This window comes from Rhinatrema bivittatum, chromosome 2, assembly GCF_901001135.1.
Source record: "Rhinatrema bivittatum chromosome 2, aRhiBiv1.1, whole genome shotgun sequence".
Taxonomy (NCBI): Eukaryota; Metazoa; Chordata; class Amphibia; order Gymnophiona; family Rhinatrematidae; genus Rhinatrema; species Rhinatrema bivittatum.
In genome coordinates, this window is record NC_042616.1 from 539,690,112 (window position 1) to 540,266,827 (window position 576,716).

Sequence of the window (576,716 nt, forward strand, 5' to 3'; positions counted from 1 at the left end):
AACATGAGCACCATAGGCTCATTAGAAAATTGTCTAAAAATTGACTCTAGAAAGACTTATTACAGTACCATCATTTTACCAGATAACATAAGATAATACATCATTGAAGGCTCAATCTCTCATTAGTCAAATTGATCAAATGCCTGCTGTAACAGATGCAACTTTACTAGTTTCCTAAATTTTAGGAGACTAGGTTGAGCTTTGATGTGTCTTGGCAAAGTATACCAGCTTTCTGGTCCTTGAGATTTCTTTGTGATTTTGTCTATTTTCTGTGGGATGTTTCAGTGATACATGTCTGAAGAAGGGAATGCAGGAAGCAAGGCAGTCGCTGGACAAAATGGTGCCTTGGGCAAAAGCTGCTTTTGCTGCTTATGTTCCCTTTCAAACTTATGTACTTGAAGACTTGCAGACTGACTCAAAAGGGTGATATATTGGCTCCCCTCAGCTTGGTATCCAGAGTGTACATTTTGCTTGCTCACCCCTTGTGACAACCAGGTAGAGAAGAGGAGTCATTCTGGCAGTACTGCTAGAGGGAAGTAGTCTTGTTTATGCAGTGAATAGAGAAAATATATAAGAGAATGACTCATAAGAGAAAGAGATGGGGAAGAAGTTAAATACAGAAAAAGTTGTAAAGACTCACATTTTTTTCTTTTCTGCATGATTAGATACCTTAATCAGCTGCACCCCATGAAATGGAGTGCAAAGTTTTAAAAACTGCATCCTACCAAAATGATAAAGGGAATGGAACAGCTCCCCTATGAGGAAAGACTAAAGAGGTTAGGACTTTTCAGCTTGGAGAAGAGACGGCTGAGGGGGGATATGATAGAGGTGTTTAAAATCATGAGAGGTCTAGAACAGGTAGATGTGAATCATTTTTTTACTCTTTCGGATAATAGAAAGACTAGGGGCCACTCCATGAAGTTAGCATGTGGCACATTTAAAACTAATCGGAGAAAGTTCTTTTTCACTCAACGCACAATTAAACTCTGGAATTTGTTGCCAGAGGATGTGGTTAGTGCAGTTAGAATAGCTGTGTTTAAAAAAGGATTGGATAAGTTCTTGGACGAGAAGTCCATTACCTGCTGTTAATTAAGTTGACTTAGATAATAACCACCACTATTACTAGCAACGGTAACATGAAATAGACTTAGTTTTTGGGTACTTGCCAGGTTCTTATGGACTGTACTGGCCACTGTTGGAAACAGGATGCTGGGCTTGATGGACCCTTGGTCTGACCCAGTATGGCATGTTCTTATGTTCTCCTGCAGCATTACGATACTGCAGGATTTTATCCATTACCTCCCTCATGCTGTCTACAGCATAACATATCAAGTGCTACAAGGCTTCAGATAAGGCTAATTCTGTTTACTCCGGAAAGTTCCAATCTTCCACAGAACCTCTCTAACATCCATGTACGTAAAGACTAAACATATTGGACTTGTGGACTCCTAGGTGGTAATGGAACTTATGAGGAAAAGAGTGATACTGGAGAGGTAGAAAAGATGAGTTGATTATGCCATTGTACATATTGCTAGTGAGACCTTACCAGGATTACTGTGTTCAGTTCTGGAGGTTTTATCTCTGGAATGATATAGACAAAATGGAGGTGGTCTATAAAAATAATTATCACAATGGTTCTGAGTCTGCATCAGAAACACTAAGAGATGAGACTTAGAAATCTATACATGTTTACCCTAGAGGAGAAACAAGACAGAGGAATTATGAAATAGACATTAAAATACCTAAAAGGTATGAATAAGACACATAAAGCAAACCAGTTTCAAGGAAAATAAAATTCTAACATAAGGGGACATGATATCAGGCTCCAAGGTGGAAGATTAAAGGAAATATTTTTTCTATGGAAAGGGTGGTGGATGCATGAAAACTCCTCCTGAGGAGGGTTGGGAAGGCTACAACAGGAATGGAATTTAAGAGAGCATGGCATAGGCACAGAGGTTCCTTGATTACTAAAAGTGACGAGATGGGGAAAAGAATGACCAAATGGCATGTGCTTAAGTATTTATAGGACTGTAATAAAATGATTCAACAATGAGTCCTGGGAGCGGCCAGAATAAATAGAAAAGTGGTTAATATGAACGTTTAGAAGCCCCAGTGGAAACACAGGCAACCATGTGGCCAATTTGTCTGGCAAGTTGCAATGATAAAATTGACTAGCAGCTGAGTCTATCTCTTAGGCTGCAAGTACTGTAATAACTAGAAGTCCTAATGGAAATGCAGGTGTTCACGTAGCCAGATATGACTGGCAGGCTACACAGGAGCCCCAGGAGTTTCACTAGATACAGTAGATATTGTGAAAGCCTATATCAGATGTATTGTCTTCTGGTGCAGAGATCACAGGATGGACTTTAGCAGATTATTCCTCTCACCTTGTGGTTTTTCTTTTTTGGTTAATGCAGAAAATTACTAGAATCCTATAGCCATAAAGAACCTATGGCAGTCTAGCACCCTTTCCCCCCAAAGATCAGGGCTGATATTTAAACAAAATCTGCATCAGTTCAGCATAATCAAACAAAAAGGGCATGGCGATACTTTAAAACCAAATCTATAGCAGTTCAACACAAGCAAAGTAAAAGTGCAAAAGTGTTTCAAATCTCTGCAGCAAAACTACAGCAGCTCTGCCCCAATGAGCAAACAAATAACCAAACAACAGTTTATATTCTCCTGAAATCCAGTATCAATTTCTTCACCAAAGAATTTATATTTCAAAACAGTTCACTGTACCTGATCCCGCTATTGTGACACCTGTCTCCATTAGTTCCTCACGGAATCCCAAATTAAAGTTTATATTCTCCAGGTCATCTAGCTGTGGCTCAGATAAAAGGATCTCCATTTCTTCTCCCTCCTCCCCTCCTGGTCCTCTTTATCTATCTCACTCATCATCTGTGAGAGGTTGTAGCCTCTGCCCTCTCTGAACTCAGGGGCACTGCCCAGAACCCCATTGCATATTCAAATCCATGCTTTCTGATGGGAGTTATGGTTGTTATACTCAGTTTACTTGCTCTTGGAGGTTTTTGATCTTTCCAGTGGGTCTGTGTATGCCTAGGGGTTGAAATACCTGGCCTTCTAGAATCCAAACTATACTGATACTGTGGTGAATTACTCTATTAATCACATACCGCCTCCCCCCCCACCCCGATTTTTAGTCACCCCAAATCTCTTCTTCCTTTTCCTATGTTTCTCTGCATTTGTGACCTAAGTACTACCCAGAAATCATATTCCTCCAAGGCTAAACACCAGTGGGTCATATGGACATTTCTGTCCTTCATGAAATGTAATCACTTTAATGGGGCATTGCTCATTACAAGTCTGAATCACTTTCCTTAAAGATAATGCCTTAAGGTATCTATATTCCACTTGATCACTAGGCACTCTTTTTCTACTGTGGCATAACTTATCTCATGTTTGAGTAGTTTCTGGCTCACGTACATCACCAGGTATTCTTCACTGAGTGGATTTGAAAGAGAACTGTGCTTAGTCCCACCCTCCCTCAATGCATCAGTCTAGAGAATAAACTACATCTGAAAGTCTATACCCTTCAGTACCAGTTTGATACAGAGAACCCATTTCAAATTTAGGAAGGCCACGCTCATTTCCAGTCCCCAACACAACTAGCTTGGATTTCCCTTCTATATAAACACTGTATAGGGGGATACCTTCTCATTGAAGTGGGAATAAATCTGCACTAATAACCTAAGAAGCCTAGGAAATCTCACAGTTATTTCTTGGTTGTGGGATGGAGATATCATGTTATAGCCTCCTCCTTTATAATACCGGTCTGATCATTCTCCTCCCAACTACATGTTCTAAGTATTGAACCTCACACTTGGCAATGACACACTTCTTTGGGGTTAACTGTTAAATTAACTTTGCATGAGGAAGTCAGGACTGTCGTCACCTGGATAGGTGGGTGTTCTAGTCCTTAGAAAATATAACACTGTCATCATTGTAGGTAGCAGCACAATACTACATCGATTAGCATTTGGAAACTGGAAGCAGCTCCATGTAAGCCAAAAAGAATTACTATAAATTGGTAGAGGCCATTTGGGGTGATTAAGGCCATTTCTTTCTTAGAGGGCTGTTTCAGCGGGATTTGCCAATATCACTTAATCAGATCTAAGGTGATGATACAGGGCATGGGGTAGGCATTAAAGCGTGAAATGGCATTTACATGCATAAAGTCAATACAAAAACAGGCACTGTCATCTACCTTGAGTACCAGTTGAACTTGACTGGCTCTAGCCAGTCAAGTTAGTTGACTGTTAGATTCTAGCCAGTTGACTGTTAGATTCTAGCCAGTTGACTGTTAGATTCTAGCCAGTCAAGTTAGTTGACTGTTAGATTCTTCTATCACCTCCAACTAGGGCATTTCATCTACTTGTCTAATAATCTTGACTTGTTTTGCTTCGAATAGTTGGAGGATCTTTAATATATTGTCTCCCCTGGCTTTGTCATGATCTGGTATGATAGTATATGTGTTTGCCTGGGAAAAGGGGAAAAATATCCTATGATACCAGCACCAGCTGGTGTACCCATCTTTGCTAATCTGGTAATAGTCTAATGGTTAGAACAATGGGCTACAAACCATGGAAACTAAGGTTCAAATCCTTCTGCTATTCCTTGTGATGATAACGTTTCCTTTGAACAATACTTGATGAAAATTAACAAGATGGTTTGAATTGCACAAATCGTGTGGGGAACGCTGTGAACGGGTAATGGCAGCTAATTATAGCTGTGACACAGAGTATGAAGACACAGTATGTGAAGAGTGCTGTCTGGTTTAAATGACTTGGATGAAAGAAGGACGGGCAAATCTGATACAAATGAGTACACAGGACCTATGGACATGTGAATCAGTATGTTGAAAAAATTTCTTTGCAAGTGAAGTCCCTGAAGAAGCCCTGGAGCGCAGGGGGAAATGAGGCTGTCATCGGATCGCATTGAAGATTACATCAAAGAAATATTGGACTGGGTTTGGAAGACCTTTTTAAGATATTGTATAAATTGGACTTAAAATAAGGGAATGCTTTATTGCAAAGCACATTGATTCATTGTACTGGTTATAAGGCAATAAGTGGAAGTTATAAGGTATTGCACCTAATATTTGAGTATGTTAAAGCCTTTAGTTTTATGGGTATATAGAGTATGTTTTAGTATGTATGAGAGTATGGTAATGTGGGGGTAAAGCATGTATGTGTTGTATGGGTATGAATGTGTGAGAAGTAAAAGAGTAGAGTGTATGGGGTGAGTTTTAACGAGCATGTTTCACATAAGTCCATTGTAAATGGTTAATAAAGAATCTAATTCAAATGGATCCAAACGTGGTATAATGGTTATTGGATTACCTCCATTTTCTTATGATAGAATTTCCTGAGTTTTGGAGGGTATGCACAATGTTTTTTTTCCAATAAAAATTTGGCACACATGTGCGCACAGCCAGGCTATTTGATAACATGCATCATATAAGCGTGCAAGTTATAAAATAGCCTGGTGAACAACCAATGAAATTACAAGGAAAAGCAATACAATTTTCAACTCTTGCCTACCTGCTAGCTATCCATTTCATCCTTTCTCCCCGTCCCCAACCTCCCATTTCCTATCTTGCACTCCTTACTCAACCTATGTCCCTTCTCTTGTTTATCATTCAACCTCCTGGATCCCTTTTTCCACCTTCTACTCATCTCCTCCACTGCCCTCATACCCCACCATTCCCAGCTCCATTCCTGACATTCACCATCTATCCTTTCTCTTTTTCCCCTTTTTTCACCTCTCCCTCTCTATCCCCATGTTCATCCTCTCTCTTGCTCTCCACAGCTGCTTAGGTCCATCACATTCTCATCCCCTCCCCATCCTTCTGCTTCCCCATTCTCTGAGTCCCCACTGTCCCAAGTGCCCACTTCATCCCTCAGTCACAGTACTCTTCCCATGACCCAATGTCTGAGTTCCTACGCTCCCTCCTTTGGAGCTTCAAAGTCGCTCCTCCTGTCTCCTGGAAAATCTCTGTTATGGCTATGGCTGCTGTGCAACCGCCTCACCACCAGGGGTCCTTCAAGAGCAGGCTGTCCTGGCTGGTCCAATCCCTCTGCTCTATGTCTTGGATGTGCCTTTATAGCCCTGCCTACCCTAGACTCCAGTGCTTCGGCATCAAGCTCGTTGGGCTCCCTGCTCTAGCCTTGCCTTGCTGTGTGTGGCCTTCGGGCCTTCTGCCTTGCCTTGCTGTGTGTGGCCTTCGGGCCTTCTGCCTTGTCTTGCCTTGCTGCATGTGTGTGGCCTTCGGGCCTTCTTCCTTGCCTTGCCTTACTGTTTGTGTGTGGCCTTCGGGTCTCCTGCCTTACTGTGTGTGTGTGGCCTTGCTGTGTGTGTGTGGCCTTCGGGCCTTCTGCCTTGCCTTGCTGTGTGTGGCCTTCGGGCCTTCTGCCTTGTCTTGCCTTGCTGCATGTGTGTGGCCTTCGGGCCTTCTGCCTTGCCTTGCCTTACTGTGTGTGTGTGGCCTTCGGGTGTCCTGCCTTGCTGTGTGTGTGTGGCCTTGCTGTGTGTGGGTAGCCTTGCTGTGTGTGTGTGTGTGGCCTTTGGGCCTTCTGCCTTGCCTTGCCTTACTGTGTGTGTGTGTGGCCTTCGGGTCTTCTGCCTTGCCTTGCCTTGCCTTGCTGTGTGTGTGTGGCCTTCGGGTCTCCTGCCTTGCTGGATTTTATTTATTTATTTATTTATTTATTTAGAGATTCTTATATACCGCGGTACGTATAGTTATACATCACCTCGGTTTACAGTAAACAATAGGGATGTGAATCGTTTTAGGACGATTAAAATTATCGTCCGATAATTTTAATATCGTCTTAAACCGTTATGGAACACAATACAATAGAGATTCTAACGATTTATCGTTATAAATCGTTAGAATCGTGAGCCGGCACACTAAAACCCCCTAAAACCCACCCCCGACCCTTTAAATTAAATCCCCCACCCTCCCGAACCCCCCCCCAATGACTTAAATAACCTGCGGGTCCAGCGGCAGTCCGAAACGGCAGCGGTCCGGAACGGGCTCCTGCTACTGAATCTTGTTGTCTTCAGCCGGCGCCATTTTCCAAAATGGCGCCGAAAAATGGCGGCGGCCATAGACGAACACGATTGGACGGCAGGAGGTCCTTCCGGACCCCCGCTGGACTTTTGGCAAGTCTTGTGGGGGTCAGGAGGCCCCCCCCCAAGCTGGCCAAAAGTTCCTGGAGGTCCAGCGGGGGTCAGGGAGCGATTTCCCGCCGCAAATCGTTTTCGTACGGAAAATGGCGCCGGCCATACGCGTATGGCCGGCGCCATTTTCCGTATGGAAAATGGCGCCGGCAGGAGATCGACTGCAGGAGGTCGTTCAGCGAGGGTTCCGGCGCCTCGCTGAACGACCTCCTGCAGTCGATCTCCTGCCGGCGCCATTTTCCGTACGAAAACGATTCGCGGCGGGAAATCGCTCCCTGACCCCCGCTGGACCTCCAGGAACTTTTGGCCAGCTTGGGGGGGCCTCCTGACCCCCACAAGACTTGCCAAAAGTCCAGCGGGGGTCCAGAAGGACCTCCTGCCGTTCAATCGTGTTCGTCTATGGCCGCCGCCATTTTTCGGCGCCATTTTGGAAAATGGCGCCGGCTGAAGACAACAAGATTCAGTAGCAGGAGCCCGTTCCGGACCGCTGCCGTTCCGGACCGCCGCTGGACCCGCAGGTTATTTAAGTCATTTGGGGGGGGGTTCGGGAGGGTGGGGGATTTAATTTAAAGGGTCGGGGGTGGGTTTTAGGGGGGTTTTAATGTGCCGGTTTTGCGATTTTACGTTTTTTTGATTTTTCACGATTTTCACGATTTTTCACGATATTTTACCCCCCCAAACGGCAACAATACGATTCCCTCCCCCTCCCAGCCGAAATCGATCGTTAAGACGATCGAGGACACGATTCACATCCCTAGTAAACAATAAATTAGCAACAGGCTTTACATACAACAAGTTATACATGTATGTATAACTTGAATGTGCGTGGTCTTCGGGCCCTCTGCCTTGTCATGTATGTGTGTGGCCTTCGGGCTCTCTGTCTTGCTATAAGGTTCTTGTGACCCTGCCTGGACTTTGACTCTGTTACCTGCCGCCTGCCTTGACCCTGCCTGGACTTTGACTCTGTTGCCTGCCGCCTGCCTTGACCCTGCCTGGACTTTAACTCTGTTGCCTGCCGCCTGCCTTGACCCTGCCTGAACTTTGACTCTGTTGCCTGCCGCCTGCCTTGACCCTGCCTGTACTTTGACTCTGTTGCCTGCCGCCTGCCTTGACCCTGCCTGGACTTTAACTCTGTTGCCTGCCGCCTGCCTTGACCCTGCCTGAACTTTGACTCTGTTGCCTGCCGCCTGCCTTGACCCTGCCTGTACTTTGACTCTGTTGCCTGCCGCCTGTCTTGACCCTGCCTGGACTTTGACTTTGTTTGCCAGCCAGTACTCTGCTCCACTTATTACAGCCATCACCCAGTTCCATACTCTCCTGCCTGCATCACATTCCGTCCCAGCCATCTTCAGAGACTTTCCAGCAATCCCTGTCTCTCTCCACCTGGAGTCACTCCTGAAGGTGGTGTTCACTACACCGGATCACTGCCCAAACGTAACAGTCTCTCTCCCTCACCATCCATCTTCCTCTTCTTTCCTGTAGCTTCCATCATTACCCCCTCACCTTTCACCCTCAGCTTCTCTTCCTTACTTTTCCTTTCCCTTCTCTCATCTTCTTTATAACTCATCCTCCATCCTTGCCGTCTTCATGTTCAATTCCTTCCATCTCTGCCCCCTCCCTTATCTAAGCTCCATCCATGGTCCTACTGCCACAGCCTCACCTGGCATTCATTGCCTTGTAGACAGGAGAGCAGCTCCAGGGAACTCCTCCTGCTGCTGGTGCCCCTCTCTTCTGTGTAGTTCAAACAGTGTACAGAGGAGGCATTTAGAAGTACTCAACCCCCTGCACTGCTCTCCTGCCAGCAGGGTCTTGGGAAGACAGTGGTAGCAGCACTTCAACTGCATAAACTGGCAAGAATTGTTCTTTATCCCATGGTTGGGGAGGCTTTCACAATTGTTCTTCGACAGCATAGACCCCAATAGGCAGAGCCTCTTCTTTGACCTACTGGCTGATTCAAAATGAGGCACTGGTATTACCTAGTACTAGGTACCCTGAAAAGCAGCCCCTGGCTGTCATTTTCCTATAGTATGTTGCCATGTTATGGTATTGCTGGTTCCAAGGGATGAGCTGATATGACAGTTACCACAGAGACATATGGAAAAGGTATGTATCAGGCTACCCCAGGAGTGGTTGAAGAACTAAGATGGAAGGAGAAGACTTATAGAATTTTTGGTTTATTTTATAATTATTTTATTCACGTGCAGCAGGTTTTTGATACCAAGTAGTATATCCTGGCTTAAACCTCTGCTGCAGAGTAACCCTATCACATATATAACATGTGTTCAGCAGTAGTTCTTAGGAAAAAAAACAGCAACCAGCATGATCCAGACAGCACTGACATATCAATCATTTTCTCATTACACTTTTGTTAATTCTGAAAATCTGACCTTACCATTTTATTTTAAAATATTGACCAAACTGTAAATCTTGTTTCAATTTATCACTATGGGGACCAGAAGACAATAACATATTTTGTTGATCAGTAGGTTTTCTATATGTTGTAACAAATGCATTCCTGAGTTTAGATACTAGAGTTTGAAGAAATGGTATTATGTCAGATTGATAGTTGCCATCAGTTTAACAGAATCATGCAAATTCTCAAATGGATTTACGTCATGTATTATCAGCATTAATTCATCCGTTTTCTCTTTATTATGGCCTTTTTCCAGATTCAGCTTCTTCAACTCAATGAAGGTACTGGAGGAAAAACAACAAATTCAAGAAAGCAAAGGAGAAACACAGAGGATGTTTAGTGGTGGGGAAGTGAGATTTAAACTGGAGATTAAACAGAATCTTCTGTGTTACCACAGGAAGGGAAAATAGGCAGATGAGACAGACCATGCAGTCATTATCTCCTGTTATATTTTATTCTGCTATAAGTCAATGCTTTAAGATCCATGAAGAAGGCAATAATATATCTTCTTTTTAGCTTCAAATCAAGGAGTTATGGTAATTGATAGGAATGTGCAGTCACATTTATAACGACTACCAAAAATACAATGAATGAGGCCCTTATCAGTTTGTTCTGAATTTTGGGTATTTTTGTATTTGTGGCATTTAAAAAAGGGCTTCTGATGGTCCTGGCTGGGCCTTCCTGAGCCAAAAACTAATCCAGCTTGCCCTGGAGTTTAGGCCTGAGCCAGGCCCAGCATTTTGGTCTAGATCTGAACCAGGGCTTGCTCTGAGCCAGCCAAGAGCCAGTGCAGGGCAAGGGGGCAGGCACCACCTCATGTTTAAAGTGCCAAGGCTAAGGATCTCCCACTCAGGTCCCCACTTAACATCTTCCCGGATCCTAGTTGCAAAAGGGCAGAAGCAATGCCGATTTACTCCTGCCTGGATCCAATGCTTTAAAAATGGCACCATCTATATAGAAGACGGTGCAGAAGTGATGTCATTATGGTCCTTCCACTGGTGTGGCTGATGACATTTTCATAAAGAGCCATACATTCCTATGGTCCAAGGAGTGCTCCAATGCTTGGCAGCTAAGTTTCAATACAAAAAAAAAAAATTATAATCTTGCATTTGGGGTACAGAAATCAAATGGATCAGTATGCTATAGAAGGGTAAGATGCTGATGTCTACCAAAGAAGAACTAGACATTGGGCCTCATTTTCTAAAGTATCACAGGCCTGTGATATTTTAGGGAATTAGGGGCGGGGGGCCGAAACAGGGGGTGGGCCTGTGCTAGCCGGCAGCGATTGTACTGTCGCGAGGGGTGTGCATTCGTTTTCGCCGTATTGGCGATCTGCAACGTATGTTGCACTATTCGTTGTATTCGTGGGGAAAGCAAAATGTATCGCGATTCCCCACGAATACAACAAATTTTCGCTGAATTGCACGGCCGCCAATTTTAAACAACCCCCCACCCTCCTGACCCCCCCAAGACTTACCAAAACTCCCTGGTGGTCCAGTGGGGGATCCAGGAACCATACCCTGCACTCACACACCCTCGGTACCAGTATCAAAATGGCGCCGATAGCCTTTCACCTACTATGTCACAGGGGCTACCGGTGCCATTGGTCAGCTCCTGTCACATGGCCATCGGTGCCATCTTGTGCTCCTACCATGTGACAGGGGCTGACCAATGGCACCGGTAGCCCCTGTGACATAGTAAGGGCAAGGCTATCGGCGCCATTTTGATTCCTGGCATCCGACGTCACGAGTGCAGGAAATCGCTCCCGGACCCCCGCTGGACCCCCAGGGACTTTTGGCCAGCCTGGGGGGGCCTCATGACCCCCACAAGACTTGCCAAAAGTCCAGCGGGGGTCCGGGAGTGACCTCCTGCACTCGGGCCGTATTGCCAGTATTCAAAATGGCGTCGGCGCTACCTTTGCCCTCACTATGTCACAGGGGCCGACCGTCAATTTAATGGCACCGTCGGCCCTGTGATATAGTAAGGGCAAAGGTAGCGCCGGCATCATTTTGAAACGTATCTTTTCCACTCAACACACAATAAAGCTCTGAAATTTGTTGCCAGAGGATGCGGTTAGTGCTGTTAGTGTAGCTGGGTTCAAAAAAGGTTTGGATAAGTTCTTGGAGGAGAAGTCCATTAACTGCTATTAATCAAGTTTACTTAGGGAATAGCCACTGCTATTAATTGCATCAGTAGCATGGGATCTGCTTGGTGTTTGGGTAGTTGCCAGGTTCTTGTGGCCTGGTTTGGCCTCTGTTGGAAACAGGATGCTGGGCTTGATAGACCCTTGGTCTGACCCAGCATGGCAATTTCTTATGTTCTTATGTTCTTATACTGTATCTGATTATTTCAATGTAGCAAAACAATGCAAAAAGGCAGTTAAAACCAGAGGAATACTATGGTGTATAGGGAGATAAGCAATCAACAAAAAAAGAGTATGTTAAAATGCTTCTGTAATCCTCCAGATTAGGGGTTCCCACTGAACACATGGGGTTAAATGAAGTCCCAGATTACCGAGTCTTTTTTGAGTCCCAGGGTAGATAATTTTCCAAAACGGGCCCTATGTATTAATTTGCTACTTCTTTAATATGTGCCAGTAACCAAGCTGGGTGTAAAGCTGATGTTCCAATACAACTTTAGTGATGAATTAGTTTAAACATGAAATATGGTATTCTGTACTTTTCAGATAATATCCATAAAAAAGTCAAGCTGATAAAAGCGTAAATCTGTGGGTTCTTTAATCCTTTGAACTAATTCTCAGAGACCCTTCCTTCTTTTGGATTCCTGTAAATGGTGGGGTTGTCATCCCAATTTAGCTCCAAATTCAAATGTCTTGGATCTGATTACTTGATATCAATTGTCCACTCCTCTCCTACCCTATTTTACAAGATGGGTACCTTCTGGAATCTCCTCTGAATACCAGATGGATATGGGTTGTGGTTAAACAGCAAATGCTATCTCTTCTTCCATGAAGTCTGCCTTCTGGGAACTGACTCTTGGACTAAGAGAACCAGTTGGGAAAATTATACAAGTTCCCATACGAAAGAAAAAGAAAGGGTAGAAAAGAACTTCATTTCAAATAAAACTCCAAAATGAGATATCTTCTCTAACCTCAAAAGATATAACCAATTTGAAAGTCTCTTACAACTCCAAAATTATTTGTCCCACTGAATTGTGCCTGGGATTTCTTCAGGAAAAAAAAAGGAATTAAAAAGAATATTCTCTGTCAGACTTCTAACACAAACTCCACAACTCCTCTAGCAATCTCTGCCATATATAGACTCATTCAGGAAACCACTATTGCAGCAGCCTCACATGGAGGTGCCATGAAATAGATGTAATGTTCCTCTTGCCTTCTCTAAATGTGTAATCATTTTATGAGGCCACACCTTAGTAGGAATCTCAATGGGGTCCTATACTCATCAGGAGTATCATGTTCAATTCCTTCTTTTCTCAACTGGTTTGAATTTCATCCCCCCCCCCTCCCCCAGCCCCATTAACACACCTACAAATGTTCCAAGGATGACCCCTCCACACCCTAGAAATTCCAAAGGGACACCCTTCCAGAACTTTCTTAACCTAAAAATGGTTGAAAACCACTGTGACATGGACATTCAAATACCTCTGTTATAAACCTTTTCAGAGGAAAAGAAGTTCTAGAACAAGAAAGCATGATATGAGGCTGCAATGCGGTAGACTAAAGAAATATTTCTTCACAAAAATGGTGCTAGATGCACAGAATGGCCTAATAGGGGAGGTTGCTGGAGGCATAAATTAATTATTTTTAGGCTTACCACCAAATGTTACAAGACCACAACTTCTACAGAACTCAGCGGCCAGACTTTTGACAGGAACTAAAAGATTTGATCACATTACCCTAATACTAAAGGACCTTCACTGGCTGCCTGTTAAATACAGAGCTCAACATAAAATCCTATCCCTAATTCATAAAACACTCTACAATGAAAAGATTGAATGGTTAACCTCATCATTACACTTCCATATTCCTTCAAGAATTACTAGATCAACAGGTACATGGATATTACCAATTTCTTCCCCTAAGATTGCACATCTAAATAATGTTAGAGAAATGACTATTTCTATCGCCGGCCCACAACTGTGGAACTCTATACCACAAGAATTGAGATTGGAAGCAGAATTCAAATTATTTAAAAAGGGCATTAAAACATGGCTATTTAAACAAGCCTTCCAAGAACTGTTAACCTAATGATTTTAACCTACTGACTACACACCAAGGTAATGTATATTGTTAATTTTTATTATCTCTGCTCTTACTATCCTGCCTCTCTAACTATCTAAATGTTATGATTGTTTAGTTTACTATTTTATTTTATTTATATTATGATACTATGTACTCACTTCCTTTTCTCTTTTGGAAATGCAAATATTTTTTAAATGAATATTTGATAAATAATGTAAACCGATTTGATATGTTCTCATGAAACTTTGGTACATAAAAATTATTAAATAAAAATTATTAAATAAATAAACAATAATGGAATTCAAGAAAACATGAGCTAAGCACAGAGGATTCTTGATTGCAAAGAAGTGAGGGATAACCTAAGATCTATAAAATATATCAAGGTCAATTGGGGGCTATAACTTAAATCCATAAGTTCATTTGGCAGAATAGATGGGCATCATGGTTCTTATCTGCTGTTATAGTCTTTCTGGCTAATTTTAAAAGGAACATATACTGCAATTTTATATTGAAGGCACAAGTATCCGAGTACCACTTAAAATACCCCTGCCCCATATATGTGTGCATATAATCTTAAGAAGTGGCTTGAGTAAGTATCCTGCGTGTATTTCCACTAGGGCTCTAGCAGCTTTTATATGCATATGGAGGTTGATTTTAAAACATGCTTGCATGAGGGAAAAAAACAGTTTTTCCAATTAGTTAATGAGTTTGTCCAGTTAATATTGAGGTCTTCAATATTTTGGTTCATGATCATGCAAACTCTCCAATTGACCCTGAATCCTCATGCTGTGCTGAAATTCCCAAAAGTCCAGATCCCCAGACTTGCTCCTCATCAAGGCCAGCGGTAAAGTTAGGTGGATAACACACTGATGCATGCCATGTTCAGCTTTTTTAAAATTTCTAGTTACATGCGTAAGTCTTGGTCCTGGCCCAGAATGCCCTTGCCAAAAAAATGGTGTTTTCAAATTCTAAATACTTTATTAGACTCAAAACATAACACCTACTCTCAATTTTTACAGATGACACATCAAACATAAATTAAGTTAAAAAACCCCACCCCAAAAATCTCGTGGCCCAACTAGGATGGACTCTCCCATCAAGCTAGGTTGAGAGAAAACTGTACAAATCTCATCTTCATGTGAGTTTCCTCACTCTGAAGGACATCAAATCTTCATAAGAGTGTACTGTTCTGTTCGTACGTCTCACTCTGCATGTAAAAGTGGCCCCTAACCCCTACACTACTACCTAAACCTCACTTCAAATTACTAGGTAGGCCTCCTATAGTAGCATAAATAGCTGCTTACTCTCTCTCTCTGTCCAAAAAAAATCACAAATTGTGTTATGGGCACATCTCACAGCTTAACACAATTGAAAAAGGTGTAGTTATTTTCAACGTTTAAACTGTGCAATATTGTGCGATATCGCTTTGCACTTTGTGAAGCCAGTCCACTTTTTTTGGTAATCCTACCCCAGACTCTTCCCCAATCCCTCCCCTTTTAAAAATTTGCATCGCACCATGTGTTATGGCTCTCATCATGTGCGTTAAGGTGTTTTTGCACACATTAAGGTATTTTTTGCATGTGAAAATGCATTAATGCATTACTGCACCATAACGTGATTAGATAAATGACCCTATTTGTTGGCTAACTCAACTCCTCCCAGTTATACCCTTGGACTGCCCCTAACTTATCCAGCTACATTTTAGCCCCCAACTTATTAGCTGACTAGAATTTAGCTGGATAAAGGCTGAATATAGCTTGGTAAGCCATTTAGATGGATAAATATTATGTTATTCTTCTAAATGGCTTTTGAATATGGACCTCCTAATATCCCACTCTTTCCGACTTTGACAGTAATGTACATTAAAAACAAAAATAATCAACAAATAATTGGAAAAGCACTATCTAACTACCTCCTAAATAAAACATGACAATAAATTAAACTCTGACAAAACTTTAGATGAATTATAATTATTGAACCATATTAATGTAATTGATGTCAGGAAAGTACTTATCAGCTATAGGCTTATACTAAGAAAGCTCCTTCAATACTAGAATAGTGTCCAGACTCAAATGCTTGTTCAAAAAGATATGTTTTCAACGCCTTTTTGAAGGAACTTGGACATTCAAGGAGATGCATATGCTCCAAGAACTAATTCTATATTAAAGGACCTGCTACCAAAATAGGCTTCTCACACGCTTCCATCAGATGAGCAATGCAAAGGAACTGCGCTTCCAGGAAGTCACATTGGGTAGATGATGATCTTAATTGACAGGTAGGTTTACAGATACGTAGATTGGCATTTACCCAGGTAGAGGAATGATTCATAAGTATTTCGGGGGTTTGGGGATGCTATCTCACCCTCACCCCCAGGTGACTTCCCCTCCCTTGGCATTGACTGACTTAAATTACCTTAGAGTGGGGTTACAAACACATGAATTTTAGACATAAAGTAATTTTTCTTTACATGATGAAATCATTTAATAATAGAAATTGAAATTTATTTTTTTTTAATTTAATATTTTGGAAACGCAGCGGGCTGAAATGCAGCCTGTTTGGAAGAAATTGACCGGCACGAAGTAAAGACGCCGCAAGAAGAAGTTTTCTACAACTACCTGAATTGGTTTCCTTCCTTTTCCCCTGAAGCAGGACAGCAGTCCGAAACATGGCCATGTCGGGTTACCTGTGACCTTTTCAGTGTGGATAAGTATCCATTTTATCTTGATTGGCAAGTGCCAAAAAATTTTTTGACAGTAATTTTTTGAGAAAAAACTTTGAAAAATATAACAAAAATTGAGTATATAAATGATTAAAGTAATAGTGACCCCTATGAAAAACGAGTTGTACACATGATATGTCTACTCGTGATTAGAAGGTCTTACAAAATTTGTTTGGCGTTTTGGGGTGTTATAGTAATTTTCTAACTGGTACACTGTTCATTTTTTGGTTGTTGACATTGGTGTGTACTAGAATACACCAGTTGGTGTGTGTGGGTTTTGTTGTGTGATTGATAGCAGTAAATGATGACATAGACTTAATTGGCATCTCAGAGACATGGTGGAAAGAGGATAACCAATGGGACAGTGCTATACCGGGGTACAAATTATATCGCAATGACAGAGAGGAGCAGTCGGGAGGAGGTGTGGCGCTTTATGTCCAGGATGGCATAGAGTCCAACAGGATAAACATCCTGCATGAGACTAAATACAAAATTGAATCTTTATGGGTAGAAATCCCTTGTGTGTCAGGGAAGACTACAGTGATAGGGGTATACTACCGTCCACCTGGTCAAGATGGTGAGATGGACAGTGAAATGCTAAGAGAAATTAGGGAAGCTAACCAAATTGGTAGTGCAGTAATAATGGGAGACTTCAATTACCCCAATATAGACTGGGTAAATGTATCATCGGGTCACACTAGAGAGATAACGTTCCTGGATGGAATAAATGATATCTTTATGGAGCAATTGGTTCAGGAACCGACGAGAGAGGGAGCAATTTTAGATCTAATTCTCAGTGGAGCACAGGACTTGGTGAGAGAGGTAACGGTGGTGGGGCCGCTTGGCAATAGTGATCATAATATGATCAAATTTGATTTAATGACTGGAAGAGGAACAGTGTGCAAATCCAAGGCTCTCGTGCTAAACTTTCAAAAGGGAAACTTTGATAAAATGAGAAAAATTGTTAGAAAAAAACTTAAAGGAGCAGCTACAAAAGTAAAAAATGTCCAAGAGGCGTGGTCATTGTTAAAAAATACCATTCTAGAAGCACAGTCCAGATGTATTCCACACATTAAGAAAGGTGGAAAGAAGGCAAAACGATTACCGGCATGGTTAAAAGGGGAGGTGAAAGAAGCTATTTTAGCCAAAAGATCTTCATTCAAAAATTGGAAGAAGGATCCAACAGAAGAAAATAGGATAAAGCATAAACATTGGCAAGTTAAATGTAAGACATTGATAAGACAGGCTAAGAGAGAATTTGAAAAGAAGTTGGCTGTAGAGGCAAAAACTCACAGTAAAAACTTTTTTAAATATATCCGAAGCAGAAAGCCTGTGAGGTAGTCAGTTGGACCATTAGATGATCGAGGGGTTAAAGGGGCACTTAGAGAAGATAAGGCCATTGCAGAAAGATTAAATGATTTCTTTGCTTCGGTGTTTACTGAAGAGGATGTTGGGGAGGTACCCGTAATGGAGAAGGTTTTCATGGGTAATGATTCAGATGGACTGAATCAAATCACGGTGAATCTAGAAGATGTGGTAGGCCTGATTGACAAACTGAAGAGTAGTAAATCACCTGGACTGGATGGTATACACCCCAGAGTTCTGAAGGAACTAAAAAATGAAATTTCAGACCTATTAGTAAAAATTTGTAACTTATCATTAAAATCATCCATTGTACCTGAAGACTGGAGGATAGCAAATGTAACCCCAATATTTAAAAAGGGCTCCAGGGGCGATCCGGGAAACTACAGACTGGTTAGCCTGACTTCAGTGCCAGGAAAAATAGTGGAAAGTGTTCTAAACATCAAAATCACAGAACATATAGAAAGACATGGTTTAATGGAACAAAGTCAGCATGGCTTTACCCAGGGCAAGTCTTGCCTCACAAATCTGCTTCACTTTTTTGAAGGAGTTAATAAACATGTGGATAAAGGTGAACCAGTAGATATAGTATACTTGGATTTTCAGAAGGCGTTTGACAAAGTTCCTCATGAGAGGCTTCTAGGAAAAGTAAAAAGTCATGGGATAGGTGGCGATGTCCTTTCGTGGATTGCAAACTGGCTAAAAGACAGGAAACAGAGAGTAGGATTGAATGGGCAATTTTCTCAGTGGAAGGGAGTGGACAGTGGAGTGCCTCAGGGATCTGTATTGGGACCCTTACTGTTCAATATATTTATAAATGATCTGGAAAGAAATACGACGAGTGAGATAATCAAATTTGCAGATGACACAAAATTGTTCAGAGTAGTTAAATCACAAGCAGATTGTGATAAATTGCAGGAAGACCTTGTAAGACTGGAAAATTGGGCATCCAAATGGCAGATGAAATTTAATGTGGATAAGTGCAAGGTGATGCATATAGGGAAAAATAACCCATGCTATAATTACACAATGTTGGGTTCCATATTAGGTGCTACAACCCAAGAAAGAGATCTAGGTGTCATAGTGGATAACACATTGAAATCGTCGGTGCAGTGTGCTGCGGCAGTCAAAAAAGCAAACAGAATGTTGGGAATTATTAGAAAAGGAATGATGAATAAAACGGAAAATGTCATAATGCCTCTGTATCGCTCCATGGTGAGACCGCACCTTGAATACTGTGTACAATTCTGGTCGCCGCATCTCAAAAAAGATATAATTGCGATGGAGAAGGTACAGAGAAGGGCTACCAAAATGATAAGGGGAATGGAACAACTCACCTATGAGGAAAGACTAAAGAGGTTAGGACTTTTCAGCTTGGAGAAGAGACGACTGAGGGGGGATATGATAGAGGTGTTTAAAATCATGAGAGGTCTAGAACGGGTAGATGTGAATCGGCTATTTACTCTTTCGGATAGTAGAAAGACTAGGGGGCACTCCATGAAGTTAGCATGGGGCACGTTTAAAACTAATCGGAGAAAGTTCTTTTTTACTCAACGCACAATTAAACTCTGGAATTTGTTGCCAGAGAATGTGGTTCGTGCAGTTAGTATAGCTGTGTTTAAAAAAGGATTGGATAAGTTCTTGGAGGAGAAGTCCATTACCTGCTATTAAGTTCACTTAGAGAATAGCCACTGCCATTAGCAATGGTTACATGGAATAGACTTAGTTTTTGGGTACTTGCCAGGTTCTTATGGCCTGGATTGGCCACTGTTGGAAACAGGATGCTGGGCTTGATGGACCCTTGGTCTGACCCAGTATGGCAATTTCTTATGTTCTTAACACTGACTCTTTGAAGCTATATACTAGTTTGAAATAAGTAGTGTGCACAGTTGTATTTCCTGACAATGTCAAACTTTTGTAAACTGTCATTCTTAATGAATAAATATGTTTGAATGTAAAGCATTTTACGAAGTTAAACTGGAAGTTATTTAACCACATTTATTGCAACAAAAAAAAGGAATTTACAAAATACATGCATTGAGGTTATAGAGTTATATGATTAAAAACATCAAAGGAACATTTTTCCATGTTATGAATTGAGTTCCTGGTTGTGACAAGAGATATAGGTCAAACTAGACTATAAAGCTAGAAACAAGCTGAATAAAAGAGTACAAAATTCAACATTCTTGGTACAGTGGTTATGAAATGCAAGAAATTCACCTGCAGAGTTTGCAAATATTAATTAGCATTTAGAAGCTACAAAAAGAATGGGCTAGTGAGAAAAATGCTCCGATTAGAGCAAAAAAGGTGAATAGATTTGATCCTCAGCCATTTAACTAAGCACTTAAAAGGTTCAGACTAAGAAAAATGCCAGTGATATTTGCTGAAGGTATAGTTAAGCTATGAGAAGAAAGGAACTAGGAGAAAGTGAAAACTACATGTGTTACCAAATAGACATTACTTATGTACATCTGAAGAACTATGACACATTTTTATGCACTTCAAAAACCCCATGTGTTCCTCCCCATCCAATCATCCACTCCAACCATCAGATGCAGCCTCTCCCCCTTCCCAACCATCCCAGGAGCCCCAGTGTCCACTGCCACAGACGGTAACTGACAAATAAGCAGACCCCATAGCCCCACTCAGTGCTTAGACGCAGCTAAAACAGTGGAATACCAATAGGCGCTGTAACCTGCTGTTATCAATTGACCTTGATATTCAGGAGAGAGCAGAGAGTAGTATGTAGTCCAACAATCAGCATACTTCTTCTCCGTGGTTGAGGGTGAATGGGGATAACCCATTTGCTCCGACCTATTTCAATTGAATTAACATCTGAACTTAAAAAAGACTGTAAGAAGTCACAAACTTAATAAAATAATTTGTACCATCTTAAAAATGAAGTACACAGATATAAAGACTAATTCATCATTGCTTCTAATCAGTAAAAGATAAATGCTGGAAACCACCAACAAGACATTTTCTTATTAGGTAGTGACGTGGTTATCCTCTAGGCTGTGATTATGGGAAAAGTAAAGAACAATATGAGGTCCTTGAAATGAAACTTTTTCCCCATGCAGGAAACCCTGGAAAATAAATCAATAAAAAAGCTACTAGGCATGTTCATTGTTTTGTTTAATTGGTTTGGGATTCATTTTCCATCCCCTGCGTTGCGGTCTCCGCCGCTTCCCCTCCGCTAGGACTGAACGGTGCCTACCTCCGCCGCTGGAAACGCCGCGTTCCACGTGGCTGGGACCCCGGCGGTGCTGCCTGCTCCACGTGGCGGCCGCCATTGCTTGCCCGTCTCTCTGCTGCCTCGCGCGCGCGCGAGGACGCCCACTTTGTGCGCACAGCTCCCGGAAGTCTGGCCCCACCTGCGCTGATGACGTCACGCCCTAAGGCCGATATAACCGGCGCCCGGACTCCTTCTCTTTGCCTTGCAACGAGGTTCACTACTGCCTAGTAGTTCTGAGTTGCGCATCGTCTGTTCGTTGTTCCTGCCTTTGACCCTTGGACTGCTTTTGACTCGCTTCAGCCTGCCACCTGCCTCTGACCTTGGTTCGTTCCCAACTTCGCTTCTGTCTGCTGCCTGCCTCCGACCCCGGCTTGTTCTCGACCTTGTTCCAGCCTACAGCCTGCTTCAGTTCCAACCTGCTACAGACTCCATTCCAGTCTACAGCCCGCTCCAGTTCCAACCTGCTACAGACTCCGTTCCAGTCTATAGCCTGCTCCAGTTCCAGCTTACTACAGACTCTGCCTCAGTATCCGGTTAGCTACAGTCCCCGCTGCCGCCCGCTGTCCTGCCATCAGCTGGCCCTTGGCCTGTACAGCCGATTCTCGGACTACCAAATACCTTTGGACTTCCTTTGCTACAGCTCTGGCCTAAGGCCATCCCTGCCACTGGACATTCAGCCTATTTCCCAAGTCCCAAGGTTCCAGGACCCTACGGGCTCCTCCTGGGGGGTTCCTGGTTCCCGGGTGAACACCGCCAGCCTGTGGCTCCGCCTCCCGGCCTACCCTGTCATCCTAGGTGGGCCGGCCCAAGGGTCCACTACCTCGCCTGCAGTGTCAGACTGCAACACCCTGCGGGAAATTTCATTTTTCCCATGGTTCGGGGTTTTTTTTGTGGGTGTGCTTTTTTCTTTTTGGTGTTAGTGCACACTAGCAGGGTTTAGTGCACCCTAACTCCATGTTAGAGCGCACTATCGGCCGGATTTTAAAACCCCCTGTGCATGCCGAGCCTATTTTGCATAGGCTCGGCGGTGTGCGCAAGCCCCGGGACACGCGTAAGTCCCGGGGCTTCGCAAGGGGTAGCGTGTCGGGGGCGTGCCGGGTGGGTGGCACAATTTTGGGGGCATTGCGGGGGGCATGTTGGGGGCGTGGTGCCGGCCCGGGGTCGTGGTCGAGGCCTTCGGACCAGTCCCTGGGTCGGGTGATGGTGCGCCAGCAGCCTGCTGGTGCGCGCAGAGTTATACCTGCCTCCGGCCAGCATAACTTTGCCAACAAAGGTAGGGGGAAGGGTTAGATAGGGCTGGAGGGGTGAGTTAGGTAGGGGAAGGGAGGGGAAGGACGGGGGAGGGGTAGAAGGAAAGTACCCTCCGAGGCCACTCTGATTTCAGAGCGGCCTCAGAAGGAACGGGCAACACGCGCAGGGCTCGGCGTGCGCAAGTTGCACAAATGTGCACTCCCTTGCACGCGCCGACCCCTGATTTTATAAGATACGCGCAGCTACACGCGTATCTTATAAAATCCGGCGTACTTTTGTTCACGCCTGGTGCGCAAACAAAAGTACGAGCACGTAAATTTAGAAAATCTACCCCTAAGTCACGTTAGTGCACGCTAACCAGTTTTCTAATTTTGGAGTTAGTGCGCCCTAATAGGACTTAGGGAGCATTAACTGGTTGTTAGCATGCACTAACTAAAGTTAGTAACTAAAATTAGTGCACGCTAACAAAAAATATTATCAATAAGTTAAAAAGTGTCAATTGGGGGGCAGTTCATTAGCTAGAGGTATGATTCCACATTCCCATTGTCTATTTCCTTCTAAAGAGACAGGGGACAGTAATTTTAGTTAGTGTGCAATAACAACCAGTTAGTGCTCTCTAATTCCTATTAGGATGCTAAACTATAATAAAACTATCCAATCTAAAAAATTATATGATAAGTAGCTAGGGAAGCAACCTCACTCAGATCATAAGAACATAAGAACATAAGACTTGACATACTGGGTCAAACCAAAATTCCATTAAGCTAGTATCCTGTTTCCAACACTGGCAAATCTTGGTCACAAGTACTTAGCATCCGAGGAATAGATAGATTCAATGCTGCTCATTCCAGAGATAAGCAGTGGATTTCTGCAACTCCACCTTAATAATGTTTTATGGACTTTTTGTTCAGAAACTTGTCGAATCCTTTTTTAAATGCAGCTACACTTACACCGTTCACCACATCCTCTGATAATGAATTCCATAGTTTAATTATGCATTGAATAAAAAAAAATTATCTTATTAGTTTTAAATGTATCTACTAGTAACTTCATTGTGTGTCTCCTAGTGTTTGTACTCTTTGAAAGCATAAACAACCAATTAACATTTACTCATTCCAATCCACTTATTATTTTATAGATCTTTTCTATATCTCCCCTCAGCCATCTCTTCTCCGAGCTGAAGAGACCTAACCTCTTTAGTCTTTCCTCATAGGGGAATCATTCCATCACTTTTATCATCTTGGTTGCCCTTCTCTGTACCCTTTTCTAATTCTGCTTTATCTTTCTTGAGATGTGGTGACCAGAACTGAACACAGTGCTTAAGATTAGGTCACATCATGGAGCGATACAGAGTAATTATGATATTCCCTGTTTTATTTTACATTCCTTTCCTAATAATTCCTAGCATTCTGTTTGCTTTCTTGGCTGCTGCTGCTGCTCACTGAGCAGATTTCAACATATTTTCAATGATCCTTTACCTGAATGGAGACTCCTAATGTGAAACCTTGCATTTTGTAGCTATAATTTGGATTACTCTTCCTTAATGCATCACTTTACAATTGTCCACATTAAATTTAATTTTCCATTTGCATGCTCATTCTCCCAGTTTTGCATATTCATTGTGGATATCCTGAAAACCTGACTGGGTGGTGGGTCCCCAGGACAGGGCTGGGGACCACTGCCATAGATGATTTTAATAGTAGTTTACAAATTACTAATAGCAGGTCTGCAGTTTCATTTTTCAGTTCTTTCAATAATCTAGAATTATTTTCTACTCTTTAGTTTGTCAATTTTCCCTATTACATCTTCCAGGTACACTGAGATTTGTTTCATTTCTGCTGAATCATCACTTTTCAATATCATTTCTGGAATGGCTATCTCTCTTACATCTTCCTCAGTAAAGATCAAAGCAAAGAATTCATTAGTCTTGATGTAAAGGTCCAACTGACTCCCTCTCAGGCTTCCTATTTTGAATGTACCTCAGGAAGCTTTTATTAGGAGTTCTTGTTTCCATGGCAAGCTTTGTTTCAAATTCTCTTTTTATTTATTTTTATATTCTGCTTTTTGGCACTTCAAAGTGGCTTACATCTGGGTACTATAAGTATTTCCCTATCCATACAGGAATTTTGTACCAGAGGCAAGGGAGGGTAAAGTAACCCACCCAAGGTCACAAGGAGTGACAGTGAGATTAGAACACAGTGGGTCACAGCCCACTGCTCTAACCACTGGCTGCTCCTCCACTCCTTCCTTGATAATGCTTTACATCTAACTTGTCAGCGCTTATGCTGTTTCCTGTTTTCTTCATTTGGATCCCTTTTCCATTTCTTGAAAGATTTTCCTTTAGCTATTATAGCCTTTCTCGCCTAACTTTTTAACCATGCCAGTAGTCATTTAGTCTTCCTTCCACTTTAGCATTTATTGCAAGATCTTTTTGTGGGATGCCCTAATTTCCATGTTCTCTTAGTATCCTCGAAAGATACATCATTCTGAGCCATGCACTTCTGAGCAACTGTTGGTGTTCCCTCATCATCTAGTTTAAAAGATGCCTATCTGTCTTTTAAAGGTTAGTGCCACAATCTGGTTCCACTCTGGTTAAGATGGAGCCCATCATTTCAGAAAAGGCTCCTCTTTCCCCAACACGATGCCCAGTTCTTAACAAACCTAAAACCTTCTTCCCTGTACCATCTCAACCACACATTGAGACTTTGGAGCTCCTCTTGACTCTGGGGTCTTGCACATGGAACGGGGATCATTTCTGAGAATGTTATCCTAGAGGCTCTGGATTTCAACTTTTTACCTAAAATCCTAAATTTGGCTTCCAGAACCTCCCTTGTACACTTTCCTATGTCATTGGTACCCACATGTACCAAGACAGCCAGTTCCTCTCCTATCTATGTGATGTGTGAGATTTGCCATCTTCACATCAGGCAGACAAGTTACCAAGTGATCCTAACATCCAGCAACTACCCAGCTATCTATTTTCCTAATAATTGAATCACCATCCCTGCCCAATTTTTGTTTTAGAATATATATACATACTTTATTTTAATATTTTTAAAGTAAAAATTTTTTATATTTGCAACTTTGTGTGTGTGTCCTTTATTTTTTTGGGCTTGATTAATTGTGTTTCTCAGGTTGCCAGTGCTGACAAAAATGCTAACAGTGCCTCTGCACTGAGAGTCTCAATTCCTCTGTCTTTCCCAGGAGTGAAAACTCCAATAGGCTGATGCAATAATTTTGGCGCTAATAAAAAGGGCACAGCTTTTCAGCGTACATTTTTAAAAGCCAATATTATTTTTTGCATAGGTAGTTTATAAATGCTAAGAAAATGTAAACTGTGCATTTTAGCAAAGGTGAAAGGCACATTTTAACTAGGGTGAGGGTGGAGTCACCTCTGACAGGCTACCTAGGTAAGTGGTGACTGTTACCACTTTCCTGGATAAATCAGTTATTATCCGGGTAAGTGGGAGCAGCTGTCTGCACCATATTTTACTATTTTTCATTTTTGTATTAATGTTTTTGCTCATTTTATAACTGTGCTGTAAACTTAACTTCAGCTCTAACCAGGAGTTACATTTCCAACACAAAAAAGGCGTGCTGACCAGATGCAGTCTCTCTGCATTGGGGGTAATGCTTAATGCCCTCATTGGCATGGGATTTCCCTGTGAGGATGCTAAGTAGTAGTCTCATTTGGGAGCCCACGTTTTCTGCGTGCAAAACCCTTTGCATCAGCTTAAAGTTTTGCCCGCAGAGAACACGTGTTGAAGTACATGCAGAAAGGTGCGTTCAGCTGAATGCACCTTTCTGCATATGCCTGCAAATGGGGTTCCTTGGATCTTAATAAACATTGATCTTACTGACAGCTTTCCAATGTGTCTCACAATCTCTTTCTTTTATGCCAAGCTGGCAAGGGATCCCCTGGAAGACACAGCTCTCAATGTTCTCAGGATATCCACAATGAATATGCATGAGAGAACATTTGCATGCACTGCCTCCATAACATGTACATTTTCTCTCATGCATATTCATTGTGGATATCCTGAAAACCTGACTGACTGGTGGGCCCCAGGACAGGGTTGGGGACCATTGTTCCAACCAAACTGTCTTTAAAAAAAATGCTTAAAAATGAGAAGACACTGCAGTGGTTTGCGACCATTCCTCAGCTTCCTAGGAAGGTCACAGTGGGGCAGATCTTCCCTATCCTGGTCTCCCCAGGAAGAGGATCACCTCTCCCAAAGCAACAACCGGAGGTCTCACTGACTTCTGATAATGAGAAATCTCTGGCATCCTCAAATAACCTGGGATAGAAATCCTGGCAGCCAGAGAGTGGACTAGAAGGTGAGATCACTGACCTTGCCCGGGGACTGCAGGCAGGTGGTAACTGAGTCCAAGGGTAGTGTGGCAGTCTTTGAGTTAAGATTTTAAAGGAAAAGAAGGAGGGCAGCTGAGAGGTTTGGGTGTGATGGGTAGAGAGAGGGGAATGCATACAGCATTTGGTGATTATCCCTTCATTCCAAACCAATGGAGGGAAAGAGAATACCGGGCAACACATCCATGTCCAAGGAGACCAATGAAGACACCAAGCACACCAATAGGTTTCTGCCTCCCTAAGCAGAGGGAAGTGTCTTGCCTTGGAGATCTGTACTTGAATGGCCAAGGAAGGAAAGAAGGAAATGAGGTGTGGGCTTAATTTGTAGACCATAAGGAAGTGGAAATGTGGAGCTGGGGAGAGGGCAGGGAGAGAGGGGAAGGGGCTAGGGTTGTGTATGAACACTCTCCTAAATACACACACTCATGCATACATAGTGCAAAAATATTCTTCTTCTTACTTATCCCATTGATCCTTCACCTCCAGCCTCCTGTAGTGCTTAACCCTCAGCCATTCTTCTTCTTCTAGAGTTCAATAAGCACTGGAGGGAAAAGACTAATTGTGTGTTATTGGAAGTTGTGGATGGAGGGTCACTGACGTAAGAAGGAGAGTAGACAGAATGGGGCTCCCTTATTCTTGCCTCTTTTCTTCTTTCTGCTCTAGTGATCCTGGTTCTCCATGCGAAGTACCTCCAGCCCCCAACCACTCTTCCTGAATTCTCCGGTGATCCTCATCTCCTCCCAGTATTACTAGCGTCCCTAAATTTCATCCCTATTGGTCCCCCACCCTGAAGGTCAATTTTTCTCACTCTCCAGCTACTCTCCTCCTCATGTTCCTTGGCCACTAAGTCTGCCACATAGACCTCCTCTTCTAGCCCAGATCTGTATTCTATCCTTTCATTGGAATTGGGGACAGACTGGTATGCACCACCGGCTGTCCACAGACAACAAGGGGGAGTAAGTCAGGGAACATCACCACTCTTGGCCTACTCTTTCCTTCCCCCCACCATACAACTTCCTTTATTTTTTCCCTCCCTTTAATCACTCTTTTGCTGCCCCCCCCCCCCCCCCACATTGTCTGATTTTAAAAAGCATTTACACATTTAAAATTGAGTTTTACATGTGAAAATTGCTATATTATATGCCATTGCATTGTCCATAGGATGTACAATCTTTTCAAAATACCTACGGTAGTATGTTACATTTACATGTTTAATTCCTTTGAAATTTCATCTGTAACTCTCTTGGCCTTCTCCCCACCCTCACTCAGCTTCCCTCTAATCTCTTCACTTCCCTCCTGGGCCAGATGTGGCCATAGGCAACACAGGCAAGTACCTGAAAGCACCTATAAAATGGGACTGCCCCGCTGCTTTTTTATCTCTGGGAGTGAATTCCTTCAACTCCAGTATTCTCCCAATGTCCACCAATTTCTTTAATGTGGCCCTGCTTCCCCTGACTGTCTCCTCATTTATTCTCTTGCACATTCCCCCTATCCTAGTATAGCAGCTGGACATTCAGGCGGTGTGTGATTTTTCCCCAGCTAGTTTACATTGATACTGACTTGACATCACTAAGGAATGGGAGGGAAGAATAGACATGGATGAAATATCAAATTTGGCATGGATATGTTGAGAGATACAAGATACATAGAAATAAGTAGAAAATACAGAGTTCCTATATTAATGCCCATTAGAAAATGGAAAGATTAGACAGACTTCTTAGATTATGTTATTCATCCATTCATTCTATGGTATCTTCAGTTCTCTGAAATAACTTGTGTTTGGACAATGGCAGCTGCATGCACAAGTCCACTCCAGGTATTGCCCACAAAGCAAGACTTATGTAGGGATGTGAATCATTTTCCATATCGTCTTAACGATAGAAATCATGTGGCAGGGCAAGAAAATCGTCTTAGGCACGATTTTTTAGTTAAAAAATCGTTAAAAATCGTTTTTTCCGATTAGTGCGCACTAACGGGAGTTAGTGCGCACTAACTGGGAGTTAGTGCGCACTAACTGAAAATGATACAATTTGACACTTTTCAGGTCAGTTAAGGTCAGTTTAGGAATGAATATGTATTCCTATTGGCTGCCCTCTTATTTATTCATGTTACCAAGTTTCCTACTGACAGTATATGGGGGATGGGAAATGGAAACAGTTGGTAGCTTGACAAAACAAGTAATGTGATCAGTCAATGTGACTAGAACTTGTGCCCTAACCCTGATACCAGGGGTATTGTGATCTTCCTGCACACAGTGCCCTATCCCTATTAATACCAGGAGTGTTGTGATCTTCCTGCACACAGTGCCCTATCCCTAATACCAGGGGTGTTGTGATCTTCCTGCACACAGTGCCCTATTCCTGATACTGGGGGTGTTGTGATCTTCCTGCACACAGTGCCCTATTCCTGATACCGGGGGTGTTGTGATCTTCTTGCACACATCCCGATATCAGGGATAGGGCACTGCATGCAGGAAGATCACAACACTCCTGGTATTAATAGGGATAGGGCACTGCATGCAGGAAGATCACAACACTCCTGGTATTAATAGGGATAGGGCACTGCATGCAGGAAGATCACAACACCCCTGGTATCAGGGATAGGGCACTGTGTGCAGGAAGATCACAATACCCCGGAGGAGTGAGGGTCAGGCAGCTCCCCCCTGTCTGTGAAGCCAGCCTCTCACTAGTAATGCAGGGAGGGAGCTGTCTCAGACTTCACCATCCTCCCCCCCCCCTTACCCACACACCATTCACTAGCTGGGACATGGGGGAAGTCAGGAGTGAGGGTCAGGCAGCTCCCCCCTGTCTGTGAAGCCAGCCTCTCACTAGTAATGCAGGGAGGGAGCTGTCTCAGACTTCACCATCCACCCCCCCCCTCACCCACACACCATTCACTAGCTGGGGCATGGGGGAAGTCAGGAGTGAGGGACAGGCAGCTCCCCCCTGTCTGTGAAGCCAGCCTCTCACTAGTAATGCAGGGAGGGAGCTGTCTCAGACTTCACCATCCTCCCCCCCCCTCACCCACACACCATTCACTAGCTGGGACATGGGGGAAGTCAGGAGTGAGGGTCAGGCAGCTCCCCCCTGTCTGTGAAGCCAGCCTCTCACTAGTAATGCAGGGAGGGAGCTGTCTCAGACTTCACCATCCTCCCCCCCCCCCTCACCCACACACCATTCACTAGCTGGGACATGGGGGAAGTCAGGAGTGAGGGTCAGGCAGCTCCCCCCTGTCTGCGAAGCCAGCCTCTCACTAGTAAATCAGGGAGGGAGCTGTCTCAGACTTCACCATCCTCCCCCCCCCTCACCCACACACCATTCACTAGCTGGGACATGGGGGAAGTCAGGAGTGAGGGTCAGGCAGCTCCCCCCTGTCTGCGAAGCCAGCCTCTCACTAGTAATGCAGGGAGGGAGCTGTCTCAGACTTCACCATCCTCCCCCCCCCCCTCACCCACACACCATTCACTAGCTGGGACATGGGGGAAGTCAGGAGTGAGGGTCAGGCAGCTCCCCCCTGTCTGTGAAGCCAGCCTCTCACTAGTAATGCAGGGAGGGAGCTGTCTCAGACTTCACCATCCTCCCCCCCCCCTCACCCACACACCATTCACTAGCTGGGACATGGGGGAAGTCAGGAGTGAGGGTCAGGCAGCTCCCCCCTGTCTGTGAAGCCAGCCTCTCACTAGTAATGCAGAGAGGGAGCTGTCTCAGACTGGTATCAGGGTTAGGGCACTGTGTGCAGGAAGATCACAACACTCCTGGTATTAATAGGGATAGGGCACTGTAAGAGATGACTGTAGTAGATTGAATAAAGATCTGATGTTTCTGCTCTCCTCACACCAAACAAAAACAACACACAAGCAGAGAAGCCCTTCTTACAAAGCTGAGCTAGTGAGTTAAGTAGGAGGAAAAGTAAACATACTGGTGCCAGTGTGGCTACTTAAAAAATACACTTACCAACAATCAATTACATATATTTGAACTGTGTACAGTTCCAGCCAGGACCACCTTTCTAAAATGCACAGTGATTGGCAAATTCAACATGCACTAGCATTTCAGGTGCCTGCTAACAAAAATAATAAACAAACAAGTTCTAGTCACGTGAGTGCTGATCATTACATTACTTTTTTTGTCAAGCTTCCAACTGTTTCCATTTCACATCCCCCCAACCATATTGGTAACATCAATAGATAAGAGCACAGCCAGCCAATAGGAATACATACATACATATTCATTCCTAAGTGACCTTTACTGACCTGGGAAGTGTGAACACTTTGTTTCATTTTCTGTTGGTGTTCGTTAGTTTCCAGTTCCATTTCCCATCCCCCCAACCATCACCTCAGTGGTAACCTTGGTAATATCAATAGATAAGAGGGCAGCCAGCCAATAGGAACACATATTCATTCCTAACTGACCTTCAGTGACCTGGAAAGTGTTTATTTGTATCATTTTCAGTTAGTGCGCACTAAATCGAGTTAGTGCGCACTAACGGGGAGTTAGTGCGCACTAACTCGAGTTAGTGCGCACTAACACGATTTAACGATTTTTAACGATAAATCGTTAGAATTTCTATTGTATCGTGTTCTATAACGATTTAAGACGATATAAACATTATCGGACGATAATTTTAATCGTTGAAAAACGATTCACATCCCTAAGACTTAGGGAGAAAGCTGGATCTGGATTACAATATCACAGAGTACATCATCCCAAGCATGAATCTGGGACTATCAACCCACTCCTCCACACTCCAAGGCAGTCAGATATTCATGAACGGGAAGAGGCTACAAGAGATGCCTTGATTACATAATGATCTTCAGGCATATAACTGTGGATATCATTAACACTTGGCAGCCTAGATGTGTCATTATGAGTGGGTGGAGAACCACACTAGAAACTACCTGCATAAATGTCACATGTATGTTTAAGTATTTTAAATGATACGCACATATCTCAACTAGCGCACACATCTTGTGAATGGATTATAATTACCTATACGCACGTCACTTGTTCGTGCCTATCAACACATCATGTGCGCGTGCAAATTACTCACTCTACAAAGGATTGTTTGCCCATTTATTCTCCTACTTGCACCATGTCTCAGGAACATGGAGCACTGAGTAGGAAGCCCAACTTTCTACCTGGTGAGGTGGATATGCTGGTTAAGCAGGTCAAACGGGTTCAGAATCTGCTGTACAGTCCCCAGTCCAGAAAGTGGGGGCCTGTAGAAAGGATCAGGTCTGGAAAAGAATCCTACATGCTATTAACAGTGTGTACCTCCACAACCACAGCATCTGTGAGCTCATGCACAAGTGGCGAGTCATGAGAAAATTGGTGAAATGAAAGCAGGCCAGGATGGTGGCTGAGAGACCAGCCAGCCACATTACCTTGATGCCATCAGAGCAGCTGGTGCTGAGCACGCTTTTGGAAGCTGCTGTGGGAGGAGTTGGCCACCTAGATACCATGGAACCTCAACTGCAGCAAGGTGAGCATAGTATATAGCACTCTCAGTACAAATGTGTGTATAGAATACTGTCTTTTCTATATTGCACCTTGTTCAGATAACTTGGTCATTGTTAGGTGAAGTTCTAATGCACTGATGTACAGCAGAAGCACTAACAAGCCTCCTTGGCCTCCGCAACTGCAGGCTTTCCCTATAGAGTACAAACACTAAAGCACAGTCTAGTGTTATCCATAATGCACTTTTAGCTACGACACATTTCATGCTTCTTAAAAAAAATAACCACATGAACATTCTGCCCACCTGTGGTCTTAGTGAAGCTTAATGGTTGGATGTGTACCTATTTGTATGCACACAGTATCAACTAAAAGCCAGTTTGCAGTCACCTCCTTATCCACACCACAGGACAGGTCTTTGGGACAGCTATGCAACATCCCAGGACTGGCTGTTCTCCACATAAAGAACTTGAAAGGAAACCTTCTAGAACGCCACAGCTTTCAGTACATTCTTTCTGCAGCACGGCATTCTGCTGCTCAGGGGAAAATATGATGTGCATGGGCAAGCTTTCAATACTGTTTGTAGTGTGTTGCAAGGTGTGCTGTCAGGAATAATGGAGCTGCAGTTTTCTGAAGAAAGGAAAGTGAAGTACATGTAACACTTTTTGTTGCATAGGCTGTATCCTAAAGGGCCATAAAAGATGTTCTTTCTTGGGGGCTATCTCTTCAGTCACTTTCACCATCTTAGATCCCCCAAGGGGTGGATTATTTCTATTGGGAGAAGGAAAACCTTGTAGGACAAGGGCATAGGTGACCTCTAGTATGTCTGTCTGTCTGTCTGTGTGGTGGTTACCAAAGCTCATTGAGAAAGGCACACTTACAAAGTAGGCTGGACTCATTGGATGGGTGTTTAAAACAAAATGTATTGTGATAGCTCTGAAAAGAATTAATATGTGCCAGAAAGGGGTGCCTAAATGCATCCGGGACCCCTAGACTTCCAAGAGTTAGGATGTAAAGGATTTCTATCTCTAGGGATGTTTCCCTCAAGGCAGGGGCTTAGAACATGCTTACCCTCCATGGGTGCAATGATAATTTTCTCAAGTGGGTTGGGGTCACCAAACAGTGCCTGCATCCACAGTGTGTCCTGAAGTCCAACCTGAAAGTATCCTAAGTGACAGGGGTAGAAATTCCATTCAGGGTGTCCATTTGACGTTCTCTGCTTCTCTTTCTTTCACTCCTCTTGAAAACATAGGGCTTGGAACATGTTTATCCCCCAGGGCTAGACTGGGGCCCAAACATGTAGAGCACACTGAAACAGCTCCTTCTCCTTTGACATAAAAATACAAACTGTCACAGTGTAGCTTGGACTAGCCCCTCCTTCTTCCTCAGGATCTCCAATTCTTGTCAACTTCCAGGGTAGGTGCTGTATAGAATGAAATGCTTCTTTGTAACTGTCTATCCAAGGACTAGGAACTAGGGCCATCTAGTGGAGACCCCTGGGGGTCTGTACATAAGGAAAAAACACATGTCATGCCAGAGTTTGCCATTTACCTATTTCATTGTTGTAGGGGAGTCTGCTGAACAGCATGCTGGTCCTGCACCGAGAGGTCCACAAAGGCCATACCTTCACTTGCAAGTGATGTGTGACACCTTGGCTGAGGAAACAGAGGGAAAGGGAGCCCCTGAGGTGCAGCAATGGCCCATACAGGAGGAGGAGGAGGAGGATCCAATGGCTGATCTCCTAGAGGGTGGCCTACAGGACAGCAGCTCGGCTGACCAGGGGCAAGGCCCTCAAGAAGAAATGGCCAATCAAGTGGAGAGGCTGTTGATACAGCAGAGCAGCAGTCTTTTGGAGGAGTTACATTAATTCCAGGATGTGGTGAGGGAGGACGTGCAGGGCCTCTGTGACACTATGAGGGAGGAAATGCAGAGCCTCCATGACACCATGAAGGAAGAAATGCAGGGTGTGCAGCATGAGATACTGGCCCTTCACCATTCTACGGATGTCCAAACTGCAGTGTGGAGGGAGTTGCTGCAGAGGATGCTCCCCTTCCACTTGCAGCAACCCCTAGCTCCATTACATTTCATGGGGCCCTGGATGCAACTCACTCTACCATATGCAGCACCATGTTCATGGATGGGACATCACCATTTTGAAGGTCCGCCTGTGCCCTTGCCACATGCACATTATGCTGCACCACCTTGTATCTGGATGCTACATCACCAGGCAGAGGGTCCACCTGCACCATAACCACCTGCACCAGAGCTGTCTGCACAACCCACCATGCTGACACTACCACCACCACCACCACCACCACAGCCTACGCTGCCTCCAGTGGGACCCTCCTGCAGCCATGAACTGGTACTGCCCACAGGGTCCTTTGCTGTCTGAGGGCAGTGTGAGCAGTGGCAGGACTCCACTGTGGAGGTGCTCCCGGTTAGAGAAGCCTAAGCCCTGTGAGCTATCCACAGCTCACAAAAGAGGCCAGCCAAGGAAGCCATCATTTCTTTTGTTTGTCTTTATTTTTTCACTCATTGCAAATAAATACATTCACCTTCTAAAATGTCTTTCTATCAGAGTGTTCCTTTCTTGTATAGCCTGCCTTTGACTTATGCGCTATATCTCCTGCAATTGTGCCTAAGTTAGTATATTTTTCTCCTCCTCATCCTCTTCCTCTTGGTTCTCTTGCAGTCCCTAGCAAGAGGCATGCATCTGGTTTTGGCAAGTTAATGTAGCATACAACATGCTAGAAAGATCTCACAGACTCTAGGTGGGCTGTAAAGATGGCCTCCTCCTGATCTGTCCAGACAGTGGAAATATGTTTTAAGTAGGCCAAAAGTTCTCTCAATGACAGCCTTGGTCTTCCAGTGTTCCCTGTTGTAGTGACACTCATCTGCAGTCCCTGGAGTAGCTATGGGAATCATGAGCCAGATTTTGAGTAAATAGCCTCTGTCACCTGTAGGGGAGAAGCCACAGAAAAGCTGTGTTAGATATACCTTTGGGTTTGTGAGTGGGACAGTTCCAAGGACAAAGTTTGAGCAGTCCTGCAGTGGCAACACTATCACTCAACCTAAATATAAGAAAGAGGTGAATTTGGTATGTGGTGGAATTGATAGGTGCCTTCCTATCTAGAAGGCACCTATCTAGATGTGACCTTCCTGGAAGTGGTCATGATTTCTTGATTGTGAGAGAATGTAGGCATCGTGAGTGGATCCTGGAAACCTGGGCATACCATTCAGGATGAATCCCTTGACATTCGCAGACTACTTGCATATTGAGGGAATGGAAGCCCCTGTGGTTGTGGTAAGTAGCCTTATCTCTTCTGGTGCATTTATGGGGACATTAGTGCACTCGATAGCCTCTGAGACAGATGGAAAATGTGCAATTTGATTGAAATCAATAATTATTTGATGCTTTTGCTGTCTTCTACTAGGTTATAAATTGTTGTGTCTTCCTGAGCAAGGCAGTCAGGACCTGATCTAAACACATAGAGATGGTAGACTGACTGATTCCAGATGTCACTCCTAGAGGTGTCTGCAAAGGGCCGGTAGCAAAAAAGGCTTGGATTGTGGTGACATTGCCATATACTGGCAAGGCATGGACCCTTTACATGGTAGGTGGAAGGTCCCGCTCTAACTGCTGGCATAGGTACAGAATGGTTTCCTCTTTGAACATGAACCTGCATAGAATTTGCTCTTCTGACAGATCCAGAAACTGTGTCCTAATCCTGCAAAGGGATACCTTCTCCTCCTCTGCTTGCTTTCTCTCCTTAGCTGTATTGATTTGAGTATCCATGCAGCGATTATAATCATATCATTGAAAAGGGACTGTCCAAGAAAGATTGACCCCCTCAATATGTAGATACAACACATTCTCCTAGTCTTCTTTGTAGAACCCCTGTTCCTGTCTTGTCCCTATATATATTCCTCTAAATAGCAGTCTGCACCTGAATATCCCATTAAACAGGTATAACCCTCTTTATCCCTGAATCACTCACTGCAAGCCCTGTGGTATGTCCCTTTAACTCTTTCAGGCTCCCCTAGTAGATCCCAGTCTGCCCTGATACACACCCTCCCACCCCATGACCTGCTTCTGTATCTATTCACCCAGAGAGACCACACCAGCAAAGAAAAATGCATGATTGAAAGAGAAAGTTTACATTGCCTTGTGTAAATGGGTAGTAGCAAATGTGCATGGTTATATGCATCTAAAAGCTCCGTGTCATAGGTGTGCAACCCACATAAAATAAATTATATGTGAGTATGTGTGAAACCCCTCCACGCCCCTCCACGCCCCACCACGCCCCTTTTTGCCATATGCCGTTATGTGTTGTGCACACACACCTATATATGCACACAAATGCTGACTTTATAAAATAGGGTTCCTGTGTGGCCGGCACTAGGTGCATATATATATAAATCCCTTTTTGCATTCACCGGCTTTTAAAATTCACCTTAAAAAGTATAGAAACAAAATTAAGTTTCTAGGCACTTATAGTATTTCTTTGTAAACAGGTTTCTATACTTACCTTTAGACACCTTAACTTGAGGTGCCTAAAGTTAGTATTGCTACAGGGACGACCTAGCTTTAGGTGGCTAACTTAGGTATCAGCACTGGGAATCAACACTGAACACCTAAGTTCAGTCCCCATTCATTTAGGGATTGGTTTTAAAAGCAGCGCGCGCACGTCTATGTGCACGGGGATACTGGCGTGCACACATGGATACGCCGAGTTTATAACATGTGTGTGCCAGACATGTTCTAAAATTCGATGGCCACGCACACATGCATGCCAGATTTTAAAATCCACACGCGCATGTGCGAGCGGTATGCTCAGGGGGAATTTTCGCTTAATATGCGCAGTGATGCAATCGGACCACCCCGTTCCCTCCCAGTCCACTCCAATTAAGGAGTGGTCTGAGAGGGAATTTCCCTACCCCCCTATCTAACCTTCCTCCCTCTTCCCCACGCCTAAACCTAACCATCCCCAAATTTTTTATTTTAGTACTTACTGTATCTCCTGAGCAGAAGTAATCTCCATGCGCTGGCCGACCACCAGCGCGCACTTCCCCAAGACAGTGTCAAATGGTGCTGCCTGTCCAGGCCCGCCTCCCCTGCAGCATGTACCGGGGTTTATGCGCATGGTTGGGCCTGTTGTAAAATGCACGCAGGAAGCGCAAGCCCCAGTCATAAGTGTAAACTCTGAAATTTAAGTGCGTAGTCAATTTAAAATTTACTTGTTAAGCACTTTGCCTGGGAAACTTTTTAAATTCAAAAGTCTAGATATCTAACTTCTAGGTGTCTAGGTCTTTTGAATGTTAGGCACTATATCTCCACAAGGCTTCTGGAAAGATATCCTCTGCATAGATAAGTCAAAAATTGAAACTTGCAGTCACAATAAAAAATGTTCTGTTTTGCAAAAACCAAACACTTCCTTCTAGAGATGTGAATCGGAACCAGAATCTGATCGGTTCCGGTTCCGATCCAAATCTTAAAATTTTTATCGCCCAGCCCGATTTGAGTTCTGATTATTGGCTGCGCCCGATCCGATAATCAAAAAACCCTCCCCCACCCTCCCGAACCCCCAAAAAAGGTTTTAAAATTACCTGGTGGTCCAGCGGGAGCGCGGGGAGCAATCTCCCGCTCTCAGGCCATCGGCTGCGTTAATAAAAATGGCGCCGATGGCCCTTTGCCCTTACCATGTGACAGGGCAAAGGTAGCGCTGGCGCCATTTTGAATATTGGCAATACGGCCTGAGTGCAGGAGATCACTCCCGGACCCCCGCTTTACCCCAGGGACTTTTGGCCAGCTTGGGGGGGCCTCCTGACCCCCACAAGACTTGCCAAAAGTCCAGCGGGGGTCCAGGAGCGACCTCCTGCACTCGGGCCGTATTGCCAGTATTCAAAATGGCACTGGCGCTACCTTTGCCCTCACTATGTCATAGGGGCCGATGATCGGCCGACGGTCGGCCCCTATGACATAGTGAGGGCAAAGGTAGCGCCGGCACCATTTTGAATACTGGCAATACGGCCCGAGTGCAGGAGGTCGCTCCTGGACCCCCGCTGGACTTTTGGCAAGTCTTGTGGGGGTCAGGAGGCCCCCCCAAGCTGGCCAAAAGTCCCTGGGGGTCAAGCGGGGGTCCGGGAGTGATCTCCTGCTCTCAGGCCGTATTGCCAATATTCAAAATGGCGCCGGCGCTACCTTTGCCCTGTCACATGGTAAGGGCAAAAAATGGCGCCGATGGCCTGAGAGCGGGAGATTGCTCCCCGCGCTCCCGCTGGACCACCAGGTAATTTTAAAAGGTTTGGGGGGGGGGTCAGGAGGGTGGGGGAGGCTAAAGGGGTCATTTTAAAGGGTCGGGTGGGTTTTTTTTTATCAGGCCATCGGCGCCATTTATATTAGTGGCAGCCAAAATGGCGCCGATGGCCCAAGAGCAGGACATCATGCCAGGACCCCCCCACTGGACCACCAGGTAATTTAAAACATTTTGGGGGGGTTCGGGAGGGTGGGGGATTTGTTTTAAAGGATCGGGGTGGGTTTAGGGGTTGTTTTGGTGTGCCAGTTTTCCCGCCTTCCCCCTCCCCCGATTTACGATTTTTCACGATAAATCCGAGGAATTTCTATTGTATCGCGACTCTAACGATTTTTGACGATTGAAAAAATATCTGACGATTTTTTTTCAATCATCAAAAAACGATTCACATCCCTACTTCCTTCCAAAGTAAGAACCTTATCTCAACTGTCAAGTATGATGGTAGAGGTATCTTGGTATGAGGCTATTTTGTTGCATCAGGATCCAGATGGCTTGACATCATTGATGGAACCAGGAGAATGGCCAGGCCATCCATCCATGACAATAGCTGTAACTATTCAGGTGAACCTCATTGAACTATTTTAGGAAATATAGTGGGATATATGATGTTAAAATAAATACATAAATCTACTAAAGAACGGCTGAAGAGATTACACATTGTGGACTGGCCAACTCAAAGTTCCGAACAAACCTTATTGAAATGTGTCAAGACCTGAAGTGAGCCTTTCATGCAAGAAAGCCCTCAAATGTCACAGAGGTGAAAAAGTTCTGCAAGGAAGAAGGTGCCAAAATTTCTCAAGGGTGATGTGAAAGCCTGATCAACAGTTACATCAAGCATTTAGTTAGAGTCATTGCTCCTCCAAGTAATGCTTGCCACTAATCATGTTTTGAGTATAAATTAAACTAAAATACAGACTATCTTAGGAGATTCACGTTTTTCTTAGCACTATATAAAACAAAATTCTCACATCTTTTGTTTGCTTTACTCAGACTTTCCCACATTATCAGAGAAGGCAGATAAGCAAAACTGCTTTTAACACTTTTGTTAGCAATATTTGTAGTTTGTTATTTATTCACTTATATCTTCCTCCTTTTCCAGAAATATTCTCCTTTGAAGTAGAGAATTAAATATAACAGGTGAGTGTGTAATAGCACTTAAAGTACAATACTATGTTATTTAATTACATTAAAGTTTTTACTAAAAACTATTAAAATAGTAAAAACCAGTGTTTCGAATGTAACATGCTCTAACATGCTGATGAAAATTTTAAAATTGATCTGAACTATGAATGAAATTACTGAATAAACAGAATAAAACAAATTAATTTCTATGTACAGTCTATACTTGTCTATAGAGTCTGAAGTTCTGTTACAATTACCTCAAATAATTATTACTTGTTTCTGCGTAGGGTACTTTTTATATGTAAAATTTCTTCAGGTACTCTTCACATCAATTGGTTACATTAGAACATAGCTTCAATAAAGTATAGCTGGAATGCAGTATTGACTCACATAACAGCCCCTCAAAAAAGCACACAGATACTGACAAAGATTCGAAGAATAGCTCACTTTTTCAAATTTCACTGACATGTGCTGGCTGAATCAATTGGCTCATATGTTTTGCTTTACTGTAAACCTACTTTTAATTGGATGATTGACCTTTACATTTTTATCTGCTAACTCATGCATGCCTTATTAGATTCCATCTGATTAGTATCATTTTGTTTTTTGCCACTATTGTGTTGACATTTCCTTGGAGGTATGCCCTCTAAACTTTTAAACAATTGTAAACTTCACAATTCAGATTTGGCAAATTGGACAAATTTGATTTTTAAAGCATTCTCTCACAAATGAAATCTCGTGATCAACTACCCAAATTATCCAATATTCAGATGTTGATCAGATATCCAAGACATTCAAGTTTGACCACTGTTTAAACAATTTTCCTGGTAAATTTTATATCTCCAGAAAAAGTATTTTTTTCTTAACTTGTTGGTGACGCAACTTTTCCAACTTAAATTTCTTGGATATCTGAACAACAGTGACTGAAAGTTTAAGAGAACTCAACTCTCACAATTTCTGAGTGCATTGAAATATATAGGATTTTGCTAACTCAATTAAATTCTCACACAGCATAAACATTAAATCCTGTCCCGGGATAAACAGGGTTCTCAGATAAATTAAATCAAATGTGTAACAGAGAAAATGTTGTTTCAATGTGATCCCAGACTCCATGGTCCAGTTTCCATTCAAGTTCATGGGGAGTTTGTAATGGAAGACTCAACGTAAACCTGTACATCTCACCACCTGCAAATTCTCTCCAAGATATTTCTATGAGTTTTATTTATGTCTATAGCTACTTCCTGTCTTAAGTCATAGCCATTTTAGTATATTTGTAGTATTTTTACAGGACTATAAATATGACTTCTTTCCTCTCAGAAGCTGACATCATCATACCTGCAGTCTAAAAGGTAAATTTTCAAAATATTATGCCTACAAAAATTATAAACGTTTGTAAGTGGACTCTCCATATGATTTCTGTATTTTATAAACTTTGAACATACGTGCATCTATCTGCTTTTGTACACCTTCAACTGGCCCCCATTCAAGAATAACCATGAGCTCACCAACAAACCTACACATGTTGACAAATTCTGATCAGAATTTTGGTTAATTAAATTGGATTTGTCAGAACTCTGACACATGTTAAAAAAGGAGCAGGATGGGGTGTTCAGGGCAGGGCCAACACTTACCAATGGAAGTTGCTATTGTAAAAGACACTTATGTACATCCATTTAAACACTCACTCTCTTACGTTTACACCTGCTAATAATAATAAACATGCTGGTGTACTAGTGGCGGGTGGGAGGCCTTGGTGAACTGAGCAGAGTTCAGGCTAAAGAACCAATTTACGTGAGTAAAAGCCAACATATAAGTCCGATTTTATTTGTATGTATAAAATATATGCACTTATATTTCTAAAACTGGTAGGCAAAATATTCATGCTCAATGCATTGATATACATTGTTTCAGTGCATTGCATGTATTTGCACATAAGCGTACATATTCATGTATGTCATGCGGTAGAAATATGCATATTTTATAAAACGTGCAAATATCATACATGCTTTGAAAAATATTATAGTAAATCTGCTAGTGGCTACATACACGCATTATATGCCACCATGTGAAGTTGTTTGAAAGTTATTCTCTAACTATTTATTTAGACATTCTATATGCCGTCATTACATAAGATCACAACAGTTTACAAAAGCAACATTCATATTCTAGTTCAACATTACAGCAAATACAAATTCTAGGTCAACACAACATCAAGTATATGTTAACTAGGGGCTATGACAGTAGTTTGTAATCCATAATTTCCATTTCAATATTCTTCACTTGTTAGTCAGTAAGTTATCATGATACACTTTACATCACTCATTAATTGTTGCTCATTCTATTAACATTATCTATAGTTTTTGAAAGTGAAGTTATCGGCATATTGATATTTTCAGTTAAATCATATGCATTTCTGAAGAGCCATGTTTTCAGTTCATGTTTGAAACTCTTTCTTTCTGTTATCAAACATACTGTCTCTAGTAGGGAATTCCACATCTAGGGGCTCGCTAAAGAAAACAACTCTTAAACCCTGATATCTTTTGCTGACTCCATGTCCTAATATGCCACGAACCATGTTATTTTGACTCCTTCCCATACATAAATGTATCTTCACTGTCACTTTCTGCTGGGCAACTCTACCTGCCAGAGCCATCATGCACAACTTTGGACCCTGCCCTCACCCCATGTGAGCCAAAAACCCAAGGTTTCTTCAGGTGCTGCATGATTTAACAACGCCCATCATGCTTGAGAGATTGTGTCCCTCCCAGTCACTGCCATCAACTTACCATTGCCACCTATGTGGCACTTCCCTGGAGTACTCCTGCTCCTAATTCAGCAAAAATGATTCCTGTGTATACTGCAAATTTTTTGGGGCGGATTTTCAAAGGGTTATGCGCGTAATATACGCGCGTAACCCCAAAAACCCACTCCTGTGCATAGGCCCGGCGACGCACACATGTCCCGGGGCTTGAAAAAAGGGGTGGGGAATGGGCAGGGTGGGGCAGTCTGGGGGCAGGGAGGGGGTGGGACTGAGGCCTCTGACACAGTGGCTGTGCCAGGGGATCGTGCGCTGGCACTCGGCTGGCGTGTGCAACCTACGCTGGCCAGAGGCAGGCGCAACTTATTTAACAAAGGTAAGGAGGGGGGTTTAGATAGGGCTGGGGGGCAGGTTAGGTAGGGGAAGGGAGGGGAAGGTGGGGGGAGGCGGAAGGAAAGTTCCTTCCGAGGCCGCTCCGTTTTACTGACAAGAGCCTTGAAATGTCTTTCTAGCAGCGGGTTTAGGAGTGGGGTAGGGTTGGGATGTGGGTTTAGGTTAAAAATTTAAGAGACCCTCTAGTGTTACTGCATGTCATCTATGACATAGTTCAATTGTCTTGTTTATTTTCCAATTGTGTATGAATCAGAAAGTTGATATGGATATTGTTTCTCATATTTTGGTATAACGCATAAATATCTGCTGATGTTTATTTGTATAAGTACTTTTTGTGTATCTGGGACCTATCAGTGTTACAGGTTTTCATAATACTGTTTTATGTGGTTTCCAATAAAATATTTCAATTAAAATTTGGGTTTTATGTGTGTAAGTTGGGTAATTTTCTAACGTGTGTAGTAATGAAATTACTAGTTTTACCAATTAGTTTACCAGTTCGTCAGTCTATCTGCTGATCATCAACTCTCCTGGATCTTCAGCCTCAACTCCCTCCTTTCACACATACCCCCCACACAGTTAGTATTTCACTTTTAAGACGTTTACTTTCACTTACTCCAGATAAAGAGCAGGTGTAAATATACACGAATAAGCTGCCCAGTCTACATGTGAAAATTGCTTATAAAATAGCAACTTACATGCATAAACATTGACCCCATCCTGGAACACACCTGGCCTGCCACTTATTTACACATGCAAATTTACTCATGAACCCCTACTTATTCATGTATTTTGAGGTTTATAAAATAGCATAAACATGAGCATATGCTATTTACACACATATATGCTGACTTTTATGGATGCAACTTTTGAAAATTCATCTGTAGATCTCAAGTCTGTTATGTCTGATAGTTTGTGTCAAAATTATATTTGTATTCTGTCCTGTGTTGTTTTGCTGTTATTTGTTGCTTTGTTTTATGTTTTTATGATGTGCCTCACATGGGTAGTTGCATAGAATTAGTAAAGTAAAAATGATAGAAAACCAAAACTTACTTTAACAAGGTTTTTACCAAATTCCAACATTTTGCTTTATGCCAATAATAAATTCTACAATATAATAAATAGTATTGTGTACTAAACCACTCATTGGGGCAGATTTTAAAACGTTCGCGCGCGGCACACAAATGTACATCTGACTTTAAAACATGCGCGTGCAGCTGTGCACATATTATAAAATCAGGGGTTGGCGCGCGCAAATGGGTGCACACTAGTGCAACTTGCACATGTCGAGCCCTCAGGGAGACCAGCTGGCTTTCCCCGTTCCCTCTGAGGCCGCTCTGAAATCAGAGCGGCCTCAGAGGGAACTTTCCTCCCCCCCCCTCCACCTTCCCCTCCTTTCCCCTACCTCTCCCACCCTCTAGCCCGAAAAAAAACTCCATTACGTTTGTTGTGGAAGTTATGCCTGCCAGAGGGAGGCATAACTTGCACAAAACGCCAAGTGCCAGTGCATGATCCCCCGGCCCAGCGGCCATATGGAGGCCTCTGGCCATGCCCCTGCCCCACCCACGGACTACCCTGCCCCTGGACCACCCATTTTTCAAGCCCCAGGACTTACACGTGTCCCGGGGCTTTACACGCACCGATGGGCCTTTTGAAAATAGGCCCGGTGCGCGTAACCCCCCCTACGTGCGTAAATCCACCTGGATTTACGCACGTAGGGCTTTGAAAATCTGCCCCAAGATGTCCAGCTTTTTCAAACTGCACAGAAAAATATCTTAAATATGCATAATAATAAAATCTTATATTTTAAAGTGAATTAAAATAAACAGAGGTATGGAAGGAAGGTATCTGTCTAAAGAATCCAATGATTTTTCTGTGAGAACTAATACTAGTAAACACATCATTTTGAGCTAAAGGGATACTTTCACAGTATCATTATATAATGAGGGCAAAATGGAAATGGGCAATAGGCAAAATGGGCAATAGGCAGTGACCTTAAAATAATTTTTATAATTAGGTGCTGCGTGTCATGGATAGTTCTAGACCATCAGCTAGTTTCATCATCACCTGCAACAGTTGAACTTTGATGTCACAAGTAGCTATCACTGTTTGTTACTGCTTTACTTTCAGAGTGTTTCCCTCTTGTAACATCATTCCTATATATGAAAAAGAACTTACAAAGCATTATGTTTTCTTGCTTTTAGAAAACCTGTAACATAATGGTAACTGCAGTATGTAGTAGGGATGTGCATTCGTTTTCAACGCATGGGCAATCCGCAACGCATAAGTCCCTATTCGTTGTATTCGTGGGTTTGCGAAACGCATTGCAATTCCCCACGAATACAACATATCGTATTAGTTTCATTCTTTTGGCTCCCAGTGATTTCTTAGCGGCCATTTGAAATAGGAGAAGACCATGTGGGAGTATCCATAGCAAAAAACAGCCCTTTCCTGTGAGTCATAAGTGACCTCACAGCCCTGTCATAGGGCTGTGAGGTCAAACAGGTTGGCAAGGAGACGAGAATGAAACCTTATCAGAGCTAAGCATTTTTCTAATGCAGCCAATCGCCGCTCTCACTCAGTGCTCTTTGAGACTATTCCTGATGATGCAGCACTATTTATACGTTACGTGCGCGGTGTGCCATGCACTTTCTTTGCGGGGGTGGTCTGGGGAGGTAGTCTGGGGATGGTGGCTTTACTCAGAGCTAGTCCGAGTGCCTCAAATCTATATTCAATTGCTAGCTACTTTGATAGAATTTTCCATTGAAAAAGATATTTCTTCATTTTTGCTGCTGTGCCAAGCAAGCCATCTTTTTTAATTAACTGCATTTTTTTTTATTGAACTCAGGCTGTCTCTTAGTTCTCATTTAAGCCAAGAAGTGCACTCACTGGGCATCAGTGGGCACTGGGCAGTTTTGCAGACGCACATATATTGGGACAGCAGTGCTCTCTGAAGCCAAATCCTCAGTGGGCCTCTTTTGTAGTTACAAGCTTGGTGTGTGCACATACATCGGTCCCAGTAGAAGTGTACATCCAGGCACTGCCTTGTGGGCCTGTGGGCACTATTGCAGACTCACATATATTGGGACAGGGTGCTTTCTGAAGCCAAATCCCCAATGGGTCTCTTTTGTAGTTACAAGCTTGGTGTGTGCACATACAGCGGTCCAAGTTTTAGTGTACATCCAGGCACTGCCTTATGGGCCTGTGGGCACTTTTGCAGACTCACATATATTGGGACAGCGGTGCTCTCTGAAGCCAAATCCCCAGTGGGCATCTTTTGTAGTTACAAGCTTGGTGTGTGCACATACAGTGGTCCCAGTTTTAGTGTAAGAACATAGGAACATAAGAAATTGCCATGCTGGGTCAGACCAAGGGTCCATCAAGCCCAGCATTCTGTTTCCAACAGAGGCCAAACAGGGCACAAGAACCTGGCAATTACCCACACTAAGAAGATCCCGTGCTACTGATGCAATTAATAGCAGTGGCTATTCTCTAAGTAAACTTGATTAATAGCCTTTAATCGACTTCTCCTCCAAGAACTTATCCAAACCTTTCTTGAACCCAGCTACACTAATTGTACTAACCACATCCTCTGGCAACAAATTCCAGAGCTTTATTGTGCATTGAGTGAAAAAGAATTTTCTCCGATTAGTCTTAAATGTGATACTTGCTAACTTCATGGAATGCCCCCTAGTCCTTCTATTATTCGAAAGTGTAAATAAATGATTCACATCTACTCGTTCAAGATCTCTCATGATCTTAAAGTCCTCTATCATATCCCCAACTCAGCAGTCTCTTCTCCAAGCTGAAAAGCCCTAACCTCTTCAGCCTTTCCTCATAGGAGAGCTGTTCCATCCCATTTATCATTTTGGTTGCCCTTCTCTGTACTTTCTCCATCACAACTATATCTTTTTTGAGATGCGGTGACAAGAATTGTACACAATATTCAAGGTGTGGTCTCACCAAGGAGCGATATAGAGGCATTATGACATTTTCTGTTTTATTAACCATTCCCTTCCTAATAATTCCTAACATTCTGTTTGCTTTTTTGACTGCTGCAGCACACTGAGCCAACTATTTTAAAGTATTATCCGCTATGATGCCTAGATCTTTTTCCTGGGTGGTAGTTCCTAATATTGAACCTAACATTGTGTAACTATAGCAAGGGGTATTTTTCCTTATATGCAACACCTTGCACTTGTCCACATTAAATTTCATCTGCCATTTGGATGCCCAATCTTTCAGTCTTGCAAGGTCCTCCTGTAATGTATCACAATCCACTTGTGATTTAATTACTCTGAATAATTTTGTATCATCCACAAATTTGATAACCTCACTCGTCATATTCCTTTCAAGATCATTTATATATGTATTGAAATGCACTGGTCCAAATACAGATCCATGAGGCACTCCACTGTTTATCCTTTTCCACTGAGAAAATTGACCATTTAATCCTACTCTCTGTTTCCTGTCTTTCAACCAGTTTGTAATCCACGAAAGGACATCGCCTCCTATCCCATCACTTTTAGTTTTCTTAGAAGCCTCTCATGAGGGACTTTGTCAAACGCCTTCTGAAAATCCAAATACATCTACTGGTTGAACTTTAGCCACATGTTTATTAACCCCTTCAAAAAAATGAAGCAGATTTGTTAGGCAAGACTTCCCTTGGGTAAATCCATGTTGACTGTGTTCCATTAAACCATGTCTTTCTATACGGTTTGATCTTGAGAATAGTTTCTACTATTTTTCCCAGCACTGAAGTCAGGCTCACTGGTCTATAGTTACCTGGATCGCCCCTGGTGCTTTTTTTAAATATTGGGGATACATTGGCCACCCTCTACTCTAAAGGTACAATGGATGATTTTAATGATGGGTTACATATTTGAACTAATAGATCATACATTTCATTTTTTAGTTCATTCAGAACCCTAGGATGCATACCATCTGTTCCAGGTGATTTGCCACTCTTTAGTTTGTCAATCTGGCCTACTACATCTTCCAGGTTCACAGTGATTTCATTCAGTTCATCTGACTCATCACCCTTGAAAACCATCTCCGGAACTGGTATCTCCCCAACATCCTCATTAGTAAATATGGAAGCAAAGAATTCATTTAGTCTTTCTGCAATGGCCTTATCTTCCCTAAGAGCCCCTTTAACCCCTCCATCATCTAATGGTCCAACCAACTCCCTCACAAGTTTCTTGCTTCGGATATATTTTAAAAAGTTTTTATTATGAGTTTTTGCCTCTATGGACAACTTCATTTCAAATTCTCTCTTCGCCTGTCTTATCAATGTTTTACACTTAACTTGGCAATGCTTGTTTTATCCTATTTTATTCAAATGGATCCTTCTTCCAATTTTTGAAGGATCTTTTTTTGGCTAAAATAGCCTTTTTCACCTCACCTTTTAACCATGATGGTAATCATTTTGCCTTCCTTCCACCTTTCTTAATGTGTGGAATACATATGGTCTGCACCTCTAGGATTGTATTTTTCAACAATGTCCATGCCTGTTGAACACTTTTAACCTTTGCAGCTGCATCTTTCAGTTTTTTTCTATTTTCATCATTTTTTTCAAAGTTTCCCTTTTGAAAGTTTAGTGTTAGAGCTGCAGATTTACTTATTGTCCCCCTTCCAGTTATTAGTTTAAATTTGATCATGTTATGATCACTGTTGCCAAGTGGCCCCACCGTTACGCTCTCACCAAATCCCGCGATCCACTAAGAGTTACATCTAAAATAGCTCCCTCTCTTGTTGGTTCCTAAACCAATTGTTCCATGAAGCAGTAATTTATTACATCCAGGAACTTTATGTCTCTAGCAAGTCCTGATGTTACATTTACCCAGTCAATATTAGGGTAATTGAAATCTCCAGCAGGAAAAGTACAGACAAACTGAGTTCAAGTCCCAATTGAGGAATTTCAAACACATGGAGTATATAATAGGGATGTGAATCGTTTTAGGACGATTAAAATTATCGTCCGATAATTTTAATATCGTCTTAAACCGTTATGGAACACAATACAATAGAGATTCTAACGATTTATCGTTATAAATCATTAGAATCGTGAGCCGGCACACTAAAACCCCCTAAAACCCACCCCCGACCCTTTAAATTAAATCCCCCACCCCAATGACTTAAATAACCTGCGGGTCCAGCGGCAGTCCGGAACGGCAGCGGTCCGGAACGGGCTCCTGCTACTGAATCTTGTTGTCTTCAGCCGGCGCCATTTTCCAAAATGGCGCCGAAAAATGGCGGCGGCCATAGACGAACACGTTTGGACGGCAGGAGGTCCTTCCGGACCCCCGCTGGACTTTTGGCAAGTCTTGTGGGGGTCAGGAGGCCCCCCCCAAGCTGGCCAAAAGTTCCTGGAGGTCCAGCGGGGGTCAGGGAGCGATTTCCCGCCGTGAATCGTTTTCGTACGGAAAATGGTGCCGGCAGGAGATCGACTGCAGGAGGTCGTTCAGCGAGGGTTCCGGCGCCTCGCTGAACGACCTCCTGCAGTCGATCTCCTGCCGGCGCCATTTTCCGTATGAAAACGATTTGCGGCGGGAAATCGCTCCCTGACCCCCGCTGGACCTCCAGGAACTTTTGGCCAGCTTGGGGGGGGGGCCTCCTGACCCCCACAAGACTTGCCAAAAGTCCAGCGGGGGTCCGGAAGGACCTCCTGCCTTCCAATCATGTTCGTATATGGCCGCCGCCATTTTTCGGCGCCATTTTGGAAAATGGCGCCGGCTGAAGACAACAAGATTCAGTAGCAGGAGCCCGTTCCGGACCGCTGCCGTTCCGGACCGCCGCTGGACCCGCAGGTTATTTAAGTCATTTGGGTGGGGGATTTAATTTAAAGGGTCGGGGGTGGGTTTTAGGGGGTTTTAATGTGCCGGTTTTGCGATTTTACGTTTTTTTGATTTTTCACGATTTTTCACGATTTTTCACGATATTTACCCCCCCAAACGGCAACAATACGATTCCCTCCCCCTCCCAGCCGAAATCGATCGTTAAGACGATCGAGGACACGATTCACATCCCTAGTATATAAATCAATTGTATAGCTTTATTGCGGCAACTCCACTGCGTTCAATTCCAAAGATTCTGTTTACAAAAGTCCCCCGACACGGTCCCATGTTTCGCCGGAGGCTGCATCGGGAGGGACCAACAATTTTATAGCAATCTGGATGCAGAAACTTACAGCATAGCAGGGAGTGTAATTGAAATCTCCCATTATTATTGCACTGCCAAATTGGTTAGCTTCTCTGATTTATCTTAGCATTTCATCTTCTGTCTGACCATTTTGTCCAGGTGGACAGTAGTATACTCCTAACTCTATACTCTTACCCAACACACATGGGATTTCTACACATATAGATTCTACTGAGCATTTAGTCTCTTGTATGATCTTTATACTGTTGGACTCTATACCCTCCTGGACATAAAGTGCCACACCCCCACCAAGTTGATCCTCCCTATCATTGTGATATAATTTCTACCCTGATATAGCACTGTCCCATTGGTTATCCTCCTTCCACCAAGTCTCTGTGATGCCAATTATGTCAATCTCATCATTTGCTGCTATACACTAAAACTCTCCCATCTTACTTCTTAGACTTCTAGCATCGGCATACAGACATTTCAAAGTGTGTTTTTTGTATTAACAATCTGCTTTTCAGTGGTTAGGGGTGTACATCCAGGCACAGCCTTGTGGGCCTGTGGGCACTTTTGCAGATTCACGTATAATGGGACAGCAGTACTCTCTGAAACCAAATCCTCAGTGGCCCTCTTTTGTAGTTACAAATTTGGTGTGTGCAAAAACAGCGGTCCCAGTTTTAACGTACATCCAGGCACTGCCTCGTGGGCCTGTGGGCACTTTTGCAAAACTCACGTATTTTGGGACAGCGGTGCTCTCTTAAGCCAAATCCCCAGTGGGCGTCTTTTGGAAATAATTCTTTTAATTGAAATCCCTAGTAGGCAGTGACATTAAATCCTTAATGGCAGGGAAAGCTAGATGTGTTTGAGTGATTGAGACTGGCAGAGGAGGCACTTCAAAAGGCAGTGCCAGTCCCCCATTAAAGTTAAAAAGGGACCTGTTCCAATCTAAAATCTCTGGAGGGGCAGGCAGTTCCATGCAGAAAAAACTGAAATTTAAAGATGATGCATCACCACCACCTATTTCTGATCCTGTAGTTTTGGAGGTGAGGGAAGGGGAGGCTGAGCAAAGGCGATACCCAAAAGCAGTAGTGCGACAACACACTTGACTTAGCATTGACAATGTAGCACAGGCACTGTTTGCTTCTGATTCCGATGAAGAATCATCTTGTGTGGGATTATCATCATCAGAAATGGAAGAAGTAATAGCTGAAGAAGGTTTAGGAGGATTAGTTAGTCCTGTCTTAGCCTCCATTTCAGTGCTGCAGGGGAGATATGAAACTGTTGATGAGGAGGAGAAAGAGCAGTCAGCGCAGGCACAAAGTGTGACTGATGCCCCTGGCATTGCTTCTCAGGGTGCACCCACTACTTCAGCTCCAGTGCCAGCATCTACCCCAAAGGCTATAGAGAAGGGATCAAGAAAGAAATCTGTGATCTGGAGCCACTTTAAAGTGACGGAGGACCCGCATTTTGATCAGTTAATTACTGTGCCAGGGCTATTAACAGAGGCAAGCAAATGGGACATCTAACTAATTTTGGCATGATGCATCATATGAAGAGGCAACACCCAACAGAACTGCCATCTGAGGATGGTGGCAGTAGCAGTCAGGGGACCCCTTTCTCCAGGCAGCGTAAAGTGGTTGAAAAGGAGCAAAGTCACCCCACACCCTCAGCCCCTTCTAGCAGTCAGGTGGCAGGCCAGTAGCCCCCTGCCATGTGGCAGAAGCGACAACCCACCATGGAGGAAATGGGGTGGAGTGTGATAACGCTATCCCGGGATAGGAGGCAGGCAGCCTCAAAAGTTGTAACCAGGAGCATTGGGGAAATGATTGCCCTTGATGACCAGCCCTTGCAGATAGTGGAGAATGTGGGATTCAAGCATTTGCTGAAGGTCTTAGTTCCAAATTACAAAGTCCCCTCCAGAACCACATTTAGCAGAAAGGTCATCCCCAGCCTGTAAAAACAGTGTTGCAGTCGCATCCAAGTGCTGCTAGCTAAGGCACAGGGGAGTGTGCATTTCACCCACGATATCTGGACCACCATGAATGCTGCACACTCTTACCTCTCCCTGACAGCTCACTGTTGGGACCTGGCTGAGGCAAGTATCAGGGTGGAGGTGGGCTTTACTGCACACCCACCTGACGGATGAGGCCCATACCTCAGTAAATATTCTAGCATGCATCAGACAGGAATCTTCAGGCAGGGTTCTTTGTCACTGACAATGGTGCAAACATGATAAAGGCAATATCCGATGGGCGCTTTCAGAACATCCAATGGTTTGCACACACACTCTGCACCTGGTAGTGGAGTCAGCTCTGGGGGTGGAGTCCAATCACCAAGAGAATGAATACCTGCATAGGTTAATACAGAAGTGCAGGAACATAGCAGCACACTTCCATAGAAGTGTGAAGCCAGGGCAGGTTCTCCAACAAAAGCAGACTGATTTGGAGATGCCTCACAAGCGTCTCATTCAATACATTGCCACCCGGTGGAATTCCATCTATAGGATGCTGCAGAGGTTAGTGGAGCAGCAGACACCTCTTCATGAAATTTTCGCGGCAATGGACATATGTGTGCAGAATCCCCTAGGGCATCATGATTGGTTAGTCATGAGTCAGCTGGTAAAAATCCTGCAGCCCTTCAAGGATGTCAAGGAGGAACTGAGTTCCAGAAGTGCCACCTAGGCTGACATCATCCCTATAGTTAATTTTCTGGAGGAAAATTTGGAGGGCTTTAAACAGGAAGAGGGAATGACAGCAGTGGTGCTGCCTTGTATGGACTTTTTGCAGAAGCAGGTGCAAGAGAGATTAAGGCCTTTAACAGAAGACCAGACATACATGCTCGCCACAGTGTGTGATCCCCGTGTGAAACGGAAACTCACCCTACACTCCAATTGTCTCACATTTGTGAAGGACCTGCTGTTACTAAAAGTCCATGAACAGGAGAGCCATAGACAGAGACAGATTAGCCATGAAGCAGAGGAAGAAATAGCGGCCACTTCAGAGAGTTGTGTTAGCCCAAGCAGGAGCAGCTCTCTGTCAGCGACAGCTAGTACTTCCTCCTCCTCCACTTCAGTACACCAAAGGCATGTTGCCCATAAAGAATCATCTGTTCTGCTATGGGCTAGAGAGAAAGCAGCTGGCATGAATGACTCTCAGCCCACCCAAGCAAAGGAGACACCAGCACAAATGTCAGTGACACTGTATCTCTCAGAGCCCACAGAGGAGATGCAGACAGATCCGCTGGCATATTGGGCACACAAGTCCACTGTCTGGCCACACCTAGCCAAAGTGTCTCAACAATATCTGTCATGTCCACCAACCACTGTGCCCAGAGTACGTGTATTTTCAATGACGGGGATATCAAGAGCCCTCACTGCTTAAGGCTGTCACCAGAGTTGATGGAAATGCTAGTGTTTTTGAAAATAAACATGCCTTTGCTTGGGTTTCCAAATTTTCCCTGTGAATGGCAAGATGAATAAAAGCAATTGAAAGCCTTGCAGCAGTTCCAACTGCCTCCTATGCTTCAGATAATATCAGCACATATACCTGATCTGAAACGCTGTACCAGTCCGTCCACTGTCCAGGCCGTACATCCCTACAAGGGCCTGACCTCAAATGCTGTGCCTGTCCGTTCAGTGTCCAGGCCATATGTATTGTCCCTACAAGGGCCTAACCTCAAATGCTGTGCCTGTCTGTCCACTGTCCAGGCCATATGTCCCTACAAGGGCCTGACCTCAAATGCTGTGCTGTCCGTCCACTGTCTAGGCTGTATGTCCCTACAAGGGCCTGACCTGAAACGCTGTGCCTGTCCATCCACTGTCCAGGCCGTAGGTCCCTACAAGGGCCTGACCTCAAACGCTGTGCCTGTCTGAGTTTAGTTCTAGTATTTTTCATTTCAGTTTCATGTATTTGTGCATCACTTCTTTCCAGAATATTCTTTTTCCTGTTTTGAAACTTTTGGAATGTAAGAACATAAAAAACTGACTTCAGATGTTTGGAGCTTGCATATTTCATATGCTCAATAGTTTCCATGGCCTTCATAATAGGGGCCAATTTCCCTAGATGTTTCTTAGGTGCCAACATTAATGTTTCTAGTACTATAGAAAACTGTCTAGTTCATTCTCTATGTTCCCATAGTTTACAGAGACACTGTGTAGGGTACAAAGTCAACATAGGTTGATATTGTAGATTTGGACTTGAGTAGCGGTTTTCTTATTTCTGAGAACTCTTCATGTTCCTTTGTCATCAATTGACGTGCATAAGTACAGTTAATAGCTTCTAGGTATTTACAAGGGCTTGACCTCTAATGCTGTGCCTATCCGTCCAGGCCTTAAGTCCTTACAAGTAATTGACCTCTAATGCTGTGCCTGTCTGTGCAGCTTGGAGCTTGGATATTTCATATGCTCAATAGTTTTCATGACCTTCATAATAGGGGCCATTTTCCCTAGATGTTTCTTAGGTGCCAACTTTAATGTTTTTAGTGCTATAGAAAACTGGTGGTAGTTGTACTCTAGTTCATCCTCTGTGTTCCCATAGTTTACAGAGGCACTGTAGGGTACAAAGTCAACATCGCCATGGGAACAGAAGTGAAGAAAAAATATTACCTGAAACTGGAATAGGAAAAACAACAGAAATGCAATGTGAGGGAGAGACCCGATCGGAAGCCCCCCCCCCCCCCCCCCGACGTCACCAGGGGCAGCTCCGACCATTGAAAGGCACCCTGCCACCAGGTACCATGCGTCACACACCACAGGGGTGCAACAAAGGGGCCCTCCCCTTTGTGCACCCCATAGTGCAACCTTTAGTGCAAATGCCAGTTAATATCTTTGCAATTGAATATCTCTCCTTTGTTTAATATAATTCCTTTTTGCTCAATTGTTAAAATCTTGCATTTTGAGCTTTTGTAAACCGTTGTGATGGCTTTTCCGAATGACGGTATATAAAACTCAAAAAATAAATAAATAAATAAATTGTAGATTTAGACTTGGGTAGCAGTTTTCTTATTTTTAGAGCTCTTCAAGTTCCTTTGTCATCAGCTGATGTGCATAAGTACAGTTAATAGCTTCTGGGTATTCACTAGATGCCATCGGAACCACCACACTCTAGGGGCCAACCCATTCCAGGGAGCCCTTTCCTGCTCAAAGGAAATGGAACTCTCCCCGGGTGCAGCCAGCCTATCTCTTAGCACCCTCTGATCCATGTTGAACCACTGTTCACATGAAAACCTCCTCCACGTCGACTCGCCATGCTTGAAGGCTTGTGCTCCACTCTAGGGGCCAACCCATTCCAGGGAGCCCTTTCCTGTGCAAAGGAAAGGGAATTCTCCCCAGGATCAGTCAGCCTATCTCTTAACACCTGCTGACCCATGTTGAACCACTGTTCACATGGAAACCTCCTCCGCTTCTGCCTTGAATATTCTCGTTTGTACATCTGCTACATCCACCAGATTTTAAAAGACCAGCGAGAGCTCACCAGATGCCAATGGAAACACCCCAATCTTGGGGCGAACCCATTCTAGGGAGCCCTTTCCTGTGCAAAGGAAAGGGAACTCTCCCCGGGGCCAGCCTGTCTTGCCCTTATGAAAACCACAGGGACCAGACTACCTCCTCTCTGCCAGCCTGTCTTGCCCCTATCAATTTTTTGCCACTTTGCCTTGCTGCCATACACCAGATGACTCACTCATCTCCTTGTGGTGTTCTTGCCACTATCATGGTTGCTCAGTGTGTTGGTGCTAGTCTTTCTGCTTGCTATGTTCCCCCTTCATTGTGCTGTAGGATGTTTATGCCACTTGTGTTGCCACTTTGCCTGTCGTGCTGCCTTCGAGGGTTCATGCATCTGTTATCAGTGCTCTCTTTTGAAGCTGTGGTGTGTTTTTGACACTCTCGCTGCTGCTTTGCACCTCTGTTAAAGCACTCTTCTTGCCACTCCTGGTACCCCTTTGCCCCTTTACAGTGCCTTAGGCTATTCATGCCACTTTGCTGCCACTTTGCCACAGTCTAAGTACCTTGGAGCTCTTTTCTCGTTCTGATGATTGCTCCCCAGAAGTTTCATCAGAATTGATAAGAAAACTCCAATTCTGCAGCCAAAAATAGGCTGCAAATACTTCCCCCATGATTTTAGTGGGAAAACGGACAATTAATAAAACTAATCAATGAATTGGTTTCCCCCCCTCTGAAACTAATGCAACAAATTTGGGTCCTGGCGAAACGAAAACTGAACCGAAACACATTTTTTCCTTCTGCACATCCCTAATATGTAGTGTCAGATATTCTGTGCATTCTTTGCATAGGAATTGTTTCTAAAAGAAATGTATTTAAAATTGCTCCTGAAAGATAATTGGTTAATTTTAATTGGTAATGCTTTTTTTTTTTTATCTGGCAATTTACTTCTTGCTCCTTTGGGACTCCATCTCAATCAGAACCAAGCTGGGATCCTGCCACATGAGCCTGTGAATATTCCCCCCTATTTTATATCTCCTCAAGTGTATCTAGCCTGGTTTTGCAGTGATAGTCCTGGGCTGTGGGCCATGCACCAGGACTACTTCTGGAACACTTCAAAATTCATGGGTCCTTAATGCAGTCATTAGGCATTGAGTAATAATCATGACTACTCCTTCTTCATGTATAGGGCAATGGGGATCTTGGTGTAGGTTATGTAGGTCATATGATTTTTTCTGCTGTCATTTTTATGTTTCTAGTAGCTGAAGCCTTATTGGATGATGGCATGAATGCGTGAGTATTGATTGGGAATTGCTTCAGTCCCATGATGGAACAGGAGACTTCTGCTGGTAAGATGGGGCGGGTGGGAGGGGGAGGCCATTAAGGAGGAAATCATTTTTTTGCATTTTGTGTGGGTGTCAGGTTATGAGCCAGAGAGTGGGGATTACCTCCTTATACATATTAGGAGTTTGGAGGATGCTGGGAAGATGTTATTTATTCAGTTATTTATTTAAAGACTTATTTATTTAAAGACTTTTAAATACTGGTATTAGTGGGGACATCATACCGGTTTACATTTGAACAGCAGATAGAAATTACATGTTAACAGGGAGTTGCAATTGGGAGGGGGAGTCACACAAGTGCAGAGTAGAAAAGTAACTTAACTTAAACAACAAGAGAATAAATGAGTCCTTAACAAAAGGGAGCATGGGGGTCCTTAATAAAAGGAGGGGATGGGGTAGTTTATAAGGGGGATAAAGAGTGCAATTATGGTTGCTTATGAAGGGGATAGAAAGTGCAATCATTATGGGGAAGAGAAGGGAACGATGAGGCCTGGAGAAGGTTCTTTTTTTGGAAGAAGGATTTGCTACAGGTGGAAGAGATCTTTCAGTGCTTTGGGACCTACCTCTACCATGGTATTCACCAAACTACTGTACTCAAGTACTACAGTTTAATGAATAATATGGTAACTAACTAAAGGGCTCCAAAATGCTAATTAAAATACTTTTTAAGGAAATTTAGTGAATAGACCCATTAGATGAATAAACTCCTTGAAAACTGATTGTTTTGCCTGCAAATCTACAGTTGACAACCAATTATCATGTTCTAGTCAGCCCAATAACTCTTACAATGAGTGTACGAGAGGTAAGTGCAATATATTTGGATCACTTTCAAAATTGTGCTGATTTAGCAGTCTATATCAGTTTAGTGCAATATCTCAGATAAAGTATTTTATGTTTGCGGTGTGCAGACACAAGTGAGTCAATGTCTAGACAGCTGGTTCAGTAGTCATTCCTTCTAGTAAGCCTTTGATCTGTTGAATGGCAGTAACTTCAAAGTATGGCGTGAAGGCGCCAGTGAAATCAGAACTTCAGCGTATGGAAGAAAGGATTGGTCCCATGGGCTGTATCATGGAGCTTGTAACAGTTAATTGGGCCTGTTAGGGGCAGCTGTTCAGAACTTCTGACCGTGCCACCTTCATCTGCAGAGCAGCTCTTTGCTGAGCAACAATGCAGCAGAGAATCATGCAAGTCACCTAGCATAAAAGTAAGCTGCGCCCCTTAGACAGTCCCCTGTTTCAGCCATGGAATTATTGTAGCTGTTAATTGAAGATCAGGTACTTAAGCTGGAATAAAGTGCTGTGTTCTGGTGCACACCGATGAACAATCTATTCATTCACTGAGGCAGCAGAACAGCACTAGCCTTTTTTTTTTTTACAATTTATAATGACCACAAATATATTTCAAAAACAGTCACAAATAAGACACATACATTTCATTATTTACATTAATTACTTCTTTATTCTGGCAACCTAACAGACTAATTAGATCTGGACATTTCCATGAATAGGTATGTAATTTTAGCAACTAAACATTTATAAAGTAATTTTCAACAATCTGTAAAGCTTTTAACATGAATTTTCAACGCAGACTTATGCGTATAAATCTTCTGAAAATTTCAGGGTTGGGCCGGTACACATGTGGACATATACATATAAAAAGTTACACCTGATCACAAGCAAGTGTAACTTTCTGTGTGTACATTTGAGTACAAATTTTCAAAAACTAAAAGAAGGGGCAGGGAAAGATTTACATCCATGCTCCAGCCCCTGAAATACCTACTGAAAGTGCAGGGAAAATTAGGCACATAATCGAGTTTCAAGCATACTTTTCCTCACACAATCCACTGGGTTATTATTGCAACTACAATAATTCCATGCTTTAGAAAATCAACCCCATCAGAGCCCAACTTTCAAAAGTATCTGTGTTGTATAGATTTGTATGCATAAGCAGACATCAGAAGATTTATACTAGTATTTTATACACGGAGCGGCAAAAGCTGCATCGTGTATAAAATACTGCATGCTTCTGCACCGAAATTATATGAGTATGAATCAGTATGCACATATATTTCCAGTGCAAGAAAACGCACACTTTCTCAAACTATTTTCTAAACCTATGCACATATATTTTATTCACAAAATAATCATCACACTGCATAATTAAACACCATGAATTAGACATGGAAGCAGGTATTTTATAAAATATGCATGTATACCCTTTCTTAAATATATTTACGCACATAGGCCCAATTTTAAAAGGGCCTATGTGCGTAAATGTACATGTACATTTGGGGGATATGTGTGGGCTGGGCCTTGTGTGCGCTGCGCACATTTTACAAAGGGACCAGCTACACGCGTAACCCCCGTTACGTGTCAGTCAGGCCTGCTGAAAGGGGCGGCCTGGGGGGGCATGGTCTGGGCGAGGAGGGGCGGATGGGGGCGGGCCAGGACAGAGCCACTAGCTGCTGCCCAGGGAAGCGTGCGCTGGCAGCTGGAGGGAGCAGTAAGAATTAAAATAAAAAATTAGGGGCTAAGTAGGATTAGGTTAAGGGTCAGGGAGGAGATGGAAAAAGGTAGGAATGGTAGGTTTAGGGTTAGGGATGTTTTTTCCCGGTCCGCTCCTTAATTGGAGCAGACTAGGAGGGAATGGGGAAGGCCTACTCTCGTTGCTGTGCGTAATTTATAAAATCCCCCCCCCCCCCCCACGCACGAGTCGCGGTCTGCCCACACATGCATGCACGGATGTTAAAATGGTGACACATGCATGTTATAAAATTGGCATGTCAATGTGTGCACGCCAGGAACCGCGCGCCTGGAACCACATGCACATGGATGCGTGCACATGGCTTTGAAAATCTACCTTATACTTGGAATCACCAGTTCACTGATATCTCCACCAGTTAATCTAGACCTTCAAGCACGTCACCATGAACCCTCACCAGTTTAACCAGACCTCCCACAAAAATCTGTAGACAACAATTTAGTGTAATTTCACTTGCATAATTTAATTAGCAACTGTAAAAGTGTACAAATAAGTTTGGTAATGAATACACATAAATCTCTTAAAAAATAGTAACAGCCATGTTTACTCCTAAATCCCGCCCAAGAATGCCCCTAGACACCCCTCTATTTTCCCTGATAAAATGTGCGCATGAATTCAAAAAACTGTATGTACTCAAAATGTATAAAATAGTATACATGCATGTACATGCTACTTACATGTGCATTTGTTAATTTCATGCTGAGAAGTCTTTTAAGAATTCATTCCTTAGAGTTGTGCCCTCCAGAAGGAGAACAGTAAGAAATAGTTGGGGTTTATGAATATCAAATGCTATGTAAGTAGATAGTTTTTGCAAATAAAACAAAACAAAAATTGTCACAACCTGAAAAAACGTTTTTATACATTCAGCAGAAGGAGGAACCCTATTTAATTAATGTCCTTCATTTTACACACATTTCTAACTAGATCCATTCACCCATACATAGATGTTTCTATTCACCTCTAATTGCTTTCAGACAGAAATAATTCTGGGCTGGACCACTGTCACAGTCATTGCAATTACTTCCTAATAAACAGAATTTGAAAATTTCCAAATTTTTCTTGTATTTCAAAAAAATAGGAAAGATAGTTTGACTGAACCTGGTCAGAATTAACATTACATGGGATTTAAAATACTTTTGCTGTTGGTATCCCCTTACTGCTTTTATATATGCAATATACTGTAAACAATTTATTTTGTCCTGAATTCTTTAACTGAAAGGCGAACATTCAGCACGCTGGTGAATGGTATGAGGCAGTGCCCCTAGTGTTCCCCTATTTACCTGTGTAAGACCAAGCTAGATGCCTGGTCCACCTTAAATGCCTTAAGTAGATAATGCTCTATGGGGGGATCCTGTGGGGCAGGAGGGGCTCAGAGGACATAGCCAGAGACTGGGGAAAAAGAGCTGGGATCCAGGTGGGGATAATTAGACCAGGCCCAGGTCTCTGGGAGGAAGGCATCTCCTGTAACGTAACACTGTCCAAACACTGAGCTAGCAAAGCAGTACACTGTTTGAAGGTAAATGCAGTCTACTGTTGTGTATATGACTGAAGCTGTGAATAACGATTATGTTTTAAGAAAGGCTAGAGTCAGAATGAATTTCTGTCTCCAGGCCTATGGGAATCACCGCTCGATACCACATATGATGCCATGCACGGTATTTTTTTCTAAAGTTTTGCACAGAGTAATCCCAGCCTCCAAGAAAATGCCTGTTTGGAATAAATGAAGTGTTGTGAAGAGGACCTGTGGTTCTGAGCATAGTACGGAACACAGGGAGCCTGTGGCTCTAAAGCAAAGTACCGAGCACAGAGATGAGGTTTGTGTGAAAGGGTGTAGCTCAGAAGCTGTACTGAAGAACAAAAAAACAAAGTTTAAAGTTTCAGTTAGAGAGGAAACTGTGAGTGGGCCTGATTGCAGAGACAGCCAGGAAGTGATATGTTTGTACAGGTAAATGGGAGAAGCCTGGCTGGATGTAGATAGGGATTAAAAGGGATTTAGTTATTGCTGGTTATGCAGGCTTTTCTTTTTTGCCTTGGGTCCTTGTAAAGCAAAAAAGAAAAAATTCCAGAAAGAGTCTTAGCTGTAACTAGCTTGGGGGCTGCTGACTCACTGAGCCAGCAGGGGTCAATCAGATCCTTTGTGGGCTGTGCTCAGCCAGGAGACTGAGTGACTGTTCCAGTGTCCAGCTAAGGAAAAACTGTTTATTAATTTATAATTATTTTAGAGGGTTTCTATGAATAATATATTGCTGTCTGTGCTTTCATTATAATATCTCTCTCTTTCTAGATATTGACATTGATTTTCAAAGGGTTACGAGCATAAATCCTCAGGATTTACGTGTGTAACCGTTCCTGCGTGCGCTGAGCCTATTTTACATAGGCCCAGCGATGTGTGCAAGCCCCGGGATGCGCGTATGTCCAGGGCTTTGTGAAACAGGTGGGGCAGGGTGGGTAGAAATCCCCTGTGTGTTGGGTAAGTGTATAGTAGGGATGTGAATCGTTTTAGGACGATTAAAATTATCGTCCGATAATTTTAATATCGTCTTAAACCGTTATGGAACACAATACAATACAGATTCTAACGATTTATCGTTATAAATCGTTAGAATCGTGAGCCGGCACACTAAAACCCCCTAAAACCCACCCCCGACCCTTTAAATTAAATCCCCCCCCCCCCCGAACCCCCCCCCCCAAATAACTTAAATAACCTGCGGGTCCAGCGGCGGTCCGGAACGGCAGCGGTCCGGAACGGGCTCCTGCTCTGAATCTTGTCGTCTTCAGCCGGCGCCATTTTGGAAAATGGCGCCGAAAATGGCGGCGGCCATAGACGAAAAAGATTGGACGGCAGGAGGTCCTTCCGGACCCCCGCTGGACTTTTGGCAAGTCTCGTGGGGGTCAGGAGGCCCCCCACAAGCTGGCCAAAAGTTCCTGGAGGTCCAGCGGGGGTCAGGGAGCGATTTCCCGCCGCGAATCGTTTCCGTACGGAAAATGGCGCCGGCAGGAGATCGACTGCAGGAGGTCGTTCAGCGAGAGTTCCGGCGCCTCGCTGAACGACCTCCTGCAGTCGATCTCCTGCCGGCGCCATTTTCCGTACGAAAACGATTCGCGGCGGGAAATCGCTCCCTGACCCCCGCTGGACCTCCAGGAACTTTTGGCCAGCTTGTGGGGGGCCTCCTGACCCCCACGAGACTTGCCAAAAGTCCAGCGGGGGTCCGGAAGGACCTCCTGCCGTCCAATCTTTTTCGTCTATGGCCGCCGCCATTTTTCGGCGCCATTTTGGAAAATGGCGCCGGCTGAAGACGACAAGATTCAGAGCAGGAGCCCGTTCCGGACCGCTGCCATTCCGGACCGCCGCTGGACCCGCAGGTTATTTAAGTTATTTGGTGGGGGATTTAATTTAAAGGGTCGGGGGTGGGTTTTAGGGGGTTTTAATGTGCCGGTTTTTCGATTTTTCGATTTTTCGATTTTTAACGATTTTTAACGATTTTTCACGATATTTTACCCCCCCAAACGGCAACAATACGATTCCCTCCCCCTCCCAGCCGAAATCGATCGTTAAGACGATCGAGGACACGATTCACATCCCTAGTGTATAGTGATAGGAGTATACTACCGTCCACCTGGACAATATGGTCAGATAGATGATGAAATGCTAAGAGAAATCAGGGAAGCAAACCAATTTGGCAGTGCAATAATAATGGGAGATGTCAATTACCCCAATATTGACTGGATAAATATAACATCAGGACTTGCTAGAGACATAAAGTTCCTGGATGTAATAAATAATTGCTTCAAGGAGCAATTGGTTCAGGAACCTACAAGAGAGGGAGCTATTTTAGATGTAATTCTTAGTGGAACGCAGGATTTGGTGAGAGAGGTAACGGTGGTGGGGCCACTTGGCAATAGTGATCATAATATGATCAAATTTGAATTAATAACTGTAAGGGGGACAATAAGTAAATCTACGGCTCTAACACTAAACTTTCAAAAGGGAAACTTTGATAAAATGAGGAAAATAGTTAGAAAAAAACTGAAAGGTATAGCTGCAAAGGTTAAAAGTGTTCAATAGGCATGGACATTGTTGAAAAATACAATCCTAGAGGTGCAGACCAGATGTATTCCACACATTAAGAAAGGTGGAAGGAAGGCAAAACGATTACCGTTATGGTTAAAAGGTGAGGTGAAAAAGGCTATTTTAGCCAAAAAAACATCCTTCAAAAATTGGAAGAAGGATCCATCTGAAGAAAATAGGATAAAATATAAGCATTGTCAAGTTAAGTGTAAAACATTGATAAGACAGGCGAAGAGAGAATTTAAAATGAAGTTGTCCATAAAGGTAAAAACTCATAATAAAAACCTTTTTAAATATATCCAAAGCAAGAAACCTGTGAGGGAGTCATTTGGACGATTAGATGACAGAGGGGTTAAAGGGGATCTTAGGGAAGATAAGGCCATTGCAGAAAGACTAAATTAATTCTTTGCTTCTGTGTTTACTAAAGAGGATGTTGGGGAGATACCAGTTCCGGAGATGGTTTTCAAGGGGGATGAGTCAGACGAACTGAACCAAATAATTGTGAACCGGGAAGATGTAATAGGCCAGATTGACAAACTAAAGAGTAGTAAATCATCTGGGCCAGATGGTATCCATCCTAGGGTACGAAAGGAACTCAAAAATGAAATTTCTGATCTACTAGTTAAAATTTGTAATCTATCATTAAAATCATCCATTGTACCTGAAGAGTGGAGAGTGGCCAATATAACCCCAATATTTAAAAAGGGGTAAAGGGGCGATTCGGGTATCTATAGACCAGTGAGCCTGACTTCAGTGCTGGGAAAAATAGTGGAAACTATTCTCAAGATCAAACCGTATAGAAAGACATGGTTTAATGGAACACAGTCAACATGGATTTACCCAAGGGATGTCTTGCCTAACAAATCTGCTTCATTTTTTTTGAAGGGGTTAATAAACATGTGGATAAAAGTGAACCAGTAGATGTAGTGTATTTGGATTTTCAGAAGGCATTTGACAAAGTCCCTCATGAGAGGCTTCTAAGAAAACTAAAAAGTAATGGGATGGGAGGCGCTGTCCTAACTGGTTAAAAGACAGGAAACAGAGAGTAGGATTAAATGGTCAATTTTCTCAGTGGAAAAGGGTAAACAGTGGAGTGCCTCAGGGATCTGTACTTGGACCGGTGCTTTTCAAAATCTATATAAATGATCTAGAAAGGAATACGACGAGTGAGGTTATCAAATTTGCAGATGATACAAAATTATACAGAGTAGTTAAATCACAAGCAGATTGTGATACATTACAGGAGGATCTTGCAAGACTGGAAGATTGGGCGTTCAAATGGCAGATGAAATTTAATGTGGACAAGTGGAAGGTGTTGCATATAGGGAAAAATAACCCTTGCTGTAGTTACACGATGTTATGTTCCCTATTAGGAGCTACCATCCAGGAAAATGATCTAGGCATCATAGTGGATAATAGGGATGTGAATCGTTTTTTGATGATTTAAAAAAAATCGTCAGATATTTTTTAAATCGTCAAAAATCGTTAGAGTCGCGATACAATAGAAATTCCCCTGATTTATCGTGAAAAATCGTAAATCGGGGGAGGGGGGAGGGCGGGAAAACCATTACACCAAAACAACCCCTAAACCTACCCCGACCCTTTAAAACAAATCCCCCACCCTCCCGAACCCCCCCAAAATGTTTTAAATTACCTGGTGGTCCAGTGTGGGGGTCCCGGCGCGATCTCCCGCTCTCGTGCCATCAGCGCCATTTTGGCTGCCACTAATATAAATGGCGCTGATGGCCCGATAAAAAAATCCCACCCGACCCTTTAAAATTACCCCCTTAGCCTCCCCCACTCTCCCGACCCCTTCCAAAACTTTTTACACATACCTGGTGGTCCAGGGGGGGCCGCGGGCAGCGATCTCCCGTTCCCAGGCCATCAGCTGCACTAAAATAAATGGCGCCGATGGCCCTTTGCCCTTATCATGTGACAGGGCAAATGTAGCTCCGGCGCCATTTTGAATATTGGCAATACGGCCCGAATGCAGGAGATCGCTCCCGGACCCCCGCTGGACCCCCAGGGACTTTTGGCCAGCTTGGGGGGGCCTTTTGGCCAGGGCAGGGGTGGCAGGATTGCAGAGGGCAAATGAGGATGGCGAGAGGTGGCTAGAGTCAGCTGGGGGATGCTCTCCCCATTAGCCTTGGGAAGATGGCTACCGCCGCGTCTGCAAGCTGCATTCTCCAGCTTCCCCAGAACAGCTATGGAAAATTTTTTTTTTTGCCAGACCGATCCTTTACATGCATATTGAAGCCCCTGACGAAGAATTCACTTCGAAACACCAGCGGTGTCGGGCAAGCTAGCAGAGCGGGGCAGGCTAGCATAGCGGCGGGCAGTTGAGCTCTTGAGACGACTGCTAGTCCACAGAAAAGATAAGTGGATTCATTCTCTTTAACAAAAAGTTGAAAAAAAGAGACTTGTTTGAAAGTTTGAAAAAAGGAAAAAAGAAAATAAGCCCAAAAGGGCAAAAAAAAGAAAAATTTTTTTTCTATACAGCGCTTAATCTGTGCGGCGTAAATATATGGACTTTTCTTTAAAAAATGGGTAACCCTATGATCGTACTCTAAATGGGCAGCCAAGTTGGCAGTTGTACCTGAAAGCAAAAAACGCCGGCAGGCAGAAGTGTGCACTAGCCCATAAATGAGGGTATACCTAATTGAAAAGTACCATAGTATACTTGTGACTTTATTGTGATTTTTGAGATTAGTTGTGTCACATTTTTCCAGTTTCTTGTTCATTATAGTATTTATCCACATCATGGCAGGAACCTCAGGGTCATCCCCTTTGAGGGACATCATGCAATCCAGGTATTTAGCCTACTCTTCTTTGCTAGCTCATTGAGTTAGCAAGGATTGGACTCATCCGGTCTAAGCTACTCTGCCGCTTCTGTGCTGCCGCTGGAAGCTCTCTCTGCCCTTTGGGATTTTCTCTAACCTGGGTACCTGCTTCTTGGGGGCCCTCTGCTTTCTTTCAGGTGCCTTACTGGGATCAGGTACTCGCTCCTCGAGGGCCTGCTCTCCCTGCCTCGGTGCCTGTAACCATCTACTTCTGCCTGGTGGAATCAACATTACAGCTATCATCTAGTGAGTAATATAATTCTCAGTCTGTCTCATCTACAGCTCTGCCATGCTGGGAAACCTAGACCTGGATCTCCCTATACCATTGTGGACTGGACTGCTACCTCTGGATCACCTCACTACTGCCACCTCTGGTGGTATACATCAGCTGTACAATAAAAGCCAAAACTCTGTGTTTGTGTGTCCTGAGTCTAGCCCAGTACTATGGCTCCCCACAGGGTTCCTCCCAGTGGGCATGGTCATCTCCCACAGTACCCAAGAATCCACTCAAACACCTTGAAACCATAACAGATTGCTAACTCTATGGATTCGGCTCAGCTTACCGCATTGCAGGCCATTCCAGGCTGGCCCAGCCAATCTCCAAACAGCAGAACGTGCTGGAGAATTTGACTGCTGCATTTAACCACCTGCACGCACAGATGAATTCACCAACTACCACAGGTAAAGAAGTTACACCGCCAGAAGTGATGGTCAAGACAATTGTACCTCTATGTGCTCCAACATGCTTCTCAGGGGAAGTTTGGAAATGTAGAGGATTTATCAACCAATGTTGCATGCACTTTTCCCTGCAACCTAATCATTTTCCTAAAGCCTATGCCAAGACCACCTACATCTTGTCTTATTTGGATGGAAGGGCATTGGCTTGGGCCTCTTCGCTGTGGGAGTGCGATGATCCTGTCCTACATAATCTTGCCGGGTTCCTTGTTTATTTATTTATTTGTTGAGTTTTATATACCGTCATTCGGTGAAGCCATCACAACGGTTTACAAGATTCAAAGTGTATTTTCTTAACAATTGTGAATTAAGGTATAACAGGATACATATTAAACAAAAAAGTAAATCTTTTTTTATAGTCCAGAAGAAAATAATTTTTGAATGAGAAGGGTTTGTTTGGTGCTGGTTAGAAACAACTTATTTTGTGGATTGGTTGGTAGTTCCATTGGGTGTTAGGATGTTGTGAAGTTTGATTGTCAATGTAGACTTTGTAAAACAGCCATGTTTTTAGTAGGGATGTGACATAGTGAGGGCAAAGGTAGTGCCGGCGCCATTTTGAATACTGGCAATACGGCCCAAGTGCAGGAGGTTGCTCCCGGACCCCCGCTGGACTTTTGGCAAGTCTTGTATGGGTCAGGAGGACCCCCCAAGCTGGCCAAAAGTCCCTGGGGGTCCAGCGGGGTCCAGGAGCGATCTCCTGCACTCAGGCCGCATTTATAATATATTCAAAATGGCGCCGGCGCTACCTTTGCCCTGTCACATGGTAAGGGCAAAGGGCCATCGGCGCCATTTCTTTTAGTGCAGCTGGCCTGGGAACGGGAGATCGCTCCAGCGGCCCCCCTGGACCACCAGGTATATGTAAAACGTTTTGGGGGGGGTCGGGAGAGTGGGGGAGGCTAAGGGGGTAATATTAAAGGGTCTGGGTGGGTTTTTTTTTATTGGTGCAGGCCTCACTAAAAAAAATTAGTGATGTGAATTGGAATCGGAACCGATTCCAATTCACATCTCTAACGATCAGATTCCCCCCCCCCCCCCCCCCCAGCCGAACCTGATCGTTAAAACGATCGGGCACACGATTCACATCCCTAGTTTTTAGATCTTTTTTGAAAGTTTTGAGGTTAGGTTGGGTTCTCAAATCTTTTGGGAAGTAGTTCCATATTTTAGGGCAGGCGATGGAAAAAGCTCTTTCTCTGGTTGTTGTCAAGTGAGCATCTGTGATGGGGGGGACTGTTAAGTGGCCTGTTTTGTTTGAACATAAGTTTCTTTGGGGATTCAGGGGGGTTATGTTTAAGCCAATTTGACCTTGAACTGTTCAGATTAGTTTTTGATGACCCTGCCCGGCATACTACTGCAGGATCTTCCTTGCTTCACCTGAAGCAAGGTAATAAACCTTTATCAGACTTTGCCATAAAATTCAAGACACTGGCATCTGAATTACATTGGGATCCTAAATGCCTGAGGACCCTCTTCTTTGAAAGACTGAACTCTCATTTAAAAGGCGAGCTGGCAGCTCGTGAGATGCCTGAGACCTTGGCTGAACTGGTGAAGTTGGCAACAAGGATTGATCGCTGACTTCGTGACAAGGTTGAAGAGACCAAGACTCCAAGAAGACCCCTTCAGGGCGAAACTCGAAATAAGTCTACACCCAGGCCTGTTCCCTCGGGTCCAGTTGCTGGCGAAGAAGAACCAATGCAATTAGGCTGCAGTCACCTGACATCAAAAGAGAGAAGAACGCGGAAGACATTGGGACTATGCATGTATTATGGACAAGCTGGCCATGCAGTACAAACATGCCCGATCTGTCTGGGAAACTGACAGACCTAAGTCCTGCGGGAGGACTCTTCTTAGGTCTAACTGCACCTTCTCCTCCACTTTCTCTTCCTGTATCTTTAATCTGCGGACCCTTAGAATACCAGACTCTTGCCCTAGTGGACTCAGGGGCAGGAGGCAATTTCATTTTTCAATGATTAGTGGAGCACTTGCAGTTTCCCACCACCACCATGACGTCTCCACTACTCCTATCTTCAATTCACAGGGAGCCCTTACTGGGCGAAGGGACCCAGCTCCTTCTTTGTACTAGAGAAGGCCATGCACCCTGTAGTACTGCAGCTACCGTGGCTGCAGCAGCATATGCCTCAATTCAATTGGGCCACTCTGGAACTTTCATGTTGGGGTCCAGATTGCCATGGTAAATGTCTGATGGAGGTCTCTCCAATATCCTGCATGTCAACTACCCCGTTGATGCCTGGGTTGCTGCCTCAGTATGCATCTTTTCAAGATGTATTTTCCAAAGAAGCTGCAGACGTACTACCTCCACACAGATCCTATGACTGTGCCATCAATTTGAAGCTTAACACTGAACCACCCAAAGGAAGAGTTTACCCTCTCTCCGTGGTAGAAAATAAAGCTATGTCCGAATACATACAGGAAAACCTTCAGAAAGGCTTCGTAAGACCTTCCAAGTCTCCTGCCGGTGCAGGCTTCTTCTTTGTGGGGAAGAAGGATGGATCATTGCGTCCATGCACAGACTACAGAGGTCTAAATGAGATCACTGTGAAAGACCACTATCCCTTACCACTCATCTCGGAGCTATTCGATAGACTACAGGGAGCCAAGACTTTCTCCAAGCTTGATCTCAAGGGAGCCTATAACCTAGTTTGCATCCACTCTGGTGATGAATGGAAGACAGCCTTCAATACCAGGGATGGGCACTTTGAATATCTAGTGATGCCCTTTGGCCTGTGCAATGCCCCGGCTGTCTTACAAAACATGATGAATGACATTCTGCGTCATCTACTCTTCAAATGTGTCATTGTGTACTTGGATGACATCTTAATATTTTCCCAAGACATGAACACTCATCTGGAGGATGTAAAAAGGGTGCTACAAAGATTCTGCGAGAACCGCCTATATGCCAAGTTGTCAAAATGCAAGTTCCACAAGGAATCAGTGCCTTTCTTAGGGTACATTGTTTCCAACTAAGGTTTTCAGATGGACCCACAGAAGCTGGAGAGCATTCAGAAATGGACACAACCCACAGGTCTAAAGGCTCTCAGACGATTTCTGGGATTTACCAATTACTATAGAACATTCATCAAGAACTACTCCTCACTAACTGTTCCGCTTATAGCAATGACTAAGAAAGGTGCCAACATAGCCAATTGATCTATGGAGGCAGTAACAGCATTCCAGAAACTGAAAGATGCCTTCTCGAGCAAGCCGTGCCTCCGACATCCGGATCCAACTTGACCCTTCATCGTAGAGGTCGATTCTTCAGATGTAAGCGTAGGGGCCGTGCTAAGCCAGTCCGGTGACTCTAAGACCTTACACCCATGTTCTTTTTTCTCCCGACGCTTTTCGCCAGCGGAGAAAAACTACGGAATAGGGGATAAAGAACTACTGGCAATAAAGATGGCATTTGAGGAGTGGCACCCTTGGCTTGAAGGTGTATAACATCAGATCACAGTTTTCACAGATCATAAAAATCTGGAGTACCTCCATCATGATCAGTGCCTAAACCATAGGCAGGCCAGATGGTCCCTGTTCTTTAACAGATTTGACTTTGTGCTGAAATACTGCCCTGGAGATAAGAACATCAGAGCAGATGCCCTATGTCGCTCATTTCTCTCTGAGGACGTTCCTGATGAACCCCAATATATCATCGACCAGAAAAGAGTTATCTTGTCAGCTACTCACCCAGTACCTGCGGGTAAGACCATTGTACCCAAGAACCTAAGGAAAAAGCTGTTAGCATGGGCTCACGATTCTAAACTGGCTGGACACCCTGGTCAATGCAGAACTCTGGCTAAACTACAGAAGTACTACTGGTGTCCCACCATGAAGGAAGACACGTTCACCTATGTTGCTTCTTGTTCCAATTGTCCAAGAAGAAACCACTGCCCGGTTGTCCTTAGGGCCTACTCCAACCCTTGCCAATGCCAGAGGAGCCCTTACCACTCTCAGGAGGTAACAACATCTGGGTTACAGTGGATCGTTTCTCAAATATGGCTCACTTCGTGGCTCTCCCTGGCTTGCCCATAGCCATGGAGCTTGCAAAGCTTTTCATCACCCACATCTTTTGCCTACACAGCATGCCAAAGCACATTGTTTCTGACAGAGGAGCCCAATTCACAGCTAAGCTCTGGAAAGCATTGTGCAAGTAGTTTGATATCTTTCTCGACTTCACCTCTGCATACCATCCTCAGTCTAACGGGCAAACAGAGATAATGAATAGGACACTCAAGCACTTCGTTCGTGCCTATGTTGGTACTCATCAAAATGATTGCGCTGAACTGTTGCTCTGGGCTGAATTCGCCATCAACTCTCATCCAGAAACATCAACTGTATCAACACCATTTGGTGGTCTACGGACGACTACCATTACCACCCTTACCACTTCCACTTTCAGTGTCGTCCCCGGCAGCTCAATCTACTGCCAAAGATATCCAACAACTATGGACTAAAACCAAAGAGATGCTCCATAGAATAGAACTAAGAGCAAAGAAAGGCTATGATGCTCATCACTGCAAGGCTCCAAAATTCCAGCCTGGTGATAAAGTCTGCCTATCTACAAAACATCTAAGACTCAAGCTACCATGAGCTTGGTTTTGCTCCACGCTTTGTCGGACCCTTTCCCATTCTCCAACGACTAGGCACTCTTACATACAGTCTGAAACTTCCACCAGCATTGAAGATACATAATGCATTCCATGTCTTACTACTGAAACCGCTAGTCCTTAGCGAGTTTTCAACTAAGACACCTGAACCTACACCTATTGATGCAGAAGAAGACATCGCATACAAGGTAGATGCTATCCTTGATGTGAGAAAGAGAGGCAGAGTATGGGAATACCTTCTGTCATGGGAGGGTTATGGACCTGAAGAAAATTCTTGGGAACCTTTGGAAAATATTATGGATAAAGAGATGCTTCAGCAATACCACAGAATGCATCCTCAGAATCCAAGACCAGGTAGGAGGTCTGGAGGGGACCCTTTGAAGGGGGGTACTGTTGCATCTGTCGGTCTCAGATGGCTTCGACCCTTGTGCCTCACCTTTTTCTATGCTCTCCCCGCTAGCCTTGGGAAGATGGCTACCGCCGCATCTGCAAGCCGCATTCTCCAACGTCCCTGGAACGGCTATGGCAAAGCCTCAAGCCATGTTTCTCCTAAGGGCCTCCTAGGGTGCGCACGCACATGCCACCCACATCTTTATCCAAGTCATGGCGGGAACCTTGGGGGCATCCCCCCTCGAGTGACGTCATGCCATCTGGGTATTTAGCCTACACTTGTTTGCTAGCTCATTGAGTTAACAAGGATTGGACTCGTCCGGTCTAAGCTACTCTGCCACTTCCGTGCTGCCACTGGAAGCTCTTTCTGCCCTTCGGGGTATTCTTTAACCTGGGTACCCGCTTCTCAGGGGCCCTCTGCTTTCTTTCAGGTGCTTTAATGGGATCAGGTACTCGCTCCTCGAGGGCCTGCTCTCCCTGCCTTGGTGCCTGTAACCACCTACTTCTGCCTGGTGGAATCATCAACATTACAGCTACCATCTAGTGAGTAATTTAATTCTCAGTGTCTCATCTACAGTTCTGCCGTGCTGGGAAACCTACACCTGGATCTTCCTATACCATCGTGGTGAGATGGGTTCCCTCTGCCGAGGGTCCCTGGACTGCTACCTCTGGATCACCTCACTACTGCCACCTCTGGTGGTATACATCAGCTGTACAATAAAAGCCAAAACTCTGTGTTTATGCATCCTGAGTCTAGCCCAGTACTGTGGCTCCCCACAGGGATCCTCCCCGTGGGCGTGGTCATCTCCCACAGTACCCAAGAATCCACTCAAACACCTCAAATCCATAACAGCTGGGCAGACTGGATGGGCCTATTGGTCTTCTTCTGCCATTATTTCTATGTTTCTATGTTTCTATGAAAAGACACAGCAGTATGGAGGCAGGAACCCCAGGAGAAGACACAGAAGCATGGAGGCAGGAGCCCCAGGACAAGACACAGCAACATTGATCCAGGAGCCTGAGGAGAAGACACAGCAGCATGGATGTGGAAGCAGGCTGAGATGAGACAAAACACCAGCATCAGGAGCAGCAGATGAGACATGATGAGGCAGCAGCAGGTGAGGCACGATGAGATGAGACGAGACAGCGGCTAAACCATGACTGGAGACGGCCTCAAGGAAGCTGCAGTATGGGCAGAACATAGAGGAGGGCATTAGATGTAGACTGCAGGACTACAGTAGCATGCATTAGACCATCACCTTTATCAAGTGGGCACAGGAACTCCGTATTCAGGAGAGGCCCAGCAGGCTTCTTCCATCTAGTTGGTACAGGAACTCTGTACAGAGGCCTGGCCTGGCTTGTCCTACAAGTCTTGTTCTTTGGCCTTAGAAGCCAGGTGTTTTGGGGCTTCATGGGCCTTTGCCATGCTGTGGGTGACATGTCCTTGGAGGGCCTCTCCCTTAGCTGTCTCTTGGAATGGGTACTGATGCATGGCGTTGAGTTCTGTGATGCTGGGGAAGGCATATATGCTGGTTACAGCATTCTTTGGAGAATCTGTTCATGACAGCAGGGAGATTGTTTATAAATGTTGCCACTATAGTGAGACCCCAGGCCTGCACTGACATCTGGGCATACAGGGCCTGGGTGTGCCCACTGACAGCCCTTCTCAGGGGCACTAGCTCTGCCCATATTTGGTGTAACTGCACACAATAGCTCCTTTCCAGCAAATCCAGCAGCTCCTGTATGGAGGTCAGTTTTGTTGATGGTGCTGTTGGAAGTGCTGGTGGCAGAGCTGGTGCTGGTGGCAATGCTGGTACAGGGGACGGAGGTGGTGCTGGTGGCACAGCTGGTGCTGTGCTTGTCATGTTGCGAGATAAAGTTTTGGCCTCTAGAAGGGGCATGAGGGGGCTGGTGGTCTGCTCCGCCTCAGTGTTTGCAGCCTCATGCTGCTGATGTAGTGTGCTGGAGCGAGGCCGCATTGCCTGCACTGCGATTCATTGTAGGCTGAGTTCATCCATTAAGCCAGAGAGATTTAAACTGACATTCAGCAGGCTTGCTGAGCCCAGGACATCTGGAAGCGGGCTGTGAAGCTGCTGTTGCTGCTCCTTCTCCTCAATGATCTGGGTTTCTGTGTCCATAAGCAACTGCGCAATAAACATTCTAGCTGTGCCACTGGTCCCTGGAGCTTGACAACTGGGACCAGCAGAGTCCAGGGTGAAAGCTGTAGAAACAAAAAGAAGACATAAATACCAAAACTAAGAGTTACATACTTGGAACATTTGGCATAACATGTGCACTTTGCATCTCAAACAATGTGAGCACATTATGCCAAATGATGTACACAACTGTAGCAGCCTTGCCATTAACAGCTGAGATGAACTGACCAGTTCTGGCTCTCGTGGTGTCTAGCCACTCAGTGATGCCCTCGAACACATCTTGTCCCAGCCGCTGGAGGCGCTCCTCCATGGGCATGAGCACAATTGAGCACATCGATCCTCTGCTGGTCTGCCATAAATACTTGTTGCAGCTGCGGACCTTCATCTTTAATTATGTCTTTATGTCCCGGTACTTGTGGGCCACTTGCTCAGCATTGCACTGGACACTGCATTGCCTGGATATTGCCTGTGCAATGTTGCACCAGATCTGGCCCTTCAATGCCTTGGAGGTCCTGGATGCATGGATTCCAAAAAGGAAGGGGTAATGCTCGAGGACACCAGCAATAATCATCTCATTGCCCTCGGTGCTAAACTTGAGAGCCAAGGGTGTCTGCCAGAATGTGGTGCCACTTCCCCTTCCACTCTCACTCCCACTCCCATCTCCCCTCCCTTCCTTCCCCCTCCTGTTCCTGCCCTGCAAACTCCCTTCCCCTCTGCCCTCTCTCTCTATCCCTAGCCTGCCATCCTCCTCCCTTTCCCCTCTCACCTCTTCCTATCCCTTCCCTCCTACCTATCTCTACTCCTGACCCTGCCCCTACTCCTATTCCTACTCCTTCTTCCCCTAGCATTCCTGCCCTCATTCTCCCTCCTCTCTCCTCCCCTTCTCCCCTCCTTTCCTCACGCCTTCCTCCTCTCTCTCACCATGCCTCTTATGCTTAATCGTCTCCACAACCATTACCCTCCACACTCTTTCACACTCCTCACTCTTTCACATGCATCCTCCACACCACCACTCCTCCACACAAAAAGACCAACAGAAAGACAAAGAAACAAAAACTTGCACACATACAAAATGCAAATGAGAGCAAGGGAAAGGGAAATAGATTATAACACAAAACAGGATAACTTAGTCCAGGGGCGGATTGGCCTATCGGGGGATCGGGCTTTTCCCGGTGGGCCGGTCGCTCCCATCACGTGATTTTTTTTTTTTTTTAAAACTTCCCAGCCAAAGACAAGAAGAGGGTCTGCTGGCACTGTGGCCTGAAGAGAAACCTACGGGCAGGGCCGGTGAAAGCACTAGGCCTGGGCTTGGGGCGCCGCGAGCAGTGGTATCCCGAGGGGAGCCAATGCCCCCTGGCACAGGGAGGCTCATGCAGTGCTGCGACAGGCAGATGGGCAGGGCCGTGGTGAGGCTCACATCACCACGACCCAAAGAAAAAGATCGCGTTTAAACACGCTGATGCTCCTCCTCCTTCCTGCCTGTGTGGCCCCGGAAGTAAACGTTACCAGAGCCGCGTGGGCAGGAAGGAGGAGGAGCATCAGTGCATGCAGAAGAGGAGCAGCGCTTACGGGCCGTCGTGAATCCCTAATCGCAGTGGCCCGAGATGAGGAAGAGGCCCGGTAGCAGGGCCGCCACAGCCCAAGAAGATCAGGGCCGCTGCAGAGCCCATCCTGCGCCGACCCGCGAAGAGGAGGCCCAGAGATGAGAGAGAGACTGAGGGTCTGTATAGTGTATATGTGTGCGTGTATGAGATGAGTTGAGGGATTGTGTGTGAGAGTGAGAACCTGAATGTTTGCAGAGTGTATGTGAGAGCCTCTGTGTGTGTGAGAGAGACAGCATGTGACAGTGAGAGCCTGTGCTTGAGCAAGACAGCATGTGGGAGTGAGAAAGAGCCTGTGTGTGTGTGAGAGTCAGACAGCATGTGCCAGTGAGAGACTGTGTGTATGAATGATTTTATGTGAGAGTATGTAATAGTGAGAGTCTGTGTGTGTGTGTGTGAGAGAGAAATGCATGTGAGAATGAGAACCTGACTGTGTGTTTGAGGGAAGAAGATGGAGAGAAAAGAAACAGAAAAAAAGACAATATAAAAGGAATTGGCAAAAAAAATAAGAAAGGGAAGATGGAAAAAAAAAAAGCCTGTGACCAACCAATTAGAAAACTAAGATCATACAGCAAAGTTAAAAAAAAAAAGAAATTACTTTTTAGTGATTGGCACATGTAATCTTTGGGAATGTGCAAGAATAGCACTTTCTCTATGCGGATCTCACAATATACGAGATCCGCATGGAGAAAGTGGAAGCCCACGGGGCCTGCACAGAGGAGGCAGCAGAATGGGCTTCAGTGTCAGTAGCATCAATCGGCACCTCCCCAATAGTCATGTGGCAGCAGTGACAGAGGCAGCAGAGGAATGAGAGAGGTTCCGAGGTTGCTGGCAAAAGAGAGGGGGGTCTGCCTTTAGTGTGTGCATGTGTATGAATGGGACTCTGCCTGGGGGTGTATGTGTGTGAATGCATGGGTGCCTGCCTGGGGGTCTGTGTGTGTGAGAATGACTGGGAGCTTGCCTGGGTGTGTGTGTTTGTGTATGTGAGGTAGCCAGTGAGTGTGAGAGCATGAACGTGTATGAGAAAATCCAAGGGAGTAAGAGTTTGTATGTGGAGGGGGAGAGAGTGTCTTAGAGCCTGAGAGTGTGTCAGTGTCAATGAGAGCGAGAGGTTATGGTGGATATAAGAGCATGAATGTGTATGTATGTGACAGTTTATGTGTGAGAGAGAATGGACATGTGAGTATGTGTGAGAGAGAGAGGATAACCTCCTAATCCTCGACGATATCAGGGTGACTGGAAATCAAGAGCTCCCACAGAAGGGGACAGCAGGGGCTTTTTAAAATCCTTATTAGTTTTAATTATTGAATATTATTTGATGTCTGCTCTTTTTGAAATATTTAATTGGTGTTATATACAAATTTTTGAAAATTTCCCTGAGTTAAATTACTGGAGGTTCTATTCATCAGCAGTTTTGAAATATATATTTTTAGTATGATTTTCCTATTGTGATGTTTTATAGTTCTTGATTTTATTGTTTGATGTTTTATGAGAAATGATGGTATTTTCTGTTTTTCCATTGCTGCATTACATATAGTCTAACTTGTTGTGATTTCCAGTTCAGTTTGTCTGTGCATTTCTGTGTATATTTTATGGTCTCTTTATTCTGTATTTGGTAACTCACCAGATTGTATGTGTAATTGGGTACCCATGGGCCAGTATGGAGAAAAATCCCCCGGGCCACTATTTTCCCACAATCCGCCCCTGACTCAGTCAGTAATTATACTAAAAACTCCAACTATCTCCAACAACTCCAACAACTTCTCATCTCCTCTCTCCTATTCCCAACACACCCTCAAAGAGGCAGCTGCTGGAAGTGGGTATATATATAACCAAAAAATTGCTCAATGTGCATAAAACAACGTGAGATGTGGCTAATAATGCTTGCTGTGACTAATGACATGCAATGCGCTGACACATCGGGGAACACGATAACGTAGTGCACAATGCAATTAAGTAGCATGCAATCCAATAACGTCGCGCGGGATGTGGAAATTACCTACATGATGTAGGATCAGAGAAATTAGCCTAGCCATGACCCTTTCTTTAATGCAGGCGCTATTTCTGCTCTTTTTATAGCATTTTGATAAATCTAGGGGTATGCTTGCAGATATCAGGAAATTGCCAATTTTGAGTTTAGGATACTACTGATTTTTTTCCCTAATCTTCAGATAAACTGCCTGCTAACCGCTACCACTTTAAATAATTCATATTTTTTCACTTGATTCAGTGCAACTTAGTTGGCTAAGTGGTGACTTATTCAGCTACGTGGCGGAGGCTGAATATCCAACTCCAATCAATGTTTGCATTTAGCCGGCTAAGTATTTAACTGGATAAGTACATATCCGGCTAAGTGGTGGGAGGGAAGTGGATTTTTCAGGGAGGAGTTACTTACCCAGTTAACTTATCCAGTTAAGGGTCTGATTCATGAAAGCCTTTCTTCCATTCTGTGTGTATGGAGGAAAATCTTAGTGAATCAGGCCCTTGTTTAGTTGGATAAGTTAGAAGTGCTCAATAACAGATCTGCCATGCTGCTGAATATCCCTTGTAAGTTAACCATATATGTTTTACGCCTATGGACTCGAGTCCTAAATCTTTTAAGTACCCCACTAATCCACAGCAAGAAATGGTAATCATTTGGGGTGGTTCTGCATGTGCCCAAGAGCCAGTCTTGCTTCAAAGTGAACTAAGTGACTTGGTCTTTTACTTGATTCTTCCCTAATAACGGAAGACCAAATTTCAGCAGTGACCAGAGGCCTTCTGGCAGTTGCAGTATATTCATCAGCTATCACCATTGTTTGCCCCTCACTGATTTAGTTACTGCCATCTATGCATGACTATTTTCTTGATCAGATTTTACTGTGTGCACTGGCCTACCACAGAAATGCTTCTCAAAGTTGCAGCTTGTTCAGAACTTGCTAACTGTTGCCTTAGAGATCAAACTCCTTTTCATGACGTATGGTTGGAGTTTGTGTAGCCACTGTAGATAGCAGAGGCAGTTTTTGAAAGTTGCTTAGCTGTGAGGTAACATGGATAGCTCTGAGTCATGTAGGATATCAAGGCTCCGCACTTGTGATTTCAAGGAAATTCATGATTCCAATAGGGATTATTATTTTGGGGATATGACCATTTGCTTTTTGTAGCCATAGAAACTGTTTTGCTTGAATTCAAGGAATGTTAACAGAAAAGAAGAAAATATTGCTTATCTATAGTTCCTGCAACTTAATATTGTGGCAATATTAAGTCAGAGGAACTGAAAAAATGAGTAACATAAAAACAATTAAAAAAAATGTCTTAATGGCAGTCAAGTTAGGAAAATGGATGTTCCTAAAACTGGGTGCCAATTTTCCTAACCCACACGCAGCCACATCTCCTGGGTGCCCAATGCTGAGGAGGCGCTAGGGACACACAATTTCCCCTAGCATCTCCTTTTTAACAAAGCGGCTTATTTGTCTTCTGTATCACGCGCCCAGGAGAGGAGGTTGGGTGCACATTAGGAAAGCAGTGCTCATGATTGAGCACCCATTTTTTGCGTGCCGATATTTCATTGGCTTGAGAGAGATAGCCTGATAACTTTTTGGGCAAAAGGGATCTCACCAGGGGAACAAAGACCTATCAGCCTACTGTAAACCCTAGGTGGGCAAGCACCAGTTATGGATCCTGCTGTTAGAGACAGTGAAAGCAGAAGAGATATCCAGTTTAAGCTTTAAAGTATTTTTTGGACTTAAGAAGAGTGTAGAGGTTTGTGGATCCCCCTGTCCCACTGGGTTTGCAGAGCTGGAACTAGCCTGGTCCCACAGATTTTTCCCCAAGAGAAGCTCCCCAGAAAGATCAGAAAATAAGCATGAAAGAATCAATAAGGAAGGGAGAATAAAAGTAGGAAACCCTAACTGGATCTCTACCACCAAAGGACTAGGTTGGGCTGGATGTCCGAGAAGATGACTAAAGGTAGAATTTTTCAGTAAAGTTAGGAAAACCTCCACTAAGATTCCTGCACAGATGGGTGAATTAATATTATAATGGGCTCTCCCCAGAGGTCTGGTAAAAGGAAACCTACCTACCCGGTATCATACCTCTACCATCAGCCAGATGTAAACTCACATTTTTGGATAATGTACTTTAATTTATGAGTATTAATCAGTACACTTTATTTTAATACCCAGACTTGGCCCAGTCGAAATTCATACAGCCTCTCACTTCATGGAAAGCACCAAATGACTGCACACACACTGGCAACCTTTTCTCATCATCTGGGCCATAAGCGAGAGCTTCCCCCCACTAAAAGAATTTCCCCCAGGGAGTGAGAGTCAAGCATGGGATGAAATTTCTATCCAGAGCAACCCCAGAGATATAAATTAGTTATGTGCCATAAGGAGCAACAAATTTCTCCCAAAAAGGAGTTATGCATGATTTTGTAGACCTCTATCATATCCCCTCTCAACAGTCTCTTCTCCGAGCTGAACAGCCCTGAGCTCTTTAGATTTTTATCATAGGAGAGCCATTTCATACTCTTTATTATTTTCATTGCCCTTCTCTGTACTTTCTCCAGTGAAACTATATCTTTTTTGAGATGCAATGACAAGAATTGCACACAGTATTCAAGGTGATGTCTCACCATGGAGCAATAGAGAAGCATTATGACATCCTCTGTTTTATTTGCCTTCCTAATAATTCCTAATATTCTGTTTGGTATTTTGACCAGCACAGCACACTGAGCCACCAATTTCAATGCAATATCAACTACGATGCCCAGCTCCTTTTCCTGGGTGGTAACTCCTAATATGGAACCTAATATCGTGCAACTACAGCATTGGGTTACTTTTTCCTTTTTGCAGATGTGGACCCTTAGGCCGAGGTAGAGTTGGTGCAAGCCACAGATAGGAACCTTATAGGTCCCCACTGTTGTTAGGCAGAGCTAGCAGTAACAGAGGTCCAACTGGAGTTTATCCAATACCAGCCAACATTCTTCTTCGGCTGAGCCCTCAGGTGCCAAGGCTGGCTGGTCTTAGGTGTGGGCCTCTTTGGAGGTGAGGATCCAAGGCAATGAAGTTGTTGCAGGTCAGCACAGAGAAGGAAGCGGAGCCAGAACAAGCAACAGTCATCAGGGTCAGGTGCAGGATGTGGTCAGAGGCAGGCAGCATTCTTGCAGTGTCGTGGTTCAGGCAGGGATGTGGGCAGGTTGAGTTCAGTCATGAAGTGGAAGCAGGCATTGGTCAGGGGCAGATGGGGGTCAAGCAGCATCAAGATCCAATCCGAGGTCAAGCCAGAAGTCCAATCCAAGTTGTTGCCAGAAGTCTGGTGCGAGGTCAAAGCCAAAAGTCCAATCTGAAGAGACGAGGAATGACAAGGGGAAAGGAGTACAAGGGACTGCAAGAGCAAGATGAGATGCTGAAATCAGATAAAGACTGACCACGAAGACAAAAACTCAGGAGATATACCATATTGCCAAGAAACCAGGAACAGGACAGGAGCATAGGAATGACACACAGTGGAAACCAGGAACCAGGAACGCGGAGGCAAAGCATTTCTCCAGGAGTCAACCTATTGCCAACGTGTAGGCAACAGTGGGATGTTGCCTTAAATAGCGAAAGAGTCTGATGTTATCAAAGGATGCTGTGGGGGATTTTCTACCATGGGCCCTTTAAATGCCAGCAAGTCGGGCACAAGTGCACCTAAGGAATCTCTCCAGCATTGTCCGCTATGGCTTTGGCTTAGCTGCACTGCGTCGGACAGCTGCATTCTTTCCGAGGGGGCCGACCGCGACATCAGGGAGCAGTGTGCCAGGGTCTGGGCTGGAGGTAAAAGTGGTGGTGGTCTACGGGACGGGCTCACAGACCGCCAGTTGCAACATCCCTATATGCATCAACTTGCAGTTATCCACATTACATTTCATCTGCCATAAGGATGCCCAATCATCCAGTCTTGCAAGATCTTTCTGCTTTTTATCACAATCCACTTGTGATTTGACTACTCTGAATAATTTTGTGTCATCTGCAAATTTGATTACCTCACTCACTATACCCCTTTCCAGATCATTTATAAATATATTAAAAAGCACAGGTCCAAGTACAGATCCCTGAGGCACTCCACTGTTTACATATTTCCATTGTGAAAAACTGACCCTTTAATCCTACTCTGTTTCCTGTCTTTTTTTTTTTTTTTGTAATATATGTTTTATTGGGTAAAAACAGGAAATAATATAACAACCATCCAAAAAGAAACAGGGGTATAAATACCATCCCGTATCACCCAAGCTTTTTCTTTTATCCCATTAAACATTAGAAAATCTAACAAGTTGAACTCTATCTAGAATCCCCCTCCCACCCCCCACCCCCCGGTAGAGAGCCATTAACCTCCAAGTAAGAAAAGAAAGGCATGCAAGGTAGTAAGACAAAACAGTTCAGCAACGCCACCCAAGGCAGACCAGGCAGCCAGCGCATTACAGCCCGCCCACAGAAGACTCACAAAGCCGTGGATGGGGTAGGCGGAACACCATTAGTCAATGGGGCAGAAAGTCGAACAGTCAAAGATAATGTCTCATAATAGGAAGCCCAAATGCCCTGAAAAACTTGCTTCTTCTTCGGAGAGAAGTGCTTGTACATAGCTCCATATTCCAGTTGATATAACTCAGTGAGTTTAGAAGACCAAAGACTCAATGTAGGCGGATCCTTATCTAGCCACTTCACAAGAATACATTGCTTGGCTATGAGGCAAGCTTTCGCTATAAACAACAAATTGTCCACGTTCAAACTTTCATCCCCAACATCATTGTTCAATAAGCATAGTGAGCAAGTCCACTGTATCTCTTGTTGGAAAATATTGGAAAGGGCTCCACGAACAGCCTCCCAGAAGCTTCTGATATTTGGACAGTCCCACAGACAGTGTATCAAAGTAGCAACAGGCGCAGAACATTTCAAGCAACTTGCCGAGGGAATGTGACCCATTTGATAAGCTCGTGCCGGAGATACAATAATTCTGTGGAAGATACGTTGTTGTAGTTCCCGGAGAGTCACATTAGTAGTAATGGAAAAAATGAAAAGGTATGAGTTCTTAAGCATGTGTATTTGAAGCTCTTCATGGCAATCCCGGGTCCATTTAGGAAGGAGCTTTTGAAAAATACAGTACGGTTGCACCACAAGGTAAAACGAATACAAACATGACAATGTACCTTTATTCATCTGTAAACATAGCATTAAGTCTGTGTATTTAGAGTTGGTCAAGTTGTCCCTCTCAGAGCCCAAGGCAGCGGTGATTCCCGCCCGAACATAGCCATATAGTAAGAAATGACAGGGCCGAAAACCCAACGTGGTCTGACAATGAGTAAAGGAGTAAATTTGGCTCGTATGAGGGTCTATAAAAGCGCCCAGGGGCCAATTCGGAGCAAAGGAGAACCGATGGGGAGAGGGCAACATAGAAAGTGAAGGTAGGGAAGATCCCCGTAAAGGGAATTGAGGAGATACTGTAGGAGATAAGCCCAGGAGGGACCGCGTTCTCCGCCATACCTTCCGGACAGTGGTTACCAATAGAAAGTTAATATGTAAACTCTGAAAACTCATGGGGGGAGCATGTAAAATATAAGTGGGGTCATAAGGGGCACACATCATGCGGATCATGTTAGAGTCCGTATACTCTGAGGTGCCAAACAACCAGTCTCCTAAAAATCTAAGATTGGCTGCTAAAGAATAAAGATAAAAATTTGGAAGAGCATATCCCCCTTGTACCCTCGGAGCCATAAGAGTCCGATAAGAGAGCCGGGCTCTTTTATTATTCCATATAAATTTACGTAATGCAGCTTGCAATACATGGGCATCCCGGACTAAAATAAAGAAAGGCAACATTAACAATTTGTATAATAAGAGAGGAGCGACAACCATCTTTACTAAAGCAATACGGCCTTGCAAAGAAATAGGAAGTGACTGCCATCCCTGCATTTTGTGGGTCATCTTGGCGATAGTGGGCGGTATATTAAGCGCATACCATCGTTTTGGGTCCGGATGAAGAATTATGCCCAAATATTTAATGGTAGTGTCTGCCCATTTTACAGGAAAGTTTTCCCAGTTGTCACGGAGGACCCCTCCAACATCCAGCGCCTCCGTCTTATCTAAGTTTAATTTAAAGCCAGACAAGAACTGGTAAGTCTGAAAAATGCCCAGAGCCGCTGGGAGAGCTTGTCTGGCCCTAGAAAGGAGCAATAAAATGTCATCAGCAAATAATAGGGTAAGGTAGGAATTGTTACCCACGGGAATCCCCGTGACATCTGGAGTAATCTTCAATTTACACACCAAAGGTTCAACAGTCAAAATAAACAGTAACGGGGACAGGGGGCACCCCTGTCGCGTGCCCCTTTGCAAAGTAAACTCAGCCGAGAGGTCTCCATTGACTAAAATTCGGGCTGTAGGATTCGAGTATAACAACATAATATAGTCATAGATCCTCCCCACAAAACCCATTGTAGTGAGAACCTGCCGAAGAAAAGGCCAAGCGACTCGGTCAAAGGCCTTCTCTGCGTCACACGTTACCACCAATGGATCAGGAATCCTTGAGGTCGAGCAGAGCTCCAAAGCAGTTAAGACTTTATGGATGTTGACCGTAGAGCGCCTGCCAGCCACAAAACCCACCTGATCAGGAGAAATCAATAAGGGGAGAAATGGTTGTATACGGGTGGCCAGAATTTTCGCATAAATCTTTATATCTAAATTTAAAAGGGAGATTGGGCGATAGGACGAAGGTAATAGAGGGTCTCTGCCCGATTTAGGGAGAACCACAATAGTGGCTGCCCGTAGAGTGCTAGGCATTTCCTGATTATCCACCATTTTCTCATAGAGGGACCGTAACACCGGGCTAACCTCTGCCTGTAAAGTTTTATAAAATATCGAGGTCAACCCATCAGGTCCTGGTGCCTTGAGATTGGGAAGGGCCTGGATTGCAGCAAGCACCTCCGCCTCAGTTATGGGAGACTGTAATTTCTGGGTCTGGTCCTCAGTCAAACTGGGCATATTAATACCCCTTAAAAACTCAGTAATACTCTCCTCATTGACCGGCTCAGCAGAGTAAAGAGATTTATAATAATCTGAGAAGATGTCCGCTATGTCCCGAGAGTTAGATTTAATTTCCCCCGTAGCAGACTTGAGGTTCACTATGAATTTAGAAGCCTCTTGCGCTTTTAACATCCGCGCAAGAAGACGCCCTGCTTTGTTGCCATGGGCAAAAAAGGTAAATTGTCGGTGCCTGAGATGACGGGCCGCTCTATCATGAAGCAAAGTATTCAGGGCAGTTTGTGTCTCTCGAAATTGAGCACTCCACTTCCCATCCAAAGGCCCCGAACACTGACGCTGAAGACCCCTCAGGCGTTTTTCCAGGTCTAAAATCTCCCTATCCATCTTTTTTTTTTTATAACTAGAGTAGCTAATAATGTCCCCTCTGAGAACACATTTTGCTGTTTCCCACAGAAGAACCGGTTGGTCGACATGCTGAGCATTTAATTCCATAAAAGTCCGCCATTTATCTGCTAGAAAACGGCAAAAGCAGGATCATTTGCTAAAGAGGAGGGGAGACGCCATTGACCCCCTATTCCCGGGCCACCGAGTTGAAAGGTGCCAGATACTGGACAGTGATCAGAGATCACTAAAGGTTCGATGGCAGACTTAGTGAATTTAGTAAACAGGGGTTCAGAAATAAGTAAGTAGTCAATCCTGGACCTCGATGGATGCGCCTTGGCTATATGAGTAAACTCCCTGTCCCCAGGGTGAAGCACTCTCCAAAGGTCCAACAATCCCAAATGTTTACATAAATAGCTGGGTCCCTTTCGCTCACTGATCTGATGCCCACCTCGAGGAGGCAATCTATCTAGCACCGGATCTATTGCGAAGTTGAAATCACCCCCAAGGATCACAGGGCAGTCCCCTAAATCAGTGATAATAGAGAGCAGAGAAGTATAAAATGTGTGATCATAAACATTGGGAGCATAGATCGATGCCAATATGATCGGCAAGCCCCGTAACAGCCCCTTAACCACCACATACCGACCTTCAGGGTCTGCCACCACTTGTTGTTTTATAAAGGGAACTGACTGATGTAATAAGATCGCTACCCCTCTGCTCTTAGAAGTGCCCGAAGCAGAGTAAACTTGTGTTATCCATTTTTTCTGAAGCTTAAGAGCCTCTGGAGGGGACAGGTGAGTTTCCTGAAGAAAGATTATATTGGCACGGAGTCTACCCAGGCGTGCCAAAACCTTCTCCCGCTTAACTGGGGTGCCCAAGCCCGCCACATTCCAAGTTATAATTTCAAGAGACATTAGCATAAAATAACAGATTACTAGGAAGCTCATGTATCCGCCCAGGTAAGTGCCCTCTGTGTACGTGTGGGCGGCCCTGCTGAAGCTCAATCCGTGCCACATAGTACATGATACAAATCCAAAAACAGGAGATATTCCCTTGATACAGACAAAATAATAACAGTACATATAGGCTCTCTACCGGTATATCACCCTCCCCCCACCCTGTAATTCCCCCCATAACAAACCTCAGCATAAAGATCCCCAGATCCCAGTCAGACAAAAACAACCAGGAAATAGGGAGGAGAGCACGAAGATGTTACATGTGTTCGGCTCCTCCCTGGGACCCCTCATTGAAAATAGAAACAGTGAAAACTGCCAACCCCCTTATTCATAGGTCCCCAAGTGCGCACATACGACAATTTGTGGCTTTATGTATACAATAATTACAATGGCAACATATCAGAACAGCAAAAACAAAATCAAACCCAACTTGGTGGGCTATACAAAAGCTCTGAAGAGCAAGGCCCGCTGGAAAACTGCAGGCAGGCTGTCGGAAAAGCACCAATGCGGTAGACCAAACGTTATCTGCAGCCAACAATCACGATGTAGATGGTGCTGCAGGGCCCGGTATAGACTGAACATAAACTTTTGCTGCCCCCGCCGAGTCAAACAATTTAGTCTGTCCTTGATGCATGACCTTTAATTTTGCCGGAAACATAAGAGCAAACCTGACTTGCTTATTCACCAACTCCGAGCAAACCTCAGTAAAGGCCTTCCGTTGCAGTGAGACTCGTGGTGAATAATCCTGAAAGATCATGATACGGTGCGTTTCATAGGTGAGGTCCCGAGCTTTCCTGAAGTGCTGCAAAACCAATGATCGATGCGCAAAATGTAAGAAACGGGCCAAGATCACTCGTGGGCGATTAGCCGGCTCTCCCTCAGATCGCCGCCCCACCCGATGAGCTCGCTCTAACAAACCTCCGGAGGGGGACGCCAAGGTCGGCACAATACTAAGTAGCCACGCTTCAAGCAGGCGGGGTAGGTCAGCTTCAGAGAGAGTTTCAGGAAACCCCACAAACCGAAGATTGTTCCGGCGGGAACGATTTTCTAAGTCATCGATTTTTTCTGCGTTCGCCACCGTTTGCTTAGTCAGTTCGTCCACTTTTTTCTCCAAGGCTCCGATGTCGTCTTCAGCTAGGCCCACACGGCCTTCGAGTCGTTCCGCGCGCGCATCAAATTCCGTGAGCGATGCCCTCACATCAGCAATCTGTTCCGACAGCTGATGGAGGCGAATATCAAGCGCCGCTACCACTGCTTGAGATATTTTCTCTTCCAGCGAGTCGCCATCCTCCACAGGTTCCTCATGCGCCACAGCCGCCATCTTAGGTGGGGGGAGCTTCGGCTTGTCTTTCTCCTTCCGAAGAGATCTAGTAGCCATACAGCGCGATAAAAGTAGCCCACGGTGGAAGCAGGCCAATCGGAAAATTCAGAGAGACAAGTCCAGCAAAAAAAAAACAAGGGGGAAGCATAAGATGGTGAGGGATCGCCAGAGAGATAGCCGGAGCTCGCAGGAGCACGTCCTAGCAAGCCCACCACATCACGTGATCTCCTGTTTCCTGTCTTTTAAACAGCTTGCAATATACAAAAGGACATTGCCTCTTATACCATTACTTTTTAGTTTTCTTAGAAGCCTTTCATGAGTGACTTTGTTAAATGCCTTCTGAAATTCAAATATACCACATTTACTGGTTCACCTTCATCCACATGTTTATTCACCCCTTCAAAAAAAAGTAGCAGATTTGTGAGGCAAGACTTCCCTTGGGTAAATCCAAACTGGCTGTGCCCCATTAAACCATGTCTATCTATATGCTCTGTTATTTTACTCTTTATAATATTTTACATGATTTTTCCCGGCACTGAAGTCAGGCTCACCAATTTATAGTTTTCTGGGTCACCTCTGGAGCCCTTTTTAAATATCGAGGTTATATTGGCCACCTTCCAGCCTTCTATTACAACAGATGATTTTAATGATAACTTACAAATTACTTATGATAAATCTGAAAAGTCATTTTTTAGTTCTTTCAGAACCCTGGGGTGTATGGCATCTAGTCCATGTGATTTGATACTCTTTAGTTTGTCAATATGACCTATTATATCTTCGAGGATCACCGTGATTTGGTTCAGTTCATCTGAATCGTCACCCTTAAAAAGTGTCTCTGGAATGGGTATCTCCCCAACATCCTCACAAGGAAACACCGAAGCAAGGAATTGATTTATAGGTGAATTTTAAAAGCCTGGTGGGAGCCCAAACTGGCAGATACACGATTATGTCTGGCTGGATTGCGCCAAGCAGATTTTAAAGCCGCCCATTTATGCACCTGTCTCCCGGTACACGCACAAATGAGAATCCCCCAAAAGGTGCAGGGAGGGGGGTGTGTGGTCTGGACGGGAAAAGGGCAGGACATGGGCATTCCAGAACTTTAATATGAGATTTGCTCGTAACTCTCCTTTCTCTATTCCCAGTCCTCTCGCTTTCTTATTTCATTCCTGGCCCTCCTCCCTCTCTTCTCCCCAATCACTGGTCATGTCTTTCCTCTCCCCTTTCCTGCTCCTTTCACCCTCTCATTCTCTCCGATCCGTAAGATCTCCTTCTTGTACCGATAACTGACATCTCTAGACATAAGCAAGGATGGTAATGACTTCAATTTTATAATGTAATATTAAAGTTGGAAAGTTTTGCCAATGTGCTGCAGAACTTTCTAATTCTTGATGCAGAATCTATCCCTGAGCTGCTGCATGAAATTGTGGAATTGTGCCTTAACCTTTCCTTTCCCTATTGCCTGAACTTGCCAGGTATATATATATATGTATGAGTGTGGGGGAGAGGGGGCATGGGGAAGGGAGGAGTACTACACCGACAGTACCTAGGAGCAACAAAAGCCTAAATCAATCATTGACAATTCTTGGAGTGGGTACCGACAGGGGCCATTATCATGATAGTTAACTACATCTCCTGAGGTGAAGTCAACTTTTCTCTGTGAAATGGCCCACATTAAAAGGTGAATTTTAAAATCCTGACATGCGCATTAATTAGGGAATTCCCAAATATGTTGGGCTCTCTTGCGCCAAATGGATTTTAAAAGCCACCCGGATATGCGCACAAATGCTGCGGCGCGCACATCTCGGAAGTTTCCAAAAAGGCAAGGCATGGTTGTGGTCTGGGTGGGACATGGGCATTTTGGGAAGTGAAGGTGAGATGTCTGCATAATTGCTGACATGATCCGGAGTGCATTGATGCCCCCTTCCGCTAACTTTATTTCTCTACAGATGCTGTGTAAATTATAAAATTAAATTAAATAGGCAGATCAGCGGGGTTTCAGGAACAGGGATAACTGGGGGGAGTGCAGGCTATTAAACCAGGGGGGTTTGGAAAACCTACCTCTTAACTGGGCAAACTGGGGACAAACTGGTACAAATGGAAATGGCGTTGTTGCGCGCCCTTTTTAAAATCCTCCGATTTACACAATAGAAGCGGCATTTGTATGTGCCCACTTAAAATGTGGTGAACATGTGCACGCATCCAGGATATTTTATAATGGGCATGGGCTGACAAATGTGTGCACATGTGTGCTCGCACACCAGTTTGAAAATTGTTTTCCCAGCCTCATAGGTATTAATACTGGAAGTGCTCTCCAGCTTTTAAAGGTGTGACTCACCTGCAAGGAGCCCACCTTAACCGCAGCGTCGGCCCCACGCGATGGATGGAGAGGAGGAGAGGGGAGGGCGCCAGCGCGCACTCCCTCGCGGGTGCCCCTCCCGGTCCATTTCCTCGAGGCAAGATAAAAGCATCAGCGTCATAGCTCCGCCCAGGACTGTGACGCGAGAGGGGAGCAAAGCCGGTGCGGGAGTATGACGTCGCAGGCCCCTTAAAGGGCCGCGATGCCCGGGAGGCAATCCCTTTTTAGATCCCTCCTGATGGAAAAGACAGCTCACAGCAGCTTGCAGCCCATCCGGTGAAAAGCAGCGTGCAGCCCATCCAGAGGAGCGCGGCGATCCAGATTCAGTGGGAGCCAGAGCCTCAACCAAGTCCTTCGTGGTGAAGAAAATGATGACAGGATGGGTGAAGAAAGTCGGCCATACCAGCGACAGAAGACATCCCATCACACATGACATGTTGCAATCGCTCTGGACAATGCTATCATCCATATGTTCATCGAAATTTGAACGGGAACTATTTCGTCTGGCATTTTCACTGTCATTCATCGGAGCAATGCGAGTGAGCGAACTGACAACCGTCAACAAAGACGACTCCGGTCAGAGTGGGTTACTTCAGAAGAATGTGATATTGACAACAGACACATTAACCATCACAAATCACAAATCAAAAATGGAACGAGACAGAAGAGGAGCCTTGCTGCTATTAAAACGGGTAGCAGAATGCGATACTTGTCCAATAAACAATGCAAGGAGGTATCTGAAGTTGAGGCTGGTAAAAGTAGTACATTTATTGATACACAAGGATGGTACACCACTCACCAGATACCAATTTGCAGCAGTATTAAAAGCATCAATTCATAAGATGAATCTGGACACCAAAAAATTCACAACACATTCATTTAGATTTGGGACGGCAACAAGTACAGCACAAGCCGGGCTGCAAACGGCCACAATAAAAAGAATCGGAAGGTGGTGCTCCAACGTTGTTAACGCATATGTCCACTTGGGCAAGGTAAACATGGGTAACCATGAATCTTGATTGTATTTTCACAGATCTGCAAGGTAGACAGCCCTCTGCATGGATCATGGGACACTCTTATGTGTGTTGGGCTGCGAGAAGAGCAAAAGAAAGAACAGATGGGCAACATTTATGGCTGGCATCACGAGGATAGTACATCTCATGGATGGGTAAACCAGGTATGCGTTGGGAACAGTTAATGCCCCTATTACGGCCCCTGAGAGATTCTAGGGCTGCTCCAGAGGTAATAGTAATACATCTGGGGGGCAATGATCTGTGCTCTTCTAATAAAAACAGCAAAATGTGACCAGGCCAAGATTATAGAACTATACTCACTATACTCATTCTGACCACAATATTCTGGTCAGAAATCATCCCACGTACTAAGTGGAAAGGTACTAAGTTATGGACTTGGGGCAGAAAGAAAGTCAGTAGGCAAATTGGAAGATGGATACAGGAGAGAGGCAGCAAACAGATCAGTCACCAGTGGGCCAAGGTCGAATGCCCAGGCCTCTTCAGGCAGGATGGGGTTCACCTGTCAGATATAGGTTATGACATTTTTAATAATGAAATACAGGAGGCTATTGAAACATGGCATAACACGCAGAATACAGAGGCCGCAGCTTACTAATTAATTGGGGGGACACGAGGCAACGGTCATCCCTACCTCATGCCTTGGCGGTGACCCGGGCCTGTTGGGGCCTATGGCAAATGGTGCCGGCAGTATCACAAGATGGCTGGGTAGCCGATTAGCACTGGGGGAAGCACAAAAGGTAACGGCGTGGAAGGTGCCGATGGGCGGGGGCCCCTTGCTCGAGGACAAGGCGGGGGGGGGGGGGCAAGGATTAATGCTGCCTTGCTTGGTCCCTACGGCAGGCAGCGATAGACACAGATTACTGGCCCGGGTACCCAAGAAGGTTTATAATATAATGTGTAAATAAAAGCTGCAGCCTTATTCTACCAACATCAGTTTCGGTGTGGTTTTATATGATACAAAGAAAATGGGTGACATAAGGTTGTCTAAAGTATAAGGGTCAATCGACGGCCAAAGCGAGTCAGTGACGACTGCTAGTGTTAATAGGCGTGACTCACCTGCAAGGAGCCCACCCTTAACCGCAGCGTCGGCCCCATGCGATGGACTGAGAGGAGAAGGGGGGCGCCAGCGCGCACTTCCTCTCGGGTGCGGGTGCCCCTCCTGGTCCATTTCCCCGAGGCAAGATAAAAGCATCAGCGTCATAGCCCCGCCCAGGGCTGTGACACGAGAGGGGAGCAACGCCGGCGTGGGAGTATGACGTCGCAGGCCCCTTAAAGGGCCGCGACGTCCGGGAGGCGATCCCTTTTTGGATCCCTCCTAACAGAAACCCACCCACCCACCCTGTAATTGGAAGTTAATAAAATATAGGAGCAGTCAGGTTGTTGAAATGATATTAAGAGGTACAACCTTGTTTAACATGTCTACCTAGGTAGTAGGTAGAAAACCTATGTTTAGTTAAATAACCATTGTATAATGTTTGGGGGACATTGTCGCAGCTTGGAGGGAGGGCGGTAACCCGGGCCGGTTGGGGCCTATGGCAAGTGGTGCCGGCGGCATCACAAGACGGCTGGGTAGCCGATTAGCGCTGGGGGAAGCACAAAAGGTGACGGCGTGGAAGGTGCCGATGGGCGGGGCCCCCTTGCTTGAGGACAAGGCGGGGGGTCAAGGAATAATGCTGCCTTGCTTGGTCCCTACGGCGGGCGGCGATGGACACAGATTACTGGCCCGGGTACCCAAGAAGGTTTATGATATAATGTGTAAATAAAAGCTGTGGCCTTATTCTACCAAAATCAGTTTCGGTGTGGTTTTATATGATACAAAGAATATGGGTGTCATAAGGTTGTCTGAATTATAAGGGTCACTCAACGGCCAAAGCGAGTCAGAGTGACGACTGCTAGTGTTAATACTAAATCAGTCCATTAGCATAAATTTGTATTTTGTTGGTCCATTTGTATGTGTGTTACATTAATGGTGGTTAATGTTAATATGCACTATAGATGGCCATTACATAACATTTATGTTAATGAATAGTAAAGCATTAATACCTTTTTGTACATGGGCTTCTAAATTAAAATATCGTTAGAGCTTAAGTTATGCGGCTGGGCAGATTACCAGTCTCAATTTTTAGTTTTCATTTCCGTGTTGATCACACTTGAAAACAGTTCATTGCATGCATTTTCTGAATTGTCTGCAGTGTCAGGTTAAATGCCTTACTGTATTTTGAAGGATTAAAAGAAATTATATTTGCTTCACACAAATTTGCTTCTTTTCCTCTGTCTCTTTCTCTCTCTCTCTCTCTCTCTCTTTCTCTCTCTCACTTTCTCCTTCCACACCTGGGTTCCTCCAGTTTTGCAAATGAAGGATTACCTGTCACTTCACCCAGTTTGCTCATATGGCTCAGTCTTTTGAGCCTATAATTCCATGGGAAGATACTAGAGGTGGCGCCACATGTAAATCTTAAATCTATTCTGTCCAATGACTCTAATGTCAGAATTGCTTCAGCCTTCCAAGAGAAGTTTTAAATCATTGTGGTAAAAGAAGCACCTTTGACAGGTCTGGGAATGACAGGTCTATAATTTCAGCATTATTTCAGTACAATGTAGAAGTACCTAATATGTTTAAGCGGCTTCATTTTCACACTGCCTTTTAGATTCATTGATTTGTACGTGTCTTTACAGGCATTCAGCGGTTTTGCATTCATTTTTCCCTTCCTAGAGTTTGGATTTTTCTATAGGTTTCCTAACTTTTTAAAATATTTATAGTTCAGGAATAGATTTCAGGGCTGATTCTAAAAACATGCAACCTAGACTCTATTAGGCTGAGCTAGAAATGCTGCTTGGGCTGAGAATTACCCTAGTTTATTGATAGATATTTAAGACTACTTCTGACTTGTTAACACTTCCTAATGTATTTTACTGTCTGGAGTGTTGGTTTCAAATTAGAGCAGCAGAATTGCAAATGTATTAATTCCAGTCTTCGGATGTAATATCTTTGAAACAGGGATGGTCCACTCTGGTCCTCTAGGGCCAAAAACTGGTCAGGTTTTCAGGATAACTCAAATTTTATTTATTTATTTATTTATGAACTTTTAATATACCGACATTCGTAAAACACATCACGCCGGTTTTCAAATAACAAACAGAATGGAAAATTACATTGAACGTGGAGCGGGGTGAGGGGAGCAGGCGAGAAAGGGGGAGAAGAAGTGGGCAGGGAGCAAGAAAGGGAAGGGAAGAGATAATGGAATGAAATTAAGAGAGAGAGGAGAGAAACCATAATAACTTTAAAAAAAATTACATCTAGGGTAGAGTACATAATGTGTATGCAGAAAAATAGATTTGCATACAACTTAGACAATGCACCTGCAAATATTTCTTTTGCATATTCATTAAGGGTATTATCAAAACCAAACCAGAGGGCAGCCTTTGAGGACTAGAGGTGCCCATTCCTGCTCTAAAAAGTCTTTTACTACAGTCACTTATTTCCCGTATTAGAGTATTGTAGTGATTTTGTCTCTTATTTTCTTTTCCATTCATGGTAAAAATAGGAAATCCAGTTTCAACAACCCATGCCATTTGATTCTAACACATGGTATGAGTGAGAAATGTGAAAGAACTTCATTTCTTAAGAACCAAAGGCTGTATTTTTTATGGTATAAGATTTTTTAAAAGCAACAGTACTGATTTTTCCACAGAAGATCATAGCACAAAATCCACTCCCCCGCCCCCCACCACCAAAATAAATAAGTAAATAAATAGTTGGATGGTTAATAATTGCTGTGCGGGGTAGGTTTTGGATGGTGGGGGGAGGGGTGTTGGGGGGTTGTAACAGAAACATTCTGAGGTATTCATAGTAATATTGACATCACTAAACATTTGTAGTCATTATAATGGATGAAAAGTATATAACAAAAGGAGTTAATTTGTACAATATTAAATCAAGAGAAAGCACACCAAAAACTGGAAGATCTTTAGTAAAGAAAAGGAGTATGTATGTGCTAACATTTTAAAACAATTAAGGGCTGATGCAGAAAGAGAAATACAGACCAAAAAAGGAAGATTTAGATGAAGTGTCAGAAGAGAAGTGCCGGAACAACTAAGGAACAACAGAAGACAGGTGAAAGAATAGCCAAGGAGCTCCTGAAGAAAGGCATCAGAACTGCCAGAGCAACTGGAGTTATAACCAGTGAGATTCCAATGAATGAAAATGATATAACACAAGAGGATGAAAGCAGTGTAAGACAGGCCAGGAAGCCAAGTGAAGAGGAAAGGCAGAAGAAAAGACCAGGAGAGTAGTTGAGCTCCTGGCTTACATGTAACAGGATATGCCTGCTGGGATCCAGGAAAGAGAAATATTACTTAAGATAAATCTAACACCTACAGCAAAAAGCATGATAAGTAAGAATAATAAGGCCTTAAGCTACATTAAAGGCCTATCTATTGATATCAAAGCAATATATTGGTTATAATATTGTGCAATGAAACTTAAGAACATAAGAAATTGCCATACTGGGTCAGATGAAGGGTCCATCAAGCCCAGCATCCTGTTTCCAATTGTGGCCAATCCAGGCTACAAGTATCTGGCAAGTATCCAAAAACTAGGTATATCCCACGCTACTGATGATAGTAATAGCAGTGGCTATTTTCTAAGTCAACTTGATTAATAGCAGGTAATAGACTTCTCCAAGAACTTATCCAAACCTTTTTTAAACCCAGTTACACTAACTGCACAAACCATATCCCCTGGCAACAAATTCCAGAGTTTAATTGTGCATTGAGTGAAAAATAATTTTCTCTGATTTGTTTTAAATGTGCTACATGCTAACTTCATGGAGTGTCCCTTAGACCTGTTATCCAAAAGAGTAAATAACTGATTCACATTTACCCGTTTTAGACCTCTCGTGGTTTTAAAGACCTCTATCATATCCCCCCCTCAGCCGTATCTTTCCAAGCTGAACAGCTCTAACTTCTTTAGTATTTCCTCATAGGGGAGCTGTTTCATCCCGTTTATCAATTTGTTCGCCCTTCTCCATTGCAACTATATCTTTCTTGAGATGTGGTGACCAGAATTGTACACAGTATTCAAAGTGCGGTCTCACCATAGGCATTATGACATCCTTTGTTTTATTCATCATTCCCTTCCTAATAATTCATAACATTCTGTTTGCTTTTTTGACTGCCACAGCACACTGAGCTGACAATTTCATGACACCTAGATCTTTTTCCTGGGCAGTAGCTCCTAATATGGAACCTAACATCATGTAACTACAGAGTCCTTCAAACAAGAACATAAGTCAGAAGAAAGGAAGAAAGACTCCTTCTTGGGAAAGATGTTTAGAGTACAAAATAAAATAAAATCACTGCATGCAGAAAAGTCATTGGTAGACAAGTGCCTCAAAGGATTGAGAATACCAAAAATAATGAGAAAAATATAAACCCTCAAGCTGAAACATGCTGCACTAACAGAAGAAGCTTTTAAATTCATACATTCCAATAACAAATTGAAAATAGCAGCAGAAGCACAAAATCTTTAGAGATATAAAGAAAACAAAAATAAGAGACATCAAAATAAAACATTCAGACATAACCCACAGTCGCAGCTCTACAGGCAAATGGAAAATAACATTAGTAAAATGAAAAGACCACCAACCAAATCTGAAACAGAAATTTTCATGAGGATCCCATAGAGTATTATTCTAATTAGGGGAAGGGGAGGAGTGTGGATGGGGTTTGGGCAGGGTTATCTCCCAGCAGCGTTGCGGGCGATAATGTTTTACACATTATCATCAGCAGCACCGCAGGATATAACTAAACCTTTTCCCGTGGTGCTTCGTGCAGAACCTCATACGTTATCTATGCCATATTCTGCCCCTGCTCACTCATTTATGTGGGCATGACAAAGCGTCCTATTCGCATCCGCTTAACAGAACGCAAGTGCTGCTTAAAAACAGGAAGAACTGAGAAGCCATTGGTTACACATTTCATTGAACATAAACACACTTTTGCTGAATTCAAATGGACTGTTTTGGAAGTAATATCTCAACACTGGAGGCGAGGTGACAGAATACAACGTCTCCGTCAAAGCGAACAACGATGGATTTTTACATTAAACACAGTGCATCCCAATGGACTCAATAAAGAAATAGAATGGGTCCATTTCATGTAAACGTCACACAAGAGGCTGAAGCGGACTGATTTCACACAGCTGTCACATGCAAAATCACATATAATCAGCGAGACTCTCGCGGCAACTTTGCTCAGACGCCGGTAAGAGGAAACGGCGGCAAGGTTGGGTGAGTTCACTGTTGTTTTCCATTCAGCTTCACCCAGGTATGTGCCAAATATTTTAATTATATATGTGCTGCACGGTCTATTGAATAACAAAGATATCTGTCCTTTGCAGAAAGTAAAAGCAAATAACTGAGTAACGGGGCAACTACATCCGTTAAATATAGAAGCGGAGTGTATTTGTTTCAGTCCCTGAAGCAGCGATGCGAAACGCGCATCGGACTGGACTTTAAATTTCCTTGATACCTTGAGTTATCCCAAGGAAGGTATTCACCCCGATACAGAATTTTACAAAAATTAAAAAAACAAAAAAACACGCAGAAGAATAAAGGACTTGGGCCAATGATTAAATACGACCTGAAGAGGCAAAACCTTAAGCAAAAATATGCTGGTATGCCCGCAGGTGTTATGATGGCTCCATAAGCAATAGCACATTAAGAAAAATTACAATTACATGACGTCTTTCTAGTGAGAATTGTACTCGTTGTGTTTGAATACATAAGTGTTTATAGTGTGTGGTAATTGAAGTCTCCCATTATTACTGCACTACCAATTTGGTTAGCTTCCCTAATTTCTCTTAGCATTTCACTGTCCGTCTCACCATCTTGACCAGGTGGACGGTAGTATACCCCTATCACTATAGTCTTCCCTGACACACAAGGGATTTCTACCCATAAAGATTCAGTTTTGTATTTAGTCTCATGCAGGATGTTTATCCTGTTGGACTCTATGCCATCCTGGACATAAAGCGCCACACCTCCTCCCAAGTGCTCCTCTCTGTCATTGCGATATGATTTGTACCCCTGTACAGTAGGGATGTGAATCGTTTTTTGACGATTTAAAATATCGTCCGATATATTTCAAATCGTCAAAAATCGTTAGGGCCACGAAACAATACCAATTCCCCCGATTTATCGTTAAAAAATCGTAAATCGGGGGAAGGGGGAGGGCAGGAAAACCGGCACACTAAAACCCCCTAAAACCCACCCCCGACCCTTTAAATTAAATCCCCCACCCTCCTGAACCCCCCCCCCCCAATGCTTTAAATTACCTGGGGATCCAGCGGTGGTCCAGAACGGCAGCGGTCCGGAACGGCCCCCTCAATTGAATCCTGTTGTCTTCAGCCGGCGCCATTTTGCAAAATGGCCGCCGCAAAATGGCGGCGGCCATAGACAAAAACGATTCGACGCAGGAGGTCGTTCTGGACCCCCGCTGGAATTTTGGCAAGTCTTGTGGGGGTCAGGAGGCCCCCCCAAGCTGGCCAAAAGTTCCTGGGAGTCCAGCGGGGTTCAGGAAGCGATTTCTTGCCGCGAATCGTTTTCCGTACGGAAAATGGCGCCGGCAGGAGATCGACTGCAGGAGGTCGTTCAGCGGGGGTTCCAGACCCCCGCTGAACGACCTCCTGCAGTCGATCTCCTGCCGGCGCCATTTTCCGTACGGAAAACGATTCTCGGCAAGAAATCGCTTCCTGAACCCCGCTGGACTCCCAGGAACTTTTGGCCAGCTTGGGGGGCCTCCTGACCCCCACAAGACTTGCCAAAAGTCCAGCGGGGGTCCGGAACGACCTCCTGCATCGAATCGTTTTTGTCTATGGCCGCCGCCATTTTGCGGCGGCCATTTTGCAAAATGGCGCCGGCTGAAGACAACAGGATTCAATTGAGGGGGCCGTTCCGGACCCCCGACGTTCTGGACCACCGCTGGATCCCCAGGTAATTTAAAGCATTTGGGGGGGTTCGGGAGGGTGGGGGATTTAATTTAAAGGGTCGGGGGTGGGTTTTAGGGGGTTTTAGTGTGTCGGCTCACGATTTTAACGATTTTCACGATAGTTTACACACCCAAACGGCAAAATACGATTCCCTCCCCCTCCCAGCCGAAATCGATCGTTAAGACGATCGAGGACACGATTCACATCTCTACTGTATAGCACTGTCCCATTGGTTATTCTCTTTCCACCATGTCTCTGAGATGCCAATTAAGTCTATGTCATCATTCACTGCTATATATTCTAATTCTCCCATCTTACTTCTTAGACTTCTGGCATTAGCATACAAACATTTCAAAGTTTGTTTTTTGTTCGTATTTTCATTCTGCTTTTTAATTGATAGGGATAAGTTAGAATTTTTTAGCTCAGGTGAGTTTTTAGTTACAGGCACTTGGACTAATTTTCTAATTATTGGAACCTCACTGTCGGGATGCCCTAATTCTAATGCATCATTAGCATCCTTTGAAGATACCTCTCTCCAAACCATGTGCTGCTGAGTGACTGTCGGCTTTCCCCTTTGTTCTAGTTTAAAAGCTGCTCTATCTCCTTTTTAAAGGTTAGTGCCAGCAGTCTGGTTCCACCCTGGTTAAGGTGGAGTCCATCCCTTCGGAAGAGACTACCCCTTCCCCAAAAGCTTCCCCAGTTCCTAACAAAACTGAATCCCTCTTCCTTGCACCATCGTCTCATCCACGCATTGAGACTCCGGAGCTTTGCCTGCCTCTGGTGACCTGCGCGTGGAACAGGGAGCATTTCAAAGAATGCTACCCTGGAGGTTCTAGATTTAAGCTTTCTACCTAAGAGCCTAAATTTGGCTGCCAGAACCTCCCTCCCACATTTTCCTATGTCGTTGGTGCCCACATGTACCACTACAGCCGGCTCCTCCCCAGCACTGTCTAAAATCCTATCTAGGTGACGCGTGAGGTCCGCCACCTTCGCACCAGGTAGGCATGTTACCAGGTGATCCTCACGCCCACCAGCCACCCAGCTATCTATATTCCTAATAATCGAATCACCAACTATGACGGCCAACCTAACCCTTCCCTCCTGGGCAGTAGGCCCAGGAGGGAAGGGTTGTTCCCAGGGATGTTCCCAGGACAGGGTGGGGCTAGTTGTGGTGGTCCCCCTTTTCCTTGGCCTTTGGGATATGAATTTGCTGGTTTCTCATTGAGTGGGGCAAGCACAGGTGGGTGGCGTCCAGTCCCTGGGGGCTATCCAGGTTGGGGCTATTACACTGAAGGGTCAAGAGTGGCAGAAAGGGAGCCTGTGTTGGCAGGATTTGCTGGGCCTTCTGCTGCAGCTCCTTTTTTTACCCCGCAGGTTATTCCCTCATTCAGATCTTCTAAAGGACCCAGTACGTCACAACAAGAAAGCTGAAGCAGTGACCCAACCTCTGCGGTGATTCAAACATCTGATTCCCGGACCCAAAATGCAAGTCAGACAGTGACAAATTTGGCACAACAGGGTGAGTCAGCTACTGTTGAGGTATCCAGATCTGGTGACGAGGTTAGTCAGAGGGTTGCTTCTGTGGCGGTTGGGAGTCAAATGCTGGGTACATCCACTGATAGTGAGAGCTTAGCAGCAGGGGAAAAGATGGGTGATTCTTCCAGAAGTAAGAAGAAAGCAAAGTCCAAATATAAGAAGAAATGTGACAGATCCAGTTCTTCTGATTCTTCATCCTCCTCCTCATTCTTTTCTTCTACTTCTTCAAGTGAGGCATCCGCGACAGGTGTAGGGATTAAGGATAAGGTTATGGATAGAGGGCACCTGTGTTGGTGACATTTACAGAGCTGTGGGAAGATGTGCTGAGATCCCTTAGGAAGAAAATCAGGCACCGGACGTTTATCGATATTTTTCAGATTTTAGAAGGCCGCAGAGGCAAGAAGAGGGAGAAGAAGAAAAAAGGAAGACCTGAATGTTTCCCAGGGATGCAGAAGAAAGTCTCGCGGAATATTCATAACTGGATACAATATTTTCTTCGTTTGGCAAATGGGATAGGTCATCATGACTATACTCAATATGGTCCTCTATTAGCTTATGCGAACACTATCCGCAAAGAGTATGAAGGCTGGTACTGGCTAAATTATAACAAGTGCTTTAGAGATCGGAAGGAGGAGAATACATTTATGTGCTGGGGTACTCAGGACGTGGGCTTACAGCTGATGTAAATGAATAGTAAAGCATCTTCTGCTGCCTCTGGAACAACTGGAAGTGTAAGGGTGTTCCTAATAGGCCCTTTCGTCCAAGAACTGCTTCAAACAGCGCGGGTAAAGCTGGCCAGGGATCCAGGGACATTTGGTGGTGATTTAATCCCTCAACATGCATGTTCCCAGATTGTAAATTATGCTTGCCTGTGCGAATTGCGGAGCTAGTCACCCCGCTTCCAGTTGTGTTAAGTGGTCTAGTGATGGAGCAACCAACGAGCCTGCTCCCAAAGGTCCCTCTAAATGAGGTTTTTGGATATGCACATACACCAATTTGGGTAAATGCATTGTTGCCATGGCTTAAAATTTACCCGAAAGTAGAGACAGCTGTTTTATTATATCAATGGTTTCAGACTGGTTTTCGTATTCCATGTTTAGGGGCGAGATCGATGGTGGGTGGAGATAACTGCCTTCGGTAAAGAAAATGATTAATGTGTTCAGAACCAAGCTCCAAAATGAGATTGATTTAGATAGAATTGCAGGTCCTTTTGATTATCCCTCGCTTCAGGACTTGGTGTTTTCTCCCTTGTCAGTGATTCTAAAAAAGGAACCCATAAAATATAGATTGATCCATAATTTGTCTTTTCCAGAACACCATTCTGTTAATGATTTTATTCTTCGTGAGCTTTGTGTTGTCCACTATGAATCGTTTGATTCAGCAATTCATATGATTAGACATAATGGTTGTGGAGCTTTGATGGCTAATGTCAACACTGAGTCAGCGTTCAGATTACTGCCAGTCCACCCAGACAGTTTTCATTTGCTAGGCTTTCAATTCAATGAGTTATTTTACTTTGACAAATGTATGCCAATGGGATGCTCAATAGCATGTGCTTAATTTGAGGCCTTTAGTACATTTATTCACTGGGTGGTTGAACAACTTTCAGAGTCTATGGACATCACTCATTATTTGGATGATTTTTTTTTTTTTTTTTTTGTGGGTGCTAATCTTTTGCAATGCTTTCAGGAAGACTCTAACAACTTCAGCATCCCTTTGGCACATAGTAAAACAGAGGGTCTATGTATGCGATTAGTATTCCTAGGAATTGAATTAGATTCTGTTGCTATGAATTCTTGCCTACAAGAGGATAAGATCGAATGTATGTGGACTTTAGTTGGAGTATCTTTTAGTCGGCCGAAATTGTCATTGCAACAGTTACAATTGATAGTGGGCAGTTTAAACTTTGCTAGCAAAGTAATCCTTATTGGTTGGGTATTCCTTCGTTGATTATCATTTGCAATGTCTGGTGTCACCAAGAGTTATCATCATATCCGTATTACCTCCAGGATGTGTGAAGTTTTGTGCATTTGGGATAGGTTTTTGTCCGAGTTTAATGGCTCTTTGCTATGGCAGTCCAATGCATTATCGAATCAGGATTTAGAACTATATACCGATGCGGCAGGCTACCTTATTTTTGGTGCATATTTTCAGAGCTCCTGGTGTGTAGCAGTTTGGCCCAAGGATTGGGTATCATCCAGTACCACTAAAAACATTACTTTTCTGGAATTGTTTCCAATTGTGGTCGCTGTCTACCTATGGGGCTCAAATCTACAGGATAAGAGAGTCATATTTTGGTGCGACAACTTAGGTGTAGTTGAAATTATTAACAAATGATCTGCAAAGTGCATGATGATAGATTTACTGCAAGAACTTATTCTTCACTATATGTCGTTGAATGTGACTATTTGAGCTCATCATGTACCAGGTGTTGCTATTAGTGTGGCTGACTCTCTTTCTTATTCCAAGTGGGAGCTGTTTCGGAAGCTCTATCAAAACGCTGATCCATACAGAACTTTGGTATCTCTTTTCCTATGGAAATTTGGTTCCCAGAAGCCTAGAAACTATGGCGAGCATCACAGGCCCCGGCCACTTGGAAAGGTTATGTGACTAGCACCAACAAGGTGGTTTCTTTCCTATCCTTTTTGGGTTGGGTCTGGGGGCCTGTTTTGGACATCTTATTATTGCAGTTTATGGAAAAAGCCAGGGCTGAAGGTTGTACCAAGGCCACGATAAGTACACAGCTGTTAGGTTTTTCCTTTTTAATGCGAGCTCATGGATGGGTTTCCCATGGGCCGTTTTTTTGATTCGATGTTTGCTGATTGGGTGGTCTAGAGATACTAAGAACATAAGAACATAAGAAAATGCCATACTGGGTCAGACCAAAGGGCCATCAAGCCTAGCATCCTGTTTCTAACAGTGGCCAATCCAGGCCATAAGAACCTGGCAAGTACCCAAAAACTAAGTCTATTCCATGTTACCATTGCTAATGGCAGTGGCTATTCTCTAAGTGAACTTAATAGCAGGTAATGGACTTCTCCTCCAAGAACTCATCCAATCCTTTTTTAAACACCGCTATACTAACTGCACTAACCACATCCTCTGGCAACAAATTCCAGAGTTTAATTGTGCGTTGAGTAAAAAAGAACTTTCTCCGATACTGAGTGTGGTGTCGATAGGCATTTGCCCATTATGCATGATATTCTTCTGAAATTATGGGATATATTGCCAAATATTTGCATTTCCCAGTATGAATGCTATCTCTTTCATCTGACTTTTGTATTAGCCTTTTTCAGAGCTTTAGGAGTTAGTGAACTGGTAACCAGATCATTCAAAGGGGCAGAATCCACTGGCCTGATGATTAAGCATGTGACTATCTAATGAGTTGATTATGCTGGTTATATCTAGATCAAAAACTGATCGGGGGGGGGGGGGGGGAAAGGGCTTTCAGTGATTTTGCGGATGGTGCCAGGACTGCACACATATCCAGTAGTTAATTCTTTAATGTTTTCATGGATTCATGCCCCAGGAACTGCCAGTTTCTGGTTCATGCAGACCTCTGTCCACTGACTAAATATCAGTTTGAAATGGTATTGCAGTCTTCTTTAGCAGCCTTGTGTCTAGACATCTGAAGGTTTGGGACATATTCATTTTGGATCGGTGCTGCAACTTCAGCGGCCTCTGCAGGATTATCTGGGGGGATAATTCAGAGGATTGGCCTGTAGAGGTCTGACGCATTCGAGGGTTATGTCCATCCAGGGCCTGTCTAATTTGTGTGCTGTATCTACTTGTTTTTTTCTTTCTAGGTGCTACATCTATACTGAATTGTGCATGGATTATTGGACATTCCTCTGTCATGTGGGCATATAGACATGCATGTGGACAACCTTATAGGTCTCAATTGGACTTGATTCATCGAGGTATGCTTGTTCATTGGTTGGGTCACAAGGGAATGCTTTGGGATGAATTGATACCATGTTTATGACATGGATTAGAGCTGTTTGGTCAACCACAAGTGTTGATTAATCACTTAGGGGGTAATGATTGGGGGGAAACGTCAGGCCATAAATTCATCAGCATGGTGCGGAAAGATTTAACGTTCATTTCTATACTATTACCTGCTGCTGTAATATGCTGATCTGACATTATAGCAAGGTCTGCTGAAATGATCAACTTAATATGGCACAGAAGCCAAGCAAATCCAATCAACAGGTTGGCTCTTGGTTGAATCTTTTGGGCAGTCATGAATGGCCCTGGGATTTCAAACACGTTTTCTTCCGAAGAGATGGGGGTCCACTTACCATTTATTGGGTTAGACCTATTCATTAATTCATTTCAGGAGGCCTTGGAAAGATTGTTTTTTTAGGAATCTTGGCCGCATCTTAGGGGGGGTCACAGAGTATTTCATATTTGTGCCTGTGGCGATTGAGGTTCAGCTTTTACTCAAGTTGCTGCTGAATTGACTGCTGTCATGACTCAACTTATGAGAACTGGGTGCAATAGTCGACTTTGGGCTCCTTGTTGGGTGGTGGCAGGGGTCTACTGGCTCGGCTCCTTGCTGGGAGGTGGTGGGGGTCGTGATAATGAGTACAAGGCATTCTGGAACTTGCTGGCTGGGTGGCTGGTGGTGATCATCTTGCTGGGAGGTGGCGGATGGTTACTGGGAGTTCCCTAAGTTGGTGAATTTGGGGGCTCGGGCACCTGTTTGTATTATGTAATAAAGCTGCGGCCTTGTTTGATTCCAATTTGTTGTCAGTGTTTTATTGAGCTTTGTAAAAGGGCAGATGCAGAGAAAGTGTATGCCCTGGATACCCATATTATGAATGATGCTGAGCTAGCACCGCTCAGGTTGTTAGAATGTAGCAACACGGCATGCCTGTACAGTGTTTATAACAGCATCCCCTCCCTGAGGAAGCCAGCATTGGCGAAACATCTGAAGGCCTCTTTGTTGGAGTAGATTCAGTGGTCAACTTCCAGTGCATGTGAGAATACTCTACACCCTCTTTAATATGATAACTTACGCAGTGAACAGTTGATTTCACATGAGTTTATTATGGAACAGCTTACTTAAGCAACATTTGTGCTGCATGTATTTTCAAACATCTGTTTATCCTACAATTTGAAGCAGATCCATGCCCCCACAGGTGTATAAAGACTTTGTATCAACAACATTTCTGTATAAAGACATTTTTGGATTCTTACTCTTTTCAACTTCTTGTGCTAGCCAATCCTTTTCTATATTGTATAATTTTATATAATTGTGAAAAATTAATAAACAGATTTTTTGTTATTTTTGTGCCAGTTCCTAAGATGCTCCTATTCTTATATGTATATTTCATACTATCCCATGCATGCTCACGTTACATAGCCTGGAGAATGTTAAACCCTTTCTCCTGGGGTAAGACGATTACCTCCTTTGTGGCTTCCTGCCATTGATTGTCTCACAACTTCCTTATTGATAGCTGAATAGTAGGACTTGGCATTACCATCCTCATTTGCCATGTCACAACTGCATGCCCCCTGTGGTTCCATCCTCCATCCTGCGCATAGCAATCAGTCATCAGTGAGTCTCCTCTCTATTTGTCAGGATGGTGGGCATCCTGCAGAATGCTCCTGGCCATCTCCAGGAAGAATGCAGCTCTTATACAGGATCAGGAGACATAGTTGGGGAATGGCAGGTAATGCTATTACTTTACTTTTATATACTTTCAGAAAACCACTCACATAAATCTTTCTGGAATCCTGTAAAGGCATGCTGAATACAGCCCTCCCCCCTAAAAAAAACCTTTTCCTGTGTGCAGGTTTTGGGGCTGGTAGCAATTAGAGATGTGCATCAGTTTTTGTGTTCATGTCGTTCTTCGTTTTTCGGCCGCCATGGAAAATGTCTTTTTTTTTTTTGGTTCAGGTGTTTTTATTCACGAAAAATTGATTTTTAGTTAGTGGGCGCTAACTTCCCGTTAGCACGCACTAACAAAAACCATTAGATTTTGTTACTTTTTGTTAGTTTTTGTTAGTGCGCGCTAACGGGAAGTTAGCGCGCACTAACTCCCGTTAGTGCGCACTAATCGGAAAAACGAATTTTTGCGAAAAAACGGGAAAATCCAGATCTTTTTTGGGCACCCTGAAACATGCCAAATTTGACAATTTCGTTGAAATTTTCCAATTCGGCAAGAAATTAATGCACATCTCTAGCAGCAATAGCCTTTTTCATGATGCACCTGTATTTGTCTGAACTGCCTGATATCTCCTTCTTTGGCTTAGTTGGTTTTCTCTGCTGTCTACTCACTGGTTGTCTTATCTGATTGCTATGCTGTCTCACGTTATGTCCCCATCTGTAGCTACATCTGGTTCACAGCCTTGGCAAGGTTGGCAACAGAGGCAGTATCATATTGTGCTACAGCTTTACCTGATATTCTCAGGACAATGGTGCCTCATTAAGTTATGCTCCGGCTTACTATCACCTGGTCTATTTTCCAGGAAATAGGAATCTGTACCCTCAGCCCTGATTGCTATATCATTATAAATATATCTTTCATGACTCCATCAGCTGCAGACATTTTCTTAACATTCAAGAGATGCATGAAGGCCTACCAGCTAAAGGTCCTCAAAAGACTCGTAAGGTTTTCTGCTGAGTTTCCCTTGTTGGCAATGTGTCCTGTAGTTATATTTTACAGTCACAGGAAGTTGGCATCCAGCAGCATGTTCCTTGCCATTTCCATTTGTATGCAGGTCTTCTCAGTTACACCATTACGATCAAGGGCAAAGGGCACTGTGGTCTGATGGTTGATACCCTGACACATGAGATAAATTACAATTGTTCTAAACTTCTATTCACATATTCTCCTCCTCCAATGGCCCTTGTATAGTTCCAAGTTTACTCTTGAATCTTTCTGCTTGTCAGTTATTTGTGCTACTTAAATTCCTTTGACGCTCTCAATTTTGTGTCTCTAGGGATAAGTTGGTCTGTGCTCCAAGTGCTCATTAATTGCGGCCATGGGTATTTCATTGCAAAAAGAATTTTCAAACTTTGATCTATATAGATTGCTGTGATTTTGCATCGGTGGCAGACTGGTGCTGCCATGGCTGGCCTAGGGCAGAGATTCATGTTCTTTTTGTTTTTCTGACAGAATATCAGCATTCATGCACTTGGTACAATCTTTAAACCTGCTGCCATTATTCATCAGCATGTTTCAGTTATCTGTTCTTGATGATGGCTTGAATACGGTATTTGGTGTACCCTCTCTTGCCTTTTTAAGACCTTATGCATGACAGTGTCCCTGTGCATGGCAATACCTTTAAATATGCTATCATTTATTTAGGTTGGCAAATCGTCGATTGCTTCTGGGAACTTGTTCCCTAGATGCATGAATCTTATGGATTTTTTGCAGCTCTGCCATACGTAGGGTACCCACTTTACCTCCCTCATCCTCAGAAATGATTTTGTATAGGTTACCCATTGCAACCCCTAGTGCCTACATGTTTGCCAGCTACTTAATCATGCTTGCATTCTGGCAGTAAAAAGCAGTGAAGTCTTTTCTTCTTAAGAATATCACAGACTGTACATTGCCTTTCAGGGCATGCACATTTAGAAATCTGTCATTCAGGTTCCTCAAGCACCCTACCTCTCTCTGCGGTCTTTATCTTAACTTGAGTCGTGACCATGCTGACTTGTGGATGCTTACTTTGTGGCCGATGCAATAATCTTCGCAGAAAGCGGGCGCTGATAAAGCCATGGCCTGCTTTCTTAATGCATGCATGGCGCCCCCAAGGCAGGCACCGTGCAATATGTAAATAAGGGGGTCGCTCTAGGAAGGAGGTGTTAGGGTCGCTTGTGCGATCTTAGCGCCTCCTTGCTAACACGACCCGCTGTGGCTGCCGGTTATGAAGACCAACGCCGGTAAACTCGGCTTCAGTTTTCATAACCTGCCTGTCTGCCAGTAATGACCGGCGTCGGTCTTCATAACTCGGTGGTCTGCCGAATTATTTTTTAATTTTTTTTACTTTAGAAAAGAAGTACTGGAAAGCAGGTTTTTCTGCTTTTCTGTACTTCTTTTCAATGCGCTCAGCTATTAACACCTGCTCCAGGCAGGTGTTAACTGAGCGATAAATGTGTGTCTGAGATGCACATTTATCTTTTTGTATGCAGAGTGAATGAATTATAGGCTCATTCACATGCATATTCATGTGATGAGCGCTATCTCATTCACTCAGCGTCGGACATGCGTTAAATAGGCGCTACTCCCCCTATTGCGCATTAGGGGGTGGATTAGCGCCTATTTATCCCGCATCCGACTGCGGGTTATACAGTGCGTTCGGCTGAGCGTACTGTATTGCATCAGCCCCTCTATTCTTCAGCCCCCATTTCAGCAGATAAAACATTCATTTGGAGTATCCCTTTCACAGAGCCCAGTGTAATGCATTCATGATAGGCATCTTAGGAATTGTTCTGACAGTGCAGTAATATTGTAAATACATGACATTTTCTCAGGACTTACCCTATGCATTTTCTGTGTCAATGCAATTCCTACCACAGCATTAAGATGTTCCCACATTTTCCTGGTACTTTCATAGCATTGCACTCTAATTTTGTGCATTTGTCTCATAGTGGCATAACATCTTTCAGGTCTCCCCAGAGCATTTAAATTGTCATACATTGTGCTAGGTAGAAGTTAGAAATGATCCTGTATAGGTCTTCAGAGTGTGGGACTGGTCAATGGAACCCCTACTGATCACAGTTTTTTCACCAGCAGTAGGCAGGCCTATAGGCTGTGGACCTACATGAGTATTCTGTGCCTACACATAGCAGTGCTTGCATACATTAGTCATTTCTCTTCTCCCTATCACAGGAATGGTCCAATTTATTTTAACTGTTGTGTTCGTGGACCCTTGGGCTGGTTGGAACAGAAGATGGAGTGCTGTGGAGGACCACAGCGAATGTCCCAACCAGGAGGCGGTTCGGAAGCTCGAAGCTGGCTAACGCTCTGGTCTACGGAGAAGTCCTCTGCAACCAGGGACTAGACCTCCTCTGGACGGATGGACGGTGTTGGACCGAAGAAGAAGAAGAAGAATCTTCGCCCTGGAGACCGGCACTCCTCCGGGAGGAGCCCTTAGGAGTCCAGCCGCTGGGACTTAGGCGATTCACCCTGGAAGCTGAAGTCCCCCCAGGAGGGGCCCGTAGGGACACGGCCGCTGGGACTTAGACGACTTCCTGATGTTGTGGGTGGTCCGGATGCAGGCGCCTCCTGCAGGTCGTGGTTCCGGACGGCTGGCACCTCCAGCAGGTCGTAGGAAATCCAGGAGTCGGAGTCCAAGGGTGATCCACAGCCAGTCCAGGGGTCAGTATCCAGAGAGTGGTCTGCAGCCAGTCCAGAGTCGGAGCCGGAGAGCGATCCAAAGCCAGTCCAGGAGTCAGAGCCAGAGAGTGATCCGAAGCCAGTCCAGGGGTCAAGAGCCAGAGAGCGATCCGAAGCCAGTCCAGGGGTCAAGTCCAGAAGAATCCACAGCAAGGGAAGCAGGCAGAAAGCGGGACGAAGACAACCAGGAACGCAGCAATTACAGGACAAGTCCAGGAACCTTGTTGCAAGGCCCAGATGAGAGCTCGATGCAGGGTACTTGTACCCTGAGGCGTCTGACGTCATCCTCAGTGCAGCTGAGGATTTTCCCGCGCTGGCCCCTTTAAATGGGGCTCCTTCCCGCACGTGCGCGTCAGGGGGCGGGGCCAGCCGCGTCAGGACGTCGGCGTCTCTCCCGAGGAGGGAGAGACGTGCTGGAAGGCCTGCAGGCCTGGGGGTTGCCGCGACCGACCCGAGGAAGACCTGAAACGGCCCGGGCCGCCCCGAGGTAGGTGGAGGACCCGGGGCACCGCCCGGGACCGCAACATTAACACTGCCAGCTTTCCTCATGACTTCTCCCCAAAAGTTGAAATTGGGACTTTAAAGCAATTCTCTAGCTAATAGCTGTCTCTGTCTTTGCAGGTAATGCCCGATTGCTATCAGAGTTACAGGCTGAGCTGTGTCACATGCTTTTATCTCAGGTTTTTAAATCTTTGTTCTATGGCTTTCTCAGAAGCATGATGTGCCCTGCACAGGTATGCAGCTTGACCTGGGGTGTATGCTCATAACTTGGTTTCTTCTTCTGGGCAGGTAACTTTATACAAGTTGTCACTTGTAACCCCTTATGACAACATGCTGTATTGTTCACATATGCCAGAGAAGAGGAATGGGGCACTCCCCCCCCCCCCCCCCCCCCCCCACCTTGATGGTCTGAGACGTTTTTCAATAGAAATTCCCCTCCAGATCTTACGCATGCATCACACCCTGTATCTGAGAAGTTTTGATAGTGGTTCACCTTCAGATTTTACTTATGCATCACATCCTGTGTGACATTCCAGTGGCAGGGTACAGCAGGGAAACGTTTACCTCCACCACCATTTAAGGGACTAACCTCATATTTATGTATTTATTTATTTATTTATTTATTTATTTAATTTACAATTTTAATAGCCTGCCTATAGTAACTGAGTTATGGTACGCTAACAAACATTAAAATAATCACATAAGAAACAAAAATTAAATCACAACAAAAACAGTTAAATACGATAGGTACAATTAGGGGCAAATTTTAAAAGCCCTACGCGCATAAATCCAGCTGGATTTACACACGAAGGGGGTTTATGCGTGCCGAGCCTATTTTGCATAGGCCCAGCGATGCGCATATGTCCTGGGTCTTGAAAAAAGGGGCGGGGCATGGGTGGTCCGGAGCGGGGTGGGGGCGTAGACAGAAGCCTCCCTAGGGCCGCTAGGCCGAGGAGTGCCAGCATGCGCAACCTACGCCTGCCCAGAGGCAGGCGCAATTTGCTAAATAAAGGTTAGGGGGGGTTTAGGTAGGGCTGGAGGGCGGGTTAGGTAGGGGAAGGGAGGGGAAGGTGGGGGGGGGGGTGGAAAGAAAGTTCCCTCTGAGGCCGCTCCAATTTCGGAGCGGCCTCAGAGACAAGAGGGAAAGCCATCAGGGCTCCCCTAGGGCTCAATGCGTGCAAGGTGCAGAAGTGTACACTCCCTTGCATGCACCGACCCCGGATTTTATAACATTCGCGCGGCTGCGCGCACATGTTATAAAATCAGGCGTAGATTTGTACATGCCAAGTTGCACGCAAAAATCTACACCCGCGCGTAGATATTTAAATCCAGCCCTTAAAGTATATTGACAACATTTTTCTGATGTTGTTAATTAACAAGCTTAAAGGCTTCCTGGAAAAGATTTGCTTTTAGTTGCTTCGAAAAAGTTTAAAATCACTAATGTTCTGAAGTTCTTCAGGCATATTCCACAAAGTCGGCTTGATAATAGAATGGGCACGCTTCCTCATCTCTTGAAGATGGAAGGCCTTGATAGTTTGGACTTCTAATAAGTGACTAGTAATATAAGGCAAAGATCTATTTGACACATACGGTGTAAATAAAGCAGAGAAAAACCAGGAGCAAACGTCATTGTTTTAAAAATCATGACCAATATTTTACATTTTATGTGCTGTTCTATAGGTAACCAAGTAATTGAAAATACATTGGCATCATATGATCTCTTATAGAGGCTACCACAACTAGGTGGGTTGCAGATTTTTGCAATAATTGTCTGGTATACAGATACATTTTGGGGAGACCAATATAAAGAGAATTGCAATAGTCAATTGTGGTGAGAACAAAAGACTTTACAAAAATTGGATTGATCCAAAAAGGGTTTTAAAGCTTTAGTTTAAAATCTCCTGCAGACAAAGTTACTCTTAACTGATGATATTGACCATACTTGAAAGGTTTCCTCTGGAAGAAAGAGCAGTGGCCCAGTTGTGGGTCTTGACCAGATTGAGGCTTTTATATTTTGCCAATATACAGTATGCAGACAAAGTGTTAGATATGGACCTTGATAGATGTATTGCATTATGCATTATGTTTACAGAACTATACTGCTTTAGCGATTCTGGAAAATAAACCTGGATAATTTCAGCTGTATGCAGCATTACTGGGTTAGAGATATTGCTGTAGCTAGGTTGGTGGGGTGTCCTCAGCAAGTGCAATTTTGCTCTGTGGGCTGTGATAGTGTTGACTGTCCAAAGGCACACAGCAAGTATTATGTTTAAAAATGGTCATGCAGGGAATAGCAAGTAACTGTCTACTTTGCACGGGTGGGTAAGAGCTGAGATGAGGTGCCTGTCAAATCTTCAGCTTTGACAGCTTGGCCTGATCTGCTCACAAATCAAAAATTATGTTGCATATTTATAAGTGAATCATGCTGTTTTACAGTCCAGAACATCATTGCATAGCAGAGAATGTTTTGACCGGTAATTAAGGATTGAATTGCAGGATAATTTGAGGGGCGAGGCTTTGATTTCCTGCCATCCTGGACAGCAGAACGTGTGAAGGTGGTGGGCTTGTACAGCCAACCCTGTGGCAACATGATGCTTATGGAGTATTTGCAATCTGAAATTAAGCAGGTAAGGGCATGGTCACTCTATAGATATTTGAGGAGTTAGATGGCATATTTGATTATATTCGGTGATTGGTTTGTTGTATGCAGTTGACCAATGCTGCGGCCATTTACATCCAATAAAGGATCTTCTTTCTCAAATAGTGGTGTGATAGAGTCACAAGTCCAATTGAAAATGGGGAGGGGTGGGTAATAAACAGGGCCAGGGAAAGGAGGCAAGTTGCAGAGTTGTTCATTATTTATCTAATATGCCAATGTGATAAATATTAACCTACCTGCATATGGTACATATCATGCTAATGACCTCTTAGCATTTTAAAATGTGCTTCTGAAAAGTCAGTAGTAAACTGCTTGTATGCTGATCCAATGAACTAGGAGGTTGATTTTAAAAGCGTTGCTTGCATAACAGTGTCCACATGTGCCTGTATATGGGCCACGCGTGAGCAACCTAACCTTAAAAGACCTGTGAAGTATGCACATACATACCTGTGTGCGCTTCAAAAATAAGAGGGCAGAAAAGGGGAGGGACATGGGCAGAGCATGGTTGTTCCTGGTCGGGGTCAACAGTTATGTGCATATCTCCGCAAATTCAACCTAGAGACAGTGGTGCATTGGCTTGTTATCGGCATTATTTTACTGCTCCTCCAGATGAAGAGCAAGTCTGTAGATCTCATGTTTTAGGGCTTACAGGACAGGTGAGAGGTCTGGGTCAACTGGGGGGATGTAGGATTAAGAACCAGAGGGGTCTAGAGGACCTTGATATTAACTGAGCAAACTGATGGACTAATTGGAAAAACTGGGTGTCCCTCGCACGAGCATGTTTTAAAATCCTCCTAGCTACAAGTGTAAAAGCCGGCAAAGTCCTAGAAAAGATATCTGAAGTACGTTTCTCAAGCAGTCTCTTCAGATTGAGAAACACCTCCCATACTTACATGTGGGAGGTGTTTTTTTTTAAACTTATGAGCGCAAGTGTGTGCATGGTTTAGAATTGCAGTGTGTCTCTGCTCTCACGCCGATACGTGCATGTATGGGCGCAGATGTGCTCATTTTAAAATTTGCCTGTAGAAGTTTACTAGTGGGAACAGGCCATGTCCTTGGTCTCCCCCCCCCCCCTCAACTACATGTACAAAACAAATGCCTCCCCCCACCCAGTTAAATAAAAAAATGAACCCCCACAATTACAACTGTACAAAAATGAAGCCTCCATTACTGATCCTTCCTCCAATCTGCCTTATGGCCAAAAAGGAAGCCCACTCCCAGACCTCCCACTAATAAGTCCCCTGGAGGACATAGCCTTACTTCCTAGGGGCCCACTGTTGCTCTGGTGTCATATCCTGGTAGTTCAGACTTTAAGGTGCTGCAAGGTGGCGCAAGAGCAATTCTAAACAGCGGGCAACTAAGGTTAGAGAAGGCTTTCTCCTCCTCCTCCTCCTCCTGCTTCTTCCAGAGGTGGAGCAGGAGCATGTCAGGAAAGACTGAAAGAATGAATAAAGGATAGTCACTCTGGTTGCCTCCTACGTGGCACAAAACAAAGTTATTTGGTGGTGTGAATGTGCTCATGTATTAATTATGGGTATGCAAAAATTTAATTTTCATTTTGTTTCCTTTTTCTTTTCCAATTTGTTTCCTATCATTTCTGCACTAAAATGTTTTACCATCTGCTAAAACGCAGAAGCACAAAACAAAATTGTTTTATTAATTGGAAAATGTCAGTAACATATGTCTGTGTTTTCATGTTGTCTGCAAACAGCATATCGTTAGTATGTAGCTGCTCCAAAATGCCCCTGTCATAATCCTCATGGATGCTCTGACATGTTGTACAAATATGGTGTGGATCAGATGCAGAAAAGATGCAAAATCAAGCCTTTGAGGAGATAATTGTTCAGGTGTCTTCAAGGGGCAAGTGGATGCTGAAAAAAATGATTGATGTCCAACTTCTCTCAGTCCCCTGACATGCCTCGGAAATGTTTTGTTGATAGGACACTGAATGCCAAAGTTATTATTGGGACATGCAAACCCACAGACAGGGTGATCCCCTAAGCATCCCTTCTTTCGGAAAGCAGGCTAAAAATGACTTGGGGAAAAAGAGTGAGAGATTAAATAAAGAAAAAAAATTAGAAAAAGAAAACTTAAATATATAATTAGATTGGAAGAAGTAATGAAGAAACAAAAAATAATGATAAGAATAGAGAAAAAGTGAAGAAACAGAATGAATACATTGAAACCGGACTTTAAAAGTTTAGAAAAAAGATTTCTAAATTGAATTATCATTTATCTTTATCTAAAATTTATTTATCGCCTATACACTAGGCAATGTACAGAAGGATCCATAAGGAAATCCTAAAAACACGCAAAAAGAGTTCCAGAGAATGGGTGCTGCCACCGAGAAAGCACAGTCCCTGTTATTACACAGCCTGGCTTGCAGAAGCAAAGGTATATCTAGTAAGCCCTTTTGAGAAGAGCGTAACTGCCAAATAGAACAGTAGAAACATAGAAGGGCATTGCTCCAGGGGGAAGTGGCAGTTGTAATCAGTTTGAAAGTAATCAGAGCAACCTTATATTTAAGCGTTCAGCAACTGGCAGCCAATGTAGCTCAATAAGAGTAGGGGTAATATGGGCTCGTCTGTGCCAGCAAAGAGTTGGGCAGTTGCGTTGATCAGTAGCTGCAGGGGGTTTTAAAGTAGCTGCAGGTAAGCCCAAAAGAATAGAATTGCAGTAATCTACCGTAGGAAGAACTGAGGCCTGTACAACTGTCCTGAAGTCAGGAGGATCAAGCAGGTGTTTGAGGCCACAAATTTTGTCTATTGATATCCTGAAATTATTATATGTGATATATGTTTTTCAAAAAGCAAAGCAATAATCAGAGTCAGAGTCCTTGTGTGCTCTTCAGTCCGTCAGATTGTTCTACCGTTAGTGGAAAGTCCTGAGTTAAACTGAAAACCAAAAGATATATACAACATGACAAACTATGAAAAATCCAACAGGTATAGAATATTGTGGGATTCTATCCTAAAGGCTCATTAATCAAAGAGAAGAGATCAGTGATAGATAAAATTCTCAGGGCAGGGAATACAAAACCGGTGTGGTATGAATATTGTAGCTAAGAGGGAGCAAGGAAAGTTATGACTGTGGGGCTTAACACAACCATTATGACACAAGTGAGTTTTGAGGCAGGAATTGAGGATGGTGAGAGAGGGGCCATGGAGAGGCGGGAGGGGAAATTTGAAAAGACTAGGTGTGGTAAGAAGCAAAATACAGAGGAGGGAGCTGAGAGCAGTGCATAGGGACAGAAAGGAATACAAATAGAGTTGCTGAGATATAGGATGGAGTAATGGAGTGTATGGCCTTTAAGAAGCATATAAGGAAATTGACTGATTTTAACTGGAAAAAGGTGGGGATACTTAAGAATGGAGGAATCAGGGTCAAAACAGGACTGGAAGCTTTTTCTAGCATTAGCATTCTGAAATGACTACAGAGGAGCCGGCTGGGAAAGAGGGAAGACATCACAAAGGAACTTAAAGTAATCAAGGAGGGAACTGACGGGAGCACATGTGAGAGAATGAGCGCTAAGGGGCCTATTTGCTAAGGTGCATCAATGCGTTCATGCATGTTAACTGCCAATTTGGTCATAAATTTGCAAGCTGATAAGCACCCAAGTTACACCAATTTTCAAAGCAAACTTACATGTGTAGGTTTGCTTTGCAGCTTATCCCAGCAAAAGCACACACAATTACACTTGCTACTTGGTGTGCATAGTTTTGAGAAGAGAATTTATGTGCATATTTGTAAAAATCCAAAGGGATGTGAGTAAGTTCCAACCCCACCCAAACACCCTGGAACACCTTTCCCAGAATACCTCTCCCCTCTCGCCTATACACATAAAGGTACGTGCTCACCATGTGTGTGTTTACATTACTGAGCCACATATTGGTTGCACAGTTTTTTTAAAGCGGTCATTCTTGTAGGTAAAACATTTCTTTACCCATAGAAATCACTTTCAAATTTGTCCTCTACATAATCAATAATGAGTACTATTGGTAACACCTTCTTAAAGCATTACTGAAAACAGAAAAAAAAAACCCCTTTAATGCAAGAAAATTTAATGATCTGTGTCTTATATAAATGCATGCAAAGCAGTGCATTAATATTACAATGGCTTGATGCAAATTTCATTAAATTCCGTGATTTGTATTCAGCCACTAAAGTTAACTATAATTCAAAATGTAGTTCACTTTGGAAGAGAGAATCAGTAGGCTGTGTATCTGCTAGTATTTTAGCCCTTTTCTGTGGACAAAAGGCGCCTCTAGCCCCTAGGAGCACCTACCCCCATCCCTCCCAAAAAAGGAAGGAGCATACAGACTGGTGACTTCCTCGGAGGGAACTTTCTTTTCGCTCCCCACCACCTTTCCCTTCCTTCCTCTATCTAAATCCTCCCCCTACCTTTGTTATCTTCTTTACACCTGCCCGAGGCAGGCGTAACTTGCACGCGCCGGCCTGCCATCCCCCGACACAGCCGCTGTGCCGGAGGACTCGGAACTCGGGACTCAGGACTGCCCCCGGACCGCCACCCCGCCCCCCTGCCCCGCACCTTTTTCAAAGCCCCAGACATACGCATGTCCCGGGGTTTGCGTGCGCCACTGAGCCTATGCAAAATAGGGCAGGTTTTCGGGGTTACGCGCGCAACTCTTTGAAAATCTACCCCTGTGTGTAATAAGGTGACTAACTCTGGACCTCAGAACTACAAACAAGCCTTGTTTTCATGATATTCACAATGAATATGCATACTTTTATACAGTAGAGACAGTGCATGCAAATCTATCTCATTCATATTCATTATGGATATCCTGAAAACCAGACCTGTTTGTGGCTCTTTAGGACTGGAGTTTACCACTCCTGTTATAGAATTTCCTGCAGAATATCTTTTCACCTTAACCCTCAGAATCTCAACCCTTGTCCAACCCAGGGAGAAGACTTACTATGGATGGCTGCAGCAAGAGGAGCAGTGTACAGTCAGCATATCAGCAATGAAGAAAGTAGGACATTGACCTTTGGTCCTATGGAATAAGCAAGGAGAGCATGACAACGTATGTGCTGGAGCATGGGTGGCTGGCCTAGAATCTACAGTGCAGAAAGCTGGGCGATTAGCAATCCTTGTAATTAAGCATTTGTGATAGGCAGAACCAGCAGAACAGTGCTTTCTTGGAGGACCCCATAAAGGTTTCCTGCAGCACATTTTTCCCATCTATGGGCTATCTCAGCTTTGGCCTAGCTATCAAAAGAGAATGAGACACTTGTCAGGATTCATCAATGGCATGGGTGGTCAGAGGTTAATGACGTACCTGGAGACCAGCAGCAAGGAGCCTGCATCTGGAGTCAGAAAGCATAGATCTCTGTGTAGCCAGAGCTAGAAGCTACAGAGCCAGGGTCTGGGCAAAGGTGGTGTCAAAGGTCTACGAATCAGGTTCCAGGTGAAGACAAGTCAGAGTTTCAGAGGTCAAATTTCAGATGCAGACAGCAATCAAAGTTCAAGAACCAGCAGAATAACAAGAAAGGCTCAAAGGTTCCTAAGAACTGAGCTGGGCCAGTCTCTTCAGGGTTTAAATGATGGCCTCAGTCAGGGCTCCACCTCTCTAGCTGGAGGTATGATCTGTGTTTGCCTGCCAAAAGTCATTCTCATACCACTAGCTCCACCTTCCTATCTGTCTTACCTGATTCATTACTTCTGTGGCTGCCGGTTCTCACCTTGGCATTCCTAAAAGAGCCATGTTTTTCACAATGATTGTCACCAGGGAATAAATAAATCAGCCCCTTTAGTAGAGTAAGGAGTGAAATGGCAGCTCTTGCTTCCAGACATATGTGTTATTTTCAGGCCACGGAAATTTCAAATTCCAGTGGGTTAGTTACTATGTGAAGATATTTTTATCTTGGGAGGGGAAAAATATCATTGAGGGGAAGGGGTTTTGTCATGATATTTGGCCACTCCCAGGGAAAACATGACAGCAATATCTCCGTGATATTTTTCTTGCATAAAATTCCGTGAGAAAAACACATTGTGGAGTTAGGGGGAATATTGCGTGATAGCAGACCCTTCACCTGGTCTTAAAGGATCAGCAGTGGCCCAAAGACCTTCACCGTGTAAAATACCCCTCCAAGGTTCTTGGAAGATCCCTCTGCCAGCTGTCAAGGCAGCTTCAAAAGAAAAAAAGGTTTAAAAATTGTTCAAAGTGTCACATGGTGATAGCCCACTCCCTGCGCAAACCCCTATCCTTTGGAAAAAATATGCCACCCCTTGGGTTTTTTCCCCCAAGGCATCCTAACCCCCTGCAATACATTAGAAGGACTCTCTTGTATCTGACGATTGCCCAATCCCCACCTTAGATTAAAATAAGTCTCTGGTGTCTACTAGTGGTCCCCCTCCACCCATACCTTTGAGGAAATTCCTGGTGTCTACTGAGGCCCAGAGCATCGCCTAGGATCCAGGCCGGTCGACACCTTCTTTCAAAATGACCTAGGCTGGCACCATTTTGAAAGATGGTGTCGACCGGCCTGGTGCCTAGTGGGTGCTCTAGGCCTCAGTAGACCCCAGGGATTTCTTCAAAAGTATGGGTGAGAGGGCTGCACTGGACACCAGAGACTTCTTTTAATCTAAGGGGAGATTATATACCAGAGTGTTCTTTTAATGTATGGGGGGGGGGGACGACTGGGGGCTGGAGAGAGGGGCGAGGTGGTAGGATGCCTTGAGGAAGAAAAACCTGGGGGTGCACATTTTCTTCAAACGTGAAGGATTCGGGCAGGGGGAGTTGGGCGTCGCCACACCAAAATTCAAGTAATTTTTTAAAACGTTTTTTTTTCTTTTAAGCCGATTGATAGGCAAAGATCTGCCCAGACCCCCAGGAGTATTTTTGTATGTTGGGAGGGGGTTTTAGGAGCCACACTGACCTTTAATTTAATGCATTAGTCTCTGATGCCTCCATGGAAAAGTCAGCTACGACTCCTCGGTTGGCACTAACCTTTGGAGAAATAGCGTGGCTTCGACTAGCCGCATTATTTTATTTCCATAGGATTACCTATACGTAATGACTCTCTGGGCTCAATATCATTAAGGTCCTTGTAAACTCCTTTTATTTAGGCAGGGAATGGAGGTTGGAATTTAGGTGGAAACACCATCTGAATACAGCCCCTTCCTTTGATGATGCTGGGATGGCTGTTCCCTTGTTAGGTTATAAAAGCAGTTCTCTACTTAGAGACTGGAGGCAGTGCTATGAGTTTTAGATTTAGGTGGCAGCGTAGGAGTTTTTTTCTGATTTGGATTTTTGACCTGCTAAGAGGCTCCAGGCAATCCCTGCCTGGGGATGCTGAGCAAGTTCATGAGGCTGCACCACCAATCCACTAACTGGCTGGATTGGATTGCCTCTGGGTTGTTTTCGGGTTTTGGACATTTTCATGGTAGGAAACCTTGAGAGACACCTGGGTAGAGGGCACGGGGAAGCCTTTCTCTAGGGGGCCTAAGATATGGAAGACCTGCCCCTCTGCAACCTCCTTGGGGTCTAGGAATGGTGGTGACTTGATTCAAGGACCTTCTGGTATTTTTGGACTAAGTTTGGGAAGATAATTTTAAGTTAGAAGAGCCAGGAGGAAGAGTTTTGCAGCCCCCCCCCTTCCTGCCTGAGAAGCAACATCCAGAGCTGTGCGTTCCAAGAGGATCCCTTCCATCATGGGATTCAAGAAAGTGAGAGAGGGAGACATTGGAGAGGAGAACCATGAGTAATACCATCTTGACACCTATTGAGGACACCCATTTGGAGTCTTCAACTCTTGGAGAGAGGATTTTTGGCTCTCTGTGCTGAGACTGTGAGTTACAAATTTTACCAGTTTTGAAGGGGTTTTAAGGGCCCACATAATAAGTATACCCTGTCCACTTGGGAACCTCATTTATCCAAGTCCTGGAGGGTGAGAGTCTTTCTTACTCTGGCGATAAGAGATGCATGCACAGCTAGAGGAAAGACTGTATGCTGAAAGACCAGCTGTGCTGCTAAGGACAGTTTTGAACTGTTACATTTACTCAACTGATTCATCCGCAGTAAAGTATTTTCTTTTCAACACTCAGAATCTCCGGTGTGTTATTTGGCACTGTCAGCACTCACAGCTGTAAAATGTATAGCTCTCCCTGGGAAAATAGTTACCAAGGCACCCTGTCCCTCCAAACCCTGAAAGGAGGTTTCATTTCTCCCACCAACATGGGACTCAGGTACTGGGAGGTAGAGATGTGTGCAAAGAGTTAATCTGTGAGATCCATCCTCAAGAAAACTACAAATACTTTTATGGCCCCATCCATGTTAAGTCAGCAGCAGGAAATGGGGTTACATATGAATTTGTTGCTTTGGATGCATTAGAAAATTTTGTGCTTGCAAATGTATGCAAAGCAGCTACTTTCAATAGGAAGTGTTTTTTTTAAGATCAAATCAAATATCATGTGATATCACAAATATCTTGCAATATTGCTGCGATATGTGATTATTACATGATAAACTCTTGATTTTCTCATGTTACTTACTTATTGCAGGTTAGTAAATGTACTGCCTAGGTTGTAGAATCTTGGATTTTTTTTTTCCAGAAGAATCTGGTCCCTGTCTATAGGAATTATGGTGTCTTAATAGTTCTCATTTGGATTGTCTTGCTGGATTGAATTATCTTCAGCCTTGGAATATCCTGTCTGGAAATGTATCTTCCAGAATTAGACACAATACTTCATATGGATTCTGACCAATGGTTTGCATGCAAATATGATCCCTTGTTCTGTTGGGTATATCTCACCTTATTTAATTTAGCATCCCAATGACTCTCTTTGGTGCCTTGTCATACAGTTTGACAATCTTAAAGCCATTTGATATTACTATCTTTAGATCCCTTTCCTGTTTGGTAGTCACCTATACCTCATTCTGTCATATACTGCTCCTCTGTTTTTCCTGTCATATGGTTAGGACGATCAAGAAAAAGTGAGTTACTGATACCTAAAAATTATAGGAAGTCACTGGGAAGGGAGTAGCTGACAATATGGAAGAGGCAGTGAGTGGAGGCTGAGGATAGAGAGAGAAATTATATATGTGACCAGCTGTTGTTGAATATATGAAACTGTTTCTCAATTCTCATATCGTAGCTGAATAGAAAAGCTCCCAAGGTTGGACAAGCCAACTTTGCTTCCCTCTTTTTCCAGGCTCTGGGCTTCCATCCCCTCCAGTCTTTGGACTTCCATCCTCTCTTTCTTGGGCACTGTGCCATTAAGGACGAGTGAAGCCCTCCAGCTCAGTAGTACCAGGACATTACAAATGAAGTATCAGTGGGGACTGTGACCTTTTCTACTCAGGTGCTCTACTGCTAATGGAAGCTGAGATCTTCCATTCAGTTAATATCAGTAGGAGGGGGAAGCATGGCTTAACACTGAGTTGCAGGCTGCTAGTATAATTGACTAGAATTCTGACTAGATCAAGATCTCTCTGGCCAGTTGAAAACAGCTGGGTATTATGCCACCTGTCGAGAAATACGTCCTCTTCCTGCAGCTTTGCAATTATGATCCCTGTTACCTAGGAGAATGATGCTGACCTCATTTCCTAAAATTATTGAGTTTGCGAAGTTGCAGCTTTGTTTAAACTGAAATTGTGAATTTAAAAAACATACAACCTATTTTTCTATTACTTAGTTTATATCTTGCAATTATGCACAGTATGTGATAATTGTGGGTGGGAGGGACAGTTTGGGGCATGGAACAAGATGGCCAGGCACACTATATATACCCATGTTAAGTGCCCATGCAGTATCATTTCTCATAACAGAAGACTATTTTTTTGCAGATGTTTAATGCCAAACTCCCTATGTATCTTTCATTGGGCAGACATTTGTGTATATGTAAGAATGAACTTAAAAATGACATTACTAGCTGTTAGTTCTTTGAATGATAAGGAGATGAAAGCCTTAGCATCGTGGATCAAGAGTTTGGGCATGGGGGTCTGAATTATATACCCCAATAAAGAGAAGGGCATTCAGTACAAAGAACAATACCTGGCATACTGTATAAGTACAATAAATGAATGAAGGGGCCAGGGCAGTACATAAACACAGTGTCTTCTAGTGCCTCTTGTTACTCCATGTGATAAATTCTTTTGGTTCTTGGAAATGCAAGCAGTCCGGAGGTTAAATAGGTTAAAAGGATACATCAAAAAGCCATGACATATTGTCCAAAGAGCCCACAACAAAAAAGGAAGAACAAATGTGTGATACATTTCTGGAAGTACAATCTAGAAAAGTCAAAGGATGAATATATTTCCTTCCAAAATGTTACTTGCCTTTGATTTAACTGTGGTAATTGCTGTTAGATATCTTCCTGGGGGTCAACTTGTTTCTGCTATGAATGAATAACTAGGTGAATTGATTTTGAAAAAAAGAAAGTGTATTCATCATGCTATTTTGCTCCAGTTTGGTTCTGATTTCCTTTTTTATCCCACACCATTTCATAAATTGATATATTGTTATAGGTTCTAGCAGCCAAGAGACCTATTAATATGCTGTCTATTATTATTTGCATGATGCATTACAGGCATTGAATGACAATGTCAGTCATTTCTTTGCCAAAATAAAATCTATGGTAGTATTCAGTATCATGAATCTTTAACTAGATTTTTCTGTTATACATTATTATTTGTGTTGTTGCCACTGATTATTTTCATTTTATGGATTTATAGTAAAAGGACAGCTAAAATTATTCATAATGAGTTCTGAGAGGCTAAAAAAATATAGCAGAAGTAGAAATATGCATTGGATCAGATGATGATACGGTAGTGTAGTGAAGCACCTAAGTTGAAACTCAGTGAAGCCAATATTCAAAAATAATTGAAAGAATAACAAATCCTGCTAAATCCAGTGGATAAGTTATCCTGGATATTCAGCAGGGTAAACTTCTCATTGAATATCCCCGATTAAAATTATCTGGCTACTTTTAGCCAGATAACTTTCAACTTAACCAGCTATCTTTTGAATATCATTGGTTAGAATTAAAGTTATCCAGCCACTTGTGACCCGATAGCTTTAGTCTTAACCAATTATATTCAAAAGAATAGAGTTACGTAGTTAAATACAATATTTGAAAGAAAAAACTAGTTAAGTATAATCAGCTATATTCAAAAGCATGTAACTAGTTAAGTAGCCATGGCTTATTTAAAAAATAAGTTGTGCTGGCCTAGATTCCTGAATTATGGATGTGCATTTGTTTAAAACAAAATAGACAATGTCAACAACATTATTTCTGTCATGGATGAGAGTCCTTGGACTGTGGCATGGTTGATGCAACCTAGTAGGCAAACCTGCTTGTCCACGCTGACAATTGATGGACATGAACTTATAAGGACTGGGTCTAAGGCTTCACCAATACCAACCCCATTCCCCAAGGTTGAGTCTTTGGGTTCCAGAGACCAGCAGGGCTTAGGCAAGGGACTTGCAATGAGCAGTCAGGTGAAGTCGAGTAACAAGCTGATGTCAGGGTTGGCAGTGAGAAAGCAGTGTTGAAGTCCAGCAGAAGTCGGGGCAGGCAGCATACCGGCAGTGTCGAGGTCCAGGCCAAGGTCAGGGCAGGAGGAGGTCAGTCAGTGTCAAGGTCCAATCTGATGTCAGGGCAGCAACAATCCAGAAGAATAATCAGGGTCCGAAACCAGGGTCAATACAGAAGTCAAGCAGGTAGTTCAGGCAGATAAGAACAGGGGACCAAGATATGGAAAAAACAGACAAGGCAAGGCAGGGCAACAACAGGGAAGCAAGGCAAGAACAAGAAGACAAGGATACAACAAGGAGGCAAGGCATATAGAAATGAAGCAACGAGCACTGCAGGAGAAGGATTATCTATTGCTGACGCGCTAGCTGGGGTTTAAATACTTCATCCCGCTGACATCAGGGGGAATATGGGCTGCTGTTCCCACTGCAGGGATTTTTTAGCAATATCAGTGGCATGCCCATGTGCCTAGAAGGCAGCAGGATGGAGGTGCTTGGGTTGGCAGGAGTGACAGCGGTGATGGGCCATGATCCAATTTCCAGCATTTTTAGTTGAGTGCAACCAGCTAAATGTTACAGTTTTTATTTTGTTGGAACTTCAAAATGAAAGACAACGTGCTGAAATTGTGTTTATTTTTTTTAGGTGTTATTATGCATTAATGGAACTTACATATGTATGTATGTATGTATGTATGTATGTATTTATTTATTTATTTATTTATTTAGAGTTTTTCTATACCGGCATTCATGATACAATCACATCATGCTGGTTTACAAAATAACAAGGGGGGTGATAACTTTGAACCTTGAACAAATGAAGAGAGTCAATGCAGTTACAATAAAACAAGGCTGTTCAACTGGGGGAAGAGGAAACAAAGCTATAGTAACTTAACAGACAGGTATAATTATTTACAGTATGCTGAAGTGTCTTTCTATGGTTGATGCACACTAACCACAAAATTGGAGAAAAACAAAAAAACAAACTACTTTAAAAACAAAATCAAGCAAAAAAACAACATGATACAAAAACAACAAAAAAACCAACCTCTGCACATCCTTAGCCTGAATTCATATCTCCACTCAACGTTCCAAATAAGTTAATTGCTGGTCAGAGACCCTTGAGCCCAAACCCCGCCAGATATTATTAAAACAATTAAAGTATTAGGTGTTGGCACCAGCTTCCCCCTTTCACATGCCCCCTCCTGATTTTCTTCAAAAAATGCCCCATCCTCTCCCTATATTCTTTTGAATAAAGCCAGTTAAGGCTAAAGTTATCCAGTAACATGTTCCCGGATAATTTTAGATCTGCTATCTACCATGTCTGAAGATAGCTGCATAGCTTATTCGGCTAGGGATGTGAATCGTTTTCCATATCGTCTTAACGATAGAAATCGTGTGGCAGGGCAAGAAAATCGTCTTAGGCACGATTTTTTAGTTAAAAAATCGTTAAAAATCGTTTTTTCCGATTAGTGCGCACTAACGGGAGTTAGTGCGCACTAACTGAAAATGATACAATTTGACACTTTTCAGGTCAGTTAAGGTCAGTTTAGGAATGAATATGTATTCCTATTGGCTGCCCTCTTATTTATTCATGTTACCAAGTTTCCTACTGACAGTATATGGGGGATGGGAAATGGAAACAGTTGGTAGCTTGACAAAACAAGTAATGTGATCAGTCAATGTGACTAGAACTTGTGCCCTAACCCTGATACCAGGGGTATTGTGATCTTCCTGCACACAGTGCCCTATCCCTATTAATACCAGGAGTGTTGTGATCTTCCTGCACACAGTGCCCTATCCCTAATACCAGGGGTGTTGTGATCTTCCTGCACACAGTGCCCTATTCCTGATACTGGGGGTGTTGTGATCTTCCTGCACACAGTGCCCTATTCCTGATACCGGGGGTGTTGTGATCTTCTTGCACACATCCCGATATCAGGGATAGGGCACTGCATGCAGGAAGATCACAACACTCCTGGTATTAATAGGGATAGGGCACTGCATGCAGGAAGATCACAACACCCCTGGTATCAGGGATAGGGCACTGTGTGCAGGAAGATCACAATACCCCGGAGGAGTGAGGGTCAGGCAGCTCCCCCCTGTCTGTGAAGCCAGCCTCTCACTAGTAATGCAGGGAGGGAGCTGTCTCAGACTTCACCATCCTCCCCCCCCCCCCCCCCTCACCCACACACCATTCACTAGCTGGGACATGGGGGAAGTCAGGAGTGAGGGTCAGGCAACTCCCCCCTGTCTGCGAAGCCAGCCTCTCACTAGTAATGCAGGGAGGGAGCTGTCTCAGACTTCACCATCCTACCCCCCCCCTCACCCACACACCATTCACTAGCTGGGACATGGGGGAAGTCAGGAGTGAGGGTCAGGCAGCTCCCCCCTGTCTGTGAAGCCAGCCTCTCACTAGTAATGCAGGGAGGGAGCTGTCTCAGACTTCACCATCCACCCCCCCCCCCCTCACCCACACACCATTCACTAGCTGGGACATGGGGGAAGTCAGGAGTGAGGGACAGGCAGCTCCCCCCTGTCTGTGAAGCCAGCCTCTCACTAGTAATGCAGGGAGGGAGCTGTCTCAGACTTCACCATCCTCCCCCCCCCCTCACCCACACACCATTCACTAGCTGGGACATGGGGGAAGTCAGGAGTGAGGGTCAGGCAGCTCCCCCCTGTCTGTGAAGCCAGCCTCTCACTAGTAATGCAGGGAGGGAGCTGTCTCAGACTTCACCATCCTCCCCCCCCCCTCACCCACACACCATTCACTAGCTGGGACATGGGGGAAGTCAGGAGTGAGGGTCAGGCAGCTCCCCCCTGTCTGTGAAGCCAGCCTCTCACTAGTAATGCAGGGAGGGAGCTGTCTCAGACTTTACCATCCTCCCCCCCCCCTCTCCCACACACCATTCACTAGCTGGGACATGGGGGAAGTCAGGAGTGAGGGTCAGGCAGCTCCCCCCTGTCTGTGAAGCCAGCCTCTCACTAGTAATGCAGGGAGGGAGCTGTCTCAGACTTCACCATCCTCCCCCCCCCCCCCCCTCACCCACACACCATTCACTAGCTGGGACATGGGGGAAGTCAGGAGTGAGGGTCAGGCAGCTCCCCCCTGTCTGTGAAGCCAGCCTCTCACTAGTAATGCAGGGAGGGAGCTGTCTCAGACTTCACCATCCACCCCCCCCCCCTCACCCACACACCATTCACTAGCTGGGACATGGGGGAAGTCAGGAGTGAGGGTCAGGCAGCTCCCCCCTGTCTGTGAAGCCAGCCTCTCACTAGTAATGCAGGGAGGGAGCTGTCTCAGACTTCACCATCCTCCCCCCCCCCCTCACCCACACACCATTCACTAGCTGGGACATGGGGGAAGTCAGGAGTGAGGGTCAGGCAGCTCCCCCCTGTCTGTGAAGCCAGCCTCTCACTAGTAATGCAGGGAGGGAGCTGTCTCAGACTTCACCATCCTCCCCCCCCCCCTCACCCACACACCATTCACAAGCTGGGACATGGGGGAAGTCAGGAGTGAGGGTCAGGCAGCTCCCCCCCCTGTCTGTGAAGCCAGCCTCTCACTAGTAATGCAGGGAGGGAGCTGTCTCAGACTTCACCATCCTCCCCCCCCCCCTCACCCACACACCATTCACTAGCTGGGACATGGGGGAAGTCAGGAGTGAGGGTCAGGCAGCTCCCCCCTGTCTGTGAAGCCAGCCTCTCACTAGTAATGCAGGGAGGGAGCTGTCTCAGACTTCACCACCCTCCCCCCCCCCCCCCCTCACCCACACACCATTCACTAGCTGGGACATGGGGGAAGTCAGGAGTGAGGGTCAGGCAGCTCCCCCCCTGTCTGTGAAGCCAGCCTCTCACTAGTAATGCAGGGAGGGAGCTGTCTCAGACTTCACCATCCTCCCCCCCCCCTCTCCCACACACCATTCACTAGCTGGGACATGGGGGAAGTCAGGAGTGAGGGTCAGGCAGCTCCCCCCTGTCTGTGAAGCCAGCCTCTCACTAGTAATGCAGGGAGGGAGCTGTCTCAGACTGGTATCAGTGTTAGGGCACTGTGTGCAGGAAGATCACAACACTCCTGGTATTAATAGGGATAGGGCACTGTAAGAGATGACTGTAGTAGATTGAATAAAGATCTGATGTTTCTGCTCTCCTCACACCAAACAAAAACAACACAGAAGCAGAGAAGCCCTTCTTACAAAGCTGAGCTAGTGAGTTAAGTAGGAGGAAAAGTAAACATACTGGTGCCAGTGTGGCTACTTAAAAAATACACTTACCAACAATCAATTACATATATTTGAACTGTGTACAGTTCCAGCCAGGACCACCTTTCTAAAATGCACAGTGATTGGCAAATTCAACATGCACTAGCATTTCAGGTGCCTGCTAACAAAATAATAAACAAACAAGTTCTAGTCAGGTGAGTGCTGATCATTACATTACTTTTTTGTCAAGCTTCCAACTGTTTCCATTTCACATCCCCCCAACCATATTGGTAACATCAATAGATAAGAGCACAGCCAGCCAATAGGAATACATACATACATATTCATTCCTAAGTGACCTTTACTGACCTGGGAAGTGTGAACACTTTGTTTCATTTTCTGTTGGTGTTCGTTAGTTTCCAGTTCCATTTCCCATCCCCCCAACCATCACCTCAGTGGTAACCTTGGTAACATCAATAGATAAGAGGGCAGCCAGCCAATAGGAACACATATTCATTCCTAACTGACCTTCAGTGACCTGGAAAGTGTTTATTTGTATCATTTTCAGTTAGTGCGCACTAAATCGAGTTAGTGCGCACTAACGGGGAGTTAGTGCGCACTAACTCGAGTTAGTGCGCACTAACATGATTTAACGATTTTTAACGATAAATCGTTAGAATTTCTATTGTATCGTATTCTATAACGATTTAAGACGATATAAACATTATCGGACGATAATTTTAATCGTTGAAAAATGATTCACATCCCTATATTCGGCTAACTCCAAATATCAGAGTTAGCCATTTAAGGGCTGGATTCATCATTCTTCGCAGAATGATGAATCCAGCGAAAAAGGGGCTGGGGGTCGAAGGGGGGGTGGCCTACAAAAGGCCGCAGCTTTTCGCATCACGACGATGTGGACGGCTGCAGCCTTTTGTGCGAATAGCACTACTGTGAAAGGTGGGGCTATTTGCCGCGCTACTGCCAGCGATAATGTTCCTCACATTATCGCCAGCAGCACTGCTGCGGCCGACTCCTCCCCCTCCCTGCCCCAACCCCTCCCCACCCCGCCTCCTCCCCTCCAGCTAATTAACATGCTATCGCATGTGAAAAGCCCCTTTTAGCGTGCGATAAACGTTTAGAACATGCCCTAACGCACTCAAATATTTGGCTAAATTTAATCCAGGTAAAGATTTATCCAGCTAAACATTAGCTAGATTAGTATGAGGAATATTTAAAACTTGCTATTTAGCTGGATAACTTGTGAGTATTTGGCTAAATGGTTTTAAATAGTGGTTTCATTCACCTTACTGAGGTCTTCTAGTTTTAGGATTATGATATTTAACTTACACTTGTGCTTTTTAATGGACAAGTTGGTCTTCTAAGCAACTTCAAGTTACATGTATGTCTCATGTTTAATATTTCCTGAATTATATTAAAACATATATCTATGAAATGGTAAATGAATCGTACATATTTAAAAAGGTGTGATTTGCTATTATAAGTCTTATTTATGATGGGCAGGTATGACAAGAACGGATTCAATTTTCTTTTCAGTCCAAAGGTTATTAGATTGGTACAAAATACCAGAGATGTGCATTTGTTTTTGCCAAATTGGACAATTTCAATGAAATTTCAATGAAATTGTCCAATTCGGCATGTTTCGGGGATCCCGAAAAACGATCGAGATTTTCCTGTTTTTTCGAGAAAATTCGTTTTTTTGATTAGCATGCACTAACAAAACGTAACAAAATCTAACAGTTTTTGTTAGCGTACACTAACAGGGAGTTAGCACTCACTAATCCAAAAAATGATTTTTTGTGAAAAAAAAACCCCGAACCACAAAAAAATGACATTTCTTGTGGCGGCTGAAAAACGAAGAACGACACAAACCCAAAAAACAATTCACATCTCTACAAAATACAAATTATCTAGCAGAAGAGACTCACTAAAATCATAAAACTATGAATCATTTGTAGAGATGTGAATCGGAACCGGAATCAGTTTGGTTCCGGTTCCGATTCAAACTTTATAATTTTTATCATCCGGCCCGATTGGTTTTTTGTTTATCGGCTGTGCCCAATCCGATAAAAAAAAAAAACCACCCTGACCCTTTAAAACTGACCCCTTAGCCTCCCCCACCCTCCCGACCCCCCCCCCAAAATGTTTTAAAATTACCTGGTGGTCCAGTGGGGGCGCAGGGAGCAATCTCCCGCTCTCGGACCGTCGGCTGTGCTAATAAAAATGGCGCTGATGGCCCTTTGCCCTTACCATGTGACAGGGTATCCGTGCCATTGGCCGGCCCCTGCGACATGGTAGGAGCACTGGATGGCTGGCGCCATCTTTAAAAATGGCACCGGCCATCCAGTGCTCCTACCATGTGACAGGGGCTGGCCAATGGCACGGATACCTTGTCACATGGTAAGGGCAAAGGGCCATCGGCGCCATTTTTATTAGTGGCAGCCGATGGGAAGAAGAAGGCCAATTAAAACGTCCGGGTCCTTGCTCTCGTCCTGAACCTCTCCAGCTCTGTGAAGAGGGTCCCATCCACATAGTCAAGCTGCTGGATATTCCATGTCAGTTAGCTTGATAAGTCTTACCCAGCTAACTCACATACAGGCCAATGCCATATTTTAATGGCAGTCTTCTTTTTTTTAATGTTCCTTCTTATAAGAGAGTGGTAATGGGCTTTTTCCTGCCTTGAGAGTTTTTACAGATGGTGGGTGATGGTGAGAATCTTGGATCTCCAGCTCTTTTGAGACCATATATTCCCCCTCTCCCATAGCTGCTGCTGCTTCTTCCTGGAGAGGGTCTCATTTGTCCTTTTGCAAGGGGTATGGAGTCCCCCCACTGTTGGCAATGAAGCAGGGAAGGGGTCTGAATGAGGATTCCTATTGCTGCGTCTGAGAGATCCACCCTCTAACCTGCTCCTCTCCCTGTTTTCTAGCAGTTACATCCCTCCTCCCACCCCCCTGTCCCATGGGGTTTTAGTCTTGGCCTCTATGGATCCCTGTGAGTTCCTATTTCCTTGTGAGGGAACGGTGACCCTTGGTCTCCCTATCACTTTCCTACTTTTACTTTTCAGACCTGGCTGCCTGCCTCCTGACTTTACACTAAGGCATGGTGTTGGAAGTCATTGGTGACTGGCCCAGAGGTGATGGTTGCGGTCTCTGTGGCCTCGGAGACCACTACGGTGGAGGACGGGAGGGAGAGAGTGGAGCCCTTCTTATGGGGACAGACTGGCAGCTTGCCTCCCAGAACAGCTGTCTGCTGAATATTGTGAACCTGAGTGAGACCCTGTTAGGCCTGATCAGCAGATCCTAGGGACTATGGGGTCTGGTATAACTCCAAGTATTTTATTTGATGGACATTTCAAATGGCAACTCCACTGTCAAGATTATCGTATAATTCTGCACTTTTTGTGTTTGGATATTTGATTGAGAGTGCAGTTCCAGCCCGTGTGGTGGTCTGGTATAACTCCCAATGGAGCTTTGCTGCCCCAATTTGTTATTTCAGAGAACTTGACTTCCCCCATCATGTAGTAAACATTATAGTAGCTCTTTTCTAAGGGGACTATTACCCGCCCCAAAAACATCCTTCTAGCTTCTTGTGAGGCACACCTAGCCCTGCCTTCTAAAAGAAGCTATGAATCTCATATCCTTGTCTCTGTGACCAGCAGGGAGTCCTGAGATTGGAAACATAAAATCTCTGAGGTTGTGGAGATGCAATTTCAGGAGGGCATCAGAGAGGAAGGCTGGTATGTTTACAGTGCCACCATCATGCCTTGCAATACAAGGGGCTCTACCTGGAGGAAAATGCCCTCCACCACCAGTCTGTCTTGTGCAGCCTTATTGACCATTGCAAAAGACCATGCAAATCGTATGGTTTTGATGTATATTTGGCTAGCAGATAATACTTGGCGGAGGCTGACCACCTTTGCCAGTGCTGTACCAGTCTTTTGAAATGGGCTGTATAAAAAAATACATACTTTGACTGATTATGTGTCCTTTGTATAGGCTTTAAAAATATGGTTCTTTGCTCAAGCTTTTGGGGACCATGGATAAAGTTTACATGACATGTTACTTCCCCATGGAATACAGATATCTGATTTGCTTTACTGATGTTACAAGCAGAAAAGCACCCTGCGGATATTTGTGTGGTTGAACACTACATTCATACTTTTAAATTAAAAAATAAACTATAAGAATTGTAGGCATGCCACAAAAGTATGTGTTTTATTTCATCATCTGACCATCACTTAAGTGGGTATATGTACTTTCAGCCATTTAAAACGTCAGTTTTCAGAGATAATGTATGGGAATATGTTGTGTTTGAAAATGATCTGAGTAGTGCAGGATAAAAAGCATGTGCAAAATTGGGTAAATTTTCAATGGGGTACTTAACAATCCAACAGGTGGGCATGCAAGCACCAACCATCAACACCAATGATAATCAATCATTCCCAAAAATATCAGAATCTAAGATTCCATTACTTCAAATATATTCTTTTAAACTAGTTAATGAAAAAAATCAGGAGGATCACTCAGTGAATCACACAAATGTATGTTTACCACCATTTCATCTCTGGTAGACAAAATGGGCTGAAATAAAGATAATAATCCTACCCTTCCTATATTGGAAGGCCTTTATTGAAATCCCATATCTTCATTAGCTGTCTGAAATAGATAAGAGTTGTTTAAATGTCTTTGCAGAGCAGTGAATACAGTAATGTGGCTGCTGTGTTAATCTTTTTCTGCAGAGCAGTGTCAGCTTCTCAGACTGAGTACATTGAAACCTCAGCCATTCAGGTTTAACTTCATTAAACACAGGGATAACACAGTATGCTGGTTCCTTTCACCACAGGGTTGCTGTAACTCAAATACCAGCTCTGCTTGGGCATGGGTTATTACAGATTCGTTATTATTTTCAGATATCTCCAGTTCAATCGCAAACAAATACTGATAACTAGATCTAATGCTATGGTCATCCAATTCAGGTAATCTTCCACAGGTGAACTCCAGTACTTGGATACAGTTTCAAGTATCCAATACTTTTCTTCATATCAAGTTCATTGAGTTCACTGGGTCTTGCAGCACCAACTATATAGCCACCAAATTGCTGAAAGTAGCTTCTCTGACCCAGCAATATCTTTTCTACTACTTTGGACCAATCTACTTACCCAGGGGTGGAATCACTGGTTCTTCCAGCAAAGTCAGTTTAATTTCTCCATATATAGATTAGCTCACTTTCCATAGCATCCTCCAGTGGCTTAATGGGCTTAAAGGCCAGCCAGAGGTTAACCCTGATAAGCAGCCATCATTGCTACATATTGGATTTTCATGCTGTGATCTTCACATGCTTTATTTGATTACCAGACTACTCAAAGACAGCAGTCACATAGTCTGTAATATTTTTTATCCAGGGACCAAGTCTGGCTCTCTACCTCTAAGTGGTGCTCTTATGCCACTATCCAGACTCTGATGAAGTATACTGGATTGCATTTCTGTAAATATTGTTGTTTTTGTTCTGACTGTGAACAAAATGTAAAAGGGGAAAGAAAGAATAATTAAGTATTGTTGATGTTTTCTGTCTGTGTATGCCTCTATTGATAGTCTATAATTAGTGGATACATTTATACATCATGTAGTAATGATGTAGATATTGCTATTTGTTGATGGAAATGTTTATTCTTGCTTTTTTTCAGACTAACTGATAATCACTTTAATCCTGGTATGGGCAAATGACCCAGGCACCTGCTCTTGAGATATTATTCTCTACCCCACCTGGATATCAGGATGCCCATTTGCTTCAGGAGGGCCAGAAAAGTACTACAAGACTTGAGGAGGGGCAGCGGTAACACAAAAGATACATCCAGGCAGGAAGTACTGCTTTCTACTTTGTTGAATGCTAGCATGAGCACATGCATGTGACTTACTGTAAGTTTGAATTCACATGCTGTTTGTTGGGCACGCTCATGAGATGGCATAGCTGATTTATCCATCTGTGCATATGGATCTGATTGAGTTTTCACAAGTTCATAATGTCTGTTAGTATGCACTTGTGATCTATGGATAAGGTGGTAGAAGCCAGCCACATTTATTTCTGTTTGCTGTTGACACTGTTAGTATGGTGAGGGTGGTCATTTAGAAATATGGTTAGTCATCATTGGTTTTAATGTTGTCATTTTCATGAATGACCTTCAACTTTCTTCTATCTCTCTTTTCTCTGGAGGTGTAGTATTTAAGATAGGCATTGGAATTGATTGGGTAGAGTCTAAAGTAGGGTTTAAATGCTCATTTTCATATATCATTTCTTTTCATTTGCAGTCATACAAGGACATGCTACTCCTAAAACTGTAGAAGCATTAATAGAAAGAAGGGAGGACCTCCAGTCCTAGGTTCACCAACAACTTAAAAGGAAAAGAGTTACCCAGTCATAACCCAACTTAATCACTTCATGCCTTTGGAAAGGTATGAGGTTGTATTGGGAGATTTCGATCCATTTTAAAATTGGTGTTTCAACTTTTTATTGCAACAATAAATATCAATTAAGAAAAACCTGGCACATGTTTGTTTCTTACGCACACCAAGTATAAATACAAAGAATAAAAGTTATATCAAATTTTTTTTCTCCTTTATCATTTTTCCCTATCTCAAATCCCATGGCCCATCCACCCCTCCCAAGTAAACTCTACATGCCTTACCCACCCCATCCACCTAGCCCTCCCTCCTCTAAGATCCAACAATAAAATCATGAGAGACTAAGCCAAACACATTTATTTATCTTCAGACTTGATTGAGAAAATCATTACAAGCTCTCTGTGAAAGATGATGAAGATACAGTTCCTAAGTGTCCATAAATATTCTTTTCTGTAAGAAATGATCACAAAGAGACCAACTTTCCATCATTATGGTGCTAAGTAACAAGTTTCTCTAACACGAAAATGAAGGCAGGTTGGTTTTTCTCCAGGATTGTAAAAATCACCTTTCTCCCCAACAAAAGTTTCTCCTATGGAACATCTGCACTCCTCTACCTTTGATCTTAGTAAAGTAACATAATGAAAAGTTTGGTTTCCACATTATATATAACCCTTTGTTTTATTACTCCATTTAGAAATGATATTAACCTTTTCCAGTATGATTGTGTTTTTACACAAGAGCAAAATATGAAACAAATTATCTAGTCAATTATTACATTTAATGCACTGTCTGTAATAGATATTTTGTCTTTTATGCCTTGTGTGGAGATATAAAAGCTGTGAAAAAGTTTTAAAAAATTATATTGTGTTTCTCTCAAAATCCTATTTCCAGTCAACTCTTGAATTCTACAAAAGCACAATTCCAACATTCTCCAGTGACGCTGCATTGTAAATCTCAATTTCGTTGCATTGCCAGATTTTCCTATGAGCCAATAGTAACCAGTTGATTCACTGCTTTTTGTAATCTTGAGACTGATAATCCTTCCACCTCCTCTGCCTGAAAGAATCTGCCCAATTTGACCACAGTTTCATGATTGAGAACCCATCTATTGGGGAAACCCATATAATGCCATATTTATAAATATGCAAAAAAGCTTTTGTTATCTATAGCACATTGTTCCTTTAATTTTTGATACATTAGCATCTTAGCTTCTTTATCAATCAGCTGTAAGAGCTGTTTTACTCTCCTTGTCTCCCAATGTTGAAAAATTTTCAAATGAACTCCTTGAACAAACACAAGATTTTCCTGAATTGGAATCAGCAGTGTAACCTCATATACCTTTTCTCAATGTTTCCACATAAAGAGTTGAGAAGAAATTAGTGTACTGTTACAAATATTAGGGATGTGAATCGTTTTTTAATGATTTAAATTATCATCCGATAATTTTAAAATCGTCATTAATCGGTAAGGGACTCGATACAATAGGAATTCCCTCAATTTATTGTGAAAAATCGTTAAATCGAGTATGGGAATTATTTGTGGGGAGGGCGGGGAAACCGGCACACCAAAACAACCCCTAAACACACCCTGATCCTTTAAAACCAATCCTTTACCCTCCCCCACCCTCCCGAACCCCCCCCCAAAATGTTAAATTACCTGGTGGTCCAGTGGGGGGGGGGGGGGGGGGTCCCGGCGCGATCTCCCGCTCTCGGGCCATCAGCGCCATTTTGGCTACCACTGATAAAAATGGCGCCGATGGCCCGATAAAAAAAACCCCACCCCGACATTTACAAATTACCCCTTTGCTTCTCCCACCCTCCCAACCCCCCCAAAAACCTTTTACATGTACCTGGTGGTCTAGCGGGGGGTCCGGGAGCCATCCCTTCAATCATACCCTCGGTGCCGGTGCCGGTGCTGGACTGGTTTGAAAATGGCGCCGATCGCCTTTGCCCTCAGTATGTCACAGGGAGCGAGTGCGCACTAATCAGAAAAAATGATTTTTTAACTAAAAAATCGTGCCAAACACGATTTTCTTCTCCTGCCAGATGATTTCAATCGTTAAGACGATAGGGCACACGATTCACATCCCTAGTCAATATATTGGATAAGTCTTTACTTCACCATTTTCACATTATACATCCTGATAAACCAGGTCCGTCCAGGAGGGGGCGTAAGACGGGGGGTACTGTTGTGAGGCCCGATTGCGATCGCATGCAATCGGGCCTCCCTACCTCTCTCCCGCAGGCTGGACGGGGTCCTTCTCCCGGCGGTCCGCGGAGCACGGGCCGCGGCGTGACGGCAGCCTGCCGTCAGAAGACAGTGTCAGGAGAGCCGCGGCTGGCCCCGCCCCTTAAAGGGGTTGGGCCGCGGAATCGAGGCCGGCCCCAGAAGAGGACGTCATCAGGGAGGGAGATTTAAACTCCCTCAGTGAAGGTTTGGACGCCTTCACAACAGGTCTCTGTGCTTGGTGTTTCCTGCTCTCCTGTGTGCCTTGCGATTCTCAGATTGGACTTTGGACTTCGCTTTTGCCTGCCGCCTTGCTTCTAAAGAAGGTGGAAGAGAGGGGAAACAATGCAGTAAGGATGACAGTTAATTCAGTGGATAATATTCTTATATGGAACAACAACTTGAAACTAGGTACCAAAAATTAACCTCCCACTGAGCAGTTCTCCTTTGAGTACTCGCGTAAGTCCCGGGGTTCTCGGAGGGGGGCGTGTCGGGGGGCGGGCCCGGTCGTCGCGTCGTTCCGGGGGCGTGTCGGCAAGCGTTTTTGGGGCGGGTACGGGGGGCGTGGCTACGGCCCGGGGGCGTGGCCGCGCCCTCCGTACCCGCCCCCAGGTCGCGGCCCGGCGCGCAGCAGGCCCGCTGGCGCGCGGGGATTTACGTCTCCCTCCGGGAGGCGTAAATCCCCCGACAAAGGTAAGGGGGGGGTGTAGACAGGGCCGGGGGGTGGGTTAGGTAGGGGAAGGGAGGGTAAGGTGAGGGGAGGGCAAAGGAAAGTTTCCCTCCGAGGCCGCTCCGATTTCGGAGCGGCCTCGGAGGGAACGGGGGGAGGCAGCGCGGCTCGGCGCGCGCAGGCTATACAAAATCGATAGCCTTGCGCGCGCCGATCCAGGATTTTAGTGGATACGCGCGGCTCCGCGCGTATCTACTAAAATCCAGCGTACTTTTGCTTGAGTCTGATGCGCAAGCAAAAGTAGGCTGATCGCGCTTCTTTTAAAATCTACCCCTTAATGTATTTAGATGAATAGAGGGATACTGTGCATGGCTTTAGAACATATTTTATAGGGATGTGAATCGTTTTTCAACGATTAAAATTATCGTCCGATAATGTTTATATCGTCTTAAATCGTTATAGAACACGATACAATAGAAATTCTAACGATTTATCGTTAAAAATCGTTAAATCGTGTTAGTGCGCACTAACTCGAGTTAGTGCGCACTAACTCCCCGTTAGTGCGCACTAACTCGATTTAGTGCGCACTAACTGAAAATGATACAAATAAACACTTTCCAGGTCACTGAAGGTCAGTTAGGAATGAATATGTGTTCCTATTGGCTGGCTGCCCTCTTATCTATTGATATTACCAAGGTTACCACTGAGGTGATGGTTGGGGGGATGGGAAATGGAACTGGAAACTAACGAACACCAACAGAAAATGAAACAAAGTGTTCACACTTCCCAGGTCAGTAAAGGTCACTTAGGAATGAATATGTATGTATGTATTCCTATTGGCTGGCTGTGCTCTTATCTATTGATGTTACCAATATGGTTGGGGGGATGTGAAATGGAAACAGTTGGAAGCTTGACAAAAAAAGTAATGTAATGATCAGCACTCACGTGACTAGAACTTGTTTGTTTATTATTTTTGTTAGCAGGCACCTGAAATGCTAGTGCATGTTGAATTTGCCAATCACTGTGCATTTAGAAAGGTGGTCCTGGCTGGAACTGTACACAGTTCAAATATATGTAATTGATTGTTGGTAAGTGTATTTTTTAGTAGCCACACTGGCACCAGTATGTTTACTTTTCCTCCTACTTAACTCACTAGCTCAGCTTTGTAAGAAGGGCTTCTCTGCTTGTGTGTTGTTTTTGTTTGGTGTGAGGAGAGCAGAAACATCAGATCTTTATTCAATCTACTACAGTCATCTCTTACAGTGCCCTATCCCTATTAATACCAGGAGTGTTGTGATCTTCCTGCACACAGTGCCCTAACCCTGATACCAGTCTGAGACAGCTCCCTCCCTGCATTACTAGTGAGAGGCTGGCTTCACAGACAGGGGGGAGCTGCCTGACCCTCACTCCTGACTTCCCCCATGTCCCAGCTAGTGAATGGTGTGTGGGTGAGGGGGGGGGGGGGGAGGATGGTGAAGTCTGAGACAGCTCCCTCCCTGCATTACTAGTGAGAGGCTGGCTTCACAGACAGGGGGGAGCTGCCTGACCCTCACTCCTGACTTCCCCCATGTCCCAGCTAGTGAATGGTGTGTGGGTGAGGGGGGGGGGGGGGAGGATGGTGAAGTCTGAGACAGCTCCCTCCCTGCATTACTAGTGAGAGGCTGGCTTCACAGACAGGGGGGAGCTGCCTGACCCTCACTCCTGACTTCCCCCATGTCCCAGCTAGTGAATGGTGTGTGGGTGAGGGGGGGGGGGAGGATGGTGAAGTCTGAGACAGCTCCCTCCCTGCATTACTAGTGAGAGGGCTGGCTTCACAGACAGGGGGGAGCTGCCTGACCCTCACTCCTGACTTCCCCCATGTCCCAGCTAGTGAATGGTGTGTGGGTGAGGGGGGGGGGGGGAGGATGGTGAAGTCTGAGACAGCTCCCTCCCTGCATTACTAGTGAGAGGCTGGCTTCACAGACAGGGGGGAGCTGCCTGACCCTCACTCCTGACTTCCCCCATGTCCCAGCTAGTGAATGGTGTGTGGGTGAGGGGGGGGGGGAGGATGGTGAAGTCTGAGACAGCTCCCTCCCTGCATTACTAGTGAGAGGCTGGCTTCACAGACAGGGGGGAGCTGCCTGACCCTCACTCCTGACTTCCCCCATGTCCCAGCTAGTGAATGGTGTGTGGGTGAGGGGGGGGGGGGGTAGGATGGTGAAGTCTGAGACAGCTCCCTCCCTGCATTACTAGTGAGAGGCTGGCTTCGCAGACAGGGGGGAGTTGCCTGACCCTCACTCCTGACTTCCCCCATGTCCCAGCTAGTGAATGGTGTGTGGGTGAGGGGGGGGGGAGGATGGTGAAGTCTGAGACAGCTCCCTCCCTGCATTACTAGTGAGAGGCTGGCTTCACAGACAGGGGGGAGCTGCCTGACCCTCACTCCTCCAGGGTATTGTGATCTTCCTGCACACAGTGCCCTATCCCTGATACCAGGGGTGTTGTGATCTTCCTGCATGCAGTGCCCTATCCCTATTAATACCAGGAGTGTTGTGATCTTCCTGCATGCAGTGCCCTATCCCTGATATCGGGATGTGTGCAAGAAGATCACAAACCCCCCCCGGTATCAGGAATAGGGCACTGTGTGCAGGAAGATCACAACACCCCCAGTATCAGGAATAGGGCACTGTGTGCAGGAAGATCACAACACCCCTGGTATTAGGGATAGGGCACTGTGTGCAGGAAGATCACAACACTCCTGGTATTAATAGGGATAGGGCACTGTGTGCAGGAAGATCACAATACCCCTGGTATCAGGGTTAGGGCACAAGTTCTAGTCACATTGACTGATCACATTACTTGTTTTGTCAAGCTACCAACTGTTTCCATTTCCCATCCCCCATATACTGTCAGTAGGAAACTTGGTAACATGAATAAATAAGAGGGCAGCCAATAGGAATACATATTCATTCCTAAACTGACCTTAACTGACCTGAAAAGTGTCAAATTGTATCATTTTCAGTTAGTGCGCACTAACTCCCAGTTAGTGCGCACTAACTCCCGTTAGTGCGCACTAACTCGAGTTAGTGCGCACTAATCGGAAAAAACGATTTTTAACGATTTTTTAACTAAAAAATCGTGCCTAAGACGATTTTCTTGCCCTGCCACACGATTTCTATCGTTAAGACGATATGGAAAACGATTCACATCCCTAATATTTTAGATATTTTTTAAATGTGGGGAGAATATACAAGGATAAGTTTTGAGTTTAGTTTTTTTTATTGATTTATAGAGGCAGTGCACATCTTAATTAATGGCTGAGAATGCCCAATCTGAGATGAAGCTAGAGAGTGGACATGGGTCGGGGAAACACAGTTGAAAATACTTCTTCATTGAGTTGGCTGAGTCTTAACTGTTTGCTGTTTTTTCCTCCTTGAAGAAGCCCATGATAGAGTGAAATGAAGACATTTGTAGGGTTTTTTTCAACATCGTACAACAGCTGGAAGAAAATCAAGGGCCCATTCAATGTTTGGTAATTGCTTTAGAAGCACCAGTCTGATGGCTTCAGGAATATTCACAAAAGTGTGAGAGAAATCATTTTGCATCTTTCCTGTGCTGCCATATTGACACAAGTTACTTGTTAGTGTTTGAGATAGTTGTCGGTGGATCCTTGGGCCGGTGGCAGATGACCACGCCCCTGGGGGAAGATCCAGAGAGGGACCACCAGTCAGGCTCAGAGTTTGGAGACAGACACTCACTAGTTCTTTTATTAAACAGTATATTGAACCACCAGAGGTGGCAGTAGTGAGCTGGAAGCACCCAGCTAGGCTGTAGTCCCTCAGATACTGGAACAGCGATCCTGGATAACATGAGCTGTAGAGAAACTGAATATAGTGAGTAGGCAGGGTATGCAGAGTTCAGGAACAGAACCTTGATAGTAACACTCACACAATAGTCTCTTAGAAGCAGCCCAGGAGCTGGAAATTAATTAGGCACTCGAGGAGCGAGTACCTGGTTCCAGGGAATGCTCTGAGAGAGATGGTAACTCACTGGTGTTGTAGGCAGCGAAGACTTCCTGGCAGAAGTGGTATTCAGTAGCAAGTCCGGGAACGTGGGCCCTCGAGGAGCGAGTACCGGTTCCAGACTGCAACCTGAAAAACAAGAGAGAGAGCGAGGCCCCCGAGGAGCGGGTACCTCTGGTAAAGTCCAAGGAGGCAGAGTAGCAAGGTATGTGGAGAGCGAATCCCATCTGCAGTGATACCTGGAGGAAGCTAGGAACCTTTCCATTGCTAACTCGATTAGTTAGCAAATTCAGAGACCTTAAGTATCCGGTGAAGATGACGTCATCTCAGGGGGATGCCCCTGAGGTTCGCTCCACTGCTGGTACTTGAGTCGGGGCCACTCCGCGCATGCGGCCTTAGAATTCTGGGAAACATGGCAGATAGCAGCATCTAGCTGGTCTGGGGATGCCGGAGGAGGTCAGCAAGATGATGCCACGGTGGCCAAACTTCGATCAAACAAAGAGGGAGTCGCCAAAGAGGTAAGGTGGGCATAGTGCAGACGTTGGGCAGCGACGGTCGCAACAATACTGTCTTTGGACAAATTAACATAATCATCTATGAATTTAGAGACACAGCTACAGTGTATCAATGCAGAGTAAGATTCCTTGGTGGAATTGAACTAATGAATAAACTGTAATGAAAAATAATATTGTATAGCTTGCAAAGGCATGAGATATTTGATTCCACTTTATGAATATTTGAATATAATTTGATACTTGCCACTTGATTGGCATAAAAGTTAATTATAGGGATATTTTTTCTATGTGATTTTATAATATGGTGTGAGTGAGGGAGTGATTGCTTTGATAAATGTATAGTTGTTCATAATTTGTATTTGTATAATTCAGTCTGGTGAAATAAAAATGATTTATAGCTTTGATAAATTCATTGATTAATTTTCTTTATATTTATTGTGGAAGGTGGTTTGTTGTGTTTTGAGATTTTATATATTAGATATCTCCCAGTTATTGTATTTGTGCTAGATATAATTTTTTGACTACACTCAAAAAAACAAAAATAATACCTCCCTCAATAAATATGCAATTAGCATTGAACTATTATTCCAAAGATTACAAAATAGATTTTATTGATTTAATTAAACTTCATTAAACCTGCCTGTTACCTTCTCTTCTTTATGATAAGTACTCACATTTTATATAAAACACATCACAAAAAACTCACACACATATACCATCCTGAAAACAGTATCACAAGATATCCAAAAAACTTTTTTTTGTTTTAAAAAAGCATAAAAAAATGCTTCGCAGCCTAAACTTCTGTTATACAATACAATTGTTATGAGCGCAGAGGTGCAGTCGGTTTCTCAAAGGAGATTGTGAGCCCTTGGATGTTGGTGTGGCTCAAAGAGGAGCCCCAAGACACACCGCAAAAGGTGAGTGAATACAATCATGGGCAGAATAGGAGCAAGGCTGGACTGAAGACAAGGCAAGGAACATCTGGAACAGGAACAATGCAGGCTCAGCCCTCCACTAGACCTACACGTACCAATGAGACCCAGCAACGCAATGCTGGTCTCAGAAGTAGCCCTCTGGCCACTCGATTGCCCTTCCAGACCCGCCACTTGGGTATGACGAGTGCATGAGGCCAGATGGAGGCTGAGGGCAGGAACTAGAAAACAGATGTAGACTGAGGATACTCAGAACACTCAGATGTAGACTCAGGACACTTGGAGGACTCAGACAAGGTTTCAGGTTATTCAGAAGACTCAGACAGGGTTTTGTTACTCAAAAGACTCAGGCAAGGATGAAGGAGAAAGTACTGGGTGAGTGCTGCATTGCAGCGCGCCCTACACAGCCACCCATGGCTGGTTGTGGACCACATCGAAGGCAAAGCAGACTCAAGATGAAGCAGTGAAACTTGAAGCCAGGACATGACCAAGATTCAGGAGAGGCCTGCACTGAGGCATGCCCTACATAGCCACCTGTGGCTGGTTCTCGCAGAGTCATGGACGGAAGCAGACACAAAGAACTCCGAAGACAGGGACAGGATTCAAGACTCAGGATTCTCGGCATTAAAGGCAGGAGTCTTCCGGAGGCTTGCGCTGCAGAGCATGAAGTTAGGCCTTGTATCACAAGGCGCCCTACACAGCCCCCATGGGCTGGTCATAGACCATGATGGTGGCATGTCAGGAAAGGTGAACAAAGGAACCTGGAAGCTGGACAAAAAACTGGAGATGAGGATGATGGAATCAGGACAGGAACATCAGACATCAGGGCATCTGGAGCATCAGGACATCAGAACATCAGGACATGGAACATCAAGACCACTGGATATTAGGACATCTGAAACAATAGGAACAAGGAACATGCATCGATGGAGCTCCGACAAGGGACAAGACCAGGAACAACAAGACGAAGGAGATCAGGAACATGAAGAACATGGAAAGAAGAGCCATCAAGACACAGTAAGACTATGGAGGACCTGGACCAGAAGTTAGACCACAGACCACTGTGAAGAACAGGTCCGAAGGCCTTTTATAGGACTGATTCAGGCGAGGGTGAAAGAAGTCAACGGTTGGGGCTGCGGGGCTTTTCCCACCACTGGCCCTTTAAAAGTGCTGAAGAGCCACGTGCCCATGCCTATGGAGAGTCTGGAGGATGGAGGAAGTTGGCGGCCACAGCAGGGCCATGAAGAGAACAAGGACGACGGCTCCATGCTGCAAAGGAGATTCCAGAGGTGGCGCACCAGACACTCAGGTGGAGGCAGCAGCGGCTTCCTGCCGTGGAGGGAATCCCGACGACATCCTCTCTGGCGCAAAGATGGAGTCAGCGGTGGCAGCGCAGTCAGGAGCAGCCTAGGCCGCAGGGAAGGATCCTATGGCATCAGGCTGGTGAGTGAAGAGCCTGTCCGTGGGATTGGGTCCATGGGCAGGATCATAACATTACCTCCTCCTCAAAGACCCCCTCCCCAAGCCTCTTATCAACAGCCTGGAAGGGTGGCGGTATCAATCCATACTGTCAGGGGGAGATCAATGGTCCAAGAACAAAAACTGACATTTCTTGGCTAGGGACTGAAGCGATGAAGATATTTGAAACTGTAGACATAAAACGGAGATGGTTGAAGATTCAGACAAAACTTAGACAAACACTGAAGGCGCAGATCAGGCAAGATACAGGATTTGCAGGACGGCAAGGCTGCAACTCAGTTCTTGAAATCAAGGTGGAAGAAATTGAAGACAAGGAGTCCAGGTAGCAGAGCAAGACGCAACAATGAGAATAGTCCGGTTCTTGGTTCTTAATTAGTCAAGACGGAAGTGGAAAGCACAAGCATCATCTTCCTGCTGAAGGCAATGATAAAGATCGAGATTAGGCATCAAGCTGGATTCTTTAGATGTGAGGGAGTTACACCAAGAGAGTGAGTAGGCAAACTTGCAGGTTACCACATGCACCTGGGAAGGCATTGGTTCAAGGAGGACCCGGTGGGACAAGGAAATCCAATGAATATTGCACAGAAGTTGGAAAGCTGATTGTGGAGACATGTTTACACCTTTCAAAGATAGCAGGTATATGCCTGAGGTAGGCAAATGGAAGGAAGCTCAGGGTTACTGATTCCAGGCTTTTGTAAAGCCAGATGGTAAGAGGAGTCCCTTTAGCATGGTCGAGGAGAAAGTAGTATCTCAGGAAAATCCGTATAATACAGGCTCCCATATCATAGTGAAGCTAATTCCAAGAGGAGCTTGGTAGTCGACTGTGATACTTTATGCCGGATACCATTTCATCATAAAGAGTTTCCCAGAAGTCTATATAGATGCAGTGTCTCCCAGGTTTAAATCAAATCAGCCGCTTCAAGGTAGAAGTTAAGGCTCAGAGAGACAGGGCTCGACGATAGCAAAGGATTCCAATGGGAGTGTAAAAATGTTTTTCCACTGATGGATGATTGGAAATGCAGCTGATGGTGAACATCCTAGTAGAGGCATCTTACTGGTGGAAAACACTTGAGAAGCTGGGAAGTAGGGGTGTGCATTTGGTCCCTATGTATTGGCAATCTGCAACAGATGTTGCCATATTCATTCTATTTGTGGGGAAGCAAAACGTATCACAATTCCCCACGAATACACGAATCTTCACCGAATTATTCGGCCGCCAAAATAAATCAATTTAAACAAACCCCCACCCTCCTGACCCCCCAAGACTTACCAAAACTCCCTGGTGGTCCAGCGGGAGCCATCCCCTGTACTCTCACACCCTCGGTGCCGGTTTCATCATGGCACCGATAGCCTTTGACCTACTATGTCACAGGGGCTACCGGTGCCATTGGTCAGCCCCTGTCACATGGCCATCGGTGCCATCTTGTGCTCCTACCATGTGACAGGGGATGACCAATGGCACCGCTAGCCCCTGTGACATAGTATGGGCAAAGGCTATCGGCGCCATTTTGATTACTTGCCAAAAGTCCAGCGGGGGTCTGGGAGCGACCTCCTGTACTCCAGCCATCGGATGCCAGTAATCAAAATGGCGCCGATCGCCTTTGCCCTCCTATGTCACAGGGACTGACGGTCGGCCCTGTGACATAGTGAGGGCAAAGGCGATCGGCTGCCAGTATTCCAAATGGTCTCATTTTTGTTGCTTTTTTGGCATTCATTTTTAATGAATGCACATCCCTATTTATTTTTATTATTTATTTCTTATTTTTATATACACCGACATTTGATCTCAATTGAGATATCACATCGGTTTACATTCAGGTATTGTAGGTATTTCTCTATCCCCAGAGAGCTTATAATCTAAGTTTTTGTACCTGAGGCAATGGAGGGTAAAGTGACTTGCCCAAGGATTCAAATCCTGGTCTCCTGGTTCATAGTCCACTGCTCTAACCAGGAGGGGGAGGAGGAATAGCCACACCTGCATGCCTAATACTGTAGACACAGCCATTATGAATGCATGGGTTCCATAGCTGTTTTGCAATAACTTTTTAGGATAAAGTTGTAGTGTTTTTTTCCCCTTTTTGTTTCCTATGGAGTAAGGCTGCATAAACATTTCAGAGCATATATAACCTTAATCATGGGCTTATCCAACTGCAGTATGTAAATAGTCTTGGTTCTAAGCAGGGGCATAACCAGAAGTGAATATTTTTGGGTCCTGACATTAACATGTGAACTTCACTCTGCTGGCTCCCCATCTCACCCCTAATCCCTTACCCCATCCTTTGTGGGTCAAGGTGGTAGTACCTACAAAAGTCTTTAATTTCTGGCAACACTCTGGATTGTATGTCTTTGCACTCTTTCCTTGCCATAGCTATCTGTTTGTTGCGGTTCCGGTCGTGACCCTCGCGACCGGACCCTTACCTCTTCCTGGAGAGAGAGATGCTGGCTGGACCATGGATCCCCCGGGCCTACTCGGGCCTACTTCGCGGCGTCCCCATGAGGAAGACGCCGCCGAACGCCGTGGTAACCCCGCCGCTTAGGCTCACGCGCGTGCAGAGGGAACCATTTTAAAGGGCCTCTGGCGTGAAAGGCAGAGCCGGCCCCCTCGCTGACGTCAGACGCCAAGGGAGATTTAAACTCAGCGTCTGATCCCAGGCCTTCACCTTGCAACGTGGTCGACTCATCGGAGTGAAGAGTTACTGTCCAGCCTGCCTGATCCTGATCCAGCCTGCCTGAGCCAGATCCTGCCTGCCTGACCCTGATCCAGCCTGCCTGATTCTGATCCTGCCTGATCCTGATCCTGATTCTGCCTGCCTACCTGTTCCTGCCTGCCTGGTCCGCCCTCCCGTTTCAGCCCCTGGTGCGGAATCAAGCCTCGGAGTGTCTTCTGGTCCTGATCCTGGTCTGTTCTCTCGTCTACGTCTTCAGCTGCCTGCCTCGATCCTGGTTCTCTCGCCTACGACTTCAGCTGCCTGCCTCGATCCTGGTCTGTTCCCTCGCTTCCGTCCCTAGCCGCTCTCCTAAGTCCCAGCGGCCCGGTTCCCTACGGGCTCCTCCCGGGGGGACCGCGGGCTTCCAGGGCGAAGCCACCTAAGTCCCAGTGGTCTGGGCCTCCACAGGACCTGCCTGGAGCGGCGACGGACTTCCAGGTTGAAGATCGTCTGTCTTCTGCAGCGGCACCGCCTTCCGACCTATTCCATCTGCGGAGAACTACTTCTTCCCTTCTTCGCCGGTTAGACCAAGGATCCACTTTCTGACTCACAACAGTTTGCAAGGCCATGGATCCGATGGATCTTGCGGGCCTCCAGGCCATACCCGGAATAGCGCAGCGTATACAGCAGCAACAACACTGCCTGGAGCGCTTGGCTAATCAGATGGACGCTGCACCCCCGGAACCAGCCCAGGAGCAAGTAGCGCCCCTGGTAGTGACCATTCACACTCCCACCCAGCTACCAGCTCCGTCTCGCTTTTCAGGGGAGTCGAAGGCCTGTCGGGGTTTCCTGAACCAGTGCTTCGTGCGATTCTCCTTGCTTCCCGCACAGTTCCCCACAGACTCGGTCAAGGTGGCCTACATCTTCTCCCTTTTGGATGGACGGGCGTTGACCTGGGCGTCTCCCATGTGGGAGCGGAATGACACCATGTTAAACGACCTCTCACTGTTTGTGGAGAACTTCAAACTGGCGTTCGATGAACCTGTACGTGTGGCTTCCGCGACCTCGGAGTTGCTCCAGCTATGGCAGGGGGCTCACCCCCTGGCAGAGTATACTCTCGAGTTTCGTACCTTGGCCCTGGAGGTTGGTTGGCGCAACGACGCCCTGCATGGAATATTTTTAGAAGGTCTCTCAGCAAGGATTTAGGACGAGCTAGCCGCCCGAGACCTTCCTGAGGACCTCAACGTGCTAATTGAGGTAGCAGGGCGCATAGATCGGCGCCTCCAGCAGAGGGCTAGGGAGGTGCGACCTCCACGTTGGATATCCCCTCTGGCCTCCACCTTTTCCAGGCCACTGACACCTGCAACTAAGAGCGCCCCTGCACCCCCGGAGCACCCTACAGAGGAGCCAATGCAACTGGGGCGTACCTCTCTATCTCCCGAGGAGAAGCGTCGTCATCGAAATTTGGGACTATGCCTCTACTGTGGCAGGAAGGGTCACTTCCTGGCCCAGTGTAAGGAAAGGAAAAAGCAGGGATCCTGCCACAACATCGCCCATTCGACTGTGCGATAGAGCTCTTACCCGGAACAACACCACCTCGAGGGAGGGTGTATCCCTTATCTCAACCTGAGACCCAGGCAATGTCTGAATATATCACCGAGAACCTTGCCAAGGGGTTCATCCGTCCCTCCAAGTCCCCCGCTGGGGTGCGATTCTTTTTCGTAGGGAAAAAGGATGAGTCCCTGAGACCTTGTATCGATTACCGGGGGTTAAATGCCATTACCAAGAAGGACCGCTATCCACTTCCGTTAATCCCCAAACTCCTGGACAAGCTTCAGGGAGCAAGGATTTTCACCAAATTGGATTTAAGGGGGGCATACAACCTGGTCAGAATCCGTCCCGGGGATGAATGGAAGACAGCCTTTAACACCCGGGACGAGCACTATGAGTACTTGGTAATGCCTTTTGGGTTATGTAACGCCCCAGCAATCTTCCAGCATTTAATGAATGAAGTACTTTGCAAGTTATTGTATTCTTCAGTGATGGTGTATTTCGATGATGTCCTCAATCTACTCCCGGGACTTAACCTCCCACCGTATGCACGTCAAACAAGTGCTGCAGATTCTCAGAGACAATCATCTGTACGCAAAGCTGGAGAAGTGCATTTTTGAACGGGACTCGTTACCGTTTCTGGGATATATTGTCTCTGCTACGGGGTTCCACATGACCCGGAGAAGGTATCTGCCATCAGGAATTGGCCTCGCCCCACGGGCTTGAAGGCTCTACAATGCTTTTTAGGGTTTGCAAACTTCTATAGACACTTCATACTGCAATGTTCCCGATTAGTGGCGCCACTGACTGCCCTCACCAAGAAAGGGGTCGAGAGAAAGAGACGCCGGCTGGACCGCGGATCCCCTGGGCCTACTCAGGCCTACTTTGCGGCGTCCCCATGAGGGAGACGCCACCGAACGCTGTGGTAACCCCACCCCTTAGGCTCACGTGCGCGTAGAGGGAACCCTTTTAAAGGGCCTCTGGTGTGAAAGGCAGAGCCTGCCCCCTCGCTGACGTCAGACGCCGAGGGAGATTTAAACTTGGCGTCTGATCCCAGGCCTTCGCCTTGCAAAGTGGTCGACTCATCGGAGTGAAGAGTTGCGGTCCTGCCTGCCTGATCCTGATCCAGCCTGCCTGATCCTGATCTTGCCTGCCTGAGCCAGATTCTGCCTGCTTGACCCTGATCCAGCCTGCCTGATTCTGATCCTGCCTGATCCTGATCCTGATTCTGCCTGCCTACCTGTTCCTGCCTGGCTGGTCCGCCCTCCCGTTCCAGCCACTGGTGCGGAATCAAGCCTCGGAGTGTCTTATGGTCCTGATCCTGGTCTGTTCTCTCGTCTACATCTTCAGCTGCCTGCCTCGATCCTGGTCTGTTCTCTCGTCTATGTCTTCAGCTGCCTGCCTCGATCCTGGTCTGTTCTCTCGCCTACGATTTCAGCTGCCTGCCTCGATCCTGGTCTGTTCCCTTGCTTCCGTCCCTAGCCGCTCTCCTAAGTCCCAGCGGCCCGGGGCCCTACGGGCTCCTCCCAGGGGGACCGCGGGCTTCCAGGGTGAAGCCACCTAAGTCCCAGCAGTCCAGGCCTCCACAGGACCCGCCTGGAGGGGCCACGGACTTCCAGGGTGAAGATCGTCAGTCTTCTGCAGCGGCACCGCCTTCCGACCTATTCCATCTACAGAGAACTACTTCTTCTCTTCTTCGCCGGTTGGACCAAGGATCCACTTTCTGACTCACAACACTCTTACTATGCCTCTGTGATAATGGCAGCTACTTTTTACAAGTGCCAATCTTTCAGGCTGAGTAATTATGTAAACAGCCATACATTCCTAAACTTTTAAGGTGCTGAGGGGAGGGGGGAAATAATACTTTCAAAAGTATACAAAAAGATATTTATGGCCTCAAATCTCAAGGGCAGTATTTCCCTCTTCAAGTTAGCCTTTTTAAAGGTAATGGAGATCATGGACTGGCAATGATTCCAGTGCTTCTAGGCCCTCTAAATGCTGAAGCTTTAAGGGCTGACTCAGATGTGACATGATACTGCTGCTTAGGGAGGAGGCCTGAGCCAAATGTGAGGAGCACAGGCTTCCTTGTATCTACACCCCTGGTTGTAAGTGTTTAAAATGTCTTGCATACTGAGCATGGGAGGATTAAATTTAAAAAATTATGGAAAGCAAAGCCTCAGTTCTTCATTAAAAAGAAATCACTGGACAAATAGTTTATGCTGATCCAAAAATAAAGACACTTTAATTTAAAAGACAACAATGATAATTTGTATTTGCTTATCTACCCAAATAGTAGAAAACAAGAGAGAGAATCTCATCTAGGCAGACTCAATGGGTCAATTGATCTTTATCAGCCATCATTTACTATGTTACTGTGTTTTCTCTGCTTCATATAAAGCAAATCAATTATAAAGCTTCATTGTTATCAACTCACATGTAGCTGTATAGAATACTACATTTTTTTCTCTCTAGAAGCAGAAGAAGTGATCAATCAGTATTTTCTCAAATACTAAACAGCAATGAAATTTGTTATTGAAAGTTCTGTTGTATCTCCCATCCCCACTCCTGTCTGTTCTGGAAAATCAAATCTACCACTTTGGTAGAGAATTGGAATGAACAATATATAATTCCTAATAAAATTTGTGTAGTAAAGCAAAAATGCTCATCAGATGGCTTTGGTCATGAGCTGTGGCCATGCTAGAAAAGTCTTATCAGGATTTTGCTTCTCCTAAGCAGATGAGATCTGGATGTGGTTATGTCTCTTCCATTTGAATATGACTCAGTTGCAGTAAGCTGTCTCATGCTCCTGACACTTCCTTTACTCCAATCCATCTTGATACCCCATGAGGTGGGATATATTTTCTCATGATGAAAGGGGCATTAGGGATCTCTCATCTCAGATTAGTCCTAGGTTATATCTTGCCCTCTCTCCTCTACACACATTGATTCCTAATTTTTCCATTACAGATAGGGGGCACCAACCCATACTGCACCAATCTACCCCCCCCCCCACACCTCTGGGGTGTATTCATATAGTGACAGTCTCGCTGTGGTGGCAGAGGCAACATTAATGGGGTTTCAGGTGGTATTAGAGGAGTCACCAATTTTAATTTCCCAGAGGGGGAAAGGATAGAAAAGGATTTCGTCTTCTTATTGGGTCTCCCAATATTAGGAATAGGGGTCAGGAACCCACCCAGCAAGTTTCCCAGGGGAAGAGAGAGAGGGCAGAACCCAAATAGAAAAAAAACAAAACTTGAATGTAAGCAGATACAATTTTTATAAATTCTGAGCTATGACTCAGGTTTATTATCAGAAGTTTAAACAGTGAGAAACAAGTAATGAAAATATTATAAAATTACTGTAAGTTTTCCACAGTTAATACAATTTGATTTTCTTTCAATTCCTAGTTAACCAGTATTTTAAATGAAGAGAATCATAAAACAATCAGATAAGTATGGGTTGAGGATTAACTGCTATATTTTCTATATCAAGAATTTAGTAATTAATAGGGATGTGAATCGTTTTTTGACGATTTAAAATACCATCCGATATTTTTTAAATCGTCAAAAATCGTTAAAGAGTGCGATACAATAGAAATTCCCCCGATTTATCATGAAAAAATTGTTAATCGGGATACTGTCCACTAAAGGGAGTTATTTGGGGGGAGGGTGGGAAAACTGGCACATCAAAACAAACCCTAAACCCACCCCGACCCTTTAAAACTAATCTCTTACCTTCCCCTACCCTCCCAAACCCCCTCAAAACTTTTTACATGTACCTGATGGTCCAGTGGAAGCCCCGGGACCGATCGCCCGCTCTCGGGCCGTCGGCTGCCACTCATAAACATGGCGCCGATGGCCCGATAAAAAAAAAACCCTCCTGACCCTTTAAAAGTGCCCCCTTAGCTTCCTCCACCCTCCCGATCCCCCCAAAACCTTTTAAAATTACCTGGTGGTCCAGTGGTGGTCCCGGGAGCGATCTCCCATTCTCGGACCGTCGGCTGCCACTAATAAAAATGGCGCCGATGGCCCTTTGCCCTTACCATGTGACAGGGTATCCATGCCATTGGCCGGCCCCTGTCACATGGTAGGAGCACTGGATGGCCGGTGCCATTTTTAAAGATGGCGCCGGCCATCCAGTGCGCCTACCATGTGACAGGGGCCAGCCAATGGCACGGATACCCTGTCATATGATAAGGGCAAAGGGCCATCGGCGCTATTTTTATTAGCGCAGCCGATGGCCCGAGAATAGGAGGTCGCTCCCGGGACTTCCCCTAGATCAGCAGGTATTTGTAAAATGTTTTGTGGGGGTTCGGGAAAGTGGGGGAAGCTAAGGGGTCAATTTTAAAGGGTCGGGGTGGGTTTCATTTTTTTTTATCGGCTTGGGCCTCACTAAAAAAAAATTAGTGATGTGAATCGGAATCGGAACCGATTCCGATTCACATCTCTACCGATCAGATTTTTTTCTCCCTCCAGCTGAACCCGATCGTTAAAACGATCGGGCACATGATTCACATCCCTAGTAATTAATGCTACTAGGAAGAAAGTGTGTCCCAGTTCTGTCTTGCAGGTGCAGCAGAACAAAATCAACACTCTAATTGCAGGTAAGTAGATAGTTTTGTGTTATTTCCTTTCTGTGTTGTTTGACTCTGTATGTCTATTTAACCCTTTCTTTTTCTGTCTCTTTACAGCGAACTTAGTTTTTGGGTACTTGCCAGGTTCTTATGGCCTGGATTGGCCACTGTTGGAAACAGGATGCTGGGCTTGATGGACCCTTGGTCTGACCCAGTATGGCATGTTCTTATGTTCTTATGTTCTCCAGTCCCTGGGAATTTTGAGGCTTTTGTACTGTGTATTCTTTACGTATGTCTTGGGCAGAATTACTTGTGACTTCTGCTGCAGTGATTCTGTACTCTCTTTCTTTATGATGTGAAAAAAAAAGGTTTCAGTCTAGCTAGACTTTGTGGCAAGTATACACTTAGCTGAATCTTCATACCCTCTGCTGCTGATAGGGGGCATAGTTTGAGCGCCAGATGGTCCTGGATGTCGCTCCCTGATTGTGATACTTGTGCTGTATTTGGTATGTTGTCTCTGGAGCATCAGAAACCTGTTCCCTCAGTGTTTATTTGTGGCTCCTAACAGGAACTGGGCTAGCTGATTGTGGAAATCAAAAGATAATTAAATATCCTAATTCTAACTAGTACAGAGGAATTAAATTCAGATGCTCATTCATGTATGGTGAAGATTATTTTCACACTTTCTTTCAATCTCCTCTCACACTATTACCACAGTACGGTGAGTAAAGGTTCAGGTACTCATCAATAGGAAGTCACAACCAGTGGCTCTATATTTATATATGTAATCTGAGAAGGTGCCAACAAGTATTTTCATACTGGGGATGATATAAATATTAAAGCACTGTTATATGTACTTCTGTGTACTCTGCCTATGTTCTCACCCTGGTGCAGAGTAAAGTCTCACAGAAGCAGACTGTGTCCACCTAAGATAAATAACAAAATGGTTCCTCTCACTTTAGAAACAGCTCTGCTGTTTGTCACCCCTTTCTTTTCTTTTAACTTTCTCAGTGGATTCTGTTATAAGCTTTGCTATAAGTAAGCTTACAGTTTCATGTATCCAGTCTGTAACTCACTGCAGCACACCGCTACAGTAAATAGACCTTCTCCTGTGACAGACTATGGTTCTCCTAGATCAGTTCCATTGGAGAGAACATACTTCTTTAGAAGATATGTGCATTCTCCTATTATTATGAGAGCTGTAGCCCTCTCCCTGTTAGAGAAAGCCAAGATCACTTACTGATATATATTTCTTCAAAGCAAGCCATAACAGTGTCATTTACAGCCATATGTAGGTATAGTAATTGGAAAATCACTCACTTTATCTACATTACATTTGCCAAATTTACAGTCAACTCTTAAATTCTATCAATGGCTGATGAAAATTCACCACAATACAGCCAGGTCAATTTAATATTAACAATTAAACTGACTACCCTGAACCTTACCTGGAATGTACCTTACTTTTAAACAAATATCACACTAACACAGTCGCACATGCTTCAAACAACCATACTGGAGATGTGTGCCTTCCTCTCTGTGTTTCACTGTTGTGTATTTCTGGGATTTCAGAGCAGTCTCTGAAGAGAACTGACAGATGCCTTCTGCTCTCTCACTTTCTCAAACCCAGACTAACTGAATTCTCCAACCGACACACCCAAGAAGATCAATGCTCCTGTGCAGACCTCAGCAAAAAATAGTTCCTAAGAGGCATTTAGGACCAGTTTTAATATACTTTTGACCTATGGACAACTCCCATCTTTGTATGAAGTTGTAGAAAAACAAATTTGGGGATTTTGAGACATAGCTTGAAGCTGAGATAGAATCTGAATTTCTTTATCAGTGAGAAACTTAAATGTATTAGTCCACTAGCCCCTTCACATACTTTTCCCTCCAACACTGGCTCACAAAATGGTGTCACCAGCTCATTTGCATAGACAGACACTCCTCAGGATTCCAGTGACAAAATTGAGTTTGATTTTTTTCTCTTTCACTGAGAAAATTTGTTAGAGAATCCAAATTTTTCTCTTCCAAATAATTTAGAAAGGTTCTTGAAATGATTAACAGCATTTTCCAGTGTTTCATTAAAATAAAATATGTAGAGGGTCCTCTTTCTCCATTTCTTCTCATCTCCAGAGCACAGCCTCTGAAACCTCACAAAACCTCTCCAAAAACACAGGATATATATTTAGTTTGACATCTCTGCCCTGGCCAATATAGATATTCAGGTCCATATTAGGCACTCTGGGGTATTTTTGATACATTCTGAGACACCAGAACACCTTTGACTGTCAGGAGAAGTGCCTCCAATTTGGCCCAATGCTTATTTTATCACCATTTTTGTTACAATTCCTGCCCGCGGAGCTACCCTTTCACCACTTCAGTTGCGCTGTCTTCGTGATCCAGTGCCGCCCCTAAGTTCCGCCTTTTGCAGAGGGGAACTCCTCGCGTGGATACCCCTACGCGGCCAGGATCCACTGCCAGTGCTGTGACCTTCATCCTGCAGCCTGGAGGCAGCCGCTGTTGCCGCACCATTGTGGCCTGGATGGCCGCACCCAGAATTATCATCTCGCAGCATAGAGCCGCCGCCGAGATCTTCCTGGAGCAGGTGGGGAAAGCTTCTGCCATTCCAACGTCATTCCACGGCCTGGAGGCCGCCCCGATGCCTGCTTACCTGCTCCTTCACCTGCGCAGCAAAGGACGCTGCTGTCCAGGGTCCTCCTTCTCTTCAGGGCCTCCTCTTAGGTGCTGGCGCGTGCCTCTTCAAGTTATTTAAAGGGCCCGTGGCCGGATATGCCCCGGGCCCTACCTGATGACTGCTTCCTGCTTCAGCCCTATAAAAGGGCCCTGCCTACCTTCATCCAGTGCCTTGGGATCGGGTTTCACAGTTGTCTGTGTCCTTCTCTTCGGTCCAGGTCCTCTGTAGTCTTCTCCTATTTTGACGTCTTCATCTTCATGTTCCTGATGTGCTTCGTCCATGCCTCCAGAGTCTCCATGCTCCTGATGTCCTTCAACGTACCTCCTAATATCCGATGTTCCTTCCTGATGCCTTTGTCTTTGCCTCTGCCTTCAGTTCCTTGGTTCCTGGATTTCCACTTTCCCAGCGTACCATTGCCATGGTCCATGATCAGACCATGGGAGGGCTGTGTAGGGCGCCTCATGGCACATTGACATCTTCATCTCCGCAGTGCTAGCCTCAGGAAGACTTCTGCTTGTCCCCTGTCTCTTGAATCCCGAGTTGTCAGAGAATCCTGTATCTGGAATCCTGAGCTTGTGTCCCCTCCTTGTCTTTGTAGTCCCTTGATTTGTGGCTGTCCATGTCTAAGACTCTGTTTGAACCTGCTCTGCTTCAGCGTGGTTCGCAACCAGCCTCAGGTAGCTGCGTAGGGTGCACCCTGGTGCAGGCCTCTTCGGGATCTTCGCCATGTTCCAGTCATCTACTCTATACCTCGTCTAGAGCCTCTTCAAGCCTAGCGTGGTCCGCGACCAGCCCCGCGGGTAGGCTCTGTAGGGCATGCTGCGTCGCAGCCTCAACCCAGTACTTGATCTTGCTCCTGTATACTTTTGTCTGCAGTACCTTGCTCCTGAATCTTCGTCCATAAGTCTTTGCCTGAGTCTTCGCCTATGTCTTCGTCCAAGAGTCTTCGCCTATGTCTACATCCAAGAGTCTTCCAAGGTCCAAGGCCTCCGTCTGCCCTCGTCCTCTGTCCGGCCTGCCGCCTTTTGCCGTTACTCAGTGGCAGGTCCAAAAGGGCTTGGAACAGTCGGAGGACTGTTAATTGACCAACAGTGCATTGCTGGTCTTCTTGGGGCGTGCAGGTTCAGTAGAGGGTCAGACCTTCAGTCTCCTTGTCCTCGCTCTAGCCTTTTTCTGTTTCTTGTTTGCCCATGCTTGCATTGGCTCACCTCTCGCTGTGCTCTCGGGGCCCTTCCCTGAGTGGCGTGGTGATCTAAGGGCTCACATCTCCCGTCAGAAGCGACCATGCCTCCGTGCTTGCAACACTTTTAACTTTAAAAAGAGCTCTGGGACCCCCTCCCCCCAAAATCGATTTTGGCAAAATTCAATTGAGGCTTTAAATGCAAAGTAGGAGCCTTTTTAAATTTTGTTTTGTTGCTCAGATCCATTTTTATAAAATTTTAAAAGTTCTTCTGACCTCTGTAAAACCAAGAAGCACCTCCTCCAGGTCACTTCCAGGTTGATGGCTCACATGTCAATTCTCCTGCATCTTTATTGCATCTTACAGCTGCCTGCACATCCTCTGTTTGTAATACAGTACCATACTCGATGAGAGAACTGGGAAGAAAAACATGTCACGTCCCAGCAATGCATTCTTAGGGGTAGATTTTCAGACGAGCGCGAATAGCCTACTTTTGTTTGCGCTCCAGGCGCAAACAAAAGTACGCTGGATTTTAGTAGATACGCGCGTAGTCGCGCGTATCGGCTAAAATCCTGGATCGGCGCGCGCAAGGCTATCGATTTCGTATAGCCTGCGCGCGCCGAGCCGCGCAGCCTACCCCCGTTCCCTCCTAGGCCGCTCCGAAATCGGAGCGGCCTAGAAGGGAACTTTCCTTTGCCCTCCCCTCACCTTCCCCTCCCTTCCCCTACCTAACCCACCCACCCGGCCCTGTCTAAACCCCCATCCTACCTTTGTCGGGGGATTTACGCCTCCCTCCGGGAGGCGTAAATCCCCGCGCGCGGAGCGGGACTCCTGCGCGCCGGGCCGCGACCTGGGGGCGGGTACGGAGGGCGCGGCCACGCCCCCGGGCCGTAGCCACGCCCCCGTACCCGCCCCCAAAACGCTGCCGACACGCCCCCGGAACGCCGCGACGACCGGGCCCGCCCCCCGACACGCCCCCCTCCGAGAACCCCGGGACTTACGCGAGTCCCGGGGCTCTGCGCGCGCCGGGAGGCCTATGTAAAATAGGCTTCCCGGCGCGCAGGGCCCTGCTCGCCTAAATCCGCCCGGTTTTGGGCGGATTTAGGCGAGCAGGGCTCTGAAAATCTACCCCTTAGAGCATAGGTCTCAGGTCAGTAAAATAAAATCTTTATCCCCTTATTTTTATATTTTAACCTCTGGTTACACCAATACTTCCACAGTGCAGAGAATTGGACAATACCAGTCTATATTTGAGAGTGAGATACAGGTATTTAAATAAGACCAGGTGGTGACTGAAGTGTAGGCAAGCACTGATGACAAGCCTTAAGAATATTCCATGTAGAACTTCCTCCCTAATCTAGGTGTTGCTGACATCAATAGAATAGAATCACAGATTCAAAAAGAGATAATGAACTTCATGTATATTATAATGAAGTTATTACATATGGGGAGAGGCCTAAAACCTCATATAAGGGGAGTTTAATTGGGTTTTCTAAGAAGTAAGAGGCCTTTCGTCACTTTTAAAAAATCAGAATACAATGCAGTTTATTTTTCCTAGATGACAAATGCATTTTCTTGGATGTTTTCTAAGTCCCTAAGTGGGATGAATCAACCAATTAGTGGGTATGTATGAGGGTATTAAAAAAATAATAATCCCAAAAGCTTTGCACCATGACTCACAGATAAAAGCTGGATAACTATGGTTTGAAGAGTGAGGCATAGAAAAGGAATGATAAATAGAAAAAATGAAAATCAATTTAATAGCAATGATGTTTGCATAACACATACTCTGTTTTACGATGAAGCATTCAAAAATCACAGAGAGTACTTTACCTGCCTATCACAGCTTCCCCAGGGAGTGTTGTGATGCATACAAATAAATGCAGAGATTCTTAGCTATTCAAGCAGTGTTGAAGTACCAGGTAAAACATGGGGTTGGATCATCTCAGTGCAACTCTAATGTAATTTAAAAAAAAAAAAATTCACGCTTTTGCTTTCTCCAGTAGCAAAAAACAAGTTTTACCTTATAAAAACAGCCACATACCACATTTTTTTGTCATCATCCAAGGCTTTATCTATAGCTCTCCATTATATTAGGATTGTATGACTGGGACAACAGTATGTAGAATTCTGCTTGCAAGAGCAGTATTAGTAGCCTCACCAGTGTAATCAACATCAGCATTATCACTTTCATCATTATTACCATTTACCAGCCACTACCTACTGCTGTGTTCATTTTTAATTGCTAAGCTGAAGTCTACCGCAGATTAATTCTGAAGAAGATTTCTGCACTGCCCCAAACTATCAAATCAAGATAAGATGTTCAGCTTTGATGAGCTATTCTACATTTCAGAGTAGCAGGCACTAGAGTTGTGCAGGCCACAAATTTTTCTTTTGTTCATTGGGCGTTTGGGGAAAACCAAGGTTTTGGATGAATTTTGTTTTGTAGTTCTCATACATCTTTTGTAGACTTCTCTATTCCTCACTTCTCACTCTGTGGTATCAGTGGGGAACCTGAATTCTTTCTCTTCCCAGATGACTCTCACCTGCAACCATAGCTCAAAATCTCAAATCATACTTCTCTAATTCCTCTTCTCTGAGGGGCCAATGCAATAATGTTCGCGGAAAGCAGGTGCTGACTTTTCAGCTTGCGTGACCTTAGCACCTCCTTGCTAACGCGACCCGCCGCGGCTGCCAGTTATGAATACTGACGCCGGTAAACTCGGCCTTGGTTTTCATAACCTGCCTGTCTGCCAGTAATGAAAATGGCCGCCGAGTTTATCGGTCTTCATAACTCGGCGGTCTGCCGAGTTATTTATTTATTTTTTTTAACTTTAAAAAAGAAGTACAGAAAAGCAGTTTTTTTCTGCTTTTCTGTACTTCTTTTCAATGCGTTCAGCTATTAACGCCTGCTCCAGGCCTGCTCCAGGCCTGCTCCAGGCAGGCGTTAATATCTGAGCGATAAATGTGTGTCTGAGACGCACATTTATCTTTTGGCATGTGGAGTGAATGAGTAATAGGCTCATTCACATGCATTTGCATGTGATGAGCGCTATCTCATTCACTCCGCGTCGGACGCGCTTTAAATAGATGTGAATCCCTTTATTGCATTAGGGGGTGGATTAGTGCCTATTTATCCCATGTCCAACTGCAGGTTATACAGCGCGCTTGGCTGAATGCACTGTATTGCATCGGCCCCTGAGAATGGATGAGCGTCCATTAACTTAACTGATAACACCTCCTCTTCCCAGGTCCTTCCTAGGTAAAAAGGTGCCTCCTTTCTGAGACACCACAAACTCTGAGTCCCTGAGCTCTTGGGGCTTTAGAAACATAAAAATACAAAATTCACTAAAAAGGGGAAGCCAAATAAAAGACACGAAGGGTGGAAAGAAAAACTTTTTCCTCATTTAACCAAAAGGTTTCCAACAAATCATGGACAAAAATGCAGGAATAATGCACTCTGTCTCCTTACTTGTCCCAGTCTCTATTCAGAGAGGCTCCAGAGTTCTAACCAAATTAAAATAAAAAACTTAGAACAGCAAAGGTTATGCTGCCCTTTGGACTGTTAACTCAGGATCTAACTCAGAAATCCATGCTCTGAGGTGGTGGCAAAAGTTTATATACAGTTGGAGCACACCATTTACTTCTTCCACATGGAAGAACCCATATCCTGGCCTCTACTCTCCAAAAGGTAAATTATGAAAGCTTGACCTGCACCAAAATTAGGGGATGTGTGAATATAGAGGGCATGTGTGTGCCTAGCAGATTTTAAAAGCCGCCCATATAGGCGCATACATGTCGCTGCATGCACAAATGAAGTTTCTAAAAAGGAGTGGGCTTGGGTATTCCAGCATTTTAGAATGAAATTTGTGCGTAGATACTTACATGCACTGGTGCGTGCTGGGGACGCCTGATGCATAACTTTACTTCTGCTACGGATGAGGTATAAGTTATAGAACAAAAAAATCTAGGCAGATCAGCGTGGTTTTAAAAGTCGGAGCTAACAGGGGAGGAGGGATGCTATTAAACGATAGGGGTTTTAAAGTCCTATCCCTTAACTGTACATACTGGAAAACCTGGAAATGGTAGGGATGTGCAGCAGGGACAGACACGTTCGATTCAGTATTCGTATTCGTCGGGAACCAAATCCATTACATCCGTTTTCGGGGGACCCCGATTCATCCATTAGTTACATATGGTATTCGTTTCCCATTAAAGTTAAAAAACCCCCCCATCCCAACCCTTTAAATTTAATTAACTACAACCCCCACCCTCCTGAACCCCCCAAGACTTGCCAAAAGTCCCTGGTGGTCCAGCGGGGGTCTTGGAGAGATCTCTTGCACTCGGGCCGTCGGCTGCCGGTATTCAAAAGGGCACCGATAGCCTTTGCCCTTACTATGTCACAGGGGCTACCGGTGCCATTGGTCGGCCCCTGTCACATGGTAGGAGCACTAGCTGTTTGTACATCCCCAGAATTTTGGATTAACCTTTCTGGTAAGGTATGATTCTGGTAAGGTATGGTTCCTTACAATCAGGCCGATACAGTAAAGTGCGCTCCGATGGAGCGCACTGTTCACCTGCTATTGGACGCGTGTTTTCCCTTACCCCTTATTCAGTAAGGGGAGGAAAATGCACGTCCAACCCGCGGCACCTAATAGCGCCCTCAACATGCAAATCCATGTTGATGGCCCTATTAGGTATTCACGCGCAATTCAGAAAGTAAAATGTGCAGCCAAGCCGTACATTTTACTTTCAGAAATTAGCACCTACCCAAAGGTAGGCGCTAATTTCTTCCGGCACCGGGAAAGTGCACAGAAAAGCAGTAAAAACTGCTTTTCTGTGCACCCTCCGACTTAATATCATGGCAATATTAAGTCAGAGGTCCCGAAGAGTAAAAAAAGTTTAAAAAAAAAAAATTGAATTTGGCACGCGGCTGTCGGGCTGAAAACCGGACGCTCAATTTTGCCAGCGTCCGGTTTCCGAGCCCATGGCTGTTGGTGGGCTCGAGAACCGGCAAAATTGAGCGTTGGCTGTCAAACTCCCTGGCACCTCCTTTTGCCCGTTTTTACCACCGGGCTTAATTTAAATACTGAATTTCGCGCACCGGTGACTTTACTGTATCGGCCTGAATGAGTGATAGATTTTAAAAGCCCTGCGTGTGTAAATTCTGCCGGATTTACACGCGCAGGGCACTTGCGTGCCGGCACAGCCTATTTTGCATAGGCTGTGGGCCCGCCAAAAGCCCCGGGACGCGCGTAAGTCCCAGGGCTTTGCTTGGGGGGCGTGTCGTGGGCGTGTCGGGGCGGCGCGGTGTTCGGGGGTATGTCCGGGGGCATGGCGGCGGTCCATGGGAGGGGCTGAGTGCCCCGGCACAGTGGCTTGTGCCGGGGCAGGGAGCCGGCGACGCGCACAATTTACACCTGCCAGAGGCAGACGTAACTCAACAAAATAAGGTAGGGGAGGGGGATTTAGTTAGGGCTAGGGGGTGGGTTAGATAGGGGAAGGGAGGGAAAGGTGGGGGGGACAAAAAAAAAGTTCCTTCCAAGGCCGCTCCGATTTCGTATCTTTTAAAATCCGGCGTACTTTTGTTTGCGCCAGTTGCGCAAACAAAAGTATGCGCGCGTGTACTTTTTAGAAATCTGTCCCTTATTGTTTGAAATGATTGTTCATCCTTAGTAGACACCTTTAATGATCACTGAAAATGCTGTCAGCTTTTCTAAGTATTATCTCAGCTGTTCATTTCCAACTATGGTAAAAGACAAATGAAATAAGTAGGCTTCAACAGTATCCAGACATATCTATTCAAGACTGCTTTTTGTGCAACCTTGCCCAGAAATGACTTTAAATATAAATTATAATCAAGCTTAAAATGCAATATTTATTTTGCTGTTATATAACTACGACTAAAATATAACTTGCAGTCAGCGGTCTGCAGGCCTGCCCCATAAACAGCTGCTCTTACCTCCAGCCCCAAACCATACTCAAGGCTCCTGAAACCAGGGTAGGCCCTCCTGACAAAATGCATAGCCAGCTGCTTGTGTCTGACCATACCCGATGTGACGCTGCAGAAAGACGCCACTGACTCCAACAGGGGAAACCCCTAGATGTGTACACATCTGAACTGCCTTGATTTAAAGGGCCTGTGGTGGGAAATTCCCCCATGGTGCCTCCTGATGATGTATAATATAAAGAAAAAACCTTAACAAGCAATATGATTTGACAGTCAAAATACAAAAAGAAGTATTTGCCAAGAGGAATTTATAATCTTAAGGGACCTTCATACAAACCCCTCACTTTGATATCTTTTAGAGCCTTACGTTGTGCTCTATCGATAAATCAAAGGGGTATTCTTTTAATCACTGGTGGGTGAAAATACTACATGGAGAATTGATTAGTCCTTTCAGCTCATAAGAGTAAAGCGGGACTGAAAAGAAGGAATATTTTGGACTGAATACATGCTGACTCCAGCCCCTGAAACAGCAGTTTGCGAAACATGGTACCGTGTTGGGCATGATTTAACTTCGAAAAACTTCAAAAAAAAAAAAACGGGGAAGTAGTGCATTTTTTTTAAATACTTAAAAATTTTTTGCAAAAATGTTTCAAAAAAACTGTTAAAAATGTGGACCAATGATTAAAAGAAGACCCCTTTGATTTATCGATAGAGCACAACGTAAGGCTCTAAAAGATATCAAAGTGAGGGGTTTGTATGAAGGTCCCTTATGATTATAAATTCTTCTTGGCAAATACGTCTTTTTGTATCCTGATGATGTATGGCATCTCTGCCTGTTCAAGGCCACCTTGGCAGCACTTTTTTGCTTGGGAAATAGATGGACTACTCTGGTAGAAGCACTTTGCCACAGTGTGTTCCTGTGGTTCTGATCATTTTTCCAGTGTTCCTGTTCCTTCTTCTGTTTCTGGTTTCTTCTCCTGTCTCATTCCTTCCTGTTTGTCAGTCCTGGTCAGTGTTCCTGGGATTTTTATCTTTGTCTTCCCTGTGGTCAGTCATCAGTGTCCTCTCTGCCCACTTGTGCTGTTCCTTGCCTCCCTGCCTGCTCGCCATTCCCTGTTCTCCATTGATGGATCCTTGGTTTTGATTTCAACTTTGGACCTTGACTCTGATTGAACTCCTCCTGCCACTGACCACTGCCTGGACCTTGACCCTGCTGCCTTTCAGCCTACCTCTGACTCTGGCCTGTGAAACGACAACTCCACGGATTATCACCTCTACAGCAGAGGCCTGTGCCTAAGTCCTGTTGGCCCCAGGACTTGAGGGCTCAACCTAGAGGGAAAGAAGGCTAGTATAAATGAAGTTCCAGTTAGGCCTCTTCCGCAGCCGCTCCACCAGAAGACTATGGGGATCCTGCAGGGCTCCTCCCTGCAGGATGTGTCAACTGCACCTCAGTCCAAGGGTCCATACCCGCAACAATAACCTTATATGAAAAGTAGGAACATTTTGTTGCGATATTTCCTGAAATCAAATCAGTAGCATCAGAGACAATGGACACTCTAAGGAGTCGATTTTAAGACCCGCACGTGCGTGTCCACGTGTGTGCGGTTCCTGTCACACGCACATGGATGTGCCAATTTTATAACACATGTGTGCCAGCACATGCATTTTATAAAAACTAATGGCCGTGCACACATGTGCACTGGATTTTAAAATCCATGTGCGCATGTGCGGGCGGCCCACGACTCTTGCGCATAGGGGTGGGAATTTTACAATGCAATGTGCAGTGACGTGAGTAGGGCTTCCCCAGTTCCCTTCCAGTACACTCCAATTAAGGAGCTGACTGGGAGGGAATTTCCCTATACTAGAGATGTGCATCATTTTTGTTAATCGTTTCAGGCTTCATTTCAGGCCCCCCCATAGGAAATTGTGTCGGGGATTTTTTTTAATCAGAGAGCCCTGATTTTCAGGCTAGTATGCGCTAACTCTCGATAGTTAGCGTGCACTAACCCAAAAATGATATTTTTCTGAAATTTCGGAAAAATTCCATTCATTTTACGGTTCCCCCAAACCAAACCGAATTAGGTAATTTTGCTGAAATTGCCTAATTTGGGAAAAATGAATGCACATCTCTACCCTATATGCCTATCTAACCTTCCTACCTTTCCCCCTCCCCTCTCTGACCCCTAGCTCCACCTAATTCTTAGATTTATTTATTTTTTTTTACCTTGCTGCTCCTTTGGACCACCAGGATATTGTGATCTGGTATAGATGCTGCTTGAACTCTAGAAACACTCTTCTGTGCTGTCCACATCACCTCTGTTATGGCTAAAATCAGAGCTGCACTGAGGATCTCCAGGGCCCAAGGGCCAATGCATTTGTGCTGCCTTCCCAGTAACCCCTCCCCTTCTTGTACCAATGCTTAAAGTAACAGAAATTCACACTAATACAAACCCCAGATTAATATCCCTCCCTTGTGGCATGACTACCCTCCCACTTTTGGTGGCTAAGAACGAACTGTTACAAAGATGGTTCCAATTGGGAGTCTGTAGATGTTCACAAGTGGGATATCTAAGAAGAATACCCTCCTTCCTGTCGGGGCACCTTACTAAGAGTAAGGGAAATAACACCCAACTGAACAGTCCTTCAGAGGTAGAGGGGGAAGGCAGAAATGTTAGATGAAAATTGAGATGGAATCATAGTTTTGGGTTTTTTCACTTTTCTAAATTCAATTTATTAACAATAAATTAAATAATAACTCTTTCATGAAGAATGAACTAAGAACTAGAGATGTGAATCGTGTCCTCGATCGTCTTAACGATCGATTTCGGCTGGGAGGGGGGGGGAATCGTATTGTTGCCTTTTGGGTGTGTAAAGTATCATGAAAATCGTTAAAATCGTGAGCCGGCACACTAAAACCCCCTAAAACCCACCCCCGACCCTTTAAATTAAATCCCCCACCCTCCCGAACCCTCCCCCCAAATGCCTTAAATTACCTGGGGGTCCAGCGGCACACTAAAACACGGCACACTAAAACACTAAAACCCCCTAAAACCCACCCCGACCATTTAAATTAAATCCCCCACCCTCCCGAACTCCCCCCCAAATGCCTTAAATTACCTGGGGGTCCATAGCCTTAAATTACCTCCGTAGCGGTGGTCCGTAGCTAAATTGGGGGAAGGGGGAGAGCAGGAAAAGTGGCACACTAAATCGTGTAGTCTTCAGCCGGCGCCATTTTGCAAAATGGCCGCCGCAAAATGGCGGCGGCCATAGACCAAAACAATTCGACGCAGGAGGTCATTCCGGACCCCCGCTGGACTTTTGGCAAGTCTTGTGGGGGTCAGGAGGCCCCCCCAAGCTGGCCAAAAGTTCCTGGGGGTCCAGCGGGGGTCCAGCGGGGGTCCGGGAGTGATTTCCTGCCGCAAATCGTTTTCCGTACGGAAAATGGCGCCGGCAGGAGATCGACTGCAGGAGGTCGTTCAGCGGGGGTCTTTAGGCAGCCGAATAATTCAGCGAGATTTGTTGTATTCGTGGGGAATCGCGATATGTTTTGCTTCCCCACGAATACAACAAATATGGTCCTAAACGTTGCGGAGTGCCAATTCGTAGGGAACGAATGCACACCCCTAATCCCTTTTCGCGTGCAATCCCTTTAGAAAATGACCCCCTTAGTTTGGTACACAGTTCACACAATCAGTGAAAGAAAATCAGCTATGTATTAGGCTGTTCCTTAGGGATTACTATAGATTAAGAAACATCAACTGGTGAAACAAAACTTATTACCCTGATGAATAATGAGGTAGATACTGTATAAGACATAGATGTAGATACATTATCAATCAATCTGAATTTTATCCAAAATGTCTGTATCAACTTTATCACTAGAACAAACTATCAGGAAAAGGAAATAATGGTCATGGGGGATATTTTCCAGGGCATGTTTGGGCTAAGTGTTTCAGTCTGTTAGAAACATAGAAACATAGAAATGACGGCAGAAGAAGACCAAATGGCCCATCCAGTCTGCCCAGCAAGTTTCACACTTTTTTTTTCTCATACTTATCTGTTACTCTTGGCCCTTAGTAACCTTTTGTTTCTAATGTCGAGAGCAGTGTTGGAACTGCATCTAAATGAAATATCTAGCTTAATTAGTTAGGGGTAGTAAACCACCGCAATAAGCAAGCTATACCCATGCTTATTTGTTTACCCAGACTAAATAATTCAGTCCTTGTTGGTTGTTGTCTGTATATAGATCCACTTTTCTTCATTCCCCCTGCTGTTGAAGCAGAGAGTAATGCTGGATATGCATTGAAAGTGAAGTATGAGACTTTCTCCCCTGCCGTTGAAGCAGAGAGTTATGCTGGATATGCATTGAAAGTGAAGTATGAGACTTTCTCCTCTGCCGTTGAAGCAGAGAGCTATGCTGGATATGCGTGATGTATCAGTCTTTCTTCCCTGCCATTGAAGCAGAGAGCTATGCTGGATATGTATTGAAAGTGAAGTATCAGGCTTATTTGGTTTGGGGTAGTAACCGCCGTAACAAGCAAGCTACTCCCCACTTTTTTGTGAATGCAAATCCTTTTTTCCATGTTTCCTCTTGCCATTGAAGCTTAGAGCAATGTTGGAGTCGCATTAACCGTGTGTATATTTATTGAATAAGGGTATTATCTCCAGGTAGTAGCCACCCACTCTTCATTCACGTCCTCTAAACTTTATGGATCCACAGTGTTTATCCCATGCCCCTTTGAAGTCCCTCACAGATCTGGTCTTCCCCACTTCCTCTGGAAGGGCATTCCAGGCATCCACCACCCTCTCTGTGAAGAAATACTTCCTGACATTGGTTCTGAGTCTTCCTCCCTGGAGCTTCAAATCGTGACCCCTGGTTCTGCTGATTTTTATCCGACGGAAAAGGTTTGGATCATTAAAACCTTTCAAGTATCTGAAAGTCTGTATCATATCACCTCTGCTCCTCCTTTCCTCCAGGGTGTACATATTTAGATTCTTCAATCTCTCCTCATAAGTCATTTGATGAAGACCATTCACCTTTCTGGTCGCCCTTCTCTGGACCGCCTCCATCTTGTCTCTGTCTCTTTGGAGATACAGTCTCCAGAACTGAGCACAGTACTCCAGGTGAGGCCTCACCAAGGACCTGTACAAGGGGATAATCACTTCCCTTTTCTTACTCGATATTCCTCTCTCTAAGCAGCCCAGCATTCTTCTGGCTTTAGCTATCGCCTTGTCACATTGTTTCACTGACTTCAGATCATTAGACACTATCACCCCAAAGTCTCTCTCCTGCTCCGTGCACACCAGCCTTTCTCCCCCCATTGAATACAGTTCATTCGGGTTTCCACTCCCCATATGCATGACTCTGCACATCTTGGCATTGAATCTCAGCTGCCATATCTTCGACCACTCTTCCAGCTTCCTTAAATGCTGTCTCATTCTCTCCACTCCTTCTGGCGTGTCCACTCTGTTGCAGATCTTGATCCACATCTCTCTCGTTCTCCCAGCCTTTTAGTTCTTCCTCCAGGTACTTCCCCATTTCATCAAAGTCCGTGTTTTTGAACTGCAAAACTTGGGTTTTTGTGCTTCTTTTCTGTATCCTTTTTGTGATATTAAACCATACCATTTGATGATCACTGGTGCTGAGGTGGGCGCCCACCTGGACATCAGAGACATTATCTCCATTAGTGAGCACTAAGTTGAGTATAGCTCCTTCTCTTGTGGGTTCCATTACCATGTGTTTGAACAAAGCTACTTGCAGGGCATCCACTATTTCTCTACTATTATTAGATTCTGCAGATGGGATTCTCCAGCCTATATCTGGCATATTAAAGTCTCCAACGATCACCACTTCTCCCTTATTTCCTATCTTTTGGATGTCTTCAACCAGATCTCTGTCCAGCTCTTCCTTTTGGTTTGTGTTATGCTCAGGCTTGGAAACCCTTGAGCCGACGGGAGGATGGTATACCTTAGGAAGTGGATCAGAAGATTCTCCCGTCGGGTGGCGAGTCAGGACAGAAGAGGTGACCAGCTGACCCTCAGCACTGGAGACTGAGGCGACTGTGGAGGCAGACGAAGAGTCGTGACGTCGAGGAGAGGAGCTGTGTCTTCGCCACTGGAAGCCCGTGGTCCACCCGGGAGGAGCCCATAAAAACCCAGACCGCTGGGACTTAGGTGGACCTTTGAGAGGTCAAGGAGACGAGAGTTCGGAGCAAGGGCTAACTGGAGCTTCACCCCTGGAAGCCAAGGTCCCCCTGGGAGGAGCCCATAGGGACCCGGACCGCTGGGACTTAGGTGGGCCCTTGGAGGCAATGGTCAAGAGCCAGAGGATCGTTGCATACCAGTCCAAGGTCAAGAACCAGGAATCACCGTAGCCAATCCAAAGTCAGGAACCAGGAATCACTGTAGCCAATCCGAAGTCAGGAACCAGGAATCACCATAGCCAATCCGAAGTCAGGAACAAGGATTCAAAGCGCAAGAAGACTCACTGAAGCAAGCAGACTCAAACAACGCAGGAAGTATGTTGCCAATTCAAGGAATGAGTGTGGGGAGCCTCCTTATATACTTCCCTGTGCCTGAGTCGTCAGGCACAGGTGAAGTCAATTTAGAGGATGAGACCCCTTTAAATTTTGTGAGGAGGCGCGGCCTTGCACCTATGGTGGCCATCTTGGATCCTGGCCACAGAGGAAGAGCAGCCCGATGCCGCGAGGGGAAATCAGGGTGCTTCCCCTGCTGGTCAACCACCATGAAGACCCGCGCCGGTGTAAGGGCAAGGGGGCCTGACTTCCCTGGCTTCCTCGACGCTGCCGTGGCGGGCCCGCCACCGTGGGTGAGGTAGGGGGTTGTGGCCGTGGCTGTCTGCGGCCGCGGGACATAACAGTATCCCCTTCTCTAGGGTGACCCCCAGGGGTCCTGGGTTTAGCCGGATGGTCTCTATGGAACTGGAATTTGTCCTAAGCTTCCGTAGGCTCGACCCTCTGTTCAAAAGAAATGCCTGAGCAAGTAGCACAAGGGGCAGACAACCCTTGGAGACCAAGGAGAGCGGTGGAGCATTGAATATGGACCATCGCTTGGAGACACTTGTCATGGCAATTCGTCCCCCACTGGACCAACTGCAAAGTTTTCCAGTCGAATTGGGGGCAGTGTTCTTGGAGCTAGGGAAACCCCAAGACAACGGGGTGTATATCGTGTTCCAGGATGTGAAAGGTCATTAGCTCGTGGTGAAGGGGCCCAACTCTCAGTTGGACAGACTCAGTGAGGTGTGTCACTCATTCCGGGAGGGGTTTACCTTGGATCGATGAGATGACCAATGTTGCTGGAACACGGACCTGTGGGATCTTCAAGTGCTCCACTAGGCTCTTTACAATGAAATTGCCGCCGGCACCAGAGTCTACCAGAGCTAACGTGTGGAACTCCCCATCCGCAGACGTTAGCACCACTGGTAGAGTTAGTGGGGGCGCGAGTGAGGTTAGGCCCAGGAAGAGACCTCCCTCAGGTCCAAGGCTCGAAAGTTTCCCCGGCCTCGCCGGGCATGCGGCTAGTTGATGGCCCGCCACACTGCAGTAGAAGCACAGTCCTTCGGTACTTCTCCATTGGTGTTCTTGCATGGAGAATCTCCCACGGCCCAATTGCATGGGCTCTTCATCCAGTATTCGGGGTTCTCCCGATTCCCTTTTGGGAGATGAAAGGCATTGAGGGCGGCTTGAAGGAATCAAGTTTTTTGTAGTCATCTGGACCTCTTGGCGGCATTCTTGATGGCGCCTATCTATATGCTCTGCCAGGTTGATAAGAGCATCCAAGGACCTAGATAGTTCCCGGCCTGCGAGCTCATCCTTGATTAAGGGCTAAGTCCTTGAAGGAAAATGGTCCGTAGGCAGTCGGGACCCCAACCGAGCTCCGAAGAAAGGGTCCAGAAATCAAAGGTGAATTCAGCCAATGCCCTTGAACTGTGGCGTAACTGAAGCAGCTTCGGCCCTGCGGAAACTTCTTGAGTAGGGTCACCGAAGTTCATTCAGAAGAGTTCCCAAAATTCTCTTAGATTACTGAGAATGGGATTGTCCCGTTCCCACAAGGGGGAGGCCCACTCAAGGGCCTTCCCTTCGAGAAGAGCGAGAATGAAGGTGGTCTTGGTCACATCGTCAGGAAAAAGAACCGACTGCAGGTGGAAGTGCATGTTGCACTGGTTAATGAAACCCCTGCAGGCCCGGGGTTCCCCAGAGAAACGTGGCGGTGTGGGCAGGTGGATTACTGAGCGGCCCCCGGAGATCACAGACGGGGATGGTAAAGGGGAATTCCTGAACGCTAATGCCTCAACGCGCTAGTTCAGGCCCTCTACTGCAGAGACGATGGCATCTAGGGTCTTTTGCTGGTCCATCAGACGCTGGGCCATTCCCGGAATGGCCTGGCGGGCAGATACCTCCGCCGGGTCCATGGACTTGGCAATCTGTTATGCTCAGGCTTGTGGACGCTTGGGCTGACGGGAGGATGGTATACCTTAGGAAGTGGATCTGAAAGTTCTCCCATCGGGTGGCGAGGCAGGACAGAAGAGGTGACCAGCTGACCCTCGGCACTGGAGACTGAGGAGACTGTGGAGGCAGACGAAGAGTCGTGACGTCGAGGAGAGGAGCTATGTCTTTGCCACTGGAAGCCCGCGGTCCCCCCAGGAGGAGCCCATAGGGACCTGGACCGCTGGGACTTAGGTGGACCTTTGAGAGGTCAAGGAGACGAGAGTTCAGAGCAAGGGCTAACTGGAGCTTCACCCCTGGAAGTCCGCGGTCCCCCTGGGAGGAGCCCATAGGGACCCGGGCCGCTGGGACTTAGGTGGGCCCTTGGAGGCAATGGTCAAGAGGCAGAGGATCATCACATACCAGACCGAGGTCAAGAACCAGGAATCACCATAGCCAATCCAAAGTCAGGAACAAGGATTCAAAGCACAAGAAGACTCAACGAAGCAAGCAGACTCAAACAACGCAGGAAGGAAGTTGCCAAGTCAAGGAATGAGTGTGGGGAGCCTCCTTATATACTTCCCTGTGCCTGAGCCATCAGGCACAAGTGGTCAATTTAGATGATGAGGCCCTTTTAAATTTCGTGAGGAGACGCAGCCTCATGCCTATGGTGGCCATCTTGGATCCTGGCCGCAGAGGAAGGGCAGCCCGACGCCATGAGGGGAAAGCAGGGAGCTTCCCCTGCCGGTCAGCCACCATGAAGATCCGCACCGGTGTAAGGGCGAGGGAACCCGACTTCCCTGGCTTCCTCGATGCTGCTGCAGTGGGCCTGCTGCCGCGGGTGAGGTAGGGGGTTGTGGCCACGGCCGTCTGCGGCCGCGGGACATAACAGTTTGGAGGCATGTAAACCACTCCAATAAAAATGGATGTCCTATCTTTTTTTAGGTCGGCCCATACATTATGATGAAGATACCACAGCAGAAAAGTCAAATACTTCCACTTGCATGATACCTGGTATTTGTTACATCCTAGAGCAGTGATTCTCAATCCAGTCCTCAGGACACACCTAGCCAGTCCAGTTTCCAGAATATCCATAATGAATATGCATGAGGTAGATTTACACATAATACATTGTGGATATCCTGAAAACCTGACTAGTTGTGTCCCAAGGACTGTGTTGAAAACCACTATTCTGGAGGAGCAAGGAGATTGAAAGGGAAGATTGTAACCCTCTGTCACTGACCACTTGGATGGTTCCAGGTCCTTCTATGCAGAAGAAATGGAATGGTCTACCAAGAGTATGATTTGGGGATATTTCTTAGTAGGTAGCTTTAGACTTGAAGAGAAGACTGAGAGTATATGTGTATGTGTGTCCAGAACTACAAGATGCATTTTTTATTTGACAGAATTATAAAATAGAGCTGTACAAACTATCTCAATTTTTGGTAGCACAACCCTATTGCTGCTGGGGAGGATATGTTCAATTATTATGAGCATTCCAGAATGGAGGTATCGCTACTGAAAAACTGGGATATGAGAGTATATGGGGATGAATTGCAGCCCCTAAGCCTTAGGAGAGGAGCATTCAGAATAATAATTGTACTAGAAGAGTTACCATCCACTGAAAGTATTGAGCTGTTCCATTTTAGCATCTGCATGTGATTGGGTAACCAAAGTGTGTTGTTAGCTTGTGGCTTTTGAAGTTGTGCTCCGATGATGAAAATAAAGTCAGCTAGTGTCTGATCTGGGCTATTGTTTTGAATTCAATTCATGATTACGCACACAGACAGAGAGCAAGTGATCTCTGGCAAGGAGAGATACCCAGTGCCCACTCGTATACCTGAAAGAAGAATTCAGTGTTGAATAGCTCTGCAGCTTTGTTGAAGTGAGATGTTATATGTATATTCAGCACTAAATCATAACAATAATCTTATGTCCATGTTATAGTCACAACTACTTTCTCCTATACTTATGCAATCTTAGTGGAAAATCACTTTTCTTTTATTTTGCTCAAATTTTGTAAGCCCTTTCCAGGAGGGAAATAATAACTGCTGTTACATAATTAATTCTACAATTCTATCCATATGTAAATAATTACCACAATACTATTACAAAATAAGCACACATTTCATTTTTCAAAATTGTCAGCTTAATACAAAGCTATGAATTCTTCTATTCCTTTAGGTGTTTCTGGGCTTGTTTATTTCTTTTATCTTGTTGTTAAGTATGACACTTTTATTCTAGTGCTACTATTTGTAGGGCTTAGCATATTGTAATTTTATGTTGTATATTCTGTTACCCCCACCCTTTTGGAAGGGTGATTTACAAATCAAAGAAAATAAACTGTCATGGGCTCGCCGATGTTTAAAAGTATAGAAAGAAGTAAAGAAATTCAAACTGAGCCATGATTGAGTCCAAGATGAAAATCCATCAAGTTTTCTTTCAGGAAATCTTTTGCTTTTTTCCAAGTCTTATTGTTTTCACCTGTAGATATTCCTAAACTCTCACCCTCTTTAACATGTTCAAGTATCTCATATTTTACATTCTTGTTCTCAATTCTATTAATGGTTTTCACCTATTTTTTCCATTTTCCTGAGGGACATCATTATCAAAACAAGGAATATGATTGGACTAATGCAATAATGCAATGCAAGAAAATATGAGATGAACACAATGGAGGCCAATATTCAGCAGGACATTTAGTGAACAAATTATCCAGCATAATGTTAGCCAGATAACTTGTCTGGTATATTCAGTGGGATAAACCTCCCACTGAGTATACAAAGTTATTCGGCTACATGAATCCGGCTAACTTTAAAACCTAACTGGCTTTGTTAGAATTTAGCTGCTTAGATTTTAAAGTTAGCCGGATACATGTAGCCATATAACTTGCTACTTACCTGGATATCTTTAAAAGATATCCAGGTAAGTAGCACTATATCAGTTTATTTTATTTTTTATTTAAACATTTTTCTATACCATCATTAAGTTAAATACCATCACAACGGTTTACAGAAGGGCACGATAAAGAGAAATATGGGTGGTATAGATTACAAATTACTCGTGTGCCATCATAGTACGGTAACAATGTAAAATAATAAACTAGGTGTGTAAGTTAAACCTGATTGTTAGGAACAAATTAGGCAGTTTGATTTTAACATTAATGTGCTTATGTAGGTTACTAAAAACTTCTAGCTTGATGCATCCTTATCGCTCAACTATTTTTCTCCTTTTCTTTATCTTTATAAAATGCTTGTTTAAAAAGCCAGGTTTTCAGATTAGTTTTGAATAATTTCAGATTTGTCTGTAGTCTTATTTCAAGTGGCATGGTATTCCAGAGTACAGGACCAGCCAGTGACAGTGCTCTTTCCCTTTCTTGCGTGAGATGTGCTGATTTGACAGAGGGGACAGTTAGTAGAGCTTTATTTGCAGATCTCAGGTTTCTTTGTGGTACGTGCACGCGCAGTGCCGTGTTAAGCCAGTCGGCTTTATCATCGTGGATTAGTTTATGGATTATACAAAGTGCTTTATATTGTATTCTTTGTTCAATTGGAAGCCAGTGGAGTTCAGCAAGTGTTCCTGTAATGTGGTCACTCTTTTTTTTTGCCTGTCAAAACTCTGGCAGCGGCGTTTTGCAATATTTGCAGAGGCTGAATTGTAGATTGAGGTAGTCCTAACAGCAGGGAGTTACAATAATCTGTGCTAGCGAATATCATTGCTTGTAGAACTGTGCGAAAATTGTTAATCGTTAATAGAGTTCCAAAAAAAGAAAAACACACAAAAAATTCAAGGCACCCATCCTCTCATAAATTTGAATTGCTGATCCAGCGCTCCTCAAATAAATTTATGGGCCGTCTGTGTCCCCCCCACCCCTTACAACTTTTTCCCAGTCTGCAGTGTTTTAAATGTCTATTGTGCCACACCCCATTTTTGACCTCCCAGTCTAAAAGTATTTATTTATTCTCCCCGAGCACCCATCCCAATCCTGCTAGACCCCATCCCATCTAATCCTGCCCCTGGTGATGAAAATTCATCCCTGCTGGAAGCGAGGGTCTGACTCACCCGCTCCCGGCAGCTCCAGTGCTGCATCTGATAGGCTTGCTCAGTTTATGCTTCCAGCACTCCCATGTATAACACTTGGAAGCATTGGAAGTCCATGCCCTCAAAAATTCCAAGCACAGGAAAAGATTCCACCTCTGTTGCCATTCCATCATGGGGTGGCCTTTGGAATAGAACAGCCGCCCAAGAAGCCCTTCAGGTGAGCCCTTTTAAAGATTAAGATCATTGACCTAGAAGAAATGTGGAGGGCAATTGTGTGTTTGGAACTGTCTATCTCAAGTCATATTTTAGATTTATTTATGCAGCTTAGGAACTCCACTACTAAGTCTTTGTTCTGGGAGCAAGAAATACAAAATTAATAAACTGGAGGTAAAGGTGGAGAATCCCCAAGCAAACGATTTAGCCTTGGTGAAAGATAATGAGATCTTACACAGTAAAACTGACAGTTTGGAAAATATAGTTGGGAGGCTGAACTTGCATTTTGTCAACATTTCCAATGTTCCATTTGTTTTGGTCGTAGATGTGCTCAAGAGATATCTGATTGACGTTTTGAAAAATAGCTCTTTTTGTTGAAATAACTTTTATTAACTTTTTAGAAGTAAGTGCTTACAGAATAAAATAAGCAAACATGAACTTGTACAGTATGCCATGAGACAAAATGAGGTTCGAATAACAAACACATATCATCAAAATGACAGTATGGCATTGGTTCCATAAGTAACTAATAGTGGAAAAGAGGTAGAGCATAAGAATAAGAAAAGAGAGAGAGAGAAAGAGAGAAAGAAGGTGACACTTCAGATGCGTTGCGTCAATGGAGAGCATGTACTGCCCAGCAGAGGATAATGAGAGGACTGGAGAACATAGATAACCCACATCATGTGATATGCAAAGCCAAATAATCGTCAATCGGCTTCCATACCTGGGACCAGGAGGACAATCTATGAAATTTGATTGCCATTGCCTTTTCGTATTTATGATACAAACAGACAGAGTTCCACCATAAGTGCTTGGATAGCATATTGCTACTCTTCCAATTCGCCATAATATTGTGAAGAGCCACGAGGAGCAAAAAATCCAGGAGTTTTTGAGCCTGGTTAGGAAGGGCGTTAAAAGATGGGTCAGAACCCCGCAATATAACAATAGAGTATGTAAGGGGTATTGAGAAATTTAGCATGGTAGAAATTAACTCCCAAATTTGATTCCAAAAACTGGAGACATAAGGGCAGTAAAAAAGAGCGTGGGATAAAGTACCCTTCTCTGCATGGCAGGACCAACAGTTATGGGACTGAAGTAGTCCTGCTCGGTGCATAGTCCAAGGGGTCCAAACCGCTCTGTGTAGGATAAAGAAAGCGGTCTGGGTAAGGCTGGAAGAGAGCGATATGCGTATTGAGGTTTTCCAGATTCTGGCCCAATTTAGGGGTATTGTTTCATATCCTGTGTCCCGGGCCCAAAGGGCTTGAAGGCTGATGATGGACTTAGAGGGGCGAGACGCTTTAAAAGTTTTATAAAGCCGTGAGGCTAGGTGTCCAAGTGTACCATATGTCTGAAAGAAAGATATAGCAAAAGGGTGAGTTGTGGAGTATAACTCTGGCAGGTTTATAGTAGTGAGAAGAGAACGAAGTTGTAACCAGGCATAGAACTGAGTCGCTGGGAGGCCATATTGAGCCTGCAATTGATCAAAGGGGAGAAGTGTATTATGTTGCAGCACAGAGGTTAGTAACCAAATCCCTGATTTTTTCCACCGTGGCCAATTAAGGGGGCATCCCGCTATTCGTAGCCTGGGATTATCCCAAATTGGGGCCATAACGGACTGCATCCATGCCGGCGTTTGTGTGGGACGAAATGTATCGAGCATTTTCATTGCTTTATGCATGGTAGCAACAATGGGGTTGGACGCTGCCACTACTGAAAGAAGGGCACCTGGGAAATATCTCATTGGGAGAGGGGAGATTATTCCTTTTTTGATTGGCAACCAACGAGGGCGTTCCAGAGAATTGGGGTCAGGATCAAAGTAGTAACGGCCATGCTGCAACAGAAATGCCAAATGATAAAGGTAAAAGTCCGGGAAATTTACACCCCCCTGAGAATTGGTACATTTTAGTTTTTGTAGGGTGATGCGCGGGGCCTTGTTGCGCCATAGAAATCTTGTAAGCAGGTTCTCAAGGAGCTTGTAAAAGTCGATGGAAAAGAACACTGGAGTCATTGCTAATATGTAAGTTATTCTAGGTGCGAGTACCATTTTGATAGTGTCAAGTCGCCCCCACCAGGAGAGATGTAGAGGGGACCATTTATAGGTGGTATCCCTAATCATCTGTAGAATGGAGGATTCACTATATCCAAGTGTTGTGGGGATATCCATATGAAACCGAACTCCCAAATACTTAAGGCCATTGGTGACTTTCTGTATGGAATACTGGGCGGAGTTTACCACTGAGCCCAGAACGTTAAGATGGAGCAGCTCGGTTTTATGCCAGTTTATTTTATATCCAGAGGCGGATGAGTAGGTGGATATAAGGTGGAATAATGCCGGGAGAGATTGGTCGGGCTCAGTAAGAAAGAGGAGAACATCATCTGCATAGGCAGAGAGCTTATATGTCTCCCCTCCCATAGGGAGTCCTATAATATTGTCCGATTGCCTTATTGCTATTAAAAGAGGTTCTAGAGCTATATTGAATAAAAGAGGGGAGAGGGGGCATCCTTGGCGAATGCCTCTATGTAATGAAAAGGGTGCGGAGGAGCGGTTGTTGATGAATAGAAACGCAGTAGGGGACGTATAAATGCTATTAATCCAAGAGAGAAAGGTTGGGCCAACTCCAAACCAACGCAAGGCAGCTAGTAGAAAAGGCCATTCGACTCTGTCGAATGCCTATGGCAGGGGAGGGAAGCAAAGGGGCATGGTGCAAGACATGAAAGAACAAACGAGTATTGTTAGCAATTAATCTGCCTTTGACGAAGCCAGATTGATCCGGGTGTATTACAGAGCATAAGACTCGTGACAGCCTGTTGGCTAACACCTTAGTAAAGATTTTGTAGTCTGCATTTAACAGAGATATCGGCCTGTAATTGGATATAAGGATAGGGTCCCTGCCTGGCTTCGGCAGTACTACAATGCACGCTTCAGTGAAGGTGGAAAGAGTTTCAGAGTGAGAGGTAAAGGAGGAAAAATAAGCATGTAACCTAGACACAATATCAGTTTTAAAAGCTAGATAAAAGTCTGAATTGAAGCCGTCAGGGCCTGGAGCCTTCCCAGCAGGTAAAGATGATATCGCCGATGCTATTTCCGTCTCCAATATAGGCTTCTCGAGGGTAGCAACCTGGTCTGCTGTAAGAGAAGGATGCTGCAAGGATTCCAAGAATCGCTGTATGCGATCCGCTGACTGATGCTCATCCGCTTCCGACTGGTATAATTGTTCATAGAAAGCGCGAAACGCTGTTAGAATATCCGAGTCCGATGTCAAAGGTTGAGCCTGAGGAGACAATATCTTAGTTATCCTTTGTTTCTCTTGACGTTTTTTGAGATATGTTGCCAATAGATGACCACATTTATTATGTTCCGCATAATAGAGGGCCTTGGATTGGTGAAGACCCAGCACTACTTTGGCACTCAAGACTTGATTGTATTGATATCGCGCCTTAAGCAAGGATGTTAACGAAGCCGGAGTAGGGGACACCATATGCTGTTGTTCCAGTGTGGAGACCTGTGTTTCAAGCTGCAATAGAGTGGCATTCTGAGCTCTTCTGGATGCGATGGTGTAACTAATGATTTCCCCACGGATAGTAGCTTTGAAAGCGTTCCAGATGGTGGAGGGAGAGGTCTCTGATGAGGAGTTTAATTTAAAATATTCTTGAATTTTGAGTTGTAGGGTACTGATGAATGCTGGCTCTGATAACAGAGAGGAGTTAAAACGCCAGCGACGATCCTTTTGGAAAGGAGAAGGCAGGCGCAGCGTTAGCGTAACTGCAGCATGGTCTGATATTAAAATGGGTGCTATAGTTGCGGAGCGGATGAGAGGGACCAGAGAGCGTGAAATTAAGAAATAGTCTATACGAGAGTATGAATTGTGGGGTGATGAGAGGAATGTATAGTCCTTCGTAGTAGGATGTAGCAGCCGCCACGGGTCAGTGAGGCCGAATGAATCCAGAAGATGCCGTAAAGCTATGCAAGCCTTGGGTTTCTGAGGTCGTAGAGTAGTAGATTTGTCCAAGAAAGGGTCTAAAGGCTGATTGAAGTCTCCTCCTACAATTATTGGGCTGTCGCCCATGGTTAACAAGTTGGCGAAAACAGAATGAAAAAATTCTGGGTCATCGGAATTGGGGGCATAGATGTTAAGGAGGGAGTATAGATGATCCGCAATCTTGATGTGCACCAGTATCCATCTGCCCTCCATATCCGCTGTTTGAGAGAGGACTTCAGCCTCCAGCTTTTTATGGAGGAGTATGGCAACCCCTCTCTTTTTGTGGACAGCAGGGCTGAACATAACCGAACCTACCCATTGTTGCTGAAGTTTTAACGATTCATTTGGAGTAAGGTGGGTTTCTTGGAGTAGGGCGATGTCAGCATGCAGGGACTGCAAATAGTTCAGTATCTTCTTTCTTTTAATTTGGTTAGAGAAGCCGTTGACGTTTAAAGAGATAATGTTGATGTTAGAGATAGCAGTCGCCATTGATCTGTAGTTGAGAAGCGATTCTAATGATGTGAGGGTCAAGCATTACTGAAGCCACTGTGCGTTGATAATCATGAAGATAAGGCAGCATTGTATGGTATGGAGTGTCACAGTCCAGACAGAAAAAAAAGCAAGAAAAAGAGAAACAGTAGAGACTATAAATCTTCCACTTGGAAGGTTGAGAAGCCATATGGCAATGAGAAACAAGTTGAGCCTCCGAATGCGCCAGAGGTCGCAGCTAGCCGAGCAAGTCAGCCAGGTCGCTATAAACATTAACACGATCAACATAACAGTTTATGGGATCTAGATGATATATACATGGTACTCCTTTAGGAGTGGCTGGCGAGAAAAAAAAGAAAAAAGAAAAAATCATGCTATGAGCATATACACGCCACATCAATGTGTAGATCACCGCCCGGGAAGTGCCACGGGCTACTCCCGAGGGGGCACTGAAACAGGTGATAGAGCTCCACTTGAGCCACGAGTTAGTTCAAGTAATCATCTCTGCTGTGCCTTGTGTTCGCAGAAATTCGTCCAGGGTCGCCGGAAGTTGAAAAATTCTTGTGCGATTATTTAAAGTGACTCGCATTTGCGACGGGTAAAGGAGACCATATTGTGCCCCAAGAGAACGCAATTGCGGCCGCAAAGCCAAAAATTGTTTGCTGCGTGCTGCTGTGGCCTTGGCGAAATCTGGAACAATGATGATATTGTTCCCTTGGTATTGTAGTGGAGCCGAGCTCTTGGCAGCCGCCAGTATTAGCAGAACTTGGGGATGTCGGAGTACCTTAAAAATTATGGGCCGTGGATATTTAGCTCCCCTAATCGGCTTAGCCGGGATCCGATGAGCCCTTTCAACTTCAAAGGGCTGGGTGAATTTGATTTTTAGGAGCGATGGAATGAATGTAGAAATAAAAGAAACAGAGTCCGTACCTTCCGCCCCTTCCGGTACTCCAAGTACCCTGAGATTATTTCTACGATTACGATTAGATAGATCCTCGACATCCTTTTGTAATTGTTCAATGTCCGAGCTCAGACGAGGTAAGGCCGCTGTAGTTACTAAGAGAGAAGAGGCCTGTGCTTCTACGTCATCCAACCTTATTTGAAATGCCGCTATCTGTTTAGTCACTGTCTGCAGCTCACCCCGAATTGCAGTAGTGGTGTCGATATTGATTTGCAGCATGTCTTTTAGTAGTTTGAGCTCCGTAAGAACTTGGTCTGCAGACGCCATGTTTTTTGAGGCCGTTGTTTTGTCCGGCGTGGGTGGGTCTTGTTTTGCACTTTTAGAGCCGGATACCGCCGCAAAAGCCGCTTCAATTTTTCCAGGCTTGACAGCAGCCATCTCGCGCTATAAGGTGAGTCGATGAGCGGTGATTTAATAGCAGAAAAGCTGTTTTGATCCCAAAAAATAGTATGCGACCTGGCGGAGCATCAAGGCTAGGCAGCCATCTTGGTCGCTGCTCAAGAGCGCCCCCCTTGAAAAATAGCTCTTGAGGCAATACCCCAGCCTCAAAGTCTATTTTCGCTCGCCTTCTAAGAGGAAGGTTGGGAAAGACGGAAAAGCCCAAGATACTCAGCTGTCCTTAGATAATCTGAACGTAACATAATTGGAGCGGCCAGGAGAAGATGATTACTAGTGCAACCCTGCTCCTTGATGACTCAGATTTTTGTAGGATCTAGCCAAGGTTAACAGAAGAATTTATTTTTATTATTGAACTTCTGGGATGGAAATCACTGTATTTACCCTTCTCACACAGAAAATGCACTTCCATGCTGTTAAATTGCTCCATATACTCTTGCATTTATTTAGCAGGACACTTAAATGTAAATTCAGAATAGGTCCATTGGTTCAACATCACACTCTTTTCTTTACAAGATTACTCACACTTCCTTTCGATCGCTCTAGATTTGAGATGGTTCCTGTAAGCATTGCCAATAAAAACAGCAGAAAAGTTGTAGCACATGATTATTTTAAATGACCTACTGCTTTATTCAACATGCTTTGAACTCAGGAAGATTTTAATGTGCTATTAAAGAATGCTCTGTAAGACTCAACTTTTCTTTGCAGAGTCAAGAGCTCACCCGACTGCTTATCGTTCAGTTCACCAAGCCTCAAAATACTCTCTCTCTAATTCTGCATCTGTGTCACAAGGGTTTCTTTTCCATATACAAGCAGGACACATCCCAAGTTAAACAATTTTAATTATGGTGAACGCTTGGAACAGATTGAACCATTTCCTAAATGCAAAAATGTATTCCTGCTTGTCCAATATTGAGAAACAATTCAGTATGTGACACTAGAGGCCAAATTTTCAAAGGCCTATGCATGTAAAACCTGGGGTTTTTGCGTGTGGCCGGGCCTTGAGCTCACAGTGCGCATTTTGGGATAGATTTTGAAAGCCCTGTGTGCGTAAATCCTGCTGGATTTACGTGCGCAGGGCACTCACGCGCTGGCACGCCTATTTTGCATAGGCCGCCAGCGTGCGCAAAGCCCCGGGACGCGCGTAAGTCCCGGGGCTTCGTAAAAGGGGCGGGAGGTGGCGTGTCCGGGGCATGTCGGCAGGCCGGGGGGGTGTCTGGGGCGTGTCCGGAGTCAGAGCGCGGTCCGGAGTTGGTCCAGGGGCATGGCAACGGTTCGAGGGCGGACTGGGAAGGCGGTCCCAAGACCCCCGGCACTGCGGCCTGTGCCGGGGGATGCCGAGGCAGCGCGCGCAAGTTCTGCCTGCCTCAAGCAGGTGTAACTTGCTCAACAAAGGTAGGGTGGGATTTAGGTAGGGCTGGGGGGTGGGTTAGATAGGGGAAGGGAGGGGAAGGTGGGGGGGACTCGGAGGGAACGGAGGCAGACTGCGTGGCTCGGCACGCGCAGGCTGCCGATTTTGAGCAGCCTTGCACGCACGGACCCCGGATTTTATAAGATACGCTCGGCTACGCATGTATCTTATAAAATCCGGCGTACTTTTGTTTGCGCCGGTTGTGTGAACAAAAGTACGCTCGCGCGTACCTTTTTAAGATCTACCTCTTTATAATGGGCCTGGCCACTCACATAAACCCCAGTACACGCACAAGTGCCGGGCCCTGAAAAAGTGGTGGGCCAGGGCGTAGAGTGGGCCGGGGGCTTATTCTGGGCGGGGAGGGTGGGAAGGGATGGAGGCTGGCCAGGACAGCGGCCATTAGTCGCTGTTCTGTGGAATTGTGCGCCAGCAGCCAGCCAGCACACATAACTTGCTTCTGTTCTGGAGGAGCAGTAAGTAATAAAATAATACATTTAGAGAAAGGTAGGTTAGGTTTAGGGAAGAGGGAGAAAGTGTAGGTAGGGGGGGGTAGGGAACTGGGGAAGGCCCGATTGCATTGCTGCACGTATTTTAGGAAAAGTTGCCCCCCCCCCCCCCGCTCATACCACCCACACATGCACATGCGGATTTTAAAATCTGGCGTGCATGTGCGTGCGGCCATCTGATATTATAACATGCGTGCGCTAGAGTGCGCATGTTATAAAATCAGTGCGTCCATGTGCCCATGGACACGAGCGCACTGTTTTGAAAATCTAACCCTAGGGCTGTTACACTAGCTCTACACTAATGAATTTCACCCTGAAACTAGGCAGAGGTTGGGCTGTAAAGAAGTTTTTCAACATCATAATGTAATGTTTTTGAATTTGAGGGTAGGAGTGTTTCCTAACATGACTAGGGCTACATAAAAAAGGAGAAAGTTATTTCTTAAAATGAGGCCTAAAATGTTTCAATTGCTGTAGGTGCTCAGTTCTTTCTTACATTCTCTTATAAATACCTGAATACATATCAGGATGCTTGTAAAGGCACGGCGCCAGGGTGCTGCACAAGCATCACCAATAACCCGGCGCCTCGCCTGGAACGAGGGAAAGGGGCAACGCCGCCCTTACCTACGGTACGTCAGCATCGGCATCGCCGGCGGGAGTAGCGTTGGTGCTGCATGATGATGCCGCTGATGCGCCGACATTGCTTCCCCGTTGGCATGGGCATGTGCAGCGAGCCCCAAGAAGCCACAAGGAGAAGGGCAAGAGGGAAAAGGGTGAGTGTCCTGGCATTGGTGCGGACCTGGGGGTTGGGTCGGGACGACCAGGGTTGGCTCAATGGGCCGATTGAAGCCCGAGGGCCGTCCCAAGGGGCGGGGACAGCTGGGTGGCGAACTACCTGGCCGGTGCGCCCTCGCTCTGTCCCTTTTGGCTCCTGCTCCCTGCACTACTGCCTTCACTGTGAAAACCACCCACACCCCCTTTTTTTTAATGAGAGGGTTATTTGGCTAGTTAGACTTGTTATTAGTAAGAGTTGTTTATGTGTGTCTCATTGTTGCAGCTGGGAGGAGGTACCCAAGCCAGGAGGGAGGCCGCCAGTTGGAGGCAGTACACAACACATGGTATATATACCCTACTTCAATGCAACAGGGGTTGTCTGTTGCCAGGGCCTACTGGCCTCGTTGTGGCGGCAGATCGGATGCCCCCATCTTTTGATTGGACAGTCATCTTGCTTGGATGAAGCAGGTGACCAGAATGCTCTGAAATTGATTACCCTCCAGAAGGCAGGGCCTTGCTTGGATGTGGCGGGCCCCGGGCTGGAGGTGGCGTGCTACTTTCACGGAAAGGTAGCACTCTGATAGCTTACCTATGTTATGACTTGGGTACATAATGTGTTTGTATATTGTTATTTTTATAATAAAGCTGCAGCCAATTTACTCCACATCTGGTCTCTGTGGTACTCTGTACATGTAAGAGTGTGCAGCTGTTGCTTCCCATCTCCCCTTTCCTCTAGCGACAGATGGTCTCAGCTGCTCGGGTTATACTTTTTTTTTTTAACTTTCAAAAGCTTTCTCTGTTTTTCAGGGATAAATCGTATTTCCTGTTATCTTTGCACATTATTTTCTCTTTTCTTTTTTCCTCCTTTCCTATTATGTTTTCTCATTTTATTTTCAAGATTTTTTTGGATTAACTTTTTAAAAAATCCATAAAAATAGAATATTAATTTTAAAATGAACAGAACATTTGCAAGTCAGTTTGCTTGCACCGTTTTGATATAATGCACCTTATTTCCAAGGATTTAACTTTTGGAATCTTTAGAAAGTGAACAAAACCCACAAGGGTGTGTGTGTTTTCGGGGGGGGGGGGGGGATGACATTGTGTAAGCTAGAAGTTCTATTAAAAAGAACTGCAAGACTTTTGGGCAAAAAGCACTAAATTTAAGACGTGGATAAACATGCCAGTGACAGGGTTTTTCTTTTTTTTCAGATATGCATGCTCATCTGTAGTTCTTGTGGACTCCTTTTCACTTTCAGAAGATGAAGTACATTAAATCCTTGAGCAAAAGATCTCCTTGTTCAAAAGTATCAAAAATTAAATGAAATTTAATCTAATCTAAACGAATTTAAATGTCCTGATGGCTTCTTTTCAATCCTTCTTCAGCCAAATCTTAGTTTCGTATGAAGTTACAAATAAGTGCTCGCCATGTGTGGGACATCCCTACAGCCGCGCTTTTGATATAGATGCGTACAAGCTAACAGCACATTGCGGGGCAGATTTAAGGACTGGGCAGAAAAAAATTCAGAAATCTTTCAGGTCACTTTTCTTACAAAAAAATTAACAAATAGTACATTTTTTGTCCAAGGCTTCAATTTCTTACAACTTCTGGAAGTGACAAAATTCATCAGAAAAAAAAATGTGCTAGCAAAACTTTGTATTAAAAGCTTTGTAAGAATTTTACCTAGTCCTCAGAGGTAAACATACCACATTGTCTATTTATTTATTTTTATCTATTTATAGCAATTTCTAACCAATCCAGTTACTAGACCTCTGTTCTGGGCGATTTACAACGTAACATACACATTATAAAAACAAATCAAACAACTTAAAAACAAATCAAACAACCAGCAAATATCTCGCCCAAAAGCCTCACAAAATAAGTGAGCCTTAGCCTGCTTTGTGCACAAAAATGTTCTTGCATAATTGTTTAAAATGGAATATGTTCCGTTCCACAAGTCTCACAGGCTTTTTACTCTGCCTGATTCTTGCATCTGACTCTGAATATCAAAGACAGCACAGAGAGCTATGCACACTGATGCCAAATATTCTGCAGGCCACACAAATGCTCCTGTTTTGTTTTACTGAATTCCTGGCTGTAATTTTGAGAGGAACCTATTTCGAATGTTCAGCAGGAGGGGAGAAAGAGGAATAGAGTTGTGATTAATGTGTAGATAAGATTTCTGACCTAGGCAGATTTCTAGAAAAAGAGAAAAATAAGCAACTATTTTTTTTCCAAGTCTCCCATTTGGAAAAGAAAAGGTAACTAGGCATCCATTGGTGTACATACCAATGAATACTGCAGCCATACACTAACTGAATTGTTTCAACTTATCCAAATAGCATTGAAATGGACAATTGTTGAACTTCAGGAAAGACCATATGGTCTCCAGAGACTATTAGTGTCATTTAAAAGGCTAAACATTTCATAAAATCCTTCTTTACAAGAATAAAATAGTACAGGCCAACATAATTGCAAGTTAATGTTTTCCACATTTCTTTTCAGAAAAAAATAGTTGGCTGTGAAGCTAAGTTATATGGGGTTATAGTGTTCTGAGAATATATAGTTTTGCAGTTAAGGGGTAGCTAAATGCTGTGTTACACTTCAATATATTGCATGCTAATGCTATTTAGCATGTGATAAATACCTCATCCTAGATAATAACCACTTATCACATTTTTTAAGATGTAATACATGGGGTTCTATTGACCACAGTAAGATTCATTCTGGCTGTCTCTGTAAATGTGGTAAAAGCCATGCAAATAAAGAACAATGAGCTGATTAGATTCTCTGGGATGTGTCCTAAAATGCAAAAAGTGATGTGGCATTCATCAGGTGATAAATTAAGTTGGGAAAAACGCATCACCTGGAGGGCAAAGTTAAGGGCAGATTGCATTACGTATAAAAGCCCATACTGAATATGATCAATTCTTTTGTTTCTTGTAATGTTCTGGCTGCAGCAGTAGAGACAAAGTAAGCAAAGATACAAAAGAAGAGGAGAGGGTGTCCAAAAATAGCAATTTTCTCAGCAGGCATCATTACCTAGGAAACCAAATGGGAAGTTCAATGCCTGGCGTTTTAAGCTATGTTTTATACTTTTATTTATAATTTTGACCCTGAGAACTTCTCTGGGTCCTATTGGAGGAGAATGCCATATATAAATTGAAATAGACAACTCCCTTAGACCTTGTAAAGGAGTATATACCAGGAACCCCTTAAAAGACCAGAACCAGGAATTTAGCCTGGTTTACCTTAAGGCACAGCCCGAAAGGGAATTCTGGTCCCAAGGTGCATCTCTAAGCAGGGGAAGAGAGAGAAGGCCCAGGAGGGACTAGAGAGGCACTGAGGGAGAGAAGGCAGCTCCTATGAAAAGATTGTCTATTATTGTAACTTTTGAGTTAGAACTGCAGAGGTATGCAGGCCTTTCTACATGTTTTTCTGTTAGACTGTAAATAATAAAGCTTATATTGTAGAGAAAAGGCCAGAGTCCAGACTATTCTGTCCTTTGGCCCTCTTACAAAACCGAAGACCACTCACATGTTTTCGCTGTGAAGAGGTTCTTTTCAACTATGCTAATAGATAGTCTCTCTAATTTATTTGGTGGGTTCTAAAGTTTGGATTATGCAGATGGTTAAAATGGATCTTATTAGAAGCAGTAAAGGTAGCATGTTCTGATTGATAAGAAAGGACTTCTCTGAATCTCCCTTCTATATCCCTCATTAGTACTAGCTCAATCTCCTATCAGGAACAAAGTCACTCTACTCACCGAGTAATCAACTTCCAACTTTATTTTTTTCTGGGTTCTTCCAGCCAGAAAACCATATACAATTTAGAAGAGGCAAAGTATTCAGTGCTGAATAATCAAGGTTCAAGGGAACATAGATTACAACAAATAATAACACTATTTCAAGCAACCCAAAGATTAGAGTGCTCATCTCCCAGTTTTCAGCTGAACACAATGTAGAGCTTTCAGCCTCCTCCTCACTGTTCTCGCCTCAAACCATCTCCCATAATTTGGCAAATCATTTTTTCTTTGAATGCAGAACTTAACTTATATCCCTCTATACTCTGGTGCCCCTGAAGTTTCTCCACTCTTCAGGTAGCCCACTTTGCACACACAATCTTCCCATCAACAGGAACAGAAAAATCTCTCTCAAGTAGAAATCATCCTAGATCTTTACCAAAACTAGATTTCTATCAGAAGGAATATTCCATTGGAATGGGGAGGAAATGTAGTAGTTATTACGGGTGTGTAGTGCTCCTATGCACACTTATAATATATGAACTCCTGCCACCATTTTAGGATGTCAGATTTTTAGCTGACCCTTCCAGGGATAGCCTATCCATGACTGTTCCCTGATTTTGTATATTTTTGAAGAGGTATGCCTCTGAGGTCTCTAGATTGAGACCTGAGCTCAGAAAGGATTCAGAGAGCTTTCATCTTTTTTGAAGGACTGTGTCTGGAACAGTGCAGACCACGTCTGGAAACCTGTTTAATGTTTTACATTTCCTGAGATAGGAGTTTTTCCATCCTCCTCATCTCATGTTTCACTTTTTCCTCTTTAAGTCTTTTATTTTTCCACATTCATGAATACTCAACCAGAGGCTCAGTGTATGTATGTAAACTCAAAGGGATTGGTGTTTCTCAGCCAGAAAACACTCTATACACCCTGCCCTGATACCCGTATTTCCATGGACCTTTTCTGTCTTCTCAACTCCATCCTTCCAGCAGTGTGCAGGAGTTCCCTGGTCCTCTGCTCTTTGGAACTCATCTTGGGTCACCCTTTCTCCTTCTCATGCCAGGTTTTCCCTCAGGTGAAAGAATTGTCTCAGGCATTCCACTGCTCCTTGACCATTTCCTCAGAAGGAGAAAATCCTTCCATCCATGCCATGGCCTCGGGCCTTTTCCCTTGAGGTTAAAAGCCCTCACAGGACCCTCTCCATATTGGAGGTGTCCCTGGGACCATCAGCTGAAGGGCTGGATACTCCAGGCTCTCTAAATCCTGGAGATCTCTCTCGCTTCCAGCTCCAACTTAGAAAGGGCAAACTCCTGCCAAATGACCCGGGACACATCTCCCCCGATCACATCAGACACCACTCTTAATGGGACAAATTCACCAAACTCCTCAACTTGTAAACATTAAAATATCACATTGATCTGCCCCACACTAAATGACATCCAGTGGACATTCAGATTTATTACAGATTCAAACATTTAAAACATTTTAGATAAAACTTTGAACCAAAGCTATCCCTGGGTCTCCTTCACCCAGAATATCCTGTGCTACTAAACCAGAGTGGGATACAAAATTTAGGGAGGGTGGTCCACCTACACTTGTAACTAGTATATATGCACTGAATATCTACCTTGACCATACTACATTTCAAAATTATTTAGGTATCACTTTTGGCCTCTCCTGCTACATAAATTCAGTGATTGCGCAATGTCCAGAGGCAGTACTCATGGATAGAACCTTGTAGGCAGAAATAAATTTGCTAGTGTTTCCAGAGCAAGGTGCACACACAAAACACTAGTGATAATTGCAAAGTAATGTACGTTGACCACACCATCCCTAAGGAGTTGTAATATGTAGGATGCAAGCCGTCTATGACAAGGAGGGAAACAGACATGTACCTCAGGATGACATGGCTTCTGGTAGCAAAGGACGGATTACAAATTATGTAGACTTTATTTTTAATACACCTGTGGCTTTTGTGCTGGGTGTGAAAACGTTCATTATTTTTTATTGTGCCCTTACAACTATCAATGGTTTTTGGTGTGTCATTTTCCTGTCCCCTCTATGGACATGTCATCATTTATTTTTAATACTATATAGATTTGTATAGTACCTTATATGAAGTAAAATGTTATCTGTCCCAGCATGATTAATACCATGTATAATGGGCACTCAGTTTATTTTAAAGGGTATCAGGATTTCACTACAATCCCTGTATCATGTACATATGCATAGGCTCAAAGTTCAATGGTATAAAGGCCTTTTTTTAAGAGGGAAGAGGATGGTTTCATACGTTTGTTGATAGGCAACCCCCACGGAGCCTTACTTTTTTAATCATTAACTCACCCTCCAACCTCCCTTTCTTTTATTGAAAATGTATATTTTTTTAAAAATTTCAAGAGATAGGCAACAGGTTACCTCTATTCTTTTTGTTATATTTTGCCATTTATTTTAACTTATGTTCATGTTATATCTTCGTGTGATACCACACTTCTTACTTATTTGTTAAACCGTCAGACAACTAACTAGATTTACTTAGCTTTGAAATGTCCCGATGTCCGTCCTTGCTTCCGTTTGAAGAACCCCGTTTAAAGAATCCCGACTTGCGCAAGTTTCGACACCCAATGACTTCATCAAGGATTGCTTACCCCCCTTGTTTTTATTTTCATTTTCTTTTTTATAAAATCCAAAGCAATATTTTTCGCATTCTACCGCCGCTTCCAATCTCAATTCGGTGCTCAGCAAGCCTCCAGGGCATGGAAGAATATGCATATCTTCTTTAGGCAGGACAAAACTTTCTTTGGCCAAAACCTCTTTCTTATTCTGGGAGAAATTTTGCATCCTGCTACAAACCACCTTAGTTCCGGATGTTTTCCAACTGCTATCTTAGCCCTAGGGCCGTTTATGAACATTTTATCAACAGAACTGGTTAACAATGTCATAAATGGATGTACTCAAACTTATCCAGGTTACACTGCTATCCAATTAAGTGGCAATATTCAGAATTTACAGTACAATCATTATAAACAGCTAACTTTTAATAGTATTTGTTAGCGAGTTATTGCTATATGGCAAATTTATGAATATTAGCATTTATCTGGTTACGTTTGATAACATTATTTGTATTAATATTGGCAATTAGCCAACTATTTTTCATGACCTGTTAAATCTGGATATTCATGACATTTTACCAGTCATCCTTATATTCAAATATCCATTTAATTTAATTTATTCATTTAGAATTTTTTTATATTATGCTTTTCACACTTTTTTCAGCATTTCAAAGCAGATTACATTCAGGTAATGTTGGTATTTTATTTAGCCAATCATATTTCAAGCTGGATAAACCCTCATTTTCTGACTTATCCGATTAAGATTTTGCTGTTTGAATATTTCCGCTCATTGTTAACTATTCGTACTTAGCTGAATTCACTGGTGTTAGCCTGCTTACTGCATATTAACTTTTCAATGTATCATTCAAAGAGTGTATTTAAGAAAGAATGACATTGAGTATAAATGTAAAGTATTAAATCAGTGCTCAGAACAGGGAAAGGGACCAGGGACCTGGCTGGTTTGTGTCCCTTCTCCGCTGCTACACAATCCCTCCCCCAATCCAAAAAGGTATTCCTCCCACCCACCACCCATATGGGGAATGTTTGTTAGGGAGGAAAAAAGATCTCATGGTCCTGAGTTAGTGATAACGACATTAGTCAATAAATGGTGAAGCCTTGAAGGTATGCCCAGCCTTCCCTAACAGAATGATTTTTATTGATGTCGTTCTGCCCACATCCACATTACAGATTCAGTTTATGCAGCTAAAGTAAAAATGAAGAGGTTCTTCTTTGCAGTTTTGCTGTCATTTGGCTTAGCACTGCCTCAAAGAAACACAGTGAGGACATTCTGCCAGGCACCCCTTGGCATCCACAAATGCGATGGGAAGCTGAGCCTTGCGGTTTGGAGATGCTCGGGGCTTTCAGGACGATAGTTTCAGTGATGGCCGCAGGCAGTGCCTTGCTTACTTCATGTTTTCCTTCTGCCTAATGCGTTCTGCCGCGAGTTTTCTTTGGGTAAAGCAAATAAATGTAAAACTTGAGGAGAAAAAAGCGTAGGGAAATAGTTTTAACTTTCTATTCTGAGACACAGTAAAACTCTCTTGCACAGAAACAGTATAATTGTGGGTAAGAAAGAAATCAACAACTGAAACAAAAAGTGGATTGAACCTCAATAGAAAGAACAAGATTTCCTATTTATCTGTCTTGTCTTTTCACTGGAGTTGTATATCAACTATCAGGGAAGCTATTTCAAATAAGTTCTGCTAACATAATTGTTATTTTATAAGTTTAGTTGCTATGGCAACACATGATGTAATGCTCTATTATCATCACAATCAGTTACTTTTTTCATAGCTAGTCAGTATTCTTTTTCTCTTCTCAGTTAGTTGTCTACGAGCCAGGAGACAAATATTGTATATTGTTTGATTCTTCTGGAAAATTTCAGGATATATTTACCCATATGGAGGAGTGCTAGAGCTTTTCCTGTGACTGAAAAGTTGTATGTTTTTCTTGCAACTGCAGCCATTGTGAAGCTTTTCCCATTAGTTTTGTCTGTGAATGGACCCAACAGTAATTTATTTGAATCATTTAAACCTTTCTAGGAGAGACATGGTGATGACTTAAACTATGGTTCAAGTCCAGTTTCAGGTCGATGTTGTCACATCTACTTACAGCACAAAACCAGATGTGAAGGTTTCTGCTACAGCCAAGCAGCAAGGTTTTTAGAATGTAGAGTATTTTCTCAGATGAAATAAATTAATATAGGATACCTAAGGTTCAAAGAGCAATTTTATTGGCTGCAAGGTGCACAATATTTCCTAACAAGGCACTGATTAAAACCAGATAATATTAACCTTGAGTCTCTGAAGCTCAGAGTTAAGCAAAAATGTGTTCATCAAGATATTCAGGGATAACTGCAAATAACCTTATTTATACTCAGGGTTCACAAATATTTTAGCAGGGATATTTGTATGTCTCAGCACTTTGGGCATTTATGCAGATTACAGATCCTGTTATTTAAGTATACATTATGTCCTTATGTGGTGTTTCCCTCCACCCCCATGTTAGTCAGTTGTGTTTTAAATATGTCACTTTCAAAGTAGACCTGTTCATGTACACATTTTCTGTGTTATTGTTCAGGTGACTCAACATTGGTGAGGTGGAGATTTATTTTTCCCGCCTGTTGTTGCAACTAGAGAAGAAATGGATTTATCAATTACAAACTGTAGCACCTACAGGACTGAACTCTAAATGAGATCTTACAGTTTTTCTTTCAAAACAATTTATCACTTTAGCAATAGATTATACATTATTTCATTATACCATTGTTTTGCTAATAAAGTTTACTCAGTTGTAGGTTCTTATTTCCGATGTTCGATGCAGCATTTTTGCAAGTACTGCCATTTTTTAAATATTACTACAGGATCAGATCAGTTTTTTGCCATTTTTCTTTAGTGAAGAAGATGATCGGGTGATCCTATTGAAGTTTGCTGAATTATAAACAAATTCTTCGCTGTCAGATAAGTCCCCCTAATGCAGGGAAACTGAAATGCTAGCTGATGTTGGGGTTTTGCTTTGTCTGCTACAAAGTTGCTTTATCTGAACGCTGTGGGTCTTGTACATGTATACTAAAAAAGAGCCTTTGTTTTGTCTACTTCTATGCTAGTTCAAGTGAATACTGAGTGATTTCATATGTAATTTAAAAAATTATACAAAAAGATATTATTTGTTTCTTTGAACACCTTTTCAACTTTTCTCTGATTTCTTTGGTTGGATGATTGAGAGTTCTGGGCAACCACCTTGGAGGTGGTCTTATACAAGTCTCCCAGATTGCTGAGACCCTTTACTATATCACTTCACTATATTTCTTTGTTATTAAATATTACGGGGTAGATCTTAAAAACATATGCGCGCGCGTACTTTTGTTCGCGCACCAGACGCGAACAAAAGTACGCTGGATTTTATAAGATACGTGCGTAGCCGCGTGTATCTTATAAAATCCGGGGTTGGCGCGCGCAAGTGGGTGCACATTTGTGCAAACTGTGCGCGCTGAGCCCAGCGCGCACTGCCTGTTCCCTCCGAGGCCGCTCCGATTTCAGAGCGGCCTCGGAGGGAACTTTCCTTTGCCCTCCCCCCACCTTTCCCTCCCTTCTCCTACCTAACCCCCCCCCCCCCCCCCCCCCGGCCCTATCTAAACCCCACCTTACCTTTGTTGGCAGATTTACGCCTGCTGAAAGCAGATGTAAATCTGCGGGCGCCAGCGGACTGCTGGCGCGCCATCACCCGACCTGGGGGCTGGTCCGGAGGCCTCGACCACGCCCCCGGGCCGGCACCATGCCCTCGGGCCCGCCCCCAGAATGCCGCGTCACGCCCCCGAAACGCAGCGTCATTCCGAAACGCCCTGACACGCCCCTTTTATGAAGCCCCGGGACTTACGCGCGTCCCGGGGCTCTGTGCGCGCCGGCGGCCTAGGCAAAATAGGCGCATCGGCACGCAGGGCATTTAAAATCCGCCCCTTTGTGGATACGGTACTTTGGTTCCTGTTTTGGTGTATTTGAGCACAATAGAGCCACATGTAAGGGAACAACAGTGGATTTTCTATCTCAACTCTGCTGAACCATGGTCTTCTAAACAGTGAAATTGATTGGTATTCTCTTTTGTAAAAATAACATGGTGTACTATTACTGAACAATATGATAATTAGAAGTGGTCTATATAAAGTCATTTTGATTTACAATCTAACCCCATTTATCAAGGAAGCTGGCAAAAACATGATTTCTATTTTTGCTGTCTCTACAAGCTGAAAACGCTACTGCGGATGAGTAAGGGTCTTTATGCAATATTATATTTATAATATAATTTATAATATAATATAATTTATTATATTATATTTAGAATATATTTATTATAATAATTATATTATAATATAATTATATATATATAATTATATATATATATAATTTTATATATATATAATTTATAATATAATATAATTTATATATATTTATATGCTAAATGATTTATGTTGTTGTTTTTTGCCAGTTGTGGATGCCAATCCAAGATTTGCTCCTTGAAGAAGAATTTATGTAGATCGAAAGGTGGTCCAATGTAGGGCTTTGTGATCTACAATGGGCATCAGAGTTGCTTCAAGCTCTGAATAATTGAGAAGTTCTCTATCATTGTTTTAATACAATAGAGACTGTGTATTTTTACTATAAGTGAGAAATTGAATAGAGACAGTATATTTTAATTGCAAAAGAAAAATATATATATATAATTCAACAGCTTCTACATTGGTATCAGTAATTGTGGTTAGAAGTTTGACCAATGATTATATATGAGGCTGAGAAAATAAGTGGTAACACACATAGATGATGCCTAATATGAAGGTCAATCCAACAGCGTCTAAGTTCAATATCATTTTATAAATAAAGGAAAGGAGGATTATTACAATATTGTCATGCTTTATATCAGGACATGAATCAAACTACTGTGAACAGGACTGGATTGGCTTTTAGGGAGATAGTGTAATATGATAGAGCAATGGTTCTCAACCAGGGGTACATTTATTCCTGGGGCTACTTGGAAGCCTATTAAGGGATGCATAACCAAACCATCAGCACATGGGAGATGGGAGCCCAAATTGCAGAAGTTCCCAAAATGCAATCACACTATCTTGCCACAAAAAATGTCAATTGTGAGGAATTGCAAGATAACCTTATGAGACTAGGGGATTGGGCATCTAAATGACAGATGAAATTTAATGGGGACACGTGCAAAGTAACACATATTGGGGAGAATAATCCAAACTATTGTTAAATGATGCTGGGTTCCATATTAGGCATCATCACTCAGGAAAAGGAATTAGGAGTCCCAGTGGACAATATTTTGAAATCCTTGGCTCAGTGTTAGCCTGTTAGGCATGATTAGAAAAGGTATAGAAAATAAAACAGAAGAGATATCATAATGCCTTGTTTCAATCCAATGGTGTGACCAATGCTTGAATATTCTGTGAAGTTCTGGTCATCTTCATCTCAAAAAAGATATAGTGGAACTAGAAAAGGTATAGAGAAAGGTGACCAAAATGATAAAGGAGCTGGAATAGCTCCCCTATAAAGGTCTAGGCTCTTATGCCTGGAAAAGAGAGAGATGAAAGGAGATATGATAAAGGTCAATAAAATCATGAAAGGGGTAAATAAATAAATAAATAAAGGGGTAAATAGTTAATGGTTGCTTATATTTACCCTTTCTACTAGCACATTTTAAAATTGGAAAAAGTATTTTTTCACTCAGTGCACAATTAAACTATAGGTTTTGATATCAGAGGATTTGTTTTGAATGGTATTTTCAAAGCTTGCAAAGTTGTGAATTGTTGATTTTTACTAATTGTTATGGGAATAGATTTTGAGAGAACTTAATTTATTTCAATAATATTCAATAATCCCTGGGAGACTGTTTGGGTTTCAGTTCCCTTTGTTCCTTTTCTCAGGAAACATAGAAACATAGAAATGATGGCAGAAAGGGACCAAACATCCACCCAGTCTGTCCAGTAAGCTTATGGTACTATCTACTGCGCCATACAAGTCACCTCTATAATTATCTGTTTCCTAGGCCATCAAAGTCAGGGCCCTTGTTAGTTGCTGTTTGAGTCCAATTCCACTGTTACCTCTTGCCGTTGAAGCAGAGAGCAATGTTGGAGTTGTATCAAAAGTATCAGGCTTATTGGTTAAGGGTAGTAACCACCGCATCAGCAAGTTACCCCCATACTTATTTGTTTTCCCAGAATCTAATTCCCCTTTTCCTCTTTTCCCCCTGCCATTGAAGCAGAGAGCAATTGGAAGACCCAAATGGAAGGAGGGTCATTTTCCTCTCCTGACTCCTCCTTTGTGTATCTAGTGTTAGAGTAGCTGGGTTTAAAAATGGTCTAGAAAAGTTCCTAATGGAAAGGTCCATAACCATTATGAGCCATGTAGACTTGAGACAGCCATTGCTTATCCCTGGTTATGAGCAAGAAGGACTGGACTTAATCTTTGTGAACCTACTGGGTACTTGTGATCTGGATTGGCCACTGTTGGAGACAAGATGCTGGCTTGATGGAACTTTGGTCTGATCCATTATGGCATTTCTTATGTTCTTATATAAAAGCAGTATCCACAAGCTGGAGATCCTGTGTTTCCTGTTAGCTGCCATGTTCTGACCTGGAGAAGTAAAATGAAGACATGTGGCATCACTGCTGCTGTACAGGAGAGGGAATCCTGGAGTTGCATTGCTAGCACAAGATAAGAAGGAGAGACAGCTAGCTATAGAACTAAAACAGAGACAGAAGGCTTTCTCCTCTTCTTCCTGTCTTCCAATTAAATTGGCTTCCTGATTGGAAATAAAACCTAGACAAACGTAGAAAGAAAAGGAAGCATGTGGAGACAGGATGCATAGCACTTTTACTGTTCCCTGTGGTGCCTGCTTTTTCTACTTTAGTTCTGTGGTCTGCTCTTTTCCTGAGTCTCACTACTCCCCTGCTTGTGCGGGGTTAGTCGTTTGCTGTTTTCCAATTGATACAAAAAAGAGACAATGACTAATAAGATGGAGAGCTGCGATTTGAGAAGAGTAAAAAGTGGAAAGAGGGGACTGGGAGTTGAACAGGTCAGCTGGGGAGCGAGATTAAAAGAAGGGATGTGGAAGACTGGTAGGCTGGGGGAGATTAATTGAGAGAGGTGAAAGACTAATAGGTATGGAGAAAGGAAGATGAATGGCTGGAATGTCTGGGGAGAAAATGTAGGGAAGTAGGGAGATGAGATGGGAGGTGCAGGGGAAAGAATCACAGGGGCCGATGTAATAAAACCCGTGGCAAAACAGGCGCTAGTTATGAGCATGGGTTTTGATCATTATGCGTGGCTAAAGCTGGCGCTTCTGCAGGCTGTAAAAAAAATAAATTGTGCAAATGATTTGCGTGCAGAAATCCACGCACACATGAAGAAATGCACCTCCACATTACTGGGACCAGCCTGCTGTGGCTCCCTACCTTCCTGGCCACTACTACCTCTCCCATCTCCCATCTCTCTCTTCCTCTACCCTGTACTCTATCTACTCTACTTGCCTTCTATTCCCTGCACTCCCATCCCCAGCTGTACTCTCAAACCCTTGCACACTCCTCTCCTCCTACCCCATCTGCCCTGCCTGACTACACTCACCTGAGACAGAAGAACCAGACTCCTCCTATCCATCCTTTCCCCATTCATCCACATGCCATGCACATCCTCACCCTCAGACAGCCCCCTCCTCTGTCACACTCCATTCTCAAAAACTCCCACTCCGCTCTTTCTTTCCTAGAGGAAGCAAGCAGATCCGTTTCATCATCTGATAAGCATACCTTCTTCGGCCGCCTTTTCTCCTCCATATTACTGGGACCAGCCTGCTGTGGCTTTCTACCTCCCTAGCCACTACTCCCTCTCCCATCTCCCATCTCCCTCTCTTTCTCCTCCACCCTATACTCTATTTTCTTCACCCGCCTTCTGTATGCGGAGATGGGCAAACAGCTTCTGCACTTCCTTCAGGTGCTGATGCCTCTGTCTGGCTTGTCTTCGTTCATTACTGCTGTACACAGATAAGGACATTGAGCTAGTGCACCCCTAGTCAGTGTGAATGCTTCTCTCACACTCAAGTGCCCAGTCTGTCTTTGCTCATCACTGCTGTATGTGAGTAGTAGTAACCTCACCCCCTTCCTACCCCTCTATTTTCTCTTGGTGCTCACTCTCCCTTCCACCCCTTCTTTTGACTCCCCCCTTCCACACTCTTCTATTTCCTCCCTTCCTCTTCTCTTATGCAAGACTGCTCATGACAATTTCTCTAACCCCTAACCTTTCCCCTTCTCCTACCTCTCCCATTTCTCTTGGTGCTCATTCTCCCATCCACCCCTTCTTTTTACTCCTCCATTCCCCCTCTTCCATTTCACCCTTTCCTCGTCTCTTATGCAAGACTTGCTCATGATAATTTTTAAATGTTTTCATTTCTTTATTATTAACCTCTTTTCAGGAGGATGTCATTGTCACTGCTCATCACTGTTGTACACATAGATGAAAATTTTGGCTCCTTTACTTTCTTCCGGTGCCGACACTTATTACTGCAAGCCTCATCTGTTTGCAGAAACCTCACCATCCATATAAGAACATGGGAAGTTGCCATGCTTGGTCAGACCAAGGGTCCATCAAGCCCAGCATCCTGTTTCCAGCAGTGGCCAATCCAGGTTACAAGTTCCTGGCAAGTACCCAAACATAAGAACATAAGAAATTGCCATACTGAGACAGACCAAGGGTCCATCAAGTCCAGCATCCTATTTCCAAAGGTGGTCAATCCAGGCGACAAATACCTGGGAAGTACCCAAACACTAAGTAGATCCCATGCTACTGATGCCAGTAATAGCAGTGGCTATTCTCAAAGTCAACTTGATTAATGGCAGTTAATGGACTTCTCCTCCAAGAACTTATTCAAACCTTTTTTAAACCCAGCTACAATAACTGCACTAACCCCATTCTCTGGCAACAAATTCCAGAGCTTAATTGTGCATTGAGTAAAAAAGAATTTTTTCCAATTAGTTTTAAATGTGCTATTTGCTAACTTCATGGAGTGCCCTCTATTCCTTCTGCTATCCGAAAGAGTAAATAACAGATTCACATTTACATGTTCTAGACCCCCTCATGATTTTCAAGACCTCTATCAAATCCCCCCTCAGCCATCTCTTCTCCAAGCTGAACAGCCTTAACCTCTTTATCCTTTTCTCATAGGGGAGCTGTTCCATCCCCTTTATCATTTTGGTCGTCCTTCTCCTTACCTTCTCCATTGCATCTATATATTTTTTGAAATGTGGCGACCAGAATTGTATACTGTACTCAAGGTTCTGTCTCACCATGGAGCGATGGTCCCAAAAAGCAATAAGGAAAATGGTTTATCGAAGCCGTTGAGGAAACAAAAAAAGGGATAACACCCTGAATTTTTCCCTTTTATAATAGGGCTGCTTCAGGGACTATTAAAAAATAAAAATATACATTAGTATATAGAACCTAAAACATAGGTGTTACAAATATAATACAATTATAAAACATAAATATTATGGTAGACACAACAATAAAAAATATAAAAATGTAAATAATATAGACAACAAATACTTAAAAATGACAAATAGACTATGCTCCTGATCTTTTCATCCAAGAACCATATAAAGTGACATATATTTTTTTATTCTTTATTACATTGAAAAAATTACAACAATATTTAAATATTTAACATATTGCCCACAAAAATATGCATCTAAAAATTCTCCCTCCATTAATACATCATACATACCCTTACATACTTCCAACTTTTCTTCATAAAACTATCTCAATCCCCTCAGATTGTTACGTACCGAAACTTCCTTACAGTATATTATAAATTTTAGATACAAATTATTAAATAAGCAGAGAAAATCCCATTTTTCATGAATTATCACTCGTTTAAAAAAACGACAAATTCTTTAGTTCTTCTTTTATTCTCTCAACATGTTTCGCCCACAGGCTTCCTCAGGAGATATTTGAACGAATCTCCTACTGCTCATCTGTTCATATTCATCACATATTTCTGAAAGGATTTCATCTATAATATTTAATAAAATCAATTAACATAATTTTCAATAAATTTTCACCAAGAAATTCTTTGTATCTTTTTATCTTCAAGAGATATCTAACAAATAGATTTTACCTGTATGTCCTGAAAAAGATTTCTCTTAGACGTACATTGGTCATCTAATAGTTTAATTGACTTCCTCACAGGTTTCTTGCTTCGGATATATTTTTAAAAGTTTTTATTATGAGTTTTTGCCTCTATGGCCAACTTCATTTCAAATTCTCTCTTTGCCTGTCTTATCAATGTTTTACGCTTAACATGACAATGCTTGTGCTTTTTCCTATTTTCTTCAGACAAATCCTTCTTCCAATTTTTGAAGGAATTTTTTTTTTTTTTTGGCTAAAATAGCCTCTTTCACCTCACCTTCTAACCATGATGGTAATCATTTTTCCTTACTCCCACCTTTCTTAATGTGTGGGATACATCTGGATTGTGCTTCTCAGATTGTATTTTTAAACAATGTCCATGCCTGTTCAACACTTTTAACCTTTGCAGCTGCACCTTTCCGTTTTTTCTATTTTCCTTATTTTAACAAAGTTTCCTTTTTGAAAATTTAGTGTTAGAGCCATAGATTTACATATTGTACCCCTTCCAGTCATTAGTTCAAATTTGATCATGTTATGATCAGTATTTCTAAGTGACCTCACCACCATTACCTTTCTCGCAAATTCCTGCATTCCACTAAGAATTAAATCTAAAATAGCTACATCTCTCATTGGTTCCTGAACCAATTGCTCCATGAAGCAGTCATTTTTTTCATCCATAAATTTTATGCCTCTAGCAGTAAATAAATTCCATGCTACTTGACCATTGTCATTTTACTTTAATGTTATTTAAACCATTTGCACAGAAAGCACATTGCTTTATTTATTTAAAAGTTCTGTCTATCAATTTCTATTCACCTAAGGTACTCCCTCTCCCTCACAACACCTTCCTTTCCCCTTTCTAAACTGTTCACTATTTTAAAACTCTTAAAACTAACTCACCTTCTGTCCACCTTTCCCAACTTACTATTTAATTGCTGAAGCCTAACAAAATAAAGGACATACACAGTTTAAATTAAAATGTATTTTTATTTTTTATTTATTTATTTATATAAAAACTTTTCTGTACCATCGTTTAATAATATACCATCACAACAGTTTACATTTCGGCACGAAATAGGTTTGGTTTCTAAGTTATCCATAGTGTGCCAATATTTTATGGTTACATTGTTCAATAATATACTCTAAATGAGAATTGGGTTGGGGTAACTATTTATATGATTTTGGGATAATCATATATGTGTATACTGTTTTAATTTAATATTTAATTATAGGTAAAAATAATAAAATTGTCAATGCTACCTTTTTATGGTGACTTTCAGCTGTATGTATTTGTTGTTAGTCAGTGCTCTCATTGTGAAATGCTTTTTTGAAAAGCCAAGTTTTTAGGCCTTTTTTGAAGAGTTTTAATTCTTTCATTAGTCTCAGTTCAAGTGGTAATGTGTTCCATAATAGTGGACTTGTCAAAGATAGTGCTCTCTCTCTAACTTGGGTTAACTTTGCTGTTTTGACTGAGGGTATGGTTAGTAGTGCTTTATTGGCTGACCTGAGATTTCTTTGAGGGACATGTAATTGTATGGCAGTGTTTAGCCAGTCGGCGTTTTCGTCATTTATTAGTTTATGAATTGTGCATAATGTTTTGAATTGTACTCTTTGTTCTATTGGGAGCCAGTGAAAATCCGTAAGTGTTTGGGTGATATGATCTCTTCTGCCTTTTCCAGTAAGTATTCTGGCAGCTGAGTTCTGTACTATTTGCAGTGGCCTGATTGTGGTATATGGTAATCCTAGGTAAAGTGTGTTACAGTAGTCCTTGCTAGCAAATATTAATGCTTGTAGTACTGTATGAAAGTGTTCTTGAGTTAACAAGGGTTTTAGTGTTCTAAGGACCATTAGTTTGGCATAACCTTCTCTTACTTTTATTGATATGTGTTGTTTAAGGCTGATTTCCGTGTCTATAATTACTCCTAGGTTTCTAGCCTTATCATTTAACAACACTAGCTTATTGTTTTCAAGTTTGATGGGATTTTGAATTCTTACAATGTTTTTTTGTTCAAGGTGTATAAATTCTGTTTTTTCTATGTTAATTACCAGTTCCATTTGGTTTAATTGTTGTTTTATTATGTTTAGATACATCATTGCAAAGTTCAGTGTTTTCTCAACTGATTCTTCAACTGGTAGAATTAGTTGGATGTCGTCAGCATATATGTAGTGTATGATACCTAGCCCTGCCAGAAGGTGGCAGAGGGGGAGCATGTAAATGTTAAATAGAGTCGCTGAGACCTGGGGAACTCCTGTTTTTAGACCGATCTTTCAGCTGGAGAGAAATGCTGAGAGAAGAAGGAACAGGGATATAATGTATAGTTATCAGCATGTTGGCTAAGGACTGCTCCAACCCCGACATCAGAGGCATTGACCTCGACGATGAAAGGTCGTTGGGTGTCCAGGTAGCATAGAAGAGGCTCTTGAAGGAGCGCCTTCTTGAATTGTTGGAAGGTGCTCACAGATTCTGCTGACCACTGAAGAGGGTTAGCTCCTTTTTGTGTCATGGCTGTAAGAGGCGCGGTCAAGGTGGAATAGTGAAGAATGAATGATCTGTAGTAGTTGATGAATCTGAGGAATCTTCTCAGAGCTTTAAGCCCAGTAGGTTGGGGCCAGTCCCGGATGCTCTTGGTTTTTTGTGGGTCCATCTGAAATCCTTGACTGTACATGACGTAACCAAAAAAGGGAACGGATTCTTGATGAAAAGAGCATTTCTCCAATTTGGCATATAAGTGGTGGTCCTTCAATCTCTGAAGAACCCTGGGGACGTCCAATTGGTGGTTCTGGAGATTCTGGGAAAAGACCAGTATGTCATCAAGATATACTACTACGCAGGTGTAAAGCATGTCCCTGAAGATTTCATTCATCATGTTTGAAACACAGCCGGGCATTGCAAAGGCCAAAGGGCATAGCTAAATATTCAAAATGGCCGTCACTGGTATTAAATGCTGTCTTCCATTCATCACCCTGGCTTATTCGGACCATAGAGATTTAAATACTTATCTAGCATGAGGGCATTATGGTTAGTCTCTCTCTCTCCTTGGTCCCCCCAGTGGATGTATGTAGGAAATACAACAATTCTGGCACTTAATACAATAAACTGCCCATTACCATAAAACACACCCCTTTTCCTATTGCATACGATATTTAGTGCATTTTGATAAATCCAAGCCTATGTGAGAGTCTACAGTGGCAGATGTTGAGTTAGAGAAATAACTTTTATTTTCTTTCACATGTACTTACATATTGAATGCTGATATGTGGCAGCTCAAAGGTGAAATTAAGATAAATGTACTCATTGCCCCAATCTACATGGTGTGGTGGTGGGTTAGAAGGAGTTATGGTCTATCTCTTTGGTTCTCTTCTCATCTTGCTTTTGTTGGCAATAAAGATTTCTCATCAGGCTTAGATAATGCAGTGTTACACACCTGAGAGGCTAAATGTTTTTGGAATATTAGTTAGGCTTTGTTGGAGACTAGAGATGGGATATATTCTTTTCAGCAGTTAAAATTTACCTTTGATTTGAATAATAAGGATTTTTATGTCTATCTACAATTGATCACTTTATAACTACTATATTGAATGGTAGGCCAGAGTGTTTTTTTTTCAATTGGCTGCTTTGACTTTGAAATGCTGAAGGTTAAGGCTGGGTCCAAATGACTTTCTAGACTGCATAAGTGTTATATTCGTGGACCCTTAAGCCGGCTGTAACAGATGGTGACACACTGGGGGAAGGCCCCCCAGTGGAGGTAGCCACCAGTAGGCGGCCCTAGGCAGGAAACCAGATGGATCTTCACCACTGGAAGCCTGAGATCCCCTCAGGAGGAGCCCATGAAGGCGTTTCCCAGCTGTTCACCACATTGAGCCAGGAAATGTCCTTTGTTGCCGCAGTACAAACAAAGGCCCAAGGAACGTCAGTGAGTTCTCTCCTCCTGGGAGAGAGGACCTCGTCCCAGCTGCATGGATTCAGGTGCTTGGTTGCCAGAGGGTTTTAGGGAATATGCCCCAGGTCGTGAGGAAACAGGGGCCACATTACCCCAATCTCCGAGTAGGTCTTCCCTCATGGCTATGAAATTGTAGTCGACGGTCGATCCTTCCTGCCAGGTCAATCATAGAATCCAAATCATCGGGGAGCTCCCTGGCCGCTAGATCATCCTTGAAGTGAGGAGACAGCCCTTCCAAGAAAATCCCGTGGATGCTGTCCTCTCTCCAGTCTAGCTCAGTGGCCAGGGTGCGGAATTCGACCGCATACTCGGAAAGAGATCGTGTACCCTGACGTAAGCGTAGGAGTTCCGGAGCTGCCATGGATCTGCGGGCAGGTTCATCAAAAATTTGTCTGAAGGTAGCCACAAATTGTTCCAGATTCTCCTGGATGGGGTCTTTACGTTCCCATAACGGCGAGGCCCAGACAAGGGCCTGACCTTCCAGCAGGGAAATGATGTAGCTGGTCTTGACTATGTCAGACGGAAATTGCCACGGGAGCAAGGTGAAATGAACAAAGCATTTGTTGAGAAAACCACGGCACTGTTTAGCATCCCCTGAGTAACGGGACAGGGGTGGCAGCTGCATGGCTGTCACTGGTTCAAGGCTAAGCATCTGGGCAGACACTGGCTGTGGTTATGGAGGTGTGGCATCCATTCGGGTTGCCAGTCTTTCCACAGTGGCGGTCAGGACATCCAGACAATGTTGTTGTTGTTGCAGTTGCTGGGTGATGCCAGGAATGGCTTGGAGACCAGCAAGGTCTGCCGGGTCCATGGCCTTGCAAACTGTTATGTTCATGGACCACTGAGTCGGCTGTAACAGATGGTGACACACTGGGGGAAGGCCCCCAGTGGAAGTAGCAACCGGTAGGTGGCCCTAGGCAGGAGAACAGATGGATCTTCACCACTGAAAGCCCAAGATCCCCCCAGGAGGAGCCCATGAGGATCCGAGCTGCTTGGACTTACAATGGTCTCCTGTGGGCAGTGACGGGAGTGACATCCGGGAGTGAAGATGAAGAAGATGATGCCAGGAGACCGACTAGAGCTTCACCACCGGAAGCCTGAGATCCCCCCAGGAGGAGCCTGTGAGGACCCAAGCCACTTGGACTTAGGAGAGGCCTCCTGGATGGAAGCGTGGAACACAGAGGGTCGAGCCGGAGTCCGAAGTCAAGAAACATGCTGAAGTCAGAAGCCAGGAACAAGTTGAAGTCAGATCTGCAATTAGAGACTCTGGGAGAGTAAACCTTGATGCAAGGCAAGGCATAGGGATAGCTGCAGGGTTTAAATAGCCCTGCAGCGTCTGACATCATTGCAGGGCGGTCTTCCATTTACCCGCGCTGGTCCCTTTAAATCTTAGAGTCTCTGCACATGTGCTAGGGGGTGAAGCCAGGCCTGGAGGATTGGCAGCATCTCCTTCGAGGCGGGAGCACCGCGGCAGAACGGGCATTGCCGGCTGAACAGAGCTCCCAGCGATCCGGACCGGCAAGACTGGTGGCCGTGCCCCAGTCCCTCCACCTACCCTGAGGTAGGTGGAGGGACTGGGGCACGGCCAGGGAATGTAACAATAAGAATCTGGTTTGTGATAATGAGGGGAGCCTGGTTTCTGATGTGCTGACCAAATGCAGTGCAAACTAGAGATGTGGTTCGTTTTTCGCCCTATTTAGGAAATTTAACGAAATTTCCTAATTCGTTTCTGTTTCGGAGTATCCGAAACACGACATAAACGCCGTTATTTCGGAGCCCCCAAAACCGGAAATGAAATTTTCCCCGCAATTCGGGGGAAAATTCGTTTTCGGGTTTGCCTGGGGAGAGGGGGCACAATTTTTTTTTTTAATTAAAACCCACCCCAAACATTTAAATTCACTATAATACACCACCCCCCCGATCCCTCCCCAAGACTTACGAAGATCCCTGGTGGTCCAGCGGGGTCCCGGGGTCCATTTTCCCTCCGTGCCCTCCGTGCCCGGTGTGCTGTGCTGCAAGCCGTGCGCCTCAAAATGGTGCCGAATAGCCCGAACTACCATGTCACAGGGGCTTTCGGCGCTATTGGTCAGCCCCTGTCACATGGCCATCGGTGCCATCTTGTGCTCCTATCATGTGACAGGGGCTGACCAATAGCGCCGAAAGCCCCTGTGACATGGTAGTTCGGGCTATTCGGCACCATTTTGAGGCGCACGGCTTGCAGCACAGCACACCGGGCACGGAGGGCACGGAGGGAAAATGGACCCCGGGACCCCGCTGGACCACCAGGGATCTTCGTAAGTCTTGGGGAGGGATCGGGATGGGGGGGGGGGGGTTGTTATATATGTACGAAAATGCTTAAAAATGTTTTTAAATGCTTGGGGTGGTTTTTTTTTTTCGCTTCGTTACCGATTCGTTTTTCGGTCCGGTTTCGGGTTTCTCGTTTCGTTTTCGGGGAAACGACCCGAAAATGAAACGAGAAGACCCGAATTATACCACGAAGTATTCGAACCGAAAAACGACCCGGTAGAAAAAAACGAAGTACATATCTAGTGCAAACCTAGGTCAAGTTTTTTAGTTGATGGTTATAAGAGTAGTTTATAGCAAAATTTAAATTGGTGGAGAGTGCTGAGTTGCATGAACTCCAAGTTTCTACACTGAATGTTTACTAGTCCCCTTAGAGCTCAAAAAGCTCAGATGATTGAGTCTGGGAATTGTTTAAAGCGAGGAGCAGCAGAGGGTAGGGATGTGTATCGGATGCCCAATCGTTTGCGTTTTCGGGTTCATCTGGCTGCGGGAAAATCTCGTTTTCCTGCAGATCGGAATTTTTTTTAGTGAAAAATCGTGTTCCAGCGTAGTGTGCGCACTAACAAAAAATAACAAAAAGTAACAAAAAATAACAAAAATAAATGTTTTTTTGTTAGTGCTCGAAAATTCGGGGAAAAAGTGTTCGTTTCGCTTTTTAACCGATATTTAAAATATGCCATTTTTAAAGATGGCACCGACTTTCCACTGGATGGCCCGCATCATTTTTAAAGATGGTGCCGGCCATCCAGTGCTCCTACCATGTGACAGGGGCCGGCCAATGGCACGGTTACCCTGTCACATGGTAAGGGCAAAGGGCCATCGGCGCCATTTTTATTAGTGGCAGCCGACGGCCCGAGAGCGGGAGATCGCTCCCGGGGCCCACTGGACCACCAGGTAATTTTAAAATGTTTTTTGGGGGGGTCGTGAGGTGGTGGAGGCTAAGGGAGCGGTTTTAAAGGGTCGGGGTGGGTTTTTTGTTTATCGGCCGACAGCCCAAGCGCAAGAGAATGCTCCCGGGACTCCCGTTGGACCACCAGGTAATTTTAAAACTTTTTTTGGGGGGGAGGGGTTGGGAGGGTGGTTGAGGCTAAGGGAGCGGTTTTAAAGGGTCGGGGTGGGTTTTTTGTTTATCGGATCAGGCGCAGCTGATAAAAAAAAGAAACGATCTGGCCGGACGAAAAAAAATGCACGATTTGAATCAGAACTGAACCAATTCCGGTTCACATCTCTAATTTATATTTCCTTGTGGTGGGAATTCAGGATAATATTCAACTTGCTCTGCTCATAAGAACAGTCTTATAGGTGTTAGTGCAGAACCTGTACTAAATCCTGTGAAGGGTTAGCTTATAACCATCTACTTTAATTCTTCTAAGTCATGGCTCTTATTTGTATTTATTGTATGTCTTGATTGTCTATCTGGACTAGATTGTAACTTCCAAGGAGTAGGTAGGGTCTGTCTTTTATGTGTCTCTGTACAGCAATGCATACATCTGACGTGCTATACAAATGATGCTAATAATAATGATCAGGCCGATTCAGTAAAGTCCGCGGGAGAGCGGACGAACGCCTGCTCTCCTGGCGCGCGCAGTATTCAAATTAGGTGGCACGGTAGAAACGGGGAAAAGAGGAGGCACTAGCGCATCCCTAGTGCCTCCTTTTTGACAGGAGCGGCGGCTGTCAGCAGGTTTGACAGCCGACGCTCAATTTTGCCGGCGTCGGTTCTCGAGCTCGCTGGCAGCCATGTACTCGGAAACTGGACGCCGGCAAAATTGAGTATCCGGTTTTCGGCCCGACAGCTGTGGGCCGAATTCAAATCTTTTTTTTTTTTTTTTTTTACTTTTTTTACTCTTCGGGACCTCCCACTTAATATCGCTATGATATTAAGTTGGAGGGTGCACAGAAAAGCAGTTTTTACTGCTTTTCTGTGCACTTTCCCGGTGCTGAAAGAAATTAGCGCCGACCCAAAGGTCGGCGCTAATTTCTGAAAGTAAAATGTGCGGCTTGGCTGCACATTTTACTTTCTGTATCCCACGCGCATACCAAATAGGGCCATTAACATGCATTTGCATGTTGAGGGCGCTCTTAGGTGCCGCAGGTTGGACGCGCGTTTTCCTCCCCTTACTGAATAAGGGGTAAGGGAAAACACGCATCCAATAGCAGGCTGTACTGTATCGGCCTGAATGTTATGGCAGGCATCCACAAACTGTTTTCATTGAATCACCTAGTTTTCCCCTTCTTTCCTCTCTCCTCCAGGTCAAATCACCAGCTGAAACTACAATTTACAACATCATTTTACTAAAGCAAGGATACTCCATGTTATGATGGGCACACAAAATAAGAACATAAGAAGTTGCCTTACTGGGTCAGATCAAGGGTCCATCAAGCCCAGCATCCTGTTTCCAACAGTGGCCAATCCAGGTTTCAAGTACCTGGCAAGCACCCAAACATTACATAAATCAAATGCTACTGATGCTGGTAATGAGCAGTATATTATTGTTTTCTGATACTAAGGATTTGAACCAGTGGTCTAGAGGTGAGAAACTCTCTAATGCTATGATCATTTTCCTGAGCTATCCCCAGTCCTTAACCAGTCAAATAAGAGAAAACTGTCTTCTAATTTTCCTATTTCTTGTTGAATTCCCTTAATGTCCTCATTCTGTGCTGCTGCTGTACTTTTGGTTTTTTCTCTTCTTAATGTTCTTTTTTTCACCCTTAGTATTTCTACAGAGAAAATGACCAACAGCTTGGTTTTCTCTTTCAGGCATTCAAGTTTTTCTTTTTTATGTCATGTTACCAATCATCCACTACTGCTGCCATGTCACAAAAATGTTTCTACTTCTTTTTAGACCCTTGATCCACTGCATGAAAAAAAAGTTTGATTGATGTATCATTTTTATAGTAAAGTGATACATCTGCAGGCTGTGACAGTATGTAACAGACTGTCATGTTCTGTAAGTTTTGACCAAACATTCTCAGCTGTCATTTCTCCTTCTTTGTTTAAAACAAAGCAGTAGCTGTAGATGTAAAAATTCATTACAAAACATGTCCATTACCTATAAATTTAAATCTGTAATTTCCTGCATCCCTTATTACTATTTTTTAAATTAGGTTATCTTTGATTTACTTGGGAAAGTGAAGTGCCAATAGCTGCCAATAGCCAGCTCTGAATGGGCAGGTTATACCTATCCTTTTCCATTCAAATTTGTCAAGCATCTACAGTCCTCACCTGTACTCCATGGATTACACTGAGATTGCTAAAATTGTTCCACATTGAAACTGAGCCAGGGATACAACCTAGTTCGTAAGAAGTACAAGTGAAAAAAGTTCTCCCTGTTCAACAACAAAATGTTGCTTTATTATATGAATTCATAGATCTGATTCCTAGGATCTTCGGTTTTCTCCCTTCATTGTCTTACCTACAAAATGTGATCTATAATTCATTAGACAGCATAATTAAAAGAAAAAAAAAACCATTATCATTGTGGTATGAATCTCTTGTTTAGAACAGATTCACAAATAATTTATCTGTTACTAAATATTATAGGGGCAATTTTCAATGGTTAAATCAAATTGTATGCATAGGAGTTATAGTGCATAGTTCCATGTAATCTGACTATTACAAGTTTTCAAACTGTACAAAGAGCCTATATATTTGTGGTTGCTTGCTAAATCCTTGAATATACAGATGGGGTAAAGCTCATGCATACATCACATTTTCAGAAGATAACATGTTTATGTATCATTTCATCTGTATGCAGGTATTTGCTCCAACTATTTAATTAAATGCAAGCATACATTTTTCCTCTTGGATTTGGTGGCTGGTGGTGATAAGTTTGTGCTTATCGTGTTCCCACAAAGTGATCTTACATGTTGGTTTTGAGACCTGTGTGTGGGACATCGGAGGAAGAGTAGATTCCTCACAGAAAGGGCTTATAGGCCCAGGACAAGGTTTTTAAGTTTTTCTGATGAGCAAGTGTTTGTTATATATAGATTTGAAAAAAATTTAACATCACTGTCAGGAGATAAAGGGGGATTTAGTGACTCCAATGCAGAAAAGTCATTACCTGTGGATTTAAAAGCAAAGAAAGCTTTAGCCTTCCTAACAATAAGCAGTTATAGGTAGTATTGTATTCATCAGTTTATAATCCATATGTTTGTAATTCTTTAACTTGAGGATAATTTTAAAATGAATTTACATGCTTAAAATTGGGTTTTGAAATTTTAAATTGTCCACTGGTAATTCATGAAAAAGTAGACTTTAGGAGCATAAATGGCTTTTTATAATTTGTATGATATTATATTACATTTACACATGCAGCTCCCTTTAAAATTACCCTAATTGTGCATAAGTTAGTCAACAAATTGTGCATAAGTAAGGGGACTCATATGCATAAGCTCACTTAGAAAATTATCCACCAAATCTACCCATATTGAAGTAGATATTCAAACATATCCCATTAAGTAAGTTAGTTAGATAAGACTTATCCAGCTAAGTCACATGGCTATGTTGCTGATTACCCCTGAATAAGTCACTAATTAGCCAGATAATTCTTATCCAACTAACATTAGACCTGCTATTGAGCAAAACTAACTTATCCAATTAACTTAACTAGATATGTTTTAATATTTATTTATTTATTTATTTAACACTTTTTTTTTTTCACTACTTATCTGGCTTAGGGGTCATTCATCAAACTGCAGTAGGGTGTTATTGCAGGCATTAGGGCCCTAATGCCCAAGATAATGCCATAATGCCCACAATAAATTAGGGATGTGAATTGTTTTTCTGGCGGATGAAAATATTGTATGATATTTTCAAATCCATCAAGTATTGGGGGGGGGGGGGGGTGTCCCCCGAAAGCGATAGGAAAACCCCACAACATTTTTGTGTTTTCTTATTGTTTTGGGGGAGGGGAAAGAAAGGGCATACAGAAAAAAAACCCCAAACTCATCCCGACCCTTTAAATCTAATTATTTAGAATCCCCCACCCTCCTGACCCACCCCAAAAAAAACTTTCCTAAAGAACCTGGTGGTCCAGCAGGGATACTGGGAGTGATCTCCCACTCTAGGGCCATTGGCTGCCACTAATCAAAATGGCACCGATGGCCCTTTGCCCTTACCATGTGACAGGGGCTATCAGTGCCATTGGCTAGCCCCTATCACATGGTAGGAGCAATGGATGGCCTGTGCCATTTTTTAAGATGGCACCATTTTTTAAGATGGCACCGGCCATCCATTGCTCCTACCATGTGAAAGGGGCAGCCAATGGCACCGATGGCCCCTGTCACATGGTAAGAGCAAAGGGCTATCAGTGCCAATTTGTTTACTGGCAGCCGACAGCCTGAGAGCGGGAGATCGCTCCCGGGACCCCCACTGGACCACCAGGTACTTTAGAAAAGTTTTTGGGGGGTGGGGAGGTTCTAAATAATTAGATTGAAAGGATTGGGGTGGTTTTTTTTTCGGCTCGGGACAGCCGAAAAAAAAGCAGTTAGAACCGCAGGAAACAAAGATTTCCTGTGGTTCTACAAACATGATACCAGAACCGATTCTGGAACTGATTCACATCTCTAATAAATAATGCTTCATGAGATGCATATGCAAATTTAAAAAAAATTTCCCAACTGGGCAGAGTAAATTAAAATGAGGGGTGCTTAGTATTGTGTGCGATAGCATAATTCACACTATTGCGGGTTTTAATGATAGAAATAACTATACATCTTTCCTGGCATTATGCCTGTGATAGTTATGCCTTACTGCTGAAATGAGATTTGTTATATTTATCGCAAATCCAATAATCCCATGTTGAAGAGTTGAGAGAGAGAGCACCTTTGGGAAGGCGCACATATTAGTAAATTATTTATACATAAAATATTCACTGATGGTTATGTAAAACTGCCACTTATAACCCATCCCACCCCCCAAACCTCACCTCGAGTTGCTAGTGGCCCCTCTTACAGTGATATAAATAGTTTACTTATATGTCAGTCTTATAAATAGTTCTCTCTCTCTCTTTCTCTCTCAATACTTTGTTGGATAAATTCTTATCTGGCTAAATGGTAGTTGCTGAATGGGACTGGATATTCAGTTACTGCCACTTAACTGGATTAGTCCATACGTATCTGGTTAAGCAGCACTGAATAGTGCATTCGTTTAATTCATTTCATACATTTCCCATTATATTCCAATTAGATGTGCATTCGTTTCATACGTTTCATATTACATGCTTGTATAGGAAACGTATGAAATGAATGCACATCCCTACTGAATATTAGCCTCACAGAATAGCATCTGCTAAATTGTATGCAGAAATAGTTTGGGAAATTTTACTCACATATTATTAAAATTCAAAAGTATGCACATAAGTACAAATCTTTCACCAACTCTACCCTCCAGGAATCTCCCTTCAGTCCTGGTAAATTTACATTCAAACAGGACATAATCATATAATTTAACTGCATATTGGGTGGGAATTTTTTTAAAAAGCTGTTTTATGAGGGTAAAACACTATTTTATCTATGGAAATGCTTTTGAAAATTGCCCTCTCTATTTCTTTTCCTCAGGAAACACAGCACCTACAGCAAATCATGAGAGACTTATGACATGCTATATATGTTCCTTTAGTCTTGGTGATAATGATTGCACTCACATTGCAATCAGGCAGTAATCTACAAATGAGAGGAACTATAGGAACAGGACATTCTTCTACTCCATCAATACGTATGTGGAATTCAATGCTGAAGGTCTCATTACTGGTGTGGTATGCAGGTATTCAGGCCACAATTCTTTCATTCCATCTCTATAATGGATATATCACCTTTTTGAGAGTGGTCAAATTAGAAGTGGATAGCTTCTAATGATGTGCATGCATTGATTTATTAGCTTGCAGTGATCATAGCTTTTGCCAACTGATTGACAGGCATAGTTTATTCATTAGCACAATTGCTCCAACTTGTCTCCATTGTCCTTTTGTGTGAGAACCTGGCTCCCATCCATAGCATTTGTCTAATCTAGAGTGCCTAAAGACATTTAAAACATTATTTAAGACTAAGCTATTTAAGTTAGCCTTTCTATTAGAAGTTACAGCTGTTCCAAACCTGTCTGAGATAGTAGGAATAGTTTCTTGAGCTGAGGTTTATCATAGACAGAAGTGATACAGGTGTATTTTATATCATAATTGTGAATTTCAAAATTGTACATCACCTCATGCTTTGAATGAGGCAATTAATGCATTTTAATAAACATAAACATCTCTTTTCTTCTTCACATTTTCTTATGTTCTTATAGTGATCCCCTCAAGAAATGGCTAAGACCCTATATATTATTCTCAAAGTCCTGAAGAGGAACAAAATAATGAAAATCAGAAGTTCACCAGATCATTCATTGAAAGAACTTTTAGCATCTTAAAATCCCCTTTTAGGTAGCAAGATAGATTAGGTGGTACATAAGTATATACTGTAAGTTAAATCACAAATCACATATATTTTTTTACTCAACTTTCCATTAAAATGTCCAAGGCAATTTAACCACAGAAAGGTCTAAGATTTTCCTTACATATTATATTTTGAATAATATGGCAAAGCTGCATGGATTAGATGCACCTGAGAAGGTGAGCACTGAGCCAAATGCTGAGGAACATTTGGACAGGATACAACATACATAAAATCCTGCTGTCTAACATAGAAATTGATTATTCATACTACATTTTTAATGTGAAAGTACTTTATTTATTTTTAACTTTATATAACATGTTTATATTTTTCCAGGTCAATGAATTTTTCCCAGTAACATCACCTATTGATGTTACTCCTTCTCTATAGCTCCACCTTAGCATATGGAGTAAAACCTTGTCTGATGTGATGCTGACATTTGAGGGCTATACAATAGCCTGTTGCTATTCTAGGGAATGGGCAGGGAAAGCATGAGTTCTACAGGACACCTGATTGCTGTTTTGTAAAATAGTTGGTTAGAGGGTGCAGGAACCTGGGTCAGGCTCAGCCAATCAACTAGGGTTCCTACATCATTAGATATAAAGAACAGATCCATCTTTAAGTTTGCTTACTTGTTGTTTATCATCTGTAAATACTGCATGATTTTAATATAATACTTAATTTTTTTCCCTATGATCAGGTCTACTCATATCTGAAAATCTCATGGACATTCCTTATCTCTACCCTCAGCCACTATCTCCTCATACATATCTTCTGCTTGCATTGATGGAGAGGAAGGATGTTCATGGAAGTGTAATATTTTTTGATAAATAAGATATTTTATAAGTAGAAAATAATTAATGGTAGACTATAAAATAGCAATCTGTCTTTCATGGTCTGGTATTTTTTTGTCTTTGACTTGGTTCTTAATGTACGTCCATTACGACTGCAGATATGATTCATGATAACGTAAATATGTTTTAAATATGTTTTAAGCAAACTTATACTGTTATATGAATTGAAATATATAGCATTCAATGATTGTCAAATATTGACAACTATCTAGTTACAAAATTCACAGAACATATCATCTGAATATTTACAAAGTCAACATCTTACTTGAAGATGTAAGATCAGAAAAGTAAATATAGAAGAGCAGAGATGGCATATAGAGAAATGGACTTTTGAATCTATATGGACAAGTCATAATGATATATCAACAAGCCCTATCACAGGCAGCTATATATATGGAAGAGATTTCAATATCTAGGGGAAAGTTCAAATACCTTCTTCCCCATTGCAATTTTATACTATGAATTGTTATAGGCTATGAGGAAAAGTTCAGCAACACTTCTTCATGCATAATTCAAAGGTAGATGCATCTTAATGAATAATTCACAAGATGATAGACATATGTTTGAAAATCTTCCCACCACCAATTCAGCAGTGGGTTATTCTGTTAAACATTTCTCCATTAGATTGTGAGTATTTTAGGAGGGTCAGATGGGGCACAGTGCCTGACTGGCCCATATAATATGAGTGCCAGGTCCAGCTTTGTTCTCCCTAGCTGTTGGCTGCACAGTGGTCATGGTAGGCGTATGATGCAGCCTATCTGTTGATTTATTGCAGTTTGAACAATGCACTGGCTATGTGGCTAGTTCTAATTGGTCCTTAACTCCAGGGAATCATGGGATTAGTAGCAAAGCTATTACCTATGGTTATTTTGCAGTCATCTTTGCTCTTTTGCTGGAGTGGCAGACAGCAATACTTTACAATAACTGGGTTAGCTGTTGCTGAGCTGACTTTGACTGTCAGTAAGCAGAACATTGCATTTACGATGCATGTGAAATCCAGAGCGATCAGGGAAGAGCCAGCTGTAATGGCACAGACTGCACCACCAGTTTCCAGGATTGTGCATGGGTCAGATAGCTCTTTCCCAGGGGATGCAGCTGGGCAGATAAGTTGGAAATGGTAGCACTGGCCTGGATTACTGGGTTATGGAGCGTGTGAAGGAGGCAGGATCACTGGTCCTAGAGCGAAAGCATGTGAAGGATGTGGGGCAGCTGGTCCTGGAGCATCAGCAAGAATAAAGAGGGATTAGATTGCCCATAGCAGGAGCTGTGGTAGGTTGCTGTTGTTATGAGAGGACCAATAGCTGTTAGCAGCACTCCTCCTCTGGATATGAGGCTGATGATACCTGGTGTGAAGCTAACACTGCAGTGGAAGATGGAAGAAATCATGGTGGCTAATCAATCAGTAGATCCAGATCAAAGCTCAGAGTCGGGGTTCAGTATGACAGGCTGCATTGTGATGTTGGATTAGCTGGGTATGAGGGTTCTATTATTCCATCTGGCCCTTAACTTCCTGATGGTCCTCTTGATTCTTGCCTAGGACCTTGCATTGAAGTGGATGAGGGGTGTATTCAGAGGAGGCCAAGCTGCCGAGTGAGAGTCAGTTATAGTGTGGCTGTTGGAAGAGCAGTTGGCATTAGGAGGGCTGAGTCTGTAGGGCATTCAACCTGAGGTCACCTTTTGCACTGGGTAAGGGGTAAATGGGGTAGGTAGTGATTTATGAGGGGTCACTCTGACACAGAGTGGCCCCAGATACAGATCCTCAGGCTAGTGTTTCATGGCTGGCATTGGCTATACAACAGGGAAACCTATATTCTTTAATGGGTGAGACAGAGGGAATTATGGGTGGATATTGGAGTCATATCTTTGGTATGCATTGTTTTTCATGATGGGTTGGGGGAGATGGACATGGGCTTGTGGTCTGATATAGGGAAAATGGGTTGGAGGGGATTGAGTCATGATAACTGGTTCCAGCAACCATCTTTTAGAATTATTGGGAATTGGTTCTTTCCATATGGACAACCTTATGAGATTTACTATCCTGGATTAGTGCAAACTCCTGTGCATCCTTTGGGTATTCTGCCTTCTGAAGTGGGAAATTATGGTGCCTATGTTGCTGGGCCTCTATTTCCTTTGCAGCTTGAGTCTCAGCATCAAGGAGATTTGGACCATTCTGATGGCCTGGGAATGTCTCAGAAAAAGGACTGGAGAGGAAATCTAGTACAGGCCATATGGAGATCCCAGCTGAGCAGCCTAGAAGATCAGTAGAGGTCCCAGTTGAGCTGTCCTGATGTGGCACAGGTTTTATATGTTGCAATGTTCAGGTTCCATTGCTTGCGCAGGAGCTGGGTGAGTCTGCTGCTGGGACAGGGGATGTAGTAATGGGGGAGGTTATTGTAGATTACTCATAATTGATGCAGGGGGCTAGTGATGATCATGGTTCTCTGATTATGATGGGGGCTGGTGAAGAGCAGGTTGAAGGGAAGGAACAAAGTGGTGAAAAAATGTTTGCGTCTATTGGTAGAAAGAGGCAGAGCAGGTCTTGATGCTGGAAGTGGTGAAGATGAAGAAATCTTCCAGTTCATCTCTATATGGTTCTTCATCTTCTTCCTCTTCCAGTTCTTCCTACAGGTGTAGATTTTTGCATTGCCAGTCAATGCTGGTGGAGGTGGAGAGATGGGATGCCAGCTCTAGTTGTATTGTCAGAAATGTGGGAAGCTGGGTTGTGTTCTTTCAGGTGTAAGAATTAGAAGTATAAATATATTATTTATTGGTTTTTAAAGGGGAGGAGGGGACATAGGAAGAAGAGGAAGAAGAAGAGAAGTTTTATGGGTACACAAAAAAGAATTCTATATACTGTACTGAATTAGTGTTAGGGTCGCTGGTCACGGCGGTCCGTGACCGGGACCAGGTGTCATGGCCGCTGGCCGTGGTAGGTCATGACCCACGTCAGGCCAACAGCCGCAGCAATAGTGCTCACCTAAAGCACCGGGTCCTGCCAGAGGTTCCTGCGGTGGCAGGCAGCCTTCTTCAACCTTCCTGCGGGAGTGCTGCCCAGCCCTGCTACATGGTTCCTCTCAGCCGGGCTGGCTCCTCCCCCTCTGTTGCAGCTAAGGGCCACATGCACAGCTGAAGAAGATATTTATTTATTTATTTATTTTATTTATTTAAGGTTTTTCTATACCGGCATTCATGATAAGATCATATCATGCCGGTTTACATATAACAGGGGGTGCAAAAACTGTTCTTTTAACAAGTGCAACGGAAGCAAAAGTTACAATAAAACAAGGTTGTAGAACTGGGAGAGGAAGGAAATAAGGATAGTAGCGTAAAAATTTACAGAGGTAACTTATTTACATTGTGCAGTGATGTCTCTTTATGGATATTAACATTGTGCAGTGAGGTCTCTCAATGGATATTTGACTCCGGAAAGGCTTGCCTGACTAGCCAAGTCTTAAGTTTTTTTTTGAATGTTGGTAAGCAGGGTTCAAGTCTAAGGTCCGGTGGTAAGGTATTCCAAAGAGAGGGGCCCGCTGTAGAAAAGGCCCGGTCTCTGAGTGCCTTATGGAGTGTAGATTTAGTTGGAGGAACGGTCAGGGAGCCTTTGTAGGCGTCTCTGATAGGTCTGGATGATGAGTGCATTCTGAGGGGGATTTGGAGGTTGAGAGGGGCCTGTGAGTGGATGGATTTGTGGATGATGGTGATGGACTTGTGTAGGATTCTTTAGTGTATTGGCAGCCAGTGAAGATTAGATAGAATTGGCGAGATGTGGTCTCTTCTTCTGGAATTTGTCAGAATTCTGGCTGCCGCGTTCTGTAGCATCTGAAGTGGTTTTATGTATGAGGCTGGGAGACCTAGCAATATTGAATTGCAGTAGTCCATCTTGGAGAAAATTACTGATTGCAAGACTGTTCTGAAGTCATGAAAGTGTAGTAGTGGTTTCATTCTCTTGATTACCTGCAGCTTGTAGAAGCAGTTCCTGGTTGTATTGTTTATAAATGCTTTTAGGTTCAGGTGTTTGTCTATTACTACCCCTAGGTCTCTTGCATGTGTAGCAATGGTGTTAACTGTTGCAGAGTGTGGGGAGTTGCTATTTTCAGGGGAGATGAGGAGGAGTTCTGTTTTGGCCGAGTTTAGAATCAGGTTTAGGTTAGCGAGGAGTTGGTTGATCTCTTGTAGGCAGTTTTCCCAGTATTTGAGGGTTTTAGAGATGGTTTCTTTGATGGGTATCAAGATTTGTACGTCGTCGGCGTATAAGAAATGTTTTAGTTGTAGGTTGGTTAACAGTTGGCATAGAGGAAGAAGGTATATGTTGAAAAGGGTTGGGGATAGTGAGGAGCCTTGAGGAACTCCTTGTGAGGAATTGTAGCGGGGAGATTCTTTATTATTGATTTTAACTTTGTAGCCTCTGTTACAGAGGAAAGACTTGAACCAAGTATAAGCAGAGCCTGTAATTCCAATGTCTGAAAGGCGGTTGAGGAGGGTGGCATGATTGACCGTATCGAAGGCTGCCGACAAGTCCAGTAGACTTGTCGGCAGCCTTCAGCTCCATGTCTCACTCTTTCAGGTATGTGGAAGGAGATCTGATAAGCAAAGCAGTAAGAAATCTATCAGTGGCCAATTTAAAGGAGCCATGACAGGAAATGGTCATGGCTTCTCCTGGGACTCCACCTCCTGGTTCCTGTACTTAAGGCAAGGTCTGACACTCAGACCTGCCTTGGTATTGAGGCTCTGTGCTTGGTTCCTGTGTCGGTGTTACGGATCTGCTCTTTGCCCTGCTTCTGCTCTTCTCCTCATTGGACTGATTCTTTGACTCCTGACCCTCGGACCGATGGTGGTGATCTTCTGGTATCAACTTGGACTGGCTCTGGACCCTTCTCCTTCTTTGCTCCTGGATTGGCTTCAGACCATTCTCCCGTCTGCTCCTGGAATGGCTCTCGACCTCTCTCTGGACTTCGACCCTTGGACTGGATTGGGACTATTTGTCAACGTATGCTCCTGGACTTCTCACGACTTGCTGGAGGTGCCAGCCATCTGGAACCCATGACCTGCAGGAGGCGCTTGCATCCAGACCATCTTCATTATTCAGGGAGTCTCCTAAGTCCTAGCGACCGTGTCCCTATGGGCTCCTCCTGGGGGGATCATGAGCTTCCAGGGTGAAGCCTTCATCTCAACATCTTCAACAGGCCTTGCCATCCGACGGTAGAGACCGACGAGGGTTAACTTCCTTCTCGGCAGTGCTGACTCTACCTCGGAACAGGGGTCCACTCTCCGATTCATAACAGAATACCAAGGCCATGGACCCGGCAGAGGCCTCAGCTCGCCAGGCCATTCCTGGATTAACCCAGAAGGTCATGGAGCAGCAATGTATACTAGAATCCATGGCGGCTTCCTTGGAATGACTTAACACTCGTCTGGATTCCATAGCTGCAGCTCAAGCCGTCCCACCACCACTGCCCTCGGTGGTGCAGAGTAATACCCACTCCGTGATTCCATTACCGACTCCTCCACATTATGCCGAAGACCCTCGCTTGTGTCAAAGATTTCTTGACCAGTGCAGCATGCACTATCATCTTCAAACCTCCCTCTTTCCAGATGATCTTACCAAAACAACATATATCCTATCATTGTTGGAGGGTAAGGCCCTGGCCTGGGCTTCCCCTTTCTGGTGATGGTCAGATCCAATCCTACAAAACCTGCCTAAATTCTTGAAATTGTTTCAAGCGGTGTTTGATGATCCTGGGAAACAAGTGGTTGCGGGTTCCAAGATTTTACAACTCCGGCAAGGAGGGCAATCGCTGGCAGATTATACCATTGAATTCAGAACTCTGGCATCTGAACTCCATTGGGAGGAGAACTGTCTCCGGTTCATATTCTTAGGGGGTCTGTCACCCAGAATAAAAGATGAAATGGCAGCCTGAGAGTTACCTCAATCCTTGGATTCCATTGTGGAATCGATCGACGACTACAGGAAAGAGAGCGGGAGGGATCAAGCACGAGAAGGCACATAGTGGGTGCCACTTCTTCCCGTTCGGTTCCTGCCTCCCAAACAGCACCTAAATCCAAAGGAGCTACGGAGGAACCTATGCAATTGGGACAGGGCCCCCTTTCTCCAGAAGAATGGCAAAGACGCCGCAAGGTAGGCCTCTGTCTCTATTGCAGAGGAGCGGGTCATCTCATTGCCCGTTGTCCTACATGTCTGGGAAACTCCAATGCCTAGGTTCCATCGGGGGAGTAACCCTAGGCATCACCTCTCCGGCTCCCCCACTGACTCTGCAGGTCACCCTGGATTTCGAAGATCATCGGTTCTCCACTCTGGCTTTAGTAGATTCTGGAGCTGGTGAAAATTTTATTCTACAAGATGTGGTAGAGCAACTATACATTCCCACTTACTTGTGTCCAAAGCCGTTAATTATATCCTCCATTCATGGAGATCCCCTGCCAGGGAGGATAACTCATCTTACAGTTCCGATGGAATGTCACATTTCACCGAACCACACCGAAAGCATCTCCTTCTATATCATCGAAAGAGCAATCCATCCTATAGTTCTTGGCTTTCCATGGTTACAGCAACACAACCCACAGTTCGACTGGACATCTTTAAAACTAATCCACTGGGGATCAAAATGCCAAGAGACCTGCATTCACGGATCAAGTCCCTCCTGTAGCTTCATCTGTACTTCTCGGCTGGAGGGTCTGCCGTCACAGTACATGCAGTTTTCGGATGTTTTTTTTCCAAAAAGGCTACAGACATTTTGCCTCCACATCGAGAATTCAATTGTAGCATCAATTTGATTCCTGGTGCCACCCCGCCATGAGGTAGGGTCTATCCGTTGTCTGCCTTGGAGACCCGTGCTATGTCAGAATATATTCAAGACAACTTGCAGAAAGGATTCATCAGGTGCTCTAAATCTCCAGCCAGGGACGGCTTTTTCTTTGTTGGAAAAAAGGATGGGACCTTGCGTCCATGTGTAGACTGGCTAAATGCCATTACCATCAAGGACCGGTACCCATTCCCGCTTATAGCTGAACTCTTCGAACGTCTACAGGGGGCCCAGGTGTTTTCAAAGTTGGACCTCTGAGGAGCATATAATCTAGTCAGGATTCATGAGAGAGATGAGTGGAAGATGGCTTTTAACACCAGAGATGGACATTATGAATATCTTGTTATGCCTTTTAGATTGACCAATGCTCCTGCCATCTTTCAGCACTTTGTTAATGAAATATTTAGAGACCTGCTCTATGTCTGCGTGGTAGTCTACCTAGACGATATTTTGATTTTTTCCTGTGATTTACAGACGCATCATCAACATGTTGTTCAAGTGCTACAACATCTGAGAGAAAATCGACTCTATGCTAAACTGGAAAAATGTATCTTTGAAAAAGAAGCTTTATCTTTTTTGGGATATATCATTTCTAAGCAAGGATTTCAAATGGACCCCGCTAAATTAAAATGCATCCAAGAATGGCCTCAGCCTAGTGGTCTAAGGGCCCTCCAGCGATTCCTCAGATTTGCAAACTACTATCGTAGTTTTATACAGAACTTTTCCAAGCTGGCTGCGCCTCTTACGGCAATCACTCGTAAAGGGGCAAACATCAAGGCCTGGCCCATAGAGGCTGTAGAAGCCTTTCAGACTCTCAAAGAATCTTTTCTTCAACAACATTGCCTTCGACATCCGGATTCCAGATGTCCATTTACAGTGGAGTTCGATGCCTCCACTGAAGGAGTAAGAGCTGTCCTGAGCCAAAACAATGCATCAGGAAAATTTCATCCGTGCTCCTATTTCTCTAGAAAATTTTCTCCAGCAGAACACAATTATTCTATTGGCGACAAAGAACTTCTTGCTATCAAACTCGCACTCGAAGAGTGGCGACAGTGGTTGGAGGGGGCACAGCACCGTATCACTGTCTTCACAGACCACAAAAACTTGGTGTATCTCCAACAAGCTCAACGCCTGAACCCTTGTCAAGCTCACTGGGTGCTTTTCATCTCACATTTCGATTTTGAGCTTTGATATCAACCAGCTACAAAGAACATCAAGGCTGATGCACTGTCTCGATCTTTCTCCGATGTGGAAATTGAGGAGCCAATTCAAAATATTATTGAGCCTGCTCGCATTATCCTCTCTGCTACGTTCACAGTCCCACCGGGCAAGACTGTGGTACCTAAGAGACTTCATACTAAAGTATTACAATGGGGACACGATTCTCAGTTAGCTGGACATTCAGGCAGAGCTCGGACTCAAACACTCCTGCAACAATATTATTGGTGGCCCGACATGCACAAGGATATTCGTGCATATGTGGATTCTTGCCCAACTTGTGCACAACACAAGAGTCCTACTGGAAAGACTTGGGGACTTTTACAGCCACTACCTATTCCCCAGAAACCCTGGACGCATATTTCCACCGATTTTATTGTGGATCTTCTGCCATCTGAGAGCAATACAGTAATTTGGGTGGTTGTGGATCGATTCTCCAAAATGGCCCACTTTATCCCACTTCCCTCCCTCCCATCAGCTCCTCACCTGGCCCAACTGTTTATGCTTCATATTTTCCATCTCCATGGCCTCCCACAGCATATCGTATCTGATCATGGCCCTCAGTTCATGGCCCGTTATTGGCTCAATCTTTGCAAAAAATTTAACATTTCCCTGGATTACAGCACTGCATTTCATCCACAGGCTAATGGACAGGCGGAACGCACTAATTGTGCGTTAAAGCAATTTCTTTGGATGTACGTCAACTCCCACCAGGATGATTGGGCAGCGCTTCTCTCATTTATTTATTTAATTTATTATTTTTATATACCGACATTCGATCTCAATCGAGATATCACACCGGTTTACATTCAGGTACTGTAGGTATTTTTCTATCCCCAGAGGGCTTACAATCTAAGTTTGTACCTGAGGCAATGGAGGGTAAAGTGACTTGCCCAAGTCACAAGGAGCGACAGCAGGACTCAAACCCTGATCTCCTGGTTCATAGTCCACTGCTCTAACCACTAGGCTATCTCATGGGCTGAGTTCTCTCATAACTCGCATGTTTGCTCCGCAACAGGGACGTCTCCATTCCAGATTATATTTGGACCACACCCCTGGCTGCCTCTACCGTTGCCATTGCCGGTTCCATCACCAGCAGCTCAGCTTACCGCTGTACAGTTATGGCGGCTCTGGATTCACACCCAGCGCATGCTCCGGAAAGCTGCCCATTCTGCCAAGACATTCGCTGACAAGCATCGACAAGCAGTGTTGCGGCAATGAAGACACATCAGGCAGGATTCATGGCAAAAAGGGCAAAAAAGGGGCGAACACTCCCGTGGGTCCCCCTTTTATTGTACATACTTCCATAGCATACAGATGTGCCATCACATCATTGGCTCTCTTAGCCATAGCATACAGACGTGTCATTAGACCATTGGCTCAGGAGGTGCGTACAAATCATTTCATTGGCTGAAGCCTATACCATATATGTGTCTGTCTTTTGCCTGCAGCTGAATACTTGGCAGCTAGGTATCCTCTCCCTAGGCAGTGAGGGTTAATTATAAGCTAGAGATTTAAGATGTGCTAGTCTTGCTGCATTCAGTGCAAAGGTCAGAGAGAAGGGAAGTTAGAGTTAACCCCTGACATGGCCTGCTGGCCATCAGGAGCAAAGCTCATAATTCCCCACATTGCAGCTCCACGGTTCTGTCCAGGAGAGAAAGTATGGCTTAGCACATGCGATATCCAGTTGTGAGTCCCTTCCATGCGGTTGGCCCCACGTTATATTGGACCTTTTCCTGTACTACGTCAGCTTGGTCCTGTAACTTACCAACTTACCAACTCCTTTTAGCGACCACCTTGAGGATTCATAACTCCTTCCATGTTTCCATTCTGTAACCGTTTGTTCTCACTTGGCCTTCTCAGAAAAATCCCGCAGTACCACAGCATAGGGCTGAGGATGAGTCCATATACCAGGTACATGAGGTTCTGGACATCCGGAAAAGAGGCAAAACATGGGAGTATCTTCTATCGTAGGAAGGATTCAGGCCTGAGGAGAATTCTTGGGAGCCTGTGGAGGAGGAAGCAGCTTATGCTGCAAGGTCCGATCCTTACATTCTTCAGGAGCAGGGAGGGTGAGTGTAGGGATTGCAGTAGCATTCATGAAATGATGCGCCGTCTCACTGCCACCAATGAGGATTCTTCCGTTGTTGGCAGCCCCCATTCTGACACCTGTGAGTGGAAAAGCAGCACAGCTCTGTCAGAATCATCAGCGTGACCAGTGGGCTGCACTGCTTTTCCACTTATTGAGGCCCCATATGATGGTGGCACTATGGTGCCTTTTGGTTGCAGTGCCTATGGCCTATGGCACGCTCTGGCTCTAGCTTTTGATTCCACTCTACTTGTTTTGTTCTCTTGGACAGAAACAGAGTTAAACCAATGTCAGAAAGTCTTTTAGTTGATTTCAATTGGACATCTGTGTGACAGGCAGATCTTAGGCTTAGAGGTTTATTTTCAAGGGTCGTGGTGTGCTTCTATTTGACCTGATGATTGGGTCTTAGATGGTACTGTGAATAATACTACCTTTTTTGAAGCTGTTCCTTATTGTCATAGCTTTGGTGATTTGAGGTACGCTATTGCACAATAAGAAGGTAGTGTTGTGGTTTGACAATTTGGGTGTGGTGGATGTAATTAAACACAATCAGCGAAGTGTGTACTGGCATCTGATATGCCGTGAAAATTTGTTTTGCATTGTATGCAGCTGAACATAACTGTGTGGACCAGGCATGGTTTCATTGCTGATTCTCTTTCCTGGTGGAAGTGGGCCCAATTTCAGATGCTAGCCCCAGATGCAGACTAGAATGGTGTGGAAGTTCCCAGTTTTCTATGGAAGTTTGCTTTCCAGGATCACGGAACTTGCTGCAAGCGTCTTTACTGCCGTTCACCTGGGTGGGGTACCTAGGTGGTGCCAAAAAGGTTGTGAGGTTCCTTTCTGCAATGGTTTGGCTGTAGGATCTGATGCCTGAATTTTTCTTAATATAGTATATTGAAGAAGCTAAGAAGGTAGGTTTTTCTAATGTGGTGGTTGCTAGATACATTTCAGGTTTTTCTTCCTTTATGCAAGCACATGGTTGGGGTTTTCCTGAAGGTGGTTTAATTGTTTATAGATTGTTGTTGGGTTGGACAAAGGAAAGTCAGGCATCACCTGATTGGCGATTGCCAAGTACTCATGAGGTTTTGTTGCCCTTATGAGATGTGGTGCCAAGGGTTTGTGCTTTAGGCCATGAAGCATGTTCATGTCAGTATTTTATTATCTTCTTATTGGTTATTTATCAAAATTATAAATCAAGTAAATCTTGGCATAAGAATCAAACAAAAATGTCATATAACAATCACTGCAGAAGAAACAAATTAAGATGAAAAAAATAAAATATGATCAATCAGTATATAGACCACAAATGGGGGAGAAATCTAAAGAAAAAAGAAATAAGAAAAAATATCCACCTTATTATTAATCTAGGCTATTTCTATAAGTTTCTGAATAACTGGGACCCCAATTCTGGTGAAATCTCTCTCTGGATCATAAAATGTATCCTTTGCTTTATTCAATTTAATACAACACTTATAGGGAAAAGGCAGAAGAAAATCAGCCTTCAATGCAAACTCTATGCCTTTTGTCCAAGAAAGCTGTTTGCCTATACTGTGTTGCTCTAGAAACATCAGGAAAAATTGCTATCTTATTACACAGGGAAAGCTTTTCTTAAATTAAAAAAAAACATTTCAACATAGCATTCTTATCTATTTCAGTCTCATAGGCTACAAACAAAGTAGCACTCAGGAAAGTGCTAAGATTTAGGCAATATTGTTTCTCTTTCAGTCAGAGAATTACCTCTGAATGATGAACTAGTTATAGGGTTCTCATTCTCTCTCATAGAGTGATAAAATACTTTAGTAACAGCTGGAATCACTTCAGGGGAAACTTTTAAACAATCAGCATTCATTTTTTTTTTAACATATCCATAGCTGAAACATTTGGGCACTTCAGAAACTGTAACAGTCATAAATTCAGCCTATAAGAATAATTTCAGCATTTTCAAATTTACAAAGATGAATTTAATTATCTCTAATCAAGGCCAATGACAAATTTTTGCAATGTGGTAACCCATGAGTCCAAATTAGTTAATCTCCTGTCATGCTCTTGAATATGTTGAGACTGGAAATCAGGTTGAGAATATAACTGTTCTAGGGAATCCACTCTGCTAGACAGAGATTGTGCCAGACTTTTAATTGCTTACCAAAGGGTCTCTAAAACAATGAGTGAAGGTTAAACCAATGTGGAGTGTGGAGATGTCCCAGGTAGACCACTCATTGAGGGAATGAATCCATCCCCAGAACCCTTCAAGACATTAGGTTCAGTACTAGTACAAGGAGAACTGGAAACTACATCTAGTACCTGTTTCCTCCTTCTAGTACCTCTTGATACTCCACTCCTATAGGGGCTGAGAGAGATTGAAGCCTCAGAAGGCATTAAAACTGAACCCTGAACACTTGTGCTGATACAGTACCTTGGCTGGAATAAAATGTGTCCAAACAGATCTGAGAAAAGGGTAATATAGTAACCCGCCTTAGCTAGTATAGAACGGATCACTCCCTTCCTCTTCTTCCCTATAGACAAAATAGAAAGAGGTGCTAGCTACATTCTAAACAGAGGGATAAGCCCCTTAAGTGCATGATTTTGGTGAGTCCTACAGGATGTAGCAATTTATAGTAGAGAACCCCTTGGTAATGTGATAAAATGACATCAATGTAACTCACAGGGAGGTAGTTCTGGCATTCCAATATCCCATACAAACAGATTGTCAACCATACACTTGATCTCCCCACTCTCCTTGCAGAATGCAGCAATTTATAGTAGAGAACCTATTTGTGATGTCATCCATTTGTGATGTCAACCATTTCAGATACATCAGAGAAAGGAGAAAGGTCCATAGTGGTATAGTGAAATTGAAAGGTGATAAGGATCAATGGATGGAGAGAGACAAAGAAATAGCTGAAATATTAAACAAATACTTCAGTTCAGTGTTCACTAAGGAAGACCCTGGAGAAGGACCATCACCTGTTATCAAAATTGTAGAAGGGGGTGGAGTAGAAGAAACTCAATTCACGGAAGATAATATATGGGAAGAGCTAAGGGCGAGAGAAGGGCGACCAAAATGGTGGGTGGTCTCCATCAAATGACTTATGAGGAGAGGTTGAAGAACCTGAATATGTACACCCAGAAGGAGAGGAGGAGATATGATACAGACCTTCAAATACTTGAAAGGTTTTAAGATCCATGGTCAACAACAAACCTTTTCCATTGGAACAATTTAGTAGAACTAGGGGGTCACGATTTGAAACTCCAGGGAGAAAGACTAAGGACCAATGTCAGGAAATATTTCTTCATGGAGAGGATGGTGGATGTGTGGAATGTCCTTCCGGAGGAAGTGGTGAAGACTAAAACTGTGAAGGATTACACTGTGGATCCCTAAAGGCTAGAGGATGGGAATGAATGGAAAAGCTTGGGGGTAACCTGTACAGAGCAGCAGTTACTACCTTTGGAAGCTTGCTGGGCAGACTGGATGGACCATTTTGGTCTTTTTCTGCCATCGTTTTAGTCTTTTGGGGGGCATTTTGGTTAGGGGAATTGGTTGCAAGGGCTGGTAGTGGGGCTAATGATAACTGTTTATAGTTTTTTCATGTGATTCTGAGGAAGGATTGTATTTCTTTGTGGATTCATCGATTCCAAGATGGATCAATGGGGAAAAAGAACTATGTTAGTGCTATGGGTGGTGAAGATCTTATGTACTTGCCCCATGTTTAATGCATGGAATTTTAGTAGCATTAGTTTGATACGTGGGATTCATTATTTGGTGCATTTGGACTTGAAACCTTTGATTAGATATCAGGACATTATGGGATGCATTCTTTCTGAATTGGCACTGCTACTTTGGCAGTAGTTTCTGGTCTTTCAGAAGCTGTTATATAATGAATTGGCAGATGGAAGTCCAGTACTTAAGAGTAGTATATTAGACTGGGACAAAATAATTTGTAAATTATTTTACTGTATTACCTGGCATGGCAGTTGAAATGTAAGGATTGTTGAGCATTCTTATGTGGCTTGGGTACATAATATGCTTACCAGTGTCTCTATAGTCCTTAATTATATTTGATGACTCGTGATGTGGTGGTGCATTGTCTGGGTCATTATGGTATGCACTGCAACCAGTTGCTGCACTATATGCAATTGTTGCTGAATATGAGGGTCCAGCCAGAGTTCTTGCTGGCAAGTGGTCTTGTTGTCAGTTGATGGATGTTGAAAGGAAGGACTTGGCTATTTCAATTATTTTATTTATGTATTTATTTGTTCAGTTTTATATACCGTCATTCGGTGCAGCCATCATAACAGTTTACAAAAATCTGAGAATAAACCATTAAAAACATTGATGCATAAATTAATAGTGGGGAAGAAGAAGGGATCAGGGAGAGATTGGTGGAGAAAAAGGGAGCATAAGGAAACGGTTTATGGTAACAGTATTGGTATTTAAACATCTTCGGGATGGTCTTCTAGTGTTGTTAATTATAAGTTATAAATATTATAAATTAGATACCTCTCATGGTTATTTGTTGGTCTATAATTCCAGATTATGTGGATGTACTGTCAGGCTACAGCTAACCAGCAGATTGGTTCTTGGTTGTGTTCACAAGGGGGGAGGCATATCAAACACATGTGGGCATGGGATATGTGTAGTGGCCTATACCATTCATATGATGCTCATTTGTCTGATGCTAATTAAGACTTGCTACTTAATGCATTTCAGGAGGTCTAGGAGGATATCTTGTTTTTGGGATCTTAGGTTGCACCTTTTTTTTTTTTTTTTTGGGGGGGGGAGGTCACAGTATAAGCCATTGGCTTTCCTGTGCCTGTAGCGGGTTTTCGGAGCTTGGTTAATTTCCTGGGTCACATTGATCAACCAGCCAGGATGGTTGAAGAGTCAGCGATGGAAAGATCGACTTCATTGAGAGCGACTGGGTGCAGTCGCTTGGGAGGTGGTTCCTTGCTGGGCTTTAGCGCTGGCTGTATATTGAGGTGGCATGGTGCTGTCAGTGATCTGAAGGCCAAGAGGCCTGAGGGTTGGGTGCATCTTACTGGGGCCTGTGGACTGTTATGAACTTGAGCTTTGTTATTTTGATCTTGTGTTAATAAAGTTATGGCCTTTTGATCCCAATTTCTGTGTCTGTCTCTTATTGTATTGGATGAGCTTTGTAAGGAGGGTGGTGGAAGGAGAGCCTGAGGTCCTGGTTGCCCATGTTATAAATTATCAGATGCAAGAAATGTTGAAAAATGAAAGACAACTATAGCTATACCCAGGAGTAGTTGTAATTCTGTATTTTTCATAAGATCCTGCTAAATTTCTAAAAGTACATTTCTCTTACAAACTTCTGGTAAATTTCTGAAGTATATACTTCTAAAAGATCTTTCTAAATATTATTCTGCTAACGTTGCCAAGTTTATAAACTGTATAACTTTTAAAGATATTAGTAAATGTCTAACTGAATCTTTATTCAATAAAGACAATTGATAGTGAATAAAGAGTAAATTCCCCTTATTTGTCAGCATTTAATGGTAGAAATAAGCATGCTAAAGGAGAAATGACATGGAATTAGCTACTTTAGACTCAATAAGCATTTATAATAAATACAGGGACACACACAGTTCTCTAATAAATAGGGTAATCCATAGGTAAGTAGCTACGCACAGTTCTGTTAAGCAGGGTAATCCCAAAGGTACAGATACCCACAGCTCTATGAAGGATATAGGGGAACAATTGAAGTTCCACTGATAAATATATAGTGCTAAGATATAGTTAAGTATTAACAGTACCAAGTTTAAACAGCCTTCAAAGTATACCTTTTTTATATTATTTTTATATCACATGGTTTCCGGTGATAGCTTTTGAATATTTCTTAATCCATTCTTTCCCCAGAAATTGGAAAAATGTGGACTCTTCCTGTTGCCTGAGGATTTCTTTTTCTATACTTGATATTCAAAGCCTTTCTTCTCCATAAAAAATAGCATTTATGTGACATTATTTGCCCAGTATCAACTTGAGGTAGGATGAAAACACTATACTGATGTCTAAGGTTTGTAATAATGTTTAAGAAAAGGGCAAGTAAGCAGCAAGAACCAAATCTTTTGACTAGTAGTGCAGGGGTAGATAATCCTTCATGCCAGTGAAAACTAGTTCAAGATTCAGGTCCTTTACCATGCCTACACAGATGATATGGCTGTGCATGATTTAAAAGTTTAGCCAAGTCCCAACTTCAGACTGGCAGCCCTGGTGCTACCTTGGAGGAAGAGGGTCTCATGATTGGAGGGCATCAACCAGGTGCAGCAGGAAAGGATCCTGTAGCAAGGACCTGCTCTCCAGGTGATGCATTGTCCTTTCGTGCCGAGGATATCGCCCCACAGCTTACTGCCCAGGAAAGAAGGGTTAGGTCAGCCGTCATAGTTGGTGATTCATTTATTAGGAATGTAGATAGCTGGGTGGCTGGTGGGCATGAGGATCGCCTGGTAACATGCCTACCTGGTGCGAAGGTGGCGGACTTCACGCGTCACCTAGATAGGATTTTAGACAGTGCTGGGGAGGAGCCGGCTGTCGTGGTACATGTGGGCACCAATGACATAGGAAAATGTGGGAGGGAGGTTCTGGAAGCCAAATTTAGGCTCTTAGGTAGAAAGCTTAAATCCAGAACCTCCAGAGTAGCATTCTTTGAAATACTCCCTGTTCCACGCGCAGGTCACCAGAGGCAGGCAGAGCTTCGGAGTCTCAATGCGTGGATGAGACGATGGTGCAAAGAAGAGGGATTCAGGTTTGTTAGGAACTGGGGAACCTTTTGAGGACGGGGGAGTCTCTTCTGAAGGGATGGGCGCCACCTTAATCAGGGTGGAACCAGATTGCTGGCACTAACCTTTAAAAAGGAGATAGAGCAGCTTTTAAACTAGAACAAAGGGGAAAGCTGACAGCCGCTCAGCAGCACATGGTTCGGAGAGAGGTATCTTCAAAGGATACTAATGATTAGAGATGTGAATTGGAACCAGAATCAGTTCGGTTCCGGTTCAAATCTTATAATTTTTATCGTCCGGCCCGATTGGTTTTTTGTTTATCGGCTGCGCCCGATCCAATAAACAAACCCACCCTGACCCTTTAAAACTGACCCCTTAGCCTCCCCCACCCTCCTGACCCCCCCAAAAATGTTTTAAAATTACCTGGTGGTCCAGTGGCTCTCATGCTAAACTTTCAAAAGGGAAACTTTGATAAAATGAGAAAAATTGTTAGAAAAAAACACTAAAAGGGGCAGCTACAAAAGTAAAAAGTGTGCAAGAGGAGTGGTCATTGTTAAAAAATACCATTCTAGAAGCACAGTCCAGATGTATTCCACACATTAAGAAAGGTGGAAAGAAGGCAAAACAATCACTGACATGGTTAAAAGGGGAGGTGAAAGAAGCTATTTTAGCCAAAAGATCTTCATTCAAAAATTGGAAGAAGGATCCAACAGAAGAAAATAGGATAAGGCATAAACATTGGCAAGTTAAATATAAGACACTGATAAGACAGGCTAAGAGAGAATTTGAAAAGAAGTTGGCCATAGAGGCAAAAATTCACAGTAAAAACTTTTTAAAATATAACCGAAGCAGAAAGCCTGTGAGGGAGTCAGTTGGATCGTTAGATGATTGAGGGGTTAAAGGGGCACTTAGAGAAGATAAGGCCTTCGTGGAAAGATTAAATGATTTCTTTGCTTCGGTGTTTACTGAAGAGGATATTGGGGAGGTACCTGTACTGGAGAAGGTTTTCATGGGTAATGATTCAGATGGACTGAACCAAATCACGATGAACCTAGACGATGTGGTAGACCTGATTGACAAACTGAAGAGTAGTAAATCACCTGAACTGGATGGTATATACCCCAGAGTTCTGAAGGAACTAAAAAATGAAATTTCAGACCTATTAGTAAAAATTTGTAACCTATCATTAAAATCATCCATTGTACCTGAAGACTGGAGGATAGCTAATGTAACCCCAATATTTAAAAAGGGCTCCAGGGGCGATCCGGGAAACTACAGACTGGTTAGCCTGACTTGAGTGCCAGGAAAAATAGTGGAAAGTGTTCTAAATATCAAAATCACAGAACATATAGAAAGACATGATTTAATGGAACAAAGTCAGCATGGCTTTACCCAAGGCAAGTCTTGCCTCACAAATCTGCTTCACTTTTTTGAAGGAGTTAATAAATATGTGGATAAAGGTGAACTGGTAGATGTAGTATACTTGGATTTTCAGAAGGCGTTTGACAAAGTTCCTCATGAGAGGCTTCTAGAAAAAGTAAAAAGTTATGGGATACGGGCGATGTCCTTTCGTGGATTGCAAACTGGCTAAAAGACAGGAAACAGAAAGTAGGATTAAATGGACAATTTTCTCAGTGGAAGGGAGTGGGCAGTGGAGTGCCTCAGGGATCTGTATTTGGATCCTTACTTTTCAATATATTTATAAATGATCTGGAAAGAAATACGATGAGTGAGATAATCAAATTTGCAGATGATACAAAATTGTTCAGAGTAGTTAAATCACAAACAGTTTGTGATAAATTGCAGGAAGACCTTGTGAGACTGGAAAATTGGGCATCAAAATGGCAGATTAAATTTAATATGGATAAGTGCAAGGTGATGCATATAGGGAAAAATAACCCATGCTATAGGTTCCATATTAGGTGCTACAACCCAAGAAAGAGATCTAGGCGTCATAGTGGATAACACATTGAAATCGTCGGTTCAGTGTGTTGCGGCAGTCAAAAAAGGAAACAGAATGTTGGGAATGATTAGAAAGGGAATGGTGAATAAAATGGAAAATGTCATAATGCCTCTGTATCGCTCCATGGTGAGACCGCACCTTGAATACTGTGTACAATTCTGGTCGCCGCAATGTCACAATGTTATATTGCTCCATGTAGATCGTTATTATCAATTTATCCTTCTTATGTGACAATGTCAGAATGTTATAATCCTGTTATATAATTGTACCTCTTTAATTTTTATACAAGTTACCATGTTACAATGTAAAATAAGCAGACCTTGCGTTATTTGTTCTGTTAGATGTAAACCGATGTGATATCTCAATCGAATGCCGGTATATAAAAACAAATAAATAAATAAATAAAAGAAAAAATATATATAATTGTGATGGAGAAGGTACAGAGAAGGGCTACCAAAATGATAAGGGGAATGGACAGCTCCCCTATGAAGAAATACTAAAGAGGTTAGGACTTTTCAGCTTGGAGAAGAGACGACAGAGGGGGGATATGATAGAGGTGTTTAAAATCATGAGAGGTCTAGAATGGGTAGATGTGAATCGGTTATTTACTCTTTCGGATAATAGAAAGACTAGGGGGCACTCCATGAAGTTAGCATGTGGCACATTTAAAACTAATCGGAGAAAGTTCTTTTTTACTCAACGCACAATTAAACTCTGGAATTTGTTGCCAGAGGATGTGGTTAGTGCAGTTAGTATAGCTTTGTTTAAAAAAGGATTGGATAAGTTCTTGGAGGAGAAGTCCATTACCTGCTATTAATTAAGTTGACTTAGAAAATAGCCACTGACTTGGAAAATAGCCACTGGGTACTTGCCAGGTTCTTATGGCCTGGATTGGCCACTGTTGGAAACAGGATGCTGGGCTTGATGGACCCTTGGTCTGACCCAGTATGGCATGTTCTTATGTTCTTATTATTATTCCTTGTGCAATTTTGAAAGTAAGAAATTTCAGCATGCCTATAGTTGCTGTGGAATAATGTTAAGAAATTCATTCAGGAGACTTCAGAATTGAAGTCACATGTAGTAGAATTAGAGCAAGAGACTAATACATGTCAGAATGCAAATGAAAATTGGAAACTCACAGGAGAAGCTTGTCAGAGTAACAGTGAAAATCTCAAGATAGTGTACAAACAGGAACATCTTAAAGTAATAGGTTTAGAAGATTGGGAATTAGAACACAGGACAGGAACATTCTGGGTTGCAAGGGACAGTGAAGTATTTAAGGCTAGAACAAGGCAGAGCCTTTACTAATCATGAACACTATGAGAAGAGTATTAAGCATTTGTTGATGCAACTGCAAGAGCCAAAATGGCAGGTAGCTACAGTAGTAAATTGATTAGATGAAGAAATTGAGCCAGGAGGGTCATTAATGGATTTACAGGATTCTACTCCAGTGGTCGCTATTATGTGTACCACATACTGTACCAAGACAAGGGGAGGGAGTAACTACAGCAGTATCAACATCCTCACTGTCATCTTCTGACCTCGTGCACTGGGAAAATCTTTGGGATCCCTAACTCTACAACATGGTTGGTTGGATAGCTAAAGTATTTGTGAACCCCAGCGACAGACCAGGAGGCTGAGCCAGGTCCTCAGGAGGGCATGAACCCCAGCATTGTAACAGACCCTTCAGCGGAGCAGAAACAGCACTGAGGAGATGGCAGCAGTTTAGATACAATGGACCCCTACCGGCCAACAATGCCCACCACCCCAGTTGCATCTTTTCACATGGGTGAGAGGAAGGGTATTAATAAGTGGGAACTCATGAAGACCTATTCTATATGGTGGTATACGGTGGAGGCCAACAACCCCAAATTGCCCAATATTAAATGTTCTTGCTACCTTGTTGAAATGTCTATTGTTGTGTGGCCTAAGACTATTAACCACGAGTAGATGAATTAGTGTGCTGTTTGTCATTCTATTAACAATGTACATAGTCATGTAGAAATGTATATACTTGTATAGTCTAATAAACCTGTATATGTTTGTTCATACTGCCAGCCTTATTCACAGTCCCATTTGTTTTCCTGGGTGAAGGGAGGAAAATCCCACCCACTAACACCTACTTCCCCAGGTGGAGGTACAGGAGCCAAGGAGGTGATTATTGATGGAGTCTGCCCTAGGAGGGGCTCCTGCCAGGTCGGCCTCAGACCCAGGAATGCCCTGTGAGATAAGCAGTCAAGGGGGCATTACATACATTTTTGGAGGCACCACTGAAATGAATTTGATTAATTCTGATTTTTCTTACTGTAAACAGGACTGGCAGATTGTGGAAAAAAAATGGATGCTAGGGATGTATCCACTTCAAAACTACCATGAGGAGGCCTGAGAAAAAGCTCTCTCAATATGCATCCCATGTCCTATTGAAAGCTGTGAGAAAGGGGGTGATCATGGCACAGGACATGGACAGGGCTCAAACTGAACACATAGTCAGGGGAGCCTTATTCTCAGATGTGACTGTGATCAGAATTGGGTTAGAAGAATAGAGGAGCAACCCTCCTCCCTTAGCTATTGTAATGAGGGGGATTAGGGAAGAGGAAGACTAAAAGGCTATGAGGGGCTCTCTAAGTCACCCTGACAGAGTGGGACCCCACCTCATAGTGGAAGGGAGAATAGTATTAGAGGTTATGTCCTTCAGGATCATCCAAAATCCACTTCTATGGTTCAGAATCCACAGAAACAAAGGAGTGGGGGAGGGCACCATGAACCCACCTCAACCCCAGAGAAGGAGTACCAGGCTAGGATCCATGAGTTGTAGTCAAGGCTGGAGGCCCTTCAGACCATACTTGACTCTCCAATGAGGGCTGTTCCCCCCTCCCCCCCAGATGAACCGGAGGGGGGGAAGAATTACTCAGACAATACAGAATTAATGTGCTTGTATCATGAAGAAAAACTAAGAATTCTGGTGGGAAGCCAGGGAACTATAAGAGTGAATGTATGTTCTCCATAGCCACATGGAGATGGGTGATAACTTTCCAAAATCATAGAAGCCATGAAGTATCCAGAGAGGGAGAGCACCTGAGAGCCCGTTATGTTGATAGCACTCAATTTTTTAACCCTCTCTCCATTTGGAGGGGGATTTCACCTGTAGACCAGTAAGAAGGGAGAGGACCTAGTGGCTGGATTGATGCGGGAGTCATTGGCAGACTCAGCCCAGGGCAAAATAGTAGCCCAATTGTCCTGACGTTCATTACATACAACCAGAGAAAGGTCTTGAGGGTCCAGTTGGTATGCTCTGTTTGTCTATTTTCTTAGGGTTAAAAAGCAATTGTGAAATCTAGCATGATGCTGAATTTCTTAAAATGGGTGCACCATTACTTTGCCATACATTGTACTCCTCTGTCTGACAAGATGTGCTTGGGTAGACCATACAGACAGAAGACATGAAGAATAAAGAAGCATGCCAACTCAGGTGCAGATGGTTGGCCCAATAGTGGAACAAAGTGTGCTATTTAGAGAAGCGATCTTCAACCACCCAGATCACAATGTTGCCCGTTAGGGTCAGCCATAAAGCTTTTTTTTGCTGTGCATAGGTCATCACGTAGGCTTTGGCATCTTGCTTCATTTGGGGTCACCTGTAGTAGTGCTAAAGCAATTTGAGTGGTTGTGCCCATCCAGGGTTACTTGCAACCTGGGAGTCATGGGCTCATTTCAATGCTCTTTTGTGCAGTTGGGAAGGTATGACTATCTTCCTTGGATGGACAGTCACAGAGGCAGCCATCAATATCCTAGCAGGATTGATGATGTACCTGAAGCCTATGTAAACCAGCAATAGGATAACTAGGTGTCTCCGCTCCCTTGGGCTGAGTTCTGCCACAATAATCATGTGTGCAGCTGCACTGGGTCATTTCCCTTCTATCTAGTGTTTGGATGTCATCCTTGCATACCTAAGCCTGTTCCTGCTTCTGTCACCTGCCCTGCAGCCAACCTAATGGGCCAGGAACCATCAGGATCTCTAGAAGAAGATGCACCACTTCCTGGAACAAGTGGTAGATAGTTTTACGAGGTATGCAGACAAGAAAAATTGCTCAGCACCTCAATTCTGGCCAGGAACTTGATATGGCTCAGCATGAAGATCCTACCCTTAAGAATGCCCTTGCTAAGTTTGCACCCCAATTCATAGGTCCACTCCCTCACATGTGGCAGTTTATTTATTTATTTTTTATTTATTTGAATGTTTTTTTATACCTAAGTTTGGTGTCTGCCTTCATTCCGGTTTAAAATTATAACAACGAATTACATTAAAACATTAGAGAAATAATTAACATTAGGTAACAATGTAGGTTGCTAGATAAGATTGTTAACAGAGGAACATTAAGAGACACTGAATAACAGTGAGTAACAATGAGAAACTTTGAGGATGATTGATAAATAATATATATAAGTAAAATTAATATAAATAATAAATAATTAAATAATAGTCATTAACATTGAGTAACATTGAATAACATTAGTTATAAGCGATAGTTATTAAATAAGTTTTCATGGGTAGGTTTGGGAGTACATTGAGGGTGATGTACATGTTGTGGGTTACATGTTACCATGAGGATGGAGTGTTAAAATGGTATGGTTGAGGTGTAGTGAGAGTTATTAATTGGCTGGTTAATAAGTGGGGTTTATTGTCTTTATAGGGGTCTTGCTTATTGTCTTTACATGGGTCATGTCATCTTGATTGGTTTATCCTATCCTATCCTTGAAGGCTTGTTTGAAGAGCCAGGTTTTGAGTAGTTTTTTGAACATTTTTGTGTTGCTTTGTAATCTTAGACTGTCAGGTAGGGTGTTCCAAAGGTGTGGTCCAGCTATTGAGAATGCTCTTTTTCTTACTGTGGTAAGTTTGGCCATTGTGACTAGGGGTATTTCAAGATGTGCTTTGTTTGATGATCTGGTATTACGTTGTGTGTGGAGATTTTGAATTAGGGTGCTAAGGCAGTCATAGTCATTGTTGTGAATTGAGTTGTGAATGATTGATAGTATCTTGTATTCGATTCTTTTTTCTATGGAGAGCCAGTGTAGTTCTTTTAAGACAGGGGGGATGTGGTCTGTTTTTTTATGTCCGGTGAGGATTCGGCCAGTGGCGTTTTGTAGTATTTGTAGGGGACGTAACATTGTTTTGGGAAGTCCTATCATGAGCGAGTTGCAATAGTCGATGCTTGAGAATATCAGAGATTGCAGAATTGTTTGTTTAGTTGTTTGTTTAGTAGTGGTTTGAGGTGTTTGAGAATTGATAGCTTGTGGAAGCCTTCTTTTATTTTCATTGCAATGTGTTTTTTCATGTTGAGTTCTGGGACTATCCAAACTCCAAGATCTTTCACATTTTCTTTTAGTTTGATGAGGTTGTTGTCTATGAGTAAGGAATGATTCTGGTGGTCTCCAGTGTTGTTTCTCTCAATTACCATACATTCAGTTTTGTCTGTATTAAGGCATAATTTCATTTGGTTTAGAAGGTTTTTAATTTCATTAATGAGTTTGGCTGCGAGTTTCAATGCCTTCTCTATGGTGTTTGTTACTGGGATGATCAGCTGTATGTCGTCTGCGTACAAGAAGTAAGTGATGTTGAGATTTGAAAGAAGTTGACATAGTGGTAGTAGGTAAATGTTGAATAGGATTGCCGATAGTGCGGTTCCTTGAGGGACTCCGGTTTCTAGTGGGATGGATTCGGAGGTGTGGTTGGACCAGTAGCTTACAAGGTAAAGTTGCCCAAGTCTCTATGGATCCATGATGTCTTCCATGTATCCCTTCTGAAATCTGTGATTCTTTCATGACCGGGCAGACCATCCCTCCAGCCCAATGAAGTCTCAGTGGAAGAAGATATTCAATATGAAGTCCAGAAAATCTTGATTCCCAGAAGGTCCAGAATCAAATTTAATATCTAATCTCCTGGAAAAACTATGGGCCCAAAGAATATTCTTGGTAGCCAGCCTCCTACTTCCAAGATCCCCAGCTAATATGTGAGTTCCACAGGAAATTCCCCAGGAAACCCAAGCCCAGGAGTCTGGGGAGGGAGCTTTGGAAAGGGGGGGGGGTGTACTGTTACAATTTGCAGCTCACAGGGCTGTCCCACAAGCCATCTCACTCATCAACAGCATGCTTCACAGCCTTCATGCTGCCACCCTTTACCACAGCCGGGAACACCGCCAGGGCCTCTCAAGTGAGCGGCATCACCATGTTTCCAATGCAGCTCTGATGCCATCGCCTTCATGCTCCTTCAAAGTCCCAGACGCATGCACACGTGCCTCTCTGCAGAACTTAAAAAGGGCAATGGTGGAAAAAGCCCATTGGCACTCAGCGATGACATCAGAAGCTTTCTCCTATTTAAGTGCACCCTGAACTCTCTGTCTCTACCTCTGCAACAGGTCTCCTACTGCTAAGTAGTGTGTGCTGCTTCTGCGTTCCTGACTTCTGCTTTCCTGTGTCTCATCCAGCCTTGTCTTTTCCAGTTTTGCCTTGTCCAGCCTTGCTTTGTGCAGCATTATCTTCTTCAGCCTTGTCTCATCCAGCCTCATCCCCTTCTCCTTGTCTCGTCCAGTACCTCTATGTGTCTCCATCCATTCTGGGCTGATCTCCTGGTGTTGATCCCTTGCTTTGGACTTGACAACACTTGCCTGCTGCCTGGCCGTCACCTCTTGTTATGGACCTGACTATGCTTGCCTGCCACCTGGACCTGGTTTTTTTTTGGTTGGCCCTGACCAGACTTCCTCGCTGCCTGCCCTGACCCTTGGTCAGTCTCTGTATCTCCAGCTTGCTGCCTGTCCTGACCCCCGTCATGACCTTGGACTCTTGCTTTTTCTACCACACAAGGGACCCGCCTTACTCCTGCAGGCCGCAAGAAATCAAGACCTTAACCTGTGGGGAGGCAGTTGTATAGGTAAAGCTCCAGACTGTACCGCTACAAGGCGCATTCACCAGCTGCCGGTGTAGACCTTGTAGGTTTAATTACAAGACTGCATCAACTACGACGCAGCATGAAGGGCTTGCTCTTACACCAATCATTACAGAGAATTGTTACAGCTAATATCAGGGTTGGCAATACTGTAATGAAGGATGGCTAATCTGCCTTCCTACCATTCTCCTAACACTATACCTTGCTGGTCTTGCTTCCACTTTGCCTTGCTGTTATGTCTCAGATGCTACAACTTGGAGGTTTTGATGCCTCTGTCACTTGTTATTCTTTTCTTTTTTTCTAATGTTTAGTTATTTCCTGCATTTTTTTATTTTTTTTTCCTGACAGCTTTTATATAAAAACAGCAAAATAGTAGATGTCAGCAGATGGAGCCCAATTGGCAGACCCAGTCAGCTTAACTAAATTTGCTTATTCTGTTCTAGCTAAAGACATTTCTGAGCATTTTTGTCTTGTCCCTCTTTTGGTCCTCTACAATTTCAGGGAGATAAGCATACATGGGGTTCATTTTATAACTGCCTGTCTCAATTAGGAGCAAAAAAAGTACAAAACTTACATGAAATATCAAAGTGGACTTATGCACATAAGTCTACTTTGAAAATTATCCCACCGAGTTTACCTGAATACACTTATGCCTGCTATTATGGGTGTGGAACATTTTCAGGAATATTTGAATGCATACTTTTGAAAATGCAAGTGTATGCACATAAGTCCAAACTCCTTCTCAGTTCCATATCTGGGAATGCCTCTGCACATCAGGTGAGCACTTTCTTAAAAAGTCCTTTCTACAAATAAACACTGCTTTAACCATGAATATGCCTTTGGAAATGCCATCATAGAGAGGAATGTTTCCCAGGAAAATTGGCTGTCTGAAAATTGTCCAACTATTCCTTTGGTGAAAGTATGCATGAGGATAAACCCTGTGCATACTTCCTCCTGTGGAAAAAGAAGGCAGGCTCAGAGATGGGGTTAGGTCGGGGGAGACAAGGACCATACATAGTTTTGCATTTTCAAAAGGGAAAAAATACTGGCAGAAAGCTCAGGTGGAAGTATCCTCAGGGACCTTCTTCCCTAGGCAGGTTTCAAAGGCAATGGGGTAGATTTTATAAAATTACGCGCGCGCGTACTTTTGTTCATGCACCAGGCGCAAACAAAAGTACGCCTGATTTTATAAGATACGCACGTAGCTGTGCATATCTTATAAAATCCGGGGTCAGCGTGCATAAGGGGGTGCACATTTGTGCACCTTGCGCGCGCCGAGCCCTACGCGTGCTGCCCATTCCCTCCGAGGCCGCTCCGAAATTGGAGAGGCCTCGGAGGGAACTTTCTCTCTAATCCCCCGCACCTTCCCCTCCCTTCCCCTACCTAACCCACCCCCCGGCCCTATCTAACCCCCCCCCCCCCCACCATTGTCGGCAGAGTTACGCCTGCCCAAAGCAGGCGTAACTCTGCGCGCGCCAGCGGGCTGCCGGCGTGCCATCACCTGACCCGGGGGCTGGTCCGGAGGCCTCGACCACGCCCCCCAGGCTAGCATCATGCCCCCGACATGCCTCCCGCCCCGCCCCAAAATTTTGCCACCCACCCGGCACGCCCCCGACACACACCCCTTGCGAAGCCCCAGGACTTGCGTCCCGGGGCTTGTGCATGCCGCCAAGCCTATGCAAAATAGGCTCGGTGCGCGCAGGGGGCTTTTAAAAGGGTTACGCGTATAACTTATGCTCATAACCCTTTTAAAATCTGGCCCAATGTGTATGGTCATGCTTCACCTTAAGAATTGGTGCAAAGTCCATAAGTAAAAGTATCCACACATTTTGCAACTATGTCGGCTTTTTTGGAAATTGCTGCTATAGGTTTCCATACCTAAGCTAACCTTCACGCCCTCCACTTCTTTTTCCTAACTTTTCCTGATCACTGTTATAATGATTATTCTTAGTAACTGTGCAAAAAAGAAAGCTTAAACTCTGCTGCAGTTCTGGTGTCCGTCACTTCGGCTATTTGAGTCATCCACCACTACCTTAGTGAAGAAGTATTTCTTCATATTTCCTTCAGCCTTCTTCCCTCCAAATTCATATCAAGACTCTTTATATTTGAAGTTATTTTCCTATGGAAAATTTATGTTACTTTATTTGTCGCAAATCCCCATTCCATTCTTGTTAGTAAATTTTCAGTTCCTGAAGCCTCTTTGAGTGGGGTTTGATGAGTACATAAGTACATAAGAAATGCCAAGCTGTGTCAGACCACAGGTCCACTGTCTCTGACAGTGGCATTTGGGGGTCACTTGGAAGTACCTCTCAGAAAATAAGAAAGCCATTTCCATGTTGCTCCTTCCAAGAAGTAGGAGATGGAGACATGTTAGGCTATCTAGCTAATTACTGGTTAATGGACCTGTCTTCTAGAAATATATCTAAACCTTCTTTAAATTCAGCTAAATTATTAGCCTTGATCACATTCTCTGGCAGCACATTCCATAGTTACTTTCTGGAATATGTTTTAAATCTATGGCTAGTTACCTTCATGGAGTGTCCCCTAGTACTACCACTATTGAAGATAACTGTTCTCTCTCATTCTACACCACTCATAATTTTATATAGCTCTATCATCACTCTTTGTAGTCATCTTTTCTCCAGGCTAAAGAGAAATGCATTGGCATAAATCCTAATCCACTCTCCCATCTGCCTCCATTTGGACTACTGCATTATCATCCACAAAGGTCTCCTACTGAAGTGATTTTCTCTAATGCAGTTTATTCAAAATTTAGCACCACGACTTAACTTCCTTCATCTTCATTGCAACCATGTTACTCTGCCCACTCCATCAGCTTTCACATTCAGTTCAAACTTCTCTTTACCTACACGTGGGAGTTCAGTTATATTTTGTCACTTTGTCTATCCCCTGTCTGCTTTCTTCTATCCCATGTTCCTCTCCTATCTCTCCCTAAGTCCTTTGCTTCCCTATCTTTCTCACCCATGAGCCTATATTCCAAGCATCCCCATCTCCTTAGGTTCGCCTTCTACACACATTTGGCCTTGCCCTTGTTTCGTTGCATCCCATCCCCCAATCCTTTTCTTCTCACGCTGCTTCTTCCCAAACCCCATCTCTGCTTGACTAGATAAAGCAGGTGCAGCATTTGTCAGCTTGAAGCATAGACATAGTGATAGCATATGCTTCTAGTCTTCATGTCTGTTTGTCCTCCCAATCTTGTATGCATATCCTGTTTCACAAAAGAACCACTCTGGGTAGAGGAAATGGAGGAGTCACAGAGAATTCTACTTTCTTTTTCATTTAAGGCACCTCAAAGCAGATTAAATTCAGATACTGTAGGTATCATGTGCTGGCTATTGTGCACTTGCTGTCTGCTAGATAGCCCTGCTCCTGCTCAGTTAAAACTGGGAACATGACATGAGTGAAACATGATTGTACTTCATATGTAAGGTAATGGAAATATAATGGCAATTTAACATTATTACCTACAAAATTGCAGCTGGGTAAATTGAGGTTAAAGGAGATAAAGTGAGCTGCTCAAGGTTATACAGATATTCATTGGCAGAGTGGGATCTTAAACTCATAACCCAGAACTTCTTTTGATTTGGAAATCATTAATTTAACAACTTGACTAAACATTCTCCTTTTTGATATCTTTTCAGTTGCCAAGCTGTGGGAACATACATGTCATGGATTTTAGTAGCATGGGGTCGTAATAGATTTTAGTTATATTTTTTATATTCATTATTTTAAAGTATGTCTGTGCTACAGTGTATTGCTTTTTTGCTTTTTTAACCCATCCCTTCATTCATAGCATCAAAAATGCAAATATAAAAATGGGTGTATTCTTTTCTTTTCAGTTTTGAGAGCAAGAAATTGGAAACATTTCTGGGACTCCTTTAAAGGCGAATGAAAGAGGCTTGACACTGGACACAGATTTCCTCAGACTGATGATTATTTAGACATTATGAATCACTGTAGAGCACTTAAATAGCTACCTATTAGCTTTGTGGAAGTGTGATGTGTTTTTACGGGCCCAGAGCCAACAGTTGGACAACTACAGAAAGGATCTTGAAAGACTCTTCAAAAGAAATTGAGAGGTAGGTTTTCAAAAGGGTTTATACAGCTAACATTTAAGTTAGCTGAGCAAAACTCAGCATTTGACTGTTCTGCCCTTCTTACCAGCAAAATGTAGCCTGATTAAAAGAGGGAAGGGGGGGGGGGGAGGGATTCTGGGGCATGGTTGAAACTAATCTGACTAGCACTGATATTCAGCACAAGCCAGATACATTTAGCCAAGTAAGTCTGCTAGGAAAAATTGCTATCACAAAGTTACCTGGGTCACTTAAACCAGGTATATGTTTCAGTGGTAGATTTGTTCGACTAAGTGTTATGTTATATTTGTATTCCACTTTCCTTCAATGTAGTCCAACCAAAGCAGTTAAGAAAGCATGAAAATAATATTGTAACCCCTCATAAAAATAACACTGAATATCTAGGTGAAGTTACCTTGTTGAAGCTAATTGAAGTTTACCACTTTGCAACCCACTAAATATGGACTCTTAATGTCAAAATCTACTTTTACATGGCTGCAATTTCTGTGACTGTACTTAATTCTGTACAATGTTGAATGATGAAAATCCTATGGCTGTGTGCTAAACCTGCTTTACAAAGGGATTTCTGTGAGTAAAATTGTGCTTTACCTGCAGAAATGGCTCTTTAGAAAATAGTGTCATTGATACATGTATAAAATGACACACGTCACATACACACTGCATGCATGTGCAGGGATAAGGGTGGTTTGGGACCTAGATGCATCCTTTTGAATTTAAAATAGCATAAATTCTCCTAACAAAACTATGTACATTAAATAGCAGGTGTAACTATCTGTATAAAGTTTTGAATGGATAAATTTTAATGTGAGTTTAATGCATGTTAAGTTTGCTTTGAAAATTTGTTTAGCTTATGCACAGGAGGGTAGATTTTAAAAAATTGCTCGATCGCGTACTTTTGTTTGCGCACCAGGCGCAAACAAAAGTACGCTGGATTTTATAAGATTCGCGCGTAGCCGCGCGTATCTTATAAAATCCGGGCTCGGCGCGCGCAAGGGGGTGTACATTTGTGCAACCTGCGCGCGCCGAGCCCAGTGCGCGCTGCCTGTTCCCTCCGAGGCCGCTCCGATTTCGGAGCGGCCTCGGAGGGAACATTCCTTCGCCCTCCCCCCGCCTTCCCCTCCCTTCCCCTACCTAACCCACCCCCCCGGCCCTATCTAAACCCCCCCTTACCTTTATCGTACGATTTACACCTGCGAAAAGCAGACGTAAATCTGCGCGCTTCGGCTGGCTGCCCCGTCCATGTTCCGGTCCCGGGGGCTGGTCTGGAGGCCACGGCCATGCCCCCGGAACGCCCCCGGGCCGAAACCACGCCCATGTCACTGACCCCAAAACGCCGTGTCACTCCCCCGAAACACCGCATCATTCGACCACGCCCCCGACATGCCCCCTCCCTCCCCTTTTAAAAAACCCCGGGACTTACGTGCGTCCCGGGGCTCTGTGCGCGCCGGCGGCCTATGCAAAATAGGCGCGCCGGCGCACAAGGGCCCTTCACGTGTAAATCCGCCTGGATTTACATGCGCAGGGCATTTAAAATCTGCTCCAGGGAGCCTAACTTGCAAACCTATTCAGAGTACTGGACTTTTGTGTTTAAGTGGATGTTTGGAGATTTATCCTAGCATTTTATAAACTCTGTAGTGGGAGCTATAAAGATTATAAAACTCCGCTTAGCTCTTATCTGAAAGTATGTGAATATTTATGTATTTATTTAAAACTTTTCTATACCATCGTTTAGTATTGCGCCATCCCAACGGTTTACATTTAGGCACAAAATAGGTTTGGTTTGTTTTCTAAGTTATCCATAGGGTGCCAATATTTTACCGTTACATAGTTCAAAAATATACTCTAAATGATAAGTGGGTTGGAGATGCTATTTATGATTGTTGGGATACTCATATGTGCATACTGTTTTTAATTTAATATTTAATTATGAGTAAAATAATAAAATAAGCAATTCTGCTTTTTATAGGTGACTTTCAGCTGTATGTATTTGTTGTTATTCAGCGACCTCACTGTGAAATGCTTTTTTGAAGAGCCAAGTTTTTAAGCTTTTTTTTGAAGAGTTTTAATTCTTTCATTAGTCTCAGTTCAAGTGGTAATGTGTTCCATAATAATGGTCCTGCCAAAGATAGTGCTCTCTCTCTAACTTGGGTCAACTTTGCTGTTTTGACTGAGGGTATGGTTAGCAGTGCTTTATTGGCGGACCTGAGATTTCTTTGAGGGACATGCAATCATAGTGCAGTGTTTAGCCAGTCGGCATTTTCGTCATTTATTAGTTTATGAATTGTGCATAGTTTCAATATGCCCAAATATTTGCAATGCAATGAAAGTACTTACCATTTCTACCTATTTTATAAACGTACTAGTGGTACCCGGCCACGCGTTGCAGTGGCAGAGTCAGGTTCTTTACCCTCCCTTCCCCTTCCCCTTGCTCATTTACCTCAGTCACTCATCCTCCTCCCCCTTGGTCACTCACCCCCCTTCCCTCCCCTTCTGTCCCCACTCCAACTCCCTCCCCTCACACTCATTTCTTCCCTCATTCTCCCTCCCCTGACACTCACCTCCCCCCTCATTCTCCCTCCCCTCACTGTCACCTCCCCCCGCCTACTGCCTACCCTTCAGATCAGAAAACCTTTGTCTTTCTATTTCTGTGGGAACCCCCCCACCCCAACCCCCCCCCCAATCCCAACCCTTTAAATCAAATAATAACCCCCCACCCTCCTGCCCCCTCCCAAGACCTGGGGAATTCAAACTGTTGGTGCTACATGTGGTCTGTCCCTGGGCATCTGTGCGCGTTATGTAGCCAAATAGGGGAGTGCCTAACCAAATTTGCACTTCCAAATTTGTTTTGTGGTCTGGGGAGGGCTATTTTGGTGCGTTCCCAAGATCGTGCAAGTTTAGTGTATGTATTTGTGTGTGAACCTCCCCCTTCCACCAAAAAACAACTGCATGAGAAAAGTTCTCTTAAACTAACCACCCCACATTCTCCTGCCCCTCCTCCACCAGCCCCACGAAAAACAGTAGCCCACCCCCCTGCCCCCCCAGAGTAGCTGAATGAATGAAACCTGCCCCCCCCCTCATGACCCCTCCCCAAGATGTTCGCAATAAATTCATTACCACCCCCCCACCCTCCAGACCCCCCGAGACCTGATAAAAATGTCTGTCGGTGGAGCAGGCGTTCAGGAGCGGTCCGGGAGCGATGTATTGGCGTTGGTCCGTCGGCTGCGAGCACTGAAACGGGTTCCAACGGCCCTTTGCCCTTACTATGTCAGTGGGGTGGAGCAATGGCAGCGGTAGGTCCTCTGACATAGTAAGGGCAAAGGTCCGCCGGCTGCCAGTCCTGAAAATGGCACCGAGGGGCCCTCGCCCTTACTATGTCACATGGGCTACTGCCGCCATTGGTGTCCCCAAGTGGCATAGTAAGGGAAAGAGCCGTCGGTGCCATTTTGAGTGCTGGCAGCCGACGGCCGTAGTGCAGGAGATGTGTCCCGGACCGGTCCTGGCCCCCCGCTGGAGCCTCCCGGACTTCTGTCAGGTTTTGTGTGTGTTGTGAGGGCCTGGGAATTAAATAAATTTGGCATGTGTGTGGGGGGTGTGAGGAGGGTGGTTTTGTGTGTGTTGGGAGGCTGTGGGAAGTAAATCAATTTGGCATGTGTGTGGGGGGAGTGAGGAGGGTGGTGGGTGTATTTTATCTGTAAAGGAAATAGTTATCTTCTGGCGAAAAAAGAGCGCAAATGTGTTAAAATGGAAGTGAAACGTGGACCTGAACTGGCGAAATGATTAGTGTAGCGTGTGTTAGTGTAAGGTGTAATAGATGGTGCTTACGTCCAGCAGATGTCGCTGTTTTCTCGAAAAAATGTTTAAACCTATTTTACCTGTCACAGGTGTGACATATCTGTAATGTAAGTACAGAAGAACCTTCCTGTATGAGAAATGAAGGTTGTGTCCAAATTTGAAAGCAATCGGTTCAGTGTTTTCTGAGATTAGCAATTTTGTCCAAACTATTTAACATTTTTATTTATATAGATGTGTATATATTTTAGGTTAAAAAACATATAACATGTAGAGATAATTTTAAAAGGAGTAATGCATGTAAATGTAATATACAATCATAGCAATTTTCAAAAGCCCATTTACACATGTAAAATCCAGTTTTAAGCATGCAAATTCTTTTGAAAATTAACTCCATACATGAGTAATAACCCTGAATTATACACAGCGGCAGGTATTTTATAAAATATATACAGTCTATGCGCGCATATCATTTTGAAAATTCTTACTTTCTTGGGTACTTGAAATGAACAGTTTGCTGATACTTATGCAAGTTCCCCAGTCCATTTCCAGATCACCTTGACTCTTTCAAGCACTTCATCCTGAACTGCCACCAGTGAACAGGGGTCTCCCACACATAAATTGCAGACAACAGAGAAGTCTGATTTCACTTGCACTAGTCAATTAGCAGGTGTAAAATTGTAAATAAGTTAGATAATGTATACACATATATCTATTAAAATAGCAACTTCCATGCATACTTCTTAAATCCGCCACGGAATTTCCTGAGACTGCCCCTTTATTGCACCGATAAAATGTATGCACAAAACCAAAAATATGCACATTCTTTCGATGTTCATAAAATACAATATATATGAATACATGCTACTTATACACATTTGTGCTAATTTTCCATGAGGAACCCTTTTGCAAATAAACTCAATAGCTGTCACATAAGTTACCCATGCTGTTACAATATTACCCTCCTTTTAGATAATGTTCAGTAATCTGACTAGGCCTAGATTTTTCATTCCATTATAAATATAGCGGAATGATGAGCTACATCCAGAAAAGGGGTGTGGGGGGGGGGGGGAGACAGTGTGCACCCGGCTGCATTGCAGCAATGTGTTTTCGCCCGCCGCGATTGTGGCCACGGTGCACACTATCGCCCTCATAGCGCCCCTGCAAAAGGTACAGCTATTTCCGGTGCTACTGCCGGCGATGATGCGTAAAATGTCACGATGCGGTCGTTATCACGTGCGTTGGGGCGGTATTGCATGCCATAAGGCCCTAATGCATGTGATAACGGCCCATCGCGTTTTGAAGAATGGCCCTGCAAGTTTCCAAGGGAAACTACCCGGTTAGTTTACTTTAGAAAATTAGTTATAACAAGATGCACGGGGTCAAAGATTTGGCAACGTGCGTTGCACCTGCTATATCTGCAGGCTGTCTTCATGCTGGAAAATCCATGTGAATATTTGAAAATTTAACATATGTGCATATTTCCCCTCCCCTGAGCAAGCATTTCTCCTAGAATGGACATTTTTTTCATGACCACATTTAGCATTGTGCCTGAAGAAAATTTTGCATCCTATGGTTAAGCACCCAGATCCCTCATAAGGTTTCTCTTAAATTGCTAGTTTTTCAAAATATACAATATTAATCTTTTCATGGCCCATTCTAAGCTCATAGTAGCTCTTTTGGTCATTGAAGATATTATATTTCTCTGATACACATCTTCTGGATCATTTTTTAAACAACATGACCCAGGACAGTTTAAATCATGGTAAAAATGCCAATGAATTTTTGCTACCAGACACACAATTAATCTTCATATATCTCTAGTAAGAAAGACAACACACCTGTGGGATGTTTGCCATTGCAAACTTAAAAAAAAGAAATGTAAGGCAATAAATCTAGGACTGATAGCTTCATCATGACTGACAATACTACTAGAGGCCTCTGTTTTATGAGTGTATTTTGGAAGTATATAAGACAGGACACTGCATTTCCACCTAATCTTTCATTTTGTCTAGTAGTTCAACAGTTATGTATCTCTATCTCTCTCTATATATATTAGAACACATATGATGTAATTAGGTACAGCTGAAGAAAAACGTCCAAACACATTCTCTGGCTACTGGCTCAAGGTGATTTCTCAATTGGAAAAGGAGGAAGTTCCTTTCTGTGGCTGAACCATTTAACCCCTTAAGTGTTGTTGTTTTTTTTTTAAATTTTATTTGTTTACTAGGCCTTTGACTAGCTTCATCTCCAGTGAATTCAAACCCTGGAAATGAGTTCAGATCTAACCAGATGGTTCCAACTTGCCAAATTAATTTAAACACAAAAGTAAGGATTCTTCTACAAAAACCAAGCCTCCATAATAAAGTTCACACACAGGTGGCATAAGTATAGCAGTAAATGAATCTTCTTAGCAAAAAAAACAAAAGACAGTTCATTTCTGGGAAAAATCCAGAACGAATCATTTTGTAACTGCAGAGATTCACTTACTCATTTCAAATTTTGAGATAAATGATGAGGCTTGCAATATCTGTTCTTCTTTGCTTTAGTCCCTATGATCCTCCCTGGGGTACTTTAAAAAAGAAGGCCTTAGGCTTAATGTAAACTAGATGTTTTACTCCCTCCTTGGAAATGTATGAACCCACTGCCTTCTGCATCAGTGAGCAAGGTAATATCCAAAAAATAATACTGCTAAATAAGGAAAAGCAAAATAAAAAGGAACCTGCATTCACTGCATGTCTTAGCCTTTATCCCCACTAGATGTCACCAGTGACATCACCAAGGCTTAAAGTAACAAATTTCCATATACAACTTCTACTCCATGATCAAATAGATAGACTACTGTTTTCTATGGATAGAGGTTAAGTCTGGTAGAGGTTAAGGTCATCATACATATAGAGCCACTGTGTTCTTCATATGTTCCAGCCTTATTTGGGTAAAAAGTCCTTAAATGAGTCTTGCTGTCTGACTTTATATACCCATAAAAAGACCACCAGAAATTAAATATAGACTATTTTTTGTGATTATAAAATTCGCCTTGAAATCGATACTTTCCTTTATCTATGTTTTTATGCTGCAATGTTGAAATGGTTCTCCCTCTTTAAATGGTCACAATGACCCACATGCATTAAAAATACATGCTACTTTGTGCATGGTCATGTGTCAAATTTATAGTGACTTCCTAGGGCTAAAACCATTGAACATCCCTATTGCAAATGCACTTGTGAAACTCAAACGATCTACGTGGATGTCCAACTTTTGCCAGGCTCTTGTCTCTATTTTTCAATGCAGAAGAATAAATGAACATGATGAAAAGAGACAGGAGGCTGATTATATAGGAGCTCAGCTACAACATGTAACATAACAAGAATACAATTAGCTATACTACTGAAAATTTTTAAATGAAAGAATAATGGGGGTCATTTACTAAGCTGCATTAGGGTTATCCTGCATGGTAAATGCCTTAATGCACAATAATGTATAGTATTTTAAAAATCGTACATTAGTATCCCCCCTTGGAAATGCAGGTATGGTAATGAGGTGTCCTGCATGAAAATGTATGCAACATAACTCATTACTAGGTAATTTAATGTAAATAAAATGATGCAACATGCATGAAATACCGCAGACGTATTATTTTTAGAAAAAACTACAACTTTGGAGTTGTAGCTAACTTTCCCTGGGAGCATCCGGGTCACTAATGTGTGCCGGGTGCTCCCAGGGCCACTAGTTAAATGACTTGAGCAGTCTGAAGTATCTCTATCCACGAATGTTCCAAAACCTCCAGAAGTATCTCAAGAACCCTTTTCAACCCCCTCTCCAACCACCCACTGAGGTGGCCAATGAAAAAAAAGTCTGAAGTTTTAAATGTACATCAAGCCCTGACTCTGCCTTCTCCCACTTAAACCCTTCCCCATTTTCAAAAACCTCTGAAACTGGCCCCATCACCTCCCCAACTGCCCTGTACATTTCTGATACATTTCTATTGCTCCAGTGAGCACCCAAAGCACTATCTGGCCATGTACTGCCTTTGCCCCCTATCCTGACTTTCTTCCACTTATGTCAACTCTGCCACCTCTGTTTCCTTCTGGAAGACACTGCCTCCAAAACTATTACTTGAGCCTGTATAATCTCCCACCTAGAGTACATCATACTCCTCAACACCTTAAACCACTGGATGCAGCTCATACAAGATTGCAAACAGAAGTGATCAGAATAAAGCCATCTGAAATCTCAGCACTGCTTTCCAACACAAATTTAAAATCTGGCCCTGATTTACAAAATCCTCAAAGACTTGGTTCCTCCTACATATCTCAATATATTTCTATCCCCTATATACTGGCCCACTCACTATGCTTACTATCTCAGATTCACCTAGAAATTTCATCCCCAAAAACAATGGGGCAGATTTTAAATGCCCTGCGCACGTAAATCCGGCTGGATTTACGCGCGCAGGGCCCTCGCGTGCCGGCGCGCTTATTTTGCATAGGCCACCGGCGCGCACAGAGCCCCGGGACGCACGTAAGTCCCGGGGCTTTGTAAAAGGGGCATGTCGGGGGCGTGCCCGGAGTGAAGTGGCGTTTTGGGGGCGTGTCGCGCGTGATGCAGCATTTCGGGGGCTGCGACGCGGGCGTGGTTTCGGTCCGTGGGTGTTCCGGGGGCGTGGCCGCGGCCTCCGGATCAGCCCCCGGGACCAGAACATGGAGCGGGGCTGCCGGCAGGCGCGCGCAAAGTTACGCCTGCTTTCAGCAGGCGTAACTTTGCTGACAAAGGTTGGGGGGGGTTTAGATAGGGCCTGGGGGGTGGGTTAGGTAGGGGAAGGGAAGGGAAGGTGGGGGGAGGGCAAAGGAAAGTTCCCTCCGAGGCCGCTCCAAAATCGGAGCGGCCTCGGAGGGAACAGGCAGCACGCACTGGGCTTGGCGCGCGCAGGTTGCACAAATTTGCACCCCCTTGCGCGCGCCGACTCCGGATTTTATAAGATACGCGCAGCTACGCGCGTATCTTATAAAATCCAGCGTACTTTTGTTTGTGCCTGGTGCGTGAACAAAAGTACACGATCACGCAAATTTTTAAAATCTACCCCAATGTGTATCACCAGTACTAGAATATCACCAGTACTTTGCAGAATTGCCCAAACTCTACGGAATATTCTACTGCCTTGCATCAGACTCACTCTAGGTCTCCCATCCTTTAGAAAAATGGTTACAACTGCTCTTCTAAACAGCATTTATCCCTAGCTAGTAACATGACCCCTTATATAAATTCTAAACACATCCTCTACATCTTTTTGAACCATAATTATCCATGAAGTTCTTCTGCTCTGAAATGTACCTCTACTCTTCTCAATCATATTTCCATACTGTATCTTAAATATCTGCAATATTCCCTGTAACATGCTTGAACTCTCTTGTTAGAAAAGCATGCCATAAATAATGACTTTTTTTTTTAATTATCTTTATTAAATGTTTGTAGAAGTCCAAAACAATGTACTATTTCCAAACATTAAGCATAATGTAAGTACAATACACAAAATGAACACAGCAATGTCCTGGTGCCATAATAGCAATATAAAAGCTCTTTCAGCATTTCCTTCTGTCATTTATCTATTTTTAAACATTTCTGAGTAATCTTTGTGCTATACCTTTTTAAGGTGTGATAATGTATTTCCTGTGCACTGAAAGAACATATTCAGTAATTATCTCAGACACCAGGGAGGGAAGAGATGCTGGAGTGTTTTTCATTTTTCAGCATAATAAGCACTGTATCAAGGACAAAGACAAGGATTATAACTTACAGAAGTGCAGTTCCATAATATTTATTTATTGTTATTTAAAGACGTTGTCTCATTCTATCTAAAATTCATAAGCAAGTTACTCTATATTGATTTTGTTTATGTAAATTGTAACATGTAATCATTCAATTCTGTTGGTTCTGATCAGTTTTACCTTGCCATTTCTATCCTATTTTTAGTCATCACAAAATAAATACAATTAATTGTTTAACAACAATGCATGAACAGTAGCAAAAGCTTCTGCAAAAAGAACCATCTTTAAGTTTTTCCTAAAAGATTTTATGTCTGTTTTGGCCCCTAAAGCATCTGGCAGAACATTCTGCATAGAAAAAGGTATTTTACTAATAGATTACAGTTTTAGTACTTTTGAGGCTGATATCCAGAGCTACTTAGCCAGATAAGTAGAGACTTGTTCGGCTAAGTGGTGGCCGCTGAATATCCAGTCCCATTCAGCGACCACCACTTAACTGGATGACTACTTATCTGGCTAAGTAGTTAGCTGAACAAGTTGTGGGTGGGATATGGGCTTTCTGGGGAGGAGCTACTTGTCTGGCTAACATAGCCAGATAATTAGCAAGATTCAAACTCATCAGTTTATGTTAGCCAGCTGAGTTAGACCTGCCCTCCCCAAGCTGAGCCCCCTCCCACCAGCAACAGTGGAGCCTGCTCCCTGCTCCTCTCCCCCCCCCCACAGGCCTGAGCCCCATTTGCCTTATCCTCCAGATATTGAACTTGTTCTTTGAGAGCTCATGAGCTCTTTGCACCAAGAGCACACATATACCCTCTCCCCAACTGATAGATATGATTGTGTGGTACTCAGTAGATAGCCCCACTCTCACTACTGGACTACTGTCTGCCTGCATCTTAATTTTGTTCAGTTGTTAGCAATTTTAAATTTCTATAGAAGTAGGGACATTCAACTTAATTTAAAGTACTTTAATTTATCGGTATACTGGTTGAATTTAAAACCCCTATATGGGCCGAAGCCAGGAGATATGTGCGTGACTCTGCATGGCATGTGCCATGCAGATTTTAAAATCTACGTGGGTGCACGCATATCTCCCACTACACACACTAATCATAAAAAATTAAAGAGGGGTGGGGCATGGGCAGTTAAATGAAGTCAGTGCTTAAGTGTTTACGCACAAAAGCACACGCCGGGGTCCCCTACCGCATAACTTTACTTCTGCTATGGATGGCATGTAAGTCATCTAACAAAAAAATATAGTCTAGTCAGCAGGATTTTAAGGGTCGGGGCTAATAGGGTGAAAGGGATTCAAGTTAGCTATTGGGAATTAGTAAGTCCTCTCCTTTACTGGGATGAACTAGGAGTGAACTGGGGAAAAGGGCTATTGTGTCATCGCATGTAACTACTAAAATTCCCCCATTTATACTTTCAAGGTAGCATTTTTATGTACATGAGCGCGGCAATATAAAAGCTCGCACATGTACATGCGTATAGCCGATTTTATAACACACGTGTGTTTACGCACATAAACGTGTGTATGCAATAAAATTGTCATGTTCATGTGCGTGCACCTGCAAATGCTGCACATATGTGCCTGCTCAAGGGTCTTAAGATGCACCTCTTATTGTATATTTGTCTGTCAGTGATCATCCAGAGACTACAATTAACCTACTTATAACTACTTGTGGTTATACAATTCCCTTGCTTTGAAATAATTCTCTATTATATCAAATACATATGTTTTTTGAAAATATATAGGAAATGGTGTTTTGCTGCATGTCTTCCCATCCTTTATTGCTGGAAAGATGGGGGAGATAAGGAAGCTGGGCTGTGGGAGCTGAAACCTACGTGGCTCAATGTCCTCTAGAGTACTCTGCTGGGAATACTGAAAGAAGCACACTGATGAGCCATCTGGTCCTCTACTATTAGAAAAAGTGTGGAGGTTGTGAAAGCTTATAATGTTCTCTGCTGGAACAAGTATACAAATGAACCATCAGGTTCTCTGCTGCTAGAAAGAGCGCAGGGGCTGTGAAAACTGAAACCTAGATGGCTCACAGTTTCCTCTGGAATCCTCTACTGTTGCAGTTAGGAAATGTATACAAACAAGCCTTCCACTGCTGGAAAGAGTGTGAAGGACATGTGGTGTTTACTGGAGTCCTCTTTTGTGGCTGTTAAGCATAAATATGCAAATAAGACTTCTGGTCTTCTACTACAGAAGCTGTGAAAACTCAAACCTAGAAAGCTGGCAGTGTTCTCTGAATTTCTCTACTGGGGCTGCTGGGAAAAATATGCAAACAAGCCTTCAGGCTCTCTGCTGATAGTGTGTGGGGGCTGTGAAAGTTCAAATCTAGATGACTCACAGTGTTCTCTGGATTCCTCTGTTGACAGAAGCATGTAAAAGAGCCTTCAGGTCCTCTGCTATTAGAAAGCATGCAAGCGCTGTGAAAGATTAAACCTAGATGTCTTGCAGTGCTCATGGGATTCCTCTTCTGTGGCTGCTGGCAGCCTTCAGGTCCTCTATTATTAAGCATGTAGGTGCTGTGAAAGATTAAACCTAGATAACTCAATGTGCCCTCTGAAATCTTCTAGTAGGACAGCTGAGTAAAGCAGGAAAATGAGATTTCTAGTTCTCTGTTGTTGGAGACAGTGTGAAGACTGTGGAAGCAGAAGCCTAGACAGCTCGTGGTTTCCTCTGGAGTCCGTTGCTGAGGCTGCTGGGAAAAGTATGCAGATGAGCCTTCTGGTCCTCTGCTACAGACAGACATCACTTCCTTCTAAGTGTATTATGCAGATAGATTGCACATTGTATTTAACAATTAAAATAAGGAGGAATATCAATAAGCCAATATACAAGGAATCCATAATCATGTTCAATATTTTCTGGTTTTGTGTTAACTTAATTTACTAAAGGGCAAATGGGCTTATAAGATGTTGTCTGTGAGTTTGTCCTTCTAATAGTTTTTGAACCGTTAGTCCAATTTCATTTAAATTTCTGCAACAATTAAAGCGTGCAGTGACTGTCTTCTGCTTGATATATGCCCTCAACATCCTTCAACATAGTCCCTTTTTCCTTTTATTTCCTTTAGGGAAACTGTCCAGTTCAGGTCAGTTGAATTCCCAGTGAGGGTCCATGGAGACTCATGGGTCAGTTGGCATCATTTTATGCTTTGGAGTAATTAGGACAGAAGGAAATATGAATATTGTCACTTGCCTTTATAATACTCCAGATGGGATATGTTGGAAAGGGATAGGGAGAGGGTGGGAAGAAGCTTTGATCCCCCTTGAAAGCTGTCTGATAGGGGGGAGGGGGGGGATCAGGACATAGCAGGTCCTTTATTCACTAAAGTAGGATGGGGATAATAACAGGCATTGTTGGCTGTTGACCCTTTCACAAATACTAAACTACACCTCTTGAGAAATTTACTGAGAGGGTGATAGATGCCCACAATAGTCTGCTAACAAAGGAAGTGATGCCCAAACTATGACATAATTTCAACAAGCTTGGAATAACATAGATCACAGTGCCAATAAACAAATCATGGGTAACAGGTAGAAGAAATGATGGGATCTAGAATGTCAGTGCTATGAAGTTTAAGCAGGACAAAGAAGGGAGAATATAAGCAATGGGGCGAGAGTGATGGTACAGCTGTATCATTCTTTAAAACATGTGGGGCAATCTAACAGAAATGGTTACAACACTAACAACAGTAGTACAGCTGCATAGGGTTCGAAGAAAACTGGAGTAATCTTACAGTTGTTAGCAGCTGAGGAGCTGAGTTTTGGAGCGGCTGTAAAGGTCATAATGAAGAATTTGGGAATCCTAGAAACAAGGAATTGCAATAATCCAGGTTCAAAAATAATAATGATTGTAAAACAAATCTAAAATCAGGAGGCTCTGAAAATGGTTCATCTTAAGTTTAAAATATCTTGGACAGATCAAGTTCTTAATATATGAGGTCATGGGAAGATGGGAATCCTAAGGTCTCTTACTCTTGCTGATAGAGAAATAGTGTTAATAAATTATTGAAATTGTCAGAGTACTAAATTATTATTGGAGAGGATTTTAATATAGTAGCACATAGTTATAACCCTGTAGAAAATGGCCAAGAGGGGAGATCTTAAGATGACAGTTAATTTTGTGTGAGAATTTGGGTATGGTAGACATTTGGAATGTGTTATACCCAGGGGAAGCCAACTTTATGTTTTATTGTAATTCAAAACTTCTATTCGAGATTAGACTATCTGTTAATATTGTGAATTCTCAATGAAAACCTGCATTAAAAAAATCATGAGATGGCTATTTTAAATTAAATATCCTTAAAAGATAAAAACCTCTTCTATTCCCAAAAGATTTTAGAACTGTTTTACAGGCACATGTCTTGTTAAGATTAGACTATTGAAATTCACTATTTTTAGGCCTACCAGCAAATGTTACAAGACCATTGCAACTTCTGCAGAACTCAGCAGCTAGACTTTTGACAGGAACTAGAAGATTTGAGCATATCACCCCAATATTGAAGGAACTTCACTGGTTGCCAGTCAAATATAGGGCCCAGCATAAAATCTTGTCCCTAATTCACAAAATGCTCTACAATGAAAAAGAATGGTTAACTTCATCACTTCATTTCCATATCCCTTCAAGAATTACTAGATCAACTGGAACAGGGATGTTGCCAATTCCTTCCCCTAAAAGTGTGCATCTAAATGTAAGAGAAAGAACTCTCTCTATTGCTGTTATGGAACTCTCTATTGCTGTTATGGAACTCTCTATTGCAGTTATGGAACTCCGTACCACAGGAATTACGATTGGAAGCAGACATTAAATTATTTAAAAAGGGCATTAAAACATGGCTATTCAAACAAGTCTTCCAGGAGCTGTTAACTTAATATTTTCAAACTACTGATTTTATACCAAGGTAATGTATATTTTTTATTTTATTATCTCTACTCTTACTATACTGCCTCTCTAGTTGTTTAAATTTTATGATTATTTAGCTTACTATTTTTATTTTTAGTTTACTATTTTATTTATTTACATTATGAAACTATGTATCTACTTCCTTTCTTCTTTTGGAAATGCAAATATTTTTAAATATTGGTTAATTACTGTAAACCGATTTGATATGCTCACATGAAAAATTGGTATATAAAAATTATTAAATAAATAAAATTGATATATAAAATTATTAAATAAATAAAATAAATAATACTATTTCCAAAGGCTCAAGATGCAAAGACAGGAATTGATTGTGTCTGATTGTGCACCTGTTAGTATGGGATTGGAATTGCCAAATACTCCCAGTGGAGAATTTGGGTGGAAGATGATAGGGGTGTGAATCGTGTGATCGATCGTCTTAATGATCGATTTTGGCTGGGGGGGGGGAGGGAAATCCGATCGTCGTGCTTTTTTTTTTTTTTTTAATCGTTAAAAATCGTAAATCGGGGGAGGGCGGGAAAACCGGCACACCAAAACAACCCTAAAACCCACCCCGAACCTTTGAAACAAATCCCCCACCCTCCCGAACCCCCCCAAAATATTTTAAATTACCTGGGGTCCAGTGGGGGGGGGGGGTCCCGGCGCGATCTCCAGCTCTCTGGCCACAGCTGCGTTAAGAGAAATGGCACCGGTGGCCCTTTGCCCTTATCATGTGACAGGGCAAAGGTAGCCCAAGTGCCATTTTGGTTCCTGGCTCCCGACGTCACGTGTGCAGGAGATCGCTCCTGGACCCCCGCTGGACCCCTAGGGACTTTGGCCAGCTTGGGGGGGGCCTCCTGAGCCCCACAAGACTTGCTAAAAGTCCAGCGGGGGTCCGGGAGCGACCTCCTGCACGCGGGCCGTATTGCCAATCTTCAAAATGGCGCTGGCGCTACCTTTGCCCTCACTATGTCATACGGGCGACCGTCACCCGTATGACATAGGAGGTCGCTCCCGGACCCCTGCTGGACTTTTGGCAAGTCTTGTGGGGGTTAGGAGGCCCCCCCAAGCTGGCCAAAAGTCCCTAGGGGTCCAGCGGGGGTCCAGGAGCGATCTCCTGCACACGTGACGTCGGGAGCCAGGAACCTAAAATGGCACCGGCGCTACCTTTGCCCTGTCACATGATAAGGGCAAAGGGCCACCGGCGCCATTTCTCTTAACGCAGCTGTGGCCAGAGAGCTGGAGATCGCGCCGTGACCCCCCCCACTGGACCCCAGGTAATTTAAAACATTTGGGGGGGGGGTTCGGGAGGGTGGGGGATTTGTTTTAAAGGTTCGGGGTGGGTTTTAGGTTTTTTTGGTGTGCCGGTTTTCCCGCGCCCTATTTAACGATACAATACAAATGCCCCTGACAATAAATCAGGGGCCTTTGTATTGTATCGTGCACTCTAACGATTTTGGACGATTTTAAAATTATCTAACGATAATTTTAATCGTTCAAAAACGATTCACATCCCTAGTAATTAACAATGGCCCACAGTTCAAAGTCCAGTCAAATTCTTAGCTTAGTATATTGTCTGCCATATGACAATGAGCCCATGTTTATCCCATGCAAATGAACTAGAAGAATGGGCAATAGCCACTGCAAAAAAGTTCCTGTATCAAAAAGATTCCTATATTTCCATTCTCAGCTACTGCAGTATGCTAACAGAAGCTATGAGGGAGAGTCCAGCTAAACGTTTAACAGGCCAAACCCTCTGCACTAGTCTTCCAACATGAATTTTGTCACTTGCATCACAAAGGCCAGATTTCACTGTCATGAAACAAATGAATCAAAAGCTAAAAACAGCTATGAAATTTTCTTCAATAGACATCATTCAGCAAAACATCTACCAGTTCTCATTCGAAGAGACAGGGTATGCCGCAAGATTGATGGTGATAAATTTTGGGATAGTATACCATGTGGTTACTGAGCAACATGACATACAATGTTCTTACTTGCTCCATACCCCAGAAGATACTTTGACCAGGACTAACTAACAACATATTTATTTATTTAAAAATCATTTGTTAATTACTTCATTGATAAAAATCTCACTAAGTGATGTAGAACAAAAGTAAAACAATAGATCACATTCAAGGGTACAATACAACGTTAGATTGTATTCAATAATACAGTACAATATATTCAGCTCATCACTGAGAAAATAAATCCTGCATCAGTCCAAAAGACTGTACCAGACCAATCAAGCTTCTTGAAGGATCACCAGATCAGGCTGAATAGTGAAACCTGTTATTAGATTGGATTTATAGTCAAGAAGAAGATAGGTGAGACAGAATAATCCCTGTCTGCTTCGGTGGGTGGTAAATGACAGTCTACCTATTACCTCCAGGGTTGTTAAAAAATGTTTATTTATTTTCTAGTATGTAAAAGTATTCACAAAAAAATAGGGGAAGATGTGATGTTTAGTAGTTCAGCATGTATAATGCTCATTTAAGTGATACCCACTGACTGACCATAGCTAGATATTTAATGGCACAACTTAGCCAGATGAGTCTAACTTATCCTGCTGTTTTTGAATATGGGGCTCTCTGTTAATAAAGTTGATGGCAGAAGATCATGGGCCACCAGAGTGCACGCTAGGAAAATATTAAATAAATTCACTGTTCCAGTTCTGACTGTGTGGCTGAGTTTCTTTGGGATGGGATTTAATCATGCCTAATAACCTGTATATAACTGTCTAAAACATGACACAAACTACTACTGGCTCCACTGTGTGTGAACTTCAGTTGATTCCATCTAGAATGAAAGTAGCTATTTCATGAGTTCTGCAACACTCTGAAAGTTTGGTTAGGCTACTGGCCTGAAGCAAGCCCAGCACCTGTTCCCAGGTCTGCCAGGCTAGGACTTCAGGGCCCTAGCAAGACTGAGATAAATCCCACCACTTAATGGACTATAAGAAGTCTATACATTTTTTTTTTTTACATTGAATGTGTGTCCCTCAGTATGGCTGAGACTCCATGGCCACAAGTGTACACTGAATAAGTACTGCACCCCTTACTGATAGTTCCACTTGTAGGGGAATTTACCAATACTGATGAAGTCAATGAGTGTTACACATGCTTTATATTTTACCCCTGCTTAAGAAAGAAAAAGAAGGATGCCTTAATTCCGTTTTCCTTCTTGCTTCTAACATGGATTCTTTGGAGATATTTTGAAAGGTATTATATACTTTTACTATTTTATGCCTGTGGTGAAAATACTAGAACATTTGATTTCAAATTATCTTAGTTACTGCAAATTGTTTTGAAACATCATCAGTAAGTGTCAAAGGGAACTTAATTAGTTTGGAAAGTAACTCCTTTGCCATTACTATAGCAAGGTGTTTGCCATGATTAAGAATATGATTATAATCCAGAGACAATGGATTCATAAACATATACAGGAAGATATATTTACCAACATGAAACCAGTTTAACTTTTGATTGACTTTAGAAATCATCCATATTATCATCTTAACCATCAAAACCATCACCAGCAACATGTATTTCTTCTGTGGTACTCATTGTTTTACAAGAGCACATATAAGCAAGGTACATGGCAGGAAAATGTAACAGTGGCATACTTAAATACAAACATAAAACTGAAACCACTGTATATGCTTGTCTGAAAAAAAAAATCTTAACCTTTGCTGGATGGACCTTACTGTTTTTGGGTGAGATCATTGTAAAGCTGAGAAATTATGAGGCTAGATTTATGTCTATCATGCAGGGTCACAGAAGAACATTTGGCTAATACAGTTGGAAGTGAGCTTCCCTGTACTAATTGTTGAGCTAATCTTCTTCTACAATGCTAAAGTTGGGTGTGTTGTGCCCTCATGAGTGCTTGATAGAAATATACCGCCTATGTTTCATTTACAACTATATACATGCAACCTTCACACTCAGTGGATACTAAGCACTTTACTGCCCATCTACATCTAAGTCAATGCCACTTAAGGCTAATCACATACTAACTACATATCCCAGTGACAAAGCTGCATCCCCACTCTGGCTGTATTGATCTCCCATCAGTCATTTGTAAGTGACCGTGCTAGACATGGCCCTTGGGCATTTTTCCAATACAAAAGCCACTTAACATTAAAACTGCAAGATCTCTTTTGGCTCTTTTACAAGTCTTTATCCAACCTATTTAAAAAATTACCTTTAATCATAAACTACTATACTTCTTGGATTTCTTTCACCTTTGACAGTTAACCTCCTTAAATCCAGAAACACATATGTGCTTCATGACATTTCTTTTTTTCATTCTCTGGTGGAAAAAAAAAAGGTAAAATACTTCAAAATACGTAAGTGAATATGTCAAAATGTACTCAGAAAAATGCAATTTAAATATAATCTAATAAGTATGGGGATTATTTGATTCTCTGATAATTTAAGTACTTGTAACACAAACATAACACAAAATTTAATAAATAAAGATATGTAAACAATTAAAAAATAAAATAAGACCAGATAGATTTCAAATTGATTCAAATTTCATTTCATTTATTTAATTTGATTTTCCACCATGTATTTACTTCATCAATGCAGGTTAAAAAAATATAATTCTACATAAACACCATTGTAATAAATCATATAAAAATAAAAGCATAAAAAGATAACAATACATGGGCACTAAGATAACGTCTACCATCAACTAATGGACGTTTTGGATTTCACTCGGTTCCACTTGCAAAATTCATGATCTTTTAACGTAGATTTGTGGAAATATCAAAACTTATCTACCAAAATATGAAGTAGATCAACTGATTTTAAAACGGTTGTGAATTTCTTCAAATTTTTAAATGTTTTATAATTCTGAAGCAGATTTTTCTGCAAAATGTCTTTTGTTACAAATAAAGTAGCTCATCTAATAATTCAGCAAAACTGCAGAATTGTTTACAGATTTGATCAGGAGGCAAACTTTTTTTTTTTTTTAAGAAACTTGTACATCCCTATTAAAGGACTTAAAATGCATTCTTTAGATAATAAAAGGGAAAGAGCTGGAATATAATAGAAACATTCATATATTTAGCAGACTTCAAAAAATACAAGAATATATAATCTTCAACTGAAAAAATCCGTCAGTGATAGAGATATGATATAAAGTAGGATGCACTTTCACTTGAAATGAAGTAGAAAATGTCAAAACATCATTTCCAATTTTGTTTTCTTTTGTTTTGTAAATTAAACTAAATGAAAACATATTAAATATTTTCATTTTTTTTAATTTGTTTAATTTACAAAAAGCAAAGTTCTCTCTGCTCCCGCAGATTGCATGTGCAAAAATAGTAAAACAAAGAAGCCCTCTGCCCCTGAGCTGGGCATAATATTCCCCCACCACCCACACCAACTTGTAATTCCCTAAACCACCTCCACCCCATAATTTATTCCATCTGAGGGGTCCAAATGGGTTTCGGAGCGATCGCCAGTTTCCCCTGTCCCACTGGGGCCACACTTCTAAATGATGATGGAAGACCTAAGTAAGGCCGGTGACATGCTGAAGTACAGCATCGGCAGGGCTGGAAAAAAAATGCCCCTGTCCTATTTGGACTCTCCAGCTGGGGCAAGTTAAGGGATGGGAGGTTGTTAGGCCAAGCCTAGGGGGCTTGTTTGTGCTACCTGGCTGCATTTACTTGGGAAGGTAGGGGTGGAGTTCATGAACAGTTACTAACGTATGCTATTGAAAAATAGTGTGCACTAAAAAATACATTGAATACATTTGGCCTCCCAAAATTAGAAACAAAACGACCCACACCTTCCCAAAATCAATGCAACAAAAATGAATTAATATAACAAAAACCACACTTGTCCCTAATATAAAGTTTAGGTCATGTTCAGAGGAAATGTGAGGAAATATTTCTCTGCTAAGAGAGAGTGACAAATGCACGTGCTTCGAACACTGCCTTCGGCTGCATACAAAGGAAAAGCACAGGTTACCCGCCTAACATTAGCCAAATATTCAGCTGGACAATCTCCTACTGAATATACTTGGCTAAATCTATCCAGATAATGGTAGCTAGGTAACTTTTCTGTTCACCGGTTTACTGAATATACTTAAAATAAAAATTAAAAAAAAACGTTAGCCCCCCACCAGCAGCAGAGCCATTTCGTGCTGATCCTAATCTTATAAAAGATAGTACAGGGTAAGTGATCCCCCCTCCAACCCTGCAAAGACAATATTGTTACTGGCCACATTTTCTCAACACCTCCCCCCAATCTCCATAAATACAATTTTGTATCTAGCTGAAGGCTTCCCCTCTCACTGATCCCCATGAAGACAATGTTTTAGCTAGCCACCAAGGGTTTCCCCCAGCCCATCCCCATAATGCCAATATCATAGAATGGCCGAAAGCCACCCTCCCCCCCATCCCAAAATCCATAAATACAATATTATAGCTGGCTGCGAGCTTCCTGCATGTTGATTCCCATAAATAAAATAATACAGCTGACTGAGGTACTCCCCTCCCAGTCCCCAAATCCAACCTCCGCACCACCTGCTAGACCCCAAAACTATTTATGCAAGTCAGCAGGAAGAGGGAGAGGCTCCTTCCTTCTTCAGCTGCCCTGAACAATACGTGATGATACAGCTGTCAGCTACACATGCATTTACAGTAACGTTTATTTATTCACTTCACTTGTCACTGATTGATCCCCTCACTGACAGCTGTCAGCAGGGCTTAATTTCTTAAAAGGCAGAACAGCAGGGGTATGGCTGCTTTAGTCCCTCCCATCCAATTCCAGGCAGCCTGCAGGCAAGAGGAGGGGAGCCACCCCGGAGCAGACAAAAGCCACTCTGCTTCCTAAACCAGCCCCTACCTCCTGTTCCCCTCTCCTCTCCTGTTCTATACAGACTCTGCAGAGAAAGCTCAAAATAGTGGTTGAATTTTCACAAGTTTAAAACTTATGAGCGCTATTGCCAGTCATCAAGGCTTCTACCCTGACCTTGATTAGCACTACAGCTGACAAGTTTCATACTTGTGAAAATTCAGCCCCTTTTTGTGTCTGTTACCTAGGGCTTACTTTCTGACAGGACAATCCAGAATGGCTACCTTCCACCTTTTTTTTTTCCCGGGACCCAAGGAGGCAGGGTAGAGCTGATTGTGGAAATGAGTTCTTTTTCTCCTGCAGAAGCGGAGCAGAGCTGGTGATGTAACTCAGTTCCAGCTCCCAGCTCCCCGCAGAGCCGGTGCCGGCACAGATCATTTCTGGCTCTCCCCCCCCCTCCCCCCAGCCCGGGAGGAAGGCGAGCAGAGAGTGCTGGAGCTGCTTACTCTGAAAAGGGAGAAGGCAGATGGCCTTGATTTTTTGTGCAGTTGAGGCCATGAGAGAGAAAGGCAGAAGTGACAGGAAGTCAATGCCTGTCAGCCTCACTGCTCCTGTTGCCACTGGATGTGTTTCACATTATGTGTGAGTGTGGGTGTTCAGGGGAGAGAGAATTCACACCTGATCCCTCCACCCACGTCTCACTTGGCTTTGGCCCCCATCTCTACCCCACAGTTCAACTTCCTTTTTGTCTACAAATTAAGCCCTGGCTGTCAGTGAAGGGACTGATCCCTGTTCAGAGCTTGAGTTAATTCCTACCTCCAGTAAATCAAATATCTGAAATCCCAGGAATTCTGCAGACACAAAATTACAAAAACTTGCTGCATATCTAGAAATATTTTATCTGAATAGGTAAAGGTTTGGGATAGGAGGTGATGTCTTTATCGTGGATTGGTAACTAACTGTTTGAAAGAGAGGAAACAGAGAGCAGGACTAAATGGTCAGTTTTCCGAAAAGACAAAGATAAATAGTGGAGTTGTCCAGGGATCTGTACTGGGGTCAGTGTTGTTTGGAAAAGGGAGCAACGAATGAAGTGTTCAGATTAGTAGATGATACAAAATTATTCAAAATTGTTAAAACAGCAGTGGATTGTGAAGAATTGCAGAAGGACCTTGTGAGATTGAGAGAGACTATGGGGGTCATTTTCTAAGGAGTTACCGCAGGAGATAAATTTGCAAATCGCGCTAACAGCCGTTAACGCGATTTGCGAATGCAAATTCTTAATTTAGTATTCAGGGGGTGGAGTTTATGTAAAGTTATCGTGTGCAGCGAAACGGCCGCAGTGGTAGCGCGGCTCCTAACGCGGCCAATAGCTACAACCCTGTCATTCGCGATACGTTGTGCGCTACAGGCCAGTAAAAGGTTATCGCAGTTCATGATATTCCCAGACAGCCTATTTCAGTATGAGAGAGAGAGAGAGAGAGAGAGACTTCCTATAGTGCCTATGCCCTAGACAGGTATTGGTATCCCTATGGGAGGGCCACCTAGTAACTCGATGTGGGGATTAGGTATGAGCGTAGGGGGTTGGGGGCCACTTTCACATTCAACATGAGACATACGGAAAGAACAGTGGTCTCTAGTGAAGATTTGCTGGCCGTCGGAGTGAGGACACTCATGTCCTCACTCCGACGGCATCCTGACGGCCTCCTGACCCCCCCCAAGCTGGCCAAAAGTTCCTTTTGAGCCGAACGAGCGTTCCGGCGCGAACCCGCGGGGAATCACGTGACGCCGCGTCACTTTGACGTGGCGCCGACGTCACGTGCTCCTTGCAAAGTTGGTCAGAAATGGCGTCCTCACTCCTCGCTGGATCACCAGGGAGTTGTGGTAAGTCTTTGGGGGGGGATTAAGGAAGGTGAGGGGTTTAAATTTTTATTTTGGATCAACAATCGCGATTTCCAACTTATTCAACATAGCTATGTTGAATAAGTTGGAAATCCGATCGTTATGTCTCATCACTTTTTTAAGTTAAAAAAAAAAAAAAGTAGCGTTTTACATTTATGTTCAATACGAATGCACACCCCTAGTGTGCTGCGGAAGACAAAAAAGCAAATAGAATGTTGGGAAATATTAGAAAGGGAATGGTTAATAAAACGGAAAATGTCATAATGCCTCTGCATCGCTCCCTGGTGAGACCATACCTTGAATACTGTGTACAATTCTGGTCACCGCATCTCAAAAACAATATAATTGCGATGGAGAAGGTACAGAGAAGGGCAACCAAAATAATAAGGGGAATGGAACAGCTCCCCTGTGAGGAAAGACTAAAGAGGTTAGGTCTTTTCAGCTTGGAAAAGAGACGGCTGAGGGGGGATATGATAGAGGTGTTTAAAATCATGAGAGGTCTAGAATGGGTAGATGTGAATCTGTTATTTAGTCTTTTAGATAATAGAAAGACTAGGTGGCACTCCATGAAGTTAGCTTGTGGCACATTTAAAACTAATCGGGGAAAGTTCTTTTTCACTCAACGCACAATTAAACTCTGGAATTTGTTGCCAGAGGATGTGGTTAGTGCAGTTAGTATAGCTGTGTTTAAAAAAGGATTGGATAAGTTCTTGGAGGAGAAGTCCATTACCTGCTATTAATTGAGTTGACTTAGAAAATAGCCACTGCTATTACAAGCAACGGTAACATGGAAAAGACTTAGTTTTGGGGTACTTACCAGGTTCTTGTGGCCTGGATTGGCCACTGTTGGAAACAGGATGCTGGGCTTGATGGACCCTTGGTCTGACCCAGTATGGCATGTTCTTATGTTCTTATGTTGATGAAGCAAAATTTCCCTCAGTTAAATCAATTAACTAAAATAAATTCTAACATCAAATATCTCTAAAACTATAAAACTCTAAAACTGCCCTTAAAATTATAAATATAATAGGTAAAGTAAATAAAAAACAGAAAATATAAATTGGGTTAAAACAAAATAAAATAAATGAAAAATAAAATAACTAGAGCAAAAACAAGGTAGCACAGCCTGACTATGTGAATGCTTGTTCGAATAGTCATATCGAATAGTCATATCAAAACTCCACAAGTAAGAAACCTGGGAGCTATCTTTGATAACAGGTTAAACCTAAAAGCATTCATAAATCAAACTACTAAGGACTGCTTCTATAAACTCCAAGTCTTAAAAAGAACAAGACCTCTCTTCCACTTTCATGACTACAGAACTATTCTGCAATCAATAGTATTTTCTAAACTAGATTACTGCAACTCTTTGCTATTAGGTCTCCCCTCATCTCACACGAAACCCGTTCAGATGGTTCAAAACACGGCTGCGAGAATATTAACTAACACACGGAGAAGAGACCACATAACACCAATCCTCAAAGACCTGCACTGGCTACCAATTCACTACAGAATCATATATAAGTCCATAACCACTATTTTCAAAGCTATACACCAACACTCTCAGCTCAACCTTCAAATTCCTCTCAAAAAATTTACATCCAACAGACCAATCAGAGAGTCCTATAGAGAAACCTTACAAGTACCACACTCCAAATCCATGCGGCACATAACCACCAGAGACAGGGCGTTCTCCACTGCAGGACCAACACTGTGGAACTCCATCCCACCAGATTTGAGACAGGAACCCTGCCTGCCCACATTCAGGAAAAGACTCAAAACGTGGCTATTCGTGGAACCCTCGCTGAACGACCTCCTGCAGTCGATCTCCTGCCGGCGCCATTTTCCGTACGGAAAATGGCGCCGGCCATACACGTATGGCCGGCGCCATTTTCCGTACGAAAATGATTCGCGGTGGGAAATCGCTCCCTGACCCCCGCTGGACCTCCAGGAACTTTTGGCCAGCTTGTGGGGGGCCTCCTGACCCCCACGAGACTTGCCAAAAGTCCAGCGGGGGTCCAGAAGGACCTCCTGCCGTCCAATCGTGTTCGTCTATGGCCGCCGCCATTTTTCGCCGCCATTTTGGAAAATGGCGCCGGCTGAAGACAACAAGATTGAGGAGCAGGAGCCCGTTCCGGACCGCTGCCGTTCCGGACCGCCGCTGGACCCGCAGGTTATTTAAGTCATTGGGGGGGGGGGGGTTGGGGGGGGTGGGGGATTTAATTTAAAGGGTCGGGGGTGGGTTTTAGGGGGTTTTAGTGTGCCGGCTCACGATTCTAACGATTTATAACGATAAATCGTTAGAATCTCTATTGTATTGTGTTCCATAACGGTTTAAGACGATATTAAAATTATCGGACGATAATTTTAATCGTCCTAAAACGATTCACATCCCTAGTATTCTATATTTTAGGACCTGCTAATGAAAGGGCTCTGTCTCGAACAGTGTTTCAATGAGCCGATTTTGGGGACGGGATGCATCTCTTACCATAACCTTTACCAAATGTACCTGCATGCTGTGTGTAATGACAAAGAGATGAGGTATACACAAACACATCTATGGTGGTCTGTCACATGCATACCTGGTAAAAGACAGAGCCTTAAATATTAATACTAGAAAGTGTTAGTGAAATGTAAACCTCACATGTAGCATCAAGTACAGCAGAGTAAAAGATGTGTGGACTGTGTATATGTAACACGTAGTAATGCCAACATATAATAAAATAGTATCAAACTATTTGTAATAAGAACAAATGCACAATCTGCTCAGACTATTTGCATATTCCTTGTTTGTCCCATCTCTGTAGAGCTTACCAGGCTCTTAATTCGAACTAATAGTGCATCTGGCACAATGGCCTTTCTTTTTTCTTACACTAGATTTTTTTTCAGCCTGTAAGGGATAATCCTAGATCATGGAAGAATGTGTGCCATCAGTGGTGGAAGCCTGATTCTAGAGCCTCCTTAGAATGCCTCTGCTCACCATCATATAAGCAATATGACAAGGCCTTGCACTGATGGGTATGTATAGATGATGCTTCTAGAGGAAAAAAAGGTGGAGATATGCACACTTACAAGGCAGATAGATACCTGCTTGGCATATGCATGAAAGACATAGAAAGAAAATTGGAAATGAAACAATGGTCTTACCAATTTGCTAGCCCTGGCCATACTTACTGTTTTCAAACTGCACAAAAAGTCCTGATTGTCGAAGGATATAGGCATCATGTGTAGGCACAACATTGAAGAAGCACATTTGTGAATCACATACCACTTGCACATTTAGGGAGTGGAAGAGCTTACGGTTGCGGTAGGACTCCTTCCCTCTGACGGGGTGGGATAAGGGCTATGTGGATGCAGTCTATTTCTCCCAGAGCATGGAGGAACTTCACTGTTGCATAGAAATCCCTTTTCAGGGCCAGCAATTCATGACTCTCAGTAGGGAATCTGATGTAAAGATGAATGTGGCTATGTACCTGGTGCAGACACCTAGAAAAAAAGATGCTTGTGACATGCCCCCTACCACCGACAATTGTTTGGAAGAAACCTGAAGCCAATAGTTTCACAAGGCTGGGTATGGCACAGGATCCCTCAGTGACAGATCAAGGTCTGCTCTGAAGTCTTCACATAAAGCTATTAATGGCCTTAGAGCACAAGTGGCACCTCGTGATCACTTCCTCCTCTGGAAGACCCAGTAATGTGGTGCAAGGATGAAAGATTTGCACCTTGAGAGCCCTGTGTGATCTCCGGTGTGGTGATCCTAGATGTTGGTCCTGCAGTGCTGACCACCTGTACCTGTTGCAGCTCTCTCCTAAGTGCTGGGACTTCCCTAGATGGCATCTCTGTCTCCCTTCCCTCTTGACGCTGCTGATTTGCTGCCCGAACCACCCAGTATGCCAATATAACTATGAGCTGGCCTAATATTATGGTTCCTAGAAACTTGGCCCATTTGTTTTGTTTTTTTTTAATAGCTGCAGGTGTCCCTGCTGAAGACTGAAAAAAAACAATGTACAAATGTGGCTGTTTTGCATGATATTTTCTCTAAATACAATACAACTCAAAACTATAGCTATTTTTAAATTTCTTTTTGTGATATTTAGTCCAAAAAATCATGTTATTTTAATATAAGAAATTGAAGTTGGCCCTAATTTGTATGACTTGCATGAGACTGTATGTTTGCATGCACATTAGTGAAAATAATTTTCACAAAATATTTCAAATATTGCATGGTAACGGCAAATAACTCATAATAACTGTGACTAACGCAAGCTATCAACAAAATACCACATGATTAAGCCATACTGCACCATAGTAAATGATCCCCTTAGATTGTAAGCCCTCTGAGTATAGGGAAATGCCTACAGTACCTGGATGTAATTTGTTTTGAAGTGCCTGAAAGGTGAAACATAAATCAATTAACCAGCTAATTTTACATACTTCAGAAGTGAGATGTCTGGATGTGTCTGGACAGTCTCAGGCTCCCTCACTTTCTAATGCAGTCCAGGTCACACATCTCAAAGGGTCTGCTCAGTGGTCTTGTCTGGAATGCAAGGGCAGCCAGCTAACAAGTGATAGGTTAACAAATTACCAGTGTCCCAGGACATTAATCCCAGGGCTCTCTAAATTGTAGCAGGGTAGAGGCAGGAATGTTTGCTAATTTGGACTGCAAAGGCATGTGCGAGATGCATGGGTTATTCAGCAGGTTGCAAGCAGAAAAAGGCAAAGCTGAGCAGAGCAGCCCTGAGCAGGCATATCAAGCTTGGCTTCTAGGCTGGAGGCTCTACTCTTTCATTTCCAGCTTCTTTTTATGACTTTTTTAAGCTTTTTATTTGTGAATTTTATATTTACACAGCAAAGCAAGACTTTGTCATGGTAGCAAAACAGAATTACTAATTACAATAAGCAAAATAAAAAAAAAGAACTGCAATATAATCAGAATTGATATCCTCAGAGAAAAAAGAGAGAACAAAAAGTAAGAAAAGGGAAGCAGGGAAAAATAAGGGAGATACTGGCGAAATTAACAAATCAGATAATGAAAGACACTAGCGAGATGAATCCTGGTTATTTAAATATAGGACACTATAAAACATTATAGAGCATAATTGTTGCTCTGGGAGCGGACTATTAACCTGGTGCAGGATTGGTACGGCCCTCTGATCGGACCTGGAGAGTGCCTGCCACCAGGAGGCGGAGCACACGAGGAGACAGCTAGCTGGAGCTTCACCAATAGCAACCTGGGGTTCCCTCAGGTTGAGCCCTTGGTTACCCGGGCCGCCTGGTCTTAGGTGGGTCTCGCAGGGTCTCTGAGAGAGAAAGTTCAGAAGAGTGCCCACCACAAACAAGGGTGCGCGGTCAGTGTTCAGACAGGGAAGTCCAGAGGTCGCAGGAAGCCAAGAGTGTCCGAGTGTATGGCGAGGAACAAGACCAGAGTATACATTTAGAATGGTCAGCCAGACAGGGTCGGTAACAGTGGTCAATCCGGGCATAGTCAGGTCAAGAAGAAGGTCAAGTTCAAGTGGCAGTCAAGGGTAGTCGGAATTCCAGGCAGCAATCAAGAGAGTAGTCGAAGAACAGGCAAAGGTCAGTACCGTGAAATCAGTCCGAAGGGTACTATCAGGAATGGAGAGACAAAGTAGCAGGAGACGCTGGAATAGGAGACACAGTAGATGCTGGAACAGGAGATGCTGGAACTGAAGACTGGAACAGGAGACACAGGAGCAAGACACTGGAACTCACGGAGGCAAACTATAGACACCTGAGTGTATGACCCGATTGCCAAGGCAATGAGCTAGGGCTAGAGCTGCTGTTTAAATACCCTGCTCAAGTGACATCAGACTCGGGCGCCACCCGAGGTTTTCCCATGCTTGGCCCTTTAACGTGAGGAGAGCTCCACATGCATGCACTAGGGGACAGGGCCGAGGAGGACGCTGAGCCCCGGCATGAGGAGAACTGTGATGCCGAAGGCTGTGGGGGAGCCGAGGACGCCCGTGGAAGACGTGGTTGGGGTTGGACAGAGCAGGAGCTCGAGGCAGTGCTAGTAGAGTGTCGCGCCAGGTAAGCAGGCCCGGCTGGGGAGCCAACGTGGCCAGGAAGCACACAGTACCCCCCTTCTAGGCCTCCCCCTTACCAACTTAGGTTTTTCAGGATGGAGGCGGTGGAATTCTGTGAGGAGATTCTTGTCGTAGATGTGACGGGAGGGCTCCCAGGAGTTCTCCTCCGGTCCGAAGCCCTCCCAGACAGGAGGTACTCCCAATGGCCTCTGAATCGGCGGATGTCCAAGACTTCTTTGACTTGAAACACGTCCTCAGGTTCAGCCTCAAGTTGAGTGGGAGTGGGAGCCCTACGAGAGGACCACGACAACACCAGAGGCTTTAGCAGGGTGACGTGGAAGGTGTTGTGGATGCCCATGGATGCAGGGAGTCCTAGTTGATAGGTTAAAGCACCAATGCATCAACTTATAGGAAACAGTCCAATAAACCTGGGGGCGAGTCGCTGAGAAGGGAGTCCCAGACTGATGTGCTTGGTGCTTAGCCAGACCTTCTGGCCTGACCAGAACAAGGGTGCGGAACAACGATGAGCATTGGTAGAGCACTTAGCTTGCTCGGTGGCCTGGCCCAGCCTTTCTTTAACTTGGTTCCATAGATGTCTTATCGTCTGGGCCATTGACTGGGCAGCAGGAGAAGGCACAGAGAGCAGTATTGGCAGAGGCAGGCGTGGCTGGTGACCGAACACCACGGAGAAGGTTGACACATCTGTGGCGGAGGCGACATGAGTGTTGTGGGATAACTCAGCCCAGGGTAATAGATCAGCCCAGTCATCCTGCTGGTCATTAATGGAAGAATGTAAGAAGAGTTTTAAGGATCTATTTGTTCTCTCTGCTTGGCCATTCGCCTGGGGGTGATAAGCTGAAGTCAGATTCAGAGTGATTTTAAATTTCTTGTACAAGGATTTCCAATACTTTTTATTTTTTATTTATTTTTATTTAAAAGTTTTATATACCGCACAATGGGTAGGAAAACTATCCGTCTAGGCGGTGAACATGATTACTTACATACATAATAAATTAAAAACATTACAATAAGTTATGGTGGCAAACTGCGGACCTTGGTCCGAGATGATCTCATTGGGTAGCCCATGAAGGTGGAAAATGTGCTTGAGGAAGAGTTTAGCCAGAGAAACCTCATCCCTATGCAGTGCCGACACTTCCCTCCCCCAAGAGCAGCAGTGGGGACCTCACCATCGAGAGACCCAGGGTCCAGACTAGACATGAACGGCAAAATCGACTGCTGACCAGGTAAAGGAGAGGGTTTGATGGGGTAAACCTGAAGTTTGCCTTTCCTCTTCAGAACCAGAGATATTAAGCAGGGAAACATACTAGGAAACAGAGCATAGCAGGACCACGTCTAATCATTCAAAAATTAGAAGAAGGAACCAACAGAAGAAAATAGGATAAAGCATAAACATTGTCAAGTTAAATGTAAGACATTGATAAGACAGGCTAAGAAAGAATTTGAAAAAAAGTTGGCTGTAGAGGCAAAAACTCACAGTAAAAACTTTTTAAAATATATCTGAAGCAGAAAGCCTGTGAGGGAGTCAGTTGGACCGTTAGATGATCGAGGGGTTAAAGGGGCACTTAGAAAAGATAAGGCCATCGCGGAAAGATTAAATGATTTCTTTGCTTCGGTGTTTACTGAAGAGGATGTTGGGGAGGTACCGGTAATGGAGAAGGTTTTCATGGGTAATGATTCAGATGGACTGAATCAAATCACGGTGAACCTAGAAGATGTGGTAGGCCTGATTGACAAACCGAAGAGTAGTAAATCACCTGGACCAGATGGTATATACCCCAGAGTTCTGAAGGAACTAAAAAATGAAATTTCAGACCTATTAGTAAAAATTAGTAACCTATCATTAAAATCATCCATTGAACCTGAAGACTGGAGGATAGCAAATGTAACCCCAATATTTAAAAAGTGCTCCAGGGGTGTATAATTTCTGGACTCAAAGCCAGGGCAACAAGAACACTTCTTACTCAGCAAGAGGTTTTAAAATATAATTTATTCAGCTGTTTAAAAGAGAGTCCAAGACAAGTGTTCCTGGGAGATGCGATATAAATGCCCTCTATCAGTAATAACTAGCATCTCCGTGAATATTTGACATGCCCTGACTTATATAATCAAAATACAACACTCCCGAAGCTTCCAGAATGAATGACGTGACTGCCCAAAGACTTCTTTACAAAGATACATTATGCTGTTGTCATGACAATCTATCATGTATAGGAAATGCTTGTGAGGACATCCTCCATTCAGTTGTAAAAATCATTCATTTACTAGTCTTTCCTGAAACCACCCTTCCATGATAAAAGTTCCTGTATCACCCTGGCTTTGATGCACTGTATTCTTCTGTTCTTCTTTTGATATTCTTTGTTGTGTAAACAAATCGCAAGTCTGTGGCTTCAATAGGAGTTAGGCTTGAATTCCGTCGGTTGGCACCAGGATTTACTTAAAACTGTCACCTCACAGGATCTTCTTTTCAACTGGTTTCTGTCCGTTGAGATTATGCATTTGTAAGACAAAAGCCTGCATGCTGGGTTCCTGCAAAACAAGTTTCCCTGTATTGTGGTGCAGATATTGTCATTGAAGCCTTTCTGGCCTTTAATTATATGCTGTGCAGAGCTTACAAGTTTCCTAAATCTTCTACATCCTTCGAATCTGTGATAGTCAGAAAGTCTCTCAGAGTTCATTCACCTCTGACAGGCCACAGTACAGCAGAGGCGTCTGGGTATTTTTCCTCTTAATATTGTGTATCTGATCAATCATATTTTTCAGGGGCAATCCGGGAAACTACAGACCGGTTAGCCTGACTTCAGTGCCAGGAAAAATAGTGGAAAGTGTTCTAAACATCAAAATCACAGAACACATAGAAAGACATGGTTTAATGGAACAAAGTCAGCATGGCTTTACCCAAGGCAAGTCTTGCCTCACAAATCTGCTTCACTTTTTTGAAGGAGTTAATAAACATGTGGATAAAGGTGAACCGGTAGGTGTAGTATACTTTTCAGAAGGCATTTGACAAAGTTCCTCATGAGAGGATTCTAGGAAAAGTAAAAAGTCATGGGATAGGTGGCGATGTCCTTTCGTGGATTGCAAACTGGCTAAAAGACAGGAAACAGAGAGTAGGATTAAATGGACAGTTTTCTCAGTGGAAGGGAGTGGACAGTGGAGTGCCTCAGGGATTTGTATTGGGACCCTTACTTTTCAATATATTTATAAATGATCTGGAAAGAAATACGACGAGTGAGATAATCAAATTTGCAGATGATACAAAATTGTTCAGAGTAGTTAAATCACAAGCAGATTGTGATAAATTGCAGGAAGACCTTGTGAGACTGGAAAATTGGGCATCCAAATGGCAGATGAAATTTAATGTGGATAAGTGCAAGGTGATGCATATAGGGAAAAATAACCCATGCTATAATTACACAATGTTGGGTTCCATATTAGGTGCTACAACCCAAGAAAGAGATCTAGGCGTCATAGTGGATAACACATTGAAATCGTCAGTTCAGTGTGCTGCGGCAGTCAAAAAAGCAAACAGAATGTTGGGAATTATTAGAAAGGGAATGGTGAATAAAACGGAAAATGTCATAATGTCTCTGTATCGCTCCCTGGTGAGACCGCACCTTGAATACTGTGTACAATTCTGGTCGCCGCATCTCAAAAAAGATATAATTGCGATGGAGAAGGTACAGAGAAGGGCTACCAAAATGATAAGGGGAATGGAACAGCTCCCCTATGAGGAAAGACTAAAGAGGTTAGGACTTTTCAGCTTGGAGAAGAGACGGCTGAGGGGGGATATGATAGAGATGTTTAAAATTATGAGAGGTCTAGAACGGGTAGATGTGAATCGGTTATTTACTCTTTCGGATAATAGAAAGACTAGGGGGCACTCCATGAAGTTAACATGGGGCACATTTAAAACTAATCGGAGAAAGTTCTTTTTTACTCAACGCACAATTAAACTCTGGAATTTGTTGCCAGAGGATATGGTTAGTGCAGTTAGTATAGCTGTGTTTAAAAAAGGTTTTGATAGGTTCTTGGGGGATTTGATGACCTACGGAGTGAGGAAACTCACTCCAAGATGAGATTTGTGCAATGTTCTCTCAACCTAGCTTGATGGACTCTCTACCTGGGTAACAACAAGCTAGGTTGAGAGAACATTGCACAAATCTCATCTTGGAGTGAGTTTCCTCACTCCGAAGGCCAGCAAATCTTCACAAGAGACCACTGTTCTGTTCGTACGTCTCATGTTGAATGTGAAAGTGGGCCCTAACCCCCTACGCGTGTACCTATTAAAGATCTACCTCTAAGTGAATTGCAATCAGAATATGTTTGCCTTTGAAAAATTACCAATGAAACTGGATCTTGCCAAAAAGTTCCTTGAAGAGTTTTGGGGCACATATCACAACTCCCACATGGATGATTACCCCTTTGATATGATGATCCTGAAAAAGTGGAAACTGTAGTTAAGGCACCATGTACTACCTCATTTTTCATATTTAATTCCCTTTTAAAAGAAAAAGAGGCTTCTTGCCTTCTGAAAAGATCGGATGAAATTGATGAACATGCCAATGACGTCAAATACTTTGGGCAATTGATGCTGCTATCAGAATGTTGTAAGACACAAACCTTTTGTGTTACAATTTTCTTGTCATGATATTCTAAGAGTAATGAATGATGTGAGTAAAGAGCTCTATAATAATCCACTTTGATAACAGATAAAGGATAACTTCTTTCAAAAAAATGTAGGGCTAAATGATATGCCTGAAATTTAAATTTACTTATTGATGAACAGATGCAATGAATTCTGAAAAGCTCTTAGATTAAAACTATGGTACCTCAAAAGATTGTTAAGATGTATCTCCTTGCGATAAACAGATGTGATCAAGCCATTGTTCTCCTTAAAAATATTAATGTCCAAAAAACAAATTTGATGTAAATATGAATGAATTGTAAATAAATGAAAAGGATCTGTAGTGTTTAACCAACCAAAAAAGACATCAAATTCTTGCTCAATTGAATGCTATAAATAAATAAAGGTCATCACTCTACCTAGCCCAAAAGAAAATATTTGTAAAACTGTTGATGTATAAATATATTTCTCTTCCAGAAAGTCCATAACCAGATTAGCTATGGAGGGTGCCATGGATGATCACATGGCAATCTCATGGGTTTGAATAAAAAATTCCCCATTAAATTTAAATAATTGTTTCTTCGACACCAAATAGCAATATCTCAAAGAAAAGTAGAAGGAAAATGATGCATCTTTTGTAATTCCAAAAATATAGATTCAATGGTTTGAAAAATAGTAAATGTGACACAGTGTAAGGAGAAACTACATCCATTGATACTAAAATAGTATGTGTAGAACTAGTTGATACAGTTTGTAATTTGTTCAACATATGAGTAGTGTCTTAAATATATGATTTCATTTTCTTGACAAATGGTTGCAAAACTTATCAAGAAAAAAAGCTAATGGTTCCAAAATTGAACCATTACTTGAAACTGTCAGACACAGTGGTAGGTTTATCAGAGATTTTTGTATTTTTGGTATCCTGCAAAGAAATTGTCTCTCTTTTGATGTAAGGAATGAAGCCTTTTCAATTGAAAGTAAATCTTTAATGATTGTTTTCAAATTTGATGTAGGATCTGTATCAACATGTACATAAAAATTAATGCCTGAAACATGCCTAGATAAACTGATATTTAGGTTGTTCAATCTTGAATGACTATGCTGCCTCCCTTATCTGCTGGCTTAATGATAATTCTGACATCAGCTGCCAGACTTTTCAGCACTTGGGACAATTCAGATGACAAACTGAAATAAGTTTTAGTTGACAATTTTCCATGGTTGCAATGTCTTTTAATACAAGATCTTTAAATGAAGTTATTTATGGATCCATCAGTCCAGGAGGAACCCACTTGGATTTTACACAAACTATTGATATTCCATCATCCAAAACTCCTTGGAGAAAATAATAAAGTTTAACCTGTAATTTTCTGATAAATGGATATATAGAAACCTAGGGGTAGATTTTACAAATTTGCGCACACGAGTACTGTTGTTCGCGCACCAGGCGCAAACAAGAGTACGCGGGATTTTAATAGATACGCACGTAGCCGCATGTATCTGTTAAAATCCGGGATCGGCGCGTGCAAGGCTGTGCAAAATTGGCAGCCTGCGCGTGCTGAGCCGCGCAGCCTTCCTCCGTTCCCTCCGAGGCTGCTCCGAAATCTGAGCGGCCTCGGAGGGAACTTTCCTTCCACCCCCCCACACCTTCCCCTCCCTTCCCCTACCTAACCCACCCCCCAGCCCTACCGAACCCCCCCTTACCTTTGTTGCACAAGTTACACCTGCCCGAGGCAGGCGTAACTTGCGAGCGCCAGGCCGGCCACCGGCACGCGATTCTCAGGCCCGGGAGCCATTTCGGAAGCCTCAGCCACACCCCCGAAATGCCCCTGGGCCGGAACCGTGTCCGTGGCCCCACCCCCAAATGATGCGCCACCACGACACGTCCCCCGACATGCCCCCCCAGGAAAGCCCCGGGACTTACACGCATCCAGGGGCTTGCGCACGCCGCCGAGCCTACTGAACATAGGCTCGGTGCGCATAGGGGGAACTTCGGGCATGTTTTCAGGGGGTACGTGCGTATCTTACGCGCATACCCCTTTGAAAATCTGGCCCCTGGGCTTCAAATAGCTCATGTTTCTTAGAAAGTAAAAAATTAAGAACTTTTTCTAGTGCTGAAGTTAATGGAAATTTTGATAAATTAATTACTGCAGATCCTGCCATGTCCTTGATCTGCTCTGAGGACTGTCTCATTTTGCATAAGCTTGGGATATTAGATCCTTGTGCTGATTGGTATGATTGCCATTGCCATCTGCCTCTTTTGTTGCTCGTTAAAAAGGAGGTAATTCCATGTGTATATGGTTTAAAATGGCCAGGGTCAGACTCATCTGAGCCACTAGAATCATCTCCATTTGAATACTCAAACGTAACTCATTTTATTGATTTTTTCTGTATGTCTATTTGTACTAAGCCAATGACAAAACATTATTGAAAACATAGTCATTTTCATCCATTTTTTAAATTTTTTTTTATATTTAATTGCTTCAATGAGATTTTAAAGTCATCTTGCATTTTCTTATGTTCATCAACCATATTTTGAAAATTTTCTAGAGAAAAAATTTCTTTGAAATGTGTAGCAAATTCTTCAATTTTGTTGTTAGTATCAATAATTGATCATTTGTATGCTCTACAATAAGCAACATCAAATCTGTTGATCACTTGTTTAACATGGATATTAATTTGGCCATGAAAATGTCATCCTCCTGAAATAACCATGCATAAATGATTTTTCACTTAGCCAAAATAATTGATTATGAACATTTCTTTTATTTTGGCATTTTTGTAAGTTCTGAAATGTATGACTTTTTTTCACTGGTTTACAGTTGCTACCATAACTTAATCAGTTCTTTTGTTCTAATTTTCTTCTACTAATTATGGTATACATCAGGCTATTTACAGTATTAGTTATAGTATAGTGAATATCTATTATTGTTATAGTATGTATATATTTGAGTATGTTGTATGTTACTCTGAACATGTGTTGGAAAAGTGTGTAATCAAATAAAATGTAATGTAATGTATTTTAATGATTTGCAGATGAGGTTGCATAAAAGTTTAGCATGCTTTTATATGTGCTAAATAAGCAACATTTTGCCCTGTTAAGGGCTTAGTAAATAGCATGTTAATTTACAAATGCACTAACAGTGATTAGTGCAAACTAAGGGGTGGATTTTAAGAGCCCTGCTCGCATAAATCCGCCCGGATTTACGCGAGCAGGGCCTTGCGCGCCGGTGCGCCTATGTTCCATAGGCCTACCGGCGCGTGCAGAGCCCCGGGACTCGCGTAAGTCCCGGGGTTTTTCGAGGGGGGCATGTCGGGGGCGTGTTGGATCGGTGCGGCGTTTTGGGGGCGGGACGTGGCATTTTGGGGGCGGGCCCGGGGGCGTGGTTTTGGCCCGGGGCGGTCCGGGGGCGTGGCCGCGCCCTCCGGAACCGCCCCCAGGTCCCATCTCGGCGCGCTAGAGGCCCACTGGCGCGCGGGGATTTACTTCTCCCTCCGGGAGGCGTAAATCCCCCGACAAAGGTAGGGGGGGGGGGTCTAGATAGGGCCGGGGGGGGGGTGGGTTAGATAGAGGAAGGGAGGGGAAGGTGAGGGGAGGGTGAAAGCGAGTTCCCTCCGAGGCCGCTCCGATTTCAGAGCGGCCTTGGAGGGAACGGCGGCAGGCTGCGCGGCTTGGCGCACGCCGGCTACACGAAATCGGTAGCCTTGCGCGCGCCGATCCAGGATTTTAGCGTACTTTTGTTTGCGCCTGATGCGCCAACAAAAGTACGCGAAGGCGCGCTTTTTGAAAATCTACCCCAAAAAGTGTAACATGTATTAAGTATATAGTCCCCAGAGTTTGTAATAAATGACTTTCTTTACTATTTTCTATTAATTTTACCTTTGATTTCCCTCAGTATATGTCTAATTAAATAAGAGTTAATTCATTTTACTATTTTGTATGTAGAATGTTTTTTTTTTTTCTATTTCAAAAGTTAAAAATGAGTGATTTTAATAACATTTTGCTTAATATTTGTGATTTACATAGTTATATAATACCTGTGTATCACAATAACAGTTACTTTTATCACTGATTTATAAATAGAATTTAATGAACCACTAATTTTAAAAAGAAAGGCAGAATAACAATAAATATAATAATAATATATTATTTTTTTCTCTGTAGAGGTAAAAGTTGTGCATCCATGAATTAATTGGATAATGAAAGACCGACAAGCGCCTGTGAGGAGGTCCACCTTAACATGGCGCTTGCCGGAGCGGGCACCCCCTTTCCCCTGCCTCGCCTTACCTCGGAAGGGGTGCGGGGGTCGCCAGGGTGGTGAGCTGAGGCGGCCCGACCTGGCGAGGCGATGTCATCCAGATCGCCACCTCGATGCGCGATGACATCATCACGTCAGCGCGCATCGACGTGGCAATCCCAGTCCTGGGGTCTCGCGAGACCCCGGGCTTTAAATCCGGGGCGAGCGCCAGGCCAGGCCTCTTTTCGCTGGCCGGCGCTCGCATTGCGGCAGGAGTCAAGGGTCGAGGGATCATGGAGGCTAGAGTTTTTGGACCGTTCGAGGGCCAATTGAGGCCGCGCACAAAAAAAAAAAAATTGCGGCAATTTCGAAGACGGAAGAAAGAGGACCCCAGGACCGGAGGAAGGGAATTAAAGGGGCAGACAGCAGTTTTCACCGCGGGACATTGTGGTACAACATGTGGGTGACTCCTTTGTTTGATGCAGGCCATCGGTGTCCGGTGGAGCCGATTCGGTCCCTCCTACCTGGGTTAAGGAAAAAAGCTGTCCTTAGCTGCTTTGGGCTGAGCAGAAGACTGAAAAGGTCTGGAGGCCTTACTGGCAGGAATTAAAGGGCCAGGCACTGTTTCTACAAAAGGGACCTGGAGGCAAAAGGCAGCAATGGCAACAGGAGGAGCCAGGAAGAAGGAAGGGCCACAAAAGACCTCGCTGGACTCCCTCCCCACAACGGAACTGTGAGTAATAAGTTTGTTTTCTGTGTTGGCACGGAGATGGCCGGGGAAAGAGCAAAAGCACTTGGGGGAGCAAGGCAGACCAGGGGACAGAGCCGGAAACAGAACGAGGCGGAGCCCCGAGCAAAGCAGGTGAAGATATCCGAGCATGTGGGGGAGGGAGGACGAGGACATGGTAGAGCTACCAGACCAGGCGGAGCTAAGACACTGGCCACTGGAAAAGGATAGATCCCGAAAGGAAGCATGGCACAGGCTAGGAGGACTGCAAAAAGGTCAACAGCGGCCATGGGCGCAGATAACGCTACAGGGTGCGGCAGTGGTGGAGAACTGGCAGGAACACAGCCGGGGGCCGGGCCGTCAGTATGCCACCGTGGGGTTGTCCCATGTGGTCCCCGATGGGACTGAACGGAGCAGCAGGTCCATTGCAAGTGCGGCAAGGACAGGAAGGAAACCAGTATGCTCCCGCCACATGGCAAGCGTCAATGTACCCCCCTTGGTGGCAGGTTCTGCCACCGTGGTACACAGCACTGACAAGCAGCTCAGCCAGGAGAAGCGGGCAGCCGTCGGAAGCAGGGTCAAGAGAGGATACGGCGCAGGTCACGGAGGAGCGGGCACATGCTACGCCAGAGAGGGAACTGAACATTGGCGAGGTCAGCAACTCTCCCAGCAAGCAAGCAGGGTCATCCCAGGAGTCGGAGGACACACGAGAAGAGCGTGCGGAGGAGGTCGGAAACCATGGAGGAAGAGTGGGATCGGGGTAGGAATCGGAGGGGAGTGAGGATTTGATGGACACTATGATTAAGGCACCATGTGATATTGTATCAGCCAATGCGGCTGCGGTAGCCCTTCCCAACTTAGACGACCTGTGGGAGAGTGTGCCCAAGGCATTGCGAAGTAAGATTAGAAAACGTGAATACATTGATATATTCACAATCTTGGAGGGCAGGAAAGGGGCAGCGGAAAAGAAGAAAGGCAAAAAGAAGGAGGAACAGAAAGGGGCGGAGGTAAAGGTATCCAGGAACATAACCAACTGGACCAGGGCATTTTTAAGAATGATCAGTGTCATCGGGAGAGAGGATCCGTCACAATACACCCCTATGCTGAGTTATGCGGATTCCATTCTAGAGGCATACAAGGAGTATCAGGGTTGGTGTTGGTTAAATTATGATAAAAAAAAGGTCAGGGATAGAATGGAGGAGAATAGGAACCTGTCCTGGGTAGCACAAGATGTGGGATTGTGGTTGCATCAAATGACCAGCAAGGTAATGGAGTCGAGAACTGAGCGAAAACCTATGAGATAATTTAATGGACAGGCCGGTGTGGTTAACACTGAGGGTGGGGATACTGGTAACAGCAGGGTGTGCTGGCATTTTAACAAGGCTGGGTGCACATTCCAGGATTGTAAGTTTAAACATATTTGTTCGGTATGTGCGGCCCCACACCCTGCATCAAAATGTACAAAGAAAGGTCAGGGGCAGATGGCCAAGAGTAATGGGAAAGGAAAGCAGTGATTTTAAGGACAAGGCACCGCCCCCGGTGCGGTTATCGGTCATGGTGGAATGGTTGGCTAGATAACCAAGGCGAAGGGAGGCAAAACAGATAAGGGACGGTTTTGAGCATGGTTTTAGAATACCTTTCCAGGGCGAGATTACGGGCAGAGGTTACAAGAATTCATCTTCGACAGTTAGGCACGCAGATATAGTGCAGCAAAAGGTAGACAGGGAGATCGAACTGGGCAGAATGGCGGGACCCTTTGCGAACCCCCCATTTGAAAACATGATGTTGTCACCGCTGGCAGTAGTGACTAAAAAGGAAAAGGGGAGTTTAGGTTAATACAGAACCTATCTTACCCACCAGGGGGTTCGGTGAATGACGGCCTCCCGAAGGAGGCATGTACGGTCCAATACGCCTCAGTTGACGAGGCTGTAGCATTGGTGAGAAGTTGCAGGGAAGGTGCACTAATGGCAAAGTCAGATATCAAATCGGCATTTAGATTGCTCCTAGTACACCCAGACAGCTTTCCCATGTTGGGTTTCCACTTCCAGGGTTTCGTACTACTTTGCCGATGGGGTGCTCCGTTTCTTGTGCATATTTTGAAATGTTTAGTACATTGTTGCACTGGTCTTTACAACAAAGGGCGGGGAATAGGAATGTGGCACATTACCTCGATGATTTTTTATTTGAGGGGCCAGCCCATGCAGACACATGTGCTAAAACACTGTCGGCATTCCAAGAGATTGCCGAGGAATTTGGGGTTCCTCTGGCAGGGGAAAAAAGGGAGGGCCCAGTGATGACGCTATCCTTTTTAGGGATCGAATTGGACCCACAGGCCATGACATCACGACTGCCACTCGAGAAGTTGCACAAATTGCGGAGCATGCTCAGGCAGGCATTGTCAAGCAATAAGCTGACGTTGGTTGCCATACAATCCATAATAGGAAGTTTGAATTTCACATTCCTATTTCTGTTTCTGGAGTCTCTTGCTGATTTGAGTTTGATAAGTCTTTGATTCTGATGACTTTTCTAGGCAAGTTGCCTCTCTTATAGCACATCCAAGTTCCGATTTCCCTCAGCTTCTAGGGAATCCCTTTCTCTTCAGAGATCCTCAGAATCTTCTGCTTTTTCAGTAATATTTCATGCTTCTACTCTCTGGATTCCAAGGAATTTTCTTTTCCTGTAGTCCTCCCTCTCAAATGAGGCTTGAACAACCCCTTCCTAGATCCAAGCCACCTCCTTTGAGCAAGATCTCTTCTCCTCTCCTGATCCTTCTCTGTGAAGAAATAGACCCAATGCCAACCCTCTTAGAGCACCTTCCAATGAGGATTCTTATTCTCTTTATCAAACTGACACCACAATAACATTACATGAAGGCAAGGTCTAATTGGATCTCTGTTACTCTGAGGACACTTAGACTAGCTGAAGACTGTGCTGAAATTTTGGGGGCAAAAATAGGCACCCCCTAATACATACATATACACACATACAAATAGCACAGAGTCATCAAAACACCTAAGAGGTAAAGTGTATAGTTTTACAAACAACACAGAGGCATCAAAATCCCCAAAAGTATAGAGTGCATGGTATGATAACCAGCATGGATGCATCAAAATCCCAAAACTAATAGTGTGGAATATGGAAGACAGCACAGAAATATCAAAACATCAAGATATAGAATATGGGATATCAAAAACAGCATGGAGGCTTCAAAATCCAGAAGAGATAGTGTGTGTGGTATAGCATATAGCACAGAGGCATCAAAACCTCTAAGGTATAAAGTGAAGTATGTCACAAACAGCATGAATGCATGAAGCCTACAAAGTATAGATTCAGGAGTATGTATACAAGGCAGAATGGTATCAAAACCTCCAAGGTGAAAGGTCAGGGGTATAACAGCAAGCAATGGCAAAATCCAAAATGAAAGTGACAGAAGTTCTTCTAGGTACCATGAGAAATCCAGGTATAGGCTGGGCATTAACAATAGCAGAAAAAAATAGCAAGGCACTGAAACAGGAAAGAGGTAGGGTGAGAGGAGAATGGTTTAATTTTCTCTCTTTTAAAAAATATTTTATTTTAGGGAACAAAACATCTTTCTATAACTAAGAGAAAAGCAGGATAGGGTGAAGAATAGGCTATATAGTAAGAATAGGAGAACAAGGCATTAAAGCAGGAAAGAGGTGTGATGGAAGTAGATTTATTTTTTCTCTTTTTTAAATTTTGTTAATTGTTTTCTGTTTGAGGACAAAACACCCTAATATAAAAAATGGAGAAGCAGGGTAGAAGAACAGGATGAGCAGTAACGTACAGTAGCAAAGCTTTGACTTTATCAGGAGAAAATCAAGACTCAAGGAGCAGGCAGAGAAGCAGCAGTGGCAAGAGAGGCAATTGGCAACAACACAGCAAGGTTCATGATGGCAAAAACCATGGATATTGGTTCAGCATAGCTGTGCTTTCAGTTCCCTTTCCACTCACATGGAAATTTGGGGAAACTCAGCAAAATTAGATTGACTTTCAGGAAGATCAACTTTTCCCAACAACCCTGGTACCAGCTATGAATGATGAGGACACACAATGTCCTATGCCAATGAGAATACACATTCGCTAGGCACACTGGTGGGCAGGAAAGATAATTCCATGATTATAGGATATCTCTATTTTATTTATATCATCATGTTTTCTTTCTTGGTATTATGTGACCTATTTGATGAATGGAGATTGTATCCCACTACAAACTATGGAACAGCAGGTAATAAATGCATTAAATAAATTAATGAATTAATGATGGGTGATCTTGGCCAGATTTCAGACTTGTGTACCAATATATCAACAAATCTCTGGCCATGTCCTCAATTGGCTCTGACATATAGGACAAAGATCCAGTAACATCACAATGTGTGCAAAAAAATTCAGCTTGGAGAAGAGATGGCTGAGGGGGGATATGATAGAGGTCTTTAAGATCATGAGCAGTCTTGAATGAGTAGATGTGACTCGGTTATTTACACTTTCGAATAATAGAAGGACTAGAGGGCACTCCATGAAGTTAGCAAGGAGCACATTTAAGACTAATCAGAGAAAATTATTTTTCACTCAATGCACAATAAAGCTCTGGAATTTGTTATCAGAGGATGTGGTTAATGCAGTTAGTGTATCTGGGTTCAAAAAAGGTTTGGATAAGTTCTTGGAGGAGAAGTCCATTAGCTGCTATTAATCAAGTTTACTTAGGGAATAGCCACTGCTATTAATTGTATCAGTAGCATGGGATCTTCTTAGTGTTTGGGTAATTGCCAGGTTCTTGTGGCCTGGTTTGGCCTCTGTTGGAAACAGGATGCTGGGCTTGATGGACCCTTGGTCTGACCCAGCATGGCAATTTCTTATGTTCTTATGTGTACTGCTGACTCATTTTGCACACACACAAAACCTTTCAGAGGAAAAAATGTTCAAGGCTAAGGGCTCAAGCTGCCTTTTTGTTTACTGCAATCTCTACAGTTAATAGAGATGTGATTTGGCCAAAGCTTTTGGTTTGGCATTCATTATTGGCCCACCGCACGAAATTTCATTTTCCCGCGGTTTGGGCCGATTTTATTTTGTCTGTCCCCTAAAACGAAGCCTGAAACCTGCCCCAACCCTTCAGATTTAATGAATTCTAATGAGAGGTTGTAAAAACAAATAAACAAACCTAAACCCACCCCAATCCTTCAAATGTAATAAATTGGAACACCCCCCCACCAAGACTTGCCCGACCTCCCCCCAAGACATACCCAAAGTCCCTGGTGGTCCAGCGGGGTCCCAGGAGCGATCTCCCCCTCTCGGGCCGTCGGCTGCCACTAATCAAAATGCGCCGATGGCTCTTTGTCCTTACCATGTGACAGGGGCTATCGCTGCCATTGGCCGGCCCCTGTCACATGGACAGCTGGCGCCATCTTAAAAAGTGTGTCTTCAGATGTCCAGATGTCACCGTGTCTCCAGATGTCTTCTCGTCCTCAGGTGTCCTGATGTCTCCCTATCTCCGGATGTCTTGACGTCCCCTTGTCTTTGGATGTCCAGACGTTCCAGTCTCCTGATGTCTTCATCCGCCATGTTCCAGTCGTCCCTGTGGTCCTCCTCTCTAGAAGTCCCCTGCTGCCCAGATGCCATAGATGTCCTGATGTACTGGTGTCCATTCATATCCAATGTCCTACATTCCAACCCTGATGTTCCAAGTCTCGCTTCTGATGTCCTTTGTCAGGTTCCGATCCAGAAGTACCGTCAGTCCTTAAGTTAAGGGTTCAGCTCGCTTGCCCCAGACCTCATCTTCAACTGACCTTCCTGGGAGTAAATCCGTTTCCGTCCGGTGTCTGAGTTTGGTGACTGGAGCCCTCTTCCGGCAGGATCTGTCTTCAAGCACTGCCCGGATTCCTCCTAGTTTCTAAGCCTCTTTCTTCATCTGAGTACCCTGAGTCCTTATCCTCATCAGAGTCTTCCCCAGTTCCAAATCCTCATTGCAGTATCCGGAATCCTTGCCTGACTCTCTAGAATCCACTTCTGATCTCCACCTATGCCTGAATGTCTTGTGTCTGAGTTCCAAGCCACCTCAAGTTCTCGTCTCGTCTGAGTCTTCAAGCATCCTCATCTCTTCTGAGTCTTCAAGGGTCCTCGTTTCATCTGAGTCCTAACCTCCACGTGCCTTCATTTCTTCTGAGCCCCCAAGCTTCCTTGCCTTCTCCAAGCCGTCAGCCTAGTTTAAGGCTGAGGTCTCATCTTGTTCCAAGTTCCTTGACCTCAGTCCATCTTGACGCATCTGCAGCTCCCCAGTGGCAGGTCCAAAAGGGCTATTGAGTGGCCCGAGGGCTACCCCAGAGACCAGCATTGTGTTGTTGGGTCTCTACCGGTGCGTGCAGGTTCGGCAGAGGTTAGGGCAGTGGTCAGCCTGCTCCTCCCATGCTGGGACACGTCTTGCCTGCCGTGGTGCTTCCACGGAGCTCCTCTCTGCAGTCATGTTGTTGTCCAAGGCCACACATCTCCCTGGAATCGGGAGCGCTCCCTAGCACTCTTTCCCACAGATTCCAATAGTGCTCTGCCTTTTGGAGCTATGAGAAGACCCTGAAGGTAAAAGAGTGACTTCTGTGTACTCTTTCTGGAAATAAATGGAGATTGTATCCAGATCTGAGCTGGATCTGTAAGTTGCTAAGAGGAAATAGTCTTTTTGTTGCTTGTTTCCTTGAATTGCATTAGGAGAAAGATATTCTACCTATGATATGAGTGTGAAAGATATACAATAACATTCTTGGATTTTATCATATTTGAAAATTGTTAGGTTTTGTGATGGTTTATGTTAGCTCTTCATCTGCTCACATCCAAGACTACTTCAATATGGGATCAGTAAGTAGATTCCATTTATGAGTTCCTGACCAACCTGCAATTATGATGATATAGAAAGAGAGTGATAACTCTTGTGCCCTGGGTTAGTGGTCAGGTAATGATAATCTGCTGACTTAATTAACTGGTGTGAATGTCATTGGGAACCATTTAGCTTAAAAACATATTTCCCATTGGTTCTGTACCAAATATGCAAGATAGAGCAGAGACTAATTAAGATTCATGGTTTAAATAATTAAACTGTATAATAATATAAAGGTTTATAACATATCCACTTCAAAATAAAAGCAAGTTCTTGAAAACAATCACTTGTACAGAATCTGATTTATTTGATGTTAAAAGGGTACATTGAATTCTACATAGGGCAATCAGGTTTTTGAGTCACAATTCATCCCAGAATAAAAGTTTGTGTGACCATGTGCAACTAGGGCAAGTCAACAAAATGACAGATTACATAGAAATATTTAAAATGTGTGATAAATGTTTTCCTTTTCCTTACTCCTATCCAGTGTTTTACAGATGAAGGAAAAATCAACAAGAGGGAAATTCCTACTAAGCATTTTATTGTGAACATGAAAGAAAATATATTGTCAAACCCCAAGGAAATCAGTTGGACAGAATTGTATCTATAACTCCTTTGAATTATTGGCTAGCTTTTCAAGTATACTTTGCTCTATTATATGATTATATTTCATAGTAAATAATAATTTTTAACTTACTTGATCAGTGTAGGATCTTTCTGACTAACCCAAATAAAATGTACATTTCACTGAAAAACTTCTGATTAGGTTTTATGAGGTTCTGGTTTTTCTTCATATTTGAGGATGATTCCCCAGAATATGGATATACATAGTTTGGGGAGTTGGGGGGAGGGGAGAGGCATATTCAAACAGTTCAGGGAGATGTAAAGCCTGCAGGTTAGGGATGTGCAGCAGGGACGGATTCGTCCCATTCGGTATTCGTATTCGTTGGGACCCAAATCCGATGCATCCATTCTCGGGGGACCCCGATCTGTTCATTAGTTACATATGTATTTCTTTCCCAAACAAAAACCCATCCCAACCCATTAAATTTAATTTACTACAACCCCCCCCCCTCCTGCCCCCCCCCAAGACTTGCCAAAAGTCCCTGGTGGTCCAGCGGGGGCCCTGGAGCAATCTCCTGCACTTGGGCTGTCAGCTGCTGATATTCAAAATTGTGCCGATAGCCTTTGCCCTTACTATGTCACAGGGGCTACCGGTTCCATTGGTTGGCCCCTGTGACATAGTAAGGGCAAAGGCTATGGGTGCCATTTTGAATACCGGCAGCCGACGGCCCAAGTGAAGGAGATCGCTCCAGGACCCCCGCTGGACCACCAGGGACTTTTGGAAAATCTTGGGGGGGGACTCGTGGGGGTCACAAAACATATGGCGAACCCTCATGAATACAACATATCACTAACGAATAAACCCCCACCCCCCCAAGACTTGCCAAAAGTCCCTGGTGGTCCAGAAGGGGTCCTGGAGTGATCTCCTTCATTCAGGCAGTTGGCTGCCAGTATTCAAAATGGTGCCGATAGCCTTTGCCCTTACTATGTCACAGGGGCTATCGGCGCCATTTTGAATACCGGCATCCGACAGCCCGTGTGCAAGAGATCACTGCAGGACCCCCGCTGGACCACCAGGGATGTTTGGTAAGTCTTGGGGCAGGGGGTTAGGAGGGTGGGGGTTTATACATTAGTGATACGTTGTATTCGTGGGGGTTCGCCATACGTTTCGTGACCCCCATGAATACAACGAATATGGCATATATGTTGCGGATTGCCAATACGTTGCAAATGAATGCACACCCCTACTGCAGGTACTTTTCACCCATTGTCTTTACAGCAATTTTAAAAGGGAATGCTTTCCCTTTCAAAACTGACTGAGAAAGCAGTGGCACAGACTTGCACCTGCTATTAGTGTGGACACTATGCCTGATGGAATCTGCACATTTACCTTCTTGAAAGTTAAAAGTATTAGCATACATCTTGACTCCATCCTCACTCTGACCCTGTAACTCCTCTTCCGATGCATGTGTTTATGCACATAATCAATGTATGTATTTAAATGTGTGCACACGCACACAAGGAGATTTTTAAAGGTGCCTTTGATGCAGGTAAAGCACTACTTTACTGCAGAAATGCCTTTTGAAATTTGCTCTTTTTGCAAAAGTTATATTTCCTGCAAAAAGAAATCACTTTCTAGCTTGCGTGACAAATTGTCTTTATTTTGGCCAACAATTCATATAGAGAACCCCTATTATAAAAATGGAATAAAGAAATTGAGACACATCTGATTTTTCCTATTTTAATGTTAGGTTTTTCAGATGATCTGAGTATATGTGTGTTATCTGACAATGATATTATAATCTAACCATGCTTTGTTTTTGTTTTTTTTTTAACTGAATGTGTTTTAAAGCTACCAGATTGGTAGCACTAGTAACCACAGTTCTCCATTCATCCATTGTACAGCTCCATCACAAGCAGAGGCAATGTGCACTTTCCCAAACTGCTGTGCTCTGGAGAGGACCATCCTCAGGAGGTGAAAGGGTAATTCAGTTACCCTGCTTAATTAGCTCTCACTCCTTCTGCTGAGACTGCTAACAACGGTGCCAATTAGTGGCAACAATGATATTTGTTGTTTGAGGACACCACTACACTTTGAATGGGATAAAGATCACTAAATAATTTCAAAGAAACAGCCAAATGGTTTTCAGATGGTAATGACTTTTGATCTTTTTTGCCCTGAACTGAATCTGATCTAGTGACCTAGAGGTCAAAGGCTCCCAGTAGCTCTTTTGAGACCTATTGATATCCTGCAGGGAGAAAATGGCAGTGATTTTGGTGCATTCCTGACTGACCTCTGAACTCTGCATTTCGGTGTTTGGTCATACACAGCTTTTGGTGTCACTAAAATTCAGATGATAAATAAAGTATCCATAGTTTTTTTCCTGAAAGGATAGTATGGAGTCGGATAAGTTTAGCAAAGCCTGTGCTTCAAACTAGTCTGTATTTAAGAAGATTGGACAAATATTCAATAAACAAGTAGCAAGGAAAGGTGAAAACTGTGTTTCTGAAAGTAAAATCTTCCTGTGTGCATTGTTTATTTAGAAAAATGATTAATCAGAGCAAAACTGATCCAAAAGACATGCTTTTAGGGTGCTAAAATATAGCTCCAGGTAAGCAAATGCTTCAAGAATTGGCTATGAAGAGAAGACTTGACATCCTGCAACTATCGCTGTCTATGTATTTTTATTTTTTTGTTCTTTGACAAAACAATCAGTAAATCATTATCATTATACAGAAAGCTTTATGTTTGCACAAAGTGTGTTAATAATTCTTTTTCTTTGTGTTTGTGTGTGTGTGTGTGTGTGTCTATCTCTGAGAGAGAGAGAGAGAGAGAGAAAGAGTTTATCTGAATTGCATTAACATTCCTGAATGTAGACTTTTTTAATGTGCTAATCTTGGGAAGGCAAAATCAACATTCAAATGGTAATTATTTAGAAAGTAAATTGATCAATTTGTCCTAAGCTCCATGAAGATGAACTCAGGTCAATCCACTTTGCCTATTAAGATTTTGAAGATACTGAGTTGGATTACTTTCACTGTAACAGCCTATTTTCCACCTGAGTGTCAGAAAAAAAAAGAAGACAAACGGGAATTCTACAGTTGTTGGGTCTAATAGAAAGCAAATCCTCTGTGTAATCTAAAAAAAATACATATCCCTTCAGAAAACCCACTGTTTTTGCATCACTGATCTTTTAATTAAACATGATACATTTGTGATTCTCTATTAACTATTATTAAAACATAACTAGAGTTGTGCAATAAGATGGTTTGCATTTTAACATTTTATATGCAGGGAACATACAAGCGAAATCCACCTTATAAAGCTGCTGTTTCTTTCAGGTTGTAGTAATAGCTAATAATAAATGTCATACAATGAAATATGGTTATTATATGTTTTATTTATTTGCAGAACAAAACTATTTTATGGCATATTTTAAATGTGCTCTAAAACCTGTTTCATTTCTTCAAGTCGAGTATGTAAGAAGTACTGCAATGCAAGTTGTAAGCTTTTTTGGGAGGCTCGGTGATGTTACTAATATGAAAATTCGAAAGGAACTGTGTTGAAAATGAATTCCGTCAGTAGACTACTTTTCTACTTTAGCTTATTTTATCATAAATGAACAATGCTGCGCTTCCTCACATGGAACGCTGAAAATCTGTTTAGTATGTATACTGAATTGATAATAGTGGCTAATTCACAAAGCTAATGAGATGAACTGCAATACATGATAAAAGGCCCATGCTAAAGAGAGGGTGGGCCTTTCTGAATATACATGATGTTCATCTCTTAATCCCCTGTGCTAACCTGCTTGAAGTGCTATGGCGGCCTCATACCTACCCAGCACAAGAGAAGCTCCTTCATCCTCTAATCCTCCTTCCCACCTACTCCCCAATACAAAAGATTAGGGGTGTGCATTCGTATTGAACATAAATGTAAAACGCTACTTATTTTTTTTTTTTAACTTAAAAACGTGATAAGACATAAACGATCGGATTTCCAACTTATTCAACATAGCTATGTTGAATAAGTTGGAAATCGCGATTGTTGATCCAAAATAAAAATTTAAACCCCTCACCTTCCTTAATCCCCCCCCCAAAGACTTACCACAACTCCCTGGTGATCCAGCGAGGAGTGAGGACGCCATTTCTGAAAGCCTTTCCGAGGAGCACGTGACGTCGGCGCCACGTCGGAGTGACGCGGCGTCACGTGATTCCCCGCGGGTTCGCGCCGGAATGCTCGTTCGGCCCAAAAGGAACTTTTGGCCAGCTTGGGGGGTCAGGAGGCCCCCCCAAGCTGGCCAAAAGTTCCTTTTGGGCCGAACGAGGGTGCCGGAGGGAACTCGCGGGGAATCACGTGACGCCGCGTCACTGCGACGTGGCGCCAACGTCACGTGATTCCCCGCGGGGTCGCTTCCGGGATCCTCGTTCGGCCCAAAAGGAACTTTTGGCCAGCTTGGGGGTGTCAGGAGGCCCCCCCAAGCTGGCCAAAAGTTCCTTTTGGGCCGAACGAGGGTGCCGGAGGGAACTCGCGGGGAATCACGTGACGCTGCGTCACTCCGACGTGACGCCGACGTCACGTGCTCCTTGCAAAGTTGGTCAGAAATGGCGTCCTGACCCCGCTGGACCACCATGGAGTTGTGGTAAGTCTTGGGGGGGGGGATTAAGGAGGGTGAGGGGTTTAAATTTTTATTTGCACATATGGACATATACTCAACTCATTGAATTCTGTTTATGTCCATATTGACCGCAAATGGGACCCCCTTTGGACATATGGACATATGAACTTAAACTTTTGCTCTGCACATCCCTACAAAAGATGTATCCCCCAGCCTTCTGATCCCCATCTCACCTACTTTCAATACATGAAAAACATCTCTAAGGATCCTAAGTGTGCAGACTATATTAGTGTGAATTCAGGGCAATAAGTCAAAAATAGCTGCCCACATTTCAATCTCCACACCAACATATTTGCATGCTCTGTGCAATGCTTATGTGCCCTAGATCCATAGGAATCAATAGGGAAAACTATAGCACTCACACTCATATACTAAACTGTTCATTCATTAGCTCTAGTATGAGGAACTGCAGTGCTGGATAATACCCAGATACTACCAACATTCCTACATAGAACTGATTGGTTTCCTGGTAATTGTAGCCTGCTGGTTCCAGCCTTGATATCCAGTGGCCCGTAGTGTCACTAGGATATGTTTCTCTTTTATTCCTCTCCTGTTTCTGGGAGTCAAACCCATTCTGGTCTGGCATGTGTTTCCTTAAGGGCACTTGACCAGACTTTACATTCTATACTAACTTAATATTCTCACTTACCACATCGGTCCCTCCCTTCCTATCATACCTCACCAAAACATTTTTTTCTCATATATTTCAAGTAGTAATACACACAGGTATCCTCTCACTCACATCCATCATTTATACTCACACACAAGTACATCTACATGGATTGACACCAGGATATCTATGCTAAACCATTTACTGAAATCCTTTAGTTAAAACTAATTTTTTTTTTTTTTGAAATTCTGGGGGTATTGTTCCTTGTTGAGAGCTGGGCAGAGACCTTTCTTTTCCTCCAACGCCATCTCCTCTTCCAGCTTCTGCTCTTACCATGGAGCCAGCATGTGAAGACAAAATCAGGAATGTTAAAAAGGCAATTCAGAAATAATGTTCCACAGATTTTTATCAGAACCCAGAAAGTGGTAAGAAACACTGGATACAGTGGATATAGATTTACATTCCAAAAGATCATACCTTCCACTCCAAGACATGCCTGCACCCATAGAAAGCACATCTAGACTGGAGGAGTCAGGTCTAACATGAAAGAGCTACATAACTGTTTTCAATAGAAAAAGAGTAAAATAAAAATTTGAAAAAAGATGGAAGCACTGAAACTGTAAAGGTAGAAGCTAAAAAACAAGCAGATTGTACAGTAGATCTAGCAGATATGGCACTCATGCTGCACACAGACAACATGTTCCTTTCCTTTGCACATAAGGGCAGAGGAATAACCACTGGACATGCAATGTATAAAAGGTTAAACTAAGGCACATACAAACAGAAAATACTCCTGCCACATAAGCATTTCAGAGAGATACAGATAGCGCATGAAGAAAATCTTTCTATTACACACTCTTCATCTACTATGCAACAAAACAGACACCTGCCAACAAAAATACCCACAGCGAAACCACTGAGAATCATTTAGCGCTGTTTTATCTGCTCCTTATACCTTCTGGGACCAACTGGGGCCCCTTCTAGTATCTAGAAGGAAGGGTGCCTTTCTCCAAACTGCAAGCTAGAACCAGAGTGTTGACTGTATCCTGTCAATCTGAAAAACATAAAAGAAAAATTAACATTTAGCACCTGGCCCACTCTCACTCTACCAATACATATTGGACCCATCAACAATCCCGTGAGAACACTAAAATTTACACATACATTTCACTTTGCAAAACATATTGATTCCTACCAGAGATGGGAGGAAGGCCCTCCCGAGGACTTCCCAGGGATCACAACATTGTTCTGAAAGGAAAAGCTGTAGGAAAGGAGATACAGCTATGGTTGTACTGGTCATTGTTGGTATCTCTCTCCTCAGTCACTAATGAGCAACAACGCATGCTCAGTGTTATAGCTTGTAGTATCTCATCAAAGGCAGTGCCTTAGAGCTATTTCATGGGACCGCATATGTTTTGTGATCATTTCTCATAATTAAAGCAATATTTAAACAAAGGGTAGGAAGAAGTTGTAATTTCCTTCTGCTTGGTCTAATTAAGGTGGATATATAATTGAGGTATACCTCAGTGGCTCCTAGAGCAGGGGTTATCAGCCCCGTCCTAGGGATACACCCAGACAGATGGGTTTTCAGATATCCACAATGAATTTGCATGAGATAGATTTGCATGCACTGCCTCCATTGATTGCAAATTTATCTCATGCATATTCATTATGCATATCCTGACAAGCAGACTGGCTGGGTTGTCCCAAGGACTGGGTTGAGAACCACTGTCCTAGAATGTGTATATTTTTTTAAGCATATTGTAGGAGTCATAGATCCTCCCATAATAGAATGTTTTGGCCTGGACTAAATCTGAAGGATTTGACTGAGACCATGTCTGAGTAGAATGAAACTAACCAAAGATTTAATCTCCCAACTGTGTGATATCTCTTGGATGCCTGGTCATCAGTATCCACCATTCTCATGTCTGCCGAGGTGAATGTGATGGCAAATTGCTCCTTCCATATTGTAGCAGGAAATATGACATTACATAGCCCTTTCTCTCCAGACATGCCTGCATTTTGTCTGGAAGCCATGCTCTCCTACATGCCTGTCTACATTCAGAATCCACTACATCCTGTATTCATATTCTGAGAAGGAAAGGAAAGAGAAGCAAATAGGGCTCCTACAAGATCTCACATTTGCATGATATATTATGGGATGTCAATTGCTTCATGTGGACTTGATTTTTCCAAGGCTCCAGAAAGCTGCATCTATAACCATTATTACAATCTGAACATTCTGGAATGCTGTGACTATACTCACGCCATATCACATAGTGACATATAAGTTCATTAGAAAAAATCTTTATTGTTGTATACAAAACATTTTATCAAAAATCTTCAAAAATACATTTAATTTCTATTCAGTGTTGGATACAAAGAGTAAATAACAAATGTTCACCATAAAAACACATTCATACATACAATCATACTATTAAAATTTTGTTTTCTTTTTTCTTTTAGAAAATCTATATAGCAATACAGTTGTTCCATACTTACGATATATTTGTGGTGCAATTTGTTGAGTCCCGCCATGAAGTTCATATAGTAGGACAGAACTCCCTGCATTAGTACATGTCTGACTGGGGTTCAGGAGACTGAGTTCTACTGAACAAGTGATGGAAACAATGAATACTTCACTTATGATAAAGGTATAACTTTTAAAATATTTAGGGAGCGTGTGGGTCCCACAAGCTCATTTACAAAGGAAAACTCCTTGCAGAGTTTTTCTTTGAAAATTAGGGGAGAGGAGAGGCAGCAGAGAGTGTGGCAACTTTGGTACCTCAAAATATGCACCTATTTTGTAACTTATGCAAATTGTATGCAGTAAACTCACATAATAAAAAATCATATTTCCCAAATCAGAAGTCCAGTCAGTGTATCTCCAAAAAGCCAAGCCAATAAGATGATTCACAAAGTCCCAGTGACTAAAACACCTGACATTGATGCATGCTTCATCAGGACATTGTATTGTCAAATGCAGTTATAACAGCATCTTTTCCTAACAGAAGTTTATTTTTCTTTCCTATTTTCTTGTGTGTGTTTGTATTGAATTGTCAATAAGACATTATTTCCTCTTAGCACTTTATTTTTGTAGACATTTTTGACATTTAAAATGAAATTTGAGACATACGATTCTAATACAGAGAATATAGACACCTTTCTTCCTTGAGACTTTATTTGCTCCTATATTACTGTCCCTTTATATTATTGCTTAACTTTTTTGCAACTTTTTCAGTTTTATTGATTCATTGGACATCACATTTTTGATTAGTTTACGATGCCAAGAACCCCATTCTTGCATTCAATTCTTATCATTGAATCATGTGCCTCCTTCCTCTCACCCCCTCCCCCTCAACCACTAATAGAGCTGAGCAATGCTCCCTCCCTCCTGCCTTTTTCTTGCTAATGATACAAGTCAAGTTAGGGTAAACTACCTGGGGTTGTATTCAATGTGAGACGTATGAACAAACAGTGCTCTCTTGTGAAGATTTGATGACCCTCGGAGTGAGGAAACTCACCCAAAGATGAGATTTGTGCAATGTTCTCTCAACCTAGCTTGATGTTACCCATGTAGAGCATCTATCAAGCTAGGTTGAGAGAACATTGCACAAATCTCATCTCAAGCTAGGTTGAGAGATCATTGCACAAATCTCATCTTTGGGTGAGTTTCCTCACTCTGAAGGTCATCAAATCTTCACAAGAGAGCACTACTCTCTTTGTACGTCTCACTTTGAATATCAAAGTGGCCCCTAACCCCTACACTACTACCTAAACCTCACCTTGAGTTATTAGGTGGGCCTCCCATAGAGATATAAATACCTAACTGGTGTGAGGGCATCACAGCTAGGTTCTCTCTCTCTCTCTCTCTCTCTCTCTCTCTCTCTCTCTCTCCTGTAAACCGAGATGATGTTCTGAACCTGCCGTGGTATATAAAAAAATCTCCAAATAAATAAATAAAAGACATAGAAAAGGTAAGGAGAAGGGTAACAAACGTGTTAAGGGGATGGAAAAGTTCCTTTATGGAGAAAGGCTAAGCAGATTAGAGCTCTTTAGCTTGGAAAAGTGATGACTGATTAGGGATATGTTTATTTACATAATCAAGAGTGGGGACTTCCATCTATGACGTTGTGTCTGTGTCATCAGGGGTTAAAGCTCCTGAGTGTCTCCCCTACAAAATGGTTTAATTGCTACTTTTGAGCACTCTTTTCACCGTTGAGTGAGACAAATAGTGATTCTTAAAGCAAAGCAAAGCCAGAGAGTTGTTGCTCGCGGTGATTTCCTGCAGGTATGAGCACAAAACTGATGCACTTCGGCCGAAATAGAAAACAAGCAGCGATCAAAATGTTGGGGAATGATGGCTATGAAGAAACTCTGGCCAGTTTCTCTGAGGAGACTCTGTAACAGATTACCAAGAGTGTACATATGGCGCTAGATGAATGTCTGATTAAAATCTAAGCAGTAGTGGAGGATATGAAAGATGGACTTGAAGGGCAATCGAAGTGCCTAGACCATAGAGAGCAACGCAGTTCCCTGCCAGAAGATCACTTAATGGATGTTGAGAGGCACATTGCACTGTTAGAATAGATAGATGACCAAGAGAATCAGAGCAGGCGAAATAATATAAAAATATTTTGGTTACCTGAAATGCTCTGAGAAGAAGAGCTCTATAAATGTGTGGAACAATGATCCCCAGAGCATTTGGGCCTTTCATTTCTTGGGAACTATTTGCGCTATGAGTTTGTGCATCATTTGGGTGCACCTCGGGATGCAAAAGGTAAGCTGCAACCGGTGATGGCGTAGATACAAAACCAAAATCTTGCATGCATTTTGGCAGCAAGAGCATGTCGAGTACAATGGTCAAATGATTCTCCTGTTTAACAATGTTTCGGCATACATGGCCTCTCAATGTAAGGAAATGTCTGAGCTTTACTCAGAATTATATTGCAGGGACATTCACTTCTCATTCCAATTTCTAGCTAAATGTCTTGTTCAACACAGAAATGCGTGCTTTATTTCTCAAAAAAGTCTGAGGGGGTGGATTTCCTGGCCTCCCTGCCAGTGTCAGATGGTGATTAGTGTGTTATGAATCACTGGTGGAGTGTATACACCCACAGCAATAGGCAGCCATTTTCTTTGAACCTGCTCAACTAGTGCAGAAAGCTCAAACATTCTGTTCCACTGTTAGATAGTGATTCCTGATAGCTGTTCATTTAAAGTTTTTTGTTGCTTGCTGTGCTGAGAAACACATTTTACATGGATGACTTATAATAGGGCATGCAAATGTTCCAGTTCCGGCCCTATGGAGGAGTCCAAAATGAAGTAAACAGTGCAAGTACTATAATTGGACAATCAATCAGCTACTATAAGAAACACAGTTAAAGATATAAAGAATTTGAGGGCATTATCTACACTGTTATTACATCTAGTAAGGGCTGTTTTAGTATGGCCTGTGAATAATCATTTTTTGTTGGGTTCATTGTTTCACATGTTTTGCTGGAATATATATTACTTTTTTACTTCTCAGTTGTTGACAGTATTATGTTATTGTACTTATATAGGGATCAAATATCGTATCGGTGAAGCTTTACTGAGTATTTAGGGGAGACACAACAGGACACAACCCCTAAAAGCAGAGGAAGGAAATGGGGTTAGTGGTTCCTTGGAGCAGACAGATAGAGGGAGAATGTCAGTGGTTTAATAAGACGATTTTTATGATTGGGAATACGAGTGAGGGGGTGAATGTGTACTTGTGTGTGTATGATAGTTGGATGATTGTGATTTTGGTCTGGGTGTTGTGGATACTATATGTACAATGAACTTCAATAAGGATTTGTATATTTGATTTGGTTGTCTAGGGGGCTCAGCCAAAATTAATCTTCAATTACACATGCATTTCTACTTATGAATACAGTTCTTTCCATGAAATCTCTTATGCTTTATGTCTTTCAGGTTCTATCCTGGAGGTCTTTGTTCAATGTAGGTATATCGGACTTTCAGGTTGTCAAAGATTTGTTGCAATTATTTTAATTTACTAAAGCTATCATCAGAATTTCTGAGAATTTGTGATGCTGGTGATCTCATTGGCTGATGAGGCACTATAAATGTTGGAGTAGGCTGTCTCTGTCATCCCCACAGGTTACTCTGGAAGATGAGGTGTGGGCCCTACTTTACACCTGTTTTCTAGTTTTCATGGCACACGCTTCTGAACGTGTCTAGCTGGTCCTTACATCCTATATTTTAAGCAAATGAATGTAAACATACCTATATCTTTCTTCACCCTTTTGCTATCTAAAGTTAGTATATTCCCTATCTCAACTGGATAACTCATTGGAATTGCAATATAGAAAAAAATATGTATTTTCCTGGCTAACATTTTGAGCAGAAAGGAGCAGAGTAATACAGCAACCAGTCACACATACATACATATACACACACACACACACACACACACACACACACACACACACACACACACACACTGGAACAGAGATTCCCTCTCATGCTCAGGGTTTCTAACAGAAATTTCTACTTTCACAGACAAAAGGGAACCCTGTCTTCTCTTCAGAGAATTTCAGACAAATCCTTTACCTGTAAATTGCAGAAGTCAACACTCCCTTTTAGAGATAGTAAAAATGGCACACCTTCACATAAAAGCAGGTTCAGTTCACTCTCACGCTCTCTTAACCTGTATTTTGCTTAGAACACTTAAGCATTCAATATGTTTTTTCTATATGTTCCTCTAGGTCTCCTTTCCATCACTTACAGCATTCATCCATGCACTGAGTTTCAGTCACTTTTCCCCATACTGTCTTCCTTCTTTCAGTTTATTTTTTTTTATTTCGTACACACACACAGGGGCACAGGGAAATCTCAAAAGCCTCCCTGCCATCTTCTCTATTTGGTTTTCCACTCACAAAAAAAATCTTATAATCACTGGTCCCCAGAAATAATGCCAGCATTCACTTTCTCTTTGATCTTTTTTCCATCTGTCTTTTCAGCATTACCTGGGCCAGATTTTGAGGTGTGTGACCTGTGCAGCCACACAGAATGGCATCCCCAAGGAGACAATGTGATGGTCCCCTCCCCTCCCCGATGGCACTCTTCTGCAATGCCTCTCTCTCGGGTAAGAACAGTGGCAGCAGTGCAGAACACGGCACCCGCTGAAGAACATGGGAGGATCATGCAGCAGGTACAGCTATTCTGCACTGCTGTCACCATTCTCTACTGCCATCCCCACTGCTGCTCTGTGCTGCTGCCCCACCACTGCAGCTGAAGTTATGGGAACCACTGTTGGTTAAAGCAGGACAATAGGTGGATAGATCGTCACTGCCAGAAAGACTTGGGTCGCAGACCACAGGTAAGGGGCACTTGTTATCATGGAAGAGAAACAGTGACTTTGCAACATGGCAGAGATCGAGGGGGAAAGAAAGGGGATGGGAGGCATTTCTCCTCCTTTTGTTCGCAACTTCTCCCCCCCCCCCCCCCACACTTATCATGAAACTGACAGATGAGGGAGTAAGGGAAGAGAAAAAGGAGGGGTGGTATCAAAGAGAAGAAAGAAGAGGAGGAGGAGGGAGAGAGAGAGTGGGGTAAGGCAGAGAAGGAAATGGAGACAGAGAGAGGAGAGATAGCAGGAGTCAGGAGAGATACTAGTGCTGCTCAGAGGGTAGGAAGAGAGAGGGGCAAAGCCACGCAAATGGTGAATTGGGGTGTTATGTTGGGGTTACCGAGCTCTCATCATTGTTTTTGTCAGAGTGAGAGGTGTGGTGTTGGCTGTCATCATTCTTCAGGGGGTGAGGGGTGGAAGGTGCTATGTTGCGGCCACTGAGTACTCATCGTTATTCTTGTGGGAGGAGATGTTATTTGAGGGCCACTGAACCCTCAAAATTCATGTGTGTGTATGTGGAGGGGTAGGTTGTTAGAGGTAATTTTCTTTTATGCTTTCACCACATTTAATTTTCCATTAACGATGTTTATCTTGAATATATTTTATTAATTTATACCTAAATATTTGCAAGTTTCAGGAGGGGGAACTGGGATGCCAATTTCAGTTTGTAAAGGGTGCTGATTAGCCTAGAGCTGGCCTCAGTTCTGTCTCTCACACCACACGGGATCATCTGCTACTTTTCCATCTCTGCGCTCTGCTCCTTTCTGTGGGCCTTTCTCATATCTTATTGCTCCTCTGTTTCTTTTTCTCTGTGTTAGATAGTATCACAGCTAAAACAATCCTTTCTGCAACACCCAGAGAGGAACCGATTGTACTTGTTGCTGTTTTCTACCAGAACCCTTTAGTAGGAGCACTATGCTCCATGTTAGCAGCCTCCTTTCACTGCTGCAGGTTCTGAGCTGCTGCCATGGAGGGCTGCGAAGGAATACAGTTTTTCTTCCAGGGACAGCTGCTGGCCAGCAATATAAGTTCAGGAACAAAAATATGTTTTCCTCTGTTTACCCTACTAATGCCAAAAGCCCTGCTTTTTCTGATGCCAAAATCCATACATCCCTTCCATCTCACCCTCTGCTGACGAAAGTACCACTATTTTATCTCTGCCCAGTGCAGCTGCTGAGTCTGCCCCATGTTAGCGATGTTGATGAAACAACCTTGCAGATTCAAGAGTTGTTTCTCCCTCTGACTCTCTGATGCTTCAATATCCTCACCCTGCCGAACCTCCCTCAGTGACATTTCGACCTTTCGCTTTAACCCCTTTCTCTGGTGATGCCTCACTCTCACCTCTCTTCCTTCACATTTTCACCCCATTCATTGTTCTATTCCTGTTTTTCTTTGGTGAAACTCCTTCTTCCCCTCTTTCTGTAGTATTTCTTCTCCTCCTCCTCTCTCTCTCCCAATGTCAGTCGCCCTTCTTCTCTCATCTCTTTTTCCATCCTCACCTTGTACCATAGTTCATCTGTCTGTCTTCTCCTTCACACATTTGGTGCCAACACTTCTGTTCATCACCTTGGCTTTGGCACATGTAAAATTTTTAAAGGTAACCTGGAAATTTTCACTCTCAGTGGGTTCAGGATTAATTTCCTTGGAAGGAGCCACTTGTTGGAAATAGGGTAGCACGAGCATTAGCACGGGATATGGGGGCGTAGATGTGTCACTGAAGATGTGGAGAGCTTGACAACTCATGAAATCATCAGGAGAGAGCAGATTAAGCAGGAATATCACCTTCTCAAGGTAGGGGGGAGGAAAAGCATCTGCACCAGGAGGAGATCATATGGAGATATAGGTCTACTTCTACCTGAAGAACACTAAAATATACAATGCCAAAGGGGATAACATGATCTACTTGTTCTTTATATGCAAACTTCTTAGTGAAGGAAATTATATACTTTTTATATGTTCAGTTTGTTGAATCTGTCTTATATTTAGTGCCGTGTAGTCCATTCTTCTAACAGTCATTTTATTGCAGTTTGACATTAGTCTAACAAGTTTGCATTGAACCCTATGAAAATAAAGTTAAAAAATATAGAACTATAAAACAAATTGCAGATATTCAAAATGATGCAATTTGAAACTACAATAACTTGCAGGCCGAACAATTAAAACAGAGAAGCTATAGAAATATTATCACTAATTTGTTATAGACAGATAACATCTTTACTCTCTATCTGATTACACCCCTAGGATAGATGAACGATTTGATAATTTTTTAAAATGTCTTTGGGCAATCAACCATGTCTTAGATTGGCTATACTCAGGGTCAGTTTGAGAATGTCAGCTGATCTGGAGCTTAATGCTTGTCAAGAAATTCTTTCCTTTATTTTGATTCCTATTTGTGTATGACACTGATATAAGTCAGTCTCTTGCTCAGATCCCCAGTGCCTGGCAGAGGGCTTCTGCATGCCTTTTGGTCCTGACATCTCGGAAAAGCAAAGCAACAGGAAACAGCGAATGTAATATTTTTTAAAATTCTATTATTTAAGAATTCAATTGTTTATTATTCTATCTCGGATAACTGATTTTATCTATATAGATAGATATCAATCTAGATATATTCATACACACACACACACACACACACATTGTATTTCTTGATCTTTTATTCACTTATTCTTGTTTTCCTTTATGTTTCTGCCTTGTTCCTTGTGCTCGATCCCTCACTTTCATGCATGTGTTTTCTTCATTCTTTTATTTAGATGTCTTATTTTTTTTCTTATTTATTTAATATTTCCTTTTCTCTGTTTCTTTTTCCTTCTGATTTTGAAGGTGTTTCATTCTCATAATCATTATTTTCTCTTACACGGTCTTTTATATTTTTCCATCCTGCTGCCACCTTTCTTCTCTTGCTGATTTCATTCTTAGATCCATCACTTTTCTGTTTTATATTTTGTTGTTCTGCTTCCTTTTGTTTCTCTTCGTTCTATCTTCTGCTATTTACTGGACAGAGACTTTTCTATGATCCCCTTCTCTCCTTTTTTACAATTACTCCTCACTCCCTCCTCTCACACATACATTCTCTTCCTCAGACACATGCATGTCACCTTTCCATACAGCAAAAGAAAAAGAAAAAAATTCCTATATGCAATATAATGCCAAAATTTTAATATCAAAACATGAAAATTGTAACATGATACTATCAACCATGTACCATTGTCAACAAATTAATAATTGTTATGGCACCCTCATAGAAATGGGCTAGGCACATTGTCACAAGCTTTCAATGTAAATGGCAGTTAGAGGCCCTCTTATTTAATCATTGGACCCAAAACTGACATTCTTTAACTGTTCCAATTTTTTTTTATTGTAATGTATTTTTTATGCTAATCAATTAAATAATAAAGTCCTTATATTTTGTTGGACTCAAATGCTGAAATCATATTTGTGCCCTAAATATGCTGGAATATATTTTGACTTTATAACACATATAGGAGTTTTTTTCTTTTTCTATTGATATTATATTTTCACTCCTTTTTTTGGACCGGTTTTCTTCCTTTTTCATATCCTCCTACAACAAATTCACCCCCTTTGACACACTACTCTCTTCCTGCTCCTATCAGTCTCACATATTGTTTCTTCCTTCTCCTTTATCTATGTCTCTTCCACTCCTATTCCCCTATATATTCTTTCATCTCTTTCACCTCCAACCCTATCAGTCTCTATCCTTCACATCTCCCTCAACTCCCTGCCCTGTCCATGCCAAATCTTTCTCCTCAATTTCTTATCTTTATCTTTTACTCTTTTTTTCCCTCCCTCATCTTTCCCTCCTCCAGCCCTCCCTCATCTCTCTTCTTCCCTCCTTCCCTGATCTTTCTTTCTCAAGTTCTTTCTTACCTCTCTTCCTCCACCTTGACATCCTTTCTTTCTGATTTCTGCACTCCCCCTCTTATCTCACAAATGGTTCATTTGAGTTGTTGGAATCATGGGTCATAGGAACTCTAAGCAACAGGGATGTGAATCATTTTTGAACAATTAAAATTATCATCAGATAATTTTAAAATTGTCCTAAATCATTAGAGTGCACGATACAATACAAATGCCCCCGATTTATCGTCAGGGGCATTTGTATTGTATCGTTAAATAGGGCACGGGAATTATTTGGGGGAGGGCGGGAAAACCGGCACACCAAAACAACCCCTAAACCCACCCCGACCCTTTAAAACCAATTCCTTACCCTCCCCCACCCTCCCGAACCCCCCCCAAAATGTTAAAATACCTGGTGGTCCAGTGGGGGGGGGGGGGGTGTCCCGGCATGATCTCCCGCTCTCGGGCCATCGGCGCCATTTTGGCTGCTACTAATTAAAATGGCGCCAATGGCCCGATAAAAAAAAAACCCACCTGACCCTTTAAATCGACCCCCCTTAGCCTCCCCCACCCTCCCGACCCTTTTTTTTTAGGGAGGCCCGCGCCGCTAAAAACAAAAACCCACCCGACCCTTTAAATCAACCCCCACCCCCCCAAAACCTTTTAAAATTACCTGGTGGTCCAGGGGGGCCTCGGGGGGCCTTGGGAAGAGATCCAGGGGGGCCTCGGGGAGAAGAGAGATCCAGGGGGGCCTCGGGGAGAGATTTCCCGTTCCCAGGCATCAGCTGTTCTAAAAAAAAATGGCGCCGATGCCCCTTTGCCCTTACCATGTGACAGGGTATCCGTGCCATTGGCCAGCCCCTGTCACATGGTAGGAGCACTGGATGGCCGGCGCCATCTTTAAAGATGGCGCTGGCCATCTTTACTCATCAGCCCCTAGTATAATAATATTACTCATCAGCCCCTAGTAAAAAAAAAATGGCGCTGATGCCCTTTTGCCCTTACCATGTGACAGGGTATCCGTGCCATTGGCCGGCCCCTGTCACATGGTAGGAGCACTGGATGGCCGGCGCCCTATAGGGGCTGATGAGTAAAGATGGCCGGCACCATCTTTAAAGATGGCGCCGGTCATCCAGTGCTCCTATCATGTGACAGGGGCCGGCCAATGGCATGGATACCCTGTCACATGGTAAGGACAAAGGGGCATCGGCGCCATATTTTTTTAGAACAGCTGATGCCTGGGAACGGGAAATCTCTCCCCGAGGCCCTCCTGGATCTCTCCTCTCCCCGAGGCCCCCCTGGACCACGAGGTAATTTTAAAAGGTTTTGGGGGGGGGTGGGGGGGGTCGATTTAAAGGGTCGGGTGGGTTTTTTTTTTTTTAGCGGCACGGGCCTCCCTAAAAAAAAAATTAGCGATGTGAATTGGAATCGGAAACGATTCCAATTCACATATCTTAACGATCAGATTTCCCCCCCCCCCCAGATCGTTAAGATGATCTGGCACACGATTCACATCTCTACTAAGCAATGCCTGTGTCCATGGTTCCCTGTTCCCTCTACCGAGAAAGGAGCAGCTGGAAGAGAAAGAGGCAAGAAAGGCAGGCAGTGCTGAGCATGCTCTGAATTCTTAGACTACATTACTGCTACCACTGCATGCTGCTGTTGACCAGCAGGATAGAAGAAGACAGCACAAAGTATTCAGGTCTTTACTACTGTATTGAACTATTAATTGCCCTAAGTCTACCCCATCTAGTGGACATTTCCTGCTCCATGGCAGCAAATAGATGCCCCTATGTAAGATACTCCAGGCAATTGCAGGAGACTTAGTAGGTCTGGAAATCGGTGGTTTGATTGCCAGTGGTGGTGAGAAGTAAGAGGGTTTGTGGCTGTTTCCCCTCGATTAACTTATCTTTATCACTGTCAGAAAGTCATCACAACCTCTACTTGGTCTGCCCTATCAGTGTCTGAAGCTGCTGGTTAGGAGGAAGTGGCTTCTGAGCCTAGTCAGCAAACCCAAACAGTGGCATTGATATCCCAGGAGTAGTTGAAAAGGGTAGAGAACATGGTAAACAAAGGCTAGGGAAGAGAAAGAGGAGATGGCTAATTTGGATACTATTTTAGAGCGAGTACATGCTCTGTTGTAGTTTGCTGCAGAGTGTGATATTGCCATCTGTTGAGGAAAAAAGGGCATTTACCTTTATCAGGCAACTTCACCTTAGGTTACTGCCAGCCCTGCCAATGATAGGCACAAGTTCTGTGCATGTATCAGTTGAATCAAAGCTTGTGATGCTGCTGATCCACTAACCCCAGTACAGCATCCACTGCTACTATACCTAGCATGAATAGCTGTGTAGGTGATAGGAGTGTAGTGGCATCCAGCAGGAACCCTAGGGGTAGATTTTTAAAAAAATGTGCGTTCGCGCACTTTTGTTGGCGCACCAGTCGCAAACAAATGTACGCTGGATTTTAGTAGATACGCACGTAGCCACGCGTATCTTCTAAAATCCAGGATTGGCTCGCGCAAGGCTGCCGATTTTGGGCAGCCGGCGCGCGCCGAGCTGCGCAGCCTGCCTCCGTTCCCTCCTAGGCCGCTCCGAAATCAGAGCGGCCTCGGAGGGAACTCTCTTTCGCCCTCCCCTCACCTTCCCCTCCCTTCCTCTACCTAACCCACCCCCCGGTCCTATCTAAACCCCCCCCCCTACCTTTGTCCACGGATTTACGCCTCCCGGAGGGAGAAGTAAATCCACGTGTGCCAGCGGGTCGCTGGTGCGCCAAGACGCAACCCGGGGGCGATTCCGGAAGGCGTGGCCACACCCCCGGCCCGCCCTGGGCCGAAACCACACCGCCGGGCGCGCCCCCAAAATGCCGCATCGATCGGCCCCGCCCCCGACAAAAAACCCCGGGACTTACGCGAGTCCCGGGGCTCTGCGCGCGCCGGCAGGCCTATGGAAAATAGGCGCGCCGGTGCGCAAGGCCCTGCTCGCATAAATCCGGGCGGATTTACGCGAGCAAGGCTTTTAAAATCTGCCCCCTAATGTTTAGAAGTAGTTCTGTGGAAGAACTAGGGTGTTCTGCATGTTGTGTGGGAATGAGTTGGGCTGAGCCATCTACTATATTCTGATCTAAATACTCTAGTGCTACAGTTCCACACTTGCTACCCATCTGAATATAATCAAGGGAAGACAAAACCTCCTCATTTCACCAATCCTGATGTTGCTGAAGGGACTCAGTCGGATAAGTTCTAACTGAATATGAATTAGAGTCACAAAAACTACTTATTGAATCTGAGTATCAGCAGGAGGTAATAGTTCAGTCAGTATCAGGCAAGTGGAGCCCATGCTGCAGTACATGTATAATGTCTTTCAGGGGAGCACACACCAGTACCACATACATTTTACAAACACTATATCAGAGGTGGCTAACTCAAGTCCTCAGGATCCACAAACAGGCCTGTTTTTCAGGATATCCTCAATGAATATGCATGAGATAGATTTGCATGCACTGACTCTATTGTATGTAAATCTATCTCATGTATATTCATTGTGGATATTGTCACAGGTACGCCACCACCATTGCTCTCCTCGTCCACTCGCCCTGGTTTTCGGGTACTGCTTCGAGCATGCACCTCTTTCGGTCCCTCTCCTCCGGCACTTTGCACTGCCTCTCTGGATTCGCAAGTTCCTTTAGTCAGAGTGCCGGACCTAGCACAAAGTCTTTATGACAACAAGGTTTTAATGTACTTTCAACAACCTTGCTCTCTTTTGGCTGTATGGGATGACCTGGCCGTTTTGATAGCACCAGTCCCAAGCACTAGGCTATCCTTAGCCAGCCACTACCGCTCCCAGTTAGGGAAACACACAACTCTCCCCTAACTCCCCTCATTGTGCGTGGTTAGGGCCTTCCTCTGCCAAGCTGCTTGTGCCTGAGGAGTGCTGCCATTCTAGTACAAATATTCTTTTCACCTCACTTCAGCTAAGCAGGTTTGGAAAGTTTTTAAACAAAACATTTCTTTCACACATTTTATCCAAAACATTCTTTTTTAAAGTATCATTCCTTTACCATTCCCCAACCTCACGGTTATTCCACTTCCATAACAGAGCTGGTGGATCTCTCCCCTTCCGATCCTACCTCCATCTCCTCCCACTCTGATTCTGAGGAGCTACACTTTTGTGTCCAATGCCACCAAGCCGGCACGCCCTCTTCTTCCAGCTCCATAGACTCAGCTGAGTCCAAATCATTACTCTTTACTTCCCACACCTGATCCTGCTCTTCCTCAACCCAGGAGTCAGGTGACAGTTCTGGGAACCTGGGAGCTGTAGTTCTTGCTGCCTTCCTGATCGCCCTCTGGTGTATGTTTTTAGTACTGCCTGGCTCAGTTTTTCTATATCTAGGCTGCTTCTGCCCCTGGCTGTGCTGTACTGCATCACAATATCTTGAAAACAAGACCTGTTTATGACTCTTGAAAATCAGAATTTTCCACCCCTGTTAATATATTGGGATGCCACTGGCATTAGAGATACCTTTCTCTAAAGAAATACCAAGAGAGCTACTGTGCATTAGAATCACACACACATGCACAACCTGGTAACAGCAACAATAGTAACAGGAAGGTAATAGCACAGCTTCACATGCATACACAACTTTTTGGAATGTGAATCTTGTAAACCAATGTATTGTAAAATGAATTGTCAATAAACAAGCAGCATGTGATATATTTTTATTGGAATAACTTAACACATCTGTGATTAGCTTTTGAGAGTTATCCTCTCTTCATCAGGTGAATGAAGAACCAGTACAGTTACACTGGATTATATAGGTCTTAGGATGCCTGCATAATACCATTACAGCTCAGTAAAGGGGTTGGAGGATTAAGGTAATAAGACATAAGAACTTTACAGTTCAAAGGTCCTATAACTGTAAAGTATGACTGCCTCATCTTCTCTAATATCCTCCTCTCCACTCTACTTTGGCATATGCAGACAGCATAATATCAAGATGACTGTACTATTTAAATCAAGTGTAGCTGTGCTTTTTCTTCACAGATGCATTGTTAGTGCAATAAAAATGTATCACCTACAAATTTGTTTGTTGATCCTGAATCCCATGTATCCAAATGGACTAACATGGCAACCACAATTTTTTGCTAAACTCAAGTATTGAAATTCTGTGAAATTCATTGAATCTGTAGAAAAATCTATCCATCAATTTTGATTAATTCCCACAGCAAACCACAGGAAATCTTGAAAGTTTGACTTCAAATTGATCTTGTATTTCTGGTCTTGTTTTCTAATATCACATTTATGTACTTGATGACTGCACTTTGCCAGATCGCCAAGAATTACCTTTAACAGACAGAATCCCAGAAAGTAATTGATGGTTTGAGGGTTTCTTCCATAGATACAGGTATGAAGATAGCTGGTCAGACCTTACCTGATCACTGTATCCCTGAACTTGTGACATTTTTACAATTTAGGCTGATTCAGACCTAGTTTTAATCTACTAAGTGGTTGAACTCTGCTTTTTTTTTTTTTTTTTAGGGAAATTTTGATGCTGCCTCTAGCCTGAACAGAGATACCCTGCTTTGGAAAGTTAAACTTTTTAAGAATATAAAAAATAAAACAAAAAAAACAGGTACCTCATAAATCTCAATATACAGAAAAAGAGGCATATCAGTAAAAATTTGTTTTATTCAAACTACACTATACTTCCATCACCATTCATTGAATAAAGCATCAGATTTCTTAAATAGTGCTGACAAGTCTAAGCAATGGGCTGCAAGTAGTATCGGAGTTTAGCACCCTTGATTCATTCATTTGCTGGTTCACAGATCTGATAATTTATGAAAAAATTGTGAAGACAATTTTTTATCAAAAACTTGCTCATTTTAATAATTTCAAAGAGACTAAATAAAAAAAAAACCTAAAAAATGAACAAAGAATTTATCTCAATTTGTAAACTTCTCAGGGTCCCACTGCTGACTTTATACTCATAGGGCCGGATTTTAAATGCCCTGCGCACGTAAATCCGGCCGGATTTACGCACGCAGGGCCCTTGCGCACCGGCGAGCCTATTTTGCATAGGCCACTGGCGCGCGCACAGCCCCGGGACGCGCATAAGTCCCGGGGCTTCGTAAAAGGGGCGGGGAGGGGGCATGTCCGGGGGTGTGTCCAGGGTCAGGGGGCGGTTCGGGGCAGGACCGGGGGGCGTGGCGCCGGCCTGGAGGCATGGTCGAGGCCTCCAGACCAGCCCCCGGGTCGGGTGATGGCGCGCCAGCAGCCTGCTGGCGCGCGCAGATTTACGCCTGCTTTTAGCAGGCGTAAATCTGCCAACAAAAGGTAGGGGGGGTTTAGATAGGGCCGGGTGGGTGGGTTAGGTAGGGGAAGGGAGGGGAAGGTGCGGGGGGGTGGAAAGAAAGTTCCCTCCGAGGCTGCTCCAATTTCGGAGCGGCCTTGGAGGGAACAGGATGCGCACGCCGGGCTCGGCGCGCGCAGGTTGCACAAATGTGCACCCCCTCGCGCGCGCCGACCCCGGATTTTATAAGATACGCACAGCTACGCACATATCTTATAAAATCCAGCGTACTTTTGTTCGCAACTGGTGCGCGAACAAAAGTACGCACTCGCGCAAAATTATTAAATCTACCCCATATAGCACAACCTGACATAGGCCCATGTTTCAATGGACCAAACTACCTGCCTCAGGGGTTAATAAATCTAAAATTAAAAGAGGAAAATAACTCTTAAAATTAAAAGCATAATAGCATGAAAATAGGGGAATGTAATTCTCTCAATAGGCACACCAAAGTTCCACTCCCTCCTACATACTGCTAGGACTCACAAAATGGCAGATAGCTCAGAAAAAACGCTTAGCATACATCAAACCTATATAGAAACACTGTCCATAGTAGATGTTTCAATCTTTCATACATACTGTCCACATCAACTCATATACAGAACAATTTTGTGCTCTTAGACAGTGTCATAGCAGCAGCATTCATGAACAAGCAAGGGGTTTCACGTGGCTCCATACTTGCAGAGTAAGCAAACAGAATACTCATTTAGGCAGAGAGGAACCAGCTCCTGTTGTCAGCATCTCATATTGTGGAAAAAGAAAATGTTCAATTAGACTTTCTCAGCAAGGGAATGGGAGCTCAGCCAAGAGGCTTTCCAGATGATAATGGAACAAAGGAGACCTTGGGCCATGGACCTAATGACACCCTGAATGAATGCCAAAGAAGGTGAGTCCTTTAGCTGGCGGACTGAGGCGGGATCCAGCAGGGTAGCTGTCCTAATGCAAACTTGGCCAAAAGGCATGCTTCTGTATGTGTTTCTATCTTATCTCTTGTTTGGCAAGGTAATAAATATGATAGAGGATCACCCCTGGACTGGCCAAGGAGACCTTGGTATGCAGACCTAATAAGGCTTCTAGGGGAGACCCCCCTCCCACAACTCCCAGAGAACATGGTCTGCTATGGAAAATACCAATGGAAGACCCATCTTCATTTTGGCTTGGCTCGTGAAAGGGCATGTCTGAAAGGCAGAGGTTATTCACAGGCTGTTATATCGCTAGCCTATATTTGAGTGTGGAGGGTATTTGAAGCATTCTGCAGTAGAAATATGCATTTGGGAGAATCAAAATAGGATATGACAATGAAATTTCCTATTTCATTTCAGGTCATTTTTTAAATGAAACAATTCCAAAGAAATTTTGTTGGAATCTCATTTCATATGGAAAATCTTAAAAGAAAAAAAACAGTAATCCATTGAGCCTTGCCTAGGGATTAGGTCAAAATCCAAAGCAGGGACAGTGGACTACATCTTGGTGCAACACCAGGGGGTCTCTGCATAGGCCTTGGCTCAATGCTGGGGCCTTGGCTAAGACCCGAGCACAGACCCAGACCTAAAAGGTTTTGCCAGGGTTGGGAAATTTCCCGACCCCCATTTACTTTCTCTATCGGGGATCTGACACCATGACGCAGGCCTAGACGTGACATTGGGGCCCAGTCCAGAGACGAGAATCTAACACCTGGGCCTCAGCTTGGGCCCAGGCTTGATGCAAGATCCTGACCCTGATGCATGGTCTCGATGTCTGAGTCTTAGCCCAAGCCCAGGCCAGACACTGGGGCCCAGCCCAGGGATACTCCCCTTATGATTGGGCCTAGGCCACGGTCAGGGCCCTGGCCCAGACCCAGACCTAATTGTGGGGCCCAGTCTAAAGAAAGGTTCCCAATGCCTAGGCTTCAGTCCGGGCTCAGTCCTGACACTAGGGCCTGTCCTGGAGGCTGGGTTTTGATACCTTGGTATTGGCTTATGCTCATTGCCGGGACCCAGTCCAGAGGGCAGCTCCCGATGGTTGGTTTTCACCCAATCCCAGGCCCAAACTCAATGCTTGTGCCTCAGCCTAGGCCAGGACTCAAGTATAGGTCAACACCAAAGTTCCGCCCAGAGACTGGTTCTCGATATCTAGGCCTAGGTTCAGGCCCAGGCCTCAGATGTTCTCTTCTGACATCTTATTTCTTCACTTTTCAAATGACAGCATCTGCTCAGGATGCACTGGGGTTAATTAACTTTAACTCCAGTGCCTTCTTCCAAGCAGAGGGTGCCATTTTGATGTGCAGTAGTTAATTGAACTGCTATGAATTAAAATGGTGTCCTCTGCTTAGGAGGAGTTAATTTACTCTGGGCCTGGACTTGACTCTGAGATGAGGTCCTGGCATTAGAACTGGGCCTGGGCCCTGGCCTAAACCAAGGCCAAGCTCCAGGACCAGGCCTCCAGGCTTAGGCCTTGCATAGGGCCTAGGCTGAGGTCATGGTGACCTACCATGGCCTAGGCCTATGCAAGGCTGAGGCTTCAGCCTGGGCCTAGTCCTCATCTATAGATCTTCCCGGACTGTGTAAATGGAGACCCGGAAGGGTCCTGGTCCCTGCATTTTTACGGGTGGGAGGGATGGGAGGTGTGCATGAGAGGCCTCGGAAGACCCTATTTCTTTTGTTTCCATTTTTGTTTTTGCATTTATGGTTTTTTTTTTTAACTAAAAAAAACCTTAAGCTAAATGAAATGTATGAGGACCTTCCCCAAACAAAATACAATGAAAAATGAAACAAAATGTTTATCCCTGTACACCCCTATTCTGCAGAGAGCATAAAGCCTCCCCAGAGGATCTGATAACTCACAAATATTAGACTTCTTGCAGAAGGGCTAGGCAAAGGTTTAGTAATCAATTTGCTGAATTTCCATGTGGCGTTCATAACCCATTACAGAGCCATATTAAAGTTGCACATCTGGGTGTAGTGCACATCTTAAAAGATGTGAAGTATATACGATCATCCTACAGCTGATCATTCTCAACCTGGCGTTCAAAACACTATTAGGGGCACCCTTTTATCCCTTAAGGCAAGCATTCCTGAAGGATCTTTCATTAACAGCTTCCTTTTTGGTGGCAATTTTCTCCATTTGGCACATTTCAGATTTATAGACTGTCTTTTATAGAGAACCCTACTTGTTATTTTGGTCTCATTCAGCCACTTTCCAACCAGTATCCTCAAAGTATTTCAAAGGTTGTGTCTCCTTTCCACATGATTCAGATGATGTTTCTACCAGCCCTTAGAAGAAAAGAATATAAGGGGCAGGATAAAAGACCCCCATCTCCTGGATGTGTGTCACATTCTGTTATGATACCTAAAGATGACAAATCTCTTCAGGAAGTCAGACAGATTGTGCTGTTTGGAGGATTCCAAAAGGGTGAAGCAGCACCCAAAGCTACGTTAGCAAGATGGACAATTGGCGTACACTCTCAATGGTAGACAAATCCCTGCTACACTCCACACATACTCCACAAGGATACAGGAATCATCATGTGTAGAAGTGTCAAGACCGCTCTCCTCCATTATTATTAATGCTTCTCATGAAATGGAGGCAATATTTGCAAAAACTGAATACAAAGAAGAATCAGACCCTGGATTCCTTGAATCACAGGATATTGAATAGTAGAGATGTGAATCGTGTCCTCGATCGTCTTAACGATCGATTTCGGCTGGGAGGGGGAGGGAATCGTATTGTTGCCGTTTGGGGGGGTAAAATATCGTGAAAAATCGAAAAAACGTAAAATCGCAAAACCGGCACATTAAAACCCCCTAAAAACCCACCCCCGGCCCTTTAAATTAAATCCCCCACCCAAATGACTTAAATAACCTGCGGGTCCAGCGGCGGTCCGGAACGGCAGCGGTCTGGAACGGGCTCCTGCTACTGAATCTTGTTGTCTTCAGCTGGCCAAAAGTTCCTGGAGGTCCAGCGGGGGTCAGGGAGCGATTTCCCGCCGCAAATCGTTTTCGTACGGAAAATGGCGCCGGCAGGAGATCGACTGCAGGAGGTCATTCAGCGAGGGTTCCGGCGCCTCGCTGAATGACCTCCTGCAGTCGATCTCCTGCCGGCGCCATTTTCCGTACAAAAACGATTCGCGGCGGGAAATCGCTCCCTGACCCCCGCTGGACCTCCAGGAACTTTTGGCCAGCTTGGGGGGGGCCTCCTGACCCCCACAAGACTTGCCAAAAGTCCAGCGGGGGTCCGGAAGGACCTCCTGCCTTCCAATCGTGTTCGTCTATGGCCGCCGCCATTTTTCGGCGCCATTTTGGAAAATGGCGCCGGCTGAAGACAACAAGATTCAGTAGCAGGAGCCCGTTCCGGACCGCTGCCGTTCCGGACCACCGCTGGACCCACAGGTTATTTAAGTCATTTGGGGGGGGGTTCGGGAGGGTGGGGGATTTAATTTAAAGGGTCGGGGGTGGGTTTTAAGGGGTTTTAGTGTGCCGGCTCACGATTCTAACGATTTATAACGATAAATCGTTAGAATCTCTATTGTATTGTGTTCCATAACGGTTTAAGACGATATTAAAATTATCGGACGATAATTTTAATCGTCCTAAAACGATTCACATCCCTATTGAATAGCTAGAGGATGATGAAGAGAATTTAGATCCTCTAGTCAGTAGAATCTTAGTCTTCAGTGAGGAAGTAGAGGAGGCAGATGATACTGACAAGGCTGAGATTATACAAAGCAAAGCAGAAGACCAACTCAAAGCCTGAATTGCCAGTTCCTTTCCCTAATGATGCCCTATGGAAACAGCATGAGTCTAGCTCCAAGGATTTCTTCTGGCTTCTCCCTGCCTAGGGCTTTGTACCAATTTAGTTGATGTCCTTTTCCCCTTCATTTAGAATCATGGGGTGTTCTTGCCACTGTGTTTATCACTACTTTGCATCTCTTATGATGTTTTGGGGTGTTTTGGGCTATAAGAAACACTTAATACCAACAAGTCAGCAAAATAAATTAATCTTTGTTAGTAAGATATCTTAGGAGAACTGCAGATCACCATAGAAAGGTAAAGCAAATGCAGAACTCAGAGTTCATGACATCATACAATGGGTTATATATATATATATATATATATATATATATATCAATGTCCTCCCACCCTTCAAACTTACCCCGGGATTCATCATTCTGCTATAATTACACACAGTGGAATGATGAGTCACAAAAAAAAAGGGGTGGGGGGTGATACTGAGCCGGTGGCTGCATTGCGGCGGTGCATTTTCGACCACCGCAGTTGAGGCCGTGCTGCCCACTATCGCCCCCATAGCGCCACAGCAAAAGGTGTTGTATTTCCAGTGCTAATATCGGCAATAATGTGTAAAACATTATTGCCCGCAGCGGTATCGGCATCAAAATGTTATTAACCCTACCCAGACCCTGCTCTATCCCCCTTCCCTTTCCTCTATATAAATCTTAACGTCGCAATGCGGTAGTTAAAACATGCGTTAGGGCGTTATCGCATGCGATATCGCACTAATGCATGCAATAATGGCCCATCACATTTTAATGAATAACCCTGTTAGTCACCAATGAGTTAGTTACTTCATTAACATAAATTCTTTCAATTCATTAGTACTATATCTTATGTAATATGCCAAATACTATATTCTTGTGAATTGATTACTGGAGCATAGATGGAATGCAGGCACTGACCTTTGGTATATTTCAGCTTTAAGCCTAACATGATATTTATAGGTCTGAGCAGCTTCAGCTTTAATTTTACTGACATTATCCTTCTGCATCTTCACAATCACTAAAAATTCTGTTCCAAAGAGACCCCCCCCCCCCCAAGGCACTCCCATAGGAATCTTCATGCCACTCCTTTTGCTGCTTTGACCCTCTGTATCTGCCGTGGGGTTTTCCTGCCTCTTTGGGTGTTTTGTTCCCCCTCATGGTGCCTTCTGCTGTTCATGACACACTAGGTGCTACTTTGCCTCTCTTGTGCACTCTTGAGAGGTTTATGCCATTGCCATTACAAAATAAGAACATAAAACTTTCCATACTGGGTCAGACCAAAGATCCATCAAGCCCCATACCCTATTTCCAACAGTGGCCAATTCAGGTCGCAAATACCTGCAGGATCCCATGGGATAGTCAGATTCCAAGCTACTTATCCCAGAGATAAGCAGTGGATTTCTGTTTATGGACTTTTCATCCAGGAACTTGTCCAAACATTTATTAAATGTAACTACAATAATAGCTTTCACCACATCCTCTGGCAACAAATTCCAGAGCTTAATTATGCATTGAGAAAAAAAATATTTTCTCTTATAAGTTTTAAATGTGTTGCCTAGTAACTTCACTGTGGTCCCTTAGTCTTTGTACTCTTTGAAAGAGAAAGTAACCGATTAACATTTACTCATTCCATTCAAATTTTTATTTGATAGACCTCTATCATATCTCCCTCAGCCATCTCTTCTCCAAGCTGAAGAGACGTAACCTCTTTAGTCTTTTCTCATAGGGGAATCATTCCATCCTCTTTATCACTTTTGTTGCCCTTCTCTGTACATTTTCTATTTTTCCTATATTGTTTTTGAGAAATGGTGATCAGAATAGCACTTACTACTGAAGATAAGCTCACATCATAGAGTGAATAATTTCTAGCATTATATTTGCTTTCTTGACTGTTGTTGCACACTGAGCAGAAGATTTCAACTTAATGATGACACTGAGATCATTTTCCTGAATGGAGACTCTTAATGTGGAACCTTGCATTGTAGCAATAATATGGGTTATGTTTCCCTAAGTGCATCACTTTGCACTTGTCCACATTAAATTTCATTTGCCATTTGCATGCCCAGTCTCCAAATTTTGTAGGGTCCTGTTGCAATTTCACACAGTCCTCTTGTGATTTCACAACTTTGATTAATTTTGTATCATCTGCAAATTTGATCACCAAACTCGTTGTTCCCATTTTCAGGTCATTTCTAAATATATTAAAACGCAGTGTTCCAAAGTGACAAGTCAATGTATTCCCCTTCCGCATCCTCTACCCATCCCTTCTCCTTTTCACTCCCTGACACACAGACAGATGTTATAATCACTGTTTTATTGTTTATGTATTCAAATTCCTGTTGGATATTGTTATGCATTTGAAATATCAATAAAGTATAAATTTAAAAAAAAAGCAGTGTTCCCAGAACAGATCATTGGGGCACTCCAGAATTCACCTTTCTCCACTGAAAAAATTTACCATTTAGCCCTACATTCTATCTTCTATTTTTTAACCAGTTCCCAGTCCACGATAGGATACTTTTCCCTATCTCATGACTTTTTAATTTCCTAAGAAGTCTCTCATAAGGGACTTTATCAAATGCTTTCTGGAATTCCAAATACACTATATCCACAGGTTCACTATTATCCACATGTTTATTTACATCCTCAAAAAAGTGTAGCAGATTGGTGAAGCAAGGATTCCCTTGGCTAAATCCATATTGGCTTTGTCCCATTAAACTATACCTATTTGTTACGCTCGGGCTGTGTTCTGGTGTTGTGAACACCACCTTCTGGAGTGACTCCAGGTAGAGAGAGATAGGGATGGCTGGAAAGTCTCTGATGATGGTGACAGTGGAGCAGAGTAAGGCTGGAAGCAGTGTCAAATTCCAGGCTGGGTCAGGGCAGACGGCAGGCAACAGTGTCAGAGTCCAGGCTGGGTCAGGGCAGGCAGCAGGCAACAGTGTCAGAGTGCAGGCTGGATCAGGGCAGGCAGTAGGCAACAGTGTCAGAGTCCAGGCTGGGTCAAGGTACCTAGCAGTAAGGCAGAGAGCCCGAAGGCCACACACACACGGCAGGGCAGAGGGCCCGAAGGCCACACACACACACAGTAGGACAGCAGACCCGAAGGCCTCATTCACACTGCAGAGCAAAGGGCCCGAAGGCCTCACTCACATGGCAGGGCAGAGGGCCCGAAGGCCACACACCTACGGCAGGGCAGAGAACCCGAAGGCCGCACACAGTGCAAGACAAGGCAAAGCAGGGTAGAAGGCCCGAAGGCCGCACACAGCGTAAGGCAAGGCAAAGCAGGGCAGAAGGCCCGAAGGCCACACGCAGCGCAAGGCAAGGCAAGGCCCAAGGACCACACGCACAGCAAAGCAAGGAAGGCTAGAGCAGGGAGCCCAGGCGAGCTCGATGCCGAAGCACCGAGGGAACTGCCAGGCAGGGATATAAAGGAAAGTCCAGAACATAGAGTGAACAAGGGAGATGGACTGGGCCCGTCAGGAGAGCCAGTTCTAGAAGGATAGAAGGACCCCTGGTGGTGAGGCGGTTGCACAGCAGCCATGGCCGTAACACTATCTATGTATTTAACAATTCTGTTCTTCATGATAGTTTCTAACATTTTGCCTGACACAAATGTCAGACTAACTGGCCTGTAGTTTCCTGGATCACCTCTTGATCACTTTTTGAAAATTGGGATTATTTTGGCAACTCTTCAGTCTTCAGGTACCATAGACAATTTTAATGATAGTCTACAAATTATTAATTGCAGGTCAGCAATTTCATTGTTTAGTTCTTTCAATACTCTGGAATGTATAGCATCTGGTCCAGGTGATTTGCTACTCTTTGGTTTGTCAATTTGCCCTTTTACACCTTCTAGGTGCACTGAGATTTGTTTCAGTGCTGCTGAATCATCACTTTTGAATATCATTTCTGGCATGGGTATCTCTCTACAAATGAGAGTAGACAACACACACATATGGATGAATATCAAACACAAAGGGCTGGATTTTAAAAGGGTTACGTGCATAAGGTTCGAGCGTAACCCTTATAAAATGCCCCTGCGCATGCCGAGCCTATATTGCATAGGCTTCCGGTGCGTGCAAAGCCCCGGGATGGGCGCAAGTCCCAGGGCTTTCTTGGGGTGGGCGTGTCGGGGGGGGGTGTGACGCGGTCGGCGCATCATCAGGGGGCGTGTCGGGGGGCGTGACACAGTCGGTGCGTCATCCGGGGGCAGTGCCATGGGTGTGGTTTCAGTCCGGGGGCATTCCAGGGGAGTGGCCGCAGCCTCCGGACCAGCCCCGGACCGGAACATAGCGGGCGGCAGCCGGTCCGGCGCACCCAAAGTTACGGCTGCTTCAAGCAGGCGTAACTTGTGAGACAGAGGTAGGGGGGGTTTAGATAGGGCTGGGGGGATGGGTTAGGTAGGGAAAGGGAGGGGAAGGTTGGGGGAGGTGGAAGGAAAGTTCCCTCTGAGGCCGCTCCGATTTCGGTGCGGCCTCGGAGGGAACGTGCAGTGCGTGCAGGGCTCGGCACGCGCAAGTTGCCCAAATGTGCACCCCCTTGCTCACGCCGACCCCGGATTTTATAAGATACGTGCATACAAAAGTACATGCACACGCTATGTTTTAAAATGTACCCCAAAGGATGTGTGGCAAAAAATAATAATACATTACTGTTCATGACATATCCATAGATGTATTTATTTAAAGCAAACAAGAAGATGCTTGTAATACAATGTGCACTCATTATCCAAGTAAGCCCTGACACAGCTATGCTTCAAATCAAGGCTGCATCAGGGGGACCAACAGGTGTTTACATCTGTGAATGCAAACACATTAATCAGTATTGAACAGGCTAGCACAGAAAGTTTTTTTAAATAGTACAAACAATAATTTATAGAAAAAGAGGAAAAGCAGAGTATACCAGGCAGAGGTAGATCACAAGTGTATACATTCTAAACCACAGCTGCTAGAGGAACTGTCACCCTAGCTTCCAAAGTCTACAATACAAAGAAAAACTTGTTAGAAGTACAGAAGCCGGGGGAAGGGGAAGGAGGGGGAAGCAATGGGTAAAGCAAGGGGGAGGGGAGGGGAAAAGGTGGTTAATGGGACAGAGTGGTTGAGATAACTAAGCAGGTGGGGAGAAGTGTATAAAATATAACAAACCTTGAAACAGCGCATACACGTGAAACCTCCAAACAGGAGGACCTCGGAGGGTGATAATTTAGTATTTTGGCAAGAAAATAAATGAAGAACTGAGCAACTGGAAAAGTTGAAAAAACATGGATCATCCCTTAGTAATGAATTTCAGGATTAAGGTTGTGGCGGGCTTTCATAACAAAACTTCAAAAACTTAAAGCCGACATTTTGTACAGCGTCAGAAAGGATTGGTGGGTGTCCAACACTGACCCGTCAAATTGTTTACTGTACCATCTAGAATGGAGATGCAGAAGGACAGAGAATAAAAAAAGTCTAAAAGCCTGTTCAACTGTTTGCTACATGGATATAAAAAGAAAATGTTACAGAGGCATGTACCAAAGAGGAAAGGATATTGCAATTTTACAAAGCAGTTTAGCAACAAGGAATAAATTAAAAGGCACTCACTGAGAGAAGAGATAGTGTAAAGAGTGAACACGGCAAATAGTGTAAAGCCGTGCAAAGAAACTATCCCGTAGTCAGCATTCTTGAAGAAAACGAGGGCCGGTAATTATAATATGCTAAATAAAAGTAGAAGGGAGCTGGAGTGTCCCCTAATCTTAGTACTATTGTGAAGAGTAAATAATAGAGATGTGTATCGTGTGATCGATCGTCTTAATGATCGATTTCGGCTGGGGGGGGGGAGGGAATCGAATCGTTGCAGTTTTGTTTTTGTAAATATCGTGTAAATCGTAAATCGGGGAGGGCGGGAAAACCGGCACACTAAAACAACCCTAAAACCCACCCCGACCCTTTAAAATAAATCCCCCACCCTCCCGAACTCCCCCCAAATGTCTTAAATTACCTGGGGTCCAGTGGGGGGGTCCCATTGTGATCTTCCACTCTCGGGCCACGGGTGCGTGGATAGAAAATGGCGCCGGCACTACCTTTGCCCTGTCATATGACAGGGCAAAGGTAGCGCCGGCGCCATTTTGGTTCCTATCCCCCGATGTCACGAGCATAGGAGATCGCTCCCGGACCCCCGCTGGACCCCCAGGGACTTTTGGCCAGCTTGGGGGGCCTCCTGACCCCCACAAGACTTTCCAAAAGTCCAGCGGGGGTCCGGGAATGACCTCCTAAACTCGAATCGTTTTGCCGTACAGCAAAATGGCGCCGACCATGCCGTACTGTCGGCGCCATTTTGCAAAATGGCGCCGGCCATATTGCAAAATGGTGCCGGCCATACGGCAACACGATTCGAGTGCAGGAGGTCATTCCTGGACCCCCGCTGGACTTTTGGCAAGTCTTGTGGGGGTCAGGAGGCCCTCCCAAGCTGGCCAAAAGTCCCTGGGGGTCCAGCGGGGGTCCGGGAACGATCTCCTACGCTCGTGATGTCGGGGGACAGGAAGCAAAATGGCGCCAGCGCTACCTTTGCCCTGTCAGGGCAAAGGTAGCGCCGGCGCCATTTCTATCAATGCACCCGTGGCCCGAGAGTGGAAGATCACAATGGGACCCCCCCACTGGACCCCAGGTAATTTAAGACATTTTGGGGGGGTTTGGGAGGGTGGGGGATTTATTTTAAAGGGTCGGGGTGGGTTTTAGGGATGTTTTAGTGTGCCGGTTTTCCCGCCCTCCCCCTTCCCCTCCCCCTTCCCCCGATTTACGATTTTTGACGATAAATCGGGGGAATTCCTATTAAATATTGCCTCTAACGATTTTTGATGATTTAAAATATATCGGATGATATTTTAAATCGTCAAAAAACGATTCACATCCCTAGTAAATAAAGTAACTATTCTCTGTTTGCTTGTTCCACCCCACTCATGATTTTATAGGCCTCTATCATTTGTCCTCTCAGTCATCCCTTCTTCAGGCTGAAAAGCCCTAACCTGTTTAGCTTTTCCTCATTGGTGAGTTTATCCAGCCCATTATCATTTTGGTTACCCTTTTCTGTACCTTTTCTAGTTCTGCTATATCTTTTTTGAGATGGGATGACTAGGACTGCACACAATACTCAAGGTGCAATTGTACCCTGGATCAGTACAGAGGCATTATGATATCCTTTGTTTTATTTTCCATTCCTTTTCTTATAATACCTAACATTCTATTTTCTTTTTTTGACCGCTGCTGCACTCTGAGCTGAGTGTTTCAAAATATTGCCCTGGTGACTTTAAGATCCTTTTCCTGGATGGTGAAGCCTAATATGGAACTAAGAATTATAGAACTATACTTTGGATTATTCTTCCCTATATGCATTACTTTGCAATTGACTACATTCAATTTCATCTGCCCTTTAGTTGCCCAGTCCCCCTATCTTGTAAGATCTCTTGCAATTCCTCACTATCACTTTGTGATTTAACTACTTTGAATAATTTTGTGTCATATGCAGATTTGATCATCTCACTCATCACACCCTTTTCCAAATCAATTATAAATATATTAAAAAAAAAACACCAACCCTAGTACAGATCCCAAGAATACTCCACTTTTTACCCTTCTGAGAGAAATTATCATTCAGTCCTTCTCTCTTCTTTCTATTTTTAGCCAGTTACCAGTCCTCAATAGGACATTGCCTCCTATCCCATAACTCTGTAAGTTCCTGATGAGAGCACTGAGAGAAGAAGATTACCTTGCTGGTGGCTGAAAGGAATCAGTAAGTTTTGCTTGGAAAATTTTTTTTAATTATTGGGGAGAAGTAAACTATTGGGGTATATTAATTAGTAGGGATGTGAATCGTTTTACGACGATTAAAATTATCGTCCGATAATTTTAATATCGTCTTAAACCGTTATGAAACACAATACAATAGAGATTCTAACGATTTATCGTTACAAAATCGTTAGAATCGTGAGCCGGCACACTAAAACCCGCTAAAACCCACCCCCGACCCTTTTAATTAAATCCCCCACCCTCCCGAACCCCCCCCCCAAATAACTTAAATTACCTGGTGGTCCAGCGGTGGTCCGGAACGGCAGCGGTCTGGAACAGGCTCCTGCTATTGAATCTTGTTGTCTTCAGCCGGCGCCATTTTCCAAAATGGCGCCGAAAAATGGCGGCGGCCATAGACCAACAGGATTCGACGGCAGGAGGTCCTTCCGGACCCCCGCTGGACTTTTGGCAAGTCTTGTGGGGGTCAGGAGGCCCCCCCCAAGCTGGCCAAAAGTTCCTGGAGGTCCAGCGGGGGTCAGGGAGCGATTTCCCGCCGCAAATCGTTTTCCGTACGGAAAATGGCGCCGGCAGGAGATCGACTGCAGGAGGTCGTTCAGCGAGGGTTCCGGCGCCTCGCTGAACGACCTCCTGCAGTCGATCTCCTGCTGGCGCCATTTTCCGTACGGAAAACGATTCGCGGCGGGAAATCGCTCCCTGACCCCCGCTGGACCTCCAGGAACTTTTGGCCAGCTTGGGGGGGGCCTCCTGACCCCCACAAGACTTGCCAAAAGTCCAGCGGGGGTCCGGAAGGACCTCCTGCCGTCGAATCCTGTTGGTCTATGGCCGCCGCCATTTTTCGGCGCCATTTTGGAAAATGGCACCGGCTGAAGACAACAAGATTCAATAGCAGGAGCCCGTTCCGGACCGCTGCCGTTCCGGACCACCGCTGGACCACCAGGTAATTTAAGTTATTTGGGGGGGGGTTCGGGAGGGTGGGGGATTTAATTTAAAGGGTCAGGGGTGGGTTTTAGCGGGTTTTAACGATTTTAGCGGGTTTTAACGATTTTAACGATTTATCACGATATTTTACCCCCCCCCCAAACGGCAACAATACGATTCCCTCCCCCTCCCAGCTGAAATCGATCGTTAAGACGATCGAGGACACGATTCACATCTCTATTAATTAGTGTGCTTGTGCTTTTAATAGTTAGTGAGGCAGTTAATAAACAGAAGTCAGTGTGCTATTTTTTTAATAGTCTGTTAGTACCCACCTCTAACGCATTTAAAGGACGCTAATTAAACACATTCATACTCCCTCAGCAACCTAAATCTTAACTAGGAACTGAACAAATTTGAGATGAAGGCAGCAGTCCAGCAGCAAGAGGGGGGCTTCCCAGTCTTTTGCATAGAGCGTCACATGTATAATTTTTTACCTGCCTATGAGAAGATGTACTTGTGCATCCAATGCAAAGAGCTCCTGTCTCTCAGAGAATGAGTCTTATCTCTGGAGGCTAGAGTGGCAGACCTGGAGGAGCTGAGGCAGACAGAGAGGAATATGGATGAGACCTTCAGGGACATAGTAGCCAAGTCCCAACTTCAGACTGGCAGCCCTGGTGCTGCCTTGGAGGAAGAAGGTCTCATGATTGGAGAACATCAGCCTGGTGCAGCAGGAAAGGATCCTGTAGCAAGGACCTGATCTCTAGTTGGTGCATTGTCTTTTCGCACCGAGGATGTGTCTCCCAGGGCTACTGCCCAGGTGGGAAGAGTTAGTTCAGCAGTCTTAGTTGGTGATTTGATTATTAGGAATGTAGACAGCTGGGTGGCTGTTAGGCATGAGGACCGCATGGTAACATGCCTACCTGGTGCAAAGGTGGTGGACCTCACGCATCACCTAGATAGGATTTTAGACAGTGCTGGGGAGGAGATGGCTGTCATGGTACATGTGGGCTCCAACGACATAGGAAAATGTGGGTGGAGGTTCTGGAAGCTAAATTTAGGTTTTTAGGTAGAAAGTTGAAATCTAGAACCTCCAGGGTAGCATTCTCTGAAATGTTCCCTGTCCCATGCGCAGGTCCCCACAGGCAGGCAGAGCTCCAGAGTCTCAAAGTGTGGATGAGACAATGGTGCAAGGAAGAGGAATTCAGTTTTGTAAGGAACTGGGGAACCTTTTGGGGAAGGGGGAGTCTTTTCTGAAGGGATGGGATCCACTTTAACCAGGGTGGAACCAGACTGCTGGTGCTAACCTTTAAAAAGGAGATAGAGCAGCTTTTATACTAGAACAAAGGGGAAAGGCGTCAGTCGCTCAGCAGCTCATGGTTCGGAGGAGGGTATCTTCAAAGGATACCAATGATGCATTAGAATTAGGGCATCCCAAAAGTGAGGTTCAAATAATAAGAAAAGTAGTCCAAGTGCCTGTAATTAAAAACTTACCTGAGCTAAAAAATTCGAATTTATCTCTATCAATTAAAAAGTAGAATTAAAATACAAACAAAAAACACACTTTGAAATATTTGTATGCTAATGCCAGAAGTCTAAGATATAAAATGGGAAACTTAGAATGTGTGGCAGTGAATAATGACATAGATTTAATTGGCATCTCAGAGACATGGTGGAAGGAGGATAACCATGTCGGGGCACAAATTATATCGCAATTGACAGAGAGGAGCATCTGGGAGGCAGACTGGTGCTTTATGTCCAGGATGGCATAGAGTCTAACAGGGATGGCATAGAGTCTCCTGCCTGAGACTAAAAACCCTTGTGTGTTGGGGAAGAGTATAGTGATAATAGTATACTATCTTCTACCTGGCCAAGATGGTGAGACGGACAGTGAAATACTAAGAGAAATTAGGGAATCTAACCAAATTGATAGTGCATTAATAATGGGAGATTACAATTATCCCAATATTGACTGGGTAAATGTAACATCAGGGCATGCTAGAGAGAAAAAGTTACTGAATGGAATAAATGACAGTTTTATGGAGCAATTTGTTCAGGAATCGATGAGAGAGGGAGCAATTTTAGATCTAATTCTCAGTGGATTTGGGGAGAGAGGTAACGGTGGTGGGGCCACTTGGCAATAGTGATCATAATATGATCAAATTAGAATTAATGATTGGAAGGGGGACAGTAAGTAAATCCATGGCTCTACTGCTAAACTTTCAAAAGAGAAACTTTGATAAAATGAGAAAAATAGAAAAAAACTGAAAGAAGCCGCTACAAAGATAAAAAGTGTGGAAGAGGCATGGACATAGTTAAAAAATACCATCCTAGAAGCACAGACCAGATGTATTGCACACATTAAGAAAGGTGGAAGGCAGGCAAAATGATTACCGGCATAGTTAAAAGGTGAGTTGAAAGAGGCTATTTTAGCCAAAAGATCTTCATTCAAAAAATTGGAAGAAGGACCCAACAGAAGAAAATAGGATAAAGCATAAGTGTTGGCAAGTTAAATGTAAGACATTGATAAGACAGGCTAAGAGAGAATTTAAAAAGAAGTTGGCCGTAGAGGCAAAAACTCACAGTAAAAGCTTTTTTAAATATATCCAGCGCAAAAAACTTGCGAAGAAGCCAGTTGGACCGTTAGATGATCAAGGGGTTAAAGGGGCACTTAGAGAAGTTAAAGACATCACAGAAAGATTAAACAATTTCTTTGCTTCGATGTTTACTGAAGAGTATGTTGGGGAGATACCCGTTCCGGAGAAGGTTTTCATGGATAATCATTCAGATGGACTGAACCAATCATGGTGAACCTAGAAGATGTGGTAGACCTGATTGACAAACTGAAGAGTAGTAAATCACCTGGACCAGATGGTATACATCCCAGAGTTCTGAGGAACTAAAAAATGAAATTTCAGATCTATTAGTAAAAATTTGTAACCTATCATCCATTGTACCTGAAGACTGGAGGGTGGCTAATATAACCCCAATATTTAAAAAGGGCTCCAGGAGTGATCCGGGAAACTATAGGCCAGTTAGCCTGACTTCAGTGCCAGGAAAAATAGTGGAAAGTATTCTAAAGATCAAAATCACAGCACATATAGAAAGGCATGGTTTAATAGAACAAAGTCAGCTTGGCTTTACCCAAGGCAAGTCTTGCCTCACAAATCTGCTTCACATTTTTGAAGGGGTTAATAAACATGTAGATAAAGGTGAACTAGTAGATGCAGTGTATTTGGATTTTCAGAAGACATTTGACAAAGTTCCTCATGAGAGGGTTCTAGGAAAAGTAAAAAGTCATGGGATAGATGGCGATGTCCTTTAGTGGATTACAAACTGGTTAAAAGGCAGGATATAGAGAGTAAGATTAAATGTATAATTTTCTCAGTGGAAGGGGATGGGCAGTGGAGTGCCTCAGGGATCTGTACTGGGACCCGTGCTTTTCAATATATTTATAAATGATCTGGAAAGGAATACGACAAGTGAGGTAATCAAATTGTTACGGGTGCCGGCTGTGGCAGACCCGTGGCGCAGCCCTCTCACCTTCTTGTACGGACTCTAGTTCCTGGTTCCTCTTCACTGGTAGTGGTGGGCCACCAGCTCTGACCTCAGGTCACCTCTGGTGCTTCCAGCTCTGCCATGGTCCCCAGTGTTGCTAGCCAAGATGCACCTGCTCGTCAGGCATCTCCGCGTGGCATGCGGAGAGACGCTGCCATCAGCGCCATCCCCCTCCCTAGGCAAGCGCCCACATCGCTGATTATTTTAAAGGGCCCATGGCGGGAACCTGGCCACGGCCCCGGATGCTGACATCAGACTCTTCAGGTATAGAAGCTCAGGCCTCGCTCTACAGTGTTGCCTTTGCAACAGGTCTCCTCGTACTCGTTGCTGATAGAGAATCGTCTCTACGTCGTGTTCCTGTCTGCTGTGGTTCCCAGTTCCTGTCTTCCTCATTCCTGCCCTGTCTATGTGTTGGACTGACTTTCTGGATTTTGACTCGGCTTTGTTTGACTACTCTTCAGCCTTTCTCCAACCCCAGATCTTTGGTACATTTGACTACTCTTCAGCCTGTCTCTAACTCTGGACCTTTGCTATGTTTGACTACTCTTCTGTCTGTCTCCAACCTTGACGTTGGCTAATTTGACCACGCCTACCTTCTCCGTGCCCTGACCATTGCCTTGATTGACTATGCCTGACTTCTCCGTGCCCTGACTATTGCCTTGATTTACTACGTCTGCCTTCACCGTGCTCTGACCATTGCCTTGATTGACTATGCATGCCTTCTCCGTGCCCTGACCATTGCCTTGATTGACTATGCTACAGATTATTCCATGTCCAGAGTTCTACATTGCTTGCCATGACTTTTGCTTGCTGCCAGCCCTGATTCCAGTCTGTCAGTGACACCTCCTCTAGCCTATCTCCTGAATGTGAACTTACAAGGCTTCGGTCTTTCCTTGCTTAGGCACCTCCAGTTACCTTCTGTTCCATTGGTGCCTGAGTTCCTGTACTGAACCCTGTCCAGGGTAGGACTATGCCATTATTGATTGCTATCTCTGGGCTGAAATACCTTACTTCATGAACCAACCTCAAGGCCCACCTAAGTCCTGCTGGCCCCGGCACCCAAAGGCTCAAACCGCGGGGAATGAGGGCTGGTATAGGTGAAGCTCCAGCAGCCTCTATCTTTAGCCCACTCCACCTGCTGACAGTGGGGACCCATAGGTCCCTTCCTACTGGTTGCTTCAACCCCACCTCAGCCCAAGGGTCCACCTCCAATGCAACAGGTTGCAAAGGCCATGGACTTCGTGGACCTACGTGCCCTTCAGGCCACCCCTGGCCTGGCCTCTAAGGTACAAGAACAGCAGCAGTTTCTTGAGGCACTGGCCTCTTCCACAGATCATCTCCACGCCCGGCTTGATGCCATTACAAATAACCCAGTTCCTCTTCTGGCTCCTCCTCATCCACAGCCACCTCCATCAATGCCTCGAGCCTTGTTGGCACTTCCAAAGCCCCGGCGCTTCAATGGCAACTCTAGACTCTGTAGAGGGTTTATAAACCAATGTTACATGCAATTTGCTCTACAGCCCTCTGTCTTCCAGGACAAGTTCACTAAAGTCACCTTTATCCTCTCCCGCCTTGAAGGGAAGGCGCTGGCCCGGGCTTCTCCCCTGTGGGCTCAGACGCACTGCTGAAAGAACTGGCTCAATTTGTGGCTGTATTCAGACGAACGTTTGGTGATCCTGGGTGACATGCTGTGGCAAGCACTCTCCCGGTGCACCTTACTGCACCTTCGACAAGGTCAAAGAAGTCTCTTTGATTATACCATTGAGTTTTGACTTTGGCTACTGAGCCCCCTTGGTAGGAAGACTACCTCCAAGCTATCTACCTGGATGGACTCTCCCCGCAGCTGAAAGATGAGCTGGCTGCACAGGAGCTCCCTTCCTCTTTGGAGGACCTTATAGACTTGGCAGGCCGAATCGACCATCGTCTTCAAGAGCGTCACCGGGAGAGTTGGATGCCCAAGAAACCTACACAGTTTTGCTCCTGTTCACCACCCATTTCCAACCCTGCTTTCGGCAGCGATACCAGAGTGGTCAAGATAGAAGAGCCTATGCAGTTGGGTCATGGGTGGCTGACACTGGAAGAGCATCTCCAGCGGAGACAAACCAGTCTGTGTCTGTATTTCGGAGCACCTGGCCACCATCTACAGATGTGCCCTATACGTCCGAGAAACTCCTTGGCCCGAGTTCATTAGGGGTCCTGAACTTGGGTGTGACTTCTCCGGCCCCTCAGTTATCTGTACCAGTTACTCTGATCTGGGATTCTCGATCCTTCCCAGTTCTTGCTCTGGTAGACTCCGGAGCAGGAGGTAATGTTATTCTCAAGGACCTTGTTCAGCTTTTGGGTATAAAGACCTGTTCGCTTGATACATCACAATGCATTGCTTCAATCTTTGGAGAACCATTACCCAGCCGAATTTCCTTGACTACGGAACCTGTCCAGTTATGCACTGGGGCGTTCCATACTGAGGTACTTGAATTACTAGTGTTGGAGAAATCCATCCATCCCATAGTGCTTAGACTCCCCTGGCTACAGATGCATTCTCCCCAATTCAACTGAGGTTCATTGCAACTGGTGGAGTGGAGTCTCACCTGCCACCAGTCCTGTCTTCAGAAAGTGACACCACCTCCTGTGGTCCCTCTGGCTACTATGTCTTCTGGCATACCTGCTCCTTATGCAGACTTTGAGGACATGTTCTCTAAACAAAGGGCCAACCTCTTTCTGCCTCTCTGAAGGTTTGATTGTCCAATCAATCTCTTTCCAGGAACCACGCCTCCTCGTGGATGCACCTACCATCTGTCTCTGCCTGAGACAAAGGCAATGACGGAATATATCCAGGAAAATCTTGCTTAGGGATTCATTCACCCATCTACGTCTCCCACTGGGGCAGGATTCTTTTTTGTGACCAAGAAAGATTTATTTATTTATTTAAAGGCTTTTATATACCGATGTTCATGTACTGGTACATATCACGTCGGTTTACTATTTTTTTATTACATGGGTCACTTAGGCCATGTTTTGACTACTGTGGCCTCAACTCAATCACTCGTAAGGATAAATATCTCTTGCCATTAATTTCCAAATTATTTGACTGTCTCCGGGGTGCCTCCATATTTACGAAGCTGGATTTACGTGGGGCATATAACCTGGTAAGAATCCATCCCGATGACATTTGGAAAACTGCCTTTAAGACCCGGGATGGGCACTATGAATACTTGGTGATGCCCTTTGGCCTCTGTAATGCGCCCGCAGTATTCCAACGAATGATGAACAAAATCTTCAGAGACCTATTGTACACCAAAGTAGTGGCTTATCTGAACGACATCCTCGTCTTTTCCAAAGACCTTGACACTCATCGTGCTGACGTATGAACCGTCCTCCAGTATCTCCGTAAAAACCATCTGTTTGCGAAATTGGAAAAATGCCTGTTTGAGAAATCCAGTCTACCATTTCTTGGCTATATAATCTCTCGGCAGGGCTTCTCTATGGATCCAGCCAAACTAAAGGGAATCCGGGATTGGCCACAACCTGTGGGCCTCAAAGCGCTCCAGCGCTTCTTGGGATTCCACAACTACTATCGTCACTTCATCCTACACTATTCTACCTTGGCTGCTCTGTTCACAGCCTTGACCCGTAAAGGCCAAGACACACGAAATTAGCCCCCTGAGGCCATTACTGCCTTCCATCATCTGAAGAAAGTCTTCCAGAAGGGGGCCTGTCTGCACCATCCTGACCCGAACCGCCCATTTATAGTTGAAGTTAACGCCTCCGCCATTGGGGCTGGGGCAGTCCTGAGCCAATGCACTGCCTCTGGTACCATAGTTCCTTGTTCCTTCTACTCCCGAACATTTTCATCCGCAGAGCAAAATTACAGCATCGGGGATCGTGAGCTGCTCGCCATAAAATTGGCTAAGAGTGGCGCCTGTGGCTAGAGGGTACACAACACAAATTTACTGTGTTCACTGATCATAAGAATCTGGAAGATATAAGTCAAGCACAATGTCTCAGTGCCTGCCAGGCTCGATGGGCCTTGTTCTTTTCCAGATTTGATTTTGAACTTCGTTATCGCCCAGCCGATAAAAAGCTCCGGACAGATGCCCTATCACTATCCTTTGAGCCTGAAGACACTCCAGAAGAACCAGCAGCTCTACGCCTGCCTTCTCCATGCCCTGACCATTGCCTTGATCGACTACACTACAGATTACTCTGTGTCCAGAGTTCTACATTGCTTGCCATGATCTTCGCTTGCCACCAGCCCTGATTCCAGCCTGTCAGTGACGCCTCCTCTAGCCTATCTCCTGAATGTGGACTTACAAGACTTCGGTCTTTCCTTGCTTAGGTGCCTCCAGTTACCTTCTGTTCCACTGGTGCCTGAGTTCTTGTACCGAACCCTGTCCAGGGTAGCACTACACCACCTATTGACTGCTATCTCTGGGCTGAACACCTTATTTCACGAACCAACCTCGAGGCTCACCTAAGTCCTAGCAGCCCTGGCACCCAAAGGCTCAACCCGCAGGCAACGAGGGCTGGTATAGGTGAAGCTCCAGCAGCATCTATCTTCAGCCCACTCCACCTGCCAATGGTGGGGATCCATAGGTGCCTACCTACGGAATGCCTCAATCCCACCTCGGCCCGATGGTCCAACTAGGACGCAACACAAATTTGCAGATGATACAAAATTGTTCAGATTAATTAAATCACAAGCGGATTGTGATAAATTGCAGGAGGACCTTGTGAGACTGGAAAACTGGGCATCCAATGGCAGTTGAAATTGAATGTGAATAAGTCAAGGTGATGCATACAGGGAAAAATAACCCATGCTATAGTTACACAATGTTAAGTTCCATATTTTTTATTTATTTATTTATAACTTTTTCTATACCGAAGTTCAGGTAACAGAGTTACTTATCACTCCGGTTTACATTGCAACAGATATAAATATTAAACAATGACAACAAGTGTCTTACAGAGAACAGGGACCTACCACCCAGGAAAGAGATCTAGGCATCATGGTGGATAATATATTGAAATTGTCAGCTCAGTGTGCTGCGGAATTCAAAAAAGCAAACAGAATGTTAGGAATTATTAGGAAGGGAATGGTGAATAAAATGGAAAATGTCATAATGCCTCTGTATCGCTCCATGGGGAGTCAGCACCTTGAATACTGTGTACAATTCTGGTCGCCGCATCTCAAAAAATATATAATTGCAATGGAGAAGGTACAGAGAAGGGTGACCAAAATGATAAAGGGGATGGAACAGCTCCCCTATGAGGAAAGACTAAAGAGGTTAGGACTGTTCAGCTTGGAGAATAGTCAGTTGAGGGGGGATATGATAGAGGTGTTTAAAATCATGAGAGGTCTAGAATGGGTAAATGTGAATCAGTTATTTACTCTTTTGGACAACAGAAGGACTAGGGGGCACGCTATGAAGTTAGCAATTAGCACATTTAAAACTAATTGGAGAAAGTTCTTTTTCACTCAATGCACAATTAAATTCTGCAATTTGTTGCCAGGGGATGTGGTTAGTGCAGTTAGTGTAGCTGGGTTTAAAAAAGGTTTGGATAAGTTCTTGAAGGAGAAGTCCATTACCTGCTATTAATCAAGTTGACTTACAAAATAGCCACTGCTATTACTAGCACCAGTAGCATGGAATAGACTTAGTTTTTGGGTACTTGCTATGTTCTTATAGCCTGGATTGGCCACTGTTGTAAACAGGATGCTGGGCTTAATGGTTCCTTGGTCTGACCCAGTATGGCATGTTCTTATGTTCTTTGAGCCTCTAATGAGGGATTTTGTCAAGCACTTTTTGAAAATCTAGATACCAACTGATATGCCCTTGTCCATAAGTTTATTAATCTTATATTTTAAAAAAAGTCTAACAGATTTTTAAGACAAAACTTCACTTTGCAAAATCCCTGTTGACTCTGCCCCATTAATCTTTGTTTATCCAGCTGGCCAGTAATTTTGTTCTTAAGAGTAGCTTCTGGCATTTTGCCTGATGTCAAGTTTAATTGTCTCTAGTTTGCCAGAACACTCCAGGAGGACATTTAAAAATGGGTGTTATAATAGTGACTCTCTAGTCACCAATATAACAGTTGACTTGAAGGAAAAGTTAGAGATTACTAGTATTAAGCCTACAATTTTATTTTGTAGTTCTTTCAGAAATCAGGGACGCATACCATCTGGTCCCAGTGATTTGTTTCACTTTAGTTTGTCAATTTTCTCTATTACATTTTCCTGGCACACTTTGATTTGCTTCAGTCCCTCTGAATCATCACCCTCAAAGAATGTGTCTGATGTAGATATCACCCTGATACCCTCCTCAGTAGAGACAAAAGCAAAGAAATAATTTTCTTTTTCTGCTATGGCCTTGTCCTCCCTGAATGCCCCCTTTACTCCTTGATCATATACAGATCCAACTGACTTGTTCACAAGCTTCTTGCTTCAAATATACTTTTAAAAAGTTATTTGGGTGTTTGTCTCTCTGGAAAGCTTCCTTTCAAATTCTGTTTTGACCTGCCTTATTAATATCCAACTTGCTAATGCTTATGCTCCTTCTTATTTTTTTCATTTGGATCCTCTTTCCAGTTTGGAAAGATGTCATTTTGGCTTTAATAGTCTCTTTTACCTTACCATCTAACCAGTCATTTGCAGTCATTTGGTCTTCTTTCTCCCTTTTCTAATGCATGGAATATATCTAGTCTGGACTTCCAGGATGGAGTTTTTAATTGAATTAAGCTAGATCTATTGTTTATGAACCTGTCTGTTTACTCCTGGCTCTCACCAGAATGATCCTAGGCCAGTTCTGAATCCCGGAGACAGAGAACTATGGCACCAATTTAAAATGGTGTGCTCAGCAGAGTGCACTGTTTTACCCACAGATGTGTAAACATTTTTGTGCGCATACTTTAATTTTGATGCAATAAAGAATTTTGTGCACAGTAAAAGTGCAAGTAAAACTGTGAACATTGGTTAGTGCTCTCTTATGTAAATCTGATACTAGTGAAGGCATTAGGGTATGCAGGTAAAAAAATTAGTTTTTGGTTTTGCGGTTCATTTTTGGGAGGTTTCTTCCCATGAAATTTGACATGTGGAATGTTTGATTCTTTTCATTTGTGTGAAAAAAAAAATGGGACCTCTCAAGGCCTCCCATCCCACCCACCGGAAAAATGCCAGGGCCAGGATCCCCCCCGGCCCCTACTTCCCTGGTTCATTTCGGATCTGCTGGTGAGGTGTAGGCCTAGGCCAAAGCCTCAGCCTTGCAAAGGCCAAGGACACTATAGGTTGCCATGACCTTGATCTTGGCCTATGCAAGGCCGATGCCTCAGCCTAGGCTGGAGCCCTGGCCCAGGTCTGATGCCGGGGCCTTGCCTAGGCTGGAGCCTAGGCCCAAGCCGAATGCCAGGGTCTGGCCTGGAAGTCAGACCCAGGCCCAGAGCCCAGGCCTTGGAGCAGCTCTGAAGGCATCCTCTTCTTTCTTCTTTTCTTTTTCAACTGATACTATCTGCTGGGATCGCACCGGAGTTAATTAACTCCGGTGCTTTCACCCCCAGCCCTAGTGTCACCCCAGCAGATGGCATCAGTTGATAGGGATGTGCAGAGGGATGCCATACGTTGCATTCGTGATTCGGATTCGTCGGGGAGCAAATGCGTTGCATTCGGCCGTATGGCACCCCGATGCGTTAATACGGCGAGTTATATTCGTGTCCCAGCTAAAATTAAAATTAACTACAACCCCCCACCCTCCTGACCCCCCCAAGACTTACCAAAACTCCCTGGTGGTCCAGCGGGGAGTCCAGAAGCCATCCCCTGCACTCTCACACCCTCGTTTGCAGGTTTCATCATGGCGCCGATAGCCTGTGTCACAGGGGCTACAGGTGCCATTGGTCAGCCCCTGTCACATGGTCACCGGCGCCATCTTGTGCTCCTACCATGTGACAGGGGCTGACCAATGGCACCGGTAGCCCCTGTGACATAGTATGGGCAAAGGCTATCGGCGCCATTTTGAGTCCTGGCATCAGACGGCCGGCGTGCAGGAGGTCGCTCCGGGACACCCTTTGGACCCCCAGGGACTTTTGGCCAGCTTGGGAGGGCCTCCTGACCCCCACAAGACTTGCCAAAAGTCCAGCGGGGGTCCGGGAGCGACCTCCTGCACGCCGGCTGTCCGATTCCAGGACTCAAAATGGCGCCGATCGCCTTTGCCCTCACTATGTCACAGGTACCGATGGTCGGCCCCTGTGACATAGTGATGGCAAAGGCGATCTGCTGCCAGTGTTCAAAATGGCGCCGATCACCTTTGCCCTCACTTTGTCACAGGGGCCGACCGTCAGTACCTGTGACATAGTGAGGGCAAAGGCGATCGGTGCCATTTTGAGTATTGGAATTGGACGGCCGGCGTGCAGGAGGTCGCTCCCGGACCCCCGCTGGACTTTTGGCAAGTCTTGTGGGGGTCAGGAGGCCCCCCCAAGCTGGCCAAAAGTCCCTGTGGGTCCAACGGGGGTCCCAGAGCGACCTCCTGCATGCCGGCCGTCCGATGCCAGGACTCAAAATGGCGCCGACAGCCTTTGCTCATACTATGTCACAGGGGCTACCGGTGCCATTGGTTAGCCCCTGTCACATGGTAGGAGCACAAGATGGCGCCGATGGCCATGTGACAGGGGCTGACCAATGGCATCGGTAGCCCATGTGACTAAGGCTATCGGCGCCATGATGAAACCAGCACCGAGGGTGTGAGTGCAGGGGATAGTTCCCGGACCCCCCGCTGGACGACCAGGGGGTTTTAGTAAGTCTTGGGGGGGGATTCAGGAGAGTTTGTTTACATTTTTATTTAGGTGGCCAAATAAAACAGAAATCCGTTAAATACGTGGGGAGTCGTGATGCGTTTCGCCTCCCCACGTATTTAACAGATAGAACAAAATACGTTGCGGATCACAAATAAGTGGAAAACGGATGCACACCCCTATCAGTTGAAGAAGAAAAGAAGAAAGAAGGTGACATCTTCAGAGCTGCTCTGAGGCCTGTGCTCCATGCCTGAACCTGACACTTGGCTGAGACCAGGCATCAGGACCCAGCCTCCAAGTCAGGCTCCAGCATTGGACTTGGATCCGGATCGAGGCTCAGGCATCGGGACCCAGCCTGGCTGCTTTTGTGGATACTTGACAGATCAGATAAGTGATTGTATGGGGGATCTTGGGTCTTGGCCGAGGCACCGGCATCATCTCAGGCCTTGGCTGAGACCTTGACACTCAGACCTAGCTATTGCGTTTGCTTTGGTGTTCGGCCTATGCCCTAGGTGAGGTCCTTGCTTTGGACCTAGGCCTAGGCCTTGGCTGAGGTGCCAGCATCACACTTGGGTGTAGGCTGAGACCCTTGATTTGGGCCTTGGCCTCTGCCAAGGCCCAAATCAAGGGTCTCTGCCAAGGCCCAAATCAAGGGCCCAGGTCTCGGGCCTTGGCCTAGGCCTGATTCATTCATTTAAAATGAATGCATTGAATAAGGTGTGTTTCATTCTTGAGACCCCGAGTTCATTTCAGGGCCCCCCAAATTAAATGAATTACCCTTATTCCTTGCATTTTGCACATTTGTTTTAAATGCATGCACATCTCTAGGCATTAGATCTGACACTTAAAGCAGAGATGTGTTGTGTTCTTGCCATTATTCTTGCTGCCTTGTTCTGTATTCTATGCCTCAGGCTATTTATGCCATTGTTTGTGCTGTTTGCCACTCTCATGCCTTGTGGTGTTTATGCCACTGTTATTGGTACCTTTTGACCTTCTCATGGTGCCTTTGGCTGTTTATGCCATACTTTGTGCTGCTGTGTCCTACTCACGGGGTGTTTGGTTGTGCATGCAATGGTTCATGCTACTTTGCCCCTCCCATGGCATCTTGAAGTGTTTATGCTACTGTTCATGATGCTTTTCCGTTTTCACGGTGCCTTGGGATGTATATGCCACTATTTTTGCTGCTTTGTCCCTCTCATGGCACATTGTAGTGTTGTTCATGCCTTGGTTCGTGATGCTTTTCCCCTTTCGTGGTGCTTTGGGGTGCTATTGCATCTGCAGTTAATGCCTTCCTGCAAGTTTCATAAAAATTGGCCGGAAAATCCTAATGTTGGTGTCAAAAATAAGATGTACTGTTTCTCCCACAGAATTTAATGAAAACAAAATAACATAAAATAAATGACAACTTGTGAAACAAAACAAACAAAATGACAGAAAATGGAATGGCAAATAAAATGAAAGAGTGATGCAAAACACAAGTTTTTTTTTTCCATTGATACATGATAGACATTATATATTGCCTGTGCCAAGAAAAAATAAAATCATATTTTTCAAAAGAACATGATTTTCATTGATGGAATTCAAACAATGACTTGACCAGACTGCAATGGAAGTCAATTTGTTTATTTCTATTTCCCCTGCCTTACTCCTTTTTGAGTTTCCAACTCAGTATAAACCTTTTCAGATGGGGCTAAGTAATTACTCACAGGTCGATCCAGTAAAGTGTGCTCCGTCGGAGCGCACTGTCACCCTGCTCTGGACGCGTGTTTTCCCTTACCCCTTATTCAGTAAGGGGAGGAAAACACGCGGCCCACCCGCGGCACCTAATAGCGCCCTCAACATGCAAATGCATGTTGATGGCCCTATTAGGTATTCCCGAGCGATCCAGTAAGTAAAATGTGCAGCCAAGCCACACATTTTACTCTAAGAAATTAGCGCCGCCCAAAGGTCGGCGCTTACCTGCTCCAGCGTCTCCGATCCAGCGTCTCCCATCGTGCGAGGCCTGCGCAGCCGGCGCCGAGACCCACCGGGGTAAGGCCCTGATTCGCACCCTTGCCCCCGGCAGCCCCCAGCGCCGGCCACGAGGCGCAGAGCCGCGAACCGAGGCGCCACCCACAGCCCTCCTCCGGGCCGTGAAGCGGCCAATCCGTACCCGCACAAGCCGCCAATAGCAGCAGGGCCAGGAGCCCTTTAAATCGACCGCGGCGCCGCGAAACTCCCTCTTACCTGCTCCAGCGTCTCCGATCCAGCGTCTCCCATCGTGCGAGGCCTGCGCAGCCGGCGCCGAGACCCACCGGGGTAAGGCCCTGATTCGCACCCTTGCCCCCGGCAGCCCCCAGCGCCGGCCACGAGGCGCAGAGCCGCGAACCGAGGCGCCACCCAAAGCCCTCCTCCGGGCCGTGAAGCGGCCAATCCGTACCCGCACAAGCCGCCAATAGCAGCAGGGCCAGGAGCCCTTTAAATCGACCACAGCGCCTAGGTGTCACACACCGCGCGTCGCACGCCTAAGGAGCACGACAAAGGGGCCAGCCCCTTTGTCTCGCCCCTTCGTTGCAGCCCCGAGGAGCCCCGTTCTCCACCCAGGGAAGCCCAACAAACAAACAAAGGCCTCTTGCAGACGACACCACCCACCTGCGAACAACTACAGCTACGTGAAACTCCACCAATCTACTACCACATCTTGAAGCCTAGGCTCAATGAGGACCTTTTACATTCTGTTCAAATAGCCCTGAGACCAACGCAACCATCCAGCGCTCTTCCTTCCACCCAGTGCTCATCCTTCCACTCCAGCAATCATCCAGCGCTCTTCCTTCCACTCCAGCAATCATCCAGCGCTCTTCCTTCCACTCCAGCAATCATCCAGCGCTCACCCTTCCACCCAGTGCTCATCCTTCCACTCCAGCAATCATCCAGCGCTCTTCTTTCCACTCCAGCAATCATCCAGCGCTCTTCCTTCCACTCCAGCAATCATCCAGCGCTCTTCCTTCCACTCCAGCAATCATCCAGCGCTCTTCCTTCCACTCCAGCTATCATCCAGCGCTCATCCTTCCACTCCAGCAATCATCTAGCGCTCTTCCTTCCACTCTAGCAAGCATCCAGCGCGCCTCCTTCCACTCCAGCAAGCATCCAGCGCTCTTCCTTCCACTCCAGCAAGCATCCAGCGCTCCTCCTTCCACTCCAGCAAGCATCCAGCGCTCACCCCTCCAAGCCTCAATGCATACTGGTCTCCCTATTCCAATTCTCCAACAAAGGTCATTTCTCATTAGAAACCCATCAGTGTTTTCACGGCCAACTACCTATAAATCACTCATTCCTATCATGATTTCCCCCCTTACACAGACACTAGGCCTGGCTCTTTTCTCTCTGATTTTATTCAACGCTCAATCCCTTACCAAAAAAACACTAATACTTAATGACCTTCTACTGGACACCAAACCCGACCTCTGTGCAATTACTGAAACATGGCTTAAACAGACGGACACCGCACTAATAAACCAACTTCCTACGGAATCCCATGACTTCTTCTCTATTCCCAGACAGAAAAGAAAGGGTGGGGGTATTCTCCTTGCAGCCAAAAAAGAGCTGAGACTTACTCAATTCCCAATTCATTCTCCCACAAAAATTGAAGCCGGATTTTTCAAATCTGACCAGCTACAAATCATTCTAGTATACGCCCCTCCGGGACTGCTGGAATCAGATGCCTCCCCCATTCTAGAAATAATAGCTACTAACCTAAATCTTGCGGTTCCAGCCATCATTTTGGGAGACTTCAACTTACATGTTGATGACCCCTCTCCATCTACAAACTGTGAAACTTTCCTAAATGCAATGACCGCCATGGGATTCAAGCAGATAATCAACAACCCTACTCACAGAGCAGGACACACTTTGGATCTCATTTTTGTAAACTCAGGCATCGCGTACTCAGCACCCCCCATATGCAAAATAGTCCCCTGGTCAGACCATGCTTTAATTTCTACCACTTTTTCGCTGGCACAATCTAACATCAAACAAGATCTTCAACCTCAATTTACTTACAGAAACCTATGTTCATCCGATGAACTTCACGAACACCTTGTCCTAGAACTCCCCCACATAGACATCTCCACTCCCAACACGGCTCTCCACTCATGGTCCAACATCACAGAATCGGCAGCTAATAAACTCTGCCCACTGGCAACAAAAAAACCTAAACATAATGCCGCCAGAAGACAACCCTGGTTTAATGACCAACTACAAAAACTCAAGCTTTCACTGAGACAAAAAGAAAATAAATGGCGTAAAGCACCATCACCGACCTCCCTCTCAGCTTACAAACTCGCTCTTCACATTTACAAGAGCGCCACACTAAAAACAAAAAGGGACTACTACGCTCACAAGATACATCACCTCATCTTCGATTCAAAAGCCCTCTTTACTTACGTCTCGAACTTAACTCAACCCAATTCTCCGGACATCCCACTCAACCAAGCGCACGAAAAAGCTGAGGAGCTGGCCATCTTCTTCAGTAACAAAATTTCCAACCTGCAATCTCAACTAAAAACGAATACCCTAGCCCCACCCAGCACATTCCGCCATCACTGCAATGACATTGCTATACAAGCCTTCGAACCCATTGCAATATCAGAGACCAAGTTAGTATTGAAGAGAATGAAACCATCATCCCACCCATTTGACCAGATCCCTCCCAAACTACTGCTGCTAATACCAGATACCATCTCCAAAACCCTAACTGACATTATCAATTGTTCCTTAGCCCAAGGAATTTATCCAGACGACCTGAAAGTTGCTTCTATCAAACCCCTATTAAAAAAACCGAACCTTAATCCTAAAGATCCATCCAACTTCCGCCCAATATCCAACCTTCCTTTTATAGCCAAGGTTACAGAAAAATTAGTCAACACCAGATTATCAGAATACCTCGAAGACAACAACATATTATTCCCCACTCAATACGGCTTCCGAAAATCTTTAAGTACAGAATCACTTCTCATATCTCTGACAGATTACCTCATCATGGGCCTCGATAAAGGTCACGCCTACTTGCTGATACTCCTCGACCTATCGGCGGCCTTTGACACCGTGAATCACTCCCTTCTCCTAAATCAACTAGCGAACATCGGAATTACAGGCTCTGCTCTTGCCTGGTTCAAATCATTCTTGGGAAACAGAGGATATAAAGTCAAAATACATAACAAAGAATCACAGTTTTACCCTTCTTCGCTAGGTGTTCCACAGGGCTCCTCTCTCTCCCCCACGCTCTTTAACATTTACCTCCTACCCCTATGTCAACTATTAACTAATCTTAACCTCAAATACTTTCTATACGCAGATGACATCCAGATTGTCATCCCTATCAAAGAATCCCTTACAAAAACTATCAAAATCTAGGAAAACTGTCTTCAAAATATTGACAACCTCCTCTCCAGCCTAAATCTAATCTTAAATTCCGCTAAAACCGAAGTCCTCATAATTTCCCCTGAAAACAGTAACCTCACCTCAAATCCTCCAACCGGCTTTCAAACTTCACATGTAAGAGACCTAGGAGCCATTATCGACAATCGGCTAAATCTAAAATCTTTTATTAATCAAACCACGAAGGACTGCTTTTATAAATTACACGTCTTAAAAAGAATCAAACCACTTTTCCATTTCCACGATTACAGAACAGTTTTGCAATCAATAATCTTCTCTAAGTTAGATTATTGCAATTCTATTCTATTAGGTCTCCCGTCTTCTCATACTAAACCTCTTCAGATGGTTCAGAACACGGCGGCCAGAATTTTGACAAACACAAGAAGAAGAGACCACATATCTCCGATTCTCAAAGACTTACATTGGCTGCCAGTGCACTATAGAATCTTATATAAATCCATTACTACCATCTACAAAGCATTCCATCAACTCTCTCCGCTTAACCTCCAAATCCCATTTAAAAAACATACCTCCATCAGACCTATCAGAGAGTCCTACAGAGACTCATTACAGGTGCCTCCTGCAAAAACCTTTAACCATAGGACTCTCAGAGACAGGGCTTTCTCTACAGCAGGACCTACCTTGTGGAATTCTATACCACCAGAACTGAGACAGGAACCTTGCCTCCCCACTTTCAGAAAAAGACTTAAAACCTGGCTATTCTTGAAAGCCTTTCCAGACACCAACTGAACCCACTCTCAACTCAAGCAACTAAGAACTCCCGTCAGGGTAATCAACAACCTTTGACAACTCAATAATGTTCTCTTTTTTTTTTTTTTTTTTTAATGAGGCAGGTTTATTTACCTTGGTTTTATTTACCTTGGTCATTCTTTTGTTATCTCAGTGTTAATCTCTCTTTTGCCTTCTCTTCATTCCAAGTTGCATTTTATCCCTGTTTTATTGTAACTGCTACCTTATTCTTCTATCACATGTTAATGTTTTTAAGTTATTAAGTATTTATTCTGTTGTCACACCTTGTTATTTGTAAACCGGCATGATGCGACTCCCATCGCGAATGCCGGTATCTAAGAAATTTCAATAAATAAATAAATAAATAAATAAATTTCTTCCGGCGCCAGGAAAGTGCACAGAAAAGCAGTAAAAACTGCTTTTCTGTGCACCCTCCGACTTAATATCATAGCGATATTAAGTCGGAGGTCCCCAAAAGTAAAAAAAAGTAAAACAAAAAAAAAAAAATTTTTGAATTTGGCCCGCGGCTGTCGGGCCGAAAACCGGACGCTCAATTTTGCCGGCGTCCAGTTTCCGAGCCCATGGCTGTCAGCGGGCTCGAGAACCGACGCCGGCAAAATTGAGCGTCGGCTGTCAAACCCGCTGACAGCCGCCGCTCCAGGCCAAAAGGAGGCGCTAGGGACGCGCTAGTGTCCCTAGCGCCTCCTTTTCCTCGTTTGCACCGCGTTGCCTCATTTAAATACTGGATCGCTCGCACTGGCGAGGGGCCGGCGCGCGCGCCGGGAGAGCGGGCGTTCGTCCGCTCTCCCACGGACTTTACTGGATCGGGCTGTCTGTATTTTTTCCCATTTCAGTTCCTCTTAAGGATGTCCCCAGTCCTTGCTAGTCCAAGAGGCAGGAGATGGGTCTGGGAGTCAAGTCTGGGCCTCATGTGTGGAAGCACACAGCAATGCTGCTAGACTATTGGGCTGGTCCCTGACTCTTTTTTAAAATTCTATACCATAAAATGTGTCTTTCTTATATAGAATGTTGCTTGCAATGTACTGTTTCTTTTTCATGCTTTCTTATGTTTTAAGCAAATGCTTTGTGTCTTTCATAGCTATTATTTTGTGGTTCTTACTATAACATTTTGCACATGCATAGAAATGTAATTACCATAAAATATACATTATTCTTGAGCAGAATGAAAGAGCCTTAATTTCATTGATGAAACAAAATGTAAGCAGTATATTATTTTTTACACTCATTTATGTTTTCTGGGGTTATCTTTGATTCAGATTAATCTCATTTTTTTTTTCAGTTAGCAATTTGGCTTTTCTCACTCACACTAGGGAATCACATATCTAACAAATTACCCAGGGATGAAACTGGACCTTGCTAATGTATTTTAAAGAGCTGTTAAATTATCAAATGTGACTGATTGTTTTCTTGAAATTTGCTGAGCCTGCCTTCAGTGTTAGTCATTGCTTCCATTTTTTTGTTTATCTCTTTTAATTTTGTATCTCTACCTTTGGTTTTTATGAATCCTAATGTAACTTATTCTTAGCATAAAAGCATATTTCTGTTAGTGGAATAAGACGTTGGCTCTGCAGGTAGCTGGCAGTCAGTCTTAAACCTTACATATTAGCAATGTGCAATAGACACATCTACAGATGTATCTGATCTGCAAGCTGAAAAAAAAAGATTTTTTTTTCTCTAAATGTAAGCCAGCCAGACACAAATTTCATTAAATTGGTATGATTTACAGCAATGCTTTCAGTGGCTTCGTCACTTAAACAAATAGGATGGAGTTCTATGGATTACTAGATGAGACAAGCAACTAGGAACAGAAAAGACAAAAAAAATTACTCTTTTTGTATGTATGATCTGGGTAGCAAGAGATTAGAGATAAATAGATATATAGATTGCAGTTTGGGACTGCAGATACAGTTCTCAAAGTAATGTAGATAACAGACAGACAATGAGATAACATGTGTGATTCATAGGGAAATAATGCTAACATTATCATAATGATGGTAAAAGAATATCTTTATTTTCAATGGTGGAAGTATCATTAATTCACTAATGGATTGGCACCAATTTTTAGGAAAAATAGTCATGATAAGGTGATGTTCAGGAAAGACAGGAATGCCAGAAAGAGACAGATTTTTCAACTCTGTATAGTTATGTAAAAATTGTATAAATATACAAAGGAAAGAGAGATGCTATCACATTGTTTTCCATTTTTATCTGAAATAATGTTCAGTGCTGGATTTTCTTAAAACATTTTGTGGTCAATTAACCTCCACTCTGCACTTTGAAAAATTTCCATAGGAAGGAAGGTGGGGAGAGTCAAGTGATGTGTGCCAAACAGTTGGATATCTTTTGCTTCTGCTCCATTCTCATCAGCTCTAATTTCCATGTTGAATTTGCATCGTATCAGAGTTTTTTTACGTGTCTGTATTCTGGAAACCTGGCTGAGAGTCAAGTATGAAATAACATAGAAACAGAAATATAGAAATATGATGGCAGAAAAGGACCATACAACATATCTAGCCAAACTATCCACACAACTCTTCAGTTTTACAATCCCTATCATTCTCTCAGAGATCCCCTATCCTTATCCCACGCTTTCTTGAATTCAGATACAGTTTTAGTCTCCCCCACCTCTACTGAGATGTTCAGAGGCTATTACAAGTGTGCATCACCTGTTCTGTAAAGAAATGCTTCCTTAGATTTATCCTTTCACCCTCATCTATTGACCCTTATTTCAGAATCTCTTTTCCATTGAAAGAGATTCACCTCATGTGCACTGATACTTCTGTGAAATTTAAAAGTCTCTTTCCTTATCATCCTGCAGACCAATCCAGACAAGTGGGTTTCTCCCTCCTACCAGCAAATGGAGGCAAAGGGCAAATTATTTGACCCTGATGCTATTCCTCTATAATAATATGGTGCAGCAGGAAAAGCATCAGTAGTCCTCTGCTTCCAGATGACTGAAGGAAGACAGGTCCAGCAGGAAAGGGCAAAGTCAAAAGAACAACAGCCCGGGTGGCGGGGTTAAGTTCCTCCAAGGTTAGATAGGACTGAGTCAGGGGAACTCCAGCAGGATGATATCCAGATTGGGAACTGCTCTTCCTCTCCCCAGACAATCAGGATTCCTTCATATTCTAGCACCAGTGAGATCCTTTAAGAAAAATGAAAAAAGAAACGCAAAAAACAATTGGACTAGCAACAGCAAAGTGGGACTTGGGAGCCAGTGGCAGGTTGGTGGCAGACTCTGCCCTCTTCTCCCCCCACTGAAGGAGGCCTCAGGGATGGAGAGGGGAAGAAAGTGAAGGGCAATGCGGAACTAGATGAACGGCAAGCATTACTGATTCATTTTGTGAAACCTGCGATGGGCAGGAAGAGAATCCAGCACAATGACAGTAGAAGCACGGGGTCCTCATGCTGCTTTTTTCTGCATTGTGGAACAGGGCTCACTGACAGCTGGACAGAACCGCTTCTCCCCCACAGCATTGGAACCGCTGTTTTCAGGCTCCAGAGCCCTGATTTCCAGAGAACAAAGGGAGAAGGAAATCAGGAAGTTTCCACAGAATGTATCCAGATGAAGCATAAAACTTATCTGGAAATGAGATGGCAAGGCAAGAGGCCTAGCCAGGGGCAGCAATGAGGGGAGGAACACTCTTCAGGCAAGAAGCCCAGAATTGAGGAAGCCAGGGAGATGTCTCTACAGTACCACAAATCCTGTCCTCTTTCCGGGAAAGGATTGTGGCTCCAGGGCAGACTATCTGCAGGGGAAAGAAGAGGAAGGGGATGAGCATTCACGAGAAAACCCGAATTTTACCACGAAGTATCCGAGTCAAAAAACGACCCGGTAGAAAAAAACAAAGCACATCTCTACTACTAACACTAACTGATTTCAGAACAGTACTTCAAGCACTAGTGTTCTCCAGCATGGACTAGAGATGTGGTTCGTTTTTCACCCGAGTTAGGAAATTCAACGAAATTTCCTAACTCGTTGTGGTTTCGGAGGCCCCGAAACCCGAAAAGAATTTTCCCCGACTTTCGGGGAAATTTCGTTTTTCGGGTTTGCATGGGGAGAGGGACACTTTTTTTTTTTTTTTAATTAAAACCCACCTCAAACATTTAAATAAACTATAATACAACACACCCCCCCTGATCCCGATCCCTCCCCAAGACTTACTAAGTACATCCCTGGTGGTCCAGCGGGGTCCCGGGTTCCATTTGCCCTCCGTGCCCGTGCTACTGCAAGCCGTGCTCTTTAAAATGGTGCTGAATAGCCTCTGAACTACCATGTCACAGGGGCTACCGGCGCCATTGGTCAGCCCCTGTCACATGGCCATCGGCGCCATCTTGTGCTCCTGTCATGTGACTGGAGCTGACCAATGGCGCCGAAAGCCTCTGTGACATAGTATGGGCAAAGGCTATCGGCGCCATTTTGATTACTGGCAGCCGACAACGAAATCGCTTTCGGACCCCCGCTGGACCCCCAGGGATTATTGGCAAGCCTTGGGGGGGCCAAGGCTTGCCAATAATCCCTGGGGGTCCAGCGATAGCCTTTGCCCATACTATGTCACAGAGGCTTTCGGCGCCATTGGTCAGCTCCAGTCACATGACAGGAGCACAAGATGGCGCCGATGGCCATGTGACAGGGGCTGACCAATGGCGCCGGTAGCCCCTGTGACATGGTAGTTCAGAGGCTATTCGGCACCATTTTAAAGAGCACGGCTTGCAGTAGCACGGGCACGGAGGGCAAATGGAACCCGGGACCCCGCTGGACCACCAGGGATGTACTTAGTAAGTCTTGGGGAGGGATCGGGATGGGGGGGGGTAGTTTGTATTTATGTAGAAAACTGATTTTAAATGCTTGGGGTGGGTTTTCTTTAAGCTTCCTTTGCCGTTTCGTTTTTTGGCCCGGTTTCGGGTTTCCTCGTTTCGTTTTTCAAAAAAACGAAACGAGACAACCCAAAATTTACCACGAGGTATCCGAGTCAAAAGACGACCCGGCAGAAAAAAACGAAGCACATCTCTAGCATGGACTACTGAAATGCCCTTTTACTATGACTCCCAAATTCAACATTAAGGCCACTTCAAATACTTCAAAACACAGCAGCTAGAATACTAACCGGAAAAAGGAGGAGGGACTGTATAACCAAAACCCTGGCAGAATTACACTGGCTACCTATTGAACACAGAATTAAATACAAAGCCCTATGTACCATACATAAACTAATACATGATGAAAAATCAGACTGGCTAAACACAGCATTGCGAGTACATGTCCCACACAGAAACCTTCGATCAGCAAATAAAGCACTCTTAACCATTCCCTCAGTAAAAACAGCGAGACTAACTCAAGTGAGAGAAAGGGCCTTATCTTTAGCAGGCCCCACACTTTGGAACACAATGCCTCTAGAGATCAGATTGCAAAGAGATCTCAAAACCTTTAAGAAATTTTAAAAACATGGCTTTTTAAACAAGCATTTTATAAATAGACTGGAGAATGAAAATATACAGGAATAGGCAGAAGAACACCAGCACAAAGCACTATTCTGTGCATTTTAATAATCTATGAACTCTACCTCAAAATAAACGTAATTGTAAACACTATAAATATGATTTTTACCCGTGAACCTTACCTTACAGATACACTTGATCATGACCTACTTCACTAAACAATTGATTGTCTAATGATTTATTGTAACTGAACCTTTTGTGGCACCTGTTAGAATGTACTATAGTATGCATCCACCTACATTAATTTATGTGCCTACATGTAAACCGTTGCGATGTATATAACTTAGCAACGGTATAGAAAAGACTTTAAATAAAAAACAAAATTAAATAAATAAATAAATAAATATATTTAAGAAAACTTGAAGATTAGTCAAAGACTTGGTAGCTGAGATTCAAAGTTAAGAAGAACAGATTCATGCATCTGGGATATGGTAATCCAAAAGAGCTGTATATGATGGGGTGGGGGCACGGGTAAAAGAGTAGTGTACACGGACTGGGGGAAGGACCTTAGGGTGATAATGTCTGATTATCTGAAGACCATGAAGTGATGTGACAATGCGATAGCTAAAGCCAGAAGAATGCTGGGCTACATGAAGAAATAACCAGTAAGAAAAAAGTGGTGATAATGCCCTTAACAGGTCCTTGGTGAGGCCTCACCTGGAATACTATGTTCATTTCTGGAGCCTGTATCTCAAAAAAGATAGAGACAGGATTGAGGCAGTCCAGAGAAGGTTGACCAAAATGGTGTGGGTTCTGTATCAGAAGACTTATGAGGAGAGGCTGAAGGATTTGAATTTGTATACCGTAGAAGAGAGGAGGTGCAGAGGAGATATGATAGAGACCTTCAAATACCTGAATGTTTTAATGATACATGTTCCTTGAATCTTTTCCAGAGGAAAGAAAACAGGGGTCATTTTTTATTTATTTATTTATCGGGTTTTATATACCGTCATTCAAATTCATCATTATAAAAACCATCATAACGTTTTACAAATATGAAGGTTACATGTTAAGGGATAAACAGAGTTTCAAAAAGGTTCAAACTGTTGTTAAACATAAGGGAATCAAATGTTAGTTAATTACTGTTCTGGTTTTCGCTTAACTTCATAGTTATAGTCCATAGTTGAGATAAGTTCATTTATTCATTTAATCTTTAGGCTGAAGTGGAGGGTGAAGTTGTGTTTTTCATTGGGTGAGTTGGTATGCTTTGCTGAACAACCATGTTTTTAGCTCTTTTTTGAATGTTTTTAGGTTTTCTTGAGTTCTGAGTTCAGTTGGTAGGGAGTTCCAGAGTTTTGGGCTACCTAGAGAAATTGTTCTCTTTTGGGTTGAGGTGAATTGATTGGAATGCGTAGGAGGTGTTTTTAGAAGTCCCTTGTTTGCTGATCTGAGGTTTCTTTTTGGGGTATGTAGTTTTATAGATGAGCTTAGCCAATTTTCTTGCTTTTCATATATGATTTTATGGAGGATGGATAGTACTTTGTATTCAATTCTGAATCTTATTGGTAGCCAGTGTAGTGAGATAAGTATTGGAGTGATCTGGTCGCGCTTTTTAGATCCAGTGAGGATTCTTGCAGCTGCGTTCTGTAGGATCTGTAGTGGGCAAATTGGGGCGGATTTTCAGAGCCCTGCTCGCGTAAATCCGCCCAAAACCGGGCGGATTTACGCGAGCAGGGCCCTGCGCGCCGGGAAGCCTATTTTACATAGGCCTCCCGGCGCGCGCAGAGCCCCGGGACTCGTGTAAGTCCCGGGGTTCTCGGAGGGGGGCGTGTCGGGGGGCGGGCCCGGTCGTCGCGGCGTTCCGGGGGCGTGTCGGCAGCGGTTTGGGGGCGGGTAGGGGGGCGTGGCTACGGGCCGGGGCGTGACCGCGCCCTCCGTACCCGCCCCCAGGTCGCGGCCCGGCGCGCAGGAGGCCCGCTGGCGCGCGGGGATTTACGCCTCCCTCCGGGAGGCGTAAATCCCCCGACAAAGGTAGGATGGGGGTTTAGACAGGGCCGGGCGGGTGGGTTAGGTAGGGGAAGGGAGGGGAAGGTGAGGGGAGGGCAAAGGAAAGTTCCCTTCTAGGCCGCTCCGATTTCGGAGCGGCCTAGGAGGGAACGGGGGTAGGCTGCGCGGCTCGGCGCGCGCAGGCTATACGAAATCGATAGCCTTGCGCGCGCCGATCCAGGATTTTAGCCGATACGCGCGACTACGCGCGTATCTACTAAAATCCAGCGTACTTTTGTTTGCGCCTGGAGCGCAAACAAAAGTAGGCTGTTCGCGCTCGTCTGAAAATCTACCCCATTGTGTTTAGAGGTAGGTTGAAAAGGAGTGAGTTACAGTAATCTATGTTGGAGAAAATTAGTAATTGAGGACTGTTCTGAAGTAATTATTGGAAAGAAAAGGATTTAAATGACGGAGAGTAAGTAGTTTATGATATCCGTCTTTGATTTTTGTTGTGATATGGTTTTTAAAAGAAAGTTCTCTGTCAATTATTACTCCGAGGTTGTGGGCATGGTCAACTGGAGATATAACTGAACTTTGGTCCATTAGGTTGAGTGGTGGAATTTGAGGAGAGTTGTTTTTTCTGTCTAATAAAATCATTTCAGTCTTGTCAAAGTTGAGGATGAGTTTTAAGTTGGTTAGAATTTCCTTTATATTGTTTAGGTAAGTTGCTGTTAATTTGTAAGTTTCTTCTAGTGATTTTTTTATTGGGATTAATATTTGAATATCATCAGCATAGATGAAGTGTGTCAGATTGAGATTTGATAGGAAGTGGCATAATGGAAGCAGATAGATGTTAAAGAGCGTTGCTGACAGAGCAGATCCCTGGGGAACACCCATGTTTAGATTGATTTTCTTTGAGAAGGAATCATTGGTAGGATCTTTGAGATAGGTAAGAGGAGAACCATTGTAGGGTTGTTTCTTTAGCTCCAATTTCGGATAGACGGTTAATCATGATGGAATGATTTACTGTATCAAAGGCTGCAGAAAGGTCGAGTAGGATTAGCAGGGTCCCGGAGCGAACACGCGGGGAATCACATGACGTCCGCGTCACTCCGACGTGACGCCGATGTCACGTGCTCCTCGCAAAGGAATACAGGAATGGCGTCCTGACTCTCCGCTGGACCACCAGGGAGTTTTGGTAAGTCTTGGGGGGGGATTAAGGAGGGTGAGGGGTTTAAATTTTTATTTAGGGAATCGGTGCACGTATGGACATAGACTCAACTTATGGAATTCTACATATGTCCATATTGACTGAAATTGACCCCCCCTTTCAACTTATGGACTTATGAAAAGAACTTTTTGTCTGCACATCCCTAGTGTTCAGTTGTTTTCTGAAGCCAAATTGAGCGGGTAGCTGCCTCTCGCCTCGTCTCGGCCTCTCGCTGCCTCTCGCCTCGTCTCGGCCCCGCGCGATCGGCGCTGACCCGCCGGGGTCCCGGGCCTACCTGCCGGCCAGCCTTGCCTCTCCTCCACCGGTCGCCGCCGCCGCAGGTACCAGGCCGCACGCACGGCCGCAAAAGAAGACGCCCTCGGCACCTCGAAACTCCGCCCCCGGAGCGACCAGGCCCTTTAAAAAGGCCGGTCGCAGGCTTTTCAGCCTTTTTGCGGCTGCCTCTCGCCTCGTCTCGGCCCCGCGCGATCAGCGCTGACCCGCCGGGGTCCCGGGCCTACCTGCCGGCCAGCCTTGCCTCTCCTCCACCGGACGACGCCTCCGCCTCCTCTCAGTAGCCAATCACAAGGAAGGCGCCACTGTGACTATAATCAGCTGTGACAGCGCCGAGACTTAAATTGCTCACTTCCTCCCGGCGTCGCGCGCCGAGCGTCGCGCGCCGAAGGAGCGCGTCAAAGGGGCCTGCCCCTTTGAGTGCCCCTTCGAGCGGCCCTGCAAGGCGGCACTGCTTCAAGCCACTAACTGCCCTCCGCAGGCCAGTTCCCTCAGCACCTACAAGAGTGCGAGACCCATACTCTGGACAGTCCCCTCGGCGTCATTGCCCAGCCGTAAGCAAAGAACATAGTGGCACATTGTAGGAAGCATCTTTCCAGTATTTACCCCTCTTATCCTGGTGCGCTAGCTGCCACTCTCACAGGGAGCAAACGTCTGGTGGGCTTCCACCCTGTGCTATACCGTTTGTTCATGCCCTATCCCTGCCATCTCGACTACTGTACTTGACAAATGCTATATTCTTGATAACCACTGTAGTTGATATTTGCTGGGCATTTGATATCTACCTGTACTGTAATTGATATTTACTGTGCACCTCTCTACTACTGCACCCTATCAACTGCTGTGTACCCATATATCTCCTCGTCCACGCCCTCTATACTTTGGAACTTGTTCCATTAAATATTTCCTTTCCCCTCTCACTCCCCCTTTTTACACACTCACCAGTTTCTCCCTTCTGCCTCAGTGCATTCCACAACCTGAATGACAAGAACCCCCTCTTATTTCTCTTATCACCCACACCCAATTCCATTCTCACACTACATCCTAACACCCATTCAACATGCATCAACACCAGATCACCATTATCAAATACAACAAATGCAGGCCCAACTCGCCCCTTTACCCACGACACCACTCACATCTAAGAACCATCCTCCCTTCCATGATCTCCCCCCCACTCACCCAAATCATTGGTCTTACCGCTCTCTCTCTTATTCTCCTCAATGCCCTGTCACTAAATAAAAAAACCCCTCTACTCAGCGACCTACTCATAGACCAAAATCCGGATATCTGTGCCATAACAGAGACCTGGCTAAAGGAATCTGATACAGTTCTCCTTAATCAGCTTCCATCCGATACATACAACATTTTTTCTATCCCCAGGCCAAAAAAGAAAGGAGGTGGTCTACTTTTAACCATCAAGAAAAAATTCAATATGATACTCCACCCCATCCCTCCCCCACCCAAAATTGAAATAGGACTTTTCAAGTCCCCATCTTTACAAATCTGTCTTGTCTATGCCCCCCCCAGGAATCTTACATAGCAATCCGTCAACCCTTATAGAATACATCGCTAAGAACATCTCTATTGACACCCCAGCAATCATATTAGGTGATTTCAATTTGCATGTCGATAGCTCCCCCCGGACCCCATCATGTGACGCTATACTAGACTCCCTAAATGCTCTAGGATACAAACAATCCATTGATTTCCCTACACACAAGGCAGGCCATACCCTCGATCTCCTCTTCACTAATGCCCTCATTCAAATTGACCCTCCCTCCCACACACCCATCCCTTGGTCAGATCATCACCTTATCAATGCTTCTCTCGCCATCAACATTCCCACATGCCACGATAACATAAATAAAACTATCCACTACAGAAAAAATTGTACCAGAGGTGACCTTATCTCAGCGGTTTCAAACAATCTTGATCACTTAGACCTCTCCAATGCAGACACAGCACTTGCCTCATGGTACGACATCACAAATAATATTGCCAATTCTACATGCCCCCTACAAGCCAAACTCATCTCCTCACAAAGCAACAACAAAAAGAAACCCTGGTATTCCCACGAACTAAAAAATCTTAAACAACAACTTCGAAAATCCGAAAAGATCTGGCGCTATGACCCATCACATAAACACTTGGCACAATTTAAATCCTCCCTACATCTGTATAAAGAAAAACTTAACAATACAAAACGAGATTTCTTCGCTAACAAAATACACCAATTCCAATACAATCCTAAAGTGTTATACGAGTACGTTAATTCTCTTACCAAGTCAGCAGCTTCTGACGTCCCAGATGACGTAGCCAAATCTAAATGTGAAGAACTTGCCACATTTTTCCAAACCAAAATAGACAAGTTGATATCCAAGTTCACCAATGCATCATCCACACCCATCCAACAATTTGAACCCGACTGCAACCAAATCAAGACTAGAAACAACACTAACATTCTATCTTCTCTAGAATGCCCCTCTACACTAGAAATAGAAATTCTTATTGAAAAAGCCAAGCCCTCCACCCATCCAACTGATACAATACCCACCAAATATCTTCTCTCAATACCTAACCTTATTGCCAAACCCTTAACAAACATCATCAACCTGTCCATTAATTCTGGACAGGTACCTGTCCCCCTCAAACAGGCAATCGTCAAACCTATTCTAAAAAAACCCAAACTAGACCCCTCTGATCTAGCCAATTACCGCCCCATCTCCAATCTCCCTTTCATCTCCAAACTCCTCGAAAAAACCGTTAACAAACAACTCACTGAATACCTCGATGACAACCACATTCTTGCACCTGCTCAGTACGGTTTTCGGAAATCTCACAGCACTGAGACTCTTCTACTCTCTCTGTCAGACCATATACTCAAAGGCTTCGAGAAAGGACATTCTTATATTCTTGCCTTTCTTGATATCTCCTCTGCATTTGATACCATCAGCCACTCCATTCTCCTACAGCGATTAACTGAAATCGGCATCACAGGGGTTGCCCTCAATTGGTTCAACTCCTACCTCAGTAACAGAAATTTCAAAATTCAGCTAGGAAACCATGTTTCCAAGGCTATACCCCTCAAGCAAGGTGTCCCACAAGGTTCATCCCTCTCCTCAACCCTTTTCAATATCTACATCTTACCCCTCTGTCACCTCCTCTCCAGCCTCAACCTCCCTCACTATATATATGCTGACGATGTTCAGTTGCTCATCCCCATTACTGACTCTCTTTCGAAAACCATGGATATCTGGAAAGATACTCTCCAATCCATAAACAATCTCCTATCTTCCATCCACCTAGCTCTTAATACCACTAAAACCGAAATCATGCTTATCTCACCACAAAACCAACTTAACTCCTCCCCCCTACCACACATCCCATTTGCTCAACAAGTCCGTGATCTGGGAATCTTTCTCGATGGTCACTTCACAATGAAGAAATTCATCAGTAATATACTAAAGGATGGATTCTTTAAACTTCACACCCTTAAGAAACTTAAGCCTCTTCTTCATCCCCCTGACTTCCGTACGGTCCTACAAACTATTATCTTTGCCAAAACCGACTATTGTAATTCCCTCCTCCTCGGACTACCGAATAACGCCATCCACCCCCTCCAAATACTACAAAATACAACAGCCCGGATTTTGACCAACACACACAGACACGATTACATCACACCTGTCCTAAAAGATCTACATTGGCTCCCCATAGCCTCACGTATACAATATAAGGCTCTCTCTCTCGTTCATAAGGCCTTGTACAATCCCGAAATGAATTGGTTTAATGACACCTTCCGATTTCACCAATCTAATAAACCCACTAGACACATTCATCTTGCCACCATGCCCACCACCTCGCCCAAACTCTACAAATTAACCTCCACGAGAGCCCGTGCGCTATCGATCGCCGGGCCTATCCTCTGGAACACAATGCCAGTCGAACTTCGCCAAGAAGAATGCTCAAAAACATTCAAGCGAAAGCTTAAGACCTGGCTCTTCACCAAAGCATACACTTAAATTCTCCTTGCTCTCATCTATGTTCCCCCTTCTCTGTTCCCCCCTCGACCTTGCTTTTACTAATAGTGGGTGAGTCTCCCCTCTCATCCTGGCTTTTCACTAAAGCATACACCCAACCTCCCCTCCCTCCCTTCTGTGTTACCCTACCCCCCCTCCTATCTCTCCTCCCCCCCCTCCTCCTCTCCTTCTCCCCCTCCCTGCACAATTGTTAAATTATGTTATTCCCTATAATTGTACATATTGTATATATCTGCAAACTTTGCCTACAATAATTTATTAACCTAACTTTTTTCTTCTGTCACTTTCCCCCCTCCTTGTTTCCTTTTTTACCCTTTTGTAAATATGTTATTTTAATTTTAGTTTAAATCTTTATTTCCCCTACCTTTCCTTTACTCCCTAGTTATAATGTTTCAATATGTTTCAATTGTATTATGTTAAACATGTTCGATGTAAAGCGCCGCCACAGGCACTAGTTTCATGTTACGCTGTGAACCGATGTGATATCATTGATGAATGTCGGTATATAAAAATTTTAAATAAAAAATAAAAATAAAATGTTGTTTTCTTCTAGGTGGTCAGTGAGTCATGTGTGGGCGACTTGTTCAATGATTTTGGCAATGAATGGGAGGTTCGATATGGGTCGGTAGTTCATTGGGGTTTCAGGATCAAGATTATTCTTTTTCAGAATGGGTTTGATGATTGCCAATTTTAGGCATTCTGGGTAGTTTTCTTCCGTGAGGGAGAGGTTTACAATTTCAGTTATCATTTTAGTTATTGGTGGTTCAAGATCTTTTATCGTTGTAATGGGAATGGCGTCAATAGGGTGTTTGGCTGGGTTCATTTTTTTAATGATCATTTGGACTTCTAAAGAAGATGCTGTCTCAAAGTTGGGCCAGCTTTTTGTTTGAATGTTTGGTATTTTCTGAACTTGTGAGTCATTTTTTAGGTTGTTCTTTATGAGGGTTTTAATTTTTTCATTAAAGGAGTCTGCAAAGTCGTTACTAGAGATCTTTGATGTTGATTGTGGTTGGTCATCGTAAGATGATTTGGTTAGGTTTTTTACTATGTTGAAGAGCATCTTAGGGTTTTGTTGGTATTTGTTTATTTTTTTAGTGTAAAAGACTTTTTTTGTTTTATGGATGAGTTTTTTGTATTCAGCTAGTTGTGCTCTGTATGTGTTTAGAAGTGTGGTTGTTTTGTTGTTTCTCCATGATTTTTCTTTTTTTCTGAGTTTCCGTTTGGTTGCTCTGATATTTTCATTGTACCAAAGGTTCTGATTTTTTGTTTCTTTTATAGTTTTCTTTATCATGGGATTTATTTTGTCAGCTACAGATCTAGTTATGGTAATCAAGGATGAAGTTGCATTTTTGGTGTTTGAGAGGTCTATTTTAGTTAGTTAGGTTTGTAGATTTGCTTGAAGAGTTTCAATGCAAAAAGGTGGATGGTATGAGAAGGATTTAGTTGTGCTTATTCTTGTTGTTAGTTTACAATTTGAATATAAGTTTGCGTGGATGATATAGTGGTCTGACCATGGTATTTTTGTTATCTTAGTTTGGTAGTTTGACCAAATGTTAGTGTTGATGAAGACAAGGTCTAGTGTATGACCTGCTTTGTGTCTTGGGGCATTGATAATTTGATTGAGACCCAGTCATGATAGTGTGTCAATGATTGAGGTACAGGCAGGAGAGTAGGGGGAAGTGTCTATGTGTAGGTTGAAGTCACCAAGTATAATTATGTGTTTGTTGATTGATAATTTGGTCAGGAAAAATTCAATAAGTGATGAGCAGTTTTTATCTAGAGTATTGGGGGGGGGGGGGGGGGGCAGTATACCAGACAAATTTGTAGATGTGGAGAAGTAAATAGTGCAATTTCCAGTGAAGAGCAATTGCTTGTTGTGATTAATTTCATCTGTAAGTTTTTTTTGCTGATTATCATAAGGCCTCTGCCTTTCTTTTTAGGTCTGGGAATTGAAAAAGTTCTGTAGGTAGAGTTATTGATTTGGTTAATTAGTTATTCATTTGGTTAATTAGTATCACTAAACATGGGCAAAAAACTGTATCAGTGTTTTTTGCCCATGTTTCTGTGATGGCTATGAAATCAGGTTTTTCATCATGGAGAAGGTCATTGACGATTGGTATTTTTTAAATTATAGATTGAGCATTAAAGAGTAGGAAATAAAGTGTTAAGTAGCTGCTGAGAGATTTGTTGTTGTTGTGCGTAATGGTTGAGAGATGATGTTTTGGTTTTATTTTTGTTTTTGCTTCTCTGTCTTTCGAATTGTAAATGTTTGGGTTGTTTCTGTTGATCTTATGGTCTTTGGGGGGGTTGATGGATTGGCATTCTTCATTCGTTCAGTAGTTATCAAGAGATATCAAGAAACTGAGAATGAGATTGAGTATTGCTAGCACTGCGGTTTGCATGAAGGGGTGCACTAAGGGGAATGCCCCTTTGTTGCGCCCCTTCGGTGCTTGATACACGGCGCGTGACGCCTGGTAGTGTCGCTCTTTTTGCACTCCGGCACTGATGATTTAGAACCAATGACAGAAAATATTTTTTAATGAAGAGAGTAGTGGATACCTGGAATGCCCTTACAGAAGAGGTGGTGAAGACAAAAACAGTAAATGAATTCAATAAGGCATTGAATAAACACATTAGATCCCTAAAAGCTAGAATTAAAAACTAAGAAAAGGGTGCATTGGGGGTAACCAGCATGGAGTAGCAGCTGCTACCCCTAACAGAAGGCATGGGGATTACTACCCTTAACCAATTAGCATACATGATTTTTATGCAACTGCAGCATCACTCTCCGCTTTGAGGGTGGGGAGGGGGCAGCGAGACGAGGGGAATTGCATTCAGATGACAACAAAACTGGTCCCTGACTTTTACATTCTAGGGTACTGATATATAGACATTAGGGAAAAAATGCACAACTGCTTCTATGGCCAAGTACGAAAGCAAAATACATTCAAGCAGTAGCATGAATTAATTATCAGGAAGGTTGCTCACTCTGTAAAAATGTTGCTATCTTGACAGTTGCTTAGTTTTGATTTTTAATATTACTACCCTTTAACATAAGGCTATGGGGTAATCTGCATGGTGCAGCATTTATTGCAGCTTAACAGAAACATGGGAGTTACTTGCAGGTCTTGATGGACCATTTGGTCTTTTGCTGCCATCATTACTATGTTACTATGTAAGACTACTGACCATTTTAGTAGCCACCCTCTGGACTGACCCCATTTATTTTATATCCTTTTGAAGGTGCTGTTTCCAGTATTGCACACAGTATTCCAAATGTGCTTTTGCCATATCTTTATCCTCTGGCTTGGCCAACTTGAGATCATCCAAGACGATCACCCCTAGATTCCACTCTTTCTTTGCACATAGAATTTTACTCCTTAGACTGCATTGTTCCCATGGGCTTTTGAAGCCCAAAATAAAATATTTTGCATTTTTTAGTAGCTGACAGACTCCAGACCATTCCTCAGGCTTTGCTCCTTAAGTTTTCTATACCTTTCTGGATATCTACCTTGCTGAGGATTTTGGTATCATCTACAAAAGGACAAACCTTACCAGATAGTCCTTCGGCAATATCACTTTCCTCAACATGAGTTCCATTTACCACCATCTACAATACCTGAACATAATCCACTTTGAAGTACCAAAAAGCAGAATATAAATCAAATAAATAAATACCCTTTGTCATGTCCCACTCAGGTTCTAACCCAAAAATGACAAAAGGTGGGTGGCATCTTATAGACTAACCAATTTATTGAGGCATAAGCTTTACAGGACAGAGTCCACTTCATCCAGTCTGGTGCTACCAGCACCACCTTATCTGGATGGTTTGCAATCCCTTTGAATATTTTCATCAGTTTCTAACCTAGTCAGTCACTTTAGGGCCCACACCAAGGGAACTCAATTTCTTTATGTCATCCATTCAGAACAGTGAAAGAAATCAAGTGAAGACAGAATCAGAATCTAAGTCACCAAATCAGATATGCAAGTCCTATGGCAGGACTCATCTACATCCACTAACATTCCTTATTCATGGGAGGAATCCTTGGCAGATGTAATATAATAATATGGTGGATGTCAGCAGATAATAATGTACAATGACTTACCCAGACTATCTAATAGTCACTGATTATACTGCTCTAGCAAAGAGTATCTGCCTGTTGTCAGTTGTACAAGCTTCACATTCTACCGGACACTAGGGATGTGCAGAGCAAAATTTTATGTTCATATTTTTTATGTCCGAAAGGGGGTCCCACTTGCGGCCAATATGGACATAAAAAAAATCCAATGAGTTGGGTATATGTACATATGTGCAAAAAAAAAAATTTAAACCCCCTCACCCTCCTTAATCCCCCCCCCAGACTTACCACAACTCCCTGGTGATGGAGCGAGGAGTAAGGACGTCATTCTTCTGCAATCCTTGGCGAGAAGCATGTGACGTCGGTGGCACGTCGAGTGACGCGGCGTCACGTGATTCCCGGCTCGTTCGCGCCGGACGGCTCGTTCGGCCCAAAAAGAACTTTTGGCCAGCTTGGGGGGGCCTCCTGACCCCCTCAAGCTGGCCAAAAGTTCTTTTTGGGCCGAACGAGCCATCCGGCGCGAACGAGCCGGGAATCACGTGACGCCGACGTCACGTGATTCCCGGCAAGTTCGCGCCGGACGGCTCGTTCGGCCCAAAAAGAACTTTTGGCCAGCTTGGGGGGGGCCTCCTGACCCCTTAAGCTGGCCAAAAGTTCTTTTTGGGCCGAACGAGCCGTCCGGCGCGAACTTGCCGGGAATCACGTGACGTCGCGTCTGAGTGACGCGGCGCCACGTGATTCCCGGCTCGTTCGCGCCGGACGGCTCGTTCGGCCCAAAAAGAACTTTTGGCCAGCTTGGGGGGGCCTCCTGACCCCCCCAAGCTGGCCAAAAGTTCTTTTTGGGCCGAACGAGCCGTCCGGCGCGAACGAGCCGGGAATCACGTGACGCCGGCGTCACTCGACGTGCCGCCGACGTCACATGCTTCTCGCCAAGGATTGCAGAAATGGCGTCCTCACTCCTCGCTCCATCACCAGGGAGTTGTGGTAAGTCGGGGGGGGGGGGGATTAAGGAGGGTGAGGGGGTTTATATTTTTATTTTGGCTCAACAATCGCGATTTCCCACATATCGAACATATCTATGTTCGATATGTGGGAAATCCGATCGTTTATGTCGAATCAATTTTTTAAGTAAAAAAAAAATATGAGTTGCGTTTTACTAATGCGGTCAATCCGAATGCACACCCCTACCGGACACTGCTTTTTATCCAAACTCTTGGGTCCATAGTGCTATGGCACTATGAAGACAAGATTATACTCTTTTGGACTTTTAGCTCAGATTAGGGCAACAATACTGGGAGTTAAAAAAAAAATGACTACACCGCTCTTTGCCATTACCTTCCTAGCCTAGATTTGTATTATCTAGAAAATGGGGTACCTGGTAAAGTCTTTGGCCTAGAAAGTGACAAACTTTCTCATGTTTCATTTTCCAATTGATCCGCCTATGTCTCTGCTGTAACCCCAATTCTTGCAGGGATAGTACAGGCAAAAATGTGTGACCCTCTATGCTTCATTGGAAGTAAGAGAGGCAGAGGAACAGAACAGAGGTCTCTGTTCAGTGTGCTCTTTTAATCACATAAGGGTTAATATTCAAAGGCTTTACCATGCTAGAAATGGGTTTTAGCTGAGTAAATCTAACCTGTTAAAAATATTGCCCCTCTAACTGGCTAGATTTGTGTGGTTAAAATCACAAGCAGCACACATTTAGCAGTGTAAAATAGGGGCTGGGTTTGAGGCATTCCTGGGTTTAGCTTTCAAATTTAAACAGATAATATGATATTCAGATCAGGATGGTGAAATTTAGCCAGATGACCCCAGCCATACAAACAGAAAACCTAAATCTAACCACTCAGATATAGAGTGGTTAGATTAAGATGGATTTGCAGCCAGCCAGCCACACTAAAAGCGTGGTAAATATACAGCTGAATACCTGTTCATAGATACCCGGGTAAAATTATCATGTTATTTTATTCACTCGGCGGATATTTGAAATTATATCCCATAATGAGCTGTTATGGATGTTGTTTCCTGCGACTGTTGGTGACTTCCTTCTTGGATGATTGGATGTACTGAGGTCTCAGGGATCAAATGTATTTTCCTAGCAATTTTTAGATAAATTTGGTCTTGCTTTGCATTGCTGCCCCTGAGTTGAACTTCAACTTAGTTTTGCTGTCTGGGTTCCACCATCTTGTCAAGCAGGCTTTTCTCTGTCCTTGTTAGATTGGTGGAGTTAAAGTCAGTTTTGTGTTATGGGTTTCCTTTGATTACTCAGTTTTCTGAGGAAGGATCTTGGAATTTTTTATTTTTTTGGTGAGTGGCAGAGGAGTTGATGTGAGACAAGATTTTGGACTCTTTATTTCCACCCATTCTCTTTACTCTTTCTTATGAAGATGAGTATGTTGGCTCAATTTTCTTTGTTTGATTTTGGTCCTTGTTATCTATTTTATTTACTAGGCTAGATTCTGTTTTTCTGTGCTTATTTCACTCTTTCTATACTTTTAGAAATATTTTCTAGGCTTTGTATTAGATGTGAGTTTAAACATGTTTTCCTTTTCTTCCTGCTAGACAGTCATCGTGTATGGGATTTCCCCCTTCTGCATAGCTGACAGAGACAGAGGACACACCTCTTTTATAACCTTACTAGCCGTTACATTAACATTTTTTTTTCAGTCCATTTCCTTACCCCTCATTCTCCCCTCCCTCTCCCTCATTCTCCCCCTCCCCCTCATTCTCCCCCCCATTCTCCCCCTCCCCCCTCATTCTCTCCCCTTACTCTCTCCTCCCCACACTCTTTCCCCTCCCCCTCCCCCCTCACTCTCTCCTCCCTCCCCTTACTCCCTCCTCCCTCCCCTCAGTCATTCCCCCTCTCTCAATCCCCTCCTCTCCCAGCTCATTCACAACCCCTTCGGATGGCATAGACAGAAGATCTCCGGGGGAGGTCCCTCCCTCCCTCATGCCGCCGCCGCTACTGCTACTTCTCCTTGCCACGCCAGAGGTCCCTCCCTCCCTCGCGTGCGCCGCTGCCACCGCTACTGCTACTGCTCCTCACCACGCCAGAGGTCCCTCCCTCCCTTGCGCGTGCCGCCGCTGCTACTGCTCTTTGCCGCGCCATAGGTCCCTCCCTCCCTCCCTCGCGCGTGCTGCCGCCGCTGCTACTGCTCATCGCCGCCACTACTGCTACTGCTCATCGCCGTGCCATTTTTGTTACAGGCAAGCTCTGACCGACGTGCTGCCCGTGCATGTGCGGTAGAGTTACTCTCTACTGCGCATTTGCGGCACGTCGGTCAAGCTTCATTTATCTAGTAGATTCTGGAGTATAAGGGAGATGTGCTCCTAGATAGTTGCTAGCAGTTTCTGTATCCAGCAACTGCAGAAATGTAAGGATGGAAGCTCTCAGAGGCTGAGTTCAGCCCTGGCCTGGTTAAGTCCTTGTTGCTTATGGGACAACAACCTCTAGGGGTTGATTTTCTCAGTGGAAGTGTTTCTGCCAGGGCTGAACCCTGAGGGATCTGTAGAGCCCCCAGAGAACAGTTTACTCCCAGGACCTCCTAGTTGAGTTTCCTCTGACTGAGGCCCAGTACCCTTTAAGGTCTGTGTACTCCTCAGAGAAAGGGTCACTTAGCTTTCTAGGATACCTGTGGGAGGCATTTTCTTTCAGAATTTTTTTTTTTTTGTAAAACCTCTCTTTTCTCCTTCTTTCCATCTCTCTACCCCATCCCTTCAATTACCTGCCTGCTCCATTTTTCAAAAAGCTGGCAAAAAAAGGTAAAAGAATGCAGACAGCATGATCAAGAGAGAGAAGGTTTACTCTTGGCACTCCCCAAGGGGTAACTACAACCTAGCTAGTTCCTGGCATATCTAGGCCATCTGAGGTGCATTTCTAATGTCATGTTTAAAAACAAAATCAACGGTAGCAGCAACAACTCTGTGAATAGCAGGAATTTGGCAGAGGCAGCCTTAACATTGCCATAGGAGTGGCACCATGCTTAAGCAGGTTATGGCCAGCCCCACTTGACACTATGTTGTGGGGTAGGAGGTGTTTAATAACACGGGGCTAAGTAGGACTTGAATGTGCATGCCCTGGCTACATCATTGAACTGAGCCTGTCACAAGGACAATAAAGTATTTCCACCTCTCCTCCAGGAGGCAACAATTGAGCCTCGATTCTGGGTTTGAGCCATCTCAGCCATTTCAGGAGAAAGAAGTTCCCTATCTCGAGAAAAAGGCACACCTAAACCTTAAAGAAGTGGCAACAGAGAAAGCTAGTGTTGAAAACACTCATTATGAAAAACACTAGTCCTGCAAGTTATGTAGCTAGGGCCGGTAGGGCTTTTCAGTTTATCATCCTCCTAAGTTCATGGTGCTAAAGTATCAGGCACTCTCTATCATGCATTCCCCAGGGATCCGAATAGTATCTTCTAATAAGCCTGGAAGCAGTCACCCCCAAGTGGAGGCAGTGGCCGAACAGTTATGAGAGAATCTTGACCCCTTCCTGCTTGCCACATTAACTCAAAGGTTGAAGAAAGCCTCTTGGGAGGAGGCTGAACCTGTTACCTTGAAGGTTTCCAAGAGGAGGGTGAATTCTCCTGGTAAGAAGTATCATTTATATTCTGATTATTATGAAAAGAAAGGCATACAGCCTTCTTTTTGGAGGTATTTTCCACCTTAAAGATTATGGGCCATGTTTAAAGGGCCTGCAGAAATAGTCCCTGTTTTCCAGGCAATCATAGAACCACCCAATGCATTCCTATTGCATAGTATCTTGAGGTACATGGCCTTCTCAGAGGGTTTTCCCAGCATATGAAAATAAAGCCCATTCAAGAAGCCATGCATTGGATTTAGCAGCTTTCAGAGGACTCTGCTGCTTAAGGTCAGTTATAGCCCACTTAGTAGTTGTCCTAATCGACCTATGAAGGATGTCTTCTCAGGCACTGGTTTTAGAGTAGTGGCCAGCAGCCCCTTAAGGTTATGTAGTTGGATGGTGGATTCAACCTTTAAATCACTCCTTCGCATGCTGTCCCTTAAATGGAATGCACCTTCAGAGATAAGACAGTTGGTAGATTTGGGTGAGTCAAAAACCCAAGGCCTGCCCGATGTGAGTCGCAGCCAGGGACAAGCAGGTCCATGGTTCACCACCTCTGGAGTGGCACAGATACATACCAGTTAGTTCTGCCCAAGACGCCCAGAGTAATAATCATCCCTTTTGGGAGACTAGAAGGATTAAGGAGGATCTCCCTGCAATAGCAGGTGGTAAACATTTGATGTAATGATATTCAACTTGTCTTGCAGGTATTAGTACAAGTTTAGAGTAGACCCAAACTATGACAGGTTAGTTTGCCCTAGGCTTCATACAGACCCTGTCCCACAATCCTTATCGATCTCCCCATACAATTCTCAACTTAAAAGTGATGAAGACAGTGTTAAAACTATAGTTTTCTCGTGCCTCTGCAAAAAAAAAAAAAGTAAGGTAAGTATTCAATAGATTTTGTGGTACTGTAAAAAGATGGGCCTTCCCAGCTAGTATTAATTCAAAGAGGGTCAGCAAATGTTTTTATATGCCCCACTATCTAATGGAAACACTACATTCAGTTGGGGGCAGCAATAGGAATCTAGCAAAGCATATTTCCATATACCCATTCAGATTTTCCACCAGGGCATTTTAAGGTTACTGTTACGCTCATGCTTGTGGACCCCATCCCGTGAGCAGGCCCTCACTCACTGCCATCTTTGTGGCCTTGAGATGCTGTCGGTCCCCATCGATGCGGCCTTGCTGCCAGACTGCTGCTGCTGGGACTCCGCTCCTGCGGCCCTGGAGCAGCCGCCGACGTTCCTCCATTCCGCAGCCTGATGCCACTCCGGGGATCTCTCTCGCAGCCTGTGCTGCCATCACTGCCACTGACTCTCCCTTTGCCGCTGGAAGCAGTGCCTCTGACTCTGCTTCCGATGCAGGAAAGTCCCGACTGGGATTCCCCTAGCGGCACGGTGCTGTCGCCGCTGACTGCTTCATCTTCACGGCATGGATGCCACCTACAGCCTGGCTTTCCCACGTGGCAGGATGCCGCGGTGGACCTCTGCTGACCCTTGCCTCCTCTAGGCGTGGGCGCATTCCTCTTTCTGATATTTAAAGAGCAAGCAGCAGGAAACAGTCCATGGCCCCTCCGGATGATATCATCACAGCACTTCCTGGTCCAGCCCTATAAGAAGACCCTGCTTCAGTTCCTCAGAGCCTTTGAATTGGATTCCATGGTCATCCATGTCTCCTCTGGTCAAGGTCTTCTGTGGTCTGCTCCTGTCCAGATGACTTCATGTTCCATGTTCTTTGTGTTCCTGATCTTCTCTGTTTGATGTTCCTGGTCTCGTCCCTCATCGGAGTTCCTTCGTTGCTTGTTTCAGAAGCCCTAATGTTCCTCGTCCTACTCCTGATGCCTCTTGTCCAGGAGCCCTGATGTTCTTCATCCAGAAGCCCTGACATTCTTCATCTCACTCCTGATGTCCCTCATCCAGGAGTCCTGATGTTCTTCTTCCAAGTCCTGATGTTCCATGTCCTGACATCCCTTGTCCAGGAGCCCTGATGTTCTTCTTCCAAGTCCTGATATTCCAAGTCCTGATGTCTCTCGTCCAGGAGCCCTGATGTTCTTCTTCCAAGTTCTGATGCTCCGTGTTCCAGATGTCCCGGATGTCCATGTTCCACTCCTGGTCCTGATGTCCTCCTCGTCTTAAGCTACTCGTTCAACTTCCAGGTTCCTTCCTACTCAACCCATGACCATTCCATGGGGGGGGGGGGGGGCTGCAGTGCAAGTCTCTGGAAGGTCCTTGTTTTTATTGCAAAGGCCTGTTCCTGAATTCCGTGTTGTGTCTCTTGAATCCTGGGTCTTCTATCCAGACCCAGTCTTTGGAGTACCTTACCTGCCTCCGTCCATGCCCAAGACTCTGCCAGAACCTGCTCCCCCTGTCTAAATATTAGACTTTAATAAGGCGCTTGTCAGCACTTTTTCAAACAAAGATATGACTCAGAAATTTAGAACAAATATAATTTTTAATATTTCATATCTTTGGAAGAACAGGAGCTATCCTTCAAGATGGGCATAGCAACGCTGTGTCTTGTAATCTCTAGTACACGCTGTTATTTTATAGTTTAACCCATACATAGAAAATGCTTGTGAGAGGATCCTTCACCAATTTGTCAATGTCATAACCTAAACTTGTCTATCCTGAAAACAATCTCCTCCCACCATAAAAGTTCCTTTATCAACATGGCTTTGATGCACTTTGTTTCTTCTGATCCTTCTGATCTTCTGTGTTTTGTAAATAGATAGTAGGTCTGTGTTCTGAATAGATAGTAGGCCTGAATTCTGTTGTTGGTGCCAGTCCTCTAATTAAAGCTGTAACCTCCGGGAATCTTCAGTTCACCTGGCTTCTTTCAATGAGATAGGAATCTGTGAGAAACAAGCTTCTATTTTGGTTTCTGTGAGAACCAAACTTATATTATGGTCCTTGTATTATGATTTAAATATTGCCATTGATGCCCTCCTGGCCTTTAATTATAGGCTTTGCAGAGCCTACAGGTTTCCCAGATCTTCCACATTCTTGAGTCTGAGGTGGTCAGAAGTTCACTTTATCTTAACAGTATCAGTGTGAATCAGCCAGCTGAGGATTCTGGGACTGGCTGAATGAGCCAAAGTTCTGAACCATCATATCACGCCCCAGCGAGGTCTGCGACCATCCACAGACAGCTGTGTAGGGTGTGCCTCGGTGCAGGCCTCTCCTGAATCTTCATGTCCTGGCTTCAAGTTCCACTGCTTCGCCTGGAGTCTGCTTTGTGTAAAATAGGGCCTACTTCGACACCCTTTGGCTTTTACACCAAATGATGTAACGCCCCTGGCAAACCGATCCCTGTGGGAAGACTTCTAGTGGCCGAGTGGTGTCAGTTAAGCCGTGGCAACAAGTTTGATGTTTAATACACAGGAATATAGTTTATCATTACATTATAAATGAATAATTTCACTATTATAATAGTAATATATTATTTTTATTTCTACAGAATTTATTTCTATAGCAAATCAGATGTTATAAATGACATTCTATATAAACTGAATCATATAGAACAACATAATATAGCAACTTATATTGAATAAGTATTTTTTTTTTTTACTTTAGGTTTCCCCAAAAGATAATAATACAGTCCATCTATAGAAGACTGATGATAATCCTTGCTTTCTTTTCCTTCTTGTTATATGAATTGAGCTCAGGCCTGGCTATTACTATGGTTCTTATGCAAAGTCACTTATCTGTTCTTCTTCTTGCAGATTCTCTTTCGTTGCTGGCCAGTTATATCTTCTTTCTTCTTTCTTTATTCTTCTTCCTACTATACTCTCTTTAAACAACTCAAAAATATAAGACTAACTCCCTAATCCGCTCCTTGATCTTCCGCAAGCTTAGTCTGTAATGTACCCTAATATGAATGTCTTTGTTGACTTATTGACACTTTGTTTGTACTAACTACATTAAAACAAAGAATAATTATTATTCCTCACTCTAAAATTACAGAACAGCTATTAGGGAACATTCACTCAATTGTTTGTTTCCCTTACGAAAGTGACATTAATACGCGGAGTCACTTGTAAATTACTTTAACTAAACCAATATAAACTTCCTTAAATTGTAAGAAAATCATTGCATTCACACTTCTCAAACATCTCTCAATCATTCTTAGCTGTTCTGTTATTCATTTCTACTTTCCTATACTTATTAGCCTTAATTGAAGAGAGCTCAATCAGCAGTTCCTCTCCATTCAAGGGCTGTCTCCTAACTGCCTTTCTCTATAAACTGTCACTTGTTATCATTGCAAGGCTATCCCTGCTTTTGATGATGTCATTTCATCAAATAGTCCTGGGAGCTAATTATGTCTCCCTTTTAATATTGTGTGACAGTTCCTTTTTTAATTTTTATTACATACTGATGTTCTTTTTTATTTTTAGGTAGCTTTGTTGACTCTTAATACATCACTGATTTTAAATTCAGTCTTTGTGCTTTTACTATTTCTAATGCTCTTACACTGGCCCCTTTTCTTGTATTCAAGGAAGCTAATGACACGTGTCCCTAGATACAGCATCTCCTACAAGCTTGATTATATGGCTTAACACTAAGCTGATGATGATGTGTCTGAACATACTATGTTTACTAGGGGTGGCAGACTATACCAATTGCTCTTTTTTAGAAAGGTTTTTCTTTTCTTTTTATTTCCATGAAACATTTCCTTACTTTTAAAAATTTGTCTCTTTACTATTTAATTTTCCTTTATTCATCAATACCTTTTAATATGTACTTAGGTGTTGAATAAAATTTATATTTTTTACATTTAAATTCTGTTGGTCTTGGAATACTTATTTTTAATTTCCTGTACTCCTTATATTCTTCTTTAAAGGTCTCTGCTAGTAATTTACTTCCCTGTTCAACCCCTGTGTCTAAAAACAACAATTCCAAATAGAATAATTAAAATACTTTTCAGAGAATGTTTGCCCCCTTTGTACAGGTCATCAACCTTCCCTAACCTGGATGCTAATCTTATTTTAGTTTAACATGGGCTAATTTTCCTTATTTTCCACTAAATTGGTGACCCCTCCTTCAGAAATTGTGAGAGGTTCATGACATCACCAGTAACTGTCACTGCACCGTGTCTACACTGTTTACCTCTCTCTTAGGTTTCCCTGATCCTGAGTGTCAGCACAGCTTTAAAAAAAACCAAAAAAAACCTTTACAGCACTCCCCAGAGACTGTTTCCTCAGTGGCAGTGACCAGAGCAGGGAAAGGTTTCTTCAATCTTCTTCTCTGTGTCTGAGTAGGTAAGAGAAAAACACTCCGGCAACAGCAGTTTTCAATCTCCGTCAGCACTTCAGCCTCTGCTCTCCGCAGTGGCAAAGATGTTTCCTGTTCAATGCAGTCTCCTGGGATCAGAAAGTTAACCCATTCACTGCACCCTCTTGATCTCCTGTGGCTTCTGTAATCATGGAAGTTTTCCTCCCCCTTATGCTGGGGAGGTCAGGTCAGTATAGCATTTCCTGCTTTTCCTCACAACGTGGATCCTTTATTTCTTTCCTCTTGAACTCAGTATGCTTCAACAGTGAGTAAACTAGTGACAACTCTTTTCAGTGTTCTGTGTAGATCTGGGTAAAGTTGTAATTCAGGCTATTTTTTCATCTTCCCAGTTGCTTATACTCTCTCTGTTGTTTGTTGTTTATTTCAATCACAGCAATCAGGCTCTCATTATCTCAGCAGCTCTCTAGCTTCAGCCTTCAGCCTCTGGCAGTTCTTTGCAGCACAGCAGAGTGTTGTCTTCAGCCCCTGTCCTGTTGTTGTCACTGCCCCTGACTCTCTCATAACAGCTGCAATCACTTCGAACTGACTTTCAGAATCAGGCAGGACTTTATTTTAACATTTTTGTAAAGGGTACTCCCTTTACATATACCCCCCTGCTTATAGAGAGAATGTTGACCACAACATTCCGTTATTTAGTTCATTCACACTCCATTCATGCCTTTTCATTACAATTTAAATTAAGTTCAATTAGTTTGTTATTAATCATTTTACACATGCAAACAGTGTTTTTCAACATTTAGAACACGTGTAACCAATAACTGGTTTATTCTAAACATCATTTGTCACAACACATTCTTTAATCTCTGGTTCTCAGTTACCAGCTTAGCTCTCTCAAAGATATAAATTTTGAAATACGAATTAACCAACTTCAAAATATAACCTTGTTAATACAATATATAACTGTCTATATATCCAGGAATCTTTCCTTTATTATTTCTATTAGATACCCTATTAGTGAGTATGTTATTCTCTATAATTGATGGTAAACTACATTCTGGATGTTCGTCACTTTGCTCATTTCTTAACTCTGTATTCATAGTTGTTATAGGTACCCAAATGGTTTCTATTTCATGGTCTATTTTTCTTCTTTCTGTATTCTGTTCTGGTTCAGGAACATTTTGTTCTTCAACTCTGTTTCTCTGTTTATATTTCTCAGATCTTCCCAATTGATTAAATAATTTAATTATATTCCTATGTACAATTTTAATTTCTCCATTCTTTGCTTTTATTTTGTAATTACTACCTTCTGGATTCAAAACATGTATCACTTCATATGGATGTCCCTCCCAATAATCCTGAATTTTTCTTTTACCTCTAATTTTAAGATTTTTCAGCAAAATTGGGCATCCAAATGTTAGATGAAATTTAATGTGGATAAGTGCAAGGTGATGCATATAGGGAAAAATAACTCATGCTATAATTACACAATGTTGGGTTCCATATTAGGTGCTACAATCCAAGAAAGAGATCTAGGCGTCATAGTGGATAACACATTGAAATCGTCGGATCAGTGTGCTGCGGCAGTCAAAAAAGCAAACAGAATGCTGGGAATTATTAGAAAGGGAATGGTGAATAAAATGGAAAATGTCATAATGCCTCTGTATCGCTGCATGGTGAGACCGCACCTTGAATACTGTGTACAATTCTGGTCGCTGCATCTCAAAAAAGATATAATTGCGATGGAGAAGGTACAGAGAAGGGCTACCAAAATGATAAGGGGAATGGAACAGCTTCCCTATGAGGAAAGACTAAAGAGGTTAGGACTTTTCGGCTTGGAGAAGAGACTGCTGAGGGGGGATATGATAGAGATGTTTAAAATTATGAGAGGTCTAGAACGGGTAGATGTGAATTGGTTATTTACTCTTTTGGATAATAGAAAGACTAGGGGGCACTCCATGAAATTAGCATGAGGCACATTTAAAACTAAACGGAGAAAGTTCTTTTTTACTCAACACACAATTAAACTCTGGAATTTGTTGCCAGAGGATGTGGTTAGTGCAGTTAGTATAGCTGTGTTTAAAAAAGGATTGGATAAGTTCTTGGAGGAGAAGTCCATTACCTGCTATTAAGTTCACTTAGAGAATAGCCACTGCCATTAGCAATGGTAACATGGAATAGACTTAGTTTTTGGGTACTTGCCAGGTTCTTATGGCCTGGATTAGCCACGGTTGGAAACAGGATGCTGGGCTTGATGGACCCTTGGTCTGACCCAGTATGGCATTTTCTTATGTTCTTAAGGAAAGATGAAATAATAAGAATGCAGCTGACCTGTGGATATTTAGCATCAGCTTAGTCAAGGGACTGAGAGCCTGATCAGTGGATATGAAGAAATACTAAGTTACTCACTTGTGAAAGAAGAGCAGAGAGAAAGCAATTAATGACACAATGTTTCCTGATGATTACCCTTGGTGTATCTCATTGATAAAGGAGACTGTTGGAGTGATTGTTACTTAGAATCAAGTCTGAGAAACAAGTGACATATGAGATTGGAAGGTCATAACCTTTAACACAAGTGGGAACTTATTTTGGTTAAAGAAATAGGAAGGAAAATTAAAGGTTACATGCAAAATATAATCACGGTACTCCTCTGGTGCAACAGAGAAAAACCGATAAATTGCCTCAACAATTTGAGAGTATTATGATATAAGAACATAAAAAATTGCCAGGCTGGGTCAGACCAAGGGTCCATCAAGCCCAGCATCCTGTTTTCAACAGAGGACAAAACAGGCCACAAGAACCCGCCAATTATCCAAACACTAAGAAGATCTCATGCTACTGATGCAATTAATAGAGATGTGTATCGTTTTTCGCCCGAAGTAGGAAATTGAACGAAATTTCCTACTTTGTTGCTGTTTCGTTGTCCCCGAAACCCGAAATGAATTTTCCACGAATTTCGGGGAAAATTCGGTTTTCGGGTTTGCCTGGGGAGAGGGGCACAAATTTTTTTTTTAAATAAAAAACCACCCCAAACCACCCCAAACATTTAAATTAGCTATAATACACCCCCCCCCCTTGATCCCGATCCCTCCCTAAGACTTATGAAGATCCCTGGTGGTCCAGCGGGGTCCCGGCTTTCATTTGCCCTCCGTGCCCGGTGTAGTGCAAGCCCTGCGCCTCAAAATGGTGCCGAATAGCCCGAACTACCATGTCACAGGGGCTTTCGGCGCTATTGGTCAGCCCCTGTCACATGGCCATCGGCGCCATCTTGTGCTCCTATCATGTGACAGGGGCTGACCAATGGCGCCGAAAGCCTCTGTGACATAGTATGGGCAAAGGCTATCGGCGCCATTTTGGTTACTGGCAGCCGAAAACGAAATCGCTTTCGGACCCCTGCTGGATCCCCAGGGATTATTGGCAAGCCTTGGGGGGGTCAGGAGCCCCCTCCATGCCTTATTGTCTTCTTCAGCCTCTTCTGCTTCGGCCTCCTCCCCCTCTACAGATGATGAGGAGGAGTTTTATGTAAAAAGTACAACAAATGTGTGTCATCTCATGTGCTCTTATGCTCCAGGTTGAGATGTGCAAGATCATACAAGCAGGTAGAGAGCATTCTTTTCCTGGAAAAGGTGTAGGCAAAGAGAAGTGCTCCTAGATATGGAATACCCACATCAAATAAATGGCTGCAAGGTCATAGAATGGTTACTTGAAATACAGAAGCTTCAGTTCAGCAGTATTTTACCAGATGGTGGCTCACTTGTGATATGGCTCAGAGGGAGAATCTGTGTCAGGATAGTTAGGGTTGGGTTGTGGTCAAAGTCCATGATGCAGCAAATAGTGTATGGGCTAGGGATGTACAGGGGGAAAAACAATTTTGTTTTTCAGTTTGTTTTTGGGAGGGTTTTCCCCCACATATTTTGCTTCTTTCATTAAAAAAAAAAAAAAAAAAAAAATGAAACATTAAAAAAAAAATGGAAAAAAAAGGAAACAGGGCTTCCCAAGGCCTCCTGATCCCACCACCCATCTCTCATCCAGAAAAATGCTGGGGCCATGATCCTCCCCAGCTCCCAGATCCCCCCTAGCAATCCACTTATACAGAGGATGGGTCCCGATGCCTGGGCCTTGGCCCAGACCCAGGCCAAATGCCAGGCCCCGGCCCAGAGGCCAGGATCCAACACCTGGGGTCTGTCCCAGGCTCTGAACCCAGGCCTCGGAGCTCCAATGGACATATCTTCTTTTTTCTTCTGTGTTCTTGAACTGATACTGTCCACTGGGGGTCACGCCAGAGTTAATTAACTCTGCACATCTTTCCCAGTGGATTATGCCACTTTGATATATGGCAGCTAACTGAACTGCCGTACATCGAAATGTTGATGCCAGTTAATACTGCACCTCCCCCAGAGGCTTGCAGTAATAGGAGGTATTTTCAGCAATGGGGGGAGGGGGGGGGGGGTTAGACCATGTGATGACGAGGCAGTGTAGTTGTGTTTGGAGGGTGAAAGACATGTTTCAGTGTGCTCTCCATAGTTAAGCTCTCAGTCTAGCAAAGGAAAGGAGAGACATTGCCCTACCAGTTCTTGGTGACAGACTGGAGGGAAGAGAAGGAAACAGAGTATTTTGGTAATTATTTCATAAATTGAGAGCTAGCTGGATTTTTGATGTTTTGACCTGCAACCTCTGGGAGACTGAAACCCCCTCTCCCGAGGTGTAGGAGGGAATCTGTATACCTCTTTCTCCCTACAAAAAGAAGTTGTAGAAACCTGTAAATAAGATCCAATATTTTTTTACAAGACTGAGCTTTTTCCAATTGTTTGGGAAGGAAGCATTTTTGCTGCCCCCTTCCTTACCCAGATCTGGATTCTAATATCTATTCCAGAACTGACCCTTCCCTCCAGAGGGTCAGAGCACTATTATTTCAAAGAGAAATTGGAGAAGAAGAACATATATAGACCCCAAATTGTAGTTTCCACCCTGGGACACGGGACACAGACAGGTAAAGATTGGAAGTGGCCATTTGGAGATTTTTTACTGTGGGAAGGGGGACATACACCCTGGATAGGACTCCGCAGCTACCTTGGGACATGCATTCATCCCACAGCATGGATGAATCACACGTTCCAAATTCCAGTATGAAGGGACACTTCCACAGAGGAACACGTCATTTAAACTTCACCTCACAAAGACAAGGAATCTGGATGTATTTGTACACATTCTTATTTCACTTTATTGATTTACATACATCAATATCAGTAAATATTATTTTGAACCCCCATCCAGTTAGTCCTGCTAGTTTTGAACAATAGTAACACACACGTGATGAAGTTTTTCAGTGCCTGGGCCCAGAAAGTTATTCTTCTCTCCATAGAGAAGAATTCCCCCTGGGAAAGAAAAAGATCAGGGAAAGGACAGAGTTGCTAGTCCATGTAAAGAAATTATTTTATGGATCCTTGGGATATATGTTATTCATGGAAAAACGGTTACAAGGGCATAAACTATAATGAGTAAAAACTTTAGGAGTGGTTTTGAACTGCCTGTGGACTTTTCAGCTAGGTCTGAGGGTGCCTTCCAAGTAATGTGTCATGACAGTGCTGCTCGTGACCTAGAGAAAAGCCAAGATAAAAAATATGTTTGTATGAGGGTTTGTTAAAGCTCAGGGCAGAGACTGGGTCTTGCTGAAACTTAGGCCAATAGTGTGACAAGTGATGGAAACTGAACATAGACCATGTGAAAATCTCCCAAATGCCCATATCATTAACTTACCTCTAGCTCAGACACCTTGGATGGTTCCACTGCATCTCTTGGGCCTTCTTCTTCAGGTCCTCAATCTATACAGAGAAATATTTAATACAAAATAGACTGTGCACTGTAGCTATTAATGTGACCTGCATACAGGTAGGTTTCTATGTCTACTGATGTCTGGAGTGAGTAGCTTGGCTCTATGCATTCCCTTCATGCATGTAGAAGTGATTGAAGTAGTGTGCTATTACCAGGGCTGAAAGTACCCCAAAACAAGGACATTCTATGAACTACCATGATACCCCTTTTTCATTAGGGAACAACCTGGACTGTCCAGCTAGTGGGAATATCCCTTTCCAGAGAGCACTCAGCTATCCTACAGAAACGTATAGGACAGCAACAAATCTCTCCCTTCTAAAAGAAGGACATTGGTTTATTCTGCTATTGGAGCCACCTTTAAATCTATTACATCTCATAGGAGGTTCTATCTCACAAGTGCACCTTTACTATACTTGTGACTATTGGTTTAAATCATTCTTTGTTATTTTTTTGCCTTCAATTTAACTCTTGCATTATAATGCCTTGGCAATATATGTACACTGATAATGCTATTAATGGAATGTGCATCTGTTACTGTTTCAGGCACACCTATTGACTCTTGCCCTAACTACACATAAGCTTGCCCCCCCCTCCCCGTGACCTCCCTATACACACACACTAACCAGTCCCCACTCCCACTCCCACTCCCATCCCCCCAAACACACTTACCAGCCTCATCATCACCTCCACACCCCTAGAGCCCTCCTAGTGACTCCCCATGTACACACTAAGCAGCACCCACCCCTAGAGCCACAACCAACATGACTATGTTGCTAACCTGTTGAACTCCCATTTGAGGCCTTGCCAGACAGAGATGTGAATCGGAACTGGAATCAGTTTGGTTCCGGTTCTGATTCAAATCGTGCATTTTTTTTCGTCCGGCCCGATCGTTTTTTTTTTTTTATCAGCTGCGCCCGATCCGATAAACAAAAAACCCACCCTGACCCTTTAAAATCACTCCCTTAGCCTCCACCACCTTCCTGACCCCCCCAAAAAATGTTTTAAAATTACCTGGTGGTCCAGTGGGGGTCCTGGGAGCGTTCTCTCATGCTCGGGCTGTTGGCCGATAAACAAAAAACACACTCGACCCTTTAAAACCGCTCCCTTAGCCTCCACCACCCTCCCGACCCCCCCAAAAATGTTTTAAAATTACCTCGTGGTCCAGTGGGCCCCAGGAGTGATCTCCCGCTCTTGGGCCGTCAGCTGCCACTAATAAAAATGGCGCCGATGGCCCTTTGCCCTTACCGTGTGACAGGGTAACCGTGCCATTGGCAGGCCCCTGTCACATGGTAGGAGCACTGGACAGCCGGCGCCATCTTTAAAAATGGCGCGGGCCATCCAGTGGACAGCCGGAACCATCTTTAAAATGGCGCTGTCCGTCCAGTGCTCCTACCATGCAACAGGGGCCGGCCAATGGCACGGTTACCCTGTCACACGGTAAGGGCAAAGGGCCATCGGCGCCATTTTTATTAGTGGCAGCCGACGGCCCGAGAGCGGGAGATCGCTCCCGGGGCCCACTGGACCACCAGGTAATTTTAAAACATTTTGGGGGGGGGGGGGGGTGGGGAGGGTGGTGGAGGCTAAGGGAGTGGTTTTAAAGGGTCGGGGTGGGTTGTTTTTTTTATCGGCCGACAGTCCGAGCACAAGCGAATGCTCCTGGGACCCCCGCTGGACCACCAGGTAATTTTAAAATGTTTTTTGGGGGGTTGGGAGGGTGCTGGAGGCTAAGGGAGCAGTTTTAAAGGGTCGGGGTGGGTTTTTAGGTTGTGACCTAACTCCCGTTAGTGTGCACTAACCCGATTAACAATGTTTTCATGATAAATCCATGGAATTTCTATTGTATCGCATTCTTTAAAGATTAATGATGATTTAAAAAATATCGGACAATATTTTAAATTGTCAAAAAAAGATTCACATCCCTATTGCCAGACTACATGCTCTCTCTTCAATTTCTTCTCACTTCCAGATGGGAAAGAAAACTCTCTCATTTACCACCACCAGGGACATTAGGTGGGCAATGTCCCTGGTGAGGGACATTAGGTGGGCAATGTCCCTGGTGATGAAATTGGGTTGCCTGGCTGGTGGCGGCATAGCTGAATAAACCTGCCCCAGAAGATCTTGAAGTTGCGTGTCGTTCACTGGAAACATACACTTGTATGATACATGCACAAAATTGAATGCAAATGAGAAACCACACAAATGTACATTCAACGTATATGCAAACGTTATGCGCATTTAAAATCATGCACGTACTTACATGTGCACAATAGAAAATTGATACGCATATGCACGGAAACCCATATGTACGTGAATATGAGTTTGTGCCTCAATTCTTTTAAAGTTCTCTTTTCCGTGTACCGCACACTGTTTCACATGCACACTAAACAATCTTTGCCTGCATATTAACCATATATGAAGAGCAATACAATACTATATTTAGACATGATGCAGACAAGAAAACAGAATAATAAAACCTTGCAGTAGAATCTTACATTTCTTGGAACGGAATATGCCTTCAGTTTTCTGCGGAAACTAGAGACTTTGGTTATAATTTGTGCTTTGTGAATAAATGTGTAATAGCAAAATTAAAAGCAGCAAAATCTAGGTATGGTACCTAAGTGGGAATTTTATCTGTAAATGATTGCTTATTTCCATCCCAGGAATTTTAATGTTAAAATTGTTGATAAAAAAAAAAAAGTAGAAAGGAAGAAATGTGCTGCAAACTGTGTCTGGATGCTACAGACTGTTTATGAATATGTGTGGAATGCTCAGGGACATTTGTAATGTGTTTAAGAATTTCAGGAGGGAGGGAGTTTGATAAGATAGCAGGAAGTAAGACTGCATTTACTAATTTCTCATGCATTGCTTGTGTTGTTAATGCCACAGAATCATTTTGACAACAAAGTAATGCATTCAGCAGTGCTCACAGTCCATGCCATGGTTGTTACTTTTTACCTCTCCCTCTCCCTCTCCCTCTGAGATTATTGGATTATTTTTTCTACAGGGAAGAATTTGGATCCACCTTGCTACAGGCTGGCAGGCTCCACCGATTTCCCTGGCTTCATATCTTTACTTCTAACACTCTGCGCATATGATGTAGTACTGGAAACCATCCTGAATTTTAGTAATGACTTTGGATTTGTCAGGCATTTATGACTAACATGTCCAGATTTATCAGAGGCTGTGCCACCTACTTGTCTGTTACCTTCCTTAATTCCCTGCTTGCCTCATCCTTTGGTTAGGTGTCTTTCTTGTAATAGAAGTGGTTCTAGGCTCCAGACTCTCTCAGCATTGTATATATATATATATATATATATATATATATATATATATATTTATTATTATTTTTTTTTTTTAATATGGGCTTGATGCACTTAAGGCTATTCTCCCACTTTGTGTCTATAGGAAAAGGCCTTGATGAATCAGGTATCTACATAGTCTCATATATTTCTGGCTTGTACATCTGGCAAAGGTTTGTGGAGTAACTGGGCATACTAGTGTGCACAGGATGCAGGATGAATTCCAGAGCTATCTGGCATCTGCCACTAATACCTATCAATGCTTGTTGCCAATATGCTAATAAGCCAAAAGAAAGTCAGTAAATATCTGGCAGTTATACAATGATATCTGACTTTTGTCCATGATTTAAACTGTTTGTAAATATTTAAAAGGGCAAAGGCAGATCCAGTGCTTTCCATAAAAATGATGATTCCTACAAAGTCCTTCAATGAATGAAATGATTGCATTTCCTTTCAAACTTTGTATTTAATGCATTGCAAGGTCCAGACTGCATAAGCCTCCTATTTTCTAGCAGTTTTTGTTTCAGTGAATACATTTACAATAATACAATACAATAATCCGAATTGACAATTAATATTCTACCCACATTAACTCCCTGCTCCTTGTCCCTACGACTATATATTTTTCCCCAAAAATTTAATCCTCACTCTGTTCTCCTGCACTATCCCTGTTTAGAATCCTTCAATTAGTTTCAAAATAATAGAATATTCCTTTGTTCAATTTATGTCCTGTGGCTTCTACCAGCTCTATTATTGAATATTATGCTCTAAAGTTGTTGTGTTAGTTCGTAAATGATTTTTAGTTTCTTCCGAAATCATTTTTTTTGTATGTAAAAATTATATTAATTTATGGTTTACTAACTGTACTGCCTGTTATCGTATATACCTGTTATCTGTAAAGCCTGTTGCTAATTATTGTTAATTGTAAACCGCGGTGATGTATTTTTACGTATTGCGGTATATAAAAATCCCTAAATAAATAAATAAATAGAAATACTAAACAAATAGTGCAATAAAGTGGACTGAAAATAACAGAAAACATGTGGCAAAAAGTGATACAGTAAATTCTATGCACCTGAATAATATAACAATTTCTATTAAAATAAATAGATGGTACATGCCTGGGTATCTAGCAACTTGACTCCAGGATCTTGTCTCTTGGGACTGAATTAAAAAACGTTTGCCTGTGGATCCCTTGGGTTACCCTTTCCTTCAAGATCCTGGGCCTCATTTCTAAAGTATTGCAAGCCTGAGGGGCGGGGGGCCGAAACGGGGGACGGGCCTGCGCTAGCCGGCAGCGATCACACCGTCGCGGTGTGATCGTTGCCGGTTTCGCACCCAATAGCGCCACCATAGGAGGTGTAGCTATTGGGAGCGAAATGGGCAGCGAAAAGGCACCTACCTTTTTGCTGTCCACGGCGTCGGCGCAGAGTCAGCCCCGGTGACGCCCCGACTCCTCCTCTTCCGTGGCCAACTCCTCCCCGACTCCGCCCCCATCCTGGTATCGCACGCGATAAGTCCCTTATGGTGTGTGAGCGGCTTGGAAAATGAGGCCCCCTGTCTTGATTATGGGGCTAGTTGGCCAAACTTGTTTCAAGTCTTCTGTAATCATTTTGCTGTTGTTAAGGATGATATATACAGTCATTGTCCTGACTGATACTATATTTTTAATGTTTATTGCTTAGTATAAAAATGTTATTTATCTCTCATACAGATATTTTATAGGGACATCTTTTTGATGCTGGCCTCAGGGCTGCTGGTGTCATTATAAAAGGACTAGGAGGCAGGGCAGGACTGAGTGGGCATTGCTCCTGACCTTTTCAGATAGGGGACCCCATGGAAGGTGATAAGTAGGAGCTGGGGAGATCCCCAGCCCTGGTAAAACAGTATAGGGATGGGAGGGGGCGTCTGAGGGATCTGAGGAAGCCCTGGCTCATCTCAACTCAACCCAGATAGGTAGGCCCAGCCACAAGGGATTTTTGTATTTATTTTGCCAGGCGGGAAGGGGCCATCATAAAGCATGTGATAACAGAACTATTGCACGGCATGAATGCAAATTTTTGGAAGGGGCGGGGTTATGGAGGGGTTTGGATGGGATCAATTAAAATGAGGGACAATATTGTACCATGCGATAGCATAATGCATGGAATCACATGGTTTTAACAGCGGAAATAACTACACCTTTTTTCCTAGCGTTAAACTGTGTGATATGCCCAAAACGGCTGTATCGCAATTCGTACTAAATTTTACAAATTGCATTTTGGATTGTGAGGGAAGAGGGAGAGGGAGAGTGGGAGAGGGAGTGGAATGGAGTCGAGTGGAGAGAAAGAGCCTCTGGGGAGGCCTTCACAGTTTTCAACTATTTATATGACTATAGGAGGGCCAGCTAATAGCTCGAGGTGAGGTTTTGGTAGTGGTTTAGGTTTTAGGGGCCAGTTTTACATGCAGAGTGAGAAGTAGGAACTGCACAGTACACCTCGGTGAAGATTTTATGTTATTTGGAGTGAGGAAAGTCTCACAAAAATGAGATTTCTACTATATTATCTCGGCCTAGCTTGATTGTATCCTGTTATAGAGTCCATCAAGCTAGGGCGAAAGAACATTGTACAAATATCATCTTTGTGAGACTTTCCTCACTCAAAATGATGTAAAATCTTCACTGAGGTGTACTGTGCAGTTCGTATGTCTCAATCTGCATGTAAAACTGGCCCCTAAACCCTAAACCACCACCAGCACCAACACCTCACCTTGAGCTAGTAGCTGGCCCTCCTATAGAGATATAAATAGATGACTGCTATAAGGGCTTTATAAAGTGGTGCTCTCTTTCTTTCTGCATTTTGTTGAATCTAGGGGTAAGTTTGCCTGAATATTTGTGGGTATTTTCATGTAAGGATGTTTTTGGTTCATATGTGCTATGTATAAAACAAATGCCATCCCCAATAATTTATGTGTTCTAAGCAGTGTATAAAATGCAAGCCAACCCATAATAGGATACAAATAGAAAAACATTTCAAATAATATGAAACAATAAGTAAAAAAAAATAAAAATCATAATACAAATAGCATTTTTTCTTTTCTGCTTTCATAGCCTTTCCTGAGTCCTTTCTCATATCTTTTTTAAATTTTAGTGGAATACTTCAGTGTAATCTAAAGTACAACAAAATTAGTTCTTATTATCAACTACCCTTCCAAGGAATTTAGAGGCGTTAGTTTTCATTTGAAACAACACAAATTAATGAGAAATAAATTCAAACTGGCTTAGGGAGAATATCATAGCATAAGCACACATTTTCAGTGACTATTTTTCCTCATTCAGAATTCACTGGCACTGGGTCAGCCCAGTGGCACAATGACAAAATTGTGCATTCCTATATAGAAGGCTATGAGCTTGATCCTTGAGTCAGATTCCCTAGATTAGCTAAGACTAGCAGCAATTACATCTCTCAGAGAAGAGGATAGCTATGCCATTGCTCAAGGATGACACTTAGGGGCCAGATTCAGCGTCCATGATTATAGTGTTCCAGAGAAAGCCCTGGTGAATGGTTCCTGATCTAAGGACTTTCACTACAATGAAAATCCTTAGGCCAGGGACCATTTACTAGGATTTGTTGCCCTTGTTTTATGACTCCCCCCCTCCCCCACACATACAAACGCACACACACACATACATATACACATACAAACACACACACACATACACATACACATACACACACATACACACACACATACACACACACACTGTATATTAGGGTCATGGAAGTCATAAAACAGAAGTGTTGGGGGGGGTGGGGGAATCCATATATAGTTGCAAATGAAAGCTCCTGGATCCAAGCCCTGGTTTCAATTGAGCTGGGCATTCAAAGGTCCAGGGGGAAAACAGCTTAATCAAAGTTAAAAAATAATAATAATAATAATTCTTTGGTACAATACAGAAGCAGTAGCATTTTAAAGGTGTGCTACAGTCTTGTCCTCCTACAATTTAACATTACTGTGTTTCAGTTTGAAACATGCTGTCAGCATCTGAAAATCCAGCTACAGGAAAATTGTGACAAGGAAGACAGTCTTTTATTCTAAATTGGTTGTAAAATCCCATACCACCTTATATATAGTTACCTACCCTTAAAAAAAATAGCTGTCAATAGAACAGAAAAAAAATCTTTTTTCCTATCTTTAATTAATTTTCAAAATTGCCTCCAAAATAAAGTCAGAACAGATTTTACTCATCACAACTAAATTTATTCCTAAGGTACTTATAGATAAAACTCATCAGTACTAGTTTAGTTTAATCTCTTCCTGCTCTTCTTAGTTCCTCCTTTACAATTATTTTCTCTAGTTCTACATTACAGAAAAAACAGCGGAACATTGCTTTTTGACTGTATACAAAACCTGTAGCCAGCTGGTTTCCACACTCATTTGACTGATTTTACCTTTTAAAATGTTTAGTTTAGTTTAGTTAGGTTTTTAAAACGCAACAAACTCCAGTTAACTTTAAAGCAGTTTGCAATAAAAGATTCAAAATTTTACATACACATAGGAGTGAATTTTCAAAACGTTACACAAGTAAAAATGATCATATATTCATGTTAAGTAGCCTGTACTCCCATAATCTGTATTTTATAAACCTTGAAAGTACATGTTTATTTTAAGTTTTGTGCACACGTATATTCATATAAAAAAGGGAAATCTAGGGCATTGTGGAGCATGGCCAAGAGTAATCCATTTAAGTTGCTATTTTAAAAGAGACCTACTCATGTACATTTGGCAACTTACATAATTCTACACCTGCTAATTATCTGATGTAAGTGACATTAACCAGATTTATTGTGAGGTACTGGCTGGGTGAGAGGTCTGGGTGAATTGGTGAGAATTCAGACTGAAGAACCAGGAGGATCTCAATGACCTGGAGAAGGTCTGGGCAAATTGGTGAAGCAATCAGAAAACTGTTAATTGCAATTACATATACATGCTTTAAAATATGTTGACTTACATGGGTAAATAGGGCCTTATATGAGCAATATACATATGTATTTTTTAATTGATAGGAAAATTATGCATGCTCAGTACATTGAAATACTTGCCTTTAATGCATTATTTATTTATTTATTTATTTATTTGTTTGTTTGTTTGTTTATTTATTTATTTGTTATTTTTATTATACCGAATTTCATGACTGGAATCACATCAACCCGGTTTACAATTAACAATGTGTGTAAGGCAGAGAATAACATAATAAACAATATTCCCCATTCAAACTTCAAATACAGAAAACAATATTATGGATGTGAGAAAGTTACAATAAAACAGGGAAAATTAACTAGGATCTGGAAAGGGGAGAAACTGAACAAAGAAATATTTACATTTCAGCCAGCTGCATCAATTAATATATATATATATATATTATAATATTGTGTATATATAGTAATATAGCAAAAATGAATATATATGATGCGGTTGTGAAGGAAGAAAATATGGTGCTGTGTATGAGTGTGAAGTTGGTGGGTTTTTATTTCAATCCAAATTTTTGAATAAGAGAATGTGCTGATGTGTGGAGGTTTCAATCAAGGGCTGGGAATGCTTTTTTAAAAAGCCAAGTTTTTAGTCTTTTCCTAAATGTTAGAGTGCATGGTTCTTGTCTCAAGTCAGGTGGGATAGAGTTCCAAAGAGTTGGACCTGCTGAGGAGAAAGCTCTGAGACTGTAGGATTTATGTTGATAGGTTTTGGCATGTGGGACCTGAAGTGATTCTTTGTAGTATTCCCTGATGGGTCTGGCGGATGTGTGTTTTTTGAAAGGGATTTGTAGGTCGAGTTGAGTGTGTTGGTGGATGGCCTTGTAGATGATAGTGATGGATTTATACATAATTCTGTAGTGGATCGGTAACCAATGAAGGTCTTTGAGGATAGGGGAGATGTGGTCGATTTTCCTGGAGTTTGTAAGGATCCTGGCTGCTGTGTTCTGTACCATTTGTAGAGGCTTGGTATAGGAAGCCGGGAGGCCTAATAGTAGTGAGTTGCAATAATCTAGTTTGGAGAAGATTATTGCTTGCAAGATTGTTCTAAAGTCCTGAGCGTGGAAAAGTGGCTTTATTCTTTTCAGAATATGTAATTTGTGGAAGCAATCTTTGGTGATTTGGTTAATGAATGGTTTGAGGTTAAGACGGTTATCTAAGATGGCTCCTAGGTCTCTTACGTGAGCGGTTTGAAGGAGGGCTGGTGGTTTTGAATGTGTGTTGTTGTTTTCCGGTGATATAAGCAGATATTCCGTTTTCGACGCATTGAGGACTAGGTTTAGGCTGTTGAGGAGGAGTTTGATTTCTAATAAGCAACTATCCCAGTATTCCATTGTTATCGAGATTGATTCTTTTATAGGGATCACAATCTGTACGTCGTCTGCGAAGAGGAAGTGTTTCAGGCTTAATTTTGTGAGTAGTTGACATAGTGGTAGAAGGTAGACATTGAAAAGCGTGGGTGAAAGCGATGAACCTTGCGGCACCCCTCTGGTGGAGGGGTGATATTGGGATTCTGTATTATGAATTTTGACCCTATATCCTCTGTTTTCCAGGAAGGTTTTGAACCAAGTTAGTGAAGCCCCTGTCACTCCTATGTTTGCCAGTTGTTTTAGAAGGAGGTAATGGTTGACGGTGTCAAAGGCCTCCGAGAAGTCGAGGAGGATTAGTAAAAATGCTTTGCCTTTATCGATTCCGGAGAGAAGGAAGTCCGTGAGTGAGAGGAGTAGCGTTTCGGTGCTTGCGGCTTTGCGAAAACCATATTGGTTTGGAGACAGAATACTGTGGTCTTCCAAGTAGTTGGAGAGTTGAGTGTTCACCAATCTTTCCATAATTTTGGCTATGAATGGGAGGTTGGAAATAGGGCGGAAGTTGTTGTTATCACATGCATTTAGATTTGGGTTTTTTAGGAGGGGTTTGATTGAGGCTGTTTTTAGCTCATCTGGGTAGATACCCTGGGACAGGGAACAGTTTATAATTTTGGCTAGGGTTTTAGATATAGTATCTGGGATGAGAAGAAGCATTTTGGAGGGGATTTGGTCAAACGGGTGTGATGAAGGTTTCATTTTCTTCAGCACCGATTGTATCTCTGTGATTGTGATGGGTTCGAATGAGTTGAGCTGAATATCTTTGTTTGGAAGAAGATATGAGTTATCGGAAGAGCTAGTGTTTGGTGTCAGCTGATTGAGTAGGTCAGAGATTTTTTTGCTGAAATGAAGAGCCAGTTCGTCTGCTTTAGTCTGGGATAGTTCGGGTGGGATATCTGGAGTGATAGGTTTGGTGAGGCTGGAAACGAAGGCGAATAGAGCTTTTGAGTCTGATGAGGTGGTGAACCTTAAGGGTTCACCACCTCATCTTTTCATCGCATTGCATGTATTTGACTTATAAGCATACGCTCATATGTTGCAGAATAGACAAACACGTAATTTATAATACGCATGTATGTGATACTTGTGGGTTATAAAAAACTTGCAAATATCTCTGCACGGCCATATGCATGTATATTCGGTCTCATGGAGTTGCTTGAAAGTTATCTTCCTATCACATAAGAATTAAAATTCACTAAATAAAAATGGACAAAGATCCATATTTCTGATCTGTAATGATTACTGGACCTTAGGATTTATTTTTATGATCTGTGCCCTTTGCTTATTTATGGAAAAAGTTTTCCCTTCTAAATATCTTTATTGTGGGCAAGAAAAAAAAATTATACAATAGTTTTCAACCTGTAGTTGGTGGGGCACGCATCCCCCTGCAGATGCCTCATGGAAGTGACTGCTGGCATGAGCATTGGCAGTTTGGCACATGTTTGCTAGTATAGTTTAAGGCTGGCTGGAGGATGAGGCTGCACAAGCTCAGTGCAGCTCAGTCAAGAGCAGGGCTGAAAGAGCCTGACTTCTTTTAAAAAGGTTGGCGCTAATTTCTCTGGGCACCAGGAAAGTGCACAGAAAAGCACTAAAAACTGCTTTTCTGTGCACCCTCCGACTTAATATCATGGCGATATTAAGTCGGAGGTCCCGAAAGTTTAAAAAAGTAAAAAATTAAAAAAAAAAAATGTAAAATGGCCCGTGGCTGGCGGGTTGAAAACCGGAAGCTCAATTTTGCCGGCGTCTGGTTTCCGAACCCGTGGCTGTCAGTGGGCTTGAGAACCGATGCTGGCAAAATTGAGCATCGGCTGTCAAACCCGCTGACAGCCGCCGCTTCCGTCAAAAAAGAGGTGCTAGGGACGCGCTAGTGTACCTAGCGCCTCTTTTTACTGCTGGGAGAGCGGGCGCTCGCCTGCTCTCCCGCGATTTTACTGTATTGGCCCGAGAGATAGCCGGTTAGGTTCACCGGCTAACTCAGCTCCTCCCAGACTACCTACTGCCTACCCCAGAAATAGCCCCAACATATCCAGCTAAATTCTAGCTAGATAAAGAGTTATCTAGCTAGATAGCTCACTGAATATCAAGGCCAAGCCATTTAGACGGATAACTTTTCAGTTATCCGTCTAAATAGTTTTTGATTATCTACTGCTTTGAGTTGGAGCAATTTTAGTGGTGGGATGCCCAGTATATGCCACCAACCCATGTGCACATTTTTGTGAGCAGGGAATGGCCCTGTATGAAGGTTTCCTGTGTACTTAGGAGTCCAGTCCAGGTTTTACCTGCAGTTCACTCTATTGCCTGCAGCTTCTCTCCCTCAGCATTCTAAAGAGAAGGGGAGTTAATCCTATCAGTCACAGTAGCCAGATGTTATAGCCTCATGTCCTTATGGGAATTAAATGCCCAGTATAGTAATACCAGGGGAGTAAAGTAACAATTCCATAAGGATTTTTGGGGTAGCATAATTATTTATTAAAATGATAAAGAAAACTAAAGGTAGCTAGTACCTGAGCCATGGAATGGGGAAAATGTATACGGCAGTTATAAGGCCTATTGAAATCTTTTGATGTGGCACTGTTTTTCTGAGATAATCAGAGCAGGGATCTGCTCTCTTAGAGAAAAAGTTTAGTTTTTTTTTTAAAGAAAGGGAGAGGAGATCAGTGTGGCTGGACTAGGGCAGGGAAAGTTCATTTACTCTGCTCACCCACAAGACAAAAGTAGAGAAACTTGGAGTATTCATCCACCAATTTAAAGGGGAGCAGTTAAAGAGGTTAGTATAATTGAAGTGTTAGTGTGTGCCTTAGGAAACTGAGAGAGGCACATGACATTTCTTTTTTTGACTGGAAATTAATCCTGCTTCCTTGAACCAAGGTAAGGGGACAGGTTAGTTAATGGTAAAGTCTTGGATGGAGCAAGTTGCTATTTTACCTGTCTTTATTAGAGGGAAAGGGGTCTGAGCCCAGGTCCTATGCCGCAATCTGACCCGGAGGCTGGGTCCTGATGCCGGGGTGCACATCAACACCATTCCAGCTTTTACTCATTTGGCCCCAGTTTGCCCAGTAAAGAGATAGGTCCTCCAAGCCTTCCCTCACCCCAATTAAAACTCTGCAGATACTCCTAGTTTCTTTAAATTTATACTTACACTGCATCCATGGCGAAAATAAAGTTACGCAGCAGGGGACCTTGGCATGCTAGATTGCCTTAGTATTTACGCACATTTCGAAAGTTCATGCCACGAAATGCCCATGCCACACCCAGATACTGCCCCGCCCCTTTTTGAAAAGTTTTGAGATGTGTGGCACTGTGCCGCGCGCGGATCTTTAGTGCTTTTTAAAATAGGGCTGGCATAAACGAGCCCAACTTATTTGCACATCCCCTATTTGATGAGCGCATCAGGTTTTTAAAATTCACCTGGATATGGGCAATCCTGTCTAAATATATTTAACTTCAGCTTCTTTCTAAGCATCTTGTAATCTTCTTGTATCCTAAGTTCAAAGGCAAATGCATTCCATAAAACTGGGCCAATCTGTGAAGATGCTCTAGTGCTAGTTTCTTGAGTTTGACAACTTTTTACACAAGGTGCCACCAATAAACATGGACTATGAGATCGAAGAGACTGAGTTGGCATATAAGGGCTAATCAACTCATTTCCCAAGGACCTGAAAAGAAGAGTTAGTACGTTTACATCTAATTCTATTAGATTCAGGTAGCCATGTATTGCAGGGGTTTCTGTTTAGACCAACATCCCCTCACAGATTGCTATCCAAATTTATATTCCTGTTCCCTCCCATCCCCCTGGGGAAGAGGCTGGGTGGGTCACTTTATTTGGCCACACAACGCCCGGTGGGAAAGAGGGCTTTTCAGAGTTGCCCCTCAAGGGAACACCCTGAGTCCATACCTACCATCACACTGCCACCCTTGGCCTAGTACACCCAAGTGTGAGGGATTCCACCCTGAGGGGGTTTACAATTTACATTATGATGGTAAATGGAAAGGATATAAGCAAGAGTGAGTCACCCCTCTGAAACCTACCTCAAGCTGGAGCTATGCTCTGGTTCCTTATTCCCGATCCAATGCAGAGGACCCAGTTTGAAGCCTCCCAGCAAGCAGATGTGGTGCTAGGTGGTTAAAAAAAAAAACAAAAAAGCTGGATTGTCCTTGGTGACTGGCCAGTGCTGATTCAGCACCCACAGAGACAGAGGAGTTGGGTTTTCTTTCCCCATGTTGCTCGGCAGCAGAGAAGCTTGTGAGGGAAGCCTGGAGTGAGAGGCAGTTTTTTTTTCTGGCCATGGCAGTTAGAGAGACCGAGCTGGGAAAAAGAGACATTTTTTGAGTTTTTAATGCCCGGTGAAGAGTAAAAAGAGGCAGCTGTGTGCGACTTGAAACAGTCGTGAGCTGTCACTGGTGTATGTGACTGAGTGTAGATGAGAAAAGTTACAAAGTAATAACTGTTACAGGTGCTGACATCCCTAAAAGAAGAAAACAGGTTTTTGAGAGGAAAAGTGGAAAAAAAAAATCCTGTGAATGATCCTGATGAAAGTTAAAAAAAAAAAATATTTTGTGAATCCTGAGCTTCCTGTGTGAAAGACGAACACTGCCGGTGGAAAGAGCTGGATAAAGGCTAAGACCCCCCCTTCTATGCGCAGCTGAGAGAGTCAGAGGGGGGTACCACGGCGAGATGGGGCGTCTGAGGAGGCTGAAGTGCAGCACGGTGCCTTGAGAGTGACAGGGAAGTTGCAGCAACAAATAGAAATGTGCTCTTTTGAAGCAGTGTCAGAAGCCTGAAAAATGGATAGCTGTTCTGAACAGAAAAGCTGGATTTGTCGTCAGAGCTGGTCCCTCACTGAACCTCCAGAATGCAGTGCTAATGAGTGTATGCGAGGAAACCTGAATGAAAGTGAAATTGACACTCACTAAAGAAAAAAAAAATAATACGACAGGGATATATATATATATATATATATATATATATATATATATATATTATTTTCTATAATAGCTAAACACAATTTCACTTTAGGGTACCAGGAGAAAGAGGTCTACTTACTCATTCAAGAATTCGGAGGAGCAAAATCAAGAGTAGATACTAGATAGGCTTTCTTCTTGATTTATTTTGATACAGGGAGACAGGTATTGTTCCAGAGAAGACCACGCGCTAGAGGACATCCAAAATATTGAATGTTAGGCAGTCAGATGCAGTATTGTAAAATGATGGTGTGCTGGAATGCCCCTATGTTTTCCCTTTTAAACCTGTGTGATGGTTCCAGACATTTAGCCTGGTCCACCTTAAATCCCATAGAGGGAGAAAGCTCTATGGACAGGACCCTCCTGGGCAGGAAACATTCTGTGGGTGAGACCCTATGGGGACCTTAAGAGAGTGAGCGCAGCTGGGATGAGGAGGCCCCCAAGTCTCCAGGAACTGGGAGCCCCTGACCCTCTCTAACAAAGTGTATTGTGAATATTGTACACTGTCCTGAGGGAAGGCAGGCTACCAAGCTGCGTGTAAACTGAAACTGCAGAATACTGCAAAGGTACGCAGTGATTGTTAGCATTAGTTTCAGTTTGGCTCCTGCTCCAGCCCCAGTCACCTACACGGATTATAAGCATTACTGTATCGTTGTTAAATGTGTGTCTATTTCGTATTATGTGTTGACTTATTTATTTACCACATTTTTAGCCCGCCCTTCCTACATTCAGGGCAGGTTACAATATCACATACACAGATTTTTAAAACCTGGCGACAAGGTCACATAGAATAGACATTGCATAACAGTGAGTAGTCAAAATAATCACACACACATGGATTTAGGCATTAAAAGCGAGTTTAAATAAAAAAGGGTTTTTAAAGCTTTTTAAAAAATCTAGAATCTTTTAGATTTCTCAATTCGAATTCCGGAAGACTAGACCTGCTATTGAGAGTGCTCTTTCCCTAGTTTCATCCAGACGAGCGATTTAAGGATGCCCCGAATATTCTGATTTGCTGATCGGAGGGATCTCGCCAGGGAATGTATTTTCATGATGGCGTTTATCCATGGTGATTGAACATTATATATGAGGGAATGTACAACTGTGGCAAGTTTATATTGGATTCTGAATGCTATTGGTAACCAGTAAAGTTGGGGTTATATTGGGGTAATGTGCTCACGAGCAGGTGTGTCAGTCAGTAAGCGAGCTGCAGAGTTTTGGATAATCAGTAATGGGCGGAGAGTATATTTGGGCAAACCAATGAATACAGAATTGCAGTAATCTATGCTAGAGAACAGCAATGTCTGTAAAGCTGTACGGAAATCAATGGGATCCAGAAATGACTTGAGATGCAGTAACAATTTGTGATAGGATGCCTGAGTCAGACTTTTAATTTGAACATTCATGCTTACAGATGGATCAATTTGTATGCCAAGATTTCGAAAAGATTTCATCATTTGGATACTTTGGCCATTAATGGTAAGTTCAGATGCACTTTTTATGAGTTTTTACTTTGCTAGCCATCAAATTCCTAGGAGTGAGCATTTAATAAATATACATTTTAAATTCAAATTCAAATCAAGCTAGAAGGCACATTTCATCAGAGGACGTCTAGCGTGACTATAATTTTGGCACCAAAGATGGAGACATGAGCACACACTTTTAATTACTTATGGCCTGAAATATGTGAAAAGTTGGTGTTTACAGCAAAATGTATCTAATCTACTGAGTTCAGGATACATCTCTAAGACAATAAAAGGGAAGACAAGAATAAAGTTAAGATTTGAAATGTTAAATGGAAGAGTACATTACACTATGAAAATATTTTTAATATTTCACTTTTGGGGAAGGCTGCTCCTGGGAAAATTTCCAACAGGAAGAGTGAAGGAACTCATCATTGTAATCAGTTTTGAATGTTTCATAGACCTAATAGTTGTTTAATATGCCTGCAGTATAATTTTACCACATCCTGTCGGCTAGCTACATCTCTGCAGAAGAAATAGAAATGAAAATGTGTTCATTTTCAAAGGAAACCTTTTATTGACCCAATGATAACATCTAGTAATTAGTAACTGCCAGCCCATCTTACCTGGGTTTGTTCCTTGCAAAACGTTTTACACCTTTGCATTTCTCCTCTACCTCCAGGGGCCTGAACTGGGAAGGCTCAGCCTTAAACTGCCCAGTAGGGAGGAGGGGTTGAATCTGTGAATAAGTCCCAGGGTTGCACCCTTCCATATTTAGCATCTTAATAGGAAACTCCAAACTAATAGAAGCACCAAGTGACTGCAGCAGTATAACGGGTTCTCCAGCCCAGAGAGGTTTACATTAGGCACAAAGGTAGACCAGTTCCTCGGTCATGTGCTCTTGAAACCTCCAAAGGTTTCTAGACAGGCTCAGATGTTTTCCAATTTGCTTGCAGATATGGGAATTTCTTTGATGGGCACAGGGTTTGGCATGGATCGGTTACAGACTTTGGGGTGGGGGTGGGGGGGTGTTTGAGCTTCAGAGTTGTATGCAGCTAGAAGAGCTGGGTGGTTTATGCTGGGGCTGGATCTTCATGTGACAGCCTTGGGAAGAGCTCTTCCACTTGACAGCAGCACTGGTAGAATCATTAGCTGTGGAGATGAATGGTTCCATGATGGTAGGAGCTGCAGTGTCAGTGGTTTCAAATGCCTCAGTCTTGGCCACATGAGCAATTATATATATAACTATATCAGCCACTGGGCAATTCATTTTTTAGGGGTCAGTTCACCCAGTTTGAGGATAGAAAGGAGGTCAAGGCAAATGACTATTGAATAAACTTAATTTATCAGGAAATGTTTCATAGAGACCAAATAGTGGTGAACTGAGCAATTATGTGCAAAATAAGGAAACATTTTGGGCCTAAACCTGCTCTGAGTCAGGAAATGCATTAGATGTGTCATTTCCCTATGCATGAACCTCATTATTCCTTTTCAGGCATGCCAAGTTACTCTGGTGAAATTGGATCTATACAAAAAAAGGTTATAAACCACACCAAACATACTGCAACCATAATATCAGCATGAACTAAGGGCAAGAAGCCAAAAACAGCCATCCACATATTAATTGTAGTATAACCTCTTCTGAAAACCCCAGCACTCACAGACAAGATAAAGTAATCTTATTATTATAGTTAGATTTTCTACCTCTCTCCTCCCCCAACCAATCAGAGGTGGCAGCCCTGTAGGTGCAGTCACTGCAGTGGATGCTTGAGCACCCCCAATAATAAACAAACTCCTTCAATGTGGCTAAGAGAGGGTAATTTGTGTTGACTTTAACACCCCCAATCATTTTGAAAAGTTGGCTCCCACTTGTGTGGATGAAAAACATTTGCTATTCAAGGCAACATGCATCCAAATGTAACTTCCCCCTCCCATTTGTTCCCGTCTACAAATATTTGGTCTCCATCCTTTCCATAAACAGACAGTATGCTTAGGACATTAGGCACACACATTTCCTTGCATACAGGGCCGGTGCAAGGGGATTAGGCGCCCTAGGCGAGCCTTCTAACTTGCTCCACCCCCCCCCCCCCGGTCTCTGTCCCGACTCCTACATCGTTCTCGATCACGCCCATCGACTGTGTGGTTTTCTGGGTCGTGAGCAGGTTGGGCACTGCTCGTGGCCTGCCAAATCTCCACTCCTCTTTGCCGCCGCTTGCGGCCCCCATATGGTTCGCACCCAGTGGCATACCAAGGTCTCCGGTGGGTGTGCGCCCTTAAAGTGCACAAAGGAGTGCAACAATATAGGAAGGGACAGAATGTCAATATAAATCCTGCACTTCCACTTCTCTAACTCTGTGCATCCACTGAAATTCCCCCAAACAATGGAGCTTGGATGTTTCCCTTACAGCTCATCATAGTAAAAGATATTTTCAAATTCTGGTGTCACCTCACAGTAACAGCAGCACAAACACCTTCCACTGCCAGGCACATTGTGAACCAACACAAAACCCAGCAAAAAAGACACTAAAAATCTATACTGCAATCCCATCGTAACATAACAGTAATAACACCAAGGACTCAAACAACAATAACCCTACCTGTGAAAAAGCAAGGATAAAAATTACACTGGGTCCTAGAATACCAATACACCACCTACTGAGGAAACAAAACAACCCCAATTGCTATAGATTCCTATACAGACACTACATGCTAGCAGAATCTCCCATCACGGTCACTCACACAGAGCAGAGACAGACTCTCATCAAATAGAGAATACAAAATAAAGGAGCACAAATTAGTCAAAAACTGAAATGGAAACTCCAAGAAGCCAGACTCTGTGTATTAACAATGGAAAAACAGAACCACCATTCCTTATAAAACAAATAAAATCAAGAAACATAAAGCATCAGTTATAATAGTAAAACCATAATAAAATAATATTATAAAACTACTGAAAAATAGAATTTCTATTAATTAAAATCATACACATTTTTTACAATTTCCTAAACACCAATAAAATATTTCAAAACAGCACATATATCAAATAACACCCAATAATTAAAAATAATGAGGATTTTAAAAAGCCCCTGCTGTCCCCTTCTGTGGGAGCTCTTGATTTCCAGTCACCCTGATATTGTCGAGGATTAGGAGGTTATCCTCTCTCTCTCACACATACTCATATGTCCATTCTCTCTCTCACATACATTGTCACATACATACACATTCATGCTCTATCCACCATGACCTCTCGCTCTCACAGACACTGACACACTCTCAGGCTCTAAGACACTCTCTCCCCCTCCACCCCCCCCCCCCCACACACACACACACACAAACTCTTACTTCCCTGGATTTTCTCATACACACTCATGCTCTCACACTCACTGGCTCCCTCACATACGCACAAACATAAGAACATAAGAACATAAGAAAATGCCATACTGGGTCAGACCAAGGGTCCATCAAGCCCAGCATCCTGTTTCCAACAGTGGCCAATCCAGGCCATAAGAACCTGGCAAGTACCCAAAAACTAAGTCTATTCCATGTTACCATTGCTAATGGCAGTGGCTATTCTCTAAGTGAAATTAATAGCAGGTAATGGACTTCTCCTCCAAGAACTTATCCAATCCTTTTTTAAACACAGCTATACTAACTGCACGAACCACATTCTCTGGCAACAAATTCCAGAGTTTAATAGTGCGTTGAGTAAAAAAGAACTTTCTCCGATTAGTTTTAAATGTGCCCCACGCTAACTTCATGGAGTGTCCCCTAGTCTTTCTACTATCCGAAAGAGTAAATAACCGATTCACATCTACCCGTTCTAGACCTCTCATGATTTTAAACACCTCTATCATATCCCCCCTCAGTCGTCTCTTCTCCAAGCTGAAAAGTCCTAACCTCTTTAGTCTTTCCTCATAGGGGAGTTGTTCCAAGCTGAAAAGTCCTAACCTCTTTAGTCTTTCCTCATAGGGGAGTTGTTCCATTCCACACACCCAGGCAAGCTCCCAGTCATTCTCACACACACTCACACACACTGACCCCCAGGCAGACTCCCATTCATTTTCACACCACTCCCTCCCCATCCCGCAGGCATGCACACATTCATTCTCATACACACAGACCCCCAGGCATTCACCCATGCATTCACACACATACACCCCGAGGCAGAGTCCCATTCATACACATGCACACACTAAAGGCCGACCCCTCTCTCTTTCTTTAGCCAGCAACCTCGGAACCTCTCTCATTCCTCTGCTGCCACTGGTACTGCTGCCGCATGGCTACTGGGGAGGTGCCAATTGCTGCTACTGGCACTGAAGCCCATTCTGCTGCCTCCTCTGTGCATGCCCCGTGGGCTTCCACTTCCTCCATGCTGATCTCGTACATTGTGAGATCCGCATAGAGAAAGTGCTACTCTTGCACATTCCCAAATATTACATGTGCCGATCACTAAAAAATATATATATATATTTTTTTTTACCTTTGCTGTCTGATCTTAGTTTTCTAATCGGTTGGTCACAGGCTTTTTTTTCCACCTTTTTATTTATTTATTTATTTAACAGTTTTTTATACCGACCTTCATAGTAAATTACCATATCGGATCGGTTTACAGTTTAACAAAGGGAAAACAACAAGAGTAACAAATTCACGTAAATGAAAGATAACAATAAGTAGGAATAAGTCAAAAATTACAATCAACAAGGGGAGAGAACTTGGAAGCTTGCAACAAGCTGGAAGGAAGATAGGCCGGTAAAAGAAATTTTACCATAGAAAGTACAAGTTAAAAACTTAAAGACGGTGTTTTAACCTTAATGTCTCAGAGTCCATTTATTCCTTCATTGAAAAATGGAGTGCCAGACCGAGTAGCAATGAAGGCCAACTATTGATTGTCTGGTTCAGGGAAGGCTTGTTGAAAGAGCCAGGTCTTAAGTCCTTTTCTGAAAGTTAAAAGGCATGGCTCCAGTCTGAGGTTTGATGGGATACTGTTCCAGATCGATGGGCCTGCTATTGAAAAGGCTCTGTCTTTGGTCGTAACGAGGCGTGAGGTTTTAGTGGGGGGAACATTCAGAGTGCCTTTGTACATGTCTCTAATTGGTCTGATAGAAGAGTAGAGTTTGAGAGGTATTTCCAGGTCAAGTTGAAGTTGATGATGGATAGTTTTATGGATTAAGGTGATTGATTTGTATAGAATTCTGTAATTTACTGGTAACCAATGTAGATTCCTGAGAATTGGTGATATGTGATCGTGGCGGCTGGTACTGGTTAACAATCTTGCTGCCGCATTTTGAATCATCTGCAGCGGTTTAGTAGAGGATTTGGGAAGTCCTAGTAGCAGGGCGCTGCAGTAGTCTATTTTGGCGAACAGTAACGCTTGGAGGACTGTCCTGAAGTTGTGGAAGAATAAGAGAGGTTTAAGTCGTTTTAGGACCTGTAATCTGTAAAAGCAATCTTTCGTTGTTGTATTGACCATTTTCCTGAGGTTTAGTCGGTTGTCTAGAATCACCCCAAGATCTCTCACCTGTTTACATGTGATGTGAGCGTTGAATGATGTTGGTTGATGGATATTATCATTTGAGGAGATGAGGAGAAGCTCTGTCTTAGAAGCGTTAAGGACCAAGTTTAAGCTATTGAGTAGATTGGTGATGGAAAGTAGGCAGTTATTCCAATGGGTGAGCGCTTTTGCTATTGAATCTGTTATGGGGATTAGAATCTGTACGTCGTCTGCGTACAGATAATGAATTAGATTGAGATCTGTTAACCTTCCCTTTCTTATTTTTTCCACCTTCTCTTTCTTATTTTTTTGCCAATTTCTTTTATATTGTCTTTTTTTCTATTTATTTTCTCTCCATCTTCTTCCCTCAAACACTCAGTCAGATTCTCATTCTCACATGCTTTCTCTCTCTCTCTCTCACACACACATACACACACACACACACACACACATACACACAGGCTCTCACTGTCACATGCTTTCACACATACAATCATTCATACACACAGTCTCTCACTGGCACATGCTGTCTGAGTCTCACACACACAGGTTCTCTCTCACTCCCAAATGCTATCTTGCCCAAGCACAGGCTCTCACTGTCACATGCTGTCTCTCTCTCACACACAGAGGCTCTCACATACTGTCTCTGCAATCATTCAGGTCCTCACTCCCACACACAGTTTCTCAACTCACTCTCATACACAGTCTCTCAAATCATCTCATTCATGCACACATACACACTCTACAAGCCCTCAGCCTCTCTCTCATCTCTGGGCCTCCTCTTCACGGTTCGCTACTGGGCCTCTTCCTCTTCACAGGCCGCTACGACTTGGGATTTGTGGCAGCCCGTGGTGGGTGCTCCTCTTCTGCACACGCTGATGCTGCTCCTCTTCTACATGCACAGATGCTCCTCCTCCTTCCTGCCCGCGTGGCTCCGGCACTTTTCTTCCGGGGTCGCGCAGGCAGGAAGGAGGAGGAGCATCTGTGCATGCAGAAGAGGAGCAACATCAGCGCATGCAGAAGAGGAGCAGCCACCGCGGGCTGCCACAAATCCCAAGTCGTAGTGGCCCGAGAAGAGGAAGAGGCCCGGTAGCGACCCGTGAAGAGGAGGCCCAGAGGTGAGAGAGAGGCTGAGGACTTGTAGAGTGTGTATGTGTGCATGAATGAGATGATTTGAGAGACTGTGTATGAAAGTGAGTTGAGAAACTGTGTGTGGGAGTGAGGACCTGAATGATTGCAGAGACAGCATGTGAGAGCCTCTGTGTGTGAGAGAGAGACAGCATGTGCCAGTGAGAGGCTTGAATGCAACCTTATTCTTCGGGCTGTGGTGATGTGAGCTCCACCACGGCCCTGCCGATCTGCCTGCGTGCTATGTGACACTGCTCAGCCGCCAGTGGGATGAGGTCCACCGGCGGCCGCATGAGCCTCCCTGCGCCCGGGGGCATTGGCTCCTTTCGGGATACCACTGCTCACGGCTCCCCCTAATACTCGGCGTCCTAGGCCCAGGCCTAGTTCGCCTAGTGCTTCCACCAGCCCTGCTTACATAACCTATTCAGTAATCAGCTTCTAATCTTGGCCTCACAATCTCATAACCCTCCTCCACAAATCAGTAAGACTAGGGCATGGAGCAATAGTCACTAGAGTCCATCTATAGTACACAAGGGCTCCATCACTGCATTACATACCCAACAATGCCATCACTCATAACAAAAGAGAAAAAGTTCTTTCTGTATCTATCCCACTCCTGCAAGCACCATGTCACCTCTTATAACACATCCTTCTTACATATGGTTACGTGCTTATAGTTTAAGATGCCGTGCACAGCTGTCCTTGTTCAAAAGAGTGGTGCATGTCCATACTAATGCAAGTATAGCTAAACCAGTTACACAAAAATGGACATATCTGGAGGCCAACATGTAACTGTTGCCACTACCTCATCTTGCCCTTTCCCCAGGACCCCTGTCAGCTGTGCCTAGGCTTCACAGACATGAGACCTTTAAATGCTGGTAATGTCAGCTCAAGTGGTGATATTGGACATAGTATAAATTATGCAGGCATAATGATCTAAGAACATAATACATTGCCATACTGATTCAGACCAAGGGTCCATCAAGCTCAGCATCCTGTTTCCACCAATGGCCAATCCAGGCTACAAGTACCTGGCAAGTACCCAAACAATAAATATATTCTATGCTACTGATGCCAGTAATAGCAGTGGCTATTCTCTAGGTCAACTTGATTAATAGCAAGAACTTATCCAAATCTTTTTTAAACCCAGCTACACTAACTGCACTAACCATATCCTCTGGCAACAAATTCCAGAAAATAATTGTGTTGAGTGAAAAATAATTTTCTCCAATTAGTTTTAAATGTGCTACTTTTTAACTTCATGGAGTGCCCCCTAATCCTTCTATTATCTGAAAGAGTAAATAACCAAGTCACATCTATCCGTTCTAGACCTCTCATGATTTGAAAGACCTCTATAATATCCCCCCTCAGTTGTCTCTTCTCCAAGCTGAACAGCCCTAACCTCTTCAGCCTTTCCTGGTAAGGCATCTGTTCCATCCCCTTTATCATGTTGGTTGCCCTATTCTGTACCATCTCAAGTGCAACTATATCTTTTTTGAGATGTAGTGACCAGAATTGTACACAGTACTCTAGGTGCGGTCTCACCATGCTGCAATACAGAAGCATTATGACATTTTCCTTTTACTTCAATATTTTTTTCCTAATAATTCCTTACATTCCGCTTACTTTTTTGATTGCTGCTGCACACTGAGCTGACGATCTCAATGTATTAGCCACTATGATGCCTAGATATTTTTCCTGGGTGGTAACTCCTAATATGGAACCTAACATCGTGTAACTACAGCACGGGTTATTTTTCCCTATATGCAACACCGTGCACTTGTCCACATTAAACTTTGCTTCTGCCATTTGGATGCCCAATCTTCTAGCCTCACGAGGTCCTCCTGTAATTTACCACAATCCACTTGTGATTTAACTGCTTTGAATAATTTTGTTTCTTCTGCAGATTTGATTACCTCACTCTTCTATTCCTTTCCACATCATTTATAAATATATTGAAAAGTACCAGTCCAAGTATAGATCCCTGAGGCACTCCACTGTTTACCTTTTCCACTAGGAAAATTAACCATTTAATCATTCTCTCTGTTTCCTGTCTTTTAAACAGTTTGTAATCCACAAAAGGACATCGCCTCCTATCACTTGAATTTTTAGTTTTCTTAGAAGCCTCTCATGAGGGACTTTGTCAAACGCCTTCTGAAAATCCAAATACACTATGGGGTGGATTTTAAAAGGGTTATGCGCATAACCCATTTAAACCCCTCCTGCGCGCGCCAAGCCTATTTTGCATAGGCCCGGCGATGCGTGCAAGCCCCGGGATGCACGTATGTCCTGGGGCTTGAAAAAAGGGGTGGGAAGTGGGCAGGGTGGGGCGGTCCGGGGGCAGGGTGGGGAAGGGACCGAGGCCTCTGGCACAGCGGTGGTGCTGGGGGATCGCCTGCCCAGAGGCAGGCGCAAATAAAAAAATAAAGGTGTGTGGGGGGGGGGGGGATTTAGGTAGGGCTTGGGGGCGGGTTAGATAGGGGAAGGTGGGGAGGTGGAGGGAATGGGGAAATCCATCAGGGCTCCCCTAGAGCTCGGCACATGCAAGGTGCACAAGTGTGCACCCCCTTGCGCGCGCTGACCCCGGATTTTATAACATGTGCGCGGCTGCGTGCCCATGTTATAAAATCGGGCGTAGAAACGAAAATCTGGCCCTATGTCTACTGGTTCACCTTTATCCATATGTTTATTAACCCTTTCAAAAAATGAATCAGATTTGAGAGGCAAAACTTCCCTTGGGTAAATCCATACTGACTGTCTTCCATTAAACCATGCATTTCTATATGCTCTGTGATTTTGTCTTTAGAATAGTTTCCACTTTTTTGTCTAGACTAAAATTTGGCTTGGCACTTTTTGAATGTAATTCACTTATGGGTGTCTTTTTCTGGATATTTTTCAGACTGATCTGCACCTGATGTGACACATAGTCGTTGTAAGAGGGTTGGAACATTTGGATAATATAAAGTAGAAGTGGAAGGGCAAGAGGACCACAGTGGTTTCTGAAGGACCCTTAGCATTCTGAGTTCTAGTTGTAACTGGTTGAACAGATCTACTTTATAAGTATTTGCCTGTATATATATGCCATTGCTCTTTTTGATACATTGGTCATGTATCTGCAGGTGTCTTTTCATGTGATATTTATGCCAGAATGCATGTTCTCTTTCTTCTGTTCTTCTTTGTTGTGCATCTGTGTTTGTGATGTGGTGGTATTTTATTTTTGTGCTATAGACAAGTTTCTTCTTGTAACATGCAATGAAAAAACACACGCTTATTTTTCAGTATTCCCTGAGCAGTATCCATCATGAGGCTTATCTTAATCTTTATTGGTCTCATTATATTTTTCTTTTTTTCTGTATCCTAGCTGTCCTTTCTTTTTTCATATTTTTTAGTGTTATGGTTACCCATTTTCATTTATTTATGTTTACAGATTTCTTATATTCCACTGCTTCCAATTATTTTCTCATAGCAGATCACAGAACACACATGCATAAAATAAAACATATAGCCATAAAAACACAAAAATAGACATAAAACAATAAATTAATCACTGTAATTACAATAATAAAACTGGCTAATGAAATAAATTAATATATTGAAACATCCCTTAATAAATGCTTCAATAAAATAATGAGCCTTTACCATTTTTCTAAAGATTTTTAAGTCTCTCTTTCTTCATAGTTCTTCTGGGAGGGCATTTTGCAAACTGTGGTCTGTAGAAGTGAACACCCATGCCTGAGTAGTTGAGAATCTGATATCCAAGATTTTGGGAACTGATAGTAAATGTAAATTCTGTAATCTTAACACACACACACCAGAGCATAAGGCTGCAAGATTCAGGCCAATGAGAAAGTACTTTCATCAAAAACAAATGTATGTATAATTACAAGCATTTTGAGTTTAGCTCTCCATTTGATAGACATCCAGTCCAAATTTTGCAAAATGGGAGAAATATGATCAGTTAATCTGGCATCCGACATCAGATAGGTTGTCGTATTTTGCAGCAACTGCAATGCCTGGATCTGTTTTTGGGAAGGCTGACATATAGTCTATTACAAATAGTTCAATTGGCTAAATAAAATGGCTTGCAACACAGATCTAAAAAGCTCGCTGGGCAGCATCCACTTTAACAGTTTATTCATCTTCAAATTATAAAATGCCATTTTGACCACTTATCTCAAATGTGCTGCAAATATCAATTTATATCTAAGTTTCTTGCCTTATAACTAATGTTTAAATGTGTATCATCAATAGTTAATCCTGCTAAGTGTTTAAGGGAAGGCTTATTACCAATCCATAACAAGGTGGCCTTTGATATCTCAAGCACCACCTCATTGTTATGTAACTAACCCCTTACAGCCTTCATATATTCTTGAAGAAATAGTTCTGGGAAGGTGTTAGCACTGCAAGGGACACAAATCTGTATGCCATTGGCATATATAAAATATAAATATCCCAATGATTTAAAAATAGTTACAATCTGATATAAATAAATATTAAATAAAATTGAGGACAATGTGGAGCCTTCTGGTACTCTGTAATCAACCTTCCTCCAATTAAAACAAAAGTCCCCCAACTGCGCATGATGCATTCTATCCTGTAAAAAAAGACTTGAACCAGGACAGCAACTGACATTTGAAATGACAGGTACCAGGAAGTGGATGGTTCCCCCCCTCCCGAAGCAAGGCGCAGGCGAAAATTAAAACAAAAGTGTAATTTCTGTAAGCAACACTACTTCCTCCTTTGTGTAAGACTCAAGCAGAACAAAAAGCTGAAAGATGTGGGAAGAAGAGGAAGGAGACGCCTTGCTGTACACGGTGTCTAACTCTGCCTGCTCTCTCTTACTGAAGGGATGGCAGGCTCGACAGGGCAGCAGGAGGCCTCACTTCTATGGTGCAACAAGGAAGCAGCGGCAACAAATCTTGTGCTGAGACAGGGAACGAGCGGGCCTGGCTTTAATACTGGCAGAAGGGGCAGCCAGCCAGCAAAAGGGGAGAAAATGGAGGCAAGGCACCGAGTCCAGCTAGCAGTTCTCTCACAAGCGACTTACTTTTTTTTGCAGCCCTCCGGAGGAGATGGCCATCAGCAGAAACGGATCGCGGCTCCCCTCCCCTGCCTCCCGGCGAAGATGGACGCATGCATGGGGGAAAGCGGCCCCTGTGCGTGCAATTGGCCGCTCAAGACGTGACATCACGACGTTTGGCGTCACGGCATGTGACGCCACGTCTTGAGCGGCCAATTGCACGCACAGGGTCCGCTTTCCCCTGTGCAGGCGTCCATCTTCGCCGGGAGGCAGGGGAGGGGAGCCGCGATCCGTTTCTGCTGATGGCCGTCTCCTCCGGAGGGCTGCAAAAAAAGTAAGTCGCTTGGTCGCTTCACACTGCCAGTCCTCTCTCCCCTCCTCCCGGAGCAAGGCTGCTTTTCGCGCCTTGCCTCGGGAGGAGGGGTGAGGGACTGGCCATCCCGAGCGTAGGATTGCCCGTCCTCTCTCCCCTCTCTCTCTTGCAACTTTTTTTTTCGATTTTTTTTGCTTTTGTTGCTTCGGGAGAAGGGGAGAGGACTGGGGCTGCCCCGGAGACCAGCACCCATGGACGCAGCCAGGGCAGGTGAGCGGGGGCTGGGGGAAAGTTTGCCGCCTACCCTTACCCCTGCCTCTAACGCAGGGGTAGGGGTAGGCGGTAGGTTAGCAGGTTAAACGCGCGGCAAAACAGCAGGGTAAAAAAGGGATAGTCGGGGCTCGCGTTACTGGATGGTAGGGAATAGCTAATTCGATCGTTTGCATGCAATATACATGCCGCGTGCGGAAGGGGTTGCCCGGGGATTTTAGGACACGGTAGGAGTAGGTTAAAGGGGGTTGTGGATCGCAGGAAGGGCTAACGCTGCCGGAAAGTGAGTAGAACGCGAGTTAGGAGCGGGGTAAACGCGGCCGCACTTTACAGTATTGAGCTGTTTATCTCTTATCATCATTTAGATATATAGAAGCTTAAAATTCTGCATTAATTGGGTTTCAAAATATGGCTTGGGTCTGTGGGGGGAAGGGGGAGGGGGGAAGGAGGAGGGAAAGGTATAGGGGCGGGGGGGGGGGGAATGGGAGGGAGTGAGATGAGTGTTGGTGGTCCTTAGTATGCTGCGAAGGCTTTTTGGAAGAGCCATGTTTTTAGCTTCTTTTTGAAGGTTTGGGTCATTGGTTCAAGTCCTAGGGCTGTGGGGAGGGTGCTCCACAGGGAGGGTCCAGCTATAGAGATGGCACGCTATCTGGTTGAGCTGTGGTGGGCTAGTTTTGGGTAGGGGATGGTGAGAAGGCCGGTATTTGTGGAACGTAGATTCCTTTGTGATGTTTGGAAGTGTAGCGCAGGATTCATCCATTCTGTTTTGTTGCTGTATAGTGCTTTGTGGATGAGGGACAAGGTTTTGTATTGTATCCTGTAAGGGATCGGTAGCCAGTGTAGTTTTTTTTTAGAATTGGTGTGATGTGATCCGATCTTTTGCTGCTGGTGAGAGATCTTGCTGCTGCGTTTTGTAGGAGTTGAAGTGGTTTGAAAGTGGAAGCTGGTAGGCCTAGGAGTATGGCGTTGCAGTAGTCTAGTTTGGAGAACAGGAGAGCTTGTAGTGCTGTTCTGTAGTCTTGTGGGTGTAGGAGGGATCTGATTTTTTTTTAGACTTGGAGTTTGAAGAAACCTTCTTTTATTGTGGTGTTTATGTGCTTCTTGAGGTTCATTTCACTGTCTAGCGTGATTCCTATATCTTTTGCGGTGAGGATGATTTCTTTATTTATTATGCAGGTAGTGAGTTGGGGGTCAGGTGTAGTTGAGGTTTTTTTGCATATGTACAGTTCTGTTGTGGTTGAAGGTGAGAGCCATTTGAGTTAGTAGTTGTTGGATTGCTTTGAGGTGGGTGGCCTAGAGTTTTAGGGTATCTGCAGTGGTGTCTCATATGGGGAGGAGGATTTGAATGTCGTCAGCCTATATGTAGTTTGATAGACCGAGTCCAGATAGGAGATTGCATAGAGGTAGGAAGTAGATGTTGAAGAGTATGGATGATAATGAGGATCCTTGGGGGATGCCGTGGGGGAGGGGTATTTGCTTGGATTCTGTGTTGTTGGTTCTGACTTTGTATGATCTGTTGGAGAGGTAGGATTTGAACCAGCTGATTGTAATGTCTCATAGTCCAATTTCTTTTAATTTGTTCAGGATGGTATCAAAGGCTGCTGATATAGGGGCAACTAGTAACTTGATGTGAGGTTTTGGGGGTGGACGAGGTTTTGGTGGACAGTTTTACAGGCACAGTCAGAGGTATGAACAGCACAGTAGACATCAGTGAAGATTTTATGTGATTTGGAGTGATGACAGATAAACAAAGATGAGATTTATACATTGTACTCTCAACCTAGCTTGATAGCAGCTAGGTAAAGGGCATCAAGCTAGGCCTATAGTACATTGTACAAATCTCATCTTTTAAGAGTTTTCATCACTCCAAATCACATAAAATCTTCACTTCACTCTCTATCTCTCTCTCTCTCCCCCTCTCTTCTCATAAATTGGATTTGCGATATTTATCGCAAATCCAATTTCCAGCATAATGCTCTGAGAAAAGGTGTAGTTATTTCTGGTGTTAAAGCATGCATTACGCAATCACACACAACGTTAAACACCCCTCATTTTCATAAACTCCACCCAAACTCCTCCCTTTTGACTACATTTTTAGAATTTTCATATGCATCTCGCGATATGTTATTTGTCACATGCATTATGGCATTATCGCGGGTGTTAGGGCCCTGACCTGTGATAATGCCATAATGCAATTTGATTAATGACCCTGTATGGTAGCAAAGATGGCATTTTATAGGTTGAAACTGCTTAGGTCTCTAAGAAATATTTTGTCAATTGAGGATTTTAGGGTGATTATACAATCTTTGATTTTAACCTTTATTGTGGGTTATTTGCAAAAATGCTAAGGATTTTATAGCTGGTGCAATATGCAGCAGTTCAGGTTATTTTTAATTTAGCTTGCAAGGCATCAATGATAATGTTTTTAAAGAAATGTCATTGTTTACCAATGAGTTTTAGAATGCAGTTTAAAATACTTGCTATCACTTGTAATGTAGTGTGCACTGTTTCACACAGCTTAATGGAGAGGGTTAAGGAATATGTACCTTATTGAGATTTATGTTCTTCATGTCAAGAATTATTATTAATCCCTTCAATAACAAAATATCAGTTGCATAGAACTAGATTTTTTTCTGTAGCTGCACCAGCTTTATGGAATGATCTTCCTGTGGGAATATGAGGTAAATCTTATTATTTAAAATGTAGAAAGTTGTTAGAAGCAGAATTATGCTGCAAAGCATTTGAGGAAGGTGATTTGGTGGCATTGTGATAGCTGATGGTATGGTATAGCTGGTTTTATCTGTACTTTATATTATGTTGTCATATTTATATATATTCTCTGTATTATGTTTGTTTTTTTATCTTATGAATGTTTTAATGTAATCCACATTAGAATATGTTAAGATGTTAATTTCTTCTAAAGTGCTGCTTTCCTTTGTTTTCTTTTTAGACAGGTTCCGTTATTTCTTTCTGTACCAGTCTTAAGATTTACAGATAAGTCTTAAGTATAATCTAATTCTCCTTTGGTATATAATTTTTTCTTGTTTGTTTTTATATTTGTGTATTTATCTGTGTTTATCTTCTGGAATATAATATAATGTGGAATAAAAAAAAAAAAGAATATGTTAAGATTATGTGGAATATAAATTATTTTAAAATAAAAATAACTAAATATATAGTGTGATTCACAGTATCAAATGAAGTAGAAACATCTAATTGTACTAGAACTCCCAAGACATCTTGCTCTAATCTTACATATAATGCAACTAACAAGGAAAGCAGCAATAGCTCCATGCTTTGTGCCTTGCAGAATCCATACTGCTGTGGATCCAAAACTCCTTGATCTGTAATAAAATCATCCAATTTCAAGAGAATACACTTCTCGATTATATTTTCCTAAGATTGGCAAATTTGATATAGGGTAATAATTAGATAATTGTTGTAAAGGTAACAAGCAGTTCTTTTGCACTATTCTTAAAGTTGTGTTTGTTTGTTTTTCAATTAACAGACATACATCCCTGAGTCAATGATTTATTGACGATTTCTCAAATGACCCTATATGTGGTATCCTTTAGTCCTTTAAGAAAGGGACAAAGATCTAATTTAGAGTGAGTTGATTTCAATTGTGCAATCACAGATTTAATTTCCATTAATAATACCATAGTAAATGTTGACTATTTTTCAACAGGTATCATATCTTTCTATTCTACCACTGTCTATTTATTGTTATTGTGTTGAGCTACACGTTTTTGGAGAGCTACACGTTTTTCACAGAAAATATCAGCCAATAGCTATTAGCTCATAACTAGGAAATAAGCTCACATGGATCTCAGGCTTAGCAATCAACTTGTTAACAATGGGATATAATTCACTTGACTGATTTAAAGAACTTTACATTTTATCCATAAAAACTTGTTTACTTTTCATCAAGCAAATAACTCTGTACTCAGTCATTAAATTCAGGTAATCATGTTTGGATACAGTATCATATGTTTTTCTCCAACATCTTTCTACCCTTTTAAATTTACTTCTTAAAATAACTCAAGTCATGAGAAAACCACTCATCTTGCAAGCATGGTCACTTCAAAGACACCTTCTTAGCTTAACTTATTGTATGTGCAAAACAGTGTAGTTCCACTTAATAACTCCTCCACTACATGTGAAGATTTCAAATCTGCATCAAAACTCCAACTGATATTAAAAGCCTCAAGATCTACTGGAGGTCAAACAGTTCCTGTTTCCCTATGCCTTTCATCCATGCAACTTTACACTATCAGTTATTATTTGAGTTTCTTCCCATATCTTCTTTTCCCCTGACTATATAAAGCATGTAGCAGCCTTTCCAAAAGATCAGTGTCCTGCATTCCAGATTTACAACTATTAGATGGAGATGTGTAGAGATCTTCAGGTCTCCACTAGATGTCCCTAGATCCCTGCTCTGGTAGTACAGCAAGAGGGACAGACCAACATTCCCTACCACACCTATTTCTGTTGTTGTCTGTGATGGTTTGATCTCTGCCCAGAGGAGGGGACAAGGACTAGAGCAAGCTTGGTCATTTTGAGTTGGTTGTTGGGACTGAAGGTGCTGTTTTGCAATGTTCTTATTTTGAGTTAGGCCTGCCTTGCCTAACTGTCCTTTTATTTATTTATTTATTTATTTATTTATTTATTTATTTATCTACCTACCTACCTACCTATCTATTTATTTATTTATTTAAAAGTGTTATTTTCCACTACTTCCAAGATTCATATCTGTTCAGAGTGTGGATTACACCACAGTAATAAATCATTTGAAATAATAACATTTAGAAGTTGAACAAATACAACATACTATAAAACAGAAATACAATGCATACCTGACAAATTCTTACCCATATGCTTCGTTAAGTAATAGAGTTTTCAACTGTCGGCTAAAACTACCTCATTCCTTAACTGCTCTGGAGTAGCATTCCACCATACTGCTGCTGCCATGGAGAAGCCTCTAACTTGGGACTGTCTTAATCTATAGCTCTTTAGCAACGAACCTGTTAAGACTTTGTCCCAGATGACCGTATGTCCCTTACACACTCACATACGGATTTCCTTGTCCAGCTGGGTTAATTTCTTCTCTCATTCACTGCGGAGAAATCTCTATCCCAAGACCTGGTTCTGAGGACACATATACAGGAGAAAAGAGGAAGAATGCTTATTGTAAATACTTCAGAATGAGCACTGATTTAAAAAGGACAGTATTTGCTTAATTGGACATTTTTTTTAATTTTTGAAGACTCTTAGTAAAATGTTATTTGAATCCCCAGATTGTGCCCTCACTGTTACATGCGGCAACATCACTGATAACCAGCAATATAGCACACAGCAGGAAGGATTTTACCATACTGCCTGGGCCTAGAATGCCATTCTTCCCACCATAGAAAGTACCCACACCTTGGAACAAGCAAAAAGAGGAAACTAGGCCAATGGAGATGACTCTGAGATATAAATGTTTTTTTATGGACCACCAATAAAGGGTTATGCTTGCATTCCCTGAAATTTGCTCTGGAAATGTCGACATGATCCTTATTGGAGGTATAGCTGTATATGCTAACTTCTTTCCTACTTTGTACTTAATGCTTTCTGTATTGTCTATATAGAATGCTTAGTGATCTTTATTCCATCTCTCAGCCTTGCCTGGATGTGGAGCTTCCTCTACCACTGGGAGCAGGAGGAGGAGGAGGAGGCCTCCCAGAAGTGGAGTGAGAACTCACAATTCTACTCTACTTGGAGGTGCTATAATTCCACAACCTACCCTGGCCTCCCAAGGAAAGAGAAAAAATATTAAATAAGATTTATAAAATACATTTTTGGTTATAAAATACGACATAAGACATTCTTTTTATGTTATATTTTTTTCTAGGGTAGGAACATAATAAATGTCATGATAGGTCAGATCAATGGTTCATTGAGTTGGGATTTACATGTTTTTTGTTGTTGTTTGATTCAATTTGGTTTGTTGGCGGGAGACTGTTAGGATTTTTTATGTCATTGGTGGGAACGTTTTTGTTTTATTTCATTTTCTTTTGGGGGTCTCCATCCCACAAAATATACTGCCATTATGATTTTATTCTAATAGAAATGTAAAGTTTGTTTTTTAAAATAGAACAACATGAATTATTTACCAAACTTATCTTTGCAAGGGAAAGGAAAGAAAGAATAATTTTTTATCTCCAATAGGTGATAATAAGAGCTACACAGTCAAAAGAGAAACTGACTAGATTTATTTCTGCTCTACTCTGTAATAAATATTGAGTTAAGAGGTTTCACAAAGGAGAATAAAAGTCATTTATTGAACCTTATCTAATTGGGAATTTATATACCACCCAATAAAGTTCACAGCAAAACAAAATATTTGAACAAATATAATTATATAATTATACATATATAATCAAATAGGTGGGTGAATAAACCTTTAGGGACAGTAGAGGAAAGAAATCTTATAAAGGATAAATAGGTGAGCTTGGCCTTCCACATGCTCTAAATATCTGTATTTGGGCCCTTCTGGATTCAAAAGACATTGAAAAAAGGACATATCTTAGACCACTGAATAGTGACCAATTATTTCATGACAGTAGATAATCAACAAAATCCTATATTGTGCTACAATTAACCTTTTGGAGACCTAAACTTCTAAGGGTAAATTGAGTCTTTACTTTTCCAAAGCATGGAAAAAGAAATTATGAGATTGAAGTCACTGGAGAAAATTACTTTAGAGACTATCTGGATGAATTGGAATTGTCTGGAGCTTGTTATTCCTGGGAAAAAAATCCCAACAACTTCATTACAACATAATGCTAGGATACTGAATATCAGGCCAATTCAGTAAAGTCCACGGGAGAGCGGACGAACGCCAGCTCTCCCGGCACGCACACCAGCCCCTTGCCGGTGCGAGCAATTCAGTATTCAAATTAGGTGGTGCGGTAGAAACAGGGAAAAGGAGGCACTAGGGACACTAGCACGTCCATAGCGCCTCCTTTTAGCCCGGAGCGGCGGCTGTCAGCAGGTTTGACAGCCGACGCTCAATTTTGCCGGTTCTTGAGCCCGCTGACAGCCTCGGGCTCGGAAATCGGACGCCGGCAAAATTGAGCGTCCGGTTTTCGGCCCGACAGCCACGTGCCAAATTCAATTTTTTTTTAAACTTTTTTTACTCTTTGGGACCTCCTACTTAATATTGCCATGATATTAAGTTGGAGGGTGCACAGAAAAACAGTTTTTACTGCTTTCCTGTGCACTTTCCCGGTGCCGGAAGAAATTAGCGCCTAACTTTGGGTCGGAGCTAATTTATGAAAGTAAAATGTGCGGCTTGCTGCATATTTTACTTTCTGTATCCCGCGTGCATACCTAATAGGGCCCTCAACATGCATTTGCATGTTGAGGGCGCTATTAGGTGCCACGGGTTGGACGCACGTTTTCCTCCCCTTACTGAATAAGGGGTAAGGGAAAACCATGTCCAAGAGCAGGCTAACAGTGTGCTCCATCGGAGAGCATTGTACTGTATCGGCCTGTATGAAAGCTGAACAGCAGGAAAGTGTTGCATAGAATAAAAAGATTGGAGGACTTAGAAATTAAAAGTCTGGTTTTAAAAATAATGTGAAACTTTGGTAAAAGATAATGTCACAATTGTATTTATTTGTTTATTTATTTGCATTTATTAAGTTGCCTATACGAAGACCTACAGTGGCTTACAGAGAAAGATACACAATAAACTGGTACAAAGTAACTAGCAATCACTCATCTCACCCAGTATACTGCAATAAATAAATATCTAAAAGACCATGAAATAAAAACTAAGTAATATCAAATAAAATCAGCCAAAGGCTTGCTGAAATAAAACCATTTTTCAAAGCATTTTACATTTTTTAGGATATTTGATTCTTCGAAGCTCTTGTGAAAGCACATTCCACTAGGGATGTGCAGAAGGATGCCATACGTTGCATTCGGGATTCGTATTAGTCGGGGGCATTCGGCAAGGGGGCCCCCCAATAAGTTTATATGTTAATTCTTATTCGTTTCCCAGCTAAAATTAAATTAACTACAACCCCCCACCCTCCTGACCCCCCCAAGACTTAACAAAACTCCCTGGTGGTCCAGCGGGGGGTCCGGGAGCCATCTCCTGCACTCACACCCTCAGCTGCCAGTATTCAAAATGGTGCTGATAGCCTTTGACCTACTATGTCACAGGGGCTACCGGTGCCATTGGTCAACCCCTGTCACATGGTAGGAGCAATGAATGGCCGGCACCATCTTGTGCTCCTACCATGTGACAGGGGCTGACCAATGGCACCGGTAGTCCCTGTGACATACTAAGGGCAAAGGCTATCGGTGTCATTTTGATTACTGGCAGCCGACAGCCCGAGTGCAGGAGATCACTCCCGGACCCCCGCTGGACCACCTGGGACTATTGGCAAGTTTTGGGGACCCTTCTGACCCCCACAAGACTTGCCAAAAGTCCAGCGGGGGTCCGGGAGTGACCTCCTGCACTCTAGCCGTTGGCGGCCAGTAATCAAAATGTCGCCGATAGCCTTTGCCCTTACTATGTCACAGGGGCTACCAGTGCCATTGGTCAGCCCCTGTCACATGGAATGAGCACAAGATGGCGCCGATGGTCATGTGACAGGGTCTGAATATGGCACTGGTAGCCCCTGTGACATAGTAGGTCAAAGGCTATCGGCGCCATTTTGAATAACCTGCAGCCGAGGGTGTGACTGCAGGAGATGGCTCTTGTACCCCCCGCTGGACCACCAGGGAGTTTTGATAAGTCTTGGGGGGGGGGTCAGGATTGTGGGGGGTTTGTTTAAATTGGCTCCTTTAGGTGGCCGAATAATTCGGTGAAGATTTGTTGTATTCGTGGGGAATCGCGATACGTTTCGCTTCCCCACGAATACAACGAATATGGCCCTATACATTGTGGATTCCCAATTCATAGTGAACAAATGCACACCCCTACATTCCACAATGAGGGGGTAGTAACCGAAAACGCACAATCCCTGGTCACAGAAAGCTTATCCAATTTCACATACGGAATGTCCAAAAGTAACCCCTGTTGAAGAGCACAAAGTTCTGGAAGGATCGTAAGTTGACAACATGTGATAACTTGGGGAACACCATGTGATAACTCAGTCAAGTTATCACATGGTATTCCCCAAGGCTCTTCCCTCTCCCCTACCATTTTTAATATTTACTTACTACCTCTATGCCAACTTCTTGCAGATCTTGGACTTACACACTTTGTATATGCGGACGATGTCCAGATATTCCTACCGGTCACTGATTCTGTAACAAATGCCCTTAAAGTCTGGGATAAATACCTCTCCTCAATCAATAGACTTCTCACCAACCTTAACCTCGCCCTAAATATCTCGAAAACTGAATTACTCTACATCTCTCCAGCCTGCCACCCTCCCTCTTCTCCTCTTCCTCCTCACCCTTTCTCACAACATGTTAGAGACCTAGTGGTCACCCTGGATGACCACCTCAATCTCCCAAAACACATAACCAACGTTACAAAGGACTGTTTTTATAAACTACACATACTGAAGAAATTAAGACCCCTTTTACATCATAACGATTTCCGAACAGTCCTCCAATCTACACTATTTTCAAAAATCGACTACTGCAATACCCTACTTCTAGGATTACATGCGTCCACCACCAAACCACTGCAAATGCTGCAAAATGCAGTAGCTAGAATTCTTACTAACTCCCTCAGATCAGACTACATCACTCCAATCCTCAGAGACCTCCACTGGCTTCCTATCCCAGCTAGAATCCTTCATAAAAGCCTAACTATTATCCACAAAACCCTACACAATAATGAGATTCACTGGCTTAATGACTCTCTCCAGTTTCATATCCTCAACAGACCTACTAGATCTGCCTACCTAGGGACTCTAACTACCCCCTTCATACAAATCCACCCAGCTCACTTCCACCCGAGAACGTGCTCTCTCCATTGCAGGTCCTACGTTATGGAACTCGATGACTCCAGACCTACGCTTGGAACACTGTACAAATACTTTAAAAAAAAAGTTAAAAACCTGGTTGTTCAAACAAGTATTCACTTAATCCCAACCTCGTCTCTGTCCTCACCCCCGGTATCATAACTCTAACAATGTAACCCCTATTGCTACCTAACTTCCCTATAGCCAATTCCTGTAAACCTTAACTATTATACATTGTAACTACAATTTGCTGCATTAACTAGTGCTTATTAACTGTCATACAGTATGTAATTATAATATGTTATATAGTTGCTATCTTAACAAAGTTGTTTAATTTTGCTGTCTCCTTCCTTGCTATTATGCTTACTTGGTCTCCTCGACTGTTCCTCAATCTCACCCCGTTCCTTACGATTCCCTGTTAATTGTAACTTTATCCTTCTTTTCACCCTTCTAGTTTTTTGCTCCCCAGTTGCATGTGAACCGATGTGATATTCAATTGAATGTTGGTATATAAAAGTTATAAATAAATAAATAAACATGGTCAACTGTCAACGTGGTCAACTGATCCATGGTATCACATTGATTGAAATAAGTTTGTGGTAAAAACTGCAGCTTTATATTTAATTCTAGCTTGCACCATGAGCAGCGTAAGTCAACTAGTACTGGTGAGATGGGATCACTCTTTTTATTGCCAGTAATTAGTCTTGCTGCTGCACTTTGCAGCAGTTGCAGTGGTTTAGATGAAGCATAGGTATCCTCCTTCCCTTTGTTATTGAAGCAGACACCCAATCTCAGGATGCCTCAAGGAAATCCTCATTATATCTAGTATTTTCTTTAGGAATCTTTGATGCACTCCCCTGCCGCCTTCGTATGACCCTACTCACAGATTTCTATAGTGATATTCTACTGTAAGTCTGGAGACACTGAGTGTTTTTTGATTTATTGTTTTTCAATACACTGTTACTCATTGGTTTGAGCTTCTGTCTAGCTGGAGTGGCGAAACACGGTCCATGTCAGGGGACCAAAAAGAACTCCTTCTGTTACACATTTACTAATAAAAGTGGGAATTGTCTCACAATCCTGTGTAATTGATTGAATCACATTGTCACTTTGTGGATCCTAATGTGCCTAGTGCTACACCTTCTTCATTTGGAGGTTTTCCATTGAGTGTACTGCTTGTCCTCTCCACCCTTATTTTTGCTTATCCCAAATAAAAACAATGCAATAGTCCAATGTTGCAGATAAAATAGCCTGTATTAATAGTCAGAAGTTATCAGGCAGTAAGATCTCTTAATAACTGCAGCTTATAAATCCGGCACACATGACTGATTGAATGTGGACAATGCCAGACAAACAGTAATCAACAATAACCTCAAGGCTGCAAGCTGTGAGGTGATCTGGATAGTTACAGTATCAACCTGAATCGGCCAGGGGATATCCATCGAGGAGTTGCACTGGATTGCCACAATCTCAATTTTTGCTATATTTAAAGCAAGTTTGTTTTGATTTAGCCACTGCTTAATGGCATTCATACATACAGCAATCTGCCCTGAGGTATCTGATCATGATTTTGCCAGGGGAATGTAAAATTGCACATCGTCAGCATAATGGGGTCAATTTTAAAAGGAGCACACTTGTGTCCATGTATTTGTATTTATTTAAAATGTATTAATCTCCTAACATATGAAGGCCTAAGCGATTTACAATAAAAATCATACATAATCAAAATTATTGACTCAACAATAACAATGTGCGCATGGATCCCAGCACGTGCACATGGATGTGCTGATTTTATAGCATGCGTGCATCGGCACATGCATGTTATAAAATATGGGTCCCGTGCACACATGCATGCTAGATTTTCATGTCTGCACACGCATGTGCAGTTGGGTGGCCTGCTCTGTGTGCAGGGAGGGACATTAGAAAAATACACATGGTGAAACAATTTGGCTTACCCCAGTTCCCTCCCAGTCTGCTCCAATTAAGGAGCGGACTGGGTGGGAACTTTCCTACCCTAACCCTAACCTTCCTACCTCTTCCCCTCTCCTCCCTGACCCCTAACCTAACCCTACCTATCCATAAATTTTTTATTTTAATACTTACTGCTCCCCGGGAGCAGAAGTAATCCCTGTGCACTGGCCGACTGCTGGTGAGCGCTTCCCTCGGACCACGGCTAATGGTACTATCCCGGACCACCCCCGTCCCGCTCCTCCTTGCCCACACCACGCCCCATGGCTGGTCCCCTTTTGCAGGACCCAGCACTTCAGCCACACATGTAAAAAACAGGGGTTACGCGCGTGGCCGGGCCCATTCTAAAATGTGTGCGGTGCATGCAAGGCCCAGCCACGCGCGTAACCCCTGTTTTTTACACCAGTGACCCTTTTAAAGCCAGGCCAATATTTTGTAACCAGTGCAAAGTTGAACCAGGAATCAGCATGTAGGTGCTAGATAGATATTAAACAGAAGAGCCAACAACGTAGAGCCTTGAGGGACTCCCAATGAAGGAGGAATTTAGAGGATTTGGATAATAATCTGATAAGTAAGAATTCAATAGTGATATATTTTCCCAAACTTAAGTCTGGGTTTGAAATGTTTGATTCTCTGAACATATCTAAATTATGTCATACCTCTATTGTTAGGGTTTACTAAGTCCAGAGAGTCCTGCTAAATTAGATGAGGGCTACAACTCTGAGGACTTGCATGCTCTTAAAACTGCCATTGAAGGAGTGATAGATCAATTTGTAGCTACTGAGAATTAATTTCAAATAGAAGTGTTTGTGTCTGCAATCCTGGTAGACTTTGCTCTACAAATTGTCCTTGACTAGCAGTAGACAATTCTGACATCATGGAGGTTCCTTGCTCCCTTCATCCCCCCATTGATCTCTCCCCTTCAGCCTGAAGCGGTAGAACAATGCTTACTGTTATATCTGCTTCCTCCACCGAGAGTGCATGCTCCACCAACTATTTTCAATCTGGTAGTTTGAAAGTGCAGGGCCCTGTAGTTTCATAGGTCCTGCCATTAACATGCATTCAATCTACAGTGAAGCCAGCCAGCAGAGGAGGTATATGTGATATGCTTCATTGCTCTCTTCCTGCCAGCCAGAGGATGCAGGAAGGATTACGCTGGTAAGTAGTTGAATGAACATCCCATGAGGGTGTGCACTGGGGACAATGTCTGAGGATCATGCAGTGGGGTGTAATAGAGAATTGCATTGTGTGAGAGAGAGCGAGGGTTGGCAGAGTGAGAAAGAGTATTGTGCAGGATACATAGGTTAGAGGATGGGGTGAGAGAGAAGACTGTAGAGTGCAGAGAGGGTAGGAAGAAGAGACACAAGATGGATCAGGTAGAGCAATGGTATTTACTTCCAGTCATCAGGGGCTGCAAAATGGTTAGGATTTCAGAATATTCCAAATGAATATGGATAATATAGATCTACATTAAACTAGGCAGTATCCGTTCACATTCATTAGGGAAATCCAGAAACTTGACCTTTCTATTGTTGAGCCAGGAGGTGGACCCTTGGCTTGGTGGAGGATTGGTAAGCTTCCTGGTCAGACTCAGAAAGCGCCTGCCACCAGGAGGCAGAGTACAGCAGGAGACAGAGGCTAACTGGAGCTTCACCAATAGCAACCCAGGGTTCCCTCAGGTTGAGCCCTTGGTTACCCGGGCCGCATGGTCTTAGGTGGGCCTCGCAGGATCTCTGAGAGATGAAGGTCAGGGGTGTGCCCACCTCAAACAAGGGTGTGTGGTCGATGTTCAGGTTAGAAAGTCCAGGAGCTAGAGAAGGCCAGAAAAGAGTTTCTGAATGTAGAGCGAGGATCAAGATCAGAGTCAAGGATAGCGAAGTCAGCCAAAGCAGGGTCAGTCTGTGGATGGTCAGTCAGGCAAAGGTCAGGTTCCAGGTGACGGTCAGAAGTGATCAGTGGTCAGGCAGAGGTCAGTTCCAGGCAGCGTACAGACGTGGTTGAAGAAACAGGCAAAGGTCAAATCCAGGCAGTGGTCAAAAGTAGTCAAGTAACAGTCAAAGGTCAGTACCGAGAAGACAGTCCAAATGGTACTACCTGGGGAGATGAAGGAACAGGAGGACGCTGGAACAGGAGGACACTGGAACAGGAGACTGGAACAAGATACTAGAACAGAAAAATGGAACAAGACACTGGAACGCAGGAAGGAAAACTTGCTATCACAACATGATCGACTCGTTTGCCAAGGCAGGGATCATGGGTCTGAGCCCTGCCTTATATACTGTGGATTGGAGACCTCATCAGGGAGCATCAGGTCCTGGTTTCCCGTGCTTGGCCACGCGCACACCTAAGGGCGGGGCCGAGGAAGCACAGGATGTGGAGCCCCGGCGGGAGCTCTGCTGTGAGGCCTGCGATACTGCCGGAGCCACAGCGGGTTGGGAAGAGTGACAGGGATGGCCATGACCTGCAGTGGAAGGGAGGCCTACACTCATGGATGGCCAGGAGAGGTGAGCAGGCCCGGCCGCTGAGTGTACGTGGCAGGGAAGCGCAACAGTAGGGGTGTGCATTCGGATTGACCGCATTAGTAAAACGCAACTCATATTTTTTTTTTACTTAAAAAATTGATTCGACATAAACGATCGGATTTCCCACATATCGAACATAGATATGTTCGATATGTGGGAAATCGCGATTGTTGAGCCAAAATAAAAATATAAACCCCCTCACCCTCCTTAATCCCCCCCCCCCGACTTACCACAACTCCCTGGTGATGGAGCGAGGAGTGAGGACGCCATTTCTGCAATCCTTGGCGAGAAGCATGTGACGTCGGCGGCACGTCGAGTGACGCCGGCGTCACGTGATTCCCGGCTCGTTCGCGCCGGACGGCTCGTTCGGCCCAAAAAGAACTTTTGGCCAGCTTGGGGGGGTCAGGAGGCCCCCTTTTGGCCAGCTTTTGGCCAGCTTGGGGGGGCCTCCTGACCCCCTCAAGCTGGCCAAAAGTTCTTTTTGGGCCGAACGAGCCGTCCGGCGCGAACTTGCCGGGAATCACGTGACGTCGCATCTGAGTGACGCGGCGCCACGTGATTCCCGGCTCGTTCGCGCCGGACGGCTCGTTCGGCCCAAAAAGAACTTTTGGCCAGCTTGGGGGGGTCAGGAGGCCCCCCCAAGCTGGCCAAAAGTTCTTTTTGGGCCGAACGAGCCGTCCGGCGCGAACGAGCCGGGAATCATGTGACGCCGCGTCACTCGACGTGCCGCCGACGTCACATGCTTCTCGCCAAGGATTGCAGAAATGGCGTCCTCACTCCTCGCTCCATCACCAGGGAGTTGTGGTAAGTCGGGGGGGGGGGGATTAAGGAGGGTGAGGGGGTTTATATTTTTGTTTGGCTCAACAATCGCGATTTCCCACATATCGAACATATCTATGTTCGATATGTGGGAAATCCGATCGTTTATGTCGAATCAATTTTTTAAGTAAAAAAAAAATATGAGTTGCGTTTTACTAATGCGGTCAATCCGAATGCACACCCCTACTGTTGCGCTTCCCTGCCACGTACACTCAGCGGCCGGGCCTGCTCACCTCTCCTGGCCATCCATGAGTGCAGGCCTCCCTTCCACTGCAGGTCATGGCCATCCCTGTCACTCTTCCCAACCCGCTGTGGCTCTGGCAGTATCGCAGGCCTCACAGCAGAGCTCCCGCCGGGGCTCCACATCCTGTGCTTCCTCGGCCCCGCCCTTAGGTGTGCGCGTGGCCAAGCATGGGAAACCAGGACCTGATGCTCCCTGATGAGGTCTCCAATCCACAGTATATAAGGCAGGGCTCAGACCCATGATCCCTGCCTTGGCAAACGAGTCGATCATGTTGTGATAGCAAGTTTTCCTTCCTGCGTTCCAGTGTCTTGTTCCATTTTTCTGTTCTAGTATCTTGTTCCAGTCTCCTGTTCCAGTGTCCTCCTGTTCCAGCGTCCTCCTGTTCCTTCATCTCCCCAGGTAGTACCATTTGGACTGTCTTCTCGGTACTGACCTTTGACTGTTACTTGACTACTTTTGACCACTGCCTGGATTTGACCTTTGCCTGTTTCTTCAACCACGTCTGTACGCTGCCTGGAACTGACCTCTGCCTGACCACTGATCACTGACCACTGATCAGCTTGGGGGGGTCAGGAGGCCCCCCCAAGCTGGCCAAAAGTTCTTTTTGGGCCGAACGAGCCGTCCGGCGCGAACTTGCCGGGAATCACGTGACGTCGCGTCTGAGTGACGCGGCGCCACGTGATTCCCGGCTCGTTCGCGCCGGACGGCTCGTTCGGCCCAAAAAGAACTTTTGGCCAGCTTGGGGGGTCAGGAGGCCCCCCCAAGCTGGCCAAAAGTTCTTTTTGGGCCGAACGAGCCGTCCGGCGCGAACGAGCCGGGAATCACGTGACGCCGCGTCACTCGACGTGCCACCGACGTCACATGCTTCTCGCCAAGGATTGCAGAAATGACGTCCTCACTCCTCGCTCGATCACCAGGGAGTTGTGGTAAGTCTGGGGGGGGGGGGATTAAGGAGGGTGAGGGGGTTTAATTTTTTTTTTTGCACATATGTACATATACCCAACTCATTGGATTTTTTTTATGTCCATATTGGCCGCAAGTGGGACCCCCTTTCGGACATAAAAAATATGAACATAAAATTTTGCTCTGCACATCCCTACGCAACAGTATCCCCCCTTCTAGGCCTCCCCCTTACCAGCTTTGGTTTGTCAGGGTGGTCTCTGTTTGTTTGTCATAGATGTGGTGGGAGGGCTCCCACAAGTTCTCCTCAAGCCTGAAGCCCTCCCATGACAGGAGATACTCCCAATGGCCGTGTCTTTTCCGGACGTCTAAGACTTCTCGTACTTGTAGTGTCTCTTCTGGTTCTGCAGAGACTTGTGGAGAAGGAGGAGACTTACGAGATGGCCAAGAGAATATGAGGGGCTTCAGTAACGAAACATGAAAGGTATTGTGGATACCCATTGACCTTAGTAGCTGGAGTTGGCACATTACTGCTCTGACACAGCGGAGGACTGGGAATGGCCTGGTGAACTTAGGTGCCAGTTGCTGAGATGGTAATCACAATCTGATATGTTTGGTGCTCAACCATACTTTCTGGCCTGGTCAGAAGAGTGGGGATGACCGTCGATGGGTATCAACAACTTTCTTTGAACGCTTGGTGGCCTGGGCTAGACGGTCCTTGACTTGGTTCCATATGACTCAGATGGCTTGTGCCATGAACTGAGCTGCTGGCAAAGGCACAGAAAGGGGCAGAGGCAAGCGTGGTTGGTGGCCAAACACCACGGAGAACAGAGAGACATCAGTGGCAGTGACAATGTGCGTGTTGTGTGACAACTCGGCCCAGGGTAACAGGTCGGCCCAGTTATCCTGCTGGTCATTCGCATAAGACAGTAGAAAGGTCTTCAGTTTATGGTTGGTTCTCTCCGCTTGGCCATTTGCCTGAGGGTGGTAGGCCGATGTGAAGTTCAGAGTGATGTTGAACTTCTTGCACAGTGATCGCCAGTACTTAGCGACAAATTGCGGCCCTCGGTCCGAAATTATTTCCTTGGGCAGGCCATGCAAGTGGAAGACATGTTTCAGGAACAACTTGGCGAGTTCTGGAGCTGATAGAAGGTTCCGCAGAGGGATAAGCGATCAATGATGACCCAGATGACGGAGTTATTTATTTATTTATTTATTTATTTGCCTATCTAATTTTTTATTTATTTATTTATTTGTTTACTTGTTTATTTACTTTTCTTTACCGACATCATACCGGTTTACAATGCAAAAACAGGGGGAAATAGAAAGAGAAAATCAGTTACAAAATAATATGGGTCCGCAAATTGGGAGAAGAGAGAGTGCAAAGGATAGCGAGATGGAGCTAGATGCATAGAGAGGCAGGGATAGATAAATACATAGGAGATCATAAATAACTAAAAAAACTAGGACAGAATTTTACAGTAGCTGTAGAGTATGACAGTATAATCAATATAACAATATAATGGGTAACTACTTACAAATCTTGTGTCAAAGTCTTAATTGGCGTAGGCGTGAGGCGGGTGAGGGTTAGATAGAGTGTTCAACACGTTAAGTGTAGATAGGTTATAAGGGGCAGGAAAATCCAGGGTGTGCAGGAGAGGTTATGTAGAGATGATCCAATGTTTATTAAAACAGAGACGTGTTCGCAAAATGCCCGACTCAGGCCGAGTTTCGCAGCTTGACAGCCACTGCCTCAGGGGCTTGAACACTTCAAATTCAAAGATGAAACTCAGCAATTGAACAAACCTAGACTGTGTGTGGTATACTACCCAGGAAGCTGTTCAGACAATTGTTGCTCATTGGATGAAACTAAAATTGCTGAGTTTCATCTTTGAATTTGAAGTGTTCAAGCCCCTGAGGCAGCGGCTGTCAAGATGCGAAACTCGGCCTGAGTCGGGCATTTTGCGAACACGTCTCTGTTTTAATAAACATTGGAAAAAGATTGAGGCATCTATTCTTTTTTGTTTTCCTTACGGCTATCATAGATCGCCTACCTCTTTGTTTTCTTTGAGATGATCCAATGGACATTAAGTTGCGTGTGATTAGGGGTAGTCTTCTTTGAATAACCATGTTTTGAGTTTTTTTTAAATTTCTGTACGCATTGTTCCAGTCTGAGTTCTGGAGGTATGGAGTTCCAGGCATAGGGACCAGCAATGGATATGGCCCTCTCTTTGGTGGACTTGAGGTGCAACAGTTTCAGAGAGGGAGTGTGAAGAGTGCTTTTATATAATGATCTGGTCGGTCTGTTGGATGTGTGGAAGTGGATCGTATCTTTCAACCAGAGCATGTTCTGGTTGTAGAGTGTTTTATGTATGATGATGAGTGTTTTATAGGTTATGCGGTGGTGGATGGGGAGCCAATGGAGATCTTTGAGGATCGGGGTGATATGGTCGAATTTGCATGAGTTGGTGAGTATTCTGGCAGCGGCATTCTGAAGGAGTTGAAGAGGTTTAATCGTGGCTTAGAGTAGACCAAGTAGTCTATTTGGTCAATAATCTATTTTGGACAGGATAGTGGCTTGTAGAACTGTTTGGAAGTTGGAAAAATGGAGTAGAGGTCTGAGTTTTTTTAGAGTGTTGAGTTTAAAGTAACAGTCTTTCATGGTCGCACTGATGAATTTTTGGAGGTTGAGGCCATGATTGATTGTGACGCCTAAATCTCGTGCATATTGTGAAAAAGAGAGATTTTGGAGGGGGAGCAATGTTGTGATGAGGAGGTGCAAATATGAGTAGTTCTGTTTTGGAGGCATTTAGGGCAAGGTTAAGGCTGGTGAGGAGGCTATTTATAGATGATAGTGGGGCGGATTTTAAAAGCCCTGCTCGCGTAAATCCGCCTGGATTTACGCGAGCAGGGCCTTGCGCGCCGGCGCGCCTATTTTCCATAGGCCTGCCGGCGTGCGCAGAGCCCCGGGACTCGCGTAAGTCCCGGGGTTTTTTGTCGGGGGTGTGTCGGGGGCGTGTCGGGAGCTTGTCGGGGCGGGGCCGATTGACGCGTAAGTCCCGGGGGTTTTTGTCGGGGGCGTGTCGGGGGCGTGTTGGGGCGGGACACGGCATTTCGGGGGCGGGTTTCGGCCCGGGGCGGTCCGGGGGCATGGCCGCACCCTCTGGAACCGCCCCCGGGTTGCGTCTCGGTGCTCCAGCGGCCCGCTGGCGCGCGTGGATTTACTTCTCCCTCCGGGAGGCATAAATCCGTGGACAAAGGTAGGGGGGGGTTTAGATAGGGCCGGGGGGGGTGGGTTAGGTAGAGGAAGGGAGGGGAAGGTGAGGGGAGGGCAAAAGAGAGTTCCCTCCGAGGCCGCTTTGATTTCGGAGCGGCCTCGGAGCGGCCTCGGAGGGAACGGAGGCAGGCTGCGCGGCTCGGCGCGTGCCGGCTGCCCAAAATGGGCAGCCTTGCGTGTGCTGATCCTGGATTTTAGAAGATACGTGCGGCTACGCGCGTATCTACTAAAATCCAGCGTACGTTTGTTTGCGACTGGTGCGCCAACAAAAGTACGCGAACGCGCATTTTTTTAAAATCTACCCCAGTGCGTTTTCCCATCTTTTAAGGGTGGAGGTAAAAGAGTCGGTAATGGTGATGAGTATCTGAATGTCATCGGCATATAGGAAGTGGGGGAGGTCAAGTTCGGAGAGGAACTGGCAGAGGGGAAGTAGGTATATATTAAAGAGGGTCAAGGATGGTGAGGAGCTTTGGGGTATGCCACAGTGTAGATGGATGGGTTTGGATTCATAGTCATATATTTTAACTTTATACAGTCTATTGGTAAGGTATGATTTAAACCATTGGAGGGGGGTGTCGGAGATGCCAATTTCCTTGAGGCGTGTTAGGAGGATGCTATGGTTTACTGTGTCGAAAGCCACAGAAATGTCAAGTAGTGCCAGCAGGTATGAGTGACCTTTATCAAAGCCTTGTAGAATAGTGTCAGTGAGGGAGAGAAGGAGAGTTTCTGTGTTGAATAGCTTACGGAAACCGAATTGAGAAGGGAAGAGGATGTTATGGGTTTCAAGGTGGTCGGAGAGCTGTGTGTTTACTACTTTTTCGAGTATTTTGGATATAAAAGGGAAGTTGGAGATGGGCCGGAAGTTAGAAGGGTCATTAGGGTCGAGATTGGGTTTCTTAAGTAGGGGTTTGACCGAGGCTTGCTTAAGGAGGTCAGGTATAGATCCCGAGGATAGTGAACTGTTTAAGATGTCAGCAATAGGTTTAGCAATGGTACTGGGGATGGATAGTAGAGCTTTGGTGGGAATAGTGTCCAAGGGGTGTCGGGCTGGTTTCATTTTTTTGAGTATCCTTTCTATTTCGGTAGACAAGGTCGGTTCAAAATTGTTAAGAGGAGTTTGTGTTGTAGTAGCGAGTGGAGTGGTAGGCGTGGATGAAAAGCATTGAATGAGCTTATCAATTTTATTACTGAAGTAGAGGGCAAGTTTATCACATTTTGATTGTGTGTCTAAGCTTGTTGGGGTGGGACTGGGGGCTTTGGTGAGCTCAGTTACATGGGAAAAGAGGGCTTTCGCATTAAATTGCAGGTCATGTATTCTGATCGCGTAGAAGTCTTTTTTAGTTTTAAGTATGGCAGTACGGTATCTGTGGAGGGTGGTCTTGTAGTTGGCCAAGAGGGGTGGGGTAGGGTCTTGGCGCCATTTCTTTTCCAGGAATCTAAGGGCCTATTTGAGTTTCTTGAGTTCGGGAGTGTACCAGGGTTTTTTAGTGTTGCTGGATGTGTTTATGGTTTTAGTGGTGAGGGGGCATATCGAGTTGGCAATGTTGGTTGTGATCTCGTTCCAGGATGATATGGCAGATTCAGTGTCAGTGAGGTTGAGTTTATCTAAGCTGTTGGAGAGGGTAGTGATGAGGTCATCTCTATTGCATGGTTTCTTGAATTTGATTGTTTTGTTAGAATGGGCATCGGGGTGGTTGTGGATTATCGAGAATTGGGTTGTTAGGAGAGAATGGTCAGACCAAGGTATAGGGGTGCAGAAGGGGGCTGTGCTGGATTGGATAAGGGAGTTAATGAATATTAAATCCAAGGTGTGGCCAGCTTTGTGGGTAGGAGTGTTGACTATTTGAGTGAATAGTCAACACTCCTACCCACAAAGTGTTTGAGTGAGGAGAGGAAGGCTTTGCAAGAGGGTGTGCAGGGAGTAGCATCAACGTGGAGGATAAAGTCTCTGAGAATAATGGCAGGGCTGTCCAAATCGATGTTTGTTGTGATAAATTCTGTGAGTGGTGAGGGGTTGTTATCAAGGAGGCCAGGTGGGGCATATATAAGGCAGATTTGTAAGTGATTAGCTTTAAAGAGGCCAATTTCTAGTTTGGATATAGAAGTTGCAGAGAGTAATGTGAATTTGAGCTTTTTTTTTAGCCGCTAGGAGGAGCCCTCCTCCTCTTCTTTTTGGTCGAGGTATTGAGAATATATCATAGCTGTGTATGGGTAGTTGGTTAATGAGTACGGTGTCTGTTTCCTTAAGCCAAGTTTCAGTTAAATTGAGTATATCAGGATTAGAGTCTAGAAGGATGTCGTTGAGGATAGGTTTTTTTTTTTTTAGAAGGATTGAGAGTTGCAGAGTAAGAGTGTGAAGGTAGTAAGGCCTAGGAACTGTGTAAGCAGGGAGAGAATGATGGGAAGTAGGGCTCTGTGTCATGGAATGTGTACTTTAGTGGGTGGCTTCCTATGGTTAAGGGACCATTGGTTGATGATAGGGATTGGGAAAGTCTGCATGATGGCTATTGCAGGCAGGCTAGTGATATAGATAAGGGATTGAAGGGAGTAAAGGTTATCAGTGGCAGTGGTTACTGGATGGGGTGAGGGAGTGTGATAAGAGCTGTGTGATGATGGGAAAAATTATGGAAGAAAATTGAAAAGGGGAGGGGCGTGGAGTGAGTAGGGAGCGAGCATAGGGGCTGGTAGTGGGGGGGGGGTGATGTGTGGGTGACACAGTGTAGAGTAGGAGGAGCTGAAAAGGAGGGGGTAGGGTGGATAAGGGTGAGGTGGAAAGTGAAAAGATGGGTGAAGATAGGCTGCAAGCACGGTGCAAGGGGGTGTACTAGGGGGCTTAGAACAATCTGTACCTCGCTGTTCAACGCGTTTCCTCTGATGTCATTTGGGGGAGGGCAAAGTCCATGAATAGGCCCCAAAGATGTCCAGGATCGGCTGCGTCCAAGGTGGAGAGATGGAAGCGGTGGCAGTGTCAGGCGATCAGGGCGATGGCATGAGGTGCAATGACCACCTAAGGTAGGCTCACAGCATTTTTAGCGTTCAAGCAGACTGGGAAATATAAGGTCGTTGTCACAGGCTGTTACGATCATGTGCAGTTCTCTGTTCTGTGGGGCTGGCACAAAGAGGCACGGGCCTCTTGGCATCCCACCGGGGGGGCTCCAAACCGGACTTTGGAGAGGCACGATGCACGGGCGGAGGTATAGAAACTAAGTCGCTGGTGTGGTAGAAAAGTCTGGGGTGAGGTCAAAGGTACGGCTCAAAGGGGCACTCCAAGGGGCAGGCCCCTTTGTCATGCTCCTTCGTTACACGACACCAGGTGGAGGCAGGTCGATAAAATCAGTTGATATGCTTAAACAGGGTTCGTGGGTGCTGGAAGCGGTTGGAGAAGTCCCCATGGTCGACCAGTTGGTGGCTTCTGTTGAGCACAGATAGGACAAGAGTCAACATAGTTGCGAGAATCTTTTACCATACTGGGCCACCGAAAGGCATCACTATGTACTTGTAGTGGCCATCCCTGGTGTTAAAAGCGGTCTTCCAAATGTCCTCAGGCTGGATGCGTTCAAGATTGTATACCCCTCGTAGATCTGGGCCCCTTGCAGGTGATCAAACAATTCACTGATATGGGGCAATGGGTAGCGATCCTTGCGGGTGATGGCATTAAGCCCATGATAGTCAATACATGGGCGTGATCCTCTGCCCTTCTTTTTGAAGAAGAAGAAGCCCGCTCCTGCCGGAGAGTCAGAAGGCCTGATGAACCCTTTCTCTAGGTTCTCTTTGATATACTCAGACATCGCTTGAGTCTCAGGAAGTGAGAGTGAATAGGTTCTGCCTTTGGGAGGCATGGTGCCCGGCAAGATCTCGATAGGGCAATTAAACATTTGGAGTGGAGGCAGTGTGTCAGCTTTTTGCTTTGAGAAGATGTCCTCGAAATCAGAGTACTGAGCAGGTCGACCGGTGAGAGTTGTAGTCTTCAAGACAGTAACTGCTAGGAACACTTGTTTCAAGCAGTGTTTCTGGCATTGAGGGCCCAACTGAACCAGCTAGATGGATTGCCAGTCAAATTGGGGTCCATGTACCTGGAGCCAGGGAAGTCCTAGGATGACTGGTTGTATTGAATGTTTCAAGACATACAAGGATATTTCTTCCTGATGGAGAGTTCCCACAGTGAGGCGTAAGGCCACCTTGTGGTGAGTAATGCATCCAGGGAGATGTTCCCCTTGGATTTATGCAATGCGGAGAGGCACCTCTAGGGGTTGCAGGGTAATTTTCATGAGGTTGACTATTTCGTCCATGATGAAGCTGCCGCTTGCTCAAGTATCAATAATAGTGGGGGCGAAGGATTGGGACTCCATGGAGAGAGAGACTGGAAGTAAAAGTTGGGGGCCAGTGACTGTAGCGCCTAAGCTCGGGACCCCCGCCGGGCTCAGGTTTTGAAGTTTTCCGGGCGGGCCGGACAAGACAGCCGCAGGTGTCTGGAGGCACAGCAATATAAGCAGAGACCTTGCTTCTTGCGCCAAAGACGCTCTTCGGGAGACAGATGTCCACGGTTGACTTGCATAGGTTCTTCTGTAGATGGAGGTGGTGCCGGTAGAGCCTTCAACTGAGGGCTCGTGGCATGTGCTGTGCATTGAGCAAGAGGCCTGGATGCTTTCACTTCTTGGTGCCATTGCCGGAGGTGATGGTCGATTCTCCCAGCGAGGGAGATCAGGTCCTCTAGAGATATGGGAATCTCACGGACAAAGAGCTTGTCTTTGAGAGCAGGGGACAGGCATTCTAGATAGAGTGCCCATAGAAAGTCCTCTTGCCATCCCAGTTCTGTGGCCAACATTTGGAATTCCACGGTAAGCTCAGAGAGGGATCTTGAGCCTTGACGGAGGTGGAGAAGATGATGGCCCACAACTGCCTGATGACCGGGGTCTTCAAAGGTACATTTGAAGTCAGTGATGAACTGGGATAGTTGGTTGAGGATAGGATCAGAATGTTCCCAAAGTGGAGAAGTCCATGCCAGGGCCTTCCCCTCAAGGCGTGAGAGGATGAAGGTGATCTTGTTGGATTCCTTCAGGAACAATGATGGCTGAAGAGTAAATTGCATGAAGCACTGGTTGAGGAAGCCTTGGCAGAGGCGTGGATCCCCATTGAAATGAGGAGGAGCTGCAGAGCCAGTGATGCCCTTGGTAGCAGGGTAGAAGTTAGGCCCACGGGATTAGCCATTACTGCGTCCTGCAATTGAGAGCAGAGCTCTTCTACTGAAGAATCTATAGTCTATAGAGCTCATTGTTGCTCTTGGATAGTTGTAGCTAGACCCGGTATGGTCCATATGGTGGGAGACTCCGCCGAGTCCATGGCCTTGGCAACCTGTTGCACCGGGAGGTGAACCCTGGGCCTGGTGCAGGATTGGTAGGCTCCCTGGTTGGATCCAGAGAGCCCCTGCCACCAGGAGGTGGAGCACAGGAGGAGACAGAGGCTAGCTGAAGCTTCACCAATTGCAACCCGGGGTTCCCTCAGGTTGAGCCCTTGGTTACCCGGGCCACCTGGTCTTAGGTGGGCCTCACAGGATCTCTGAGAGATGAAGTTCAGGGGTGTGCCCACCACAAACAAGGGTGCGTGGTCGATGTTCAGGTTAGAAAGCCCAGGAGCTAGAGAAGGCCAGAAAAGAGTCTCTGAATGTAGAGTGAGGATCAAGGCCAGAGTCAAGGATAATGTAGTCAGCCAAAGCAGGGGTCAATACCAGTGGTCAGTCTGTGGATGGTCAGTCAGGCAAAGGTCAGTTTCCAGACGGCAGTCAGACGTGATCAGTGGTCAGGCAGAGGTCAGTTCCAGGCAGCGTGCAGACGTGATCAGTAGACAGGCAGAGATCAGTTCTAGGCAGCGTACAGACATGGTTGAAGAAACAGGTAGAGGTCAGTTCCAGGCAGCGTACAGACGTGGTTGAAGAAACAGGCAAAGGTCAAATCCAGGCAGTGGTCAAATGTAGTCAAGTAACAGTCAGAGGTCAATACCGAGAAGACAGTCCGAATGGTACTACCTGGGGAGATGAAGGAACATGAGGATGCTGGAATAGGAGACTGGAACAAGACACTGGAACAGAAGACTGGAACAAGACACTTAAACGCAGGAAGGCAAACTTGCTATCACAACGTGATCGACCCGATTGCCAAGGCAGGGATCATGGGTCTGAGCCCTGCCTTATATACCGTGGATCGGAGACATCATCGGGGAGCATCAGGTCCTGGTTTCCCGTGCTTGGCCCTTTAAAGTTTGTGATGCTGGCCGTGCCTGCGCCTAGGGGCAGGGCCGAGGAAACCCAGTGGGATCTCCACTGTGAGGCCTGCAATACTGCCGGAGCCGCAGCGGGTTGGGGAGAGCAACGGGGACGGCCGGAACCTGTAGTAGAAGGGAGGCCTGCATTCGAGGACGGCCGGGAGAGGTGAGCATGCCTGGTCATGGAGCGTACGCGGCCGGAAATTGCAACATATATGGCCCTCAAGAACTGGAAGCAAATACCACTGACAGATTATTGTGTGTAGGGGGGAGATCCCTCCCTTAATACTTGTATCTCTTTCCCCCATCAATGCTGTTATGTTGCAGCTGGCCTTGGATGTAGAAATCTTTTTTTTTTTTTTAATTTTTATTTTTGTTCAGGAAGGAAAGCAATTTTGGGGGGCAGAAAATTAAAATCACCCCAGATGTTTTTATGGTCATTTAGAGCCACTGCAGAAATTTTTTAAACATTCAGCGAAATGTCATTGATCTAGGAGCACTGTGCACAGTGTTCACTGAAGTTTCCTACCAAATGGAAAATGATGCATAAAGGGACAGTCTTACATGTTTTGTATTTTCTAGTCCAGATCAACTTAACATGTTTTTACTTACTAGGCAATCTGAAGCAATGGACTTTGAAGATAAATGCTTTTTAGTGAATGGTGATTTTGTAATCTTTGTCGAAGAACATGGTGTTTATCATAAGAATTATTCAGTTTTGATTTTTACTTATATGTCTATTAGTATTTAATTTTTTTAATCATTTTTTCAGCCTGCAATCAGCCTCATGATCACTTTGGGGACTTAAAATGATAGGAAAAAATATTGTTTTTTTTATGTATTATTGTTGGGTATTGTGAATGATTGTGTTCTTTTCTGCATGTTTTAGTCTGTTTTTTTGGAAATATACAAATGCAGTTACAGATAATGGATAGAGGCACAAACCCCCCCCCCCCCCCCCCCCCCAAACCTTATATGACTTCTCCCATTGCTTCTGTGGCTATAATTGTATTCAGAATTAAATATAACTTACCACCCTTAGATAATATGGTGAGAATTTAAAAAAGAATCTCTGCTGTAAATGCTGTATATCCAAGTCTTCAGAATCATTGATTTTTCTTTCTTCCTGCAATAGGGTGGCAGTGAGGTTACATAGAAACTTACAGGAATATAGCTGGCAAAGGTTCATTTCATTCCTGCTGGAAAGTGACAGAGAATCTCTTCATTGCTGGGTCAGGCATCAGTGAGAAGGAGAACCTATCCTAGCGAAGTCCCTAAAGACCCTAATCACCAATATTTTCTGCTTCTCAATGACATGATTTTTTAGCACACTGTAAAATGGGAGAAAACCTTTTTTGAACCGTCTCTAATGAAGCCAGTTAGTGAAGCATTTCTTTAAATTAATTCAAGGGCTTTCTTTTAAGTTCATTCAGAGATAATTGCCTAAACTGTTACCTCAATAATTGCTGAATTTGATGGCATCAGATATTTTCTTTTTTAAAAAAAACTAATTATAATTAACTTTTTCTTCAATAATTAAAAAAGTATTAACATCTGGGTAGACTGTTGCATACCTGACAGCAATACTGAAATGTTAACAATAAACACATTGTCTGTGAATAAGCATATTGATATGGTTGTCATTACCTAATACTGAAGAGCATACAGCAGCACCCAAGACATTTGTAGGCATTTAAGAGTAACATTCTCATACAATTTGCTTTATGGGAATTATTTAATAAAATTATGAGGACTGTGTGATCATTAAAGTAATCGGAGGCATAGAGGGATGTAATATGCCAGATTTTAGCTACACTTGGGTAAGAGGTTTCTACAGTGTACTCCTAATTTCACCTTCCTGCAAAATGAGTTTGAAATGCATCTGTCTGAGCTTCAAAGGCGTCTAAGGTGAAATATACTGCGAGGAACAAACACAACACATTTCTGCTTCATCATTTAGGTATCTTTAAATGCACGTGAATCTTAATGGAAATGAATGAAAATTAAACCAAAACTGTAAAGTCCCAAGCATGTAGAAATTCTACAAAATTCAAAGGTAAAAGTGACTGGGCTTTAAAAATTATCTTTTGTTTTCTTTACAAATCATATTTTTAAACATCTTTTAGCCTTATTTTGATTTCTTTAAAAATCAAAAAATCATAAAAATGGCTTTTAAATCTGGATGTGCAGTATTTACTCCCATTTGCTGTTCTGTTTTGATATTTTTGTATGGGGTTCCTGTATTATGTTTGCCTTCAGGGCAGGATTTGCTGTACAGGCAACACAGGCAATTGTCTAGGGCAGCAGATCACCTACTGTGGCAAAATCTAGCAGTGTTCTCACCCACTCTGCATGTCCTTCCATGCCCTTTTCCCTATGTGTCTTCACTCTTTCCACTCACATTCTCCCTTCATCTTCCCCTCCCTATAAGCTTATTGAATTCTGAAGAGTCATAGTTGTGTGAGATGGCCCTAGACCTGGCTACAGCAGCAAAAATGTGTCTCTGAGCGACAGCTCCTCTTCCTCCAATATGGGTTTCCATTTCAAACATGAAGCTCAAGCAGCAAGGGGTAAGGGCCCTATAGGGACTAAGACCACACTGGCTCAAAATGTCTTGCTCAGTACCAGAATGTAGCTGCTGCTGTTCTCTGAGCTGCAAGCTGCATGGCTGACCAGCACAGCCCGCTGCTTCATCAAAGATGAGGTGAGGGGTTTGGGGAGAGCAGGGGAGGGAAGGAAGTGGAGGTACATGGGGGAGGAGCAACACAAACTATTGATCTGCCTAAGGCATTAAAAAAGCAAACAAACAGCAACCTGACTTATTTCAGAACCTAAAAATGGAAGATAAAGGTTTTTATTTGTATGCCTTGTAGATGTGATATCTTTCTTTTAACATTTAGCAATAGAAGCATGTGGTTATATTTCAGAGGATATAGGGCTATGGTGATTATACTCTGTTGCCAAGTAAAATCAAATGCAGTAGACTACCAGAAGGCTGGGATTCATCAACAAATTTGAATATTCAAATTATAAACTAAAATAAACATATATTAGCAAAAAATCTGGTAAGATCAAGGGAAAGACCACACCAGAGGAACTAGGAGATTTTCTATTTAATGTTATAATATTTTACCCTCCAGAGTACATCTTTATTTTGGGTAGGTTATGTTCTAGGAGTTGAGAATGAGATTGGTAATTAAGTAAGTCTTGAACCAGTAGCTGTGGAATAACAGACTGGGACTCTTTAAGAGCAAGCCATACTATCTGTGGAGAAATGGGAGAGCACTATTTTTTCTATCCTTCAGGTATTAAGGGCTTGGACACACCTAGTGAAGCCCTCATTGGTCCATAAGGAGATTCACCCCTGATAGCACACCCTGTGTAAACCCTGAGCTAGTAGAGAATCTTTGCTGGTATAATGAAACTAGGAATCCCTGGGCTGGGTCTGTAAGTGTTGTTTTCAATCCTGTTTTATGTTATGAATCTAAAACCTTGTTTGCCTAGTAAGGAAGTTATCCTTTGTTTGTTCTGCATAGTGTAAAGCGGGATTTTGTTTTGTTTGCTACATACTTGTTTGATTAAAGCTTTGTTATGGACTCTGACCACCCTGCCTGAGCTGGAATTTGCCACATAAGGTATATGGCAATATTTCATGACTGCCTATGTTCCGGTCAGGTCCAGATAGAAAGTCACAGAGAGTACTGAAGGACAGTGTTTGCATAGGAAGTCTGTGTGGTTAAATCACAGTGAATGCCATAGGTTTCAGTGCATGGTTGCATTAAAAGCAAAGAAGTACTGATTTTACCAGATTCACAAAAGGAGGAAATTTACAAAATTGTTACTTTTGCAGTCCTAGATGCAGAAAAGAAGAGGCAATTTTGTTCATGGATCCTCATTTGATGTGCACATTTTCCCTTGCTAATGCTTTGAAAACTGCAAACTTGCAGTCACTATGATTTCTTTGTATCTGTAGCTTAAACACTTGCTTTTTTTGTGACTAGGACAACATTTTCTCAGTACAAATAAATGGACTTGGATATTACAAGCAGTACTTGGAGAACTGAAGTTCCTATTTGTCATGAAAAGGGACACAGTGTGTTGATAGTTTCTGTGGCTTTTACATTTTTATTCCTCTGTTCTTTATATTCTTACTTCATTATACATAGAGATATGTTATGCTTGGTAGTCTGCAAACTATGTCTGCAGACCACCACACTCACCCGCTGCCAGATTGTGTGGGTGCACCATGTTCTATCACAGGGAGCTGCTTCCTGCACGCTGCGCTGGAAGCACAATTGGCTCCTGGTCCTATGTGGCATTTCCCAGAGTCAGGGGGAGGATCTCTGATCTAGGATTGTCCATTCTGTTGGATTCTGCCGGTGCCGCAGTTCTCCCTGCTGTTGCTGCAGGCAGTACTCCTCCGTGCTGTGCCTCGGGCCTCCCCTAGATGCACACACATGCCATCTGAGTTCCCTTAAAGGGCCAATGGTTGGAAGCCGCAAGAAATGCCTTTTGATGATATCACAGCTCCCAGGAGATATAAAGTCTGCCTGGACTGCCCTCAGAGGCCTCAGCAATAGGTCAAACTCTTTGGAGTTGCTGGTTGCCACGCTGTTCCTGACTTCGGTCCAGTGCCTTGTCTTCATATTCCTATTTCTTCCCCACATTTTTGAAGTTCCTGCATTCTTGCTTTCTTGTGATCTTCATCCATCTTATGTGTCTTCCCACTGTTCTGTCTTGTCTCCTGTTCCTGGATTGACTCCTCAGTTTGACCATGGCTTGGATCCTCGGCTCATCTTCATCTGGATTCCTGGCTTCACCTTGGACTATTTCTTGACCACACTGTTTGCTGCCTGTACCAACCTCGGCCTGCTTTCATCTCTGCTGTCTTCTGCCTGCCCTGATCTCTGTATGGCTGACCTTGTCGTCTTCCTGCTGGCCTCCGACCTCTTCAGCAATCAATTCTTCTCTCCACAGAGGCTGGTGCCTAAGACCAGCTGGCACAGGCACCCGAGGGCTCAACCTAAGTGGAATGAGGGCTGGTACTGGTAAAGTTCCTGTTGGGCCTCTGCTCTTGCTAGATCCACCTACCAACAGTGGGGACCTGCAGGACTCCTCCCTGTTGGTAGAGCTAATCTGACCTCGGTCCAATGGTCGACTTCTGCAACAGATTGCCGAGGCCAAAGATCCGACAGATCTAGCTGTATTGAAAGCCATTCCTAGCCTAGCCCAGAATCTTCAGGCCCGCCCTCCAGTCAGCCTTAAAACTCATGGTAGCAGACATGAACTACCTTGCTGCATGCCTGGACACCTTGACTCTACCCACTGTCCTACCGCTGCCTGCTGAAGTTCCAGAACTAGTTCCTGACACTTGTCAGGCAGCAATTACATTGCCTGCTCTGCCCCATTATGCAGGAGATATCCTAAGTGGTGCTGGGAATTCCTGAACCAATGCCATATGCATTTTTCCCTCCAGTTGACACTCTTCCCGAAAGACTCAGTTAAAATGACATTTATTCTCCATCTTTGACAGTAATGCTCTGGCCTGGACTTTCTCCCTGTGGGAGTATTCCAATCTTCTTCTCACAAACCTCCACAATTTGTCTCCGCCTTCAGGCAGGGTTTTGATGAGCTTGGCCAGCAGCTCTCAATGAGCTAGGACCTCCTGCATCTGCACCAAGGAAGTCAATCATTAATGGAATATGCCATTGAGTTCAAACCCTGGCAACAGAACTAAACTGGCAGGGAGACAGTCAACACGCAATATTCTTGGAGGGTTTAGCTCCTAAGATTAAAGATGAACTCGCGGTGCAAGAACTTCCCACCTTACTCGATGGGGAAAATTGACAGATGACTCCAGGAGCAAGCCTGAGAAACCCACTCAGTTCAAAAGGTCTCTCCAGGTTATCACTTCTTTCTAAAGCTGACCCCCATCTTGCCATCGGGGGGTACAAAGAAGTCCATGCATCTGGGTCGTTCCCATCTCACGAATGAAGAGAGGACTCACCGCTGCTTCAACTAGGCCTCTGCCTTTATTATGCAACTTCTGGGCACCTATTGGCTCAGTACCCAGAGAGAAGGGAAACCTTCCTACACCATGAGGCATCAGAGCAAGTGACCCTTGGTCTGGCTACACCATCACCCCAGTTTATGTTGCCTATCTCTCTGCAAAAAACATCCGCATGCTTCACCACCCAACCCTTGGTGGAGTCCGGTGCCAGGACAATTTTGTGCAACAAGAGCAAATCAACTAGTACCGAATTCCAACAATTCCCCTGACACCACCTTTGGTGCTCTCTGCCTCCATCCATGGGATCACCTTCCTGGTTTGGTGAACCATACCACACTACCATTCACACTAAGAGTAGGTCATAAGAACATAAGAAAATGCCATACTGGGTCAGACCAAGGGTCCATCAAGCCCAGCATCCTGTTTCCAACAGTGGCCAATCCAGGCCATAAGAACCTGGCAAGTACCCAAAAACTAAGTCTATTCCATGTTACCATTGCTAATGGCAGTGGCTATTCTCTAAGTGAAATTAATAGCAGGTAATGGACTTCTCCTCCAAGAACTTATCCAATCCTTTTTTAAACACAGCTATACTAACTGCACTAACTACATCCTCTGGCAACAAATTCCACAGTTTAATTGTGCGCTGAGTAAAAAAGAACTTTCTCCGATTAGTTTTAAATGTGCCCCATGCTAACTTCATGGAGTGTTCTCTAGTCTTTCTACTATCCAAAAGAGTAAATAACCGGTTCACATCTACCCGTTCTAGACCTCTCATGATTTTAAATATCTCTATCATATCCCCCCTTAGTCGTCTCTTCTCCAAGCTGAAAAGTCCTAATCTCTTTAGTCTTTCCTCATAGGGGAGCTGTTCCATTCCCCTTATCATTTTGGTAGCCCTTCTCTGTACCTTCTCCATCGCAATTATATCTTTTTTGAGATGCGGCGACCAGAATTGTACACAGTATTCAAGGTGCGGTCTCACCATGGAGCGATACAGAGGCATTATGACATTTTCCGTTTTATTCACCATTCCCTTTCTAATAATTCCCTACACACACAGAACTCATAACCTTCCATGTTCTTCCAAGAGTCATGAATCCAGTCATCTTGGGTCTGCCATGGCTGCAGAAGCAGCAACCACAATTTGACTGGTCCATGATGAATCTAACCCATTGGGAACCAGGGTGCAGAGAATCTTGTTTGAGGTCTGAGAAGCTTCCTCGTTTGCTGATCATGGCCACCACCTTTCCGAACCTTATCACCCTTGGCAAGAAGTCTTAAAAGACTCAAACTGTCCCATGCTCACTCCAGGAGAATGCTCTTAAGATAGTTTTTGCACAACTAAAATATCAGTTAGCTCAAGAGAGATTGGAACACAAAGATCTGGTAAAAGAACACAACCAGGTTATGAAAGGATTTGCATATCAGTAGACTCTCCTCTTTGGATATTTGCCATTTTTAATCAACGCTCATGTCTGATATAAATGTTTTACCTTTGTAACTGCACCTTTTAGCTTTTTTCTATTTTCCTCATTTTATCAAAGTCTCCCTTTTGAAAGTTAAATTCTAGAGCAATAGATTTACCTAATTTTCTCCAGTGATTAACTCAAATTTGATCTCATTAAGATCAATGTTTACAAAAAGCCCCTCTACTGTTACTTCTTTCACCAAATTCTGCATTCCACTAAAAATTAGGTCTAAAATTATTGTCCCTCTGATCAGTTTCAGGACAAGCTGCTTCATAAAGCAATCATTTATTTAATCTAGAAAATTTATATTCCTAGCATGTCCTGATCTGACATTTACCTAGTCCACTAAGATGAGGGTGTGTTGGGAAAAGTAGAGCATTTACAGGCACAGGAGCTGTTCTGAAGTGGCAGTAGAGGTTTTTATTCAATCAACATAATTGTCAGGCAGGCATATCTTGCATATTGAAGCAGTTGAACAAATTATAATAGAAACATTGTAAGTCTCCCAACATGGGCCATGTTTCGCATTGGCTGCATCGGGAGGGACAGAGCAGGACATCAAAAGAGATCTTCAACAATATTAAAACAAGCAGATCTTAAGATGTAAGAGGTAGATGACAAGTGACAAAAAAACCCCATAAGGACACTTGTAAAAACTTTAAAAATTGATAACAATAAACTTCTCCAGGGTGAAAACATTTTAAATGCAGATGAAGCATACGAGGTACGTGGGAACGTCACCTGTAAAAAGTGTCAGGAGTGGCTGTCAAATAAGACATAGAGCAATGCTGAGAAGTGAAATGCTTGACAACAGCATGGCATGAAAGGAATGGACTTGGCTAAAGTGCAGGAAAGGGACCAGAAATAAGAAAGTGAAAGGCGTAAAAAGGAGTAGTAACAGCAGTGGAATTAAAATAAAGGTAAAGATAAATTTAATAACTAGTAATTATAGAGTACCTCCATGTGTGCAAAGTTGAAAAGTCTGCAGACAAAACACAGGTGATAATGTACAATGAAAAAGATCTACAGATAAACAATACAATATATTTGAGATAAGAAACAAAGTGACAAGCCTGGAAAATAAACCTTTTCAGAAAAGTATTAAACAGCATGTCAGGCTGCCGACTGTACACAATGTAAAACGGAGATTAAAATAGATGAAGTGCACCAAAATAGAAGAAGCAGAGCGTGCGTAATGACGTAAAAATACAGGTACATGGCCACTTTAATTAATGATTCTGCTGACAAACAGTAACATAGTGACATAAAAGTACCTGCACAAAGACCATTTTTTAATTGACAAAAATTTTAAAAAATTGAAAAAATGGCTGGTGGAGGCCTGTGCATGGTAGACGGGGGAAGGAATATAGATAAAAATAACATATCCAGTCAACATTGATAAGGGGAATGGAACAGCTCCCCTATGAGGAAAGACTAAAGAGGTTAGGACTTTTCAGCTTGGAGAAGAGACGACTGAGGGGGGATATGATAGAGGTGTTTAAAATCATGAGAGGTTTAGAACAGATAGATGTGAATCGGTTATTTACTCTTTCGGATAATAGAAAGACTAGGGGGCACTCCATGAAGTTAGCATGTGGCACATTTAAAATTAATCGGAGAAAGTTCTTTTTCACTCAACGCACAATTAAACTGTGGAATTTGTTGCCAGAGGATGTGGTTAGTGCAGTTAGTATAGCTGTGTTTAAAAAAGGATTGGATAAGTTCTTGGAGGAGAAGTCCATTACCTGCTATTAATTAAGTTGACTTACAAAATAGCCACTGCTATTACTAGCAACAGTAACATGGAATAAACTTAGTTTTTGGGTACTTGCCAGGTTCTTATGGCCTGGATTGGCCACTGTTGGAAACAGGATGCTGGGCTTGATGGACCCTTGGTATGACCCAGTATGGTATGTTCTTATGTGCTTATGTTCTTATGTAATTGAAATCTTCCATTAGTACTGCGCTGCCAAATTTGTTAGTTTCCTTAATTTCATCATCCATCTGTTAATTTTGGCAAGGTGGATGGTATTATACCCCCACTGCTATACTCTTCCCCATCATGCATGGAATTTCTACTCATTCCAGCTAAGGCCATTTTAGGGCCGGAAAAAGATCTCCTAAGAAAACTGCTGGAACTGGAATTCCAGAGATGAGGAGGGGGATATCCCATCACTGCTCCCCAGAGACTCCTCCCCCTCCTCCTGGAACCTTCACAATCACTGAGGGGCAGGTCTAATCCAGCCAGGTCCTCTCTGGGTTTGCCCCCATCTCCCTCCCACTCCGGCTCATTCACCTTTAGGCTTTGCCTTTAGGTGCGCCTGACACCAAAGAGCCATGCCAAAGGACATGCCCCTTTGTGTACAACTTTGGGATTAACACAAAAAAGCTTTATCCTTTCTCCACTGTTCCTTCAGGCTCCATACTTTGCCAAACAGTGAGTAGCTATTTATTGACCTACCTATAATATACATCTGTATGCTTCAAGACTCTTAGCCTGTGATCCCATCTATATACAACAGACCATCTATCAGGCTAGAACTATCATTCAGTTGCTAACAAGAAACTCATCCTCCACCTAATAAGTTAGGAATAGAAGAAGACATATATTTTTAAAATTCTTTGAAAATCTTCCCACATTTACAATACTGAATTCAAAGATCAAAACTTGATGAAGCAGATTCCAATCTCCTCCAAACTTCCACAAAGCACCAAAATGTGCTTCAGCAGGACCTCTCCCTTCCATCCAGGTAACTTGAGGTAAAAGAACCCTCCAATCATTAAAAAAATTATGTACCAGATATCTCCATTTAATTAATTTATAATACCATAATTCACCAAGAATATGCAAAGCCCTCCTTCTTCTTTGAGAATGTGGCTCCTTGATGTCCAGTCAGCAAATAGTAAATCTCATTGCATTGCTAACTTCATTGATGTGCACAATCTCCACATCCTCTGTTTGACTGAGTCTTGGCTTGCTGAGATTGACTATCTCATACACCACACACTAGATATGTGCTTTGTTTAACACTTTCAGGTTGGGCTTCGGATCTGACGCTCTGTGGAAAATTTTGTTTTCCCTCCGGTCATTTTTTTTTTCGGCAATTTTGCCGAAGTGCGTTAGTGCGCACTAATAGGCCTTAGTGCGCACTAACTACAATTTAGTGTGCACTATCTCAGCATTAGTGCGCAGTACACCGACCTAGACAGTGTGCACTAGCTAGATGTTAATGCACATTAAGGCCCGTTAGGATGCACTAACAGGTTAGTTAGTGTGTCCTAATAAAACTTACAGCGCACTAAGTATGTAGTAGTGCGCTGTAACTAATGTTAGTGTGCACTAAAAAAAATGCAACTTAAAAATTAAAAAGTATCAATTCAGAGAAGTTCATTAGTTATAAAAACAGTGTGCACTAATTGGTATTACTGCGCACTAAGTGACATGCAGTGCGCAGTAGGGAGGAGTTGGCAAAGTGTTATGCTTTGTTACAGGTGAGTCTGTAGAGGCAGAGCAGCGGAGAAAGGATTCCCCAAGAGTTGCGAGGAAGGGGTTCCTACCCTTGTCCTTGCTAACTCAATTTGAATTAGCAATCAAAGACCTTTTATGTTGGAAGTGGATGACATCACTACGGGGGGACGCTCCCGAGGTTCACGCTCTTGCTGGTACAAAGTCTGGAGCGCACGCACATGCGCACGCCCTTACATCATCAGGAACATGGCGGATCTGTAGCTTTATGCCAGCCCAGGGATTACAGGAAGAAAATAGCGAAGAGAAGCCGCGGCCACATCTGTCCATCAGAGCCGAAGGGAGTCGCCACAAGGTAGAGAGGGTGGAGTGAGGGCAAGAATAGGCATGAACGCAACACCAACAAATTGGTAATTCTGACTGCTTAGTCATCAAATTTCAAGGCACTGAAAAACTGAAACTTGTCCTGATATATCACCCTCCTGACCCTCACCTGGACACCTTTCTCAAGCTCTCAGAATTTCCTTGCTACCTAGCTCTTTTGCCTTACAATTCTCATAGTTCTTGGTGACTTCATCCTTCATTTTTCACTCACAACCCCCCTCCTCCCCTCCAGTGTCATAACTACCACCTTTCAATAAAACATGGAGGATATTGGACTCACTCAGTTAATTAAGTTCCTCACCCACAAACATGGTCACACACTTGATCTAGTCTTTCACTCTGCAAACTACAGTCATGAACTAACCTGCTTACAGTTGCCCCAATCTCATGATCAGAACATAATCTGGTCCAAGCTACCATTCCTATCTCTAAGCAATCTCATCTTGACCCCATCACCGAAACCTTTCCTCTGTCACTGTTATATTTTTGGGACCACTGGAAGAGCGATCCCAACTTGAGGGGATTGTGTGTCCTTGGGCCTCGGCATGACCCCAGATGAATCCAAGGCAGCACTGAGGATGGCGAGGCATGTCCCACCATGGGTGAAGACAAAGTCTGACCCTCTGCTGGACCTGCATGCTTCTGGAAAGCCAACAACATTATGTTGGTTGGTGAACAGTCCACCAACTGTTCCCAGCCCTTACGGACCTGCCACTGGGTATCTTCAAGAAGCAGCAGGTCGGACTGAGGATGAGGGCAGATGGAGGCCTTGTTACACAGAAGACTCAAGAAATGGACGAGAAGACTGTGGATGTGGACAAGGAGCTTGGAAGACTCTGGACGAGATGAGGAAATTGGAAGACTCTCGACGAGACGAGAAGCTTGGAAGGTTCAGACATTGGCACTGTCTCTCAGGGCACCCTACAAAGCCTGACATGGGCAGACCCAATGGGCTGGTCATGGACCACCCTGTCCCACTGTGCACCCTACACAACCTGAAGAGGCTGGTCACGGACCATGTAGAGAGCGGGACAAGCACAGGAAGGAAATCCAGCTGAGACGAAACTCCAATGATGAAAATAGGAGCCAGTGAGATGGATTTACCCCAATAAGGTGTCATCTGGAGAACCAAAGGAGCTGGAGGGTCAGGAGGACTCGGAACGAGCGAAGGAGGAGCTGAACCTCGGAACATCAGAAAGTGGAACATCAGGAAGCGGAACATCAGGAGTCTGTAACATCAGGAAGTGAATCATCAGGAAGCCTGGACTAGGAACCTCAGAACATGAAGACATGGAACATCAGGAAGCCATGAAGACTCAGGAAGCAAGATGAGACATGGAACTCCAATAAAGAACGAAGACCGGATGGAGCACTGGAAGACGAGACTTCCAGGAGCAGGAAACTCCAAGGCAAGGCAACACAGGAGTGCAGGAGAAGCCCTTTTATAGGGCTGAGACAGGAAACAGGTGGAGCCAACTTCCTGTGGGGCCAGGAGGACCCCACCTATGCTGCCTCTTTAAGAAGGGGAAGAAGACATGGGCCTGCCCCTTAGGAAGGGGGCAGGACCTTGGAGAGCGGCCATGCTGCTGCAGAGACACTGAGTCATGCAAGGCAGGAGCTGGGCCTCAGGGCAGGCCCCAAAGATGGCAGCGGCATCCGAGCCACAAGAGGAAGTTCGGGGGCGGCACCATGCCACGAAGAGGATCATTTTTACCGCAGTCCGGGCAGCGGCAGTAATGGCAGCCTCCTGGCTGTGAGGTGGAAGGTGGACAAATCGATAGCAGCTTCCAGCCATGTCAGGAAGGCAGCAGCAATGGAGGTAAGAGGCCTGCTCGTGGGGAATAGCTCCACGGGCAGGAATCATAACAGTCACAAGTGAAAGCATATTAAAACTTCTCAACATAATGGAGAAACTAGCTCCCACAAATCCACCAGAAGTACTGGTCCAAAAATGGAACAATAAATTTATTTCAACAATTAATACCCTAGCCCCATTAAAACAAAGGCAAATTGGAAACTCTCTGTGGTTCCACAAGGGTATTCTACTCCTGATACTGCAATCCCATCAACTTGAAAGAACCTTAAAAAAACATAAAACAGATATGAACCTCCACAATTGCAAGAAACTCTTGAGATGGAGGTGGACCCTTGGCCTGGCACAGGATTGGTATGGCCCTCAGGGAGGTCCCAGAGGGCGCCTGCCGCCAGGAGGTGGAGCACACAAGTAGACAGAGGCAAGCTGGAGCTTCACCAATAACAGTTCGGGGTTTCCGCAGGTTGAGCCTTTGGGTACCTGGACCGCCTGGGCTTAGGTGGGCTTCAGAGGTCTCCCGGAGAGGTAGCGGAGAGGTGTGCCCACCAAGATCCAGGGTGCGCGGCTCATGGAGAACAGATGAGCTAGACTGGAATAGAGTGTACTGGAGACCACTAGAAGGGAACAGGAACTGAGGGTCCTCCAGGCAGGATAGGCAGCACCTAGTGATCTAGCTTGTAGAAGGCCACAAGCAGCGTCAGAGTAGGCAGGCCTGGTGGTCATAGGAGAAGTGCTGAGAGTATCTGAGTGAAGCGCAAGGGTCAAAGCCAGGGTATCCTTCTGAGGGTGGTCAGCCAAAGCAAGAGTCAGTTCCAGATATTTTATTTATTTTATTTATTTATTATTTTTATATACCGACATTCGATCTCAATTGAGATATCACACTGGTTTACATTCAGGTACTGTAGGTATTTCCCTATCCCCAGAGGGCTTACAATCTAAGTTTTGTACCTGAGGCAATGTAGGGTAAAGTGACTTGCCCAAGGTCACAAGGAGCGACAGCAGGACTTGAACCCTGGTCTCCTGGTTCATAATCCACTGCTCTAACCACATATTAGTCTGAGCATGGTCAGTAGCAAGCAGTGGTCAGGTCTAGTTATCCATCTGAGTGTGGTCAGTAGCAAGCAGAGGTCAATTCCAGGTATCAGTCTGAGCGTGGTCAGTAGCAAGCAGAGGTCAGTTCCAGGTTTCAGTCCAAGCGTGGTCAGTGTTAGGCGGAGGTCAGTTCCAGGCAGTGGTCCAAAATGTAGTCAGAGGCAAGCAGAGGTCTGTACCATGTATCAGTCTGAGAAGATACAACCTGGGAAGCAGAACGTGGAACAGGAATCAGGAACAGACGCTGGGACGCTGGAACAACCACAGGAACAGGAACGCAGGAACACTGGAACAAGCACAGGAACAAGGAATGCAGGAACACTGGAACAAGCACAAGAACAGGAACGCAGGAACACTGGAACAAGCACAGGAACAAGGAATGCAGGAACACTGGAACAAGCACAGGAACAGGAACGCAGGAACACTGGAACAAGCACAAGAAAAAGGAACGCAGGCAACAGTGAATGGCAACTAGCTTCACAGAATGTGATGACCCGTTTGTCAAGGCAAGGAACTGGAAACTGAGCCCTGTCTTTTATGCAGGGCTCAGGTGACATCATCGCTGCATGCTGTGGAGGAGTTTCCCGCCCTTAGCCCTTTAAAGGGCCGGGTGATCCTCGCGCGTGCCTAGGGGCAGACTTGATGCCAATGAGGACTCCGAGCCCTGACATGAGGAGTAGTGCGAGGTCGAAGGCCCCAATGGCCCTGGAGATGCTGTGGGACGCCGCAGACACCGGGGGCTGGCTGTGGCTGCAAGGGAGAACAGACTAGGGCTTGTGGAGGGAAGCCTGAGGTGAGCAGGCCTGGCCATGGCACCAGCACAGCCAGGATGCGCAACAGAATCATGCAAAGAAATACAAAGCAGCTATCTGCTAGGAAAAAAAAGACTACATTGCCATACAGCTAGAACTTTCTATGAATCATTCAATTAAACTATTTGAACATTTTCAGAAGCCGCCAAACCCATCTTTTAAACCACCACTAACACACTGGTGGACCCACAGCAGTGGACTTTGCCAAATTCTTCATGGATAAAAGCCTAGAGCACACTTTTCTTTTGACAACTCCTCCTGGTTTGGATATTCTTCAAGGACAACTTCCTCCCTATCTGCAAAAACATCCCAAATTTCAGTGAACATCCTCCACTGACCAACTTCAAAGCAATCACCCCGAAAGTGGTGAAAAATATACTTCAGAGAATCAGCCAATCCCCTAGCATACTAGGCCCTATTCCTGCAAGGGTCATTTGCAGCCTAAAACAAGATCTAGCCCCATGGTTATACAACCTAATCAATGGCATCTTATCTTAAGGTTGGATGCTCTACATACTTTAAAAAAGCAGTAATCAAACCCAACCTGAAAAAAACAATCTTAGACCCCAAAATAATCAATGAGTACCACCCAGTCTCCAGCCTCCTTTCTTATAAAAATAAGATGAAAAGGTAGTGCACTTTCTTCAGTCTGGCTTCAGGAAAGGCCACAGCATGGAGTTTGTTCTAATGGACATTGTAAATTCATTCATCTACATGCAGATGAAAGGGTTGAGTGTATCCTAGTCTTACTAGCTCTTTCTGCAACCTTCAACATTGGTCGACCACTCTCTCTTGATTCAATGTATAGGGAATATAGGTATCATAAGTACTGTCCTTAGATGGTTGTATCTTGTTTGTACAATAGAATTCAATCAGTCTTGTAGGCAAAAAAAAAATCCACTCTAAAAAATCTCCTTTGTGGAGTACCATAGGGCTTTGTTCTTTCCCTGATTCTCTTCAATATCTACATTCAGCCTATCTGCAATCTGATTCTATCTTTTGACATTGAATGCCACCTATTTGCAGATGACATACAACTTTCTGTTAAACTTGGAATGGATCAATCCTTTCCCAATACCAGTCTCAACAACTGTCTGAAAGCAGTAGCTCAGTGGTTCAGAAATCATAAACTCAAGCTTAACCCCTTTGAATCAGCGCTCCTCTGGATGAGCCACCAAGGTCACTCCCTTCATCCTTCCTTCCAGAACTCCCCCTCTAACCATAAGACACTGTGCAAAGCCTAGGGTATTCAACGTAATCCTACTTTCATGAAGGGATCCAACATTTCAAAGGTCATGAGGGTCTCCTTCAAGTAACTCCACCAGAGGCACTTGCATAACTACTCAGCCATCAGAACTTTACTTCTGTTATCCATGCACTAATCACCAGCGGCTTAGACTACTGTAATTTTCTGCTGAACAGTATATCTATGACTTCATTGAAATGACTTCAACTCATACAAAATAATATATGGCAGCCAGAATCCTGGTAAGAGACAAGTCATCAAACCACATAAAGCCCATCTTTTACAAGTTGCACTGGCTACTGATTGAAACCAGGATCAAAATCAAAATCCTCTGCTTCATCTTCAAATATGTGAATAAACAGGCCCTGAAGTATATTTCTTACCTCCCTATCTGTATCTTCTACACCCCTGCTAGAGACCTCTGAGCCACACAAAAGCCCCTTCTTTTCTGCTCACACCTGACCTCTGCCAAACCGAGCTGCAGAAGACTGAGGGCCTTCAGCTGCTATGCACCCAAGATATGAAATGAGGTCCCATTACCCATTTGCCTGGAACTATGCTACTTCTCTTTCTGACAGAAAGCAAAGGCATAGTTGTTCAATCAGGTCTTCCCCTGCTCAGCCCACTAACAAGACAAATTTCCCCTGCTTCTGGACTCTATGTAACAGTAATTTCTCAAGTGTTAATTAGGTCTTTTCATAATTACATTGTTACCGTTTGATTTTGATTGCCATATGATTAGAGACCATTCCTAGCAAAAAGCAGAATATGAAATGTTTGTAAATAAATAAGTAAATAAATATATATTCTATTGTACATTTAGTCTCCTGCAGGATCTTAATCCTACTAGACTCTATGCCATCCCCAAAATACATCGCCACTCCCCCACCGTTGATTCACCCTATTGTGGCAATATAATTTTTGCCCAGGTATAGCATTATCCCATTGTTTATCCTTCTTCCATCAGTTTGAAAGATAAAGCTATTAGAGTGGGTCCATCTGTTGATCAAGACAACCCCCCAACCCTGGCCATGTTTTGTTGAAATGTATCAGGGGACTGAAGATGGAAGATTTAAATATCTGATTTGTGACTCTTCATGCACGTAACAAATTATTGCACATTGTTAGATCTAAAGACAAATAAAGATTATACAACCAATAGTCAAAGTCATTGGGTAGTTCAAAGAGTTGTAAAGTGCTGCAGTACTTACAAGGTTTGGCATCTCAAATCTCTTTGGCACCATTAGGTTACCAGAAGTGTGGGGATTAGTGCAGGATTATATATAATGTGATCTAAAAAAAATTTTTATAATATGCAAATCAAATGATAGAGTATCATTCCAGATCTAAACTTAAACCACATGGAGAGACTATAATGAAATAAAAAAATCTAAAATTGTTCTCAAAGATGTAAATATGTCTCTAGATCTTTCCCTGTGGATTGGGAGAGAGATGCTTTATAATGCCCCATCTAAGGTATGCAAAAGTGTGATTAAGTTCTAAGCAACAAGATACAATTGATGCTCAAATGTTTTATTATTAATACAACTTTTGTGCTCCATAAAGCATGTTTTGATCTTTCTTTTAGCCTTCCCTATGTATAACGTATTGCAGGGACAAATTATAAAGTATATCACAAAAGTAGTTTGTCAGTCCAATCTGTCAAAATGTGAATGCTCTTGTTTGATCCAGGAATATGCCAACTCCAGCCTGATATAGATTGCGCACAAAAACTGAAATGTCCACATCAATCGTGCTTCTCATTACATCTGGGGTTGCTGGAGAATCTCATTTGACCACCCAGTCTCAAATGTTTTTCCCTCATGTATATGCTATAGTAGGTTCTTTATTAAATACTGGGTGAAGCTAAATAATGCTCCAGTATATAAAAATAATAGATGCTACAGCAAAAGCTAGGTAGGAGAATCTTAATATACAAACTAACTTATCATCTGTTTTTACTTGATCCATTAGTAGCATGTTCTGCATGGAGTGCTCTTTTATAGGCTTTCTTTATACTCTGGAAGAGGTATCCTTTGGCAAGTAGTCTGGAACTGGGTTTGAGCTTGAATGACAAACTCCTCTTTAGTGTAACATATTCTACGTGTAATGCCAGCACTGGAACAAGTGTTGGTGAAACCTTGGTGCCAAGGGTTAATTGGTGCTGCCTAGAAGATGAACCCATTAGGCCCACTCCATCAGCCTTCAGGCATACCCTGTGGTGGGACAAACTGGAGCTTCACCTGTACCCAACGCCTTCTCCCCCAGGTTGAGCCCTTGTGTTATGGCAGTCGGCAGATCTTAGGTGGGTCACTAGGGAGGTGATGAAGACAAAAGTCCAAAAGCCAAGCAGAGGTCTGGGCAGGTAGCAGGCAATGAGAATCAGTAGACAGGCTGGTGGTCAGGGCAGGCAGCAGACAAGGATGGTCAGAGTTCAGAGCCGAGAGAGGGTGAGACAGAAAGAGACAGAACAATACAAGATTGGGGAAAGGCACAGACAAGGACTGGGAAAGGACAAGGACAAGGCAAGTCAAGGGCTCTGGAAACAAAGCAAGAGAAAAGGCAGGATATGAAGACAGGACATGAACACAGGAACACTGGAAGACAGAACGAACAAGAACACAGGAAGTTGGCAACATGCATGAGCAAGGCACATGAGGAAACCTGTTGCTGAGGCATCATGGACCATCCTGTGAAAGCTTATATGGGGGAGCCATGATGTTACATTGGTAAACAAATTTCTGGGAACATTTTGTTTCCTCCACAACCTTCGGTGAAACAAGTAGATTTTAACAAGTTGAACACAAATATGCATTTATTATGTCTGTATCATGTACCATTTGCTAGAAAAGTGCGATATACATCAAGCATTGTTACGTGTCTGTAGTAGCATAAGCTATAATGGCAATGTTGGCACCAGAAAACAAGACTAAAAATGTTTTGCTGCAGATTTTCGTTTGTAATCACTGTCTGATGCATCACGGATGAGAGTCCAACAATGGTCACCCAGCATGGAGGGGGTTTCACTTGCCTTGATACCGTTTCTCCATTTGACAATGTCTTGATGAAACCTTTCACCATGTTCATCACTCACAGCGTTAAGGTTGTCTGGGAAGAAGTCCAAGTGGGAATGAAGAAAATGTATCTTCAATGACATTTTACACTTCATCAATTTGAATGCCTGAAGCAGATTTTCAACCTGTTCAACATAGTCTGCTGCCTTATAGTTGCCTAAAAAGTTGCAAACGACATTCTTGAAGGCTGTCCATGCAACACATTCTGTAACTTGCAGAAGATCATCAAAGTGGCTGTCCTTCATCACAGCTCGGATTTGTGGGCCAACGAAAACACCTTCTTTTATCTTGGCGTTACTTATGCGTGGACACATTTGCTACAAATAATCAAAGGCTTTACTTTGCTTGTTCATTGCCTTAACAAAGTTTTTCATCAGCCCAAGTTTGATGTGCAAAGGTGGAAGAAATATCTTACTTAGATCCACCTTTGGGTCTTGTGCAACATTCTTCTACCCTGGAACCAACTTCTTGCAGAGAGGCCAGACTTTTCTGATGTAATGTGAATCTCTTGCTCGACTGACCCACTCACAAAGGAAGCAACAATACTTGGTGTAACCAAGCTGCAGACCCAGTAGAATTGCAACTACCTTGAGATCATCACACAAATTCCAATTGTACCTCGAGTACTCAATGTGGTTCAGCAGTAGCTGCATGTTCTCCTATGTTTCTTTCATATGAACGGCATGTCTGACATGTATTGAGGGGTAGATATTGCCGATGTGCAGCAAAACAGCCTTCAAACTTAAGATTGATGAATCAATAAACAGTTGCCATTCTGTTGGGTCGTGGTCACATCCGAGAGCACAAAACAATCCATTGATGTCACAACAAAAAGTCAGACTGTCTACTTGGTTGAAATATTTTGTCAAATCTTCATGACAGCTGCGAAATACTGAAATTTTCATATCAGATGACAAAAGATTCCATTCTTGCAGCCTTGACCTAAGCAGCTCCGCCTAACTCTTCGATAAAGCCATATCTCTGACGAGATCATTCAGCTCTGACTGAGATATTAAATGAGGATTGCTGGATGTTGATGGCACAAAGTCAGGATCAGCCACAGCTTCCATCTGTAATGGCTCACCATCATTGCCTACCTCCTCTTCCTCGTCATCAAGTGTCCACACCTCTGGCGGTTTTGGAACAGGAAGACTATCATCATGCGGCACTGGTCTCATTGCCGATGCAAGGTTAGGGTACTCAATAAACTTCCTGTTCTTTGAGTATCCTGACACATTAGTCATGCAAAAGTAACAGTCAATTATATGATCTTTCTGTTCCCTCCATATCATTGGGATGGCAAATGGCATAGATGGTCGCACACCTTTCAGCCAAGCTCGCAGACTACTGGTGCAAGATGTGCAACATATAAGAGGAGCCCATTCTCTGTCCTGGTCACCAATTTTGCACCCAAAGTATAACTCATATTTCTTCTTAATGAGTGCCGTCGTACTCCTTTTCTGTACTTTCAGAGTAAACTCACCACAGATGTAACCAAATGTGTCATGGATATTACGACATTGGCATGACATTTCATAAAGTATATTAAATTAAATCCCCAAGCCTTAAACTCAACAGTTTTAGCGATATGATTTACTCATTCACACAGACGTTGCATAGGAGACTACTCATTGCTGCTGCTTATATAAGGCTGTATCGTCATGGAAACAAGTTGGAATCTTGCAGACAAGTTGGGGCTTGCCCTAGCAAGTTCTGGCATGATCAGGCAGAGTTTCTTGCTGTATTTTAAAAAAAGTTAGTCTCTGTTACATGTTGCATTGCTTATGGCTGTCAAAAATAGGACATGAACTTTAAAAATCATAAAAACTATTGTCCAGCAAGAAAATATATGTACGCAAGATTATGTTTTAAAATTTCACAATTATTGTAACACAAATTTGGCTTTTTCTCAAACACTTTACATGATGTGCAAAGTTCAAAATAATATTTGTGATCAGCATCAAAAGATCTATTTGGAACACCAAAAAGTCTGAAGGAAACAAAAACTTTGTTTACCAGTGTTATCAGAGGGCACCACAGGAACTCTTCCCACAGTAGCCCTTTCAGATGCAGAGCTTGACACACATGCACATATAGAGAGGTCCAATGTTGAAGCAGGGTGATGGAAGTGGCTATGCAGGGCAGCATCCCTGCCACAGAAGGGCCTGGACAATATTGGAGGTGGAGGAGGCAGCTCGTGGGGGTTTCCTGCGAGTCAACGATCATAACACTATGCATTCAGAAAAACTGTCTTACAGGAATAATTATTTGCTCCTAGATCTAACATTGCATAATAATTTGTTAAGTGCATGAAGAGTTACAAAACATGTATTTAAACATTCCATCTTCAGCCCCATGATGCAGTTCAATGAAATACAGCCAGTGTCAGGGTTCTTTTGATAAACAGATGGACTCAGTCTAATGGCTTTACGATAAGTCTAAATTTTATTTGGAAAAGAAAAATTGCTTTAAAAACAATCATTTTGCCATACACATCATGGCCTATGATTAAATAAAAGGCAATGAAGGCAGGATCCCTCCAGTAGTGCCTATTATGATTGGCCATTATAATAACTTTGCTAATATCAATATCAAATGAGTCACAAACTTGCTATTTGTAAGGGTTCTTTCATCAGTGTTCGTATTAGTTCCCTTATTGATTTTTGATGCAAAACTTTGCTATTGTTATTTAACTTGGCACCATGAAGACCAATATTTCTCAACCCTCTCCTGGAGGCACACCTAACCATTTGGGTTTTCAAGATTGCCACAACAAATATGCATGAGACAGATTTGCATATCATGGGTCTCCAATGGATGAAAATCTATCGCATGCGTATTCATCATGGATATCCTGAAAATCCAACTAATTAGGTTTGCCTTCAGAAGAGAGTTGGGAAACACTGATGGAGAGGTTGTGTCAGCCTCTGTTCACTTATAGATCCATTGCAACATACAGATTGACCAGGGGTGCCAAACTTTTTCATACAGCTGTATACATCAAATATCTGAACCTGAGGCTCCTCTTGTACTGAGCAAGGTTACTATCAGGGCCGGTGTAAGCACTAGGAAGACTAAGCAATCACCTAGGGTATGGACAGCGGATAGGGTGGTGCTAGAATCTAGGGTGCCGGCATAGGTAGAAGCAGTGGAATGATGTGAAGCAGCTGATTGTGAGATGGGAATGTTGATGGTCTGGTGGTTGGCCCAGACATGGGCTTTGTGATGTTAGGGGAGAGAGCAACAGAGAGATCATGTGACCTCTGCCTAGCATGCTTCAGACCCTTGTACAGGCCCTGGTTACTAGCTCATCAGCAGTAGGGTAAAATCTAACCTGTCTCATGACTGTCTAATCCCACTCACATTCCCTTATTGCTCTGTTTAGGGGGGAATTTTGACTTTGAGGATTTAAGTATTATCCCACAAATGGTAGCTTATACATACAGAGCTATGATAGTGTCAATCTTATACTCTATTCCTCTTCAAATAGTTCCTAACATTCTATTTGCTTTTTTAACTACTGCTCCACACTGAGCCAAGGATTCAATGGTGTGACCTCAACTTGAGTATAGTGTGCCGTTTAGGCCAGCACATCTTTAAAAAGATATAGCAGATTTAGAAAAGTTTCAGAAAAGGGTAAGAAAAATAATTAAGGGGATGGAGCAGCTCTTTTATGAAGAAAGACTCTTTATAGTAGGACTCATCAGCTTGTAAAAGAGCCAAATGAGACATGATAGAGATTTACTCTTTCTGATGACACTAGGACTAACTAAAATCAGGTTTAAAATGAATTCTAGAAAGTATTTTTCAATCACTGCATTATTTATTATAGAATTTGCTGGCAATAAAAGTGGTCAGTTTAGTTGAGTTTAAAAATAGTTTGGATAAGACTTTTTAGAGGCCAGATCTGTTAACCATTATATATAAGAATAGCCATAGGTGTCTCCAACTTCCACTTTTGAGAGTAAATAACAGGTACTTCTAAGTGACCCAGAGTGGCCACAGTAAGAGATAGGATGCTGGGCTCGATGAGCCAATAGCCTGACCCAGTTTGGCACTTCTTATGTATGGGAGTAAATCAGGATTTATGAACATGTTTGTAGATGGATTGGAGAGCGTTAACTGAGTGTCTATGGGGATCCCACCTTCAATGATGACTGAATATCTTTATAGGCCAGTTATCTTTTGATCAAACTGAATGTCTCCTAAATATTTCCCTTTCCAATAGCTGCTTTTTTATTTTTTAATAGAGCCTGAATTGCTGTACCTCAACAGATGCCTAAAAGAAAGAAAGTGAATGATGCCTTAAATGCTTTTTTCTTCATTGAGTTCCAGCTTATGAAAGAGAGCTCTGAAGAGTGTATACTTTGCGTTACACTGTAAAAATCAGAAACAACCAATGTGAGTCAATGTTGGGAGAACAGCAACACATTCTCAACCAGTCTGGGTGCAGCCGTCCCAAAGGTGATTTAATTCATACATCCATTTTTGATCTCAGTCAAGTGGATAATAAGTTATAGAGCTCATACCCTCAGAGACTATGCAAGGTGAACATGGAAAGCTCTATTCTTTTGTAATTCTGTTGTTTGATCTCAAGGCTGATATTCACAATAAGAAAGCATGAATGTTGCCATTCATTCTTTGTGCCCTACAATTTCAGTTCTCTGCTTGACAAGGGAGTTTGCAAAACAGAAACAGTGTAACACAAGACATGATTGGGACTAAGGTTTACCTTTTTAAAAATTGTTTCTGACTCATCATTAATGACACTTTAAACATTAATCTTGTGTAATGCTGTTTGCATAAAATAGCAGACTATAAATCTCCTGACAATGTTGAAGCTGCACTTTTGTCAAGCAGCTGTTTATGCATTTGGATACAAATGCAATATATTTAACTGTTCCAAGTAGATTTTTGTTACTTAAAATGTAAGTTGTATAATAGTCTGGTTCTTTTGCTTTTTGAAGGCTTATAACTTGGGTATACAATGAACATAGGGGCCAGTGGACCAGAGAGCGTTAACATCGGCCTTTATGGTGCGTTAATGCAGTGTTTAATTCATACCTTAACAGACAACGATAAAGAGATGTAAATGAGCCATGCGTTAATGCAGGCATTAATGCATGCACATTAAAGTACATGCTAATGTGGACATTAACACAAAAAATTAGCTACTACTCCCTGAGGTATACTTAAGGTTTTTTTTGTTAATAGATCAGTGATACATTTTACACATTTTAACCTGAAGTTATTTTTTGCTTCACTATTTAGTGTTATTCTGTATTTCATTATCTCATTACCATATAGTTTTTTAAAGAATAATACCAGCTAGAAACAGTGCGTTAATAGCACTGGCTCATGTTAGAAATCTGCATTAGATAATATAAGCTTTTTAAAGCTCGTTAACACTTCCATTAATGTTAACATACTTTAGTACATTGGCCCCTATATGCAGCCTCAGTATCTTTTGTGGATGTCATACAACTCCCATCTTTTGTGTCTTTGGAAGTTAATTATCACTGCATATGCAGAATTTTCTGAATAGCTCCAGTTAAAAAAAGATCTATTTGGGCAATATTTAGGATAGAAAAATGTATTTGGTATTGCAAAAGAAATTAGGGGTACTTGGGAGCAGTAAATATTAAAGAAACTAATGTACAGCCTGAGAACACTAGCATTCTCTATGAAGCAGAGATAGACACCTTCAGCACCAGGAAAGTGCATTAAAATTATTTTTAATCTACAGCTTGGAACGCACTATTTAATTAGTAAAACGATTATGCAGTGATTTTGGAGAGAAAATGCAAAAAGTTAAATATGTAGTAGCTGGTAGCATAAACTTAATGAAGTAACTTTCAAACGGGCGCGTGGGCACATAAATACGCGTGTGCACTGGTATGTTTCCACAGCCGCGGCAATTTTATAACATATACACATACACATGTGATAAAATAGCCTAGGTGTGCATATATGTGGGCCTAATTTGAAGCTTGTGTACACCCAACAGTGTAAACTGGTTTTGAGCCATAAAGGTGAGCGAATTTTATAACAGGAATGCGGCTATGCCATGACCAGTTTCACCAGGTCATCCACCAGTTCACCCAGTCTAGTGTTAGGTCCTCCAAACACCCCTGCGTTCTTTAGTCTGCACTCCATCCAGTTACCCCAGACTCCTTGCACCCCACAGATGCCTAGAAATAGTTTTTTTTAGGAGTTACACTTCCTCCATAGCAGAAGCAAAGTTATGTGGCACTGGCACTGGATGCATGCCAGGCGCGCAGGTACTTGCATGCACATCTCTTGGCCCTGCCCTGGAACGTTCGTGCCTCACCCACTCCACACTATATAATACCCCTTTTTTTGTCTGAAGTTAGATAGTCGTGCATTGAGGCTTGCATACACATGTGGGCGGCTTTTAAAATCGGGCGGGCACATGCATGACATGTCCTAAATGCGCACACATTTCCCAAGTTTGGCCTACGCCCAGTTTCTAAATTCACCTTAATGTTTTAAATGTCATTAAGTGACTGATGACCTAAAGTACAATATGACATCACACAGGAAAGCAGGTCACCATGAAATAAATGCCTCACAGAAGGTACTTCCTTCACCTTGAGAGAAAACATACTAAAATCATTCAAACACCGATAACCCTAAGAAATAACCAAAAAATTGAGCTAGCCAAAAAAGTAAGGAATCTGGGAGTAATAATGGACCCAGAAATCAACCTGCAGCAACACATATCTATAAAAGTAAGAGAAGGCTACGCAAAACTTATGGTCCTCAGAAGATTAAAACCATTACTCACACCTGCAAACTTCAGAACAGTATTGCAAACACTTATCTTTTCTAGCACTGACTACTGAAACGCACTCTTACTAGGACTCCCAAGCACATCGATAAGACCATTCCAGATACTTCAAAATACTGCAGCCAGAATACTAACGGGAAAAAAGAGGAGGGACCATATAACCGAAACTCTAGCAGATTTACATTGGTTACCCATCGAATACAGGATAAAATACAAAGCCTTATGCACCATACACAAACTAATATATGATAAAGAAGCTGACTGGCTAAACACAGCCTTACGAGTACACGTTCCACAAAGAAACCTCCGCTCAGCAAACAAAGCCCTACTAACAATCCCTTCAGTAAAATCAGCAAAATTAACCCAAGTGAGAGAAAGGGCTTTATCATTGGCTGGGCCCATTCTATGGAACACGATGCCCCCTGAACTCAGATTACAGAATAATCTCAAACCTTTTAAGAAAAATCTAAAAACATGGCTCTTTAAAAAAGCCTTCTCTAAAGAGTGTGGAGGGTAGAGAATGAAAGTAAAAGGTAATGCAGATGAGAATGAATTTAATCAATCCTACTTTTAAGAAGTAATATCTCAAAGAGATAGTAACTCAATAATATACCTGGACTTGACCAACATTACTCAAATAATGATTTTATTTATGAAATTGTAACCGAACTTTATTGGCACCTGTTAGAATGTAAGATATCCTACATTTACTTACCGTATTTTCCGGCGTATAAGATAACTTTTTAACCCAAGAAAATTTTCTCAAAAGTCGGGGGTCGTCTTATACGCCGGGTATCGTCATATAGGGCACACCTGCTCTCTGACCAGTTTCTCTCAATCACACACATGCTCTCAATCAAATGCATTCTCTCACTTACACACAGGCTGGCTGGCTGCTTTTTTCTCTCTCACTCACTTCCTCTCCCCCGCCCCCCAAGCACAAATAGTAGCTGCAGCCCCCGCAGGCCAAGAAAGAAGAATCCCATCGGCCGCGGGAGGCTCATGGTGCTGTCTCCTTTCCCTATTATCAGCTGCTTCGATTGCTCGGGGGCCGATGCTGCTGTCGCCACTGCTATTTTTTCATGTGGCACGGCTTTCTCCTTCCCGCGCACCGCACTGCTGTTGCCGCTGGGCTATCAGCACGTTCAAGCCCAGCGGGAACGGCAGCGGTGCAAAAAAAAAAAAAAAAGCTGTGGCATCCGCGGCTGGCCTTTTCTTCTTCCCGCCCCCCCCCCCCCCCCCTTTGAACCGGAACAGGAAGTGATGTGCAAGAAGAAAGAGCCGTGCCGCGTGAAAAAATAGCAGCGGCGACAGCAGCATCGGCCCCCGAGCAGTCGAAGGAGCTGGTAATCGGGAAAGGAGACAGCAGCATGAGCCTCCCGCGGCTGATGGGCTCCTTCTTTCTTGGCCTGCGGGGGCTGGAGGAGGAAGCTGCTGCAGCTACTATTTGTGCTCGGGGGGGAGTGGAAGTGAGTGAGAGAGAGAAGCAGCCAGCCTGTGTGTAAGTGAGAGAATGCATTTGATTGAGAGCATGTGTGTGATTGAGAGAAACTGGTCAGCGAGCTCATGTATGTGTATATGTGAGAGAAAATGAAAGTGACTGCTCAGAGAGATGACTGATGTGTATGTGAGTGTGAGAGAGAGAAAAAGCATGGAAGTGAGAAATCTGGGTATGTGAGAAAGCATGGGAGTAAGAAGCCTGATTATGTGAGAGAGAGCATGGGAGAGGGAGGGCTGTGTGTGTGTGTGCGTGCATGAGAGAGAGACTGGTTGATAAGGTGACGGTGTGTGTGAGAGAAAGAGACTGGTGTGTGTGAATGTGAGAGAAAGAATGTGATTCAGGGAATGAGAAGCCTGTGCACGTGGAGAGCAAGCATGGAAATGAAAGAGAGACTGGTGTGTGTGTGTGTGTGTGTGTGAGATAGAGAAAGTGATTATGAGAGTGAGAAGCCCGTATATGTACGGTAAGCAGAACACGGGAGTGGGAAGCCTGTGTGTGTGTATGGCATGAGAGAAACTGTTCAGGAAGGTGTCTGGTGTGTGTGTCAAAGACTGTTTGGGAAATGATTGGTGTGTGAGAGACAGAAACTGGTCATGGGGGCATGACTGGTATGGTGTGTGTGTGTGTGAGAGACATGGGCCCTAAGGAAGAGGACCATGAGTATAGAGCTTAGCCATTACTGCTGCTTCTGGTGTGTGCTATGGCCTGCAGGGAAGGGGAGTTGGAGAGCTGCTGGAGGGGGTAAGTAAAGGTGGCTTTTTAAGTTTATTTTTCTTGACTGCCATTTTAATTGTGTGATGTCTGCTTTTTTGAAATATTTTATTGGTGTTTGGAGAATGTTTAATAGTTTTTATGAGTTTTTAATTGTTGGATGTTATTCTGTTCATAGCTGTTTTGAAACATTTATTCTGCTTATTAGTATAGTTTTACAATTATTTCTGTGTGGGGATCTATAGCTGCTTGCTAGTTCTGTTTTCCTAATAAGAGGTGTATTGGTTTTTAGGGCCTGATATACGGTATTTGTAGTGTTGCCTTTTCATAGATAGGGTTGCTCCTGTTTGAATGTAAAATTATTTTTTTTCTTAAAAATATGTATAGAAAGGGGGGGGGGTCTTCTTATACGCCCAGTCGTCTTATACGCCGGAAAATACGGTACCTTAGTCTATGTGCCTATTTGTAAACCGTTGCGATGGTATATAACTTAGCGACGGTATAGAAAAGTTTTTAAATAAATAAATAAAATAAAAAACTAACCATTTATTGTGTCTTTTAAGAAAGATATCATATTTCATCCAACAACATTAGCTCTGATCTAGAGAAGGACCTTCCATGCACCAACTCAGGCATAAGTCTGGGAATCTACAGCAAGGGGGAGCTAGTTGTCAATTCTGAAGACAGACGACTATGGAGTACTGCTCCTGTAAAGGTATGACAAGTGAAGATATAAGACTAAAACATCTGGAAAAAGCGGAAGTCATTTTGATTTAATAAGGTATTCATTCTTCATAAAGTTCTGTTCATTGCTTCCTCTCCTCCTGATTGTGCTTTTCCCTGGTGACTTCATGGCTGTGAAGGATGACATTGTCAGTTGATTTGTTAGTAAGTGTATCTGGGGGAAAGTCCTGGCTTGGAGTTAGTATGCCAAAACATTTCTAATGATGGTCCTAATCTTTACGGAGGGTGTCTGTTCATTTCAGGATCGTTTGCTGCTCTTCAGACTCCAAATTGCTGTCAATTTTGTGTATCCAACTGTTTTTCATATGTAAAAAAAAGGGGGAATGTTAAGCCTTACCCTGTGCTTGACTCAAACTTTGGCCACTCACTGAAGAAAACTATGATGGATGTTTTTGTGACCTTAATAATGTCTTTTATGGCAGAGACATCCCTGATAGTTTGGGGTGGAGCCTTCCTCCCTGTGCAGTTGTTGGATGGTGCCTCATACATCACCGCTGGAGTCTTCAACAGAAATGTGTATGTCTGCAGTGATTTAGGATTCATCATCTGCACAACGACTTCCAGGTTTGCTGAAGCTTTCTACATTGTCTATAGCTTCTAGCTTCTCGTTAGTGTTTGTCCCATGATGATATCATACTCCTTGAGAATCCAGAAGGCAGCTGCTTGGTAGGGAATATGCTTTTCTTGAAACTAAAATAAGAAATACCACAATTTAAGTCAGTGTTAAAATAGGGATTTTTTTAATAGTTAAAAATGCTAAATCATGTTAAGTATATCCTGAATTGGGAAGATTTTCATACAGTTGTTCAAGTTATTTTGTTAACTTCTTCAAAATTTTGGAAAAGTTCTTTCATGCCGGACTTTCTAAATCAAGCATTAGGGAAATGCAAATAATACAGAACTCAGCTGCTAGGCTCATCCTAAGTGGCATGCTTTGGGATGATGTGACTCCTTTGTTTAGGGAGTTACATTGGCTACCAATAATAGAGAATACAATTTTAAATCAGGGATGGTAACATTAAAACAAGCATGCAGGGGCCGATACACACATGTATGGATACATGAGAGAACATATGCTAGAATTTTAAATCATGTGCACAGTTGCATTCATATGATTTAAAATACACCTACCGCATGTAAGTGTGCACCTACTTTTAGGCTGTTACTCAAGCAAATGTACTTCGCATATCATTCTTAGGACTTTTTGGCTTTAATGCGCACAGGTAAGTGGTCTTTAAAACATGCTCGCATAAAGTACATTCCCAGTTTTACCAAGTAGTCCACCAGTTTGCCCAGTCTACTTCAAGGTTATCCAGACTTCTTTGGTTCTTCAGCTTGCACTCCCCCCGGTTGACCCAAAACACTCACCCTGTCGTGTTAGGTCTAAAACGCGATTTCTGCACTTACACTTTATCAGAATCAGCAGTAAATATACATGGCTTACAAGCCACCACTTGCTGTTGCCTCCTGGATTAAAATAGGATTTACATGTATTAGGGATGTGCAGAGGGACGGCATACGTTGCATTCATAATTTGTATTCATCGGGGGGGGGGGGCAGATACATTGCATTCAGCGAGGGGGGCCCCTGATACATTCATGCATTCATTCTTATTCATTTCCTGGCTAAAATTGAATTAACTACAACCCCCCACCCTCCTGACCCCCCCAAGACTTACCAAAACTCCCTGGTGGTCCAGCGGGGGGTCCGGGAGCCATCTCCTGCACTCACGCCATTGGCTGCCGGTATTCAAAATGGCACCGATAGCCTTTGACCTTACTATGTCACAGGGGCTACCGGTGCCATTGGTTGGCCCCTGTGACATAGTGAGGGCAAAGGCAATGGGCGCCATTTTGATTACTGGCAGCCGACAGCCCGAGTGCAGGAGATCACTCCCGGACCCCTGCTGGACAACCAGGGACTTTTAGCAAGTCTTGGGGGACCCTCCTGACCCCCTCAAATCTTGCCAAAAGTCCCTGGTGGTCCAGCTAGGGTCTGGGAGCAACCTCCTGCACTCGGGCCGTCAGCTGCCTGTATTCAAAATGGCGCCAATAGCCTTTGCCCTTACTTTGTCACAGGGGCTACCAGTGTGACACCCACTTTGTGTGCACACCTCCCAGAAGTCTGGCCCCGCCTGCGCTGATGACGTCACGCCCTAAGCCCGATATAACCGGCGTCCGGACTCCTTCTCCTTGCCTTGCAACGAGGTTCTGTAGAGTCGGAAGGGAAAGCTGAGTCACCAGATCGGCCACAATAAAATTCCCCTCAGCACCGGAGTCAATGAAGGCACGGATCTGGAGTTCCCCACCGGGGTATTTCAGAGTTACTGGTAGCGTGCAAAGAGGAGCTGATCCAATAGCGCCTAGGCATGAGCGTTTCCCGGACGCTCCGGGCAAGAAGCAAGAAAGTGCCCCTTGCCTCCACAATAGAGGCAGAGGCCTAGGGAGCGACATCTCTTCCTTTCTTCAGGGGTTAGTGGGGATCTGCCCAATTGCATGGGGTCCCCACTAGGCACAGTGGGAGGAGGAGCCTTGGGAGCAGGAGTTCTGGAGGAGGTAGACAGCTGTGGTGGGGCTCGGTGACTCGAGTGAGTTTCTCTATCCCGTTGTTGGAGACGGCGATCCACCCTACCAGCAATGTCCATTAGATCATTTAAGTCCTCTGGAAGATCCCGACCTGCTAGCTCATCCTTGATGCGGCCTGCCAGACCCTCGAGGAAGATTCCTTTAAGGCAATCGTCTTGCCAACCGACCTCCATGGCCAGGGTCCAGAATTCTATAATGTACTCAGCCACCGGGCGTGACCCTTGCCGGAGGTGCAAGAGCTCCGAGGCCGCGATGGATCGGCGTGCGGGGTCATCAAAGGCAAGGCGGAAGTTAAGGAGGAACTCTTGTAGGTTCTGCAGCAAGGGATCCTGACGTTCCCACAAGGGTGAAGCCCAGTCGAGGGCCTTGCCGTCCAGCAGGGAGAAGATAAACGCTACCTTGGCTGCGTCCAAGGGAAACTGCACAGGCAGAAGAGTGAAACGCACTTGGCATTGGTTTAGAAAACCACGGCATGTCTTGCTGTCCCCGGCGTACTGGGTAGGCATGGGTAGCTGAGTGACTGAAGCTGAAGTGGCCGCGGGTGCCGGAGGCAACTCCCGAGTGGAAACCTCTAGATGAGAGACCAACTGTTCCACAGTGGCAGCGAGGGTATCAATGCAGTGCTGTTGCTGCTGAAGTCGTTGAGCCATCCCTGGAATGGCCTGCAGGCTTGGGGCCTCCGCCGAGTCCATGGCCTTGCAAACTGTTGCAGTCTGATACTGCAGGCGAGGTAGTGGACCCTTGGGCCGGCCCACCTAGGAAGACAGGGTAGGCCGGGAGGCGGAGCCACAGGCTGGCGGTGTTCACCCGGGAACCAGGAGCCCCCCAGGAGGAGCCCGTAGGGTCCTGGAACCTTGGGACTTGGGGAATAGGCTCAATGTCCAGTGGCAGGAAAGGCCTAGGCCGGAACTGTAGTATAGGAAGTCCAAAAGTATAAGATAGTCTGAGGACCGGCTGTACAGGCCGAAGGCCAGCTGATGACAGGACAGCGGGCGGCAGCGGGAACTGTAGCTAACCGGATACTGAAGTAGAGTCTGTAGTAAGCTGGAACTGAAGCAGGCTGAAGACTGGAATGGAGTCTGTAGCAGGCTGTGGACTGAAGCAGGCTGTAGGTTGGAATGGAGTCTGTAGCAGGCTGTGGACTGAAGCAGGCTGAAGCGAAGTTGGGAACGAACCAAGGTCAGAGGCAGGCGGCAGGCTGAAGCGAAGTCGGGAACGAACCAAGGTCAGAGGCAGGCAGCAGGCTGAAGTGAAGTCGGGAACAAACCAAGGTCAGAGGCAGGCGGCAGGCTGAAGCGAGTCAAAGGCAGTCCAAAGGTCAAGGCAGGAACGAAGAACAGACGAAGCGCAACTCAGAACTAGTAGGCAGTAGTGAACCTCGTTGCAAGGCAAGGAGAAGGAGTCCGGATGCCGGTTATATTGGACTTAGGGCATGGCGTCATCAGCACAGGCGGGGCCAGACTTCCGGGAGCTGTGCGCACAAAGTGGGCGTCCTCGCGCGTGCGCAAGGCAGCAAGGAGACGGGCAAGCAATGGCGGCCGCCACGTGGAGCAGGCAGCGCCGCCGGGGTCCCAGCCACGTGGAACGCGGCGTTTCCAGCAGCGGAGGTAGGCACCGTTCAGACCTAGCGAAGGGGATGCGGCGGAGACCGCAACAGCCACCAGCCCAGGAGTGTGAGATTGCTCCTGAGGCCCCTGTTAGACCACAACAGACTTTATGTGAATCTTGGGGGAGTTGGGAGCATGGAGTGGCTTTATAGTTAAATAAATGGGAAGGATTGTGAAGGTTTTGTTTTTCTTATTTTTTTTTTAATATGAATTTTTAAAGAAAAAACAAACAATGATCTGGGGGTGGACTCAAAATGTCCCACCCCCATTCCAAAATGAAAATGCCATGTAAATTTTTTTTTTTTTTGGGGGGGGGGTACTGTCACTAGTATTTACATAAATGCCTGAATTTTCAAACGCCGGTGTGCATAAAATCCTGGAGATACGCGCATGGCTGGGCGATGCGCACTCCGCGCGCATTTTAGAAATGGCCCAGCCATGCATGTATGTGCTGGTATTTGCAGAAATGCTGGCAGATCAAAATAGGATGGGCCAGAGGTGGGACGGGAGTTAGCAGGATAGCGCCATTAGATGCTATTCCGGGAAAGTGCACTGGCAGCCAGCTTGTACGTGGAAGTTACTTCTGCTTCGAAGGATCAGTAAGGTATAAAACAAAAAAATTGGGATTAGATAGGTAGAGGATAGGGGTTGTGGAGGAGAGGGGAATAAGTAGGAAGGGTAGTTAGGGGGATAGGGAAGTTCCCTCCCAGTTTGCTCCTTAATTAGAGCGGACTGGGAGGGAACTAGGAAAGGCCTACTTGCATCGCCACATGCATTTTTTTTAAATCACTCCATTGCACGTGTTAGATGACACCCAACCATTTTTACCAGTTCATTCCCAGTTCACCCAGTTAATAGATAGGCCCTCCAATTCCTCCTTGTTTGATAGCTTTCACTCCTCCCAGTTAGTCCTGACCCTTAAAACCCTATAGATCTGACTAGTGTTCTTTAAATTTTCATTTACATGACATCCATAGCATAGGTAAAGTTATGCAGCAGGGGTGCCTCGGTATACAATGGGTCACATCAGTATTTACATGCACAACTCTGGTTCATATCCCAAAATGCCCATACTCCACCCAGATCATGCCACACCCTTTTTTGAAAACTTTTGAGAGATGCGCGCTGCAGGAGATACGCGTATATCTCAACAGCTTTTAAAATCTTCTTGGCATGCAAGCCTGACTTCTTCGCATATCCCAGAATTAATGCACGCGTCAGGCTTTCAAAATTAATATCTTAGTGTTGAACAATTAGTTTTCCATTGATAACTACGTAGACAGTACAGACAAATGAAACAAGTTCCTACACTGCTGTCTTGAGTCTTTCTGAGAAACTGGTGTATCAGTTGCAAAATTGTTATGCTATAATATTTACTGTATTTCTTATATGGCTCAATAATATCTGTGATGTGAATTCAAGATTGCGGTTAATCTTGTACGGATCAGATGTGGAATATTATTAAGATAATGTTTCAAAATATCAATGGCTTAAATAACCCTACTAAAATATTCTTTCTTATTACTGTAAGGAAAGCCCAGATATTGTGCTTTTACAGGAAACTTATTTAGATCATAAGGAATATTTAAAGTTAACAATGGGATGGGTTGTATATTCTGTATTCTCTCTACAAAGGCAAAGAAAAATAAGGAAGCAAATCTTATCAATAACAATTCTGATATTCTTTTAATATTACAATGATAAGATAAAGTTGGGAGATAAGTACAGGCAACTATCTCAAATAAAGATAGCAAATTACATATTGTCCGTTTATATTTCCCAGCCTATGAGGATCCAGGATTATCTCTCTTTTTAAGAGACTATGAGATCCGCACATGAGTTCTTGTGGTCAGCCAATACCATGTTGGAACAGGATTCTGGTGGTGCAGAAGCAAGTGGGAATCACTTCTGCCCCTAGAAGACATTGACAACCCCTTTGAAGGGATAAACTTTAGGGACACAGCAATCAGTGAATGTGGGAGGGTGAAGGTTAACCCAAAATTTGAGTTTTACATTATTTTCTGGGTCAAGGCTGTAGGTCTTCACAAAAGGATATTAAGTTTACATTTTCAGCCAGCAAAACGTCTTGGCTGGGCAGGCTATTAAGGTCACCAGGGACTTTTACTGACCCTTGGGGGTGCAGAGGTTGGGGGGATCCTCGCATGGGCTTTGAGGCCTTTTTAAATCCCTGTGACCCAGCTGGGAAAATAACTACACCTGTTGCGGTATAGATTGTTTGGTTTTTCTTTCCTCATGGCATTTAATGAAACCTTGTTCATACACTTGCTTTAGCAAAATACCACATTAATGAACTGCTTTGCATGATTTTAAAACAGAGCAGCTCATTAATGTGGCGTTTGAATAAACCTTTGTGCATACTGGTCTATGTGGAAAAGTTAATTACTTTGAAATTGAGTTTCTGAATGCGTGGAAAGCTGGAAGTGTGTTCTGAGCTCTCAGTTGTTGCAAGAGGTTTGCAGGTCCAGGTGGGCCGGGAGGGTCAGGATTGTGGCAACAGAGGTGGGAAGAGAGTGAGGAGGATGGTGCCATCCTAATTGGGTCTGCTGAACTTATATATTGAATTTTGGTGCTGGGGAATGGGAAGGGAGACATTTTGGGCCTATAGGTCCGCAATGATGCATACACTTTTGGGGAGCTCAGGGGGTGAAGTTTCAGCCTGCTGGGCTGATCTTGCTTTCCCTGCAGTGGGGTAGGGTTATTGCACCAGGAAGTCTGATGAACTGAATTTTTTTTCAGTGCTGCTTAACCAGCTGTATCTTTTGATTGTACTCAGTTAAGTTAAAGTTTCCCAGGAACATATTCCTGAATATCTTTGAAACCTAACCAACAATAACATATATGCATAGTAACTTAGTAATGATGGCAGAAAAGGACCAAATGGTCAATCCAGTCTGCCCAGCAAGCTTCTTAAGGTAATATCTGCCATGCCATGCAGGTTACCCCCATGTTTCTTTTAAGGGTAGTAACTGCCGCTCTGTGCAGTTATCCCCAAGCCTTAAGACAAGGGTAGTAGTAATTACAATCAAATCCAAGAACTCTCATACCCATAAAAAATTACCTCTAGCAACATTTTTACTGGATGAGGAGCCTTTTTGAAAAAAGAGGCAATACTGATTGTCATGCTTTGCTTTTGGAATTGGCCATAGAAGCAGTCCTGTGCTTTTTCCCTTATGTCTGCATAACAATAACCTAGACCATAAAAGTCAGGGCCTATGTTGGTTGTCATCTGAATTCAATTCCTCTTTTCTCCCCTCTGTAATCAAGAGTGATCTTGCAGTTCAGTCAAAAGCATCAAGGCTTATTGGGTAAGGGTAGTCATCCATGCCTTCTGTTAAGGGTAGTAACTGCTTCTCTGTGCAGGTTACCCCCATGCTTATCAGTACCCTAGACTGTAAATGACAGGATACTCATTGGTTGTTCTTTGCATCCTATTCCACTTTTCCCAAAGTCAAAGATAGCTGGTTAGTTTTCAAATGTATCTGGGTATATCTACATGGATAACTTTATTCATTGATATTCAGTAAACATTTATCCCAGTGAATATCTGAGATAACATATCTGGATAACTTCAGCTGGATAAGCTATCCATTTTTTTTAATAGTAGCATCCTTAAATTTAAGAAGCGAGAATGATAGAATATGTGAAAACAGCAGAGACCACAATGCTCAGCAGTCAGTCCTAATTCAGATTCTGAATGACAATGTTTTTGTGCCAGATGGACACAACTCCCTATGAGAGTGTTAGAATAAGGCAGTTTCAAAAAGAGGTCAAATGACTATATATTCTATTTACAGACTAAAAAACAATGTTGAAACTCCTGAGTTGTAAGCATTTCTGTAGTTTAAAAAAACAAGAGCATATATTTCAGTAGTGGTTTTCTTTCATCAAACTCATGAATGTGAATTTGAGTAGCCCTCCTAGGTGCAAGGTAAGCGAGCACGTTTGTTTATGTGTAACTTGTAGCAAATTTTGAAACTTAATCTACCCATGTATTTTCCCTGAAAATTAGCTTCAAGTACATGCATATGGTGCACATAATTAGCACCTGTTATTTCTGCGAGCGATCAATTGGGAGGGGGGCAGCAAAATAGCATGTTTACATTTGAAAAATGCAAGCGTGCAAGTGCTGGTTAGTCCATTGTACTAAACATGCCCTTCAGGAATGCCTCATTGTAATTTGGCTAAAAGTTTTGCATGCTGTGGAAGACTGCACAGGTTGCACTTAGGAGAACTATTTTCAGCCAGTGTAAATAACTGTTTACCTAGCAAATGCCTTTAGAATTTTGTCATCCCCATATACATCTTTTCTTTGAGACACATCACTTTGGAATCCAATTTTGTGAGGTTTCTAATGTTAATTATAATTCAGTTTTACTAATACTTGGGTGAGAGACAATAACACTGAATGATAAAGAAAGGAATGTGGTTTACTTAATAAGGGACAAGATTCCCTTTAAGCCACGTTAAATGGCACCAGAGCATAAAGGAAGAGGTTGGTGGCTGGGGCTAGACTACTGAGAATGCTGTGTTTTGATAAGATATCAGTTGAGATCCTTTCTATTTTCTTAAATGTAATGATCACAATGCAAGTTTTTCAGAAAAGGTGCAATAATCTCAGTAAATTTCAAAACAAGTGATACCTGTAGACAGAAATTAACAAGATTCATGCAAAACAATATACACTTTGTCTTCCCTAGGTCCCTTATTAGAGCACAGAATATATTACTAATGATAACCTTATTTGGAGGATTTATTTATCATAGTTGTTGATCATTATCAATAGTCAGTCCATTTTTGCATAATGGAGGCAAGAAGATGTGGTATCACAGAGGTGCATCAAAAAACAAGAGAAATTACAAGGGAGACAAGCAGTTTTTCATAGTGAAGGCAACAGTAGGTCTTAAGAGATAATATGGATTTCGCTCCTAATTTAGGAGAAGAAACATAGTAGTAAGGTAGCTAAATGATGTCTCAATCAATGAAAAGTGAGATTTAACAATCAAGAGGGATGAGCTAGGGATCATTATTAAACATGTTTTCAGATTTGAAAGATAGTCCTTTTAAGGGATGTGCATTTATTTTAAACAAATTGGCAAAACACAACAAATTAATCCATATTCATATTATTCATAGTCACCTAAAATAAGGGAAAATTCCTGCAAATTAAACAAAAAATATTCATTTCATTTATTTATGTTTCCAATTCAAGTCTATGGTCCATTTAAGTCTATGGCTATCTACTGCTAAGCCAAAAGAAAAAAAGTTAGTAACTATAGCAACCAACTCTTATCTGTGTGATCTCACAGTCTTGTCAGAGCTGAGGAAGGACAAGTTGGCAAGGAAACTACACAGAAAGCAAATCACAGTGAAGCATCTTTCTAATACCAGTTTATAGCTAATATCTGGATTAAGTGATGCTGGTATCCTCCCACCCTAAAGTCTGAGTATGTGCAAGAAGCAGTCTGTATTTCCTCTCTAGTACTTGGCACAGAAGAACATGCTAGTAAAAGCTCTCACAGAGTTTTAAGAAAGCTTAGAAAATTTTGGATTTAGCACAGGTAAAGGGCTGTTTATGATCTTCAATTTGTCACAATAATATCACTTATTGTGTCAGAAAGAGAAACAGTGTACTGCTGCTGATTTTGATTTTTCTCTTCACTTGAAGAGAGTCAGGGTGAGAGACAATGCAGAGATTGCAGTTGCATCAGTGCTAATGATTGTTTCATGTCTCACTGGCTACCAATGAGTTGATCAGTACACACTCAGAGACTAAAGAGAAGAGTATTACCTGGCTGCCAGTCTTTTTGGTTCTGTTAGAGTTTAACAGTATTTTTTGTGTGTGGAGTCAGTCAGCAATAGTGCAAACAGCACAGTACAAATATACTGTATATGTGTCTGTCTGTATTTGTGCATGTAACACACAGTTCCCCATACAGTGAGAGATACTGTAAGTAAGAACACAGATACAGTATCAATAAATATATTCATTTGTAATATCCAAATCCCCAGTAGATAGTACACTTGAACAAATTCCATCATGTCAGAAAAAGGAGGAGGGAGGCTTCATGCGGGTAGTGGAAATAGTGCAGTAGCAGCCCATCATAGTAACAGTGATAAAATTGTCAATCCTTACCTAAAATTAAAGAAAGCCTTTTATAGTCACAGAGTGGCAGGAATTATAGGTAGCTCAAGGCAGAAGAAATTGAAATATGGAGAGCATATGTCACTGCCACCTGTTCCTCTCCCCCTTGTTTTGAAGCAAGAGAAAAGGTAGGTAAGTTGAGTCATCCAAAAGTGGCAGTACAGAGCAGGGACATGGACAGAGGCAGGGAATGTGCAAAAACCAAAACCAGCACCATACTTCTCTATGATTCCTCTTTCTGAGGCAGTGAAGGCAATATTTTCACTATCTGATTCAGCGGAAGAATGTTGTCTGGGATTCTCTGAATCATATGATATTGTAGAACTAATAGCCAAATATAGTTTAGTCAGTAGCATATTTAGCCTCCAGTGAGGTGACGGGGGAGGCAGATGATACTGACAATATTGAGATCAACCCCCAGGAAGATCAGGGAGCACAGGAAGAATGAATGAGTGATGCACCTAGCATTTTTCTCAGGGTTCATCCTCAACCTCAACTCCAGCGCCAGCATCAACTCTCAAGGATGTAGAAAAGAGATCATGAAAGACATCCCTGATTTGGAGGCACTTGAAAGTGAAGGAGAACCCACATTTTACTTAGTGAATTAACTGCAGAAAGGATATCAGTTGAGGGACACAAGTGGAGTATCTGACCAATGGTGACATGCAGCATCACCTACAAAAGAAGCACTCTCTAGCATTGGCATCAGGAGAGGGTGGAAATAGTAGCCTGGGGACTCTTTCTGTAACTCAAAGTAAAAGGCAGAGGACAGGGTTGGAAAGGGAAAGAATTTCTTCAAACTGATCCATGGCCACTTCCACCAGTGAAGTGGCTAGCCAGCAGTCCCCAGATATGCATCTGAAGCAGCAACCTACCATAGAGTAACTGTTTGTAGCACTGTCCTGGGTCAAATGTCAGGTAGCATTTAAAGGACTAGTGAGGAGCATCAGAGAAATGATTGCCCTACAAGACTAGTTCCTACAGGTATTGGAAAATATGGAATTTAAGCATTTGCTGCATGTATTAGCCCCCAATTACAAAGTACCCTCCAGGACTACATTTAGTAAGACGGTCATCCTCACCCTATACAACCGGTGCAGCTGGCTAAGGCTTTTCACCACCACAAATGCTATGCATTGCTGGGACCTGGCTGAGGCACTACTCTGGGCAAGGTCAACTCTATAGTAAATATTCTGGAAGAAAAGTTAGAGGGTTTCTGTGAGCAAAAGGCAATAGAAAAATAATTGTTTTAGTTTCTGGACTCCTTGAAGCAGCAGGTGCAAGAGAGTATGGAACTTCTGACACAAAACAATACAAGCATGCTTGCTATACTTTGTGATCCATAGGTGAAAGGAAGTCTCACCCTCCATTACCAGTGTCTCACATTCATGAAAGAGATGTTGGTACCTAGGGTGTGTGAAGAGGAGCAACACAGGAAGAGGTACAGTAAGGATGTAGCACAGGAAGGAGTGGCCATCTCAGAGAGTAGTGCAAGCAGGAACTTTCACTTCCACTTTCACCCCACCTCAATACACCAAGATCTATATTGCTGTCAAAGAACTAACTCTCCTTACACTGGCCATAGCTAATGTTACTGGCTAGAAAGATTCTCGGCCTTGTACAGTAAAGGTGACTGCAGCAAAAAATATCTGTTAAACACCATCTTGCAGAGTCCATCAAGGACATGGAAAAGAATTGCTAGCATATTGGACACACAAGTCTGCCCAGACCTAGCCAAGTTGGTTCAGCAATATCTTTCATATCCACCAATGTGTCCAGTGAAAGTGATTTCTTAATGGCAGGGGACATCATGAGCCCATGCCACCTAAAGCTGGCACCAAAGTTGATGGAAATTCTGGTCTTTCTGAAGCTCAATATGCCTTTATTGGGTTTCCAGAAATTCCACCAACTGAAAGGACAGCTGGAATTAACATCAAATCTTAAAGGCGGGAGATAAAACTTTTTATAGATATATAAGTGAAAAGAGGAAGACTAAAAAAGAAATATTAAGAAAGAGGGGGTAGTTTTACTCAAGAAGTGGATTTACAAAATGAAGATTTCTTGACAAATACTTTAGATCAGTATTAACATGGGAAAAGCAATTTATGCAAGTGAAGTGATTGTCTCAAAATTCCCTTTCTCAATCTGAATGAACATATGCCTGGGGTTTTTCAGCATTTGGTTTTCCAGTCATTTTCTCTGACTGTGTTTTGGGTGGGATTAGAAAATGATGTACATAGTTTGTATTTTCAAATCAACACACATTATTTTCTATAAAAATTCTACTCGCCCTAAAAGAAAGTGGGAATGTCTGCAGGTACTTTCCACCTGCTTCAGGTGTCAAAGGAAAAGTTTGTGTGTAATTTCCTTTTGAAATTTGGTGCAAAATTAGGGCTAGATTCATCATTCTTCGCAGAATGATAAAAAACCATGAAAAAGGGGGCGGGGCAAAGGGGGGTGGGTGGGCCTGCAAGAGGCCGCAGCCATTCGCACCACGGTGGTGCAATTTCACCGGCCGCAGTGCAGCAGGCTGCAGCCTTTCACACAAATAGCAACACCGTAAAAGGTGTTGTTATTCGCTGTGCTACTGTCGGCGATAATGTTCCTCACATTATCGCTGGCAGCAGTGCAGTGACCGACTCCTTCCCCTCCCCACCACAACTCCTCCCCTCCCCGACTCCTCCCCTCCAGCTAATTTACATCCTATCACATGCAAAAAGGCCCTTTTCGTGTGCAATAGGGGTTTATCACGTATGTTAGGGCCTTATAGCACGTGATAAAACTTTAATAAATAACCCCCTTAGGCCTGGATTTATCAAAATGCGATAAGTATCGCATGCGATAGCAAAAGGGGTGTGTTTTATGCTAATATACAGTTTAGGCATTTGTATCCCTATGGGAGGCCCACCTAGTAACTCGAGGTGAGCTTTAGGTATTAGTGTAGGGGATTAGGGGCCACTTTGACATTCAACATGAGACATACGAACAGAACAGTGGTCTCTTGTGAAGATTTGAAGACCTTCGCAGTGAGGAAACTCACTCCAAGATGATATTTGTGCAAGATTCTCTCAACTTAGCTTGATGGACTCTCTACCTGGGTAACATCAGGAGAAACAGGAAATCTTAACAATTGGGACAGAAAATAATTTCATCCATCTATTTATTTATTTATCTATTTATTTATTTATTTGTCTGTTTGTTTGTTTTTATTTGTTTGCCATTTTTCTCTTCTGCAAATCTCTAAGATGGTCTGCAGATCACAGATCTCACACATAAAAAATAAACATTATATACATTACAAACAATAAACATCAATAAAAATGTTCAAACATGCATATATACAGAAAAAAAACCCTGTATCTTCACTATATCTATATAAATAAAAATGGGGGGGGCATTTCCAAGATGGCGACATAGACGGTTTTGTGCTGCCGCAGCTCCCACCTTGCTATTTCCTTCTACTAAAATCTCGATTATTTCCTCAATTTTTTGAATCGTTATGCCGCATAAATGCAAGGGCAAGATCAGAGTGTTCCCGGCGGACCCTGGCCAGGCAGTGGAACAGCGTTTAATAACTCAGTACACAACCGCTCCACAGCAGCAACCAGCGGTGAGCCCTATTGGCGGAGCACAGGGAGAAGCTACGATTTTGCCGGGGGAAGAATTATGCGGTTTACATCTAGACACTGATTGCTTCTCACATGGACAATTATATGTTGCGTGTTCTAGAGTCAGCAAACCAGACAATCTCTATATCTGCACAGACAATGGAACAACAAAAAATATTGTCTTCCCACAAGCATTGTGAAATTAACCTTATTCAAAATGTGCGCTTTCTCTTTTCTTTCTTTTCCATTTAACCAGACTGAGCCACAGCAACACATGGCCGGGTACAACTAGTATAATATAAAAACATTCCCCATTTAATCCAACACCATCATAAGTTCAAATTAATCATTACAAACCTGATTAAAAAGAAAGGCTTTTAACCTTTTTCTATATTTCTGATCATCTAATTCTCCTCTTCCAATGGAATGGCATTCCAAAGCTGAGTTCCTCTCACTGACAAAGCTTTAGTCCTAAACCTCTGTAATTTTCAATCAGAAACTGAAGGAATATCTAATTAAAACAATGAGGAAGATTGTAAAGTATGTGATGGTTTGTACCACAATAGTTTTGCAGATAAGTAATGATTTTCTTCATGTAATGCTTTAAAAATCATAATCAATGATTTGAATGTTATTCTTTTTTGGATAGGAAGCCAATGCAATTATTTCAGATAAGGGGTTATACTAATGCCTCATGGCAGTTTAAAAATCATTCTTATAGAAGCAGTTTGTACTAATTGTATAATTTGCAACAAATATTTGGGCACTCCTAAATATAACAAGTTACAGTAGTCCAGGTGGCAATAGATCAATGCTTACACAACCATACAAAAATTGTACAAAAGAAGCAATTCTCTTAACGGTTTTACAACACACAATTTAAAAAAAAATGCAGTATGAGCTTGCAGTTACCAAATAGGAATGAAACGGGTGTTATCAGTTGAGTGTGACAAAACAGTTGGTGAAGCTAATAGCATGCTTGAGTGCATAAATAGAGATATCACTTGCAAGAAGAAGAAAGTGATATTGGGGTAGATTTTAAAAGGAGCATGCACGGTGTACATGTGCGCACACTACCTGGCATGCACACATGTATGCAGAATTTTATAACTTGTGCGTGCAGGCACAACCAAGTTATAAAATCAGGGGTCGGTGAGCAAGGGGGTGCACAATTGTGCACGTTGGGTGTGCCGAGCCGCACTGCTTTCCCCCGTTAATAAACATGTAGATAAAGGTGAACCAGTAGATGTAGTGTACTTGGATTTTCAGAAGGCATTTGACAAAGTTCCTCATCAGAGGCTTCTAGGAAAAATGAAAAGTCATGGGATAGGTGGCGATGTCCTTTCGTGGATTACAAACTGGCTAAAAGACAGGAAACAGAGAGTAGGATTAAATGGACAATTTTCTCAGTGGAAGGGAGTGGGCAGTGGAGTGCCTCAAGGTTCTGTATTGGGACCCTTACTTTTCAATATATTTATAAATGATCTGGAAAGAAATACGACAAGTGAGGTAATCAAATTTGCAGATGATACAAAATTGTTCAGAGTAGTTAAATCACAAGCAGATTGTAATAAATTGCAGGAAGACCTTGTGAGGCTGGAAAATTGGGCATCAAAATGGCAGATGAAATTTAATGTGGAAAAGTGTAAGGTGATGCATATAGGGAAAAATAACCCATGCTATAGTTACACAATGTTAGGTTCCATATTAGGTGCTACTACCCAAGCAAGAGATCTAGGCGTCATAGTGGATAACACATTGAAATTGTCAGTTCAGTGTGCTGCGGCAGTCAAAAAAGCAAACAGAATGTTGGGAATTATTAGAAAGGGAATGGTGAATAAAACGGAAAATGTCATAATGCCTCTATATCGCTCCCTGGTGAGACCGCACCTTGAATACTGTGTACAATTGTGGTTGCCGCTTCTCAAAAAAGATATAATTGCGATGGAGAAGGTACAGAGAAGGGCGACCAAAATGATAAAGGAAATGGAACAGCTCCCCTATGAGGAAAGACTAAAGTGGTTAGGACTTTTCAGCGTGGAGAAGAGACGGCTGAGGGGGGATATGATAGAGGTGTTTAAAATCACGAGAGGTCTAGAACGGGTAGATGTGAATCGTTTTTTTACTCTTTCGGATAATAGAAAGACTAGGGGGCACTCCATGAAGTTAACATGTGGCACATTTAAAACTAATCGGAGAAAGTTCTTTTTCACTCAATGCACAATTAAACTCTGGAATTTGTTGCCAGAAGATGTGGTTAGTGTAGTTAGTATAACTGTGTTTAAAAAAGGATTGGATAAGTTCTTGGAGGAGAAGTCCATTACCTGCTATTAATTAAGTTGACTTAATTTTTGGGTACTTGCTAGGTTCTTATGGCCTGGATTGGCCACTATTGGAAACAGGATGCTGGGCTTGATGAACCCTTGGTCTGACCCAGTATGGCATGTTCTTATGTAACCCACTTATATATAAAAATTAATAGTGTAGGATAAGGCAGGTTTCATACATCTTCTGCAACATGCATCCACGGCCTTGTACATAGAATGTTATGAATTGTAATCATGAACCAACCTCCTTCCTACCTTTGATTTTTTTAAAGCGTTTTATGTGAAACAAATCTTTTGTGAAAAGAAAAATATTTTTTGTGTCTTGTACTTATTTAAAAATGGCTGTACATCTCAACTTTCATTGCTACATTTAAACATTCAACGCTATCCGTGTTTTTTTCAACCGCTGCTGCAGGCACTCCAAACACCTCTTTTATATCTCAGTGTGTAACTCTGATTTTATAATGGGTTCCCGATCAACTTAACCTATTCTTTCCTCACGACATGGCCATGTTTTAACAAAATGAATTTTCTTCATCAGGGGAGTCTCTGTTCCTTCTCCTCACTGTCGGGTCCCTCTTCTCCACACAGACGGTGTCTTTTGCTGGTTTACCTCTTCGTCACTTTTTAGCCCTTTAAACCGATCATCTGATCCAAGTTTTAGCAATGGAGAGCCATGTATCTTATGAAAATCAGTATATGTACTAAAGATGTGCATTCGTTCTGATTGTTCCCGAACTTCTGGAAAAATTCATTTTTCGGGTTAGTGCGGGGGGGAAGGGGCACATTTATTTAAAAAAAACAAACATCCCAACCCTTCAAATTTACTTTATTACAACCCCCCCCCCCCCCACCACCACCATCCCGATCTGACGCCATGACTTACTAAAAGACTTGGTGGTCCAGAGGAGTCCCGCAATCGATCTCTCCCTCTCGGGTCATCTGGCCATCGGGCCTGCCAGGAATCAAAATGGCGTTGGTGGCCCTTTGCCCTTACGATGTGACAGAGGCTACCGGTGCCATTTGTCGGCCCCAGTCACATGGTAGGAGCAATGAACGGACGGCCCCAACATAGAAAATGGTGTGGGCCATCCATTGCTCCTTTCATGCAACAGGGGCTGACCAATGACACCAGTAGCCCCTGTCACATGGTAAAGGCAAAGGCCCACCGGTGCCATTTTGATTCCTGTTAGGCCCGATGGTCCGAGAGGGAGACATCACTCGCGCGACCCCGCTGGACCACCAGGTCTTTTAGTAAGTCTTGGGGATAGATCGGGATGGTGGGGGGGGGGAGGTTGTAATAAAGTAAATTTGACGCGTTGGGGTGATTTTTTTCGATTTGTTTTTCCACTTTGTTTTTCCCGATCAGTTTCACCGAAAAACGACCCGCAGGAAAACAAATTTTTCCCACGAAGCGCTCAAACTGAAACCCAACCTGACACAGAAAAACGAAGCTCATCTTTAATACGTACAATGACTTGGCTCAGCTCTTAATGCCTCTTCCTACACTATTAATTTTTATATATAAGTGGGGTATAGGGAGGTGTTTGGGTATATATATTTGACCTCACTAATAGCGGGGATTGATTGTAAATTGTAAATATTATTCAGTCATCTAATCAACTATCAGTAAAAGAAGTAGGAAACCATATTGCTTCTCAGTATGATTTTTGGATGCAATTGATTATTTTGATCAGTGCTGTTTTCAGAAAGGAGGAAAGGCTTGAATTGTGACTATTGCAAAAGGGCCTTGAGGTTAAGCCTCTCCACATTGGTCCTGATGCCTGGGCCTCAGCCCAGCCCAGGGTCAACACTGGAGCCTGGTGTAGAAGCCAGGATCTGATGCCTGGGCATGGACCGAGACCAAGGCCCATTCCTAATGCTTGCACACTTCCTGGAGGTCCCAAAGCCTGGGCCTCAGCCTTGCCTGAGTCTGAGACCCTGGTCCAACACCAGTACCTAGCCTGGAGGCCTGATCTCGATATCTGGGGCTAGGTTTGGGTCAGGTCAGGGCCAGGGCCAAGCGTGGAGGATGGAGCGCAGGCAGGGTAGGTCCTCTTCAAATGAGGGCATCTGCTGTGGATGCATCAGAATTAATTAATCTCAGTAGAGGGCACCATTTTGGTATATGGCAGTTCAATTAACTGCACACAGTGGACACAGTCATTTGAAGAAGAAAAGAGATAGAAGACAGAAGAAAACTTACAAGACAGAGTTCCAGCCTTTGGTCGGGCCTCAATGTCAGGCCTGGACTGGGGCCAAGGCTTAGGCATTGATATCTGGCCTCCGGGCTGTGTGTTGGACCTGGGATTGGGCCCTGGCATGGGCCGAAGCATTGGGAGCAGGCCTCCAATCTTGGGCCTTGTGTAGGGCCTAGGCTGAAGTTGTCACAACCTGCTGTGGCCTTGTTCTATGCAAGGCAGAGGCTTCAGCCTGGGCATAGGTCAAGGAATTGGGACAAGGCCTCCAAGTTTGGGGCTTGCATAGGGCTTAGGTCTATGTAAGGCTGAGGCTGAAGCCTAGACCTGGGCATTGTTAGCTTATCCCCTTCAGTCAGGGTAAGTGGGGTCCAGGAAGAATTTTAGCTCCATCATTTTTCTGGGTGGGAGGGATTGGTTAGTGGAGACAAGAGGCCTTGGGAGGCCTCGTTTCTTCCCCCCTCCACCCCACCCCCCATTTTTAATGTTTATTTCATGTTTTTAAACAAAAAAAACAAAACAAGTATTTTAACCAGTTTGTAATCCATGAAAGAACATCGCCTCCTATCCCATGACTTTTTAGTTTTCTTGGAAGCCTCTCATGAGGGACTTTGTCAAACGCCTTCTGAAAATCCAAACACTACATCTACTGGTCACCTTTATCCACATGTTTATTAACCCCTTCAAAAAAATGAAGCAGATTTGTTAGGCAAGACTTCCCTTGGGTAAATCCATGTTGACTGTGTTCCATTAAACCATGTCTTTCTATATGCTCTACGATTTTGATTATGAGAATAGTTTCCACTATTTTTCCTGGCACTGAAGTCAGGCTCACTGGTCTATAGTTACCCGGATTGCCCCTGGAGCCTTTTTTAAATATTGGGGTTACATTGGCCATCCTCCACTCTTCAGGTACAATGGACGTTTTTAATGATAGGTTGCAAATTTTAACTAATAGATCAGAAATTTCATTTTTTAGTTCCTTCAATACCCTAGGATGCATACCATCTGGTCCAGGTAATTTGCTACTCTTTAGTTTGTCAATCTGGCCTACTACATCTTCCAGGTTCACAGTGATTTCGTTCAGTTCATCTGACTCTTTACCCCTGAAAACCATCTCCGGAACTGGTATCTCCCCAACATCCTCATTAGTAAACACGGAAGCAAAGAATTAATTTAGTCTTTCTACAATGGCCTTATCTTCCCTAAGAGCCCCTTTAACCTCTCTGTCATCCAATGGTCCAACTGACTACCTCACAGGTTTCATGCTTCGAATATATTTTTTAAAGTTTTTGTTATGAGTTTTTGCCTCTATGGCCAACTTCATTTCAATATGAAGTGTTTATCGCCTTATAAAAAGTTTAAAGTCATTTTCTGATAACCTTTTGATGGAGTGTTGAAATTTTCCATTGTGTTTTAGAAGTAAAAAATGTGGAATAATTCAATCAAGAATAGTTAGACACAAAAGAACCATAGTGGCAAAAGAGAGGACCACTGATTGATACGGCTACATTTTCCTTAAAACAAAATGAGAAGTTTTAATGAAATGCCCTATTATGTTCTATTTCATTTCATTTCATTTTTAATAAGAAATAGGAAAGAAATGAAATTTGGCCAGATTTTCAAAAGCCTACGCACGTAAATCCAGTGGATTTACACGCGTAGGTGGCCTTACGTGCACCGGGCCTATTTTAAAAAGGCCCGGCTATGCGCATAAAGCCCCAGGACATGCGTAAGTCCCGGGGCCAAAGAAAAGGGATGGGGCAAGGCTAGAGGACCCCTGCACAGCAACCATTTGCCGCTGTGCCAGGGGATCGCGTGCCAGCAGGCTGCCAGCGTGCGCAACCTGTGCCTGCTTTAAGTAGGCGCAAAAGGTAAGATAATTTTTTTGGGAGGGGTTTAGGATAGGGCTAGGGGGTGGGTAGGTTAGGGGAAGGAGTGGGAGGGATAGATTAGGGGGTAGGGAAGTTCCCTCCCAGGCCGATTCTAAATTGGAGTGGCCTGGGAGGGAACGGGTAAGGGCCGCGGGTGTCAGCGTGCACAAGTTGCACTAATGTGCACCTCCTTGCATGCACCGATCCCCGATTTAATAACATGCACACACCTGCGCATGCATGTTATAAAATCGGGCATCCTTGTGCATGTGCCAGGTAGCGCACGCACATGGAAGCGCATACGCACATCTTAAAATCTACCCCATTGTGTTTGCTTACCTTCATTTATGAAGAACACTCTCCCATTCCCTTTCCTGATCCCCAGCCTCCCCTGAACCCTCTTACCTCAAAACATCTTTAAAATCAATTAAAAACTTCAAGGGGCAGGAATAATCCCTTCTCAATCCTACCCTACTGCTGCTGCTGCTATTTCAAATGGCATCAGAGACTGAGGCCACCACCATTATTACTTTCTTCCATACAAAATATTACCTGCCTGAATCTGACCAGTGACATTTAGTATGAAAAAAAGCAATAATGGCACTGTAAATGTCTTTTCTGCTATCCGTAGAGGCTATTTAGCTGACAGCTGTAGGGATATAATAGTTTATCTAGTTCGAGGATTGGCATAATATTAAAGGAAATTTCTAACATCTGTCTCAGACTGCTCCACCTCATATCTTTTTGCAATGGAGGATAAAAATACCTATGCTGAGACACAGACTAAATTTAGCAGGGAAAGCAAGAGTTGTTGTACATCTACTAAAGAATTAGATCTTCTAGTAACAAAAGTGGGCGCAGTATCCCTATTTGCTGAGAATAAGTTAATCTGTACTGACATATCTAAAATAAGCTCAGAATTGAAGGGTGGCGTTAAATCTTTTAATGAGAGAGTTTCTGGGAATGAAATGTGCATAAGCAAGCAAATTTACTCTGCTTCTGGATTCTCTATACACATAAAGTCTCTAGAAAAGGCAATGAAAGAGCTTAAGGATCTCCACAATGATTTAGAAATGAGGCAGAGAAGATTAAATATTAGGGATGTGAATCGTTTTCCATATCGTCTTAACGATAGAAATCGTGTGGCAGGGCAAGAAAATCGTCTTAGGCACGATTTTTTAGTTAAAAAATCGTTAAAAATCGTTTTTTCCGATTAGTGCGCACTAACTGGGAGTTAGTGCGCACTAACTGAAAATGATACAATTTGACACTTTTCAGGTCAGTTAAGGTCAGTTTAGGAATGAATATGTATTCCTATTGGCTGCCCTCTTATTTATTCATGTTACCAAGTTTCCTACTGACAGTATATGGGGGATGGGAAATGGAAACAGTTGGTAGCTTGACAAAACAAGTAATGTGATCAGTCAATGTGACTAGAACTTGTGCCCTAACCCTGATACCAGGGGTATTGTGATCTTCCTGCACACAGTGCCCTATCCCTAATACCAGGGGTGTTGTGATCTTCCTGCACACAGTGCCCTATTCCTGATACTGGGGGTGTTGTGATCTTCCTGCACACAGTGCCCTATTCCTGATACCGGGGGTGTTGTGATCTTCTTGCACACATCCCGGTATCAGGGATAGGGCACTGCATGCAGGAAGATCACAACACTCCTGGTATTATTTTTATTTATTTATTTTTATTTAACAGCTTTTAATATACCGGTGTTCGTGCGGGCACATCACGCCGGTTTACAATAAACTTGCAAAAGGAGGAAATTACAATAAACAGGGAGAGGGGGATGGAGCAGGTTCGAGAAAAAAAGGGGGGGGGGGGAGGGGGGAGAAAGTAAAGGAGGAAGAAGATAGCAGCTGGGAAGTTAAAAGGAACGTAACATTATTTACATGAGAGGCAATAAAATGAGGGTTAAGACATTGTCACAAAGTTACAGCGGACATTGTCACAAAGTTACAGCGGATAATGAGGAATTATGGATTGCATGGAGAATATCTGTGGAGGTTTATTTACGGTAGTTATGGCAAGTTATGAGACACATATATATATATATGCTTTTTTTTTACAGCAGATAAGGCAGGTGAGGAGACAATTAGTTTTGACTTTTACCATACAGGAAGGAGCAGGTTGAGAGGTAGATGGGGTGCGGTACTGTGTACGGGTGTAAGGTGGGGGGGGGGGAGGGGGTTAGGGTGGGAGGGTGGTGGGCGGTGCGGTGACTAGGGGGGTTTGGGGGGGGGTTTGGGGGGGGTTGACTACGAGGGATTGGGTTCGGGGTAGGCCTGTCTGAAGAGCCAGGTCTTGATGCCTTTTTTGAAATTGGGTAGTGAGGGTTCAAGACGGAGGTGTGCGGGGAGGGAGTTCCAGAGGGCGGGGCCTGCAATGGTGAAGGCTCTTTCTCTGGTGGTGGCGAGGCGTGCTGTTTTGAGGGGCGGGGTGTGGAGGGTGCCTGTAGATGTGGATCTTGTCTGGCGGGTTGAGAGGTGGAAGCGGGGCATTTCCTTAAGCCAGGGGGAGTTGTTTTTGTAGAGGGTGTTGTGTAGAATAGTTAGGGTCTTATATTGGGCGCGGAATTGGATGGGCAGCCAGTGAAGGTCTGCTAGGATAGGTGTAATATGCTCTCTTCTACGTGTGTTTGTGAGGATTCGTGCCATGGCGTTCTGAAGAGTTTGAAGTGGTTTGATGGTGGAGTATGGAAGGCCTAGTAGAAGGGCGTTGCAGTAGTCCACTTTGGAGAAAATAGTGGACTGTAGGACTAATCTGAAATCTTGGGTATGGAGTAAAGGCTTGAGCTTCTTGAGGACCTGGAGTTTGTAGAAGCCTGCTTTAAGGAGGGACTTGATGTGTGGCTTGAAGTTTAGGTGTTGGTCGAGTGTGACTCCCAAGTCTCTTACGGAGAGGGGTAGTGTGGGAGAGTTGAGGGGGGGCGGTGGTGTGGTGGAGGAGTCGTGTTCAGATTGCTTGGATATAAAGAGGAGCTCGGTTTTGGTTGTATTGAGAGCAAGGTGAAGGTTGGTTAGTAGGGAGTTGATGCTGACTAGGCAAGATTCCCAGAAGAGGATGGTTTCATTGAGTGTTTTCTGAATGGGTATGAGTACTTGTACATCATCAGCGTATAGGAAGAAGTCCAGGCCTAGGTTTGATAGTAAGTTGCAGAGAGGGAGGAGGTATATATTGAAGAGGGTGGAGGATAGGGAAGATCCCTGTGGTACGCCTTGTCTGAGGGGAATGTGACAGGATTCATGGTTATCGAGTTTTATGAGGTATTCTCTGTTTGTGAGGTAGGAGGTGAGCCAGTCTAGTGCTGTGTCGGTAATGCCTATCTCTGTCAAGCGTGTGATAAGGATTTGATGATTGACAGTGTCAAAGGCTGCAGATACATCTAGTAGGGCCAGTAAGAAGGATTTTCCTTGGTCTAGTCCAATGAGTATGGTGTCAGTAATGGCTAAGAGGAGATTCTCGGTATTTCGGCCTTTCCGAAATCCGAATTGTGAGGGGTGTAGGAGGCTGTGGTCCTCGAGGTAGTCGGTGAGCTGGGAATTGACTACTTTCTCGAGGACTTTCGCAAGGAAGGGAAGGTTGGAGATGGGCCGATAGTTTGCCGGTTCAGAGGGGTCAAGGGAGGGTTTTTTTAGGAGGGGTTTCACAACGGCAAGTTTGAGGGGATCTGGGACTTTTCCGAAGGTGAGGGAGCAGTTGATGATGTTAGCTAAGGGTTTGGCGATAGTGGTGGGAATGGATAGGAGGGTTTTGGAGGGGATTGCGTCAGAGAAATGCGTGGCCGGTTTCATTTTTTTGAGGATGGACTCAATTTCTAGGGTGGAGGTGGGGTCGAAAGATCTGATGCAGGTGCTGGTGTGCTTTGGGGAGGTGGGGTCGAAAGATCTGATGCAGGTGCTAGTGTGCTTTGGGGAGGTGGTCGTGGGGTTGTGGGGGAAGCGTAGGAGGATATTGGAAATTTTGTGCTGGAAGTGTTTGGCCAGATCCTCGCATCTTTCCTTGGAGTTTTCTTCAATGGTAACGGGGTGTGGGGTCTTGGTGAGTTCAGTGACGTAGGAGAAGAGGGCGTTGGCATTGAATTGTAGGTCGTGTATTTTTGATGCGTGATAGTCCCTTTTGGCAATGATGGTGGCTTGCCGGTATTTGTGCAGTGATTGTTTGTATATTGCTTTGTGTTGGGGGGAGGGATGGCGGCGCCAGGTACGTTCTTTTGATCTGAGGTCCTGTTTCAGGATTTGAAGTTCGTTGGAGTACCATGGTTTTTTTTTGTTTTGTAAGGGGGGGATTTCTTTATGTATCATGGGGCAAAGTTTGTTGGCTATAGATTTGGTAATGTGGTTCCATGAGTGGAGGGCTGCGTCTGGATTTGAGAGGTCCAGGTTCTCTACAGCTTTGTCGAGTGCTGTAGTTATGCTTTCTGATGAGCAGGGTTTGTGGAAGGATATCGTTTTTTTTTGGGTTGAGGATGTCTTGGTGGGGGAGGTGAGATGGATTTGGGTATTGATGATAAAGTGGTCGGACCAGGGTATGGGGGTTGTTGAGGGGGTGTAGGGTGCAGATAGATGGGAGTTGATAAATAGTAGGTCAAGGGTTTTAATAGGGATAGGGCACTGCATGCAGGAAGGGATAGGGCACTGCATGCAGGAAGATCACAACACTCCTGGTATTAATAGGGATAGGGCACTGCATGCAGGAAGATCACAACACCCCTGGTATCAGGGATAGGGCACTGTGTGCAGGAAGATCACAATACCCCGGAGGAGTGAGGGTCAGGCAGCTCCCCCCTGTCTGTGAAGCCAGCCTCTCACTAGTAATGCAGGGAGGGAGCTGTCTCAGACTTCACCATCCTCCCCCCCCCCCCTCACCCACACACCATTCACTAGCTGGGACATGGGGGAAGTCAGGAGTGAGGGTCAGGCAGCTCCCCCCTGTCTGTGAAGCCAGCCTCTCACTAGTAATGCAGGGAGGGAGCTGTCTCAGACTTCACCATCCTCCCCCCCCCTCACCCACACACCATTCACTAGCTGGGACATGGGGGAAGTCAGGAGTGAGGGTCAGGCAGCTCCCCCCTGTCTGTGAAGCCAGCCTCTCACTAGTAATGCAGGGAGGGAGCTGTCTCAGACTTCACCATCCTCCCCCCCCCCCTCACCCACACACCATTCACTAGCTGGGACATGGGGGAAGTCAGGAGTGAGGGTCAGGCAGCTCCCCCCTGTCTGTGAAGCCAGCCTCTCACTAGTAATGCAGGGAGGGAGCTGTCTCAGACTTCACCATCCTCCCCCCCCCCCCCTCACCCACACACCATTCACTAGTTGGGACATGGGGGAAGTCAGGAGTGAGGGTCAGGCAGCTCCCCCCTGTCTGTGAAGCCAGCCTCTCTCTAGTAATGCAGGGAGGGAGCTGTCTCAGACTGGTATCAGGGTTAGGGCACTGTGTGCAGGAAGATCACAACACTCCTGGTATTAATAGGGATAGGGCACTGTAAGAGATGACTGTAGTAGATTGAATAAAGATCTGATGTTTCTGCTCTCCTCACACCAAACAAAAACAACACACAAGCAGAGAAGCCCTTCTTACAAAGCTGAGCTAGTGAGTTAAGTAGGAGGAAAAGTAAACATACTTGTGCCAGTGTGGCTACTTAAAAAATACACTTACCAACAATCAATTACATATATTTGAACTGTGTACAGTTCCAGCCAGGACCACCTTTCTAAAATGCACAGTGATTGGCAAATTCAACATGCACTAGCATTTCAGGTGCCTGCTAACAAAAATAATAAACAAACAAGTTCTAGTCACGTGAGTGCTGATCATTACATTACTTTTTTTGTCAAGCTTCCAACTGTTTCCTTTTCACATCCCCCCAACCATTACCTCAGTATTAGCCTTGGTAACATCAATAGATAAGAGCACAGCCAGCCAATAGGAATACATACATACATATTCATTCCTAAGTGACCTTTACTGACCTGGGAAGTGTGAACACTTTGTTTCATTTTCTGTTGGTGTTCGTTAGTTTCCAGTTCCATTTCCCATCCCCCCAACCATCACCTCAGTGGTAACCTTGGTAACATCAATAGATAAGAGGGCAGCCAGCCAATAGGAACACATATTCATTCCTAACTGACCTTCAGTGACCTGGAAAGTGTTTATTTGTATCATTTTCAGTTAGTGCGCACTAAATCGAGTTAGTGCGCACTAACGGGGAGTTAGTGCACACTAACTCGAGTTAGTGCGCACTAACACGATTTAACGATTTTTAACGATAAATCGTTAGAATTTCTATTGTATCGTGTTCTATAACGATTTAAGACGATATAAACATTATCGGACGATAATTTTAATCGTTGAAAAACGATTCACATCCCTATTAAATATAAGAATCTTGGGTTCTTAGAAACAGGGATGGAAAAATGTACAGAAAGTATAGTAAAAAAAAATCTATTATGAGGTGATGAGGAAAGAAGGCGTCAATAATTCGAAACTGGAAAGGGCTCACAGGTCTTGGAGATGAGAAGCAACTATGACGAGACCTATCATAGCAAATTTTCATGTTCATTGACAAGCAATAACTTATTAATAAAATGAAAGACAGAGAACTATCTCAATATACTCTAGCAAAATGACACAGTTTTGTGTTACGTACAGAAGTGCTGGGCCCTGAAAAAGGAGCAGACCGGGGGCACGGCGTGGGCAGGGAAAGGCGGGGTGGGATAGAGGCCAGCCAGGACAGTACCCATTTGCCACTGTCCCAGGAAAGCACATGCTGGCAGCCGGCTGGTGCATGGAAAATACTTCTGCTCCAGAGGGGTAGTATTTATTTATTTATTTATTTATCTGATTTTATATACTGTCACTCAGGATCCATCGTAACGGTTTACAACAAAAATAGAATACATCACAGATAACCTAAAAGTAAACTTAATACAAATCTAAAACAAGCCTAAAATGAAAAGCCTAAAATATCTGTCAACATCATAAAAATATCAAATACACTTCATTACATAAAACAATAATAAAAAATACATCAAGCATAAAACAAACTCATCCTCTTATCTCCGAAAAACATACAAACTATATAAAAAATGCAGAAAAACAGTAAGAAGTAAAATAAAAAAATTGGGGGTAGCTACGTAGGGGTTGGGGTGGAGAGAGGAAAGGGAAGGACGGTTAGGCAGGGGGGTAGGAAAGTTCCCTCCCAGTCCACACCTTAATTGGAGTGGACTGGGAGGTAACTGGAAAAAAGGCCGATTGTGTCACCACGTGTAATTTGAAAATTACCCCCCCGCGCACATGAGTCGCAGACTGCTAGCACATGTGCGCATGGATGTTAAAATTTGGTGCACATGTGCGCACGGTCATTGGATTTTATAACATCTGTGCACCCTGATGTGCATGTTATAAAATCAGCGTGTCCATTTGCGTGCACCAGGAATGCACTAGTGCTGGCTCCGGCATTCTTAGTAGAATCTGGGTGAGAATGCTGGTGAGGTTATCTATTGACGTAGCCACTGTGGTGAGAGCTTGTGTGTGGGCTGCCATCTGGTCATGCAGGGCCTCCCTCTACCTGTTGACAGCCCTCCTCAGGCGCACTAACTCTGCCTGTATATGGTGAATATGGACACCATGGCTTCTTTCCAGCTGGTCCAGCTGCTCGTATATTGAGGCCTCGTTTGTTACCAGTGGTGATGCCAGAACTGGTGCAAGAGCTGGTGCTGGTGCTGTGCAGATCTTGGGCAAAGTAGAGGTGTGAGCCTCCAGAAGTGGCAAGAGGAGGCTGGTGGACTGCTCCGGCTCAGTGTGTGCTGCCTCATGCTGGACATGTAATGTGCTGGAGCGAGGTTGCGCTGGCTCAATTTTGTGCCACTGCAGGCTGGGTTTTTCCATGAAGCTGGAAAGATTTAGGTTCTCAAACAGTGGGCTTGCTGAGCCAATGGCTTGCAGGATCTAGCTGTGCTCAGGATACTGCTGTTACTCCTCCTCCTTCTTCTCCTCGCTGAACTGTGTCTGAGCGACGAAAAGCATGGGGGTCACAGAAAAGTCCTGATGCATAGCTGCCTGGCTCTTCACTGCTGGTCCCTGGGGCTTCACTGCTGGTCCCTGAGGCTGGACAGCTGAAACTGGCAAAGAACATATAAGTACCAAAGCCAAGAAGTATATACATGGCTCATTTGGCATGAGATGCACACTTTGCTTGTCAAGCAATGTGAGCATCTTATGCCAAATGATGTGCACAACTTTAGCAGCCTTGCCATTTACAGGTGAGGTGAACTTACCTGCTTCAGCTCACGAGGTGTCCAGCTGCTCAGCCATGCCCTCAAACACATCCTGTCTCATCCGTTAGACAAGGTGCTCCTCCATGGGCATCAGCACAATTGGACAAGGGGCTCCTCTGCTGGTCTGCTGGATGTACTTGTTATGGTTCATCAACTTGGTCTTTAACTGGACCTTTATGTCCCGATACCTGTGGGCAACCTGCTCCCCACTGTGTCTCATGCCGCTGTACCTTAAGATTGCCTGGGCAATGGTGCACTAGATCTGACCCTTGGCAGCCCTCAAGGTCTTGGCCGCATGGTTGCTGAAAAGCATGGCATAATGTTCCAGGACCTCAGCAATGATGATATCATTGTCCTCCGGACTGAACTTCAACACCCTGTGATGAACTTCTGCTGCCTGGCTGCCTGAAGGGGGTGTCACTTCTGCTTTTGGAGAGGTATTCTCCCTTTCCTTACTCTCGCTCCCATTCCTCTCTCTCTTTCCTTCCTTCCCCACTTACTGCACCTGACCTACAGACTTTCCTGCCCTCTTCCCTCTCTTTCTATCCCTAGCCTGTTGTATTCCTCCCACAGGATTTGCTGCCTTTCCCCTTCCCATTCCGACATCATCCTATCCCTTGCCCCTCCCTATCTCTACTCCTTTCCCTGTCCTTACTCCTACTCCTCCTCCTCGTCCTTCCCCTAGCACTCCTGCCCTTGTCCTCCCTCCTCCCCTCCTCCCCTCCTCTCCTCACACCTCTCTTCTTCTCCCCTACATCTCACACTCCATCCTCTCCACTCTACACCACTACACCACACCACTCCTCCTTATTACTCTTTCTCTTCCTCCTCACCAACACACCTTACCACATGCCTCACTACTTCTCTTCACCCTTCCTCCTTCTCCTTACCACCATGCCTTACCACCACACCTCAATACTCCTCCTCTTCCCCACCACTCCTACTCCACCTCACCACCATGCCTCACCACTCCTCCTCCTCCTCATCAGTCTTCCTCCACTTCTCCACCATACCTCTCCACCACACCTCACCACCAATTCTCCTTCTGACACAACCACAGACAAACAGGACAAATTGACGAAACTTTCACTCACAGAAAGAAGATAAAATACCAAGGGAAAGGGAAACAGTTGAGAACAGAAAACAAGACAACATAGTCAGGAAATCAAAATCTAGAAGCTCCTACTCCCACTCCTTTCTCCAATGCCTGATACACCTCAAAGAGGCAGCTGCAGGAATCTGGTATATATAACCAAAAAAATAACGTGCCATGTACAAATGTGTGTACTATATAAAATGTTGCACAATGTACTGACACAACGCACTACGCACTCTTGGAGTGCATGATGCGCTGATACAACGTGTGACGTGATAATTTCCTCTGCAATGCGATATACAGGAAATTAGCTTAACCACACCCATTCTTTTATCATGGGCATTATTTATGCTATAATTATAGCAATTTCATAAATCTAGGCCTGTGTTTGCTATTGGCTCAAGTGTGCCTGCACATGAGAGGAGAATATCCACTGGTACAGTCATAATTAGATCTAAAATATTTAAGAAGACTTCGAGAAAGGTATGAAAATTGGGACTTACGTTCTGATAAATTGTTGGGAATTTATTCTGTCCATTCTACAGTGGGAGAAGAGATGTAATAAATTTGGGAAGTGGAAAGATGATTGAACTACCATAAATCTGAGAAACTGGAAAGATAAGGAAATGAATTACTAAGGAATTGGCTTCCAAAGAATTTCAGAGACTTTACTATAAGAGTGAGGTCACAAATGTATTAATCTTTCTTCTATCTTACTTTTTCATTGACTTTATTTAAAATCTGATCAGAATGCTGAAATATTTTTCAGTCATTTCATCAACTTTGTGTAAAGAGGTTGGAAACCACATGACCTATCAATCTGGTGATTATTGAGGAGGAAATAGGAGCTTATACTGCATTTAAAGCAAATGGATCTTGAAGTTAAGCTTCTCCCCACAGGGAGCCCTGAGACTCAGAAGTGTAAAGCTAACCATGGAGAACTGGTTGCAGAGAGGGTTCATCTCTCTTTCTATGTGCCCTTGGGTTCAGTCTATGGGACCCATCCAATCCATCTATAATTGACAGCTAGGATAGATTTTTAGCAGAGTAGACCAAATTAACTGGACAGACTGAATGTACCAATTGATTGTCATCTGCAGTCATCTACCATGGGGTCCATATACAAAAGCATGGTATGCGAACAAGTTACCTGGGAAACATTATCTCGGTATGTTTACTCATATTCAGTGATACTAATCTGTGTAAAAATGCCACTGAATATACTTGGGATAAAGTTACCTTGAAAAAGTTATATGGAAAACTTTCTCAGTTACCAGGTATCAACCTATAAATGTGCAATACCAGATCCCTTCTTCCTCCCATCCCCTCAAGATAAATAAAATTGTAGTAGGCTAAGCAACACTAATCCTCCTATCCACTATATTTTTAAAAAGTGATGAGGCAAATGCCTAGCCTTACTCCCAAATTTCCAGGATCCCAGTGAGACAAAAAGACGCTCTTACCTCCTCTTCCTGGACTGAATATTAAGTGTTGGAAGGATTGACAACTCTCAGCACATAATATTCATTTACTCACTGCAATCCAGGATGAATAAGCCAATCCCCATTCAGAACTCAGTACAGAACAGGGACTAGCACCTTTCCTAACAGTAAATTCTGAATTGGGACTGATCCCTTCCCTTTCAATATCAGTGCTGCCCAGACAAAATGAAATTAAACCTGGGAACTCCCCAAGCACTGCCTCTCCACCTGGCTTAAATTGTGTACGGGTAACAATTTGTTTAGACAAAATTTAGCATGGGAGGGGAATTATTAAAATTGTAGGTTTTGTTCATGAAATTTGGAAGCTGCCCAGATATTACAAACCCTTTGAATATTGACCTCTATGTTATTAAAGATAAATGGAAACTGAAAGTAAATGCTGAAAACAGTGCATTATATTTTTATACTTCTATTTTCTCTCTTTAATCCTGGCTGGAGCCACTGGGAGTACTCAAATGTATTGCTCAAATGATCTATCACTGGTATAAGCTTTTTATATTTTGCATTTCATTTTTTGTTATATTTTTAGTTAATTCAATTTTAAAGTGTAAAATGCTACATTATGGTGCTATAGACTACAGAAAAACATTTTCTATTTGTTCAACAAATCTGGTTAACACAAATTGCTGTTTTAATATGACTTATGATTCTACAAAGTATGATCTACATTACTTAGCAATATTACTTTCTAACAGAAAAGAATTCATACAAGCAGCTATTAAAACAAATTGCTAATTTGTGAACATGCACTCACATGGGATTACAGAAAGTTGATTGCCAACTGAACTATAAAATTATGGCAGGATTGCAGCACTCTAAGGATGATTCTATTCCACACTTCACATAGATCAACTCTAACTCAGTTCCAATAAATGACTTTTTGGAACTTAGGTATGGTTTTGGGCCTTTGTAGGGAATTATTTACTATGAGGTCGATATTCAAAAAAAGCTGAACTCCTAAATTTAAGTTTGTAAATTAGGAATCTAAATTAAGCACCTAATTTCAGCCAAACCTAATAGCCTAAGGTTTCAGCGGAAAATTCAAATACATTTGGGATAAGAGTTAGGATCCTAAATTTAGGTGAGCTATTCATTTGACTAGATTTAAGGCCCTAAGTTAGGTGCCTAGAACTGAAAATCAATACTATGGGGGTAATTTTCAAAGGAGTTACGTGCAATTGAAGCATTTTTCAAATTTCAATAGCCATTTACATGCGTAAAGTGCACTCATGTGAGTAAATCCTATGGGCAATTCAATGACATATATTGTAGCAATTTTCAAAAGTTCACTTATTCAAGTAAAGTGATTTACTCGAGTGAAATGATTTTTAAAATCAGGCCCTAAGTTTCTAACTTTCAGTGTCATTCATTAAAATGCAATGGACTGTTATCATGTTAATCTATGTGGACCTTTGAGCCGGTTGAAGGTAGATGGAACTTCTAAAGGAATATCCCTTAGAATTACCTACAGCCTGAATGCGGTCAATACTAATAGCTTAGACAGGAACTTCACCTTACTAGCCCACGTTCCCCACAGGCTGAACCTTTGGGTACCAGAGCCAGTAGGACTTACCAGAAAGTCTTTTAGCAGAAAAGAGTCCAGGAAAGATCTAAGTCAAGATTGGTGATATTAGGGTTAATAGTAGTCAAATGATCCAGGCAGACAGTTAATGATAAATCAATGAGGTAGCTATGACTCCAGATGTAACCATAGAAGATTGAACTTTATTCTTTTAAAAACTCAGCCAAAAATACAGTCCAGAGAAATACATGCTTTCTGAGACTACAGGCAATGAAACTGAAGGGAAAAAAACACAGCAGAACAAAATAATAAAAACAAGAATCCACCGGAGAAAACCCTGACTGTTGCTTACTCTAAGCAGACTCGTTGCCAAAGCAACCAGAGATGCTGATAACAGCCTTACCCAACCCCTATGTGATGACGTCATCCGGCATGTGATGACGTCGTCAGCTGCTACTCGCGCATGCGTCCAGTAAAAAAGATCCGCAGGCAATCGATCCACCTTGGCCTGCCGGCCCGAGATACTGCTAACACCTACTAGCGCCCCCTTCCCGGAGCGAGCGTCTCAACGGCTCGAGCCACGCCACCATCTTTAACGTGGTAGGTAACGATAAACTATATAAGACTGGCAGTATGCATTCCTTTATAGAGAATGGTCTGATGTATTTGGGTGCTAAATGCATAGAGGGTATTCTTAACCAGATATGATGAGTTTTTAGCCACTCTCGGTCTCCAGGTTTGAAGAGCGGAGCTTGCCGACGATGTTTATCAATGGTGTCTTTTGCTGTCATAGCCACTTGTCGGAGGCAAATTTGTGTTGTATTCCACAAAGTGTGAAGTTGCAGAATGAACGTGATGATTATATGAAAACTCTGCCTAAGGCAAAAGGGGTGCCCAGTTATTTTGTCGTTGGTTTAAAAATGATCTGAGATAGGTTTTAAGCATTTGATTGGTACGTTCAACTTGCCCATTCCCTTGTGGATGGAATGCTGAAGTAAAATCTAATTTAACTCTCAATTTTTTACAGAGAGCTCACCAGTATTTAGCAGTAAATTGTGAGTCTCGATCAAATGCAATATGCTGAAGTAATCCATGCAAATGGAAGATGTGTTGGGTAAATAGCTGAGCAAGTTCAGAAGTGGTAGGCAATTTTGGTAAACTCACAAAGTGAGCCATCTTTGAAAAACGATCAATAGTGACCCAGATTACTTGCTTCCCTTCAGGTACTGGTAGATCTACTAAGAAATCAGTAGAAATATGTGTCCATGGTTCTTCAGGAATAGGAAGTGGTTGTAATAATCCCCAAGGGCAACCAGGAAGAGGCTTTTGCTGAGTGCACATTGAGCAGGAACAAACATAAGCCTGGACATCTCATTTAACATGAGGCCACCAATTATATTGAGTTAATAGTTCAAATGTTCGTTCTTTGCCCAGATGTCCAGCTGACAATGAGTCATGATCCCTTGATAATACTTTCACCCTGAGATGAATTGGATCCACAGTTTTGCCAGTTGGAACCACATTGGTCACAGCCAGATGTACTTGAGCTGGATCTAAGATGTATTGAGGTATTACAAGAGCATCCTCAACCTCAAAAGCATGAGAGAGAGCATCAGCTCGAGTATTCTTTGAGGCTGGTTGATATCAAATAGAGAATTTGAATCGGCTGAAGAAAAGGGACCAGTTTGCTTGCCGAGGATTTAATCACTGTGCTTGACACAAGTACTCCAAGTTTTTATGATCAGTGTATACAGTTATTGTTGCGATCCCCCCTGCTGCTGCGCTGCAGGAGGTCTCTTACCTTCCTCCAGAGGCCGCTCTGAAGCCAGGGCCTCGCCTGCGCATCATCCAGGACTTGCTCCAGGGCCTGAGAGGCCTAGCTGTGCCGGTGGCTTGCAGCCTCAGTGTTTGGACTTCCTGTTGGGCGACGCCCTTCCCTAGGGGCTGGCCCGCAGCTCTCTACCCTAGTTATAGGACCAGCGGTGGGCGGTCCTGGCAAGCTCCTCCCAGGGAGTTGCCCTCTACCTCCAGTATTTAAGGACTTTCTGTTCACTGTGTCTTGGCCTTCGGATCGGGCCCTACAGTAGTCTGTAACCCTGCCGATCCAGGTCCTCCGTGGCTCTGACTCCTGCTTGTCTTCAGCCTGCCTTGACTCCGGTCCGTGACGCCGGCTCCTGCTTGTCTTCAGCCTGCCTTGACTCCGGTCCGTGACTCCGACTCCTGCTTGTCTTCAGCCTGCCTTGACTCCGGTCTGTGACTCCGACTCCTGCTTGTCTTCAGCCTGCCTTGACTCCGGTCTGTGACTCAGACTCCTGCTTGTCTTCAGCCTGCCTTGACTCCGGTCCGTGACTCAGACTCCTGCTTGTCTTCAGCCTGCCTTGACTCCGGTCCGTGACGCCGACTCCTGCTTGTCTTTGGCCTGCAGATTGTGCATTACAGTTGTCTGTAACCTTGCCGGTCCAGGTCCTCCATGTTTCCTGCTGCTTGCTGTTCCTGATATCCAGTGTCTCTGCCTTGATGTCGGTCTCTGACCCTGCCTAGATGTTTGTTCCTGTGCCTGCCAGCCGTAAGGGCTTCGGATGTGAGTTTCCCAGCATCGGAGTCCTGTTCGCCTGGGTCTTCCCCGCGCCCTCCTTCTCAGCGTGGTCCGCGACCAGCCTTCCTAGGCTGTGTAGGGCGCGTCTGGGACAGGGTGGTCCGCGACTCAGTCCCACGGGTGGGCTGAGTAGGGCGCCCTGATGGACAGTGCAATGTTCCCGTCCAGCCTTGTCTTCAGTGTCTGCTTCAGCCCTTGTCCGGATGTCTACCTGTCTCTGCCTTGACCTGGTTCCTGAGCCTTCTGTCCTGTTGGGCCCTGGAGTGGCCAACAGGAGGGATTCGTCCCACGGGCTCTTGAGCTTCTGCCAGCCGAGGGGGCTTCGGATGTGAGTATCCCAGCATCGGAGTTCCTGCTCGCCTGGGCCTTTCCTGTGTCTCGCTTCAGCCCTTGTCCTGATGTCTTCGTCTTGCTTCTGCCCCGTCTGATGTCTTCAGTTTAAGGACTCTGTCTGCCCTCGCCTCTGTCCGGCCTGCTGCCCATTGCCGTTCCCTGCGGCGGGTCCGAAAGGGCCGGGAACAGTCGGAGGACCGTTCACTAGTCAACTTCCCCGTGTTGGCTACCATGGGCATGCAGGTCCGGCTGAGGGCCGGACTTCCTGCTTCTGTTCCTGCCTGCCTGGCTCACCATGCCTGCTCAGCTCACCTCCCACGGTGTGGCCTTGGGCTCCTCCTGGGGTCCTGCCGTGGCCCAAGGGCTCACCACCCGCCCAAGACGACCGCGCCCGCGCGCGCTCGTAACAGTTATTTCAAGTTAGGCCCCCTCCAACTACTGATGCCACTCTTCAAAAGCCATCTTTATAGCAAGTAATTCCTTATCTCCAATACTGTAGTTTCTCTCTGAAGAAGTGAATTTCCGAGAAAAATAGGAACAAGGCAAAAGTGCTCCATTGGGCGAGAATTGGCTGAGTACAGCTCCCATGGCAGAATCTGAAGCATCCACCTCCACCACAAATGGTCAAGAAGGATTGGGATGTTGTAAATAAGAGTCTTGGAGAAAAGCTAGTTTCAATTCTTCGAAAGCTCTTAGTGCCTCAGGTGGCCAAACTCTGGCATTCATCCCTTTTTAAGTGAGTACACTGAGTGGAGCCACTATACTTGTGTAGTTAGGAATGAAGTGGTGGTAGAAAATAGCAAATCCAAGAAATCGTTGGAGAGTTCAAAGTCCAACCGGGCGAGGCCACTTCATAATACTTTCAACTTTCCGGGATCCATATGAAAACCAATGGAGTATACAATATATCCTAAGAATGGAATAGATTCTTGTTCAAAGAGACATTTCTCAAGTTTCGCATAAAGATGGTGTTCCTGAAGACACTGAAGCACTTATCATACTTGATAGCAATGATAACAGAGGTATTTTGAATATACAAAAATGTCATCAAGATATATTATTACCATGGAATGGAGCATGTCGTAGAAAACCTCATTCATAAGGTTTTGAAATACTGCTGGAGTATTGTAAAGTCCAAACGGCATTACCAAATACTCATAATATCCATCTTGAGTATTAAAAGCTGTCTTCCACTCATCACCTGGTTTTATTCAAACCAAGTTATAAGCGCCTCTAAGGTCTAGTTTCGTGAAAATCTTAGCTCCTTGTAATTGATCCAAAAGTTCAGGAATAAGTGGTAATGGATACCTGTCTCAACGGGTAATGGCATTAAGACCTCGGTAATCTATACATGGTCTTAATGAACCATCTTTTTTAGCCACAAAGAAAAACCCAGCTCCAGCTGGAGAAGTAGAGGTCCTAATGAACCCTCTATCAAGGTTATCTTGAATATATTGAGTCATAGCTTGAGTTTCTGGTAAAGACAGAGGATATACTTGACCCCTTGGAGGTATAGAGCCAGGAAGTAAGTCAATAGCACAATCAAAAGGCCAGTGTTCTGGTAATGCTTCAGCCCTTTCTTTTGAAAAAAATCACTAAAATCTGCATATTGTGCTAGAATATCAAGTCCTGTCACAGACAAAGGTATTCGAGATCGAGATAATTTATTCAGGCATGAAGAAAAGCAAGTTGAACCCCATGCTATAATCTGTAAAGTTTTCCAATTAATTTGAAGGGAATGTTTCTGTAGCCAGGGCAGTCCTAAAATCACTGGATGAATGGTCTTTTCCAGAATGAAGAACGTGATTTGTTCTTCATGAAGAGCCCCCGTGCAAAGATTTACCGGAGCAGTGATAGAGGTCTCCCAACTAGGAAGTGGACTTCCGTGTTTAGAGGAAATTTGCAGAGGAAGACTTTTGGAAATGGTGGGAAGCTGTAACTGTTTTACCAAGTCCGCCAAAATAAAATTCCCTCCAGCTCCCTAATCGGGAGTTTTCCGGCCTTTTTTTACACTGAGCCAGCAAATGACCCTTTCCTCCACAATAAAGTCAGAGGCCTAGAGATCGACGTCGCTGCCACTCCTCTTGAGTAAGAAGAATGCGACCAAGATGCATGGGCTCCTCTGAACGTGGTGATTCTGTTTTGGAAGGTAAAAGATGTATTGGCCAAGAAAAAGCTGGTGCTAAGGAAATGGCCCGACGACTATTTTTTACCTCTTTAGCTCGTTGTTGCAGTCGACGGTCAATGCAACCAGACAAATGAATTAAAGATTCCAGCTCCTCAGGTAGTTCTCTAGCAGCAAGCTCGTCCTTAATTTTGGTTGAAAGACCTTCCAAGAAAATACTTCACAGACTATCCTCCCGCCAGCCCATCTCAGAGGCCATGATATGGAATTCAACTGCATAATCAACAAGAGGACAGGCACCTTGACTTAAATGAAGAAACTCCGTGGTGGCTGTAGATTGTCTAGCAGGATCATCAAAAACCTGTCTGAAGATTCACACAAAATTCTGGAGATCTAACAGAAAGGAGTCGCCACGCTCCCAAAAAGGAGAATCCCATGCTAGAGCTCGACCATCCAATAAAATGTATGTCATCTTTACCTTATCAGATGGAAATTGATGTGGCTGAAGTGAAAAATGCATGAAACATTGATTTAAAAATCCTCGACACTGTTTGGAATCTCCTGCGTAATGAGGAGGTGCCGGTATATTTAAAGGCATCAATGGCATTGCTGCAGAAGCGGAAGGCAAACTGGAAGTCGCAGCCCTAGAAGTGGAGTCCAGGCGATTTGCTAAATGCTCTACCATAGCAGATAATATATCCAAACAATGCTGCTGTTGCTGCAGGCGCTGAGACAAGCCTGGAATAGCCTGAAGTCCAGAGAGATCCACTGGGTCCATGGCTTTGGAAATCTGTTAATCTATGTGGACACTTGAGCCGGTTGAAGGTTGAAGGTAGATGAAACTACTAAAGGAATATCCCTTAGAATTACCTTCAGCTGGAATGTGGACAATACTAATAGCTTAGACAGGAACTTCACCTTACTAGCCCACGTTCCCGCAGACTGAATCTTTGGGTACCAGAGCCAGTAGGACTTACCAGAAAGTCTTTTAGCAGAAAAGAGACCAGGAAAGATCTAAGTCAAGATTGGTGATATTAGGGTTAATACTAGTCAGATGATCCAGGCAGACGGTTAAGGCATAAATCACTGAGGTAGCTATGACTCCAGATGTAACATAGATGATTGAACTTTATTCTTTTAAAAACTCAGCCAAAAATACAGTCCAGAGAAATACATGCTTTCTGAGACCACAGGCAATGAAACTGAAGGGAAAAAAACACAGCAGAACAAAATAATAAAAATAAGACTGTTGCTTATTCTAAGCAGACTCGTTGCCAAAGCAACCAGAGATGCTGACAACAGCCTTACCCAACCCCCACGTGATGACTTCATCTGGAACATGATGACATCGTCAGCTGCTGCTCGCAGATGCGTCCAGTAAAAAAGATCTGCAAGCAACCGATCCGCCTCGGCCTGCCGGCCCGAGACACTGCTAACACCCACCAGCGCTTCCTTCCCGGAGTGAGCGTTGCAACAGCTCGAGCCACGCCACCTGCCTTGAAGGAGCAACAATCCGCTGCGACCCGAAACACCGTGCCACCCCCTTCCGTCTCAAAAAAGCGCTGAGACCGGGGACCAGACTTGTGACTAAAAGAGACTGGGAACCGCGAGTAGGCCCGCAACCAGTATTAACATATCATGTGTGTTAGGGAGTTATTGCATCATGACGTTAAGATTTAAATGAGGGAAAGGGATGGGTTAGGGTGGGGTTGGGGCAGGGTTAATAACATTTTGATGCTTGTACTGCTGCAGGTGATAATGTGTTACACATTATCGCCGGCAATAGTGCCAGAAATAACAACACCTTTTAATGTGGCACTATGGGGGCAATAGTTTGCAGCGCAGTTGCAACCACAGTGGGCAAAAATTCACCATCATGGTGTGGCCACTGGCTCAGTATCACCCCCCTGCCACTTTTTTTCACAACTCATCATTCCACTATAATTATAACGGAATGATGAATACCGGGATTTGTTTCCCTGCCCAAACTCTACCTTTGTGGCTGTCCATTTTTAGGCACCTAAATTTAGGAGCCTAGTAAAACTAGAAGCTTAAATTTAGGTACTCAGACCTAGTAAATTTTCAGAAGATCCAATTTAGGTGCCTAACTCCAAAAGTTAGGATCCTAAACTCTTTGAAAATTGATCCTAATTTTAACACAAGCATCATCAGTAATTTTTATGTTCATTTTAATAAAAAGCATTAACATTTCAAATAACAATAATTCCCCCTTAGTCAGCAATAGATCTAACACCCCAGCCAGGTCAATTCTCTCACCCTCTATGTCAGCAAGAGGCCCAAGGGGCAAAGGAGTACATGAGGTCATTGAGAACCATTTTGATTATCAGCTCCAGTGTGGCAAGAAATTCCTCCTGCCCCCATCATTTCAAGGAGGTAGGCAAGAAGTCTAAGAAGAGTCTCTTGTTGACTCATTGAAAGGGTGGGAGTTAGGAGAATTGACCTGAAAGAGCCTCTTACTGTCTTAAGAGTTGAGAGTATGTGTTGGGTGGGGGAATGGCCTTGGTTTTCTTGCTGACTCTGGCAGTGGGAGTGCATGGTAAGCCCAAGGAAGCTTCTTGCTATTTTTGTGAGGACCAGGTGGGCAAATAGTTTACTCATAAGTGCATAAGAATATGACATAAGAACATAAGAATTGCCAAACTGGCTCAGACCAAATTCCATTGAGTCCAGGATCCTGTCTCTAACAGTGGCTAATCCAGGTAGCAAGAACCTGGCAGGTCCTGTAAAATAGATCTTTTTCCTGTTACTCACTCCCAGGTGTAGCAATAGTTTTCCTTATTCTTCCTAACTAATAATGTGTTATGGACTTTTTCTCTAGGAACTTTTCCAAACCCCTCTTAAACCCTGCTGTGCTAGCACCTTGACCACGTCCTCTGGCAATAGATTTCATAGCCTGATTGTGTGCTGAGGGACAAAGAACTTTCTACTATTTCTTTTAAATCTGCTGATTGTTAGATTTATGAAATGTCCCCATGATTTTGTAAACTTCAATCATGTCCCCTTCTCAGTCATCTCTCTTCCAAGTTGAAGAGCCTTAGGGGTGAATTTTAAAAGTCATATGTGTGCCAAAGCCGGGAGATATGTGCAGATGTTGGGCCTGTGTGCAGCATGCAGATTTTAAAAGCACGCGAGTACGCACACACAAAAATTTTTTTGCAAAAAAGGGGTGAGATGGCGTGGTCTGGGTGGGACATAGGCATTCTTAGATTTCTCAGTGAAATCTGTGCATAAGTATTTATGTGCACAAGTGCATGCTGAGGGTACCCTACTGTGTAACTTTACTTCTGCTATGGATGGCATGTAAGTCCAGGAACAAAGAAACTAGGCTAGTTAGCAGGGTTTTAAGGGTAGGGCTAACAGGTAAAAGGGAGGCTAATTAACTAGGGGGGGTAGGAATTCCTATCCTTTACCTGGGTGAACTGGGAAAGAACTGGAGAAACTGGTAATTGTGTAAGCACATGTATCTACTAAAATCCCCCCACTTAAGTGGTAGAGGTGGCTTATGCACGCTCATGCGCGCGTCCATATAAAATTGTGCTCACATGTTCACGTGTACAGCCTATTTTACACTATACATGCATATACATGTGTATGTTATAATATGGCCGCGTCCTTTGGTACAAGCCAGCATATGCGTGTACATGTGCGCCCGTGCGGCTATATCAAAGTTATTGTCCCTGCTTGCACAAGTTCTCCTCATAAAAGAGCCAATCCCTAATAGGGGTGTGCTTTCCTTTCCTACTTATTTGTAATCCGCAACATACAGGGCCATATTCATTGTATTCGTGGGGAAGCAAAACGTATCGTGATTCCCCATGAATACAATGAATCTTCGCCAAATTATTTGGCCGTCTAAAGAGGCAAATTTAAACGAACCCCCCACCCTCCTGACCCCCACCAAGACTTACCAAAACTCCCTGGTGGTCCAGCAGGGGGTCCGGGAGCCATCTCCTGCACTCATACAAATGAATAGCAATGGATGGCCGGTGCCATCTTGTGCTCCTATCATGTGACAGGGGCTGACCAATGGCACTGGTAGCTCCTGTGACATAGTGAGGGCAAAGGCTATAGGCGCCATTTTGAATGCTGGCAGCCGACGGCCCGAGTGCAGGAGATCACTCCTGGATCTCTGCTGGACCACCAGGGACTTTTGGCAAGTCTTGAGGGACCCTCCTGACCTTCAGCCCCTGTGACATAGTGAGGGCTGTCAGCTGCCACTATTCAAAATGGCGCCGATAGACATAATGAGGGCAAAGGCTATAGGCACCATTTTTGAATACTGGCAGCCGACAGCCCGAGTGCAGAAGGTCGCTCCTGAATCCCTGCTGGACTACCAGGGACTTTTGGCAAGTCTTGTGGGGGGTCAGGCCATCCATTGCTCCTACCATGTGACAGGGGCTGACCAATGGAACCGGTAGCCCCTGTGACAAAGAAGGTCAAAGGCTATCGGCACCATTTTGAATACTGGCAGCCGAGGGTGTGAGTGCAGGAGATGGCTCCCGGACCCCCCGCTGGACCACCAGGGAATTTTGGTAAGTCTTGGGGGGGGGGGATTCAGGAGGGTGGGCGCTTGTACGTAATTCAATTTTAGCTGGGAAACAAATAAGAATTAATGCATGTATGTATCGGGGGGGCCCCCTTGCCGAATGCAACGTATCCCTAATCCCTAACCTTAATCATTTTTGTTTCTCCTCATCTAAACCTTTTCTAGTTCTGCTGTATCTGGGAGACCAGAACTGCATACAGTACTCAAGATGCAGTCAAACTATGGCTCAATACAGAAGCAATAAGATAATTTCCATTTTATTTTCCATTCCTTTTTAGATCTTTCTTAACATACTCTTCCTCTTTTTGACAGCCACAGCACAATGAGCTGAGGATTTGAATGTATTGTCCTCAAGGATTCCAAGGTCCTGACTACCAATACAGAATACAAGTTTGTGTACCTGTAGTTGGGATTAGTTTTCCTTATGTGCATCACTTTGCACTTATCCACATAAAATTTCATCTGCCATAGAGTTGTCCAGTCTTCTAGTTTCACAAGGTCCCTCTGCAGTACCTCACAATCTGCTGCTGTTTTAACAACTTTAAATAATTTTGTGCCATCTGCAAATTTTATCACGTCACTTCTCATTCTCTTTCCCAGATCATTTATAAATATGTTAAACAGCACAGGTCCCAGTACTGATCCCTGAGGTATTCCACTAATGACATTTCTCCATTTGGAAAACTGGCCATTTAGTTCTACCCTCTGTTCCTGTCTTTTAACTAGTTACCAATCCACCATAGGACATTACTTCCTATCTCATGACGTTTTATTTTCCTTTGTCTCTCTTGAAGGGTTTTGTCACATGCTTTCTGAAAATCCAGATACATGTATCAACTGGCTTACCTTCATCTACATGTTTATGTACATCTTCAAAAATATCTAAGATTTGTAAGGCAAGACTTCCCTTTGCTAAAACTATGTTGAATCTTCCCCATTAAGCTAGGTCTCTATAGGGCCCGTGATTTTCTTTTTAAAAATGGCTTCTGCCATTTTTCTTGACACTGACATCAGGCTCACCTGTCCATAGTTTCTCGGATCACCTCTGGAGTCATTTAAAAAAAATAGTGTCACATTGACTACCTTCCAGTCTTCAGGTATCCTGGCTGTTTTAAATAATAGGTTCTATATTACTAGTAACAATTTAGCAATTTCATGTTTTACTCCTTTTAGAACCCTGGGGTGGCTCCTACCTGGTCCCAGACACGTGTTGCCCTTTAGTTTATCAACCTGCTGTATAACATCCTCTATTGTAACATCTATTTGTTTTAGTTGCTCAGAATCATCACCATTAAATAATGTTTCCAATGTGGGTATGTTTCCAGCAACCTCCTCGGTAAAGACTAAGGTAAAGTATTCATTTTTTCTGTTATTATTTGTTCTCTTTGAGTACCCTTTGTGCCCCTTTGTCATCTAGCGGCCCAACTGACTCACAGGATGTTTGCTTCAAGTGTACTTGAAAAAGTGTTTTTTTATTATTAGTTTTTACATCACTGGCAAGCTTATTCTCAAATTCTCTCAAGGCCACCCTTACTACTGTTTTACATATTACTTGCCAGTACTTATGCTCTTGCTTATTTTCATCATTTGGGTCCACTTTCCATTTTTTTCAATTATACCCTATTAGCTTTAACTGCCTCTTTCACGTCACCATTAAACCATGCCGCAAGTCGATTGGTCTTTCTTAGATCTTTTTTAATGCATGGAATATATTTTATCTAGACTTTCAAAATGGTATTTTTAAACAATGTCCATACCTCATGCAAAGTACTTCTAACCTTTCCAACTGTTCCTTTACATTTTTTTCTAAATAATTTCCTTCTGTACATTTTGTCTTGAGCTCATTTGGAAATGGGTCTGGGATCTGGTGCCATGATCCTTCATTCACAACTTTCTCATGAATTGTCCCTATTTTATGACCTCTCCAAAGTCCCTTAGCCTAGTCATTGCAACAACAGTCCTCAGCCAGGGGCCATGCACAAAGGCCATGCATGGGAACATTTGAGTTCTGGTCATCCTGAGATTGCTATTAATTAGACCCGGGGGGGGGGAGGGGGAGGGGGGAGGAATAATGTGTATCAGCTATCTTCCACTACAACCCACCCTAATCCACACTTTATCTCTCTTCTCCCTCACCCACCATTACAACTTTTTCCAATTCCAGGGATGTCCCCAGCCTTCTTAACCTGCATTTCTACCTGACCCTGCCACTCCATTTGCTCCCATCCCTGTTTAAATCAAGCTCCCTGACTTGTGCACCTTCATTCTACCCTCTGCTGAGTGAGTCCCAAGTCCTGGAATACAGCAGCAACCTGAGTTGTGTGCGTTGAAGACCTACTCCAGTTTCTCTCCACATGTGCGTGCAGTGTCTTCTCCTGTTTCCTACAGGCTTACTGAGGAAGAGGCATAGATGGAACTGTAAACAGAGGGGCCTGGAGCTTTCCAGTGTTTTCCCAGAGCACCAGCAAATGACACAAATTTCCTAAATTTCTGGGTGAAATCCAGAGAGTTCCCAGTTATGATCAGGGCTCCTGCCAAGACCTTGCAATCATTGGCTCTAAATTCAGTCATTAGGTATTGCTATTGCATGACAAGTAAGAGTATTTCACCTCTCTGGTCATGAATTCTGCCTCCACGCTATCCCCAGTCCTGACTGACTTGGGAGCAGAAGACCTATCCTGGGAATGAAATCTAGACCCTTCTCATAGCAGTGTTTAGCACTTGCTCCAGTATTACTGGGTTAGCTCCAAAGGGCCTCACTGACTCCGATATGTTAAGATAATGACCAGACAGGCCCAGGCAGTCCTCTTGCTGACAAGGGGTACAGAATAAGCTTGGCAGGCCTCTTCCTGACTTAAATGGATGAGGATGTTGGCCAGATGGGGTCACTTTCTTACTCATGGGCAGGAGGATCAGTCTGTATGGGTTGCATTGTTATCTTGGGAAGAGAGGATGGCCATATTGGCAGGTGCATTTTCCTGCTAAGGCAAACAACAAGATATATATTTAAATTTTGTTTATCCCAGCAATTTAACACCAATTGTGTTCATCAACTTGATTTGTGCTAACTGAATATACATGGTAATGATCTATTTAGCATGCATTTGCATGCTGCACAACTCATTTAAATATTCTTCACATTATTCAGGGATTTTATTTTTAACATTAACATGCACAATAACTGCGCTTTAGTGCGACTTAAAGTCATTTAATGTGCATTACCACTTTAATGCGCTTCAGTAAACAGGCCCCAAAGCCTCTACTAGAAAATGAAAAATAATTCTTTAGCTGGCCTTGTGGTTCAATGGCAGTGCTGCACATTGTCATATGGAAGAGCCCCCATTCAATTCCCAGATTGTGATCTCTGCACTCTTTGTTTGGCCAGGCCTGCAAATACTTTCCAGAAAGGCCATTGCTGTGATGACCAGGCTGGGAGTAGTGAGAAAATGGTACTAATAAAATAAGGAAAAACAAATCTGGCGGTTGCAAACTGAAGGTTCATGGAGCTAGAAGAAGGAACAACTGCTAAGTAAAAGAACTTTCACAATGATTCATTGAGAGACAAGTCTGTACCATTCTGTGACATCATTGTTTATGTTTTATTTTGTAATTTAATTGGCTTATTTTAACTGTTTGCATTAGTGCTTTCATATGATACAGTTACATATCAACCAAATGTTTATCATGAACATTTCAATTAGCACTTTGATATCACATTTCAATATTTAATGTATGCTTACTATCAAGTTGCATGATCAAATGAAACTAAGGGCATTTGTAATAATGTCAATGGTTATTGTAGTCTCTCTTTAACAAGAAAGTGCAACATCTTTTGGAGTAGTCAGTGCTGGTAGATAAAATATTCTTGTAATTTTATATATTCTTCATTTTCTTTCCTGTTATGGAGTTAATAGAGCTGTAATCTCACACAACTAAATTTTCTGTAACAGCAATAGTAAAAAATGCCCAAACTTATGGAGGTCAATATACAAAAGCTAGATAGCCAGATAAGTAGGGCTTATCTGACTATCTAGTGACTGCTGAATATTCGGTTATATTCAACAGCCAATATATAGCTGGATAAGTCACTTATCCGGCTATCTAGTTACCTGGACAAATGACAGGCGGGCAATGGGTGGATCGGGACGGTGCAACTTAGACGGATAAATTATCCGACTAAATAGCGAAATTGAGGTCCATATTCAGTAGGCCAGTTAGTGGACAAGTTATCTGGCTAAAGATAAATATCCAATTGAATATACCTGTCTAAAGTTATCCGGCAACATGCCATCGAGCTGCTTCTCTACCTTCCCCATCACCCACCCGCAAAGGACAATCCTGATGCCAGCCTCTCCCCCATCTCTTGTACACTTCCTGTCCCGCCTGATACCTTTTTAATGTGATGTAGGAGTGAGGAGTCCTCTGTTCTGCTCCTGGTACCTCCAGCACAGCTGTAACAGAATCAATACTGGAAGCATGAACGTCAAGTTAGCTTCAAGTGCTGCATTTTTATGCATGTTAATTTGTGACTTGCCACAATCGTTGGAGTGGTGGGTAAGAAATGTTTTTAAATGAACAAGTAAATAAGCAAATAAATAAATAAAATAGGCTTTCAGTGCTGCCTCTGTCAGAGCAGCACTAGAGATGACAGGAGAGAGGCATTGAGTCAGTGCATTTAGGGAAAAGGAGGCAGAGGAACTGAGTGGACTCCTGTACTGTTGAAGGTGGGGTATGGTAGTGTAAGGCTGCTGCTGGATGTGCTGCCATACCCCTGTGCTGTTGGTGTTGGGGTATGGTAGTGAAAGGCTGTTACTGGAAGTTCTGTCAGACCCCTATAGTGTCATGTCCCAGTGTTGTTGTTGGAGACATGTCAGGAGGAAGTAAGCTGAGTCAGACCCCATTGTTGTTGAAGGGGATGAGTCAGGAGGAATCAGAGGGTGACAGGACCTAGTTTCTGAATTAGGGCAAGTCAGGAGGCAGCAGGGTATGTATGGCCCCAGTTTTCTGGATGGGGAAAGGTCATGAGGTAGCAGGGTGTAACAGGCCCCAGTTTTATGGATGGGTACAAGTCAAGAGCCAGCAGGGAGTGACAGGCCCCAATTTTTTGGATGGGGGAACTCAGGAGACAACAGAGTGTGACAGTCTCCAGTATTGTGGATGTGGAAAAGTCAGGAAGCAGTAGGGTGTGACAGGTGCCAGTTTTGTGGGTGTGGACAAGGCAGGAGACGGCAGAGTATAATAGGCCCCAGTTTTATGGATGGGGACAAATCAGGAGACAGCAAGGTATAACAGACCCCAGTTTTGTGGGTGGGGAGAAGGCAGGAGGAAGTAGAGATGTGCAGACAAAAAGTTTACGTTGAGTCGTTGATACGTTGTAGGTGAGGGTCGATTCCGTTCAATATGGACGTATGGAGAAATCCATAAGTTGTGGATCTGTCCATACGTTGCCCAGTTCCCTAAATAAAATTTAAACCCCCCACCCTCCTTAATCCCCCCCCAAGACTTACCAAAACTCCCTGGTGGTCCAGCGGGGAGTCAGGAAGCCATCCCTGCACTCGTCTGCGATTTCCTCATGGCGCCGATAACCTGTGTCACAGGGGCTGCCGTGCCATTGGTCAGCCCCTGTCACATGGTCACCAGCGCCATCTTGTGCTCCTACCACGTGACAGGTAGGTCATGTGGCAGGAGGTCGCTCCGGGACCCCCATTGGACCCAACCGGAACTTTTGGCCAGCTTGGGGGGGCCTCCTTACCCCCCAAGCTGGCCAAAAGTTCTGCTTGGGTCCAACGGGGGTCCCGGAGTGGAGGAGCACGTGACGCCGGAGCGGAGTGATGCCGGCGTCACGTGCTCCTCCGCGCCTCCGCTCCCGGACCCCCGTTGGACCTAACTGGAACTTTTGGCCAGCTTGGGGGGCTTCCTGACCCCCCAAGACTTGCCAAAAGTCCAACGGGGGTCCGGGAGCGGAGGCGCGGAGGAGCACGTGATGCCGGCGTCACTCCGCTCTGGCGTCACGTGCTCCTCCGCTCCGGCGTCACGTGCTCCTCTGCTCCGGGACCCCCGTTGGACCCAACCGGAACTGGCCAAGTTGGACCCAACCGGGAGCGGAGGCGCGGAGGAGCACGTGACGCCGGCGTCACTCCGCTCCGGCGTCACGTGCTCCTCCGCTCCGGCGTCACGTGCTCCTCCACTCCGGGACCTCCGTTGGACCCAACCGGAACTGGCCAAGTTGGACCCAACCGGAACTGGCCAAGCTGGCCAAAAGTTCCGGTTGGGTCCAATGGGGGTCCCGGAGCGACCTCCTGCCACATGACCTACCTGTCACATGGTAGGAGCACAAGATGGCGCCGGTGACCATGTGACAGGGGCTGACCAATGGCACGGCAGCCCCTGTGACACAGGCCATCGGCGCCATGAGGAAATCACAAAGGAGTGCAGGGATGGCTTCCTGACTCCCCGCTGGACCACCAGGGAGTTTTGGTAAGTCTTGGGGGGGTCAGGAGGGTGGGGGGGGGGTTTAAGTGTTTATTTAGGTTCAACGTATTCAACAGAAATATGTTGAATACGTTGGAACTCGTGATGCGTTTCTGCTCAAACCTTTTTTTTCTCTTTTAAAAATATAAGTTGCGTTTTACATATGCGTTCAAAACGAATGCACACCCCTAGGAGGAAGTAAGCTGAGTCATATCCAAGTTATGTGGATGGAACTAGTCAAGAGTTAGTATGTTGTGAAAGGTCCCAGTTTTGTGGGTAGGGACAAGTCAGGAGGCAGCAGGCTATGAAAGGCTCCAGATTTGTGGGTGGGAACAAGTCAGGAAGCATCAGGGTATGACAGGCCTCAATTTTGAGGGTGGCGACAAGTCAGAAGGAAGTAACCTGTGTCAGATCCAAATTTTGTAGATGGGGACAAGTCAAGAGGTAGTATGTTGTGAAAAGCCCCAGTTTTGTGGATAGGGACAAGTCAGGAAGTAAGGTGAGTCAGGCCCCAGTTTTCTGGATGGGGAAAATTCATGTGGTGCATGTTGTGAAAGACCCCAGTTTTGTCAGTGGGGACAAGTTCAGGAGGCAGCAGAGTATGACAGGCTTCAGTTTTGCGGATGTGGAAAAGTCAGGAAGTGACAAAGTGTGACAAGCCCAGTTTTGTGTATGGAGACAAGTCAAGAGAAAGCAGGACTGGTCAGACCCTAGTAATGGTAGACACTAACGGGGCAAGGAAGTCAGATTGTGTCAGTGTTTGTTGGCCCCTCTGGTGTTGATAAGGGCAAGGCAGGTGGATTTTGTCCTTGCATGTTTTTCCCTGTGCTTTTCAAAAGGGCAAAGCCGGCATATTGTGTCAGTGTGTCTTAACCCCTGTGAAATTGGTAAGGGAAGGCAGGTGGATTGTGTCAGTGCATTTGGCCCCTGTGATGTTGGTAAGGGCAGGATGGTGTTGGGGACACTGTAAGGCTTAACATTGGTGTGTTTTGGCCCTTGGAATTGCTTTTCCACCTGGGGTGGCAGCAACTGTGGTGTTGCTGAAGTGTGGCCCAACTAGCAGTGTTAGGGACACAACAGGACTCAGGCTTTTCATGCCAGGGAGGCAGCAAAAGTGTTGTTGTTGAAATGAGGCCAAACTGATGGTGCTGGAGACAGAGCAGGTAGTCAGTGAGTCACACGTCAGCCACTAGATGTTGCTTAATGGTGGATGTAGGCCCCATTGCTGTCATTAAGGCACGATAGGCAGACAGGCAGAGCAGCCTGCAGCTACAGAACCTTCAAGTTCCTTTTATTTGTCTTGCCACTCACCTGTCAAATCTGGAAAGCCAAGCAAAGGCAGATTAATTTTAAGGAACACTAGCTTCTCCATCAAGTGTGGTGTTAGCCTGGAGAGATGAGGGCTTATGATGTCTCCTGTCATGGAAAATACTCTTTCACTGGGGACACTTGGTGGGCAATAGAGATAAGACTGAGCTACTCTCACTAGGTCTGGCCAGATGGTTGATTTTCTGGGACCAATATGCCAGCACATCCGTCTCCATGTCTCGACAGTCTCGTAAGATATCATGTCACTAAGATGTGAGGTGTCATCTCCTTTGCTGGTATTGGATGTGTGTCTTTCTTCCCAGCTGGTTTTTAGTCACCTGGGACAGAAGTGAGGATTGTTTTCGCTTTACTGTGCTAGAGGGAGAGCTAGATGGTGATGAAAGGGTGCTGCTCTGACTTGCATTGCTGCCTGACCAGAGCAATGATAGACCTTGCCGGTCTCATCGATAGCCGCCTTCAAGAATGTTCTCAAGAGGCTAGAGCATCCAGAAGGATAGCACCAAGCTCACACTGAATTCGACGTATGACTCTTCCAAGCCCAACACCACTCAGAATAAATAAGTGGAAGAACCTATGCAGATGGGTCGAAGTAGGCTTTCTCTGAAAGAAAAATGCCATCACCAACAATCAGGCCTCTGCTTGTATTGTGGCCAACCCGGACATGCCATAGCTTCATGCCCGTCTGCCGGGAAACTCCCAGGCCTAGGTTCTGCCGGAGGACTCCTCCTAGGCCTGCTAGGAGAGCCCCGGAGGAGGAGGGCCAGGCAAGACATGAGGTAAGTTGAGCCTGCCTTGGATGGCCGCGGCCAGTAGTCATGACAGGTCTCTTGCTTTGTCAGTCTGGTTTCCTTTGCAACAGATCCTCGTTCTCCTCTGATCTCACACATGAGTCATAGGCATCAGGGCTGGTTTCTGTGGAAACTCCCACATGACCTGCTAAGCCTCAGGCTCTATCTTTTTCATGCAGCCACTTCATTTCAATGAGAAACATAAACAAATGAAACAAATGACAAATGTTTCATTTGTGGAACTTGCTCATTCACTTTTGGGGGCACATAAATCAAACAAATACAGCTTGGTTTTTGCAGATCAGCTATTCATTTTAAATGAATGCACATCCCTAGTCACTAGTCATATTCCTGCTCCGCTCAGGTTCAATGCTAGACAGCTGCCTAGCCCAAACCCATTGTAGCCCCATGGGTCAGAATACTTACCAATGCAGCTTCTGTGGTAACTACTCCAGATACACCTACACTGGCATCTTCCTCCAAGAATATCATCTCACAACAGCAACAATAAGCTGTGGTCTTTGAAACTTGTGGTATGCCACAGGTTCAGCGGTGGCCATCATAGTGCACCTGATAATAAATAACTGAAGCTGTCCTTGATAGTAGAAAAGCCAAACCCTTTCAGGAACTATTCTGGGTCAGAAAGTTCCCAAACTTCCATGATACTACCATTGGTCAAATTGGTGGTGGATTTGCCTGTGGGTAGACTCCATCATTCAGCCAATTGTACAACTTTGGCATCATCTTTCACTTATGCATCTGAAAGGTCAGCTATTGCTACCCAATGCTGTATTGCTATGTTCTTTTCAACTCTATTGGCACTCCTCCCAATCTCCTTGCTACTTCTCTTCAGGGTTTGGCAAGCAGACACCATATACCTGTATCCTCATAATGGGGCAGAGTCACCACTAACCAGCAAACTTTAGCTAATGCTGAATAGTCGTTGACTGATGATATCCTGTGTTGACCTCCGCTAATGTGCACCATGTCCGTCTTCTTGACTTTTTGGTGCAAATCCCTGTTCTGTTGGTGGGAAATCTGCCATGTTGTCAGAAATTTCTGAAAAAAGGAAAAACTCTTAAAGACTACAAAAAGATCCTACAAAAATAGGTTTTTTGTTCTCCTGTATCTCAAATGACATTCACACCATCAGGACCCTGTTTGGATGCCATCTGTAGTGGGATCCCCAGTTGAGAGCTACAAAGCTTGGGTCCATGTAGAGGGTGGGAGGCTTAATTTCCTGTCCTCTTGGTATGGTCAATGATGTGGTTATCCTGATTAAGTCTCACTCCATGGATTTTAGCCACCTGGTGGGGGAGTCATCCAGGGGGAACTAAAAAAAACTCCTGCACTCCACTTAAAGTCCTAGTGCCAATATGAAAATTTACAGAGTCTGGTAATCATGTTCAACATGAAAGTTTACTTCAGTTTGAAAATCAAAATCCAAAACAATATAGAAAAATAAGAAACAGCATAAAAAAAAAAAAGTTAGAAAAACTATTGCATCTGAAGAAGTGGACTCTGTTGTTATGCGCCCCACCCGCGGCCATCCCACGCATGGGATCGCTCACCTGCATAGTTCCTCGGGGAGTCCTGGGATGACCTCCCTTGCGGTAGTTGCTAGTCCCCGGCGTCCCGCGGTGGCAGTCGCCAGGCCTTCCACTGCACGCCAGGCCTTACGCCGAGGCTCGGCATCTCCCTCCATGCTAGCCACACCCATACGTGCGTGCGGCCTGCCCCAACACTTGTAGGGCTGAGGGCGGGCCTGAGTTCCACGGCGTGCCCTGATTGATCTACAATATAAGGAAGTAGAGATGTGAATCGTGTGATCGATCATCTTAACGATCGATTTCGGCTGGGGGGGGGAGGGAATCGGATCGTCGCGGTTTTGTTTTTGTAAATATCGTGTAAATCGTAAATCAGGGGAGGGCGGGAAAACCGGCACACTAAAACATCCCTAAAACCCACCCCGACCCTTTAAAATAAATCCCCACCCTCCCGAACCCCCCCAAAATGCCTTAAATTACCTGGGGTCCAGAGCGGGGGTCCCGGTGTGATCTTTTACTCTCAGGCCTGCGGTGCGTTGTAGAAATGGCGCCGGCGCTACCTTTGCCCTGTCATATGACAGGTCAAAGGTAGCGCCGGCGCCATTTTGTTTTTTGTCCCCCGACGTCAGGAGCGTAGGAGATCGCTCCCGGACCTCTGCTGGACCCCCAGGGACTTTTGGCCAGCTTGGGGGGGCCTCCTGACCCCCACAAGACTTGCTAAAAGTCCAGCGGGGATCCGGGAGTGACCTCCTGCACTCGAATCGTTTTGCCGTACGGCCGGCGCCATTTTGCGCAAAATGGCGCTGGCCGTACGGCAACACGATTCGACTGCAGGAGGTCGTTCCTGGACCCCCGCTGGACCCCCAGGGACTTTTGGCCAGCTTGGGGGGGCCTCCTGACCCCCACAAGACTTGCCAAAAGTCCAGCGGGTGTCCGGAACGACCTCCTGACAGGGCAAAGGTAGCGCCGGCACCATTTTTACAACGCACCGCAGGCCCGAGAGTAAAAGATTACACCGGGACCCCCGCTCTGGACCCCAGGTAATTTAAGGCATTTTGGGGGGGTTCGGGAGGGTGGGGGATTTATTTTAAAGGGTCGGGGTGGGTTTTAGGGTTGTTTTAGTGTGCCAGTTTTTCCGCCCTCCCCCTTCCCCTCCCCCTTCCCCCGATTTACGATTTTTGACGATAAATCGGGGGAATTCCTATTGTATTGCGCTTCTAACGATTTTTGACGATTTAAAATATATCGGACGATATTTTAAATCGTCAAAAAACGATTCACATCCCTATAAGGAAGTTCCTGACTTCACTTCCTTGCCTTGGCAATTGGGTTGGCTTGTTTGCTAGATTGCCTCCGCGTCTGTTCCTGTTTGTTCCTAGTCTCGTTCCAGGATCCTTCTGTTCCAGTTCTGTTCCTGACTTGTTCCTGCTTCTTGTTCCTTAGTCCTGCCTGTTCCTGTGTTCATCTATCTCCCTCCCCAGGTATTACCCTCGGACTGTCTTCTGGTACTGACCTCGGATTGTTCCTGACCTGCTCATCTGTCTGCCGCCTGCCTCAAAGACCTCAGCCTGTTCCAGACCTGTTCACCTGTCTGCCGCCTGCCTCAAAGACCTCAGCCTGTTCCAGACCTGTTCGCCTGTCTGCCGCCTGCCTCAAGGACCTCAGCCTGTTCCAGACCTGCTCACCTGTCTGCCGCCTGCCTCTAGACCTCTGCTTGCTTCTGACTACATCTGACTTCTGGTATCTGACTCTTGCTTCGGTGACCACTCCTCGGACTGACCTTTGGACATTGACCTTTTGCCTGCCTGACCTCACCTCCAGATTCTGGCTCTGTTCCTCACCTTGTCAACACCAACTCTGTTCTGGTTCTCCCTGCTCCAGCTCGAACCTGACCGCACTCCTTCTGTGTCTGTGGGCATGTGTCTGCAAGGCCCACCTAAGTCCAAGCGGCCCGGGTCCCTATGAGCTCCTCCCAGGGAGACCTCGGGCTTCTAGTGGTGAAGCTCTACCTAGCCTCTGTCTCCCTCAGTGCTCCGCCCCCTGGGTCCAGTTACCTACTGTTCCCTTTCAGGAGACATTCCATCTTTGCCCAGGACAAGGGTCCACCCCCGAGCACATCTGTCCTTGAAAGTTCATGCCTCAATAAATTGGTTAGTCAATAAGATGTCACCCACCTCATGACATTTTTGCTACCCAAACTAACATGGCTATCTCTCTGAAGAAAAACCATATTGCTTTATCTATGATACTCCTCTTAGTTATTCTTCTTACCTCTGCACCACTACCCATTTCCATAATCCCTTCCCTTTGGTGTGGAGGATAGCCTCTTTGTAATTCCAGCATGAACTAGGCTGGAAGAAGGAGATAAAACCTTTTTCTAGCAAAAAATATTGCCTTCAAAAACAGATAAATCAAAAAGACTCAGCAATTGTCACGATCTCCAAAAGTCTTCACACTCTTCAGCCCCCACTATTGATTAGTAGCAAAGGCAAAAGTTAAAGAATCCAGCCCTTCCAGACAACAGGGTATCCCTTGCTTCAGGAACTTGTTCAATTCAAAAAAAGAAAAAAAATACAAAAACTCTTCCACATGTCTTTTACTCTCTCCTCTCCTCTCTTGATAAGTCCATTCTATCAGCATCCAAGACCACCTCCTGTTCATTCATCTTGGGGTGAGGCAATGACCCAGATCACATTCTCCAGGGGACATTTATATTCCTCAGACACATCCCACAGAAAGGGGGGGGGGGGGAGTTAAAGCAAGTGTAGGACTCCAGAAATGCAAAACTCTTCTTTCTAAGAAAATATAGGGAACCATGTTAATGGCAGGCAAAGCCAGTTCACAGTAAGATTATGCTAAATATCAAATAAAAAGGAATTTTATAAGTGTGGGTGTGCAGGTGGATGGGTGGGAGGTATGAGGATTAGGTCATGTGACCCTGAGGCTGCTATTTAAGGAACTTCTTCCACACCAGATAAGCAGTCTGAATTTAGCTGCAGAGTTGAGAACTTAGCTGGTTCCTTTTCACTGGAAAAGTCTTGTGGATTTCATATTTGATTCCAGCATGTTTTAGTTTGCTTTGTTGATTTTAATAAACTGCATATTTCATACACTAAAAACATCTTGTGCCCTAAACAGTAGCATAACACCTACTCTCCCATTTTATTTGCTGTTAAATACATGTATATCCCTTCACTTTCTACTTGAATCCCTTTGGCAGCTCCATTTCTCCTCCCACCTTTCTTCTACTTTCTTATCTTACTCTTCCCCCTCACCTTCATTAATTCATGCTTGTCTAGTCCTCTTATGTACCTATTATAGTCAAATCATATCAGCTGCCCTATTTTCCCTTAGCATGCACTTACTGCTACCGCGGCAAACACCTACATAAGAGGTAAAGATGGGGGTGGGGAGAGTGTGTGTGTGTCTGTGTCTGTGTCTGTTTTGTGTGTGTAAAGTTAAAGAAACAGATGTAATGAAGGCAATCAGGGAGGCTGTACTTTGTCCACATTTTTTAAAAATGATGTCATTAAAAAAGATGCTTTTGAATGTGAATGAAATGCTGCTGGGAAATTTGTTCTCTCATACCGTAACCATTTCTACTGCCTTGATTACAATGTTCTGGTAATTTGAATAAAGAATTTTAAAATTGGACTAAAATGCAGGCTCCCTGGTTGACTTTAAATTCCATCTCTTTTTAAGATACAAAAATAAACAAGTGTTATACTATGAAAAATTATAAAGGGAAGCCCAAAGCCCAGGCTGACTTATGTCTCGCCCTCATTTCCAAGGAAAGAATCAGTGATTCCATTCTCATTTTCTCTCTCTCCCTGCAGAGGGGGAACTCCAAACTCACACTGATCACATGATACAGGAACCTTTGTACATATCATGTCAGTCATTTTTACAGCACCCACTATCACAACTGCCACTCTTTATTTTTATTTTATTTTAAGACCATGTGCAAACATTTGTGGGAAAACACTTGTTTTTAGGTAAAACTATGGCATTTTCTATTTCAAAAGACGTCTCTCTACCATGTCTGTAGGGCAAAGGAAGGAAAATGCCTTAACATCGTTTGCACATAAATGTGTCAACTTCCTATATATATATAGAGGAGGTCTACAGTAGATAAAAAGAGGCTTTTATTCATTCATTTATTTTTAAAAAGTATATATCGCTTAAATCAGGTTCAAAATGGTTCATAAGAGTACAAACATAAAAACATATCACAAATTAAAATATAAATTGATAATCCCACTAATAAGTATTGGATAATGATCTTTAGCACAATGTTCCCAGTGTATTCAGCCAGTAGGGTCACAATCAACAAAGAGTTAAACGTCAACTGAAATAAATATGTTTCAAGGAGTTTCTAATCTTTGGAATTCTATATCCCTGAAAGAAATCTGGGGAGCCCATTCATACAGGCATATAAGAACCTATACTGCTGCTAAAATCAGTTAGGTAGATAAGAAATTACACAATTTCATAGCTAGAGCATGGGCCCTTATGTGCCCTGATGGAGGAGGAACTCTGTCTAATAAATGCAATTACAAACAATTAAATATAATGATTGGTTTTGAGTCTTGCAAACAGTCTTAGGTTTGCCACAGAACATTCTCTAATAAACTTCTTTATTTATGACAAGAAAACAAAACAGAAGCAGCTCACCTTACCTTTTCAGTACATAAAATAAAGGCAGCAATATAACTTATAGTTCAACAGTATTAACCTTCCCTAGGCTTCCTTCTCTTCCCTGTGTTCTCCTCAGGCCTAACTTCTTATTGCCTTTTACGGAGAATGCCCTCAGAGCGGAACTCTTTTCCTGTTTGTGGCTTAAGGTGGACCAGACTAAATCCCTGGCTCTGGGCTTTTAAGGAAGTTTTAACATACATTGCTTTACATACCCTCCCCCTCAGCTAGATCTTGTCAGGTCAAGCATCTACCACAATCCAGGTTAACACGCAGGAAAATAAATCACCCTTTTTATATTCTTTTCCTTCCCTAAATTGGGACTCACTTTTTCTCTTCACTTTTTGAGGGTAGAACTGGTATGGGGTCCTCTGGGTCAGAAGGTACCTATCTCTCCCTCTCTCTTTATATGCCTCTAACCCAAATCAAGATAACTACTTTCAAGTGGGACTTGTTAAGTTTTCTAAGATTACCCTCCCCGTCCTTTTTTGGGAAATCAGTTAAGGGTTCTTGGAATACCCCGGATCCCTCTGATGCATGTCACCACTGCAAGTTAACACAGTAAAGTCACTTGCAGTCTTTAGACACTGAGACCTCTTGGATTTTCTTTATGGATGCTGCCTCCATGAGCTGAATGTTTTTCACTCCATGTGGTATACTTTCGCAACATTCTATAGATAGGCTTCCAGAGGAGATGCTTTTATGCAGTCTGGGCTAACCACCATGGAGTCTCAAACTGGAGATAATCTCTTTCTATAACAACAGGGCATGAAAGTTTGGGAAGTATACCCACTTCTACATAGACTTGCCCTGTTGAGAATGTCAGTACGACCTGACTGTTTGGGTACTGTATACAGGTGAGTATTGTCTTCTTCCTGTAATCAATATATGCACTCTGGGCTAGCTCCTTCCATATAAGAGTCTTTCTGCTTCCTGAATCCACCAAAACTTGGGTAGAAATGTCATCTAGCTTATCTGGGATCACAAAGCCCTTAAGCCACACATGAGGGATATCCACAAAGTTACAACTGTGATACTTGTCTAGCTTGTGCCCCATTCTTCCTCAAAACTATGCTCCCAGTCTTTATCTTTAAGTCAAATGAACTTTTTTCCACAGTTGAAACAAGCTGGGTGTTACAGATCTGGCAGTGGACCCTTGGTCAGAAGTAGAGTTAGCGCTACCTAGGAAGGTAAACCCTCTTAGGTTCCTACCATGAGAAGGCGAGGCCTGATGATGTAGACATGGAATGAAGACTTCACCCTGGAAGCTCACGATTCCCTCAGGAGGAGCCCGTAGGAACCCAGCCGCTGGGACTTAGGAGACTCCCTGAAGACCGAAGAAGATCTGGATGCAGGCGCCTCCTGAAGGTCATGTAATCCAAATAGCTGGCGCCTCCAGCAGGTCGAAGTCGATTCAAGTGTAGATATCTGGAGATTGGTCCAAAGCCGGTCTGAGGGTCAAAGCCAGAAGAATGGTCGGAAGCTGGTCCAGGGGTCAAAGCCAGAGGAATGGTTGGAAGCCGGTCCAGGGGTCGAAGCCAGAGGAATGTTCGGAAGCTGGTCCAGGGGTCAAAACCAGAGGAATGGTCGAAAGCCGGTCCAGGGGTCGAAGCCAGAAGAATCTGTCCAACGAGAGGAGAATCAGGAACAAGGACCAAGAAGAACAGGAACCAGGCGAGCAGGCAGCAGAACAAGAACTCGAGGCACAGGAACTCACAGGACCAAGAGCCAAGATACCAAGGCAAGGTCTGAGGAGCAGACCTTGCCTTAAATACGGGAAACTAGAAAGGAGTCCTAAAGAGGAGCCATGACCGTTTCCTGTCATGGTCCCTTTAAATTACCTTAGCAGCCACGCACGCGGCTCTAGGAGACCCGGCGGGGGTGGAGTCAGCAAAAGCGGTGACCATCTTGGAAGCGGCACAGCCACGAAGAAACTTCAGCGACTGCTGCCGGCTCCCGCGGGCATCCCAAGAGGAGCCCGATGCCGCGGGTAAGTGGCCAGTCCCGGTCACGGACCACCACGGCTGGCGGCCATAACAGTACCCCCTCCTTTAGGCCTCCCCCTAGAAGCCTTGGGCTTTCCTGGGTGATCTATGTGAAAGTTGTGTATGAGATTCTTATCCTGAATGTTCTTAGCAGGCTCCCAGGAATTATCCTCAGGCCCAAATTCTTCCCAAGCTAGGAGATACTCCCACTTCCTGCCTCATCTGCGGACATCGAGAACCTCACGAAACTGGTATATAGGGTCTTCCTCCGCTGTAGGTTGTGAAGCTGCAGGAACCTTCCAAGTAGGCCAAGTAAGAACCAAGGGCTTCAAGAGAGACACGTGGAAAGAATTGTGGATTCTTAATGTGGCAGGCAGACGAAGTTGATAGGTCACGGGACCCAGATGCCGCAGCACCGGGAAGGGACCTATGTAGCGAGGAGCAAGTTGCATGGATGGAACCCATAGATGAATATACTTGGTGCTAAGCCACACCTTTTATCCTGGATGGAAACGAGGAGCTGGTCTTTGGTGTTTGTCTGCAAATCTTTTCGTGGTGCGGGCCGCCTGTAGTAGCATTTGCCGGATATGCACCCAGAGTCTTTTCAATTGTGTTGCCGTTTGTTGTGCTGCTGGTGAAGGAACAGGCAATGGCAGAGGTAACGGTGGCCTGGGTTGTCGACCAAAAACAATTTGAAATGGAGAAGCCCCAGTAGAAGTACAGGCATGAGAGTTGTGGGAGAACTCGGCCCAAAGAAGAAGTGCTGCCCAATCATCCTGACAGGTGTTAACATATAAGCGTAGAAATTGTTTCAAGGTACGATTAGTCCGTTCCGCTTGACCATTGGCTTGTGGATGGAACGCCGTGGTAAAGCCCAAAGAAATATGAAACTTCTTGCAGAGATTGGACCAATATCGGGTCATGAATTGAGGTCTGCGATCAGATGCGATGTGCTGTGGCAGTCCATGGAGGCAGAAAATATGAGACATGAATAGTTGGGACAGGCAAGGAGCAGACGGGAGGAAGGGAAGAGGGGTGAAATGGGCCATTTTGGAGAATCGGTCCACTACTACCCATATTACTGTATTGCCCTCAGAGGGTGGAAGATCCATGATGAATTCTGCGGAAATGTGAGTCCATGGCTTTGTGGGCATAGGAAGCAGTTGTAAGAGACCCCAAGTTTTTCCTGTTGGAATTTTATGTTGGGCACAGCTTGGGCAAGAATCGACAAATGCTCGAATATCCTTGCACATCTCAGGCCACCAATAATATTGCCGAAGAAGATTCAGAGTCCGGTCATGTCCTGGTTGCCCAGCCAACTGGGAGTCATGTGCCCAGGCTAGCACCTTGCTACAGAGCCTTTTTAGCACCACCGTTTTCCCCGGTGGTACTGTAAAGGTAACAGAGATGATGATACGAGCCAGATCGATGATATGCTGAATGGGCTCATCCGAGTCTTCTGCAGAGAAAGAGCGGGACAGGGCATCTGCCTTAATGTTCTTACTAGCGGGTCAATAGCGGAGTTCAAAATCAAAATGTGAGAAGAAGAGCGCCTATCAAGCTTGGCGCTGGTTAAGACGTTGGGCCTCTTGGAGATATATCAAGTTCTTATGATCAGTAAAAATGATTATACGATGTTGTGCTCCCTCAAGCTATTGACACCATTCTTCTAGCGCAAGCTTAATGGCTAGGAGCTCTTGACACCAATAGAGTAATTATGTTCCACCGGAGAGAATTTTCTAGAAAAGTAGGAGCATGGGTGAGATGTTCCAGATGTGTCATTTTGGATGAGCACTGCTCCTACTCCAACAGCAGAGGCGTCTACCTCTACCGTAAATGGACTTCTATGATCCAGGTGCCGAAGGCAAGGTTTCTGCAGAAAGGAATTTTTAAGGTCCTGGAAGGCTTCTTCAGCTTCAACAGGCCACGCCTTGATGTCCGCCCCCTTGCGAGTTAGAGCAGTGAGGGGAGCAGCCAGTTTGGAAAAGTTCCGGATAAAACTACGATAGTAGTTGGCAAAACCCAGAAAGCGCCAGAGCGCACGTAACCCAGTAGGCTGAGGCCATTCTTGGATACATTTTAACTTGGAGGGATCCATTTGGAAGCCCAGATTGGAAATAATGTACCCCAAGAAGGTTAGAGATTCTTTTTCAAAGATGCATTTTTCAACCTTTGCAAAAAGTCTATTCTCTCTTAAGCGTTGGAAAACCTGTAAAACATGTTGTCGATGCATCTGTAGATCCCGGGGAAAAATCAATATGTCATCCAAGTAGACTACCACGAATACATAGAGCAAGTCTCGAAATATTTTATTAATAGAGTGCTGGAAGACTGCAGGAGCATTAGTTAGACCGAACTGCATGACGAGATATTCATAATGGCCATCCCTGGTATTCTGTTATGGATCTGGCAGTGGACCCTTGGTCTGAAGTAGAGTTAGCACTACCTAGGAAGGTAAACCCTCTTAGGTCCCTACCGTCGGAAGGCGAGGCCTGATGATGTAGACATGGAATGAAGGCTTCACCCTGGAAGCTCGCAATTCCCCCAGGAGGAGCCCGTAGGAACCCGGCTGCTGGGACTTAGGAGACTCCCTGAAGACCAAAGAAGATCTTGATGCAGGTGCCTCCTGCAGGTCGAGTAATTCAGATAGCTGGCACCTCCAGCAGGTCGAAGTCAATTCAAGTGTAAATATCCTGAGATTGGTCCGAAGCCGGTCCGAGGGTCGAAGCCAAAAGAATGGTCAGAAGCCGATCCAGGGGTCGAAGCCAGAGGAATGGTCGGAAGTCGGTCCAGGGGTCGAAGCCAGAAGAATGGTCGGAAGCCAGTCCAGGGGTCGAAGCCAGAAGAATCCATCAAATGAGAGGAGAATCAGGAACAAGGACCAAGAAGAACAGGAACCAGGCGAGCAGGCAGCGGAACAAGAACTCAAGGCACAGGAACTCACAGGACCAAGAGCCAAGATACCTGTATTTAAGGCAAGGTTTGAGGAGCAGACCTTCCCTTAAATACAGGAAACCAGGAAGGAGTCCTAAAGAGGAGCCATGACCATTTCCTGTCATGGTCCATTTAAATTACCTCAGCAGCCGCACGAATGGCTCTAGGAGACCTGGCGGGGGCGGAGTCAGCAGAAGTGGCGGCCATCTTGGAAGTGGCACAGCCTCGAAGAAACTTCAGCGGTGGCTGCCCGCTCCCACGGGCATCCCAAGAGGAGCCCGATGCCGCGGGTAAGTAGCCAGTTACGGACCACCACAGCAGGTAGCCTTAACACCGGGCAGATTGGAATCTCTAATCTTGGTGCAGAACCAGAGCTTTCCTGCTCTGAGAAGCCTTTTTGGGGATCCTGCATTCTCACTGCCACACTAAGGAACCTTTGAAGGTTGCCTTTCTGGCTTCTGCACTAATTCCGACATCTAGAGCCTGGTGAAAGGTGTCTGCCATTTCAGCACATTCTCCAGTGTAAGCTCTGAGTGCTGATACAATCAACCCCACATGTGCTAGTCCTATCCATCTAGGAACTGCTCCAAGAGGATATAATTGGCTACCTAGAGCCCTGTTTTTGCCTCTGGTTGTAGCCACTTCCATACAGCATCTTTTAGCTGATGAAAAATGCTTCATGGAGTTTTCTCAGGCTGTAGGTTGATTCTCCAGTATTGTTGCCGGTATGTTTCTGTCATGTATCCTTTTCTTTTCAGGATGGCAGTTTTGGCTCTTCCATATGGATTATCAGTTTAAAAGGTGGCTTAGTAAGTAAATTTGCCAGGTGGGTGATCAAGTTTGCTTCTGGACAGCCAGTCATATGGGAATGTTTTTCAAAGTTATTAAAAAAAAACATCTGGGTCTTCCTCTTACTTCATTTGAAACAACACTGGAGGCACTTGGGTTGTCTTTGCTGTGGGAACTTATATTACTTGGTGCATCTGTGTCAGTGCCCTGTACTCCTAGTTCAACACTCCCAGCTGCTGGCCATATTGTTCTTGTAGGGTTTAAACCCATTCCATGAGCTACTGCTGCCCTTCTGCAAAGGCCTATATTAATCATTCCTCGTTAGTTTACTGGCTCTGCCCTGTTCAGAAGTACATACATAATGAACTGTCCCCTCAAGAAGGAACAAAGCACAAAAAGCCCTGCCTGTTTGACCTCTGATTCACTATACAATTTCCTCTCTTCAGCAGGAACTCTCCTTAGTCTGCTGTGAATCAATCTCTCGGCTGCTGCTGCACTTAAGCCCCAGAATAAAGAAAAAATAATCCCCTTTTTTCTTTCTCTTTTTGGTGTGGTTCTTTGCCTGTGCCAAGCTTAGTGGAGAAATCACAGGGTCCATATTCAGGCACAGTGCGGATAGATAAACTTATCCAGCTAACTTTGGAAGCATATTTAATAGTGCAGCCACACTATTGAATATAGACAGCTATCTTACCCCTAGATTCATCATTCCACTATAAATATATGCCTCTGAGCCTCCCCTAACTTATCTGGCTAAATTCTAGCCTCCTGACATACACTCTTTTGCAGGATTATGGAGAAAGCAAGTTCTATTTTGCATTTCTCTTACAAGTATGGACTTTTTATTGATTACAGCTTCATAGTTATCAGACTGACACTGATCTTGGAAGCAAAAATGAATAGACATCATGCTATAAATATAGTGGAATGATAAGCCGATAGGAAAAAAGGGGCGGGGGTGATAGTGAGCAGGTCAGCGCATCGCGGCAGTGCATTTTTGCCTACTGCAGTTGCAGCCGCGCTGCACACTGTCGTCCCCGTAGCAGCAATGAAATATTTGTAGTTATTTCTGGCAGTAATGTGGATAATAATATGTGATACATTATTGCCTGCAGTGCTACAGGCCCCTAATTTTCCTAAACCCTAACTAAACCCCACCCAAACTCTTCCCCTTTCCCTAATCTACATTTTTAACTCGCTATGTGGTAGTTATTGCTTGTGATAGAGCATTATCACATGTGATAATGCCCTATCACACCCGATAATGGCCCATTGCAATTTGAAAATGACCCTCTTAATTATTTAGCTGGCTAACTTTAGCAGAGCTTTTACTTCACCATATTTAGCCAGGTAAGTCATCCAGCTAACTGAATATCAGAGTTAGGGGGTCATTTATCAAAATGCGATAAGGCGTTTTCGCATGTGTTAAGGGCTTATTGCATGCAAAAAGCCCCATTAATGCATGCGATAGGCCATTGAAAAACGCAATTATCAAACCAGTTCTGAAAAAAAGAAACAGTGACCCAAACGTCTTAAGTAACTATAGACCTGTATCAATCTTGTCTATGCTCGCAAAATTAATAGAAAAAGCAGTACAAAAACAATTAACAGAACATCTAGACAACAATAACATACTCTACCCATCACAACATGGCTTCAGAAAACACTATAGCACCGAAACATTACTAATCTCTTTAACAGATAACATACTACGAGGATTTGATAACGGAAAATACTACATCTTGATACTACTAGATCTATCTGCAGCGTTTGACACAGTAAACCATAACATACTATTAAAAAGACTGGAAAAAATTGGATTACAAAAGAAAACAATTGAATGGTTCACATCCTATCTTTCAAATAGATCGTATCAGGTACAGATAAAAAACACAATATCAGACAAGATCAACCTAAAAACAGGAGTCCCCCAGGGCTCAGCACTATCAGCAACTCTATTTAACATTTACATGCTCCCCCTCTGCCACCTACTAGCAGGGCTAGGTATCATACCCTACATATATGCTGATGACATTCAACTAATTCTACCGATAGAGGAATCTATTGAAAAAACTCTAAACTTTGCAATGCTGTACCTAGACATAATAAATCAACTATTAAACCAAATGGAACTAGTAATTAACATAGAAAAAACAGAATTCATACACCTTGAACGAAAAAACATTGTAAAAATTCAAAATCCCATCAAACTTAAAAATGATAAATCAGTGGAGTTAACTGATAAGGCTCGGAACCTAGGAGTAATTATTAGGGATGTGAATCGTTTTTCAACGATTAAAATTATCGTCCGATAATGTTTATATCGTCTTAAATCGTTATAGAACACGATACAATAGAAATTCTAACGATTTATCGTTAAAAATCGTTAAATCGTGTTAGTGCGCACTAACTCGAGTTAGTGCGCACTAACTCCCCGTTAGTGCGCACTAACTCGATTTAGTGCGCACTAACTGAAAATGATACAAATAAACACTTTCCAGGTCACTGAAGGTCAGTTAGGAATGAATATGTGTTCCTATTGGCTGGCTGCCCTCTTATCTATTGATGTTACCAAGGTTACCACTGAGGTGATGGTTGGGGGGATGGGAAATGGAACTGGAAACTAACGAACACCAACAGAAAATGAAACAAAGTGTTCACACTTCCCAGGTCAGTAAAGGTCACTTAGGAATGAATATGTATGTATGTATTCCTATTGGCTGGCTGTGCTCTTATCTATTGATGTTACCAATATGGTTGGGGGGATGTGAAATGGAAACAGTTGGAAGCTTGACAAAAAAAGTAATGTAATGATCAGCACTCACGTGACTAGAACTTGTTTGTTTATTATTTTTGTTAGCAGGCACCTGAAATGCTAGTGCATGTTGAATTTGCCAATCACTGTGCATTTTAGAAAGGTGGTCCTGGCTGGAACTGTACACAGTTCAAATATATGTAATTGATTGTTGGTAAGTGTATTTTTTAAGTAGCCACACTGGCACCAGTATGTTTACTTTTCCTCCTACTTAACTCACTAGCTCAGCTTTGTAAGAAGGGCTTCTCTGCTTGTGTGTTGTTTTTGTTTGGTGTGAGGAGAGCAGAAACATCAGATCTTTATTCAATCTACTACAGTCATCTCTTACAGTGCCCTATCCCCATTAATACCAGGAGTGTTGTGATCTTCCTGCACACAGTGCCCTAACCCTGATACCAGTCTGAGACAGCTCCCTCCCTGCATTACTAGTGAGAGGCTGGCTTCACAGACAGGGGGAGCTGCCTGACCCTCACTCCTGACTTCCCCCATGTCCCAGCTAGTGAATGGTGTGTGGGTGAGGGGGGGGGGGGGAGGATGGTGAAGTCTGAGACAGCTCCCTCCCTGCATTACTAGTGAGAGGCTGGCTTCACAGACAGGGGGGAGCTGCCTGACCCTCACTCCTGACTTCCCCCATGTCCCAGCTAGTGAATGGTGTGTGGGTGAGGGGGGGGGGGGAGGATGGTGAAGTCTGAGACAGCTCCCTCCCTGCATTACTAGTGAGAGGCTGGCTTCACAGACAGGGGGGAGCTGCCTGACCCTCACTCCTGACTTCCCCCATGTCCCAGCTAGTGAATGGTGTGTGGGTGAGGGGGGGGGGGAGGATGGTGAAGTCTGAGACAGCTCCCTCCCTGCATTACTAGTGAGAGGCTGGCTTCACAGACAGGGGGGAGCTGCCTGTCCCTCACTCCTGACTTCCCCCATGTCCCAGCTAGTGAATGGTGTGTGGGTGAGGGGGGGGGTGGATGGTGAAGTCTGAGACAGCTCCCTCCCTGCATTACTAGTGAGAGGCTGGCTTCACAGACAGGGGGGAGCTGCCTGACCCTCACTCCTGACTTCCCCCATGTCCCAGCTAGTGAATGGTGTGTGGGTAAGGGGGGGGGAGGATGGTGAAGTCTGAGACAGCTCCCTCCCTGCATTACTAGTGAGAGGCTGGCTTCACAGACAGGGGGGAGCTGCCTGACCCTCACTCCTCCGGGGTATTGTGATCTTCCTGCACACAGTGCCCTATCCCTGATACCAGGGGTGTTGTGATCTTCCTGCATGCAGTGCCCTATCACTATTAATACCAGGAGTGTTGTGATCTTTCTGCATGCAGTGCCCTATCTCTATTAATACCAGGAGTGTTGTGATCTTCCTGCATGCAGTGCCCTATCCCTGATATCGGGATGTGTGCAAGAAGATCACAACACCCCCGGTATCAGGAATAGGGCACTGTGTGCAGGAAGATCACAACACCCCCAGTATCAGGAATAGGGCACTGTGTGCAGGAAGATCACAACACCCCTGGTATTAGGGATAGGGCACTGTGTGCAGGAAGATCACAACACTCCTGGTATTAATAGGGATAGGGCACTGTGTGCAGGAAGATCACAATACCCCTGGTATCAGGGTTAGGGCACAAGTTCTAGTCACATTGACTGATCACATTACTTGTTTTGTCAAGCTACCAACTGTTTCCATTTCCCATCCCCCATATACTGTCAGTAGGAAACTTGGTAACATGAATAAATAAGAGGGCAGCCAATAGGAATACATATTCATTCCTAAACTGACCTTAACTGACCTGAAAAGTGTCAAATTGTATCATTTTCAGTTAGTGCGCACTAACTCCCGTTAGTGCGCACTAATCGGAAAAAACGATTTTTAACGATTTTTTAACTAAAAAATCGTGCCTAAGACGATTTTCTTGCCCTGCCACACGATTTCTATCGTTAAGACGATATGGAAAACGATTCACATCCCTAGTAATTATAGACACAGAACTCAGCCTTAAACAACACATACCAATAAAAGTAAGAGAAGGCTATGCCAAACTAATGGTACTTAGGAGACTAAAACCCTTGTTAAATCAAGAACACGTTCGTACAGTATTACAAGCACTAATATTTGCTAGCACTGACTACTGTAACACACTTTTACTGGGATTACCATATACCACAATCAGACCGCTGCAAATACTACAAAACTCAGCTGCTAGAATACTGACTGGAAAAAGCAGGAGAGATCATATCACCCAAACACTTGCAGATTTACACTGGCTCCCAAAAGAACAAAGAGTACAATTCAAAACACTATGCACAATTCATAAACTGATAAATGACGAAAATGCTGACTGCCTAAACACGGCACTACGATTACATGTCCCCCAAAGGAATCTCAGGTCAGCCAATAAAGCACTGCTAACTATACCCTCAGTCAAAACAGCAAAGTTGACCCAGGTTAGAGAGAGAGCACTATCTTTGGCAGGACCATTACTATGGAACACACTACCACTCGAACTAAGACTAATGAAAGATCTAAAACTCTTCAAGAAAAGCCTAAAAACTTGGCTTTTCAAAAAAGCATTTCACAGTGAAGGTGCTGAATAGCAACACACACAGCTGAAAGTCACCTATAGATATAAAAATAAAAATTGATTGTATTTCTCATAATTAAATATTAAATTAAAAACAGTATACACATATATGATTATCCAAACAATCATATAAATGGTAACCCCAACCCACTTATCAATTAGAGTATATTACTGAACTATGTAACTGCAAATATTGGCACACCATGGATAACTTATAAATCAAACCTATTTCATGCCTAAATGTAAACCGTTGTGATGGTACATTACTAAATGACGGTATAGAAAAGCTTTTAAATTAAATTAAAATTAAATTAAATTAAATTTACCGCATGTGAAAATGTGTTTAACGCATGCAAGCGCACCATATCGTATGGTGTGATGCAAATTCAGAAAATAGGAGGAGTTAGGGGCAGAGAGTGGGCTGGGTTAGCCTGTCTGCAAAGAGCTATTGCACAGCTGTAATGCCAATTTTAACTATACCTTTTTTAATTGTGTTAGGTTGTGTGATAAGGTTTCATTGCCCTTTGTGATGTCTCCTGTAAGGCCTATTGAGAGAGAGAGAGCGAGAGAGAGAGAGAGAGAGAGAGAGAGAGAGAGAAAGAGAGTGAGAGAGAGACTGGCCATAATGTCATGGCCCATAAGTAGGTATTTGTATCCCTATGGTAGGCCCACCTAGTAACTCGAGGTGGAGATTAGGTAAGAGTGTAGGGGGTTAGGGGCCACTTTGACATTCTACGTGACACCTACGAACAGATCAGTGGTCTCATGAAGATTTGATGACATTTGGAGTGAGGAAACTCACTCCAAGATGAGATTTGGGCAATGTTCTCTCAACCTAGCTCTCTACCTGGGTAACATCAATCTAGGTTGAGAGAACATTGCCCAAATCTCATCTTGGAGTGAGTTTCCTCACTCCGAAGGCCATCAAATCTTCACAAGAGACCACTGTTCTGTTCGTAGGTGTCACGTAGAATGTCAAAGTGGCCCCTAACACCCTACACTCTTACCGAATCCCCATCGAGTTACTAGGTGGGCCTACCATAGGGATACAAATACCTACCTATGGGCCATGACATTATGGCCAGTTTCTCTCTCTCTCTCTCTCTCTCTCTCTCTCTCTCTCTCTCTCCCTCTCCCCCTCCCTCCCCTCCTCCCCCATGTCTGGGACCATTAACAATGGTTCCCCAGTGGTTGAATGCAGGAAATACAACAGGTTGGCATTTATCGCAGAATATGAAAAGGGTATTGCAATTTGTGCTAACTTAGCTCTTCGCACAGGTAATTAGTGCAAATTGCAATAAATGCTATATTAGCATAAAACACACCCCTTTTGCTATCGCATGCGGTACTTACCACATTTTGATAAGGCCTTAGTTTAGCTGGCTAACTCAGTTACACCCCTGGACCACCCCTCACTTATCTGGCTAAATTCTAGCACCTAACTTATTAGCTGGCTAGAAATTAGCTGGATAAGGGCTGAAAATAACCAGGTAAGACATTTAGACAGATAGCTATTGTGTTATCTGGCTAAATGGCTTTTGAATATGGACCTCCATACTTCTAAAATCATATGTGACACTGAATAGTCCATCGGAGAACAAATTCAGGCTTTGCAGTTCACAAAATAGAAATATAACTCACAGTCCAACAACAGTATTACCTTTCTCTAGACTTCCTTCTCTTTCCTAGGGCCTTGTGTTCTCCTTGAGCCTAGTTTCTTATTCTCCTGTAAGGAGAATGTTCTCAGAGCATAACTCCCTTCCTGGCTTAAGGTGGACTGGGCTAAATGCCTGGTCCCAGGCTTTTAAGGAGGGTCTAACATGCACTCTTTTACTGGGCTATGGAGAAATCAAGTTCTATTTTGCATTTCTCTTACAAGGATGAACTTTTATTGATCACTGCTTCATAATGATAAGTCTATAGAACTAAATTAGATCTGATAGAACTGACCAACAAAGAGACAGACAAGGACTTTTATCTTAGAACTGTATAAGCAGATGAGACATTACCTGCAATTCTACCTAGATCATTTCTAAAACATGTCCATGGATGTCAAATTTCAGAAACACTTCTTTTGCTGGCTAGTGTACCTTACATGCAGTACATGAAGACATAATTGCTATTGGTCATTTCTCTATTTCATGGTTGTCCATCTACTTTTTCATTACCATAATTGTCAACATCCTTCAGTGATCTAGTTCTCCAATGTGATTGGGTAATTGATTGTTCTGTGATATGCTTTGTTGCTCCCATGTCCTAGGAAGCCATTAATTGTAGCAATTACCATAGCCTTTGCATGCAAATGTATTATGAGTCTCAGATGCTGGTAAATGATGCAGGGTCAAGATTCTTGGACTCTGCCATGATGCATCAGAGTTGACTATATGTTTATTCAGAAAGTGCAAGACAAAGTTACATAGAAACAAATGAGGCAAATAAATAATGGCTACTTGGTCTAGGTAATATGTCCATTTATACTGTCTTTTGTGCTGCCATATACTTGATATTTGGTTTTATTTGTCCATTGTCCTGTTTCTAATCAGAATTTTCAGGTTTAAATTCATAAATAAGTAACAAGGAATAAAGAGACTTAGAAATAATCCAAACATATCCCCCTCCAAAAAAGAAAGAAAAATAAAAAAATAAAAAAATAAAATTAATACAATGCTTTCAAAGTGTCAATAGAGCACAGACATGCGGGCCGATACAGTACAGTGCGCTCCGATGGAGCACACTGTTAACCCGCCATTGGACGCGCGTTTTCCCTTACCCCTTATTCAGTAAGGAGCCGAAAACGTGCGTCCAACCCGCCGAACCAAATAGCGCCCTCAACATGCAAATGCATGTTGATGGCTCTATTAAGTATTCCCGCGCGATTCAGAAAACAAAATGTGCAGCCAAGCCGCACATTTTGCTTTCAGAATCAGCCCAATGGGGAAGAGGGTAACAGGGTGGAAGTGATTGAGGTGAGATCCAAAAGAAAATTAAAATAGAAGAATAATGCAAATTGTGTAAAAATAACATTTCCGAGCATAGCAGATCCTTTCAAAAGGCACCACTGAATGATGAAATTACTCCACAGGATCTGAAATCACAGTCTGAGAACTAAACACAATACCAACTCTATCACAAAGTGATAGCTATGATGAGCAACTCTGCCATCTCAGGCAAGAGATATGGTGGGAGTGGGTAGCATATATGAAGGAAGAGTTCCCAGGGATGTTAACTTTTTAACAGTTTCATGGGCATATGCTCACACTAAGGGACATGGCCATATTATAACATACATGTGTATATGCACACGTGGTATAAAATAGTCTGTATGTGCGTACATGTGCACGCAAATGCCGCCTCTACCGCGTAAGTAGGGGATTTTAGTAGACACATATGCTGATGCAATTACCAGTTTCCTCAGTTCATTCTCAATTCACCCAGGTAAGGATAGGACTTCCTAAGCCCCCCTAGATAACTAGTCTACCTTTTATCCTGTTAGCCCCAACCCCTAAAACCCCACTAACCTCTTTAGTTTTTTTTGTTTCAGGACTTATCATGCCATCCATAGCAGAAGTAAAGTTATGGGGTAGGAGACCCCTGTGCACGCTTGTACACGTAAATATTTAATGTGCAGATTTCATTGAGAAATCTAGTGACACCCATGCCCTGCCCAGACCACACCCACTTCCCACCCCTTTTTTGCAAAACATTTTTTATGCGTACACCAGGACATACACGCAGCGCGCTTTTTGAAATCCATGTGGTGCATACTGACCTGGCTTCTGTACATATCACGCAGCTTTGGTGCACATAGGGCTTTTAAATTTTGCATTTTTATGTTTACTGGTTGAACTGTTAGGACATGCGAGGAAGACTAATAGTGATGTGAGAATGATCTGAGCTGAAAAAAGTTATCCTTTGCTATATGAGTTGCCAACTTGCAACCTTTATGGCAGGAGAGACATTTATGACTGCAAGAGAAGGTATTGTGGAGACATGTAAATATTTATTGTGTGGATTGGAAAAAGCCATTCCTGAATTTTTCTGTATAGTTTCCTATAGATCTGGGTTATAAAAGTGTTTGAAAGAATATTCAAATATTTATTTAGTGACATTTATTGATCAGTTTATTGTTTACAAAACTCTCAAGCGATGTACAGTTTAAAATATACAATCAGTCCAATGTAATAAACAATAAAATAAACTTAAAATTACTAGCCAGTTTCTCAAACCTCTTACTGTTCACAATAGCCATGTCTTCATATAGCAGCAAGTCAACTGAACTGTAGGCAAACATTTTTGTCTCCTTGTTCATACTGTATATTGTATTATTGTTATATTATGTGCTTCCTCAGTTCACTTCCTGATGTTGCTGACATCAACGGTGACTTTTCATGTCCAAAAAGGGAAAATGAACCTTGTTGATATGGTAATGAAGTCAGTATTGTACTACCCACCAAAGAGTGGAGGAAACTGAAAAATCCATGTAAAGGGGGTCTAGTTAGTGTTTTTCATTGTGCATGTGGATTCAAAAATAGACATTTCAAAATAAATGATCACACTGTTTTATTCATCCAAACTGTCAAATAACATTTTGCTGGAATTATTTGCAAATCCAGAGTAGGAATAATGAAGGAAAGAGAAGGGAATTTGTGACAGTTAATGGCAGTTCAAAGAAAGGGCTGACCTTAAAAATCACATCAACACCAAGTACATAAAAAAGCCCAAATGTATGGCACTCCACCCCCCACCCCAACAGAATATTTTTTTAAGCAGGATATACATATTTTTGTTAGCTATGGTTGTCAAATATCTCTGGGTCAAGCACCTACATTTGGCAAAATTAAGCCCACAGATTTAAATGAGAGATTCTGTAAAATAAAGAGAAGAAAAAGCAGTAAAAACAACGGATATCATGTTTTATTTATTTTATGCTTAGCTTCTAACTTGGCAAGAAAAATAGTTTGTCACATTTTAGGGAGCCTACCACATAATGTGACACATGTTTAATTTTCCATCTGCATCATTTTGTTTACAAATGAATGTTAAATTAATATTATTAACTTCTATAGGCAATCTGTTCAATATCCCATGCTGTTCTGAGATCCCTGCAAATTGTTAAATGTGTTTAAACAACTTTAAGAGGTTTAACAGCTTTAAACATTGCATACAAATAGCTTTAAGAGAAAACTTCATTTACCATTCCTTGGGCAGCATTCCAAAAGCAAATATCATGCTTTAGTATTATGCTCTCTATGAAAGTGAACATGATTCTGTCTTTTTTCAACCAGTCGCACAGCTTTGCAGGAAGCACATAATTTCTGTGATACATGAAGCAAACGGAAGAGAGTCTTGTGGAAAGGTATGGCAGAAGCTAAAGCTAACCAATCTTTCCTGCATGTTGATACCATAAGGCAAATTAACAGAAGATCAGTAACGGTTACTGAGCATAACCAGTCTAGTTTGTACAACAAATAATGTGCTACCTGAGGGGTCGGTAACTTTTAAGCAGCTGCACGGGCACATATGTACACGGATATAATGGCCTGCATCAATGGACACCACAATTTTATAATATATGGGCATATATGCATGCATGGTATAAAATAGGCTGTTCACACATACATGTGCATGCTTTTTTATATAGATGTGCACATGTGCGTGCAAATGCCGCCTCTGCCTCGTAAGTGGGGGAATTTTGGCAGATACGCATGACAATGCAATTTCCAGTTTTCCAACTTCATTCCCATTTTGCCTTGGTAAAGAATAGGACTCCCCCCCCCCCCCCTTATAAATAGCCTCCCTTCTACCTTGTTAACCCCCAATCCTTAAAACCCTGCTGACTAGTCTAATTTTTATTGTTTCATGACTTCCAAGCCATCTCTAGCAGAAGTAAAGTTACGCGGTAGGGGACCCTGGTGTGTGCTTGTGTGCATAAATACGCACTGGTTTCATTCAAAAATCCAGGAATCCCCATGCCCTGCCCAGCCATGCCCACACCCCACCCCTTTTCTCGAAAAAAAAATGTGTGTGTGTACTTGCGGGCCTTTTAAAATCTGTGCAGCACACACCAGCCTGACTTCTGCATTTTTCTCACGGCTTTGGCATGTGTGTGGCTCTTAGAATTCATCTTTAAAGCTTTAGCATGTGTGCTAAGACCTCTGCTAGTGCTTTAGTGAATAGATGGTAAACTGTAACATCTAGGTAGGTAAGAAGGAAGATATGTGAAACACATAATTCTATATAGAGCACCCAACAAAAATATTTGTTGATTAACTAATACTTTTGTGCTGAAAACACATTTATATAAATAGAGCAAAAGAACTCAGAATCTGGCAAGTAAAATTTTTTAGCTTGCCAAATATAATCTTATCACTGGTCAAAAAACCTCCAGTGCCGGCCAGTTATTTTGACACTTCAGTGGCTACAGCAGAAGAACGTGAATGTTCTGGAGTGGCTATCAGAGTCTCCTGACCATGACATCATTGAGCCACTTTGGAGAGAACTCATACATGCAGTTCATGCTAGACAACCGAAGAATTTACAGGATCTGGAGTCTTTTTGCCAAGAGGAATGGGCAGCTTTATGACATGAGAAAATAAAGGGCCTCTTTCACAACTATCATAAAAAAACTTCAAGCTGTCAATGATGTAAAAACTAAGGGTATGCAAACTTTGAACAGGGCCATTTTAGAATTTCCTTTATTGTTAAATTTTGTTTAATGATTTTGGTATTCTGTGATGTATAATAGTTTAATTTGAAACACATTAAAAATAACAGATGTATTTTGGCTGATCACTCATGTTTTTTTTAAAATGCTACACATCTTACAAATTCTTCCTGGGGTATGTAAACTTATGGGCACAAGTATATATGCTTCCTTCACAGCAGACATCATCAATAATGAATCACGACTGATTTCTAGAAAATTGCTTGCTTCTCCCTGTCATGGGAGCTATTGATTGCACTCATGTGCCTATAAAATCACTAGGGGGAGATGAGTCCATCTACTGCAACTTTCCACTTTCTTAATATGCAGATGGTTTGTGATGTGAAGGGCATCAACCTGATTATCATGCCCAGGTTTCCTGGTTCCACTCACAATGCCTCTAACCTCTCATAATCAGGAATCCATGATCGCTTCCAGGAAGACCACATCATTGGGGTGGACCTCTAGGTAGAAATGTACTTATCACTACCACCACACACAAACTAACGTAGTCTTATTGTCTTCCTCACTTCTAGGTGGACTTGCAGTTTTGGCCTAGGAGGACTGTTCTAACTCTGTCCTGTGAACTTTTCAGCTGCCCAACCCAAAGACATATCTAACTGCTATTTGTTACCATCTCCCCCCCCCCCCCCCCCGTACAGATGATAGAGAATATCCATTCAAAACCTGGCTCTTGAACCTGCTGGCAAATTCTCAAACCGCTGCAGATATTTGTTATAACAGGGCCCACCAGCAGACCAGGGTAGTCATCAAGAAAACATTTGGCCTATTCAAAACATTTCTATTGTCTGGATAGATCTGAAAGATGCCTTCTCTGCATTCCCCCTAAGGTATGTGCTTCATAAACTGGACAGAACCTGAGACCTTCCCCCTATAGAGGGACTAGAAGATCATCTAGATGAAGAGGAGGAGGAGGAAGAAGAACTGAGTCAGGAAGAACTGCAGGATATACATTGCCAGAGTCAACTGCAGTCTATAGAGGAAAGGAACACCCTGATACAAAGATATTTTAGAAGGTTAACATGCATTTACAATGTGATGACTAATATAATAAATCTATTTAGATCCTCCTTGATAACCCTCTTTTTCATGGTGGGAGAAGCTCTGTTGCATTGAATTATCCAATCATGGCACTCCTCTACAGGGATGTCTTGTTGCAGCTGATGCTGTCCTCAGAGGACATGAGACTTCAGAACACTGGCATATCATCAGAGCTACTGCAGGGCTCAGAGTCAATCAGGAAGATAAGCCAGCAACTAAAGTGGGCATTTCCTCATTAGATTCCTGTTCACTCAGAGAGGTGTGCTCTCTGTGCTAGAGGCAGTCATGATGCTGCAGGCTGTATGGGTGAAGATAGTGGTTGCATAAAAGAAATTGGTACCATGATAGGCAATGGAGGAATAAGTAGAGCTGGCAACAGTAGAGATGGATCTCCAGCTTGGGGAGGGGCCATCCAATCTGGTGGAAATGGAAAGGTTGCATTCAGTGGAGCATCACATATTAGGGAGCTGGTTGGGGCTGTGACCTCCAGAGGAACATTCCCTGCAGCATCTTCCTCTACTCTGTAGTCTGGGCTTTCATCATGGATGCCCCTTAGCTCCTGCTTCATGCCCTACATTTCCTCCCTCAGAACTCCCCAGAGGCCTTGCATTGCCTTCCTGATTCCTGAAATCTCCTCTACCACTCAGGAATTTGTGTTGATGATGCACCTCTCCTTTCTTCAAAGTGACCTGCACCTTCTTTTCTCAAGGAAAAACAAGCTCTTTCTCTGTTGAGCTGCTCTCTTTCTGGATATCTGCAAACTCCCTGAGATCAGGTGTGAGGGAATAAGTAGCGGCAGGCTGGGTCTCCTCCTGCATCTCAGGCTGTCACTGTTCTTCTGTGGGTCTTTTTTCCACTTCAGTATCTTCCTCTTGGCTAAGAGGCAACACCCTTGAGCACTGCCTTGCCCTTCAGAGGCTATTTGGTCTCTGGCCATCAGATTCATTTCTGGGTTGCTCCCTTGCAAAATGGAAATAGTGCATACTTTTAATATAGATGCTATGTTGGTATTTCTCTTCATACTCGCTTAATCTTCCTTTCTGCTTTACACAACAGCTCCATGATCCCTAATATAATACCTCCTGCAATTACATAAACTGTATAGAAAGCATTGCAGTGCTACAAATACATACCCTGGAAACATTTGTTATGTTTAGCATGCAAAGCCTGAAAAAAGACTCACTGCATGATGTGGCTCTTGAAAAGGGTTGCTTACTGGCTCAAGGTGTTGAGAACAGGAAGATCCAGTCTTTGAATTTAGCCACAGCATAGCTAATAGTTTTGACTTCTATAATACTGTCCCTTAGAAAATATAGACTACAAGTTCCTGCATGCCCTGGGGTAAAGCCTGGACTGGATCAACCTGTTCTGAAAATCTGGAGTCAATTGGCAACTGAATGCTTGAATATTTGGCTATCTGAATTTTGCAACTAAAATCGCACTCAGCACCATCCATTCTTCTGTGGTGAAGATGACCTGGCTGGCAGGCCTCTCAGCTCTCATCCTGGTCTGCTTCCTCTTGAGGTGCTGGAGGTCTCTCCACTTGTGGCTCAGGTCTTTCATGCAGCAGTTGATATGATAGATCACATTAAGCTGGTAGCAGATCTTTTCCCACAGTATATCCTTCCTCTATGAGTCCATGATCACTGATTGAGGGCCATACAGGATATGCTGGACCTTCATGACCTGACAGACAAGAGGTCCAACTTCTAAAGTAGGAAGCTGAGGTTCTTTAAAAGTTTTCCACTCAAATGGAACATGGAGCAAGCAGGAAGACTGGTAGCCAGCCTTTTATTTATTTATTTACATTGTTTTTAACAGCCAATCTGAATTTTTTAAAGCAGTTTACAGGGAGATCATTCATAATTTGATGCACATAGAAAACTTTAAAAAAACCCAACAGCATTTATATCAGCCACAGTAACATAAAAAAACCAATGTAAGTGAAGGAGTAGCCTAGTGGTTGGAGCAGTAGCATTTGAACCAGTGAGGTCATGGTTCAAATCGCCCCCGATACGATGATAAGTGCATTCGTTTTCCGGTTCCCATTAAAGTCAATGGGGGAAGTATTTGCAGCCTATTTTTGGCTGCAGAATTGGGGTTTTATTATCAATTTTGATGAAACTTCTGGGGAGCAATCATCAGAACAACAAAACAGCTCCAAGGTATTTAGACTGTGGCAAAGAGGCACCAAAGTGGCATGAATAGCCTAAGGTACTTTAAAGGGGCAAAGGGGTACCAGGAGTGGCAAGAAGAGTGCTTTAATAGAGGTGCAAAGCATCAGCGAGAGTATCAAAAACACACCACAGCTTCAAAAGAGAGCACCGATAACAGATGCATGAACCCTCGAAGGCAGCATGACAGGCAAAGCGGCAAGACAAGTGGCATCGACATCCTACAGCACAATGAAGGAGGAACATAGCAAGCAGAAAGACTAGCACCAACACACTGAGCAACCATGATAATGGCCAGAACACCACAAGGAGTTGAGTGAGTCATCTGGTGTATAGCAGCAAGGCACAGAGGCAGAGGGTAGATACTGGCTGGCTACATCCGGGGAGAATTCCCTTTCCTTTGTGCAGGAAACGGCTCCCTAGAATGGGTTCGCCCCTAGAGTGGGGTGTTTCCATTGGCATCTAGTGAGCTCTCGCTGGTCTTTTAAAATCTGGTAGAGTTAGCAGATATACAAATGAGAATTTTTAAGGCCGAGGCGGAGGAGGTTACCATGTAAACAATGGTTCAACATGGGTCAGAGGGTAGATACAGGCTGGCTACACCCGGAGAGAGTTCCCTTTCCTTTGAGCCGGGAAGGGCTCCCTGGAGTGGGTTGGCCCCTAGAATGGAGCACGAGCCTTCAAAGCGTGGCGACCTAGAGCAGGGTCTCACTGTGAGCATGGTCTCACTGTGTTGTGTTTGCCACAGTCTAAGTACCTTGGAGATCTTTTCTTGTTCTGAACATGGGTCAACAGGTGGTAAGAGATAGGCTGCAACAACGGGGAGAGTTCCCGTTCCTTTGAGCAGGAAAGGGCTCCCTGGAATGGGTTGGCCCATAGAGTGTATAATGGTACAAATTGTTAGAATTTAAGCATTTGCAAACAGATCATGACTTCATAAGTAAGATGGAGGAAGTTCTCTTCTCTGCCCTGAAACTAAAGAAAACTGTTTGTTTTATTTAAGGATCCATGCTGTGAAGGACTGCTAGTTTGAATTGCCAGAGACTGAGGTTTCCCTTTGCAATGAGGGTTCAGCCATTAGGACTGGACATAAGGCCTGGCCGGACAGGCACAGCATTTGAGGACAGAGGTCAAGCCTACGTAGGGACATAAGGCCTGGACGGACAGACACAGATTTCGAGGACAGAGGTCAATCCCACGTAGGGACATAAGGCCTGGACGAACAGGCACAACAGTCGAGGACAGAGGTGAATCCCACCTAGGGACATAAGGCCTGGATGAACAGGCATAGCAATCAAGGTCCAAACCTTGTAGGGACATAAGGCCTGGACGGACAGGCACAGCAATCAAGGTCCAACCCTTGTAGGGACATAAGGCCTGGATGGACAGGCACAGCAATATTTTTTTTTTAATTTATTTATATTCCGCTTTTCAGGCTTTTTCAGCACTCATAGTGGATCACACTCAGGTACTGTAGGTATTTCTCTATCCTCAGAGGGCTTACAAACTAAGTGTAACCCTTGTAGGGACATAAGGCCTGGGTGAAAAGGCACAGCAGTCGAGGACAGAGGTCAAACCCTTATCGGGACATAAGGCCTGGATGAACAGGCACAGTAATACAGGACAGAGTCTAGCCCACATAGGGACATAAGGCCTGGACAAACAGGCACAGCATTCGAGGACAGAGGACAATCCCACCTAGGGACATAAGGCCTGGACGGACAGGCACAGCATTTGAGGACAGAGGTATATCCCAACTAGGGACATAAGGCCTGGACAAAGAGGCATAGAAGTTGAGAACAGAGGTCAAGCCCACCTAGGGACATAAGGCCTGGATGGACAGGCACAGCAGTCGAGAACAGAGGTCAAGCCCACGTATGGACATAAGACCTGGACAGAAAGGCACAGAATTCGAGGACAGAGGTCAAGCCCACATAGGGACATAAGGTCATGATGGACAGGCACAGCATTCGAGGACAGAGGTGTATCCCACCTAGGGATATAAGGCCTGGACAAACAGGCACAGCAGTCGAGAACAGAGGTCAAGCCCACCTAGGGACATAAGGCCTGGACTGACAGGCATAGCATTCGAGGACAAAGGTGTATCCCACCTAGGGACATAATGCCTGTACAAACAGGCACAGCAATCAAGGTCAAACCCTTGCAGGGACATAAGGCCTAGACGAACAGGCAAAGCAATCGAGGTCAAATCCTTGTAGGGATATAAAGCCTGGATAAACAGGCACAGCAGTCAAGAACAGAGGTGATTCCCACTTAGGGACATAAGGCCTGGAAAAACAGGCACAGCAATAGAGGTCAAACCCTTGTAGGGACATACGGCCTGGACAACAGGCAAAGTAGTCGAGGACAGAGGTCAAGCCCACGTATGGACATAAGGCCTAGACGGTCAGGCACAGCAATTTTTTTTTTAATTTATTTATATTCCGCTTTTCACGCTTTTCCAGCACTTCATAGTGGATTACACTCAGGTACTGTAGGTATTTCCCTATCCCCAGAGGACTTACAATCTAAGTCAAACCCTTGTAGGGACATAAGGCCTGGACGAACAGGCACAGCAATGCAGGACAGAGTCAAGCCCACGTAGGGACATAAGGTCTGGACGAACAGGCACAGCAATACAGGACAGAGTCAAGCCTACTTAGGGATATAAGGCCTAGATGGACAGGAACAGTATTCGAGGACAGAGGGCAATCCCACCTAGGGACATAAGGCCTGGACGAACAGGCACAGCAGTCAAGGACAGAGGTCAAGTCCACATAGGGACATAAGGCCTGGGCGAACAGGCACAGCAGTCAAGGACAGAGGTCAAGCCCACGTATGGACATAAGGCCTGGACGGACAGGCACAGCAATAGAGGATTTCGTTTGTGCAGGTATGTTGTGGTTTGACCTGTCACTTCTTCCTGAACTGTTTCACTGCCAGAAGAAAATGGCATTTTTTTCATTTCTGAAAGATAATTCAACAGAGGATGCTTTTAGAGCAATGCCATTTGTGAAGCAAGAACTGAGCTGGAGATTATTTTTGAATACCCAGAAGCTATGAACTGTACTTATGCACTTCAGCTGATGACAAAGGAACATGAAGAGCTCTCAGAAATAAGAAAAACGGTACTCAAGTCAAAATCTACAATATCAACCTTTGTTGACTTTGTGGTTTACACAGTGCCTCTGTAAACAATGGGAACACAGAGGATGAACTAGAGTGCAACTACCACCAGTTTTAAATAGTACTTGAAACATTACTGTTGGCAACGTCATGAAAAATATTGAGCATATGAAATATGCAAAATCCAAACATCTTAAGTCAGCTTTTTATGTTCTTACATTCCAAATGTGTACGGTCAGGCACAGCGTTAGATGTCAGGCCCTTGTAGGGGCATACGGCCTGGACAGTGGATGGACAGGCACAGCATTTGGTGTCAGGCCCTTGTAGGGACGTATGGCCTGGACAGTGGATGGATAGGCACAGCGTTTGAGGTCAGGCCCTTGTAGGGACATACGGCCTGGACAGTGGATGGACAGGCACAGCGTTAGAGGTCAGGATCTTGTAGGGACGTACGGCCTGGACAGTGGATAGACAGGCACAACGTTTGAGGTCAGGCCCTTGTTCGGACGTACGGCCAGGACAGTGGAAGGTCAGGCACAGAGTTTCAGGTCAGGCCCTTGTAGGGACGTACAGCCTGGACAGTGGACGGTCAGGCACAGCGTTTCAGGTCAGGCCCTTGTAGAGACATGCGGCCTGGACAGTGGATGGTCAGGCACATCGTTTCAGGTCAGGCCCTTGTAGGGACATATGGCCTGGACAGTGGACAGGCAGACACAGCGTTTCAGGTCAGGTACATGTGCTGCAGGGCTTCTATTATCTGGCGCATAGGAGGCAGTTGGAGCTGCTGCAAGGCTTTCAATTTATTTTATTCATCTTGCCATTCACAGGGAGAATTTGGAAACCCAAGCAAATGCAGGTTTATTTTCAAAAACACTAGCATTTCCATCAACTCTGGTGCCAGCCTTGAGCAGTGAGGGCTCAAGATATCCCCTGTCATTGAAAAGACACGTTCAGTGGGCACACTGGTTGGTGGACATGACAGATATCGCTGAGCCACTTTGGCTATGTGTGGCCAGACAGTGGACTTGTGTGCCCAATATGCCAGTGGATCTGTCTGTATGTTCTCTATTGGCTCTGAGAGATACCGTGTCACTGACAGCTGTGCTGGTGTCTCCTTTGCTTTGGTGGGCTGAGAGTCACTCATGCCAGCTGCTTTCCTCTCGCCCGTCGCACAACACATTAATCTTTATGGGCAACATGCCTTTGGCGTTCTGAAGTGGAGGAGGAGGTACTATCTGTCGCTGACAGAGTGCTGCTCCTGCTTGGGCTAGCAGCACAACTCTCTGAAGTGCCTGCTGTTTCTACCTCTGATTCAAGCGTAACCTGTCGCTGCCTATGGCGCTCCTGTTCACAGACCTTTGCTAACAGCAGGTCCTTCACCAGGAAGAGACAATCGTACTGTAGGGAGAGTTTCCCTTTCACATGGGGATCACAGACTGTGGTGAGCATGTATGTGTTCTGTTCTGTTAAAGGCCTTAATCTCTCTTCTACCTGCTGCTGCAAAACGTCCAATGCAGCACCTCAACTGTCATTCCCTCCTCCTGTTTAAAGGCCTCCAAATGTTCATCCAGGAAATTAACTATAGGGATGATGTCAGCCAAGGTGGCACTTCTAGAACTCAGTTCCTCTGTGACATCCTTGAAGGGCTGCAGGATTTTTACCAGCTGACTCATGACTGACCAATCATGATGGCCTAGGGCAGTGGTCCCCAACCCTGTCCTGGGGACCCACCAGCCAGTCGGGTTTTCAGGATATCCGCAATGAATATGCATGAGAGAAAATTTGCATGTTATGGTACATGCAAATTTTCTCTCGTGCATATTCATTGCGGATATCCTGAAAACCTGACTGACTGGTGGGCCCCCAGGACAGGGTTGGGGACTACTGCTCTAGGGGATTCTGCACACCTATGTCCATTGTACCAGAAAGTTCATGAAGGGTTGTCTGCAGCTCCAGTAACCTCTCCAGCATCATAAAGGTGGAATTCCACCGGGTAGCAATGTCTTGAATGAGACGCTTGTGAGGCATCTCCAAATCAGTCTGCTTTTGTCGGAGAACCTGCCCGCCTTCACACTTCTGTGGAAAGGCGCTGCTATGTTCCTGCACTTCTGTATTAACCTATGCAGGTATTCATTCTCTTTGTCATTGGAATCCAACCCCAGACCTGACTTCACTACCAGGTGCAGAGTGTGTGCAAAACATCGGATGTTCTTAAAGTGCCTGTCGTTTATTGCCTTAACCATGTTTGCACCATTTGTCTGTGACAAAGAACCATGCTTGAGGATTCCTGTCTCGCTGGTGTAGTTTCCAGCCCTCCAGCATTAGTCTGATGCAAGCTAGAATATTGGCTGCGGTATGGGTCTGGTCCGTCAGGTGGGTGTGCAGTAAAGCCCACCTCTACCCTGATACTTCTTCAGTAATAGAGCTGCTGCTTGCCCCTGCCTCAGCCAGGTCCAACCAGTCTGCTATCAGGGAGAGGTAAGAGTGTGCAGCATTCATGGCGGTCAAGATATTGCAGGTGAAATGCACTCTCCCCTCTGCCTTAGCTGGCAGTGCTTGCATGCGACTGCTACACTGCTTGCACAGGCTGGGGATGACCTTTCTGCTAAATGTGGTTCTGGAGGGGACTTTGTAATTTGGAACTACGACCTTCAGAAAACACTTGAAACCCACATTCTCCACTAACTGCTAGGGCTGGTCATCAAGGGCAATCATTTCCCCAATGGTCCTGGTTACACCTTTTGAGGCTGCCTGCCTCCTACCCCGGGATAGCGTTACCGCACTCCACCCCATTTCCTCCATGGTGGATTGTCGCTTCTGCCACATGTCAGGGGGTTGCTGGCCTGCCACCTGAATGCTAGAAGGGGATGAGGGCGTGGGCTGACTCTGCTGCTTTTGAACCACTTTACGCTGCTTGGAAGGGGTCCCCTGATGGGTACTGCCACCATCCCCAGATGGCAGTACTATTGTTGGGTGTTGCCTCTTCATATGATGCGTAATGCCAAAATTAGATAGATGTCCCATTTGCTTGCCTCTGCTAATATCCCTGTCACAGTAATTACTAGGGATGTGAATCGTTTTTTGATGATTTAAAAAAATCATCAGATATTTTTTTAAATTGTCAAAAATCGTTAGAGTCGCGATACAATAGAAATTCCCCCGATTTATCATGAAAAATCGTAAATCGGGGGAGGGGGGAGGGCGGGAAAACCGGCACACCAAAACAACCCCTAAACCCACCCTGACCCTTTAAAACAAATCCCCCACCCTTCCGAAACACCCCCCCAAATGTTTTAAATTACCTTGTGGTCCAGTGGGGGGGTCCCGGCGCGATTTCCCGCTCTCGGGCCATCGGCGCTATTTTGGCTGCCACTAATATAAATGGCGCCGATGGCCCAATAAAAAAAACCCCACCCGACCCTTTAAAATGACCCCTTAGCTTCCCCCACCCTCCCGACCCCATCTTCCAAAACCTTTTAAAATTACCTGGTGGTCCAGCGGGGGCGCAGGGAGCAATCTCCCGCTCTCGGGCCATCGGCTGCATTAATAAAAATGGCGCTGATGGCCCTTTGCCCTTACCATGTGACAGGGTATCTGTGCCATTGGCCGGCCCCTGTCACATGGTAGGAGCACTGGATGGCCGGCGCTGGACCCCCAGGGACTTTTGGCCAGCTTGGGGGTCCTCCTGAACCCCACAAGAATTGCCAAAAGTCCAGCGGGGGTCCAGGAGCGACCTCCTGCACTTGGGCCATATTGCCAGAATTCAAAATGGCGCCCACGCTACCTTTGCCCTCAGTATGTCACAGGGGCCGACGGCCGGCCCCTGTGACATAGTAGGGCAAAGGCTAACGGCAGGAGCAGCTACAAAAGTAAAAAGTGTGCAAGAGGTGTGGTTATTGTTAAAAAATACCATCCTAGAAGCACAGTCCAGATGTATTCCACACATTAAGAAAGGTGGAAGGAAGGCAAAACGATTACCGGCATGGTTAAAAGGTGAGGTGAAAGAAGCTATTTTAGTCAAAAGATCTTCATTCAAAAATTGGAAGAAGGATCCAAAAGAAGAAAATAGGTTAATGCATAAGAATTGGCAAATTAAATATAAGACATTGATAAGACAGGCTAAGAGATAATTTGAAAAGAAGTTGGCCTTAGAGGCAAAAAGTCACAGTAAAAACTTTTTAAAATATATCTGAAGCAGAAAGCCTGTGAGGGAGTCAGTTGGACCGTTAGATGTTTGAGGGGTTAAAGGGGCACTTAGAGAAGATAAGGCCATCGCGGAAAGATTAAATGATTTTTTTGCTTCAGTGTTTACTGAAGAGGATGTTGGGGAGATACCCGTACCGGAGAAGGTTTTCATGGGTAATGATTCAGATGGACTGAACCAAATCACAGTGAACCTAGAAGATATGGTAGACCTGACTGACAAACTGAAGAGTAGTGAATCACCTGGACAGGATGGTATACACCTCAGAGTTCTGAAGGAACTAAAAAATGAAATTTCAGACCTATTAGTAAAAATTTGTAACCTATCATTAAAATCATCCATTGTACCTGAAGACTGGAATGTGGCTAAAGTAACCCCAATATTTAAAAAAGGCTCCAGGGGCGATCCAGGAAACTACTGACCAGTTTGCCTGACTTCAGTGCCAGGAAAAATAGTGGAAAGAGTTCTAAATATCAAAATCACAGAACAAATAAAAAGACATGGTTTAATGGAACAAAGTCAGCATGGTTTTATCAAGGGAAGTCTTGCCTCACGAACCTGCTTCACCTTTCTGAAGGGGTTAATAAACATGTAGATAAAGATGAACCAGTAGATATGGTGTATTTGGATTTACAGAATGCTTTTGACAAAGTTCCCCATGAGAGACTTCTAGGAAAAGTAAAAAGTCAATAGATAGGTGGTGATGCCCTTTCATGGATTACAAACTGGCTAAAAGAGAGGAAACAGAGAGTAGGATTAAATGACAAATTTTCTCAGTGGAAGGGAGTAGGCAGTGGAGTTCCTCACGATCTGTATTGGGACCTGTACTTTTCAATATATTTATAAATGATCTAGAAAGGAATACGATGAGTGAGGTAATCAAATTTGCAGATGATACAAAATTATTCAGAGTAGTTAAATCAGAAGCAGATTGTGATAACTTGCAGGAAGACCTTGTGAGACTGGAAAATTGGGCATCCAAATGGCAGATGAAATTTAATGTGGTTAAGTGCAAGGTGATGCATATAGGGAAAAATAACCCATGCTACAGTTACACAATGTTAGGTTCCATATTAGGAACTACCTCCTAAGAAAGAGATCTGGGCGTCGTAGTGTATTACTCATTGAAATAGTCAGTTCAGTGTGCTGTGGCAATCAAAAAAGCAAACAGAATGTTGTGAATTATTAGAAAGGGAGTGGTGAATAAAATGGAAAATGTCATAATGTCTCTGTATCGTTCCATGGTGAGACCGCACCTTGAATACTGTGTACAATTCTGGTCACCGCATCTCAAAAAAGATATAGTTGTGATGGAGAAGGTACAGAGAAGGGTGACTAAAGATGTTAAGACTTTTCAGCTTGAGAAGAGACGGCTGATGGGGATGGGAGATATGATAGAGGTGTTTAAAATCATGAGAGGTCTAGAACAGGTAAATGTGAATTGGTTATTTACTCTTTCGGATAATAGAAGGACTAGGGGGCACTCCATGACGTTAGCATGTGGCACATTTAAAACTAATCGGAGAAATTTCTTTTTCACTCAACGCACAATTAAAATCTGGAATTTGTTGCCAGAGGATGTGGTTAGTGTAGTTAGTGTAACTGGGTTTAAAAAAGGATTGGATAAGTTCTTGGAGGAGAAGTCCATTACCTGCTATTATTTAAGTTGACTTAGAAAATAGCCACTGCTATTACTATCAACAGTAACTTGGGATAGAGTTAGTTTTTGGTAACTTGCCAGGATCATATGGCCTGGATTGGCCACTGTTGAAAACAGGATGCTGTGCTTGATGGACCCCTGGTCTGACTCTCTATGGCATGTTCTTATGTTCTTATGTTCTCCATGCGTATGCTATCCATTGCCCACCTGTAATAACCACAATCTAGGGATGTGAATCGTTTTTTGACGATTTAAAACAATCGTCAGATATATTTTAAATCATCAAAAATCATTAGAGCCGCGATACAATAGCAATTCCCCTGATTTATCGTCAAAAAATCGTAAATCAGGGGAGGGGGGAGGGCGGGAAAACCTGCACACCAAAACAACCCTAAAACCCACCTCGACCCTTTAAAACAAATCCCCTACCCTCCCGAACCCCCCCAAAATGTTTTAAATTACCTGAGGTCCAGTGGGGGTTCCCAGCGCGATCTCCCGCTCTTGGGCCATGACTATGTTAATAGAAATGGCGCCGGTGGCCCTTTGCCCTTACCATATGACAAGGCAAAGGTAGCGCCGGCGCCATTTTGGTTCCTGACATCCGACGTCACGAGTGAAGGAGATCGCTCCCGGACCCCCGCTGGACCCCCAGGGACATTTGGCCAGCTTGGGGGGCCTCCTGACCCCCACAAGACTTGCCAAAAGTCCAGCGGGGGTCCGGGAGCGACCTCCTGCACTCGGGCCACATTGCCAATATTCAAAATGGCGCCGGCGCTACTTTTGCCCTCACTATGTCATGACGATCAGATTTCCCTCCCCCACCCAGCCAAAATCAATCGTTAAGATGATCGATCACACGATTCACATCCCTACCACAATCTACTTACCCCACTAGGCTATGATGCTGAGTGGTTAAACTCACACTGCGGGCTTTTCCAGTCCTGTTTGTTCTTCCTCAGGTTTCTCCTAATTCTGGGGATTGGGAGGAGTATCCACTTATTATCCACCTCTAGGGATGCCAGTCAGCCGATATCCGTTGCAGTGAAGTTTGACTGGCGAGTTGGTGTTGCTATAGTAGAATGTGGCTACCCCGGCACACCCAGAATTTGCAAATTGCAGAAGCGCACACATATATTTATTTATTTATTTATTTATTTAACAGCTTTTAATATACCGGTGTTCGTGCAAGCACATCACGCCGGTTTACAATAAACTTGAGAAAGGAGGAAATTACAAAAAACAGGGAGTGGGGGAGTGGAGCAGGAGCGAAAAGAGGGGGGGGGAAAGAGGGGGGAGAGAGGTAAAGGAGGAAATACAGCAGCTGAGAAAGGTACAAGGAACATATCAGTATTTACAGGATAGGTTGCTTAATGAGGTTAGAACAAGGTTGATTTTTTACAGCGGTTAATGAGGAATAAATAGATTATATAATGATATATATTAAAGCTTAATTACAGCAGTTATGGTGGATTATATAGATAACTTATTAAACAATTAAACACATATATATAAAGTATTAGCTTATTTACAGCAGTTACAGCAGGTAATAACGGAGTCTTGATTTCGACATATAGGTTGTAAGTTTTAACTGGGTTACAGTGGAGCACGGTGGGAGGGTGGCGGGGGGTATAGGGAAAGGGTAAGGGGAGGGAGGGTGGGGGTATGGGTGGGTTGACGGGTGAGGCTCGGGTGGATTCAGGGTGGTGAGGCAGGGGAGAGACAGGGGGGAGCGATTACACATGTGGTACATGTGTAAATTTGAACGTGAATGAAATAGCTGGTGAATTTTGCCTTTTATGACAGGAGAAATTCATAAAATCTTCAGTTTGTCTTCTATTCATCAACTGGAGCCCCAAACCTAAGGCAGTGAAGCAGCTCCTAAATTCTTTATGCATCTAAACAAAGAAGAAACTTAACAAATGGGATGGATAATAATGAAAGCCGTTTCTATGGGTAAAACATTGGTACTTTTACTTGCATACCTTCCAAGATATTCCCGTGATGGGATTTGATTAGGATAGGCACATACATGGGTAATTTGCCTTAATATGCATCCATACAAAAAACAAGTGCAAATTTGCATAAGTACTTTATATGGGGCATTAATCAAATCAAAACTATCCATATAGTTTTGCTTTGATCTTTTTAGCAAAGCCCATGGGTAAAAACTGACAATGGGTTTTGCCTAGAAGACCATAGGTAGTTTAAATATGCACAGGAATTTCAAATTGAAATATTGTATGTACTTTCCCTGAATTATCCCTGCTCAGGTAAATATATGCATGCTGTGAAACAGGGTTCATAGATTTACCTGCACTAATGGGAGGAGGCAATATTCAAACCATGTTTTTACACGGTTAGAAACACGTTTACCTGCTTAAGACTTTTTGATTGTTACCGCCATAATGACTAGGGATGTGAATCGTTTTTTGACGATTTAAAATATCGTCCGATATATTTTAAATCGTCAAAAATCGTTAGAGCCGCGATACAATAACAATTCAAAAAATCGTAAATCGGGGGAAGGGGGAGGGCGGGAAAACCGGCACACTAAAACAACCCTAAAACCCACCCCGACCCTTTAAAATAAATCCCCCACCCTCCCGAACCCCCCCCCAAATGCCTTAAATTACCTGGGGTCCAGAGGAAAGGTCCCGGTATGGCCAGCGCCATTTTCCGTACGGAAAAACGATTCGCGTGCAGGAAGTCGTTCCCGGACCCCCGCTGGAGTTTTGGCAAGTCTTGTGGGGGTCAGGAGGCCCCCCCAAGCTGGCCAAAAGTCCCTGGGGGTCCAGCGGGGGTCCAGAAGCGATCTCCTACGCTCCTGCCGTCGGGGGACAAAAAAACAAAATGGAGCCGGCGCTACCTTTGCCCTGTCATATGACAGGTCAAAGGTAGCGCCTGCGCCATTTCTAGAACGCACAGGAGGACCGAGAGTAAAAGACCACACCGGGACCCTTCCTCTGGACCCCAGGTAATTTAAGGCATTTGGGGGGGGGGGGGTTCGGGAGGGTGGGTGATTTATTTTAAAGGGTCGGGGTGGGTTTTAGGGTTGTTTTAGTGTGCCGGTTTTCCCGCCCTCCCCCTTCCCCTCCCCCCCACTGGACCCCAGGTAATTTAAGGCATTTTGGGGGGGTTTGGGAGGGTGGGGGATTTATTTTAAAGGGTCAGGGTGGGTTTTAGGGATGTTTTAGTGTGGCGGTTTTCGATTTACACGATTTACATGATATTTAAAAAACCCAAACTGCGACGATCCGATCCCCTCCCCCTCCCAGCCGAAATCGATCGTTAAGACGATCGATCACATGATTCACATCTCTAATAATGACTGGAAAGGGCACCCCAAGAACATTTATTCCAGATCCTTGAAATCATCTTCCCATCACCTTCCTTTTACTTTACAGTTCTTTACAGATTTCAAAACAAATACTGGTGGTATAATCCAACCAATAATTAACTTGTACTGTATAGTGGGGAAAAACCCCACTACCCATTGCTCAGTTTATGCTGAACTGATGAAGGAAATACCTGAAAGGTTTTAATGATGCACAAACTTTGAACCATTTCCAAAGGAAAGGAAACAGTGTAACCTTGGGTCATGAAATGAAACTCTAGGGAGGAAAACTCAGAACCAACTTTAGGAAATATTTCTTCATGACGAGGGTGGAGGATGTCTGGAATGCCTTTCCAGGAGAGGTGATGAAGACGAAAACAGAAAACAAATTGTAAAAGGCTTGGGATAAACATGGTGAATATCTAAAGGCCAGAGGTTGGAAATGAAGCAAAGGGTGCATTGGTGGTAACCTGCATGGAGTGGCAGTTACTGCTCTTAGCAGAGACCCTTGATTCCTTTAACGCAACTGCAACATCACTCTCTGCTTTGATGGGGCAGGGTGGGGAAGGGAAAAGGGGGAATTGGATTCAGATGACCACCAATGCTGGGCCCCAACTTTTAGGGTCTGAGGTACTGATACACAAACATTAGGAAAAAAAGTGCAGGATTGCTTTTACAGCCAGGTCCAAAAGCAAAGTATGCTTAAGCAGCATTGTCTGATTTATCAAGAACGCTGTTCACCTTGTAAAAATATTGCTAGCAGTAATTTTGTTAGGGTTTGACAGTTGCTTGTTTTTTGATTGCAAATATCACTACCCTTAATATAAGGCTTGGGAAAAATCTGCACGGAACGGCAGTTACTACCCTTAACAGAAACATGGATATAACCTGCAAGGAATGGTAGTGACTACTATAAGAAACTTGCAGGGCAGAGGATGAACAATTTGGTCTTTTTCTGCCTTCACTAATATGTTACTGTGTTACTATGTAAAACTCAAAAAGAATCACAAAATTATTAAGTTATATTAATGAAAATATTATCGCCTACAATCTGTTTGTTGACCTTCAATTCTACATGTCTCAGTGGACAAACACACAGACCATATTATTGTACCAAACGAGTTAATAGGATCCAGGGTGGAGTGTTTGTTTTCTTCTGTTTGAAATCAAACATCTGATCTTTATCTGAGGTGACAGGTTTAATGCCCTTCTTTTCTGACAAATTTTCAATGGAAGAGAAATGCAAACACACATCAGTGTGGTTTCATAAGTGCTCATTGCTGTAAGTCAATACTGGGCTGACAACATCATCTGGTGCCACTTGCAACAAAAAAATATCTTCTTATTTCCTCAACATTGAATTTTTTGACTTTGCTTTGGATCCATCAAAGGATAGGTTTTTTTTCTTATACTGAATGCATTGATCTCAGAAATATAACCATTTAACAGAACCAATTTTATCATTAATTTTCTAAGTAATGATATATCTTACTGTGGTATACTGTTACATTTAAATAAACTAAAACTTCCAGTATCCCTAGAATAAGCATATAAGGTCCAAGATACCATCAATGGATTCTTCTGATAGGACACCATATAAAACTATAAAGAAAAAAGAAACCCTGAAGTCCATATTCAAATGCAACATAGCTCTACTAGTTAGCAAGTTATACTTTTTTTTTGTAGTTTAAAAATATTCTTTGGTTAGTATCATTTTACTATTATAATTGATGCTTTATGTTTGTTTGTTTTTTTGTTTAAATCTTTTTATTAGGAAACGGTAAACAGTTATCCATACATTAAAAGATATGAACAATATTACAATATCATATATACAATGAAATACTATGGAATTATTACAGAGCCATTCCAAATTCAAAATAATGTGACAGGACAGAAAAGGGAGAGAAGAAGAAAAGATAGAGGAAAAGAAAGAGGAAGAGAGAAAAAAGAAAGGGGGGGGGGAGGTGGCACTGGTTAGAGAAAGTGAGGAGACCTCAATATGTATTGATAGAATGGTACAGATCCAGCATAACCATACAAAAGCATCTTTATAGAATAATAGGGCTATAAAGATTCCACATAATTGTCAAGGGGCTTCCAAATTTGGGCCCAAGTGGATGCTCACTGATATTTAATCGCTAGGGATGTGAATTGTATTTCTAACGATTGAAAATATCGTACGATATTTTCAAAGTCGTCAGAAAAGTCGCCAGAAATCGGGGGCTCCCCGAAACCGATAGGAAAACCCCACGAGATTGTTTGTGGGGGGTTCTCTTATTGTTTTGGGGGAGGGAAGGAAAAACTGCACACAAAAAGAATCCCTAAACCCACCGCAACACTTCAAAACAGCTCGCTTAGCTTCCCCCCCCAAACTTTTTAAATTACCTGGTGGTCCAGTAGTGGTCCCGGGAGTGATCTCCCACTCTCGGGCCGTCGGCTGCCACTAATAAAAATGGCGCCGACGTGACAGGGTATCCGTGCCATTGGCCGGCCCCTGTCACATGGTAGGAATAATGGATGGCCGGCGCCATCTTTAAAAATGGTGCGGGCCATTCAGTGCTCCTACCATGTGACAGGGGCTGGCCAATGGCATGGATACCCTGTTATATGGTAAAGGCAAAGGGCTTTCGGCGCCATTTTTATTAGTGGCAGCTGATGGCCCAAGAGTGGGAGATCGCTCCTGGGACCACCACTGGACCACCAGGTAATTTAAAACATTTTTGGGGGGGTCGGGAGGGTGGGGGAAGCTAAGGGAGCTGTTTTGAAGTGTCAGGGTAGGTTTTTTGTTTATCGGCTCGGGCGCAACCAATTAAAAAAAACCCGATTGGGCCGCATGAAAAAAAATTCATGATGTGAATCGGAACCGGAATCGGAACTGATTCCGGTTCTGATTCACATCCCAATTAATCGCCATAGCTTTCGCACATTTACTATAAAGACATACAGAGTTCCTTGTCTGAAGACTGACCATGCCCCCTTGTTCATGGTGGGCACTCCCTTGAACTTTATCTCTAGGAGACCCTGCGAGGCCCACCTAAATCCAGGTGGCCCGGGTAACCAAGGGCTAAACATGAGGGAACCTCGGGTTGCAATTGGTGAAGCTCCAGCTAGCCTCTGTTTCTTCCTGTGCTCCACCTCCTGGTGGCAGGTGCTCTCCGGATACGACCGGAAGGCCATACCAATCCGACCGGAGGGCTGTACCAATCCTGCACCAGGCCAAGGGTCCACTCCCAGCACAACAGGAAGCCCTCTAAAAGAAAGAGAGCAATTGGTTCAGGAACCGTCGAGAGAGGGAACAATTTTTTATCTAATTCTCAGTGGAGCACAGGATTTAGTGAGAGAGGTAACAGTAGTGGGGCCGCTTGGCAATAGTGATCATAATATGATCAAATTTGAATTAATGACTGGGAGGGGGACAGTAAGCAAATCCACAGCTCTTGTGCTAAACTTTCAAAAGGGAAACTTTGATAAAATGAGAAAAATAGTTAGAAAAAAACTAAAAGGAGCAGCTACAAAAGTAAAAAGTGTGCAAGAGGTGTGGTTATTGTTAAAAAATATCATCCTAGAAGCACAGTCCAGATGTATTCCACACATTAAGGAAGGTGGAAAGAAAGCAAAACGATTACCGGCATGGTTAAAATGGGAGGTGAAAGAAGCTATTTTAGCCAAAAGATGTTCATTCAAAAATTGGAAGAAGGATCCAACAGAAAAAAATAGGATAACGCATAAATGTTGGCATGTTAAATGTAAGACATTGATAAGACCGGCTAAGAGAGAATTTAAAAAGAAGTTGGCCGTAGAGGTAAAAACTCACAGTAAAAACCTTTTAAAATATATCCGAAGGAGAAGACTGTGAGGGAGTCAGTTGAACCGTTAGATGATTGAAGGGTTAAAGGGGCATTTAGAGAAGATAAGGCCATCACGGAAAGATTCAATGATTTCTTTGCTTCGGTGTTTACTGAAGAGGATGTTGAGGAGGTACCCATACTGGAGAAGGTTTTCATGGGTAATGATTCAGATGGACTGAACCAAATCATGGTGAACCTAGAAGAGGGGGTATACCTGATTGACAAACTGAAGAGTAGTAAATCACCTGGACCAGATGGTATACACCCCAGAGTTCTGAAGGAACTAAAAAATGACATTTCAGACCTTTAATAAAAATTTGTAACCTATCATTAAAATCATCCATTGTACCTGAAGACCGGAGGACAGCTAATGTAACCCCAATTTTTAAAAAGGACTACAGGGGCAATCTGTGAAACTACAGACCAGTTAGCCTGACTTCAGTGCCAGGAAAAATAGTGGAAACTGTTCTAAACATCAAAATCACAGAACATATAGAAAGACATGGTTTAATGAACATAGTCAGCATGGTTTTACCCAAGGCAATTCTTCCCTCACAAATCTGCTTCACTTTTTTGAAGGAGTTAATAAACATGTGGATAAAGATGAACCGGTAGATGTATTGTACTTGGATTTTCAGAAAGCATTTGACAAAGTTCCTCATGAGAGGCTTCTAGGAAAAGTAAATAGTCATGGGATAGGTCGCGATGTCCTTTCGTGGATTACAAACTGGCTAAAAGACAGGAAACAGAGAGTACGATTAAATGGACAATTTTCTCAGTGGAAGGGAGTAGGCAATGGAGTGCCTCAGGGATCTGTATTAGGACCCTTACTTTTCAATATATTTATAAATGATCTGGAAAGAAATACGACGAGTGAGGTAATCAAATTTGCAGATAATACAAAATTGTTCAGAGTAGTTAAATCACAAGAAGTTTGGATGTGGTTAGTGCAGTTAGTGTAGCTGGATTCAAAAAAGGTTTGGATAAGTTCTTGGAGGAGAAGTCCATTAACGGCTATTAAACAAGTTTACTTAGGGAATAGCTACTGCTGTTGCGGTCTCTGCCGCTTCTCCTTCGCTAGGTCTGAACAGTGCCTACCTCCGCTGCTGGAAACGCCACTTTCCGCGTGGCTGGGACCCCGGCGGCGCTGCCTGCTCCACGTGGCGGCCGCCATTGCTTGCCCATCTCCCTGTTGCCTCGAGCGCGCGAGGACGCCCACTTTGTGCGCACAGCTCCCGGAAGTTGGGCCCCGCCTGCGCTGATGACGTCACGCCCTAAGCCCGATATAACCGGCGTCCGGACTCCTTCTCCTTGCCTTGCAACGAGGTTCACTACTGCCTAGTAGTTCTGATTTGCGCTTCGTCTATTCCTCGTTCCTGACTTGACCTTTGGACTGCCTTTGACTTCGCTTCAGCCTGCCGCCTGCCTCAGACCTTGGTTCGTTCCTGACTCCACTTCAGCCTGCTGCCTGCCTCAGACCTTGGTTCGTTCCCGACTTCGCTTCAGCCTGCCGCCTGCCTCAGACCTTGGTTCGTTCCTGACTTCGCTTCAGTCTGCTACAGACTCCATTCCAGTCTACAGCCTGCTTCAGTCCACAGCCTGCTACAGACTCCATTCCAGTCTACAGTCTGCTTCAGTCCACAGCCTGATACAGACTCCATTCCAGTCTACAGCCTGCTTCAGTCCACAGTCTGCTACAGACTCCATCCCAGCCTACAGCCTGCTTCAGTCCACAGCTTGCTACAGACTCTGCTTCAGTATCCGGTTAGCTATAGTTCCGCTGCCGCCCGCTGTCCTGTCATCAGCTGGCCCTCGGCCTGTACAGCCGATCCACGGACTATCTTATACTATTGGACTTCCTATACTACACTCCCGGCCTAGGCCTTTCCTGCCACTGGACATTGAGCCTATTCCCCAAGTCCCAAGGTTCCAGGACCCTACGGGCTCCTCCTGGGGGGTTCCTGGTTCCCGGGTGAACACCGCCAGCCTGTGGCTCCGCCTCCCGGCCTACCCTGTCATCCTAGGTGGGCCGGCCCAAGGGTCCACTACCTCGCCTGCAGTATCCGACTGCAACAGTTTGCAAGGCCATGGACTCGGCGGAGGCCCCAAGCCTGCAGGCCATTCCAGAGGTGAGGTTTAGGTATTAGTGTAGGGGGTTAGGGGCCACTTTGACATTCAATGTGAGACGTACGAACAGAACAGTGCTCTCTTGTGAACATTTGATGACCCTCGGAGTGAGGAAACTCACTCCTAGATGAGATTTGTGCAATGTTTTCTCAACCTAGCTTGATGTTACCCAGGTAGAGAGTCCATCAAACTAGGTTGAGAGAACATTGCACAAATCTCATCTTTGGGTGAGTTTCCTCACTCTAAAGGTCATCAAATCTTCACAAGAGAGCACTGTTCTGTTCGTATTAGGGATGTGCAGAGCAAAATTTTATGTTCATATTTTTTATGTCCGAAAGGGGGTCCCACTTGCGGCCAATATGGACATAAAAAAAATCCAATGAGTTTGGCCAGCTTGGGGGGGCCCCCCAAGCTGGCCAAAAGTTCTTTTTGGGCCGAACGAGCCGTCCGGCGCGAACAAGCCGGGAATCACGTGACGCCGGCGTCACTCGACGTGCCGCCGACGTCACATGCTTCTCGCCAAGGATTGCAGAAATGGCGTCCTCACTCCTCGCTCGATCACCAGGGAGTTGTGGTAAGTCTGGAGGGGGGATTAAGGAGGGTGAGGGGGTTTAAATTTTTATTTTGGCTCAACAATCGCGATTTCCCACATATCGAACATATCTATGTTCGATATGTGGGAAATCCGATCGTTTATGTCGAATCAATTTTTTAAGTAAAAAAAAAATATGAGTTGCGTTTTACTAATGCGGTCAATCCGAATGCACACCCCTAGTTCGTATGTCTCACATTGAATGTCAAAGTGACCCCTAACCTCCTACACTAATACCTAAACCTCACCTCGAGTTTCTAGGTGGGCCTCCCATAGAGATATAAATACCTATCTAGGGTGCATCCACTATAGCTAGGTTCTCTCTCTCTCTCCACATTCTGGCACTTATCTCAAAATGCAAAAATGTTATCACAATTTGCAGTAACTTAGCTCTTCATATAGTTATTAGCACAAATTGCAATAAACTGCCTATTACCATAAAACACACCCCTTTTTCTATAATATTTAGTGCATTTTGATAAATCCAGGCCATAATCCCAGTCTACTAGTCACTCTCATATGGGTTGCTCTCCAATAGGCAACCCAACCCCCTTAGTTTCATCATTTTGGAAGCAACCCTCATCCCCCTTCTATAGATTTTCTTAAGTGGTCTCCCTAGATGACATCAGGAGGCCACTAAAGCATTATTAGTAAGCAACCCCACCACAGTAATCCCTTGCATCTGGTTCTGCATTCCCTAAGGACAAAATCTAAAGTAGCACCCCCCCCCCCCCCCCCCCCCCCTTCTCATCAGTTCTAGGCAAGCTGCTCCATGAAAAAGTCATTTAGGACATCAAGAAACTCTAGCATATCCCAGTAAAATATTTACATAATCAATACTGGGCTAACTGAAATACAAATACAAATGCAAATTAAAAAAAATACTTTAAAATATCTGTAAGCGAATTCCAGAAGAATGAAAAGAAGGTCTGAAAATGACGGTATATCAAACCAGTAAAAAACTGAAATGATTGTTTTGCCAAAGTTATCTTTCTAATTTCTGCTTGCATTTCATAGTCTGTTTCTTCATTTTGTCCAGGTAGACAGTAGTGGATACCCACTGCTACTCTTACCCTTCACACATGGAACTTCTATCCATGAGGATTCCATGGTGAATTTTGTTTCCTGCAGGATTTTCTAGCTTGCTCAACTCTATGGCATCTTTGGCATATAGCACCACCCCTCTACCAGTTTAATCTGTCTTGTCATGTGTCATAGTGGTTATCCTACTTTTACCTTGTTTCTGAGATTCTATAATGTCTATATCCATTCATAATGCCATTTGTTCTAACTCTCCAATCTTTCTTTTCAGACTTCTGGCATTTGCTTACAGACATTTTAAAGTATTTATTTGTATTTGAATTCACAGCCTGCTTATGAGCAAAAGAAACAAGCAATTTAGAGTTGTTCACATCTGTTTGCTTTTTATTTTCAGCCATATGGGCTATTGTAGCTTAAACTACACCCCCTCAATTGGGATATTCTAACTTGCATATTTGCAAGTAACCTCGGAAGATACCTCTCTCTGAATTATGAATTTCTGAGCAACTGCAGCCTTTCCCCCATGGTCTAGTTTTAAAGCTGCTTAATCTCTTTTTTTAAAATGTTAGTGCCAGCAGTTGGATTCCACCCTGATTAAGATGAGCCCTTTCCATTGTTACAGGCTCCCTCTTCCCCTGAATATTCCCCATTATTAACAAATCTAGAGCCCTGTTCCCTGAACCACCGTCTCATCCATGCATTGAGACTCTGTAGTAGCGCAGCCTGTCTCTGGGGTCCTGTGTGAGGAACAGAAAGCATTTCTGAGACTGTAGGTTTTCCTGCCTAAAAGCCTAATGTTAGCCTCCGCAAAGTCCCTTCTTTACTTTCCTATGTCATTGTTACACACATGTTCCATGACAGCGGACTCCTCCCCAGCATTCTCTTAAATCCTATCTGAGTGATGTGAGAAGTCTACTACCTTTGCATCATTCATCCTGTTTAGCCCATTCATTAAAAAAAAAAAGTACCGTACATCCCTACTGTAAGTTATTAGCACATATGTTTCAGCTTTGAGTCAGGCAGCAATATGTATAACCTGTAAACTGTAGAAAATAAATGAAGTGGTGTTTTCTCCTTCCATGTAATACTTTCCCATGGAATCATAGAAGGTAAAACACATTAAACAACCAAAAAAAAAAAAATCCTCTCATCTGATTTCTATCTGAGAGTCATCTGATTTTCATTAGGGAATCCTGAGAAAGCCCTGATTGCACATATCTTACATCTCCGACGAGCTGAAATATATATATATGTAAACAATTCTACCCTTTGCTACATTTATGAGAGTAACCGTATAGCATTAACACAGATAAAGGCAGAATAATTAAACAAATAAAAAAAATCTGGCAGAAACATAGAAAAGAACAATGCAGGGTTGCTGAGCAGACTGACATCTATAAACTTTGCTATCTGTACTGAGCACATTATAATTGACATGTCTGCGATAGGACTGTCGGACCACATGGATTCCAAACAATTACTCTCCTCAGCTGTTAGATTTTCAGACGTGATCTATAGAGTGATGCTGACAGTAGATTTTTCTGCCAGCAATAAAGGTGGCCTGATTCAGGAAATAATTACTGTATGCAAATGACTGAGATTTTCCTCTGCCCTTTTATGGATGACTCCACTCTGCCATTCATCAGGGCCACAAATTTCACTTGGAAGGAGACAGATTTAAAGAGACAAGATCCTCTGGAGCTTTGTCTTGAGCTGACTGAATTTGTGCTACGTGTCTTCACAAAAAGACATGCATATGTGACACAAAGGAATGGCAGATCCTGGCTTTTCTATCCTGTTGTTATTTCTACTTCTAAGGGCACATCAGCTTTTCTGGTTTTACAGCATGATCGATTAGAGGTTTCACTATGCAATAACTGCAGCTTCTCTTGCCAGTGTTATCCCATTTGTCGTCAAATACTCTCATTTCCCCAATGCAACTCTGTTTGTATCGCTGTGCCTTAAAGTCAATGAGCCCATTCTTGATACACTAAATGTCTTTCCAGCTTAAATGCAAGTAATTACTTTTAGTTTTTCACTAGTGCTGTGATACAATAAATCCAAACTTTTCTTGTAGCTATGGAAAAAGATGCCACCTAGCTAGTACACATAGGGACGGAAGAATGAAGTTAGGTAGTATATAATTAATTTGGGATATTATTCCATTATGGAAGTGTATTTTAAACATCAATTTTAAAAATCTAGAATAAAACAAAGCACAAAACTATAATGTGTAAGCTGTCTATGAGGGTTAATAATTTTCAATTTGATACTCATCTATTCAGATTTCTTTTAAATAAAATATTGGTTTAATTATTTCATTTTCAAGGTAAAAACAGGTTGAAAATGGATAATAAATAATAAATTTCCTTCACCTCGACAAGCCCGCCTCGATATTACTAGAAAAAGAGCTTTCTCAGTTATAGGCCCCCATTTTGTGGAATTCACTACCAGACTCCATCAGATCCATATCTAATTCCAAACAATTCAAAAAATCCTTAAAAACTCATTTATTTTGAATTGCGTTTCATATACCACCCACCAAATAATTACATCGCACTCCCAGAATACATACATATTCAATTTGGCACCCGATTCCTCTCCGCTTGACTACTGACTTGTTTTATGTTACCTATTTTTATTTTAAACAATTTTTTATTTTATATTAACAAAATTTTTGTAATTTTATATTCTTCATAAGCTATTTTACTCCTAATTAATCCTTAATTTATTTTTAGTTCTATTTTTATTTGATATTTGTAAACCATTTTGATTAAACATTGTTTGTAAAGACGGTATAGAAATACTTTTAAATAAATAAATAAATAAATAAATAAGCATATGCATGCAAAGCAATCTTTTAAAATGGTTTTGAGGCGAGATATCAGCAATGTCCAACCTAATAAAAGCTTTCTGCTTTCCATTAAATATCTGAAAAGTATTAAATAACTATTTATGAACCAAAATGCTTTTGGTTTTCATTTATCTGTTCTGCTGACAGAACTAAGATTTCAGCTTCATGAAAATGAGTAAAAATAAAATAAGTGCATTTTAGAGAGCGTTCTGCCGCAAGTGCTTTTTCCCTCATGTCTGTATATTAGTACCCAGACTGTAAAAGTGGGGGACCCAGTGTTGGCTGTCATCTGAACCAATTCCCCTTTTTCTCTCCTGCCATAGAAGCAGAGAGTGATGTTGCAGTTGAACCAAAAGCATCAGGACAAATCAGTTAATGGTAGTAATTCCCATGTCTTCTGATTAAGGGGAGTAACTGCAACTCCATCCAGTTAACCCCCATGCACATGCACCCTTTTCTTCATTTTCAACCTCTAGCCTTTAGAGATCCATAGGGGCAGATTTTCAAAGGGTTACACGCTTAAGATACGTGCATAACCCCCAAAAAGCTGCCCCTTCCACCCCCTGAATGTGTTAAGCCTATCTTGCATAGGCTCGGCCCCGGGACACGTGTAAGTCCCGGGCCTTTCCTGGGGGGGGTGTCGCGGCCAGTGCCTCGGGCAGGCGTAACTTGTAAAATAAAGGTGGGGGGCGGAATTAGTTAGGGCTGGGGGGTGGGTTAGAGAGGGGAAGAGAGGGGAAGGTGGGGGGGGCCGGAAGGAAAGTTCCCTCCAAGGCCACTCTGATTTTGGAGCGGCCTCGGAGGGAACGAAGGATGGCTGCGTGGCTTGGTGCGCGCAGGCTGCCGATTTTCCGCAGCCTTGCATGCACCGACCCTGTATTTTCTAACATATGTGCGGCAGCGTGCGCAAGTTATAAAATTGGAAGATTTGTTCGTGCCGGGTTGCGCAAACAAATCTACTCCCACGCGCACCTTTTAAAATCTACCCTATAGTGTTTATCCTATGCTTCTTGAATTCGTTTACTGTTTCCATCCTCACCATCTCCTCTGAAAAGGGATTACAAACCCTCTCTATGAAGAAATATTTCCTGATATTGGATCCGAGTTGTAACCCCTTCAGTTTCATTTCAAGACCTCTACTTATACTGTTTCCTTTCCAACGGAAAAGGTTTGAAGATTGTGCATCATTAAAACCTTTCAGGTATCTGAAGATCTGTATTATATCTCCCTTGCACCTCCTCTCTTCCAGGGTGTACATATTGAGATCCTTCAGCCTCTCCTCATAAATCATCCGATTCAGACTTCACACCATTTTGATCAAACTTCTCTGGATCACCTCCATCCTATCTCTATCCTTTTTAAGATACAGGCTCCAGAATTGAAAACAGTACTCCAGGTGAGACTGCACCAATGATCTGTTGAAAGGCATTATCACCTCCTTTTTCTTGCCAGTTATTCCTCTCTCTATGCAGCCCAGCATTCTTCTGGCTAGAGCTATTGCATTGTCATATTACTTTACCACCTTTCCTACTGGAGACTGGAATATGAATCCAGAAGAATCCCAGAGTCCTCAGACTGATAAAGAAGGCACAGCAAAGAGAGAAAATGTGGCAGTTTTCAAACCTACCTTCATAGATGCAAATTCTGTGGGAAGTTTTATTCATGGACATTGCACTAATGCTTAAAGGGAAAATGCCAATATATTTTCCCTTTGAAAATTGTCATTGTAAAAAATGCCCACAGAGATTTGAAACTGATTTTTCTGCAAGTACTTTGTCCCTTGAAAATAACTCATTTAGAATTGAATATGTAATCTATGTATGTTATTTATCTTTCCTGACTTAAACATACTCCTGGCCTGCTTACTTACATGTTGATGACCCTTTGGTCTAATTTTAGACAGGCAAGAACTGAGCAATTTTCAGGCTGCCCATATACTTAGGTAAATTCCTTCTAAAAATTGACCTCTAAATTCCTTAAATATTGTTTGCCTATGCATACAAACTATTCAGCTCTACAATACCTACCACTTCTTTAAAGATCCCACCGTGTGTATTGCTTGCATTCTTAAATTCAGATACTGTCCTTATCTTCACCATCTCCATGGAGAAGCTGGTCCATGCATCCACTACCCTTACAATACAAAAATATCTCCTCAGATTACTCTTGAATCTACTCATTTTTACCCTTATCCCATGACTCTTCATTCTAGTGCCTCCTTTCTGTTGAAAGAGGCCTTCTTCTATGCATGGAAACCTTGGATGTATTTAAATGTATCACATATCCTCTATTTTGCCTTTCTTCAAGGGCATATATATTTAAATCTTTAACTTTATCCAAATATTAGGGATGTGAATCATTTTTTGACGATTTAAAATATCATCCAATATTTTTTAAATCGTCAAAAATCGTTAAAGTGTGAGATACAATAGAAATTCACCCGATTTATCATGAAAAATCGTTAATCGGGTTTGTGTCCACTAACGGGAGATATTTGGGGGGGGGGAACCGGCACACCAAAACAACCCCTAAATCCACCCCGACACTTTAAAACTAATCCCTTACCTTCCCCTACCCTCCCAACCCCCCCAAAACGTTTTAAAATCACCTGGTGGTCCAGTGGAAACCCCGGGACTGATCACCCGCTCTCGGGCCGTCGGCTGCCACTAATAAAAATGGCACCGATGGCCCGATAAAAAAAAAACCCACCCCGACCCTTTAAAACTGACCCCTTAGCCTCCCCCACCCTCCCGACCCCCCAAAAAACATTTTAAAATTATCTGGTGGTCCAGTGAGGGCACCGGGAGCGATCTCCCGCTCTCGGGCTGTCGACTGCCACTAATAAAAATGGCGCCGATGGCCCTTTGCCCTTACCATGTGACAGGGTATCCATGCCATTGGCCGGCCCCGTCACATCTTTAAAGATGGCGCCGGCCATCCAGTGCTCCTACCATTTGACAGGGGCCAGCCCAATGGCATGGATACCCTGTCACATGGTAAGGGCAAAGGGCCATCGGCGCCATTTTTATTAGCGCAGCCAACGGCCCGAGAGCGGGAGATTGCTCCCTGCACCCCCCACTGGACCACCAGGTAATTTTAAAACATTTTGGGGGGGGGGGGGTTCGGGAGGGTGGGGGAGGCTAAGGGGTCAGTTTAAAGGGTCAGGGTGGTTTTTTTGTTTATCAGATTGGGCACAGCCGATAAACAAAAAAACAATCAGGCCGGACGATAAAAACTTATAAGATTTGAATCGGAACCGAACCGATTCCGGTTCCGATTCACATCTCTACCAAATATGCTTTAGATCAAAGCCTATTGACCCATTTTAGTGACCATCCTCTTGTACTGACTCCATCCTGTTTGTATCATTTTGAAGATGCAGTTTCCAGAACAATACACAATATTCCAATGAGATCTCAAAATAAAGCATATAAAACATAATATTATATCTAATGTATTAGCTTCCACATCTCTAATCAAACTGTCTATCTTTATATGGACCTCCTCAGGATACGATCATAAATATATACTAAAGTTTTAAATGCTTTATTTTGACATCAGCATATTTTCACTGACAACATAGCTTGGGAGCTTGGTGTCAACCTTCAGTTGTTCACCCTGGAGGAGTGATTGGATTTGGAATGCAACCCCAGTAAGATTCAAGTGATGAAGCTTGTGCTGCAGCGTCAGAATTTGTTACGGAATTTGTTATGATAACATTATCATTAGGTCCTGTCACCCATTGGTTACATCTTCCACGTTACCGATTTTCAAACTCATTTATCAAAGTGCTATATGGTGTTTTCGCATGCGTTAAGGCGTAACATCAAGCTAGGTCGAGAGAACATTGCACAAATCTCATCTTTGGATGAGTTTCCTCACTCTGAAGGTCATCAAATCTTCTCAAGACAGCACTGTTCTGTTTTGTATGTCTCAATTTGAATTTCAAAGTGGCCACTAACCCCTACACTAATACCTAAACCTCACCTCGAGTGAATAGGTTGGCCTCCCATAGAGATATAAATTTTAATCTAGTGTGAGGGCATTACAGCTAGGTTCTGTCTGTCTCTCTCTCTCTCTCTCTCACTCAAAACATAGTACCTCCAGTGGTTATATGTGAAAATACATCAATTCTGGCACTTATCAAACTTTGCCATAGGTATTATTGCCAAATTGTGAATAAACTGCCTATTACCATAAAACACACCCCTTTTCCTATCACATGTAATATTTAGTGCATTTTGTTAAATCCAGGCCTCAGCGTCTTATATCAATACTGAGCAAGTTGGCTGTTCTTGCCACTCTTTCTTTTTTCTCTGGTTTCAATGAAACATTTTGGTCCAGTAGTATTGGTTCAAATCATAAGATAAGTCATTTTTAGCTTTCTACAATGTTTATATATTGATTGTTTTAATTACAGCGTTTTGAAGAGAACTGAATCAATTCATGAACAGAGTCAATTATATGATCATGTTGCTCCTGATGAAGATTTAACATGAAACATCAACCATTGTTGAGCCTAGATCTTTATGGATACTATATACTAGGTTGACTTCAAACTGTGCTTGTTTTACTTACAAAGAAAAATTTTCAAAAAATAATATTTTCACGCACATGATGTAGTGGTCCGGGCTTGCTGATGCATAACATTACTTTATATATATAAAACTCATATTCTTATATAAGTTATTGAAGTGAATACATTATCACATGCACAAGATTGTTTTTTGTTTGAGTTTCCTTTATTTTGTTTACAAATTACTTAAAAACATAAAAAATACCAAAGACAGGAAACAGGCTAGGAACCACATCCACTTATCTCCAGTCCTCTGGAACTACTCCTGACTCTAAAGAAGCATTTGAAAAGCTCAGTCAGTGGAGATTCTCATGAAAACTCTCTGATCTATCCTGTCTGTGGCCCCCATCACTTTATCTACCCTCTTGAACTCTCTTGAGCAGGACAATACTATGTGGCAAGGGTAGTGTAATAAAGGCTTAAGAGTCTTTTTACTAAGTGGAGCTAATGAATTGACACACATGAATAAAACATATTAACACATATTATCAGAAATGCAAAATATTGTTGGATTGTTTAAAATTTAAATGAACTGCATTACATGCCAAACAGCTCAATGATATTAAAAAGGCTTAAAGTAGATCACATTACACTGTGATTTGCGATTAGCCTTGGAAAGATAATGATACTTCAAGAAGTGTAATTAAATTTCCTCAAGATGATCAGCATCCAAAAGCACCTGCTGGTGATACTCTCAGGTCACTCATTATCTTTAAAGGGGCAAATAGGCCTGTATTATAACTCTCCCAAACTCAAGTCCACTTTCCCCTGCATAAAATCTCTACTTCCATGCCAGATACTTCCCTGGCACACCAACATAACATATATAACTTGGCTAATCCCATCTCCTTTGCTACCAACTCCTCCCCTCCCATCTAATATTGAAAGATTCACATGCCTGCTAGCTCTCATGCTCCTTCTCCCCACAAACCTAACCTTTAACATCTAGTGGGATCCCTGGCTCTACCTGGGACAGGAAAAATTACCAGTCGTTCCTTCCAAGCCCATGCCATAAATTCAAAATGGTATTGGATGTCTCAAGGTTCCCATTTGCCCCATACATGAGGAGCAAAGTAGAACTTCGGGTCAGATGGTCTGAAGGCTAAAACTAGAGGGTAAAAGGGGGGAGAGTTCTGGAGGTAAGAGAAGGGCAGGGTGGATGTTAAGGGAGGGGAGATGATTTTGTGCAGTGTGGTTGAATGCAGGGGGTTTTGTAATTTGCAGCTACCTGCCCCTGTAAAGATGCTGGGGAGTGGTGGGAAGGGAATGGAAGCACACAGGAGTGGCTTAATGCCCTTTTGTAAATCCTATATTCATGGTGGGAGGAGAATTAAGTATGTTTTTAAATGGTTTTTTTTGTAAATAAGACCCTAAATGAGTAACCGGATGAAGATAGATAAGAATCTCCCATCACCTAAGGTTACCAGGTTATAAGGGACAGAACAAGCTAATCTTGGTTTTGCCTCATTATCTTCATGCACTTCAGCGCTGATTTTTAGAAAAAAAAATCTATGGAAAATCAGCCCTACAAGTCCAGCCATGCAATACGGCAAAATCAGCACTGACTCATGATTACCCTGATGACCTGGAGCCATATGGTAATCATACCATGGCTCTACCCAGTTTAGTTATTTATTTGATTTATATTCTGCTTTTTCAGGTACTTCAAAACAGTTTACTTTCAGATACTAGAGGTATTTCACTGTTTCCAGTGGGCTCATAATCTAAGTTTGTACTTGAGGTAATGGACAGTGAAGGTCACAAGGAGCAGCAGCAGAATTTGAACCTTGGTTTCCAGTCCACTCTTCTAAAAAAATTATTTAATGGACATAAGTCTTAAAGCCATATGATTACTGATAATGCAAGTAAGGTTGAATGAACCAGTAGTGCCTACAATGATGGCTGACATTTTGATCTACTTGATATTTATTTATTTATTTATTTATTTATTTATTTGTTTAGAGTTTCTTCTATACCGATAGCCGTTTGCACATCGTATCGGTTTACATATAACTAGGAACATTTAGGCGGAGCCATTTACATATAGGCAGAGCCCTTACATGGAACAGTAACAACTATAAGAGGCAAGGAACAGTAGAATAACTAAATGTTAAATTCGAGGAGCTATGTGTTACATATAATGCTAATGAACTAGAATACTAGATAAGGTGAACTATAATACAAAATGTACAGCAGTTCATGGTCATTCCAGAGCGACACTATTGGATCAATTTCAATTTGATACCTGAAGAAGTATCAAAACTAATAACATGGTTCATTAGGGAAATGATTGCCCTGGATGACTAGCCCCTGAAGATCATGGAGAACATGGAATTTAAGTAACTGCTGAACCTTTTAGCCCCCAATTGTTGTTTAGATGGGCAGACTTCTCCCCTTCAGACAACATTCAGTAGATAGGTTATTCCAGCACTGTGCACATAGTGCCAAGCTTGCATGCAGACATAACTGGCCAAGGCTCAGAGGTATAGTATCCATTTCACCAGCAGCATCTACATATGCCCTCCTTTCCCTAATGGCACACTAGTGGCAGTTGGTCAAAGCAGGGGCAGGCAACAACTCTAGTGGGGGTGGATTAGATGGGTACAAATGGGTTGTACTGCATACCCATGTGATAGATATCAACCATATCTTAGTCAATATCTTAGGAGCAATAAAGAAGATAATGGAGGACTGTCAGCTAGACAGGAGAGTCATGACTATTGTTTCGGGGGGGGGGGGGGGGGGGTTTGTTACAGACAGTGGGGCTAATAGGAAAAGGGCAGTGAAATATGGGGGTTATGAGGAAATCTGTTGCTTTGCACACTTGCTGCAACTTGCAGTAAAGGATGCCTTGAGAGCCAAGGTTAACTACTGCAGCTTAGTCCTGAAAGATCCAATAGAGATGTGCATGAAAATAATGAAGAACTTTCACCAGAGCCTGCAAAGTGGGCAGCAGCTGTGGGTGCCTCTGCACCAGTTCATTCAGAATGAAGGCACTAGGAGTGATGCCACTTATGCAATGCTACAGAAATGAGTGGAGCAACAGAAAACCCTTCAAGACTTGTCTCTGGAAAGAGAGAGAAAGGTGTATATTTGCCCTTGGGGAATACTCTTCAGCAAGCTTATTTTCAAATTTTGTCTTGCACCTTCCTTATCAATGCTTTACATCTAACTTGCCAGTGCTTATGCTGTTTTCTGTTTTATTCATTTGGATCCCTTCTTAGTTGGACTATTATATTGTCAAGGGGTGAAAGGTGCACTAACAGAGGACAAGCCCATAGTAGAGAGTTTAAAGGATTTCTTCACCTCATTTTTTACTGAGAAGGATGTTAAGCAGATACCTTACCAGAAGTGATATTTAAAGTTGGCAATTTCAGAAAAAATGAAATAAATCTTTGTGAACCTGGAAGATATAAAAGAGCAAATTGACAAACTGAAGAGTAACAAATCACCTGGACTAGATAGTACATCCCGCAGTACTGAAATAACTGAAAAATAAATTTGTAGACCTATTATTATTAATGTGTAATCTATCATTAAAACAGCTATGATACCTGAAGATTGGAGGGCGGACATTGTATTGCCAGGTTTTAAAAAGTGTTGCAGAACTGATCCAGGAAACTACAGACCAGTAAGCCTAATGTCTGTGCCAGGAAAAATGATTTAAATTATTATAAAGAACAAAATTGCTGACTATATATATATATATATATATATATATATAATATATGTATATATAATTATATATATATATATATATATTATATGTATTCATAGTTTAATGGGACAAGCCCAGCATGAGTTAAGCCAAGGGAAGTCTTGACTTAATAATCTGCAACATGTTTTGAAGGTATAAATAAATATGTGGATAAAGGATATCCAGCTGATAGGAGATAAAGTTCCCTGCCGGAAGGACCTTTGTCCGGGGCACGGCACAATGTAGGGTAGATTTTCTAAAGCTACGCGCGCGCGTACTTTTGTTCGCGTACCAGGCGCGAACAAAAATCCGGGGTCGGCGCGTGCAAGGGGGTGCACGTTTGTGCAACTTGTGCACGCCAAGCCCTGCGCGCACTGCCTGTTCCCTCCGAGGCCGCTCCGAAATCGGACTAGCCTCGGAGGGAACTTTCCTTCTACCCCCCCGCACCTTCCCCTCCTTTCCCCTAATTAACCCACCCCCCCGGCCCTATCTAACCCTTCCCCCTACCTTTGTTGGCAAAGTTACGCCGGCTGGAGGCAGACGTAACTTTGCGCAATCCAGCAGGCTGCTGGCGCGCCATCACCCGACCTGGGGGCTGGTCCGGAGGCCTTGACCACGCCCCCGGGCCGGTGCCATGCCCCAGACATGCCCCCCGAACGCCCCAGAAATCGCGCGCCCACCCCGGCACACTCCCGACACGCCCCCCTTGCGAAGCCCCGGGACTTACATGCGTCCCGGGGCTTGCGCGTGCCACCGAGCCTATGCAAAATAGGCTCGGCGTGCGCAGGGGGGTTTTAAAAGGGTTACGTGCATAACTTATGCGCGTAACCCTTTTAAAATCCTGCATGTGTGCGGGACAGACAACTATCAGCTAGCGCTGAGCTAGAGAGAAGTAAGGTTGAAGATAAGGAAGAAAGGGAAGGACACAAGGCAGGGCCAGAGAAGATGGGAAGGAAGGGGAGCTAGGAAAGGGGGGAAGGGCAAGGAGACAAAAGAGCAGATTGCCATTGGATGCCTGGAGCAAGTTATAAGGCATCCCCTCCCAAGAAACCACCCTTTCCAGGTACGATCACACAGGCAACTTGTCACCGGGATACCGTTGCGGGGTGACCAATAGATAAAGGGGAAAAAAAAGGAGTCCATAAGGCAAGCTAACCTTGAGCACTGACGAGTCCTGGCATTTGGGGTCTGCAGAATTTACACCCTTTACTTCAACGGCAGAGGCAGCTAACCATTCCAAGCAGACAGTCAGGGGTACCCGGACTTATACGAATGGGGATCCCGGCCAAATTAAGTATCAACGGTGCCAACAGACATTGGCTTCAACGGCCGGGATGGCAAGGACATTGAGCAAAGGAAACAAAGAAAATAGACAGCAGAGATAACAGTATGGTCACCCAAAACCCCTTCTTGCACAAGAGTTGTTTAAACAGTTGAATAGCGATTATGTAAGTTCAAATGTTGGTTGAATAAAAGTTTTGCATGTTAAGCTTGTGCTGCAGCCTTAATTTACCCACATAAAGTCACGATTTCATGAATAGCCTGGTGTATTCTTTACATAGACAAATAAGTGGACAGGGAGCAGCGGGCACAGGGAGGATGGGGAGGGGGGAGTCAAAAGGAGGTTTGAACCTGCACTTATTGGGGTAGATCTTAAAAAAATATGCGATCGCGTACTTTTGTTCGCGCATCAGAGATTAGGGATAAATGGTCATCTTTCTTATTGGAGAAAGATCACTAGTGGAGTGTCTCAGGGAGCTGTGCTGGGACTGCTGCTGTTTAACATATTTATAAGTGACCTGGAGATGGGAATAATTAGTGAGATGGTCAAATTTGCTGATTATACAAAATTATTCATAGAGGGCTGTGAGAAATTGCAAGAGGACCTTCTGAGATTGAGAGATCGGTCATCCAAATGGCAGATGGCATTTAATGCAGACAAGTACAAAGTGATGCAAATAGGGAAAGGAATCCAAATTATAGTTACATGATGCAAGGTTCATATTTGCAGTCATCATCCAGGAAAATGATCTAGACATCATTGTGGATAATATGTTGAAACCCTCTGCCCGGTTTGTGGTGGTGGCCAAGAAAGCAAATAGAATGCTAGGAATTATTAGGAAAGATATGGAGAATAAAACAGAGACTATCTTAATGCCTCTTTATCACTCCATGGTGCAACAGCACATTGAATACTGTGTGCAGCTCTGGTTACCACACCTCAAAAAGATATAGCAGAATTAGAAAAGGTATAGAGAAAGGCGACCAACAAGATATAGGGGATAGAATGAATCCCCTATAAAGAAAGGCAAAAGAGGTTAGGACTCTTCAGCTTGGAGAAGAGATGACTGAGGGGAAATATGATAGAGTTCTATAAAATAATGAGTGGGTTTGGAACTGATGAATGCAAATCAGTTGTTTACCCTTTCAAAAAGTGCCAAGACTAGGAGACATGCAATGAAGTTACTAGGAGATACATTTAAGACAAATAGGAGAAAATACTATTTTTACTCAACACGTAATTAAACTCTGGAATTTGTTGCTGAAGGATGTGGTACAAGCTGTTAGTGTAGCTGGGTTTAAAAAAGGTTTGGACAAGTTCCTGGAAGAATAGTCCGTAAACCATTATTAAGGTGAACTTGGGGAAATACACTGCTTATCCTTGGGATAAGCAACAGGGAGTCTATCAATCTTTTAGGATCCTATCAGGTACTTGTGACCTGGATTGGTCACTGTTGGAAATAGGATGCTGAGCTTGACAGACCTTTGGTCTGACCCAGCATGGCAAATGTTATGTTCTTTTGTTCTTATTATCATCATCATCATTATTATTTTTATTTATTACTTGCCTTATCATAAATTTTGCCCAAAGTAGTTTAGAACAATAAACTACTTTTAAAGAGTGCGCAATAAAATGATAAATTTACAATTAAAAACACAGTTAAGACCAAGAACAAACTGAATCTAAACTATATCCTTCAAATTACATCAATAAATCAATAAAAATTGCTATATCCTTACACAGTGTAACAGTTTTTAACTGTTCTTTAAACAAGAATAAATTGGAAATTAAATGCAGTTCTTTCACTAAGGCATTCCAGAGCATTGGATGACAGAAAAAAAAACAAAAACCAAAACGTTCTTCCTAGTACAAGTCGAATTTGCCATTTTAACTGGGAAAACAAAAAGTAATCACTCTGACTTAGAACGAAGGTGCGGGTAGGCTTATACCTTACAATTTGAGAGTTCAAATAATCAAGAGCCAAATGATATAATGCCTGGAAACTAAGACCAGCATTTTAAATTTAATTCTAAATGGAATTGGCAACCAGTGTAACTTTTATGCATGATGCAAATGATATGAGACCTGGAACCCTTCAAGGATGCCATGGAGAATCTCAGTTCCACAAGAGCCACACTGGGTGAGGTCATCCCCAACGTCAACATCCTAGAGAAAACGTAAGAGGGTTTCCAGCAGGAACAAGGACTGCCAGCCAGAGGTATGGCAGCAGCAGGTGCAAAATAGGCTGAAACACCTCACTGAGAAGGATACTTAAATGCTAGCTGTGCTCTCTGCTCTAAAATTCTAATTTACTGGAAGGAGATGCTGGTGGCTAGGGTGGGGGGGGAACAATATTGACAGAGGTAATGGACAGTAGAGATGCAGAAAAAAGCAGGCACTCCACACAGTACTGACAGCATGAGCAACACCCCTGTTATCCACCATTTCCTCGCCCAACTTTATCTGCCATCTCTCCAAGGTCACTGAAGAATGGGTTCTCCTGACACAGGCCATAGCTACAAGGATTAGTAGCAGAGGAGATCATCCCCCAGAAAAGAAGACCCAGGCACACATTTCTGTCACACGTTCTCTTGCAGAGCCCACTGGGTACACGACCAAAGAACCTCTGGCAAGTTTGGCACACAAGGCACACAAGGCATGGCACAAGTTTGCCAAGCGAGAACTAGGGCAATATTCCCACCCACTCCCTGGAAAATGTAGGCCGAAACAGACTACAACAATTTTTTCCTTCAGCCTATGGTAGAGAAGAGATCAGAAGTATTTACTAAGTATGTGTCTAAGATCTGTCTTATTTCTGTATAGATTCCTCAATTTTTCTTGCTTCTTTTTCCATGCATATACTGTACCAATGGAGGAAAAAAGTCCATACTTACTTGCGAGATGAAAGAATTCATATGACTTGGTTTCCAGGTGTTCAAACATTCAAAGAAAGGTGATAATGAAATTTTCTAAGTACAGGAGTGAAATGGGTAGGGGTATGCATGGGAAAAATATTATTTGCATCACTTTTCTTCAAGGGGGGTCCTTCCTTATATTTTAAAACTGGTTTCATTTTATTATGCAGGTAAAATGATTTTTATGCACATGGAGCTGCACGGTCAATGTCCAAACAAGAATGTCCAGAAGTCACAGGAGGTCAGAACAGAGAGTCCGAGTGAATAGCGAGGATCAAGGCCAGAGTAACAGTTCTTGCCCTCTGTAAAGAACCAAATACCCTGGGGTGCATGTAGCCTTATGCTTCACCTCCAAGGTTTTAATCTTACTTTCCAGGGATTTTTCCCCCTGCAGCCAGAGCTTGTTTATATGGGAGGCAAAACTAATAATCTTTCCCCTCAGAACAGACTTTAGCATTCCCCACATTATTACTGGCAATTGCTCCACTGTTCAGTGTATCT